At 45.4% G+C, this 568343-nt stretch overlaps 3 protein-coding genes and 1 long non-coding RNA gene across 9 annotated transcripts in view; 3 read left to right on the top strand and 1 right to left on the bottom strand.

Annotated features, from left to right (window-relative positions):
• Positions 1-81567: 81567 nt before the first annotated feature.
• ttbk2a (tau tubulin kinase 2a) lies at positions 81568-344358 on the top strand. 5 transcript variants are annotated; one of them, XM_086003795.1, is made up of 17 exons: positions 81568-81827; positions 108958-109112; positions 166986-167133; positions 172429-172497; positions 199068-199141; positions 203107-203247; positions 205634-205738; positions 235151-235216; positions 244902-244994; positions 251544-251669; positions 255525-255682; positions 265391-265622; positions 284422-284633; positions 293314-293758; positions 308393-308638; positions 337981-339428; positions 340397-344358. In XM_086003795.1, exons 2-17 carry the CDS (start codon positions 108969-108971, stop codon positions 340872-340874), a joined length of 4185 nt encoding a protein of 1394 aa, XP_085859921.1. In that variant the 5' UTR covers positions 81568-81827; positions 108958-108968; the 3' UTR covers positions 340875-344358. The 5 variants fall into 5 exon arrangements, with proteins under 5 accessions (XP_085859921.1, XP_085859920.1, XP_085859923.1 ...); XM_086003794.1 differs by having other exon boundaries at positions 81569-82050; XM_086003798.1 differs by lacking the exon at positions 81568-81827 and adding an exon at positions 115412-115538 and having other exon boundaries at positions 109032-109112.
• On the top strand, positions 308645-316722 carry LOC147109694 (uncharacterized). Its single transcript, XR_015080337.1, has 2 exons — positions 308645-313706; positions 313940-316722. It is a non-coding gene; the product is annotated as an uncharacterized LOC147109694 (long non-coding RNA).
• A 13927-nt stretch (positions 344359-358285) lies between the features above and the next one.
• cdan1 (codanin 1) lies at positions 358286-459400 on the top strand. Its single transcript, XM_086003793.1, has 29 exons — positions 358286-358443; positions 360140-360819; positions 374153-374368; positions 379258-379433; positions 380515-380634; positions 382816-382891; positions 383981-384101; positions 386132-386241; positions 388156-388245; positions 392875-392950; positions 393794-393999; positions 403284-403398; positions 405604-405747; positions 406937-407103; positions 411433-411514; positions 413847-413927; positions 415467-415521; positions 417019-417152; positions 418215-418318; positions 422961-423110; positions 431723-431786; positions 433686-433764; positions 442808-442968; positions 452435-452542; positions 454532-454595; positions 455949-456142; positions 457935-458048; positions 458192-458279; positions 458559-459400. Exons 1-28 carry the CDS (start codon positions 358354-358356, stop codon positions 458258-458260), a joined length of 3846 nt encoding a protein of 1281 aa, XP_085859919.1. The 5' UTR covers positions 358286-358353; the 3' UTR covers positions 458261-458279; positions 458559-459400.
• Positions 459401-459443: 43 nt separating this feature from the next.
• Positions 459444-568343, bottom strand: part of stard9 (StAR-related lipid transfer (START) domain containing 9) — a 284572-nt gene continuing 175672 nt past the window's right edge. Inside the window, exons 17-34 of one of the 2 annotated variants that reach the window (XM_086003792.1) lie at positions 564237-564288; positions 560694-560831; positions 558115-558197; positions 553818-553924; positions 548543-548593; positions 518742-518962; positions 513929-514460; positions 495098-506854; positions 492527-492730; positions 488898-489081; positions 488215-488349; positions 485871-485991; positions 481048-481178; positions 480189-480253; positions 479491-479696; positions 465874-465953; positions 460135-460293; positions 459444-460059 (exon numbers count right to left, since the gene is read on the bottom strand). In XM_086003792.1, coding sequence (XP_085859918.1) covers positions 459958-460059; positions 460135-460293; positions 465874-465953; positions 479491-479696; positions 480189-480253; positions 481048-481178; positions 485871-485991; positions 488215-488349; positions 488898-489081; positions 492527-492730; positions 495098-506854; positions 513929-514460; positions 518742-518962; positions 548543-548593; positions 553818-553924; positions 558115-558197; positions 560694-560831; positions 564237-564288 — 14328 coding nt within the window. In that variant the 3' untranslated portion in view covers positions 459444-459957. Of the gene's footprint in view, positions 460060-460134; positions 460294-465873; positions 465954-479490; positions 479697-480188; positions 480254-481047; positions 481179-485870; positions 485992-488214; positions 488350-488897; positions 489082-492526; positions 492731-495097; positions 506855-513928; positions 514461-518741; positions 518963-548542; positions 548594-553817; positions 553925-558114; positions 558198-560693; positions 560832-564236; positions 564289-568343 lie in introns of those variants that run through there. The other variant, XM_086003791.1, reaches the window with a different exon arrangement.

Genomic DNA, 568343 nt, shown 5'->3' with positions numbered 1-568343 from the left:
GAGAGAGAGTGAGTGACTGGGGGGGGAGAGAGAGAGAGCGAGTGACTGGGCGGGGGAGAGAGAGAGAGCGAGCGACTGGGGGGGAGAGAGAGAGAGCGAGCGACTGGGGGGAGAGAGAGAGAGCGAGCGACTGGGGAGGGAAGAGAGAGAGAGAGCAACTGGGGGGAAGAGAGAGAGAGAGCGACTGGGGGGAAGACAGAGAGCAACTGGGGGGAGGGGGTGGGGAGGGGGGGGGTGGGGAGGGGGTGGGTGGGAGGGGGTGGTGGGAGGGGGAGGTGGTGGGGAAGGGGAGGGGGGTGGGGAGGGGGAGGTGGTGGGGAAGGGGGTGGGGTGGGGGAGGGGGGAAGGGGGTGGGGGTGGGAGGGAGGGGGAGGGGAGGGGGAGGGAGGGGAGTGGGGGAGGGGGAGGGGAGGGGGAAGGGGGAGGGGGGAAGGGGGGAGGGGGAAGGTGGGAGGGAAGGGGGGAGGGGAGGGGGAGAGAATGGGGGGGTGGGGGGGAGGGGAGGGGAGGGGGTGTGGGGGGTGTGGGGGGGTGGGGGGAGAGGGGAGGGGAGGGAGAGGGGGAGGGGGGGAGAGGTGGGAGAGGGGGGAGAGGTGGGAGAGGGGGGAGGGGAGGGGGGAGAGGGGGGAGGGGAGGGGGGAGAGGGGGGAGGGGAGGGGGGAGAGGGGGGAGGGGAGGGGGGGGAAAGAGGGGGGAGGGGAGGGGGGAGAGGGGAGGGGGGAGAAAGGGAGGGGGGGAGTGGGGGGAGAAAGGGAGGGGGAGCTAGCAGACCCGATGGCTCCGCGGAGCTCCGTGCCGCCCCACGCACTGACATGGCTCAGCCCGAGCCCCGCCCTCCCGAGCACCGGCCTCCGGAACTCCGCCCTCCTGAGAACCGGCCTCCGGAGCCCCGCCCTCCCGCTCTCCGGAGCCCCGCCCTCCCGCTCTCCGGAGCCCCGCCCTCCCGCTGCACTCTCCCGAGCCCCGAGCCCCGCGCGCGCGCCCTCCCGAGCTCCGCCTTCCCGAGCCCCACCCCCCGCACGAGCCGGCTTCAAGACCAGAGAGACGCCGCCGCGCAACCTACCGCGTGAGGCCCGGCCGGAATCAAGTCGCGCTCCGGGCGGAAGATGACGCGGATGCTGAAGCCCGCCCCGCCCGCCTTTACAAAGATGGCGGCGGTGGTGACGTTCGGCTCAGGCCCGCCCCCTCCAGCCTTCACAAAGATGGTGGCGATCGCTGGCCTTTTGTCGATCGTGACGGGAGGCGCCTAGCTCGGGCGTGGCTGGTCAACAGACACCCAGGCTTTGAGGCCTGGAAAAACGGTGAAAGGTAGGAAAATTATAGAGGTTAAACAAAAGATTTACAAATTAATTAACTTTTTTTTAACAACAATTTGTCTTTTAAAAGCAACTTTTTTTTGCTGGAAATGTAGATTTGAAAAGAAACACGCAGAAAGCGGGAAAAAGAAATGAAAAGTTTGGAATCAAGATGGCGGCGACTCACCTCGGTTCAGAACGATAAGGCCCGCCCACACATGCACTGATTGGTGGACCGTCAGGTCACCGAAGCGTAGGATTGGTCAATCGTCCCGTCACTCGACTCTAGGAGGGCCCGCCTGCACGCACCAGGAACCCGTTCCCGCCACGCGGCGATTGGTCGACTGTCGGGTCGCTCGACCGTACGATTGGTCGACTTCGACGTCACTCGATATTAATGAGCGGATAATGAGCGGAATGTTGAACGTTTTTTGGATACCGCGGGCGCAATTTTTGTCTGGCCAAAACGTAAATACGCTTATGACGGTTCTGGAATCGTAAGCTTTCTTTCGATGTAACACACGTGTAGGTACGCTCGATAACTTTCGAGTTTATTCAATACAGACAGACAGACAGACAGACAGACGGAATGACAGACAGAAGAACTGCTTTTTATATATATAGATAGATAGATAGATTTCTGCCATCTCTCTATCGTTACCTGTGGTATTATCCTGCCTATCCCTTAATGGCCCTATTCCCATCCCAACCTTCCTTTTTTTATTGATGTGCCTATAAAATATTTTGCTATTTTGTTTTATGTTCCTTGATAATTTAATTTCATAATTCCTCTTTGCCTCCCTAATTGTTTTTTTGACTTCTCTTCTAATCTTTTCGTATTCCCTCTTATCATGCACTCCCCTACTGTCTCTGGACTTAATGTATGCCTCTTTCCTTATCCTCAATTCTTCCCTTATGGCTTTATTCATCCATGGAGTCTGATTATTGTTTACTGTAGTTTGTTCTTTCCTTTTAGCGGAATATATTTTTCCTGCACTCTGTTGAACACTGTTTTAAATGTTTCCCATTGCTGTTCTACATCGTTGTTTGCCAATATTGTTGCCCATTTTTTTCCCCAAGTTCTATTCTCAGCCCCTCAAAATCAGCTTTTCTCCAATCTATTAACCTGGTTTTCGTCATACTTATGTCCTTCTCAATTATCATCTTAAAGTATATTGTAGTATGGTCACTGTTGCCTATATGTACCCTTACCTTTACTTCTCTTAAGTGCTCTGGCTCATTCCCCATTACTAGGTCCAATAGCGAATCCTCCCTTATTGGGCTTTTTACATATTGGGTTAGAAAGGAGTCCAGTACACATTGTAGGAACTCCATTCCCTTATCCCCTTTACCTATCTCTTCTGTCCAATTAATATCGGGGTAGTTGAAATCCCCCATGATTATTATTCTATGTTTTTTACTCATTTCCCTAATTTGTCTGCATATTTCTTCCTCCACCTCCCTTCCACTATTAGGTGGTCTGTAGACTACCCCTATTAGTGTGATTGATCCTTTATTATCTTTTATCTCTATCCATATGGATTCTATTTTTGTCTTGCTGATATCTGCATCACTTTTTTCTACTGCCATTCTGTTATCCCTAATAAGTACAGCTACTCCACCTCCCCCTTTTCTCTCCCTATCTTTTCTAAATATGTTATACCCTGCAATGTTTAATTCCCAGTCCTGATTTTTCTGTAGCCATGTCTCAGTAATCCCTACTATGTCTGTTTCCTTGCAACATATGATTGCCTCCAGCTCCCCTGTTTTATTACGGACACTGTGTGCATTGCTGTACAGACAGTTTGGGGTAGATTTTGCCGAACCTGTCGGGAAGAAGGCGGGACTTCCCCTTTCGGGTTTTTGATCCGCCTACTTCGACGTCCAGCCAATCCACGCGATTTTCCCTTGATTGACCTTGTTAAGCCTGCCCAGCGGGCTCAGCAGGCCAATTAAGGGCCACTCGGCAACAGGTGACGTCACAGACTGAGATTTCATCTGTCAAGAGTTCTTGACAGATGAAATATCAGTGTCTCACAGCTGTTTGAAGCTGTGAAACACTGACACTCTGAGTTCTAAGCTGAGTCATTCTGCACAGACTCAGTTAGAACTCTCACCGGCACTCAAAGCTGAAGGCTATCACTTTTCACAGATCGCAGCCATTCAGCTTTAAGCGCCGGCTGAGTGATGCGCTCCCGACGGCTATAGGAAGAAAGGCTGTTAAGGTAAGTACAGGTAAGTAAAACTTCTTTACACACTTTAGACACACCAAACACACTTACCTTTGCACTCATGCACCCATCACTCACCTGAGCGCCAACATCGCGACCCCTCCAACTCCTTCAACCCGACGGCCCGCCTGCTCTACCTGGCGTGGTTTGGAGCCGTCGGGAAACCCACACGAAACCCCTCAAAATACGGATTAGGCTAAAAACTGCCTGTTAACTACCTGTTAACAGGCAGTTAATTGGCACTAATCCCTTCCCTCCTGGTTTCGGCGGGTCCCAGTGCGGGGCGGGTACCCGCCGCCCCTGAAACTTACGTGGGGCGGGGTTTTTGGTGGGATGGTGTCGGGACCCCTGAATTCGGGATTTCCCCCCCCCCCACACGCCTGAAACCCCGCCTGATGGCTCCCCGAAAATCTAGCCCTTTAACTCATTTGTAATAGGATTTCCTCTCACTTTATGTTTAACCATCTTTTTAGACTTCTGTTCTATAACTCTATTTATTTCCTTGCCATGAATGTCCTCCCTTATTTTATTCTTTCCTATGCTCTCTTTTCCTGTTTTGTTTATATTTAGGCTGGTTATGATTCTTGTAGATCCCTCCCCCCTTCTTACTAGTTTAAAGCCTTTGCCACTTCCCTATTTACACTTTCCGCTAGGACACAGGTCCCATCCCAGTTCAGGTGGAGCCCATCCCATCGGTACAGCTCCTTCCTGTCCCAGAACTGGTGTCAGTGTCCCATGAAAAGGACCCCTCTTTCCCACACCAGCCCTTTAGCCACGTGTTAATTCTCCTGATCTGTCTGCTTCTATGCCAGTTTGCATGTGGCTTGGGCAATAACCCAGAGATTATTACCCTCGAGGTCCTGCTTTTTAATTTAGAGCCTAACTCCTGATACTCTTTCAGCAGGACCTCCTCCCTGTTCCTACCTATGTCGTTTGTTCCAACATGGACCACGACAACTGGATTTACCCCCTCCCTTTCCAAATTCCTCTCCAGCAATTGTGAGATACCCCTTAACCTGGGTAGGCAACACACCCTTTGGGATAACAACAGAAAATGCTGGAAAAACTCAGCAGGCCTGGCAACATCCGTGAAGAGAGAAATAGAGTCAAAGTTTCAGGTCGAAACCCTTTGTCAAGACTGAAGAAGCACAGGAAGTGAAACAGATTAAAAGGCCAGTTTGGGGGCTGGGAGAGAACAAAAGAGAAGTGAAGAGACATTAAGAGGTTGTGGCGGAGCCACCAAAGGACTCAGATCGTTTGTATATAATTCCTTTAACAACATGTTAGCTACAGTCTGAGTCTGTATCTTTATTTATGCTGTTTAACTGTACAGAGTGTGGTTACTTTAACAGCGTGGCTAAAACATGATGACGTCACGCCGTTCATCACGTGATCCCCCACTGGCGGGAAAACGTGATGACGTCATGACGTCAGCCACGGGACTGCAGGGGCAGTCCTCGTGGAGCCTCCAGAGAGAGCAGACCTACATTCGATGTTATCCTGCCGTTTCTTGTTAAAGCCTGTTTGTTTCATTAAAGTTCGTTTTGTTTGATCGTCTGAGTAGAACTCAGTCTTTTAGTTAGGAACCCACGTTCCTACATTGGTGACCCCGACTTTCGTGAACGGTTTTCGCGGAAGATTTTCAGCATGGACACGAACGCCGTGACTCTGAAACTGCCACAGTTCTGGGAGCAACAACCAGCCACGTGGTTTATCGAGGCTGAAGCCCAGTTCGCCATCAGAAACATCGTCGCAGATCAGACCCGTTATTACTACGTGGTCTCCGCCCTCGATAGCGCCACTGCCTCACGGATCGTCAGCCTCCTCGGTAGTCCTCCCACTGACAGCAAGTATGATATGTTAAAAGCGCGGTTGCTACAGGTCTTCGGGCTCTCGAAGTCAGAACGGGCTCGCCGGCTCCTCGCTATGCCCGGCCTCGGGGACTCCAAACCGTCTGAGCTCATGAGCCAAGTGCTCACACTCTTAGGTGCAGAACTGGAAAGCTTCCTCTTCCGGGAGCTATTCCTCTGCCAACTGCCGGAGCAGGTGTAGGCTGCCCTAGCCAGATCCGAGATTACAGACTGCGCCGAGCTTGCTGCCGAAGCAGCTAAGATTTTCACAGTAACCCAGCAGTGCTGCGCGGCCACGAGGCGCCCATCCCCCACAGACGCGGCTCCAGCTCCTCTTGCAGCGGGCTGGTGCTCCTACCACGCCCGTTTTGGCGCGAAAGCATGACGCTGCCTCTCTCCCTGCAGTTTTTCGCCCCAAAAAAACAAAGCTCCTGCAGCGTTCCTGGCGAAGGAGGATCGGGTCTAGCGGGCGCTCCGCGGCTGCGATGGCCATCGGATCTACGGGGAAACTTCTTTACATCACCGATTCCCTATCAGGTCGACGTTTCCTTTGTGACACCGGGGTGCAGTGTAGCATCCTACCTGCGTCGAATCTCGATATGCAAGCTGGGAACCACGGTTTTTCCCTCGTGGCGACTAATGGCACAGCCACTCGAACTTTCCGAAAGCGGCGGGTCCAAGTCTGTTTCGGCAGTCAGCGCTTCCATTGGGAATTCGTCACGGCCACAGTCTCGCAGGCCATCCTAGGGGTGGATTTTCTGTGTGCCAATGGCCTCCTCGTTGATGTCCAGCACCGCCGGTTGATCAATGCGGCCACTTTCCACTCGGTACCACCGTGGCGCGCTCTTTCGCCTGCACTTTCCCTTCTCCGGACGACTTCACTCAGCTCCTCGGAGAGTTCCCGGAGCTGACAAGGCCCACCTTCTCCTCCTCGGCCACGAAGCATGGTGTTGAACATCATATCACCACTACTGGCTCCCCGGTTTATGCACGGGCTAGAAGGCTCGAACCCGGCAAGCTCGCGGCTGGGGATTATTCGCCGGTCGAATAGCCCCTGGTCTTCGCCTCTCCACATTGTTCCGAAACCGGGCGGCGGCTGGCGGTCATGCGGTGACTACCGACGCCTGAACGCCGCCACTACTCCTGATCGGTACCCAATCCCGCATATTCAGGATTTCTCGGCCCATTTGGCGGGAAATTCTATCTTTTCTAAGGTCGACCTCGCCCGGGGGTATCACCAGGTTCCCGTGCAGCCGCAAGATGTCCCGAAAACCGCAGTCATCACCCCTTTTGGCCTTTTTGAGTTCCTGCGGATGCCGTTTGGCTTGAAGAACGCGGCACAGGCTTTCCAGTGCTTAATGGACTCCGTGCTCCGAGACCTAAACTTCATCTTCGTCTACCTTGACGACATTCTCATCGCCAGCGCTAGCAAGGAAGAGCACATCTGCCATCTGCGTACCCTCTTTACTCGCCTCAGCCAGCATGGTTTGATCATCAACCCGGCCAAGTGCCAGTTCGGCCTGCAGCGGATCGGTTTCTTGGGACACCGCATAACATCAGACGGCACCATCCCCTTACTGACGAAGGTGGAAGCTGTTACCTCTTTCCCGCGCCCGCCAACCGTCAAGGCCCTGCAAGAGTTCCTGGGGATGGTCAATTTCTATCACCGATTCATCCCTAAGGCGGTTCAGCTAATGCAGCCTTTGTACGGGGCCCTCAAGGGCAAGTCCGGTAAGGATCTAATCAGCTGGACGGCTGAGATGGACCAGGCGTTCGTCAACACCAAGAGCGCTTTGGCCAATGCAACCATGCTGGCGCACCCACTTCCAGGTACCACCATCGCCCTTACCACAGACGCGTCAGACTACGCCATCGGCGCAGTGCAGGAGCAGTGGGTGAACGGCACGTGGCAACCGCTGGCGTTTTTCAGCCGTCAACTGTGGAAAAATGAAAGAAAATACAGCACCTTCGATCGAGCATTACTGGCCCTTTTCTTAGCCATTCGCCATTTCCGGTTCTTATTAGAAGGACGTCCCTTCACGGCTTTTGTCGACCACAAGCCTCTAATGTTCGCCATGGCCAAGACCGCCGAACCGTGGTCCGCTCATCAACAACGTCACCTGACGTTTATTTCTGAATTTACCACGGACATTCAACATGTGTCTGGTAAAGACAATCTGGTGGCGGATTGCCTCTCCCGCGCGACGGTCCATGCGGTTCACCTGGGGATTGACTACACCCTCATGGCTGCAGATCAGGCCTCGGACCCAGAGGTCCAATCATACAGAACCGTCCCCTCTAATTTCCAAGCGACCGACGTCAGTTTCCAGGCCGCAGGCACTACGTTCCTTTGAGACATCTCCATGGGCGTTCCCCGACCTATCGTGCCAGTCGCATGGCGCAGGAAGGTTTTTGACGCCATACACGGGTTGTTGCACCCTGGTATGAAGGCTTCACAATGGCTAATGTCGGCGAAGTTCGTCTGGAAGGGTATGCACCTCGATGTCCGTGACTGGGCCAACACCTGCGTGGTCTGCCAGAAGGCCATGGTCCAGCGTCATGTAAAAGCTCCAGTGGCTACGTTCGCTGTTCCGGAGCGTCGTTTCGACCACGTGCATGTGGACCTTGTGGGGCCACTTCCGCCTTCTCATGGTTATACGCATCTCCTCACCATGGTGGACCGCACCACTAGGTGGCCAGAGGCAATTCCTTTGGTTTCCACCACTTCGGCAGACGTCGCTAGAGCTTTCATCTCCTGTTGGGTTGCTCGTTTCGGGGTACCGGCGGACATCTCTTCCGATCGTGGGCCACAATTTTCCTCGGAGTTCTGGAACGCTGTAGCTCAGGGGCTCGGCACCAAACTTCATCGCACCACCGCCTACCATGCACAGGCGAACGGCCTTTGCGAGCGACTCCACAGGTCGCTTAAAGCCGCCCTACGGGCCAGTCTTCAAGGTGCAGGATGGGTGGACAGACTCCCATGGGTCCTTTTGGGTCTTCGTACAGCACCCAAAGAAGACCTGCAATCGTCCTCGGCCGAACTCATTTATGGCCAGCCGCTCCAAGTACCAGAAGATTTCCTCCCTTCTCCCACAGAGCCATGGTCCGCCTCCCAGCAACTCGTCAACCACCAGGAAGCGGCCAGATGCTTCGCTCCGGTGCCTACATCAAATCACGGCCTACAGAGCTCCCACGTGCCAGCAGAACTGAAGAACGCCGAGTATGTATTTATCCGCCACGACACTCACCGGGATCCGCTCAAGCCCCCTTACACTGGTCCTTTCCACGTCATCGAACCAGGAGACAAATCCTTTTCGGTCGACATCGGAGGAAAGCCGGATCACATTTCAGTGGACCGGTTGAAGCCAGTCATCGTCGCTCAACCACCGAAACGTGGCCGACCGCCCGCAGCCGCCGTGCCAGATCAACCACAGCCGCCCACCAGCTCGACCACACTCGCCGCGCCAGCTCAACCACAACCGCCTGCCAGCTCGACCACCGTCCATCAGCTTCCTTTGCAGGGTTACCGAAGTCGCTCAGACAGACATGTCAGGCCTCCTCAGCGTCTCACTTTTGCTGTTAAAGACAATTCTGGGGGGGTGCATGTGGCGGAGCCACCAAAAGACTCAGATTGTTTGTATATAATTCCTTTAACAACATGTTAGCTACAGCCTGAGTCTGTATCTTTATTTATGCTATTTAACTGTACAGAGCGTGGTTACTTTAACAGCGCGGCTAAAACGTGATGACGTCACGCCGTTCATTACGTGATCCCCCACTGGCGGGAAAACGTGATGACGTCATGACGTCAGCCATGGGACTGCAGGGGCAGTCCTCGTGGAGCCTCCAGAGAGAGCAGACCTACATTCGATGAGACAGAATACGGCTCTAGATTAGGTGTGAAATGCGCTGGCAGAATGGGAGACAGCTGCCATGTGGGAGAGAAAAAAAAGGGGGGGGAGAGGGCCAAAACAAAGGTGTGGATAAAAAATATAAGTAAGAATGTAATGGGGGCCGAGGTTATGATCTGAAATTGTTGAACTCGATATTGAGTCTGGAAGGCTGTAAAGTGCCTAATCGGAAGATGAGGTGCTGTTCCTCGAGCTTACGCTGAGCTTCCATGGAACAATGCAAGAGCCCGAGTACGGTGAAGTCTGAGTGAGAATGGGGCGGTGAATTAAAATGACAGGCGAACAGAAGCTCGGGGTCACCCTTACAGACTGAACGGAGGTGTTCCGCAAAGCGGTCACCCAATCTGCGTTTGGTCTCCCCAATGTAGAGGAGACCACATCGTGAGCAGTGAATACAGTATACTAGATTGCAAGAAGTACAAGTAAATCACTGTTTCACCTGGAAGGGGTGTTTGGGGCCCTGGACAGTGGGAAGGGGGGAGGTATAAGGGCAGGTGTTGCATCTCCTGCGCTTGCACGGGAAGGTGCCGGGCGAAGGGGAAGGGGTGCTGGGGGTGATAGAGGAGTGGACTAGGGTGTCTCAGAGGGAGCGGTCCCTATGGAATGCTGAAAGGGGAGGGGAGGGGAAGATGCGTTTGGTGGTGGGATCATGTTGGAGATGGCGGAAATGGCGGAGAATGATCCGTTGAATGTGGAGGCTGGTGGGGTGAAAGGTGAGGATGAGGGGAACCCAATCGTGGTTCCGGGAGGGAAGGACAGGGGTGAGGGCAGAAGTGCGGGAGATAGAACGGACACGGTCGAGGGCCGTGTCAACCACGGTAGAGGGGATTCCTCGGTTGAGGAAAAAGGAAGACATGTCGGAAGCACTGGTGTGGAAGGTGGCATCGTCGGAGCAGATGCGGCGGAGATGGAGAAACTGGGAGAATGGAATAGAGTCCTTACAGGAGGCGGGGTGGGAGGAAGTGTAGTCCAGGTAGCTGTGGGAGTCAGTGGGCTTGTAGAGAATGTTGGTCAATAACCTATCCCCAGAGATGGAGACGGAGAAGTCAAGGAAGGGAAGGGAAGAGTCGGAGATAGACCAGGTGAAGGTGAGGGAAGGGTGGAAATTGGAGGCAAAGTGAATGAAATTGTCTAGTTCAGGGCGAGAGCAGGAAGCAGCACCGATACAGTCATCAATGTACCGGAAAAAGAGGTGAGGGAGGGGACCTGAGTAGGACTGGAACAAAGAGTGTTCCACATATCCCACAAAAAGGCAGGCATAGCTAGGACCCATGCGGGTACCCATAGCAACACCTTTAATTTGGAGGAAATGAGTGGAGTCAAAGGAGAAGTTGTTCAATGTGAGAACAAGTTCAGCCAGGCGGAGGAAGGTGGTGGTGGATGGGGACTGGTCGGGCCCCTGTTCAAGGAAGACGCGGAGCACCCTCAGGCCATCCTGGTGGGGGATGGAGGTGTAGAGGGTGTTATAAATCTCATCATTCATCAAGAAACTACTCATGAAATAACGCTGGACAGCCAGCTGGTGGCGCCGTCCAAGGAGTATAAATACTCGGGCGTGGGCCCAGCTTGCCAGGGACATTTTGTAAGACAAGGAACTAGTGAAGTACAATTAGACCTCCATGTTCTGAAACAAGTTGATTAAAGCCTTGCTTTATGCTCAAACCAAGTATGTAGTGAGTTTTATTACGTCAATTTAATCAACTTGATATCGACTCCACGCTCTGAGTGATTTCGGGAACAGCCAGCTATGACTTCAACTACAAAAGGGAACTCCGGGATAGTAATCAATCCATCATGGACAAACTACTCAGACCCGCCCATCTTGACCTGGACCCGAATTCACCTACAACTGCTAAGGTATGGAAACACTGGTATTGTACCTTCAGCAGCTTCCTCAGGGTGTGTGGTGAGAATGTTCCTGATAAATTAGAGATACTTGCCAATTATGTATCTCCTCATGTGTTTGACTATATCGAAGACTGTGTAGACTATGACTCCGCTATCCTAATATTACAGCGACTGTATGTTAAGGCCCCAAACAAAATTTTTGCTCGGCATCTATTGGCCACAACTCGACAACAACCTGGGGAATCACTTGACAAATTGCTTCAAAAGCTTCACAGGCTCAGCAAGGATTGTAACCTTAAAGTTGTCACAGCTGAGCAGTACCAGAAGGAGCTAATTCACGATTCCTTTATTAATGGAATTACGTCTCCCTTCATACGCCAGCGTCTGTTGGAGAATAAAGCCCTCGAGTTACAGGCTGCCTATGACCAGCAAAGAGGAATGCAGATACCTATCTTTTACCTCGTGCACAGGCTGCTGCTATCACTTTTAATGACTCCTTCGACAGGTCTCAGGCGGAAGCCCTCACCGATGATGACTCTAACTTAGCGGATGACAACCCTACCCTAGAAGCCTTCACTGATGACAACCCCGCCCTAGTGGCATCTTGGCAACCTGGAAGGAAGTGTTTCTTCTGTGGAGGTGCGTTCCATTATAGGAAATTCTGTCCTGCTTGTAACGCAACCTGCAATCATTGCAGCAAGAAAGGTCACTTTTCCAAGGTATGCCAGTCAAGAGCTGCTGTTAGTAAGAAAGGTCACTTTTCTAAGGTATGCCAGTCAAGAGCTGCTGTTAGTAAGAAAGGCCACTTTTCTAAGGTGTACCGGTCGAGAGCTCCTGTTAGTTTTGCAGCTACTATCTATAAAACTGCTCCTCCCCCAAGAGCCACTACTAAGGTTACAGCTGCAATCTATAAAACTGCTCCTCCCCCAAGAACCGCTACTAAGGTTACAGCATTCAAGGGTAAAACTGCCCCTCCTACCATCACAGCTGTTTTTCCCCAAAGTCTGTCCCATGCAGCCACGAAGGTTTCGGTAAATGGACACATTTTGAGTGCACTAATCGACTCAAGCAGCTCTGACAGCTTCATTAGTGAGCAGGCTGTCAGAAAGTTAAAACTGCGTATTTACCCCTCGGACAGGGAAATTGCAATGGCTCTGATGACACTGACCACCAATTCTTCCGGCTTTTGTCTTGTCAACCTTATTCTCAATGGCCGCACTTATTTCTCCACCCGGCTTGGGCTGCTCAAGAACCTATGCAGTGATGTGCTCCTGGGACAGGATTTCCAGAAACAACACAAAAGACTCACTTTCGAGTTTGGAGGGTCAAAGCCGGAGCTTACTATTTCCAAAGTACCGTTTTGTGCGCTTTCGGCGGCTTCGCTCGACGAGCCCTCCTTGTTTGCCAATCTTTCCCCCCGATGTAAGCCCATAGTGACTAAATCATGACGTTTCAGCCAAGATGATCGATCCTTTATCGAGGCAGAAATCTCTCGCCTTCTAGCTGACGGTATCATTGAGCCATGTTCATCTTCTTGGCAGGCTCAAGTCGTCGTTGTTAAAAATCCTCTGAAGCAACACAAGAAACATCTTTGCATCAATTACTCGCAAACTATTAACCAGTATACCGACCTGGATGCCTACCCACTACCACGCATCGATGACATGGTCAATAACCTTGCCAACTACAAGGTATTTTCAACTTTTGATTTAAAGAGCACATATCATCAAGTACCGTTAAAGGACTCTGACAAAAAGTATACGGCCTTTGCGGCCAATGGTCGGCTTTACCAGTTTTGTTGCCTTCCATTTGGGGTAACCAATGGGGTGGCCGTCTTTCAACGGGCAATGGATAGCCTAGTCAAACAGGAGGACTTAACGGACACTTTTCCATATCTGGATAATATCACCATTGCTGGTCATGATCAGGAGCATAATGCCAATCTCCAGAAATTTTTTGACGTTCTCCGTCGTCGCAACTTAACCTTAAATGAGTCCAAATCTGTGAAATCAGTACCATCAGTCAACATCCTTGGCTACTGGGTGGGCAACGGTGTCATCAAACTGGATCCGGAGCGACTTCGTCCACTTCAGGAGCTCCCTCCCCCTACGAATCTCGCTCTCTTCATCGGGCCTTCGGCATGTTTGCCTATTATGCAAAATGGATACGCCACTTCTCCGACAAGATCCAGCCCCTGCTTCACGCGAAGTCATTTCCATTGGAGGCAATGGCTATTTCAACTTTCAACCTCCTCAAGCGACAACTGGAAAAAGCCACGCGTCGTTCCATTGATGAAAATCTTCCTTTCGTGGTCGAGTGCAATGCATCGGATGTGGCGATCTCTACTACCTTGAATCAAGGTGGTCGACCCGTTGCATTTCTGTCCAGAACTTTGCAGGGTAGCGAGCTCCATTATCCTCCTGTCGAGAAGGAGGCTACGCCCATCATCGAATGGAGTCATTTTCTCGCTCGTCGCCATTTCACACTTATAACCGATCAGCGCTCCTTGGCCTTTATGCTGGATAACCAGAAACGCACTAAAATCAAGAATAACAAAATACAACTCTGGAGGATGGAATTGGCCGCCTTTGGATACACCATACATTATCGACCCGGCAAAGAGAATGTGGCCCCGGATACCCTCACGCGGGCATTCTGCTTCGACTTCGACTATGTCAACTTCGACTCTGGCGGATCTTCATACTGACTTATACCATTCTGGCATTACCCGTATGTGTAGTGTATGTGCCTTTAAGTCAGAACTACTTTTACAGCTCCTGTATACTGTAGTACCGGCAGTGACCACACCTGTATATAAGCTTTGCGCATGCCTCTGTACCCCCAGCCTTGAGACTGCCCTCCTCCAGTAAAGACCTGTTTATTGTTAATGTACGGCATCCGTGTGATTATTTAATAACAGCATATCCACTGAACCACGGATCCAACAGTGGCGATGAGTGTCGATTCGAATCTACCTGCAACATTAAAAAAAAAATAGTCGAGGCCAGGATCACGGGCGTCGACCACGAGCAACCGCCCAGCAGTCAGGCAGAGATTGAACTTCGCAGGGGAGGCTGTGGAGAGCCGGGCTTGGTTCCCCAGCCACGACGAGCAGCAAGAGACCGACGACAGGTCCAGCGCAGACCCTTCCCGAGCAGCGGCGGCTGGAGCCGACCGACGGCGGAGAGAAAGCCGAGCAGCGTCGACGGGGTAAGACAGAGGGTGAAGAGCGCAGGGTGCAGCCGGGGGTTGAACACCAAGCGGCGTCGAGAAAAAGAAAACAAACCGGAGAGAGAGAGGGTAGAGAAACAGCCAGGTTCTGGACTGAGCGGCGTCAAAAAATATAAAAAGAAGAACGCGCAGAGCACAGCCAGGGCTCACGGGCTGAACAGGGTCCGTGGGGCAAAGAAAGGGGAGCGCGGGATACGCCATTGAGCCGCGGAGAAGAAGAAAGAGCGCGGGAGACGCCATTTTTAGAAGCCGCAGCGGAGAAGAAGGGCGAGCGCGGGAAGGAAGGAAAGCGTGGGAGACGCCATTTTGTGCCAGCGGAGAAGAAGGGGAAGCGTGGGAGGCGCCATTTTTGACAGTTAACTCACACCCAAGGATGCCGAAGAGTGGCAGTATCTCTACGTTCGACAATGAAGTCGAAGATTGGGCGACATAGGTGGAACGTATTGAGGTGTACTGCAGGGCGAATGAAGTGCCAGATGCTAATAAAGCACTGGTTCTGTTAAATTCCATGGGTGCAAAAACTTATGGGTTACTGCAAAATGTAATAACCCCAGAGAAGCCGGTAAACAAGAATTTTGAAAGCATAGTAGAAATCCTACAGGACCACTTAAACCCCACACCGCTGCTGATAGCAGAACGATTTAAGTTCCATAAAAGGAACCAACACAAAGACAAAAGCAATGCTGAGTACCTAACGGAACTGCGCAAGCTATCGAAACACTGCCAGTTTGGAGCGGGACTAGCAGATACGTTAAGGGACAAGTTTGCGTGTGGGCTACAAAGTGAAGGAATCCAGAAACGGCTTCTATCAGAAAAGGACCTTACGCTGGACAAAGCTTTCAGTATGGCAGTATCACACGAAGCAGCCGCAAGGGGCGCTGCAGAGATACAACGGAGACCACAAGAATATGGCACCAATGAAATGTCCTATGGAACAGGGAAGTGCTATCGCTGCGGCAGAATAACACATGACCAGAAAGATTGTTGGTTCAAGGACCAAGTGTACAGACAGTGTGGGAAAGCAGGACACATAGCAAGAGTCTGCAGGTCTGGGAAGAAAACCAACAGTAAGAAATCTCCACAGGAGAAGTACAAAAAGGTACACCAGGTGATGGACAGTGGTTCAGACGAACAGAAAAGTAACACAGACTCCGGAATCAAGGAGCTGGGTTGTCTGAAACTACATAAGGTAACAGAAATGGAGGATCACCAGACTATCTGGGTTACACTCAAGATAGACGGAGTCCAAGTGAAACTGGAATTGGACACAGGGTCAGCTCTAACAGTCATAAATCAAAGAGACTACAAGCGGCTATTTTCACACATACCCTTGAAAGCTACAGAGATTGTCTTGAAGACGTATACGGGGCAAAAGGTCTACCCCAAAGGAAAAATAAGGGTGAAAGTGACATATAAAGGCCAGGAAATACCTAAAATGGATATATATGTATTGCCAGATGGAGGACCACCACTGCTAGGACGTGAATGGATCCGGAAGATACAATTAGATTGGCATTCCATACAGGCACTGAAGGTTGAGAACAAAAAAGATGACGACGTCACACCTGGACGACTGTCAAAAATGCTAACTGATGCAAAAGAAGTGTTCCAGGAGGGACTAGGAACACTAAAAGGAATAACAGCAATGATTGAAATAGAGGAAAATGCAAGCCCAAAATTTCTGAAGGCCAGACCAGTGCCTTATGCGATCAGACCAGCTGTTGAAGCAGAGCTGGAAGGGTTGGAACGTTCAGGAGTACTGTCCAAAGTGGACTGGAGCGAGTGGGCTACACCCATCGTTCCTGTAATGAAGAGGTCGTTGAGTAATACGCCTGGGGAACCAAAGAAGGTCCGCATCTGTGGGGATTTTAAGGTGACAGTGAACCCAGTCCTTCACATGGTACAATATCCGCTTCCACGAATTGAGGATATTTTCGCCTCGCTATCTGGAGGTAAACGCTTCACCAAAATTGATCTAGCCCAGGCGTACTTGCAAATGGAGGTAGAAGAAGCTTCGAAACAATACCTTACGATCAACACTCATAAAGGTCTCTATCAATACAACCGGCTGGTGTTTGGAGTAGCCTCGGCTCCGGCTATCTGGCAAAGGGCGATGGATCAGGTCCTGCAAGGGATTCCAGGGACCCAGTGTTATTTGGACGACATCTTGGTCACGGGCGAAAATGACGGTGATCACCTCGCCAACTTGGAGAAGGTGCTCACCAGATTAAAGGAGTATGGGCTACGAGCTAATCGCCACAAGTGCGAGTTTTTCCAGAAACAGATCTCGTATTGTGGCCACGTCATCGATGCAGAGGGGTTACATAAGTCGCACCGGAAAATGTGTCACAACTGAGGTCGTTCCTCGGGCTGGTAAACTACTACCACAAGTTCTTACCAAATTTGTCTACGGTATTACACCCACTGAACACCCTACTGCAAACAGGGGTACCATGGAAGTGGGATGACGAACGTAGACGAGCTTTCCAGAAGTGTAAAGAATTGATCACATCAAAAGAGGTGTTGGCCCATTTCAACCCAGCACTACCAATTCGTTTGGCATGTGATGCATCACCCTATGGTATTGGAGCGGTGCTGTCGCACAAATTCCCTGATGGGTTGGAGAGGCCAGTAGCCTTTGCGTCTCGGTCACTAACCTCAGCCGAGCGCAACTACGCCCAGATTGACAGGGAGGCCCTCAGCCTAGTATGGGGAGTAAACAAATTCAACCACTATCTGCATGGGCAGAAGTTCACCTTGCTGACTGACCACCAACCACTTGTCTCCATCTTTAATCCTAAGAAGGGCGTTCCAGTGATGACTGCACAGCGGTTACAAAGATGGTCCCTGTTTCTAGGGGCGAATCAATATGAAATAGACTATAAAGGCACGAAACAGCATGGGAACGCTGATGGGCTATCGCGCCTGCCACTGCCTACTGTGGAGGAAGCACCAGCAGTGGACCCTATCGAGATATTTTATTCGTCAATAATTGAACGATTGCCAGTAACGAACGCGGATATAGAGAAGGAGACCCGCAATGATCCGACGCTGTCGAGGGTATATGAATTGATGGTGAGGGGATGGCCAACTCATGGCGACTCACTGTTGCCAGCATTCTCATCCAGAAGAGAACAGCTGTCAGTATGCCAGGGGACAGTGATGTGTGGATCCAGAGTGGTGATTCTGCCCAAGTTAAGGGAGAGAGTGTTAAATGAGCTACATGAAGGTCATCTGGGGGGAGTGAAAATGAAAAGCCTGCTAGGGCTTATGTGTGGTGGCCGGGAATCGATCAACAAATCGAAGACCTAACTAAGAGCTGCTTAGGATGCCAGAAGGTCCAAAATGCACCACCACATGCCCCTCTACACCCAAGGGAGTGGCCCTCCTCTCCATGGCAACGGGTGCATATTGATTTCGCTGGTCCATTCATGGACTCAATGTTCTTAATAGCAGTGGATGCTCATTCAAAGTGGCCTGAGGTGATAAAAATGTCTTCAACCACTACAGAGAAAACGATTGCAGTCCTACGGACCATATTTGCCAGAAACAGTTTGCCAGAGCAGATTTGCTCTGATAATGGACCACAGTTTGTGTCCGACGAGTTCCAAAAATTTATGAGAAGGAATGGGGTAAGGCATTACACATCCGTCCCGTATCATCCAGCCACAAATGGATTGGCTGAGAGGTTCGTACAAACCTTTAAGAAGGCGATAAAGGCCATGTGCGACGATGAAATTCCACTACAGCATAAGATGGACAATTTCTTATTAGCCTACCGAAACGCGACACATGCAGTTACCAACCAGACCCCGGCCATGATGTTCTTTAACCGAAAGTTGAGATCTCGTCTGGACTTGCTCAGACCAAATGTGCGAAGAAATGTTGAGGACAAACAATTCCAGCACATCAATGAGAAGCCGACATGGAGCTTCAATGTAGGGCAACCAGTCTTGGCCCGTGACTATCGAACAGAGAAATGGCAACCTGGAACGATATGTACAAGGCAGGGGCCATTAATGTACACAGTGGATGTCGGGGAGAACATTGTAAGACGCCACGTCGATCAGATCTTAGCGTCACAGGAACGCGTCAACCCCATGTCTCGAGTACCTGGGGATGAACCCGACATACTACACGATGAAATGGGGTCAGAATCGCCTCTGCACCAAGAACAAGAACCTCCGGAAAGGCGCTATCCCGAAAGGGTCAGGAAGCCGCCCCAAAGGATGAATCTATAAATGGACTTTTGTTGTTTAATGTACATGTTGATATGTCAATTGTTATTTGAATATTAGGGGTACTACTAATCTAAAAGGGGAGGAATTGTAGTGTATGTGCCTTTAAGTCAGAACTACTTTTACAGCTCCTGTATACTGTAGTACCGGCAGTGACCACACCTGTATATAAGCTTTGCGCATGCCTCTGTACCCCCAGTCTTGAGACTACCCTCCTCCAGTAAAGACCTGTTTATTGTTAATGTACGGCATCCGTGTGATTATTTAATAACAGCATATCCACTGAACCACGGATCCAACAGTATGTTGCACTTTGTGCGATCTAAAAATCTCCCATTTTCTACGGAAGATGTGAAAAGAACGTGCTCCTCCTATAGAATTTGTGCGGAATTAAAACCGCAATTCTTCTGTCTATTGGATGGCTTGCTCATACACGCTATGCAGCCTATGCAGCGACTCAGCATTGACTTTAAAGGGCCATTGCCTTCCTCAACGTGAAACACCTACTTACTGACTATGGTGGACGAATATTCACGCTTTCCCTTTGCTTTCCCCTGTCCCAATATGCTTACTTCCACAGTGATCAAATGCCTTGATCAAGTCTTTTCCCTTTGCGGTATGGCCAATTTCATCCACTCTGATCGGGGTCCCTCCTTCATGTCAAGCGAACTCAAAAGTTATCTCTCCCAACGGGGAATCGCCACAAGTAAAACAACACCGTACCATCCCATCGGTAACGGACAGGTTGAGAGATACAACGCTATCATTTGGAACGCTGTTCGTCTTGCGCTGAGGTCACGCAGCCTACCAGACCAACAGTGGGAAACTATGCTCCCTGACGTGTTGCATTCTATCAGGTCTCTCCTTTCTACGTCTACCAATGTCACACCTCACGAGCGATTCTTCAGCTTCCAGCGTCGCTCCACCCATGGGACGTCTCTACCATCATGGTTGGCAGCTCCCGGCCCCGTGCTGCTCCGAAGATTCGTCCGATCATCTAAAAACGATCTTCTCGTCGACAAGGTAGAACTCACGGACGTCAACCCCATGTACACGCACATGCGGTACCCTGATGGCCGGGAGTCCACCGTTTCACTCCGGGACCTGGCTCCCTGTCCGGCCGGTTCCACGGACCCAACCGATAGAGAGACACACGGGGATGATGCCGACACTCTGCGCTACCCCAAAGATGACACCCTACCGGGGACATCGAGAGATCTGCCAGCTGCCCCACCGGATCTACTCGGGGAGCCGAGCGCTCCCCATGGGATGGCCACCCGAGGCCAGGACGCCGGTCAATCCCCGGCTATTGTCAGGGTCCCAGCTACACATTCCTCTGCTGGCCGCCAGAGGGCGGTTTGGGAGACCTCAGTACTCTGCTGCCATGTCTCTGTACCTCTCTCCTCACCTGTGTCTCATTAGAGTAATTGTCTCATCAGAGTAATCAGGCCTGTATTTAAGCTGACTGTTTCCGGCCCCAGTCGCTCAGTCTTGAGTCCTCATGCCTGCTAGTCACAGGTTTGTTTCTAGTCCTTGCTCTGTGTTTTGGGCTCTGTGTTTTGTATACTCGCTTTTGTTTCTTTGAATTGTTACTTTGGTCTTTCGCTTGAAGAATTCTCTGCGCGTCCTGTATTTGAAGAGCATTCTACTAAAGCATCTTTTGAGTTTTACTCCATCTCAGGTCTTTGGCTGTCTGTCTGCACTTGGGTCCACTACCTCACCCGTAACAGCAAGACTGAGCCATCAACATGGACCCAGCAGAAACCAGCCAACCAAGGGAGGAGATTTATCAACTGCGCTCTGCCCTGATGAGCCAGGGAGCGACGGTCGGGAGGCATGACCGACTGCTGCGGGAGACTCGAGCCCTTGCTTGGGCCACGGCTATTTGGGAGCGACAAACCCCTGCCTACTCCGACTGTCGGATGTTCACCGAGGAGATGAGGCCAGTCTCCGACCATCCAGTTAGCGGGCGAGAGGCGGCCAATAGACTGCTCCATCTCCATCAGGGGAATCATTGTGTATCGGACTACACCATAGAATTCCGTACTCTCGCCACGGCATTTGGAATCTACTGGGTGTAATGAATCACCTGGGCATTTTGAACCTCCTGGGCATATTGAACCTCCTGGGCATATTGAACCTCCTGGGCTTATTGAACCTCCTGGGCATTTTGAACCTCCTGGGCATTTTGAACCTCCTGGGCATATTGAACCTCCTGGGCATATTGAATCTCCTGGGCATATTGAATCTCCTGGGCATATTGAACCTCCTGGGCATATTGAATCTCCTGGGCATATTGAATCACCTGGGCATAATGAGAAGGGACAGAGTGATCTCCTGGACGAGTTTCGATCGCCTAGAGGGGTTGGAGAGGAATTTCCCAGACTTTTTCTCCCATATTGGCCATTGGGTTTTTATCTGGTTTTTCGCCTCTCCCGGGAGATCACATGGGTTCAGGTGGGATGGAGAGTGGAAGTAGATTTGAGGGATCCATGAGGATCCATCCATCCTTCCATCTCTCCCGTCTCAAACCTGTGCGGACCAGTCCCCTATCTCCAGCCACCAGACCACCTCCTGCCCTGCGACTAGTAGGAGGCCAGCCCGCCTACACTGTCCGCCGTCTCCTTCGCTTCCGCCGGGTCCGCGGGGGACTTCAGTATTTGGTGGTCTGGGAGGATTACGGCCCCGAGGAGCGCTCCTGGGTTCCGGCTCGGGACATCCTGGATCCTGGGCTTATCCGGCAGTTCCACCGGCGCCAGCCAAAGGCTACTGTGAGGACATCAGATGCCGTCCCTGGGGCGGGGGGGGGGCTACTGTCAAGGTCCCAGCTACACATTCCTCTGCTGGCCGCCAGAGGGCAGCTTGGGAGACCGCAGTACTCTGCTGCCATGTCTCTGTACCTCTCTCCTCACCTGTGTCTCATTAGAGTAATTGTCTCCTCAGAGTAATCAGGCCTGTATTTAAGCTGACTGTTTCCGGCCCCAGTCGCTCAGTCTTGAGTCCTCATGCCTGCGAATCACAGGTTTGTTTCTAGTCCTTGCTCTGTGTTTTGGGCTCTGTGTTTTGTATACTTGCTTTTGTTTCTTTGAATCGTTACTTTGGTCTTTTGCTTAAAGAATTCTCTGTGCGTCCTGTATTTGAAGAGCCTTCTACTAAAGCATCTTTTGAGTTTTACTCCATCTCAGGTCTTTGGCTGTCTGTCTGCACTTGGGTCCACTACCTCACCCGTAACAGCTATCTAACAGGATGAAGCCAGCTCTGCGCCTGTGGGGACCCGCACCCGGAGCCACGATCTCCCCAGCCTCCCTCGGGTCGATCAGAGCAACACGGGCCCTGTCGATCCACCGGTACACATCAAGTGGCCCAGGGACCAAGACACGGTACGGCGAGACGTGCCTTCTAGCCATAAACGAAAATCTAAAAGACTGTGGCTAGTCGTGGTCCGCCTAATTCGTTAAGAGGAAGTCGTCGGACTTCCAAATCTTTTAGACAGGAAGAATGTTATAAATCTCATCATTCATCAAGAAACTACTCATGAAATAACGCTGGACGGCCAGCTGGTGGCGCCGTCCAAGGAGTATAAATACTCGGGCGTGGGCCCAGCTTGCCCAGGGACATTTTGTAAGACAAGGAACTAGTGAAGTACAACTAGACCTCCATGTTCTGAAACAAGTTGATTAAAGCCTTGCGTTATGCTCAAACCAAGTGCGTAGTGAGTTTTATTACATCGGAGGGATTGTACGTCCATGGTGAAAAGGAGGTGGTTGGGGCCAGGAAACTGGAAACTGTTAAAGTGGCGGAGGGCGTCCAAAGAGTCGCGGATATAGGTGGGAAGAGACTGGACAAGGGGAGAAATGATAGAGTCGAGATAGGAAGAGATAAGTTCCGTGGGGCAAGAACAGACTGAAACGGTGGGTCTACCAGGGCAGCCCTGTTTGTGGATCTGGGGAAGGAGGTAGAAGCGGGCTGTGCGGGGTTGGGGAACTATGAGGTTGGTGGCCGCGGGGGGGAAGATCTCCAGAGTAGATGAGGTCAGCGACAGTCTTGGAAACGGTGGTTTGATGTTCGGTAGTGGGGTCATGGCCCAGGTGGAGGTAGGAGGAGGTGATTCTCGTTCTTGGCTGCAAAGGATGCTATCTATCCCCCTAATTGTAGAACTCCATATTACTACCACATTTCTATTCTGCTCTTCACCTCTTGGACAGCCTTCTGAGCCATGGTGCCTTGGTCTGCATTGTGGCTGTCCTCCCTACAGTCGCTCTCCTTGTCCTCATTAGTAGCGAGTACATTGTACCTGTTGGACAGGACCAGTGTCTGTGGGACCACCTTCTCAACCTCTCCTAAATCCCCGCTACCCGTCTCCCTAACAGTCACACCCTCCCTTTCCTGAATCTGTGCTTTCTTCTGGGGTGTGCCTGTATTCTGGATAAAACTGTCTAGAAATTCCTCCCTGTAGTGTATGTAACCGTTCCACCTTTAAGAGAACTATTTTAAGGGTTGCACTACTTTATCTTGGCTGCTGTATACTGTAATACCGGTGGTGACCACACCAGTATATAAGTGCTGTGTAATGATTTATTGGGCAGTTCCGCCCTGACCTTCGACTAGTAAAGACCTGTTAAATTTTACTCTTGTGGTCTGTGTAGTAATTCTCAATATAACACACAGACTTAACAGTGGCGACGAGTACGATCTTACCCTGCGGCAGAGATACATCCAAGGCAGTTTAACGGGCGTCGAGAGGAGGCATCCGCCCTCATCATTCTGCTGAGAGAAGACTCGGGTCTGCAGAGCAAAGGAAGAATTCTGACACGAAGCCTTCCATCAGCAACAGGCAGTGATCATCCCTTCTATCACGGTGGTGGGTAAGCCGATCAGCGACGAGCAGCAAGTCGGCCACGTTGGCTGTGAAATAGGGGAGGGAAGATCGGAGGATATAAGGGCGGAGAACTCGACCTCGGCCGGGGAAAAGAGCCGGACAGAAGTCGGGGCCAGAGGCGCTGAGGCTGGGGCAGCGTAAGGCACGGAAGCCGCGGTGAATGCAAACGCAGCCGGTGTGAGAGACTGGGCTGCAAGCGGGCTGGGAGACGCAACAGCGTCGAGAGCAAGCTCGACCGCGACCGGTGAAAAAGGCCGGGCAGCTACCGAGGCCGCGAGGCGCAGCGACCGGGACAGCAAAAGGCGCGGGAGAAAATTTAAAAAAAAAAAAACCGCGGAGAACTCAGCCGCAGCCGGGGGGAAAGGACCGGACTGCAAGAGGGGCTGGGAGGCACGATTCGAGAACCGCTGGGGAGGGCGAACGCAGCAATACGGCAATCGCCATTACAGCCAGCGGGGGAGAAAGGCAAATGCAGGAAGCCGCCATTTTCGTGGGCGGGGAAGAAGACAAGCGCGGGAAACGGCCATTTTGAAAAAAAAAAGTTAAAGAAAAATTTCTTTTAGTTTCTCAAGAAGATCGCGAGGATGCCTAAGCGTGGTAACATCAACGATTTCGATCCCGATGTTGAAGATTGGGCCACATATGTAGAACGCATAGAGATATATTGTAAGGCAAATAAAATATCAAATGAAGATAAAGCACTAACCTTACTAAACTCAATGGGTGCAAAGACATACGGGCTATTGAAGCATCTTCTATCACCAGCTAAACCGGCGGATCAGACTTTCACTAATATTGTTGCTGTCCTGAAGGATCATTTGAACCCCACACCGCTGATGTTAGCGGAATGATTTAAATTTTATGCGAGAACGCAACTGAAAGAGGAAAGCAACGCGGAGTACTTAATTGAACTGCGTAAGCTAGCGAAATACTGTCAGTTTGGGGAAAGTCTGACAGAGGCACTGAGAGACAAATTCGTGTGCGGATTGTCGAAAGAAGGAACACAAAAGCGGCTGCTTGAAGAGAATGATCTTACACTTGATAAGGCTGTCTCTATTGCAGCATCGCACGAAGCCGCAGCGAGAGGCACTGCGGAAATGCAGCTGAAGGCAGCGGTACTCGGCGTAGATCAAATGGCTTTGGGTACAACGAAATGTTATCGTTGTGGGAAGACAAAACACGATCAGAACCAATGCTGGTTTAAAAACCAGGAATGTAGAAAATGTGGCAAGCTTGGTCACATAGCTAAAGTATGCCGGTCAGGAAAGAAGACCAGCAACAAAAAGTCACCGCAGGAAAAGTGCAGAAAGGTACATAAGGTGGCTGAGAAGAGTTCGGATGAACAGAATTCGGATTCAGACTCCAACAGCAAGGAACTGGGTAGTCTGAGAATTCACAATGTGAGTAAGGAAGCAGACCGACAAACTATCTGGGTCACACTGCAGATAGCAGGAGTCCATGTGAAGATGGAATTGGACACCGGATCGGCGTTGACGGTCATGAATAAGCAAGATTACAAAAGGTTATTCACACATATTCCCCTACGGGATACGGAGATAGTATTGCAGACATACACGGGGCAAAAAGTATACCCCATCGGAAAGATAAAAGTCAAGGTGATACACAAGGGCAAAGAACACCAAGGAATGGACATATATGTACTACCTGAGGGAGGTCCACCACTTCTGGGACGGGAGTGGATCAGGAAAATAAATATGGACTGGCACTCCCTAAAAGCAATAACGGTAGAATCCGGAAAGAAAGATGTCAAACCTGAACGATTGTCCAGAATATTGGATGAGGCTAAAGAGGTGTTCCAACAGGGACTGGGAACACTGAGAGGAATTAAGGCAAAAATCAAGATTGCAGAACATGCAAACCCAAAATTTTTCAAAGCCAGACCGGTACCTTATGCGATACGACCTACTGTGGAAGCTGAACTGGTAGGGCTTGAACGTTCAGGAGTACTGTCTAAGGTGGACTGGAGTGAGTGGGCCACGCCCATTGTTCCTGTCATGAAGCGTTCATCGAGTAACAAGCCAGGGGAACCGGGGAAGGTCCGCATCTGTGGAGACTTCAAGATCACAGTTAATCCGGTGCTTCACACGGTGCAATATCCGCTTCCGCGGATTGAGGATATCTTTGCTTCATTGTCTGGCGGGAAACACTTCACCAAGATAGACCTGGCGCAAGCATACTTACAGATGGAAGTTGAGGAAGAGTCGCGCCAGTATCTCACAATCAACACGCACAGAGGCTTGTATCGATATAATAGACTGGTTTTTGGAGTGGCTTCGGCTCCAGCAATTTGGCAGAGGGCCATGGAGCAGGTATTACAGGGAATTCCAAGCACTCAATGTTACTTGGACGATATCCTGATTACAGGAGAGGACGATGAGGAACACCTCGCAAATTTGAAACTGGTGCTCACCAGGTTGAAGGAATATGGCCTTCGAGTTAATCGCCAGAAATGTGAGTTCTTTCGGAAACGGATCTCGTACTGTGGTCATGTCATTGACCAGGAGGGGCTGCACAAGACACCTGACAAGATCGAAGCTGTTGTGAAGGCTCCCGCTCCGGAAAATGTATCCCAGTTGAGGTCGTTCCTAGGGTTGATTAACTATTACCATAAGTTTCTGCCAAATCTATCCACGGTGCTGCACCCGCTGAATGCTCTGTTGCAGAAAGAAATACCATGGAAGTGGAGCGAGGACTGTAAGAAGGCCTTTCGCAAAAGCAAGGCATTGATCACCTCAGAGGAAGTGTTGGCTCACTTCAACCCAACGCTACCTATTCGTCTAGCTTGTGATGCTTCCCCTTATGGTATTGGAGCAGTACTCTCACACAAGTTGCCAAATGGCTCGGAAAGGCCAGTCGCATTTGCATCCAGATCATTGACCTCCGCTGAGCGCAACTATGCTCAGATAGATAGGGAGGCTCTCAGCCTTGTGTGGGGAGTAAAGAAGTTCAATCATTACCTGCAGGGCAAGAAGTTTACACTGCTGACAGACCACCAGCCGTTGGTATCCATATTCAACCCTAAAAAGGGCGTTTCCATTATGACAGCGCAAAGGCTACAGAGGTGGTCCCTTTTCCTAGGGGCACACCAATATGACATAGAATACAAAGGATCAAAACAGCATGGGAATGCTGACGGTTTATCGCGCCTACCGTTGCCAACGGTAGAAGAGGCGCCTACAGTGGACCCAGTGGAGATGTTCCACTCAACCATAGTGGAATGTCTACCAGTAACAAATTCTACCATTGAAAAGGAAACGAGAAATGACCCGACTCTCTCACGAGTCTACGATTTAACGGTGAAGGGATGGCCAGCACATGGCGAGCCACTGTTGCCAGCATTCTCGCAAAGAAGAGAACAGCTGTCAGTGTGCCGAGGAACCTTGATGTGTGGATCCAGAGTGGTGATTCCACCCAAACTTCAGCATAAAGTGCTAAAGGAGCTTCACGAGGGACATCTGGGTGGAGTGAAAATGAAGAACCTAGCCAGAGCGTTTGTGTGGTGGCCAGGTATCGATGGAGACATCGAAGAAATGATCAAGAGCTGTCTAGGATGCCAGAAGGTCCAAAACGCCCCACCACAAGCCCCTCTACATCCATGGGAGTGGCCCTCATCTCCATGGCAAAGGGTACATATCGACTTTGCTGGTCCATTTATGGATTCAATGTTCTTAATCGCGGTGGATGCACACTCCAAGTGGCCGGAGGTAATAAAGATGTCCTCCACCACCACGGAAAAAACCATCACAGTATTAAGGACCATATTTGCCAGGAATGGGCTGCCGGAACAGATCTGTTCTGATAATGGACCGCAATTTGTGTCCGAAGAATTCAGGAAGTTCTTAAAAAACAATGGGGTTAAACACTACACGTCCGCCCCATACCATCCCGCCACCAATGGATTAGCTGAAAGGTTTGTCCAGACCTTCAAGAAGGCCATAAAGGCCATGGGTAATGAAGACATAAATCTACAACATAAGGTAGATAACTTCTTGTTGGCGTACAGGAATGCAACACATGCGGTCACAAACCAAACTCCCGCCATGATGTTTTTCAATAGAAGACTAAGATGCCGGCTGGATTTGATCAAGCCAAACATCAGAAGGGACGTAGAGAACCGGCAATTTCAAGGCATGAATGAAAGGCCAACTAGAACCTTCCAGATAGGTCAACAAGTTTTGGCCCGGGACTACCGTACCGAGAAATGGCAGCCTGGAACTATTTGCACACGACTAGGACCGCTGATGTATACCGTGGACATTGGTGAAAGCATAATAAGGCGCCATGTTGACCAGATCATAGAGTCATCCGAAAAGGGCCAACCTACTCCACAACTCTATACGCCTAATGATGAAGCAGAGATACCCATAGTATTTACCTCCGATCCGGTAATACTGGAATCAGATGAACCCAACACTGGCATTCAAGCCGAATCGACCTTGCCAAAAGAACCTACTACACCACCGAAAACTACTACACCACCGAGGCGTTATCCGGACCGAGTCAGGAAGCCTCCAGAGAGACTGAATCTGTGAACTGTGTTTACATGAAGTTGTGTATATATGTTATGATGTTATGTTTAATGAGGAATATATACTGTTAAGCTAAAAAGGGAGGATTGTAGTGTATGTAACCATTCCACCTTTAAGAGAACTATTTTAAGGGTTGCACTACTTTATCTTGGCTGCTGTATACTGTAATACCGGTGGTGACCACACCAGTATATAAGTGCTGTGTAATGATTTATTGGGCAGTTCCGCCCTGACCTTCGACTAGTAAAGACCTGTTAAATTTTACTCTTGTGGTCTGTGTAGTAATTCTCAATATAACACACAGACTTAACACTCCCCCTCCCTTATGTGTCGGAGTGTCTCCAACTCGCACTCCAGCTCAATGGCTCTGAGCCGGAGAGATTCGCGATGGAGACATCTCCTGCAGACGTGTTCGCTCGGGACAGTCTCGCTGTCCACTAACTCCCACATACTGCAGTCCATATGTTATATCTTAGACTCGCCTTCTTTTATTTATTTAATTAGTTAAAGTCTTTAATCAATGATTATTTATAGTTTTATTAATTAGTTTAACTAGTTAAACTATAAATTTAATACAGAATGTTATAGTTTCCCGCACCTAGTTTAAACCACTGTCCTAGGTTAGAGAAAAAAAACCTTAATACTCACCAACCAATCACTTATCTGCTGTCCTGTGACATCGCCCTTTGTTTTTTTTTGGAAATCGTGGAGGGTTCCGTCACTGATACCGCTTCCGATTAGGTTGGCGCTGTTCCTCCGCTCTCTCCTTCATGTCCCACCGCTGATACCGCCTCCGATTAGGTCCATGCTGTTCCTCCGCTCTCTCCTTCATGTCCCACCGCTGATATCGCCTCCGATTAGGTCGGTGCTGTTCCTCCGCTCTCTCCATTATGTCCCGCCGCTGATATCACCTCCGATTAGGTCCGTGCTGTTCCTCCGCTCTCTCCTTCATGTCCCACCACTGATATCGCTCCGATTAGGTCAGCGCTGTTCCTCCGCTCTCTAGTTTATGACCCACCGCTGATATCGCCTCCGATTAGGTCGGCGCTGTTCCTCCACTCTCTCCTTTATGTCCCGCCGCTGATATCGCCTCCGATTAGTGTAGTGTATGTATCCGTCTACCTTTAAGAAAACCATTGTATGTAACCGTTCACCTTTAAGAGAACTATTTTAGGTGTGGCACTACTTTGTTGGCTTCTGTATACTGTAATACCGACGGTGACCACACCGGTATATAAGTGCTGTGTCAGGATTGTATTTGGCAGATTCGCCCTGACCTTCGAATAGTAAAGTCCTGTTTTAAGTTACTCTGGTAGTCTGTGTATTAATTAACTAAACAACTCACAGACTTTACAATTAGGTCCGCACTGTTCCTCCGCTTTCTCCTTCACGTCACGCCACTGATATCGCCTCCGATTAGGTCCGTGCTGTTCCTCCACTCTCTCCTTCATGTCCCACCACTGATACCGCCTCCGATTAGGTCGGCGCTGTTCCTCCATTCTCTCCTTCATGACCCACCACTGATATCGCCTCCGATTAGGTCGGCGCTGTTCCTCCGCTCGCTCCTTTATGTCCCACCGCTGATATCGCTTCTGATTAGGTCCACGCTGTTCCTCCGCTCTCTCCTTCATGTCCCACCGCTGATATCACCTCCGATTAGGTCCGTGCTGTTCCTCCGCTCTCTCCTTCATGTCACGCCACTGATATCGCCTCCGATTAGGTCGGCGCTGTTCCTCCGCTCTCTCCTTCATGTCCCACCGCTGATATCGCCTCCGATTAGGTCCGCGCTGTTCCTTCGCTCTCTCCTTCATGTCCCGCCACTGATATCGCCTCCGATTAGGTCCGCGCTGTTCCTCCGCTCTCTCCTTCATGCCCCACCGCTATCGCCTCCGATTAGGTCGGCGCTGTTCCTCCGCTCTCTCCTTCATGTCCCACCGCTGATATCGCCTCCGATTAGGTTGGCGCTGTTCCTCCGCTCTCTCCTTTATGTCACACTGCTGATATCACCTCCCATTAGGTCCGCACTGTTCCTCCGCTCTCTCCTTTATGTCCCACTGCTGATACCGCCTCCGATTAGGTCGGCGCTGTTCCTCCACTCTCTCCTTTATGTCCCACCACTGATATCACCTCCGATTAGGTCCGCACTGTTCCTCCGCTCTCTCCTTCATGTCCCACCGCTGATATCGCCTCCGATTAGGTCCGCGCTGTTCCTTCGCTCTCTCCTTCATGTCCCGCCACTGATATCGCCTCCGATTAGGTCCGCGCTGTTCCTCCGCTCTCTCCTTCATGCCCCACCGCTATCGCCTCCGATTAGGTCGGCGCTGTTCCTCCGCTCTCTCCTTCATGTCCCACCGCTGATATCGCCTCCAATTAGGTCGGCGCTGTTCCTCCGCTCTCTCCTTCATGTCCCACCGCTGATATCGCCTCCGATTAGGTTGGCGCTGTTCCTCCGCTCTCTCCTTTATGTCACACTGCTGATATCACCTCCCATTAGGTCCGCACTGTTCCTCCGCTCTCTCCTTTATGTCCCACTGCTGATACCGCCTCCGATTAGGTCGGCGCTGTTCCTCCACTCTCTCCTTTATGTCCCACCACTGATATCACCTCCGATTAGGTCCGCACTGTTCCTCCGCTCTCTCCTTCATGTCCCACTGCTGATACCGCCTCCGATTAGGTCCGCACTGTTCCTCCGCTCTCTCCTTCATGTCCCGCCACTGATATCGCCTCCGATTAGGTCCGCGTTGTTCCTCCGCTCTCTCCTTCATGTCCCGCCACTGATATCGCCTCCGATTAGGTCCGCACTGTTCCTCCGCTCTCTCGTTTATGACCCGCCGCTGATACCACCTCCGATTAGGTCAGCGCTGTTCCTCCACTCTCTCGTTTATGACCCGCCGCTGATACCACCTCCGATTAGGTCCGCACTGTTCCTCCGCTCTCTCCTTCATGTCCCACTGCTGATACCGCCTCCGATTAGGTCCGCACTGTTCCTCCGCTCTCTCCTTCATGTCCCGCCACTGATATCGCCTCCGATTAGGTCCGCGTTGTTCCTCCGCTCTCTCCTTCATGTCCCGCCACTGATATCGCCTCCGATTAGGTCCGCACTGTTCCTCCGCTCTCTCGTTTATGACCCGCCGCTGATACCACCTCCGATTAGGTCAGCGCTGTTCCTCCACTCTCTCGTTTATGACCCGCCGCTGATACCACCTCCGATTAGGTCCGCGCTGTTCCTCCACTCTCTCGCTTATGACCCGCCGCTGATACCACCTCCGATTAGGTCCGCACTGTTCCTCCGCTCTCTCCCTTATGTCCCGCTGCTGAAATCGCCTCCGATTATTATAGCTCTTTCAAAGAGCCGGCACAGGCTCGATGGGCTGAATGGACTCCTTTTGTGCTGTAACATTCTTGGGCCTAGAAATTGGGTATAGCCCCGCTTGAGGCGTTAGAACTGGCGCTGCGCAAAGTTTATAGCCAGACGAAACTTATCGCCGCCTGGCGCGATATTGGGTTGCATCACCCCTAAAGGGGATTGAGGCGCAAATTCAGGTGTTACACGGGACTCCTAAGGCGCTAAACTTTCAGCGCAACCCAATATCGGAGCGGACGGGCGCAGCGCAGGTACTCTCAATTACTGATGACCACGAGACTTCCAGGCGCCGGCCAGCTCTTTAAGGGGTGGGTCAGTCAGCTTCAGCATCCACACTCTTCGCCTTGCAGGCCTCAGAATCGGTGCAGGCCCTTCTCTGGCGCTAAAAACTTGGACCAGATGGAGAAGGTGAGACAGAGAGCAGAGCGCTTCACCAATGAGGCTCTGGAGCAATTGGTGGCCGCAGTGGAGCGCCGGCAAGATGTTCTCTACCCAAACAATGGCACGAGGCCGAATCATAAGGACTACCGACGAGCTTGGAGGGATGTATGCCAGAGGGTCAACTCCAGCAGCATGGTGACCAGGAGCCCTGTCCAACACAGAAAGAAATTCAACGACCTCACTTGGGTCGTGAGGGTGAGTGTTGTTTCTGCAAACTTCTGCATCCCTTCATTTGCACTTGACTTTATGGCTACAGAGTGGGCTGTGCCCCATTGGCCATCTGCCAGCAAGCACCCATGGCCCTTTCTGGGCACACACATGCACATTTGACTCAAGGCGTCATGTAAGGGCTCTTGCACCATGGGGGGCATGAGATGATCACTCAGGGCATCATGTAAGGGCTCTTCCACCATGGGGGGCATGAGATGATCACTCAGGGCATCATGTAACATAACTTCTCCTCCTTTCCCCTGCAGTCCAAGCTGGCGAGGATTGGCAAAGACCAGCTTCGCACCGGTGGAGGACCTCCACAAGTGGTCACTCTCACGGATCTCGAGGAGAGAGTCCACCAGATTCTTGGAGGATGTCTGAGTGGTCCTGTAACCACTGCAGCTGCCGACCCCATTGTCGACAGCGATGGTAAGGTTCTCACCTTTTACAACTGTCTCCTTCCACTTGTTCCCCCTGCCAGCATGCTTTCTCACTGTGGACCCATGTCATAGCCTTGCCGCAATCTGGCATCCCTTGCTGCCAAGCTGTCCGTTTGCTAAAGCCACTCTTCCACCTCCCTGCTTTCAGATGCTGCATCACCAGCTCGGGAGCCGGGCCCTCAAGCTGCCAGTGCCAGTGCCTCCGAAGGCTCAATGAGAAAATTACTGTCCAACAGAAGGTCAGCAACTCTCTCCAGCAACGATCAGAATGGCCAGCCCAAATGGCTGCAGCTTTTATACTAGTGCTGTCCCCTTTAAATAGCGCCCCCTGAGTCCGAGAAGGGCCTGGGAACGCTCCATCCAACTGTCACTAATAGCGCCAGGCGAAAAGGTTGCGGGCGCCACCGAATATCCGGTCCGGGGCGCCAAAAAGGCGTTGCACACTGAAATGACGTTATGATCTGCCTGCGCCAGCGGGCGAGCGAAAAAAGTTAGCGCCGGCGCTAAAAGGATACTCAATATGGGAGGTGGCGCTATATTCACTGCGCCCGCCCGAAAATTGGGTAACGCCCCAATTCTCGGGCTCTTTAGGCGCTAATTGCTGGCCCTACCAACCGAATTTCTAGGCCTATGAGTCTATGATTCTATGAATTCACCTACTCTCGTTCACCCTCCTTCGGCATTGTTCCTGTTTTTTTCTCAATCCTTCAAGCTCATTGGTTAAGGAGATACACTGTTGATCCCACCGTTCACTGAAGTCCCAGACGCCCCATCGCCCGTTATCAGCTCGAACCTCTAGTAAGTCACAGGGCACAAAGATTTCAGCTGAATGTTGCAGGAAAATGTTTAGCTAACGGGCATGCTGGGAGGTGCTCTGCTACTGCAAGATGTTTTATATTTTTTGATAATTATTTAGATTTTTCTGCCATTCCTTCAATTTGCATTACAAACTTATCTTCATCTCTCAACAGCTTACCTTACATAGAAACATAGAAGATAGGAGCAGGAGTAGGCCATTCGGCCCCTCGAGCCTGCTCCGCCATTCAATGAGATCATGGCTGATCATCCAAATTCAGTACCCTGTCCCTGCCTTCTCCCCATAACCCTTGATCCCTTTAGCCTTAAGAAATATATCTAACTCCTTCTTGAATATATTTAATGAATTGGCCTCTACTGCCTTCTGTGGTAGAGAATTCCACAGGTTCACCACTCTCTGGGTGAAGAAATTCCTCCTCATCTCAGTCCTAAATGGCTTACCCCTTATCCTTAGACTGTGACCCCTGGTTCTGGACTCCCCGGCCATCGGGAACATCCTTCCTGCATCTAGTCTGTCTAGTCCTGTTAGAATTTTATAAGTTTCAATGAGATCCCCTCTCATTCTTCTAAACTCCAGCGAGTATAAGCCCAATTGACCCAATCTCTCCTCATACGTCATTCCTGCCATCCCAGGTATCAGCCTGGTGAATCTTCGCTGCACTCCCTCCATGGCAAGAACATCCTTCATCCTTCACTTTGACTATTTTCGTTATTGCTAATGTGCCTGGAGAAAGCTGTTTTATTGCCTTTCGTGTCTTGAACTGTTGAAGACAAAAGCATTTAGACACACAACTAGACAATAATAATTCAACAGATCCAACTACCTGAAATAAAAAATGAATAACTTGCATTTATATAGCGCCTTTCACTACCTCAGGACGTCCTAAAGTGCTTTACAGCCAATGAAGTACTATTTTGAAGTCTAGTCACTGTTGTAATGTAGTGTAGCCAATTTGTGCACAGCAAGGTCCCACAAACAACAAAAAAAGAAAGATTATGGCAAACCTGAATGCTCAACAAGTCATTTCCAGTTCATTTAGCACATTAACTCCCTCTCTTTGATTGGTGTATCTGTTGGATTCTTCCCCCTTTTTTCTCTCTGTTTGTCAAACCTTACCTGTTTATTTCTGTCTTAGTTTCTGATGAACAGTACACACCTGAAATGTCATAACTATTTTTTCTTCACAGATGCCGACTGACCTGCTGTGCACTTCCAGTATTTCCTTTTTTAATTTCAGATTTCCAGTATTTGTGCGTGTTTTCTTTTTTTCATTTTGCATATCGAGGCAGGCTGTTGTGAGATGATGCCCTAATAGACAATGTACTCCTTCATATCGGAAAAAGCAGGCTCTGCGTTTGGAAAACTTAAAAGAACTTCTTGGACAAGCTTGGAAGCAAGATTACACAGTTAAGTGTGCAGGGCTGTTGTCATCACCACCCTTTCATGTGGAAGTGAGGCTTGAATATGTCACATCTTGCAGCTTGAAAGGAAGAAAGCCTTGCATTTCTATAACACCTTTCGCAACCTCAGGACGTCCCAAAGTGCTTTATAGCCAATGAAATACTTTTGAAGTGTAGTCACTGTTGTAATGTAAGAAACGCGGCAGCCAATTCAATGGCATTAGTTGCTCCCGTAAATGGTCTGAGCATCTTATTTGCATTAAGTGCACTGCAAGCTCCCACAAAACAGCAATGTGATAATGACCAGATAATCTGTTTTTAGTGATGTTGGTTGAGGGATCAATATTGGCCAGAACACTGGGGATAACTCAAATAACAACAGAAAATGCTGGAAATACTCAGCAGGCCAGGCAACATCTGTGGAGAGAGAAACAGAGTTAACGTTTCAGGTCTGGGACCCTGAAGGACCACGGATGCTGCCTGGCCTCCTGAGTATTTCCAGCATTTTCTGTTGTTATTTCAGATTTCCAGCATCTGCAGTATTTTGCTATTGTACTGGGGATAACTCCCCTGCTCTTCTTCGAAATAGTGCCACGGGACCTTTTACGTCCACCTGAGAGAGCAGACAGGGTTATCTTGGTTTAACGTCTCTTCCGAAAGACTCATTCCATCTCCAACAACTGAGCTCCATTTGGCCGGGCAAAAATTACCACATGCAACATCCTCAAGTGTACCAAGTCCACTGCCATTGAGCCATGCTGTTGAGAGCAATCTTATTGTCCACATGAAAGATTTCAGAGTGCCAAAAAAGGTGCTATACAGCGAGCTGTGACAGGGTAAGTGGAACCAGCGCGACCGGTGAAAAAGATACAAGAACATATTCACATGGAACCTGGAGCTACGGTATATCAATGGTGACAGCTGCCGAACAGTGATACACAGTGGTGTCAGCGAGAACAAGGACAAATGGCAACAGGGGAAATGTGAACAGTGGCAATTTGTCAACCCCAGACAGATCGCTTGAGTCTGCAAAACATGTGGGAGAGCTTACCTCTCTCCGACTGGCCTTGATTCTGAACTACTTGACTCAATTTGGCTCAAGCACAAAATACTAATTTTGGAAGCAAAGTTGATTAAAATTGGATGATATACATTTTTGGTTCCCCAAATGGTGTGTTGGAGGGAAGTTTCCCCCAGCCACTGCGTGTTAGTGATGGTCAGAAATGTGGCTGTGCCCTAGATGGCTTTTTGGGTTCAATGGCATTAGTTGCTCCTGTAAATGGTCTGAGCATCTTATTTTTCTGGGAGTTGACTCACACCACCCTTTATCACCTTGCACAATGGCGTAATCCAGGGGCGTACCAATGCCACCTATCATGATCTGGACTGGATATATGTATCTTTCCCGCAAATGCTTCTTCAGTCTCGCTGAAGGTAGACTGAGCAAACACTCAGTGAGGTGAGGCCTGATGTGAATTCATAAGCTGCTTTATTTCACAGTAAAGTTAACATATGGAATGGCATCTATGATTGGACTCATTTAATTCAAATAGTACAATTTATCTTTGCATAATAACACGAAACAAAGAACATACCACGCTTCCCCACATCAGTGGGTTGACTTACTTGACTTAAACAAGAAACACCAAGCGGTCAGAAATGTAGGAGGAACAGTTCGAAGACATCTTGTTTAAGTCAAGTAAGACAGCCCGTTGACGTAGGGAAGCGTGTTATATTCTTTATTTTGTGTCATTGCGCAAAGATAAATCGTATTGTTTGACTGCCTCTTAAACTTAATTCAATGAAAGCCCTCGTGGCTTTTTCTTTAGAAACCTGGTTGCGAGCACAGCTTTCTGTTTCAAAAAGCCTCTCTGCCAATCTCGGTCCCTGTCTCTAGCTTGTATCTCGGTACACAGCCCAAAAAAAAAGGAGGCACTTCCAATAGAATGGGTGTGAGGTATGTTTTCATTGCTGGCACAGGCTAACAATTCACTTATTTACAGTCTACGGGGGAAACCTCATCAAAGCTAGCTCATTAACATCGTAACTGCCTATCATCCTAGCCTTTTTTGCTTGCTATTTTTAGTGAAATCATGAATTAATTTTGCAAGAAGCAGGAGCTGGAGTGAATCTTTATCAATGTGGGGTGGGGAGTGAAGGCTACAGAGAGAGAGAAAATCATCCTGGGTTTGTCCTGCCACAATGACAGGTAGTGGAGTAAAATTTCTGGAGGCACGGGACCAGATTACCAGCCTATCCTTTCAGTCTGGGAAGGGGCATAAATGGGGAGAGACACCAATGACTATTTCTCCCCCTTCCCTTAATTCACCATATTTGATATTAACAATATTACAATAATATGATAGAATAATTTTTAAAGTACTCTTACCGACAATCTTTCGTCAAGATAACTCAAATCGTCTGACACTAATGCTGCCCCTCTTAAAGAATCAATTGCCATGAAAAGCCCAAAGGGTTAGAGTATAGATCAGACCTGTCACTCAGATTTTCTCCTGGAGTATTGGCTTTTGCTGCAATTGCTGCAGACACTAAGGCCGCGATTTTGCCGGCGCTCAGAGGGTGGGTTTGGAGGCGGGTCAGGAGTGAAAATCTAAATGATTGACGGCGGGTTGAGAACCCGCCGACGCCCCACCTCCGCGCAACTTTGCAAAGTGTCAGGTCTGCGAGTCCCAATCAGACCCGACACCAAGCGGCGGGAGAGCCACTTAAGGCACTTAACAGCTTGTTAACTGCCTAGACAATCTGATTTTAAGAGGCTCTTCCCATTTTACTACATTTTCAGCGTGTGGCCCGTCGTGCGACAAACACGCCAGCTGATTGTGCCGGGTTCAACAACTCCCTGAATACTTGACAGCTGCACCTGCAGCATAAAAGCTGACCTGTAACATGGCTGACTTTCAGATGGCAGAACTTTGTGTTTTGAGGTTTTGTTACACATTTTGCAGGTCAATTGAGCTTGTAAGTGTTGAAGCTGAGATCCATATGCACTGTGACCTCCTTGGAAAGCCGTCTCCCCACATTGACTGAGCATTTATATCTCAACTGAGATATATACCAGTGGAATGGGAACCATTCATACCCTCTCCTCCTGGTCCTCAGAATCGAAGGATGAGCAGCCGCGGCAGCAGCAGAACCAGGCACAACAGCAGCAGCAATAACAGCAGCGCCAACCTTCTCCTCAGCCACCTGATGCTGCACAGGGCAGAGGGTGTCAGCGCAGGGCTGCACCGCACCGCAGGAGATACCCCCAACACAGGGTTTACAGGCAGAGGATGAGCTTCCTCAACATGAGTGAGCAGCAGTGCCAAGGCTAGGCTGAGACTTCCGCGAGAGGTAGTCGCTGACATCTGCGCAATGCTGCACCAACACCTGGAGCCCAGAGGAGCGTCTGGACACTCCTTACCAGTGGCTGTCAATGTCACTACCGCACTCAACTTCTTTGCTTTGGGCTCCTTCCAGGGATCAGCTGCAGACATCAGCGGCATCTCCCAGTCGGCCGCACACGCCTGCATCACGCAGGTCACCGATGCCCTCTTTGCAAAGGCGCACAATTACACCCACTTCTCCACGGATGAAGCTAGTGTAACCGCACGTGTGGTTGGCTTTGCAAATATGGCAGGCTTTCCAAAGGTGCAGGGCGTCGTAGGCTGCAAACATGTGGCCATTAGGGCACTCCATCACAACCCAGCTGTATTTGTCAACCGTAAGGGCTTTCACTCCCTTAACGTCCAGCTGGTGTGTAACCACAGGAAGAACATCATGCATGTTTGTGCCAAGTTCCCTGGCAGTTGCCATGACTCCTTCATCCTGCGGCAGTCTACTGTGCCTCAGCTCTTCAATCCGCCAACCCAACTTTCTGGATGGCTACTTGGAGACAAGGGCTATCCCCTGAAGACGTGCCTAATAACACCGATGAGGAGGCCATCAAGTGAAGCTGAGGAGCATTACAATGTGAGCCACATTTCCACCAGAGGCATCATAGAGCAAACCATCGGCTTGCTCAAAATGCGATTCAGATGCCTTGACAGATCTGGTGGAGCCCTACAGTAATCACCAGCCAGGGTCTCCAGAATCATCATGGTCTGCTGTGCACCGCTGTGTGAAGAACAAGTGGCTCAGCGCACAACCTCCGAGGAGGAGGCGGAGGAGGATGCAGATGAGGAAGACCTTGCGGAGGCGCATGTGCCCGTTCCACCAGCATATGACCACATTGCTGGCCGTGAGGCAAGGGATGCACTAATCCAAGCCAGATTCATGTAAGTTTATGCAGCAAACACATGTGCTGGCACATGGAAATGAGTGTCTGGCCGACCTTCTTAACATACCATATAGAATCTGTACAATAAACTGTGGGATCCTATCACTCTCAGCGCCATCATTACAGATGAAAGGCACCCTGACCCCTCACTGAGACACTTCCATTTCTGAGCACACATAGGCCAACTCTTTGAATCTTAGCCATCGCATCTCTTTATTACAATTGAAATAACAATGAGAATCTTCACTTTGTATTATATCAAAACACCCAAATGACTACCCTTGTGACTATTTGTGTGTTAACTTTTTCTTACGCGTGCTTCTATGTGGTGCTTCCCCTGTGGCTTCAGCAGATGTTGAGGCACCTTGTTCACTTCCATGCTGCACCTGCTTCAAAGCCTTGGCGGGCGTCCTCTGGGTTTGGGGGCCTGGGAGGGCTCAGCAACAGTCTGCTCCTCCTGCGGCTGTGCAGGGGCTGAGTCGGCCATCTCAGTTGGGTGAGGAATATGGGGCTCTGACCGAGGGCTCCTCAGTGGCATGGGAGTGTGAGCGCTTGGAGAGGAGCCCACACTTCCTTGTTGTTGACCACCAACATCCCTCTCATGGGTCACCCGTACTTCACTGCTAGCAAGTAGCTGGAGAGCACCTTGCTGCACATCAGTGCCATGAGGACCTGTCTCTGTACTAACAGTCCTCATAACGGGGGCGTCCATGTACCTCTGGTTCCTCTCCTCAATAGATGCCCATCTATTCTCCATAGCAGACCATCTATTTAGAAGAGTCGCCATGTTCATTTGCGTCTGGTGATTTATGTCCTCCATGGAGGTTGCCAGCCTTTCCATGGCGGCACCTTTCAATTCAATTCAATTCAATTCAATTTTATTTGTCATATATGCAGCAGACGTGTGTACTGCACAATGAAATGTTGATTTTTACGAGTCCTCCCAACATTGGAATAAATATGGCATAACAATGATAAAATACTAATAGAAATACAGTAATAATAAATAAAACAACAGTAATAAATAATAATAAATTATACGTTCATGAGTCTTATGGCCTGGGGGTAGAAGCTGTTTCTACATTTGCCATTGAGTGCACCACAGCATTGCTCATGTTTGAGATGGACTCCTCCCCTCCTCCAGTATGATTTGGACAGGTTGGGTGATTGGGCAGAAGCATGGCAGACGCAATATAACGTGGATAAATGCGAGGTTATCCACTTTGGTGTCAAAAGCAGGAAGGCAGATTATTATCTGAATGGCAATAGATTGGGAGAAGGGGAAGTGCAACGAGACCTGGGTGTTCTTGTGCACCAGTCGCTGAAGGTAAGCATGCAGGTGCAGCAGGCGGTTAAGAAGGCAAATGGTATGTTGGCCTTCGTAGCGAGAAGATTCGAGTACAGGAACAAGGATGTCTTGCTGCAGTTGTACAGGGCCTTGGTGAGACCACATCTTGAGTATCATGTGCAGTTTTGGTCGCCTTACCTGAGGAAGGATGTACTTGCCATGGAGGGAGTGCAGCGAAGATTCACCAGGCTGATACCTGGGATGGCAGGAATGACGTATGAGGAGAGATTGGGTCGATTGGACTTATACTCACTGGAGTTTAGAAGAATGAGAGGGGATCTCATTGAAACTTATAAAATTCTAAAAGGACTAGACCGACTAGATGCAGGAAGGATGTTCTCGATGGTCGGGGAGTCCAGAACCAGGGGTCACAGTCTAAGGATAAGGGGTAATGTTGAGTCTGAGTGTCCCAGATATGCTTATTCTAAATCACTGGACACAGACAACAAGAATAACTTAAACAGGTCTTTACTAATCGAAGGTCAGGGCTGAACTGCTTAGCAAATTACTACACAGAGTTTATATACCGGTGTGGTCACCACCGGTACTACAATATACAGTAGCCAAGAGAAAGTAGTCCATCTCTTAAGGTAGTTTCTTAAGGTGGTACAGGTTACATACACCACAATTCCTCCCTTATTAGCTTAACAGTGTACATCCCAATTTAAACATAACATGGATAACATATATACAACTTCATGCAAAACTGTTCAAAGATTCAGTCTCTGAGGAGGCCTCCTGATCCGAGTTGGATAATGCCTTTCAGGGGTCTCTGATTCTCGTTGCTGGGGTGACTCATCTAGTTGATCTCTTATGGATTGGACATCATCAGGTACATTGGCGTCTGAGGTAGATGCTTCAGGTTCACTAACTTCTTCCACTGGTGTCTCTGTCGTAGTCATGGGTTCGACCCTTGTTCTCGATTCTACAAGTTGGTCAGCATGACGTCGTATTACGTTTTCACCAATATCCACCGTGTACATCAAGGGTCCTTGTCTGGCACGAATTGTTCCAGATTGCCATTTCTCATTCTTATAGTCCCGGGCTAACACTGGTTGTCCTATTTCAAAACTCCGAGTGGTCTTGTTATTTATATGCTGCAACTGTTTGTTTTCGACTTCCCTCCGCACATTTGGTTTTAACAAGTCCAACCTGGACCGCAACCTCCTGTTATAGAACATCATGGCAGGGCTTTGATTTGTCACTGCATGAGTGGCGTTTCGATATGCCATTAGGAAATTGTCCACCTTGTGTTGTAGTGGAATCTGGTCTTCGCTCATGGCCTTTATCGCCTTTTTGAACGTTTGTACAAATCTCTCGGCCAACCCATTTGTAGCCGGATGATATGGGGCAGAGGTATAATGTTTCACCCCATTCTTCTTCATGAATTTCTGGAATTCTTCTGACACGAACTGCGGTCCGTTGTCTGAACATATTTGTTCTGGCAATCCATTTCTTGCGAATATCGTTCTTAGAACTGCGATCGTCTTTTCCGAGGTAGTGGTCGCCATCTTAATCACTTCTGGCCATTTAGAATGTGCGTCTACCGCAATTAAAAACATGGAATCCATGAATGGACCTGCGAAGTCAATATGTACACGTTGCCATGGGGTTGAAGGCCATTCCCATGGATGCAGCGGTGCAATTGGAGGTGCATTTTGAACTTTTTGGCACCCTGAGCAGCTTTTAGTCAGATCCTCTATTTGTTGGTCGATACCTGGCCACCACACATAAGCCCTAGCAAGGCTTTTCATCTTGACTCCCCCCAGATGACCATCATGCAGTTCCTTTAGAACTCTCTCCCTTAATTTAGGAGGAATAATCACCCTTGTTCCATACATCAATGTTCCTTGACAGACGGACAGCTGTTCTCGTCTGGCTGAGAATGCCGGTAACAGTGGTTCACCATGAGCTGGCCATCCCTTCACTGTCAATTCGTAGACCCGAGACAGTGTCGGGTCGTTCCTGGTTTCTCTTTCAATACTTGCATTGGTGACTGGTAAACATTCGATGATGGTCGAGTGAAATAACTCAACAGGGTCAACTGTCGGTGCCTCTTTTGCTGTAGGTAGTGGCAGGCGCGACAGCCCATCAGCATTATCATGTTGCTTTGTACCTTTGAATTCGATCTGATATTGATGTGCCCCTAGGAAAAGGGACCATCTCTGGAGCCTCTGCGCTGTCATCACCGAAACACCCTTCTTAGGGTTAAAAATGGAAACCAACGGCTGGTGGTCTGTCAGCAGCGTGAACTTTTGCCCTTGCAGGTAATGATTAAATTTTTTTACTCCCCACACAAGGCTGAGAGCCTCCCTATCTATCTGAGCATAGTTGCGCTCAGCGGAGGTCAATGATCTGGATGCGAACGCGACTGGTCTTTCCAAGCCATTTGGTAACTTATGTGAGAGCACTGCCCCAATACCATATGGAAAAGCATCACAAGCTAAACGAATAGGCAGCGTTGGGTTAAAGTGAGCCAACACTTCCTTAGAGGTGATCAATGCCTTGCTTTTGTGAAAGGCCCGCTTACAGTCCTCGCTCCACTTCCATGGCATTCCCTTCTGCAAAAGAGTGTTCAGCGGGTGTAGCACCGTGGATAAATTTGGCAGAAACTTATGGTAATAGTTAATCAACCCTAGGAACGACCTCAACTGGGATACATTTTCCGGAGCGGGAGCCTTCACAACAGCTTCGATCTTGTCAGGTGACTTGTGAAGCCCCTCCTGGTCAATGGCGTGACCACAGTACGAGATTTGCTTCTGAAAGAACTCACATTTCTGGCGATTAACTCGAAGTCCATATTCTTTCAATCTGGTGAGCACCTGTTCCAAATTTGTAAGGTGTTCCTCATCATCATCTCCTGTAATCAGAATGTCGTCCAGGTAGCATTGTGTGCCTGGAATTACCTGTAATACCTGCTCCATGGCCCTTTGCCAAATCGCTGGAGCCGATGCCACTCCAAAAACCAGTCTATTATACCGATATAAGCCCTTATGCGTGTTGATCGTGAGATACTGGCGTGACGCTTCATCAACTTCCATCTGTAAGTACGCCTGCACCAGGTCTATCTTGGTGAAGTGTTTCCCGCCAGACAACGAAGCGAAAATATCCTCAATCCGTGGAAGCGGATATTGCACCGTGTGAAGCACCGGATTAACAGTGATCTTGAAATCGCCACAGATGCGAACCTTCCCCGGTTCCCCCGGCTTGTTACTCGATGAACGCTTCATGACGGGAACAATGGGCGTAGCCCATTCACTCCAGTCCACCTTTGACAGTACTCCGGAACGTTCTAGTCCCTCCAGCTCAGCTTCCACAGCAGGTCGTATCGCATAAGGCACCGGCCTAGCTTTGAAAAATTTCGGGTTTGCATGTTCTTCAACCTTGATGTTTGCCGTAATTCCTTTCAGTGTTCCCAGTCCCTGCTGGAACACCTCTTTAGCATCGTCCAATATTCTGGACAGTCGTTTAGGTTTGACATCGTCCTTTTTACCGGAATCTACAGTTAGTGCTTTTAAGGGATGCCAGTCCATGTTTATTCTCCTGATCCATTCCCGTCCCAGTAGTGGTGGACCTCCCTCAGGTAACACATATAAGTCCATTCCTCGGCTTTCTTTACCCTTGTGGACCACCTTTACCTGTATCTTTCCGATGGGGTATACTCTTTGCCCCGTGTATGTTTTCAATACAATCTCCGTATCCCTTAGGGGAATGTGTGGAAATAACCTTTTGTAATCTTGCTTATTCATGACCGTCAATGCCGATCCAGTGTCCAATTCCATCTTCACTTGGACTCCTGCTATCTGAAGTGTGACCCAGATAGTTTGGTGGTCTGCTGTGTTACCCACATTATGTATTCTTAGACAACCCAGTTCCTTACTGCTGGAGTCTGAATCCGTCTTCTGTTCATCCGAACTGTTCTCTGTCACCTTGTGTACCTTTTTGCACTTTTCCTGCGGTGACTTTTTGTTGCTGGTCTTCTTTCCTGACCGGCATACTTTAGCTATGTGACCTAGCCTGCCACATTTTCTGCATTCCTGATTTTTGAACCAGCACTGGTTCTGATCGTGCGTTGTCCTTCCGCAACGCTAACACTTTACTGCACCCAATGCCATTCGATTGGTGCTGAGTTCCGATGACCTTAGCTGCATTTCCGCGGTGCCTCTTGCTGCGGCCTCGTGCGATGCTGCAATGGTGACAGCTTTATCAAGCGTAAGGTCCTTTTCCTCTAGCAGTCGCTTTTGAGTTCCTTCTTTTAGTAATCCACACATGAATTTATCTCTCAGAGCATCTGCTAGTCCTGTACCAAACTGACAGTACTTTGATAGCTTGCGCAGTTCAATTAAGAATTCAGCGTTGCTTTCCTCTTTCAGCTGCGTTCTTCTGTAAAACTTAAATCGTTCCGCTATCAGCAGTGGCGTGGGGTTTAAATGTTCTTGCAGGATAGTAACAATATTCGCGAAAGTCTGATCCGCCGGTTTATCTGGTGTTACAAGGTGCCTCAATAACCCGTACGTCTTCGCACCCATTGAGTTTAATAAGGTTATTGCTTTCTTATCATCTGGTACCTCATTTGCTGTACAATAAACTCCAATGCGTTCTACATACGTGGCCCAATCTTCAACATCGCTATCAAAAGCAGTGATGTTACCGTGTTTAGGCATCCTTGAGAGTTTCTTTAAATATTTTATTTTCCCAAAATGGCGGCTTCCCGCGCTTGTCTTCTTCCCCCGCCTACTAAAATGGCGGCTTCCTGCGCTTGGCGACTTTTCCCGCGCTTGTCTTCTTCCCCCGCCGACTACAATGGCGGCTTCCCGCGCTGGTCTTCTTCCCCCGCTGGCTACAATGGCGATTACCGCGCTGTTGCCGTTCTCACCTCCCAGCGGTTCTTAATTTCCCCGACGCTGCTTTTGTTCCCCCGCGGTTCTCGTGGGCATTAACGCTTCCCTTGTTGCTGCGCCTCTCAGCCCCGATTGCAGCCCGGCCCTTTACACCGGCTGCGGTCGAGTTCTCCGCGGTTCTCGTGGCATTAACGCTGCCCTTGTCGCTGCGCCTCTCGGCCCCGATTGCAGCCCGGCCCTTTACACCGGCTGCGGTCGAGTTCTCCGCCCTTTTTCCTCCGGTTTCCCTCCCCTTCTCCACTGACAACGCGGCCGACTTTCTGCCCGTGTCGCTAGATCGGCTTACCCACCACCGTGGTAGAAGGATGATCACTGCCTGTCGCTGATGGAGGACTTCGCGGTCAGTAATTTCAACCCGGGTTCTCGATGCCTCCCGTGCGATGCGGTGCTCAGCAGGCTGGTGAGGGCGGATGCCTCTTCTCGACGCCCGTTCTGAGGACGAAGCTGCCTTGGATGCAAAACTGCCGCAGGGTAAGATCGGACTCGTCGCCACTGTTGAGTCTGAGTGGCCCAGATATGCTTATTCTAAATCACTGGACACAGACAACAAGAATAACTTAAACAGGTCTTTACTAATCGAAGGTCAGGGCTGAACTGCTTAGCAAATTACTACACAGAGTTTATATACCGGTGTGGTCACCACCGGTACTACAATATACAGTAGCCAAGAGAAAGTAGTCCATCTCTTAAGGTAGTCTCTTAAGGTGGTACAGGTTACATACACCACAGGTAAGCCATTTAGGACAGAGATGAGGAGGAATTTCTTCACCCAGAGAGTGGTGAACCTGTGGAATTCTCTACCACAGAAGGTAGTAGAGGCCAATTCATTAAATATATTCAAGAAGGAGTTGGATATATTTCTTAAGGCTAAAGGGATCAAGGGATATGGAGAGAAGGCAGGAACAGGGTACTGAGTTTGGATGATCAGCCATGATCTCATTGAATGGCGGAGCAGGCTCGAGGGGCCGAATGGCCTACTCCTGCTCCTATCTTCTATATGTTTATGTTTTATTCTCTGGACACTCGCAGTCACAGTGGTTGCAAACCCTGTCAGAGACTCCTGCACTTGTTCCTGAAGCTCCAGCACCGCTCTCTTTCTGGATGGCCCCAGAGGCACAGCATCCACATGCAGCTGAGCAGAGCTAGGAGCGTCCCATGCCCTCCGACGAGGACTCTCCTCTGCTGTCCCTGTCTTCACCATCTGCTGATGCTTACTTGTGAGCTGTGATACACCAGGTGACAACACTAATCTATCTTGCGAATGACCCATCGAGGTGCGTGTCACTGCGCTAGTGCTGGGTGCGCTCAATTCTGCTGATGCTGCACCCTCAGAGGTTCCAGCTTCCTCTGAGGAGTCTTCCAGCTCTTCCTCCTGGACAGTGGGGAGGGGGGATCTCGATGGTCCTGTGGGGGAGTAAAGGCATGAGTTAGACATGTGATATTAACGTAGCAGACACATCCCATTATGCAGATGATCAGAACTCAACCTGTATGAACATCAGATGCCATATCAATCACTCATGCAATTTAAATGAGAGGGTTGCAAATCTATACTGTCACCAGCTTGCTCTACTGTGCCTGTCTCTCCGTCCCCCACTTCCAACTCCTCAGTACCTCCGATGATGTTGTTAGCAGCCTCCTCAGTGGTGGTCAAGTGCGCCATGGCAGGTGGGCTTCCTCCTGTCCTCACCCTCTCCCTCTTATTGTGGGCTCTCTTTTCCTGCAATGAGGGAGACAAGTGGAGTTTGAGCGAGAATGTTGGAGTGAGTGTAGAAAATCCATAACATAGATGCTTAGAGGGAGACAAAGATGGAGTGAGATGACAATTCCAAGGGCCCTCCCTGTGCATTGTTAGTTGTTGGCATTGCATAACAGTGATAGCGAGTGTGAGGGGTGCATAGTAGAATGGTGGAGTGATTCTGTACATAGAGAGAGATGGATGATTAAGGGTGCAAAGGATGTAAGGGTAAGTTGGGATGTGCAGGAACAGGTTGACAATGCAGAGTGCTGGTGATGAGAGGAGATGGGCAGCAGATTGAAGGTAAGTGTGATTGTAATGAAATCTGTTTGTCTTGATCCTGTATTCGTTTTGCACTCATGTATATTACCTTCCCCCACTGTGTATAGTTTCACTTCCTCTTTCCCGACTAACCTGGGAGGTTCCAGGTCTTCGCTCTTGGCTCCGCCCCTGACTTCTCTTACATAAAGATCCCAGGATCTGTATGACTCATTCCTGTGAACCAGTCGGCGTGTTGAGATGTTAGCTCTGATCTTAGTGATTAAAAGCCAACTTGTTTAAGTCCATAACTTCTAGTTTTGTGGTTATTGAAGGCCCATCAATTTTAATCACTAAAGAATACTAGGATGGATCGACTCCTAAAACCAGAGCGTCTGGACTTGGATCCACATTCTGCTGAAGCATCAAATCAATTTGGACACTGGCTCAAATGCTTCGAACTCTTCGCGGGGGCCTCATCCGCTAGCGAGGTAGATAAACTGAGTCTACTGACTACTCGCGTAAGTCATCGGATTTATTCGTTCATCCGGGACGCCGCCTCTTACACGGAGGCCATCACTATCCTGAAGGCCCAATACCAGAGGCCGGTAAACGAAGTGTACGCCAGACATCTGCTGGCTACACGCAGGCAGCGACCAGAGGAATCAATGGACGATTTCTTACAGGGCCTAAAGGACCTGGTCCGGGACTGTAACTGCAAGGCCGTGACGGCCAACGCGTACTCTGACGAATTGGTCCGCGATTCCTTCATCACGGGCCTCAAATCGAATTATATCCGGCAGAGACTGCTGGAGAAGGAGGTCCTGGACTTAAAAAAGGCAGTGGCCACTGCGCGATCACTGGACGTGGCCCAGAGAAACTCTGACTCTTATTCTTCTGGCCATGCGACTCTACACGGAGCAGAATTGTTATGGCTGCTAAGCCCCACACTTCGGACATTTTGGGCTACTGTGTGGTAACACTGACTGTAAAAGGCACGGACTACAAGGATTTTAAACTCCTCGTGATGCCAGAACTCTGTGTTAATGTAATCTTGGGCCTGGACTTCCAGTGCCACCACGAAAGTGTCACGCTAGCATATGGCGGGTCCCAGCCGCCACTCACAGTCTGTGGCCTATCAACCTTAAAAATCAGCCCGCCCTCTTTATTCGCTAATCTCGCTCCGAACGTGACCAAAAGTAGATGGTACAGTCTGGAAGACAGACACTTTATCAAGGCGGAAGTGGACAGACTCCTGCGGGAAGGCATTATTGAATGCAGTACCAGCCCGTGGCGTGCCCAAGTAGTCATAGTTAAAAATAGCGAAAAGAAACGGATGGTAATTGACTACAGCCAGACTGTTAATATTTAAACCCAGCTGGACGCCTACCCTTTACCCCGCATATCAGAAATGGTCAACCAGATTGCGCAATACCGAGTCTTCTCGACTATCGACCTCAAATCCGCGTATCACCAGCTCCCCATTAGAACGGAGGATCGCCCATACACCGCCTTCGAGGCGAACGGGCGCCTCTACCATTTTCTCAGAGTGCCCTTCGGGGTAACAAATGGGGTCTCGGTCTTCCAACGTGAGATGGACCGCATGGTTGACGAGAATAAACTACAAGCTACCTACCCCTATCTGGACAATGTCACTATCTGCGGGCACAACCAGCAAGACCACGATCTAAATCTTGCGAGATTTTTAAAAACTGCCCTAAAGCTGAATCTAACCTACAACGAAGACAAATGTGTCTTCAACACAACCCGTCTCTGTATCCTCGGCTGTGTGGTGTATGTAACCTGTTCCACCTTAAGAGAACTACCTTAAGAGATGTACTACTTTCTCTTGGCTGCTGTATACTGTAATACCGGTGGTGACCACACCGGTATATAAGTGTTGTGTAGGGATTTGCTGGGCAGTTCAGCCCTGACCTCCGAATAGTAAAGACCTGTTAAAGTTATTCTTGTGGTCTGTGTCCAGTGATTTATAATAAGCATAACTGGGACACACAGACTTAACAGTGGCGACGAGTCCGATCTTACCCTGCGGCAGTTTTACATCCAAGGCAGCTTCGTCCTCAGAACGGGCGTCGAGAAGAGGCATCCGCCCTCATCATCCTGCTGTGCACCATCACACGGGAGGCATCGAGAACCCGGGTTAAAAAGAAAAATTCTGACCACGAAGCCCTCCATCAGCGACAGGCAGTGATCATCCCTTCTACCATGGTGGTGGGTAAGCCGATCAGTGACACGAGCAGAAAGTCGGCCGCATTGACTGTGGAGTGGGGGAGGGAAAACGGAGGAAAAAGGGCGGAGAACTCGACCACGTCCGGTGAAAAGGGCCGGGCTGCAATCGAGGCCGAGAGGCGCAGTGACTGGGGTAGCTTAAGGCACGAGAGCCGCGGAGAACTCAAATGCAGCCGGTGTAAAGGACCGGGCTGCATGCGGGGCTGAGAGGCGCAACAGCAGGGGAAGCGTGAATGCCCACGGGAACCGCGGGGGAGTAAAAGCAGCGTCGGGGAATTGAGAACCGCTGGGGAGGCGAGAATGGCAGCAGCACGGCAATCGCCATTTCAGCCAGCGGGGGAAGAAGACAAGCGCGGGAAGCCGCCATTTTGAGAAAAAGAAAAATTTAAAAACTTGCAAGGATGCCTAAACATGGGAACATTAATACCTTTGATAGCGATATCGAAGATTGGACCACGTATGTAGAACGCATGGAAGTTTATTGTAAAGCAAATAAGGTACCAGATGATGAGAAAGCACTAACCTTATTAAGCTCAATGGGTGCGAAGACATACGGGCTATTGAAGCACCTTCTATCACCAGATAAACCGGCGGATCAGACTTTCGCGAATATTGTTACTGTCCTGAAAAATCATTTAAACCCCACGCCGCTGATGATAGCGGAACGATTTAAATTTTACAGAAGAACGCAGCTGAAAGACGAAAGCAACGCTGAATTTTTAATTGAACTGCGTAAGCTATCAAAGTACTGTCAGTTTGGAACAGGACTAGCAGATGCGCTGAGAGATAAATTTGTGTGTGGATTGTTAAAAGAAGGAACACAAAAGCGACTGCTTGAGGAGAATGATCTTACGCTTGATAAAGCTGTCACTATTGCAGCATCGCACGAAGCCGCAGCGAGAGGCACTGCGGAAATGCAGCTACGGTCACCGGAACTCAGCACCAATCAAATGGTCTTGGGTACAGTAAAATGTTATCGTTGTGGAAAGACAACGCACGATCAGAACCAGTGCTGGTTCAAAAATCAGGAATGCAGAAAATGTGGCAGGCTTGGTCACATAGCTAAAGTATGCCGGTCAGGAAAGAAGACCAGCAACAAAAAGTCACCGCAGGAAAAGTACAGAAAGGTACACAAGGTGACAGAGAACAGTTTGAACGAACAGAAGTCAAATTCAGACTCCAGCAGTAATGAACTGGGTAGTCTAAGAGTACACAATGTTGGTAATGAAGCAGACCTCCAAACAATCTGGGTCACACTTCAGATAGCAGGAGTCCAAGTGAAGATGGAATTGGACACTGGATCGGCATTGTCGGTCATGAATAAGCAAGATTACAAAAGGTTATTCCCACATATTCCCCTACGGGATACGGAGATTGTATTGAAAACATACACGGGGCAAAGAGTATACCCCATCGGAAAGATAGAGGTAAAGGTGGTCCACAAGGGCAAAGAAAGCCGAGGAATGGACTTATATGTGCTACCTGAGGGAGGTCCACCACTACTGGGGTGGGAGTGGATTAGGAAAATAAATATGGACTGGCATTCCTTAAAAGCACTAACGGTAGATTCCGGTAAAAAAGATGTCAAACCTAAACGATTGTCCAGAATATTGGACGATGCTAAAGAGGTGTTCCAACAGGGACTGGGAACACTGAGAGGAATTACGGCAAACATCAAGGTTGAAGAACATGCAAACCCGAAATTTTTCAAAGCCAGACCGGTACCTTATGCGATACGACCTGCTGTGGAAGCTGAGCTGGAAGGGCTAGAACGTTCAGGAGTACTTTCTAAGGTAGACTGGAGTGAGTGGGCCACGCCCATTGTCCCCGTCATGAAGCGTTCATCGAGCAACAAGCCGGGGGAACCGGGGAAGGTTCGCATCTGTGGAGATTTCAAGATCACTGTTAATCCGGTGCTTCACACGGTGCAGTATCCGCTTCCGCGGATTGAGGATATCTTCGCTTCGTTGTCTGGCGGGAAACACTTCACCAAGATAGACCTGGCGCAGGCGTACTTACAGATGGAAGTTGAGGAAGAGTCACGCCAGTATCTCACGATCAACACGCATAGAGGCTTGTACCGGTATAATAGACTGGTTTTTGGAGTGGCATCAGCTCCAGCAATTTGGCAGAGGGCCATGGAGCAGGTATTACAGGGAATTCCAGGCACACAATGTTACCTGGACGATATTCTGATTACAGGAGATGATGACGAGGAACACCTTGCAAATTTGGAACTGGTGCTCACCAGATTGAAAGAATATGGACTTCGAGTTAATCGCCAGAAATGTGAGTTCTTTCAGAAGCGGATCTCGTACTGTGGTCATGTCATTGACCAGGAGGGGCTTCATAAGTCTCCTGACAAGATCGAAGCTGTTGTGAAGGCTCCCGCTCCGGATAATGTATCCCAGTTGAGGTCGTTCCTAGGGTTGATTAACTATTACCATAAGTTTCTGCCAAATTTATCCACGGTGCTGCACCCGCTGAACGCTCTTTTGCAGAAGGGAGTACCATGGAAGTGGTGCGAGGACTGTAAGAGGGCCTTTCGCAAAAGCAAGGCATTGATCACCTCAGAGGAAGTGTTGGCTCACTTCAACCCAACGCTGCCTATTCGTTTGGCTTGTGATGCTTCTCCATATGGTATTGGGGCAGTACTCTCACACAAGTTGCCAAATGGCCTGGAGAGGCCAGTTGCGTTCGCATCCAGATCATTGACCTCCGCTGAGCGCAACTATGCTCAGATAGATAGGGAGGCTCTCAGCCTTGTGTGGGGAGTAAAGAAGTTTAATCATTACCTGCAGGGCCAAAAGTTTACGCTTCTGACAGACCACCAGCCGTTGGTATCCATTTTTAACCCTAAGAAGGGTGTTTCGGTGATGACAGCACAGAGACTCCAGAGATGGTCCCTTTTCCTAGGGGCACATCAATATCAGATCGAATTCAAAGGTACAAAGCAGCATGGTAATGCTGATGGGCTGTCGCGCCTGCCACTACCTACAGAGGAGGAGGCACCGACGGTTGACCCTGTTGAGTTATTTCACTCGACCATCATCGAATGTTTACCAGTCACCAATGCAAGTATTGAAAGAGAAACCAGGAACGACCCGACACTGTCCCGGGTCTACGAAGTGACAGTGAAGGGATGGCCAGCTCATGGTGAACCACTGTTACCGGCATTCTCAGCAAGACGAGAACAGCTGTCCGTCTGTCAACGAACATTGATGTATGGAACAAGGGCGATTATTCCTCCTAAGTTAAGAGAGAGAGTTCTAAAGGAACTGCATGAAGGTCATCTGGGGGGAGTCAAGATGAAAAGCCTTGCTAGGGCTTATGTGTGGTGGCCGGGTATCGACCAACAGATAGAGGATCTGACTAAAAGCTGCTCAGGGTGCCAAAAAGTGCAAGATGCACCTCCGATTGCACCGCTGCATCCATGGGAATGGCCTTCAACCCCATGGCAACGTGTACATATTGACTTTGCTGGTCCATTCATGGACTCCATGTTTTTAATTGCGGTGGACGCACATTCTAAATGGCCAGAAGTGATTAAGATGACTACCACTACCTCGGAAAAGACGATCGCGGTGCTCAGAACGATATTTGCGAGAAATGGATTGCCAGAACAAATATGTTCAGACAACAGACCGCAGTTCGTGTCAGAAGAATTCCAGAAATTCATGAAGAAGAATGGGGTGAAACATTATACCTCTGCCCCATATCATCCGGCTACAAACGGGTTGGCCGAGAGATTTGTACAAACGTTCAAAAAAGCAATAAAGGCCATGAGCGAAGATCAGATTCCACTACAACACAAGGTGGACAAATTCCTACTGGCATATCGAAACGCCACTCTTGCAGTGACAAACCAAAGTCCTGCCATGATGTTCTATAACAGGAGGTTGCGGTCCAGGTTGGACTTGTTAAAACCAAATGTGTGGAGGGAAGTTGAAAACAAACAGTTCCAGCATGTAAATAACAAGACCACTCGGAGTTTTGAAATAGGACAACCAGTGTTAGCCCGGGACTATAAAAACGAGAAATGGCAATCTGGAACAATTCAGGCCAGACAAGGACCCCTGATGTACACGGTAGATATTGGTGAAAATGTAATACGGCGTCATGCTGACCAACTGGTAGAATCGAGAACAAGGGTCGAACCCATGGTTACGGCAGAGACAACCGTGGAAGAAGCTGGTGAACCTGAAGCATCTACCTCAGAAGTGAATGTACCTGATGATGATGTCCAATCCATAAGAGACCAACTAGATGAGTCACCCCAGCAACGAGAATCAGAGACCTCTGAAAGGCGTTATCCAACTCGAATCAGGAGGCCTCCTCAGAGACTGAATCTTTGAACTGTTTTGCATTAAGTTATATATATATATATACATGTTATTATGTTATGTTAAATGGGGATATAACTGTTAAGCTAAAAAGGGAGGATTGTGGTGTATGTAACCTGTTCCACCTTAAGAGAACTACCTTAAGAGATGTACTACTTTCTCTTGGCTGCTGTATACAGTAATACCGGTGGTGACCACACCGGTATATAAGTGTTGTGTAGGGATTTGCTGGGCAGTTCAGCCCTGACCTCCGAATAGTAAAGACCTGTTAAAGTTATTCTTGTGGTCTGTGTCCAGTGATTTATAATAAGCATAACTGGGACACACAGACTTAACAGGCTGTGTGGTGGAAGATGGGGTAATTGGACCGGACCCTGACCGATTACGCCCCCTAAAGGAACTGCCCCTGCCACACAATCCCAAAGCTTTAAAAAGGTGCCTGGGATATTTTTCGTATTATGCCCAATGGGTGCCCAATTACTCTGATAAGGCCCGACCCCTCATTAAATCGACGTCCTTCCCACTATCAGCTGAAGCTCGGGAGGCTTTCACCAGTATTAAACAGGACATTGAAAGGGCTGCAGTGTGTGCAGTGGACGAATGCATTCCCTTTCAAGTCGAAAGCGATGCGTCAGACTTTGCCTTAGCTGCGACCCTCAATCAGGCTGGGAGACCTGTGGCCTTCTTCTCCCGAACCCTTCAGGGACCTGAAATCAGGCACTCTTCTGTCGAGAAGGAGGCACAGGCTATAGTGGAGGCAGTGCGGCACTGGGGACACTACCTAGCCGGCAAACGTTTCACCCTGCTCACCGACCAGCGGTCGGTGGCTTTCATGTTTAATAACAAACAAAGGGGGAAAATCAAGAATGACAAAATACTCAGGTGGAGGATCGAACTATCCACGTTCGACTATGATATTATGTACAGGCCGGGAGCCCTTAATGAACCCCCAGACGCCCTATCGCGGGGAATGTGTGCCAGCATTCATACGGACAAATTACAGGGTCTCCACAATGACCTCTGTCACCCAGGGGTCACCCGACTATACCATTTTATAAAGTCCCGCAATCTGCCCCACTCCATCGAGGAGGTCATGGCAATGACCAGAGCCTGCCGCATCTGTGCGGAATGCAAGCCTCGTTTCTACAGGCCTGACCGTGCACACCTTATCAAAGCCACACGGCCATTCGAGCGCCTAAGTCTGGACTTCAAGGGACCCCTTCCCTCTGCCGACCATAACGTATACTTCCTCAATATCATTGACGAATATTCCCGCTTCCCCTTCGCCATTCCCTGCCCAGACATGACCAGTGCCACGGTCATCAAGTGTCTCTGTAATCTATTCTGCATGTTTGGCATGCCGAACTACATACACAGCGATAGGGGGACGTCATTCATGAGTGACGAGCTGCGCCAGTTCTTGCTCTCGAAGGGGATAGCCACTAGCAGAACCACTAGCTACAACCCCCGGGGTAATGGGCAAGTGGAAAGGGAGAATGCTACTGTTTGGAAGGCTGTCACGTTAGCCTTAAAGTCAAAAGGCCTTCCGACCTCCCGCTGGCAGGAAGTCCTCCCAGACGTGCTCCACTCCATAAGGTCTCTGTTATGTACTGCCACTAACGCTACCCCTCACGAAAAGATGTTCGTTTTCCCCCGGAAATCCACCTCGGGCATATCTCTACCCACGTGGCTGACGTCTCCGGGGACAGTACTATTGCGGAAGCACGTGAGAGGCCATAAAACGGACCCCCTTGTGGAAAAGGTACAGCTCCTCCATGCAAACCCTCAGTATGCCTATATCGAATACTCTGACGGGCGAGAGGACACTGTTTCCATAAAAGACCTCGCTCCCTCGGGGAGCGGAGAGAATGATGGGAGACTACCCGATGAAGACCTACACTACAAAGAGACAGGACGCCCAGAGGTATCAATACCCAACTTTAACCTGGAGGACACTGCAGATAACCTGGAAGACACTGCGGAGGCCCGGACAGCGGAGGAACCAGAATCCACTCCCCTAGAGGCACCCCAACCGGCTTTGCGCCGATCACTGAGAACTGCAAAACCTCCTGACAGACTCACTTATACCAACTTTTAAGAAACATCACCCCGATGGACTAAATCTATAGAAGGGGTGAATGTAATGAAATCTGTTTGTCTTGATCCTGTATTCGTTTTGCACTCATGTATATTACCCTCCCCCACTGTGTATAGTTTCACTTCCTCTTTCCTGACTAACCTGGGAGGTTCCAGGTCTTGGCTCTTGGCTCTGCCCCTGACTTCTCTTACATAAAGATCCCAGGATCTGTATGACTCATTCCTGTGAACCAGTCGGCGTGTTGAGATGTTAGCTCTGATCTTAGTGATTAAAAGCCAACTTGTTTAAGTGTATAACTTCTAGTTTTGTGGTTATTGAAGGCCCATCAGTGATGTTATACTTACTTTTGTTGAACATTGCAGATCATTGAATTTTTTGCGGCACTGAACCCAGGTGCGTGAACACAAAGACCTGCCGCTCACCTCCTCAGCAATTTGCAGCCAGGCTGCCTTTGTTTGCTGAGGAGGCTTCCTCCGTCCATTGGAGGGGAACAGAACCTCCTAGCGCCCTCTCCCTCCCTCCACAAGAGCATGGAGGGAGTCATCATCGAATCATGGAGAGGCCTTTGATCTTGAAGCCGTCATCTCGCTTTCAGTAACACTGAGAAGCAGCAGAATGTGAATGAAATACCAAGGCTGCATGATCCCCTTAAATACAGCTGATCGATGACGTCAGCAGAAGCGAGCAGCTGACCCGAACCCACTGATTGGGCCGGGCAATGCGCACGAGATGGGCTTAATAAACCCAGTTAAGGCAAAATAGTTATTTCAGAGCGACTGAAACCGGCAGTGGGACCGGAACCCGCTGACCAGCCAACCCGACTCCACCCCACCACCTATGGTAAAATTGCGGCCTAAGACAATACCTGTATTTAAACAAATAGAAATTATTACAGGTGCTGCCCTAATTTAAACTTAAACCAGGTTTAAGATTGGGTGCATTATGAATAACATTGGTGCACATATTGACTCAGATACTCTTTACTGATAACCTCTGTCAATTTCTCCAGCTTTAGAACGAAGAGTTTTTTCAACAATACTGATTTCCAACGAGTAAAAGTTTTATTTAATTTTTTTCATTTTGATTTTTGATTCCACTTAGGTTTGTCGGCCCTTTCCCCTCCATTAGGTCTTCCCAAACTCCTTCTTATTATTATTAGGCAGTCCCTCGGAACCGAGGATAGAAGAAACATAGAAGATAGTGTAACGATCAATAACATGTCATTCTATAGTGGACACTAGGTGGAGCCGTAGAGCTGTGTAGAGCTGTATATAAAACTACACTACCCAGCTGTATATATATTAAGATTACATTACCCATGAGGCACTAGGCTACCCACAAGGCAACAGTCAAGAGGGAAGCCTCTACAGGTACAGTACCTAGTCCACATGGGCTCAATAAAAGTGTCTAGCAAAAGCTAGCTGTGTTCATAATAAGAATGTCTATTTATTAATGAACATAAGATGGTACCAGGATGGTGAAGATCTGCTGAAAATTGTGAAAAGCGAAATGGAGAATTTGAAGCCACCAGAGCGTTTGAAACTCACAGAAAAAATCGACTACAATTGGCAGACTTTTAAACAACAATTCGAACTCTACATTGCAGCCATCGGATTCGGTACGAAGCTAGACGCAAGGAAGATAGCGTTGCTGCTCACGGTTGCAGGCCCACAGGCAATAGAGGTATTTAATACATTTGTATTTAATCCAGCGGAGAACAGAGAAAAATTAGAAGATGTGCTAAAAAAATTTGATGCACATTGCTCTCCCAAAAAGAATGAGACGTATGAAAGATATATCTTCCGTTCTCGGACACAGCAACAAAATGAGACTTTTGATAGCTTTATAACTGATCTGAAACTGAAAGCACAGACATGTAATTTCTCTGAGCTGAAATCATCCATGATTCGTGACCAGATTGTGTTTGGTATTCATGATAAAAAAGTCAGGGAACGTCTGTTGAGAGAAACCAAACTAAATTTGGAAAATGCGGTGAAAATATGCCAAGCCAGCGAGCTAGCTCGAAAGCACGTGAAGACTTTCAGTGAAATCAATAATGATGCGATTGTAATGAGTGATAACACTGCTGTCGGTGCTGTGTCCTACAAGGGGAAGAAACGTGGGCAGAACAGAAATGAAAAGCAATCGGAGGATGAAATTTTTAATTGTAGACGCTGTGGTTACAAACACCAGTTAAGACAGTGCCCAGTGTTTGGAAAAATGTGCACAAAGTGTAATGGAAAGAATCACTTTGCCAAACAATGCTTTTCAAAAGTACAAACTAAGAAAGGGCAACGAGTTAATGTAATTGAGGACACTGATTTAAGTGAGACATTTTTTGTAGGAATGGTGTCATGTGACGATATCAAAAAAGATACAGAAAATGTGCAGCCCTCAGAAATGGACAATGCTGAACATAAAGTCAATGCAGTAAAAGAGGACAAATGGATGATCCCACTGCAGGTAAATGGAGCATTAGTTACATTGAAACTGGACACTGGGGCAAAAGCAAACTTAATCAGTATGAGTGACATAAAAAATATGAAAGAAAAGCCCAAAATACAGAAAAAGTCAGTACTACTGAAGAGCTATAATGGACAGAAAATAGATAGCTTAGGTGTATGCAGACTTAAAGTGACAGTCAAAGACAAAGTGCATCATCTCATGTTTTCTGTTGTGGCTGAAGACTTGATTCGATACTAGGTGACAAAGCTTGTGAAGACTTAGAACTGGTCAAGAGAGTCTACCGTATAAACTGTGCCATAAGCAGACCAGATGACTCAGGTGATGAAGCAGAGAGCCCATCAAGGATGAAAAGGCCAAAGGATACCCATGTCTTCAAAAAGCCTAGTTTCTCCAAGAAGAAAGAAAAAGTCTTTAAGGTCAAAGAGAAGCCAAAGGAAGAAAAGCACAAAGAGGAAAAGCACAAGGAGAAAAAGTCCAAAGATATAACCGCAGCAGATGTTATTAAGCAGTGGAAAGAGAAAAAGAAAAGGAAGAAGCCTGCACCAGAGCAGGAAGCAGTTCCGGTGGATACTCCTTCTTCCCTCAGGCCAATCTTGGGTGTTCCATTAGCCGAGGCTGCTGAGAGGACTATGCTGTATGATGGGATCCAGCTGCCAGCAGTTTTTCGAGAGTGCATTGACTACATTGAGAGTTATGGCATGAAGAGTGAAGGAAACACTGAAACCCTCTCCAAGCAAAGATCGCAAGGAGACCTCGATCTATACAAGAGCAGATTGATGACAATGCCGCAACTGCATCTTGTCAATCACCGCCAGAACAATCTCATGAAGACACATCAGACTTACCCGTGTTGAGAAGATCCACACGTGAAGTAAAAAAGCCTGATAGACTTAATCTTTGAGTACAATGTAAAGCTTTGAAAATGTGTGGACTGTTTTGAAAATGTTTATGTTTATAGAGCACTAACAAAAGTGTTACTGATATTATCTTTATTGTTTCTTGAAAGTTGATTGATATTGATTTTGTTAAACCTCAAAGAAAGGGGGATGTAACGATCAATAACATGTCATTCTATAGTGGACACTAGGTGGAGCCGTAGAGCTGTGTAGAGCTGTATATAAGACTACACTACCCAGCTGTATATATATTAAGACTACATTACCCATGAGGCACTAGGCTACCCACAAGGCAACAGTCAAGATGGAAGCCTCTACAGATACAGTGCCTAGTCCACATGTGCTCAACAAAAGTGTCTAGCAAAAGCTAGCTGTGTTCATAATAAGAATGTCTATTTATTAATGAACATAAGAGATAGGAGCAGGAGTAGGCCATTCGGCCCCTCGAGCCTGCTCTGCCATTTAATGAGATCATGGCTGATAATGAGATCAAGGATGACTTGCTTCCACATTAAAAATGAGTTCTCAGGTGACTGATGAGTCGAATGCGGGACCTACAGTCTCTGTCACAGGTGGGGCAGACAGTGGTTGCTATATCGAAACGTCTGAGCTCCTGGGCAACGATAGCAGTACAGTATTCCAGTCTGTCGCTGTTGGGGTTGTCCATGAGGGTCCTGGCGTTCCAGGTCCCAAACTTCTTTTTAAAGGGTGGAAGATGCCTGTGCGTGAGTTCTTTTAATGTGGGGTGGCCGTTGCACACCAGCTACCACACGGGCTTGACAGAGCACGGTCTTCGTCCAATGGCGAGGGGATCCAAGACGATTGGAGACCAGGCTCTGCTACATCGGCCTAGCGCACACACACAAACATACTCCTACTGTCTTCCTCCCTCCTTCCCGCAGGTCCTCCCGACCTCACTGTTGGCCCATGCTGCAGCTTCCCTGGGCCCCGACCCCACTGCTGGTCCACGCTGCGCCACTCCTGGGCCTTGACCTCGCTGCTGGGCTCGTCCTTGCTCCTGGGACATAATAACCCTGCATTTTAAAAACACACCCCAGAAACGACAACCCATTGAGCTGGATAATTGGAGAGCATCACCAAGCACTGAAGGATGTCAACCTGGCCTTATAGGAGGGACCGTAATGCCCACCAAGTCTGTTGGGACTTTTTTGAGGAAGTCAGATTAAGCAGACAAGGGGAGCTTGAGGATCCTGCGCATCTAGATTTTTAGCAAACCTATCACTGCCATATGAGACACCTGGCCACCTTGCAATCTTGTGGATGAAAGGCAGTATCCCATTTTGTCCCTCAGCTCTCAAGTCCCATGAGCTTGAAGTGGAGTATTTGCATATAGTTCTCATCACTCTATACCCCTATATTGAAGCTATACAGGCTGAGACAACAAAAGTGGATACTTTAGATTAATCACATAAACCAAAAGAGGCTCAGAAACTAGGAATATTTCAACTGGGGAAATAAGAGATATTAGCAAATACAATGTGTATTTTAAATGAACCACAGTATGCATACTTTACAAGGGGACACAGTCTTGATCACAAGCTCAGGAGAAGGAGAACAAACAATGGAAAGTTTAGATTCAACAACTAACAGGGGGGTGAACATACTTCCTATAATACAGCAGTCAATAAATTCAAGACAAGTGATTTTTTTATATAAACGAGGCACCACAACTGTCTCTCCTGTACATTTAAGTTTTAAATAGTTTGTTCAGAGCCATGCAGATGCAAAATATTGTCAAAGTCAAATACAAAGAACTTAACTAATTCCATACCAGAGAATGGGCGCTTAAGCACAGTACTAAATGCTGTCTGAGGAACTGTATCCTGGCAAGAAGTCAATTCCCAAACTACATATTCTTACAGAGCAGTGGGGGAGGCAAGTTGTGGCGGAACCACCAGAGGATTACGGACAATTGTATATAATTCCTTTTACAGCAATGTAGTACAGCTGGGGGCTGCACCTTTAATGTATCTGTTAACTGTACTAGGGCTTCTTTCCTGTACTCCACGTGATGACGTCATGCCGTCTGTCAAGTGAACTCTCAACGGCGGGAAGAACGTGATGACGTCATGACATCAGAGCTCGGAACCTTCTAGCAGTAGAACTCGGAACCTTCTAGCAGTTGAGTTCGGAACCTGCTAGCAGTTGAGCTCGGAACCTGCTAGCAGTTGAGCTCGGAACCTTCTAGCAGTTTTCCAGAGAGGCTTTCAAGCAGACCAGACCTATTTGCATTGTATCCTACAGTTTCCTGTACAGCTTCGTTTGTTCATTAAATTTTATTGTTTTTGATTTTCTGAGTTGATCTCAATTCTTCGGCTAGGAACCCCAGTTCCTACATTCGTGACCCCGATTTCTTCGAACAATGTTCGTTGAAGTTACATCATGGACACGAACGCCGTCACCCTCAAACTGCCGCAATTTTGGGAGCAACAACCGGCCACGTGGTTTTCCAGGCGGAAGCCCAATTTCTAATCCGGGGAGTAGCAGCGGATTCGAGCCGTTATTATTACGTGGTCTCCGCCCTCGACAGCGCCACGGCCTCGCGGGTCGTCAGCCTCCTCGAGAGTCCACTGAACGATGGCAAGTACGAAGCTTTAAAAGCACGTTTACTGCAGATTTTCGGTCGGTCCAAGTCGGAGTGCGCTCGCAGACTTATCTCCATGCCCAGTCTCGGGGACTCAAAACCCTCAGAGCTCATGAGCCAAATGCTCACGCTTTTGGGCTCGGAATCGCAATGTTTTCTGTTCCGCGAGCTGTTTCTCTGTCAACTACCAGAGCCAGTACAGACGGCCTTGGCCAATTCCGCGATCACGGATTGTGCTGAACTCGCCGCGGAAGTGGATAAAATATTCACCATCTCACAACAATCTTGTGCAGCCACGAGGCGCCCATCCCCTACAAGAGCGAATCCGACGACTCCTTCTGCAGGCTGGTGTGCATACCACACTCGTTTCAGCGTGAAGGCCAGAAATTGCTGTCCGCCCTGCAGTTTCTCACCAAAAAAAAACCTACCTCAAACCAGCAGTTTCTGAGAAGATCAATAAGGCCTAAGGGACGCGCCGGAGTTGCGAAGGCCGTTGGGTCCGCAGGGAAACTCCTATACATTACAGACTCCCCGTCAGGGCGACGTTTTCTCTGTGATACTGGCTCCCAGTGCAGTATCCTACCAGTGTCGAAGCTAGATCTTCAATCCGGCGGTCAAGGTCCCCCCCTCAAGGCAGCCAATGGTGTGGCCATTCGCACGTTCGGAAAGCGTAGGGTCAAGTTGAGTTTTGGCGGCCAACGTTTTGTTTGGGAGTTCATCACGGCGAAAGTCTCACAGGCCATCCTGGGGGCAGATTTCTTCTGCGCAAACGGGTTTCTCATCGACGTCTGACACTGCCGGCTAATCAGTGCCTCCACTTTTCACTCGGTCCCCTGCCACCGAAGCACCGTGATGTCTTGGTCAGTTGCCTGTGCAGTCCCATCTCCAGATGAGTTCTCTTGTCTTCTCAGTGAGTTCCCTGAGCTCACCAGGCCCACATTTTCTTCTTCAGTCGCAAGGCACGGTGTGGCGCATCACATTACCACGACAGGATCCCCCGTTTATGCGAGAGCTCGAAGGCTGGAACCCGGTAAACTCGCGGCCGCCAAGGCGGAGTTCCATACAATGGAATGCCTGGGTATTATTTGACGTTTGAATAGTCCTTGGTCCTCGCCATTACACATTGTTCCTAAGCCGGGCGGCGGATGGCAACCATGCGGCAACTACAGACGCCTGAATGAGGCTACCACACCGGATCGGTACCCAATTCCTCACATTCAGGATATTTCGGCCCATCTGGCAGGGAATTCCATCTTTTCCAAAGTAGACCTCGTCCGAGGCTATCATCAAGTGCCCGTGCATCCTCAGGACGTCCCCAAAACTGCCGTCATCACACCTTTCGGCCTCTTTGAGTTCCTTCGTATGCCGTTTGGGCTGAAGAATGCAGCACAAGCCTTCCAACGTCTCATGGATTCCATGTTGCACGATCTGCCGTTCATCTTCGTCTACCTAGACGACATCCTTATTGCCAGTAACAGCACGAAAGAACACATTACGCACTTCCGTACCCTTTTTTCTCGTCTCAGCCAACATGGCCTTATTATCAACCCGGCCAAGTGCCAGTTTGGGTTGCACAGCATTGATTTCCTGGGACACAGAATCACCTCAGAAGGCGCCGTCCCGCTGGCCACGAAGGTGGAAGCAGTCACCTCGTTCCCTCTTCCTCAGACCGTCAGGGCCCTCCAGAAATTTCTGGGAATGGTCAATTTTTATCATCGGTTCGTCCCCAAGGTAGCATTGTTGATGCAACCTTTGTACGAGGCCCTCAGAGGTAAATTGGGCAAAGACCCGATCGATTAGACACCCCAGATGGACTAGGCTTTCCTCGACACTAAGAATGCTTTGGCTGCTGCGACCATGTTGGCACATCCCCTTCCAGGCGCAACCATTGCCCTTACCACCAACGCATCTGATTATGCCATCAGGGCAGTACAGGAGCAGTGGGTTGACGGCACATGGCAACCACTGGCTTTCTTCAGCCGCCAATTGCGGAAGAACGAACGCAAGTATAGTACTTTTAATAGGGAGTTGTTGGCATTGTTTCTGGCCATCCGCCATTTTCGCTTCCTACTGGAAGGACGCCCATTCACGGCTTTTGTAGACCACAAGCCACTTACTTTTGCGATGGCCAAGACAGCGGAACCATGGTCGGCACGGCAACAACGTCATCTTACATACATATCTGAATTTACAACCGACATACAACATGTCTCGGGCAAAGACAACCTGGTGGCAGATTGTCTCTCCCGCGCCCAGCTCCACGCGGTACACCTGGGAGTCGACTATGTTGGTTTGGCAAAAGAACAGAAGGCAGACCCTGAAGTGCAGGCACACCGGACCGCACCTTCCAGCTTACAAGTGGCTGATGTCAGTTTCCAGGCCGCAGGGACCACACTCCTGTGTGACATCTCGATGGGCGTCCCACGTCCAATCGTTCCAGTCGAATGGCGCTGGAGATTTTTCGACACTATCCACGGGTTGTCACACCCTGGCATGAGAGCATCACAATGACTCATGGCAAAGAAATTCGTCTGGAAGGGCATGCATCTCAACGTCCGTGACTGGACCAATACCTGCGTGAGTTGCAAAGGGACATAGACAGGCTAAGTAAGTGGGCAGAGATTTGGTAGATGGAATACAATACTGGAAAGTGTGAGGTTATGCACTTTGGCAGGAAAAATCACAGAGCAAGTTATTATCTTAATGGCAAGAAACTGGAAAGTACTGTAGTACAAAGGGATCTGGGGGTCCTGGTGCACGAAACTCAAAAAGTTAGTATGCAGGTGCAGCAAGTGATCAAGAAGGCCAATGGAATGTTGGCTTTTATTGCTAGGGGGATAGAATATAAAAACAGGGAGGTATTGCTGCAGTTGTACAAGGTATTGGTGAGACCGCACCTGGAATACTGCATACAGTTTTGGTGTCCATACTTAAGAAAAGACATACTTGCGCTCGAGTCAGTACAAAGAAGGTTCACTCGGTTAATCCCGGGGATGAGGGGGTGGACATATGATGAGAGGTTGAGTAGATTGGGACTCTACTCATTGGGGTTCAGAAGAATGAGAGGCGATCTTATTGTAACATATAAGATTGTGAAGCGGCTTGATCAGGTGGATGCGGTGAGGATGTTCCCAATGATGGGTGAAACTAGAACTAGGGGGCATAATCTTAGAATAAGGGGCTGCTCCTTCAAAACTGAGATGAGGAGAAACTTCTTCACTCAGAGGGTGGTAGGTTTGTGGAATTTGCTGCCCCAGAAAGCTGTGGAAGCTACATCATTAAATAAATTTAAAACAGAAATAGATAGTTTCCTAGAAGTAAAGGGAATTAAGGGTTACGGGGAGCAGGCAGGAAATTGGACAAGCGTCTAGGTTCGGAATGGTCGTGGCCCTGTGGGTAGTGGAGCGGGCCCAGGGGCCGTGTAGCCTGGTTCTGCTCCTACTTCTTGTGTTCTAATTCTGTTAGATTTCAGGAGATGGTTTTATTTCTGTTCCTGGCTGGGGTGGAGATCGCCTTTACAGAAGGTAAGTACTGTAGGAAATATAGGGACAGAGTGATCTCCTGGACGAGTTTCGATTGCCTAGATGAGTCGGAGAGGAATTTCCCAGATTTTTTCTCCCAAATTGGCCATTGGCTTTTTTTATCTGGTTTTTTGCCTCTCCCGGGTGATCACATGGGTTCGGGTGGGATGGAGAGTGATAGTAGATTTGAGGTTAGGATCAGATCAGCCATGATCTTATTGAATGGTGGAGCAGGCTCGAGGGGCCGATTGGCCTACTCCTGCTCCTATTTCTTATGTTCTTATGTTCTTATGTTAAGTCCAAGATACAACGCCATGTTAAGGCCCCAGTCGCCACTTTTCCGGTTCCGGAGCATTGATTCGACCATGTGCACGTGGACCTGGTTGGTCCTCTCCCTTCCTCTCGCGGGTACACTCACCTCCTCACCATGGTAGACCGCACCACCAGGTGGCCAGAGGCAATTCCTTTGGTTGCCACCACAGTGGCAGACGTCTCCAGAGCCTTCATCTCGTCATAAGTAGCTCGGTTCGGGGTACCGGCTGACATCTCCTCCGACCGGGGGCCTCAATTTACCTCTGAGCTTTGGAACGCCGTAGCTCAAGGTTTGGGCACCAAGCTTCATCGTACCACCGCCTACCATCCACAGGCGAACGGTCTGTGTGAAAGATTCCACAGGTCCCTTAAAGCCACACTGCGTGCTAGTCTGCGTGGGCCTAGTTGGGTGGACAGGCTCCCTTGGGTGCTGCTAGGTCTTCGCACGGCGCCTAAGGATGACCTGCATTCTTCTTCAGCAGAGCTGGTTTACAGCCAACCACTCAGAGTGCATGACGATTTTCTTACTCCTCACACGGAACCCTGGTCCCCAGCTCAGCAGCTCGTCAGCCACCAGGAAGCGGCTAGGAATTTCATCCCAGTGCCTACGTCGCATCATGACCTGCAGCGCTCCCATGTCCCGGTGGACCTTAAGAACGCAGAATACGTGTTCATTCGGCAGGATGCTTGCAAAAACCCGCTCAAACCGCCTTACACAGGTCCGTTCCGCGTCATCTCGTCAGGTGACAAGTCCTTCACAGTCGACATCGGCGGTAAGCCTGACCACATCTCCATCGACCGGTTGAAACCGGCGCATCTGGATCTGAGCAAACCAGTCGTCACCGCTCAGCCGCCTCGTCGTGGTCGTCCACCGTCGACTGCCGGTCCAGTACAGCCACAGTCATCCGCCGAGTTGCCAGTGCCCGCCTCACTGGGTCGACCACAGCCGGCCTCTTCTTCTCCTCCGCCTGCGGCATCATCCCAACCACAGACAATGGCCAGTTCATCTTCTAGCACTCCGTTCCAGCTGCCGGGGTATCGCAGTCGGTCGGACAGACTCGTCAGACCCCCTTCTTGCCTTACCTTCTCTGTTAAAAGCAATTCTGGGGGGACACATGTGGCGGAACTACCAGAGGATTACGGACAATTGTATATAATTCCTTTTACAGCAATGTAGTACAGCTGGGGGCTGCACCTTTAATGTATCTGTTAACTGTACTAGGGCTTCTTTCCTGTACTCTGCGTGATGACGTCATGCCATCCGTCACGATATCTCTTAGCGGCGGGAAGGATGTGATGACGTCATGACGTCAGAGCTCAGAACCTTCTAGCAGTAGAGCTTGGAACCTTCTAGCAGTTGAGCTCGGAACCTGTTAGCAGTTGAGCTCGGAACCTGCTAGCAGTTGAGCTCGGAACCTTCTAGCAGTTTTCCAGAGAGGCTTTCAAGCAGACCAGACCTATTTGCATTGTATCCTACAGTTTCCTGTACAGTTTCGTTTGTTCATTAAATGTTATTGTTTTTGATTTTCTGAGTCGATCTCAATTCTTCAGCTAGGAACCCCAGTTCCTACAAAACTGTCTCTCCTGTACATTTAATTTTAAATAGTTTGTTCAGAGCCATGCAGATGCAAAATATTGTCAAAGTCAAATACAAAGAACTTAACTAATTCCATACCAGAGAATGGGCACTTAATCACAGTACTAAATGCTGTCTGAGGAACTGTATCCTGGCAAGAAGTCAATTCCCAAACTACATATTCTTACAGAGCAGTGGGGGAGGCAAGTGACCTTTACTTTTCCCCTGTTCACTGTGCTAAACTAATCTACAGCAACAACCCTGAGCCAGAGGCCACGCATTATATAATACTAGCTGGGGGTGCCCGGTGGTGCCGAGGCTTTTTCGAGGGCATGTTGTTGGAAGAGAGAGAGAGAGAGACTGGGGGGGTGGGGGGGCGGAAGAGAGAGAGAGAGCGACTGGGGGGGTGGGGGGGCGGAAGAGAGAGAGAGAACGACTGGGGGGGGTGGGGGGGCGGAAGAGAGAGAGAGAGCGACTGGGGGGGTGGGGGGCGGCAGAGAGAGAGAGAGCGACTGGGCGGGGGGGAAAGAGAGAGAGCGCGACGGGGGGGAAGAGAGAGAGCGAGTGGGGGGGAAGAGAGAGCGACTGGGGGGGAAGAGAGAGCGACTGGGGGGAAGAGAGAGCGACTGGGGGGAAGAGAGAGCGACTGGGGGGGAAGAGAGAGAGCGACTGGGGGGGAAGAGAGAGAGCGACTGGGGGGAGAGAGAGCGACTGGGGGGGAGGGAGAGCGACACTGGGGGGGAGGGAGAGCGACTGGGGGGGGAAGAGAACTCCCCCCCCCTCTCCCTCACACTCCCCCGCATTATATAATATATGAGTGAAAGTGAAGTGCAAGGATGTTGAGGGAGGAGCTGGATGGGCTGAATGGCCTCCCTCATTATGCTTGGCTTTGTGATGTAATTTAATGGAAGCATTTGTGAACTCACAGCTTGGGAATGTATGAGTTGATTCATCATCTACCCTCCAGTAGTCTGGTACACCGATTCATATCTCTGTAACCTCCTCCTCCCTATCTCTGTAACCTCCTCCTCCCTAGCTCTGTAATCTCCTCCTCCCTATCTATGTAACCTCCTCCTCCCTATCTCTGTAACCTCCTCCTCCCTATCTCTGTAACCTCCTCCCCCCTATCTCTGTAACCTCCTCCTCCCTATCTCTGTAACCCCCTCCTCCCTATCTCTGTAACCCCCTCCTCCCTATCTCTGTAACCACCTCCTCCCTATCTCTGTAACCTCCTCCTCCCTATCTCTGTAACCTCCTCGTCCCTATCTCTGTAACCTCCTCCTCCCTATCTCTGTAACCTCCTCCTCCCTATCTCTGTAACCTCCTCCTCCCTATCTCTGTAACCTCCTCCTCCGTATCTCTGTAACCTCCTCCTCCCTATCTCTGTAACCTCCTCCTCCCTATCTCTGTAACCACCTCCTGTCTTAAAACCCTCCTGAGAACTCTACCTCCCCCTAACCCTGGCCTCTTGTGCATCCCCCCTTCCTTTGCCCCACTATTGCCGGCCGTGCCTTCAGCCATCTAGGCCCCACGCTCTGGAATTCCCTCCCTAAACCTCCACCGCTCCACCTTGCACTCCTCCTTTAAGATTCTGCTTAAAATCTACCTCTTTGACCAAGTTTTTGGTCACCTGTCATAATGGGTTGGATTTTGTCAATGGGGAGCTTTTGGAGGCGGGACTCCCACTTGTCAGGTTTTAGTCCCGCCTCCATCGACTTGTGGCCAACCCATGCTATATTCCTTTGATTGACCTTGTTAAGCCCCGCCCAGCAGGCTTAGCAGGCCAATTAAGGGAAATCCGGTTACAGGTGACGTCAGCGAGTGACGTTTCATCTGACTCAATTAGAAAGCCTTCCTGACCAGAAAGCAGAAGGCTGCAGCTTTTGACAGTTCAGCGGCCATTCTGCTTTCTGTGCCGGTGAGCTGAGGGACTCCCGAGAACTGAAGGAAGGAAGCCTGCAGGAAGAAGTAAAGGGAAGTAAAACTTATTAAAACACTTTACACTCACCTCACACACTTACCTCTGCACACATGCACCCATCACTCACCTGCACACCGGACATCTCGGCCTCTCCGACCCCCGCAGACCCACGGCCCGCCTCGCTGACCCTGGCGAGGTTCAGAGCCACCGGGAAGCCCACACTTCAGGGTTCAAAATAGGGATTAGTCAAAAAGCTGCCTGTTAACTACCTGTTAACAGGCAGTTAATTGGCACTAACCCCTTTCCCGCCGCGGGGAGGTGGCTCCCAGCGCTGGTCGGCTACCCGCCTCCTGGGAAGTTGGCACGCAGGTGGGTTGGGGGTGGGATGTGTACCCGCCCCTGTATTGATTTGTATGTGGGTTCAATGACGACACATTCATGAAAGAGAATGTCTTTTAATCTAAAGTTTCTTCAAGCATGTTAACAGCATTACAGGAGACACCATGTTAGAGATCCATCTAAAACCGAAACTAAAACTAAACTCCCTCTCTCACATGCCCTCTGTTGGTAAGGCATAAATAATCAAACAGGCAAATATGCTGGTAAGGCATCATAATCAAACAGGCAAATACCATCACTATTTGCTGATATCATTACATCTCCCTTTCTTAAAACAAAAGTATTTTACTTTTATCTAACAACATGTTTTCTTTGTATTACTCTGCATTTTAACTGTAACACTTAATGAACTTACATTATCATTATCATGATCAAGGTTTTTTAACCTTGTTTTGTGTGTTCACATGAAATATGTAAATACCTAGAACTTGAAGAGAGAATAAGATAACATTACTTCCTTCTATAACAAGAGTCCTTAAACTTGCTCAATGAGTCTCTCAGGAGGCTTCGCGCGTCTTGAGGATTTTCTGATTGATTGTCCTTGAATCTGAGTTGTTGCCTCAGATGATGATTTCTCAGCTGTGTGATCAGGTTGTTCAACAGTATCAGTCTTTTGACCTGCTGTGTGATCAAGTTGTTCAACAGTATCAGTCTTTTGACTTGCTGTGGCTGGTCCCATGAGAAGATCCTGACGATTTCTTCTCAGAACAGCACCCTCATCTGTCTGAATGGTGTATGATCTTGGTTGAACTTCACTCAGGACAGTTCCCTTCTGAGTCCATATGTTTGTTTTGTCTTTGAACCTTACTTGGTCACCAGTGTGGAGTTCAGGTAGGTTTTGTGTTCCTCTGTCATAGTAGTACTTTTGCTTTTCTTTCTGTTGTTCTTTGAACTTCCTCACTTTCTCCCCCTCTTTTGTTTCAGGAGGTTCTCCGGGATGGGTAGGTTTGACCTTAGCAGACGTCCCATAAGGAGTTGGGCTGGTGACATACCACACTCGAGCGGCGTTGTGCGGTATACAAGCATGCTCTGGTAGAAGTCAGTTCCACTGTCTTTTGCCTTGTACATCAGTCTTTTCACTGTCTGGACCGATTTTTCCACTAGTCCATTGGACTGTGGAAAGTGAGGACTTGACGTTGTGTGGACAAAGTCCCACTCTTTGGCAAAGTGTCGGAAACTTGCATTGTAAAACTGGGGTCCGTTGTCTGTGAAGACCTCACTTGCCACGCCATGTCTGGAGAATATGGCTTTCATACATTTTATCACAACATCTGCAGTGGTGGTGTACAGTCTACAAACCTCTGGATACAGGGAGTAATAGTCTGTGACTACAAGATAGTCCTTCCCTTGACATACGAATAGGTCAGCGCCTACCTTCTGGTAAGGTCTGTCTGGCGCTGGGTGTGGCTTTAGTGGTTCTACCGGATTGCTTGCTCGATATTTCAGGCATATTGTGCAGTTTGACACCTCATTTGTCACATCTTGGTTGATTCGTGGCCAGTACATCACCTCTCATGCTCTTTTCTTACACTTTTCGATTCCCAGATGTCCTCCATGGATCCTTTTTAGCATCTCTTTTCTCAGACTCATTGGGATAACTATTTTACTTCCTTTGTAGATGATGTCTTCGACCAGTGATAGTTCCGCCCTGCAGTTCCAGTACTCTGCCATGTCAGGTGAGCAGTCTTGCTTCATGTTGGGCCATCCATCCAAGATGCTTTTCCTCAGTCGTCTCATTGTTTCATCTTTGTTTGTCTCAGTCTTTATGAGCTCCATTTTTGCATCTGCTATGGGCAGTGCACTTGTGATCATGTCCACGTAGGCGTTCACTTTTTCATCCATTTTGGTGTTTGCGGGCTCTCTTGGGTCTACAGCTCTGGACAACGTGTCTGCTGTATACATCAGCTTACCCGGTGTGTACGCAACATTCAGTGTATAGCGTTGCAGCCTGATCATCATTCTTTGTATTCTAAGCGGACAGCTATTTAGTGGCTTTTGCAACAATGCAATCAAGGGCTTATGGTCAGTCTCTACACTAATTGCTTGTCCTGCCACAAACTGGTGAAATCTTTCACAGGCGTATGTGATGCTGAGCAGCTCCTTTTCTATTTGAGCATATCGCGTCTCCGCGTCTGTCATTGAGCGCGATGCATATGCAATAGGTTGCCAGTAGTCATATTTTTGCAGAAGAACGGCACTGAGCCCACTCTGTGATGCATCTGATGATATCTTGATGGGTCTCGCTGGGTCATAAAACCTCAGAACTGGTTCCTCTGTGAGCAGTTTCTTTAGATCGCTCCATGACTTCTCGTGCTCATGATTCCATTCCCATTCTATGTTCTTTTCAGTTAGTCGTCTCAGTGGCGCCATCTTTTCTGAGAGGTTAGATATGAATTTACCCATGTAGTTGATCATTCCATTAAACCTCTGCACGTCCTTTTTGCATTGTGGCTTTGGCATATTCTCAATGGCGGACACCTTTCTGGGATCTGGTCTGATGCCCTCACTGCTAAGGATATCTCCCACGAATGTCAGTTCTGTCACCCCGAGCTGGCATTTCTCTCTATTCAGCTTCAGGTTTGTTTTCCTTGTTGCTTCCAGCACTTTTTCCAGTCTCTCGTCATGCTCAGTTCTCGTGGTTCCCCATACTATGATGTCATCCATTGATGTATCAACTCCCTCCAGGTGCTCATAGATCATATGGATAGTTTTGTGATACACTTCAGGAGCTGAGGCAATGCCAAATGGTAACCTTAGGAATCTGTATCTGCCAAATGGACTGTTGAACATGCACAGTCTTGAACTTGCCTCATCCAGTTTCATCTGCCAAAATCCTGATGATGCATCTAACTTGCTGAAATACTTTGCATTTGCAAACTGTGACATGATTTCCTCACGTGTAGGAAGCTTGAAGTGCTCTCTCTTTATTGCTCTGTTTAGATCTCTTGGATCCAGGCAAATTCTGAGCTTTCCATTCTTTTTGTCCACAACGATGAGGGAACTCACCCACTCAGTTGGCTCATCTATCTTCTGAATCACGTTCAGGCTTTCCATCCTGTCCAACTCTGCCTTCAGTTGCTTTTGAAGAGCAAACGGAACTTTTCTGCATGGATGTATGACCGTTGGCATACTTTTATCTACTCTGATCGTGTGTTCTCCTGGAAGGCAGCCTAGACCCTGAAATAGGTCGTTGTACTCTTTCATGAGTTCATCATAGACTGTCTCTCCTTCGCTTTCCACAACGAGGACTCTCTTTACCAGGTTCAGTCTCTCACAGGCTTTTAAACCTAGTATGGCCTGCACATCCTTTGGCACCACGATTAATGCTAGCGTGTGCTCTCTGTCCTTGTGTGTCACTTTGACAATGCATCTTCCTTTCACTGGTATATCAGTACCTGAGTATCCTGTCACTTTCACTTTTATTCCATGTATCTTTGGTCTGGGTCTAATTTTCTTAAAATCAGTCTCTGATATCACATTAACTTGTGCTCCAGTATCCAATTTAAATGGAATGTGTATGTCATTCACTTTTAGTGTCAACATCCAGTCTCTTTTTTCTTTTTTGTTTTCAGACACAACATCTACATAGAACTCCTCTATCTCGCTTTCATCTACTGCATGGACCTTGCTTTGTTGCGTTTGGTTCTTGCAGCAACGGGCATAATGGTTGTTTTTGTTGCAACTATTGCATGTTTTACCATATGCTGGACACTTTCTTGGTGGATGCTGTGTACCGCATCGACTACATGACTTTTGATTGCCCCTTTCATTTTTGTTCGCTGGCCACGCCTCTTTTTTCACATTGGTGCTCTTTTTGTTAAACGGTTTGTGTCTGTTCTTTCTCACTGCATCCACGTTGCAGCTACTGTCACTGAACAGCTCCTTTGCCTGCGACTTCACAGTCTCTGTAGCCCTACACAGTGCTATGGCTTTTCCCAGGTCTAGATTTTGCTCTCTTAGCAGTCTTTCCCTTAGACCATTATCTGGACTACCACACACCAGCCTGTCTTTTATCAGCAAGTCTGTCAGTCCCCCAAATTCACACGTTTTGCTTCTGTTTCTCAGTTCAGTCACATACTGATCAATAGTCTCTCCTGTTTTCTGTACACATGTGAAAAATCTGTGCCTCTCAAACATCACGTTACGTTTAGGTATGCAGTAGGCCTCAAACTGTTCCATCATTTTATCTAGCTTCATTTTGTCTCCATCAGCAGCGAATGTGAAGTTATTATACACCTCCAGCGCTTCATCACCCACGACATGTAAGAACACTGACGCTTTCATTTTATCACTTTTCTCGTCAGCTCCGATTGCTGATAAATACAACTCCAAACGTTGTTTGAACCTTCTCCAATTTTCAGCCACATTACCTGTCAACTGAAGCTTCGCCGGTGGGTGTAATCCTACCATTTTTCACTTCATTAGCTATTCTCTAAAGGTAAGTAACGATGTTCTCTTTTGGCTTGCTAATATGTGGAGAGCTGATTTAACTTCAGATTTTTCCTCTTCATCTCTTTCAATCACTTCTGACACCATGTATTGATTTGTATGTGGGTTCAATGACGACACATTCATGAAAGAGAATGGCCTAGAAATTCAGTGGTGTTAGCGCCCACTTAGCGCCTAAAGAGGTCTTTAGCGCCAGCGCTGTTGATAGCCTGGAATTCAGTGTAGCGCAAATGGTGGTGTTAGCCGGTAGCGCTGCGCCGGCACCGACGACGTCATCGGTGTGCGCAGCGCCCCGGTTCCAACGCGATGCCGGCCCGACGCCCAAATTCAGTTGCCGCCGCCTCTCCTGTAGCGGGCGCAAAGAGCGTTTGTAAAACGGGGCCTTGCAGCTCCGAGAGGCCGGGGCGTAATGGTGGAGGTGCGGCCGGCCGCTTTCCCGGCGGCCGCTTGGCCGCTCCTTCCTCCCCGGACTCCCACACCAACCCCCCACGGCATTGGTCTCTGACCCCCGCGAGCCCGGCACTTCTCTGTGGTGCCGGGCTCATTTGCCGGGGGAATCCAGCGGCGATCTCATGGCTGCAGGCAGCTCCTCCTTAAGAGAAGGAGGAGGCCTGCAGTACCCCAGCCTGCCGCACCGCATCGGGTGGCGCTGCGGCAGCTGGACGCCTGAAATTGACTTTCAGCGCCCCAAGCGGAGGCAGCCAAACCCTGCAATAGCGCCCGCCTCTGTCTTGGGGTGCTGCAACTGAATTTCAGGCGGGCGCTACGGGAATCCGGGCGTGCGCTAACTTTCGGGCGCTAAAGACCTGGCGCGGCGATAGCGAATTTCTAGGCCAATGTCTTTTAATCTAAAGTTTCTTCAAGCATGTTAACAGCATTACAGGAGACACCATGTTAGAGATCCATCTAAAACCGAAACTAAAACTAAACTCCCTCTCTCACATGCCCTCTGCTGGTAAGGCATAAATAATCAAACAGGCAAATATGCTGGTAAGGCATCATAATCAAACAGGCAAATACCATCACTATTTGCTGATATCATTACAGCCCCCAGATTCTGCCATTTTCCTGGCAGTTCCGCCTCCAAACCCGCCTCCCCAGGGCTGGCAAAATCGCCCCCTCCTTATGTGCCTCGGTGTCAAATTTTGCCTGATTATGTACCTGTGAAGCGCCTTGGGATGATTTACTATGATAAAGGCACTATATAAATGCAAGTTGTTGGCATGTTTGACCTGAAGTTGCAGTATATGACACCATGCAACAGATATTTTAATACTGAGAAACTGTTTGATTCCTATCCAATGGCCCCTAGCTAGAAAGTGCAGGTGTGCACGCATCAGGGTTGGGGTCTGCTGGATTACCCTCTGTGGTTGAATAGTCCGGTGACATTCACTATTTTGGTTCAAGAATGGAGAATGGTCTCCTGGGCCAAGGTATCGGATGCCTGAATGCACCTGTGGAACCGTGCTTACTTACTTTAAACACAGGAGCAATGGAGAGAAAAATATGGGGGAAAAGAATTACGGGGAAAAATTCAGTTGGTAGCGCCTTAAGAGGGCGATAAGTGGGGCACAAACCAACTAGCGCCCGGGCGTGACGATATCTGCGCCTCTCGTGAAATTGACCGGACATTTTGCGGCGGCGCTAAACAATACCGCCCGATCCCGTGCGCATGCAGATCTTGACGTCATTCGCGAGTGCAACGCCCTTGGGGCGCCCCGGACCGGAAATTCAGTGGCGCCCCCCTCCTTTCCGCCTAGCGCTACCAACAACAGGTTGACTGGAACGCATCCCAGTCACTGTGGGGTTGGGGGGGTGCTATTTAAACGGGGCCTCTTCCTGGCTTTTGTGTGGTAGCCATTTTTGCACCACTCGTTCTGAGAGAGAGAGAGAGATTTGGAGAGAGACAAAGCGAGAAAGAGAGACTTCTGCATTGAGTCAACGCTGTCTGAGGTAGTTTTGGCTTCTGACCATAACTTTGCAGGTAATTTGCTTTTTGACCTTCATAACTTTGATTGCCCAGATACTATGGGGGCTGCAATGGATGGGAACGTCGTCCTTCTCCATCACATTCGGAGGGCACAGAGACACAGAGAGAGAGTGGCAATCATGGCCAGACGGAGGAGGGCCAACAGGCCTCAGTACAGGAGACTTTACCCTCCCAGGGTTTTTCGCCAACAGTTCTCCTACATTAATATGTCTGAGGGATACTGTTTGTGAAGGCTGCGATTCACCAAGGAGGTGGTCACTGAGCTCTGCCACCTGCTTCAGCCAGATCTGCAGCCTCAACTGTCGGTGGCAGTGAAGGCTACAGTGGCTCTCAACTTTTATGCCACCGGCTCATTTCAATCAACTACTGGGGACATCGCCAATATCTCCCAGTTCGCGGTGTATTGCTGCATCCATCAGGTAACAAATGCCCTCTTTAAAAGGAGACGAGAGTACATCTCTTTCCCCATGACCTCGGACAAGCAGCAAGAACGCGCAACGGGTTTTGCTAGGATAGCGGGCTTCCCCATGGTGCAGGGCGCCATTGACTGCACGCATGTGGCTTTGCGGGCGCCACAAGAGAATGCCGAGGATTTCCGCAACCGAAAGGGCATCCATTCCTTAAACGTCCAGTTGGTCTGTGACCACAGACAGCTGATACTCGCTGTCAATGCCCACTTTCCAGGCAGCAGCCACGATGCCTTCATCCTGTGCCAGACTTCTGTGGCAGACCTTTTCCAGGCACCGCATCACCCAGGAGGTTGGCTTCTCGGGGACAAGGGATAGCCTCTGTGCACCTGGCTGATGACACCGCTCCGTACGCCCAGCACCCCTGCTGAGCTGCGATACAACGAGAGCCATCAAGCTACCAGGAACATCGTTGAGCACACAATCGGCGTGCTCAAGCAACGGTTCCGCTGTCTGGACCATTCTGGAGGAGCCCTGCAGTACTCGCCTGGGCGAGTCTCCCACTTCATTGTTGTGTGCTGCATGCTGCATAACCTTGCAATCCTCAGGACCCAGCCAATGCCACCAGACATTGGAGCACCACCAGAGGAGGAGGAGGAGGAGGAGGAGGGAGATGAGGAGGATGATCATCAGCAGCACCAAGGCGGGAGGGAGGCACAATGTGGAAGGGCCGTCCATCAAAGGCTCATAGCAAGTTGCTTCTAGGCCCCCTCTGAGGGAATGGCTTCTGCCATTCAAACAACCTGAATGAAAGCATCCCACAACCCCTAAGCCGGTCAAGGCAACAATGAGTGCAAAGAACAAACATGTACATTTTGAATACAGACACTTCTTTATTTCACAAACTCTGTGTGTCTCATTTCCGCATGACAAAGTAATAGAATGAAACACAAAAAAAAACAGTCATTCACATAACTGGCTCTCACAACCTGGAGACAATGTCCAAAACAGCAACTAAAATTTGACCACGAACCTCGGCCTTCAATAAAACAATGAAAAACATTTTGCCACACCGCCTATTTTTTGCCCTTCGAGGGTGATCTGCTTCCCTTGCGAAATTGCCCCCTTCCCACCCTGCAGCTCCTCCGTAATGGGACCCCAGTGGCTGGAGCAAGGCTGGGGGAAGGCTGCTGAGTGTCAGAAACTGAGACTGCAGATGCCCTTGAGGGACGGCCTGGACCAGCTCTGGGCCTGGAGGGCCCGGCTGCTGACTGCACCAACTCTGCATGGGCAGCAGCAGTCTGTCCTACAGGTGGTGGCAACTGCAGTGGAGAAGTGCCAGTGGTGGCAGCAGGAATGCTGTCATCTTGAGAGAGGACAGCAACTCCCTGCTCGACCGGCACACTGGCACTCCCACGGGGCAGCACTTCAGCATCTGGAGCAATCTGATGGAGCACAGATTGCTGGCCTGCTGCAGCGCGGTGAGAGCCCCGGGGAAATCTGCCCGATCCAGCGAGGGTGGCAGCAGTTAGTGCTCGCGTGGCCTCAATCTGCGTCTGCATGAGACCAGCCACTGACTGCATTGCAGCACTTAGCATTTGCGTGGCAGCCGCCTGTGCTACAGGGAAGTGCTCCACACTCCTTGCCAGTGATTCAATGGATTCAGGCAACCTTGCCACTACAGCCATGAGCTCAGTGTGCCTTTGCTCCACCTGGGCGCTCATTTCAGCGAGGACCCGCTCCTCGTCTGTGTCCAGTGCAGCAGGACTCGAGGCCATACTCTCCCTCTGGGGAGAAGGCCCCCAAGCTTCCCTACCCCCATCACGTTGCTGCAGCTCTCTGGGTCCTGGAGCTTCACCCCCATCAGACCATTCCCCCCTGCTCCCCTCCAGGGCTGCCTCGGTTGAGGGTGGCACTGATGGTCCGGCTTCCTCTTCCTCCTTGCCTTCAGCTTCACTCTCACTGGCAGCTTGAGGGCCCGTCTCCTCACCTGGTGAATCACCATCTGAAAGCAGGGAGGTACAAGAGTGGCTTTAGCGTGAGGACAGGGTGGCAGCAAGGGAGGCATGAGTGCAGCGATTTAGTGATTTGGATGGAAAGTGTCAAAGGCTGCTGTTGTGAGGAACAAGTGGAAGGAGAAAGGACAAAAAGGTGATGATCTTACCATTGCTGTCCAGAACGGGGTCGGCGTCTCCAGTGGCGACGGGACCAATCACCCAGCTTGCCACAATCCTGTGGATGCGCTCCTCAAGACCGCTGAGGGGTTGAAGTTGAGGCCGCCCTGCTCCGGTCCGTTGCTGCTGTCTCCTATTATGAGACAGCTTGGCCTGCAAGAAAAAGGACGGCGTCTGAGTAAATATGCAGCCATGGTCTTGCCTGATATGCCTTCCATAGTTGAATAGCCCTTACTGTATGCAGCCATGGTCTTGCCTGATGTGCCTCCCATAGTTGAATAGCCCTTACTGTATGCAAAGTGTGGAATGTGTGTGTGTGTTTGATGAAAGGGCCATAGGTGTTGGGTGAATGTTGGGCATTGGGGCTTTCAAGACCCTCTGGCCATAAAGTGAGGTTGAGATGGAGGGATGAAGAGGCTTTGAAAAAAAAGGCACTCACCCTGACGACCCAAGTGAGGTCGTTGAACTTTTTCCTACATTGCACATGGGTCCTAAGTACCATGCTGCTTGAGGAAATGCTTTGAGCCACCTCCCTCCACACTCTTCTGTACTCACATGGCAAAGGCCTCCTGCCACTCTCTGGGTACAGAATGGATCTTCTGCGCTCCACCCCGCGAACCAGAGCCTCCAAAGCCCGCTCGCAGAAGCGCTGTGCTCGCTCCCTGGCCCTTTCCATAGTGTCTGGCTGCTAGATTTAGCTACAGGTCTGCCCAGGCCGAGATTCAAGGCTCCAATGAGTAGGGTGTGGCTGCAGAGCAAGATCGACCCTCCCCTTTAAGAACTGACCGGTGCCAGTGTGTCTGTGTTCAATCGCTAACTGGCAGCACCTGCGCTGCGCCCGCCCTCTGAGGTAGCGCCTCGCTCCTCGGCCGTAGCGCCTTAAGAGAGTTGTGTAGTGCCTGGTTTAGCGCTCCAATCACCTCCAGGGGCGATAAAAGCCAAGTTTGCAGTCGGAGGCGATAATTAGCGCCAGGCACTAATCTTTGTGCCCAGCCAATAATTGCGCCCCAAATGGGGCGATACCGAATTTCTCCCCCTTAAACTTTTATGAAAAATTATGAATTTGTATGGCAAGATTCCAGATGATATGATTAGGTAATTGCTTTTGACTTTGTGTAATAGTGTGAAGTGGGTGATAGTGAGTTGGCAGCTTGATTTACATCTCCCACCATTTTAATTTCCATTGACTTGAAGAGAAATGAAAATCAGGAGAGATGCAAAACGGGCTGCTGATTGGCTATCACGCGATTTACAGTCGCACAAAGTCAAAAGTACCCCCCCCCCCTTGTGATCTTGTTCTGTTTATTTAAATATATATAATTGTCTTGCCAAATGAAAAAATGGCTCTTTGGAACACCAAAAGACATAAGATGAGGAAAAGCTATTTGGCTCATTAAGCCTGTTCCCTCCATCGACCACCGACAGTGTGTTCTACCACAGCTTTCCCCTGCCTATTGAACCTCCTGAGGAAAGACTCTGCAGACTTTCTCCCAGTACCCGCCCCCCCCCCCCAAAATAGGTTGAGTAAAACCTCGAAGTAAAAAGGATTGCTAAAAATCTGAAACAAAAACCCAGAAAATGCTGGAACGAAGTAACAGCATCTGAAAGAGAACGGCCAGATAGGGAAAGAGCCCACATCAGCAGCAGAATACTTATGTCTGAAATACGAATTTCTGCCCATTGTAGTTTTTCCATTCAGAAAGAATCTTTATTCCCCTTCTTATAACATCCGACTGTTTCTTAAGTTGTCAGCCGTGGCTCAGTGCTAGCACTCTCGCCTCTGAGCCAGATTTGTGCGGTTCATAGTCCCATTCCAGAGATTTGAGCACGAGGCTGATACTTCAGTGCAGAGGTAGAAAGACTTGCATTTATGTAGCGCCTTTCGTTACCTCAGGACATCCCAGAGCGCTTCACAGCCAACGAAGTACATTTGAAGTAAAAACAGAAAAAGCTGGAAACACTCAGCAAGTCAGGCTGTTTTCTGTTTTTATTTCAGATTTCCAGCATCCTCAGTATTTTGCTTTTGTTTTAGTGTTTAATTCACTGCCACTTCTCTTCCAGGAATGCCCACTTTGAAGAAATTCTGCTCTTCTAACTTCTTCCAGTTCTGACGAAAGGTCAACGACCTGAAACGTTAACTCTCTCTCTCTCTCTCTCTACAGATGCTGCCTGACCTGCTGAGTATTTCCAGCAGTTTCTGTTTTTATTTCAGATTTCCAGCATCCGCAGTATCTTGAAGCTTAATTGCTGTTGTAATGTAGGAAACACGGCAGCCAATTTGCACACAGCAATGTGATGATGACCAGATAGTCTGTTTTTTTTTAGTGATGTTGGTTGAGGGATAAATATTGGCCCAGACACTGGGGAGAACTCCCCTGCTCTTCTTCGAAATAGTACCATGGGATCTTTTACATCCACCTGAAAGGGCAGACGGGGCCTCGGTTTAACATCTCTTCCGAAAGACGACACCTCTGACAGTGCAGCACTCCTTCGGTACTGCACTGGAGTGTCAGCCTAGATTGTGTGCTTAAGTCTCTGGATTGAGCCCACGAGAGTGCTACCCATTGAGCCATGGGACTGACTGGATTGTTCTTCGAAGGAGCCACGCAGACTCGATGGGCCGAATGGCCTCCTTCTGTGCTGGGCTAGTCTATGATAAACTAATACAATACTGTTGTTATTTATGATAAACTAACCTTGGCATCTTAGAGAACTACAATTCCCAGAATGCTTCGCGGCGGCGCGCGGTGGACTATGGGCGACTGTATTAAGTGTGTGTGTGTGTGTGTGTGTGTGTGGAGGGGGGAGGGGGAGAAATAAAGGATTTTTTTCCCCAATCAGCCCAAGTTGAATGCGGCAGTACTGTGACGACATTTGACGGGCGTCGGCGGGCGCTAATCGCAGAGCGGAGAGGGGCGGGCGCGCGCGGGCCCCGCCCCGCCCACCAGCGCCGCGGCGCCGTCCAATGGTAGAAGCGCAACAGGAACAAAAAGGCGGGCGGTGGGCGGGGACTGCGGCCTCGTCGGCTGGAGTTGACTCGGCCGGTTGCGATGGTACAGTGCGACGTAAGAGGTTGCTGCAGTAATGGACGGCGAAGGAGGAGGAGTTGGTGCTGTCGCCGCTGCTGCCTGGTCCTGACTGAGGACTGAGGAGGCGGAGGCGGAGGAATTTAATTTATTAATTACTTTGAGGTGGGTTTTTTTTGCCCTCACCCCCCTCGGAAAAAAAACCCCAACTGCCTCACAGGGTGATGAAACCAGGACGGAAGAAAAGTCCGCGCCGGTTGTAACGTGAGGGGAAAGCGGGCGGGCGGCCGATTGACCCTGTGAGGTGGGCTGGTGGTGATGATGATGATGGTGGTGCTGGTGTTGGTGCCGCTGATGGTGGTGATGATGATGTCGAGCTATTTCACAGGTAAGCTGCTTTACTGAGGCCTCGCTCCCAGTGCCCATTGCTTTTAGTCACTGACAACACACACGGGGGGGTGTTTAACCAGCCTTTAATCAACCTAACAGAGAGAGGGAGAGGGCGAAAACATCGACCCTCTCCTGTCCTGATTTCCCCCCGCCCCCAGTGTGTGTGTGGTCACTATTAAAATGGAGTGAGGGGGGTTGGAGACAAAGATGCTCCTTGTGTTTTTTCTCCGGTTGATTTTTGCTTTTAATTTCTGTGGGTGGTTTTTATTTACAGTTTCGACTGATTCGTGCTTATTTGGGATTGAATGAGGCTTTCCCTGGAGGGAGCCTTGATGGGAATAAGCCTGACTTGCTCATTTTTTTTGCTGTGTTTCTTAAACCGCAACCTGCTGAATCATTTATAATTTTTTACGTGTGTGTGTGTGTGTATATATATTTTCCAGTACCGTGTTTTTTATTTATATACTAAGCAGATCCAAGAATCACACAATTTATATTAAGCCCTCCTGATTATAATCTCATCACGCCTGTGGCCCCGTGTTCTGTTTGACACACACACTGTAGTCACTCAGCATTGATCTGTGCTTTCTGCTGAATGCACGACCACTTCCAAATCCTCTCGGCCATCGTAATCTCCAAACGTAGACATTATTTGCAGTGCGTGTTATGAAGGCCTCGCAGTTTTTTTTTTGGTAAAACGATTTGCAGGGCCGAGCAATCCGCTCTCCTCTTCCCAGATATTATTTGGAAGGCGGCTTGCTTGCTTCAGTCTGCGATCATGTGAAAGCCATTGACCTTGAAGCAACGCACTTGCATTTGTTTAGAACTAATTGGAAGGGAAACAGCCGCAGCAGTTGATTTTTTTTTGCTGTTGCTGGGGCGGGGGAGACATTTGGCCCTGACAGAGCGAGATGTTCCGAGAATGGATCCGTGAAATAAGGAACGACGATAGAGCTGCCATTGGCAGAAGTGGCGATGCCGCAGAAAATGAAATTCCACTGCAATATTATTGCCTCATGGTGTATTCCGTTCATGCCTTTGCGCCATTAATGTATGCAGAGACATTTATTTGTGTATATTTAATACCTGACGATTTTTCAAATAAAAGGGATTTATTTGGATTGTTGTATTTTCAAAATGACATTTGTCGCACTTTTTATTCTGTGCTAAGTGGTTAGGTGTAGCACTCCCTCATGGCTCTTAAAAACATTGGGTTTATGTATTTAGGAGATCATGTAACATAAGATAGTCATAATGACACAGAAGGAGGCCATTTGGCCCATCGAGTCTGTGCCAGCTCTCTAGAGCAATCCAGTTAGTCCCATTCCCCCACTCTCCCCGTAACCCTGCAAGTTTATTTCCCTCAAGTGCCTATCCAGTCTCCTTGAAAACATTGATTGTCTCCGCTCCACCACTTCCGTCGGCAGCGAGTTCCAGGTCCTCGCCACTTAATACGTAAAAAAGTTTTCCCTCACATTCCCCTGTATCTCTTGCCCAAAACCTTAAATCTGTGTCCCCTAGTCCTTGTACCATCAACTAGTGGGAACAGCCTTTCTCTGTCTAGCCTATCCAAACCTGTCATAATCTTGTACACCTCTACCAAATCACCCTTCAACCTCCTTTGTTCTAATGAAAGCAAATCCAGCTTCTCCAACCTGTCCTTGTAGCTAAGATCCCCCATCCCTGGAACCATTCTGGTAAATCTCCTCTGCACCCTCTCAAGGGCCTTCATATCCTTCCTAAAGTGTGGTGACCAGAACTGGACACACTGCTCCAGTTGTGGCCTAAAAGTTGTGGCTTTATAAAGGTTCAGCATAGCTTCTCTGCTTTTGTACTCGATACCTCTATTTATGAAGTTCAAGATCCCATATGCTTTGCTAACCACTCTCTATGTCCCGCCACCTTCAGGGACCTATGCACATTAATTCCCAGGTCCCTCTGTCCCTGCACACTCTTTAAAACTGTGCCATTAAGTGTATATTGCCTCTCCCTGTCCCTTCTGCCAAAATCCATCACCTCACACTTCTCTGTATTAAATTCCATCAGCCCATTCTGCTAGCCTTTCTATGTCCTCTTGCTGTCGATTAGTATCATCTTCACTGTTTGCCACACCCCCAAGTTTGGTGTCATTGGCAAATTTAGAAATTGTACTTTGTATTCCAATATTCAGGTCATTGTTCTATATTTTCTGTCTCTCTGTCTCCCTGGTTTGTTAACGTTTCAGTTGTCTTCATATACAGGAAACTTTCGTTTAATCGGAGGTTAAATGTCCAGACAGCTCTATCTACCGGCAAAATTCAGGAGCCGTTTCCTATAAGTTGTGTTACTACTTGTTGCTTTTGTTTTCCGGTCAGGCTCTGCAAGGTCTAGCTGAAGCTGTTGCTTAGCTACAGAGATGCTTTTAAGCTGCGGCCGACTGTTTTAAAGCTGGTTTGTTCATGTTTTAACATTAGCGCTGGTTTCTACGGCAGTTTTGATGGTACGGCACCAGCTCGGTCCTGTCAGTGCCGGATACCAGAAAGTTTCCTGTATTTTGAAACTGAGCTAATTCACCCTGGCTTTTGTGGGTTAATGTTTTGTCTGCCATTTTCCAGGCCAGTAAGAATGTAGATGCTGCAGATCCAGAGTGAATTTTTATTTATAAACAAATCCAGTTGTTTTCCTGGACTGTACCATTGTCCTTTGCGAAGGTCTGTCCAGCATAATCAATAGTAGATAATACATTGGATGAAATCTACAAATGGGAGTGGTAGTTGGTGAGATTTATGTAGTGCTTCTGACTAGGTATGTGACAGGCTACTGGCAAGACTTCTTTTGAGGTTCCTGACGAGGATATCGAACAGGGTACTGAGAGATTTCTGTTGGGGTCCTGAATAAGTATATAATTGTCTTTCTCTTTGCTGTAGTAAAAATAGTGCTTGGAGGAGACAGAGATCAAGGGCAGGGAATATGTGATTTGAGCTTGGATGATTAAAATTGGCAAAGCTCTGAATTTTTAAGATTTAAGGCTTCATTATATGCACCTTATTTGGTACTGGGGGGGACACTTGATAATTTTCATGCCTATTCATGGCATTAAGTACTTATGCAAAAAGGAAATATTTGAGTTTTCAGTAACAGGTTTTTGACGTTTGAAAATGTGCAGTGGTTGGATAAGTCAGCAGCTTCAAAAAAGTCATTTGTTCCCAGGAAATAACTGGTGAGTGTTACTGATTTGTATTTTAACAGAAATTAGGTGGTTGTCTCTGAGGATAATAAGGAGAGGTAGCGATAATGTGGGTCAAAATCAAGATTTGAACTCCTGCACCAGATGTTTGGCTGAATTAGTTAGCGATTTTCTAGTTTTGTAGGCATCTTGTAACTGGAAGCTAATTTTTGACGGCATCTATTTTAATGATGGCCATCTATTTTAATGATGGCCAACATGAACTGATTGAGAGCTTGGGATGTGATTTTGGCCACCTGTTTATGAATAGGACCATGCCCAGTGAGTCACAGTTTTATTCTAAACCTGGTGTTCTGTAGTAATTAATCTGTTAAAGCCTGGAAGGTAAAAGATCTTCCAGTCAAGTTAAAGTAGGTGAGCAGTTGTCAGGATGTTTAGGTACCAATGACAGTAGCTCTGCAGAAATGAAACATGGACCATATTTTTACTGACACAGATCAATAACCTTCAGGTTCATAGATAGATACCACTGCAAAGTATAAATCTCTCGCTGTCCTAACTGGAGTAGATTTCAAGCTGATTTGAAGGTAGTAAAGAGCAAGTCTTCTCCAGTGATGTGGAAATCAATCCCAAAAGATAAGATATTAATTTTAAAGGAGATGACACCGTTCCTTTTGTATTTGAAAGGCATGCATCAAAAGAGCTTCTAGTGCCAAACTTTTGGGAAGCCCAGGTTTATCTTTTGGTACTGTATATCAAAGTCAGTGACCACCTCTGCTATCTGACACATTTTGAACGTCATCTCTAGAAAGCGGACCTCTCGACCAGCAGTGCGGCCAGTGGTTGAATATGCTTGTCAAGTATCGCCCTCATTGCTGAGGATGGAACTAACACAGGATTCTAACTAATCACTTGAACAACTGAAATTGTGTGGCTTGGCAAACAAACATGTCACACTGTCTTTGGTGAAATTGGCGACCCTCTGCGTGGTTTTACTTTGCTCCCCCTACAACCCCCCCCCCCCCCCCCCACTGGATGCAATCAAAATATATATTAAAGAAAAAACTTGTGTTTGTATGATTACAGTCTCTGGAAATCTGAAAGCACTTTTACAATCGATGGATTACTTTTGAATTGCAGTCACTGTGGTGTAACAAATGCAGCAGCAGATTTACACCTAGCAAGGTCCCACAAACAGCAAATGAATCATTTGCGGAAAATAATCTTGTTTGGGTGGTGTTGGTTGAGGGAGGTTTGTTAACCAGTACTGGGAGACTGTACTCCCTGCTCTTCCAGTTAGTGCTATGGATTTTTTTAATGTGCACTTGAGAAGGCAGATGGGTCCTAGGTTTAATGTCTCATCTAAAAGAGACAGCACTCCCTCAATTACTGTGCTGGAGTGTCAGCCTGGGTTACATGCTCAAGTCCATATTGGGGCTTGAACTCAGTACCTTCTGATTTGGGTGAAAATGCTACCAAATAAACCAAGCTCATACTAGGATTAAGAGAAAATGGGAGCAGATTTAAAAATGGCCTTTTTCCCTATTGCATCAATGGGCCTCGGGCCAAGAATAGCCCCTAAATAGTTTTGTGGAGTTTTGCAAGTTTTAGGCCTTTTGTTGATGAATTTGGTTAATGTGCCTGTGTTTGGTAAGATGTTCTAATATAATTCTGGGGTAGGAAGTACTGATGATGATTGACTTTAATTACAGCAATTATTGCAATTTAATTTTGTAATTGTACTTCAGCTTTTGGGTTTACCAGAATACCATGAAGATGATGTGCCATTAGTGACGTTATTCTTTATTATTGTAGTTGGTGTGCAGAAGCAACATCGGGATTAAACCGCTTGTACATTATCTGTTTTGTTTCTTCCCAAAAATCCACTGATATCTGTATGTCATAATTTTTCATGAGGTGAAAATCAGTGTACTGGCGATATCTAGTTCACATGATTAGTAACTTTAATGGTAAAGCATTGAATTCTCATTTAGAAGGCCTGGTTTAAATTGAATCGTAGATTCTTGATTGGGTTGCTGGATGACGTAAGGCATTCTGATCACTGGGGAGGATAAGTAGAAATTGAGACATGGTGCAATACATTATGCGTGGCTCCTGTCGGGTGATTGTACAGCAGTATTAACGTCTGTATCTTAGTGCTCCGCCGTAACATTAGAACGGACACCATATGGAAGCAGCAAGATACTGAAATAGGATAAAAGGAAAGATTAAAATAATGAACATTTTAATGTGTTTGTCTTTATAAAAAAAAATGTAAATATCCTTTGTGTATTGTTAAATTGTAAGAAACAACAGACCTGTGAATACATTGTACAGGAAACTTTCGATTTACCGGCACCTAAATAACCGGAAATCTCGGTTAACCGGCAAAATTCAGGAGTAGGTTCAGGTAAGTTTTACTTCATATTACTTGCCTTCCTCGATCTGTTGCTGTGCAATTGGGTGTGGCTGCAGCTGTTGCTAAGCTACAGAGACGCTTGGAACTTGTGGCCATTGTTCTGCACCTGTTGCTAAGCAACAGGGTTTGTTGCTTTATACAGAGCTCTCAGCTCTCCGTATCTTTTACTATAGCTCTCATCCGGAATTTTTGATGAACCGGCACCACGTCGGTCCCGTCGGTGCCGGATTAAAAAAAAGTTTCCTAGCGAGCTGTAAATCGTGCCATTATACTGAACAGTTACAATTTTCACTAGTTTATAATGTAACCACCTGTAGTATGCAGATTGTACCAACTGTAACATGCATTTTTAGGTTAGTAGCCACAAGTCAGCCAAATTATAACTGCCTTGTCTTGGATGCTTTTAACCTCAATTCAATAGTGAATTTTGCTGTTTCTAGAAAACTTATTCAACTGTTCTGAATATTGCTGATACTCATGTACAGTACCTTTTTTATATGAAACGGACAAAAAAAACCTTGTTTGCACCAGTAAGGAATGCAGCTTGGGAATCATTTCCTTGTACTAACACAGTGGCAGTTAAAATTGATTACTGTACACTGAAGAAAAGCAGCAACAATTTCAGTTTTATATTTGGGAGGAATCAATATAACGCACTCAAGTGTTGCTGAATACTGTACAAAAGCTAGCGTTCATCCATGAATGTTAATTGAGATTCTATATCTGAATTCATAGATTTCAAATAGCAGCGTCCCAATGATCTACCACCCAGTTTCATATTGAAAATGAACAGTTCAGTCTTGTGTCTGGATTTTGGTTGTTTTTGGTCTCTGTTGCTGTGTGTGACTTGCTGTATTCTTGCTCTTTCTTACTTTCTTGAGTGTCCACATCTGTATGGTAGTGTTTGCAGTTAGGCATGGATGTCTGTATTGCTGTGTGTGCCTTGACTTGCATTTATATACAGGAAACTCTTTATCCGGCACCAACGGGACCGGCGTGGTGCCGGTTTATCAATAAGTCCGGATTACAGATGTAGTTTAAAAGGTACGAGAGCTCCGTACACAGCAACAAATCCAGGCTTCCCTGTTGCTTAGCAACATGTGCAGGAACTCCGGCCACAGACCAAGCACCCCTGTTGCTTAGCAACAAGTGCACGAACCCCAGTTACACAGCCACAGATCCAGGAACTGCCACTAATATGAAGTTGTGGCAGAACCACCAAAGGACTCAGAGCGGTTGTGCATAATTCCTTTAACAGCAATGTAGTTACTGTCTGTGCCTGTGCCTTTAATTACACTGTTTGACTGTACAATGCCAGTTACCTTTACAGCACGTGATGCGTCATGCCGTTAGTCACGGGATGCCCCAACGGCGGGAAGAACGTCATGACGTCGCTCTCCTGATCAGGGGATCAGTCCTCGTGGAGCCCTCAAGGAGAATAGACCTGTTATTGATGTGTCCTAGCAGTTTCCAGTTTAAACTCGTTTGTTTTCATTAAAGTTCATTAATTTAATTATCTGAGTCAAACTCAGTCTTTTGATAGGAACCTCCGTTCCTACATTGGTGACCCCGACTTCTACGAACGATTTTCGTGGAAGATTCGACATGGACACGAACGCCGTCACGCTGAAACTGCCACAGTTCTGGGAGCAACAACCAGACGCCTGGTTCATCCAGGCTGAAGCCTAGTTCGCCATTCGGAACATCAACGCGGATCAGACCTGTTATTATTACGTGGTCTCTGCCCTCGACAGCGCAACTGCATCCCGGATCATCAGCCTCATCGGTAGTCCTCCTACTGACAGCAAGTATGATGCAATTAAGGGGCGGTTGCTTCAGGTTTTCGGGCTATCAAAGTCGGAGCGTGCTCGCCGGCTCATCACGCTGCCCGGCCTCGGGGACTCCAAACCAATGAGCCAAATGCTCACGCTCTTGGGTGCTGAACCGGAATGTTTCATCTTCCGGGAGCTTTTCCTCTATCAACTGCCTGAACAGGTTCAGGCTGCCCTGGCCAGCTCTGACATTACTGATTGCGCCAAGCTTGCGGCCGAAGCCGATAAGATTTTCATGGTTACCCAGCAGTGTTGTGCGGCCACGAGGCGCCCACCCCCCACAGAACGCGGTCCCGGTTTCTCCTACAGCGAGCTGGTGCTCCTACCACACCTGTTTTGGTGCAAAAGCACGATGCTGCCGTTCCCCCTGCAGTTTTTCGCCAAAAAAAAAGGCGGCGCAGGCGGCGTCCCTGGCGACGGATGACCAAATCTAACGGGCGTTCCGCGGTGGCCATGGCCGTCGGTTCTACGGGGAAACTCCTCTATCACCGATTCCCTCTCGGGCTGCCATTTCCTTTGTGACACCGGGGCGCAGTGTAGCATTCTACCTGCGTCGAAGCTTGACACGCAGACTTGGAACCTCGGTTTTTCCCCTCGTAGCGGCTAATGGCGCAGCTATTCGAATGTTCCGAAAGCGGCGGGTCAAAGTCTGTTTTGGTGGTCAGCACTTCTTTTGGGATTTCGTCACAGCTACAGTCTCACAGCCTATCCTAGGGGCAGATTTTCTGTGTGCCAACAGCCTGCTAGTCGATTTCCGACACTGCCAGCTGATCAACACGGCCACCTTCCACTCGATCCCGTGCTTCCACGGTACCTCCGTGGCCCGTTCCATTGCCTGTGCTTTTCCCCCTCCAGATGATTTCACGCGGCTCCTCGGGGAGTTTCCGGAGCTGACAAGGCCCACCTTCTCCTCTTCAGCGACGAAACATGATGTTGAACATCACAACTACTGGCTCCCCGGTTTATGCGCGGGCGAGAAGGCTTGAACCCGGCAAGCTTGCAGCTGCGAAGGCGGAGTTCGCCACAATGGAGCGGCTCGGCAGCATTAGGCGATCGAACAGTCCCTGGTCTTGGCCTCTCCACATTGTGCCGAAACCAGGCGGCGGTTGGCAGCCATGCGGTGACTACCGACGCCACCACTCCGGGTCGGTACCCGATCCTGCATATCCAGGACTTCTCGGCCCACTTGGCGGGAAATACTATCTTCTCTAAAGTCGACCTCGTCCGTGGATATCACCAGGTTCCAGTGCACCCACAAGACGTCCCGAAAACCACGGTCATCACCCCTTTTGGCCTCTGAGTTCCTGCGGATGCCGTTTGGCTTAAAGAACGCAGCACAGGCGTTCCAGCGTTTAATGGACTCCGTTCTTCGGGACCTGCGTTTCCTTTTCGTCTACCTGGACGACCTACTCATCGCCAGTGCCAGCAAGGAGGAGCACATCTCCCATTTGCGTTCCCTCTTTACGCGCCTCAGCCAACACGGGTTAATCATCAACCCGGCCAAGTGCCAGTTCGGCCTGCAACAAATCGACTTCCTGGGACACCGCATAACATCGGACGGCGCCGTCCCTTTGGCGACGAAGGTTGAGGTGGTTACTTCTTTCCCGCGGCCGTCGACAGTCAAGGCCTTGCAGGAGTTCCTGGGGATGCTCAACTTCTACCACCGTTTCGTCCCCAAGGTGGCTCAACTCATGCAACCCTTGTTCGGGGCCCTCAAGGGCAAGTCCGGTAAAGACCCAATCAGCTGGACAGCTGAAATGATCCAGGCATTCGGCGACACCAAGAACGCTTTGGCCAACGCAACCATGCTGGTGCACCCACTTCCAGGTGCTACTATCTCCCTTACCACCGACGCGTCCGACTACGCCGTCGGTGCGGTGCAAGAGCAATGGGTCAACGGCACGGGGCAACCGCTGGCGTTTTTCAGCCGTCAATTGCGAACAAATGAGAAAGTACAGCACCTTCGATAGGGAACTACTGGCCCTTTCCTCGCCATTCGCCATTTCCGGTTTTTATTGGAGGGGTGCCCCTTCACGGCTTTTGTCGACCACAAACCCCTTGCGTTCGCCATGGCCAAGACCACCGAACCGTGGTCCGCTCGTCAATGTCACTTGACGTTCATTTCCGAATTTACTACGGACATTCAACATGTGTCTGGTAAGGACAACCTGGTGGCAGATTGCCCCTCCCGTGCGATGGTCCACGCGGTGCACCTGGGGATCGACTACGCCCTCATGGCGAAAGATCAGGTTTCGGATTCGGAGGTCCAATCATATTGAACCGTTCCCTCCAGCTTCCAAGCGACCGACGTCGTCTTCCAGGACGCAGGTGCCACGCTCCTTTGCGACGTTTCCATGGGAGTTCCTTGTCCCATAGTGCCAGTCGCATGGCGCCGGAGGGTTTTTGATGCCATACACGGGTTGTCGCAACCAGGGATGAAGGCTTCGCAATGGCTTATATCAGCCAAGTTCGTCTGGAAGGGGATGCACATCGATGTCCGTGACTGGGCTAATACCTGCGTTGTATGCCAGAAGGCCAAAGTCCAGCGTCAAGTCAAAACTCCAGTAGCTGCGTTCACTGTTCTGGAGCGTCGTTTCGACCATGTGCATGTGGACCTCGTGGGGCCGCTTCTGCCTTCTCCGGGTTATACTCCTCTCCTCTCCTTACCATAGTGGACCGCACCACTAGATGGCCAGAGGCAATTCCTTTGGTTTCCACCACGTCGGCAGATGTCGCTAGAGCTTTTATCTGTTGGGTCGCCTGTTTCGGAGTACCGGCGGACATCTCCTCTGACCGCGGGCCACAGTTTTCCTCGGATCTTTGGAATGCTGTGGCTCAGGGGCTCGGTACCAAGCTTCATCGCACCACCGCCTATCATCCTCAGCCAAACGGCCTTTGCGAGCGATTCCACAGGTCGCTTAAAGCCTCTCTGCGGGCCAGTCTTCAAGGCGCAGGATGGGTGGACAGACTCCCGTGGGCCCTGTTGAGTCTCCGTACGGCGCCCAAAGATGATCTACAATCGTCTTCAGCTGAACTCGTCTATGGCCAGCAGCTCCGGGTACCAGGAGATTTCCTCCCTTCGCCCACGGAGCCATGGTCCGCCTCCCGGCAACTCGTTTGCCACCAAGAAGCGGCCAGATGCTTTGCCCCGATCCCTACGTCCAATCACGGTTTGCAGACCTCTTACGTACCACCGGGACGGAAGACTGCGGAGTACGTATTCATCCGACACGACGCTCACCGGGATCCGCTCAAGCCTCCTTACACTGGTCCTTTCCGCATCATCGAACCGGGTGACAAATCCTTTTTGGTCGACGCCGGAGGGAAACCGGATCACATCTCCGTGGACTGCTTGAAGCCGGCTCACCTGCACCTGGATCACCCTGTCGTAGTCGCTCAACTGCCTGTGGCCGCCGCACCTGATCAACCAAAGCCGCCTGACAACCAGTCTGCGCTCGCCGTGCCTGCTCAGCCGCCACCGTCTGCCAACACGTCCACCGGTCGTCAACTTCCTCTACCAGGGTATCGAAGTCGATTGGACAGGCTCACCAGGCCTCCTCCTCATCTCACCTTTTCTGTTAAAGACAATTCTGGGGAGGGGGGGCGCATGTGGCAGAGCCACCAAAGGACTCCGAGCGGTTGTACATAATTCCTTTAACAGCAATGTAGTTACTGTCTGTGCCTGTACCTTTAATTACACTGTTTGACTGTACAATGCCAGTTACCTTTACAGCACGTGATGACGTCATGCCGTTAGTCACGGGATGCCCCAAGGAGAATAGACCTGTTATTGATGTGTCCTAGCAGTTTCCAGTTTAAACTCGTTTGTTTTCATTAAAGTTCATTAATTTAATTACCTGAGTCGAACTCAGTCTTTTTGATAGGAACCTCCGTTCCTACAAAGTAAAACTTACCTGAACCTACTCCTGAATTTTGCCGGTTAACAGAGATTTCCGGTTATTTATGTGCCGGTAAATCGAGTTTCATGTCGTTCCTTTCACAACCTTGGGACAGCCCAAAACAAAATACTTTTAATGTGTAGTCACTTATAATAACGGGCAGCGTGGCAGCCAATTTGCTTAAAGCAAGCTCCCACGCACAACCATGAGATAATGATCAGATGATCTATTTTATGTGTTGGTTGAGGGATAAATGTTTGCCAGGACACCGGAGTACACTCCTGCTCTTCTTCAAACTAGTGCCGTGGAATCTTTTATGCCCACTTGAGAGGGGAGACGGGGTCTTGGTTTAACATCTCATTCAAAAGACGGCACCTCCGACAGTGTAGCACTCCCTCAGCACTGCACTGGAGTGTCAGCCTGGATTATGTGCTCAGGTCTGTGGAGTGGGACTTGAACCCGCGAGCGTGCTGGCGCTATGTATAATTTATTCATGTTGCAAGTTCATTACTCGGGGAAATTATAGCACAGTTTGGTTCACCATGCCTATGTCAATTGTTGTTCTTCAACTGGATTTATCAATGGTGTGGAGATGCCGGAGTTGGACTAGGGTGGACAAATGTAAGAAGTCACACAACACCAGGTTATAGTCCAACAGCTTAAAGCTGTTGGACTATAACCTGGTGTTGTGTGACTTCTTGGATTTATCAACTCTAGTCCCATTGCCTTGCCTTTCCCCCTATCCTTTTCATATTGTTCCATTTTAAATACTTGTCCAATTCCATTTTAAGTTATGGTTTCTGCTTTAATAGCAACTTGTGGTAAAGGATCCTATGTCCTAATAACCTGTGTAGAAAAATACTTCCGATTTTCCCCCTTTGTTGTTGTTATCAATGGCAACAGCTTGCACCTTTAACGTAAATGTTCTGATGCACTTCACAAGTGATAAGAGAACAGAGGCTAAGCAATGTAGGAAGAGATTAGGGTGGATGACTGCAAGCTTGCTTGAACCTGTTGATAACTATTAACCAATTGGTGGTGGTGGTGGGAATACACAATAGGCCAGTGTCAGAGGACTAGAGAAAATATAAGTTTGGAGAAAGTTGTCACGATTGGAGGCCAGACCATTGAGGGATTTGAAGACAAAGATTTTAAATTTAGTGCTATGTAGGACAGGGAACCAGTGCAAGCCTGAGAACGGAATGGCGGGTGAGCAGAACCTAATGCAATGGAATGCTACAATTTGTGAACAAGAAATCATATTGTAACAGAAGTTTAATGGAATGTAATTAGGAAAAATTGCAGATATGAAAACTCACTGAATAAGTTATGAGGTGGCTGCTCATAATGTATCTCCTGTTAATTAATAACTAAAATGGAGCAACAATGTTTGCCCTGGATTTTGGGGTGACACTACCTGTACGATCTGATGTTTGAATATGGGACTTATCTGATGGCTTTAGATCCTCAATTCTAGTATAGAACCAAAGAACTTCAACGCTACAGCTGTGTGCATATAGGCTGGTGGTCGATTCACTTCAGAAGTTTTCAGTGTGCCAGACCCCTCAGGATTAGTAATTATTCGGCAGCCAATTATTTTGTATCTTTTTGATAATACTCTGAGTGGAAATGCGTAGTGGAAATTGAGGAAAAAGTGATGTGCTTTGTCTTCTGCAAGCCATTTTCTTAGCACAGGAAAGCCTAAACATTTTGAGGTCATGGAGGGAGGAGAAACATATATGAACAGCTGAACAATTAGATCCTCTTGTGGGGGAAAAACATGCCCAGCTGAAAGCCTTTGGCAACATTTAATTTGCTGTGACTATGCCAGTAACTGTCTTGTCTATCGACATTGAGTTTTATAGATGGTTTTTTTCTCATGATTTCAGTGGATGACTTCAATTAACGTTTTAATATTTTTTCCTCTTCTTGATGACCCTTGTTTGAGTGGGTAATCTGCTCCCAGGACTCCAACTGTGCTGATTTGCGACTGGGCATTAGGTAGTTGAGATCAGTTCAGGTTGACTGTCTGATTTTGCATTTCTGTCCAGTGGGGAAGTGCCATACATTCGCATGACATCTCCCCAGAATGATCAGGCTGAGCTTGGTAGCTCACTGAGCAATTAAGCTGGAAAGCTGCGTTATACTACTTGCTGGCAATTGCATTGAGTCCAGTTGACTGTCTCTAAACTTCAACAAAATTCTGCCCAACATCCATTTTATCCTGTGAGTCTTGGAGTGGTGCAAATGCATAGTTCCATAGATTCAGTTGCAATTAATTAGATTTGACTAAGGCAATGAAAGTATGGCCCTTAACTTAAAAATAATTTAAAAAGGAATCAACAATAATCATCCCGCGAGCACTGCTGAAAAGAAAATGTGTTTTTGTCTGGTAAGGATAAGATTGTGCTGCGATTTGCCCTCCGTCAGAATAGCCAGTCATCACTCGTTATCTGGTTCTAACAAAGAATGGCCAATTGAGTAAGGTACTGGGCAGCTGCTGGTGCTTATGGAACTGTATCTCATGGTCACTACCTTAAAGAGAAAGGGGGAGAACCTCCCCTCTAACCCCTCCCCACATACATGACTCTATATTCTAGTTTATAAATAGCCAGCGCCATAGACATAGAAGTTACGACACGGAAACAGACCATTCGGTCCAGCATTTACCCTCGATCCAAAGATGTGCAGGTTAGGTTGATTGGCTATGATAAATTGATCCTTAGTGTTAGGGGGCTTAAATACGTGGGGTTACAGGGATAGGGTGGGATATCTGTTGGGGTTATGGGGATCGGGTGGGATATGTGTCGGTGCAGGCTCGATGGGCCGAAATGGCCTCTATCTGCACTGTGGGGTTTCTGTGATTCTGTGAAATAGTCCTAATGACATGTACCCATCCCGTTCCCGTATCCCTTCATCCACCTATAACCACTAGTCCCGGAAGTGAATCCCACAGCCTCACAACTCTGTGTAAAGAAGTTTCTCGTGCTCTCTGTTCTAAATCTCTTGTATTGAATTTAGTGTCTGCAGCCTCTCATTTTTGACCCCATAGCTCCTGGAAACTGCTTCTATCTACCCTGTTCCATCCATTCATAAGTTTAAACAGTTCTATTAAAGTGCCCTATAATCTGTATGTACTAACAAAAAAAGACCCAACTTTTCAAATCTTTCTTAGTATTTGTACTTCCTCATCCCAAACATCCTAGTGAATCTGTGCTGTAACTTCTTTAAAGCTTCAATGTCCTTCCTATAATGTGGAACACAATACCACACACAGTGCTCTAACTGAGGTCCTATTAACATTTTATATCGACTCATCATTGCCATTTTGAATATTACATTTGATTTCACCTGGACCAATTTAAAAAAAAAAAGACTTGCATTTCTATAGCGCCTTTCACGACCACCAGACGTCCCAAAGCGCTTTACAGCCAGTGAAGTATTTGAAGTGTAGTCACTGTTGTAATGTAGGAAATGTGGCAGCCAATTGCGCACAGCAAGCTCCCACAAAGAGCAATGTGATGATGACCAGATCATCTGTTTTAGTGATGTTGATTGAGGGATAAATATTGACTTGGACACTGGGGAGAACTCTCCTGCTTTTCTTCGAAATAGTGCCACGGGATCTTTTACGTCCACCTGAGAGAGCAGACGAGGGCCTCGGTTTAACGTCTCATCCGAACGATGGCACCTCAGACAGTGCAGCACTCCCTCAGCACTGCACTGGAGTGTCAGCCTATAAACTAAGTTAAATTACTGAGACTAGCTGGATGTCCTCTCCACACAAATCACTAATTGAAATGTAATTGTATGTTCCATCTGTTAATCAGTACTGTAACTTGGTTGAAACTGGACAGTGATTTTGACTTGTTTCACCTGCTGTGCACCTCCAGAAAGTTTAAATTGTTGTTGTTTGATCAAGTGGATGAGCCAATAGATGCATCTTAAAAGATTTGAGTTTTGTTTAATTAAAGAATCCTGTTTCCATTAGAATGAAACATGTGCTCATGGGGCTCTTATTGAGGAGCAGATGGGTAGAATGCTTTGCAGATTCCCTATGGGTTTACTGCAGCTCTCATTAAAACTTCCTTGAAGGATTTGCTGACCTTTTCCCAGATTTCTATTGACCCTGACTCATGCAAAACATTGCTGATTAAATGCAGTCTATAACAGGATCTTTGGATGGCTCCAGTGAATTTATTAATTTGAGTAGCTGAGCCACATAGATACAGAAGTGCTGAGTTGGGGCGTTGCTAGGGGCGTCACAATTGCTGTCAATGCCCCTGGTTTAGTGTGGGGGGAAATCAACTAGGTTTATTGGTCCCTTAGCTATCCAGCAATTGCCGCTGGCTGTGTATGTTTGCACATCGGGTGAGGATACAATCAAGCTTGTCTGTGATACCCCTGCAGCTGAATAGCTTGCTATCACTGCCAAAGCTCACAGCTGAATAATGGCCACTCTGGTGAAGCACTGGATGCCTGTGGAACGGCATCCTGGCAAGGAAGCCGTCATCATCTGTGGGTGGAAGAGCATTGTCAAGGTGGAAAAATACTGCATAATCTCTTTGTACAGTACTGTTTTAAGCTCCAGTATTGTAATTTCTCCTTGTGCAAGCAGCTTTTCTTTACACAGTCTCCATTGATGAGGCTGTGTAAATGGGTTACAAATACCTTAACTTCTCATTGTTGTATGATTCACAAAAGACAGATGATGTTTCAGTTAGTTGACTGGTATTGACAGGCTGGTCAGTACAGGGAATTGAGTTACCACAGCAACAGAGTGTTGTTTTAATGTTTAGATATGTTTATGAAGTTACAATTTGATCTGGCATTGCATTGCAGATGGGGACCCAAGACCAAGTGTAGGCTTCGTGTGAAGTGGGGTTAGAAGGCAGGGATTAATTGTACTAAGGTGTGCAGATGTAATGCAGTCACTATTTCCTATAGACATATTTCCTCCTTCATTGATTTCATATTTATATAGCAAAACTTGTGGCAATTTGGGAAGCAAAGTAGAATTGGTTGGAGCATAGGTTTCTCTGCAGTACAGGTTGAGGATCTGGGATACGTAAAACTGAGTTGCTACAGCACCATCGCTGATCTGAGAGTATAATTATTGCATAACAAGTTTATATCTGCACCCGGTGGCACGGTTATAAAGCTGCTGACACACATGCTGACTTTACAAGATAGATTGGAGTTAGATTGTAACCAACACAGCCTGGTTGCACATCGCACAGGAGGACATAAGCAGGGATGTCGTCGGGAGGACCAGGCTGCAATGGCGCAAACCTTTCAATGATCTCAGTAGATCACGAAACGTTACTGCAAAACCACACTCCACCTCACCCTGCTGTGCCACTCATCACATCCCCATTACTCTGTCTCCCCTACCCTATTCCTGCACAGCCTTACACCAAATTACCTTGCACCTCCACCCATCCCTCTCTCTCTACATTATCAGTTCCCCATCTCACGAGCCACCCCTCACCCTCATCCTAGTCCAGTCATACCAAGTAACACACAAGGGTAGGCACTTGGGCGTTTTAGTCAATGTTCATGTGATGTTTCTTTTATTGTGCTGTCAAACATTGAAATCTTTATTTTCAGCACTGCGTTCTTAGACAGATTTGTGTGCACTTTTGGAAGTGACTTAGTGAGTTGCAGTGAATTGTGAGACGTAACGGTACCCCCCGCAATGGCGATCAGTGTGGAAGGAATGGCTTGGGCATTGTCGGAATGCTTTATGGTGTTGTGTGGGGTGGTGCCAACCTGGTGCATCATGTGACAGCCAGGTTGTACAGCGTCAAGTGAAGTAAATCTGGCTATGGTGAGGCCATCCCTAACCTCCTAGCCAACAATGTGGTCGTGTGCTGGTGTCCTGTGCAGCATCAGTTGATTGCGGAGAAGGTTGGTGGTGCTGGGGCTGATCGTGGTGACCTTCTGAGGACCAAGGTGAGATAGTTTCAAGGGCACCAATGCTGATGTAATAAATGGAGTGCAACGAAGGTTTACCAGACTGGTTCCTGGGATGGGGGGTTGTCCTCTGAGGAGAGCTTGAGTAGATTAGGCCTATATTCTCTAGAGTTCAGAAGAATGAGAGGTGATCTCATTGAAACATACAAAATCAATAGCAAGATGGCGGCGCGCACGGACGCAGCGGCTTTGTCTCCCGAGACTGAGCGTTTTCACCCTCCTTCTGAGTCTCTTCTGGACTCTGCTGATTCGGGAATTAAAGGCTGACCTACTGTATAGCCGGCCGACTGCGTGCGGCTTACACTCAGCGACATCGATCTGCCTCCCGACATCGCCCGACCCCCGGGACCAGCGTGGCGTCCTTCCCCAGCCGGAAGTCAGCGCAGACTGCGCAGAGAACGCAAGCAGAAGTGGGGTAAGAGGGCCGGTATCCAAAACAGGCTGAAGAGGGCCCCACACAAACCCTCCCTCCCCAAGTATTTTCCTGGCCAACGTCAGGTCACTGGAGAACAAAATGGATGAGATCAAACTGGATCTCTCCACACAGAAAAGGACAAAGGAATGCTGCGCCATGATCTTCAGAGACCTGGCTGAACAACGGCATCCCTGACACCACCATCCAACTAGAAGGACGCACGGTCTTCCGCGCCGACAGAACTGCAGACTCCGGTAAGAGCAAGGGAGGCGGTTTGTGCATTTACACTAACAATGCCTGGTGCACTAACACTGATATGATTGATAGATCCTGCTCGGCTGATTTGGAATTCCTCATGGTAAGGTGCAGACCCTTCTACCTGCCTCGGGAATTCACGGCTGTTATCATCACTGCGGTCTACATCCCACCACACGCTAATGCCAAACTAGCACTGAAGGACCTCTACAGGGCCATCAGCGAACAACAAACTGCGCACCCAGACGGAGCTTTTATCGTCGCGGGGGACTTCAATCACATAAACCTAAAAACTGTACTACCGAAATTCCACCAGAATGTCTCCTGTCCCACGAGGGGAGAACACACTGGATCAAGTCTACACGAGCATTGTAGACGCTTCCCTGCCCCCACCTTGGGAAGTCTGATCACCTCTCCCTGTTTCTAGCCCCGGCATACAAACCGCTCATCAAAAGAGGGAGAACATCAGTGAGAGCAGTGAAAGTATGGCCAGAGGGGGCAGTATCGGAGCTTCAGGACTGCTTCGAACGCACTGATTGGGGCATGTTTGCCCATAATGACATCGAGGAATACGCATCCACAGTGCTATTCTACATCAACAGCTGCGTCGAGGTCGTCACGACCCATAAAAATATCAGGACATACCCCAACCAGAAACCCTGGATGAACGGAGAGGTCCGCTCACTGTTGAAAGCACGCGACGCAGCATTTAAATCTGGCGACGTGGAGGCTTACAGTGCAGCTGGGACCAACCTAAAAAAGGGTATCGGGACTGCCAAAAGGAAACGGACACTGCGGATAGAGGATCACTTCTGCAGCAACTCGGACCCCCGGCGCATGTGGCAAGGCATCCAGTCCATCACAGACGACAAGGGCAAAAACACCAGCCCCCCCGGTTAGCGATGCCTCCCTTCCGGAGGAGCTTAACAACTTCTACGCTCGCTTCGACAGGGACAACAGGGAGCCGGCTACCAAAGCCTTGCCACCCCCGGAAGACCAGGTGCTCACTGTCGACCTCCGACGTAAGGGGTGTTCTACGCGGAGTGAACACACGAAAGGCTGCTGGACCGGATAGCATCCCTGGACGGGTACTCAAGGAATGTGCTGATCAGCTGGCTGATGTCTTCACCGCCATCTTCAATCTGTCATTGGCCCAGGCAGTAGTCCCTACATGCTTCAAGACCGCTACCATTATTCCTGTGCCAAAACAAACGGCTGTGACGTGCCTGAACGACTATCGACTTGTCGCACTCACACCCATCATAATGAAGTGTTTCGAGAGACTGGTCTTAGCCCACATCAAAGCCAGTGTTTCTGCCTCTCTTGACCAACACCAGTTTGCCTATCGTGCAAACAGATCAACGGAGGATGCAATCACAACTGCTCTACACTCGGCACTGAATCACCTAGATGGTAAGGAGACCTACATCAGAATGCTGTTTATAGACTACAGCTCAGCATTCAACACTTGTCCCCAACAAGCTGGCCTCCAAACTCTTGGCCTGAACACTTCCCTCTGCAACTGGACCCTGGACTTCCTAACAAACAGACCCCAGTCTGTCAAATTAGGTAACCACACCTCCCCCCCCCCCCCCCCCCCCCGACCCTGAACACGGGGGCCCCACAAGGATGTGTGCTGAGCCCCCTCCTCTACTCCCTCTTCACCCACGACTGTGTGGCTGTTAATGGTTCCAACACCATCAAGTTTGCGGATGACACCACGGTAGTAGGCCAGATCACCAACAACGATGAGTCAGCCTACAGGGAGGAGGTCCAGCATCTCGAAGTGGTGCGCCGATAACAACCTGGCCCTTAACATCAAGAAAACCAAAGAAATCATTGTGGACTTCAGGAAGTCCAAAGGCGGAAGTCACACCCCCATCCACATCAATGGGGCTGTGGTGGAAAGGGTGGACAGCTTTAATTTCCTCGGAGTCCACATCACGGAAGACCTCAACACCACCTCTCTGGTGAAGGCCCAGCAGCGCCTATATTTCCTAAGGAGGCTGAAGGGATGTAACCTGTCACCCCTGATCCTCGCTAACTTTTACCGCTGCACTATAGAGAGCATCCTGACGAACTGTATCACAGTATGGTATGGCAGCTGTAGCTACTATGACCGGAAAGCCCTGCAGCGGGTAGTCAAAACTGCCCAACGCATTACCGGCACCCGGCTACCGACCATAGAGCACATATACCAGAAACGCTGTCTACGGCGGTCACGGTCCATCAAAGACCCTACCCGCCACAGTCTGTTCGCCCCCCTGCCATCTGGGAGACTCTACAGATGCATTCGCACCCGTACGACCAGATTTAGGAACAGCTTCTTTCCCAGGGCTGTCATCCTACTGAACTCCACAAATAAACTCTAAAGCCTGCACATCTGCCAATGCACTTTATTATGGTCATATTTATGTTAATATACTACAAGCCAAATGTATGTTGAATGTTTAAATGTCTTAATCCAAATGGACGCACTCTGGAGCCGCAAGCCTACATTTCGTTGTACTGCACTTGTGCACTAACAATGACAATAAAAGTGATTTGATTTTGATTTGATTTGAAAATTCTTGCAGGGCTTGACTGGGTAGATGCAGGGAGGATGTTTCCCATGGCTGGAGAGTCTAGAACCAGGGGTCACAGTCTCGGAATAAGAGATCGGCCATTTAGAACTGAGATGAGGAGAAATTTCTTCACTCAGAGTGGTGAATCTTTGGAATTCTCTACCCCAGAGGGCTGGAGGCTCAGTCGTTGAGTATATTCAAGACTTATCGATAGATTTTTGAATACTAAGGGAATCAAGGGATATGGCGATAGTTGAGGTAGAAGATCAGCCATGATCTTATTGAATGGCGGAGAAGGCTCGGGCCAAATGGCCAACTGCTGCTCCTATTTCTTATGTTATTCTTAACTGTGAGCTAATGTTGCATGATGGGTTTTTTACCATTATAAATACCAATCACAGCCCCACCTACAGGTGTAACTGGTACTGTAGGTAAATGTTGACATTTTTATGATGCATTTTCCTATTGAGATAGTGTAACATTGGACTTTTCAATGTATTTTGGAGTGAAATGTTGTGACTGATTTTAATGAGAGCGCACAAAAAAAGGCTACAATAGATGTATAATCAGAACACTGTCATTCATTTTGGTTTTTCTCTATCATTTTAAAAATAACTTTGAATTTAACTGTAGCTTTTAAAATTTGCTCCCTAGATTTTCTTCAAATAATTTTGAAAAACTTTTGAACAGAAACTGCTAGAAGCTAAAGAAATCATACTCCTTGGTATCATTGACTACACAATCCAAATTCAGCTTGCAGTGCTATAGCTCTTGGCAAAAATATCACCTCCAAGCCTGGGCTTTTGGGAGAGGCTTCAAGTATAAATTTTAATGAAGGCATTAAAAGACAATTCAATGGATGTATTACTGTGGATAAAAAATGCGGCCTGAAAAAAATCCGTGACTAGTTCACATAATTGCTTTCCATTATAATGTGGAGATAGGAGTTGACATCAGAAGTGTGACAAAAACAAAGTCTAGTGGTGCGGACAGGAACATCTGTAGATGTGCAATTTTAATATGGATAGATTAAATGCAGTAATCGGTAAATATCAAGTGCACTAGAATTTAAGAGAAACCGTTAATGCTTAAATATGAACCATTCAATAATTGCTATAACATGTAATGAGTATTAAAAAAAAAAAAATAGCCTGTACAAATAGGTTCAACCAAAATTTAATCTATTTTTGAAGGGAGTAAAACTTGGAGGTTGTTTCCACCTCTTGGCTCGCTTGCTTGATCAGACTGCATGATCATTGAAACTTTCATTTGTTAAGAAACATCCAGTTTGATCCAATTTACGGAACTGATTGGCAGATCCATTATATATTTACATTTTACTTGATCTATGTATCCATTATAAAGGATGTAATAGCAGAACACTTGGAAAAAAGTGACCGGATCGGACAAAGTCAACATGGCTTTACAAAAGGTAAATCATGCTTGACTAATCTACTGGAATTTTTTTGAGGATGTAACTGGTAAAATAGATAAGGGAGAACCAGTGGATGTGGTGTATTTGGATTTTCAAAAGGCTTTCGATAAGGTCCCGCATAAGAGATTAGCGTGTAAAATTAAGGCACATGGGATTGGGGGCAAGGTATTGACTTGGATAGAGAACTGGTTGGCAGACAGAAAGCAGAGAGTTGGAATAAACTGGTCTTTTTCCGAGTGGCAGGCAGTGACTAGTGGGGTACCGCAGGGATCGGTCCTTGGAACCCAGCTATTCACAATATATATTAATGATCTGGACGAGGGAACTAGATGTAATATCTCCAAGTTTGCAGACGAGACAAAGCTGGGTGGGCGTGTGTGCTGTGAGGAGGATGCCGAGAAACTCCAGTATGATTTGGACAGGTTGGGTGATTGGGCAGAAGCATGGCAGATGCAATATAACGTGGATAAATGCGAGGTTATCCACTTTGGTGTCAAAAACAGGAAGGCAGATTATTACCTAAAATGGCAGTAGATTGGGAGAAGGGGAAGTGCAACGAAACATGGGCGTCCTTGTGCACCAGTCGCTGAAAGTAAGCATGCAGGCGCAGCAGGCGGTTAAGAAAGCAAATGGTATGTTGGCCTTAGTAGCAAGAGGGTTCGAGTACAGGAACGAGGATGTGCGGGTTAGGTTGATTGGCTATGATAAATTGACCCTTAGTGTTAGGGGGATTAAATACGTGGGGGTAGGGTGGGATATGTGTTGATGTAGGGGTTACAGGGATCGGGTGGGATATGTGTCGGTGCAGGCTCGATGGGCCGAAATGGCCTCTATCTGCACTGTGGGGTTTCTGTGATTCTGTGAAGGATGTGTTGCTGCAGTTGTACAGGGCCTTGGTGAGACCACACCTTGAGTATTGTGTGCAGTTTTGGTCGCCATATTTGAGGAAGGATGTTCTTGCCATGGAAGGAGTGCAGCGAAGATTCGCAAGACTGATACTTGGGATGGCAGGAATGACGTGTGAGGGGAGATTGGGTCGATTGGGCTTGTACTCACTGGAGTTTAGAAAAATGAGAGGGGATCTCATCGAAACTTATAAAATTCTAACAGGACTAGACAGACTAGATAGACTAGATGCTGGAAGGATGTTCCCGATGGTCGGGGACTCCAGAACCAGGGGTCACAGTCTAAGGATAAGGGGTAAGCCATTTAGGACACAGATGAGGAGGAATTTCTTCACCCAGAGAGTGGTGAACCTGTGGAATTCTCTACCACAGAAGGCAGTAGAGGCCAATTCATTAAATATATTCAAGAAGGAGTTGGATATATTTCTTAAGGCTAAAGGGATCAAGAGGTATGGGGAGGAAGCAGGGAGCGGGTACTGAATTTGGATGATCAGCCATGATCTCATTGAATGGTGGAGCAGGCTCGAGGGGCCGAATGGCCTACTCCTGCTCCTATCTTCTATGTTTCTATGTAAAACAGATAGCCATTGTCGGGGATGCAACAGCTAGTGAGTTTATTGGTCAGTGAATGCATAGTTAGTATTCAACATACTGGTCGAGTCAAATTTTTGTTTAATAATCGCTCCTGTGCAGTGCATTGGGACGTTAAAGGCGCCATATAAATGCAAGTTGTTGTTGATCAATGAAAAAGGGACAGGCTTTTTGGGCCAAGTTGACATTTTCTCATGCCAGAGGGGGAAGTACTTTCGATGTTTTTAAAAAAAAAAAAAAAAAAAGTTTTTTTCTTGTAGCGGAGAACATTTTCTTCAGTGACAACATTAACTGTGATAGAGGCCCCAGAGTAGCAATACAGATCTCTGATGCTTGCCCTACACAAAATATCTGCTCCACTGCTGCTTTGGACCAGCAGACCAATGGCTAAAGCACAGGCACAAAGGAGGACAGGTGCCAATAAGCTGGTGGGTGTTTCTGATTTTAGATTCTGACAATTCAGTAGACTATTCTTGCATTTTTAAATGTTTCTTTCTCATCTCTGTGGCTAACTCTAGATGTAGTCAGCAGCATACAGCACGGGCTCGACGGGCCAAATGACCATTCTGTGATAAGGAAGTGCGAATGATTTTACCTTCATGTGTCTATCAGGCATTGGGTATATTCTTCACTATGGAGGGGGGGGGGGGGTGGAAGAAATCTGGAATCCATGTTCATCCTATAACTCTACAGTCGCTTTGAAATTGTGATTTTAAACTTTGTGCAAAAATAGCAAACTGCTATGTCAGTCAGTTATTGGTTTCCCCATACTGGATGTGATTTTGCTGTGGCAGACATGCATCTAATATTCACACACGGTTTAATATTATTCACAATGCACAGTTGATGGATGAAACTGCTTTTGCATTTTTTTAACCAGGATAAGTTGATTTTTTTTAAAAAGGGGAGTATTCAAGAGTGAGCTTTAGCAAGCGCTTTGTTCGATGTTCCCTTTCCGTTCTTTCTGCCCAAATTGCTGCTCATTGCTCTTGGTGTATTGTTGACAGGTGCACATTATCTTTTTATTTGCCTTTGTTACAAATCTTTCTCCCTTTAATGTAGAAGCTAACTAATGTAAGAGGGACCCAAATGTTAGTTTGTGCAGTTTCTGGATGTGTGCATCCCGCCCCCTCCCCTGGATTACGCTTCCATTTGTCATAGCCAGTTAAAGACCATCTGGGTCTTTGCTTGGGTATAGAATCAAAAATGCCAAGACAAATGTGTTTATTCCTTTTGCTCCCCAGAAACGTGAAGGAATCTTTTTCGGTTTCTTTCGATCCTTTCTTAGGCTGATCACATGAGATTTTGCAACTCTTATATAGGGTGCTTACCTCCGAGCTCTGTTGTGTATTGCTTAAAGACATGACCAGCCATTCCAATTTTACTGGTAGGGAGAATTAAGTTTTAAAGATGAGAATTTTTCTGTGTTTTGTATTTTTCAATTGTCCAAGTTTGCATTCCTCCGAGCATCTTCAGTGACTTCCCCAGTCAAATTATTCATTTTATTTGGCACACCAAGAAATCTTGGATGAGGTTTAAATTTTGCACTTCTCCAAAGGTGTAACACTTCTCAGTTGTGTTACTTTTTTTTTTGCCTATGCCACATCTGTTGCATCGTGGACTGGTTATTCCATTGTTTAAGGCACTACACTGTCTCGTCTTCTGACCTGTGTCTAATGGACATGAAGGAACTGTTGTCACTTCTTCCACTTTTTTCTGATGGAAAACTTTGATATTTTCCTCCTCTTCCTTCCCCTCCTCAAACTGATCAGGAGGGAAAACTTTTGAATTGAATGCCCAAATAGACTACAGGATCCTGGATGAGATATAATTGCCCATTTATATCTGATTGTGCCGTGAATGGGATACTTTCTTTCAGTTATATAGAGGTACCTGACTTACTTTCAAGTCTGAAAATAGCAAAGTTACCTGTTCCTTGATTACACTGACATTTCTTGTGTGCAGTTATACACCAGTGGACTTGTAAGACCTCTTGCGATTCTTCAATTTATAATTGACCCTTTTGCGAGTCAGCTCAAGGTACTATTGTAGCACATTGAGAGACTTCAGAGCCATTCAAGCTCATCATGTTTTGGATTTGATCCTTGGTAGTCATTCTGGGCTATGATTCTGCAAGGGTTAAGACCGTTAAACCTATTCACTTTATTATTTGAGTCCGCTCATTGACTTCCTTTTCCTTGTAACTTCTTCTTGTGTTCCAGTTATCTGCTGCCATCTGGATTTAGAAGCTCTGGAAAATAACCTAGTTGAAACAGATAGTGTATTTTCTTCAGATCAATTCTTCAGATAAGGCTTCGCTGCAGTATTTTGAGTATTGATCTTCAGAAACTTCTCCTCTCGGTGGTAATTGGACACTGTTCATTGGAGCCTAGGGCAATGATGGTGGGATTCAAAAGGCGGCTGTTCTGAACTTCTGAATCCCTCCCCATCACATTTTTATACAGACTGTTTAGTTTGGAACAGTGTTTTGGGCCCCTAGTTAGATCTTGTTAACTTCCCCCAGTACCAAGCTCTTAATATATTGTGCTTTGTGATCTGTTTTTTATCCTTTCTTTCTATCTATTGTGTACCTAAGTTAAGTCATGTCAGTATTGATAAATCCCACTGAATTTACCAGAACAATAACTCATGTAATCAATGCCATTGTGCTGTTATTCTGTTATGCATGTGACACATTTTCAGTATAAAATTGCAAAGTAAATATCAAACAATAGGAGTACGGTGATCTTGTAGGAAGATGTGTAAGAGACTCTGTCAGCAAATTGTTTTGGGATTGAATCATTGCGTGGGTGACTTTCCAGTGTGCCTGCCTCTTGCATGTGATGAATTGCATTAGGCTGCTGGTGATGTTGACTGACCTACGCTGGTGTGAGGGTTGGCTACATATTACAGGGCACCTTCATGAATTGTCACCAGCTGTTTTTGTAAAATAAAAAAAAGACAAGTACTTTTGTTTTAAGCATTTCTCTTTAACTGGCACATAAAATTAGTATTTCAGACAAATGTTGCATGTTAAAGGATGTGGAAGAATATGCCATGTATTCTTGGAGGGAGGTGAGAATGCTAGAAAATCTCTTTGGGAAAGGTTCATTCCTGCTATTTTTAGCTTTTAGATAAAAGGAAAGGTTAAAATGCCCACTTTGTGGTGCCATTACTTTGTTTAAAAACTAGCTTGCATACCTTAAATTCTCATTAATCTTGTGTACAACGGGCATCATTGTTTTAAATTTTGTTTTGAAATGTTTGTATTGTGCAAATTGTTTCCTAGTGGCCAAGCACATACCATTGTTGGTCTGTACCTATCAAACAGTGCAGTCCTATTACATGTTGCAATTTATGATTTGGATGTTTTCTGCTGTAATACCATAGATAAGAATTAAATTATTGTTAGTTTCAAATGCTAATGCATTTTGGTTTATTTCTCTAGCCTCGGGTTAAATGGAACCTGCCTTTGGAACCCTGACGATCCAGGCTGACTTATGCATAGCAGCTATTCCAAAAGGGACCACAGACATGAGCGGGGGAGGTGAGCAGCCTGACATATTGTCAGTCAGTTTCCTAGTAAAGGAACGATGGAAAGTGGTGAGTACAACTGATTTTTGGTATTTTGTGCATTTTAGAAAATGTGGAAACTGAGGGACTACTGCAACTTTGGCTTAGGGATTTATAATTACAGTGTAACCTTTGAGTGTCCCCAGTATATTTTGCCTGTGGTCTCTAATTTCTCATGAATGAAGTCCTTAATTTGATCTATGTTTCTGCTCCTTTTATTGAAAACCTTTCTGTACATCTTTTTGGTTAGAAAACACCACCATGCACAAATAAATGTCAGTTTAGTGAGTTTAAAGCATTTGCTCAAATTTGTAAGTTCAAATTAGTTTGCACTTTTAAGTTAGGATATCCTCTGAACTTCCTCAATGGCTTAACTACATTTATAACTTGTGCTTATAAGAACATAAGAAATAGGAGCAGGAGTAGGCCAATCGGCCCCTCGAGCTTAGGTAGAATTTTGTGAAGAGAAGATTTGAAAAATAAATTTGTATTTATATACTGCCTTATCACAGTGAAACATCTCAAAGCACTTCAGAGTTTGTTTTGTCTATGTTTTAGCTTATGTCTAGCTACATGGGTTGTAAAAGATTTTTATAGCAATGCATTAAAATGTGACTACAGGAAACTTTATTGTATCCGGCACGGACGGGACTGACGTGCCGGTTCATCAACAATTCTGGATAACCGAAAGCTATAGCAAAAGATACGGAGCTCAGAGCTCCGTATAAAGCAACAAACCCTGTTGCTTACTTCAAAACAATCGGCACAAGTTGCAAGCGTCTCTGTAGCTTAGCAACAGCTTCAGCTACACCCTTGCACAGCAACAAATGGAGTAAAAAAAAAAAAAAGTAATAAAAGTAAAAAAAAGTTACCTGAACCGACTCCTGAATTTTGCCGGTGGATAGAGCATTCCGGTTATTTAGGGGCCGGTTAATCGAAAGTTTCCTGTATTGTGTAAAGGGACATGGAGAATGGCTGACTGGCTTAATGCTTTTGGGCACAGATTTCTCATTGTTTTGTAACAGTAAGTGAATCATAGTTGACTGCAGGATTGTATTAAACACAGGCTCACTAGCAAAATGATTGTGATACTTGAGTTCTTCAGCCAATGATAGATGCCTTTTACTTTTAGCTTTGTAGCCTAGTGTGTCTGCACATACATTTTAGTAGGCAGGTGTGCATAGTGAATGTGTTTTTGCTCTGGATGTTCCTAATGCTTTGAAGACTTTTCCACATTCCATGCTTCCAGACTTCCTTCAGTGCCATGATGTAGGGACTGTGTGACACTGGGAACAATGCCGGTCCATCCAGTTTTTGCTTTCTTGAGACTCCAGCCAGTCTCTCATCACTCACACTATTTGGCTTGTTACTTGGTGCTCTTGCCTGATGACTCAACTTAATTTGAGAACAGCCATCCACCACTTGGAGCAAACCCAAGTGCAGATGTCTGCCAGGATTGGGATTTGAACTCTAGTGGCATAATGGACAAAGGATGTGTGCAGAGTTAGCAGGATGCTTAGTATTACTTTTCTACTCTCCACTGAATAGGTAACTTAACATTGGTGGTTTAATTGTGGATTTCTTAATGTGAATTAAGGTTCTATTCAGCACAGTTGTTGAATTGAACTTTCAGTTGCTATAATTGGAAATGGACTTGTTAGAAAATATTTTGTGTATACAAGGTGTGTATACATTTTTGTGTGTGGAGGTGTTGCTTTTTGTATGTACAGTATGAGGAAGTCTTGCACGTTGTACAGATATGTGACTTCCTATCATATGAAGCCCCTCTCGCTGGTTTTGGCATGATTATTCAGTCCCCAGCCCCGTAAGCGTATTGCTGCCCTAGTTCACCATTGAGCATATTTTTCTTTTTTGTGTTTGTGGAATTGGTGGTAACTACTCGTCCATTGTTAAATCGATTATCAGCTAGAGGTTGAAAGCTAAATTAAATGGAAACTTAAGCCAATTTGTAATTGTCAGCCTGGCTTTAGGTAGAATGCTCACCTGAGTCCAAATTCTGGGGTTTAAGCCCCGCTATGGACTGGAGCACCTACTGTGGGAGTACTGCATTGTTGGAGATGCTGTCCTTTTGGATAGCACATTAAACTGAGGCCCTGTTTTCATGTATGTGTAGGAACTGGGGTTCCTAGCCGAAGAATTGAGATCGACTCAGAAAATCAAAAACAATAAAATTTAATGAACAAACGAAGCTGTACAGGAAACTGTAGGATACAATGCAAATAGGTCTGGTCTGCTTGAAAGCCTCTCTGGAAACTGTTAGCAGGTTCCGAGCTCGACTGCTAGCAGGTTCCGAGCTCTGACGTCATGACGTTCTTCCCGCCGTTGAGAGATCACGTGACAGACGGCATGACGTCATCGCGCGGAGTACAGGAAAGAAGCCCTAGTACAGTTAACAGATGCATTAAAGGTGCAGCCCCCAGCTGTACTACATTGCTGTAAAAGGAATTATATAAAATTGTCCGTAATCCTCTGGTGGTTCCGCCACATATGGATAGATTTTAAAAAAAATCCTGTCGCATTCTTTGAAGAACTCCAGGGGAATTGTCCTGACCAACATTCTCACCTGCACCCCCCCCCACCACCAAATAATACCACGAAAACAGATTAACTGGTCATTCATTCATTTTGCTGTTTGTGGAAGCTTGCATAAATTGGCTGCCACAGTTGCCTACCTCCAAAAGAAATCATTTGGTCATTAAAGTGCATTGGGGCGTCTGAGAATGTGATGAGGTGCTATATAAATCCAAGTTCTTTATTTCTAAGGATTGTTAATACTGATGTCGGATAACTGCCAGCTAATTATCAGTTTTAATTAGTTAATTCATTACAACAACTTGCACAACATCCCAGATGAGAAATGGACTGAGCACTGAACTTTGCAGGGGGTTTAAAAGTGACCAAAAGCTTAGTTGAAGAAATGTGGTTTGAAAAGTTTTTTAAAAGCGGAGGTGGGAGGGAAATAGAACAATAATATTTGTGGGTGTTCCATATAGCTGAAGCCTGTGCCATGATGGTGGAGCAAAGGAAATGGATGTACAAGAGATCAGAGTGAGCGTTCTGGAGGACAAGATATGCCATGTGGAGAAGTTTGCAGAGGGAGGTTGGAGTGAGGCCATGGGTGGGCTTTGTAGATGAGGATTTTCAAGTTCATCTGTTGGGGGGAATGGGGAGCCAATGTAGCTCAGCAAAGGGTGGGGTTGCTGCCTAGTAGGGCTGAATGTGATTCCGGATACAAGCGGCATTTTAGAATTTATGGAGGGTGAAGGTTGATGATGAGGTCTTGAGAGAAATTGAGTCTAGTGATGGTAAATGAGTGGATAAGGGTTTTGGTGGTCCTCAGTGAGTTAGGAGCAGAATGACTCAGTGATGTGGTAGTGATCTTTGTAGTTGATGGGATTTGAAGCTCTGCTTGAGCATGTGTGCCATTTGGACTCCATTTTCTTCCTTGGCTGCGCACTTGGGTTGAACCATGACGACAATGTGGGGTCGAAAACACCATTTTCAGACTTGGAGGAAATTCTGGCTCATCCATGACTTGATGTCAGACAATCATTCTTACAGCATGGAAGTAGTTGGGGGATATGGTGGTGAGGGAGAGCTGTGTGGTGACGGTACTCTTTTTATGGTGCCCTATAGTCCTTCATTTCAGTTACTATTCACTTAACATAAATGCATTTGGGATTCTTCTGCTCAGAAATATTGCAGGTTATTTCTTTTCCTCCCTCCCCAGGGCACCACAAAATATGTTTTAGTAGATATAGCCATTGGGAGTTGCAGGGGTGGGGGAAGCAAGTCTACATCCGACTGATTGGATTGACACCAGTTCTGTGGATCAGGTGCGCCTCTGGAATACATGAATAACCTACAGCTCTGACCTAGGTTTATTTCAACAAATTAAAAAAATAATGACCTATCTCAGTTATCTAGCAATAAGCCCTTAAAATCGTACGTACCCCGAAGATTAGTCCCAAGATAGTAATTTTACAACTTTCAGTATTTCTTGAAAGACTCACTTGTACATTTGCTAATTTGTTACTTCAGTAATTTTTCCAAGAAGTTAGTTGTCAAGATAAAGGTAACAGATAAATTTCTGTGATATTAACACATTACCTAGCAGTTTCAAGAGCAAGGAGTAACATTTGGGGGTTTATTAGTATTCTTTATTGGCAAATCTGCCACTACAGAGAGCAATATGCACTTTAATGTATGTAAAGCCTTTTTGAAGTGATGGGATCGATGCTAAATTCCTGGCAGAGAAAATCAATATTTAATTGATTTCCTTTCCATCCCTTCTCTCTCCTCTTTTCCCTCCCCTCCCCACCCCCCGCAGAAAAATGTTTGCACTGAATGTAAACCAATCTTTCTATTAAAACTGGCAGACGTCCTAAGAAAGCTGGAAATCTGAAACTTGTCATTTGTAAGTCAACGGTTTCATTAGCGTTCTCGCGTTGTAAGATGTGAGCTGTGCTGCAGGAGCATTGTTTGCAATTAATCATCTGCACTTAACTGGCAGTCTTGTGTCGCCAGGCATTAATTAGTTTAAGCACAGCTCTTTCAGGACATCTTGATGCTGTGGTGTACGTTACCCTTTGGGAGCACAGCAGGATGCTGTCCTTGTATCCTGTTGGGAAAACTGATATAGTATTGACCTCTTGTTGTTTGCCCCTTGCCCCTGATTCACGCTTCTGCTCTTAGGGATTCCTTGCTTCTACCTCTGATCCATCTCTCAATTACCTCCTAGTTCTTTTAGTACAAGGGTACCTGAAAATAATTCAAGGGAGGAACTTAGTGGATTTAATACAAGTTTAAAAAAAAAATGGTATTGGAGAAAATAATGGTACTTAAAATAGACAAATCTCTAGGACCTGATGGTTTCCACGACAGGTAATTAAAAGAATTGGATGAGAAAATTGCAGATGCATTAGCCTAATTTTTGAAAGCTCTTTAGGTTCTGGAATTGTGCCTTTGGATTGGAAAATTACAAGTGTCACTTCATTATTTGAGAGCGAGAAACCAGGTAATTACAGAAAATGCTGGGAATACTCAGCAGGTCAGGCAGCATCTGTGGAGAGAGAAACGGGGTTATGTTTTTTACTTTTACTTGCAATTTCGTATACTGTGTTTGCTGTTCACGATGCAGTCTCCTCTACATCGGGGAGACCAAACGCAGATTAGGTGACCGCTTTGTGTAAAACCTCTGTTCAGTCCGCAAGCGTGACCCTAAGCTTCCGATCGCTTGTCATTTTAATTCTCTGTCCCCCACACACTCTCTGACCTCTCGGTCCTTGGCCTCCTACACTGTTCTAGCATCTACAGAATTTTACTTTTGTAGTAAGATAACAAACCTGTCAGTTTAACATCAATTGTGGGAAAGTTACTGGAATCTATTATCAGAGACTGAGTGACTGAGCACTTGGACAGGTATTAGTTGATCAGAGAGTCCGCATGGATTTATGGTGGATAGGTCATGTCCAACTAATCTAGTTGAAATTTTTTGAGGAGGTCACTAGTATGGTGGAAAGAATGTCTATGATGTCTATATGGATTTCCAGAAGGCATCTGATAAGGTTCTGCACAAAAGATTAGAAAAAATGAGAGCACACTGAATTGGAGGTTACCTTGTGGCATGGGTTGGTAATTTGTTGGGAGGTAGAAGATAGAGAGTAGGGATAAAGAGTTTGATCTCTGATTGGCGGGATGTGACAAGTGGCATTCCTCAGCGATCTGTATGGCGGCATGAGCTTTTCATCATATATATGACTTGGATAAAGGAATAGAGTTGTATATCCAAGGTTGCAGATGACACTAAGTTGGGAGGCACAGTAAGTTGTGTAGATGGGAGTAGGAAGTTACAAAGGGACATAGACAGATTAAGTGAGTGGGCAAAAGGCTGGCAGATGGAGTTCAATGTGAGGAAGTGTGATGAAACAGAGATATAGTAAATGTCTTGGGAGGCTGTTTGTTACTCGCTAGTTGGAGTTACTGAGTCAGGCTCACATGTAGATCTGTTTATCATATCTCATAGTTGGCCATGGCATATGTCCTTTAAGTCTTTCCCTCTTTCTAAGGTGATGTTGTAAAGGACTTTGTGAGGGATGGTGCAGCAGCTTAGCAAAGTGGTATGTATTATGCTTCAAAATGGTAGGGCTCCAAGCTCTCATGGGTTGAGTTATAAGAACATAAGAATTAGGAGCAGAAGTAAGCCATAAGGCCCCTCGAGCCTGCTCCGCCGTTCAGTGAGATCATGGCTGATCTTTGACCTCAACTACACTTTCCTGCCTGATCTCCATATCCCTTGATTCCCCTAGAGTCCAAAAATCTATCTCTTGGCCTTGAATATACTCAACAATTCTGCATCCATGGCTCTTATAGGCCTCATCAGAGAAGCTTGGAAGGAGAGCTGAATTGTTTAGCTCAACTGGACTCCATACCAATGTAAGGAAAATGTGATTTTTGAAAATAAATTATTTTTGAAGCTGCTATGGCTGCCTATTGTAGGACTATGATGAGCATTGTTTATTTTACAAATATATAGTGTTTTTTTTAAGATTAATCCAGTACAAATTTGAGAGAATTTTATTGGCATTCATTTAATGCCTCCACATGTTGAGAATGTAATATGGGTGATATGTGTTCCTAGTATCCAGTCCATTTGAGTTATTGTAGTATAGTCTGTTGAGGTGCCCGTTTGAAAGGCATGCTTTAAAAAGTCAGTAGTTTGAATCCTAGCCCTGATTTGTGTATGGCGAGCCTACTTTTCAGTTTCAATTTTGAGTCCTGTGGCAGGTAATTAATCTATCGCAATATATTTTGGTTTCAGATTAGAGAAACTTTTATTTCCCAGTGCAATTGCTGGGTGGGGGACTAATGCTGCTATGTGGCTTTACAATTGAAAGAATCACTGCAGCACTTGGATTATTGCACTATTAGAAGACGAAACACCCAGGAGACTTATTAAGCTTTGTGAAAATAGCAATGTCAGCATGCTTTAAGGCTGGCGTCTTATTATTAAGTTAAGTCTACACATTTTATTGAAAATGCAGGCTGCTCCTGCACAGGGCTTTGCAATCATAAATTTAGCAGCTCATGCTTAATCTGTTGTGTCCTAAAGGAAAAGAAGCACTGAAATATTGTGTTAGGCTTCATTGCATACACTTGCATAGAAAAACACAAGACGTGCAAAAGCAACAAAACAATTACTTTAAGCAGCAAGACATTTTCTCACTAGAAATTTCTTCTGATGATGCCATTATACCTTGGCCATGTTATTCGAATGTACTCTTTCCTCCAAATTATGGAGTACAGGAAACTTTCTGGTATCCGGCACTGACGGGACCGAGTTGGTGCCGTCCCATCAAAACTGCCGTATAAACCAGCGCTAATGTTAAAACATACGGAGCTTTTCAGCTCCATGTGAAGCAACAAACCCTCAACAGCTTCAAAACAGTCGGCCGCAGCTTAAAAGCGTCTCTGTAGCTAAGCAACAACTTCAGCTAAACCTTGCAGAGGCTGACTGGGGGGGGGAAAAAAAAGCAACGAGAAGTTAAAAAAAACTTACAGGAAACGGCTCCTGAATTTTGCCGGTAGATAGAGCTTTCCGGACATTTAACCTCTGGTTAAACGAAAGTTTCCTGTACCACCAAACATGCTTGCATATAGCCTAGAAAGGGATGATGTACTTGAGGGTTCAAAGATATAATCTATTTCGTTAGAATTAAGGAACAAAAGAGGAACAATTATGCTGTTGGTTGTATATAGAAACATAGAAGATAGGAGTAGGCCATTCGGCCCCCTCTAGCCTGCTCCGCCATTCAATGCGATCATGGCTGATCATCCAAATTCAGTACCCTGTCCCTGCTTTCTCCCTTTTAGCCTTAAGAAATACATCCAACTCTTTCTTGAATATATTTAATGAATTGGCCTCTACTGCTGTGGTAAACCACTGTTATAACCTGTCTGTGTCTGTATGTGTATTCCACTAGGTACAGGTCTGGACATGCCTCGGCTGACTCCTCCCACTATTCCAGGTATATAAGTGACTACCTCCCAGTCCCTTAGTATTCTGGACGGGTCGACCACTCGAGACAAGACCTTCATTCTTTAGTTAATAAAAGCCTGATTGTTACTCGATCAACCTCAGTCTTTTGAGTAATTGATGGCGCATCAATTTTATTAACTAAATTTTTTATAATGGAGAAGATCCTCACACCAGCATGCCTGGACCTGGACAGTCGGGAAGCGGATGCTTCCACCAAGTTTGCTCACTGGCTCACGTGCTTCGAGACATTCCTGACTGCCTCCACTGCAGTCGAAACGGATGCGGACAAACTGTCTGTCCTGTTCTCCAAGGTGAACCACTGAGTGTACTCAGTCATCCAGGACGCGACCTCGTACACAGCCGCCCTCCAGCTCCTCAAGACCCAGTACACGTGCCCTGTGAACGAAGTATATGTGGTAAACCACTGTTTGTATTCCACTGTGTACATGCCTGGACATGCCTTGGCTGACTCCTCCCACAAGTCCTAGTATAAAGGTGACTGCTCCCCAGCCCTTTGTATTTCTGGACCGGTCGACCACTCGAGGCAGACCTTCATTCTTTTGTTAATACAGGTAGACTATCCTTTATCCGAAAACCTCGGGACCAGCCGAGTTTCGGATAAAGGAGAATTTCGGATTTCGGAAGGTGGGTCGGCGGGGGGGTCGTGCGCACGACTTACGCTGACGCTCAGCGTAAGTCAGTCGGGGTCGGCGGGGGTCGGGGCCGGCGGTTGGTTTCCTTTTAATCTAGCATTCTGACACACTGTGAGTATATGACTTGCCCGTGGTCCTGGAGATCTGGTTTAAATGTAAAATCTTTGTGGAAGGTGGATCCTATTAGTCTTGAGCTTTGGAGTGCACGTCATGCCTGATGTGAGAAATTGACTGTCCGAGAGGCCGTGGTGCATTCAGAACTGTACGCTGATCTTGCAAATTCTTGTCCTCATCACAAACAGTGTTAGAGATGAAAAGTGATTGGAGTAACCCAGGTGACTCTGAGTAAATACATTTCTGCAAAGGATCTGAGATTAGTGGGGTTGCATAATCCGCAAAATTCAAAATCAGAACACCAAGTCCTGCTGGCGGTTGTCGGGGCTGGCGGGGTTGTCGGGGTCCGCGGAGGGGTCGGCGGTTGTCGGCGGTTGTCGGGGTCGGCGGTTGTCGGGGCTGGCGGGGTCCGCGGGGGGGTCAGCGGTTGTCGGGGCCGGCGGGGTCCGCGGGGGGGTCGGCGGTTGTCGGGGCTGGCGGGGTTGGCGGTTGTCGGGGTCGGCGGGGGGTCGTGCGCACGACTTACCCTTTATCCGAACTTCCGAAACCAGAACCCTCTAAAAACCGAAGGTTTTTTCGTTCAGCGTAAGTCGTACGCACGACTTACGCTGAACGAAAAAACCTTCGGTTTTTAGAGGGTTTCGGTTTTCGGAAGTCCGGATAAAGGGTAGTCTACCTGTAAAAGCCTTTAGTTACTCTCTTAACTCAGTCTTTTATGAGTAATTGATAGCGCATCAATTTTATTAACAAAATTTTTATAATGGAGAAGATCCTCACACCAGCATGCCTGGACTTAGATCATCGGGAGGCGGACTCATCCACCAAGTTTACTCACTGGCTTAAGTGTTTCGAAAAATTCCTGACCGCCTCTGCAGCAATCAAATCGGACGAGGACAAACTGGATGTCCTGACCTCCAAAGTGAACCACCGAGTGTACTCGGTCATCCAAGACGCAACCTCGTACGCGGACGCTATCAAGCTCCTCAAGGACGAGGACACGCGCCCAGTGAACGAAGTGTACGCCAGGCACCTTCTGGGGAGTCGTAAACAACAACCTGGGGAATCGACCGTGGAATACCTTCAGGCACTGTCTGTGCTTGGCGGGGCCTGTGGTTGCAAGGATGTAAAGGCCGCCGTGTACACAGAGGAACTTATCCGGGACGCTTTTGTAGCGGGCCACAGATCCAATTACACCCGACAGCGACTGTTGGAGCAGAGTGACCTCGACCTCAACAAGGCCTCTGAACTCGCACTATCATTGGATGCAGCCTACCGGGGCATGGATGCCTACTCCTCTGCACCGTGGACGCCGCGGGGAATGACAGCCTGGGACACGGTAGGACTGCCTCATAGCGCCGTGCCACCCCAGCCACACCCCAGCAACGGCCCAACTACCGCAGCAGTGTCCCAAGGCCAGAAATGCTACTTCTGTGGCCAGGCAAAACACCCCAGAGCGCACTGCCCGGCGAAAAACGCGATCTGCTCGGGCTGCGGGAAGAAGGGACACTACGCTAGCATCTGCAGGGCCAAAGCCACCCCGAACCCCAGCAGCGCCGCGTGTGGGCCGCCATCTTGGGCCTCCCCGGCCATGTGCGAACCACCGGTACAGCAGCCATTTTGGACGCCTCCAGCCACATGGGGATCATGGACGCCGCCATCTTGGACGACAGCCGGAACGCAGCAGGCCCCCAACACTGCCTCATCTGATACCCGCAGCGACACACCGACCCCTACGCTGGCATCCGTTACACTGGACCAAGCGAGACCGCACCAGCTGGCCAGTTCCACAATGGACATTAAGGTAAATGGTCACGATACAATCTGCCTTTTTGACTCTGGGAGCACGGAGAGCTTCATCCACCCCGACACGGTGCGGCGTTGCTCTCTCCCAGTCCTGCCTGCGCACCAGCGGATTTCTATGGCCTCCGAGTCCCAGTCGGCGGACATCAGCGGCTCCTGCGTGGTGACACTCGTAGTAGACGGGACTGTGTACGATCATTTTAAACTTCTGGTCCTGCCCGATCTCTGCGCTGCCGTCCTGCTGGGGTTAGATTTTCAGTGCCACCTTAAAAGTGTTACGATGGCGTACGGTGGACCCCTACCCCCACTCACAGTCCGCAGCCAGCAGCTTCCAAATTGCCCGCCGCGCACCAGGTGCAACCTCTCCACACTCAGTCACCCCCCCCCCCCCCCCCCACTGTTTGCTAACCTCACCCCCGACTGTAAGCCCATCGCCACAAAGAGCAGGCGATAGTGCCGGGGACAGGGTTTTCATTAAAACCGAAGTGGAGCGGCTCCTGAAGGAAGGGATTATTGAGGGTAGCACCAGCCCCTGGCGAGCCCAGGTTGTGGTCGTTAAGACCGGCGAGAAGCAGCGCCTGGTCATCGACTACAGCCAGACAATAAATCGCTACACCCTGCTGGACGCCTACCCACTCCCCCGCATAGCTGACATGGTCAACCAGATCGCGCAGTACCGCGTCTTCTCGACCATTGACCTGAAATCAGTGTACCACCAGCTCCCTATCCGCCCTGAGGACCGCCAGTATACCGCCTTTGAGGCAAACGGCCGCCTCTATCACTTCCTTAGGGTTCCCTTTGGCGTCACCAACGGGGTCTCCGTCTTCCAAAGGGAGATGGACCGGATGGTAGATCAAAATGCGTTGCAGGCCACTTTCCCATATCTGGACAATGTGACCATCTGCGGCCGTGACTTGCAGGACCATGACGCAAACCTCGAAAAATTCCTCCGCACCGCCCAACTCCTGAACCTGACATATAACAAAGAAGTGCATATTCCGCACAAACTGCCTCGCCATCCTTGGCTGTGTTGTGGAACACGGAGTCATCGGCCCCGACCCCGACCGGATGCGTCCCCTTATGGAACTCCCACTGCCTCAAGGCCCTGAAGAGGTGCCTAGGGTTTTTCTCCTATTACGCCCAGTGGGTCCCCTACTATGCGGACAAGGCCCGTCCGCTGATCAAGTCCACCTCTTTTCCCTTGACGGCAGAGGCCAGCTTAGCCTTCCACCGTATCAAGGAGGACATTGCCAAAGCCACCATGCACGCAGTGGACGAATCCATCCCCTTCCAGGTGGAAAGCGACGCGTCCGACTTTGCCCTGGCCGCTACCCTCAATCAGGCGGGGAGACCCGTGGCCTTTTCACGAACCCTCCAAGGCCCGGAGACCAGACACTCCGCTGTTGAGAAGGAGGCCCAGGCGATTGTGGAGGCTGTGCGTCATTGGAGGCACTACCTGGCCGGAAAACGATTTACCCTGCTCACTGACCAGCATTCAGTTGCTTTCATGTTTAACAACAAGCAGAGGGGCAAAATCAAAAATGACAAGATCTTGAGGTGGAGAATCGAACTTTCCACCTACAATTACGAGATCTTGTACCGGCCCGGGAAGCTAAATGAACCCCCGGATGCGCTATCGCGTGGCACCTGCGCCAGCGCGCAGATCGATAGACTGCGGGCCCTCCACAATGACCTCTGCCACCCGGGGGTCACCAGGTTCTTCCACTTCATCAAGGCCCGCAACCTGCCTTACTCTATTGAGGAGGTCAGGACCATGACCAGGAACTGCCAAGTCTGCGCTGAGTGCAAACCGCACTTTTATAGACCAGACAGGGCCCACCTGATAAAAGCCACTCGCCCCTTCGAGCGCCTGAGCGTTGATTTTAAAGGGCCTCTCCCCTCCTCTGACCGCAATGTGTACTTCCTCAATATTATTGACGAGTACTCCCGTTTCCCGTTCGCCATCCCCTGCCCGGACATGACCAGTGCCGCGGTCATTAAATGTCTGAACGACCTTCACCCTGTTCGGTTTCCCCAGCTATATCCATAGCGACCGGGGCTCATCGTTTATGAGCGACGAACTCCGTCAGTACCTGCTAACTAGGGGTATTGCCACAAGCAGGACCACCAGTTACAACCCCCGGGGGAACGGACAGGTGGAAAGAGAAAATGCGACAGTTTGGAAGGCCGCCCTGCTAGCCTTAAAGTCTAGGGGCCTTCCGACCTCCCGCTGGCAGGATGTGCTCCCCGATGCGCTCCACTCTATTCGGTCACTGCTCTGCACCGCCACTAACGCCACCCCTCATGAGAAAATGTTTGTCTTCCCAAGGAAGTCCACATCGAGGACATCGCTACCCGCCATGGCTGACGTCCCCAGGGTCGGTCCTACTGAGAAGACACGCGAGGACCCATAAAACGGACCCCCTGGTCGAGAGGGTCGACCTCCTCCACGCCAACCCCCAGTATGCTTACATTGCATACCCGGAAGGGCGGGAGGACAGAGTCTCCATAAGAGACCTTGCACCCTCGGGGGCCGCAGTAGCTCACTACCACCGCCGCCCCCCCCCCCCCCCCCCCCCACGATCCGATATCCAGCCCCAGCAGGCCTGGGCCCCGCGACCCGCTCGACATCTACGAGGACGACACGCCTGTGCCACAGCCTACGCAGGACTCGACGCCGGAAGCTCCACTACCCCTGCCGTCGCCACGCCGATCACAGCGGCAGACAAGACCTCCGGAGAGACTCCAATACGCTAACTTTTAATACACTTCACCCCGCCGGACTCAATTTTAAACAAGGGGTGAATGTGGTAAACCACTGTTTGTATTCCACTGTGTACATGCCTGGACATGCCTTGGCTGACTCCTCCCACAAGTCCTAGTATAAAGGTGACTGCTCCCCAGCCCTTTGTATTTCTGGACCGGTTGACCACTCGAGGCAGACTTTCATTCTTTTGTTAATAAAAGCCTTTAGTTACTCTCTTAACTCTCAGTCTTTTATGAGTAATTGATAGCGCATCAGTATACGCTAGGCACCTTCTGGGGAGTCGACTGAGGAATACCTCCAAGCACTGTCCGTGCTTGGCCGGGCCTGTGGGTGTAAGGCGGTAACGCCCACTAAGTACACGGAGGAACTGATCCGGGATGCCTTCGTAGCGGGCCACAGGTCCGACTGCACCCGACAGCGACTGCTGGAGCAGAGTGACCTCACCCTCGACAAAGCCTCCGACATCGCACTAACGCTGGACGCAGCCTTCCGGGGCATGGATGCCTACTCCTCTGCACCGTGGACGCCGCGGGGAGCGACGACCTGGGACACGGTAGGACAGCCCCATAGCACCGTGCCACCCCAGCCACAGCCCAACAACGGCCCAACTACCGCAGCAGTGTCCCAAAGCCAGACAGCAGTATCCCAAGGCCAGAAATGCTACTTCTGTGGCCAGGCCAAACACCCCAGAGCGTGCTGCCCGGCGAAGAATGCGACCTGCTCGGGCTGCGGGAGAAAGGGACAGTACACCAGCGTCTGCAAGGCCAAAGCCACCCCGAACGCCAGCAGCGCCGCGTGTGGGCCTTGCGAGCCGCCATCTTGGGCCCCCAACAGCGCCGCGTGCGGGCCGCCATCTTGGGCCACCCCAGCCATGTGTGAACCACCGCAGCAGCAGCCATCTTGGACGACTCCAGCCACACGGGAATCATGGACGCCATCTTGGACACCAGCCGGGACGCAGCAGATCGCCAACCCCCCCCCCCCCCAATCTGATACTCGCAGCGACACACCGACCCCTACGCTGGCCTCTGTGACGCTGGACCAAACGAGACCGCACCAGCTAGCTCGGTCCAAAATGGACGTTAAGGTAAACGGCCATGCAATAAACTGCCTTTTTGACTCCGGGAGCACAGAGAGCTTCATCCACCCCGACACGGTGCGGCGTTGCTCTCTCCCAGTCCTGCCTGCGCACCAGCGGATTTCTATGGCCTCCGAGTCCCAGTCAGCAGACATTGGCGGCTACTGCGTGGTGACACTAGTAGTAGACGGGACTGTGTTCAATAATTTTAAACTCCTGGTCCTGCCCGACCTCTGCGCTGCCGCTCTACTGGGGTTGGATTTCCAGTGCCACCTCAAAAGCGTTACGATGGCGTACGGTGGCCCCCTCCCCCCACTCTCAGTCCGCAGCCAGCAGCCTCCAAATTGCCCACCGCGCACCAGATGCAACCTCTCCACACTCAGAGTCCCACCCCCCCCCCCCCCACTGTTTGCTAAGCACACCCCCGATTGTAAGCCCATCGCCACAAAGAGCAGGCGATACAGTGCCGGGGACAGGGTTTTCATCAAAACCGAAGTGGAACGGCTCCTGAAGGAGGGGATTATTGAGGGCAGCTCCAGCCCCTGGCGAGCCCAGGTTGTAGTCGTTAAGACCGGCGAGAAACAACGCCTGGTCATCGACTACAGCCAAACAATAAACCGCTACACCCTGCTGGACGCCTACCCACTCCCCCGCATCGCTGACATGGTCAACCAGATCGCGCAGTACCGCGTCTTTTCGACCATTGACCTGAAATCAGCGTACCACCAGCTCCCCATCAGCCCTGAAGACCGCCAGTATACTGCTTTTGAGGCAAACGGCCGCCTCTATCACTTCCTTAGGGTTCCCTTCGGCGTTACTAACGGGGTCTCCGTCTTCCAAAGGGAGATGGACCGGATGGTCGATCAAAACGAGCTGCAGGCCACTTTCCCTTACCTAGACAATGTGACCATCTGCGGCCATGACTTGCAGGACCATGACGCAAACCTCGAGAAATTCCTCCGCACCGCCCAACTCCTGAACCTGACATATAACAAAGAAGTGCATATTCCGCACAAACCGCCTCGCCATCCTTGGCTGTGTTGTGGAACACGGAGTCATCGGCCCCGACCCCGACCGGATGCGTCCCCTTATGGAACTCCCACTGCCTCAAGGCCCTGAAGAGGTGCCTAGGGTTTTTCTCCTATTACGCCCAGTGGGTCCCCTACTATGCGGACAAGGCCCGTCCGCTGATCAAGTCCACCTCTTTTCCCTTGACGGCAGAGGCCCGCTTAGCCTTCCACCGTATCAAGGAGGACATTGCCAAAGCCACCATGCACGCAGTGGACGAATCCATCCCCTTCCAGGTGGAAAGCGACGCGTCCGACTTTGCCCTGGCCGCTACCCTCAATCAGGCGGGGAGACCCGTGGCCGCCTTTTCACGAACCCTTCAAGGCCCGGAGACCAGACACTCCGCTGTTGAGAAGGAGGCCCAGGCGATTGTGGAGGCTGTGCGTCATTGGAGGCACTACCTGGCCGGAAAACGATTTACCCTGCTCACTGACCAGCGTTCTGTTGCTTTTATGTTCAACAACAAGCAGAGGGGCAAAATCAAAAATGACAAGATCTTGAGGTGGAGAATCGAACTTTCCACCTACAATTACGAGATCTTGTACCGGCCTGGGAAGCTCAATGAACCCCCAGATGCCCTATCGCGTGGCACCTGCGCAGATCGATAGGCTGAGGGCCCTCCACAATGACCTCTGCCACCCGGGGGTCACCAGGTTCTTCCACTTCATCAAGGCCCGCAACCTGCCTTACTCCATCGAGGAGGTCAGGACCATGACCAAGAACTGCCGGGTCTGCGCTGAGTGCAAACCGCACTTTTATAGACCAGACAGAGCCCACCTGATAAAAGCCACTCGCCCTTTCGAACGCCTGAGCGTCGATTTCAAAGGGCCTCTTCCCCTCCTCCGACCGCAATGTGTACTTCCTCAACATCATTGACGGGTACTCCCGGTTCCCGTTCGCTATCCCCTGCCCGGACATGACCAGTGCCACGGTCATTAAATCTCTGAACAGCCTCTTCACCCTGTTCGGTTTCCCCAGCTATATCCATAGCGACCGGGGCTCATCGTTTATGAGCGACGAACTCCGCCAGTACCTGCTCGCTAGGGGTATAGCCACAAGCAGGACCACCAGTTACAACCCCCGGGGGAACAGACAGGTGGAAAGAGAGAATGCAACAGTTTGGAAGGCCGCCCTACTAGCCTTAAAGTCTAGGGGCCTTCCGACCTCCCGCTGGCAGGAGGTGCTCCCCGACGCGCTCCACTCGATTTGGTCACTGCACTGCCACCAATGCCACCCCTCACGAGAAAATGTTTGTCTTCCCAAGGAAGTCCACATCGGGGCCATGGCTGACGTCCCCAGGGCCGGTACTACTGAAGACACGTGAGGGCCAATAAAACAGACCCCCTGGTCGAGAGGGTCGACCTCCTCCACGCCAACCCCTAGTATGCTTACATTGCGTACCCGGACGGGCGGGAGGACACAGTCTCCATACGAGACCTCGCACCCTCGGGGACCGCTGTAACCCACTACCCATTACCACCCCCCCCCCCCACGACCCGATATCCAACCCCAGCAGCCGGCTCGCCTTGGACCGTCACCCACGAGGACTACACTCCAGGGCCCCAGCCTACACGGGACGCGACGCCGGAAGCTCCACCACCCCTGCCGTCGCCACGTCGGTCACAGCGGCAGACAAGACCTCCGGAGAGACTCCAATACACGAACTTTTAAATACACTTCACCCCGCTGGACTCATTTTTAAACAAGGGGTGAATGTGGTAAACCACTGTTATAACCTGTGTCTGTCTGTATGTGTATTCCACTAGGTACAGGTCTGGACATGCCTTGGCTGACTCCTCCCACTATTCCAGGTATATAAGTGACTACCTCCCAGTCCCTTAGTATTCTGGATGGGTCGACCACTCGAGACAAGACCTTCATTCTTTAGTTAATAAAAGCCTGATTGTTACTCGCTCAACCTCAGTCTTTTGAGTAATTGATGGCGCATCAACTGCCTTCTGTGGTAGAGAATTCCACAGGTTCACCACTCTGGGTGAAGAAATTCCTCCTCTGTCCTAAATAGCTTACCCCTTATCCTTTAGAATGTGACCCCTGGTTCTGGACCCCCCAACCATCGGGGACATCCTTCCTGCATCTAGTCTGTCTAGTCCTGTTAGAATTTTATAAGTTTTGATGAGATCCCCTCTCATTCTTCTAAACTCCAGCGAGTACAAGCCCAATCGACCCAATCTCTCCTCATACGTCATTCCTGCCATCCCAGGTATCAGCCTGGTGAATCTTCGCTGCACTCCTTCCATGGCAAGGACATCCTCCGATAAGGTGACCAAATCTGCACACAATACTCAAGATGTGGTCTCACCAAGGCCTTGTACAACTGCAGCAAGACACCCTTGTTCCTTTACTCAAACCCTCTCGCTACGATGGCCAACATACCATTTGCCGCCTTAACCACCTGCATGCTTACCTTCAGCGACTGGTGCACAAGGACGCCCAGGTCTCGTTGCACTTCCCCTTCTCCCAATCTATTGCCATTCAGATAATAATCTGCCGCCTTGTTTTTGACACCAAAGTGGATAACCTCGCATCTATCCACGTTCTATTGCATCTGCCATGCTTCTGCCCAATCACCCAACCTGTCCAAATCATACTGGAGTTTCTCTGCGTCCTCCTCACAGCACACACGCCCACCCAGCTTTGTGTCGTCTGCAAACTTGGAGATATTACATCTATTTCCCTCGTCCACCTATAGGCCACCAAATAGTGGGAAGGAGATAGAGGAGCAAATTTGCAGGCAAACTGCAGAAAGATGCAAGAACTATATAATGGTGCTAATGGGGGACTTCAATTATCCTAATATAGACTGGGAAAATAAGGGCAAAGAGGGAGAGGAATTCCTTTAAATAGGTACAAGAGAACTTTCTTAGTCACTGTTTGCAGCCCAACGAGGAAGGAAGCAGTGCTGGATCTAGTTCTAGGGAATCAAGTGGAGCATGTTTCACTGAAGGAGCATTTGGGAAACATTGATCACTATCAGTAGATTTAGAGTAGTTATGGAAAAGGACAAGTGAAAATATTCAACTGGAGGAGGGCTAATTTCAGTGAGTTGAAAAGGGATCTGGCCCAGGTGGAATGAAATCAAAGATTGGCAGGAACAATGGGAGGCCTTCAAAGAGGAGATAATTTGGGTACAGATTAGACACATTTCCACGAGGGGGAAAGGAAGGGCATCCAAGGCTAGAGCTCCCTGGATGACTAAAGATATAGAGATTAAAATTAAACAAAGAAAGAGGCTTATGATAAATGTCGGGTTCATAATTCAGTGGAGAACCAAGCTGAATACAAAAAGTACAGAGGGGAACTGAAAAAGGAAATAAAAGGGTCAAAGAGAGAGTATGAGAATAGATTAGCAGGTAACCTAAAAGGAACCCAAAAGTCTTTTTATAAACATATAAATAGTGGAAGGGTGAGGCCGATTAGAGACCAAAAAGATGATCTTGCGGAGCAGAGGGCATAGCTGAGGTACTAAATGAGTACTTTGCATCTGTCTTCACTAAAGAAGAGGATGCTGACAATGTCACAGTAAAGGAGGAGGGAGAAAAAAAATTGGATAGGATAAAAATAGATAGAGGAGCTACTTAAAAGGTTGGCAGCGCTCAAAGTAGAAATATCACCCATTCCGGATGGGATGCATCCTAGGTTGCTAAAGGAAGCAAGGGTGGAAATTGCGGAAGCTCTGGTCACAATCTTCCTTGGATATGGGAGTGGTGCCAGAGGACTGGAGGATTGCACATGTTACACCCCTGCTCAGAAAAGGGGAGAGGGATAAATCCGGCATCTACAGGCCAGTCAGCCTAACGGTGGTGGTGGGGAAACTTTGCGACATTAATCCGGGACAAAATTAATTGGCGCTTGGAAAAATATGGGTTAATAAATGAAAGCCAGCACTGATTTGTCAAAGGCAAATAATGTTTGACTAACTTGATTGAGTTCTTCGATGAAGTAATGGAGAGGGTGGATGAGGATAGTGCGGTTGATGTTGTGCATATGGACTTTCAAAAGGCATTTGATAAATTATCACGTAATAGACTGGTTATGAAAATTGAAGCCCATGGGATTAAACGGGCAGTGGTTATGTGGATACGAAATTGGCTAAGGGACAGAAAGCACTGGTGAACAGTTGTTTTTCAGACTGGCGTGAATTGTGCAATGGTGTCCCCCAGGAGTCGATAGGCAAAATGGAAAAAAAGGAGGGGTAGCCCTGATAAAGGATGGATTAAAGACGGTAGAGAGACAAGATCTTGGCTTGGAAAATCAAGATGTAGAATCAGTTTAGGTGGAACTGAGAAACAAAGGGCAGAAAACACGGAGTAGTCTATAGGTCCCCTAACAGTAGCTGTCGTGTCTGGCAGAGTATAAATCAGGAAATTAGAGGCACATGTAACAAGGGTAACACAGTAATCATGGGGGACTTTAATCTTATAGACTGGGTAAACCAAATTTGCAGTAATAGTGTGGAGAACAAGCTCATGGAATGCATTCAAGATGATTTTCTAGATCAGTGTGTCCAGGAACCAACTAGGGAATGGGCTATTTTAGATCTAGTATTGTGCAATGAGACTGGGTTAATTAATAACCTTGTAGTAAAGGACCCTCTGGGGAAGAGTGATCATAATATGTTAAAATTTTATATTGAGTTTGAGAGTAATTTAGTGATTTTAGCAAAGCAAATTATGTAGGTATGAGGGGTGAGTTGGCTAAGGTAGATTGGGAAACTAGAATAAAAGATATGATGGTAGATGAGCAATGACAAACATTTAAAGAATTAACTCCTAATTCGCAACAAATATACATTCCCTTAAGGTATAAAAACCCCACGGGAAAAGTGGTCCAATCGTGGCTAACGAGAAATTAAAGCTAGTATTAGATTAAAGAGGTGTGGCGGAACCACCAGAGGATTACGGACAATTGTATATAATTCCTTTTACAGCAATGTAGTACAGCTGGGGGCTGCACCTTTAATGTATCTGTTAACTGTACTAGGGCTTCTTTCCTGTACTCCGCGTGATGACATCATGCTGTCTGTCACGTGATCTCTCAACGGTGGGAAGAACGTGATGACGTCAGAGCTCGGAACCTTCACAGAATCACAGAAACCCCACAGTGCAGATAGAGGCCATTTCGGCCCATCGAGCCTGCACCGACACATATCCCACCCGATCCCCGTAACCCCTACACCAACACATATCCCACCCTATCCCCACGTATTTAATCCCCCCAACACTAAGGGTCAATTTATCATAGCCAATCAACCTAACCCGCACATCTTTGGACTGTGGGAGGAAACCGGAGCACCCGGAGGAAACCCACGCAAACACGGGGAGAATGTCTGTGTGGAGTTTGCACAGTCACCCGAGGCTGGATTCGAACCCGGGTCCCTGGCGCTGTGAGGCAACAGTGCTAACCAGTGCTAACTTCTAGCAGTTGAGCTCGGAACCTGCTAGCAGTTGAGCTCGGAACCTTCTAGCAGTTTCCAGAGAGGCTTTCAAGCAGACCAGACCTATTTGCATTGTATCCTACAGTTTCCTGTACAGCTTCGTTTGTTCATTAAATTTTATTGTTTTTGATTTTCTGAGTCGATCTCAATTCTTCGGCTAGGAACCCCAGTTCCTACATTGGTGACCTCGATTTCTTCGCACAATTTTCGTTGAAGTTACACCATGGACACGAACGCCGTCACCCTCAAACTGCCGCAATTTTGGGAGCAACAACCAGCCGCGTGGTTTTTCCAGGCGGATGCCCAATTTGCAATCCGGGGAGTAGCAGCGGATTCGACCCGTTATTATTACGTGGTCTCCGCCCTCGACAGTGCCACGGCCTCGCTGGTCGTCGGCCTCCTCGAGAGTCCACCGAACGATGGCAAGTACGAAGCTTTAAAAGCACGTTTACTGCAAATTTTCGGTCTGTCCAAGTCGGAACGTGCTCGCAGACTTAGCTCCATGCCCGGCCTCGGGGACTTAAAAACCCTCAGAGCTCATGAGCCAAATGCTCACGCTTTTGGGCTTGGGATCGCAATGTTTTCTGTTCCGCGAGCTGTTTCTCTGTCAACTACCAGAGCCAGTACAGACGGCCTTGGCCAATTCCGCGATCACGGATTGTGCTGAACTCGCCGCGGAAGCGGATAAAATATTCACCGTATCACAACAAGCCTAAGGAGGCTGAAGGGATGCAACCTGTCACCCTGGATCCTCTCTAACTTTTACTGTTGCACAATAGAGAGCATCCTGACGAACTGTATCAGTGTGGTATAGCAGCTGTACCTCCTATGACCGGAAAGCCCTGCAGCGGGTAGTCAAAACTGCCCAACGCATTACCGGCATCCGGCTACCGACCATTGAGAACATCTACCAGAAACGCTGTCTACGGAGGTCACTGACCATCATCAAAGACCCTACCCACCCCAGCCACAGTTTGTTCGCCCCCCCCTGCCATCTGGGAGACGCTATAGATGCATTCGCACCCGCACGACCAGATTTAGGAACAGCTTTCCCAGGGCTGTCATCCTACTGAACTCTGCTAATAAACTCTAAAGCCTGCACATCTGTCAATGCTCTTTATTATGTTTATGTTTATGTTATAAGCCAAATGTATGTTAAATGTCTTAATCAAAATGTACACTCTTGGGAGCCGCAAGCTTACATTTCGTTGTACTGCACTTGTGCACGAACAATGACAATGTTGATTATTATTATTGATTATTATTATTGTGCAGCCACGAGACGCCCATCCCCCACGAGCGAATCCGACGACGACTCCTGCAGGCGGGTGTGCATACCACGCTCGTTTCGGCGCGAAGGCCAGAAATTGCCGTCCGCCCTGCAGTTTCTCACCAAAAAAAAACCTAACTCAAACTAGCGGTTTCTGAAGATCAATAAGGCCTAAGGGACGCGCCGGAGTTGCGATGGCCGTTGGGTCCGCAGGGAAACTCCTATACATTGCAGACTCCCTGTCCGGGCGACGTTTTCTCTGATACTGGCTCCCAGTGCAGTATCCTACCAGCATCGAAGCTAGATAGTCAATCCGGCGGTCGGTCCCCCCCTCGAGGTAGCCAATGGTGCGGCCATTCGCACGTTTGGAAAGCGTAGGGTCCAGTTGAGTTTTGGCGGCCAACGTTTTGTTTGGGAGTTCATCACGGCGAAAGTCTCCGGCCATCTTCGGGGCAGATTTCTTCTGCGCAAACGGGTTTCTCGTCGACGTCCGACACTGCCGGCTAATCAGTGCCTCCACTTTTCACTCCAGCTTACAAGTGGCTGATGTCAGTTTCCAGGCCGCAGGGACCACACTCCTGTGTGACATCTCGATGGGCGTCCCACGTCCAGTCGAATGGCGCAGGAGAATTTTCGACACTATCCACGGGTTGTCACACACTGGCATGAGAGCGTCGCAACGACTCATGGCAAAGAAATTCGTCTGGAAGGGCATGCATCTTGATGTCCGTGACTGGACCAATACCTGCGTGAGTTGCCAGAAGTCCAAGATACAACGCCATGTTAAGGCCCCAGTCGCCACTTTTCCGGTTCCGGAGCGTCGATTCGACCATGTGCACGTGGACCTGGTTGGTCCTCTCCCTCTCGCGGGTACACTCACCTCCTCACCGTGGCAGAGCGCACCACCAGGTGGCCAGAGGCAATTCCTTTAGTTGCCACCACAGCGGCAGACGTCTCCAGAGCCTTCATCTCGTCGTGGGTAGCTCAGTTCGGGGTACCGGCTGACATCTCTGACCGGGGGCCTCAATTTACCTCTGAGCTTTGGAACGCCGTAGCTCAAGGTTTGGGCACCAAGCTTCATCGTACCACCGCCTACCATCCACAGGCGAACAGTCTGTGTGAAAGATTCCACAGGTCCCTTAAAGCCGCACTGCGTGCTAGTCTCCGTGGGCCTAGTTGGGTGGACAGGCTCCCTTGGGTGCTGCTAGGTCTACGCACGGTGCCAAAGGACGACCTGCATTCTTCTTCAGCAGAGCTGGTTTACGGCCAACCACTGAGTGCCTGGCGATTTACTTCCTCCTCACACGGAACCCTGGTCTCCAGCTCAGCAGCTCGTCAGCCACCAGGAAGCGGCTAGGAATTTCATCCCAATGCCTACGTTGCATCATGACCTGCAGCGCTCCCATGTCCCGGTGGACCTTAAGAGCGCAGAATACGTGTTCATTTGGCAGGATGCTCGCAAAAACCCGCTCAAACCGCCTTACACAGGTCCGTTCCGCGTCATCTCGTCAGGTGACAAGCCCTTCACAGTCGACGTTGGCGGTAAGCCTGACCACATCTCCATCGACCGGTTGAAACCGGCGCATCTGGATCTGAGCGAACCGGTCATCACCGCTCAGCCGCCTCGTCGTGGTCGTCCGTCTACTGCCGGTCCAGTACAGCCACAGTCATCCGCCGAGTCGCCAGTGCCCGCCTCACCGGGTCGACCACAGCTGGCCTCCTCTTCTCTGCCTGCGGCGTCATCCCAATCACAGCCAACGGCCAGTTCATCATCTAGTGCTCCGTTCCAGCTGCCGGGGTATCGCAGTCGGTCGGACAGACTTGTCAGACCCCCTTCTCGCCTTACCTTCTCTGTTAAAAGCAATTCTGGGGGGGCGCATGTGGCGGAACCACCAGAGGATTACGGACAATTGTATATAATTCCTTTTACAGCAATGTAGTACAGCTGGGGGGCTGCACCTTTTAATGTGTCTGTTAACTGTACTAGGGCTTCTTTCCTGTACTCTGCGTGATGACTTCATGCCGTCCGTCACGTGATCTCTCAACGGCGGGAAGAACGTGATGACAGCTTCGTTTGTTCATTAAATTTTATTGTTTTTGATTTTCTGAGTCGATCTCAATTCTTCGGCTAGGAACCCTAGTTCCTACAGAGGCTTATAATGTTGTCAGAGTAGGAAGCCTGAGGATTTTAGAATTCAACAAAGGAGGACCAAGAAATTAATAAAGGGAGAGAAAAAGAATGAGAGTAAATTAGCAAGAGACATAAAAAACAAATTGTAAAAACTTCTATAGGTATGTAAAAAGGAAAAGATTAGCAAAAGAAAACGTGGGTCCCTTGGAGGCAGAGATGGGATATGCTTGCCTTAGTGGGAGTGCAACGTAGGTTTACTAGACTGATTCTTGGGATGGGAGGATTGTCCTATGAGGAGAGATTGAGTAGACTAGGCCTATACTCACTGGGGTTTAGGAGAATGAGAGGTGATCTCATTGAAACATATAAAATTCTTGAGGGGTTTGACAGGGTAGATGCTGAGAGGCTGTTCCTCTGGCTGGGGAGTCTAGAACTAGGGGTCACAGTCTCAGAATAAGGGGTTGGTCATTTAGAACTGAGATGAGAAATTTCTTCACTCAGGGTTGAGAGTCTTTGGAATTTTCTACCCCAGAGAGCTATCGATTCTCAGTCATTAAGTATATTCAAGACGGAGATCGATAGATTTTTGGGTACTCGGGGAATCGAGGGATATGGGGATAGTGCAGGAAGGTGGAGTTGAGGTCGAAGATCAGCCATGATCTTGCTGAATGGCCGAGCAGGCGCGAAGGGCTGAATGGCCTACTCCTGCTCCTATTTATGTTCTGAGAGTAGGGAATAGGGATGAAATAGATGACTGAGTTTGGACAGGTGCCATGGGCTGAAAGGGCTCCTTCTGTGCCCTAAAATTCTATTATTCATGGATGGTCCTAGCTCGTGAGTATTGATGGGCCATTTGACTGGAGGAGTCATCAGAGCCGAGATGATCCTTTCCTCACCTGAATCCATTATCTGGCATGGGCTAGGGAACGAAGCTACTAATATTTTAAAAAACTTTTGTTCGATGACTGAATACCAACTACTCTAACAAACCTGGATTAGCTGCAAAAACGATTTAATTCTTGGCATTTACAGCACTTGCAGTCTGGAATGAAATGAAAATTAGTATTTATTTGTAAAGCTTTCTAATGGTCTTCTGTCCTAGAGGTATAGGTTTGGTATACTGTACTATTATTCAGATACATCTTTGTTTGAAAGTTTTGAACTAGATGGCAATAGCTACAATAATGAAGGAGAAAAACCCAAGTAAAAATATAAGGAAATAGTTCGACATCATTTAATGGACAATAAATTGGATAGCTGTCAGGCTTAATTTTGTCTCCGGTGTTTGACCCTTGCATATTGTTCTATCAACAGTATAACTGAACCATCTCTGAACCAAAGTGGATGATCTCACACTTCCCCACATTTTATTTTAGGTATTTGGTGATAAAACGCTGGGGGGGGAAAAAAACACCCCTAATTACATTGAGCTTGTGCTGCAAGGTTGAAGCAAGCCCAAGGTGTTTGGGCGATGTTGTAAACCACAGCTGTGTGGCACTCTGAAAATTAAATCACAAGCAAATGGTAACATCCCGGACCAACAGCATCTGTGTCCTTCGAACTGGCAGATAAAAAGACAAATACTTCCAAGATACCAACTAGTTAAGCAAAAGGCCTATGTTTTGTTAATGGGTTGGTCTTAACATAGAAACATAGAAGATAGGAGCAGGAGTAGGGCATTCGGCCCTTTGAGCCTGCTCCACCATTCAATGAGATCATGGCTGATCATCCAAATTCAATACCCTGTCCCTGCCTTCTCCCCATATCCCTTGATCCCTTTAGCCTCAAGAAATATATCCAACTCTTTCTTGAATATATTTAATGAACTGGCCTCCACCGCCCTCTGTGGTAGAGAATTCCACAGGTTCACCACTCTGGGTGAAGAAATTCCTCCTCATTTCAGTCCTAAATGGCTTACCCCTTATCCTTAGACTATGACCCCTGGTTCTGGACTCCCCGGCCATCAGAAACATCCTTTCTGCATCTAGTCTGTCCAGACCTGACAGAACTTTATAGGTTTCGATGAGATCCCCTCTCAATCTTCTAAACTCCAGTGAGTATAAGCCCAATCGACACAATCTCTCCTCGTACGTCATTCCTGCCATCCCAGCTATCAGCCTGGTGAATCTTCGCTGCACTCCCTCCATGGCAAGAATGTCCTTCCTCAGGTAAGGTGACCAAAACTGCACACAATACTCAAGGTGTGGTCTCACCAAGGCCCTGTACAATTGCAGCAAGACATCCTTGTTCTTGCACTCGAACCCTCTTGCTGCGAAGGCCAACATACCATTTGCCTTCTTAACCGCCTGCTGCACCTGCATGCTTACCTTCAACACCCAGGTCTCTTTGCACTTCCCCTTCTCCCAATCTATTGCCATTCAAACAATAATCTGCCTTCCTGTTTTTGCCACCAAAGTGGATAACCTCACATTTATCCACATTATAGTGCATTTGCCATGTTTCTGCCCAATCACCCAACCTGTCCAAATCGTACTGGAGTTTCACGACATCCTCCTCACAGCGTACCCTCCCACCCAGCTTTGTGTCGTCTGCAAATTTGGAGATATTACATCCAATTCCCTCGTCCAGATCATTAATATATATTGTGAACAGCTGGGGTCCTAGGACCGATCCTTGCAGTACCCCACTAGTCACTGCCTGCCACTCGGAAAACGACACGTTTATTCCAACTCTTTGCTTTCTGTCTGCCAACCAGTTCTCTATCCAAGTCAATACCTTGCCCCCAATCCTATGTGCCTTAATTTTGCACGCTAATCTCTTATGCGGGACCTTATCGAAAGCCTTCTGAAAGTCCAAATACACCACATCCACTGGTTCTCCCTTATCTATTTTACCAGTTACATCCTCAAAAAATTCCAGTAGATTAGTCAAGCATGATTTACCTTTTGTAAATCCATGTTGACTTTGTCCGATCCAGTCACTGCTTTCCAAGTGCTCTGCTATTACATCTTTTATAATGGACTCTAGCATTTTCCCCACTACCGATGTCAGGCTTACCGGTCTACAATTCCCTGCTTTCTCTCTACCACCTTTTTTGAATAGTGGGGTAACATTAGCTACTCTCCAATCCATGGGTACTGTTCCAGAGTCTATCGAGTTCTGGAAGATGACCAGCAATGCATCTACCATCTCGAGGGCCACTTCCTTAAGTACTCTGGGATGTAGACCATCAGGCCCTGGGGATTTATCGGCCTTCAGTCCCATCAATTTTCCTAACACCATTTCCCTACAAATACTGATTTCTTTCAGTTCCTCTCTCTCATTAGACCCTATGTTCTCTGGCATCTCTGGGAGGTTATTTGTGTCTTCCTTTGTGAAGACAGAACCAAAGTATGTATTTAGTTGGTCTGCCATTTCCTTGTTTCCCATTATAAATTCCCCTGATTCTGACTAAGGGACCTACGCTTGACTTCACCAATCTTTTTCTCTTCACACATATCTATAAAAGCTTTTACAGTCAGTTTTTATGTTCCCTGCTAGCTTACTCTCATTCTATTTTCCCTTTCTTAATTAATCCCTCTGTCCTCCTTTGTTGAATCCTAAACTGCTCCCAATCCTCAGGATTATTGCTTTTTCTAGCCAATTTATATGTCCTCTCCTTGGATCTTATGCTATCCCTAATTTCCCTTGTTAACCACGGTTGAGTCACCTTTTTTGTTTTATTTTTATGCCAAACTAGGATGAGCAAATTCTGTAGCTCATCCATTCGGTCTTTGAATGTTTGCCATTGCCTATCCACCGTCAACCATTTGAGTGACATTCCCCAATCAATTCTACCCAACTTGCTCCTCAGACCATCGCAGTTTCCTTTATTTAAATTAGGACCCTTGTCTCTGAGTCAATTACTTTATTCTCCATCTTAATGAAGAATTCGATCATATTATGATCGCTCCGACCCAAGGGGCCTCGTACAACAAGATTGCTAATTAATCCTTTCTCGTTACATAATACCCAGTCTAAGATGGCCTGATTTCTGGTTGGTTCCTCGACATTGGTCCAGGAAACCATCCCGTAAACACTCCAGGAATTCCTCCTCCACTGTATTGTTACTAATTTGGTTGGCCCAATCTATATGTAGATTAAAGTCACCCATGATGACTGCTGTGCCCTTATTGCACGCTTCTTTAATTTCCCTTTTAATGCCATCCCCAACCTCCGCCTTACTGTTTGGAGGTCTATATACCACTCCCACTAATGTTTTTTTCCCCTTAGTATTTCTCAATTCTACCCATACAGATTCCACATCATCAGAGCTAATATCCTTCATTACAATTGTATTAATCCCTTCTTTAACCAGTAATGCTACCCCACCTCCCTTTCCTTTTTGCCTATCTTTCCTGAATATCGAATACCCCTGGATGTTGAGGTCCCAGTCTTGGCCATCCTTGAGCCATGTTTCCGTAATCCCAACCAAATCCTATTCGTTTACCTCTCTGCGCAGCCAATTCATCCACCTTATTACAAATGCTCCTCGCATTAAGACACAAAGCCTTCAGGCTTGTTTTTTTAACGCTCTTAGACCTATTAGAATTATTATTTACTGTGGCCACGTTTGATTTAAACCGTTGATTTCTCTGACTGCCACTTTTGTTTTTCTTCTTCCTATCTTTTGCTTTTATCCCTGTTTTCCTTTCCTCTGTCTCCCTGCTCAGGTTCCCAACCCCCTGCCATTTTAGTTTAAACCCCCCCCCCCCCCCCCGAACAGTGCTAGCAAACCTCCCCGCAAGGATATTTGTCCCGCTCTGGTTCAGGTGCAACCTGTCCGACTTGTACAAGTCCCACCTTCCCCAGAAGCAGGCCCAGTGATCCAGGAAACTAAAGCCCTCCCTCCTGCACCAACTCATTAGCCACGCATTCATCTGCTCTATCCTCCTATTCCTATACTCACTAGCAGGTGGCACCGGGAGTAATCCAGAGATTACAACCTTTGAGATTCTACTCTTTAATCTGCTACCTAGCTCGCTAAATTCTTGCTGCTGGACCTCATCCCTCTTCCTACCTATGTCGTTGGTCCCAATGTGAACTACGACCTCTGCCTGTTCACCCTCCCCCTTCAGAATGCCCTGCAGCCGTTCAGTGACATCCTTGACCCTGGCACCAGGGAGGCAACAAACCATCCTGGAGTCACGTCTACGGCCACAGAAACGCCTATCTGTTCCCCTTACGATAGAATCCCCTACCACTATTGCTCTCCCACTGTCTTTTTCCTCCCTTCCTGAGCAGCAGAAGCACCCCTGGTGCCAGGAAGTTGGCTGCTGCCGCCTTCCCCCGGTGAGTCATCCCCCTCAACAGTATCCAAACTGTTTGAAGGGGGGATGGCCACAGGGGTCCCCTGCACTACCTGCCTGCTTCTATTGCTCCGCCTGGTGGTCATTCATTTCCCTTCTGCTTGTGCAGCCGTACCCTGCGGCGTGACCAACTCATCAAATGTGTAATCCACGACCCCCCTCAGCATCGTGAATGCTCCACAACCCATCCATCCGCAGCTCCAGCGCCTCCATACGGCCCGTTAGTAGCTGCAGCTGGATGCATTTCTGGCACACGTGGTCATCCGGGACACTGGCAGCATCCCTGAATTCCCACATAGAGCAAGAGGAGCATAACACGGGGCTGGGCTCTCCTGGCATGACTTACCCTTTAAATTAATTCAATACCACCAGTTAAAGATATACTCTAGGGCGCTTATTTACCAACTGTCCCCACCACACTACAGAGACCGAAGAAAATATAAACCGCAGAATTTAAGCTTGTAATGTAAAGGAGAAAGAAATACTCACCAACCAATCACTTACCTGCTTCCTGGTGACGTCACACTTGGATTACTTTTTACCTCTCTTCCCCTGCTGCTGAATTGGTCGGGCCTCTCCTCGCTGAATCAGCCGCTGGTTTTCAACTCCTCAGCTGCTCACTGCTCCCTCGCAGGTCCGCTCTGGTCGGGCCTCGCCTCGCTGAAATCTGCTTTTTGATGTTCTTAGAGTTCCATCTTGATGGTCTATCCAGAACAGTGTTGCTGACAAGGTCAGAATTTATGATAGGTGTCGAAGATAAATTTATAAGTGAGATGATTCCTGGCAATCTCATTCTTGCTGAAAGTTGACGTACTCGACACGTGACTGCGCCTAATATAGGAGATTTCTCTCTCGGGTTTGAGGCGAAAATGTTGGGAATGGAATGTGGGTACTGTGCTGTCAACATTTCATGACTGGTCTGTCTGTTAAATACATTTGCTGCTCATTTCCAGTCACACGATACTTTTGGAACTCTTGCTATCATTACAGCGCATACATTTGGAAAATGATCCATTCTCTCTCCCCTCCCCCAAACATGACTCGGACAGTGCAGGGTAAGTTGAGTTGAGGGCTCCGATTTAACACCAGCTTGTAGCCTTTCAATTTTCCTAGTCAGCTTTTTAGCACTAGAAGATTTTTGCTGTTCTAGTGTTTCAGCAAAGCAGTATCTGTTAACTGCGGTAACATTAATATAAAGTTAAACGGTCAGGCTACTAAAATAATTGAGTTTCTATCTACCTCCTCTCATATCCTGCCAGAGACCCGTCTCTATCTGTTTTTTAAATAGAATATTCATTTTTGTGATACATTATTTTGTAATTAAAATGTGTCCAATAATTTGAAAAACTGATTCAAACACCAAACACCATTTTGAATTGTGTTTTCTCCTGTCTTTAGTGTTTATGATCTAAAAGTGTTTTCAAAATTCCTGAAAATATTGACACACACCCAGGGACCCATTCTCCTATTTTCCAAAGAACTCTTTTAGCTGTCCAAAGCAAAGGAGTCCTATCATTATAGAACATGTTTTAAATTCATAAACAGCAAAGGAAATAACATGCTAGTTAATGAACAGATACGGGAAAATGCAGCAAACCAATGGTAGATGATGGACATTTGATTGCCTTGTGAACTGTGGGAATCCTTTTGTGGGCGCACTATAGTACAAGGAACCGAGTTTGATCTAACCTCTACGTTAAATGTGTTCTGCACAAGTTGAGCTTTATTAATTAAAATCCAACATTACAACTGTTTCTGAACCTTATTCCCTCTTGAAATCCCCCTCTTCCGCCCCTGCCTCAGCCATCTGCCACTGAAGCACTCATCTGTGCCTTTGTCATCTCCAGACTCGAATACTCCAAAGTACTCCCAGCTGGCCTCCCATCCCCCACCCTTCGTAAACTTCAGCTTATCCAAAACTCTGCTGTCAGTATCCTATCATGCACCAAGTCTCTCTCACCCATCACCCCTATGCTCACTGACCTGCGTTCTCTCCCGGTCCAATTGAAAATTCTCATCCTTGAGTTTAAATTCATTCATGGCCTCGCCGTTCCCTGCCTGTAACCTTCTCCAGCCTTACAGCAACACCCCCCCCCCCCCCCCCCCAAAAGAACTCTGTCCCTCTGACTCTTGCGCATCCCCTGTGCTCTGGAATCCCTCCCTAAATTCCTCAGCCTCTCCACCGCCCCCTGCTCCTTTAAAAGTCACCTCTTCGACTTTGGTCGCCCCTCCTCATATCTACTACTTTTGCTCGGCTCTAATTTTTTCCTCTAGTTTCTCCGAAGTGCATTGGGATTTTTTTTTTAATACTGAAGGTGCTATATAAATAAAGTTGTTAAGTCTTCCTCACTGCTGTAGAAGCTTTGTGAAAGATTTCTGTGATATCTGTTCAGTTCTGCCTCTGACAAGTGGAAATGAAGTGAGTTTAGCTGATCACTTCTTATCCTTTTTAGTTCGACAGTGTTGAAGTAAAACATTTGGGTTCTGTTTTTTTTCCTTTGCGAAATCACAACATGCAAAGCCTAGCTCTGTGTAAGCGTGTGGGTGTATGTGTGTTTCTAGATTCAGCAGTATGACTGTTGATCTGTATTTCAGCAGGCAAAGTCATCATTTCCATATTTCTTTGAATGCATTTTAATTGCACAAGTTTAGTCCCTTCGTAGTGTCAAACCTAACATTTTTCTGGCTTCTTCTCTGATTTATAAATGGGTGTGCTAACCTTCATTTTCCTTTTTATTTTGAGCGGCATTATACCTACTGGGTATTTCCTGTATTTCTGCCTTTGGTGTTTGTTCTCTTTCTGATGTGCATTGTCACATTTGAATGAAGACAATAGTCACTCGGGCAAATTAACGTGTATTGCAGAACAAGTACAGCAATGCAGTTTAGTGAGGGGATGGGAGGGGGCGTGGTTTCCAAGTACCTTTCCTCTTTGTTTCATCATTTAAATAAAGAACTATTTTCTGGTGGGAGGGGAAGAGAGAGAATGAGTTGTGATGCGTCTCTTCATTCCTTCGCAATGCAGTCTGGTTTGTACACATAACTAATGGCAACTCTCTTTTCTGTTACTCTACTACTCATTACCTGGGAAATGGGACTGATGGGTGTGACAGCACAGTTGCAATTTGATCACCTTAACCATCTGTTGAAAATGGTCCTCCAGGACCTCGAGCCTGTTCCAACATTCAGTTTGATCACGGCTGATCTATATCCCAACTCCATTTACCTGCCAGCCTTGGTTTCGTATCCCTTAATACCACTACCTGACAAAAATCCTCATCAGCCTTGAAAGCTCCAACTGTCCCAGCATTCAGAGCCTTTTTAGGGAGTGAATTACCGCTCCTTAAATGTTATTGCTCCAGTTATAGCTTTTCATTTAAACTATTCTACAGGATGATATGTGTTGAGTCTGATAAGAGCAGGGACAACAGCCAAAATGATGGTACATATAAAAAGATTAAAAAAACTTTTGAACATTATGAATTTAATCCTTGCAGAGGAATTTCCATCCGCTACTTGCCAGAGTTTAAATATTTTTCTAGTAATTTTAGGTTTGGGCTTTATTTTGGTAGTAAGATAGATACTTTAACATTTATTGGAAAATATTGTTGCCTTAGAATAGAATTGCAAATAAAATGTAGTGATGTGATGCCCAAGCCCTGTCATTTCCTATTGATTTACTGTGGTAGACTGTGTAATGAATGTTGGCTTAGCTGAATCTTGGAGCTGGGGTAAAACTATAAACTTGTGCTTTTTGGACACTTTGCCACACGGCTCAGTGTCTAGTTAAGTGATTTCAGTCAGTATGGCAATAGGGACACCACAGTTGGCCTCTGAATTTGGAGGGCAAAAATCAGTCTCGAGTTCCTGATTCTGTCCCATGGGCCCTGATGGATAGTGTTCATGTATGGACATCGGATGAGGATATGGCTTGGCTGTGATACCCTTCCTGCTTAAATATTCTACTGACAATTATCTAGGTCAGCCACTTATCGGAAGGCTGCTATTTCTTTGGAGCCACATCCTAGCATTAGTTGCAACCTTTTAAGAGAGGAGAGAAGAAATGAGCGGTGAGGGAATCAAATTTTAATTATTTTGTGGATTGTACATGTATCTGGCTATATTTAAATATGGTCTTGATTCCAGTGGCTTTGCAAATTACAATGAAGCTTCACTACACTCCGATGTTGGGAATTTGGAATCTTCACTTCAGGCAGGGTCCAATGTGTGATATGTCTCATGAGCTTTCATCTCTCTCAATTGATATTGAGGACCACCATGATGGTAGAGTTACCTTCCACCAAACAGACATGATCCAGTAAACTACTGAAACTCCTATAGCAGTGTTGTCCAATGCAAATTGCTGACTAGCCACAAGTATGGCTACGGCAACACTGTTTTAGCCTTGTAGACTAATTTCAGTAGAAAATGGTATACACATAATACAGGTAAACATACTTCACCTGTACATACACTTAGTAAACCTCTACCATTGTTCAGTGTGAAGCTTTGCAGTCTTTCTCTTTTCATCAAAGTTTGAAATTCTGGCATGAATTTATCAGACACGCCACATGTTAGTGCAGCTTCTAAGTTTTTGTCCAATAGTTCCGATCGGTACTTTTGGCTTCAGAGTTGTTGCAAGACTCGCCAGACCTGCCCCTGCTCTCCATCCAGTTTGATGCTACTTGTTATTTGCCATGACGTGCCCTGTTGGAGCAGCTCATTATTGGTTGAGATTGCTTTCTTTCGCTGGCCTGGAGTGGTTATTCTGATTGGTCCAGCTGACCACAATGATGTAAGAATGTTCCGTCTGCCATTCAATTAAGATCATGGCTGATCTGTACCTCAACCCCATTTACCCGCTTTTGCTCTATTTACTACTCCCTTTCCATACAGTGTTACTGGTGTTTCCATGGTGGAAGTCTCGCGGTTTCACCCGTGTTGCACCACATTTTTGCAGTAACCAAGGAGGTAAAGCGCACACAATGATCAAGAAACACTCGCATGCCCTGCTTTTCATCTTACTATTACATAGAATTACACAGAATATATAGCACAAGAACAGGCCATTCGGCTCAACCGGTCCATGCTCCACTCGAACCTCCTCTCATCCTTCCTCATCTAACTCTATCAGCATAACCCTCTATTCTCATCTCCCTCATATGCTTATTCAGCTTCCCCTTAAATGCATCTATACCATTTGCCGCAGCTACTCCCTGTGGTAGCGAATTCCACATTCTCACCACTCTCTGGGTATAGAACTTCCTTTTGAATTCCCTATTTGATTTCTTGGTGACTATCTTATATCGATGGCCTCCAGTTTTGCTCTCCCTCTCCCTCTGAAAACCTTTCATAATTTTAAAGACCTCTATTAGGTTACCTCTTGGTCTTTTTTCAAGAGGAAAGAGACCCAGCCTTTCCTGATAAGTATAACCTCGCATTTCTGGTATCATCCTTGTGAATCTTCTTTGCACCCTCTCTAGTGCCTCTATATCCTTTTTATAATATGGTGATGAGAATTGTACACAGTACTCCCAAATGTGGTCTAACCAAGGTTCAATATAAGTTTAGCATAACTTCTCTACTTTTCAATTCTAACTCTCTAGAAATAAACCATAGTGCTTAGTTTGCATTTTTTATGGCCTTATTAATCTGTGTTGCTACCTTTAGTGATTTGTGTATTTGTACTCCCAGATCCCTTTGCTCCTCTACCCCATTTAGATTCTTATTTTGCAAGTAATAAGTGACCTCCTTATTTTTCTTACTAAAATGTAATACCTCTCACTTATCTATGTTGAAATTCATTTGGCAATTATATGCCCATTCTGCAAGTTTATTAATGTCATCTTGTAATCTGTTGCAGTTCTCCTCGGCACCCCCCCCCCCCCCCCCCAACAAAAAAAAACCCAATTTGGTGTCGTCCTCAAATTTAGAAATTGGTTTTTGATTCCAATGTCTAAATTGTTAATATAAATAGTGCCCAACAGTGGTCCCAGCACTGATCCTTGTGGGACCTCACTTCCTCCCTTCTGCCACCCTGAATAGCTACCCTTTACCCCATCTCTTTGCTTTCTGTCTTGCAGCCAGCTAGCTATCCGTTCTGCTACTTGTCCCTTATTCATTAGTCTATTATATGGTACCCTATCAAAGGCCTTTTGGAAATCTAGATATATTGCATCTGCTGTATGTGGTAAACCACTGTTAACTCTGTACAGGTCTGGGCATGTCTCCGCCCCTGGCTCCACCCCTAAGCCCGGGTATAAAGGTGACTCACCACCCTTCCCCCGGGAGCTCTTAGGATGGATCCACTAGCAGAGGCATGCTCCAGTTCTTAGTCAATAAAAGCCTACTTCGTATAAGTTCAACTCGTAGTCTTTGGTGTTGTTGATAGTGCATCACTGTATTACTCTTGTCTACTTTCCCTGTTAGCTGTTCAAATAATTCAATGAAGTTGGTCAAGTAAAACTTTCCTTTTTGAAATCCATGTTGACTTCATTATTTTTGATTTCTAGATGTTTTCTATTTTCTCCTTCAGTAGGGATTTTACCAACAAACGCGCAAAAAAGATTAAAGTACACATGCACGCGCCGTGTGAATGAGTATTGCGCTCGCGTACCCAACAACGATGATTATTTACTAATCAAAAATGCAATTATCCACATCTGGATTCCGAATTAGCCAATAGTGGCTAACATTACATAGAAGACACAGCACAGAAACAGGCCAGTTGGCCCAACTAGTCTGTGCTGGTGTTTATACTCCACACATGTCTCTTCCCATTCCATCTACTTCATATCAGCCTTTCAGCCTACCTTTCTATTCTCTTTCCTCTCATGTGGTTTGCCTCAATCACTTCCTGTGGTAGTGAGTTCCACTTTCTGAGGAAAGAAATTTCTCCTTATTTCCCTACTTTTTAGTAACTATCTTGTATTTATGGCCCCTAGTTTTGGATTCTCCCACAAGTACAAACATTCTCTCCACATCTACCCTGTCCAACCCATTCGTAATTTGAAGGGTGCCACTGCTGCTGATGGAATGAAGTAGCTGCTCATGTGCAGATGCAGTGTTTTTATTGGTTGTACGCTCACTGAAAAGAAAATATTGCCACCATCACACAGAAAACACTTCCAACAATTGACTGAATACATTAAGCTAGCTTTTATCGACACTAGGGGAGAGGGTGGGGGGAAAGAGATCACTGCTGCCGAACTGAGCCACCTCGGGGAAAATAAAAATTTAAAGTTGAATTTGTGTTTCTATCGGCTTATGAAAGTTAACATTTAAATAAAATGCGAGTTAAATAAAGTGAACAATTCAATTTTTTTTAAAAAGCCACAGCTTTACGGCTATTTCTGCACCTCGCTGCATTCCTGAGGTGAGAGAGACAGAGAGCTGCTCTTCATCTTCATCTTTGGGAATGAGAGTCGGGGGCTCCTGCGCCAGCAAACCTCCATTTTTCTTTTTCTTCTCTTCCTTCACACGGAGCTTATTATTTTTCTTCTCTTTCTTCACACGGAGCTTTTTGATATTATTATACATTAATACTTAAACCAGCCCAGCGATCTGCAGATTTATACGCAAAGCGCTTCTGCGCAGCTTCCGGTTCGTTGGCAGCAGCTACTCTAATTTTAAAGACCTCTATCAGGCCTCTAAGTCTTATCATTTCTAAAGGGGGGTGGGGGGGGAAAGCTCCAACCTGTTCAATCTTTCCTGATAGCTGTAATCTCTCTGTTCTGGTACCAACCTTGTAAATCTTTTTTGCGCTTTGTACTTCTATGTCCTTTTTACAGTATGGAGACCAGAACTGTGCAGTTCTCTCTGCAGCCTGACCAGGGTCCTATGCAAGTTTAGCATAACTTCACTATTTTTGAATGCTTTGTTAGCATTTTTATTTGTTTTGCTGACCTGCGATGCTGCTTTTAATGACATCGTTGCTATTCTACCCCATTCAGTTTCTTCTTTTGTAGGTGATGTTTCCATTTTCCTACCAAAGTTCCTACCTCACATTTGTCTATGTTAAAATTGATTTGCCACTTAACTGTCCAGTCTGCAAGTTTTCCAATGTCGTCTTGTATTATATTGCATTCTTCCTCAGTGTTGACTATGCCCCCCCAGTTCGGTATCCATTGTAAATTTTGATTGAGTTACTTGTACCTAATGCAGATTATGAATAACAGTGGTCCCAGCACTGATCCTTGTGGGACACCGCTTTCTAACTTCATCCAATCTGAATAACCACCTTTACCTCTACTCTTCGCTTTCTATTTTTCAGCCAATTTGCTATCCATTCAGCTGTTTGTCCTCTGATTCCACATGCCCTAACCTTTGCCTTGAGCCTACCGTGTGGTACCTTCTCGAAGGCCTTTTGAAAATCCAAGTATATGGCATCTACTGCATTAGCCTTGTCGACTCTTTCCGTAACCTCTTCAAAGAATTCTATCAGCTTAGTTAAGCACGACTTAGCCTTTCGGAATTCATGCTGACTTTTTATTACATTTTCTGTCTCTAGATGCTCTTCTATCACTTTTAGTATTGATTCCAGTATCTTTCCTATCACTGACCTTAAGCTGACTGGCTTAAAGTTCCCAGGTTTTGTTCTATCTTTTTTTAGGATATAGGAACAACATTAGCTGTCTGCCAGTCATCCGGTTCTGGGATTTTATCCACTTTTAGTTTTGCTAATTTTTCAGTTATTTTCTCCCTTTCTATCTCAACAGTTGTTCTTTTTAAGCTTTGGACTTCAAGAATTTCCATCTCTTGCGAGACCTTTTGGAGCAAATACAGGACTTATTTTTGGAGGTGGTGGCAGTTTGGCCCAGAGTTCAAGTATTCCTTGACGGCCATTAAATGTTGCGTGTAAAGCTATCGCTTAACTCTGAAATGGATATAACCCAAGTCACAAATGACATTTTCTGTAACTGTTAGTGTGGTGCATTATCCCTCTTCATCCTTCTTGACCTCTCTAGCCTTTGACACAATTGACTACAGCACACTCCTTTAACACCTCTTCTCCATTATCCAGCTTGGTGGGACTGACCTCACATTGTTGCACTCAGACCTATCTGATTGTAGCCAGGACATCTCCAGCAGCAGCTTCTCTCCCCACCTCTGAGCCATTTTCCAGGGCCTCCCAAGGTTGGCCCCCACATCTACATACTGTCTCATGGCGACATCATCTGCAGACATGGAGGCAGCTTCCACATGTGCACCGACACTTGACCCTACCCCTCTCCCACCCCCTCGACCCCCCTACTTGTCTCTGTGCCATCAGACTGCTTGTCCAGCGTAGTCTTGAATAAAGTGCAGCTTCCTCCAACTAAACACTAGGAAGAACAAAACCATCATCTTTGACTACCACCATAAGCTCTGTACTCTCACCAGCAACTCGATTTCTCTCCATAGCCACAGTCCTAGTCGCAACCTTGGCATCCTGTTTGTTCTCGAGTTGAGCTTCTGACCCCATATCCTCTCCATCATAATGACTGCCTACTTTCATCTCTGTAATAACTCCCACTTCTGCCCTCCCTCAGCCGATCAGCTGCTGAAACCCTCATCCATACCTTTGTCACCTATTCTAACTATTCCAATGCTGTCCTAGCCAGCTTCTTGCATCAGATCTTGTTTCCCCCATCACCCACCATATTGAACTAAATAAAATCTTTTTCCCACAGTAGTTATGCCAATGGACTGCATGATATGGTTGTATATTTCTGCAGTTAGACTGCTGTGTTTGTAAACTTGTAATATTTTAATCTTGTATGCAAATGTTTTCCACAAAAACAATGTTGATGAGGGAACCAAATGTAATATTTCCAAGTTTGCTGACGACACGAAACTAGGTGGGGTTGTGAGGAGGATGCAAAGAGGCTTCAAGGCGATTTAGACAAGTTGAGTGAGTGGGCAAATACATGGCAGATGCAGTACAATGTGGATAAATGTGAAGTTATCCACTTCAGTAGGAAAAACAGAAAATTAGAGTATTATTTAAATGGTGATAGATTGGGAAATGCTGATGTACAAAGGGACCTAGGTGTCCTTGTACGCCAGCCACTGAAAGCAAACATGCAGGTGCAGCAAGCAGTTAGGAAGGCAAATGGTATGTTGGCCTTCATTGCAAGAGGATTTGAGTACAGGAGCAAGGATGTCTTACTACAGTTGTACTTCTTCTTAAGCAGTCCCTCGGAACCGAGGATGACTTGCTTCCACATTAAAAATTAGTTCTCAGGTGACTGATGAGCCCAATGCGGGGACTGATGCGCTATCAATTACTCATAAAAGACTGAGAGTTAAGAGAGTAACTAAAGGCTTTTATTAACAAAAGAATGAAGGTCTGCCTCGAGTGGTCGACCGGTCCAGAAATACAAAGGGCTGGGGAGCAGTCACCTTTATACTAGGACTTGTGGGAGGAGTCAGCCGAGGCATGTCCAGGCATGTACACAGTGGAATACAAACAGTGGTTTACCACAGGGACCTACAGTCTCTCACAGGTGGGGCAGACGGTGGTTGAAGGGGCAGGTGGGTGGGGTGCTTGAGTTGACGTGAGCTGCTTGCGCTCGGCTTCCGCTTGCGCCCGGCGAAGGGACTCGAGGTGTTCAGCGCCTTCCCGGATGCTTCTCCTCCACTTTGTGCGGTCTTGGGCCAGGGATTCCCAGGTGTCAGTGGGGATGTTGCACTTTTTCAAGGAGACTTGATAGACGGGTCACATCGTCCGCATGCCCGATAAGAGACTCCCAAAACAAGCGTTCTACTCTGAGCTCTGACATGGCAAGAGAGCCCTAGGTGGGCAGAGGAAATGCTTCAAGGACACCCTCAAAGCCTCCTTGAAAAAGTGCAACACTTGTACAGGGCCTTGGTGAGACCACACCTGGAGTACTCTGTGCAGTTTTGGTCTCCTTACCTAAGAAAGGATATACTTGCCATAGAGGGAGTGCAGCGAAGGTTCACCAGACTGATTCCTAGGATGGCAGAACTGTCGTATGAGGAGAGATTGGGTCGACTAGGCCTGTATTCACTATAGTTTAGAAGAATGAGAGGGGATCTCATTGAAACGTATAAAATTCTGACGGGGCTAGACAGACTGGCTGGGGGGGTCTAGAACGAGGGGTCATGGTCTCAGGATGAAGGGATAATTACAGCCCTAGCCCTTTTGGGCTACCCCAGATCAGGCATATTCCCCAAACGTTCACCCTCAACTTAAGTTAGAGATAGCCTAATTCCATAAGACGCTTAAATGGGCCTAAAGGTTCAGGCTATCTCTCCCTAAAGGAAAGGAACGACTAAAGATGTTACTGTCCTTCGGATAGTACTTTTAATAAGTTGAACTAGACTGTAACCTTCCGAATATTATATGGGTCCGGAATACCCCCAGATTTCTGCAACTCCTTACAAAAGAGTGTACAGAATTTGTGGGTTCGCGATTCTATACAGAATTACTCTGAGACAATTCTAAAAATATATAGTTTTATTCAAGAGCCGACATTCAGTTAACAGCTGTTGAATCAGTCGCAGCATTAACAATTCAAAGTACAATTAGCTTACATTTCTTATTTCTCCGAGATCCTTATTCTCACATCTTTACTTCGTTACATTTCTTATTTCTTACTTATTTCTAAATCCAGAATATCGTTACATTTCTCATTTCTTATTTCTAAATCCTTACATTTCTTATTTCTTATTTCTAAATCCAGAACATCCACCAAAAATCAATACTTTAACTTCCCGAGACTCATAGTTAAAAACTTAGAGATGCCTCTGGAAAGTTGAGAAACGCCCTGCCAGTTCAGCGTGTTCTGACTTTTTTGTTTAAAAAGGTCTTATTTTTATACCCTTTTGGCTTTGGTTTCTTCTTTGATGTTCTCTGCTGATGTCAGCTAATTGTCTTTATTGATCCCTCTGTTTGAATGCTTTCTATGTTACTATCAATTCAACTATTGCATGCATTATTATTTCTCTACTTTTAGGTGTTCCAAAAACAATGACAGCTATGGTTTCTGTTTGATGCCATTCTTACCGAAGATTCTTCATTTAATTCTTAATTTTGGCTTAACTGCTTTTTTGCAGACATTGTGTCTTTCCTTATTCTCCATGTTCAATACAAACACAATGCAATTGCTTGGTGCCTCTATTGAAAATATCTTCAAAGTCTTGTTATGGTTTTTACTATATGTAAATCAAAACCACTTTAACTGTGTGTTTACTTGTTTTCTAGCTATCTCAATTGGTTGCATATGGTTATGGTTCCTGTTTTCCAAGTTTAACATAAAACTATTTGACCAGCAGATGTTTCTTTTGATGTCATGTTTCAAAGGCACATGCCTCTCTTAATATTTGTATTTCTGTTTCAACGTGTTAGTTTGTAACACCTTAAACTGGGCCTTCTCATTGTGTTCGTTGCAAACCGTAGACCTTTCGGAAGCACCAATGGTTTGCTTCAATCTTTCATTGTTTTAGAATATTTAACTAATTCCCATTTCAAAGCTTGTTTACAACTTTGTTATCAACTGATCTTTTCTCAGGCTGTAAACAGAAATACAGGCTTCTGTGTGCTGAGATTTGTATCTTTTAAACCCAGTATGTCTTTTATTAATATTAGAAATCTGTTCATAGTATCGTGTATTTCTCTGAATCATGGCTATTCCTTCACAAGGATACGGGGTAGGACATTTAGGACTGAGATGAGGAGAAATTTCTTCTGAGGGTGGTGTACCTGTGGAATTCTCTATCACAGAAGGCTGTGGAGGCCAAGTCACTGAATATATTTAAGAAGGAGATACATAGATTCCTAGACGCAAAAGGCATCAAGGGGTATGGGAAAAGAGCGGGAATATGGTATTGAGATAGAGGATCAGCCATGATCATATTGAATGGCAGAGCAGGCTCGAAGGGCCAACTGGCCTACTCCTGCTCCAATTTTTCTATGTTTAAAGTAGAGAGCATTCTGAAACTAGCTAAAGCAAACTATTTGAGAAATATCACCATCATGCTCTTCCATAATCTGTTATATACAGGGCATTGCAGAAAGAACATCAGGCAATTTAGTGTTAGCAGTGTTGGATCTACACACTGAGATTAGTTTTATGATTTAGGGACTGTTTAAACAGGCAGCTGAAAATTAGTTTGAAACCCAAAGAACATTATGGGGGGGAAATAACAGCTTGGAATATTTTTTTCATGTGTCACAAATGGATAGCAATGAAATATCAAAGAAAACAGAAATATGATCCCTCTTAGATGGTTTTTCTTTGTCAACCTCCTGGCAATCTGTCCAAAGCAGCCATTTTGGAGCTTGATTTGTGCATTGAGTCCTGAATACAGTACAAGCTGTACAGATTGACCTGACATTTCCAGGATAATTATCCTTCTAATGATCAATAAGGACTGAGTTGACCTGTCAGTCTGCCACTGTGCCAGTGCAGTGATGTTTTGAGAGTGATTCCTGTGCATCTGGTCTACTGTTTGGTTTACTGCCTTGTCTTTGTAATTACTCTACCTCATACAGTATTTTGTTCTGTCTCTCTAACCACCTTAGTGGGGAAATGATTATTTCTGTTGGGTTTACTACTTTATATGTAAAACCTTGTAAAGTTGACAGTATCTCAATGTCACAAAAGCAAAGTACTGAAATAAAAACAGAAAATGCTGGAAATACTCCGCAGGTCGGGCAGCATCTGTGGAGAGAGAAACAGAGTTAAAGTTTCAGGTCGATGACCTTTCATCAGAACGCAATAATAGTGTCTCAATGATGCACTGCTTAGCTGGAGTATTGTGCATGGTTCTGGTTGCAATACTGTAGTGAGGTTATCCAGGTATTGGAGGCAGTGTAGAGAAGGTCAAGCAAACGGTTATCTACCTTAAGACCTCTGCTATGAGGAGAGTTTGAAGAGGCTGGGGTTGTTCATTCTGGAGAAAAGAAGGTTTGGGAAATATTCATGTCTCCACATTCTTAAGGAAGTAGATACAATGAACCCCAATCAACTTAATGCCAAGAGAGTAGAACCAAGAAACATGGGCTCAAGCTTAGAAAAGGGAAGCTGCACAGTTCACATTTAACTGGTTTATGCAGAGGTGGTGAATGTGTGGAATGGACTGCCCGTGGAGGCAAATAGTGTGGAAAATTTATAGGGAAAATTGGTTAGATATTTGAGGGAATGGACAATTTCAGAAGTATTAGTTACTGGATTTGGCCAGATGGACTGCACCCTTTTCTGTTCCTGCACTTTCTTCATTCCCATCTTAACAGCATTTAATATTTTTACCTAAATATCATGTCTCCGAAAGTAAGGGTGTTTAGAAGTGAGTTCCAAACTGGAAATGCCCAACCATGCAGAGAGCCAGTTAAATTGGGAATTTCACAAGCATTTGCTAACCTGCCATGTGTAAGGATATAAGGTACTTATGGCTATATTGGTAAATTGATTATGGTGATAGAAACATGGAAAAATAGGAGCAGGAGTAGGCCATTCGGCCCTTCGAGCCTGCTCTGCCATTCAATATGATCATGGCTGATCCTCTATCTCAATACCATATTCCTGCTCTCTCCCCATACCCCTTGATGCCTTTTGTGTCTAGAAATCTATCTATCTCCTTCTGAAATATATTCAGTGACGTGGCCTCCACAGCCTTCTGTGGTAGAGAATTCCACAGGTTCACGACCCTCTCAGTGAAGAAATTTCTCCTTATCTCAGTCCTAAATGTCCTACCCTGTATCCTGAGACTGTGACCCCTTGTTCGAGACCCCCCCAGCCAGGGGAAACATTCTACCTGCATCCAGTCTGTCTAGCTGTATCAGAATTTTATACGTTTCAATGAGATCCCCTCTCATTCTTCTAAACTCTAGTGAATACAGGCCTAGTCGACCCAATCTCTCCTCATATGACAGTCCTGACATCCCAGGAATCAGTCTGGTGAACCTTCGCTGCACTCCCTCTATGGCAAGTATGTCCTTTTTCTTATGTAAGGCGACCAAAACTGCACACATTACTCCAGGTGTGGTCTCACCAAGGCCCTGTAGTAAGACATCCTTGCTGCTGTACTCCAATCCTCTTGCAATGAAGGCCAACATACCATTTGCCTTCCTAACTACTTGCTGCACCTGCATGTTTGCTTTCAGTAACTGGTGTACAAGGACACCCAGGTCCCCCTGTACATCAACATTTCCCAATCTGTCACCATTAAAATAATACTCTGCCTTTCTGTTTTTCCTACCAAAGTGGATAACGTCACATTTATGCACGTTATACTGCATCTGCCATGTATTTGCTTGCCCACTCACTCAACTTGTCTAAATCGCCTTGCAGCCTCTTTGCATCCTCATCACAGCTCACAATCTCACCTAGTTTCGTGTCATCAGCAAACTTGAAAATATTACATTTGGTTCCCTCATCCAAATCATTGATATATATTGTGAATAGCTGGGGCCCAAGCACTGATCCCTGCGGTACACCACTAGTCACCGCTTGCCACACCGAAAAAGACCCATTTATTCCTACTCTGTTAATCAATTTTCAATCCATGCCAGTATATTACCCCCAATCACATGTGCTTTAATTTTGCACACTAACCTCTTACGTGGGACTTTATGAAAGGCCTTCTGACAATCCAAATACACCACATCCACTGGTTTTCCAGTAGGTTTGTCAAACACTATTTCCCTTTCATAAATCCATGTGGACGTTGTCTAATCCGGTTGATATTTTCTAAGTGTCCTGTTATCACATCCTTTATAATAGACTCTAGCATTTTTCCTACTACTGATGTTTGGCTAACTGGTCTGTAGTTCCCTGTTTTCTCTCCCTCTTTTAAATAGTGGGGTTACATTTGCCACCCTCCAATCTGTAGGAACTGTTCCATAATCTATAGAATTTTGGAAGATGACAACCAATGCATTCACTATTTCCATGGCTACTTCTTTTAGCACTCTGGGATGAAGATTATCAGGCCCTGGGGATTTATCAGCTTTCAGTCCCATTAATTTCTCCAGCACTTTTTTTTACTAATACTAATTTCCTTTAATTCTTCCTTCTCGCTAGACCCTTGGTTCCCTAGCATTTCTGGGAAGTTACTTGTGTCCTCTGCCGTGAAGACAGATCAAAGTATTTGTTTAATTGCTCTGCCATTTCCTTGTTCCCCATTATAAATTCTCCTGTTTCTGACTGTAAGGGACCTACATTTGTCTTCATTAATCTTTTTCTTTTTACATACTTGTAGAAGCTTTTACAGTCCGCTTTTATGTTCCTTGCAAGTTTACTCTCATACTCTATTATTCCCCTCTTAATCAATCTCTTGGTCCTTTTTTGCTGAACTGTTAACTGCTCCCAATCCTCAGGCTTGCTACTTTTTCTGGCAACTTTATATGACTCTTTGGAGCTTAATACTATCCTTAATTTCTTTTGTTAGCCATGGTTGGGCCGCTTTTCCTTTTGTGTTTTTGCGCCAGAAAGGAATGTATAACTGTTGTAATTCATGCATTCGTCCTTAAATGTTAGCCATTGCCTATCCACCGTCATGCCTTTTAATGAAGCTCCCCAATCTATCATAGCCAACTCACTCCTCATACCTTCGTAGTTTCCTTTGTTTAGATTTAGGACCCTAGTTTCGGATTGGACTTCTTCACTTTCCGTCTTAATGAAGAATTCTATCATGTTATGGTCACTCTTCCCTAAATGACCCCGCACAACAAGATTATTAATTAACCCCTTCTCATTGCACAATACCCAATCTAGGATAGCCTGTTCCCTAGTTGGCTCCTCAATGTACTGGTCTAAAAAACCATCTCGTGCACACTCCAGGAATTCATCCTCCACAGTATTACTGCTAATTTGGTTTGGCCAGTCTATATGTAGATTAAAGTCACCCATGATTACTGTAGTACCTTTGTTACATGCATCTCTAATTTCCTGTTTGATGCCATCTCCTACATTACCACTACTGTTTGGAGGCCTATAGATAACTCCCACCAATGTTTTCTGCCCCGAGGTGCTTCTTAGCTTCACCCAGACTCATTCCACATCTTTACTTTCTGAGCCAATATCCTTTCTCACTATTGCTCTGATTTCATCCTTTACTAACAAAGCCACCCCACCTCCTTTTCCTTTTAGCCTGTCCTTCCTAAATATCGAACATCCTTGGCTATTCAGCTCCCAGCCTATGTCACCCTGCAGCCATGTCTCCGTAATCGCAATTATATCGTATCCGTTTACATCTATTTGCGCTGTTAATTCGTCTACCTTATTACGAATACTTCGTGCATTCAGATACAGTGCCTTTAGATTTCTTTTTAACATTTTTAGACATCTTAACATTTTTTTGTACTATGGCCCTATTTTGAACCATCTTGAATAATGGAAAGTACAACACCATTGGATTGTTTACAGGCTAATGTACTGTTTTGAGTTTGAGTTTATTTGCAAATAAAATCATACTTGGAAGCAAAAAACCGTAATCAAGTTGCTAAACAGCACAGTACTTGGGTAAACTGGAATTAGTCCACAAGGGATTTATATACCCACTCCAAAAGCTGCTGTTGTAGTCTCTTGGCATGTAACTGTTCCTTTGGACAAAACTGCTGGACTTTTCTTTCCATGCCCATAGGCGTTTCAAATGAGGTATTACAAGTGGAATGTTTGAGTCACAACCACAGAATCATTGAATTGAAAAGGTGCCCACTTTCAGTCACATAATCCTGCAATCAACATCACTGAAGTAGATTATCTGGTCATTATCTCATTGCTGTTTGTGGGACCTTGCTGTGTGCAAATTCGCTTCCACATTTCCTTATGTTACAACAGTGACTCCGCTTCAAAAGTATTTCATTGGTTGTGAAGCACATTGCGATGTCCTGGGATTGTGAAAGCCTCCCTCCCTCTCAGGCTCAATCTTCAGTTTTAGTTAGCTGCATTTTCACAACTCTCCATACCTAAAATGACTGACTAGTGAGAGATTTTTATGAGATGCTGCTTGTGTGACTGTTCAGTGAGGATACTGTTTCCCAGGACTTTGGCTTCCTTGTCAACTACAAGAAGTCTCATCTTGATCCAAAGTAGTTGCATTGTTTTGGACTTTACTGAGAAAGTCCTTGCTCCCAGATCAATTTGGCACCTTTTAACGGCGGGTGTCTCCCTTCGCAAGGGGTCAAAATTCTTAGTGGAATATTATCACTGTACTCTGTCAGATGGCATAGCCATCTTTGTCATGCTCAAATAAAAACAGAAAATGCTGGAAACACTCAACAGGTCAGGCAGCATCTGTGCAGAGAGAAACCGGGTTGACTTTTCATCAGACCTGATGAAGGGTCATCGACCTGAAACGTTCACTCGGTTTCTCTCTCCACAGGTGCAGCCTGACCTGAGTATTTGCAGCATTTTCTGTTTCTATTTCAGATTTCCAGCATCTCAGTATTTTACTTTAGTCATGCTCCATACTTTTGTGTGCCTACTTGTGGATCTGCTAGTGGTCATCTCAATTAGTGTCTTCACAGTTGAGAGATAATTTAGGTGTCAGCTAGAGATCTGAAGTGGTGGCCCCAGGAACACAATCTTCCTCAAGTTGTGCTGTTACAGCTGCTGCTTCCTTAGCCTCCTCTTGTAATAGACATCTTCCTGTATGAGTGGGGAGCATAAATCCACTGTGCTTAGTGGAGGTAGACTATTGGTGGTGATGGTAATGATTATCCTGACACGTTGACGGCTTTGAATTCTCAGTGATGCATCTGGCTATACGACGGCTCCAAACTGGTTCAGGGTAAGTTGGTACATCTCTGGACAGATGGCACGACTGTCATCAATACATGATGAAATAGATTTGAGATTCATTCTCGGTCCCTCCATCAAGGAATGATCTGTCTGAACCACTGGGTAACGCTCAGCACATCATCTAGCTGCATAGACAGTACTGAAACCAATACTTCAAGCCTGGCAATTCATACCATTACACAGAATGTTACAGCACAGAAGCAGGCCATTCGACCCAACAGGTCTATGCCAGTGTTAATGCTGCACACGAGCCTCCTCCTGCCCTACTTCATACAAATGAGTGCAAGATCAAATGTCTCGAACCTTTTATGGACTTGGTGTTACCCAACAGTATACCCTTTCGCATCTCTGGACATTCGCATTCCCTTTTTTTGTGCTCCAGTTCTGTGGGTTACAAGGTGTCGAAGTTTCTGTGTACTTTTCCTCCATTACACTAAGTATTATAAATCTTCGAGCAGAGAATTGAACATAATTCTGGTAGCAACTTTTTGACATTGCAAAGAATGGATCTTGTACATCTCAGCATTGCATCGTGCCTGCCCAAACTCTTCACTCTGCAAGAGGGACATCTCTCAACTGCCAGACCAAGCTCTACATCTCAACCCAGCAACCGTCTGGTTATTAGCTTGGCTGTTGAAAGGGAAACCTGGATTTAACATTGTTAATAATCAACACAATATTGACCTACCATGAATAATGTCTACAGTGGAAACAGTTTGCCCACTGTGTTCAGCCAAGTATATTTCACCCCTCACCTGTGGCATACCATACACTATAGAAACCCAGTTCGATATGTGTGGCTCTTTCTGAAATTTCAGTTTTCTTTGACCCTCTGAAGTTAGGTTTATTATGATAATGTACCTTGATACCTCTATGAATGTTGAGTCCTAAAAGACAATTGCTCACCCAAAATGGGTCCAAGTTTATGCAACCTCCATTCAACCCTCTTGGCATATGGAACAGTTCATTCCATCTCTGGTTTTAGTTTGCATATTTAGATCGGTGTTATTAAATTTTGCATCTTGTTCAGGCAGCTCAAGAATTACCCAGGTTTCCTGCCAAAGAGAGTTCTCATTTTCATTCTTTTTATCCACCCCTCATATCTGTATGAAAGCACTGTGGCTGCTTGTAGAACTCTTGACTTTGTATGAAGCCAATTCACCAGGTATGCTAACTATTTGTTACATATAGTACCAAAGTCCAAATGTCCTGTTTCAATACACAGGCTTGTAAAATGGTTAGTAGCATGTATTCTCTCATGTTGCCTTTTTTTGGCATGAAGCCTAGAGGTTCATTGAAAGATCATTCCACCTATTTTGTTGGCTGCTTCTTGAGCAGCATAGTAACAAACTTCAATTCATGGTACATACAAAACCACCACATGAAATAATCCGCACCCTTTTACACTGAACACTACTGCTTGGATTTTTTTATTAGTCTATGGGATGTGGGCGTCGCTGGCAAGGCCAGCATTTATTGCCCATCCCTCGTTGCCCTTGAGAAGGTGGTGGTGGTGAGCTGCCTTCTTGAACCGCTGCAGTCCATGTGGTGAAGGTACTCCCTCAGTGCTGTTTGGGAGGGAGTTCCAGGATGTTGACCGTGCGACGATGAAGGATCGGCAATATATTTCCAAGTCAGGATAGTGTGTGACTTGGAGGGGAACTTGGAGGTGGTGGTGTTCCCCATGCGCCTGCTGCTCTTGTCCTTCTAGGTGGAAGAGGTCGCAGGATTGGGAGGTGCTGCCGAAGAAACCTTGGTGAGTTGCTGCAGTGCATCTTTTAGATGGTACACACTGTAGCCACGGTGCACCGGTGGTGGCGGGAGTGAATGTTTAAGGTGGTGGATGGGGTGCCAGTCAAGCGGGCTGCTTTGTCCTGGATGGTGTCGAGCTTCTTGTGGTGTTGGAGCTGCACTCAACCAGACAAGTGGAGAGTATTCAATCACACTCCTTACTTGTGCCTTGTAGATGGTGGAAAGGCTTTGGGGAGTCAGGAGGTGAGACACTCACCACAGAATACCTAGCCTCTGACCTGCTCTTGTTGCCACAGTATTTATGTGGCTGGTCCAGTTAATTTTCTGGTCAATGGTGACCTCCCAGGATGTTGATGGTGGGGGATTTGGTGATGGTGATGCTGTTGAATGTCAAGGGGCGATGGTTAGACTTGCTTGTTGGCAATAGTCATTGCCTGGCACTTGTGTGGCGTGAATGTTACCTGCCACTTATCAGCCCAAGCCTGAACATTGTCCAGGTCTTGTTGCATGCAGACAACTTCATTATCTGAGAAGTTGTGAATGGCTCTGAACACTGCATTCATCAGCGAACATCCTCATTTCTGATGTTGGAGAGAAGGTCATTGATGAAGCAGCTGAAGATGGTTGGGCCGAGGACACTGCCCTGAGGAACTCCTGCAGCAATGTCCTGGGGCTGTGATGATTGACCTTCAACCACCACAACCATCTTCCTTTGTGCTAGGTATGACTCAAGCCAGTGGAGAACTTCCCCCCCGATTCCCATTTGACTTCAGATTTACGAGGGCTCCTTGATGCCACACCTGGTCAAATGCTGCCTTGATGTCAAGGGCACTCTCACCTCACCTCTGGAATTTATCTCCTTTGTTCATGTTTGGACCAAGGCTGTAATGACGTCGGGAGCCGAGTGGTCTTGGCGGATCCCAAACTGAGCAGGTTATTGGTGAGTAAGTGTCGCTTGATAGCACTGTTAATGACACCTTCCATCACTTTGCTGATGATTGAGAGTAGACTGATGGGGTGGTAATTGGTCAGAATGGATTTGTCCTGGTTTTTGTGGACAGGACACACCTGGGCAGTTTTCCAGATTGTCGGATAGATGCCAGTATTGTAGCTGTATTGGAACAGCTTGGCTAGAGGCGCGGCTAGTTCTGGAGCACAAGTCTTCAGCATGATAGCCGGGATATTGTCGGGGCCCTTAGCCTTTGCTGTATCCAATGCGCTCAGCCATTTCTTGATCTCAGGTGGAGTGAATCGAATTGGCTGAAGACTGGCTTCTGTGATGGTGGGGACCTCGGGAGTAGGCTGATATGGATCATCCACTTGACACTTCTGGCTGAAGATGCCTTGTTTTTTACACGCATCTGTTGGGCTCCACCATCATTGAGGATGGGGATATTCATGGAGCAGCCTCCTCCCATTAGTTGTTTAATGGTCCACCACCATTCACGTGGCAGGACTGCAGAGCTTTGATCTGATCCATTGATTGTGGGATTGCTTAGCCCTGCCTATAGCATGCTGCTTCCACTTTTGAGCACGCATGTAGTCCTGTGTTGCAGCTTCCCCAGGTTGGCACCTCCTTTTCCGGTATGCCTGGTGCTGCTCCTGGCATGCTCTTCTACACTCCTTATTGAACCAGGGTTGGTCCCCTGGCTTGATGGTAATGATAGAGTGAAGGATATGCTGGGCCATGAGGTTACAGGTTGTGGTGGAATACAATTCTGCTGCTGCTGATGGCCCACAGCGCCTCATGGATGTCCAGTTTTGAGCTGCTAGATCTATTCTGAATCTATCCCATTTAGCATGGTGGTAGTGCCACACAACACGATGGAGGGTGTTCTCAGTGTGAAGACGGGACGTCGTCTCTGCAATGACTGTGTGCGGTGGACATCGATACCAATACTGTCATGGACAGATGCATCTGCGATGGGTGAGGGCGAGGTTAAGTGGGTTTTTCCCTCGTGTTGGTTCTCTGACCACCTGTCGCAGGCCCAGCCTGGCAACTATATCCTTCAGGACTCTGGCAGCTCGGTCAGTAGTGGTGCAACCGAGCCACTCTTGGTGATGGACATTGAAGTCCCCCACCCAGGGTACATTCTGTGCCCTTGCTACTCTCAGTGCTTCGTCCAAGTGATGTTCAGCATGGAGGAGTACTGATTCATGAGCTGAGGGAGGGAGGTGGTAATCAGCAGGAGGTTTCCTTGCCCTGAAGGCAAGAGACTGGTTGCTGTATCCTGTCAGTGGGACAGGACATACCCAGGGATGGTGATGGAGGAGTTTGGGACATTGTCTGAAAGGTATGATTCTGTGAGAGTGACTGTCAGGCTGTTGCTTGACTAGTCTGTGTGACAGCTCTCCCTAGATGTTGGTGAGGAGGACTTTGCAGGGTCGACTGCTGTTGCTGTGTCCGTAGCTGGTGCCGAGGGATCCCTCCGGTTTCATTCTTCTTCTGTTTCGTAGCGGTTTGTTTCAACTGAGTGGCTTGCTAGGCCATTTCAGAGGGAAGTTAAGAGTCAACCACATTGCTGTGGGTCTGGAGTTAAATATAGGCCATACAAGGATGGCAGATTTCCTCTCCTAAAGGACATTAATAAATCAGATGGGTTTTTACAACAATCCAATAGTTTCATGGTCACCATTACTGATGCTAGCTTTTTTTATTTCAGATTATTTAATTAACTGAATTGAAATTCCCCAGCTGCCGTGGTGGGATTTGAACTCTCGTCTCTGGATCATTAGTCCAGGCCTCTGGATTACTAGCCCAGTGACATTACCACTACGCTACCGTTACAACCATGTATGATGATGCCATTGGCAGATCTGTCGTGGTGGTTGGCATCTGTCCCTCACTCCCCTGCTCACCAAAGCCTCCTCTTCTAGAGTCAGGTACTATTGGGTTAGTCTCCAATAGTGTGTGCAGGTTTTTGATGTATATTCTTACTCAGCTGGTTAAAATGAACAACTGCTTCATTCTGCATCAGGACCTTTTATGGGTGAGGGTATGGTGGGGGAACTATGTCGACAGACATTGCCCGGTGCTGGCTCATACTGATGCTGAAAACCTCAAGAAGCACTGGCCCACCAAGCGGTTTCCTCAGGACAACAACAGCAACTTGCATTTATATAGCGCCTTTAACGTAGCAAAACAAGACAGTTTACTATCCAGCTCAATTTCAGCGGTGGGTGGATGTTTACTGTTTGAAAAATGCTGGATTCCCCACAAGTTAGTTCATTTCTCTATTATATAACAACTTGGAATTTACTTGCATATGATATTTTAATAGAACAATGTGATTTGTTTTACAGGGCTACTAATTTGTTATACTTTGGATGATAAGGTAGAAGATCTCATGAATAATCAGGATTACTAGCCAATTTAACAGTCCTGAGAGTACAGATAATTTTATGTTTAATAAAGAAAGGATATTACAATTGAGTGAATTTGGAGCACTAATGGAGGCTATATACTCTTGCTAAGAATGTTCAAAGGATATACATTTTGATTTCTATCAAGTTGATTAATTCATCAACAACGTCAGTATTCCAGATGGGCATACTTTTGCTCAGCCCAATAGACTGTTAGACTGATTATAACATGGCAAAGATAGCCAAGTTTGATGGCATTCATTCAGAGTACAGTATATTTGTTAGAACAGAAGATGTGGAGCTAATTAAAGCACTCCCCTCTTGTCTTGCGCTTTTAATGGTTGTTGTTTTCTAGCATAAAGCTGATTCAGTCTTTCATTACACATGGTTAAAATGAACCACTTTTACATTAGTTTATATGCTTGTGTTCTCTCTTTACCATGAGGAATTTAGTATTTATCGTTTAATGGTACTTTTGATGAAATTTAAAACCTAATTTTGGTACCTAGAAAGTTTTTAGCAATGAAACACTACAGCCACTTCAGGAAAAAAAACAGGGAGATTTCTTTGAATGGTAGAAGTATCTAAAGATGAGGTTAGAAGAGATCTGGGATCAACACACTGCTCAATGTCGAGCAGCAATTGGTGTGAACAGAATCTTAGAGCTATATTGTCAAATTGGTAGAATACAATCCGAGAAGGTTATATTGAAATTTTGTTTCTTCATTCTAATTTGATTTTTTTAATTCAACTCTCAAGCCTGCAATTCATGGATGTCCCAGTCTTTTCCGCCGCAGTATCACTTCTGCAAAACAAGTATTGTTTAGAATTTTAGGTCACCGAAACACATAGAAAACATGAGCCACTCTTGGTGATGGTCCCCCACCCAGAGTACATTCTGTGCCCTTGCTACTCTGTGCTTCTTCCAAGTAGTGTTCAACATGGAGGAGTACTGATTCATCAGCTGAGGTTTTGGGGGGGCGGGGCGGTAGGTGATAATCAGTAGGAGGTTTGTTTGACCTGATACCATGGGACTTCATGGGGTCCGTAGTTAATGTTGAGGACTCCCAGGGCCACTCCCTCCCGACTGTGTACCACTGTGCCGCCACTTCTGGTGGGACAGGACATACCCAAGGATGGAGGAGTCTGGGACATTAGCTGAACAGTATGATTCAGTTAGTATGATTATGTTAGGCTGTTGCTAGACTAGTCTGTGGGGCAGCTCTCCCAATTTTGCCACGAGTCACCAGTTGTTAGTGTGGAGGATTTTGCAGGGTTGACTGGGCTGGGTGTGGCGTTGTTGTGTCCGATGCCGGGTGGTCGCCGTTTTTTTTAAATTCTTGTTATTGTTTCTTCTTGTGGTTTGTTAAACTGAGTGACTTGCTAGGCCATTTCAGAGGGCAGTTAAGAGTCAACCACATTGCTGTGGGTTATATAGGCCACACCAGGTAAGGACGGCAGATTTCCTTCCCTAAAGGACATTAGTGAACCAGATGAGTTTTTATGACAATCCAGTAGTTTCATGATCACCATTGCTGAAACTAGCCTTTTATTCCAGATTTATTTAATAAACTGAATTTAAATTCCACAGCTGCCATGGTGGGATTTGAACTTGCGTCTTCAGATCTTTGTCCAGGCCTCTGGATTATTAGTCCAGTAACATAACCTGTATAAGATACCCTGTATGCAAGCGTTTTGTCTCTAATGTTGTTTAAGAAAATAATTGTTCATAATATGGACAGGTCTTTTGCTATCGTTTCAGTATGCGATGGATCACTATTGGACCATTGAACACCTGGGAAGTTAAAATCCCTATTACACAGACGTGTCCCAAAACATTGACGGAATTTACTCATTCAAGTATAGTTATTGGGTTAGAGCGATTTACTTCACGTCTTCGAGGAATTATTTCTGATCTTATTCAGTGAGAGTATCGATGAAGAATTCCATAAATTTCATAGGTACCTTTTGTAAGTCACTGCGGGTTATGCAGGAAATTAGATCACAGCTTCAGAACCCGTAACCAGCAGTTGCTTGAATTTTCTTTGTTTCAGTGGGTAGCATGCCTCAGTGTTGGTGTACTTAAAATGAAAATGTAAAACATTTTGAGTCTGATTACAGTGACTAATCGATTGCCTATGACACAGTTCAACTTTGTATTGGACCAGCTAGTAGGTGGATCGTTATCTGACCATTCATCTTGGAACACATGGTTTTCCCCCTCTCTTGCTGGAGTCGAGAGCACTTTCTTATTTTGGCTTCAAAAGACACGTATCCACAATAGATCCTAATGGTGTAGCTTTGAATTTGACGCTGCATAGTGCAGTGCACCATTGGCAGCCTTTGGAATATAGAAAGCAAGCACCAGGGACTGCAGGTTTGTGGGGGCGAATCATCTGTTGGAGCAAGGCAAAGTGGGAGGAATGCTGTGGAATTGAGACAGCTCACAGTGTGTCCGTACAACTGGGGTAGCTTCCTGAGAGAAGAAGGGCATCAAGGTTGTATGTTATTCCCCACATAATTGAACAGTGGGACTAACTTGAGCCCAATATTTTCACTTCTCAAGTACATTTTATTCTGCAACAACTGCATGGAATTTCTACAGGCTAAAGGATGGGAATATAGGTCAAATGATCTTGTAGAGTTTGGATTGGAAAATATTAGTTTATTTCAATTGAAAATAATGTTGCTGTTCAGTAATAGTTACCCATTACATCATATTCAAGGACATACCACTCCACCATACTGCTGGAAATGTGAGTTGAAGTAATATTGAGTAGCATCAGTGCAGGAAGTGGGACGCAGGTTTGATTTCTCCCACTCCACTGAAATCCTGATTGTGGCTAAGCATTGCTGAGGGAAAATTGGATGCAATGCACTCTTGCAAGCTGCTGATGGTTGACTGTCAGCAGTGTAATTGGTAACAAGAGGGGGCATAGACTGAGGATCATCACCTGAAGATCAAAAGAGGAAGTTAAAAGGATTCCCCCCCCCCCACAAGGTTATTGGAACATGGAATACTTTACTACACATGGCTATCAAGTCAGGAACTATAATGTAATTTAAAATTGAATTGGATAAGTATTTGAAAGGGAAAAAATACAGAAGCGTGCAAGGAAAGCGGGGACTGAGTTTAGAGCAAATGACTCCAGTTGAAGAGCTAGTACTGACACAAGCACAATGGGCTGAGTTTAGGGTCTCCTTTTGTGCTGCGGTTTCTGTTCTATTACTTGCTGAGTTGGTAAACTAGTATCATAACACGTGGGAGGCAATGTCCACATGCTGTGACATTCCTATCTGTCATGCAGTGAAGAAGAGGCACAGAGCGGAGGACAAGTGTTCACAGTGGCATGGATACTGTTTATATCCTATCCTGTACCAAGTCCTGCTCACCCAGCACCCCTGTCCTCGCTGGCCTACACTGGATCCTTGTCCTCCAGCACCTTAAATTTCAAACATTCATCCGAGTGTTTAAATCCCTTCATGGCCTAGCCCCTCCCTATTGCGTAACCTCCTCTAGCCCTACAATGCCGCCCCCTTCGCCCAACCATTGGTGATCGTCTCTTCAGACAACTAAGCGCTACAGTCTGGAATTCCCTCCGTAAACCCTTCTGCTTCTTCACCCCCCTCTTCCTTTACAATGCTTTTTTAAACCCACCTCTTTGACCAAGCTTTTGGTGATCCCTCTTAATACAGGAAACTCTTTATTATCCAGCACCGACTGGACCGGCGTGGTGCCGGTTTATCAAAAAGTCCGGATTACAGAGGTATAGTTAAAAGGTACGAGAGCTCCGTACACAGCAACAAATCCAGGCTTCCCTGTTGCTTAGCAACATGTGCAGGAACTCCGGCCACAGACCAAGCGTCCCTGTTGTTTAGCAACAAGTGCACGAACCCCAGTTACACAGCCACAGATCCAGGAACTGCCACTAATATGAAGTAAAACTTACCTGAAACTACTAAATTTTGCCAGTTAACAGAGATTTCCGGTTATTTAGGTGCCGGTAAATTGAGAGTTTCCTGTATCTCCTTCTGTAGCTCAGTATCCATTTTGTTCTGATTTTGTTTTTCTGTGAAGCGCTTTGGATTATTTCTTCTGGCTGTTCGTGCAATTCTACACGTTTGACACTAAAAGGTTTATTCATCTTGTATATCTTCTGTTGATTTATGACTGAAGGTGTGCAAATTATAAATATCTTGGCAACTTTGCAACATTAGGTACAATTGATAGCCAGTATAAAAATTATAATTGTGTCTAGCGACAGATGTCAAATGTACTGTTGTGTTTTATAAAGTGGTTTTAGTAATTAAGGATTCATTTTTTTTGTCTTGCAGTTGAAAAAGATTGGAGGTGGTGGCTTTGGAGAAATCTATGAAGCTGTAGACTTTTTGACCCAGGAAAATGTTGCTCTCAAAGTGGAGTCAGCCCAGCAACCAAAGCAGGTTCTCAAAATGGAAGTTGCTGTTTTGAAGAAACTACAAGGTAAGTTCTGAAGTTGTACGTGTTTAGTCTGTCTTTTTTGTATTGGGTCAGTTACAGTGTCTCTGAACCATCCATTACCACAGTTGTACCCAAGGTCTTGCACTATTATGATTAAGAATGACATTCGTGCAATGCAGTTTGCTATGTTTGTAATTGAATTAATAATGTAGCCCATTTCCTGTATGGTTGTTGGGCAACAAGCATTATTGCACTTCAACACATATAGTGGGTGAACCAAGATTGATGTTGGAAGAGGGAGGAAGTTACCCGTTGGCTGTAAATTAACTTGATGTGCATTAGGATTAATCATGCACTGCAACATTAGATTCAACAATAGGATTGACCTGGTTACCAAAGTAACATGGTTCTCTCCAATAATTAATCTCTAACATACAGCAGTGCTGCCTTCAGGCATTTAAAACATTTCAAGACCAATGCACTCCAGCACTCTTCCAATGCAGCTCACTTTCTGATCCATGGAACATTGGAACTGAATGACTTAACTCCTGGACTGAAAGTAATTTTAAATTTATTTCCATATGTTAAAGTAAATAAACTACTTTTGTAAAGCACAGGTAAGAATGACTGAGATTGCATTCTTTCAAGTATGTAACCATGTAGTGAGATGTATGAAAAGTTTGTTGTTGAAGTAACCATTTTGCCATATTTATGGTAAATTGCACAAGAGAAGTTAACAAAATCAGGAACTGCACTTTTTGGCATATTTTTAAAAAAAAAAACTAAACTTGATGAGCATCTTCCATTGCAGCTTGCAGCGCTAAATGGGCCCTTTGGTTCTGCTTTGGAAATATTCATAAAAATATTTTTTTTGCCACTTTATTTGCAACTGCATGTGGAAAATTTTATTTTTGATTGGAAAAATGTACTTTTTTTTAAATGACAGTTTTGTAGTGGCGGCTTAACTAGTGAGACTACCAAGTGCACTAAAACTGTGGGGTGAGACCTTCAGTTATAATTTTTTTTGGTCAGGATATGGGTGATGATGGCAAGGCCGCATTAATGGCCATCCCTAAAACCTGAGTGACTTGCAAGGCTACTTCAGAGGGCATCAAGATTCAACCACCTAGTATGGAATTGGAGTCCTGTGTAGGCCAGACCAGGTAGGGGTGGTAGGTTCCTTTACCTGAAAAGTATTAGTGAACCAGACAACAATTTGGCAGCTTACACGGTCGTTTTTGTTTTACCCTGGTGCCATGGTGCAAATTGAACTCGTTAGTCCAGTATCATTACCACTACTACCGTACCCTAGTGCCACTTTCCTCCAGTATACAGCCACCTTGGCTATATTCAAGTATAACTACAGCCTAAATGACGACTGGGAACTAGTTACACACTGGACATTATCTGAGACTGAAGCTTGAACTATAATTCGCCTTTAGATCCTGTTCAGATCCCCATTGCAAAAGGCCTAAGGATCTTGTATGGAATGCTTAAAGAGGAAACACCATAAAGAGGCTAATCTTTACCAATGTGGACCTATTGTACTGCCATCAGGATGTGAAATACAAAGGTCTCTTTTTGAAAGGACTTGCATGCATCACCAGGCTCTCTCCGCCACTATTATCCTTTGCCTGGTGACAATGCTGTGCAAAATATATGAACACTAATATCTGTAATCTGCTAACATTTCCAAATGGCAATATGAAGGAGGATAAATCAGGCTTGCTCATAATTTCTGGCGGCCACTATACATGGCTGCAAACCGTGATTAATCAAATCTATAATTTATCTGTGCCCAAGCCTTGTTTTGCTATTAGAAGTGACAAAAATATTTCTTGAGAGTAGCTTCAAGCCTATAGTTCAGAGTGAAGGAAAGTGAAAATTTGCTTGCTGCTAGTGTTTGCAGTAAAAAATACTTTAAATATATCTCTCTTCAAAGACAGTAATGGCTTGTTCAGTGCCAAATGATATTACACTGAGGATACACATCAGGGACTGGTTGGGTACAATATCCAGTTGGCCCAACCAGTTGCTACACAGTCGAACAAGTATGTTATGAAGCTGAGGGTGGGTATTGCTTAAACATTGAATCGTGAGGAACCTCTCAATTTTTTTTTGTATCACCGGCATAAACAGAGAGAAGCACATAAATGAAACTTTCAATGGATTGTAAAAGATCAGGATTAAGTAATAAAAATCAGACTTCATGTTATGCCATAGTTTGTAAAGGAAGTATGTAACTGAGCCACACGCATCACAGGTATTGGTAAGCCCACATCAACGTTCCCTATAAGCTGTGCCGGCTGCACGGCTCTTTGCCGGTCCTGTGCATGCGCAAAACTGTGAGTGGGCCGCGCAGCCTCTTAAAGGGTCCACATCCCAGATTTGATTTGTGATCTGTGCTGAGTTAGCTGATCTCAGCCAGGATAACAGGTGACATGACAGGGTGTGAGGGTTAGAGTGCTAACCTGATTGCTTTTGAGTGACCTCTGGAGTAAAGTGTGCATGTATGGATATCTACTAATTGCGTGCTTTCAAACAGTGCCACCAAGGTTCAGCATATAAATGAAGCGAAGGGGTTTGAGGATGGAGCCTTGCGGCATACCACAGGTGGGTCTGCCGTTTCAGGCAGAGGAGCGATGATTGAGGAGGATGGAGTAGTCAGCATTGTTTAAGGCAACGGAGGGATCGAGGAGCATAAGAAGGGTCGCAGTCCCACACACACACGTTATTGGTGATTTTGACCCATGTGGTGGTGTACGATGGGCAGGACAGAAGCCTGATTGGAGGACTTGGAAGAGGGAGTGCCGAGCGGTGGGAAGCATAATTGTGAGGTGACCACATATTCTAGGGCCTCAGAAGGAAAGGAAAAATTGGAGATGGGCCAGTAGTTGGGGAGGGCGGAGGATTTTTTTCAGGGGTAATAAAAGCAGTTTTTAAGAATGTGTGGGTTGAAGATGTCTGCAATTATGGGATGGGCTAGTGGAGGTTGGGTAAAGAAGAGCTGTGGAGCAGATGGTGGGTTTCAAGGACAAGATATGTTTAATAGCAGAAAGGGCAGTTTGGTGTGAAACTGGAATAAGGAATGGTGGATGATCAACTGGAAAGTGGGTAGTTGTGTGTTGGGAGGAGGAGTCAGGGCACACAGGCAGCGGAGGTAATGCCTTTAATTTTGGACACGCAGAAATCCATGAGCTCCTCGCAACTGATATCTAAGGTAATGCCTGAGGGTACTGTGGAAGTTGGGCAGAGGAGATCGTTTGTTGTGAATAAGAGGTATTTAGAATTGTCCCTACTCAAAGGGTGACTTTTTGGTCGTAAGACAACATGGCTGCAGAAAGCGAGCAATGGTGGAACTTAAGGTATTCAAACCTTATTTGTTGATGGGTAGCCAAAGAAGATAATCGTCAAATTTGAGTTCAGGGAGGCAGCTGTTCTATCGGGGGAGTTGTGGGGACGGGAGACTGTCTGGGAACCGAAGGGAGTTGAAGATGGAGGCAACTTGGAATGTGAATTGCATCACAACTGAGGGTGGCTGATTCGAATGCCAGATTGCCATGGAACTCAAATCTTAGTCTTTGGATTGTGAATCACGTGCTTTTATCACAATGTAATCCTGCTCTTCAGTGGTTTCAGCATTTGCTGGATGTGACCTGTTGTTTTCGTATCTTTACACTCTTCCCATGCATTCAGTTATTTCCCATGGGGGAAGTTTTGCCGTGTAGCAATTAGAGCCGATTGCAATAAGCATATGGCGTTTTGTTCTGTGTGCTGTCTGTACACCATCAATTTATAACTTCTGACCAAATTGTAGAGCAGTGTTTTGGAGACATTCACAGAAACCCCACAGTGCAGATAGAGGCCATTTCGGCCTATCGAGCCTGCACCGACACATATCCCACCCGATCCCCGTAACCCCTGCACCAACACATATCCCCGTAACCCCACGTATTTAATCCCCCTAACAATAAGGGTCAATTTATCATAGCCAATCAACTTAACCTGCACATCTTTGGACTGTGGGAGGAAACCGGAGCACCCGGAGGAAACCCACGCAAACACGGGGAGAATGTGCAAACTCCACACAGACAGTCACCCATAGTATGTTCTTTAAGTCATGAATCTGTGTGGGTTGGCTGGCTTTGAAGGAAACAGAAGGAAAATGGGATAATTAAGTCAAAAAGGAACGGGGTGGGGACAATATCTTAATCGTCAAGGTATACACATCTGTGTTAATTCACTGTGATAAATGGACAAATGCAGTGAATATGCTTAGTAAATGCCTGTTGAGTTTGATCAACACAAGGGCTGGGACACAGGAGAATTGGCAACCTTCAGAAGATTGATGAGCAAAGCTTTTAAGGTAGCAATCCTCTGTTTCCCAAAAGACAATATGATCTCTGACGTGCCAGCAAAGCTCAACGCATATTCTTACACGTCAAGAAGTATTTTCTGGGTTTGTATAAGCGTGAATGATTTTCAGATGTGTAAGTGTTGCACTACAAAATTGTAAATGCTGATCAGATTTGAAGTTATTTTATTAATTGAAGTACAAGAAACTCTCGTTTTACCGGCACCTAAATAACCAGAAATCTCTGTTAACTGGCAAAATTCAGGAGTAGGTTCAGGTAAGTTTTACTTCATATTAGTGGCCGTTCCTGGATCTGTGGCCATGTAACCAGGGTTCCTGCACCTGTTGCTAAGCAACAGATACGCCTGGATCTGTGGCCGGGGTTCCTGCACCTGTTGCCATGAAACAGGGACGCCTGGATCTGTGGCCGTGTGCGGGGCTCTCGTACCTTTTACTTATACCTCTCTGTAATCCGGACTTTTTGATAAACCGGCACCATGCCGGTGCCGGATTTTAAAAAGAGTTTCCTGTACTCGGAGAAAACATTTTGCAACACTTGGCACAGTGTGCTGAAACAGTTAGCAGAATTTTGCCTCGACCAATTGAACAAGCCAGCACACCATGTTGTGATTTTGAAGTTGAGATAAATTAGAGACTGTTTTCAAAGTCACAAGTTCTACTGTTCCCTATAAGGTTAAAATGCATTCATTGTTCTCTCAGAAAATTAAGATGCTTGAGGTTAATCCCACCCTCAAGCCAGCCAGTCATGTATGTTTACCTGGGAGATTTCAGCGTTTCATGGGGCTTTCATGATTTCCTTTCAATTAAGTGAAAGAATTGAGGAAATTCAAAACCTGCCACACACTTTTATTTCTTGGAGAACTTTAGTTACATGTGTAGTGGGAGCATAACCAAATAGTTTGCACTCCATTTGCAGATGATTACCTCAACTTTTCTTTCCATGCAAAACTTTTATATTTCAGAACAGATTCTCTTGATCCAAATCTTCCTTCAACATCCTCTAACCCTGTGCATTCTGAAAGAACAGGAAAGTGTGTACATATTTCTCCATGGCCTCTACCAGTGTTAGCTGAGAGATATTGATGTGTGACTAGGTAGAATTGTTGTTTTCCTTCTTGCCCACCCCCCCCCCCCCCCCCCCCCCCCCCCCAAAAACCAATTATCTGTTAGGCATATTACTGCCCCTTAATGCTGCATATGACAGCCCAGATGACATCAACTATTTAGTGAAGAAATGAGTACAAATCCCATCCGAGTGTGGCACTTCAACCCTGATTTCCTAGAAAAAGAGAAAGAAAGAACTTGCATTTATATAGTGCCTTTCACAACCTCAGGACGGTCTGAAGCACTTTACAGCCAATTAAGTACTTTTGAAGTGTAGTCACTGTTGTCATGTAGGAAATGCACAGCCAATTTGCAATTTCCACAAACAGCAGTGAGATAAATGACCAGATAATCTGTTTAGGTGTTGGTTGAAGGATAAATATTGCCCAGGACACTGGGAGAACTCCCCTGTTGCTCGTTACATAATGCCGTGGGATCTTTAATCTCCACCTAAGAGGGCAGACAGGGCCCTGGTGGTTTAACATCTACTCAAAAGACGGCACCTCCGACAGTGCAGCACTCCCTCAATACTGCACTGAAGTGTCAGCCTAGATTATGTGCTCCAGTCTTTGGAGTGGGGCTTGCACCTGTGGTAGTGAAACAACCCATTCATTGCTGTTCAGTCATTGCAACCTACAATTTATTTAAATTCCTCTTTATTTTGCCTGTCTGTTTATAAGCCACTTTATTTTTTGAAGAATAGATTGCTTACATGTCATCTCGGTTGAAAAATGGTTTGTGGCAGAAAGGGATGGTAATGCCATGCCTCATTCCATTACTGAGAACAGTCTTGGATATGCTAATCCTTGGCTAAGCTGTAAGTGCTTACTGAGCGGAGTGAAAGAATGGCTTGGTTGTACCTCTTTATGCTTTAAATTAAAAAAATTGTGACTTTCTCAAGGTGAGTGATATTAGACATGGGGACTGGGAACATTATTCTCATTGCGGTTCCTCTTTGCATTCCTCCTGTTTCAACATCAAAAACGGCTAGATTAAGCATAGCACAGGAAGATGTAGAGTAATGTACCCTCTGCTTTCCTCCAAAATCGTTTTTAACTGCCTTCATGCAGAACAACAGGTACTGAGCAGCATTTTCCACTTATCAACACCCAGTGTTCTCTCTTCCTTCTCCCAAAAGGGAAAACAACAACTTTTATTCTCGGGGGAAACCCTTTGTCTCAGCCTGCACTCTTTCTCTCTCTTTTTCCCCCCCCCCCCCCCCCCCAATCCCAGATACCTAACTGAAAATGGGGGCCCCATCATGTATTTTCAGCACTAACTTGCTGCATTAAGCATTTGGAAATATTTCCCATCGATTATTCACATTTTCGTTTTTTTTTTCCAGTGACCAAATTAATGTCGCATTTTTAACACCAGTCGCATAATTGATGGTACACATTAGAATCTTCTCATAGAAATTGACCTTCAAAAAATGTTTGAAGTTGATTTCAGCTGAGTTGTGGTCTACAGTATAAATCAGACTAGAGAGTATATTGCACAGCACAAAGGTCAGTGGAACTGCATTAAGCTTATAACACAGCCATGGATCATTTAATATAATTACAGTGACGGTAGTAAGCTGACACGGATGAGATGATTGGATGAGCGGTGCTGCAAAGCATGAGGCTGTTTGGATTAACTGTTAAACTTAATTATATTTATTAGTGTTTTTTTAAGGCACATTTTAGCATCTTTCGATAGGTGAAGAGATTCAGTTGTTTGGCTGGAAGTGTTTTTTGATGGGCTATAGAAACTACAAGTCTGGAGGAGTAGAGGGAAATAATGGAGTGAGAATAGGCGACTAAGAGGCGAGTGTCCAGTGGGACCTTTTTATTTTCCGAGGAATGCACAAAGACACGGAAGCACAAGCTGGATGTTTTTACAATGTGCTGTGCAAGGAAAATGTTGAGGATCAGCTCGAAACACCAGGCAACCAACACTGAATTAATCAGAGTGTGTGATCTGTGTGCCGTAATGATGAGGGTTATGGTGACATTGCAGTGCCGAGCGAATGTGTGCCATGTGTCTGACGATCGGTACCCTTGAAATTGATGGAATGGATTTCAGCTGGAAAAGACAGTGTAAGAGAACAAAGCTGAGCTGATAAAATAGTTTACAAATGGATCTGAATGGAAGAGATGCTAGGCAGAAAGCAAGCATGAGAGAGGGGTTAATGGATCAATTTGTGCTGTCATTGGCCAGACTGATTATAATGATGACTGACAGACTTGCTATTATCATTAACAATCCTGAAAATATCTAAAATTTTTCTTTTTCCCCATCAATTTAGTGTGTAACTTAAATCTGATGGACTTGCTGTAGAGTCTCTTTCTAATAAAAAATTTTTCGAAACCTACTCCATAAAATTGCCCTTTTTTATGTGAATTTTTTTACAACCTTGTTTCAAATACTTCTAACTTTGTTGAAACCTTGTATTAAATAATGAAATTGCCAATGTCCGGTTAATTTGGTTATTGGGCTAAATTTGACTGGAGCAAATGATCTAATTATTTTGTAAAATAATTATATTTAATAATTTCATTTTGTTTTAAGTTAGATTTTTTTCATGGGCGTGTCCACCCTCTTGTAAAACACTGCAGGCTAAAGGGAAATGGTATGACGGTTTTAAAATTATAGCTTTTGGAGTTCTGCTTTGAATTGCAGCAGGTTTGTAGTTCCTATATAAATTGGTCTTGTGTAGCTGAAGACTTTTAGAATTTAGCCATTTCAAGCCTATGAAAGCAATGAATTTCTCTCCACATAACAAGTCATTCCAACACCACTAATTCCCATGGTTGGGTGAATCTCTCAGGGATATTTTGTGCTTCACCCTGTGTTGCACATACAGGAAACTCTCTTTTAACTGGCAAAATTCAGGAGTAGGTTCAGGTAAGTTCTACATATTAGTGGCAGTTCCTGGATCTGTGGCTGTGTAACTGGGGTTCGTGCACTTGTTGCTAAGCAACGGGGATGCTTGATCTGTGGCCGGAGTTCCTGCACATGTTGCTAAGTAACCGGGAAGCCTGGATTTGTTGCTGTGTACGGAGCTCTCGTACCTTTTAACTATACTTCTCTGTAATCCGGACTTTTTGATAAACCGGCACCACGCCGGTCCCGTTGGTGCCGGATAATAAAGAGCTTCCTGTATATCCTTGCCGTGACTCTTTTCTCTGACACCCTTTACATTGTGCTGCCATGCACCATCCCTCACTTTTTTTCCCCCTCTGTTGCTTGCCCCAGCTGCATTCATGTGGATCTGGTTACAGATCAAGTTAAAGGATTTTCCAGTTCATCTCTCTCTGCCCAGTGAACATCAGTTCTTTGTATAATGGAGAACTCTTGATCCAAACCCAGGCACAGTCTTCTTACCCATTCAACCACTACTGGTGTTTTCCCCAGATTATGGCGCAACATTACCATTTTTCGTATCAAGTTCTAAGGAACATTCATTGCAAAGTGACTGGAACAGCTCGAGATAATTATCAAGGAGACAATTGACCAGGCTGTGATGGTATCAAAGCTCTCTGCATCATCCTTCCTTGTTCACCTTCCTTTCTCCAGCCTGTTCTGCATAACATCTCTAAGAGCCTACCAGTAGTTTATTGTACCCCAAATCCCAAGGTCTATGGGAATTGGCCAAGAAGGCAACTTACATTTACGTCGCACCTTTAACGTAGGAAAACGTCCCAAGGTGGTAAATGGCCACCAAGCCAAAGGAGGAGATATTGGGATGGATGACTAAAAACTTAGTGAAAGAGGTAGGTTTTAAGGAGCATCTTCAAGGAGGAAAAAGAGGTGGAGAGGTTTAGGGATGGAATTCCAGAGTTTAGGCCTTGTACAGCTGATGGCATGGCTGCCAATAGTGGGACAAAGGGAGTGGGCGATGCACAAGAGGCCAGAATTAGAGGAATGTGAAGTTCTTGAGGGTTTTAGGGCTGGAGGAGGTTATAATTTAATTGCAGCACAATTTTAAATTATCTATTTTCATTAAAGCCAAAGTGACTTTTTTAGAAGATAAGTATGTAATTTAATCTCTGAATGAAGATGTGGTCGTGAGCCACTTGATCTTTGCTCTTGTGCGTTTATGATATCATTTTGACCTCTGACTAGTCCCACCGTCCACAATTTTATTTATAATCTGTGCGGGAAATACTGTTAGAAGTAGAAGTCCTACCTTTCTAACAACAATAACAACTTGTATTTATATAGCACCTTTAATAGTAATACGTCCCAAGGTGCTTGACAGGAGTGTTACAAGACACAAAAAAAATTGACACCGAGCCACAAGGGGAAATTAGGGCAGGTGACCAAAAGCTTGGTCAAAGAGGTAGGTTTTAAGGAGCGTCTTAAAGGAGGAAAGAGAGGTAGAGAGACAGAGGTTTAGGGAGGGAATTCCAAAGCTTGGGGCCTAGGCAGCTGAAGGCATGGCCACCAATGATTGAAAGTGATTGAAATCAAGGATGCTTAGGAGGGCAGAATTAGAGGAGCGCAGATATCTCTGGGTGGGGGGCTGGTTGTGGAGCTGGAGGAGATTGCACAGCTAGGGAGGAGCGAGGCCATGGAGGGATTTGAAAACGAGGATAATTTTAAAATTGAGGCATTGCTTAACTGGAAGCCAATGTCTGTCAGCGAGCGCAGGTGTGATGGGTGAATGGGCCTTGGTGTGAGTTAGGACACTGGCAGCCGGGTTTTGGATGTCCTCCGTTTATGTGGGGTAGAACATGGGAGGCCAGCCAGGAGTACGTTGGAATAGTCAAGTCTAGAGGTAACTGTTGTGTATGTAACCGTTTACCTTTAAGGGAACTATAGAATGTAACCGTTCGCCTTTAAGAGCACTACTTTAGGGTGGCACTATCTATTGGCTCATGTATACTGTAATACCGATAGTGACCACACCAGTATATAAGGGTTGTGATACGTTAACTAGGGCAGAATCGCCCGAGCCTCTGAATAGTAAAGACGTGTTTTATTTTGTTAACAGTGGAGTCTGTGATTATTTATAATACAACCCACAGACTTAACATTGGCGACGAGTCAGGATTCGAACCCTGCGGCAGTTGTTCCACGGCGGCTTCGTCCGAAGACAGGACGTTGAAGAGAGGTTTCAATCCTCACCAGTCTGGAACCGACAGGCTGGAAGCGACAGGCATTAGGACCCTGAAGCCTCCATAACCTCGTGGGTAAGCCGCAGCGTTGGCTGCAAAGACAGGGCGATCGCAATCCCTGATAAGAGCCGCGGTGAAACGCGCGAGCGGGTAAGCCAGAGCCCGGGAGGGAGCGAGCAAGAGCCGCGCGAGCGGGTGAGCCAGAGGCCGGGGGCCGCTTTCAAGTGCGAGGCGCAGCCGGGCCATCGATCGCATCCGCTGATAAGGCCCGCACTCGGCCTGAAAGTCAGCGTCGGGGAACGGGTGATAACCGCCATTGAAGTGGGCGGAGAGCGCCGAGAAGCGCGGGAAAACCGCCATCGAAGTGGGCGGGGAGAGCGAGAAGCGCGGGAAAGCCGCCATTTTTCGCGGGGAAACCGCTGAAGAAGAAGGAAGAAGCGGGAAACCGCCATCTTGGAAATTATTAAGAATTTCAGGAAAGTAATAAGATTTTTCAGAAAGGCTGGTGTGTTCTCAAGAAGAGAGGGAAAATAAGTATAAGTACAGCAATACTTGTGGTGTTCTCAAGAAGAGAGAAGAAAATTAATAATAAGTAAAGTAATACTTGTACTGTACTCGAAAAGAGAAGAAGATGCCTAAGCGAGGAAATATTAATGATTTTAATGCTGAAATAGAAGACAGGGCCACGTATGGGGAACGCATAGGAATATATTGCGTAGCCATATACGACAAGGCAATAACTTTGTTAAATTCGATGGGAGCAAAAACATACGGGCTCTTGAAACATCTAATAGCACCAGTTAAACCAGTGGACCAGACCTTCGAAGAGATCGTAGCAGTGCTGAAGGATCACTTGAACCCCACACCGTTGATACTGGCTGAACGATTTAAATTTTACGCCAGAACCCAGAGGCAAGATGAAAGCAATGCGGAATACTTAGTCGAACTGCGTAAGCTAGCGAAATACTGCCAGCTTGGAGGGAATTTGACAGAGGCGCTGCGGGACAAGTTCGTATGCGGCTTGGCCAAAGAAGGAACGCAGAAGCGACTCCTGGAGGAAAACGACCTCACACTGGACAGGGCTGTCCTCATAGCTTCATCGCACGAAGCCGCAGTGAAAGGAACGGCGGAAATGCAGCTAAAGGCGGCGGCACTCGGGGTGGACCAAATGACTGCAAGCATTTCCAAATGCTACCGTTGTGGAAAGACAACGCACGACCAGAATCAGTGCTGGTTTAAGAATCAAGAGTGCAGGAAATGTGGCAAACTGGGTCACATCGCGAAGGTATGCAGGTCCAGAAAGAAGACCAACAAACAAAGGAAGCCACCACCACAAGAAAAGTACAACAAGGTGCATCAGGTGGCTGAAAAGAGTTCAGACGAACAAAATTCAGACTCAGACCCAAACAGCCAGGAGTTGGATAGTCTGAGAATCCACAATGTGGGTAAAGTAACTGATCTACAGACGATCTGGGTCACACTAAAAATAGCTGGAGTCCAAGTACGAATGCAGCTGGACACGGGATCAGCTGTATCAGTCATCAACCAAAAGGACTACCACCGACTATTCTCTCACATACCCTTAAGAAATACCAAGTTCGTATTACAGACATACACGGGGCATCGCGTATACCCCATGGGGAAAATAAGAGTCAAGGTGAGAGATAGGGGTAAAGTACACCCAAGAATGAATTTGTACGTACTACCTGAGGGAGGACCACCACTTCTAGGACGGGAGTGGATCAAGAAAATAGACATGGAATGGCACTACCGACAAGCAATGACGAGTGAGGACTCGGTGCAGACAAGCAGCTCAGACTCTGAGCCGGAAGACGATAAGTCCAGCTTATGTATGAAAAACAAGGTTAACATTAACTCACAGACTAAGGTTGGAAAATCGATGGCGTGCATAAAGACAGAGAATTCTGAGTCTGTTCAAGCTACAGACATATGCATTACGGAGGAACACCGGGCTCGAACTCAACGCTATTTCAAAGTACGACAACAATTAGAACAATTAAGTTACCGCCTCGTACAAGAGATGAAAACAATGAAAAAGTTCTATGACACCGAATGGGAGAGTCTGGAAAGACAACAGAACCTACTGGCTCAAGCAGAGAGCGACCATAGAGCCATCGTGACCAATTACCGATCACATCTCCCTGATGATGTTCAGGGGTTAGAATATTTGCATGATCTAGAGATACAGCAGAAGGGCAAATCACGCTGCACTGAGGATTTTGTTCTGCAATTAGAGACGGAGCTAGTGCAGGCAAAGTTAAGAGAAGTTGAATCACAGGGTGCTCTTAAGGAGATGCAGAAACAAATCTTGGACATGGAAAAGAGAAACGCTTCTTTACCTGATGAGAATAATGTGGCCATGTTGCAAGAGGAGCTTATAGGGGCGAAACTGAAAGAAGCTAAGCAAAGGATGTTGGAACTTGCAACGCAGAACCAAATCAGCGGTAATCAGCTATGTCAAGCAGAGAAGGAGTGCAAGGGTCTACATGAGAAGGTGCAATATCTCTCAGCCCAAAATAAGGGACTACTCACTCAGTTAAATGAAAGTAAACGGGAAATGGCTGAGATGGACTGCAAGAATAAAGAAGAGTTGATGGCAGTGAGACTTCGAGAGGCAGATAGCATAGCAGCCTTGGCTGAACTCCAACAGGAAATTGCGAAAGAAACAAATGAAGAGGAATCTTCAGGAAGCCAGGATTTTATTCCAGTTCTTCTCTACGACTCCTTACAAGCAGAGTGCGAGAAGTTGAAAAAACAGTATGAACAGGCCCAGACTACAATTCTGGAGGGGGTTAACTCAGCAACCTCCGAAAAGCTAGTTTCGTTGGAAGTATATGAGCAACTAAAGGTTGAACATGAGCAAGAAGTCCAAAGGCTGCAGGAAATTCTTGAGGAGCTCAGGGCCAAGACAGACTCATCGGTAGAAGTTCCATACATAGATGAGGATGTAGAGGTGAAAGACATGGCAGAACTCATAAAAATATGGAAGGAAGCCCAAGACAAATATGAGGCGGCAATTACCGAGGTTGACCGACTTGAAGAACAGTTTCAACTGGGAATGGGCCCTGAACATGAGCTAGAGAGCATCGAGGCGCAACTTCTCCAAGCACTGGAAGCCAAAGTACAAGAGGAAGAGAAGATGAAAGCATTGGAGAAAATGATGGATGAAATGGAGGAGTACGCTGAATTACGTCCAGGGGAACAGGAGAATGGGGAAACAGCTACTTCAGTAGAAGGATTAAATAGCCTGATAACGAAATCCCTGAAGGAAGGGAAAGGATTGAACGCACAAATGAGGCCAGGAGGGAAGGAAGGGCAGACATCCGAGGAAGAGCAGGATGAATATGATTGCTTGAAGAAGGGTTTTGACCTGTTGAGTGACACCGAATGTTATGAGGATGTGGTCTGCCCAAATTGTGATGGGAACTCCCAAAGTGCTGAAATCCTGAGGAAGCACTTAAGGTCTAAGGAACATAGAGAGTTGGTGGCGCTACAGATGGCAGCCGGGAAAAGAGCTCGGAGAGTTTCAAAAAGGCAGAAAAGAAAAAGAAGAAGCAGAAAATAATAACTGTTTAAAATATTATTACTTCTACTACCTCAGTCCGAACACTACGAAAGGTGCTAAATTTGTAAAAAAAAATCCAGGGACATTATCAAGACAGCCAGTGGGTTGTATAAGTCCGCACTGCTGGTTCAACAGGACGAAAGTACAAGCTGTTTATAAAAAAAAAAGGCTATGGAGGATGCTGTCTGGAACGAATTAATACCAGAGACTGAATTTATGAACTGTTCCCACAGAGACTGAACCTGTAAACTGATTCCACTGAGAGTATGTTTGTAAACTGTTATATGACGTTGACTCCATCGAGAGTATATCTGCAAACTGTTTATATAAAGTTGAAGATTGTATATTTAACGGGATTCTGTAAGTAATAAGCTAGGAAGGGAGGAGTGTTGTGTATGTAACCGTTTACCTTTAAGGGAACTATAGAATGTAACCGTTCGCCTTTAAGAGCACTACTTTAGGGTGGCACTATCTATTGGCTCATGTATACTGTAATACCGATAGTGACCACACCAGTATATAAGGGTTGTGATACGTTAACTAGGGCAGAATCGCCCGAGCCTCTGAATAGTAAAGACGTGTTTTATTTTGTTAACAGTGGAGTCTGTGATTATTTATAATACAACCCACAGACTTAACAGTAACAAAAGCATGGATGAGGGTTTCAGCAACAGATGAGTGGAGACGGGCGATGTTATGGAGGTGGAAATAGGCGGTCTTGGTTATGGCGCGGATATGTGGTCAGACGCTCATTTCAGGGTCAAATATGACACTAAGGTTCCACAAGCTTTACATCACACTAGCAACAGTGTGGTCACTAAGATGTTTCGATTGATTTTCTTCAAACTTCATATCTGTTCATCAGAGTCTATTTTTGTTTAAAACCTGTTAAATGTTTTAAATAGAAAAGCTGCCAACCAGTGGGTGCGTTTCATTATATCAACTCCAAAAATAACCCACTAGTGAATTTTCTGATCAACTTGATATATTAAATTGCATACTGCTGACCAGGGCATATCTCGAGCTCATATCACAAATATGGGTACGTACAAGATGTAGAATGTTCACATCCAATACCAATTTCTGGGCAAATTGAAACAATTACCTCTCTGACACAGGTCATTAGATGCCCCCCTCGCCTGATGAAGCGCAGCAGCAAATATCCTGCATCTCTTCACTTTATTTTCTAATGGGTTTGATAAACTGACTTCCATTTCATTGTTTTGATCTAACTTTTCTTCTGTGAGCGCCATGAAGCACTGATCAGGAAGTTTTACGCATAATAAAAATTCTAAGAACATTAAATGTTATGAATGTTGCTTCTTTTCCAGGATTGGATATAGGGAGAGTCATTATGCCAAAATAAAGGCAGTGTATCCACCCATGTAATCACTGCAAAGGATTAAGATTAAATTATATTGAGCAATTTTGGTTTAGTATGAAGATGATTACAGAATGTGAAGTGCCATCACTGTGATGCATCTGTAGTTTTGAATGTGGGGTGAAAACTGGTGTATATGCATTTTTGTTAATGGTGGATATTGCAATAACATTAGCACAACATTAGTGTTGGGTTATATAGGAGTTTTAATTATCTTCATTTGGTTTTATAGGGAATTTATAGTAAGCAAAGTTCCAAATTTAAAGTTTGAATTTCAGGAGTCCCTTGTGTTTTAAGCAGTGAGTTTCTAGTTTACACTAGAAACTTTGTGAACCCACAGCTATGCAAGTCATTGTGTATGGTACATCGGCGAGACCATGCAGACACTGCGACAACGGATGAACGGACACCGCGCAACAATCGCCAGGCAGGAGTGTTCCCTCCCAGTCGGGGAACACTTCAGCAGTCAAGGACATTCAGCCTCCGATCTTCGGGTAAGCATTCGCTAAGGCGGCCTTCGAGACACACGACAACGCAAAATCATCGAGCAGAAACTGATAGCCAAGTTCCGCACCCATGAGGACGGCCTGAACCGGGATCTTGGGTTCATGTCACGCTACATGTAACCGCACCTGACGTAGGGTCATCCAGACTCGGGTCATCGTTGGCTTGTTCTCTCTACACAGATGCGGCCGGACCTGCTATGATTTCCAGCAAAAAAAATGTTTTTTGTCTTTTTTTGTTTTTCATACAGACCCCAGCATCTGCAACATTTGACCCCTTGTGACCCCACCTCATTGCTCTTTGATGTAATGTTTTCCTGACTGACCTGTTTGGACACCATTTACACCTTTGATTGCTGTGATTATCTCTCTGCCGAGGTGTGATAAATGGCAGTTAGAAAGATTACCTGTAAACATCTGACATTATTCTCTGACTATATAAGCTGTGTTTTTATGCATCTCTCCACTTCACCTGACGAAGAAGCAGTGCTCCGAAAGCTTGTGATTTCAAATAAAGCTGTTGGACTATAACCTGGTGTTGTGTGATTTCTTACATAAAGGAAAAAGGGTTAACTTGATTTGAAATATTGAACCACTCCTAACTGTTACGGATCAGCTTAGTGCCTCTTTCCCTTCTGAGAAGGTACTTTTTCCTCTCATTCCTCCTTTTCAGGATCACGCTGTTTCTTTCACATGCAAGAGCGTCTTTCTCTTTCATGTGTGTGAGAAGTGGTCTGAGCCACAAAAGTTGGCCAATCTTTACTCGCCCCCTCTCCATGATGAGCTGACGGAAGGCATTGCTTTAGCTAACCAAGGACCTAGCTGAGAGCTGGCAAACACAGCCAGTGACAGCAGGAGGGTTTGACTCTGTCAAAGCTGGGGCATGAACTTGTGGTACAGGTGTTCTATTTAATACTGTACATGCGTGCAGCCATGGATGAGCAGAAGATTGTTGTGCATTCTTTTTAACAATCTTGTGTGCTGTTTTATTAAGAGCTTTACATTTTAGAAAAATGAAATCTGCATGACGTCTTCAATTTTTCAGCTGTTGACTAAATGAGGAATTTGGGAATGTGCATTAAAGCCGCCCTCTTTCTCCACCCCCCCCCCCCACCTCCCATTTTCAACACTAAGGACAATCCATGTAAAACTCAAACAACTGTCACAATTCTTGTAAGGAAACCAATTAAAATACCTGCCAAAGTCTTAAGTATCTGAAACAGAATAGTTTTCTGACATTCACGCTGCAAGATTAGGGTAAATCAGGTGATCTAGTATTTTAGATCGCAAGATAATTATGGAAGGTGGAGAAGGATTTTGATCTTGGTCTTTATACATGTCCTTGAGATCCCCATGGCCTATATCGTTGACCATGTTCTCTTCAACCTCTTCCTTCACTCCACTCTACCAAGTGCCTACCCTCTCTAATGTTACTTTACATCTTAAAAAAAAAAAAACACCTGCAAACTGTTTCCCTAGTGTTCGCTCAAACTCTGACCTCTCCCAACTCTGCCAATGACTGACATCTTGGTCAATCCTGTTCATAACCTCCTCCAGCTCATTCTTCTCATCCATGAAGTCTAACACCACCTCCTTCGTTACCCCCTCATTCCAGTCCTGACTACTGTACCTATTTTTCACCTCAGCCCCATGCTTGCTGACATCAATTCTCCTCTAACACTATCCTTACCTCCTGCAAAACCTTCCTCAACAAACCCACCCTAACTCCCTCGAATATCTCCAACTATTGCACTATCTCAAACCTTTTTTATCTCTCCACTCTTCGTTTCCTTCAGCCCCTCTATGCCCTTGGCGCCTCTCCCATCAATTTCCTCAGCTGCCAACTTGAGTCGAGGTGTGGAATACTGCCCAACCTTGAATCATAGAAATTTACAGCACGGAAGGAGGCCATTTCAGCCCATTGTGTCAGCGCCGGCCAATAGAGCTACCCAGCCTAATCCCACATTCCAGCTCTTAGTCCGTAGCCCTGTAGGTTACGGCACTTCAAGTGCACATCCAAGCACTTTTTAAATGTGATGAGGGTTTCTGCCTCTACCACCCTTTCAGGCAGTGAGTTCCAGACCCCAACCACCCTCTGGGTGAAGAAATTTCTCCTCAAATCCCCTCTAAACCTCCTACCAATTACTTTAAATCTATGGCCCCTGGTTGTTGACCCCTTTGCTAAGGGAAATAGGTCCTTCCTGTCCACTCTCTATCTAGGCCCTTCATAATTTTATACACCTCAATTATAGGTCTCCCCTCAGCCTCCTCTGTTCCAAAGAAAACAAACCCAGCCTATTCAATCTTTCCTCGTAGCTAAAATTCTCCAGTCCAGGCAATATCCTCGTAAATCTCCTCTGTACCCTCTCTAGTGCAACCACATCTTTCCTGTAATGTGATGACCAGAACTACACGCAGTACTCTAGCTGTGGCCTAACTAGTATTTTATACAGTTCACAGAATCACAGAAACCCCACAGTGCAGATAGAGGCCATTTCGGCCCATCGAGCCTGCACCGACACATATCCCACCCGATCCCCGTAACCCCTGCACCAACACATATCCCACCCTATCCCCGTAACCCCACGTATTTAACCTCCCTGCTATGCCTTAGCTAATAAAGGCAAGTATTCCGTATGCTTTCTTAACCACCTTATCTACCTGTCCTGCTACCTTCAGGGATCTGTGGACCTGCACTCCAAGGTCCCTTTGTTCTTCTACTCTTAAGTGTCCTACCATTGAATGTGTATTCCCTTGCCTTGTTAGCCCTCCCCAAATGCATTACCTCACACTTCTTAATTCACATCTGCTCCATACCAAAACTGCTTTTTCCACTTCCACAACGTCGTCTGCTACCGCTACCATCTTTTCCCTTCCACTGCTGTAATCCTAGTCCATTGCTTCATCGCCTCAAGACTAGAATTCTCTAATACCCAGCTAGCTGGCATCTTGCCTCAACTCTTTAAGATACAACTTCTGAAAAATGAAGTTCTGAGTCCTCTCCCACGTTCTGATTTCCCTAATCCTCACCAGGCTTCACTGGCTCCCTAGTGTATCAATTTCAAAATTCTTCTCCTTGTTTTCAAATCTCTCCATGGCCTAATCCCATCCTACCTTCGTGATACCATCTTATTTCCCCTCCACTCCCCAATACTGGAATGCACTGCCCTTGTTCCTTCCACTCCACCATTGGCAGTAGCTCATTCACCCACTACATTTGTGCCTCTAACTTTGTACCTGGTTCTCTCTGCCTTACTGCCTCTACCCCTACTTTCAAAACCTCAACAAAACCCTCCTCTTTGACTATGCCCCTGGTTCCCCATTCTAACCTTCCTGTTCTTCTCTTTCTCCCGCCAACCCAACCCTTCCTCGGGGGCACTTTATAAATGCAAGTTGTTGTTGCCAAATGTGTATTCACTTGGTGTTGCATGACCCTGTCTTCAATTGGCCGCACTCTTCCATGCAGAACGTGGGGTCATGCCAAGGCTTGTAATAGTCCAGGACATGTGGTCACTGGCACAGATGCTGTGACTTCTATTAAATTCTATTAAGCAGGACTGAAAATGCTTAGCACTCCGTTGAGAGTACCTGTGAAATAAATTAAACAAACTGTCTTTTATTCTTCTCTGTGGAAGAGAAGGTAAGCTAAATTTCTGTAACATATTCTCAGGAACTAGCAGCCCTAATGGCTTTGCAGTGCTTTTTTAAAATAGCTGCACAAAATGCTGGTTAAGCTGATGGGGGTTAGATGAAGAAGTGTGGAAGGAGGCTTGTGTGGAGCATCAACACCGGCATAGACCAGTTGGGCCGAATGGCCTGTTTCAGTGCTGTATGTTCTATGTAAAATACTTGACCACAAGTATATTTTTAAAAAGTTAAATTAGGGTTAATCGGTTATTCCAAATAGGTTTTCATCAGTAGGTGATGTAATGCTGTAGTTTGTCAGAATACACCACTATGTGACATCATTATGATAAGAATATGTAACTCTTCAAGCTCTCTTCCTCTCCAATTAAAGCTTAGCTAAATACTCTAATTGGCAGGTTGAAGATTTTATTACTTGAAAGAAAGGAAGTGCAATGCTCTTTTTTAAAAAGAAACAAAAGCATAATATAACCAGTATTAAATTTCCATTTATAGGCTCAAACTATTTTGCATGCAAGAAATTACTTTCAGATGTAGTGGCTGTTATAATAGACATTTTACACACAGCAATTTCACAGAAATCTCAGATTAATTAATCTGTTTTGTAGAGGTGGTTGAGATAGGAATATAGACCAGGATACCAGAAGAATTCAGGTCATCGACCTGAAACGTTAACTCTGTTTCTCTCTTAGCAGATGCTGCCTGACCTGCTGAGTATCTCCAGCATTTTCTGTTTTTATTTCAGATTTCCAGCATCTGCAGTATTTTCTTCTTGTACCAGAAGAATTTGTTTGAATAATGCTACTGGATCTTTTAACATTCAATGCAGAGCCTTGGTTTAACATCTCATCCAAAGATGGCACAAGCATCATACTTCCGTATTGCATTGGATTGTCAAGCTAGATTATTCACTCAAGTCCTAGAACAGGGTTTGAACTCGTAGCTCTTTGATTCAGAGGCAGAAGTGCTACTGTTTGAGCTGAAGTATTGGAAAAAATCTTTATAAATGGTGGAAGTTTCGTGACTAGATTGACTTTCAATGATACCGTAAATGTTGTATACTGTAGCCTCATTGGAGTTGAAATTACAGCTGCACTGAATATTCAAGAACAAGAAACAAATCTTTCTTTTGTGCACAGATTGCATCCTTTAGAATTTACTTAAATGGATTTGAAAAGTTTTCCTATCTGAAAGATATTCCCTAAAGTTAACGATGGAAGCAGTGCAAGTAAATTTCATTGAAAGAGTTCATTGCTCGACACTGCATCATCCCGAATTATTATGCCTAGTGGTAATTACTTGAGCTTTTCTTTCCTGTTAAAGGTTCATTAACATTCTGCGCTTCAGTTTCCTGTCTGTGATTTTATAATAGATGAGCATTAAAAATTATATCTGTGTACTTCAACAATACTTCTACTGCAAGACAGTTAAAAACAAAGATACAATTTGCAAGTTATTGCACCCCAGAGTCCTGACTGGGTATTCTGTGCTGACTCATCCCCAACATAATATAGGCAGCAAAGATACTTTATTAAAAACTAGCTGGGGAGCCCCGCGTTGCGAGGGCAATTTTGGGGCGCTTGGTCTCCCTGCCCCTGTGTGTCCCACCTCTCCCTGTCATGTCCTCTCCCTGTCCTCTCCCCTCTCCCTCTCCCCTCCCCTCTCCCCCTCCCCTCCCCTGTCTCCCTCCCTCCCTCCCCTCACCCACCCCCACACCTCCACTCCCCTCTCTCCGGCCCCTCCTCCTGCCTAGCGCCTGAGGTCTAGTGCCATTGCGATAGCGGCCGTGCGGGGCCTAGCGCTTAAGGCGCGGTCGGGTTCTGAGGCCGGGAAGGACCGGAGCTGAGGTCCCCCGCGTATCGCGCGGCTGATGGACGGCCGCTGCGGGCGGGCGGCGCATGCGCGGTCAGTGCGGGCGGCGCGAGGAGCAGGCAAGGGCGGCTTGGCGGCCGTTAGCGAGCGGGAAACCTCGGGCGGCCCGCCCGCGCTCCGTCCGCGACACCGTGAAACCTGAGAGGGGGAAGTAGAGAGAGGGGGAAGAGAGAGAGAGAGAGAAATTTTTTGAGCTTCAGGCCCCGAGTCCCCCCTGCGCGAGGGTGAGGAGGAGGGGGGGGGGGGGGTTGCTAAACACAATATAAAACTCAAATAAATTGTTAATTAATTCCCTAACACACAATTCAAATATTTACCTTACTTCCCTAACACACTGAAAGTGTGGGGAAAAAATCATGAAAAATCAAGATGGCGGCCACTCACCTCGGTTCAGAAGGATAAGGCCCGCCCACACACGCACCGATTGGTCGACCGGTCAGGTCACCGAAGCGTAGGATTGGTCAATTGTCGAGTCACTCGACCTTCAACTGTAGGAAGGAACCCGCCGTCCGATTGGTCGACCTCGACGTCACACGGTCGCTAATGAGATGCTAATGAGCGGAAGGCTGAACGTTTTTCGGATACCGCGGGCGGGATTTTTGTGCGGCCGAAACGTAAATACGCCTATGACCGGTCCGGAATCGCAAGCTTTCTTTTGAGGCGACGCGTGCGTCGGTACGCTCTGTAACTTTCAAACGTATAGAGAACGGACAGACAGACAGACAGACAGAAGAGCCGCTTTATATATATATATAGATTTAAAGAACATTTTGAAACCATTTGTTTTTCAAGTTATTGACTTGTTCTTGAAAGCCTGTCATTTGTTACAGTAATATGATTTGCATGTACAATTGCAGATTCATTTTTGGACAATAATACTTTGAATTACTTCTTGTAGGCTGATCCGTGCGGCTTTTTGTAATTTGATGAAAATGGTGCCCATTTTTTAACCTAATTCTATAATGCAAACAGGCAGCAAAGTTGATCTACTTGTGTTAAATATGACAGTAAATTATTAGTACAGCACAACAATTTATTCCAATTCACGATATTCAGTCCATTTAGGACCCGGAGAGTTTCTGGAGAATCACATGTTCATACCATCTGTGCAAATTCAAGATTTATTTGAATTGATCAATTGCATTAGCTTGACATTTTTATGATGGAGGTGTGGGGGGAGATGGAAGCTATTAGCTTTCCTTAATATTATCATGTCCCCCTCAAATAATGAGCTAGTACCTTAAAATTCTTGTTCCTGATGACCTTGATTCTTGTGTTTAAATAAAGCACCCAGGTTTGGTTCGAAACGGTTTGCGGTTTCAGAAATATTTTTCCCAAGAGGCAAGCTCTTCGGGGCAAAATCATTAACCTCAAGGGGTGCTAATATTAAATCTTCATGGTCCATCAGCCTGTATTATCTCTATATTTGAACATCAGCTTTTGATTATAATCTCATGTTATGAGTGCATGTCTCATATGAAAGCAGTATCCTTCAGTGTTAACTGCTAATAAGGATTGGTGCTAGTTTTTCATACCTGTTCCTAATGAAAAATGGTCTTTATTCTCGTGTGCGATTCTCGCTATAGTTCACATGACAGTTTTAAGTTGATTCTGGTTGGCTTTCAAACTAGAAAATAAATCTGCAGCACAATTCTCCATTTTGTATTCTAAAGAAATGAAGTCAACACTAGGATGGCAAGGACACTGTATCCTTATGTCATTAAATGTGGATTTTTTTTTGTGTTCGTGCTCTGGTACCACATCAGGAAAGACTAAAACCCAACTTCTGTATTTCTCCCCAAATCTCTGCGTTATTTCCACAAGAGCGCGAGAGCTAAGTAGACCATATGAAGTAGAAAGGGTAACGGTGAGGTTGCATGCTCAATTTCCTGCTTTTGTGTACCCAGAGTTGCAGAATATTGGAAATTCTAAACTGAAGCTGAAAATGTGCTGTGATGTCTTGTTAGAATTTGTGCCTTGTATTTGTAGCAAAATATCTGGTTATTATTTTAATGTGGCTGATTACATTTTTGTTCAATTCGTTAACTTGTACCTTAATTTACAGATGGTACATGAATTTACCTTAATTACATTTATTTATACACAAGAATTTAAGCCCACCTTCTCAAAAAATATGATGGATATATATTTGATACATAAGTTAACTGGTCTTACTGATGCAAATTTCACTGTCTTCGGTTATGTTTTCTAGATTTATGTTTATTTTTATTCATATACTAGCGGACCCCCTGCTCACAGGCCATCCGGTGTCTGGCGCACAATAGTGAAATTTAGCTGCTAATATTACTGACCCTTTAAGCTGGATCTGAATTGCACCTGCCCTAATTCTGCAGCGCTGAAAGTTGGTGCGATACTGCTCAGCATTAGCTTTGCATTATCCCGCTCGCGATGACTTGCTTGAATAGATATGATAAACTTGTTTTTATAGCACATTTTGCCAGTAGGAATTAGCCTAATATTTACACTTCTATCAAGTGTTTTAAAGAATGCTCATCCCCAGTATAGTTACAGGTGGTGATTGTGTGAAAATAACACATTTAAAAGCAAGGATTTATCAAAACGAATACAGGTAAAAAGAAATGCTTCCTCACTGAAAGAGGCTTTTCCTCTTTAATTTCTGAATACAGGAAGCTCGTCAGAAATCTTACACGGTTACTCTTACTTATTACTTCATCTCCATCAAAAAAACAGCAGTGTTCATCATACTGTATCTGCCAGTATAATTTGCTGAAGTTGATTTGGATTTCTGAAGTCAGTTACAATGAAAGAGTCATAGTCATACAGTTATACAGCACAGAAAGAGGCCCTTCAGCCCATCATGTCCACGCCGGCCATCAAGCCCTGTCTATTCTAATCCCATTTTCCAGCACTTGCTCCGTAGCCTTGTATGCTATGGCGTTTCAAGTGCTCATCTAAATGCTCCTTGAATGTTGTGAGGGTTCCTGCCTCTACCACCCTTTCAGGCAGTGAGTTCCAGATTCCAACCACCCTCTGGGTGAAAAAGTTTTTCCTCAAATCCCCTCTAAACCTCCTGCCCCTTACCTTGAAACTATGCCCTCTGGTTATTGACCCCTCTACTAAGGGGAAAAGTTCCTTTCTATCCACCTTAACTATGGCCTTCATAATTTTGTACACCTCAATCAGGTCCCCCCTCAGCCTTCTCTGCTCCAAGGAAAACAAACCCAGCCTGTCCAGTCTCTCTTCATAGCTGATGCGCTTCAGCCCAGGTAACATCCTGGTGAATCTCCTCTGCACCCTCTCTGTGATGAAATATTTCCATTCATCACTGCCTGTGACTGAGATCGGTTTCAGTGTCATTTCCCTTCCCCCAGACCTCATTGTATTGTGTACTGGAATGTGCTGTGTGTAGGGCTCCGCCCATACCTGGCCCCGTTTGTAAGCTAGCTTCAGTCTAGCCCCAATCTCCAGAAGGACGACATCTCTCTCGCTTACGTGTTTCGTTCTAAGTTAATAAAAGCCTTGTTTTGTTCTGCTACCTTCGAGTCTCGGAATTATTGAGGCACATCACTCCAATGCAATCACATCCATCCTATAGTGTGGTGACCAGAATTGCACACAGTATTCCAGCTGTGGCCTAATTAGCGTTTTGTACAGCTCCATCATAACCTCCCTGCTCTTGCCTTCATTAGCCGAGGCATAGAATATAAGTATCCCATATGCCTTTTTAACCACCTTATCTACCTGTCTTGCTGCCTTCAGGGATCTATGTACATGCACACCAAGGTCCATCTGATCCTCTGTCCTTCCTAGGGTCCTACCAAGGTCCATCTGATCCTCTGTCCTTCCTAGGGTCCTACCATTCATTGTGTATTCCCTTGCCTTGTTAGTCCTTCCAAAGTGCATCACCTCACACTTTTCATGGTTAAATTCCATTTGCCACTGTTCTGACCAACCCGTCTATATCGTCCTGTAGCCTGAGGCTTCCCTCCTCGCTATTTACCACTCCACCAATTTTAGTGTCATCTGCAAACTTACTGATCATACCTCCTACATTCATATCTAAATCATTAATGTACACTACAAACAGCAAAGGACCCAGTACCGATCCCTGCAGTACACCACTGGACACAGGCTTCCAGTCACAAAAACAACCTTCGACCATCACCCTCTGCCTCCTGCCACTAAGCCAATTTTGGATCCAATGCAAGTGGAGACTAATTTTGTCCCTCAGAATTTTTTCCAATAATTTCCCTACCACTGATGTTAGGCTCACTGGCCTGTAATTCCCTGGTTTATCCCTACTACCCTTCATGAATAATGGTACAGGTAGACTACCTTTTATCCGAACTTCCGAAAACCGAAACCCTCTAAAAACCGAAGGTTTTTTCGTTCAGAGTAAGTCGTGTGCACGACATGACCAGAGTGGCGCACGACTTACGCTGAGCAGAGGGTCAGCGTAAGTCGTGCGCACGACCCCGACCCCCGCCGACGGACCCCCGCCGACCCCCCCCCCCCCCCGACGACCCTGACCCCCGCCGACCCACCCCCGACAAATTTCCCAGTCTTATAAAATACCTTCCGAAATTTTCCGAAAACCGAAACACGGCTAGTCCCGAGGTTTTCGGATAAAGGATAGTCTACCTGTACTACGTTAGCTGTTCTCCAGTCCTCTGGCACCTCCCTGTGGCCAGAGAGGTTCTGAAAATTTGTGTCTGAGCCCCTGCAATCTCCTCCCTTGCCTCACACAGCAGCCTGGGATACATCTCGTCCGGGCCTGGGGATTTATCCACTTTTAAGCCCGCTAAAACCGCTGGTACCACCTCCCTCTCAATACTAATTTGTTCAAGTATATCACAATCCCCCTGCCTTATTTCTATGCCTACATCATCCTTCTCCATCGTGAACACAGATGCAAAATATTCATGTAAAACCTCACCTACATCTTCCGGCTCTACACACAGTTTGCCATTTTGGTCCCTAATGGGCCCTACTCTTTCCCTGGTTATCCTCTTGCCCTTAATATACTTATAATAAAACACCGTGGGATTTTCCTTTATTTTGCCCGCCAGTGTCTTTTCATGCCCCCTCTTCGCTCTCCTAATTTCTTTTTTAAGTACCCCCCTGCACTTTCTATACTCCTCTAGGGCTTCCACTGTTTTTAGTCCTTCGTATCTGCCAAAAGCCTCCCTTTTTTTTCCTAATCCATTCTTGTATATCCCTTGACATCCAAGGTTCCCTGGGCTTGTTGGTCCCACCCTTGACCTTTACGGGAATATGTTGGCGTTGTACTCTCTCCTTTCTGAAAGACTCCCACTGCTCTGATGTGGATTTTCCTACAAGTAGCTGATCCCAGTCCACTTTGGCCAGATCCTGCCTTATCATATTAAAATCGGCCTTCCCCCCAATTTAGAACCTTTATTTCCGATCCATCTTTGTCCTTTTCCATGACTACCTTAAATCTCTCCGAATTATGGTCACTGTCACCAAAATGCTCTCCTACTGAAACTTCTACCACTTGCCCGGCTACATTGCCTAGAATTATTTCCAGTACCGCCCCCTCTCTTGTAGGGCTTTCTACATGCTGGCTCAAAAAGCTCTCCTGGATGCACTAAGAATTCCGCACCCTCTAAGCCTTTCACACTCGGACTATCCCAGAGAATGGAATCTTCAAGTGCCTGAACTCAAATAATCAGTATGTGCTAACCTTTTGGTAATTTCACAAAATAAGTCATTTTTAAAATCTGCATGAGGATGAAAATCTGCTCCAATAGATTTGGAATTATGAACATATGAAAAAGATGGGCAGGAAAAGACCAGCTGGTCCAGCAAGCCGGCCCCACACGCGATGCTGGAGCATCATGTCTAGACACTTCCTAACAACCCCTCCTGCTGCCATGTAATTTCCTGGGAGAGGGGAAAAGAGAAAAGCTCTGGGGCAATAAGGGAAAAAGTACTCTGGAAAATTCCTCTCCGACCCCCTCAGAGGTGAGCAAAACCAGTCCAGGAGATCCCATGGTCCATGTGTTTAAAACCACTTACCTTCTATATGATGCGATCTCTGCCCCAGTCACGAACTGGTCCGGTTCCCTCCAAAGGCAGGCAGAGAGTCCGCACCCACCACACCAGCTGGCAACGTATTCCAGCGACTCACTGCTCTCTGGGAAAAGAAGAACCGTCTAACATCCAGTCTATTCCTACTGTTGCATGTACCCCGGTCCTCCCCAAACTGTCAAAGTGGAATAACCTATCAATAGGCACGCTATCCAACCTTTATTTTATAAACCTCTATCAGGTTACCTCTAAGGCTGCTCTAAAGCAAACTGACCCTGCACCTTAATTTGATCTGAGTAACTAAGGTTCTTTAAGCTAGGAATTGATCTCGTAGCTCTCCTTTGTACCTTTTCCAAGGCCACTATCATCCATCATGAGAGGGGACCAACACTGGGTACAATACTCCAGATGCAGTCTAACCAGAGACCTGTATTGTGTTTTTTTTGTGTGTAACTTTATTTTCATACAATACAGATGGAGGTGCAGGAAAACTTTTTTTTATCTGGGACCGGCGTGGTGCCGATTTATCCAAAAGTCCGGATTACAGAGAGGTATAGTAAAAGGTACGAGAGCCCCGTACACGGCCACAGATCCAGGTGTCCCTGCAACAGGTGCGGGAACCCCGGCCACAGACCAAGCGTCCCTGTTGCACAGCAACAGGTGCAGGAACCCCAGTTACACGGCCACAGATCCAGGAACGGCCACTAACATGAAGTAAAACTTACCTGAACCTACTCCTGAATTTTGCCGGTTAACAGAGATTTCCGGTTATTTAGGTGCCGGTAAATCAAGAGTTTCCTGTAGTATAACAGAGTTTCAGCTTTTCTTGGCACTCTTTCACCTGGAGCAGAAAGTTGTAGGTTTGATCCCTACACTAGGGCTAGAACCCATAATCTAGGCTGACCCTCCAGTGTCCTAGCCTATGTTCCTCCTTGCACCAGCACCAACAAAATCAGATTTGCTTTTTATTAATCTCACTGTTTGTGGGGTTTTGCACTGTGCAAAATAGCTGACACATTTGCCTACATAATAACATTGAGTGCAATTCGAAATAATTCATTGTGCATGAAATGCCTTGAGACATGAGACATAATCTTGTACAGAAATGCACTAAGGGAGAAAATTCTGAAATATAGATGACAATATATGCAGAGCTAACACTTCATCCCTTCCCTCAATTTTCTCCCCTTTTCTTCTTTCCTCTTCTGAAGCATGAACTCTTTCTGGGGTATTGTTCCATGAGTCCCAACAGTCTTCTGATAGTTCACCCAAATAACCATGTAGGCTGTGAGCCTAACCAGTCAGCATTGACATGCTGCTTTACTGTAGGGGGGCATCACAGTTGATCCTGATTTTGTCCGTGCCCACGTGCACTTTCAAACAGGAGTGGGAAGCCTGGCTGATTTATCTCATTCCTACCCCAAGCACACTGAGGTGAATCTTGGCGCCCAAATGCTGCCCCATCTAGGAGCAGCTAATTCCCCACAGACGAGGAGAGCCAATACTTTGAAAAAATGGGAAGATGCAGTCGCTTGTCTATCACAGGGCCAAATATATTAAGAGATTTGCAAACAAATTGAATTCATAAGTGGTTAAGTAAATAAGCAGTGAAATGTCATCCATGATGAAGGGACATTGGTTGCAGAAAATGTCTGGCCCGTGTCCAGGCTGAAATCCCATCCAACAGTCAACCAGTTTCGCATGGAGAAGATGAGAAAGATCTGCATCTGGTACCCAGTGCCTCAAAATATATTCGAAGAGGTTGAGGGAGGTTTTAGAAGTAGGCAAGTTAACTTATGATTTGCATCAAGTCTGTTTCACTTAATTCTACTCCAGAAAATGAGGCCGCATTAGGAAGGAAATTATTTTCTAGTGCTTCTGTTCACTGAATCCTCTCTAGTACCCACCTTGTAGACACCGTGTTTGCTCTTCTAAAGTCTCAACTTTAATTATAATACTTAGTCAATATAAATATCCAGCAACCGCAAGATCCCAAGTTGAATGCTGAATACAGGAAACTTTGTGATATCCAGCACTGACGGGACCGGCGTGTTGCCGATCTATCAAAACTGCCGGACATACAAAGTTAATGTTGAAGCATACGGAGGTTTTCATCTCCGTATCTGACAACAAACACTGTTGCTTAGCAACAGCTTCTAAAGAGTCGGCTGCAGCTGCAAGCGTCTAGCTGAAACTGTTGCTATAGCTACAGACCTTGCAGTGGCTGACTGGGGACAAAAAAAGAACGAGATCTTAAAAAAAACTTACAGAAAATGGCTCCTGATTTTTGCCGTTAGATCGAGTATTCCGGACATACAACCTCCGGATAAACCGAAGTTTCCTGTAGTATTTTCTCCAGTACCATGCTTCAGCTTGTATTAAACAGTTACTTATTAAGTTGATGGAATTGTTGGAGGGAGGGAACTGAATGGTATCTCAGTAAGCAGTGTTTGCTGAAGTTTATACTGCTGGAGGTTAATTGTTTTTACATACTCTACAGTGTTGGGCACCTTTTATTGACAATAGAAGAACATGCCAATAGAACAATGTGTGTTTGTGTGAGAGAGATTGACCCATGTTGTGATGAGAAGTGCCAATGCTAGGCAAATAGAAATAATACTATGTATTACCTGCATTTATTACTAACCGGAATGAAGTAATACAACAAGAGTGTTTTTTTAACATTTTCTCCTGTCATCTGTAAAGGTGGTGACTCATGCTGGAGTACAGTTCGGTGGGTACCAGCAGGCCTTCAGGAACTCGCCCAAGTGGCCATTCTTCACCTCCAAGTTGTGTTACAGCTTAATTTTTTGTAGGAAGTATCATTTTGCCGAATCTGTGCTGTACTCCCCCCACCCAAAGTCCAATACATCCTGAGGTGCTGTACCCAAAACTGAGCGCCGTACTCCAGATGGGTTCTGACCCAGGCTCTGTACAACTGAAGTATCACTTCTTCCCCTTTGTATTCCAGCCCCCTCGAGATAAAGGCCAACATTCCATTAGCCTTTTTGTACCTGTGCACCAGCTTTTCTTGATTTGTGTACCTGGACACCCAAATCCCTTTGTTCCTACACCGGTTCTCGTCTCTCGCCATTACTACAATATTCTGATTCGTCGTTCCTGGATCCAAAGTGGATGACCTCTCATTTCCCCACATTGAACTCCATCTGCCACAGTTTTGCTCGCTCACTCACTTAATCTGTCTGTCACTTCATAATTTCCTGCTCCCATCTACAGAACTTACTGCGACTCCTAACTTGGTGTCATCTGCCAACTTGAATATACAACACTCTTCCCTGGGGAACAGCACTTATCACACCCTGCCGATCAGAGTACGTTCCCCTTATATTTACACTCTATCTCCTACCTCCCAACCAATTGTCAATTTTTTTTTCCAACATCCAAATTTTCGTGATTTAGGAATATTTTGATGCAGAATGGATGATGCTGTATTCTGAGTAGGTAATTGGTAGCGGAATGGTTTGCACAGAAAAATGACCATCAGAAGCTGCTTCAAGCAAAACTACGTATTCCTTGTCATTTTTAATAATAAGGCTGGTATAGATTATTTCTATAGTCCTTGACAAACTCCTGTGACTTGAGTATTGAGTTGACTCAGACTAAAAGATTTCATTTTATGCATACATATCCAGATGCTGCTTTTGTACTATCCAGACCATAAAATAAATATAGTTTCAAATGTAATTGATCTGTTTTTAGAGTTTACTAAGAAAATGGGAACTTGCTAGCTTAACAGGTTTGTATGATGTATATTTCTTGTTGGTGTGGATTACTGGTAAAGTAAAGGCGCATTATATTGTAACGTCACCTGTTAAACTGTTTAGACGAATGTCTGGTAAAATGACGCGTGACCTGTGTTGTAAGAACATCAAAATAAGGTGGTTATGTTTAACCTAAGCTTCTAGCCTATGTGTTTGTCATTGATAATTAATAGACTTCGTGGGCATATAAAAGGATAAATTCTTGTAAATATTACTAAATCTTAAGAGCATTTCATCCAACTCTGCAGTTTATGAATCAGCTCAGGGCAAATTCTTCTAGCATCACTGAGACTGGATAATTTCAATTGTTGAATAGGCTTATGCTTCATCTACTATAGTTTTCCATTCTTACCATTGATGTTTAGTAGCCCATGGACTATTGTACGATTCAGAATCAACAGTACTGCCTAATTCTCCCAAGAGTGCACTCTGCGATTGAAGAAGTGAAATTAATGCTATTGGATTATGTCTGGGGCTTGTCAATTATTGCAATTTCCGGTTGTGTAGTATCTGCACCATGTTTCAACTTTTGTCGCATCCTCTCATAAGTGAAATTGCTGATGGAGATTTTTTTCCCCTCTTTACAATAGGGAAGGATCACGTTTGTAGATTTATTGGCTGTGGAAGAAATGACCGATTTAATTACGTTGTTATGCAGCTGCAGGTTAGTTTATTTAAAAAGCACTATCTACATGTTAATGTACCGATAACTAAAAGTTTCTTTTTCACCTTGTTCTTGAAGTACCCAGTTTCTAATGCAGCTCAGAGCAGGGCCATTTAATGCATTTGTCTTTATTCTAAATATAAATAAAATAATTTATTACAACTAATGTTTTCTTAACATATGTCTGTGGAAATGTATTTGATTTGTGTTTAGTTGAATGAAACTACTTTTGTAATGGTCAGAATTTCTTTTTGAAGTGTTGAAGTTTAATTTGCTGTAATGCAAAATACCCTTTTACTGTTTGCCTTTATACTTTGCATTGTTTGCAGAGTCTCTAACCTCTGCAATTTCCTTATTCCACTATTAGTTTGTATTAAATTGTCTAACATATTACCAAAACATAAGGCCAGATAACCTAATTGTGTCTTTTACCTAGAGTCTGGAGCCGATGCCACCCTCCAGTTGAGTGACCTCAATAATATACTTGGAATAGGATAGTACTGTCAGAAAGGCACTCTTCTAGTTGCTTACAAACCATGCATACGAGGTCACTGCTGTGTATAGAGCGCCATTTTGCATACTAGCAAAGATACTGTACTGCGAAAATGCAGTTTTTACTTAACATAATTTTGAGCAGTCCTGATAGATGCCATCTTGAAGAAATTCTACTCCCATCCTCATTTAGTATTGCTCTGTTTTTCTCTCCCTTCCTATACATTATTCCCCACCTGAGAAGTTGGGTAGCTGACCTGCTCCTGCCTTTTTCTAACTAGCAAGTGAGGTCCACTTGTTTCCTTGCTTCCTTTGGTGAAGCACCTGGCCTCAACTCAGTATGTTTCCCTGGCCCAACAATTGAGATTGCAAAAGCAAAATGCTGCAGATGCTGGAAATCTGAAATAAAAACAGAAAATGCTGGAAATACTCAGCAGGTCAGGCAGCATCTGTGGAGAGAGAAACAGAGTTAACGTTTCAGGTCGATGACCCTTCGTCAGAACCAGTCTTCGACCTGAAACGTTATCTCTTTTTTTCTCTCCACAGATGCTGCCTGACCTGAGTATTTCCAGCATTTTCTGTTTTAATTGAGATTGCAAACTTTTATTGCTTGTCTCGTTTGGAGGTGTTTCATCTGTCTTTTGTACCTCTGTAGTTGGGCCTTCCATATAGAGGAAGAAAAAAAGTGATGTCTCACACAAGTGAATCATATGATGTGATGTGATGTTGGTGGCATTTTGTCTTTTTCTTCTCTTCCCCTTCTCCCCCCCCCAGGCCATACCCTTCTGCCACTCCAGTTCTCTGATTATAAACCGCCTGCAGAAGAAACATTTTGGGCTGGTGGCGGCGGGGGGAGAGCAGAAACACCTGGAGGAATTGTAGGGGAGGAGCAGGCAATGAGAAGCTCTGAGCTTTTCATATACTATGCACTGTTTGTACAGCCTTGATGCAGGCAGAATTTGCCAGTTGTCAGCGGATATCGTTACCCATAGCTGAGGCCACTTACTAGACTGACGTTTCGAAACCCCTACCATCACTGCGTTACACATTAAAACTGGAGCCTAAACTTTGGGAGTAGCATTTTGAGGGCCCATTCTTCCACTACTATTCCCAAGGAAGGTTCTCCTCGACCAACCATGCTGGCAGGCCTGGTACTCCCATGCTCTTCACTCCCAGTGGGAGGTGAGGCAGACGCCTGATTTAAGAAGTTCAGACAGGCGATGCATTCCATCAACTGTCAGGCCATCTCTGGGATGATTTACCGAGTTGACGTTTCTAGTGGGGAGTCTCGCACGCTGGGAAGCACTTACGGGAAGTTTGGGTGTGCGCAGACCACTATTTTCTCTATTAAAACGAAGGGATGGGAAATCGTTGGCACCATACACCCATATTCCAACAGGCAAGGCAAGGCTCTCCTCGGAAAATTATTCCCCCGGAATTCTTTTTGCTCAGAATTGGCAGAGATGTTAAAGTATTTTTGCCTCTCCCATGGCTGCTGATGGGTGAGAGCATCGAGGGTCATGATACTTAGTTGCAACATGAATTAATGGGACCGGCTCAATGGACCAGCTGATCTTTGTTGTATGTACAAGGGAAATTGCGCTGATCCTGATCCTGTCCTCATCCGACTTCTGGGCACATGTGCTTCCAGCGCAGATCACTTGACAGTGATCAGGAACGGTAGTTGTTTCCTCCCTAACTGAGGAGCACTGAGGTAGTTGTAATTTCTCTACTGCCACTGTGGCTGAGATTGGTTAACTTTGCATAGACCAGGGATCAAAATGCTAACCTCCATAAACTACATTTTCCAGCTGTTTCACCTTTGCACAGGTGCTAACATGGATACTCTGTTTAAAAAGTAAATTCTAGAATAGTGAACAAGAATTAAGTAATAGTAAACGAGAGTTAAGTATTAGCATTAAATTTATGAATGTACTAAATCCTCGCCCTGCCTCACCCCGGGAATCCAGTCCTTTTCTTAACTGAGGAACCTGGGCGAGAAATCAAGGTTGGGAAGATTGAGCAAGAAGGTTTTTTTTTATATTCGTTTATGGGATGTGGGCGATGCTGGCAAGGCCAGCATTAATTGCCCTTGAGAAGGTGGTGGTGAGCTGCCGACTTGAACCGCTGCAGTCCGTGTGGTGAAGGTACTCCTACAGTGCTGTTGGGGAGGGAGTTCCAGGATTTTGACCCAGCGATTATAAAGGATCGTCGATATACTTCTAAGTCAGGATGGTGTGTGACTTGGAGGGGAACTTGGAGGTGGTGGTGTTCCCATGCATCTGCTGCCCTTGTCCTTCTAGGTGGAAGAGGTCGTGGGTTTGGGAGGTGCTGCCAAAGAAGCCTTAGTGAGTTGCTGCAGTGCATATTGTAGATGGTACACACTGCAGCCGCGGTACGCCGGTGGTGGAGGGAGTGAATGTTAAGGTGGTAGATGGGGTGCCAACCCAGCGGGCTGCTTTGTCCTGGATGGTGTCGAGCTTCTTGAGTGTTGTTGGAGCTGCACTCATCCAGGCAAGTGGAGAGTATTCCATCACACTCCTTACTTGTGCCTTGTAGATGGTGGAAAGGAGGTGAGACACTCGCCACAGAATACCTAGTCTCTGACCTGCTCTTGTTGCCACAGTGTTTATGTGGCTGGTCCAGTTAAGTTTCTGGTCAATGGTGACCCCCCCAGGATGTTGATGGTGGGGGACTCAGCGATGGTAATGCCGTTGAATGTCAAGGGGCGGTGGTTAGACTCTCGCTTGTTGGAGATAGTCATTGCCTGGCACTTGTGTGGCGCGAATGTTACCTGCCACTTATCAGCCCAAACCTGAACATCGTCCAGGTATTGTTGCATGCGGGCATGGACTGCTTCATTATCTGAGGAGTTGTGAATGACACTGAACACTGCAATCATCAGCAAACATCCCCATTTCTACCTTATGTTGGAGGGAAGGTCATTGATGAAGCAGCCTAGGACACTGCCCCAAGGAACTGCTGCAGTGATTTCCTGGGGCAGTGATGATTGACCTTCAGCCACCACAACCATCTTCCTTTGTGCTAGATGTGACTCCAGCCAGTGGCGAGTTTTCCCCCTGATTCCCATTGACTTCAGTTTTACCAGGGCTCCTTGATGCCACACTCAGTCAAATGCTGCCTTGATGTCAAGGGCAGTCACTCTCACCTCACCTCTGCAATTCAGCTCCTTTGTCCATGAGGTCGGGAGCCGAGTGGTGAGGTAAATCAAGAAGTAATGATTATGTAGGCTTTTAAGGCCTGTAGGTTATCGGAAGAAGGGAAGACTGAGATGACAATAGATGATTATGGGAAATATTAACCTACTTGAATGTTACTGGTTTTTATGGCCATGCAAGAAACAACTATTGTGCTGGGAAATTTCTAAAACCTATATACAGTCCACATCATGAGTATATTAATAATGTATCATGTTTTAGGACTAAAATAAAATTCCTCTTCTCTCCACTCAGGGTCGGAACCTTGCTGATCTACGTCGCAGCCAGTCTAGAGGTACCTTTAGCATCAGCACTACTCTGCGACTGGGAAAACAGATTCTTGAAGCAATAGAAAGTATTCACACAGTGGGCTTCCTTCACAGGGACATCAAACCTGTAAGTAATTCACGGGGCAGTTAAAGCTGCTTTTCCTAGTGTGCTTTAGTTTTAAGTTTGTCCAAATGCAGTTTGAGAATCAAACATTAATTGGGATTGCCTATTTTCTTAAACTCTTATCAAACTGGTATAAAATTGTGCAATCTGAGAAGTTCGATGTTTTCAATCTAAAGAAAAACATTCATTTATATAGTGCCTTTCACAACATCAGGAGGTCCCAAAGCTCTTTACAGCCAATGAAGTACTTTTGAAGTGTAGTCACTGTTGTAATGTAGGAAACACGGCAGCCAATTTACACACAGCAAGCTCCCACAAACAACAATGTGATGATGACCAGGTAATTTTTTTTAGTGATGTTGGTTGAGGGATAAATATTGGCCAGGACATGTGGCGAACTCCCCTGCTCTTCAAAATAGTGCCCTGTGATCTCTTATGTCCCCCTGAAAGGGCAGACAGAGCCTCGGTGTAACGTCTCATCCGAAAGACGACACCTCTGACAGTGCAGCACACTCTCTCTACAGCACTGGAGTGTCAGCCTCGATTTATGTGCTTAAGTCTCTGGAGTGGGGCTTGAACACACAACCTTCTGACTTGAAGCTGAGAGGGTTACCCACTGAACCAAAGCAGACCTCTTGGTAACTAGAGGTAATAAAATTGTGAAGTAAGTTACAGAGCTTCACTGTTCAAAAAAAGAAAAGAAAAGAAACGAAAAGAATAAAAAAAGTGTGTGTGTGTGAGAAAACTACTCCAAGGTTTGCCCTTCTGCTTGATCTGGTTCAGTGGAGGCCGATCATTCAGTTACGATGCCCCTGTCCTCTGGAATTCTTTACCCAAATCACTTTACATTGCAGAAAGAAAATTATTGCGTTCAAAGTCTTTTTAAAAACTCCATATCTTTTTGTTGCTTTTGTATTGGGGTTAGTAGAGTGCTTGGGCTGCTAGTTCCCAACTCATGGGTCTCCTGAAGCTGGCGGCAACATGCAAAGTAAACTTGCTGCATTGGCTAAGGCCGGTGACCTGCTTTTCCGCATCAGTGGATCCAGCACCTCTAGCATTTCCGGCTGCCCGAGATCCATGTGTTGGGAGTTGGCGGCCCCAGCACCCACTAATCCCAAAATAAAAACTACTCTAGACTGCCTTTTGCTTCTAAATTTTTTCCTTTCTCCTGTTTTTTGTGACCTGAGATGTTTTTACTTGAGTGCTATATAAAAAGCTATCATGTGTCAATCAGATTCGAGCTGTTTACTTCACTCCCTGCTATCGATCTATGCATACTATGTAATTTACTCCTCAACTGGCATTACTAAAAGACAGTTTACCTGGTGATGTATTGCATTGCTATTTGTGGGATCTTGCTGTGCACGAATTGGCTGCTGCATTCCCTACATTATAACAGTGACTACACTTCAACAGTACTTCATTAACTGTAAAGAGCTTTGGGACGTTTTGAGGGGCATGAAAGGCGCTGTATAAATGCAAGGCAGATGCAGTATAATGTGGATAAATGCGAGGTTATCCACTTTGGTGGCAAAAACAGGAAGGCAGATTATTATCTGAATGGCAATAGATTGGGAGAAGGGGAAATGCAACGAGACCTGGGTGTCCTTGTGCACCAGTCGCTGAAGGTAAGCGTGCAGGTGCAGCAGGTGGTTAAGAAGGCAAATGGTATGTTGGCCTTCATAGCGAGAGGGTTTGAGTACAGGAACAAGGATGTCTTGCTGCAGTTGTACAGGGCCTTGGTGAGACCACATCTTGAGTATTGTGTGCAGTTTTGGTATCCTTATCTGAGGAAAGATGTTCTTGCCATGGAAGGAGTTCAGCGAAGATTCACCAAGCTGATACCTGGGATGGCAGGAATGACGTATGAGGAGAGATTGGGTCGATTGGCTTATACTCGCTGGAGTTTAGAAGAATGAGAGGGGATCTCATTGAAACTTATAACATTCTAACAGGACTAGACAGACTAGATGCAGGAAGGATGTTCCCGATAGCCGGGGAGTCCAGAACCAGGGGTCACAGTCTAAGGATAATGGGTAAGCCATTTAGGACAGAGATGAGGAGGAATTTCTTCACCCAGAGAGTGGTGAACCTGTGGAATTCTCTACCACAGAAGGCAGTGGAGGCCAATTCATTAAATATATTCAAGAAGGAGTTAGATATATTTCTTAAGGCTAAAGGGGTATGGGGAGAAAACAGGGACAGGGTACTGAGTTTGGGTGATCAGCCATGATCTCATTGAATGGTGGAGCAGGCTCGAGGAGCCGAATGGCCTACTCCTGCTCCTATCTTCTATGTAAGTCTTTGTCTCTAATTATGAAGGTGGGTTGATTGAGTGTTTTGTCAATTTGTTCACTAAAACAAGGAAAATTTTATTTTTTATTTTCAGTCAAACTTTGCAATGGGCCGCTTTCCTAGCACCTGTAGAAAGTGTTTCATGCTGGACTTTGGTTTGGCACGACAATTCACAAATTCCTGTGGAGACGTTAGACCTGTAAGTATTCTCTCTTGTTACAGGTTTTTAAGTTGAACTGAACACAATCATGTTGGGAACAATTAGATGATGCAGTAGGTTATAGCCCTGCTCTTTTCACCTTTTTAAGACCTGGATTTAAATTTTCCCTTTTAAAGTTTGTGAAATAGGATGAAACTATTTCAACTTCGATTCTAAAGGAGGCAGGGCCGCTACATGGAACTGGCCACAATTTGATACAACTGTGACTGTCAGTCAAAGAAGTTAACCAGATGGCTAATGTGGGAAATAGAATATTTGCTTTGGTGAAGTAGGGCTGCATTCCGAAGGTTAGGGTTATTGCAAATTGTTGTGGAAAAGTTAGCAGAGTTGCATTGTTCAGGCAGAGTAGAAGGGAGCTTTATGCTTTATTTTGCATAGAGATGGCATGTTTTAGAAGTTGTCACTTGCATTAATTTATGGTGTGACGTTATTTTTTAATGATTTAAAAGCGGACAAAAAGGGTGCGAAAGCACCTCAAACCTGGTCCATCCAGTGCAACCTCGTACACCATTCCCCTACCCCCTGACGATGCTATCGCTTAAGAAAGCCAAACAAACAAAATGGGGGGAAAAAAAAAAATCAATTCAGGAAAAGCTCTGGAAAATTCCTCTTTGGCTCCTTAAGGCAATGAAGCAAACTCCAGAAGACTGTTAGCCCGTAACTCATCAACGTCACAGCTAACTAACAACTTGTTCTTTTTAACTGAAAATGTCCTCTTCACTCAAGAATATGTCTCAGTCCCTGTTAAAAGACTGTAGTGACTCCTAACCCACTGCATGTTGTGGCAGGTTGTTCCAGAGAGCAGTGACTTGCTGCAAAAGGAAATGCTTCCTGGATTCTAAGCTGACTTTTTGTTTACGCATTCTTTAGGCACACCTCTAGTCCTATCATCCCTATCAATCTCAAATAACCTACCTGACCATTCCCTTCTTCGTTTAAAAACATTAATCAGAACCCTTCCAACCTTGCGTTTCTTCAAAGTAAACAACCCTAGCTCCTACGATAGCAAAATACTGCGGATGCTGGAAATCCGAAATAACAACAGAAAACGCTGGAAAAACTCAGCAGGCCAGGCAGCATCTGTGGAGAGAGAAACAGAGTTAATGTTTCAGGTCAAAGACCTTTTGTCAGAACTGGAAAAAAGCAGGAAATGGAAAGCAGGTTTAGGGGCTGGGAAAAGGAGGAGGGGAATGATACAACAAAAGGGAAGGTCAGTGATAGGATAGAAAGCAGGAGAGATTAAGAGATATTCAAGACGAGAGGAGGTGGTAATAGGACAGGTTAAGGAACAAAGGATGGCTCTAGATGGGGTGTGAATTGCGCTGGCAGAATGAAGGACAGCTGCCATGTGGGAGGGAAGAAGAAAAAAATTGTGGATAAAAAAAAAAGAAAATATATGTGTGATCGGGGCCGAGGTTATAATCTGAAATTGTTGAACTCTATGTTGCGTCCAGAGGGCTGTAGAGTGCCTAATCAAAAGATGAGGTGCTGTTGCTCGAGCTTATGCTGAGCTTCCGTGGAACAATACAAGAGGCCGAGGACGGTGAGGTCTGAGTGGGAATGGAGCGGTGAATTGAAATGACAGGCCACCAGGAACTCTGGGGTCTCCCTTACAGACTGAACGAAGGTGTTCTGCAAAGCAGTCACCCGATCTGCATTTGGTCTCCCCAATGTAGAGGAGACCACATCGTGAGCAACGAATACAGTATACTAAATTGCCAGAAGTACAAGTAAATCGCTGTTTCACCTGGAAGGGGTGTTTGGGGCCCTGGACAGTGGGAAGGGGGGAGGTATAAGGGCAGGTGTTGCATCTCCTGCGCTTGCACGGGAAGGTGCCGGGGGAAGGGGTGCTGGGGATGGTCGAGGAGTGGACTAGGGTGTCGCGGAGGGAGCGGTCCCTATGGAATGCTGAAAGGGGAGGAGCTAAACACGATTAAAATCACTAAGGAGATGGTACTCGGTAAAATAATGGGACTTAAGGCGGATAAATCCCCCGGACCTGATGGCCTGCATCCTAGGGTCTTGAGAGAAGTGGCGGTAGGGATTGTGGATGCATTGATGATTATTTTCCAAAACTCCCTGGACTTAGGAAAGGTCCCACAGATTGGAAAACTGCTAATGTAACACCCTTATTTAAGAAGGGAAGTAGACAAAAAGCTGGAAACTATAGACCAGTTAGCCTAACATCTGTGGTTGGCAAAATGTTGGAGTCCATTATTAAGGAAACAGTAACAGAGCATTTGGATAAACATAATTTAATAGGACAGAGTCAGCATGGTTTTATGAAGGGGAAGTCATGTTTGACAAATTTGCTCGAATTCTTTGAGGACGTAACATACAGGGTGGAGAAAGGGGAACCAGTGGATGTAGTGTATTTGGACTTCCAAAAGGCATTTCACAAGGTTCCACACAAAAGATTACTGATCAAGATAAAAAATCACGGGATTGGGGTAATATACTAGCATGGGTGGAAGATTGGCTATCTAACAGAAAACAAAGAGTTGGGATAAATGGCTCGTTCTCGGGCTGGCAATCAGTAACTAGTGGTGTTCCGCAGGGGTCAGTGCTGGGACCCCAACTCTTTACAAACTATATTAACGATTTGGAGGAAGGGACCGAGTGCAACATATCCAAGTTTGCCGACGATACAAAGATGGGAGGGAAAGCAGTGAGTGAGGAGGACATAAAAAACCTGCAAAAGGACATAGACAGGCTAAGTGAGTGGGCAGAGATTTGGCAGATGGAATATAATATTGGAAAGTGTGAGGTTATGCACTTTGGCAGAAAAAATCAAAGAGCAAGTTATTATCTAAATGGAGAGAAACTGCAAAGTGCTACAGTACAAAGGGATCTGGAGGTCCTGGTGCATGAAACACAAAAAGTTAGTATGCAGGTGATCAGGAAGGCCAATGGAATCTTGCTCTCAAGGCGGTTCAGAGAAGGTTCACTCGGTTGATTCCGGAGATGAGGGGGTTGATGTATGAGGAAAGGTTGGGCCTCTACTCATTGGAGTTCAGAAGAATGAGAGGCGATCTTATCGAAACATATAAGATTGTGAGGGGGCTTGATCGGGTGGATGCGGTGAGGATGTTTCCACTGATGGGTGAGACTAGAACTAGGGGGCATAATCTTAGAATAAGGGGCTGCCCTTTCAAAACTGAGATGAGGAGAAACTTCTTCACTCAGAGGGTAGTAAATCTATGGAATTTGCTACCCCAGAGAGCTGTGGAAGCTGCAACATTAAATACATTTAAAACTGAGATAGACAGTTTCCTAGCAGATAAGGGAATTAGGGGTTACGGGGAGAGGGCAGGGAAGTGGACGTGAGTCTAGATTCGGATCAGCCATGATCCTATTGAATGGCGGAGCAGGCCCGAGGGGCCGTATGGCCTACTCCTGCTCCTACTTCTTATGTGAGGGGCAGATGCGTTTGGTGGTGGGAATCACGCTGGAGGTGGCGGAAATGGCAGAGGATGATCCGTTGAATGTGGAGGCTGGTGGGGTAGAAGGTGAGGACAAGGGGAACTCTATCGTGGTTCCGGGAGGAAGGGGCATGGGTGAGGGCAGAAGTGCGGGAGATAGAATGGACACCGTCGAGGGGAATCCTCGGTTGAGGAAAAAGGAAGACATGTCTGAAGCACTGGTATGGAAGGTGGCATTGTCTGAGCAGATGCAGCGGAGACGGAGAAACTGGGAGAATGGAATAGAGTCCTTACAGGAGGTGGGGTGGGAGGAAATGTAGTCCAGGTAGCTGTGGGAGTTAGTGGGCTTGTAGTGAATGTTAGTCAATAACCTATCCCCAGAGATGGAGAGGAAGGGAAGAGTCGGAGATGGACCATGTGAAGGTGAGGGAAGGGTGGAAATTGGAAGCAAAGTGAATGAAATTTACTAGTTCAGGGCGAGAACAGGAGACGGCACCGATAGTCATCAATGTACTGGAAAAAGAGGTGAGGGAGGGGACCCGAGTAGGACTGGAACAAGGAGTGTTCCACATATCCCACGAAAAGGCAGGCATAGCTAGGACCCATGCGGGTACCCATAGCAACACCTTTGATTTGGAGGAAATGAGTGGAGTCAAAGGAGAAGTTGTTCAATGTGAGAACAAGTTCAGCCAGGTGGAGGAGGGTGGTGGTGGATGGAGACTGGTTGGGCCTCTCCAAGGAAGAAGTGGAGCGCCCTCAGGCCATCCTGGTGGGGGATGGAGGTGCAGAGGGATTGTACGTCAATGGTGAAAAGGAGGCGGTTGGGGCCGGGAAACTGGAAACTGTTAAAGTGGCGGAGGGCATCGGAAGAGTTGCGGATGTAGGTGGGAAGAGACTGGACAAGGAGAAAAAAGAGTCGAGATAGGAAGAGATAAGTTCCGTGGGGCAAGAACAGGCTGAAACGATGGATCTACCAGGGCAGTCCTGTTTGTGGATCTTGAGAAGGAGGTAGAAGTGGGCTGTGCGGGGTTGGGGAACTGAGGTTGGCGGCTGTCGGGGGAAGATCTCCAGAGGAGATGAGGTCAGTGACAGTCTTGGAAACGGTGGCTTGATGTTCGGTAGTGGGGTCGAGGTCGGTTCGCGTAGCTCCTAGATGTATAAGGGCTCTAAGGTTAAGTATAACAATGGTCATCCTAAGGTGTACCTTTTCCAGAACATTGACACCTTTCACCATATAGGACCAAAACTAGACACAGCAATCCGTACTCCAAATGCAGACGTACCTGAGCCTTTGGGATTTTTTTTATGTTGAAGGTGTTCTATAAAGACAAGTTTTTGTATTTACTACTCTTGGTTTTGTATGCTATGGTATTAGCTACACAACCTAAAATCCTATCTGCTTTCCCTATAACTAACTCTCAATGCACCGTAACAAGTGATTATCTATTATCCCCGGGTCTCTTTCTGGATCTGTTAACTTTATTAGGTACTCGCGCATGGTATAAATATGTCGAAGAGTTTCCTAACTCCAAGTGTGTGACATTATATTTGTCCACTTTAAAAGCTATATGTCACACACTGGCCCATTTACCTAACTTGTCTAAATCAGCCTGTAACCCATGGATTTGATTTGAATTGTTAATTGCATGGATATTTTTGTGTCATCAGCAAATTAAGGATAGTTCCATTTAAACCCTCCATTAAATTAACCATGAAAATGTTGAATAACAGTGGTGACAGTACAGAGGCATGTGGAACTCCACCTATGGCAAGATCTCAATCCAGTCCACTCCCATTAATAACAACCCTCTGCTTACATGCTTTCAACCAACTGTCTGACCAACATAGTAACTGTCCTATCATCCCATGTGATCAAGTTAGTTCTAACAGTTGTCTATGCATTATTTTGTCAAAAATTTTCTTTTTGGAAAGCGAGCTTTACATCTGAAAACAGGTTTTTGTTTTAATCTGTAATAAATAGAATTTTTTGACAAGCAAATTATACTTGCTGTGATTTTGATGGTATTTTAATAAATGTTTTGTATTTTCATGAAAACATCAGTAGTTGATGAGCCTTGCTTTGAACTTGATAACAAATACTATTACCTGGCAATATTAGATTTTGTGGAAGCCATGCTGGTAGAATGAATGATTGATAGTTAATTATATTACTATGGCCAAGAAATTATGTATCTAAAAATGTGTATTTTGTTATGAAATTATTAGATTTTTATGTCATGAGAAATAATACTGTAGTTTTACAAGCCTATGATGAAACTGAATAAGCCTCTTACATTTTCTACTTTTGGTTAACATTCCCATGAGATGGGGCAGGAATTCTGATTAAATCTTTCAACAGTAGTGGTTAAAGAAAGCCATTTACTCATTATTTTACCTTTTGCAAACATTGGCCAGTTGATCCAAGGTTGTGTTGCTATCGCACGGGTGACTGTTTTCTTTCTCTGGTAATGGAAGTAAAAGGTTTTGTGGTCTTCTGGAAGTTGACATTTGGAGGTATTGGAGGTTTGCCGTTGAAACTGAAACCTGTACTATGATTTCCAGTGGGAAGCTTTGGCTGGTAATCTTCCTTTGGGTGGAAATTTGAACGTGGGGTCAAGCACAAGTCTTTGGAATTCTCATATTTGCTCCTCAATTTCTGGTATCAATGTTGTGCTTTTTTAAAAACAAAAGAAGTCGAAATATTGATTGTGGGGTAATGTTACTGAAGAATGGGTCTTCAGCATTAAATATTAATCCAGATATGCATCTGGTGATATTTAATACTTAAATGCTGATCTTTGACTATTTTCATTATACCCTGAAAGGTTGCTTTTCCATTGGGAAATAAATGCCAGAAACTATAAGGATATAATTTAGTTTGTACCAACTAGGTTTGATCTTACTTTACAGTACTGTGTATCAAAGGTTCTTGTTTGTTTTTTTTTCCAGATTCTAAAAAGGGCAGATTTTGTGATTCAAAACTGTCTCACACTTAAGAAATGGGATTTGTTTCCGTTCCTTTCCTAACTGCACCCCGCCCCCCACCCCCCCCCCCCCCCCCCCCCAAAACCCCATAGATACTTTTCACTAATCATCTGAAGACATAGACTTCTAATGAGATATAGTTTCACTGGAGCCTGCTGCTCTCTCATACTTGGCACAAAAGAACATAAGAAATGGGAGCTTGTGAACCTTCGTTGCACTCCCTCTATGGCAAGTATATCCTTCCTTGGGTAAGGAGACCAAAATTGTACACACTAATCCAGGTGTGGTCTCACCAAGGCCCTATATGATTGGAGTAAGACTTCTTTACTCCTGTACTCAAATCTTCTTGTAATGAAGGCCAGCATACCATTTGCCTTCCTAATGGCTTGCTGCACCTGCACATTCACTTTCAGGGACTCATGTACAAGGACACCCAGGTCCCTTTGAGCATCTGTGTTCCCCAATCTTTCACCATTTAGGAAATACTCTGCCTTTCTGTTTTTTCTACCAAAGTGGATAACTTCATATTTATCCACATTATATTCCATCTGCCATGTTCTCGCCCACTCACTGAGCCTGTCGAGATCCCCTTGAAGCCTCTTCACAACTGACACTGCCACCTAGCTTTGTATCATCAGCAAATTTGGAAATGTTACATTTAGTCCCCTCATCCAAATCATTGATATAGATTGTGAATAGCTGGGGCCCAAGCACCGATCCTTGCGGTACCCCACTAGTCACAGCCTGCCATCCTGAAAAAGACCCGTTTAATCCCTACTTTGTTTTCTGTCTGTTAACCAATTCTCAATCCATGCTAGTATATTACCCCCAATTCCATGTGCCCTAATTTTGTTCACCAACTTCTTGTGTGGGACCTTATCGAAGGCCTTCTGAAAATCCAAATACACCACATCTACCGGTTCCCCTTTGTCTACTCCACTAGTTACATCCTCAAAGAACTCCAATAGGTTTGTGAAACGGGATTTCCCTTTCATAAATCCATGTTGACTCTGCCCAATCTTACAATTAGTTTTTAAGTGCCCAGTTATTGCATCCTTTATAATAGATTCCAGCATTTTCCCAACCACTGATGTGAGGCTAACAGGTCTGTAGTTCCCCGCTTTCTCTCCCTCCTTCCTTAAATAGCGGGATTACATTTGCAACCTCCAATCTGCAGGAACTGTTCCAGAATCTATAGAATTTTGGAAGATGACAACCAAATGCGTCCACTATCCCAGTGGCCACCTCTTTCAAAATCCTAGGATGTAGGTCATCCGATCCTTGGGATTTATCGACTTTTAGCCCCATTAATTTTGCTAGTACTGTTTTTTTACTAATAACTTCTTTAAGTTACTCCTCCTCGCCACTCGTATTTCTGGGAGGTTTTTTGTGTCTTCCTCCGTGAAGACAGAAACAAAGTATTTATTTAATTTCTCTGCCATTTCCTTATCCCCCATTATAAATTCTCCCATCTCTGACTGTAAAGGACCTACATTTACCTTTGCCAGTCTTTTCCTTTTCACATACCTATAGAAGCTTTTACAATCCGTTTTTATATTTTTCGCTAGTTTGTGCTCCTATTCCATTTTCCCTTTCTTTATCAATTTCTTGGTCCCCCTTTGCTGATTTCTAAAAAGATTCCAATCTGGCAACTTTATAAGCTTCCTCCTTTGACTTAATACTAGCTTTAATTTCTTTTGTTAGCCATGTTTGGATCACTCTTCCTTTTGGGTTTTTATGCCCTAGAGGAATATATGTTGCAAATTATGCATTATTTCCTTGAATGTTAGCCATTGTATGTCCACTTTCATACCTTTTAGTGTAGTCTCCCAATCTGCCATGGCTAACTTGTCCCTCATACCCTTGTAGTTTCCTCTGTTTAGATTGAAGACCTTAGTTTCAGATTGGACTACATCACTCTCAAACTTAATGTAAAATTCAATCATAGTATGGTCACTTGTCCCTAAAGGCCCCTTTACCACAAGATTATTGATTAGCCCTTTCTCATTACACAGTACCAGATCTAGAATAGCCTGTTCCCTGGTTGGCTCCTCCACATACTGATCCAGGAAACAATCTGGCATGCATTCCAAGAATACTCAATGTGTGAGCCTATAATTCAGCATTGTTTGACAGTCCATGCTGCTAAGTGATGACCGAAGGATGGTTCATGAGAAATAGAAAGTTCACACTGGTATGCTAAGGTGCATGCCTTCAAGGTTGGAGTTTAGGTACATTATTAGGAGACAATATGCGTATTGTATGAGCTGCAATTTCCTCCACTTAAACATTGGGGAGATTGAAGCCATCGTCTATGGCCCCCGCCACATACTCTCTACCCTGGCCACCAATTTCATCCCCTTCCCCGGCCATTGTCTTGGGCTGACCCAGAGTCCCCAGTCTGAACTTCCAACCCTGTATACGCTCCATCACAAGGACTGCCTACCTCCACCTATGTAACATTGCCCCTGCCTCAGCCTATCTAGCACTGAAACCCTCATCCATGTCTTTGTCAACTCCAGACTCAATTATTCCAATGCTTCCTCTTGGCCGGCCTCCCATTTTCCAGCCTCTGTAAACTTCAGCTCAACCAAAACTCTGTCGCCACTAACTTATCCAGCACCAGATCCTGCTCACGTATCACCACATCCTTGCTGACCTTCATTGTCTCCCAGTCCCCTGACACCTCCAGTGTCAAAAGTCTCATCCTTGTGTTTAAATCCCTTCATGGCATTGCCACTTCCTATCTCTGTAACCTCCTCCAGCCCTACAACCCTCCCAGTACACTCTGTTCCTTTTGATTCTGGCCTCTTGTGCATTGCTCTTCCCTTCACTCCACCAAGGGTGGCCATGCCTTGCTCTGGAATTATCTCCCTACACTCCTCCATTTCACTCTCCTCCTTTTAAGGCCCTCCTTAAAACCCACCTCTCTGGTCAAGCTCCTTCTACGACTCGGTGTATATTTTTTTCTGATCACTTTGTGAAGCATCTTGGGAAGATTTTCTTCGCTAAAGGCACTATATAAATGCAAATTATTGTTTCATTCTACATCCAACTGAATTGATGCTGACACTGGGAATCTAGAATTGTTCCATAAGAAGTAAAAGCAGTCAAGGATAGGTCAAGGCCACTGGATTGACAAATACCCTGACTTTCCCAGCTTAGCATCCAACCATATTTTGAATGAATGTAATGTTTGATGTACTACCTCACCTGGCATGTTATTCCAAACATTTGCCACACTTTGAATAATTACAAAATTGACTTAATATCAATTTTAGATTTCATTTTCACTAATTTAAATTTACGTCCTTTGGTCCTATTGGCTTGGCTTACATCAAAGTAATGTTCTAGGTTTACCTTGCCACTAACATTTAATATTTTATAAACCTTGATGAGCTCTCCCCACCCGCCCCCACCCCCTGACTGCCTTCTGTCCAGACTATAGAATTTGAGCTTCTCTTTGTTCTGTTTCTGCATATGGGATTAGAACAACTGCTGATACGGAGGATAAGCACCAACATGTTTGGGCTGAACAACCTGATTCCATGTTGTACTTTCTATGTAATTCTTTCCTTGCTGCTCATCCCCTTTATACTTGGCTCTTCCCTTCCCTATCTGCAGTGCATGCACATCCTTTGGGTGGCATGGTAACTAGAATTGAGCAAAGCAGTCCATATGTAGTCTGGCCAATGCATTGTCAAACCTTGCCATGCCGTCTGTTTCAGTCCCCAGTGCTGACATCCCTCAATCTAATGAGCATGGAAAATTACCCAACTGTTTGATGGGAAATAAATAATCATAATAGTATCCCTGTGCAGTTATTTATGCAAAGTCACTATCCAACATTTTCACTGTATATGGATGATTGTGATATTTCCCTCTCTTTATTAAAAAATAAGTTTCACACATAGACCGAACTAGACACATTGCTCTAATTATTGGTTATTTCAGTAAGTTGTATTGCACCAGGCATGTGATCTTTCATTGTATAACTGCTGTGCAGCATTTCAGAGAACTCCATACGAGTTATGTAAAAAGAATATATCCTCTGACAAACAGAAGTGTTATTTTGCCACATATAACCAAGCAAGGAGGATTTTTTTTGGGGGGGTGGGGACGCTTGTGATGTGATAGCTAACTGAGCAGATGTGGGGGTTTTTAAAAAAAAAGAAAAACACAGTTTTGAAATTATATGGATGGTGGTGGTGGTGACTTTGGGGAATAGCGGCAGTCCGACAGAACCTTCAACCCTTATTGAATCATGCCAGGTGCAGCACAGAAGGAAGTCATTCGGTGATCGCGCCAGCCCTTCAACTAGAACTCCTCTAATCCCTGGAACACTTTTTTTTCCCTCCCTCTAGGTTTAAATAAAACTAATACAGGAAACTCTATTATCCGGCACCAACGGGACTGGCGTGGTGCTGGTTTATCAAGAAGTCTGGATTACAGAGAGGTATAGTTAAAAGGTACGAGAGCTTCGTACACAGCAACAAATCCAGGCTTCCCTGTTGCTTAGCAACATGTGCAGGAGCTCTGGCCACAGACCAAGCGTCCCTGTTGCTTAGCAACAAGTGCACGAACCCCAGTTACACAGCCACAGATCCAGGAACTGCCACTAATATGAAGTAAAACTTACCTGAACCTACTCCTGAATTTTGCCAGTTAAGAGATTTCCGGTTATTTAGGTGCCGGTAAATCGAGAGTTTCCTGTCGTTGTGGGTGGTGTGGTGGAGAAAATGTTCTGTCGCTACAGATAAATGGAGGTGATGTGACCTTGATTGGAACAAGAGTAATTAGCTTTTCAGTGTACATATGGTTTTCTTTCCACAAAGGGACCTTGCAAAATATATCCTAATCTACGATGTAAGGTATTTATTTAATGTGTGTTTTCCTGTAATGCCAATAACTTAAAAGCAGGATTCTCTGAACACACCAAAGGCTAACCATATTTATATCTAGTAATGCTCTGTAGAAATTGATCTATCCAATTTGGGATTTATCTTCAAATGGATTTGGGGAGCAATTAGGCTTCTGGGCACCAGTCTTTTTTATTTGTACAATCCTCTTACTATTCAGTTTCCATTTGTTTCAGCAGCAGTGTGCGTGTAGTAATCGTTCACACTTTCCAATGTAGATTTGTGACTCGCAAGGCTCTAGAAGGATGCTTGTTGGAAATATTTTTAAGTAAAGTTTTATTTAATGCAGCATTAAAAAAAAAACACACCATCAAATGCTGCAGTAATCATCTGTTATGTACTCCAGTCGGTGTCCTGCAGCAGTCATTTTGTTGTGGTTGTGTGGTTTGATGTCTCCTGGAGATAGCAGTGTCTAATGATGCAAGTGCTGATGGTGTCGGTTGACAGAATTGTCTTCTCCCAGCTGTCCCTCGTGCATTCGTTTCCTAACTTTTTTTATTCGGACCCAAGCAATCTTCACTGTGATGCTGAGGAAGCATTCCAGTAGTGCAAGCTATTCCAACCATTGGCCGTAACCTTGCAGAATATACTTTATCTCGACTGTTGCAAGGTATTTTCACTAAGGGTTCTATTGTACTTCATTTTGATGACCAGCGGTAATTCTATGTACAACTTGCTATCCTTTATTTATCCCCCTTTTATCCTGCCTTGTATAATGGGCATTGAGCTCTGAATGCTTGTCACTGATGCTGTGCATCCCAGGGTACTTGGTAAAAATGCATGTCAAGCAAGCAGAAATGACCTTCAAATTGATCCTGTGTAATTTAGCGTAGATAGCAGTAAACCGAGCCTGCACTCATAATTAATGCAACGTGAGGTTTAACTCTTCTGCTCTGACCAAACCTTTTGCTGCATATTAGCCTCTCGAAATTGCCTAAAGAATTTTTTTAATATAGTTTTAACAACTGTGCATCAACATTTTTGTAGTGGTTTAAATATTTTTCCTGTTTTCAATGGGAGAAATAAATGTAAATGCTTTTGTGGTTAGACACAGATTAAATGCTTTTATTCATTTTCTGGCTGGATTTCACACAGTTAATCAAAAGATATGACAAACAAACACTAAAGTGAAACTTTATCTTGTATAAGAATGATCTGTTTTGAAAGGTTCCTCACCAATATAATCCTTTTTCCTACTTCTCTCAGTACTTGATTTGTGCTGGAGAAACTTGGCTTGACACTTGTACAGTGTATAAACTGCAGTATTTTGCCTTGAGTGAATGGGACGCACTGTTTTCCTCCTTGCATGTTCATGACTTAGTGACTGGGTTTCCCAGTGGGTGAGCAAGTTCCAGCATGGTACTCAAAAATGCCCTATAGTCGCCTGTTAGTTGAAGTAGCATTTTACAACATAGGAACACAACGTGAAGCATGGAACATGAAAGTGACATTATTCCATTTGGTCCCGCAGACCATATGTAACCTTGCAAAATTATGCACCCAGTCCAGCTAATTCAACAACCATAGCCAAAACCTCATGGAGCGCTACAATGTTTTCCCTACTCCAACCCCCAAGACAATCTGGAAAAATTACAGGAATCAATCCAGCACCATTATCTATGCCATGGAACCAAGACGCACTTCCTCCATGAGTACCCAGTGGTATTGTCCTCATTTCTAGATCAACTATAGCACAACCAGATGCAGAGGAGAGCTCCCTCTTCTCGACCTCAACCTTGTGCTTTGACTCCAACTTCAGAAGAGCAATTCGCTGCACCAGTGTGGATTTTCCACTTCCCACATCAACCATCCTTGTGGACTAACTGATTGAGATTACCAACACTTTGGTGCTGTAGGTCTTATACCAGCTAGTTAGGCAGTGACTGACTATGCTCCGTTCATGCAGGGCTCTTGCAAACAACAGAGAGTTAATGCCCTTAATCTGGGGGGTTTCCAAAATCCAGGAGCAAGAGAGGAAACAACTGAAAACCTGACCTATTCTGCTACCCAGTTGTCCCAAAAACCCTGAAAGCAGCAACTGTATTTCTAACATTAGATAATATAATGCTCCCAGATAGGGCACAAGTAGGAGCACTGCAGTTGTTAAGAGGAATACTGCTCAATTCAGCTCAGTGTCCCTCCATCTATTATCCATACCTAGGATCTCCACTACGTCTGCAGCTTTTCTTGCCCAGGAAATGATGTCCTCACCGCACCTGGATCACCAGTCTACCATTAACCAGTGCTTTCTAAGCCTCTATGTATGGGACTTGTGTAACCATGTTTTAATCTATTTTGTATCTTAGATCTTAGTTTATGTAACTCAAAGCTAGAACTGCTGTATTCACTTAGGTGAGATATTGACTATCTCCTCCTGACCCCCTCCGCTCTCCATCAATTCCTATCTCCTTTTGCCTCAGCCACCCAAATCTTCTGAACTCCTTTCCCTCTGTTTTCTGAAACATTACCTGCTTGATTCCTCACCCTGCTACTCACTTGCTTTGGCTTGGTGTCCATTTTTGTCTGTTACGCTCTTTGAAGTACTTTGGGATATTTTGCCATGTTAAAGGTGATATATAAATGTAAGTTGTTTTGCTGTCACTCCAGTCCACAGTCCCTGCTCAATATGCCCACGGCTTCCAACAACAACAACTTGTATTTATATAGCCCCTTTAATGTAGTAAAATGTCCCAAGGCGCCGCACGGGAGTATTTTAAGACAAAACAATTTGACGCTGAGCCACATAAGGATAAATTAGGGCAGGTGCCCAAAAGCTTGGTCAAAGAGGTAGGGTTTTAAGGAGCGTCTTAAAGGAGGTAACGAGGTGGAGAGGTTTAGACAGGGAATTCCAGAGCTTAGGGCCTAGGCAACAGAAGGCACAGCCACCAAAGGTTGAGCAATTTATAATCAGGGATGCTCTAGAGGCCAGGATTAGAGGAGTGCAGATATCTCGGGGTTGTGGGGCTGAAGGAGATTACAGAGATAGGAAGGGGCAAAGCCATGGAGGAATTTGAAAACAAGGATGAGAATTTTGAAATCGAGGAGTTGCTTAACCGGGAGCCAATGTAGGTGAGCGAGCACAGAGGAGATGGCCGAACGGGACTTGGTGCGAGTTAGGACACGGGCAGCCAAGTTTTGGATGACCTCAAGTATACGTAGGGTGGAATGTGGGAGGCCAGCCAGGAGTGTGTTGGAATAGTCAAGTCTAGAGGTAACAAAGGCATGGATGCGGGTTTCAGCAGCAGATGAGGTGAGGCAAGGGCGGAGACGGGCGATGTTACGGAGGTGGAAGTAGGCGGTCTTTGTTATGCTTCCCTCTATTTAACCTGAGGCATTCCCTGCCATCCCCACCAGTCACTGCCTCTTCAAGAAGACCATCCTACCCTATTCACTGGGGATTAATCTCTCTCATCTGCTCCCCAGTGGGTTGTCAACTTCTGGCCTGCTCCATACTGCTCTCCAAGGAGTTCATTCCTTTGGGAGCAAGCTCCTTCCAATCCACAATCACAAAGTACCACTAAATTTCAAGAAAGTGAATAATTTTAACCGTGCATTTATATAGCACCTTTAATGTCGTAAACCGTCCCAAGGTATTTCACAGAAACGTTGTCTGACAAAATTAGACACCCAGCCACATAAAGCAATATTAGGACAGGAAGAGGTAGGTTTTAAGGATTAAAAACATAATGGGAGCTGGTCATTTTGTATTTACAAAATATATTCTTGTCCTGATACAGATATTTTGTTTGAAGGAGTTTTTTTTTTATATTCGTTCCAGGAATGTGGGTGTCGCTGGCAAGGCCAGCATTTATTGCCCATCTCGAATTGCTCTTGAGAAGGTGGTGGTGAGCCACCGCTGCAGTCCGTGTGGTGAAGGTACTCCCACAGTGCTGTTAGAGAGTGAGTGCTAAGATTTTGACCAAGTGACTATGAAGGAATGGTGATCTATTTCCAAGTCAGGATGGTGTGTAACTTGGAGGTGATGGTGTTCCCATGTGCCTGCTGCTTTTGTCCTTCTAGGTGGTAGAGGTCGCGGGTTTGGGAGGTGCTGTCGAAGAGCCTTGGCGAGTTGCTGCAGTGGGGTACACTGCAGCCACGGTACGCCGGTGGTGGAGGGAGTGAATGTTTGAGGTGGTGGATTGGGTGCCAATCAAGCGGGCTGCTTTGTCCTGGATGGTGTCGAGCTTCTTGAGTGTTGGAGCTGCACTCATCCAGGCAAGTGGAGAGTATTCCATCACACTCCTGACATGTGCCTTTATAGATGGTGGAAAGGCTTTGGGGAGTCGGAAGGTGAGACACTCTCCACATAATACCCAGCCTCTGACCTGCTCTTGTAGCCACAATATTTATGTGGCTGGTCCAGTTAAGTCTCTGGTCAGTGGTGACTCCCAGGATGTTAATGTTGGGGGATTCGGCGATGTAATGCCATTGAATGTCATGGGGCGGTGGTTAGACTCTCTCTGGTTGGAGATAGTCATTGCCTGGCACTTCTGTGGCATGAATGTTACTTGCCACTTAATCAGCCCAAGCCTGAATGTTGTCCAGGTCTTGCTGCATGGGGGCATAGACTGCTTCATTACCTGAGTTGGGAATGGAACTGAACACTTTGCAATCATCAGTGCGCATCCCCACTTCTGACCTTATGATGGAAGGAAGGTCATTGATGAAGCATTAATGACTTGGATGAAGAGACCGAGTGTAATGTAGCCAAATTTGCTGATTATACAAAGATAGGTGGGAAAGCAAATTGTGTGGAGGATGCAAAGAATCTCCAAAGAGATATAGATAGGCTAAGTGAGTGGGCAAGAATCTGGCAGATGGAGTATAATGTGGGAAAATGCCAGGTTATCCACTTTGGTAGGAAAAATAAAAAAAGCAAATTATTATTTAAATAGGGAGAGATTACAAAATGCTGAGGTACAGAGGGATCTGGGGGTCCTTGTACATGAATCACAAAAAGTTAGCATGCAGGTACAGCAAGTAATTAGGAAGGCAAATGGAGTGTTGGCCTTTATTGCAAAGGGAATGGAGTATAAAAGTAGGGAAGTCCTGTTACAGCTGTACATGGCATTGGTGAGACCACACCTGGAGTACTGCATACGTTTTGGTCTCCTTGTTTAAGGAAGGATATACTTGCATTGGAGGCAGTTCAGAGAAGGTTTACGAGGTTGATTCTGGAGATGAAAGGGTTGACGTATGAAGAAAGGTTGGGCCTATACTCATTGGAGTTTAGAAGAATGAGAGTGGATCTTATTGAAACATAAGATTCTGAAGGGGATCGACAGGGTAGATGCAGAGAGGATGTTTCCCCTTGTGGGGGAATCTAGAACTAGGGGGCATAATTTCAGAATAAGGGGACACCCATTTAAGATGGAAATGAGGAGGAATTTCTTCTTTCAGGGTGTCGTGAATCTTTGGAATTCTCTTCCCCAGAGAGCTGTGGAGGCTGGGTCATTGAATATATTTAAAGTGGAGATAGACAGATTTTTGAAAGGTAAGGGGAGTCGAGGGTCATGGGGAGCGGGCAGGGAAGTGGAGTTGAGGCCAAGATCAGATCAGCCATGATCTTATTGAATGGCGGAGCAGGCTCGAGGGGTCAAATGACCACCTCCTGCTCCTACATCTTATGTAAGCAGCTGAAGATGGTTGAGCCTAGGACACTGCCCATAGGAACTCTTGCAGCGATGTCCTGGGGCTGAGATGATTGGCCTCCAACACCCACAACCATCTTCCTTTGTGCCAAGTATGTCTCCAGCCAGTGGAGAGTCATTCCCATTGACTTCAATTTTACTAGGGCTCCTTGATGCCACACTTGGTCAAATGCTGCCTTGATGTCTAGGGTAGTCACTCTCGGCTCACCTCTGGAATTCAGCTCTTTTGTCCATATTTGGACCAAGGCTGTAATGCGGTCTGGAGCCGAGTGGTCCTGGCAGAACCCAAACTGAGCATTGGTGAGCAGGTAATTGGTGAGTAAGTGCCGCTTGATAGCACTGTTGATCACACCTTCCATCACTTTGGTGATGATTGAGAGTAGACTGATGGGGCGGTAATTGGCTGGATTGGATTTGGCCTGTTTTTTATGGACAGGACCTACCTGGGCAGTTTTCCATATTGTCAGGTAGATGCCAGTGTTGTAGCTGTACTGGAACAGCTTGGCTAGAGGCACAGCTAGTTCTGGAGCACAAGTCATCAGCACGACAGCCGGGATATTGTCTGGGCCTGTAGCCTCCAGTGCACTCAGCCGTTTCTTGATATCACGTGGAGTGAATCGAATTGGCTGAAGACTGGCTTCTGTCATGGTGGGGACCTCAGGAGGAGGCCGAGATACATCATCCACTCTGCACTTCTGGCTAAAGATAGTTGCAAATGCTGCAGCCTTGTCTTTTGCACTTGTGTGCTGGGCTCCACCATCATTGAGGATGGGGATTTTCGTGGAGCCTCCTCCTCCTGTCAGTTGTTTAATGTTCCACCACCATTCACGACTGGATGTGGCAGGACTGCCGAGCTTTGATCTGATCTGTTGATTGTGAGATCACTTAGCCCTGTCTATAGCATGCTGCTTCCATTGTTGAGCATGCATGTTGTCCTGTGTTGCACCTTCACCAGGTTGGCAACTCAATTTAGGTACGCCTGGTGCTGCTCCTGGCATGCACCTCTTCACTCTTCATTGAACCAGGGCTGGTCGCCTGGCTTGATAATGATAGTGAGATATGCCGGGCCATGAGGTTACAGATTGTGGTGGAATAGAATTCTGCTGCTGCTGATAGCCCACAGCGTCTCATGGATGCCTAGTTTTGAGCTGCTAGATCTGTTCTGAACCTACCCATTTAGCACGGTGGTAGTGCTACACAACATGATGGAGGGTGTCCTCAGTGTGAAGACGGGACTTCGTCTCCATAAGGACTGGGCGGTGGTCACTGCTACCCAAGCTGACATGGACAGATGCATCTGCGATGGGTAGATTGGTGAGGATGAGGTCAAGTAGGTTTTTCCCTTTCGTGTTGGTTCTCTCGCCACCTGCCGCAGGCCCAGTCGCAGCTGTGTCATTCAGGACTCGGCCGAGCTACCAAGCCACTCTTGGTGATGGGCATTGAGGCCCCCCACCCAGAATACATTCTGTACCCTCAATAGTGCTTCCAAGTGGTGTTCAACATGGAGAAATACTGATTCATCAGCTGAGGGAGGGCGGTAGGTGGTAATCAGCAGGAGGTCTCCTTGCCCATGTTTGACCTAATGCCATGAGACTTCATGGGGTCCGGAGTCAATGTTGAGGACTCCCAGGGCCACTCCCTCCCAACTGTGCTGCCACCATTGGTGATGGAGGAGTCTGGGAAATTGGCTGAAAGGTGTGATTCGATTAGTATGACTGTCAGGCTGTTGCTTGACCAGACTGTGTGACAGCTCTCCCAATTTTGGCGCAGGTCCCCAGATGTTGGTGAGCAGGACTTTGCAGGGTTGACTGGGCTGGGTGTGCCGTTGTCGCGTCCAAAGTCGGTGCCGGGTGGTCCGTCCGGTTTTATCCTTGTTACATAGAAACATAGAGATAGGAACAGGAGTAGGCCATTCGGCCCTTCGAGCCTGCTCCGCCATTCAATGAGATCATGGCTGATCTTCGTCTGAGATCATAGCTGATCTTACCAGTTCAGTACCCCGTCCCCGCCTTTTCTCCGTAACCCTTAATCCCCTTAGCCTTCAGAAATATATCCAATTCTCTCTTGAAAATATTTATTGAATTAGCCTTCACAGCCCTCTGTGGCAGGGAATTCCACAGGCTCACCACTCTTTGAGTGAAGAAATTCTTCCTCATCTCTGTTTTAAATGATTTGCCTGCTATTTTTAGACTGTGGCCCCTGGTTCTGTGCTCCCCGGCCATTGGAAACATTCTCTCTGAATTCAGCCTGTCCAGGCCTGCCATAATTTTATATGTTTCGATGAGATCCCCTCTCAATCTTCTAAACTCCAGTGAGTACAAGCCCAAACTATTTAATCTCTCTTCGTAGGTCATTCCCGCCATTCCAGGTATCAGCCTGGTGAATCGCCGTTGCACTCTTTCCATGGCAAGAACATCCTTCCGCAGATGGGGCGACCAAAACTGTACACAATACTCCAGATGCGGTCTCACCAGCACCTTGTACAGCTGTAGTAAGGTATCCCTATTCCTATACTCGAACCCCCTTGATATGAAGGCCAACATACCATTTGCCTTCTTAATCGCCTGTTGCACCTGCATGCTCTCCTTCAGTGACTGGTGCACAAGAACACCCAGGTCCCTCTGCACTTCCCCATCTCCCAATCTATTGCCATTTAGATAATAATCTACCCTCCTGTTTTTACCCCCAAAGTGGATAACCTCGCATTTATCCACATTATAGTGCATCTGCCATGTATCCGCCCATTCCCCCAACCTGTCCAAATCGCACTGTAGCCTCCTGACATCCTCATCAGAGCCCACCCCTCCTCCTAGTTTAGTGTCGTCAGTGAATTTGGAAATATTGCATCCAATTCCCTGATCCAGATCATTTATATATATTGTGAACAGCTGGGGTCCCAGGACAGATCCTTGCGGCACCCCGCTGGTCACTGCCTGCCACTCCGAAAACGAGCCGTTTATTCCAACTCTCTGTTTTCTATCCGCCAGCCAGTTCTCTATCCACGTTAATACTTTGCCCCCACTCCCATGAGCCTTAATTTTGCATGATAATCTTTTGTGTGGAACCTTATCGAAGGCTTTCTGGAAGTCAAGGTACACCACATCCACTGGCTCTCCCCCATCTATTTTACCAGTTACTTCCTCAAAAAATTCCAGCAGATTAGTCAAACACGATTTACCCTTTGTAAATCCATGTTGACTCTGTCCGATCCTTTCCCCATTTGTCAAGTGCTCCGCTATTTTATCCTTAATAATGGACTCTAGCATTTTGCCCACAACCGATGTAAGGCTTACTGGTCTATAATTCCCTGCTTTCTCTCTACCCCCCTTTTTAAATATTGGGGTAACATTAGCTACCCTCCAATCCACGGGTACTGTTCCCGAGTCAATGGAGTTCCGGAAGATGATCCTTAGAGCATCTGCTATCTCCAGGGCCACCTCCTTAAGTACCCTAGGATGTAGTTTATCAGGCCCCGGGGATTTGTCGGCCTTCAGTCCCCTCAACTTACCCAACACCATATCCCTAGAGATACTAATTTCTGTCAGCTCCTCCCTCTCATTAGTCCCTATGTTTGCCGATATTCCTGGGAGGTTATTTGTGTCCTCCTTTGTGAATACAGAACCAAAGTATGAGTTTAATTGGTCTGCCATTTCCTTATTCTCCATTATATATTCTCCCGAATCGGACTGCAAGGGACCGACTTGGGATTTTACCAGTCTTTTCCTCCTGATATACCGATAAAAGCTTTTGCAGTCTGTCTTTATGTTTGCTGCAAGTTTACTTTCGTATTCTATTTTCCCCTTCCTGATTAATCCCTTTGTCCTCTTTTGCTGTATCCTGTACTGCCCCCAATCTTCCGGTCTGGTGCTTTTTTTTGCCAGTTGATATGCCCTTTTTTTTAATTTTATGCTGTCCCTAATTTCCCTCGTTATCCACGGTTGAGTCACCTTTTTAGGTTTATTTTTATGCCAAACCGGTATAAACATGTTCTGGAATTCTTCCATTCTATCTTTGAATGCTTGCCATTGTCTATCCACTGTCAATCCCCCCAGAAACACCACCCAATCAATCTTACCCAATTCCCGTCTCATACCCTCGTAATTCCCTTTATTTAAGTTCTGGACCTTAGTCTCTGATTCAATTTCCTCACTCTCCATCTCGACTGAGAGCTCGATCATATTATGATCGCTCTGACCCAAGGGGCCTCGTACAAGAAGATTGCTGATAAGTCCCTTCTCATTGCACAATACCCAGTCTAAAACGGCCTGATCTCGAGTCGGTTCCTCGACATATTGGTCCAGATAACCGTCCCGAAAACATTCCAGGAATTCCTCCTCCTCAGAATTTTTACTAATTTGGGTAGTCCAATCAATATGTAAATTAAAGTCTCCCATGATGACAGCTGTGCTCTTATCGCACGCTTCTCTAATTTCCCTTTTTATGCCTTCCCTCACCTCCATATTACTATTTGGAGGCCTATATATCACACCCACTAACGTTTTCCTCCCCTTGCTATTTCTCATTTCTACCCATACAGATTCCGTTTCATCCGAGTTAATATCCTTCCTTTCCATTGCATTAATCCCCTCCTTTACCAGCAATGCTACCCCACCTCCCCTACCTTTTTGCCGATCCTTCCTAAATATTGTATATCCCTGGATGTTAAGTTCCCAGCCTTGCCCACCCTGCAGCCACGTTTCTGTAATCCCAATCAAATCATACTTGTTTACCTCTATTTCCACAACTAATTCATCCACCTTGTTCCTAATGCTTCTAGCATTAAGATACAAAGCCTTCAGGCTTGCTTTTTTCACACTCTCATTATGAATTAGTTTGGCCCTTTGTGTTTCTCTCCTTTGCTTATTGCTTCTCACCTTTCTACCATCTATTTCTGACTTCATATGACTTCCCTCTTTTCCACTACCTAGGTTCCCATCCCCCTGCCAAATTAGTTTAAATCCTCCCGAACCGCCCTAGAAAATATTACCCCGAGGACATCGGCTCCCTCACAGTTCAGGTGTAGACCGTCCCCTTGGTACAGGTCACTCCTCCCCAAGAACTGGTTCCAATGCCTCAAGAATTTAAATCCCTCTCCCTTGCACCACTGCTCAAGCCACGTATTTAGCTTATCTATCTTACTCTCTCTAAACTTATTAGCTCGTGGCACTGGTAGCAATCCAGAGATTACTACCTTTGAGGTCCTACTTTTCAATTTAGCTCCTAACTCCCTAAATTCAGCTTGTAGGACCTCCTCCCTCTTTTTACCTACATCGTTGGTACCTACATGTACCACGACAACTGGCTGATCCCCCTCCCCCTTCAGAATGCTCTGCACCCGCTCCGAGACATCCTTGACCCTTGCACCAGGGAGGCAACATACCATCTTGGAGTCGCGGTCTCGGCCACAGAAACTCCTATCTATCCCCCTTACAATTGAATCCCCTATCACTATAGCCCTATCCCTCTTTTTCCCGCCCTTCTGTGCAGCAGAGCCAGTCATGGTGCCCTGAACCTGGCTGCTGGTGCCTTCCCCTGATAAGTCATCTCCCCCAACAGTACCCAAAACGGTAAACCTGTTTTGGAGGGAGATGACCGCAGGTGACTCCTGCACTACCTTCCTGCCTTTACCCTGCCTTTTGGTCACCCATTTACTGTCTGAGCTAGCCTTTACCTGCGGTGTGACCAACTCACTGAATGTGCTATCCACAACATCCTCAGCATCTTGTAGCGGTTTGTTACAACTGAGTGGCTTGCTAGGCCATTTCAGAGTCAACCACATTGCTGTGGGTCTGGAGTGACATACAGGACAAACAAGGTAAGGACAGCATAATGCCCTAAAACACATTGGCCCAGAAATTCGGGTCCCAACGCATGAGTACGCACGGGGTACTCGCGCGTGGACCCAATGGAAGTGCCGGTTTCTTGCATGCGCGGGAAACCGGTACTTCCGTTCCTCTGAACGAAGGGGTTCAGAGGCCGAACGCGTGCGCGCGGGAGTCTGCGCGTGCGCTTTGAACTTACGTTTTTTTTTTACAGGTTTTTCCGTGAGGGTAAGTCTTTCGATTTTAGAAATGTAAAAACCAGGCGTAAGGCCTGCATTTTAAAAGGTAAGTGGTCAATTAATTAAAATTAAAACATTTTTTCCACAGGTTTATTATTTTTAAATACTTTAAAGCAAGGTAAGTTTATTTTTAGCCCTGTTTATTTATAAAATTCTTTTTTTCAAAAATTTAAATTATTGTTTAAAATAGTTATTTAATGTAATTTATAGTTTATTTAAAATTTAAAAAAATTATTTGAAGGTTTACTGTTATTTTGGGGCCTGTATATTCATAAGTTTAGACAGGTCTTCCTGTCAATCTTATGAATGGGCTTTTCCCTCCTCTGATTGGCTGCCCATGGCTCACGTGATCCAAGGGGACGCATCGCCCCTGGGACACGCAAGCACAGCGCGCCGGGAGTTGGAGCAGGCCCCGGAGCGGAATTCCACGGGAGCCCAGAGCTCAACTGCCGACGCGCAAGATAAGTGCAGGTCGGGGGCTTGCACCCGCGGGAAGCTCCCGACCCGAATTTCTGGGCCATTAGCGATCCAGATGGGTTTTTACGACAATGTGTCATGGTCATCATTCTAGATTTATTTAAATTCCACAGCTGCAGTGGTGGGATTTGAACTCGTGTCTCCAGATTATTAGTCCAGGCCTCTGGATTACTAGTTCAGTAACATACCACTATGCTACCGTTCCCTAGTTATAACAGTTATAATTTGAGTACTTTATGCAGTTTCAAGCTACCAAGAGAACAAAATGAAACAACCAATCCACCCAGGGACAATGCTCCAAAACTTTGATGTGATGCAACAAGCCAATGTCCTCTGGCTTAATGATGACCGTCTACTGCCAATCCAAACGTGACTGCAGTGTTTATGACCTGATGCAGTGTGTTAGCCAGGGTTACATAACTGAAGTAGTTATTGTTAAGCCAGTCAGTAACTAGCTGTCAGTCAAACTAGCCTCCATTTTATGATTGAGCTTAGTGTTGCTAGCCTCTTCTTCACCTTTTCCTGTTAATTACAGAGCTAGAGCAAAGGAGAGTGGTATGAAGTCATAAACTGGGCATTGCTGACTTCTGTGAAAATCTTAAAGATATTTATAATAGTTAGAACAAGAAAGGATTTTTTTTTTAACTGGGAACCAATTCCTTGCTTCGTACCACTGCCACAGAAGATCATGTTATGGCACCTGTGGGAGGGCGCAATGTTAGTGCACAGGTTATTTGAAATCGCTACAAAGATGGAGGGGCAGCCCACTTATGCAATGTATTTGTGTATTAAACTTGATTTCACATCTGTCAGCCATTTTGTACACCAAAGGTTACCAAACTTGTAGAAGGTTTTGGTATTAAGTGTAAGCTAAGTGCTAGTCACTGAATTGTGATTAGGAAGAGGACCCTGCTTGTGGTTACTGGTGACCCTGGCCATGCTACAGTGATGCTAGTTGCAATTCTTTTACTACAGTAGAGATTCACAAACTTGACATAGACGAATGATTGGAGATTGGGCTTTCCTGAGCTCCCTGGCTCAGTACCACACCGGGCAATGCATTCACAATGAGTCATTGGTGAAAATTACTTTCCTTTAACATCTGTGTAGTTATGCAAGTGAAGCAAGGCATTTCAGTATTAGAAAATGTTCTAATTTTCTGTTGCACCCATTGAGTTTATAGCTGCAGGTAGAATTGATTGTGGTAGGGAAATAGCCATTAGTGAGAGGTCTGCACAGCTGAACATAAATAAGCAGTCTTTATTTCATATTTTAAAGACTTGACATTTTTTCCCCTCCCACCTCATTTAAATTTTTGAATCTTGTGACAATTTTTTCTTACGCTTAATAATGAAGGAACTGGCTGGACTCGTCTCATAGGCTGTCAGTTACGTGGTTCCTCCCCCTCCATAGTGAGTTGTAATAGGATGACTGCAGTGTAGACCTACCACCGTTTGTTTACTAACACTGCTTCTCACCTGTCTCCATTTTTATCCAAAAAATATATATAAATGCAAGTTCTTGAAGAGAAAATGTGAATTTTTTGCTAGATTACCTTTGTTGGACGGGAGTAGGGAGGTGCATGCCAGACTCTTCCTTGGGAGACTAAATCGACTAGACTATACAGTCTACAGTGGAATTGGTTAGACTTGGTCTATGGAGGAAAAGCCTTGTTTGATTACATTGCATTTTTTTTTTCATCAGTACATTTTAATCTAGTTTTATAACTTTGTTAACAACACAATGAGCTTTATTTTTTTATAATTAGACACTAAGGGAATCGAGGGATATGGGGATAGGACGGGAAAGTGGAGCTGAGGTCGAAGATCAGCCATGATCTTATTGAATGGCGGAGCAGGCTCGAGGGGCCGAATGGCCTACTCCTGCTCCTATCTTCTATATTTCTGCTCCTAATTCTTATGTTCTTGTTGGATCTCTAAAGTTGAGGTAAATTAAAAATTGCACAGTCACTGTGCACTGCTACTCAGAAGAATGATGCCAGCCATTCAGTGTAGCTTGTGCTACAAAATTGTGTTTTCAATTTATTTACAAAATTTAGTTACTGAATTTTTAAATTATTAACTCAAATATTCCTTCATAACAAATGAGTCATCTCATCTGGGCTTGGATCAAGCTTCTGCCGCATGGATGACATAACTTCCCCTGCATGTATGGCATCTTGTGAACCCTTCAAACAAATCAAGCATTACTGTGACAGTACCAGGCTCTTAAAATGCCGGTACTTACTTGGCTTAAAAAAATCTTCAAAAAGCATTTGTTTAGCCAAATCAGTGGCCACTTTTTTCAGTGTGGGTCCAACTTGCAATCTGGTGGTACGTAGGTGGCATAGAAGATATGGTAACAAAAAGTTCTAATTTTTTAACATACAGTATAGATGTTACAGTAGGCTTTATATATTGTGTTGTAGGAGTCTACGTACTCCTAGTAAAAAATACTGAACTCTGAGAGGTTCAACAGAAAAGGTTTAATTGTTGAGACTGCATGTTGAACACAAAATGGCGTCAGAGCCTACACCAAGTCCGACTGCCTTTCATCAGTCCACAGCTTCGACTGCTCCTCCCCCGCTCTGGGCTTAACTATGTTGCAGATCGAGTTTCTTAAAGGTGTGATCCTTCTTAAAGGCATGACGCCTGATTTATAGTCTACGGACCGAAAAGCGGATTGTGTCCTTTCTGTGATCGGTACGCCACAGTGTATATATTTATACTACAGGTAGACTATCCTTTATCCGAAAACCTCGGGACCAGCCGTGTTTCGGTTTTCGGAAAATTTCGGATTTCGGAAGGTATTTTATAAGACTGGGAAATTTGTCGGGGGTGGGTCGGTGTCGGCGGGGGTCGGTGGCGGGGGGTCGGCGGCGGGGGTCGGGGTCGTGCGCCACTCTGGTCATGTCGTGCGCACGACTTGCACTGAACGAAAAAACCTTCGGTTTTTAGAGGGTTTCGGTTTTCGGAAGTTCGGATAAAAGGTAGTCTACCTGTATATATCTAAAATTTATATAAAAACATTGATTTAGTGAATGTCAATGATTGGTGTTCTTTGTAAGTGTTCTGTTTTCTTCTGTTTTTTTTCCTTCTAATTGGTTATTTTCTTTCATTATTCACCAATTGTATTACACAAACTTTTCTCTCCCCAGTAAGAGCCTTCTGCCCAATCACACGGCAACAAAAAGAAACTGTGTTTCAGCTCCACCTTGGCTCCCTCGCGCACCCTTATCCCAACTGCTCCATCGCCGACTCCTTTTACCAGTTACTTTACCTCTATCTTTGCCCCCTTCTCACTTGGGCCTAAGGCTGTGATTCATGCTCCCTGGAGGTCATTGTTGATGCACCTAGCTTAAAAAATGAACCCCCTTCCCCATGGCCCTGCAAGATCCATAACCCCAACTCCTCAGCCTGAGAACATAAATAAAATTATGATGCAGAGGATTGATGAAAAATGGATAAAGTCAAGGAGGTGCAAAGATTCACATTTATAATTTTTAATTCTAATGTTTTAATATGTACTTTGGTGACAGAGGCTGATGTTCAATTACTGCTGTCTCACAGTTTGTTCCAATGACCATGTATGAGCTGAAAACCTACAATGCTAGCTAGGGAGATGGATTTCTTGATATTTTAAAATTTATTTTGGGTCTCGATGCTTTGTTTTCAACTTGCCTTTTATCCCAGCTTGCTTATAATATTTGCTTTCTTTCCACAAACAGACTGGCTGAAATTGGTCAAATTGCCCATTAGTAACAAATTCTGCCCCATTACTGTATGAACAGGAACTGTGTCGAAGTGCTTTGATTAATACCTCTCGACTGGAACCTTTTTTTAATTGACATTGCAAATACAAACCGTCAAGTACGGAAACTAGCTCATTTAGTCTCAACTAGTCACATTTACCAGCCTATTCAAGAGGAAACCAAATTAAAAACAAGTTCACTTTACCTGAGAGAAGGGGGGAAAATATGAAGGATTTGCAATCGCAAGGACAGAAATTAATGTTTTAATGTTAGCTTTCAATATACTCTGCAATTTTTATGATCTCTTTAAATTAAAATATATATTTGTTTCATGCACCAAAATCTAGATCAAAAACGTGCAACAAAACAAATTGCATGTAGTCGAGTCACTGCATTAGAGCCAAATGGGAAAAGCAATGGTATCGACCAGCTCAATTTCCCCATAACACACCAGAGACTTTTGTTCACTAGTGAAGTATTGTAAATGTTTTACTTTTTCACTAAGCTTTGTTTCTCAATACCTCATCAAATCCATGTAATAATTAAGCTGTTGTTAAATTCTGATATAAGAACAAAACATAAATAGGAGTAGGCCATTCGGCCCCTCGAGCCTGCTCCGACATTCAATAAGATCATGGCTGATCTTCGACCTCAACTCCACTTTCCTGCACTATCCCCATATCCCTTGATACCCTTAATATCCAACAATCTATCGATATCTGCCTTGAATATATTCAACGAATGAGCATCCACAGTCCTCGGATAGAGAATTCCAAAGATTCACCGCCCTCTGAAGAATTGTTTTCTCATCTCAGTCCTAAATGGCCGACCCCTTATTCTGAGACTGTGACCCCTGGTTCTAGACTCCCCAGCCAGGGGAAACATCCTCCCTGCATCTATTCTGTCAAGCCCTGTAAGAATTTTGTATGTTTCAATGAGATCACCTCTCATTCTTCTAAACTCTACAGTATATAGAATATGTCCATTTTCACTACACTATTTGTGAATGTGCTGCAAATTGGAATTTCTGCTTAATGTGCTGAAATGTTGCTGTTGGCTGGTGGTGCTGATACAGGTGAGGGATAGGCCAAACTACAAACTATAGGTGACAAATAAATCCTATGTACATGAGCTTTCATTTCTTCTCGATGAACAATTTTGACCTTTTGGTCCTTTTTATATAAGGACCCCTAAAGCAAGCTGTCAAGTTAGACAAACAGTTAAATTTTTAAGTGATATTCTTATTTCATTGCTTATTGATTCAGGCAGATCTGATGAAGGGTTACAGTTTTAGGGGGAGGAGGAAGAACAAATTGCCTTTTCAACATAAACGTTTCAACAAACTTAACAAGAATTCATCCTTATTGGAAAAACTCTGTTGGTCAAATATTGAGTAGAACTTGGTATCTGATTAAATATTTCTTTCTGTAGATTAAAATTGTCAAAGTTTGTCACTTTATTTTCATAAGCTGTTCACTTTAGAACATCATTTAAGTTGTCACTCAACGCTAATGTAAATTGGGAAGTTTACTCTGGCAGAAACTACAATAAGGGATGAGTGCTCACATTCTTTATTTCCAACAGGCCCACAAGTTTTATCTGTTTAAAAATTAAGAACTGTATTGCTTTTGAATGGTATCTTGTCAGTATTACAAAAATAAAATCAATTTTCTGCATATTTAAGGAAATTTGAATTGGATGTTAGATAATATCATTGCAGATAGTCCACCATAGAGAACCTCAGCAAGCTGATTCTAAAAAAAAAAGTAGCTCATGAGGCAGTTAGACTTTGCATTGCACTGGACATCCCTTAAGAGACTTCTGTCTGTATCTGATTTGTAAAACTGTAATTGCAGAAATTGGGCTAGGGTTACTGCTTAAACAACTCACACTGTGGGAAGTAAACCATTTGCTTTTCTTTGCATTCATTCAGAAACACATAATTAATAGTCAAAATATTTGTAGACTGACAATGTAAGCTACTGCTGTAGTTCAATGGTGTATTAGCTCTGCTCCAGAATTTGATGAAACACTGTACTTTTTGTTACTATTGTTTTTCCTCTTGGTAATTTTCATTGAAATTATAAAGAATGATTAATTCTATTTTTCTTTTCATTTTTTTCAGCCTCGAGTGGTAGCAGGGTTCAGAGGCACAGTGCGCTATGCATCAATCAATGCACATAAAAACCGGGTATGTAAGGACGTCTTGCTGAAAGGTTAATGCATGCAGAACATCAACTCGGCAACATCATGATGAAGCACAGATATTTTAGCACTTGCTTCCCCCTCCCCCATGATTATATACGGTAGTAAGACTGCAGCCAGTGGCAGCTTTCTCTATTCAATACCATGTATCCTAATGACTAACCTAAAAGTAGCATTTATCACCTGCTGCAAATGCAAGTAGCAAGGCATGAACATGATTAAAAACATTTACTCTTGCTCCATTTTGAAACCCTTCACCATTATGTGGACCAACAAATCAATGTGAGCTGTCTGTAGATTAGTGCTCAGCTGTAGTCATCCAACCATGGGCAGAATTTCATTTTAACCTATATTAAGAACTGTGTCCAAAAAAAACTAACTGCTCGTCTGGAGAATGATTCAACTGTCTATACAGTGTTTGCTTACTGTATTTTCCCTGAATGTTGCACAGTCTCACTATGTTCTGTTTTGTGGTTCTGTAATATTTGTATCAGGAACTCAGAAATTGAGAATGTTCAATATCTGACCAACTCTCTTCATTTGTTCTTGGGATATGGGCAACACTAGCAAGGCCAGGTTTATTGATCATTCCCAGATGCCCTGAGACAGTGGTGATGGGGTACTTTCTCTTTGAACTGCTGCAGTATGTATGGTGATGGCGCTTCCACAATTGTTAGGTAGGGGATTTGACCCAATGGTGGTGATGAAACCATGGTATCTGTCCAAGTCAGGTTGGCGTGCGACTTGGAGGTGATGGTGATCCCAAGATACTGTTCTTGTCTTTCTTGGCGGCAGAGGTTGCTAGGCTGGGAGGTGCTGTGCAAGTAATCTTGGTAACATCTGCAGTGCATCCTGCAGATAGTACATACTGCAGCTACAATACACCAGAGGTTGAGGGGTTGGGCATTGAGTTCAGTTTCAGAGTGCTATGTTAAAACATTTTTAAGTTAAAGGCACAATTGAATGGAAGTTGCTGTTGCTGATTACATGACTACCTTGCCGTGGATTATGTAGAGATTCTTGAATGTTGTTGGAGCTGCACTCATCCAGGTGAGTGGTGAATATTCCATTGCACTCCTGACTTTATTTGTTCTCGGGATGTGGCCGTCGCTGGCAAAGCCAGCATTTAACATTTGAGTGTCTTGCTAAGCCACTTCAGAGGACAGTTAAGAGTCAACCACGCTGGCATGGGACTGGAGTCATGTTTTGGTCAGGCTGGTTAAGGAAAGCCGCTTTCCTTCCCTAAAGGATATTAGTGAACCAATTTGGTTTGGACACAGTGTTGATCCTTGTAGCTGACAAGGCTTTAAAGGGGTTGAGCCATCAATTGGAGTACTCTGCCTCTGTCCTGCTCTTGTAGCCACGGTCTTGATGTGGCTGGTTCATTTGAACTTCTGGTGAATGGTGACCCCCCCCCAAGATGTAGATGGTGGGGGATGTTTAGCTACAAGATGAGCACGTTTTCCATGAAGTCAGAATTAAATTTTCTCAGAGGGTGCAAGTCATTCCATGCACTTCCTTTATCCAGCAAATAATTGTGTTCAACAAACATTGGCTTCAGATGGGCAGAAAAAGCAACAAAACAGCAATGCTGTAAGAGAATGGGAACTCTTGCACTCAATTGTGTAACCAGTGTCATGTTGGGTGTTACCTAAGCCACAGAGGACAAGATATTTGGAAATCAAATCCCATTGTGCTCAACATACAATTATGTTTGGGTATAGACCATTGAAATCACTTTTTGTACTCTAGTTTTTCATGTGCTTACTGTATTCAAGCATACAGATGTGGGCTATTCTCCTACTCTCTCCTGCACCATTAAAAAAAACCTTATTGCTCTCAAACCAAGATGTTTTAATAATTAATTTCAGTTCTACTCTCAAATTCTATCCAGTTGATTCATGGTAGATAATTTGATATTTTAATATCCAAGAGTTTTGGAAGCAACTGATGAAGGAAGGTTTTCCTGTTTCTGGCTACTTGTGGTGTCAATAATTATTTATTAATGTGTAAAATGTAGTGTGCCAAGAGTCTGGAAGCCAGGAATTTAAATGAGCTCTTTAACAAGTTATTGTCCCATTTGATTGCCAGGAATGCTTGTCCATAATTTTTAACTTTAATTCTGCTAAGGAGATTTTTTAAGATGTGACTCAATCTCACGGAGAGATGGGAATACTGGTTGTGAAGATTTGGGAAGTATTAAAGCTGCGTCATGTTTATTATAATGCAGATTGAAATACAACTGATGCCATAATAAAATTAACAATTAAGATAACTCCGTGGTATGCTGTTTAAGTATAGACTATTGCACTCCTGACTGGGACCTATGCAAGAGCTGTTTATCCTAGTAATTTGAAGGATAAATTCTGTAATCAGCCTTTGAACAGCTTTTGTTTACTTGCTGCTTTCCCCACTACCCAGTGCTAGATATTCTTGATATGCCTTCATGTGCTTTATATTTTTGTCTTAAAATACTCCTGTGCAGCGCCTTGAGACATTTTACCACATTAAAGACGTTATATAAATAAAAGTTGTTGTTGTTGTTGTTGTTGAAGAAGAGCTATGTATTGCCATTCATAATATAGAAAAATAGGAGCAGGAGTAGGCCATTCGGCCCTTCGAGCCTGCTCCACCATTCAATATGATCATGGCTGATCCTCTATCTCAATACCATATTCCCGCTCTCCCCATACCCCTAAATGCCTTTTGTGTCTAGAAATCTATCTATCTATCTACTTAAATATATTCAGTGACTTGGCCTCCATAGCCTTCTGTGGTAGAGAATTCCACAGGCTCACCACCCTCTGAGTGAAGAAATTTCTCCTCATCTCGGTCCTAAATATCCTACCTCATATCCTGAGACTGTGGCCCCTCGTTCTAGACCCCCCAGCCAGGGGAAACGTCCTCCCTGCATCCAGACTGTCTAGCTCCATCAGAATTTTATATGTTTCGATGAGATCCCCTCTCATTCTTCTAAACTCTAGTGAATACAGGCCTAGTCGACCCAATCTCTCCTCATACGACAGTCCTGCCATCCCAGGAATCAGTCTGGTGAACCTTCGCTGCACTTCCTCTATGGCAGATATATCCTTTCTTGGGTAAGGAGACCACACACTACTCCAGGTGTGGTCTCACCAAGGCCCTGTAACTGTAGTAACCTTACTCCTGTATTTTTTATGCATGTTCACAAAACCCCAAATGTAGCTTCATGGTCTTATGAAATCAAATCGATTTTTTTTTTCTGGTTTCTCATAGTCTCAGCATACAAGGCAGTGTTTAAACTGATTATTGCAATAGGTATAAAAAAGGCTTCTATAGGAATTTTGTAACTTCATGAAAAATGTAACATGGTTTAAGTAATAAAGGTTCTTTAAAGAATGCAGTTGACAAACACATTTTGCCCATTATACTGATTGAATTTTACATTAATTGGGATTAGAAATTTACAGGACATTTACATAAATTATTTCACCGTATACAATATTAAATAGTACAGCACAGAAGGAGGCCATTCGGCCCATCGAGCCTGCATTGGCTCTTTTGAAGAGCAATCCAGTTAGTCCCACGCCCCTGCTCTTTTCCCAAATCCGTGCAATTTTTTCTCCTTCAGCTATTTATCCAATTCTCTTTTGAAGGCTACGATTGAATCTGTATCCACCACCCTAATGGGCAGTGCATTCCAAATCCTAACCACTCATTGCGTAAAATAGTTCTAGTTCTTTTGCCAATCACCTTAAATCTGTGACCTCTGGTTATCGTCCTTTCAGCCATTGGAAACAGTTTCTCTTTATTTACTCTATCTAAACCCTTCATGATTTTAAACACTTCTACTAAATCTCCTCATCGCCTTCTCTGCTCTAAGGAGAACAACCCCAACTTCTCCAGTCTATCCACGTAACTGCCATCCCTCATCCCTGGACCATTCTAGTAAATTTCTTCTGTACCCTCTCCAAAGCCTTCACGTCCTTCCTGAAGTGTGGTGCCCAGAACTGGACACAGTACTCCAGCGGGGGCTGAACGAGTGTTTTATAGAGGTTTAGCATAACTTCCTGGCTTTTGTACTCTCTATATGCCTCTATTTATAAATGGTGTGGAGATGCCGGAGTTGGACTGGGGTGGACAAATGTAAGAAATCACACAACACCAGGTTATAGTCCAACAGCTTTATTTGAAATCACAAGCTTTTGGAGCGCTGCTCCTTCTTCAGGTGAAGTGGAGAAATGCATAAAGACACAGCTTATATAGTCAGAGAATCATGTCAGATGTATCAGTTTCTGCTCGACGATTTTGCGTTGTCGTGTGTCTCGAAGGCCACCTTGGAGAATGCTTACCCGAAGATCGGAGGCTGAATGTCCTTGACTGCTGAAGTGTTCCCCGACTGGGAGGGAACACTCCTGCCTGGTGATTGTTGCGCGGTGTCCGTTCATCCGTTGTCGCAGTGTCTGCATGGTCTCGCCGATGTACCATGCTCCGGGGCATCCTTTCCTGCAACGTATGAGGTAGACAACGTTGGCCGAGTCACATGAGTATGTACCATGTACCTGGTGGGTGGTGTCCTCACGTGTGATGATGGTATCTGTGTTGATGATCTGGCATGTCTTGCAGAGGTTGCTGTGGCAGGGTTGTGTGGTGTCGTGGTCGCTGTTCTCCTGGAAGCTGGGTAATTTGCTGCGAACGATGGTCTGTTTGAGGTTAGGCGGCTGTTTGAAAGCGAGTAGTGGAGGCGTGGGGATGGCCTTAGCGAGGTGTTCGTCGTCATCGATGACCTGTTGAAGGCTGCGAAGAACATGGCGTAGTTTCTCCGCTCCGGGGAAGTACTGGACGACGAAGGGTACTCTGTTGGTTGTGTCCCGTGTTTGTCTTCTGAGGAGGTCTATGCGATTTTTCGCTGTGGCCCGTCAGAACTGTCGATCGACGAGTCGAGCATCATATCCCGTTCTTACAAGGGCGTCTTTCAGTGTCTGTAGGTGTCCATCGCGTTCCTCCTCGTCTGAGCAGATCCTGTGTATTCGCAGGGCTTGTCCATAGGGGATGGCTTCTTTAACGTGGTTAGGGTGGAAGCTGGAGAAGTGAAGCATCGTGAGGTTGTCCGTGGGCTTGCGGTAGAGTGAAGTGCTGAGGTGTCCGTCTTTGATGGAGATTCGTGTGTCCAGGAATGAGACTGATTCTGAGGAGTAGTCCATGGTGAGTTTGATGGTGGGATGGAACTTGTTGATGTTATCGTGTAGTCTTTTCAGTGATTCTTCGCTGTGGGTCCATAGGAAGAAAATGTCGTCGATGTATCTGGTGTATAGCGTTGGTTGGAGATCCTGTGCAGCGAAGAAGTCTTGCTCGAACTTGTGCATGAAGATGTTTGCGTATTGGGGTGCGAATTTGGTCCCCATGGCTGCTCCGTGTGTTTGGGTAAAGAACTGGTTGTCGAAGGTGAAGACATTGTGGTCAAGGATGAAGCGGATGAGTTGTAGGATGGCGTCTGGAGATTGGCTGTTGTTGGTGTTGAGTACTGAGGCTGTCGCAGCGATGCCGTCATCGTGGGGGATACCTGTGTAGAGTGCCAAGACGTCCATCGTGGCGAGGAGTGTTCCTGGTTCAACTGGTCCGTGGGTGCTGAGCTTCTGTAAGAAGTCTGTAGTGTCGCGACAGAAGCTGGGGGTTCCCTGTACGATGGGTTTCAGGATGCCCTCGACATATCCAGAGAGGTTCTCACACAGGGTTCCGTTGCCTGATGCGATAGGACGTCCAGGTGTGTTGGCTTTGTGTATCTTTGGGAGGCAGTAGAAGTCACCCACGCGGGGAGTACGTGGGATGAGAGCATGTAGGATGCTTTGAAGGTCTGGATCGAAGGTTTTGATCAGTCTGTTGAGTTGGCGGGTGTGTTCTTTGGTCGGATCTGCGGGTAACTGTCTGTAGTGTTCCTGGTTGTCCAGTTGTCGGTATACTTCTTTGCAATAGTCCGTTCTGTTCTGTATGATGATGGCACCTCCTTTGTCTGCTGGTTTGATGACGATGTTGCGGTTGGTCTTGAGAGCGTGGATGGCGTTGCGTTGTGCTCGGGTGACATTCTGGACTGTCTTGTGAGTGCGGCTGATGAATCTGGCGTTGATGCATCTCCTGACAGCTTGAGCATACATGTCAAGCTTAGGGCAGCGACCCTCCGGAGGGGTCCAATTTGACTCTTTCTTCTTCGGTCGCTGCACTGCGGATCCCTCTGTCTGCTGTTCCGGATCATTGATTGTCTCATTGGGTTCGCTGCTGACATCTTGGGATTTGTGGAAGAATTCCCGGAGCCTCATTCTCCTGATGAATTCCTCTGTGTCTGCCGCGAGACCGATGGGGTCCATTTTGGTGGTGGGGCAGAAATTGAGACCTCGGCTGAGAACTTCAATTTCGTCTGGTTGAAGGGTGTGGTCGGACAGGTTGACGATGGATTTCCCTGTGGTTTCAACCGTGGTACCGGGGGAGGCTTGGTTGCTGCTGCTGGTGATGCCAAGTTTCTCAAGCTTCCTGTTCTTGGTGTGCATGTAGGTAGCGTAGTTCCGTTGCCTTGTTTGTTTGGCGGTGTCTCGTAGCTGGTCTGCTGCGTCCTGAGCACAGGCTGAGAACATGGACTCCATCTCGGTTTCGAGGTTGCGGCGTCTGCCGTAGAGCTGGTGTACGAGATGGTTGAGGAGTGTGCGAGAGGTACGACGGCAGAGTCTCTCAGCGTAGTCTGTGCTGTAGGTCGACTTGAGTGGGTTAGTGATCTGTAGTCCTTTCGGGATCTTGTCTGCTTTCTTGCATCTCTGTAGAAACTTGATGTCTGTGTCGATATGCGCGATCTTCTTGGAGATCCTCTCCACTTTGAGCCGGCAGTTTGTGGTGTCGATAGTAGCCATGGTGTGGAGATGCCGGAGTTGGACTGGGGTGGACAAATGTAAGAAATCACACAACACCAGGTTATAGTCCAACATCATCCAGACTCGAGTCGACATTGGCTTGTTCTCTCTACACAGATGCGGCCGGACCTGCTGTGATTTCCAGCCAAAAAAAATGTTTTTTGTCTTTTTTTTGTTTTTCATACAGACCCCAGCATCTGCAATATTTGACCCCTTGTGACCCCACCTCATTGTTCTTTGATGTAATGTTTCCCTGACTGACCTGTTTGGACACCATTCACACCTTTGACTGCTGTGATTATCTCTCTGCCGAGGTGCGATAAATGGCAGTTGGAAAGGTTACCTGTAAACATCTGACATGATTCTCTGACTATATAAGCTGTGTCTTTATGCATTTCTCCACTTCACCTGAAGAAGGAGCAGCGCTCCGAAAGCTTGTGATTTCAAATAAAGCTGTTGGACTATAACCTGGTGTTGTGTGATTTCTTACATCTATTTATAAAGCCCAGGATCCCATAGGCTTTATTAACTGCTTTGTTAACCTGTCCTGCAACCTTCTAAGATTTGTGCACAAACACCCCCAGGTGCCTCAGTTTTTGCACTCCCTTTAAAATTGTACCATTTAGCATGTGTATATATAAACAAAGTATTTATTAGCTGTAATGGGTTTTTTCCCCAAAATATATTGACCCAGTTTTTTTGTGTGTCTAAAATCAGACTAGGATCAGGCATTTAAAAATAAAACCTATACCCATCATGCAGGTGCCTGTCCTTGTATGTGAAGAATAGGAACAGGCACCACACGTGAGGTGGGCCCACTCTCTCTCGCTCATATATGCAAAGGCTGTTTTCTGATTTTTCTGTTCTTGCACTTCCTCTCTTGAAGGTGGTTTCTCTGGATGTAGACAGGTGCTTGCAGGTCTGCAGAACTGTTCCAATGTACCTGTATAATCATGTAGTCAAGGCAGTGACTGATAACAGGCTATACAATGCTAAGAAAGCATCGCAGCAAATATGTTACAAGTATACTAACCGCAGGAGTTGTTGGATCAAGAGTGGGACTCCTGGGTGATGATTCTTCACCCCCCCACCCCCCGCAGGCCATTGTAGTGCCCTGACCCTGGCTGAGCGCAGGGATCAAACTTCTGACCTTCCTGGTTGGTGCAGCTTGCTACCATGTATTTATGCATTTACTCAGTGAGCCTTTGGTGAGTCCTAAAACCTACTTGGGTATAAAGTTTTGATTTTGCTCAATGATCTGGATTTATGGAGCAAGATTAGTTTTGCACCATTGTTGGCTCTCATGACATCTTCAGCTTTTGTTAAAAAGGAAAATAACACTTCTAAATTTTCAAAATGTTGACCTATCACTTGTGAAGGCACAAAAACTACTATATAGAAACATAGAAAAATAGGAGCAGGAGTAGGCCATTCGGCCCTTCGAGCCTGCTCTGCCATTCAATATGATCATGGCTAATTCTCTATCTCAATACCATATTCCCGCTCTCTCCCCATACCCCTTGATGCCTTTTGTGTCTAGCAATCTATCTATCTCATTCTTAAATATATTCAGTGACTTGGCCTCCACAGCCTTCTGTGGTAGAGAATTCCACAGGTTCGCCACCCTCTGAGTGAAGAAATTTCTCCTCATCTCAGTCCTGAATGTCCTACCCTGTATCCTGAGACACTGACCCCTCGTTCTAGACCCCCCAGCCAGGGGAAACATCCAGTCTGTCTAGCCCTGTCTATGCCAATCAATTTTAATAAACTTTCAGACTACAGCCTCAGTGGCATTAATAACACACTATTTATCTGACCCGAGGGGAAATTCATGTGTGCTTATGGATTGCCTGACTATTATCATCCATCTGGTGTTGCACTTACAATAACTTTGACCACTGAACGAAAAGGCTTGAAGACCATTATTCGAATAAGGTTCTGTTGTACCCCAAGTCAGGTAAGGTGGTTGAAATGGTGAAGTAACCAAAGGAAAAATAGCATGTGATTGCCAGTTATCGATGCTAGGAGCTCTATCCGAGAACTAACTTTATCACTGCACTATCACCGTAACACCTTTTCATAAAGGCAAATAAATAGAATGAGAAATTAAAAATGAAAGGAATAGTGTTTGGAGATTTTAATTAAATTATTTAACTGTCAGTATTGTATATTAATCTATTGCTTTAAAAGTTTTCATTTTTAATCCAATTTAAAGAAATTATTGTAGTGCACCCTTAATGAAGCTCGTCCCACTGGCCCATCTATTCCATTGTGCGGTGCCAGATGCAATTATACATCTATCCCAGTGCAACATGCTTCCATGGAAACTGAGTCAGGGCCTTAGGGGGAGGGTGCTGTGGGGAGACTAAAATGTGCCGCTGCAGCTCTCTAAACTGACGGGCCTGGCCAACATTTCCTTTTTATGTTTAACGTTTGTTAGTGGAAGAATCGGCATATTGTTGATCCTGCCAATAACCAATGTGACAGCAGCACACTACTCCTTCAAAGGACAGAATCACAGGACGAACACCATTTTAAAATTTGTTTTATTAAGCTAAGGCAGTCCTTATGACAGAATGGCCGCTTTAACAGAATGGTTGCTTTAACAACACGGACGCACTACAGGTCTCAGTATGATGATGATATTCAGTGAATTTTTAAGAGTGAATGAAGTAACTTTGTTAGTAGATTTCAGAGTCCGTTACATAACAAAATCCCATGACAGTTTGCTCTATCTATCCAGCTTTCTGATGGTATTTGAATTCCTCGTGCTTACAGATCTTTTTTTTTAAACAGGAAATGGGCCGACACGATGACCTCTGGTCCTTATTTTACATGTTGGTGGAGTTTGTCATTGGGCAGCTACCATGGAGGAAGATAAAGGACAAGGTATTTCTTCAAACAATAAATTGAAGCACAAAGGCAGAACGCAGTGTAGTACTGAAAGATTATAATGACTTCCATTCAGTTAATTACCTACACAACGATTGGAGTGGAAGCAAAAGCACAAAATGCTACGTCAGCAGATGTTGGGGCTTACTGAGAACATTTAAGATGATGACCACATGGGGCCCTTTGCAGTTAGTCTAATATCTTTACTGCGGGGCTTGTATGTCTGCACAATGCCGTTCATCATTAGAAGCCATCTTTATTAATAAGGTGCGATTAAACATTCATGAGACTGAGGTTGAAGTTATGAGTCCAGTAGAAATAGCAAACTTGCACCTGCTGGTATTTATGTGTACAATCAGTTCTTCTGTAATTCTGAGGACTCGGATGAAATATAAACTGTGGCCAGTTATAGCATCCATTGTGCTACCCAGCTGAATCAGCTAACTGAGCACAGACTGGGGGCTAAGCCTTGCCCTTCCTGGTCTGTATAGCTTAGCCATCCACTGTGTAAACTTGTTGAACCACCTGGAAAGGAATGGGTTTTACTTCTCTTAACTTCGCCCAACAGGTTTTGCCTTTGTTCTTAGATCAGTGTAAAATATATTGCCTGTATGAATGAGATTTCACAAGTGCGGATAAGCTTGTATTTAAATAAACATCTTGCAACATCAAGGGCATTATTAAGGGAACCTCCACCGCACCCTTCACCCACAAAAACTTGTATTGTCCTACAGAAACCTGTTTATATGTTGTGGTCACAGCTAGCTACATTGTGTATAGCTTACTGGGGTCCAGTGCCCGTTAAGCTTCCTTCTTTTCTGTGTTTGAATTAAATGTGTTATCTGGTGTTTTAGCTACCCTGCTTTCAAAATCCCATCAAGGGGAAAGGTGTAGACCAATCATTAGGGAGAAGTCATGTGAATACAGCAAGGACAACAAATGAGCTAAAATGCTAGGAGCATAAGAAATAAAATGGGTGAGTTAGAAGTGGTGGTAAATAAGGAGCTGTTAGATATGGGAGTTGAGAAAACCTGACTAAAGGACGACTGAGTGGGAAACAAATGTGTGCCTCAGGAAGGATTGAGAAGAATAGGGTGGGGTGGGGTGGGATAACACTTTTTAAGCAGGGAGGCTTTATATGTTGAGCAGAAGGAACTGGAAATTGGCACAATCTCTTTGGTTGGATCTGAAAGCTGGACAAGGGAAAAAGTTAGTGGTAGGAATATGTTATAGCTACCACAAACTGAAAGGGAGGTGAATGCTTTGGGAAATCGGTATAAAACGTTTTCAAAAAAATAATTCATGAGGAAGCCTCAGTTATAATCAAAGGGCATCTTCAACCTGACATGGACTGGACTGGAACGTAGAGTGGGGACAATCTACGGGCAAAAGAGTTTACTGAAGTACTTCAAGCTTCTTTTCTTAAACTGCAGGTGAAGGAAGCACAAGAGGGAAGGCCGTACATTTCAAAATTGATTAATTTGAATTATCTGTGTAATTTTAAGCACAGAATTTCCATAAAAAGGGACTTTGAATTATCAGGAGTAGATTGCATTGGATTTGGTCATAACTAATAAACCGAGAGTAATAAGCAAAGTTTAAGTACGGTAACATTTGTGGTCTAGTGACCATTAAGCCTTAATTTTAAGGTTAAAATGAAAACGGAACAGATAATAAAAGCTATTAAGAAATTGGATTTCAGGATAGCAGACTTGGAGGGGATGGAATATTGTATGAAAAATAAAATGGGAAGAACTACATAAAGGGAAGAATATGGAAGAAAAATGGGAGTTTTAAGGAGATATGTTTTATGTTGCAGGGGCAATTTATCGAGGACCAATCGTGTAAAATTAACATGGAAAGCATTAGATAAAAGGGGCATATAAAATTCAGAAATGCCTGGGAAAGAACAGGATTGGGAGAACTGTAGGAAGGTCAACAAACTGATGCAAAGCAGAAACATGAGAGGGATATAGAAAATGTAAAGGGCAATAGCCATTCTTTTTAAAGAAGTCAGGAGCAAGAGAAGGCTGCAGAGAGATGTTGGACCATTTACCAGTGGCAGTGGTAAAGTACTGTCAGAGGATAAGGAAGTAACAGATTCACTAGATCATTATTTTGTGATTTGTTTTTATCATTGAAATGAAGGAAAGAGTAGACATAAGAGTATAAGGCAGAAAGCCTACTAGAAATCCTTAGAATCAGAAAGGAAGGCATAACATAAGGTTTAGGAAGTTGAATGTAAACAAGGCTCCTGGCTGAGACAATTTCCATCCAAGGCTGCTGATGGAGTTGGCTGAAGAAATTGCAAACCCTTCACCAATAGCGTTCAAAGCTCATTGGAATTGGTAAGATCCCAATGGATTGGACAATAGCAAATGTGTGATCGCCACCTTTTTTAAGGGGTAAGGATGGAACCTCAAATAACAGATCTTGTAGCCTTACCTTAATTGTGTTTAAGACTTTGAGGGATAACGTAAGGAATCATCTGAAAGGACAGGATCTGACGAGAAATAGGTTAAGAAGCAGCAGACTATATCTGGCCAGTTCACTGGATTTCTTCAAGGAAGTTACAGATTTGGGTATTATCTGCCTGGATTTCAGGAAGGCATTTGACATTGTTCCACACAACAGACTAATTCACAAGGCATATGTGCCAATGAGGTAGATGTCAATACAATAGATTAACTCATGCCTGGTTAAAAGGTATACAGCAAAGAATGATGTTGCGCAGAAAGTTGTTAAGAGTGGCAATCCACTCGTAGTGGAGTCCCGCAAGGGCTGGTCTTTGGGCTGCTGCAGTTTATAATTTTTATAAATGTGTCGGAGGATAGAATCTTGCCCATGGCAGATGGTATCAAATTGAGTGCATTGACCAATGTATAAAGGGTGTGACTCAAGTCTAAGGAGGCGATGTTAAAGTTGTGTCCAGTCATGATGAGGCCAAATCTGGAATACTGTGTTCAGTTTTGGTTCTGATGACTGGAAAGATGTAGAATTATTGAAGGGAGTCAAAACGAGGACTTTGTGAGGCTGATCCCTGCACTTAGAGGGATGAGTTATGAGGAAGGATTGCCTATTCCGGGACTTTATTAACCTGAAGAAGACTACAGTGCAGGAGGTTCTGTAAAGCTTCTATCAATATGGAAAATTTGGACCCATGAAAGTTCTATCAAATGAAATTCAATATAGCGAAGTGAGGTGATTCATTTTGGTAGGTGGAATAAGGAGGCCCTTTACTCCTTGGAAGTTAAACTAAATGGGGTAGAACAGCAAAGCAATCTGGGAATACAGATACATAAATCGCTAAAAGTAGCAACGGAATTTGATGAGGCACAGAATTAAAGAGTGCAGCCAAGTACTGGGATTCATTCCTAGAAGAATAGAATACAAAATCAGGCGATATTGTGATCAATGATAGACAGGAAACGACTCTCTAGTCCATTCAGCCTTTCCCACACAATTGTGATGTCTTGTGCATCAATGAATACACTCCCCACCCCACCCAAAACCATGTGACCTCCTGGGAGAGGCAAAAAACAGATTTTAAAAACCCAGGCCAATCTGGAAAATTACTCTTCAACCCCCTTAAATGATAGAAACTAGTCCAGGAGATCACTCTGGCCATGATCATGCTGAGCAGTACCTACTTTTTGTACAAGGTGCTCTCTGGCCCAGCCAGAAACTGGTCCAGCTCTCGCTTGAAGGAATTCAATGAATCGGCGTCTATCGCACGAGCCGGCAGTCTGCTCAGGAGGTCCACTATTCTGTGGTGAAAGAACCACATACTGACATCATGCTTTATACAACTTAAAATTGTGACCTCTGGTCCTCCCTAACTATTTAATTGGAACAAACCGCCCACTCGAACACAATCTATTCGCTTCATTTTATAAAGCTTGATCAACCCCATAGATCCCCACTAAAGTGTAGGGTCCCAGCTCTTTTAGCCTATATCTTGATAAATAAGATGCTTTAAAGTGGGAATTAGTCTTGTGGCCCTCCTCTATACCCTTTCCAAAGCCTCAGTATCACCCACCATGTGAGACATCCAACACTGGACACCATATTCCAACTGAGGGCTGACCAAGGTATTGTACAAGGACAAAATAGTGTGCTTTGTCTTATAGTCAATTGTCCTATAAATGCACCCCAACACTATTTGGCCTTGCAATCGCTTCATGACATTGTTCATGAACCTTTAAAGATCTATGCACTAGAACACCCAGATCTCGCGCTCTCTCCATTGGCTTTAATGCTTTTTCCTGAAGGGTACATGCACGTTCAGCATTCACCCTGCCCACATGCATAACACTACACTTTTCCCAGTTAAACATCCTTTGCTAGTCACGAGCCCAATCCCCCAACGAATCAAGATCTGCCTGAAGCGATTGAGCATCGCCAATAGTCCTGACACTCACACAAATAGGTGCACAATTGCAGATCGTGCAATGTTAAATTTCTGTAGTACCTTGGTTGGACAGTACTGTGTGCAGATCTGATCTCCATACAACAAACGGAAATTGAAGCACTGGAGAAAGTGTATAAAAGATTTACAAAGGTGTTACCAGAATTGAGAAGATGCAGGAAAAATTGAGCAGGCTTGGGGCTTTTTTCTCTGGGGAAATAGAAGACTAAGAGGAGGCCTGATAGAGGTCTTAAAAATTATGAAACTGTTCAATGGAGTGATGTGGAAAACTGTTTCCACTTTTGGGTGAGTCCAGAACAAGGATGAATACTATTAAGATAGCCACTAACAGATGAAATATAGAATTTAGGAGGAATTTCTTTACACGGAGTGATAAGAATGTGGCACATGGAGTGGTTGAAGCCCATATCATTGACAAACTTAAGATGAAGCTTGAAGGGAATAGTGTGTTCGTATGAGGGCCTTGGATTCCACAGGATGTTGCGGCTTGAATTTATGGGTGAGAAGCTATGAACCCAAGAACCTAAAAGAGATAACTGGTTAAAAATACTCCTATAGACCAAAGGTGCACTTTATGTATTTTCTGTTTTACAGAAGCTCAAAATCTCTCTCAGAAGTTAAAGGAGAATTTTGCCATTAGTTTTGTTGAGTCTGCGTGTCCCAGTTATGTTTAGGATCAATCACTGGACACAGACAACAAGAATAACTTTTAACAGGTCTTTACTATTCGGAGGTCAGGGCTGAACTGCCCAGCAAATCCTTGCACAACACTTATATACCGGTGTGGTCACCACCGGTATTACAGTATTACAGTATACAGCAGCCAAGAGAAAGTAGTACATCTCTTAAGGTAGTTCTCTTAAGGTGGAACAGGTTACATACACCACAAGTTTGCCTTGGATTCCCTCGTGGTACTATGTTAATAAGAAAAGTAAGGAATTTGTTATCCACCGAGCTATAAAGGTGGTGCCACTGGGTCAGGCAAAAAGGGGATATAGTGCCTGCAATTTTGTCATCTCCAAAATATTTACGGGCTGCTTCAATCTTCAATTGGAGGGAATGGAGAAAAGGCCTCCCTGAGGAGGGGAAGCAGCAGAGAGACACAGCACCTCTGGAAAAATGTTGTTCTAACTATTGAGTATTTTTATTGTTTAATGTAATGAAGGGTTTGGTTAATTCCCCACCCCCCAAAGTAGTATTTCAAGGTAATTGCTACCTCCTGAAAGATGGTAAAACTAATCAGAATTTATCCTGATAAAGCATTGGTGGAACCATGTAGCGGCACTGGCTATGGCCACTGTACTTAACGAGGGCAGTAAAGAGATTCCAGTAGACCATTGATCTACAAAGAGGGGAATGAAACCATAGCTAGTCTCAATAGAAAAAGAAAAGCAATTGTGAATTAGAAGCTAAACCTTTTAAACAAGGAAAAGAATTGATAATTTGTATAGAAAACAAGAAAGACTTGCATTTAACTAGCGCCATTCACGGCCTCAGGACATCCCAAAGCGCTTTACGGTCAATTAAGTACTTTTTGAAGTGTTGTAATGTAGGAAACCTGGCACCCAATTTGCACACAGCAAGGGCCCACAAGCAGCAATGTGATTACGATCAGATAATCTTTTTTAAGTGGTGTTAGCCGAGTGGTAAATATTGGCCAGGACATCGGGAAGAAATCCCCTGCTCTTCAAAAAACATAATGGGATCTTTTACGCCCCCCAAGAGAGCAGACGGGGCCTCGGTTAAATGTATCATGCGAAAGACGGCACCTCCGACAGTGCAGCACTACCTCTGTACTGCACTGGAGTGTCGGCCTAGAGACCTCGAGTCTCTGGAGTGGGGCTTGAACCACAAACATTTGAATGAGAGGCATGAGTGCTACCCACTGAGCCACGGTTCACACCTTTTATGAAAAGAAACTGAATAAAAGAGCCAGGAGCAAAGAGCTCAAGCTATATCTAAGGATTTTTTTTTTGTTTGTTGCTTAGTCTTGAGTTATGAAGTAAGCTGTCACCTGTAATTAATTGAAGTAGTGGACAGACTATGACCTCAATGTTGCTAATTGGATGTATATGGATTAAACTTGTGTCCCTGTCTTTTCTGTTCTGTGTTTACAGGAACAAGTGGGCTTAATAAAGGAAAAATGTGATCACCGCCTTATGTTGAAGCACCTCCCCCAAGAGTTTGCTTTATTTCTGGAACATGTTCTCTGTTTAGATTATTTCACAAAACCAGATTACCAGGTAAATTACTATACAATGGCGTGCGTATGAGAATCTTACACAGACCCATAATAGTTCTAGGTGTAGAGTGGGTTTTGCAAAGTCTCTGCCTCTCTTCAGCTAGTTGCTAGAAGATAGTGTAAGAGTGGCACAGCTTCTGTCAGCCTCCAGTATTTATTTTCTTCATGTGGTAAAGGTCCTTGCCACCTCCTGAGCCCAGCTGAAATTAGGAACTCGCCATGAGGGAACTTCTTGTGTGTACCGTGCAATGAAATTGTAAACCCATTCATAAAGAATACCATTAAAATTTTGCTACCCATAAAACAGTGGAAATTTACCCCCCACCATGAATAATTGGAGACATGATGCTCTATATCGGCAATTTTGGGTGAAATGTGTTTGTACACTTGCAGGCTGCACCACTGAACTGTTGCAGCTTTTTGTTTAATCATTATTCTTTGTCATTCAGTCATTCCTCACACACTTGGAACTTACCCAATCTTGGATCTGGGGAATTGCGTGTTTTATCCTGACCTCATCAGGACTGCCCTCTCATGTGACCACCTGTCCTGTATAAACATTCGGGACCTGCACAATAACTTTTACTCATGTGGGACAGACTAGATGGACGAGCTGGTCTTTTCCTGTTCAACGCTTTTGTATATTTGTATCTAGTTTTAAGAGTTTTGTAAGTTTTCAGTGTCCCTTTTATTCAACTTCCAAAGCCAAGCCCTGCTGTTTTTAACAAGTATTAGTAGAGATAAGTACAGTTTATCTGTCTTTTCTTCTGATTCATTGCGTGCAGGCCCTATAGGGGCTGGCTTGTTGCTATAATTCCAAGACTCCGAGGTCACTGGTTCCTTGGCCAGAAATGGGGCAGTAGCAACCTGAAAATCTGGGGGTGGGGGGAGGGGGGGGGGTTGCCAACAAGCTGCCCTGTTCCTGCTCCCAATTTGGCCAGCACCATCTTGAAAGGGGACAACCACTGGGCAGCTGGAGTGCCCGCTTGTTTTGAACGGTTAGGCCCTTTCAGTCTGAAAATTGTGTCTTATGACTTGGACCCTGATTGCCATTTTTAAAGATAACTGGGTGAAGCAATCCGCCCTCTTTTTCCCCCCCCCCCCACCACACCCCCAAAAAGCAGACTTACCTTGCTGCTGGCCGGGTTGGCCTCGGCAGGGGGTGGGGGCTGCATTGGACCAGCACAGAGCCGGCGTGCTACCGTGGGGCACCCATTTGACGTCCGCAGCCTGTCGGAGGCACGGTAACGAGACCCATCCCTCAAGATAGATTAGACCTCCCGCCGGCACCAACTGATGGGCAGGTGGCGCACTCCACTGGTCGGCTGCTCAATGGTTAAAATCTACCCTCTCATCCTAATCAAACTTGCCTGTCTTGAACACAGAATCCATTGTTCTCAGTCTCTGTTGGAGTGCTGTGTCATCAGCAGGACTGGTCTATAAAATGAGAAACTCCTGTAATTCTCAGGATATCCAGTGGGGGGTTTTGTTGCACAAAAAGATATCTCCAGAATATAGCTTCTCTCTTTTAGTTTAAAAAAAAAACAACATTTGGGATATGGACATCGTGGGCATAGCTGGTATTTATTGCCCATCCCTAGTTGCCCTTAGAAGATCGTGGTGGGCCTTCCCCTTGAACCTGTTCCAGTCGTTGTGGTGAGGGTGCTACCATTATGTAGGGTATTCTGATCTATTAACCCAGTGATAAGGAAGGAGCAGCATCAGGATTTTCTGTGACTTGGAGGTGACTATTCCTACAACGTTGCTGCTCTTGTCCTTCTCAGTGGTAGAGGTTGCAGCGAAGAGCTCAGTACTCTGACTCTGAGCAGGCACCCAGTTTCCAGAATTAAGACGCAAGAGTTGGGGTCCTCAGATGCACCGCTTTGATCTCTATTGCGATTGCTGTTTAAAATGTTGATTAAAAAAAAAATAGTATCCTGGGTGAAATCTTTGTTTTATTGTTCAGACCAAAGTCCAGTTAAAAAAGTGTACTATATAAGCTGCTTCTTCACGCTCTTAACAATCTGGTTGCAGGGGATGTACCCCAGTGTTCTTTTGGCCAACAGGTGATCAGACTAAGGAGAATACATTGCACAGAGGCTAATAATATTAGCAATTAAATCATAGTTAAGAAAAAAGAGGCGGATTGGTCGTTCTCTACTCAAATACATTACATGGAGCACTCTTATTAGGACTTTCAGGTAGGGAGATATATGGCTGCCCCTGTTGATTATCAAACAGTGCAAGAAATGTGATGGTCCATTTTCTGTTGGAGATGACATGAGTACTGCTCAAACTGTCTGCCCCAATTCACAATCCACCAAATCTCGCTTAGTCAGACTCTGCACTCTAGAATTAACAAAAAGGTGGACCTCAAAGTTCTAAGAAACCAAAGTCCAGCCACAATGTGTTGGGTCGTTCTGGTAAGTACTAGCCTTCCCCATTTCTCTTGAGTTTAGGTTTTGCAGGCATTAAGCAGAGTAGATCACAAGGGCTTATTGGATTGTCTGATCTCAGGAAGAGAAAGTGGGATTCCCAGTTCAAGGCCTAATGCTCCGCATTATGTTCTCTCTAACTAATCCACCTGTAAATTGCCCCATGCCTTATCTGTTCAGATTAGCAATACATCCACATACACACAAACAGTATTTTCAGCAATGTTTTGCCAACTGGAGATTGGAACCAGCCAGGGCTTCCCCCCTCCTGTACTCTGGTATGGCTCTTGTGTGTCTAAGATGCCTGATTGATGATGAAAATAAGATTGCCTACCTTTTGTAGTATATGCGTCATTCTCTTAATGATAGCATCCCTCACACCGTCAGGCTCTGCCGGAGTCATTATTTTTGTTTGATCATTTAAGAAGTATTTTTGAGTTCATACAAAAGAATTGAGCTATTGCACAGGTGCTGGGTCTCTGTGCAGGCCAGTGAAGTAAGGGACAATCCCAATGACTATGGGACAAAAAAAAGTGTGTTTCCCCAGAGCCGAGCAAGGTTTGGGCAAGCTCCTGCAGTTTGTGTGGGATGCTATTCTTCAATGAATGATAACACCCTACAAGGTAACAGCTTACTTTTTATTTACAATAATTACGATTTCATTGTGAAAATATACCCTTGTTACAAACGATGACATTTAAAAACAAATGTATGCTGCTACATGAAAGCAGCAGGGAAGATGTGCTTCACAAATTAAATTGAATTGTGTTTTATTTCAACTCATCAAATAAAATACAACAATGTGTGAAATGTTGAATGCGATACAGTACTGCAGAAGGATCCAAACATAAGACTCAACAAACAGCTTTTACTGTTTCTTCCCAGTTATCAGTCGTGTTGGACCTCTGTTGTTTTCCTATTTTAGTTAGCGGTTTGGTAAGTTTACAGATCTATCAATTTTTAGTATTTGAAAATATGGCTGAATTCAAAACCATGCAAGTATAGTCTTCACAAGAAATAGAAACTCTATTTCCTGTTGGCTAGTTTTTGACTACTACTTAATTAACATAAGTGATTCGCCAGTAATCCTTCAGAGTGGCCATGATTTTACAATGGCATAGTCTGTTGGTCATTGATTCTATAATGTGTGTCTTGCAAAGTCTATCACACGAGTTCCACATTTATTGTAAAAACAAATCTTGTGATTTCAAGGCAACATTCTCATCTTGAGGACTCCAAAAACCATTCAAAATCACTTGAGCTTTGCTGTAAGGGGTTCTGAATTTCCTGTTGAGATCCTTGCCTTGTAATCACAGCCAGCTACGCATTATGTTCTCTCTAACCATCTCAGAGCAGCATAGCTGACCCGTTATTGTACTGTTTAGTTCATTCTGATCTGCCTTTATTTCTCTCTTCTGCAGTTGTTGATGTCTGTGTTTGACAGCAGCATTAAAGCACATGGGGTCGTTGACAGTGACCCTTTCGACTGGGAGAAAACTGGGACGGATGGATCTCTCACCGTGATAACCACCTCTACCACTCCTCAGTTACATACGCGGCAGACACCTGCTGCTCTTGGGTGAGTAGAGAGCCCTTAGAAGATTGTTAGAAGACTGGTTGAGAATTTGAATCCATAGAAATATTTCACACCAGAAATAATAACACTGTTCACAACTATGCAGTGTTCCATAATTCGGGCAATGCTCGTATCAAGGAGCACAGTCCTACAGAACTGGACAATTCACCATTGTGTGTTAATTCCAGTTATACTCGTGTATGAAAAACCCATGGGATGCAAGTGCAGAATGAGTCTGATATTTGGAGTGGCGGGGGGAGGGAGATTGATGTAATTCTGCCACTGATCTAATTTATCGTCAGTAGATGGTTGTAGGATTTGGGCTGTCTCCCAACACCTTTAATGTATTCGCTGAAGGCAGGCAGTTTCACAAGCAGACCAAGTCTTCTATAAACTGGAACCTGTGCCTTTGTGTACTGTGAATGGGATAGCATGTGACGAGATTAATATCCTTTTTTATTGCGGGATATCACACCAGAGACCATTTGGGATGCTTACCACTTACTCCTGTTTACTGTGAAAGTTGGTAAATAATCTTTCGCAGGCAACCTGTGCAGTTGAAATTAATAGATTTGCACAGAAGTAAAATACAGCGAAATACTGATAGTATAAATATTCAGAAAAGAAGAAAGATAAAATCAGTCCACAGAATTTTGGAATGTCCCCATATTTCTAAGCCCAATAATCAGCAAGACTTTTTGAGGCAATATTCTTTCTTCAACTTCCCAATACGTGGATGAGGTGATATCGATGCTCATTAAATTGAGTGTCAGTTCCAGAAATAAAAACCCTGAACATGAACACCTAACAAAGGCCTTTGAGGAAAGACTGCAGCATATATCCTAGACAAAACTCCCCTGAATAAAGCATTGGTCGAAGACACAACGGTAAATGATTTACACAGAATCACTTGACGAGACATGTTTTAACCGTGTGTAATCTATTTAGCCCTAGGGCAGATTTTCTGCGTCCTAGCTAGTCTGCGGAACAAAGAATCTGACTACATATGTGGACAGTTGATCTCCACCCCACCATCTTATAGTTTAGTTAGGAAAGACAGCATCCATCTTGACTCGTTATTTCAAAAACAAGTTAACCTTGTACTGTATGTCCTAAGCCACGCACATTTTTTTTAAATTCTGTCGTTGAAACAGGACAGAGCCTGGCTTTTGTCACAGGTGGCAACTCTAATTTTAATACCACGTACAATATTTACCTTCTAAGTAAGTTTTAGAAATGTGGTCATTTTTAGTCAGGCCTTAAAGGATTCCCACTTAATATGGTTTCTTAATTTGTCAATGCGTCCCATACTTGTTTAAAGAACTTGCATGTCCTATGTGCACTTCCTTGCTGATTCTTATTGTTCCATCTCCTACTTATTCCTTCCCAGAACTCAAAATTGTTTTTAAGCTGAGCACTGCCTAATCACTTCTTGACTTACAGTTACACTTTTAGGTTTTACTCAGATATTCTTTAATGCTCCGCATCAAGGACTACTCCCATAAAAAAGCTCTTGCTCCTTGGTATTAAGTAGGGATTGAACAGGTAACCATGGTGCTGCATTTAGCTCGCTGGATATGGTGCAAGTCCTCTTGGGATTTCCTAGACTTGGGGAAAGCAGTGGAACAAATACTATCAAACCATGGTTTAGGCTTTAAACTATAGAATAAGATTATTAAAGTAGACAATACAGCAGATTACAGTAGTTTATGAAACTTTACCTACATCACCGCAATACAAAAATAACAAACTGTGTACGACCTTCTGCTCCAGTAATTCTCTTGGTAATATGAGACCTGGATCAGACTCTGTAACATAGCCTGTGTGCCAGCTTTCCTCAGACCCATATAGTCTCCAGTCCCTATCTTGACCGCAAAGCTTTCCGATATATATTTTTCTTCTTTCAAGTTTGACCAGCAACAAAAGAAACAAAATATGCATTCTTTAAACTAAAATACAGCTGTTAATCATACACAGGATTAAAGGCACAAGGAATGTCTACAGACTTGGGGACTATGCCCTGGAGTGTTAGCAGATTTCACCTAACTGTCACCTTGCTGCAAACTCCATTTGACTTAACTTCTTACTTCATTCTGCAGAATAGTTAACTAACAAGAATTAGTGTTCTGCACTATGGGGCATGTTTTGATGGTGTTTTGCACTATAAATCATAGAAATTTACGGCACAGAAGGAGGCCATTCAACCCATCGTGTCTGTGCCGGCCGAAAGAGCTATCCAGCCTAATCCCACTTTCCAGCTCTTGGTCTGTAGCCTTGTAGGTTACAACACTTCAAGTGCATATCCAAGTACAGTTCAAGCATAACCTCCCTGCTCTTATATTCTATGCCTCGGCTAATAAAGGAAAGTATCCCATGTGTCTTCTGAACCACCTTATCTACCTGTCCTGCTGCCTTCAGGGATCTGTGGACATGCACTCCAAGGTCCCTCTCTTCTCTACACTTCTCAGTAGCCTACCATTTATTGTGTATTCCCTGCCTTGTTAGCCTTCCCCAAATACATTACCTTACACTTCTCCAGATTGAATTCCATTTGCCACTTTTCTTACCACCTGACCTGTCCATTGATATCTTCCTGCAGTCTGCAGCTTTCTTCCTCACTATCAACCACACGGCCATTTTTTGTATCATCTGCAAATTTCTTAATCATGCCCCCTACATTGAAGTCTAAATCATTGATGTATACCACAAAAAGCAAAGGACTTAATACTGAGCCCTGCAGAACCCCACTGGAAACAACTTTCCAGTCACAAACACATCTGTTAACCATTACCCTTTGCTTCCTGCCACTGAGCCAATTTTGGATCCAATTTGCCACTTTCCCTTGGATCCCATGGCTTTTACTTTTCTGACCAATCTGCCATGTGGGACCTTGTCAAAAGCCTTGCTAAAATCTGTGTAGACTACATCAAATGCACTACCCTCATCAACTCTCCTTGTTAGCTCCTCAAAAAATTCAATCAAGTTAGTCAGACACAACCTTCTCTTAACAAATCCATGCTGACGGTCCTTGATTGATCTCTGCCTTTCTAAATGACGATTAATACTGTCCCTGAGAATTTTTCCAACAATTTGCCAACACCGAGGTTAGGCTGACTGGCCTGTAATTACTTGGTCTGTCCCTTTCTCCCTTTTTGAACAACAGTACAACATTGGCAGTACAACATTGGCAGTCCTCCGTCACTACACCTGTAGCCAGAGAGGATTGAAAAATGATGGCCAGAGCTTCCGCTATTTCCTCTCTTGCTTCTCAACAGCCTGGGGATACATTTCATCCAGGCCTGGCGATTTATCTACTTTCAAAGATGCTAAACCCTGTAATACTTCCCCTCTCACTGTTTATCTCATCATATTTCACACTACTCCATCTTAACTACAATGTCTGCATCGTCTCTCTCTTTTGTGAAAATAGACGCAAAGTATTCATTAAGAACCATACCCATGTCTTCCTTTTTGGTCTCTAATAGGCCCTACTCTTTCTTTATTTATCCTCTTGCTCTTTATGAATTTTTAAAACATCTTTGGATTTTCCTTAATTTTACTTGCCAATATCTTTTCATGCCGTCTCTTTGCTTTCCTAATTTCCTTTTTAATTTTGCGCCTGCACTTTCTATACTCCTCTAGGCTTTCTGCAGTATTTAGCTCTCAGTATCTGACATAAACTTCCCTTTTTTTTGCCTTATCCTACCCTGTTCTTCAGTTCAACCCATAGGGCCTCATTTGATGATCCTTCTAACAGATCATCCCTCCTCACAACTGTAATTGTTTTTAACCAATATTGCGACCCCCCCTCCTTTTTTATCCCCCCCTCCATCTTGTCTGAAAACCCTGTAACCAGGAATGTTGAGCTGCCATTCCTGCCCTTCTTTCAGCCATGTTTCAATAATAGCTACATCATCATACTCCCACATGTCTATCTGTGCCCTCAGCTCATCCGCCTTATTCACTAGACTCCTTGCATTGAAGTATATACCATTATGCACTGCCAAACTCCTTTGTTATCTATTTTCTAGCCTTCCAAACTCACTCACTAATTTACTGCCTTCCATTTCCAGCTTTGCTTCTCTCCCTTCTGAACCTGCGCTCAGGTTCCCACCCCCCTGCCAAGCTCGTTTAAACCCTCCCCAACAGCATGAGCAAATCTCCCTGCTTATGGAGCTTGGCTCGATGGTGTTTTGCACTATGGGTCTTGGTTCGATGGTGTTCTGCACTATGGGTCTTGGATTGATGGTGTTTTGCACTATGGGTCTTGGTTTGATGGTGTTTTGCACTATGGTTCTTCACCTCTGTTTCTCAGTTTGAAAAGTTAATTGGTCTGAAAACTTAACCACTAAAATCAATACCAACATTTTTTGAATGGTTACTAGTAACTGCTAACATTAAAATGAAACACGTCTTAAATTCATTGTCACTTTCTGTAATAATGGAGGTAAGAGCAGTTTTGTTTTGCTGTCCCAGCAGAAGCAACAATCTGCATTCACATGAATTGCAGTGATGTTGATAAAGGGCGAAGCATGATTGTGGGCCCAGGATATGGAGACAGAGAATTGACAAAGTCAGGGTCCATTCCAGAGCTCTAATTTCTCTCCACAGATGTTGCCTGGCCTACTGAGTTTTTCCAGCATTTTCTGTTGTTATTTCGGATTTCCAGCATCTGCAGTATTTTGCTATCATACTAGTCTATTCCAGAGCTCTCCTGGCCGGCGCCTCAAATTGCACCCTCCTTAAACTTGGGTTTATCCAAAACTCTGCTTCCCGTATCCTAACTCTCACCTAGTCCCATTCACCCATCACCCCTGTGCTCGCTGACCTACATTGGCTCGCGGTTTGCCAACATCTCAATTTAAAGATTCTCATCCTGGTTTTCAAATCCCTCCAAGGCCTCGCCTCTCCCCATCTCTGTAATTTTCTCCAGCCCCACAACCCTCCCAAGATCTCTGCGTTCTTGCACATTTCTGATTTTCTTTGCTCCCAACATTGGTGGCCATACCTTCAGCTGCCCAGGCTTTAAGCTCTGGAATTCCCTCCTTAAACCTCTCTGCCTCTCTATCTCTCTCTCCTATTTAAGACACTCCTCAAAACCTACCTCTTTGACCAAACATTTGGTCATCTGTCCTAATATCCCCTTATGTGGCTTGGTGTCAAATTTTGTTTGATAACGCTCCTGTGAAGCACCTTGGGGCAAAGTTGTTGTAGAGTCTGCAGATGGCAAATAGTAGGAATAAAAGATGACTGCAAATGAAGAAGAGTTAATCAGGAGATAGCATAGATTGGGAATGGAGGGGAAGAAGGATAGAATTAGAATGGGAGATAGAAAGAGCCAGAGACAATAAAGAAATGAGAGGAAAATAAAAAGTTTTTAACATTAAGGAACTTTTTATTTTTCTATTACAGAGAGAAAGCAACAGAGACAGAGAAACTGAGACAGAGTATATGGGATCTGCACAGACAGGCTTCACTGGACTGGGGCCTAGTCGAGCTTGCTTTAATACTCAGAATTAGGAAAGCTGACGTGAAACTTTAAGTAAAAGGATCACATTGGAGCCCTGGTGGGAATACCTGATTTGAAATGGGATGTTGCAGAACAGCTGGTGTAACATTCAAAGTACACAAATAAAATGTTTTACCATTAACAAATTTAATAAGTTTTTTTAATCTTATTTCATTTGTTAAATAGAAAAAAATATATAAAAGGGTACATAGAATAAGAACCAATAATAGCCTGAGCATAGTTGGGGCAAAATATCACTTGCCCACCCATGTATCTAATGTAAGAAATGAATATTTCAAAAGATTTTGTTCCAAAACTTGCACACTGGCTTCCAAATTAATTCGCCATATCCTATGCCATTCCAAACCTCCATTGAAGAAATATAGCAGTTCATTCCATTACTTTTGACTGCCACTACCAGTTGTCTTCCTTGAACACTGTTTCTCTCCTGCCCCCACACACCCCCCCCCGCCCCCCACCTCCAGACTCCCACATACGCTTCCACTGCACTGAAAGCAATAATCATGTCTTCATTACTCAGTTAAGGAAATGCTGAGATGGCAACTGGTTAAAGAGTTGTATTGCCTGTCATAGAGTGGATCATTTGCGCTCTCCTTTGCTGGGAATAATGCAGCACATCAGGAAGCTAAAGGGGAAGGGAACTATGCAGATTACAAATAACATTTTTTTTTCAGCAACGTACTGCAACAATTTGCATTTTTATAATACAGAACATCCAAAGATGCATCACCGAGGTGTGAGGTAAAATGCACACTGAACTAAGAGGGGGAGATTAGGAGGGGTGAGGTGGGTTTTAAGAAGGGTGTTAAAGGAGTTGGAAATGTGGATGGGTTTAGAGAGGGAATTCTAGAGAGTGGAACCTAGGTGGCTGAAAGCACAACCACCAGTGGTGGAGTGATGGGATGCACAAGATGTTGGAATCCGAAAAATGCTTGAGTTGTAGGTTAGAGGACATTCGAGGTGGAATGGGGTGAGGCCATGAATGATTTAAACGCAAGGATGAGAATTTTAAATTTGAGGTAATGGGGACTGGGAGCCAATTTAACTCGGCAAGAACCGGGGTGATGGGATAACTGGACTTGGTGCGATATAGGATAAGAGCAACAGAGCTTTGGATTAGCTGAAGTTTGTGGAGGATGGGAGTCCAACCTGGAGAGCCTTCGAGTAGTTCAGTCTTCATTTTATTCTTTGTAAATTAAGTAAAATGAATATAAATAGCTTAACATTAATCACAAATCCAGATATACTGTCATCATTTTGTGAAGTCACTACAATTTTGTCTCGGTAGTTGAGAGGAAAATACCTGGCCAAATGTGGATCATTTGTATGATTGTGCACGTGCTCGCAACAATAGCTTGTATTTCTAAAGTAGTCTCACTCGCAGGAAGATGTCAGCTTTATATTGAGGACAATTAAAGCTGTCTGCTGAACATATGGGTAAAAGCTTAAATGGAGAGAATTAGGTTGAAAGACCAAAGGTACAGTCAAAGAGAAAGCTTTTGAAACCAGGTGGGATCGTGACAAGATAGAGCAAGCTAGGCAGCATGCTGTTCGAGGATTACATAATTTGACAGCAGTCCCTGGGGTTAAGCTGTGACCTGACATACCGGTACCAACGTAGAGTGGAGTTTTGTACGGTTGTGTTGCTGCCCCTTGACAATTTCTAGGACGGGTCTGTTGTGAGCTTGTGTCCCCATTCCAATATGGCCCATTCTTGCATTGTTGGGGTGATCTGGATTATGTGGGCTTCTAGGAAAAGGCTCCAGGTAGAGATTGCTCACGAACATGTTGTTCAGGTCTGTGTTTTCACAGTTCATTATATTACGATGGTTTTCAGCTAGATCCATCTCATGAAACATTCAATTACTGGACTGTCTTGGGTTGTCTAAAAGCTTATAGTTGAGATTTGGTTTTAACTCTTCACTCAGGAAGAGTGTTAACTCATTAGAGATCATCTCAAATTACTGTTGTTAAATCCATTCTGAGATGCTCAAACGTATCACAAAAAATTCAGGTGTAGTTTGTTAAATAAATATTTTAAACAGTCAAGATATGCAGTCAGTAAGGGAACTAGACATAAGTAGCTCATCTTCGACCAAACCAAGTCATAGTATTTTCTCGTGTGTAGTAGTATCTACATTGAAACAATAGAGAAAAGCACATTAAAGAAATAACTTTTACAGTACAAAGTCTTAAAAACTTGAGGGCACCTATTGTTATCATCTAAAATCCCATCCTTACCAAATAAACAGATAATGGAAAATAGTTTTCTCTACATCTTAAATTTCCTTGAACATATGCTGGATTACTGCACTGTGTGAGGGAATATACTGTAGTTCTGTAATGATAAACCATACACTCCTGCAAACAGAAAAACCCAAGTATTTTATTTTATATATTTTGCATTATAAACAAAATACTTCGCTAACTTTGCTTTCTAAATTTTTCTCTTATTCCCCCACCCCACCCCTTCCTCATTAAATTACTTTGTTCAGCGCACCACTTCTTGGCAACTAAGTGATTTGGTCCCCAGCCACAATCAATGACTTTTGTTGCAGCCACTAAGAAGTGTACAATGTGCCCTCTTCGTTTTTTCACAATCTTTCTATGCATCCTGGCAAGCCTATCCCCCAATAGCAATCCCAAAATGGGGAAATTGCAGGCATAACCCTGTGCCTTGCCAGTATATGACGGAATCTGTTAAACCACCCTGCAACCAAAGTGGCTTAAAACTACATTGTTTTGTCGGTTGCTCAAAAGTCTTACACTAAGATTCTAGCCCTTTGAATAGCCAGTACATTAGATCCCTTAATTTCTTGTTGATAACTTGTTCTAAACACGAAAAGTAATCTTGTATTTCTCCATCAAGTTTATTCGCTTCCAGTTGCTTTCCCTCAGGAGGAAAAATGTGGTACATTGTGGTCAACTAACCATTTCTTGGGCCTGTTGACTTGAACTCCATCTGCTCTGGTGTTATAATTTTTAAGGTACTGCACAATTACCTTTGGCTGAAAAACACATTCCTTGGCCACCAGATACAGTGCTTCAGTATAAGATTCATTGTACAGTAATAATCTGTTATAATTATTTTGTTCCCAGCAAGCGAACTGATCAGTATATCAGAGGGCTGATCCCCAATGTGTTCTACTGATTCCTTGGTCCACAGTGTGTATTGCACTACTCGGTACTCGCTGGCATTTCAAGCAGACGATAAAATAGCTGCTCAGCGTCTCCTCCCCAATGCGTTGCTCAGAATGTCAGTGCTTTAAATGCTCTGGACCCAAGATTGACATGAGTCTGGTGGCACTGCTGGTGAACGTAGAGGAGTCTCTCAGCTGTGCAATCACAGAGCCATCCTCAGAGGATCCTTTACAATTAACCAGTTAAAGACAGTTAGCTGCCCATTAGCAGTGTCATTATCTATTCATATGCAAGATGGTTTACAAATAATGATGCAGCTGAGGCAGTAGACTTCTAACAATGGGGAAATGCCACTAAAATAATTATAACTGATCTACACTGATCACTACAAGTGATTGCAAGAACATAGCATCAGATGGGATGTGTTTTTGGAAAGCAGATTTTGCTCAGCATAAGTAACTGATGTATAATAGGATTCTGCCATACCACATACGTTGCAGTATCTCACTACGTAATAGAAGAACCATACACTCATTGCTATAACGATAGCAAAATACTGCGGATGCTGGAAATCCGAAATAACAAGAAAACGCTGGAAAAACTCAGCAGGCCAGGGCAGCATCCGTGGAGAGAGAAACAGAGTCAACGTTTCAGGTCGATGACCTTTCGTTGCTATAACTTGCTTTTTGTATGAATCACAAGACTGCTTTTTAAGAAAGGATCTAGAATTTTACAACACAAGTGCCTGTGCCGGCCCTTTGAAAGAGCTCTCCAATTAGTCCCACTCCCCTGCTCTTCCCCATAGCCCCGCAAATGTTTCCTTTTCAATTGCCTTTTGAAAGTTTCTACTGAATCTACTTCCACCGCCCACACAGGCAGTGCATTCCAGATCATCATAATACCTAACCCATCTCTTTTTGTCAGATAAGTGTGCAGTCAAGAGAAATATTTTTTTTAATTAACTTTGGAAATTGCTATTTTTCTTTTCCTCCCTTTAAAAGTAGACTGCATGAAGTGTCTTGCTGCTTGTGTTTTGACAGAATTGCTAATGCTTCACTGGTGCCAGGAGATCTGATGAAAGAAAACACTGATGAGGTACTGCAGGATGAACAGCTCAGCGATGGCGAGAATGTTATTCCAGGCATAATTTGCCCCGAAAGGATGGCAGAAATGCACGGATCCCATAACCCTCAAGCTCCTAATGTTGGAGAGAAGGATGTTTGGGAAGAAATGGACATCAACAGGAACAAAATGAAGATGGCTGGCTGTAAGGTAAATTGGGCTTAGTGTGTTAAATAAGGATGGTAGAGTTTATAGGATGTAATGGAGCCCATAATGTTATATTTAAATTGCATTCCTTCTTGCCATTTTTAATGAAAATTATACTGTAAACTGTGTCCTTGCACGGAAATGATCCTATTATAGCCCTTGCATTTTTTCCCCCTTCAATGGTAGAGAGTCATTATAGGATTCTGACCTTTAGGTCACAGGTCTATTCCTTTACACCAATCATCTCATTAGTACAGAGATTTTACCTTTTATGTGTGCTGCTTTTTTTCTTTTTTATTGAACCCTCGCCCGGCCCGCCACAGTGAACCCTCGCCCGGCCCGCCACAGTGAACCCTCGCCTGGCCCGCCGCACAGTGACCCCACCCGGCCCGGCCCGCCGCACAGTGACCCCCCCCCCCCCCGGCCCGCCGCACAGTGACCCGCCCGGCCCGCCGCCGCAGTGACCCCCCCCAAACCCGGCCCGCCGCCGCAGTGCCCCCCCCCCCCCCCCGGCCCGGCCCGCCGCCGCAGTGACCCCGGCCCGCCCCCCCGGCCCGGCCCGCCGCTGCTGCAGTGACCCCCCGGCCCGCCGCCGCAGTGACCCCCGCCCGGCCCGCCGCCGCAGTGACCCCCCCAGCCCGGCCCGCCGCCGCAGTGACCCCTGGCCCGGCCCGGCCCGCCGCCGCAGTGACCCCCCCGGCCCGGCCCGCCGCCGCAGTGAGTATTTAAACTCACTTTCGCGGGCTTTCTTACCAATCTCAGACCGGCAGCGGCGTTCCAGAGCCACGTCACGATTCAATACGTGACTCGGGCAGGAGGGAGCAGCTGATTGGGTGAGTACGACCAGGGAGTATTTATACTATATAGTTTGACAGTTAAGGTTCATAGTTTATAAAGTTTAGACGGTCTTAATTTTTTTTATGGTTATAGTTTCTAGTGCTGGTAACCAAGGGCCCTTGAATATATCATTTAATTGTAGTGTAATTGGTGGTATTGATTTGATTTAAGTTAATTTAAATTAATTGAAGGGTAAGTCATGACAGCCCAGCTTGGCCCCGTGGCATGCTCCTCCTGCACTATGTGGGAAATCAGGGACGCTTCCTGTGTCTCTGACGACCATGTGTGCAGGAAGTGTATCCAGCTGCAGCTACTGGCAGACCGCATTGTGGCGCTGGAGCTGCGAATGGATACATACTGGAGCATTCGCGATGCTGAGGACATTGTGGATATCACGTTTAATCAGTTGGTCACACCGCAGGTAAAGGCTGCACAGGCAGGAAGGGAATGGGTGACCGCCAGGCAGAGTAGTAGGCGCAGGCATCCCCCTCTCAAACAGATATACCGCTTTGGATATTGTTGGCGAGGGGGGGGGCGGGTGGCTTATCGGGGGAAGACCGCAGCAGCCAACTTCCTGGCACCATGGGTGGTTCTGCTGCACAGGACAGGAGGAAAAAGAGTGGGAGAGCTATAGTAATAGGGGATTCTATTGTAAGGGGAATAGATGGGCATTTCTGCAGCCGCAAACGTGACTCCAGGATGGTGTGTTGCTTCCCTGGTGCAAGGGTCAAGGATGTCTCAGAGTGGCTGCAGAACATTTTGGAAGGGGAGGGTGAACAGCCAGTTGTCATGGTGCATATAGGTACCAACGATATAGGTAAAAACCGGGTCGAGGTCCTAAAAGCTGAATATAGGGAGTTAGGAGGTAAATTAAAAAAATAGGACCTCAAAGGTAGTAATCTCAGGATTGCTACCAGTGCCACGTGCTAGTCAGAGTAGAAATAGCAAGATATTTCAGATGAATACATGGTTAGAGGAATGGTGCAAGGGGGAGGGATTCAAATTCCTGGGACGTTGGAACCGGTTCTGGGGGAGGTGGGACCAGAACAAACTTGTCGGTTTGCACCTGGGCAGGACCGGAACCGATGTCCTAGGGGAAGTGTTTGCTAGTGCTGTTGGGGAGGTTTTAAACTTAAATGGCAGGGGGTTGGGAACCTGTGCAGGGAGATAAAGGAAAGGGAAGCAAGGATAGAAGCAAAAGAGAGGAAGGAGAAAAGCAAAAGTGGAAGGCAGAGAAGTCAAGGGTTTAAATCAAACATGGCCACAGTAAATAATAGTTCTAAAAGGTCTGAGTGTTTAAAAAAAAAAAGCCTGAAGGCCTTGTGTCTTAATGTGAGGAGCATTCGTAATAAAGTGGAGCATTCGTAATAAGGTGGATGAATTAGCTGCGCAAATAGATGTAAACGGGTGTGATATGATTGGGATTACGGAAACATGGCTCCAAGGTGACCAAGGCTGGAAACTCAACATCCAGGGGTATTCAATATTCAGGAAAGACAGGCAAAAAGGAAAAGGAGGCGGGGTAGCATTGCTGGTTAAAGAGGAGATTAACACAATAGTAAGGAAGGATATTAGCTCTGAGGATGTGGAATCTGTATGGGTAGAGCTGAGAAATACCAAGGGGCAGAAAACGTTAGTGGGAGTTGTATACAGACCCTCAAACAGTAATGCCGAGGTTGGGGATGGCATTAAACGGGAAATTAGAGACGCGTGCAATAAGGGCACAGCAGTTATCATGGGTGACTTTAATCTACATATAGATTGGGCTAACCAAATTAGTAACAATAGCGTGGAGGAGGAATTCCTGGAGTGTATACGGGATGGCTTCCTGGACCAATATGTCGAGGAACCAACTAGAGATCAGGCCATCTTAGACTGGGTATTATGTAATGAGAGAGGTTTAATTAGCAATCTCGTTTTGCAAGGCCCCTTGGGGCAGAGCGATCATAATATGATAGAATTCTTCATTAAGCTGGAGAGTGAAGTATTTGACTCAGAGACTAGGGTCCTGAATTTAAATATAGGAAACTACGATGGTATGAGGTGCGAGTTGGGTAGGATGGATTGGGGAATGTTACTTAAAGGGTTGACAGTGGATATGCAATGGAAAACATTTAAAGATCGCATGGATGAAGTACAGAATTTGTTCATCCCTGTTTGGCATAAAAATCAAACAAAAAAGGTGACTCAACCGTGACTAACAAGGGAAATTGGGGATAGCATAAGATCCAAGGAGAGGATAAATACATTGGCCAGAAAAGGCAGCAAACCTGAGGATTGGGAGCAATTTAGGATTAAGCAAAGGAGGACAAAGGGGTTAATTAAGAGGGGGGAAATAGATTGAGAGTAAGCTTGCAGGGAACATAAAAACTGACTGTAAAAGCTTCTATAGATATGTGAAGAGAAAAAGATTGGTGAAGTCAAGCGTAGGTCCATTGCAGTCAGAATTTATAATGGGGAACAAAGAAATGGCAGACCAATTAAATACATACTTTGGTTCTGTCTTCACAAAGGAGGACACAAATAACCTCCCAGAGATGTCGGGGAACATAGCGTCTAATGAGAGGGAGGAACTGAATGAAATCAGTATTTGTAGGGAAATGGTGTTAGGGAAATTGACGGGATTGAAGGCCGCTAAATCCCCAGGGCCTGATAATCTACATCCTAGGGTGCTTAAGGAAGTGGCCCTAGAAATAGTAGATGCATTGCTGGTCATCTTCCAAAATTCTATAGATTCTCGAACAGTTCCCATGGATTAGAGGGTAGCTAATTTTACCCCACTGTTCCAAAAAAGGGGGTAGAAAGAAAATGGGGAAGCCTGACATTGGTAGTGGGGAAAATGCTAGAGTCCATTATAAAAGATGTAATAGCAGAGCACTTGGAAAACAGTGACCGGATCGGACAAAGTCAACATGGATTTACAAATGGTAAATCGTGCTTGACTAATCTACTGGAATTTTTTGAGGATGTAACTGGTAGAATAGATAAGGGAGAACCAGTGGATGTGGTGTATTTGGACTATCCGAAGGCTTTCGATAAAGACCCGCATAAGAGATTAGCGTGTAAAGTTAAGGCACATGGGATTGGGGGCAAGGTATTGACTTGGATAGAGAACTGGTTGGCAGACAGGAAGCAAAGAGTTGGAATAAACTGGTCTTTTTCCGAGTGGCAGGCAGTGACTTGTGGGGTACCGCAGGGATCAGTGCTAGGACCCCAGCTATTCACAATATATATTAATGATCTAGACGAGGAAACTAGATGTAATATCTCCAAGTTTGCAGACGAGACAAAGCTGGGTGGGCGTGTGTGCTGTGAGGAGGATGCAGAGAAACTCCAGTATGATTTGGACAGGTTGGGTGATTGGGCAGTTGCAGTATAATGTGGATAAATAATAATCAACTTTATTGTCATTGTTAGTGCACAAGTGCAGTACAACGAAATGTAGGCTTGCGGCTCCCGAGAGTGTACATTTAGATTAAGACATTTAAACATTCAACATTCATTTGGCTTGTAATACATTAACATAAACATAACCATAATAAAGTGCATTGGCAGATGTGCAGGCTTTAGAGTTTATTTGTGGAGTTCAGTAGGATGACAGCCCTGGGAAAGAAGCTGTTCCTAAATCTGGTCGTTCGGGTGCGAATGCATCTGTAGCGTCTCCCAGATGGCAGGAGGGCAAACAGACTGTGGCTGGGGTGGGTAGGGTCTTTGATGATGGACCGTGACCTCCGTAGACAGCGTTTCTGGTATATGTGCTCTATGGTCGGTAGCCGGGTGCCGGTAATGCGTAGGGCAGTTTTGACTACCCACTGCAGGGCTTTCCGGTCATAGTAGCTACAGCTGCCATACCATACTGTGATACAGTTCGTCAGGATGCTCTCTATTGTGCAGCGGTAAAAGTTAGAGAGGATCAGGGGTGACAGGTTACATCCCTTCAGCCTCCTTAGGAAATATAGGCGCTGCTGGGCTTTCTTCACCAGAGAGGAGGTATTGAGGGACCAGGAGAGGTCTTCTGTGATGTGGACCCCGAGGAACTTAAAGCTGTCCACCCTTTCCACCAATGCGAGGTTATCCACTTTGGTTTCAAAAACAGGAAGGCAGATTATTATCTGAATGGCAATAGATTGGGAGAAGGGGAAGTGCAACGATACCTGGGTGTCCTTGTGCACCAGTCGCTGAAGGTAAGCATGCAGGTGCAGCAGGCAGTTAAGAAAGCAAATGATATGTTGGCCTTCGTAGCAAGAGGGTTCGAGTACAGGAACAAGGATGTCCTGCTGCAGTTGTACAGGGCCTTGGTGAGACCACACCTTGAGTATTGTGTGCAGTTTTGGTCGCCTTATCTGAGGAAGGATGTTCTTGCCATGGAAGGAGTGCAGCGAAGATTCACCAGACTGATACCTGGGATGGCAGGAATGACGTATGAGGATTGTGTCGATTGGGCTTATACTCGCTGGAGTTTAGAAGAATGAGAGGGGATCTCGTTGAAACTTATAATATTCTAACGGGACTAGATGCAGGAAGAATGTTCCCGATGGCGGGGGAGTCCAGAACCAGGGGTCACAATCTAAAGATAAGGGGTAAGCCATTTAGGAAAGAGATGAGGAGGAATTTCTTCACCCAGAGAGTGGTGAACCTGTGGAATTCTCTACCACAGAAAGCAGTTGAGGCCAATTCATTAAATATATTCAAGAAGGAGTTGGATATATTTCTTAAGGCTAAAGGGATCAAGGGATATGGGGAGAAAGCAGGGACAGGGTACTGAGTTTGGATGATCAGCCATGATCTCATTGAATGGCGGAGCAGGCTCGAGGGGCCGAATGGCGTACTCCTGCTCCTATCTTCTATGTTTCTATGTCGCCATTTTCATATCTGATGTTTTTCATTTTCCTGCTTGAGCCTGTATTGGACTTGACTTATTAATATAGGAATCTCAAGATCTGGAATCACTAACGATTTTATGAAGCTACTTACCAACACTAACCCAGTTGTCTTCTCTTCTTAGGCAGTCCCTCGGCACCGAGGATGACTTGCTTCCACATTAAAAATGAGTTCTCAGGTGACTGAGTCCAATGTGGGACCTGCAGTCTCTGTCACAGGTGGGGCAGACGGTGGTTGAAGGGGCAGGTGGGTGGGGTGCTTGGATTGACGTGCACTCCTTGCGCTGCCTGCACTTGGCTTCCGGTTGCTCCCGGCGAAGAGACTCGGTGTTCGGCGCCTTCCCGGATGCTTCTCCTCCACTTTGTGCAGTCTTGGGCTAGGGATTCCCAGGTGTTGGTGGGGGATGTTGCACTTTTTCAAGGAGGCTTTGAGGGTGTCCTTGAAGCGTTTCCTCTGCCCACCTGGGGCTCTCTTGCTGTGCCGGGGCTCCGAGTATAGCGCTTGTTTTGGGAGTCTCGTATTGGGCATGTGGACAGTGTGACCCGTCCATCGGAGCTGATCGAGCGTGGTCAAAGCTTCGATGCTGGGGATGTTGGCCTGAGCAAGAACACTGGCGTTGGTGCGCCTATCTTGCCAATGGATTTGCAGGATCTTGCGGAGGCAGCGTTGGTGGTACCTCTCCAGTGCTTTGAGGTGCCTGCTGTACATGGTCCATGTCTCTGAGGCATACAGCAGAGCAGGTTTCACTGCTGCTCTGGAGACCCATGAGCTCAGTGCCAGATTTGAGGTCCTGGTCTTCAAACACACTCTTCCTCAGGCGACCGAAGGCTGCACTGGCACACTGAAGGCGGTGTTGGACTTCGTCGTCGACGTCTGCCCTTGTTGACAGTAGGCTCCTGAGGTATGGAAAGTGGTCCACGTTGTCCAAGGCCTTGTCGTGGATTTTGATCATCGGGGGGCAGTACTGTGTGGCGGGGGCAGGTTGGTAGAGGACCTTTGTTTTACGAATGTTTAGTGTGAGGCCCATGCTTTCGTACGCTTCGGTGAAGGTGTTGACGATAGTTTGGAGTTCGACCTTCGAGTGAGCGCAGACACAAGCGTCGTCTGCGTACTGTAATTCGATGACAGAGGATGGGACGACCTTGGATCTGGACTGGAGGCAACGGAGGTTGAACAGTTTCCTGTTTGTTCTGTAAATTAGCTCCATTCCAGTGGGGAGCTTACTGAGGGTGAGATGGAGCATTGTAGCAAGGAAGATCGAGAAGAGCGTTGGTGCGATGACACAGCCTTGCTTGCCCCCGGTTCGTACGTGAATTGGGTCTAGTGGAACCGTTGGTCAGGATCACGGCTTGCATGTCGTGAAGCAGGCGGAGGATGGTGACAAACTTTTGAGGGCAGCCGAATTTGAGGAGGCTACTCCATAATCCCTCACGGCTGACTGTGTCGAAGGTTTTTGAGCTCAAAGAAGGCCATGTACAGCGGTTGGTGCTGTTCCCTGCATTTCTCTTGTAATTGACGTGTGGTGAAGATCATGTCCATTGTGCCCCTTAGTGGGCGGAATCCGCATTGCGACTCTGAGAGGAGCTCTTCGGCCACTGGGAGAAGGCGATTGAGGAGGATTCTTGCAATGACTTTCCCTGTGGCAGACAGCAGGGAAACTCCTCTGTAATTACTGCAATCGGACTTGTCACCTTTCTTGAAGATGGTCACAATTATGGTGTCTCTGAGATCCCCTGGCATGCTCTCCTCCTTCCAGATAAGAGAAATCAGTTCATGAAATCGTGCCAGTAGTGCTTCTCCGCCATGCTTTAGTGCCTCGGCGGGGATTCCATCTGCTCCTGAGGCCTTGTTGTTCTTCAGTTGTCGGATGGCCTTTTCAACCTCATGCCGGGCTGGGGTTGTGCTGAGATGGTCGCGGGTGGCATGCTGTGGGATGGAGTTGAGGACACTCGTGTCGAAGACAGTCGCCGTTGGGGAGATCTTCGAAGTGCTCCTTCCAGCGGGCACTGACTGCCTCTCTGTCCTTGATGAGTACTCTCAGTTCTTGGCCCGCAATGGGGTAGGGCCTTGGATGCTTGGGCCGTAGATGGTCTTGACTGCGCAGTTGTACCATGTAGAGCTCATTTTCTATTATGTTCAAGAACCATAATTAGATTGTTAGTCATAAGCTCTGAAATTTGCTTGTTGTGTCATAATTGGCCATTTGTTTCCAGGGACTGATCAAATTAGAATTGAACTCTGTTAGTTGTCCTGAAATATAGAATAGCCTCCATTCGTTTCCACGGAAATTGTTCTTGATTTTGTGAAACATTTGAGTAATTACTATGCTATATCTGCTTTCAATATGCTTTTTAAGAAGCAGCTAGAAACATAGTGATGGGCCTTCAATAACCACAAAACTAGAAGTTATAGACTTAAACAAGTTGGCTTTTAATCACTAAGATCAGAGCTAACATCTCAACACGCCGACTGGTTCACAGGAATGAGTCATACAGATCCTGGGATCTTTATGTAAGAGACGTCAGGGGCGGAGCCAAGCGCCAAGACCTGGAACCTCCCAGGTTAGTCGGGAAAGAGGAAGTGAAACTATACACAGTGGGGGAGGGTAATATACATGAGTGCAAAACGAATACAGGATCGAGATAAACAGATTTCATTACATTAACCCCTTCTATAGATTTAGTCCATCGGGGTGATGTTTCTTAAAAGTTGGTATAAGTGAGTCTGTCAGGAGGGTTTGCAGTTCTCCGTGATCGGCGCAAAGCCGGTTGGGGTGCCTCTAGGGGAGTGGATTCTGGTTCCTCTGCTGTCCGGGCCTCCGCAGTGTCTTCCAAGTTATCTGCAGTGTCCTCCAGGTTAAAGTTGGGTATTGATGCCTCTGGGCATCCTGTCTCTTTGTAGTGTAGGTCTTCATCGGGTAGTCTCCCATCGTTCTCTCCGCTCCCCGAGGGAGCGAGGTCTTTTATGGAAACAGTGTCCTCTCGCCCGTCAGAGTATTCGATATAGGCGTACTGAGGGTTTGCATGGAGGAGCTGTACCTTTTCCACAAGGGGGTCCGTTTTATGGCCTCTCACGTGCTTCCGCAATAGTACTGTCCCCGGAGACGTCAGCCACGCGGGTAGAGATATGCCCAAGATGGATTTCCGGGGGAAAACGAACATCTTTTCGTGAGGGGTAGCGTTAGTGGCAGTACATAACAGAGACCTTATGGAGTGGAGCACGTCTGGGAGGACTTCCTGCCAGCGGGAGGTCGGAAGGCCTTTTGACTTTAAGGCTAACGTGACAGCCTTCCAAACAGTAGCATTCTCCCTTTCCACTTGCCCATTACCCCGGGGGTTGTAGCTAGTGGTTCTGCTAGTGGCTATCCCCTTCGAGAGCAAGAACTGGCGCAGCTCGTCACTCATGAATGACGCCCCCCTATCGCTGTGTATGTAGTTCGGCATGCCAAACATGCAGAATAGATTACCGAGACACTTGATGACCGTGGCACTGGTCATGTCTGGGCAGGGAATGGCGAAGGGGAAGCGGGAATATTCATCAATGATATTGAGGAAGTATACGTTACGGTCGGCAGAGGGAAGGGGTCCCTTGAAGTCCAGACTTAGGCGCTCGAATGGCCGTGTGGCTTTGATAAGGTGTGCACGGTCAGGCCTGTAGAAACGAGGCTTGCATTCCGCACAGATGCGGCAGGCTCTGGTCATTGCCATGACCTCCTCGATGGAGTGGGGCAGATTGCGGGACTTTATAAAATGGTATAGTCGGGTGACCCCTGGGTGACAGAGGTCGTTGTGGAGACCCTGTAATTTGTCCGTATGAATGCTGGCACACATTCCCCGCGATAGGGCGTCTGGGGGTTCATTAAGGGCTCCCGGCCTGTACATAATATCATAGTCGAACGTGGATAGTTCGATCCTCCACCTGAGTATTTTGTCATTCTTGATTTTCCCCCTTTGTTTGTTATTAAACATGAAAGCCACCGACCGCTGGTCGGTAAGCAGGGTGAAACGTTTGCCGGCTAGGTAGTGTCCCCAGTGCCGCACTGCCTCCACTATAGCCTGTGCCTCCTTCTCGACAGAAGAGTGCCTGATTTCAGGTCCCTGAAAGGTTCGGGAGAAGAAGGCCACAGGTCTCCCAGCCTGATTGAGGGTCGCAGCTAAGGCAAAGTCTGACGCATCGCTTTCGACTTGAAAGGGAATGCATTCGTCCACTGCACACACTGCAGCCCTTTTAATGTCCTGTTTAATACTGGTGAAAGCCTCCCGAGCTTCAGCTGATAGTGGGAAGGACGTCGATTTAATGAGGGGTCGGGCCTTATCAGAGTAATTGGGCACCCATTGGGCATAATACGAAAAAAATCCCAGGCACCTTTTTAAAGCTTTGGGATTGTGTGGCAGGGGCAGTTCCTTTAGGGGGCGTAATCGGTCAGGGTCCGGTCCAATTACCCCATCTTCCACCACACAGCCGAGGATACAGAGACGGGTTGTGTTGAAGACACATTTGTCTTCGTTGTAGGTTAGATTCAGCTTTAGGGCAGTTTTTAAAAATCTCGCAAGATTTAGATCGTGGTCTTGCTGGTTGTGCCCGCAGATAGTGACATTGTCCAGATAGGGGTAGGTAGCTTGTAGTTTATTCTCGTCAACCATGCGGTCCATCTCACGTTGGAAGACCGAGACCCCATTTGTTACCCCGAAGGGCACTCTGAGAAAATGGTAGAGGTGCCCGTTCGCCTCGAAGGCGGTGTATGGGCGGTCCTCCGTTCTAATGGGGAGCTGGTGATATGTGGATTTGAGGTCGATAGTCGAGAAGACTCGGTATTGCGCAATCTGGTTGACCATTTCTGATATGCGGGGTAAAGGGTAGGCGTCCAGTTGGGTATAAATATTAACAGTCTGGCTGTAGTCAATTACCATCCGTTTCTTTTCGCTATTTTTAACTATGACTACTTGGGCACGCCACGGGCTGGTACTGCATTCAATAATGCCTTCCCGCAGGAGTCTGTCCACTTCCGCCTTGATAAAGTGTCTGTCTTCCAGACTGTACCGTCTACTTTTGGTCGCTATGGGCCGACAGTTCGGAGCGACATTAGCGAATAAAGAGGGCGGGCTGATTTTTAAGGTTGCTAGGCCACAGACTGTGAGTGGCGGCTGGGACCCGCCATATGCTAGCGTGACACTTTCGTGGTGGCACTGGAAGTCCAGGCCCAAGATTACATTAACAGAGTTCTGGCATCACGAGGAGTTTAAAATCCTTGTAGTCCGTGCCTTTTACAGTCAGTGTTACCACACAGTAGCCCAAAATGTCCGAAGTGTGGGGCTTAGCAGCCATAGCAATTCTGCTCCGTGTAGGGGTTACCGTTAATGAGTGCCACCGTACCAGGCTAGGGTGGATAAAACTCTCGGTACTCCCACAGTCAATTAAAGATTTCGTTAAATTCCCGTTTACCTGTATGTCCATCATGGATTTTGTCAACGGGTGTGGCCTAGATTGATCCACCGTGATCGAAGCCACTGTTGGGTCCTGGGCGGCCGTTGAGTCGGGAAAAGATGGCGGATCCCAAGATGGCAGCCCGCACAGCACGCACGAGGCGGTGACGGAGTTGGAAATCGGATTCCCCCTGCAGACTTTGCTAAAATGCCCCTTTTTCTTACATTTGAAGCATGTAGTGTCCTTCGCTGGGCATCGTTGTCTGGGGTGCTTGGCCTGGCCGCAGAAGTAGCATTTCGGGCCTCGAGACATTGCCGCTGTAGTAGGACTCCTGGGTGAACTTCTGTGTGGGGTCTCCGGCGGCGTAGAGCTGGTCTGAGACCTGGATGGGGAAGATGGCTGATTCCAAAATGGCGGCCCCCTCGGCGCGCACGAGGCGGTGAGGGCCACATGGCCGGAAGAATAAGAGTCAGAGTTTCTCTGGGCCACGTCCAGCGATCGCGCAGTGGCCACTGCCTTTTTTAAGTCCAGGACCTCCTTCTCCAGCAGTCTCTGCCGGATATAATTCGATTTGAGGCCCGTGATGAAGGAATCGCGGACCAATTCGTCAGAGTGCGCGTTGGCCGTCACGGCCTTGCAGTTACAGTCCCGGACCAGGTCCTTTAGGCCCTGTAAGAAATCGTCCATTGATTCCTCTGGTCGCTGCCTGCGTGTAGCCAGCAGATGTCTGGCGTACACTTCGTTTACCGGCCTCTGGTATTGGGCCTTCAGGATAGTGATGGCCTCCGTGTAAGAGGTGGCGTCCCGGATGAACGAATAAATCCGATGACTTACGCGAGTCGTCAGTAGACTCAGTTTATCTACCTCGCTAGCAGATGAGGCCCCCGCGAAGAGTTCGAAGCATTTGAGCCAGTGTCCAAATTGATTTGATGCTTCAGCAGAATGTGGATCCAAGTCCAGACGCTCTGGTTTTAGGAGTCGATCCATCCTAGTATTCTTTAGTGATTAAAATTGATGGGCCTTCAATAACCACAAAACTAGAAGTTATAGACTTAAACAAGTTGGCTTTTAATCACTAAGATCAGAGCTAACATCTCAACACGCCGACTGGTTCACAGGAATGAGTCAGACAGATCCTGGGATCTTTATGTAAGAGACGTCAGGGGCGGAGCCAAGCGCCAAGACCTGGAACCTCCCAGGTTAGTCGGGAAAGAGGAAGTGAAACTGTAAACAGTGGGGGAGGGTAATATACATGAGTGCAAAACGAATACAGGATCGAGACAAACAGATTTCATTACACATAGAAACATAGAAGATAGGAGCAGGAGTAGGCCATTCGGCCCCTCGAGCCTGCTCCGCCATTCAATGGGATCATGGCTTATCATCCAAATTCAGTACCCTGTTCCTGCCTTCTCTCCATATCCCTTGATCCCTTTAGCCTTAAGAAATATATCTAACTCCTTCTTGAATATATTTAATGAATTGGCCTCTACTGCCGCCTTTGGTAGAGAATTCCACAGGTTCACCACTCTCTGGGTGAAGAAATTCTTCCTTATCTCTGTCTTAAATGGCTTACCCCTTATCCTTAGACTGTGACCCCTGGTTCTGGATTCCTGGGTCATCGGGAACATCCTTCCTGCATCTAGTCTGTCTAGTCCTGTTAGAATTTTATAAGTTTCAATGAGATCCCCTCTCATTCTTCTAAACTCCAGCGAGTACAAGCCCAATCGACCCAATCTCTCCTCATACGTCATTCCTGCCATCCCAGGTATCAACCTGGTGAATCTTCGCTGCACTCCTTCCATGGCAAGAACATCCTTCCTCAGATAAGGCGACCAAAACTGCACACAATACTCAAGATGTGGTCTCACCAAGGCCCTGTACAACTGCAGCAAGTCATCCTTGTTCCTGTACTCGAACCCTCTCACTACGAAGGCCAACATACCATTTGCCTTCTTATCCGCCTGCTGCACCTGCTTGCTTACCTTCAGCGACTGGTGCACAAGGACGCCCAGGTCTCGTTGCACTTCCCCTTCTCCCAATCTATTGCCATTCAGATAATCTGCCTTCCTGTTTTTGACACCAAAGTGGATAACCTCGCATTTATCCACCCGACTGTTGTCTAGGAGAACTGGATTCAACATTTCCCTACGAAGTATTTAACCTTTACTGACATCCCAGAGATGTCTATTTTTGATCTGTGGGAGGCAACTGAAGCCAACTTCAGTGAGAACCATTTTCCTTTGCCCCATATAAAATAATACTGAGTACACCGTCATACCCCCTTCAAAATGGACAACATGTTTGGGATTAAATCCTTAACTTGCGATCTGTTAAGCTCCGACTTGACAGATCATCCGCTCTGACTGACTGTATTATCTTCATTGCTGGCGCAGAGTTGGGCTAATTGCCCACCAACTGCCCTCCAATGTAATTTGATTCATTGATTACTTGCTCTAAAGGAACATTTTATGTAGAGGGATAAGGTAGAGAGCAAAATAACAGAAAATGCTGGAAACACTCAGTAGGTCGGGCAGCATCGTAGAGAGAGAAACAGAGTTAACAATGACCTTTCGTCGGAAATGGAAAAAGTTAGAGATGTAACAGATTTTTATCTCTTAACTTTTTCCAGTTCAGACAAAGGGTTATCGACCTGAAACGTTAACTCTGTTTCTCTCTCCACGATGCTGCCTGACCTGCTGAGTGTTTCCAGCATTTTCTGTTGTTTCAGATTTCCTGCATCCGCAGTGTTTTGCTAAAGTAGAGAGCAACTTTGTTAGAATGATCGCAATGTAAAAAAAAATGTCATACCCAAGTATAAAAGTTTAGATAGCTAGTGATTTTATTGCGGATCTGCTAGAAAATTTGAGTCTTTTCCCTTACATAAGAACATAAGAAATAGGAGCAGGAGTAGGCCAATCGGCCCCTCGAGCCTGCTCCGCCATTCAATAAGATCATGGCTGATCTGATCCTAACCGCCAATCTACTATCACAGAACCATCTCCTGAATCTAACAGAATTAGACATACGAAATAGGAGCAGGATCAGGCTACACGGCCCCTGGGCCCACTCCGCTACCCACAGGGCCATGACCGATCCGAACCTAGACTCTCATGTCCAAATTCCTGCCCGCTCCCCGTACCCCTTAATTCCCTTTACTTCTAGGAAACTGTCTATTTCTGTTTTAAATTTATGTAATGATGTAGCTTCTACAGCTTTTTGGGGCAGCATATTCCATGGACCTACCACCCTCTGAGTGAAGTAGTTCCTCCTCATCTCAGTTTTGAAAGAGCAGCCCCTTATTCTAAGACTATGCCCCCTAGTTCTAGTTTCACCCATCATCGGGAACATCCTCCCCGCATCCACCCGATCCAACCCCTTCACAATCTTATATGTTTCAATAAGATCGCCTCTCATTCTTCTGAACTCCAATGAGTAGAGTCCCAATCTACCCAACCTCTCCTCATATGTCCATCCCCTCATCCCCGGGATTAACCGAGTGAACCTTCTTTGTACTGACTCGAGAGCAAGTATGTCTTTTCTTAAGTATGGACACCAAAACTGTATGCAGTATTCCAGGTGCAATTGCTTCTTCCTGCAAAAGTTTGCAAATATATCTAAATATGCAATTCAATGTCAATATTACCAGCTCAGGATTAATAAATATGCAAATAAACCGCTAGCCTCTAGGACAACAGTGCAGTAAAACAAGAGACATTTCCTTAAACTCTGAGGGAATCAAGCCCCTTGCCACTCTCAGCATGTTGGATGCATCCGGTACCTCAGCTTTACGCTGCGCTCCTGGGCTCCGTGATGCACTACGCTGCACACAACTCTGCAGCGTCTGACAGCAGGTTTACGTGCGGGGCCTCACACCAGGTAAGTGCGAACGCCGCCGACTGCAATTTCAGGGCCATTATCCAAAACATTGTTCGATTAAAAGTCTGGAAAGAGAGCATTAGAAAGGAAGCATTAGAACAGCAACTCTTGTCGTTTTGGCCGGTACCCTGCCCTAACATAAGCACCCTCGAGGCTAAGAAGATAAATGCTCCTTTACCATCTGAGCTGGAATTTGTTTACTGTAGAACATAAATCTACTATAATGAGCACAAGAAAATCAATAAACCTTGGATGTCTGAGACGCCTCGAATAGGAACAATTTTATTACTAGTGGCTCTTCCGTGACTTTGCTTGTGGCAAGTTGCAGGATACACTGTTTGATGCTGTGTAATGTACAATATATTACCAGGGCCATTGTCTTAGGGTGATTGAATAGGTGAAATTGTGTTTTTATCACGGGTGTCGGCCTTGACTCAGTGGTAGCACTCTGTCCACTGAGTCAGAAGGTCGTGCATTAAAGTCCCACTGCAGAGACTTGAGCACGTAATCTGGGCTGACACTCCAGTGTAGTGCTGAGGGAGTGCACTGTCGGAGGTGCCGTTTTTCAGATAAGACGTTAAACCAAGGCACCGACTGCCCTCTTGGGTAGATGTAAAAAAAAATCCCATTGCACTATTCGAACAAGAGCAGAGGAGTTCTCCCTGGTGTCCTGGCCAATATTTATCCTTCAAACAGCACCACTAAAACAGATTTTCTGGTCACGATTACTGTTTGTGGGACCGTGCTGTGCGCAAATTGGCTGCAGCGTTTCCTACATTACAACAGTGACTACACTTCAAAAGTACTTAATTGGCTGTAAAGCGATTTGGGATGTTCTGATAACAAATAGAAGCAGGAGTAGGCCATTCGACCCATCGAGCCTGCTCCGCCATTCAGTAAAATCATGGCTGATCTACCTCAACTCCACTTTCCTGCACTATCCCCATATCCCTTGATTCCCTTAGTATCCAACAATCTGTCGATCTCTGTCTTGAATATGCTCAACAAGCTGAGCATCCACAGCTCTCTGGGGTAGAGAATTCCAAAGACACTCAACCCTTTGAGTGAAGAAATTTCTCCTCATTTCAGTCCTAAATGGCTGACCCCTTATTCTGAGACTGTCAATCTCTATGAATTTTATGTTTCAATGGGATCACACCTCATTCTTCTAAACTCTAAGGAATATAGGCCTGATGTTGTGAAAGGCGCTATATGAATGCAAGTCTTTTTATTTTAATTAGCTCTGTTGCATAAATTATTTTATATAAATTTATATTTTTGGTAACTTTTTTATGCTCATCAAGATCAAGGATTTCAGTGCTGGATAATGAAACTTTTTAAATTTTGGCATAATGCAAGCAATGAAAGGTCCAAGGACAGGCAAGTTCAGTTGTATAGAGAATAAAGCTACCATAGAATTTCACAGCACTGTACAAGGCCATTCAGTCCATCACAACTGTGCTGGCTCTCTAAATGAGTCATCCATTTTGTCCCTTACCCTGAATATTCCTTCCAGGCTCCAGCCTTCAACTGCCTCCCACGTGCATAATCCAGAATTGCCGCCCTTTATTTCTTCCTCACCTCTACCTCCTCGCTCTCTTCCAGCCTGAATTCCTAACCTCCACTTGCTCTCTCAGTTGTGTCTTCCATCTCCTCACAGATAACATTTCTCTGCCCGATCCTGGTAACTTGTTGCCTGCCATCTTGCTGTGCAAGGCTTTTATAGCCAGTTACAATAAAAAAGGTGAGAAAATTTGATTCCCAGGTAAAGGAAAAATATAGTAATTAAGGCCACTGATTGACGGGCTTCATGGAAAAATGGCCTGAATCTCTCAATTCAATCCCTAGTGTACTCGTAAAAATGTAAGTGCCATGCAACAAAAATGGAATTTGACATATTCAGTCACCATAACCCACCAGGCCATGGAAGCAGGGTTCACTGTTGGTTTGTTAATCAGCCTGTGAACTATAAACCAGTGGCCCTGATAATACATTGCATGATATCCTGTTATAAAATATACTCTGATTTCCCTGTGAACAATTACAAAAGAGAGCTGCAATCAACACAAGGCAAAGTAGGACAACTAATTGTGAATGATTTTAGTTATTACATGCTCCAATTATTAGATTATGAAAATGAACACAATTTTTATTTTAAATGTGAGGCAGGCATTATGCTCTCACTGGTTTAATATGAGGACCCCATGGAGTAATTAAGTACAAGTAATAAAGGCACCAGCTGCTTTTTGTTACTGCCCTACATTAACCTGCCTAAATTTATACATTTTTTGACAGGAAAATTCTTATGGACATAGGCCATGGTATTAAACTTTTAATTTAGCCACAGTGTGTGGGGTTAAATATAAATGTTTATTCTGTAATAAATGTAACACTGCTGCAACCATTTTTTTTTAAATGTGCCATTTCTAACATTGTGAGATGGGTAGATTTTGGCTTCATCTGACACTGATTTATTGCAGATCCTCCCAAAGCCTGTATTTCAGACAACTTGAGCACATTAAAAACTATTGATACTACACAACATTTTAAATGAACATCTAGCCTTCAACTGCCTAGGCCCCAAGCTCTGGCATTCCCTCCCTAAGCCTCTCCACCTCTCTACCTCTCTTTCCTCCTTAAAGACGCTCCGTAAAAACTGCTTCTTTGACCAAGCTTTTGGTCATCTGCCCTAATTTCTTAGGTGGCTCGGTGTCAAATTTTTGTCTTGTAACACTTACGTGAAGCGCCTTGGGACGTTTTACTGCGTTAAAGGCACTATATAAATACACGTTGTTGTTGTTATAGCCAAGTTGTGATGAGACTAAAATAGCAGTTTAAAATGAGAATAATCACTGTATAAACATTGAAAGTGATTTATTTTACAGTAGCAATTAAGTTTTTTGATTAAAACCAGCAGTTTATATAACAACACAAAGCAGAATCTATGCAAAACCCTGGGGCAAGAATAATAATTAGGAGACAACATCAAATAAGCTTCTATTGAAAGATAAATTGATTATCATCTGTATGGTCAGAAAATCTGTAAGAAAGACTTCCAGGATCATTGGTTAATTGGGATGGAGCAACACTGCGATAGCAAGAAATCATTATTTTAAGCTTAAAAATTATGTACCATCATTGCATCTCTGTGTTTCAATGGGGTAGACTAACTTCAGAACAGTTACAGATCTCAGTTTTTGTGCAGTGTGCTTCAAGCTTTATCTACTCTGTTGAAACATGCTTTTTAAAGAAAGAAAGAAAGAACTTGTTTTTAATCTAGCGGTTTGCACAACCTCAGGACGTCCCAGAGCACTTCACAGCCAATGAAGTACTTTTGAAGTATAGTCACTGTTGTAATGTAGGGAAAGGCGGCAGCCAATTTGCGCACAGCAAGCTCCCACAAACAACAATGAAGTAATGACCAGATAATATTTTAATGAGTTTGGTTGAGAGGTGAATACTGACCAGAACACACACTGCTCCACTTTGAATGGGTTCTTTTACATCCACCTGAGAGGGCAAACGGGGCTTCGGTTTACCATCTCATCCGAAGGAATTTTAAAAATGAAATCTACATGTACAAGTAAGGAAGACAAAGCGCTGGCTAAGTAATTGGACAGCTAAATGGGCTGTGAAGAAAAAAAGAGAGAATCAAGTAACAAAAGAGAAAGAAAGGTACATAAGTGGGTGACTGGAAAAGGCTAGTTTATTAGTGGCACTTGGCCATCCTTTGTGGTCCATGTGACAGATGCAGTAAAACATTTTTCTTTTGGAAATGCAGGGCGTTACAGAGGAAGAGAACAGCCACGGTGCTGGAAATGGGCCTCAAAACGGGCCAAGCCTGGGTTCCCCTGTGAAGGTGCGTTCTGAGACCTTACAACCAGATCGGGATGTCCCACTGTTAAGAAAGTTAAGGTCCATACACAGCTTTGAGTTTGAAAAACGTCTCACCTTGGAGCCAAAGCCTAGCACTGATAAATTCTTGGAAGCTTGGTAAGTGTAGGTTTACTTAGTTCTGGCTTAACTTTTTGTTACAAGCATATTCGGCTTTTACTTAAAGGGGAGAACTCGAGAGAATCCCGGTGCTTTTGCTGAACGCTGCTCATTTCTTAATGGAAAAACATGTTTCTCAGGACATCAATTCGACAATGAAAGACATGAATCTCGGTTTGCTTTCCTGACGCAGAAAAATTAACAGTTTTGTAGGTCCCATTCCATCTATAATATCGGATATAGTATTTTTGAAATGGTTACAAATATATGCTTTATGTAGTTTAGAAATCCAAACATTTTGGTTTTGAAACTGGTTTGTTCTATTCTGTTTAGTAAAACTTGGCAGAGCTAAGGGAGCAAAACAGGTGAAGTGGAAAAAAATACACTCACATTTCATTTTCGCACAAAATATTTGCTGCGCATCAGAGACCTGCCGTTTAAGGCCTCGTCCCCTTCAGAACCATTCTGGTGATGTCGTCTGAATCCCACAAGTGGCCCCATTTATTTTAATGAAGTCCCCGACTTTATACCATCCTGTAGCTGGTCCAGAGTTGCGCGACCATAGGATGCAAGCTACCAGCTGAATACTGTTGCATAAGAGAGAGAAGAAGACTTGCATTCCTATAGCGCCAGTCGCAACCTTTGGGCGTCCCAAAGCGCTCCAAAGCCAATGAAGTACTTTTGAAGTGTTGTTACTGTTGTGATATAGGAATAATGTCGTAATGTAATAATTTTAAGTGTTCGGTTAGCATAGAATATGGTGCTTCAATAGAAAGACAAACAAAAAGATGCGCATTCATCAAAATTAAAATGCAATAAACTGCTTTTTAAAACTGTTAATGAAGAAGGTAACTAGAGGCGAGAATTTTCAATATATTGTGCTTATGTTTGTCTTAAAATACTCCTGTGCAGCGCCGTGGGACATTTCACTACGTTAAAGGCACTACATAAAGACAAGTTGTTGTTCCCATTGTGTTTCTGGTGACTGTTTTGTTAATTCTTGAGAAAATGACAAGTCTACTCCATGGGGATGCACTTAGTTGACATTAATGGGGTGTCCCTGCTTTTCTATTCATCAATTAATACGATGTATTCTGGGTACCACAGAAGGACACTTCACTACCATTTTGAGAAATAAAGATATATGGTTTAAAAAAATGTATAGAAACATAGAAGGCAGGAGTAGGCCATTCGGCCCCTCGAGCCTGCTCCGCCATTTAATGAGATCATGGCTGATCATCCAAACTCAGTACCCTGTCCCTGCTTTCTCCCCATATCCCTTGATCCCTTTACCCTTAAGAACTACATCTAACTCCTTGAATATATTTAATGAATTGGCCTCAACTGCCTTGTGTGGCAGAGAATTCCACAGGTTCACCACTCTCTGGGTGAAGAAATTCCATCTCATCTCAGTCCTAAATGGCTTACCCCTTATCCTTAGACTGTGACCCCTGGTTCTGGACTCCCCTGCCATCGGGAACATCCTTCCTGTATCTAGTCTGCCTAGTCCTGTTAGAATTTTATAAGTTTCAATGAGATCCCCTCTCATTCTTCTGAACTCTAGCGAATATAAGCCTAATCGACCCAATCTCTCCTCATACGTCATTCCTGCCATCCCAGGTATCAGTCTAGTGAATCTTCGCTGCACTCTCTCCATGGCAAGAAAATCCTTCCTCAGATGAGGTGACCAAAACTGCACACAATACTCAAGGTGTGGTCTCACCAAGGCCCTGTACAACTGCAGCAAGACATCCTTGCTCCTGTACTCTAATCCTCTCGCTATAAAGGCCAACATACCATTTGCCGCCTTAATCGCCTGCTGCACCTACATGCTTACCTTCAGCGACTGGTGCACAAGGGCACCCAGGTCTCATTGCACTTCCCCTTCTCCCAATCTATTGCCGTTCAGATAATCTGTCTTCCTGTTTTTGCCACCGAAGTGGATAACCTCGCATTTATCCACATTATACTGCATCTGCCACGCATCTGCCCAATCACCCAACCTGTCCAAATCATACTGGAGTTTCTCGGCATCCTCCTCACAGCACACACGCCCACCCAGCTTTGTGTCGTCTGCAAACTTGGACATATTACATCTAGTTCTCTTGTCTAGATCATTTATTTATATATATATATTGTGAATAGCTGGGGTCCTAGCACCGATCCCTGCGGTACCCCACTAGTCACTGCCTGCCACTCGGAAAAAGACCCGTTTATTCCAACTCTTTGCTTCCTGTCTGCCAACCAGTTCTCTACCCAAGACCGTACCTTACCCCCAATCCCATGTGCTTTAACTTTACACACTAATCTCTTATGCGGGACCTTATCGAAAGCCTTCTGAAAGTCCAAATACACCACATCCACTGGTTCTCCCTTATCTATTCTACCAGTTACATCCTCAAAAAATTCCAGTAGATTAGTCAAACATGGTTTACCTTTTGTAAATCCATGTTGACTTTGTCCGATCCTGTCACTGTTTTCCAAGTGTTCTGCTATTATATCTTTTATAATGGACTCTAGCTTTTTCCCCACTACCGATGTCAGACTTAGCGTTCTGTAATTCCCCGTTTTCACTCTACCACTTTTTTTAAATAGTGGGGTTACATTAGCTATCCTCCAATCCATGGGAACTGTTCCAAAATTCTGTGGACTCTGGAAGATGACCAGCACTGCATCTACTATTTCTAGGGCCACTTCCTTAAGTACCCTAGGATGTAGATTATCAGGCCCTGGGGATTTAGCGGCCTTCAATCCCGTCAATTTCCCTAACACCATTTCCCTACAAATACTGATTTCATTCAATTCCTCCCTCTCATTAGACCCTATGTTCCCCGACATCTCTGGGAGGTTATTTGTATCCTCTGAAGACAGAACCAAAGTATGTATTTAATTGGTCAGCCATTTCTTTGTTCCCCATTATAAATTCCCCTGATTCTGACTGCAAGGGACCTACGCGTGACTTCACCAATCTTTTTCTCTTCACATATCTATAGAAGCTTTTAGTCAGTTTTTATGTTCCCTGCAAGCTTACTCTCAATCTATTTTCCCCCTCTTAATTAATCCCTTTGTCCTCCTTTGCTGAATCCTAAACTGCTCCCAATCCTCAGGTTTGCTGCTTTTTCTGGCCAAATTATATGTCCTCTCCTTGAATCTTATGCTATCCCTAATTTCCCTTGTTATCCACGGTTGAGTCACCTTTTTTGTTTTATTTTTATGCCAAACCGGGATGAACAAATTCTGTAGTTCATCCATGCGATCTTTAAGTGTTTGCCATTGCCTATCCACCGTCAACCCTTTAAGTAACGTTCCCTAGTCCATCCTAGCCAACTCGTGCCTCATACCATCGTAGTTTCCTTTATTTAAATTCAGGACCCTAGTCTTTGAGTCAACTACTTCACTCTCCATTTTAATTGAAGAATTCATTCATATTATGATCGCTCCTCCCCAAGGGGCCTCGCACAACAAGATTGCTAATTATTCCTTTCTCATTACATAATACCCAGTCTAAGATGGCCTGATATTTAGTTGGTTCCTCAACATATTGGTCCGGGAAACCATCCCCTATACATTCTAGGAATTCCTCCTCCACAGTATTGTTACTAATTTGGTATGCCCAATCTATATGTAGATTAAAGTCACCCATGATAACCGCTGTGCCCTTATTGCACGCGTCTCTAATTTCCCGTTTAATGCCATCCCCAACCTCAGCAGTACTGCTTGGGGGTCTGTATACAACTCCCACTAACGTTTTCTGTCCCTTGGTATTTCTCAGCTCTGCCCATACAGATTCCACATCCTCAGAGCTAATATCCTAATATTGTGTTAATCTCCTCTTTAACCAGCAATGCTACCCCACCTCCTTTTCCTTTTTTTCTTGTCCTTCCTGAATATTAAATACCCCTGGATGTTGAATTCCCAGTCTTGGTCAAACTGGAGCCATGTCTCCGTGATCCCAATTATATCATATCTGCTTACATCTATTTGCGTATTTGCGCAGCTAATTCATCCACCTTATTACGAATGCTCCTCACATTTCAGAAGGCTTTCGATAAGGTCCCACATAAGAGATTAGCGTGCAAAATTAAGGCACATGGGATTGGGGGCAAGGTATTGACTTGGATAGAGAACTGGTTGGCGGACAGAAAGCAAAGAGTTGGAATAAACGGGTCGTTTTCTGAGTGGCAGGCAGTGACTAGTGGGGTACCACAAGGATCGGTCCTAGGACCCCAGCTGTTCACAATATATATTAATGATCGGGACGAGGGAATTGGATGTAATATCTCCAAATTTGCAGACGACACACAGCTGGGTGGGAGGGTAAGCTGTGAGGAGGATGTCGTGAAACTCCAGTACGATTTGGACAGGTTGGGTGATTGGGCAGAAACATGGCAAATGCAGTATAATGTGGATAAATGTGAGGTTATCCACTTTGGTGGCAAAAACAGGAAGGCAGATTATTATTTGAATGGCAATAGATTGGGAGAAGGGGAAGTGCAAAGAGACCTGGGTGTTCTTGTGCACAAGTCGCTGAAGGTAAGCATGCAGGTGCAGCAGGCGGTTAAGAAGGCAAATGGTATGTTGGCCTTCGTAGCAAGAGGGTTCGAGTACAGGAACAAGGATGTCTTGCTACAGTTGTACAGGGCCTTGGTGAGACCACATCTTGAGTATTGTGTGCAGTTTTGGTCGCCTTACCTGAGGAAGGACGTTCTTGCCATGGAAGGAGTGCAGCGAAGATTCACCAGGCTGATACCTGGGATGGCAGGAATGACGTATGAGGAGAGATTGTGTCGATTGGGCTTATACTCACTGGAGTTTAGAAGATTGAGAGGGGATCTCATCGAAACCTATAAAATTCTGTCAGGCCTGGACAGACTAGATGCAGGAAGGCTGTTTTTGATGGCCGGGGAGTCCGGAACCAGGGGTCATAGTCTAAGGATAAGAGGTAAGCCATTTAGGACTGAAATGAGGAGGAATTTCTTCACCCAGAGAGTGATGAACCTGTGGAATTCTCTGCCACAGAGGGCGGTGGAGGCCAGTTCATTAAATATATTCAAGAAAGAGTTGGATATATTTCTTAAGGCTAAAGGGATCAAGGGATATGGGGAGAAGGCAGGGACAGGGTACTGAATTTGGATGATTAGCCATGATCTCATTGAATGGCGGAGCAGGCTCGAAGGGCCGAATGGCCTACTCCTGCTCCTATCTTCTATGTTTCTATGCATTAAGACACAAAGCCTTCAGGATTGATTTTTTAACACTCTTAGTCCTTTTAGAATTATTATTTACTGTGGCCCTGTTTGATTTACACCCTTGATTTCTCTGCCTTCCACTTTTGCTTTTCTCCTTCCTGTCTTTTGTTTCTATCCTTGCTTGCCTTTCCTCTGTCTCCCTGCACAGGTTCCCAACCCCCATGCCATTTTAGTTTAAACCCTCCCCAACGGCACTAGCAAACACCGCCCCCCCCCCCCCCCCCCCCACCCCCCCCATGACATCGGTTCTGGTCCTGCCCAGGTGCAAACCGTCCAGTATGTACTGGTCCCACCTCCCCCAGAACCAGTTCCAATGTCCCTGGAATTTGAATCCCTCCCCCTTGCACCATTCCTCTAGCCACGTATTCATCTGAAATATCCTTCTATTTCTACTCTGACTAGCACGTGGAACTGGTAGCAATCCTGAGATTACTACCTTTTGAAGTCCTATTTTTTAATTTACCTCCTAACTCCCTATAACCACCATGAGCACCTAAAGGGAGAAGTACCTTTCAGCAACAAGAACAACTTGCATTTATATAGCGCCATTAACGTACCACAGGTACTTCGTAGGAGCATTATCAAACAAAATTTGACAGAGCTACATGAGAGATTAGGACAGGTGAGGTTGTTTTTAAGGAGCAACTTGAAGGAAGAGAGAGAGGCGGCGAGGTTTAAGGAGGGAATTTCAGGGCTTGGGACGTAGGCAACTGAAGGCATGGCCGCCAGTGGTGGAGCGCAGAGGTTTCGGAGGGCTGTAGAGCTGGAGTAGGTCATGGAGATCGACAGGGGCGAGGCCATGGAGGGATTTGAAAACATGGATGAGAATTTTGAAATCGAGGCGTTGCTGGACCAGGAGTCAATGTAGGTCAGCAAGCACAGGGGTGATGGGTGAACGGGACTTGGTGCGGGTACGGTGAGCAGAGTTTTGGATGAGCTCAAGTTTACGGAGGATGGAAGCTGGGAGGCCAGCCAGTAGAGCATTGGAATAGACTAGGCTAAAGGTAACAAAGGGATGGACGTACTTTCACTGAAAGTACCTTTTTTATTTAATGCCGGAATAGCAGAATTAAAAAAAATTAGTCAAGCCTTTGACACAGGAGAGTTTGGAGGATACATGAAATGCGGCAGAGTGCTTAGGGGACATTAGTGGTTGATTTAGTCACGTGTCTGAGTCCACTGGGTAGTTATCTGTCCAACTAGGCTGCATTGGAAGATTGAAGGGTAAAACATATATAATAAAGGTTAGTACAGTTACTAGTGGCTAGTTGTTAATGAGATTTATTAAATAGAGCCATAGAAGTTTACAGCTCATCGTGCCTGTGCCAGCAATCCAAAATATAATCCCACTGCAATGCTCTCTATCTTCCTCTGCTGCAAATATTTATCCACTTTTTCCTTAAAAGGGCAATGGCCTCTGCCTCAGCTACTCCTTGTGACAAAGCATTCCATGCTCTAACAACTCTGCATAAATAAATGTCTCCTAATCCCTCTCCTCGCTCTCCTACTGACTTATTTAAATTGAGCTACTTCTCGTCACTGACCTCCCAGCCAGAGGGAATATCCTTTTCCTTATCACTCTATCAAAGTGCTTCATAATTTTAAAAACCTGTATTAAATTTCCTCAGCCCTCTTGGCGCCAGTGGAGATTGTCCAAGTATCTAGTCCCTCCTCCTAACCAGTTTCCCTGGTGGTATCCTGGTGAATCTAGCTGACTTCTAGAGCATATGGCATAAATACAAGTTCTCTCACTAACCAAAGATGAGAATACAAGAACGCTTGTGTCGATTTAGTGAGCTGGGGGGAGAGGTGATCTTATTGAAACATAAGATACTGAGGGGGCTCGACAAGGTAGATGCAGAGAGGATGTTTCCCCTCGTGGGGAAATCTAGAACGTGGGGGCACAGTTTTAGAATAAGGGTCGCCCTTTTAGAACTGAAATGAGGAATTTCTTCTGAAGGTCGTAAATCTGTGGAATTCTCTGCCCCAGAGAGCTGTGAAGGCTGGATCATTAAATACATTTAAGGTGGAGATAGACAAATTTTTGCAAGATGAGGGAGTGAAGGGCTATGGGGAGCGGGCGGGGAAGTGGCTTTGAGCCCAAGATTAGCCATGATCTTATTGAATGGCGGAGCAGGCTCGAGGGGCCAAATGGCCTATTCCTGCTCCTATTTCTTATGTTACGGCACTTTGGGTGCACATCCGAGTACTTTTTGAATGTGATGAGGGTTTCTGCCTCTACCACCCTTTTGGGCAGTGAGTTCCAGACCCCCACCACCCTCTGGGTGAAAAAAGTTCTCCTCAACTCCCCCCTAATCCTTCTACCAATTACTTTAAATCTATGATGTGGAGATGCCGGTGTTGGACTGGGGTGGACAAATGCGAGAAGTCGCACAACACCAGGTTATAGTCCAACAGTTTTATTTGAAATCACAAGCTTTCGGAGCGCTGCTCCTTCGTCAGGTAAATCTATGCGCCTTGGTTATTGACCTCTCTGCCAGGTCCTTCCTATTCACTCTATCTAGGCCCCTCATAATTTTATACACCTCAATCAAGTCTCCCCTCAGCCGCCTCTGTTCCAAAGAAAACAAACCCAGTCTATCTAATCTTTCCACATAGCTAAAATTCTTTGCTGTGATCTGCTGCAAGTGAATTCTAAATATTAATGCATACTGGCAATATTGAAAGGAAGCTGAAATGCTTCTACCCACTAAATCTGAATGAAGTCATTTTGATCGATTCCCACACACCAGGTTGTAAAGAAAGAAAGACTTGCATTTATGTAGCGCTTTTCACATCCCAAAGCACTTTGCTGTAAAGGAAATACTGTTGAAAATAAATTGCCATTTTTCTCAAACAGCAAACTATCAAGCCACTAACCACCATCCTCTCAACTTAGAATCTTACAAGTATGTAAACCCTTTAAATTGGCTTGTTCAGATTGTCGTTACGTGTTTTAATACATCAGGCATTTACATCAAATAGTAATTGTACTAGTTGATTCCAGAATTTCGATGTAATGTAGAACGTGTTCCTTATCCAAGCCTTATTCCCATTTAAGCTTTCAGATTTTAAACAGACATCTGACAAGATGCCTGAACGCAGTAATTAGTTACTATTGTATTCCACACACTGGTTGGTCGGAAAAAGGAGTGTGGGGAAATGGGAAGATTGATTAATAGTCAGGATTCATTTTAATATCTTTCTTGTCCCTTTGCCTGTGCAGCTATAATGTCCTCGAAGCACAGACATGACGTTCAGGGTTATCGGAGGAAATCTGACAAACAACAATTTAAAAAAAAAAAAAAAAAAATACAACCTAGCCTGCACAGTATGGGTTTATTTATTCCGGATCGTACTAGAAGTTGTCCGAACTATCTTGTATTTTTGTTATAAGTCTGTGTATAACTATATATGTTTTTCGTGTCCAGCTCCACGAAGGCGCAGGAAGACTTGGGCTTGTTTAAGGATGTTGCTGCTTCCCAGCCTCTGAAAGCCGCTGCTGCTGCACGTACCGACAGAGTGTGGCACTTTGACGAGGAGTACATCCCAGACAGTTCAAAGCCCGTCTTTGTGGGATCTCCTGAGCACGGTGATGCTGTCATTAGCAATGGATTTGTAGCAGTCAATTTAAGCTCCTGCAGGCAGGAGGTTGACTCCAAGGAGTGGGTCATTGTGGATAAAGAGCGTGACCTTCAGGATTTCAGGACTGATGGAGGTCAGGGCCAGAAATTGACCAGCCCATCTGGACGAACAGATGATGAGCCAGAAGTCCTAGCAGAAGATTCTCCTCGGGAGGAAGGATTAAAGTTGGAAGCAGCCATTCCGAGTGAAAACACGGGACATCCAAGATCTCCAGAAGCAGGGAGAGAACAGGTACCTGCTAGTGAAAAGAGTAGCTTTAGAAGCACGTGTTTATGTAACTGCTGAACTGCACCATTCAGCGAGACGTGTTGGTCAGCTACCACAGGTTAACGATGGGAGTCTGCTGAAAATGCAGTTTGGGAATCGTGTACAGCTAAAATAAAGACATTTGTTTTAATTCAAGGTTTTTTATTTAGTGCAGTCTGAAAGGATTGATACTAATTTGCCCCATCCCATCTGTCTGTCTCTACCATTGTGTCTAAAAGTGTTGAATAACAGCCCCAGACTCTCATCTGCATTAGTCAAATTCAGTGCCAAAATGTTGGAGGCTTAAAGTTGAGCTTGAATTTTAAATGTTTCTAAAACTCACATTGATCTTAATGAGGAGAAAGCAGATCAGTATTTATTTTTACACTTCTTAATGAAAGCTGTACAGAAAGGCATCTAGGGGTGTGAATGTATAAATCTTTAAAATTGAGAATGCAGGTAGAAAAGGCCACAAAAATGTTAAATGAGAATTGTGGGTTTTATGCCTGGGGTTTTAAACAGCAAAGCAAGGAAGCAATGTTAATTTTGTGACCTAACCACAGTCTTGTGCAGTTGGGTTGTTGTGTGCAGTTCTGAGCACCTCATTACAGGAAGGATAGTAGAGCTATGGAGAGGGTTCACTGGAATGATGCCAGGAATATGAGGTTATAGTTACGAAGGAAGGCCCAAAAAATTGGGCTTTTTTTCACCAGAATACAGAAGGTTAAAGGGGGATCAAATGGAGGTTTTCACAATAATGAAAGCATTTGAGAGGATGAACATTTAAAGATTTTTCCCACTGTTTTGCAAATCAGCAACATGGCACAGACTGTGGATAATCATTAGAATGCTTTTCTATGAGTAGTTATTGAGGCAGAGATTATAAACATCATTTAATTTAAAGTATTTGAAAAGAAGGCATGAACTAACTTGCATTCCTATAGTGCCTTTCACATTGTAAAGTGATTCACAATCAATTAATTACTTTTGAAGTGTAGTCACTGTTATTATATGAGGGAAACATATGTAATATACATATAACAAACACATACAGTTTGTGCACAGAAAGGCCCCACAGTTAGCAACGTGATGATCTGTTTTGGTGGGGATAGATGTTGGCCAGGCCACCAAGGGAACTCCCTAGTCATCTTTCAATAGTATCATGGGACCTTTAGGAGGAACATTTAAAGGATGTGTTAGCAAGAATATGAAAGGATGATGGGAAATGGAACTAGAGTAGATAGCTCCACTTGAAGGGCTAAACCAGCAGAGGATTAATAGACTCAATCCTGTTGTAATTATTATAAGTACAATAATGCAGTATTATAGAAATGTAGTACAGGGTATCAGTGTATTAAAATTTAGTATTTTCCATCTTTGGTAGTTTAATTTAAAATGTTTTTCTTTGGATTTACTTTCATTTAAAATGACAGAGGTTGTCTCCCCTTCAAAGGATGCATCAGGACAAGTAGTGTAACTTTCTGTAGTAGTCAAGAGGAGGCTCTCCACTCCCACCAAAGGTGTGTGTCTGATATGGAGCTCCATGGTGGCAGAGAGAAAAACATTTAGAGAGGGCCGTTATAACTTGGTTTGCATGGCACCAGTGGAATGATTTAATCGCAGTTGGTTAGAGATCTTGAATGTCCGAGTATTAGCTTAGTCAGCGTTGTTTTCACTGTAGTCCAGCATGTTCTAGTCAGCACTGGCGTTGTGTACCATTATTTCTTAAAACCAAAAAAATGCCCCAATTGATTGTAATTATCAACCAGACTGCAAACATTTCATTGGTGTGTAGCACATCTGTCAGTATATCTGTAGTGCATTGGCCAAGTGTTTGCCCCACTGTTTGGTATCAGTCAGATGTGACTGTTTTTCTCATCAGTTCTTAAGCCAAGCAACTGTTCAGGACAGTTTGCAAAAGATAAATCCTCACTTTAAGGGAATGCTGGGTCCACTGGGTCTTGTAATGACAGCATCTCTGGTGAGTGCAGCTTAAGCATTAGTATTAGAATTCCCCAAAGTATCTACGTTTCTAGTGACTGGTAGACGTGTCACTGCAATGAAGAAGGATGGGGAAGAGGAAAGGCAGGGGAGGAAAACTGTGTACTTAATCAGTTTATGTCACATGGTCTGTAGTTTACTTCCATTTTCTGGCATGGTACTTGGAATTGTTTTCTGTGATGTGACCCAGGGTTTGTTCTCCCGTACCAAAAAACTTCTGCTATTTTAATGACTCCGAAATACCAGGATTCACAGTCTAAAAATTCCACTATTTCAAAAGGCAGCACAGACAACATCACAGAGAAACTATGATTAAACTGACTGGCACAAACATGACTGGCAAGGACAGGGTTTACCATAAATCCTTGATTTTTGCAATGCATCTATGATGGGAATCAAGTGTTGAGAATTCAGGTTTGATCCTGTTTTTGTTGTAATAAAGAAGCTTCCCTTTGTGAGTCCACTGAGTAGGTTCAGGTCCCCTCCTATAATGAATGAGAAGCTAGCAGAATACAGATTGGTATATATCTGGGACACTGATGTGTAATAGCTGTGAAGACTTGAGATCACTACCTACAGCAGTATTTGCTCACGTAGTGCTTGTTCACTATTTGGTCCCCTTGGATTAGTCAGACTCCTATCTCTTTCTCTGATAAATCACAGTCAGAATTTCTTCCTGGGTCCCGGGGTTTCCAGGGTTTATAATAGGCATTCGGGATTGCAAATTTCCACTGCCACCTGAGGCCATAAGTCTCACTACCACTTCAAATAGTTTGTTTTTAGTACTTTTCGACCTCATAATGAATAACCTAAATTTCATTTAACCATGTGTTGCCAACAAATAAGAGTATCCCCAATCGCTGTTGAACCATGGTGATGCAAACGAGCAGTAAAACTGCACATTGCATAAGAAGGACATATATCCATTGTTTTCAGTGAGAAGAAAATAATGGGTTCTTGCAGCTTTGTGTTTAATTTTTTTCTCCTTTTTTGATTCTTCATGACCCTTTTACCTCATTTCCCTGGTTGGGTGCAGGAGTATGTCAATGTCACAGTTGAATCTGCCATTAAGAGCAGTGTAAGAGCAATCCATGGACCCTCCCCTCCCACCCCTACCCCCCAAGCTCGCCACGTGTCAGAACACAGGGTGTCAACATTTTACACTGCCACACTTTCTCCCCCCAGCTCCCCCACCCTTGGGTTTGTGCAGCTTTGCTTTCTGTGTTGAGAATTTTGAAATTCTCCTCCTCATGTTCAAAATCCCTCCATGGCCTCGACCCCCTCTAACATCCTCCAGCCCTTACCACTCTGAGAACTCTGCTTTCTGCCAATTCTGGCCTCTTGTGTAGCCCCTACTCTCTCAGCTCCACCAATGGCAGTGTGCCTTCAGCCGTCTAGGCCCTAAGCTCTGGAATTTCCTTTCCACCTCTCTACCTCTCTCTCTCTTTTTTAAGACGCTGCTTAAAACCTATCCCTTTGGCCAAACATTTGGTCACCTGCTCTAATATCTCCTCCTCCTTTGGCTTAGTGTCAGTTTTTATCTGATTACACTCCTGTGAAGGTCCTTGGGATGTTTTACTACATTAAAGGGACTATATAAATACATGTTGTTTAGTTCTCCTTGTGATGATGCAATTTGCTAAAATAAAGGGTTGTTTCTGATTGGTTAATTTCTGGTAATAATTATACAAATTATTACAATCATCCTTGGAGTGTTCACATCGACTTATAGTAGTTTTAACTTTTGAAAAATTACACAGAATTGAACAAAAAGATGAATAAGCCTTGGGGACCATTATATTGAGCACATGAACATGATATGGGACATCCCTTGACTGATAGCAAGATTATCTGCTGTGAAGGCTATATCTAGTCACATGGTGCATTGATTAGCTGATAAAATTACTGCTGAATGGGTATAGAGATTCATAACTGTTTTATTGGGTTAACTATAATAGGCTCCCTCAATCAGCATTGTGCTATTCCTCCAAGCTGCTGGTGACTTGACCTTCATCATCCTTAATGGAGGTTGATGAAGGTTGAGCGCTGAGAAAATGGATGGAAAATCAATGTCTGACTAAATTTGAGAACTGTGCATGAGTCACAGTAAAGTTATCCGTACCACAGTGTTTTAAAGAATATCAAGGACATTTAAAAAAAAAGTGACCTGCTCAGACAGTAAAGTAAGTGATTTCTTACCCAAATAAATGTGTTCTACTTGCATACCATAGTTACATTCCTAAATAAATAAATCTGTATGCCCCATGGGGGAAGCGGGGGGGGCGGAGTCCTCAGGTTAACTAATATGTACGCTGTCCCATCTTTTTAGGGTGCAGGTTTTTATAGTGAAATACAAAATTTAAGAAAACATTACATTTTTCCTTCTGTACCAAATTTATCTGCAAGATTACTTGATCAGACTTAAAGCTTCTGCTTAAATAAACGTGCTTTGTCTCTGATTTGTCACGCTGCTTGTCAGGCATCCAGTAATGGATAAGTAGAAATTTCTTCCAATTAAATATTGGGAAGACCAGCACCACCACAAACTCTGTTCCCTAGCCACCGACTTCATCCCTCTCCCTAGCCACTGTCTGAGGCTGAACCAGATCGTTTGCAACTTTGGGATCCTATTTGACCCTGAGATGAGCTTCTGACCACATACACTCCATCACCAAAACTGCCTACTTCCACTTCTATAACATTGCCCGTCGCCCCATCTGCTGCTGAAACCCTCATCCGTGCCTCTGTTACCTCTAGACTTGCCTATTCCAATTCTCTCCTGGCCGGCCTCCCATCTTCGCCTCCAAAACCCTACTGCCCGTGTCCTAACTTGCACCAAGTCACATTCACCCATCACCCCGTGCTTGCTGACCTACATTGGTTCCCATTCTGGTAACACCTTGATTTAAAAATTCTCATCCTTGTTTTCAAATCCCCCTCCATGGCCTAGCCCCTCTTTATCTCTCTAACTTCCTCCAGCCCTACAACCCTCCCAAGATCTCTGTGCTCCTCCAATTCTGACCTCTTGCACATCCCTGATTTTAATCGCTCCACCATTAGCAGCTGTACCTTCAGCTGCCTTGGCCTTAAGCTCGGGAATTCTCTCCCTAAACCGCTTGGCTTCCCTACCTTTAAGACACTTATTAAAACCTACCTCTTTGACCAAGCTTTTAGTCATCTGCCCTAATATGTCCTTGTGTGGCTTGGTGTCAAATTTTGTCTGATTATGCCTCTGATGAGCGCCTTGGGACATTTGTCTACATTAAAGGCGCTATATAAATACAAGTTCTTGTTGCTTATATCCAGGACTTCAGTTTAGAACCTCCCTGCTAACCTGAACTCGGGTGCAGTCCTTCCAGAATTTGCCAATGTTAATTAATTTTCTTTATTGCTTTCAAACACACACAAATGTGGAAACTATAATTACTTCTTTATTAAAAAGGCAAGATTTCAAAGTGCAAAATTTCATTTGTCACATCTATAATCACATTTCCAAATGGCCTACTCCTGCTCCTATTTCTTATGTTATGCTCTTCTGTTCTTAAATGTAAATGACTCTGAATATAGTAACTTAAAATTGTTTGTTTCAGTAAAGTTACTGCAGACAAAAATTGGAGTTACCTATTTTAATGTTTTTTTTCACTGTTCCTAAAATGGTTTCCATAGATTTTATTTTCAGTCATTTTTCCATCGGGTGGGGTTTACAGTAAATTCTATTGTGCTCTTTCAACTGTTGGGTATTTTGCCCATCATAAAAAGAATTCTGAGATTTGTAGGCATGGATGCATATTGGAAGTTGTAGCCTGGTACTTCGTTGAGTGACAGTAATAGCTCATCACAGGTTTCTCAGAGACCTCCAATAGAGGAACATTGTTCAAGACATTTCAAACACACAAAGGGCTATTGTTTAAGCAAGTTTAATCATTTACTTGTGAAATTTTGTATTTTTGTATGGGTTAGCATGTTTCAATGCATATTTACAATCATACATTCTCAGCTTAGTGAAGAAAGCAAGATGATGGATGAAAGGATTTTCATAAAACATTTGGAGCAGTTTCATTACTTCCCTTTTTATTGTAAGAAGTCACACAACACCAGGTTATAGTCCAACAGCTTTATTTGAAATCACAAGCTTTCGGAGCGCTGCTCCTTCGTCAGGTGAAGTGGAGAAATGCATAAAGACACAGCTTATATAGTCAGAGAATCATGTCAGATGTTTACAGGTAATCTTGCCAACTGCCATTTATCACACCTCAGCAGAGAGCTAATCACAGCAATCAAAGGTGTGAATGGTGTCCAAACAGGTCAGTCAGGAAAACATTACATCAAAGAACAATGAGGTGGGGTCACAAGGGGTCAAATATTGCAGATGCTGGGGTCTGTATGAAAAACAAAAAAACAGACAAAAAACATTTTTTTTGCTGGAAATCACAGCAGGTCCGGCCGCATCTGTGAAGAGAGAACAAGCCAATGTCGACTCGAGTTTGGATGACCCTGCGTCAGGTGGGGTTACATGTAGCGTGACATGAACCCAAGATCTCGGTTGAGGCCGTCCTCATGGGTGCGAAACTTGGCTATCAGTTTCTGCTCGACGATTGTTGCGCAGAACAATCACCAGGCAGGAGTGTTCCCTCCCAGTCGGGGAACACTTCAGCAGTCAAGGACATTCAGCCTCCGATCTTCGGGTAAGCATTCTCCAAGGCGACCTTCGAGACACACGACAACGCAAAATCGTCGAGCAGAAACTGATAGCCAAGTTCCGCACCCATGAGGACGGCCTCAACCGAGATCTTGGGTTCATGTCACGCTACATGTAACCCCACCTGACGCAGGGTCATCCAAACTCGAGTCGACATTGGCTTGTTCTCTCTTCACAGATGCGGCCGGACCTGCTGTGATTTCCAGCAAAAAAAATGTTTTTTGTCTGTTTTTTTGTTTTTCATACAGACCCCAGCATCTGCAATATTTGACCCCTTGTGACCCCACCTCATTGTTCTTTGATGTAATGTTTTCCTGACTGACCTGTTTGGACACCATTCACACCTTTGATTGCTGTGATTAGCTCTCTGCTGAGGTGTGATAAATGGCAGTTGGCAAGATTACCTGTAAACATCTGACATGATTCTCTGACTATATAAGCTGTGTCTTTATGCATTTCTCCACTTCACCTGACGAAGGAGCAGCGCTCCAAAAGCTTGTGATTTCAAATAAAGCTGTTGGACTTATAACCTGGTGTTGTGTGACTTCTTACATTTGTCCACCCCAGTCCAACTCCGGCATCTCCACACCATTCCTTTTTATTATCATTTGTTGCTGGCTTCTCATTGGTTTTATTGCATCTTAGCAGTTGTGATTGGGAGTTTATGCATTTGCTTTGCCAGATTTGGATTGGTTTGCTTATAACTGTGAAATTGAGCCAATAAAGTTGTGACCCTTGCCTTGCCAGTCAAGTTATAAGGCCTGACGTGTGACATCTAAATTGTGATGAACATATTCACAGGATTGCAGAATCTGCGCAAGATTGAGAAAAACAAATGTGTTCTTCTTTAGTTCTTTGCAGAAGCCTAACAGTTGTGTAAAATTGAGATTCCATATGTTCTGGGAAGCTTATATATGGGCTATACGTGGATGGGGGAATCTTAGCTACAAGGACAAGTTGGAGAAGCTGGATTTATTTTCATTTAGAGCAAAGGAGGCTGAGGGGTGATTTGATAGAGGTGTACAAGATTATGACCGGTTTGGATCGGCTAGACGGGGAAAGGCTATTCCCACTAGTTAATGGTACAAGGACTAGGGGACACAGATTTAAGGTTTTGGGCAAGAGATATAGGGGGGATGTGAGGGAAAAACTTTTTTACGCAGCGAGTGGTGAGGACCTGGAACTCGCTGCCGACGGAAGTGGTGGAAGCGGAGACAATCAATGTTTTCAAGGGGAGACTGGATAGGCACTTGAGAGAAATAATCTTGCAGGGCTAAGGGGATAGAGCGGGGGAATGGGACTGACTGGATTGCTCTACAGAGAGCTGGCATGGACTCGATGGGCCGAATGGCCTCCTTCTGTGCCGTTATGACTCTGACTCTAAAGTAGCCTATTGTTTTTAAGTGAGCTTCAATTTGAGAGACTTTTTTTTAAAAGGGAGAGAGGTGGTATGTCCGCACAGTCAGGCAGGCACGTCTGATTGATTAGTACTAATAAAAAGAAAAATGTAGTTTACGTAAATCCTGGGAACAGGACCTGGCCACCCACTGCTGGGAGCAACAGTAGAGGGAGACACTTCAGCCTGACATATACAACCTCTACTGAGTGAAAATGGGGCAGTTCAGTATATAAGGAAATTTTGTATATTATTCTACCTGATTCTATTGGATGAGTGCTGGTGGAACTTTGATGAGGGCACTGTCATGTTTTGGAGTGCAGACTATGGAAGAACCTTGGTGTTAAAAATGCTGCTGTTTAGCTAAATACAACTCTTATGGTTAAATTCACTGGAAAGCAGGGCTGGTAGCTGTACCTTTGATTTCAGATGGAGCGTCTGAACCAGCGTCTTGAGGATGCTGAAAGATTACTTGACGTCCCAGCAACTGTTCACACGCATTGCTGCTGCAATGATCCTATTTTTTTGAACTCAGCAGGGATCATTGCAAAGTTAGGCTGGTGCTGCACTTCTGGGGTGGGTGGGTGGAGAAGTGGAGGGAAGGTTGTCACTTGTGACTACATACAGATGTTGGAGTCTATTTTTTTTGTAAGAATGAGCTGTAGAAGCGGAAGGCAATCTTGCAGTGAAGTGCTGAGAGAAGCTTGAAAAGACTGGAGAGGAGGCTGTACCCTGGGCTATAGGACAGAATGCAGAGGAGACAACCCATTATAATGGGGCAAAATAGCTTCTTTGTTATTTTTATATCATAACGGAAAGATAAATTTTACCGATTGAACTAAGTGAATCTGATAACTATTGGTCTGTGCGTTCACCGAACTGCGGAATAAAGCAGCTTAAAGATTCAAGTCAAGTCTCTCCTTAACCAAGTGTTAACTTGGTCTGCCTTTGGCTATACTTATCAGCTTGTTGGTGCCAATGTTTTTTTCTCATTCCAGGTTTTTTGGTGCTCTTGTTCTTTAGATTAGGAAAAAAAACCTGTAGATATGTAACTCTGACTTATAAAGCGCTGTGGAGACTAAACTTTTGAACCTTCACAAAAGTGAAACTCCCATTCAGGAGCCATTTGCTGACTCAAATTCAGTTTTGTAAATTTAAATTTTGTTTTTGCAAGCTCAAAATTGATGACCGCCCAGCTCTTTTAAAGAGCAGATATCAGCCATCTATTAGCAGAGTCCCAACTCTTGAAAGCAAATAAGATTAGTGTTTCCATGCTAATGGCAGATTTCCACCAATGCCTTCTGTTGCCTTTCAGTGGGCCTGTCAGTGACATATGGTGAAAATTTCAGCTGCGGTTATTTTGATCGATAGCAAAATAAATTGACAGCGCAAAACTAGAATTGAGATGTTAAAACTGGTTAGCACTGAGGAGGTTTGCCCACATAATCATCTTCCCGTGGAGAACACGCCATTGCCAGGTCTGGAATTATACTTTATTGCTAAAAGATTGATCTTGTCTTGCATATGTTTGAACGATACTTTACCAAAGTAGTTTTCCTTGTAATTTTATATTCTGCCACATTGCTCAAAAAAGCCATTAAAGAGGCTCTTTAAATGAGCAAAGATGCAAGTGCTGCATCAAGTAAGAACAGGAAATTTAGCAACGATGGTGGCATAACAAAGCTGTTCGTTCTGTGGTTTCTTTTAACATTTTTTTGACCCATTTCGAGAAAGTAGCCTTCAAAGAAAAGGTTTTGTATGAAGTTCATAGATTTATTGCAAAATGAACAAGACGTAAGTATTTTCCTCTCATCTATGCTTTATGGACCACTTTCAGATTACCATACAAGGAGACATTATTGCTCGCTATTGCATCATGCTGCCTCCCTTATCAGATGACACAGAACTTGTGGTGTCAGAAAAGCCCCATGGTCGAAGACCCTTGGATGATCTAATTGATCTAACTGTGCAAATCGCCAAAAATTGTGGTGCCCTTATGTACCGATTAGAATCCCTTCTGAAATGTTCCAGTGGTACCTCAAATCGGGAATATTTTGTGGGGCACAGATGGCACCCTACCCTTTCTGCCCCAGACAAGTCCGTGCTCTACTATAACTGAAATAATCACCAATATCTTGTGTACAGTATTGAGGGACCACAGGCTTAGACATGGCCTGGGAAGTCCCTCCCTAACTTTGAGCAGCAACAGTCTAAAATCACAGTGACCCTTTCTCCCCCTCCCCATTGAAATGATTGCACCATTTCTCACTTGAGGAATAATCTTGGTTCCTTACTGTGTCCTATATTGACAAAGAAAAGATTTACAACAAATAGGTTTTATGTTGATGTATTTTGAAGTAGAACCCATATTGAGGGGAAAAAATCTTTCAGGCTGTGTTATCTGCCGCTGTAACCTTGACCTCCTTGTCACAGTAGGTTTCTTTTAGATTCTCAATTTTGGAAGATGACCAGCAATGCATCTACTATTTCTAGGGCCACTTCCTTAAGTACCTCATTACTAAATCTAATCTGGCTTGCCCCCCCTTGTTGCCTTTAGGACATATTGTTGTAGAAAACTATCCCGGACACACTAAAGAAATTCACTACCTTCCTGACAGTCTGCTTATCCCAATCTATATGAAAGTTAAAATCCCCCATTAAACCCACTCTGCCTTTACTACACGCTTGTCTAATCTTTGTACTTTTACAATCTACCACTTCAAGCTGCTACCAGGGGCCCTATACACAACTCCCACTACAGTCTTAAATCCTTTCCTATTTCTTAATTCTACCCATAAAGCCTCCACTGCCTGCTTACCTCTCATTATATCCTCTTACCATTGAAGTGATATCATCCTTGATCACTAAGGCTACTCCTCCCTCTCTGCCATTTTCCCTATCTATCCTGTAGACCTTATAACCTGGTATATTTAGTTCCCAGTCTTGACCGTCTTGCAGCCATGTCTCAGTAATGGCTACCATGTCATACCCTTCAATTTGAATTTGCGCCTGCAGTTCATTCAATTTATTCCTTGGTGGAGTTCGTCCCAACGGTACAGTTCCTTCCTGTCCCAGTACTGGTGCTAGTGCCCCATGAAATGGAACCCCTCTTTCCCACACTACTCTCTTAGCCATGTGTTCACTTCGCTAATCAGCTTATCCCTACGCCAATTTACACATGGCCCAGGTAATAATCTAGAGATTATAACCCTTGAGGTTCTGTTTAATTTAGCTTCTAGTTCCTGGTACTTTCCAAACAGGACCTCTTGCCCACTCATCCCTATGTGGTTGGCCCCAAAGTGGACCTCAACGACTGGATCCTTCCCACCCCCCCCACCTCTCCAATATCCTTTTTAAGCCAGTTCGAGATGTCCCTCACCCTGGCCCAGGTAGGCAACATATCATGTGGGACTCTCGTTCTTGCTTACAAAGGATGCTATCTGTCCCCCTAATTATAGAATCCCCTACAACTACCACATTACACTTCCTTTCCTCCTCCTCCCCCCTTAGGATAGCCTCCTGCTCCAAAGTGCAATCAGAAAGTGAGCTCCATATCTATGACCATTTCATTAATTCTGTTCTGAATTCCTAGGTTGTGGTGAAGTATTTCACATTTGGGTAAAAGAAAGACTTGCATTTCTATAACGCCTTTCACGATCTCAGGACGTCCCAAAGCGCTTTACAGCCAATGAAGTACTTTTGAAGTGTAGTCACTGTTGTAATGTAGGAAACGAGACAGCCAATTTGTGCACAGCAAGGTCCCACAAACAGCAATGTGATAATGGCCAGATAATCTGTTTTAGTAGTATTGGTTGAGGGTTAAATATGGCCAGGACACCAGAGAGAATTCCCCATCTCTTCTTTGAAATACTGCCATGGGATCTTTTACGTCCACCTGAGAGTCTAATCTGAAAGACGGCTCCTCCGACAGTGCAGCACTCCCTCAGTACTGCACTGGGAGTGTCCGCCTAGATTGTGTGCTTAAGTCTCTGGAGTGGGACTTGAACCCATGACCCTCTGACTTGGGAGAGTGCTACCCACTGAGCCACGGCTGACACTGTTTGGAAGATCTGACCTGGGCTGTGTTGTACTTCAGCAACACATGTCCTTTTGTTTTTACTTTCTCTCCTGAAGGTGCTGATTGCTCCATATGGTTCCATGGGCACTAATCACCTTTCAGAACCTGACCCAATAGCCGTGCTTCATGCGTGAGCGCATCATAGGCAAGATTGTTCTCCTATCGCATCTACACGTGCACTGTCCAGCAGAGGGGCCACTGGATCAGGAGTGGAAATACTGGCTGATATTTTTTTCTTCCCTCAGGAGGGACAGAAAGCAGAACTTAGTGGTGAACGGTTGTTTTTCAGATTGGAGGGAAGTATACAGTGGTGGTCCCCAGGGGCTGATGTAGGGAACACTGTTCTCTTTGATACATATCAATGACCTGGACTTGGGTATACAGGGCATAATTTCAAAGTTTGCAGATGACATGAAACTTGGAAATGTAGTAAACAGTGAGGAGGATAGAAGCAGACTTCAGGAGGACATAGACAGACTGTTGAAGACACATGGCAGATGAAATGTAATGCAGAGAAGTGTAAAATAATACATTTTGGTAATAAGAATGAGGAGAGGCAATATAAACTAATGGAACCTGGGGGTGTAATTGTATAGCTCTAGCAAAGAGCCAACACAGGCACGATGGGCTGAATAGCCTCCTTCTGGGCAGTATCATTCGATGATTCTTTTCCTTACCCCAAGTTCAACTCACCTATGTGACCTCCGCTGAGATCAGTCAACTCCGCACTGACTGGGTATCAAACTTGGCGCCCTCCTGGTTTGTATGTCACAGTTTTACACTTTTCAAACTGGGCAATGCCATAAACCAACCGAAAAAACAAAAAGCAGTAATGTGGTGCTTACTGGGGCTATTATGAAACATAATGGTCTTTTCAGGTGATAAGAAATTAAAAGTTTAATGTGGGTGAAAGGAATTGGGATTCAGTTTAAATACAAAGCAATTTTTATTACAGATCAATTGGTGTTTGGCTTCTGCAGGATTACTATACTCTTCACTGGCAGAATTTATTAAACCTCCCCAAACACGGGGGGAGGGGCTTCTCTATATAGATTGTTCGAAAAGGAAATTGTATAATCTATCTTTAATCAAATGCATCTCATAACGCCAGCACGTTTAACATGCAGTGCAGGAACTTTGACAGTAGAGACAAACATAAAACTAATTTTCAACAGTTGTTTACAACCATGTGGGGCTGTTTGTGATTTCCATTCAAACGTGTAACCAAAATGCAGATTGTTTGTTATTTATATCATATCCTTTGGCCATCCAGAAATTCTTCATGACCAAGCTGGCCTTCGAAAACACGCATTGGCTTTTTGTGTTCCTGGAATTTTGTTCTTCCCAACATAGCATCATGGGTGTCTCAACATTTCCACAACTTCCATTGCAGAAATTTTGTGCAATGACTGAATAATTTTGAGACCAGTTATAAATTTACTTGTGGCTGCCAACGATAACAAACACATTTAACCAAATATGTTTTTTAAAACATTTTGCGTCCTCAACAAGCCATTCAAAATTCCATACATTGGCCTGTTCTGTACAGTGCTATAATTGTCTCTAAAATGTGTAGAGGGAGTGTCATACTGGCATTGGGGTCCAAAATGATACTGTAATACCGACAGTATATCAGGATAAATGAAGACATGTTTCACAATGCAGTAGTTGCAGCTCCCCCACTGGTCTCATTGGTGAAGGCTCCATACAGTGCAGCACCAAACCATCCAGGCCAAAACGTCTGTGCTGTAGTAGCCAATCTCAGCTAGGGCAGACTTTAAGGTGCTGGCAATTGGCCTCAGCATGCCTAAGCTAAGGAGGGGCAAAAATAAACCGGGGTTCTAGCTCATGATCCCTCTCCAGTGACGGCTGCCAAACAAGCCCAGGTGTGTGGACATGCAGCGGGAAGACAGAGTTGGACTCGGGTGTTATGCCCCGCGTGGTCAAATTACTTTCCGACACTCTTAAGTCTAGGCTTGCACATGAAGAATGGCCACTTGGGGGAGCTACTGAGCTGCCGTCACCTGTGAAACTGTATCCCAGCAAGAGTGAATGAGAAGAGTAGAGTGGCTTAAAAGGCAGGAGAGAAAAATCAAGAATTAAATATGGTTTTGGTGTCACTTGCCTTGAGCCTCTTCTGGTTCTTGGTGGAGCCTTTTTTCATCCATTCACCAGCCTGTTAAAGGGGCTGTATTGTCTGTTTTTTGAGTTGCAACTCAAAGCCTCGTTGGTTATATGTTTGAATGAAAATATGTCTTTATTAATATGTTTTCCATTGTGAACACTGACATCACTCCAGACTGAATTGTACCTGGATTGGGGGGGGTGAAGCTATTTTAGAAATGTATGAGTGTTCCTCTAGTGTGCTTGCATTTTTTTTTCATGTGAGCAGAAAGCAATCATGATCTTGAATTCACCAATATTCCCATCCATATGTTCTCACAGCTGAACACAACTCATTTGCCACATCCCAACACTCCAAGGATGCAGAGTCCCCTCCGATCCCCGAGCCCTGTAGTATTCTTTTCCTCTGATTCGGATCCACTTCACAGGAAGCAGTCAGATTTGCACAGGAGCCAGTCAGCTGAGAGCAGTTATTCACGCTCGCCTGGTCGCAGGCAGCTACCCTTCATTCCAGGCAATACCAAGCTGCCTTCTATCATTCGCATCTCCAAAGCTCAGCTCCAACAGGTGAACCAATAGATTATTTTGTTTGCAGTATTTTCTACTGTAGTAGAGGATTTTTAATTTAAAATTTTCCTGCCTTGTATCAGGAATAAATGTTTAACTCATGTTTTTTTTTCAATGCATCTGTCAGAATTTTGCACTAACCCTAAATTTAGTGACTTACAAATGTATTAATCATTTTATTTCATTGACATTCTGGGAATGTGTTGTGAAATGTTTGAGTTGAGGAACGGTCTTGGTTTGGGAGGAGCTTTGCAGCTTTTTAATGAGTAGACCATTTAAATGAGTAGTCAATTGGCAAACGTGTCATTGACTTCTGTTAGAATAAAAAAACATCGAGTGCGTTCCCATTATTGAGTTAATAATGTTTCTCACTACATCGGTAGAATAACAGCTGTCTGGCTGTGTAGTGGTTGAAAAAAAACTGGTCATTATAATGAGCCAATAGTACGATGGTATGCTCCATATCTGGGCAGTTATCCCCTCGTTTGTATTAAAATTCATACATTACATGTATTTTTGTAAACACGGAGCACAGTCAAACAAGTAGATTTAAATGCATGTACTGACAAGAATGTGCACTTTATAGAGACCTAATTTCCATAAATTATAAGAGGGGGAGGACATCCTATTATACTATAGGATAATGAATGGGCCCTTTTGAGAAAATAATCTGGAGACCCAATAACACCACAAACTAGAAGTTAAACAATGCACTGTCACTCGAACAACAAATTTAATATTCTAACTGCATAGTACTATAATGCATTGAATGAAGTCTGCCCTTTTGTGCTGCTGTCTGTAGATGGCGAGATAAGGTTTGTGTGGCGGTTTATTGGGGCTACATGGTGGGTGAAGTTTTGTTAAAATTCCATGCAAGCTTGGTACAATAACACTTTCCTTATCATGGAAATGTCTCGGTGCTTCACACAATTAATTGTCTTGGTGTGTAGTGACTGTTGTTATTCAGGCAAAATAATAAGGAATTAAGTGAAACAATATTCAAAATGTATCCGCAATCAATTGACCAATTCATTTGAATGTCAATAATTCTCAGCAGATATATTTAAATTAAATACAACAGGAGTTTACTCTCAAGCTGTGATATGTCAGTACTGCAACTCACCTTAATGCTGCTTAGACAGATATATCGATATTTAAGTTGGAGTTAACACAAGGTGATCCAGCGGCACAGGCAAGCTGAAGCTCGACAGGACAGTTGGATGAGGTTTGCCATTTGCCACAGATCAAGCTGTCTTTCTCCACCATACTGTAGTGCAGAAAGAAAGAACCTGCATTTATACAGCAACTTTCACGTCCAAGAGACACCCCAAAGTGCTTCTCAGCCAATTAAATACTTTTAAAATGCTGTAATGTAGGGAAACGCGGCAGCCAATTTGCACACAGCAGGGTCCCATGAACAGCAATGAGATCAATGACCAGATAATCTTTTTTATAGTGGTATAATGGCAAAATACTGCGGATGCTGGAAATCTGAAATAACAACAGAAAACGGGTCCCATACCTGAAACGTTAACTCTGTTTCTCTCTCCACGGATGCTGCCTGGCCTGCGGAGTATTTCCAGCATTTTCTGTTGTTATTTAGTGGTGTTGGTTGAGGGATATGAATAGGAAGAAAGACTTGAAAAATTTGGGGATGTTTTCATTGAAACCGATGAGATTGCAGGATGATTTGATGGAGGTGTTTAAAAGTAGACGGGGATGGGATGGATTAAGTAGATAGACTGTTTCCAGTGATTGAACGATCTAGAACGCGGGGGACATAGATATAAGATTGAATGTAAGAAATTGAGGGCAAGAGGAACTTTTTTTTACATAAATGGTTGAGAGCAGAGATCAGGCAATTCCTTACACAGAATGAAGGAGAAAAGATTTGAGGACTGGTCACTAAATTGGCATCACATGCATTTCCCAGTGCCTGGCTGTGGAGCATTTTGGCAGACACCTTGGAGCAGGCTCTTTGCCCGTTCTTTCAGCTGGGGAGGATGCATAGCATAAAACTGTTCCATGAAGGGACAAGAGTAAAGTAAAAAAAAAAAGAAAGACTTGCATTTATATAACATCATTCAACAACCTCCGGCTGTCCCAAAGCATTTTACAGGCAATGAAGTACTTGAAATGTAGTCACTGTTGCAATGTAAAGTAAGTCTGCAAAAAAAAAATTAACAGTTAAATAATGCACAAAAAAACAGAATAATGTGGAAACACAACAGGTCAGTCAGCATCTGTGAAGAGAACAGACAGAATTATGCTTCGGACACAGCCCTTCTTTAAGACCTCCTCTTAAGAACATAAGAATTAGGAGCAGGCGTAGGCCATATGGCGCCTTGAGCCTGCTCTGCCATTCAATAAGATCTTTGACTTAAACTCCACTTTCCTGCCCTATCCCTTGATTCCTTTAGTGCCCAAGAATCTATCGATCTCAGTCTTGAATATACTCAACAACTGAGCATCCACAGCCCTCTGCCCACTCCAGAGACTTGAGTACATAACCCAGGTTGACACTCCCAGTGCCATTACTGAGGGAGTGCTGTACTGTCCGAGGTGCCGTCTTTTGGATGCGACGTTAAACCGAGGCCCCGTCCTCCCCCTAGGGTGGCTATAAAAGATCCCATGGCACTATTAGAAGAAGAACAGGCTCTCCCTGATAAAAGTATTGGTAAGCTATTCACTGCTTATCCAGCCAGGAATACTCTATCTGTTGGGACATTGATTTACAGGGTTGTCAAGTACTTAATCCAGGCCTTATGAGGGGCATTAGCAAAGAGCCGTGCCTGCCCTCCAGGCTATTCAGTCGGTGTAAGCTGTAACTTCACTCCCTCCAGCCACTTTCCCTTTTTGCCACAAATCCACCTCTCAACTTGGTCCCTGGATCTGGGCCAGATGAAGCCCGTCCATTGTACACCCAGGAGTTCTGAACCGAGAATTGTTCAGCCACGTGTCTTGTATATGCCATAATTTTAACGTGTATTGTGATATCGCTGCTGTTGAAGAAAGATGAGAAAGAACAAATCCTGCTTTGCTTCTTCATGCAATTCCAGAGGCCTGTGTCCACTTGGACCCAAGGTACCAATATGGATCCACAAATCGGACATGATCCAGTTGTATTTTTCAATCAATACTTCAAGGTTCCCGCTTGATCCATGCACAATATTGCATTCCGGGCACATCCCACAGTTCAAGATGATGAGTAGAATATATTGTGGAGAGTTCTGCCAGCAGCATGATATTGTCTGCAAAAAGAAAAGTTGCAATATTTGAACAGACACTCCGTCTCGTAAAATGCAAAGTATTGTTGAAAAGATTAAATAGGATGGAGGACAATGGCCAACTTTGCCGTACTCTTCTTTTGAGAGAGAGTTTGAGTCTCCCAGCTACTCACATGGCTCTTGGATAAAATCCATTGTATGCTCCTAACTTTCAGCTTCATGAGGCACTAGATTGATTTTCAATGAAGACAGTGTGTGTGGGATTTCCTTGAGCCTCAAATTTTCATACTAAGTTTTTAAAGTGCGAAATACTCCCACAGTGCAGCTGTAGAGCTCAAAGGGTGAAGTACAATAAATTACAGGTGGTGGCTTAAGTGTGTTTTATTTTCTTCCTCTACCCTATTGGTACCAGTATGCTAAATAAGGTTAGTGATGCATGTCTATTTTCCATTCTGTCAGTGTTGATGCAAGGATGTGTAAAAGCTATTCTAAATATGTACCAAGTCTAAACCAGGGGCCAGGGTCCCTTATATGAATAGACATAAATTTGTTGGTAGGATTTTACTGTCTTTGTTCACGAACAGCCATATGCTGGATATGCAGCCAGCGATTGTCCCCTGGAGCCATCTCTTGAAGGAAGACCAACATTTCAAAAATTAATGTAAAAGTTTATTTAATACAATGGCTGTTAAGTTCCTTGTCCCTGATTTAATTCATGATTTGTGAATGCAAAGCCCAGTTGTACATGGTCTTGTGTCGATACGGTAATCCTTTGACTCTCTCGCATAGCTGATGGTTCAGTTATATAGTGCAGGTGAGTCTTGAAGAAAAGCAGATTACTATCTGAAGAGCAGTTTGTTGTAAAATTGTAACAGAATCGTGGCACTTGGATGACATTCTGACTGTAGAGTGCAGGTCAAGTCATTTGTAGTCGCCTAAACCAGAAGTTATCAGAAAAGTCCGAGGTATTGTGGTGCCTGCCAATTGATGCTCTCGTTTATCAGGTGTAACGACCTCAATTGGTCCTAAACCAATTATACCTGGGTCCTTCCATTCCTTATCTCATCTTCTTGATATCCAAAAGAGAGACTGCATCACAAGAGCTAATTTTTATTGAAGCACAAAGTACCATAGAAATATCAGGTTGTCCAGGCTGTGGCTGATCATGCAATATGACTGGATTCTTTTGTCATTCTGTGTCATGACAACACTTATTTTTCCACCAGTGGACTTTTTAGATATCCGTTCAAAATAACTACCTTTACTGCCCAAAGTGAGCCACTTTACCTGAACAAATGACTTGTTTTCTCCCTTCCTGCACATGTCCCCGCAGTCGACAAGGTTTTCCGGTCTGTTTCGCGTGTACAACTGTAAGAACTCAACGTACTAGTCGCACAAGTTTACTTAGACACAAAGTAACAAAGATCTACAAGTAACACTCCTCGGTACAGTTGGTGCATTGTAGTCCCCAAAAAAGTCATCAAAATTGCCCAAGTTGGGAGAAGACCTGAAAACTGCAAGAAGTGCAACAAGCGTTTGGACAAAAGAAAAGTTCAGCAAAGATTCACTAGGCAAGATCCAATTTTTTTAATCGTTCCTGGGATGTGGGTGTCGCTGGCCAGCATTAATTGCCCATCCCTAATTGCCCTTGAGAAGGTGGTGGTGAACCGCTGCAGTCCGTGTGGTGATTGTACTCCCACAGTGCCGTCGGAGGGAGTTCAAGGATTTTGACCCAGCAACTATGAAGAAACACCGAAGGAAAACAATTGTGTACAAAGCTAAGGGTGGCTCGAATCTTTTGGAACAAAGACTGGATCTAGCATCTGGCTACTCAATTTCTGGTAAGATTTTCCATTATTTTATTATTTAACAATCTCAGCCTTATTACATGATGCACAAAATGTATTGTAATAATGCAACTTCTTTAAAGCATATTAAATGTTGTAATCCATAATCTGGTCCTTTGTCATAAATACAAAACAGTCTTTGATTATTTGTAAAGTTTCATAGTCATATGGTCCTTCAGTTTATTTGTAGTTAAATTAATCAAAGGTCTGTCCTTGTATCTCCACAGATGATTTGTCTGCATATTTATCCTTTTGTTCTGGTGCAATAATAATTTATGTTGGAGGAGGAGAAAGTCTGTACCCAGCACAAGGAATCTGATATCACCAAAGGATGCATAGAAAGAAAAGACAGATGGAGAGCAGATCCTTGAGTATACAGTTAGGCAATGGAACACAGTTTCTGTTGTGCAGTGATATTGTCTACAAGGCCATGACAGGTTGTGGTAAACCACTGTTATTGTTGTTCACTGTTGTTGTTGTTGCACACTGTTGTACCTATGCATGCCTCAGCATGTCTCTGCTGGCTCCGCCCCTGGCTCCACCCACAGGCCCAGGTACAAAGGTGATTGCCCTGCAGCCCCCTGCCTTCTTGGAACCCAGTCAACCACGAGAGGCATGCTCTGTTCTTTGCTAATAAAAGCCTTTAGTTACTCTCCTAACTCTCCGTCTTTTATGAGTAATTGATAGCGCATCACAGGTAAGAGAGAGAAGTCAGCCAGAGTGTGCAGGTGTTGTCCCTTCACCCACTTTATAGCCCCAGGGAAAACTTTATGGGGGAGAAATTCAGTTGGCTGCGCCACCCGTTAGCGCCTTAAGAGGGCTCTAAGTGGGTCGCAAGCCACTGGCCACGCCTCCCGCTAAATTCCGTGGGACGCTAGTGGTGGCGCTAGCCGTTAGCGCTGCGCCGCTACCGATAACGTCATCGGTGTGTGCAGCGCCCCGCTGACGCCCTGGCCGCGATATTTGGAAGCGCCCCCCTGTTTTACCGCCGGACGCTATGTGCGACCGGTTCAGGGGGGCCTACCTGCGGCGGTGGAGGCGCAAATTAAAGGAGAGGTGCGGGGTGGCCATTTTTGTTGGCCGCCTGCCAGCACACCTCTGCGCTCCCGTCCCCGGCCTGCTGAACCCTCCCCCGCAGAGTGCCGGCTGCATTCCAAGAGCCTGGCACTTCTCCTCGGTGCCGGGCTCTTTTGCCGGCACTCGCGATCCTCAGGGGCCCAGCTGGGCCCCAGATTGCGCAGAACAAGGCCCCTCCCCCTTAAAAAGGGGAGGAAGGCCTGCAGTACCGCAGCGCGACGTGCCGCAGCGTGTGGCGCTGCGGCACATTGCGCAACGATATTCAGTCGCAGCGCCCCAAGAGGGATGCGGGGCGCCTCCAGTAACGCCGCGCTTCCCTTTGGGGCGCTACCACTGAATTTGCGGCGGGCGGCCACGAATGCTTCCGGGCCACTACTTTTAGCGCCCTGGCGAGGCTGGCGCCCCAAACGGGGCTATAGTCAATTTCTCCCCCTATATGTCTGAGGCTGGATACAGTTGTGAACTTTGCAGTTTGGTTTCAACCACACCACCAGTACACAAGTAGAAAGCATTGTGTAATATGAGGATCATTAGTTGTAGACTGCTTACTATTGAGCACACGCATACTGGTGATGCATATCCAGTCCTCCTCCTCACTGCTCCAGGATGTTGCCATACAAAACCCTGCACTAACATTTGAAGGCTATCGTAAATGGAATATTGCGTTTTCGTCCAGTGACGCTGGGGCTGATGTATCCCTCTATCCTGAGGATGACTGTATGGAGATTATCTCATAAAATCATAAAATGGTTACAGCACGAAAGAAGGCCATTTGACCCGTCAAGCCCGTGCCGACTCTCGGCTAGTCCCACTCCCCCGCCCTTTCCTCGTAGCCCTGCAAATCTTTTTCCTTCAAGTACTTATCCAACTTCCTTTTGAAAGTTGAGATTGAGTCTGCCTCCACCACCCTTTCAGGCAGTGCATTCCGTATCTTAACCACTCGCTGTGCAAAAAAGTTTCTTCTTGCGTCGCCTTTGGTTCTTTTGCCAATCACCTTAAATCTGTCTCCTCTGGTTCTTGACCCTTCTGTCAATGGGAACAGTTTCTCTCTATGTTCTCTGTCCAGACCCCTCATGATTTTGAACACCTCTATCAAATCTCTTAATCTTCTCTGCTCCAAGAAGAACAACCCCAGCTTCTTCAGTCTATCAACGTAACTGAAGTTCCTCATTCCTGGAATCATTCTCATAAATCTTTTCTGCACCCTCTCTAAGGCCTTCACATCCTTCCTAAAGTGTGGTGCCCAGAATTGGACACAGTACTCCAGTTGGGGCCGAACCAGTGTTTTATACAGGTTCTTCATCATTTCCACACTTTTGTACTCGATACCTCTATTCATGAAGCCCAGGATTCCATAAGCCTTTTTAACTGCTTTCTCAACCTGCCCTGCCACCTTCAATTGATTTGTGCACACATGCCCCCAGGTCTCTCTGTTCGTGCACCCCCTTCAGGATTGTACCCTTTAGTTTATATGTCCTCTCCTCATTCTTTCTACCAAAATGTATCACTTCACTCTTTTCTGCATTAAATTTCATCTGCCATATGTCTGCCCATTTCACCAGCCTGTCTGTCTTCCTGAAGTCTATCACTCTCCTCCTCACTGTTCACTATACTTCCAAGTTTTGTATATATTTTATATCTATATCTCTCTCTTACCACAGCTCCTCGGATAGTCATTTGCGAACTTTATAACTCAGACAAATGTACACAATCTGACTTCCATACTTATTGTCGTCTTAGTACTTGCTACGAAGTAAATTTTAAGATAACTACTTTCAACTTTGACATTGTATTTAATGATATAAATGTGCTATAAAAATAATTAAATTGAGGTATTTCTTGTCACTTATGTTGTAAATACAGCTTTGTTTAACTTGCAAGATGTTGGATTTCCAAAATATTTTTACTATTTGCAATAAAAGTTTTGTATCAATCATCTCTGTCTTGTATTTATTGGTCATGATTTTCCTACCATTTAAGGGGCACATGAGCACTAATTTGGCAGTGCAAGGTGTAGTTATTGAAGAGTTTCCTCCTGTGACCTTTATTCCTGAGTGGGTCCTGCCTTTACTTACATACTAGTAATAAAGTAAAATGTGCTTCTGATTGTCTGTCTGTTTGCAAATACATATACATTATTTGTCCTCTCCATTAATGTTCAAAACTCTGTTGTGCATAGCTAGCCTTTTTGCAAATTCAGCGGTGTAGCATTACTGCCATTGTCTACACCTAGCAATCTATGCAAGGGTCTTTGGTAAATGTTTGTAATGAGCAAAAAACATTGTTCAGTGCGTTACATTAAGACCGCCTCGGGTATGCCTGAAAAAAAGAAAGACTTTTACCTCGGGATGTCCCAGAGTGCTTTACAACCAATGAAGTACTTTTGAAGTGTAGTAATGTGGAAGCCAAGGTCCCATAAACAGCAATGAGATAAATGATCAGCGAATCTGTTTTGGTAATGCAGGTTGAGGGATAAATATTAAAACTCTGCTCTTCAAATAGTCCCGTGGAATCTTTTACATCCGCCTGAGAGGGCAGACGGGGCTTCTGTTGAACGTCTCATCCTTAGTGCGGCACTCCCTCGGTACTGCACTGAAGTGTAGACATGGATTATGTACTTAAACCACAGGAGTGGGGCTAGAAACCACAACCTTTCTGACTCATGCAATGTTTTATGGTATACTCGGCCCCTCTCACTCAAAAGTCGACCAGTGTACCCACATCCGATTGCTTTCCAGTGTGCATGTGTGGACATACCGAGTGAGCACAGGTTTTGGCTTGGCTGTGTCAACACTTCATGTTGATACTCTACATTCACACAAGAATGGCCACTTGAGAAAAGGCAGCAGAAAGCTACAGTGCTCATAGGGTCATAACCCAGTTAGAGTCAGCAACTTCAGCAGAGAAGGGGAGAGATGTGGCAAAAATGAAACTGACCAATTGGTCAAACAAAATTATAACCACAGAGAGTGATAGTTTGCTTAGTTGATCGTACTGTTATGGGATGAAGTTTTAGTGTAGAATCTGCCATCCACTTGTGTGACTAATGTGGGAAAACTCTGGAGCAGAGTCTTTCATCTCAATGCTTTTAGTGCAATTGAAAGTTTCCAATATAATGCAGTGGGCTTTTCAGAAGTAGCAAGCAACACTGGGAGGGTGTCAACAAGAGTGTGAACGGTCACTTTTTTGGTGAGGATGGAAAGCAAATGCTGCTGGCCATCTTCAAAATGGTAAAGTGAGGACTTGGGTCAGAACGGAGGTTTTAATTGGGTTTTATTTTTGGTCATCTATAGTATAATATTTACGATGGGTCCCTATCTCAAACTGGGATGTCTATTAATATGTGAAACCTGGTCCTACCATTCCATGTCGCAATGAATTGGAGCACTAGTTTTAACGCTGATTTAACCACAGTACCCTTTGATGTTTAATCTTTTAAAGCGCTTCTGATCGGATATGTAATAGTAGATGCAGTGGGCACTGTGAATTACAAAATAAAATTAGTATTTCATTGGATTTCCTGAGGCTTTGATGGGGCAATTTCTTTCTTTCCATTACTTACTGATGCTTATGTGTTTATAAGAACATAAGAATCAGGAATGAGCAAAGACCATTTAGTCTAATATAGCTCACTCTTCTAGTGCCCTAATTCTAATGATATCAAAAAAATATATAATTTGTATTCCACTGTTCTCTCTCTACATTGTACCTTTTCTTGTGTCTCTATTTTAATATACTTTTGTTTCTCCATTTTATTGATAATACTTCGATCATTTTTTCATTGGACTTCCCCCTTTCCATTTTCCCCCCTTAAGTTCCATATACTCTTCTACAGGGTGCTACTCTTGCCTGCATCCTCACTAATGAAATCTTCACTCTTTACACATTCTTCTACTTTTAATTCCTTCTCTCCCAAGACCTCAAAACTCCTCACTTCTGTCTTCTTCCTGCAATCTTCAGACTTTTAAAACCTAACTGAGGAACATGAGTTCATGGGAAGAAAAATTTGGATATATGTCAAAAATTTAGATGTATTAAAATATTTGCTGCCGTTTGTAAATATTTAAATTACAAATGTTTCTGTATCAGAAGTCCATAGATACTCGAGAGAGAGACATATAAGAGATTAAATGATATAGAAAAGGTAAACCTGGAACACTGCTTCAAGTTAAGCCATGACAGTAGAACAAGAGAGCGTAGGATAAAACTACCTGAAAGGTTAAGCTAGGATGCAACGAGTGATCAACACTTGGGAATGATCTACTGGGCTGAGACAGAAACCTTAGCTGTAGCACATTCTCCTCTGAGTTAGAAGGTCGTGGATTCAACTCCTACTCCAGTGACCGGAACACAAAATCTAGACTGACACTCAGTACTGAGGGAGTTCTGCATTTAGAGCTGCTGTCTTATAAGATATTAAACTGAGGCCCTGACAGCCCCCTCGGGTGGATGTAAGCGATTCCATGGCATTATTTCGAAGAAGAGTGTCCTGGTAAATATTTATTCCTCCACCAACATCACTAAAACAGATTATCTGGTCATTATCCCATTGCCATTTGTGGTACCTTGCTGTGCGCAAACTGGCTGACGCGTTTCCTAAATTACAACAGTGCTTACTCTTCAAAAATACTTAATTGGCTGTAAAGCAATTTGGGATCAATTCAATTCAATTCAATTTTATTTGTCATATATGCAGCAGGCTTGGACTGCACAATGAAATGTTGATTTTTATGAGTCCTCCCAACATTGGAATAAATATGGCATAGCAATGATAAAAATACTAATAGAAATACAGTAATAATAAATAAAACAACAGTAATAAATAATAATAAATTATTTGTTCATGAGTCTTATGGCCTGGGGGTAGAAACTGTTTCGAAACCTGCTGGTATGAGACCGTATACTTCGGTATCTTTTACCGGACGGGAGCAGGGCGAAGAGGTTGTGGCTGGGGTGACTCGCATCTTTGATGATTCTCAGGGCCTTCCCCTTTTAAGCTGTGCGGCCGCACAGCTCTCTGGATCTTCCGCACAGCCGGCTCGCCAGCTTTTCAATGCAAAAAGCCACGCATGCGCGGCATTTTGAATGGGCTGCGCACCCAAAGAATAGAAATGGGAACATTGTTTGGGATGTTCTGAGGTTGTGAAAGGCACTACAGGAAACTCTTTGGTATCCGGCACCGACGGGACCGGGATGGTGCCGGTTGATTAAAAATTCCGGATGACGGAGAGGGTTATCTACCGAGGCTATTTTTAACAAACAAAAATAAAAAAAACAAGAAATGTGCAGTATACAGTAATTGGGTACTCACCTACAGAATGTTGTGTTAAATGGATGGTTATTGAGGTGTTTGGACTTCTGACAGCGCCAAGAAGCCGAGTAGTGGCAGTTTGGAGAACTACCCCCACTGACTAACTCGGCCACCACGGGAGACTCTGACTCGGCAACATTTCCGGTTATTGAGGTGTTGTTTTCAGAGTATGAATTTTGCCGGTTAATAAGAGAATTCCGGATATTTAGGTGCCGTTTAAACAAGCGTTTCCTGTATATAAAAGCAAGTCTATTTTTTAGATCTCTTAATAATCTGGACTGTTTTCTTCTTGAGTGGTCTTTCTCATCTGTCGGTATCTTATGAGAAACTCTTTCTCTTTTTCGCATTTCTGGTGTTGCCTGTTTTGTCTAGGGCTATTTCAGGCTTTATAAAAACTAATTCTTAAGCCTCGAAGACCCACAGAAGCAGATGGAACATTAGCCATTGTGTTAGTGGGGTACAAGTAGTGAGAGACTAAAACAAAAGTGGAGGCAGATATTACTGCAGTCTGATCTGATTAGTATCCTGTGTGTTTCATTTCCTTTTCCTGGCTGTGGTGCATCTCCTCGCCTAAATGCTTATTATTCATAAGCCATGACCCCGAGTGTCATTAGGTTATTCAATTACAATGAGTATCACAGGAACATAAGTGCATGCACACTTGCAGCAAGGGTTACTAGATAGCAATCAGGCATGGGAACCCCATCCCAATCTCAAGGGAGCTGACTCTGATCTTTACACCACTATTGCCACCTTGAGTGAGATCAGCAAACTTAGTACAGCTCGGTGATCAAACCTGGGGGCCCTCATGGTCTGTCTGGTTTAGTTTCTTTTCTATTTCTGTTATTGTTTTAGAATTACTGGAACACTGCTTTATTACTCTGTGACCATATAGATGATATGTCAGAAATCAATAATCCTTACCAGCTGAACATGTTGAAAGCTCCTGAGTAAAATCCAAATGTGCTCTTGGGTCTTCAGAATTAAATTATGATGGAGCGGTGCAAAAAAAACCAGCCTGGAGACAAGTGTAGTTGCACTCTGGATTATTATATTAAGACAGAGACTGAGAGACATTACTGAGAAACTGATTGCCATCTTATGGTAAAGAAAAGTGAAACAGTTCTGAAGGTGACTGAATGCAAATTAATGTCAGAGTTTGTGTGTTGCCTTTTCTTGCTGTAAATAGCCTTTGTTCTAATTTCCTTTTTAAAAACTCGTTTATAATTTTGTTTTCCTTACTCTTTTCCCGCAGGAGTCTTTCACTGCCATTCAACCTCCTTGACACAAAGGAAGGGGTGCTTTTGGCCACAGCTACTATCTGTGTACTCGGTACACGAGTGGTGTGCCTGTTGTGTGGAAATGGAAGTGTTCATTTTCCATTGGCCTGAGGTGGATCACCTCACAACTGCAAAGTACTCCTTCTAGTCTTGCTAAGGCCTGGCAAAACTCAACGGCAACTGTGGCAAGTGGGTTTGAGTGAAGGCAACTTGACATCTGGGATAGGACATAAACCCATCCCTGGGTATGTACTGTCCCGCCGGCAGGACAGACCCACCAGAGGTGGTGGCACACAGTCGGGAGGGAGTGGCCTTGGGAGTCCTCAACATTGACTCCAGACCCCATGATGCCTCATGGCTCCAGGTCAAGCATGGGCAAGGAACCCTCCTGCCAATTACCACCTACCGCCCTCCCTCAGCTGATGAATCGGTACTCCTCCATGTTGAACATGACTTGGAAGAAGCATTGAGGGTAGCAAGGGCACAGAATGTACTCTCTGTGGGGGACTTCAATGTCCATCAGCAAGAGTGGCTCGGTAGCACCACTACTGGCAGAGTCCTGAAGGACATAGCTGCCAGACTGGGCCTGCGGCAGGTGGTGAGAGAACCAAACACGAGGGAAAGACCTACTTGACTTCATCCTCGTCAATCTACCTGTCGCAGATGCATCTGTCCATGACAGTATTGGTAGCGGTGACCACCGCACAGTCATTGTGGAGAGGAAGTCTGGTCTTCACACTGAGGACACCCTCCATCGTGTTGTGTGCCACTACCACCGTGCTAAATGGGATAGATTCAGGACAGACCTAGCAGCTCAAAACTGGGAATCCGTGAGGTGCTGTGGGCCATCAGGTGACCCAACCGTGGCTAACAAGGGAAATTAGGGATAGCATAAGGTCCAAGGAGAGGGCATATAAATTGGCCAGAAAAAGCAATAATCCTGAGGATTGGGAGCAGTTTAGGATTCAACAAAGGAGAACAAAGGGATTAATTAAGAAAGGGAAAAAATGAGAGTAAGCTTGCAGAGAACATAAAAACTGACTGTAAAAGCTTTTATAGATATGTGAAGAGAAAAAGATTGGTGAAGTCAAGCGTAGGTCCCTTGCAGTCAGAATCGGGGGAATTTATAATGGGGAACAAAGAAATGGCAGACCAACTAAATATATATTTTGGTTCTGTCTTCACAAAGGAGGACACAAATAACCTCCCAGAGATGCCGGGGAACATAGGGTCTGAAGAAAGGGTGGAACTGAAAGAAATCAGTATTTGTAGGGAAATGGTGTTAGGAAAATTGATGGGACTGAAGGCCGATAAATCCCCAGGGCCTGATAATCTACATCCCAGGGTACTTAAGGAAGTGGCCCTAGAAATAGTAGATGCATTGCTGGTCATCTTCCAGAACTCGATAGACTCTGGAACGGTACCCATGGATTGGCGGGTAGCTAATGTTACCCCACTATTCAAAAAAGGTGGTAGAGAAAAGGCGGGGAATTATAGACCGGTAAGCTTGACATCGGTAGTGGGGAAAATGCTAGAGTCCATTATAAAAGATGTAATAGCAGAGCACTTGGAAAGCAGTGACTGGATCGGACAAAGTCAACATGGATTTACAAAAGGTAAATCATGCTTGACTAATCTACTGGAATTTTTTGAGGATGTAACTGGTAAAATAGATAAGGGAGAACCAGTGGATGTGGTGTATTTGGACTTTCAGAAGGCTTTCGATAAGGTCCCGCATAAGAGATTAGCGTGCAAAATTAAGGCACATGGGATTGGGGGCAAGGTATTGACTTGGATAGAGAACTGGTTGGCGGACAGAAAGCAAAGAGTTGGAATAAACGGATCGTTTTCCGAGTGGCAGGCAGTGACTAGTGGGGTACCGCAAGGATCGGTCCTAGGACCCCAGCTGTTCACAATATATATTAATGATCTGGACGAGGGAATTGGATGTAATATCTCCAAATTTGCAGACGACACAAAGCTGGGGGGGAGGGTATGCTGTGAGGAGGATGTCGTGAAACTCCAGCACGATTTGGACAGGTTGGGTGATTGGGCAGAAACATGGCAAATGCACTATAATGTGGATAAATGTGAGGTTATCCACTTTGGTGGCAAAAACAGGAAGGCAGATTATTATTTGAATGGTAATAGATTGGGAGAAGGGGAAGTGCAAAGAGACCTGGGTGTTCTTGTACACCAGTCGCTGAAGGTAAGCATGCAGGTGCAGCAGGCGGTTAAGAAGGCAAATGGTATGTTGGTCTTCGTAGCAAGAGGGTTCGAGTACAAGAACAAGGATGTCTTGCTGCAGTTGTACAGGGCCTTGGTGAGACCACACCTTGAGTATTGTGTGCAGTTTTGGTCACCTTACCTGAGGAAGGACGTTCTTGTCATGGAAGGAGTGCAGCGAAGATTCACCAGGGCACGGTGGCATAGTGGTTAGCACTGTTGCCTCACAGCACCAGGGACCCGAGTTCGAATCCGGCCTCGGGCGACCGTCTGTGTGGAGTTTGCACATTCTCCCCGTGTTTGCGTGGGTTTCCTCTGGGTGCTCCGATTTCCTCCCACAGTCCAAAGATGTGCGGGTTCGGTTGATTGGCTATGATAAAAATTGACCCTTAGTGTTAGGGGGATTAAATACGTGGGGTTACGGGGATAGGGTGGGATATGTGTTGGTGTAGGGGTTACAGGGATCGGGTGGGATATGTGTCGGTGCAGGCTCGATGGGCCGAAATGGCCTCTATCTGCATTGTGGGGTTTCTGTGGTTTCTGTGGATACCTGGGATGGCAGGAATGACGTATGAGGAGAGATTGTGTCGATTGGGCTTATACTCGAGTTTAGAAGATTGAGAGGGGATCTCCTCGAAACCTATAAAATTCTGTCAGGCCTGGACAGACTAGATGCAGGAAGGATGTTTTTGATGGCCGGGGAGTCCAGAACCAGGGGTCATAGTCTAAGGATAAGGGGTAAGCCATTTAGGACTGAAATGAGGAGGAATTTCTTCACCCAGAGAGTGGTGAACCTGTGGAATTCTCTGCCACAGAGGGCGGTGGAGGCCAGTTCATTAAGTATATTCAAGAAAGAGTTGGATATATTTCTTAAGGCTAAAGGGATCAAGGGATATGGGGAGAAGGCAGGGACCGGGTACTGAATTTGGATGATCAGCCATGATCTCATTGAATGGCGGAGCAGGCTCGAAGGGCCGAATGGCCTACTCCTGCTCCTATCTTCTATGTATCTAGCAGCAGCAGAATTGTATTCCACCACAATCTGTAACCTCATGGCCTGGCATATCCCTCACTCTACCATTAAACCAGGGGACTGTGGTAAACCACTGTTTGTATTCCACTGTGGACATGCCTGGACATGCCTCGGCTGACTCCTCCCACAAGTCCTAGTATAAAGGTGACTGCTCCCCAGCCCTTTGTATTTCTGGACCGGTCGACCACTCGAGGCAGACCTTCATTCTTTTGTTAATAAAAGCCTTTAGTTACCCACTTAACTCTCAGTCTTTTATGAGTAATTGATAGCGCATCAATTTTATTAACAAAATTTTTATAATGGAGAAGATCCTCACACCAGCATGCCTGGACTTAGATCATCGAGAGGCGGACTCATCCACCAAGTTTACTCACTGGCTTAAGTGTTTTGAAAAATTCCTGACCGCCTCCGCAGCAATCAAATCGGACGAGGACAAACTGGGGCCCTGACCTCCAAAGTGAACCACCGAGTGTACTCGGTCATCCAAGACGCGACCTCGTACGCGGACGCTATCAAGCTCCTCAAGGACCAGTACACGCGCCCAGTGAACGAAGTGTACGCCAGGCACCTTCTGGGGAGTCGTAAACAACAACCTGGGGAATCGACCGTGGAATACCTCCAGGCACTGTCTGTGCTTGGCCGGGCCTGTGGTTGCAAGGATGTAAAGGCCGCCGTGTACACAGAGGAACTTATCCGGGACGCTTTTGTAGCGGGCCACAGATCCAATTACACCGGACAGCAACTGTTGGAGCAGAGTGACCTCGACCTCAACAAGGCCTCTGAACTCGCACTATCATTGGATGCAGCCTACCGGGGCATGGATGCCTACTCCTCTGCACCGTGGACGCCGCGGGGAATGACAGCCTGGGACACGGTAGGACCGCCTCATAGCGCCGTGCCACCCCAGCCACACCCCAGCAACGGCCCAACTACCGCAGCAGTGTCCCAAGGCCAGACAGCAGTGCCCCAAGGCCAGAAATGCTACTTCTGTGGCCAGGCAAAACACCCCAGAGCGCGCTGCCCGGCGAAAAACGCGATCTGCTCGGGCTGCGGGAAGAAGGGACACTACGCTAGCGTCTGCAGGGCCAAAGCCACCCCGAACCCCAGCAGCGCCGCGTGTGGGCCATGCGGGCCGCCGGTACAGCAGCCATTTTGGACGCCTCCAGCCACATGGGGATCATGGACGCCGCCATCTTGGACGACAGCCGGAACGCAGCAGGCCCCCAACACCGCCTCATCTGATACCCGCAGCGACACACCGACCCCTACGCTGGCATCCGTTACACTGGACCAAGTGAGACCGCACCAGCTGGCCAGTTCCACAATGGACATTAAGGTAAATGGTCACGATACAATCTGCCTTTTTGACTCTGGGAGCACGGAGAGCTTCATCCACCCCGACACGGTGCGGCGTTGCTCTCTCCCAGTCCTGCCTGCGCACCAGCGGATTTCTATGGCCTCCGAGTCCCAGTCGGCGGACATCGGCGGCTACTGCGTGGTGACACTCGTAGTAGACGGGACTGTGTACGATCATTTTAAACTTCTGGTCCTGCCCGACCTCTGCGCTGCCGTCCTGCTGGGGTTAGATTTTCAGTGCCACCTTAAAAGTGTTACGATGGCGTACGGTGGACCCCTACCCCCACTCACAGTCCGCAGCCAGCAGCTTCCAAATTGCCCGCCGCGCACCAGGTGCAACCTCTCCACACTCAGAGTCACCCCCCCACCACTGTTTGCTAACCTCACCCCCGACTGTAAGCCCATCGCCACAAAGAGCAGGCGATACAGTGCCGGGGACAGGGTTTTCATTAAAACCGAAGTGGAGCGGCTCCTGAAGGAAGGGATTATTGAGGGCAGCACCAGCCCCTGGCGAGCCCAGGTTGTGGTCGTTAAGACCGGCGAGAAGCAGCGCCTGGTCATCGACTACAGCCAGACAATAAATCGCTACACCCTGCTGGACGCCTACCCACTCCCCCGCATAGCTGATATGGTCAACCAGATCGCGCAGTACCGCGTCTTCTCGACCATTGACCTGAAATCAGCGTACCACCAGCTCCCTATCCGCCCTGAGGACCGCCAGTATACCGTCTTTGAGGCAAACGGCCGCCTCTATCACTTCCTTAGGGTTCCCTTTGGCGTCACCAACGGGGTCTCCGTCTTCCAAAGGGAGATGGACCGGATGGTAGATCAAAATGCGTTGCAGGCCACTTTCCCATATCTGGACAATGTGACCATCTGCGGCCGTGACTTGCAGGACCATGACGCAAACCTCGAAAAATTCCTCCGCACCGCCCAACTCCTGAACCTGACATATAACAAAGAAGTGCATATTCCGCACAAACCGCCTCGCCATCCTTGGCTGTGTTGTGGAACACGGAGTCATCGGCCCCGAGCCCGACCGGATGCGTCCCCTTATGGAACTCCCACTGCCCCACTGCCTCAAGGCCCTGAAGAGGTGCCTAGGGTTTTTCTCCTATTACGCCCAGTGGGTCCCCTACTATGCGGACAAGGCCCGTCCGCTGATCAAGTCCACCTCTTTTCCCTTGACGGCAGAGGCCCGCTTAGCCTTCCACCGTATCAAGAAGGACATTGCCAAAGCCACCATGCACGCAGTGGACGAATCCATCCCCTTCCAGGTGGAAAGCGACGCGTCCGACTTTGCCCTGGCCGCTACCCTCAATCAGGCGGGGAGACCCGTGGCCTTCTTTTCACGAACCCTCCAAGGCCCGGAGACCAGACACTCCGCTGTTGAGAAGGAGGCCCAGGCGATTGTGGAGGCTGTGCGTCATTGGAGGCACTACCTGGCCGGAAAACGATTTACCCTGCTCACTGACCAGCGTTCAGTTGCTTTCATGTTTAACAACAAGCAGAGGGGCAAAATCAAAAATGACAAGATCTTGAGGTGGAGAATCGAACTTTCCACCTACAATTACGAGATCTTGTACCGGCCCGGGAAGCTCAATGAACCCCCGGATGCGCTATCGCGTGGCACCTGCGCCAGCGCGCAGATCGATAGACTGCGGGCCCTCCACAATGACCTCTGCCACCCGGGGGTCACCAGGTTCTTCCACTTCATCAAGGCCCGCAACCTGCCTTACTCTATTGAGGAGGTCAGGACCATGACCAGGAACTGCCAAGTCTGCGCTGAGTGCAAACCGCATTTTTATAGACCAGACAGGGCCCACCTGATAAAAGCCACTCGCCCCTTCGAGCGCCTGAGCGTTGATTTTAAAGGACCTCTCCCCTCCTCCAACCGCAATGTGTACTTCCTCAATATTATTGACGAGTACTCCCGTTTCCCGTTCGCCATCCCCTGCCCGGACATGACCAGTGCCACGGTCATTAAATGTCTGAACAACCTCTTCACCCTGTTCGGTTTCCCCAGCTATATCCATAGCGACCGGGGCTCATCGTTTATGAGCGACGAACTCCGTCAGTACCTGCTAACTAGGGGTATTGCCACAAGCAGGACCACCAGTTACAACCCCCGGGGGAACGGACAGGTGGAAAGAGAAAATGCGACAGTTTGGAAGGCCGCCCTGCTAGCCTTAAAGTCTAGGGGCCTTCCAACCTCCCGCTGGCAGGATGTGCTCCACTCTATTCGGTCACTGCTCTGCACCGCCACTAACGCCACCCCTCATGAGAAAATGTTTGTCTTCCCATGGAAGTCCACATCGGGGACATCGCTACCGCCATGGCTGACGTCCCCAGGGCCGGTCCTACTGAGAAGGCATGTGAGGACCCATAAAACGGACCCCCTGGTCGAGAGGGTCGACCTCCTCCACGCCAACCCCCAGTATGCTTACATTGCATACCCGGACGGGCGGGAGGACACAGTCTCCATAAGAGACCTTGCACCCTCGGGGGCCGCAGTAACCCACTACTCACTACCACCCCCCCCCCCCCCCCCCACGATCCGATATCCAGCCCCAGCAGACGGCAGGCCTGGGCCCCGCGACCCGCTCGACATCTACGAGGACGACACGCCTGTGCCACAGCCTACGCGGGACTCGACGCCGGAAGCTCCACTACCCCTGCCGTAGCCACGCCGATCACAGCGGCAGACAAGACCTCCGGAGAGACTCCAATACGCTAACTTTTAATACACTTCACCCCGCCGGACTCAATTTTAAACAAGGGGTGAATGTGGTAAACCGCTGTTTGTATTCCACTGTGTACATGCCTGGACATGCCTCGGCTGACTCCTCCCACAAGTCCTAGTATAAAGGTGACTGCTCCCCAGCCCTTTGTATTTCTGGACCGGTCGACCACTCGAGGCAGACCTTCATTCTTTTGTTAATAAAAGCCTTTAGTTACCCACTTAACTCTCAGTCTTTTATGAGTAATTGATAGCGCATCAGGGACCAACCCTGGTTCAATAAGGAATGTAGAAGAGCAGCACCAGGTGTACCTAAAAATGAGGTGCCAACCTGGGGAAGCTGCAACACAGGACTACATGCATGCTAAACAGCAGAAGCAGCATGCTATAGACAGAGCTAATCAATTCCACAATCAACGGATCAGATTAAAGCTCTGCAGTCCTGCCACATCCAGTCGTGAATGGTGGTGGACAATTAAACAACTAACTGGAGGAGGAGGCTCCATAAATATCCCCATCCTCGATGATGACGGAGCCCAGCACGTGAGTGCAAAAGACAAGGCTGAAGCGTTTGCAACCATCTTCAGCCAGAAGTGCCGAGTGGATGATCCATCTTGGCCTCCTCCTGAGGTCCCCACCATCACAGAAGCCAGTCTTCAACCAATTCGATTCATGCCACGTGATATCAAGAAACGGCTGAGCACACTGGATACAGCAAAAGCTATGGGCCCTGACAACATCCCAGCTGTCTTGCAGAAAACTTGCGCTCCAGAACTAGCCACACCTCTAGCCAAGCTGTTCAGTACAGCTGCAACACTGGCATCTACCCGACAATGTGGAATACTGCCCAGGTATGTCCTGTCCACAAAAAGCAGGACAAATCCAGTTCAGCCAATGTGGTAAACCACTGTTATACCTGTCTGTATGTGTATTCCACTAGGTGCAGGTCTGGACATGCCTCTGCTGACTCCTCCCACTATTCCAGGTATATAAGTGACTACCTCCCAGTCCCTTAGTATTCTGGACGGGTCGACCACTCGAGACTAGATCTTCATTCTTTAGTTAATAAAAGCCTGGTTGTTACTCGCTTAACCTCAGTCTTTTGAGTAATTGACAGCGCATCAATTTTATTAACTAAATTTTTTATAATGGAGAAGATCCTCACACCAGCATGCCTGGACCTGGACAGTCGGGAAGCGGACGCTTCCACCAAGTTTGCTCACTGGCTCATGTGCTTCGAGGCATTCCTGACTGCCTCCACTGTGGTCGTAACGGATGCGAACAAACTGTCTGTCCTGATCTCCAAGGTGAACCACCGAGTGTACTCAGTCATCCGGGACGCGACCTCGTACACAGCCGCCCTCCAGCTCCTCAAGACCCAGTACACGCGCCCTGTGAACGAAGTTTACGCCAGGCACCTCCTGGGGAGTCGCAAGCAACAACCTGGGGAATCGACTGAGGAATACCTCCAAGCACTGTCCGTGCTTGGCCGGGCCTGTGGGTGTAAGGCGGTAACGCCCACTAAGTACACGGAGGAACTGATCCGGGATGCCTTCGTAGCGGGCCACAGGTCCAACTACACCCGACAGCGACTGCTGGAGCAGAGTGACCTCACCCTCGACAAAGCCTCCGAAATCGCACTAACGCTGGACGCAGCCTACTGGGGCATGGATGCCTACTCCTCTGCACCGTGGACGCCGCGGGGAACGACAACCTGGGACACGGTAGGACAGCCCCATAGCACCGTGCCACCCCAGCCACAGCCCAACAACGGCCCAACCACCGCAGCAGTGTCCCAAAGCCAGACAGCAGTATCCCAAGGCCAGAAATGCTACTTCTGTGGCCAGGCCAAACACCCCAGAGCGCGCTGCCCGGCGAAGAATGTGACCTGCTCGGGCTGCGGGAAAAAGGGACACTACGCTAGCGTCTGCAAGGCCAAAGCCACCCCGAACGCCAGCAGCGCCGCGTGTGGGCCTTGCGAGCCGCCATCTTGGGCCCCCAACAGCGCCGCGTGCGGGCCGCCATCTTGGGCCTCCCCAGCCATGTGCGAACCACCGCAGCAGCAGCCATCTTGGACGACTCCAGCCACATGGGAATCATGGACGCCGCCATCTTGGACACCAGCCGGGACGCAGCAGGCCGCCAACCCCCCCCCATCTGATACCCGCAGCGACACACCGACCCCTACGCTGGCCTCTGTTACGCTGGACCAAACGAGACCGCACCAACTAGCTCGGTCCAAAATGGACGTTAAGGTAAACGGCCATGCAATAAACTGCCTTTTTGACTCCGGGAGCACAGAGAGCTTCATCCACCCCGACACGGTGCGGCGTTGCTCTCTCCCAGTCCTGCCTGCGCACCAGCGGATTTCTATGGCCGCCGAGTCCCAGTCAGCGGACATTGGCGGCTACTGCGTGGTGACACTAGTAGTAGACGGGACTGTGTTCAATAATTTTAAACTCCTGGTCCTGCCGCAACTTTGCGCTGCCGTTCTACTGGGGTTGGATTTCCAGTGCCGCCTCAAAAGCGTTACGATGGCGTACGGTGGCCCCCTCCCCCCACTCTCAGTCCGCAGCCAGCAGCTTCCAAATTGCCCGCCGCGCACCAGATGCAACCTCTCCACACTCAGAGTCCCACCCCCCCCCCCCACTGTTTGCTAACCTCACCCCCGACTGTAAGCCCATCGCCACAAAGAGCAGGCGATACAGTGCCGGGGACAGGGTTTTCATCAAATCCGAACTGGAGCGGCTCCTGAAGGAGGGGATTATTGAGGGCAGCTCCAGCCCCTGGCGAGCCCAGGTTGTGGTCGTTAAGACCGGCGAGAAACAACGCCTGGTCATCGACTACAGCCAAACAATAAACCGCTACACCCTGCTGGACGCCTACCCACTCCCCCGCATAGCTGACATGGTCAACCAGATCGCGCAGTACCGCGTCTTTTCGACCATTGACCTGAAATCAGCGTACCACCAGCTCCCCATCCGCCCCGAAGACCGCCAGTATACTGCTTTTGAGACAAACGGCCGCCTCTATCACTTCCTTAGGGTTCCCTTTGACGTTACCAACGGGGTCTCCGTCTTCCAAAGGGAGATGGACCGGATGGTCGATCAAAACGCGCTGCAGGCCACTTTCCCTTACCTAGACAATGTGACCATCTGCGGCCATGACTTGCAGGACCATGACGCAAACCTCGAGAAATTCCTCCGCACCGCCCAACTCCTGAACCTGACATATAACAAGGAGAAGTGCATATTCCGCACAGACCGCCTCGCCATCCTTGGCTGTGTTGTGGAACACGGGGTCATCGGTCCCGACCCGGACCGGATGCGTCCCCTTATGGAACTCCCACTGCCCCACTGCCTAAAAGCTCTGAAGAGGTGCCTAGGGTTTTTTTCCTACTACGCTCAGTGGGCCCCCTACTATGCAGACAAAGCCCGTCCGCTGATCAAATCCACCTCTTTTCCCCTGATGGCAGAGGCCCGCTCGGCCTTCCACCGTATCAAGGAGGACATTGCCAAAGCCACCATGCATGAATCCATCCCCTTCCAGGTGGAAAGCGATGCGTCCGACTTCGCTCTGGCCGCCACCCTTAATCAGGCGGGGAGACCTGTGGCATTCTTCTCACGAACCCTCCAGGGCCCGGAGACCAGACACTCCGCGGTCGAGAAGGAGGCCCAGGCTATCGTGGAGGCTATGCGTCATTGGAGGCACTACCTGGCCGGAAAACGATTTACCCTGCTCACTGACCAGCGTTCAGTTGCTTTTATGTTCAACAGCAAGCAGAGGGGCAAAATCAAAAATGACAAGATCTTGAGGTGGAGAATCGAACTTTCCACCTACAATTACGAGATCTTGTACCGGCCTGGGAAGCTCAATGAACCCCCAGATGCCCTATCGCGTGGTACCTGCGCCAGCGCGCAGATCGATAGGCTGAGGGCCCTCCACAATGACCTCTGCCACCCGGGGGTCACCAGGTTCTTCCACTTCATCAAGGCCCGCAGCCCGCCTTACTCCATTGAGGAGGTCAGGACCATGACCAAGAACTGCCAAGTCTGCGCTGAGTGCAAACCGCACTTTTATAGACCAGACAGAGCCCACCTGATAAAAGCCACTCGCCCTTTCGAACGCCTGAGCGTCGATTTTAAAGGGCCTCTCCCCTCCTCCGACCGCAATGTGTACTTCCTCAACATCATTGACGAGTACTCCCGTTTCCCGTTCGCTATCCCCTGCCCGGACATGACCAGTGCCACGGTCATTAAATGTCTGAACAGCCTCTTCACCCTGTTCGGTTTCCCCAGCTATATCCATAGCAACCGGGGCTCATCGTTTATGAGCGACGAACTCCGCCAGTACCTGCCCGCTAGGTGTATAGCCACAAGCAGGACCACCAGTTACAACCCCTGGGGGAACGGACAGGTGGAAAGAGAGAATGCAACAGTTTGGAAGGCCGCCCTACTAGCCTTAAAGTCTAGGGGCCTTCCGACCTCCCGCTGACAGGAGGTGCTCCCCGATGCGCTCCACTCGATTCGGTCACTGCTCTGCACTGCCACCAATGCCACCCCTCATGAGAAAATGTTTGTCTTCCCAAGGAAGTCCACATCGGGGACAGCGTTACCGCCATGGCTGACGTCCCCAGGGCCGGTACTACTGAGAAGACACGTGAGGACCAATAAAATGGAACCCCTGGTCGAGAGGGTCGACCTCCTCCACGCCAACCCCCAGTACGCTTACATTGCGTACCCGGACGGGCGGGAGGACACCGTCTCCATACAAGACCTCGCACCCTCGGGGACCGCTGTAACCCACTACCCATTACCACCCCCCCCCCCCCACGACACCCTCGGGGACCGCTGTAACCCACTACCCATTACCACCCCCCCCCACGACCCGATATCCAACCTCAGCAGCCGGCTCGCCTTGGACTGTCACCCACGAGGACTACACTCCAGTGCCCCAGCCTACACGGGACGCGACGCCGGAAGCTCCACCACCCCTGCCGTCGCCACGTCGATCACAGCGGCAGACAAGACCTCCGGAGAGACTCCAATACACGAACTTTTAAATACACTTCACCCCGCCGGACTCATTTTTAAACAAGGGGTGAATGTGGTAAACCACTGTTATACCTGTCTGTATGTGTATGTGTATTCCACTAGGTACAGGTCTGGACATGCCTCGGCTGACTCCTCCCACTATTCCAGGTATATAAGTGACTACCTCCCAGTCCCTTAGTATTCTGGACGGGTCGACCACTCGAGACTAGACCTTCATTCTTTAGTTAGTAAAAGCCTGGTTGTTACTCGCTTAACCTCAGTCTTTTGAGTAATTGATGGCGCATCAGCCAATTACTGCCCCATCAGTCTACTCTTAATCATCAGCAAAGTGATGGAAGGTGTCGTCAACAGTGCTATCAAGCGGTACTTACTCACCAATAGCCTGCTCATCTATGTTCAGTTTGGGTTTAGCCAGGACCACATGGCTCCAGACCTCATTACAGTCTTGCTTTAAACATGGACAAAAGAGCTGAATATCAGAGGTGAGGTGAGAGTGACTGCCCTTGACGTCAAGGCAGCATTTGACCGAGTGTGGCATCAAGGAGCCCTAGTAAAATTGAAGTCAATGGAAATCAGGGGAAAACTCTCCAGTGGCTGGAGTCAAATCTAGCACAAAGGAAGATGGTTGTAGTTGTTGGGAGGTCAATCATCTCAGCCTCAGGACATCGCTGCAGGAGTTCCTCAGGGCTGTGTCCTAGGCCCAATCATCTTCAGCTGCTTCATCAATTACCTTCTCTCTATCATAAGGTCAGAAGTGGGGATGTTCGCTGTGTTCATTTCCATTCGCAACTCCTCATAATGAAGCAGTTCATGCCCGAATGCAGCAAGACCTGGATGACGTTCAGGCTTGGGCTGATAAGTGGCAAGTAACATTCGTGCCACACAAGTGCAAGGCAATGACCATCTCCAACAAGCGAGAGTCTAACCACCACCCCTTGACATTCAATGGCATTACCATCACCGAATCCCCCATCAACATCCTGGGGAATCACCATTGATCAGAAACCGAACTGGACCAGCCACATAAATACTGTGGCAACAAGAGCAGGTCAGAGGCTGGGTATTCTGCGGCGAGTGTCTCACCTAAGTCCCCAAAGCCTATCCACCACCTACAAGGCACAAGTCGGGAGTGTGATGGAATACTCTCCACTTGCCTGGATGAGTGCAGCTCCAACAGCATTCAAGAAGCTCAAGACCATCCAGGACAAAGCAGCCCACTTGATTGGCACCCCATCCACCACTTTAAACATTCACTCCCTCCACCACCGGTGCACAGTGGCTGCAGTGTGTACCATCTACAAGATGCACTGCAGCAACTCGCCAAGGCTTCTTCAGCACCTCCCAAACCCGCGACCTCTACCACCTAGAAGGACAAGGGCAGCAGGCGCATGGGAACACCATCACCTCTAAGTTCCCCTCCTGACTTGGAAATATGTCACCATTCCTTCATCGTCGCTGGGTCAAATCCTGGAACTCCCTAACAGCACTGGGAGCACCTTCACCACACGGACTGCAGCGGTTTAAGGCGGCGGCTCACCACCACCTTCTCAAGGGCAATTAGGGATGAGCAATAAATGCTGGCCTTGTCAGCGACACCCACATCCCAGGAACGAATAAAAAAAGTGTCGTGGCCATATAGCTTCTGCATCAGGAATGAACTCCCCATATGCACCTTGATAGCTTTCCTTGGTAAAATCTAGTTGGAGAAACACATCCAGATGGTTTACATCAACAGCTTACATTCATATAGCGCCTTTTAATGTAGTAAAACGTCCCAAGGCACTTCACGTGGAGCGTAATCAGACAAATAATTGATTGAGCCACATGAGATATTGGCACAGGTGACCAAACGCTTGGTGAAAGAGGTAGGTTTTAAGCAGTGTCTTAAAGGGGTAGAGAGGCAAAGTGGTTTGGGGAGGGAATTCCAGAGCTTGGGGCCTGGACAGCTGAAAGTATGGTTATTCTAAACTTTGTTGCCCAGATTATTATTTCTGCGTTTGCAGGTACAGGATTTAATTCGAGCGCACAATGATTCCCTGATGTACAACAGCTGCAAATGAACAAGTGTGATGTTTATGGCTTTGATACAAGTGCTTTTATATCGCAACAACAAAAAATGACTTCCTTTATAAGCAAGATCACACTCTCGTTTTTTTACAACATTGTGTATAAAAAAAAACTTGCGGCAAGATGATAAGGCGGTGGATACAGATTCAATAGTAGCCTTCAGAAGGGAATTGGACAAATACTTGAAGGAGAAAAAATTGCAGAGATATGGGGAAAGGGCGGGGCAGTGGGACTAACTGGATTGCACTTCGAAAGAGCTGGTGCAGATGGGCTGAATAGCTTCCTTCTGTGCTGTACTATTCTATGATTCTATGAGAACTACTGGTTCCAAGTAACTTGCACAAGATATGTAGAGCATTCCTCCAGCATCTGCTTCCAGCACTGATTCATTTCTGTAATTTCCTCTCCAGGAACGCTAAAGTTTCAAAGTTGATGCTGTTCATTTATAGAAAGCAACGCGTTATGCTTTGGAAAGATGGTAATCGGCAGCTGAGTGGTGCAGATATAATATACACGCACACAGGAATAAAGTGGATATTTATCACTTGCTTGAGGGCAGCATTGATTGCTATGGAGAGATTGTCCACGTTACTTTGTGGCTGGGTTATGGATATCATGCAGCAATCTGCAGTTGAAATTACTTGCACTGTCCTGCAATCTGACAAAAGAAAAGTGATTTAATTTGAAAGCCTCGATCACTCCCAGCTTTCTACATAGTTTCAGCCGTAAAATGTGGTGACGCAACATAATCTGCCAACAAAAGGTTATGAGCAGTCTCCACATCAATCAAAGGCATGGAAAATATTCACTTTGAAGCTCGTTTTCGCTGAGCAGATTAAATTACAAAATTGAATCCGCTAGCACTGGTAACTAGATGTACAAAGAAGTGTATTGTGTGCTAAATAAGTTATTTCCAGTTCAGTCTTCCTTGAAATGGAACTTGGCTTTATCTATTACACAGGTAGCCTGCAATCTTTGTTTTTAGGTTCATAGTTGTTGCAGATGAATATTTCCGTTAAAAAGTTTGGCAAAGATTTCCGAGATATCCAATAGGTATAGGTAATGAGGGCAGAATATTGTGTACCCAACTAACCTTGAAACGTTGGTGAGCTCTGCAAGAATCTTTGCTTTCTCAGCCTTGTCGGGAATTATTTTTTAGTCTATGCTTTTTTTTTAAATTGATAATATGGGGGATTGTGGACCAGTTTAGCATTGCTGGGTTAACACTTTTGTCTTTGGTGTTTGGCAATTGGAAATATATAGCATCTTCCAACATCCCTGACTTCTCAAAGCACTTAAAGAAAGAACTTGTATTTATAACGTGCCTTTCACAACCTCAGGACGTCCTAAAGTGCTTTACAGCCAATGAAGAACTTTAGAATTGTAGTCACTATTGTAATGTAGGAAACGGCCATTCTGCACACTGCAAGGTCCCACAAACAGTAACGTGATCGTTACCAAATAATCTGTTTTAGTGATGCTAATTGAGGGATAAATATTGCCCTGGACACTGGGGAGAACTCCCCTGCTCTTCTTTGAATAGTGCCATGGGATCTTTTACGTCCACCCGAGAGGGCAGACAGGGCCTCAGTTTAACGTCTCGCTGGAAAGACTGCACCTCCGACAGTGCAGTACTCCCTCAGTACTACATTGAAGCGTCAGCCTTAAGTGGTGGGGGCTGTAACTGTTTTATGACTAGTACTTTAATTGATGTTGCAATTTCAAATGAATGTTACGAATAGGGCAAGTGATTTATCTGTTCAAACTCACTGTTGCAGAGTGAAACCATTGACCAGAACAGAACATTATCTGAGCCTTATCATGCCTTTCAGGCAGTAAATTTGAGAACCATATGGTGAATGTAGAAATTCATAGCATGGTTGCAGGATGTTGCACCATGGCATATCACTTGCCCTAGTTGAATATGGGTTACACTCTCAATCTTTATGGTTGGGTATAACATGTTTGAGTGAATTGTTCTTGATAAGTCTTTGAGTATAGAATACTTTGTAGCGTATGAAGTATTTTAAATTAATTCTTCTGAATAGAGTTCATATGAAACTCTCAGCAGCATGTAAGTAATTTACTTCATATTTTCAAAGTCTTATTCATTTTATTTTTAAGATAACTGCACCCAGGCCTGCAGTAACACCAACTCATGCTGCCTCTGTGGTTATGCAGCATGACAAGCAGAGAGAGCCTGACCAGCACACAGTCAAAAATGCCACTGATCAAAAACAAAGACCCTCATCTCCACAAGAGAAATCAACCCCAGCTGTGGCACTGCACGACACATTGTGTAATGGTACCTCCAGAGCTGACCTTAAACTGGAATTGGACAAAGGCACAACACAAAGAGGAGAGTCCATCGTGACTGGTACAGTGCAAAGCAGTAACCAAGGTGAGGTAATTGCAAAAACCAGCGTCAAGTCTGACCACGACAAAGATGACTCTCTCAGTCCAGCTCGAGAAGTTGAACATAAAGGAGGACAGGTGATTTCTGGGGATGTAGGAAGTCAGCCTGATGAAGGGCAGTGCCCGTCAGGTGAACGTGAACCCATGGGTGAGCAACTACACATGGGTAATCAACAGACTCCACTAGCACAACAAGGGACCTTGTCTTCTGTGCCAAAAGAGAAAGAAAGTAAATCTCCTGGTCCTTACTTGACTGATATTATAACCAGCCCAGTGGCAACTGGTGAAGTGCTTTCATATAAAGAGGAAGATGCTTTATCTAAGCCTATGGAGTATACAAAGCTTGTAATGGATGGACTGAAAGATAAACTGTATGATGGAGAAGAAAATGGTTTTTGTAAGTATATTGAAGACGAGGCGGGTGAGTTACAGTCTGCTTCAAACATTTCGTACGAATGCGTAAAGGAGTTGCTTCACACTGTTGTATCTGAGCAAGAAGACCATGCAAATAGTGTTGGAAACGATGGGTCTGAAATGGGCTACATTTCTGAGATTATGCAGAGAAAGATTCAGGAGCAACAGAGCAACCTTTCAGAGCTAAGTGGGTTCAGAAATGGAGATCTGTTTCACATCTTGACGGTCACTGACAATTCACTGCTCCCCAAGAAGGTTGAAGCCAAACCATCTCTTCTCCGGCAAAGTCGTATCCCAGTCCTTGCATCAGACATAGAAACTGTTTGCGAGTCATCAGTTCCTGTCTCAGCTAAAGAGAAACTGCTCCAAAAGAAGGCCATTCAAACAGACCTGACGAGGCAATTAGCTGAAAAGAGACAGCATACCCTCAGAACCACCCTTCTGGGTGATCTATCGTCTGTTTCCGAGAAGTCCCTGGAGGAGAAGATGTCTGTCCCATCGGTGACTTTGTCAGATGATGGAACCCATTCTGGGCCTCCTCCAGTGAAAGCTGGAATGGAACAGCAATCAGGCAAGCAGACTGATGAGGACTCTCTATTAACCAGTCTTCAATCCCGGAGGAGCAAAATCCCGAGACCGGTTTCATTGACCAGTACTGAACAAGTCCCCACTACAACCTCATCCCAGTTTGTCCCAAGACCACCTCCAGGAAAGCCACCAACCAGACCCAGTGTGGAGGTCCGGTAAGTGCCAGCTTGGCCAATTTCAGCTTTTACGTTAAGGAATGAAATCAATCTGTCTTGATGGTAACTTTGAACCAAGCCTCTCTGGAGTGCGATGTGACAGAAGTTTGGAATGAATTACTTAAGTTTGTTTTAAAGTAACTGCAAAACACCGCGTAGCTCACTGTATGCACGGGAGAGCAGCAGTTGCATGCACATTCACTCGAACTTAGCTATTCGTGCATTTAGATGATTGTTGAATCAGAATCTAGACTACCAGACAAACTGTGTGACTTACCAAATGCCTGAGATTCAAAAGTTTGCATTTAAATTCTTGATTAGTCCCACTACCCTGCTCTTTCCTCATAGCCCTGCAAAAAAAAATTAATAATTTGGCATTTGCCCCTTATATTAAAAAAAAAGACGGACTTGCATTTATATAGCGTCTTTCATGATCCTGGGGCTTTTTTTTTTACAGCCCATGAAGTGCTTTTGAAGTGTAGCCACTGTTGTAATGTAGGAAACGCAGCAGACAATTTGCATACAGCAAGCTCCCACAAGCAGCAGAGAGATAATGACCAGATAATCTGTTTTTAGTGATGTTGGTTGAAGGATAAATATTGGCCGGGACACCGGGGATAACTCCCCTGCTCTTTTTTGAAATCATGCCAGGGGATCTTTTACGTTCACCTGAGGGAAGACGGCCTCGGTTTAATGTATCATCTTAAAGCCGGCACCTCCGACAGTGCAGCACTCCTTCGGTACTGGCACTGGGAGTGTCTGCCTGGATTGTGGGCGAGAGTCCCATCAACTGAGCCACAGCTAACACTTACACAACCGTTAGTGAGGCAGCACCCGTACCAAAGAGCTCAAGAGTGACCATGAGTCCACAATCAACTCTGCATTGAATTTGTAGGTGTATATGGAGCACTTTCAGTGCTAAATGTGTTACGTTCTAATATGTATCTTCCATTTCTTTTTCTTTCCAGGTTACGACGATACAGGGTAGTTGGAAGTGGTAGCTCTGACTCTGACCTGCTAACCCATCTTGCTCAAATCCTTCAAAATGGATCCCAAAAGACCAGGAGCTCCCCGCAGTCCAAAAGTCCACAGTCCCCTCGCAGCCCCAAAACTCCACCCAAAAGCCCGGTAATCCCCCGGCGAAGCCCGAGCGCTTCACCACGGAGCGCCTCGTTGCCGCGCACTGCCAGTTCCTCCCCTTCGCGCGGACGCCCGTACACGGATCAGAGAAGCTCATCGCCGCACTTTGCCAGAAGCCGCTCCCCTCCCAGTTACTCCGGGTCCTCGCCCTCCCGAAGAAGTTTCCTGCAGGAGCATGGCTGTGGTAAACAGGGCAAAAATAGCTTGAAGGGACCTGGCAGTCCTCACCACTTGTGTCAAAGCAAATCCACAAAGGGAAAATGCTCAGGCAGAGATGGCAAAATGTCCAGTAAACTCAGCAGATAGTAACAATTTGTGCAAGCGTCTCTCTCTCTCTCTCTCCCCCCCCCCCTTCTCTCTCTCTCTCTCTCTCTCTGTTGCATGTTGTCTAGTCTTTACTTAAAAAAAAAAAAAAAAAAAATCTGCTGTTGTCTCTCCCTTACTGGACAGTAGCTTATATGCCATTTTGAATCCAAGTGTTGGACAGGTGCTGCTTTGTATAAACTAGGATAGCTATCAGAGAAATTAAAATTGATCTATAGCACAGTACACTTTTGGTCATACGCTGTGCAAGAGTGCTGCTAGGTTTTATTTGGGCTTCTGCTGCCTTGAGCTACTTGAGTAGGAAATACTAGTCCAGTACTTCCATCTTTTTCACTGCGTACAGTGTTCTCCTCCAAAACCTTATGACTTGACCTGTCCTTGTGCCATTTTAGATCTCGAGGGAAACCTCAGAGGTTCATAAATAGAAGAAAGGCTGCTGTAGCATTTTCAATCGCCAATAGTAATGTTTTTGCCATCTTTTTACGCAAATGTCAACTGTGAGGTTTTTTTAAAATGTACAGTGTGTTTAGTTATAAATAAAATTTAATTTAAGTAACTGAATTGATTCAGAATTCATAGGAAGTAGTTGAACTCGAACTAGTTGAAGGACCAGAGCTTATATGTTTGTTGCATAGTACTGACGTCTGACGCAAGTAGGGTAGTTTTCCTAGATTTGTAATTGTCCTATGGAATTAGAAGGCAAAATCCTGAATTACCTCTGTAAAAAGGATGTAAGATACTAGTATTTTGAAAACGGGCATGAAGGGATGGGGGTCAGTAAGCCTCCCAATTTTTTCCCATTCTTCCTAAAGGTTAATTTAAATAAAATGGTGACTTGGTCCAGTCCCAGTAGCATACTCTACACTCAAAAGTGACCATAGATGTAGACACCCTCCAGTAGAAATGAGAAAACTTCTGCTTTAAACGTTTACTAACCCATTATCCTTGCTACCACTGTGATATCAGACATCACCCAAATAAATAATCACCAAAAAGAGAGACAAATCAATGCGAGATTGATTTTTAGTGATAGTACCTACAGCAACAAAAAATTAAGATTTCAAGTACTTTATGCACAATTCATTGTGCGTAAACTATTACCAATCAGCATTTGATTGCCATGTGCCTGTCTAAAAATATTAATGTATTTTAACTTTATATTAGTTTGCTGCCAAGGCAAGAATCTCTGGTTGAAGTAAGCGCTTCCTACAAGACACTTAAGTCACATGAAGCCTGATTGTTGTTAAATGGAAATCATATCAGCTATCACTTTTTGCAAGCTTTCATTGGGTGGGTAAATTATTTAATATGTGTAATATTTTCCATCTGTAATGTAACATGCTGGGTAATTTAAATTTCTAAGCCTTTCAACAACCATTTTGAATGCTTAAAAAGAAATTGAAACCCTGTTTTATGGTTTGTATATTATTGTATTATAGATGCTAACAATAACTGCATGTCGTACAGTAATATGTATGTATTTATTGATTTCATATGGATTAAACGTTATTGGCTACAGGCTGTAAGATTGTTTTTGCTTGCCTGAATGCTATTTGCTTTACATTTTCTTCCTGGCATGCAAAACCTTACAGTGTCACGATTGGGGAAACATGCACTGCAAAATTAAACTTTAAAAACAAAATGATTCTGAACTACTGCAAGGTGCGAAACAGCAGAGGTGTACAGTCTGTTAATCCTGCAGGGGCTGTGAATGTGAAAGATGTCGAGATTGGAAGTAGAACAAATAGGATTTTTTTCTTTCTTTCTGTAACTGTACTGTAAAGGCAAAAAAGAAACACTCTCAAAAAAAAAAAAAATAATGTTATCCAAGCTACTGTTTTTCTTGATTGCCCGGTAGTTGTGCAACTGGTAACGCTCCAGCATGGACTTTTTTAAAGCTGCAGTATCTTTTTTTTTTGGTTTCGCTCCAACAGCTGTGTTTGAAATATCGAATCTACGTGGGATTCCTGTGCGTGCCCATACCGCGTAGCTTTCTTCCAAAAAAAAAATATGATCAAAAAGTCCGCAGTGTTCCGTAAAAGTATAGCTGTGTTCAAAGCAGGGAATTTAAGCAAAAAAAAATCTTAGTTGCAACAAAGAGAAATAAAAGAGGCTTCGGCAAAACGGGAGTTTTCTAGTGTGGCAACAAAAAGAACTGTGGCAGCTTTAACTAAGTTTGGAGATGTTTGTACAGAGGGCATGAAATGGTGTCACCTCCGCTGAATTCAAATGGATCGTGCAACATCGTGCACTTTCTCTGAAAGTGGAATTACTGCACTTTTTAAACCTGTAAATTGAAGTGACTCTAGATTAATAATGTTGCCACTCATATTACCTGAATATTAATCTAATCTCTGCCAATGGTATAATATGTGAATTAATATCAATGTAATAAGTTCAAAAATGAGTCAGTAAAGCTTTATGCATGCATTAATTAAAGTTAATCTGAAGTCATTTCAAGCTTTGTATTTTATGTTAACAGTTAAGAAAGGGACGAAGCGATTACCAAGCTGCTGGCCTTTTTCAGTCTAAGTCCGTTAGTTGGCCGCCTTGTGAGCCTCACTTGCAAATTGTATGCACTGAAAGACTTGATTGGCCATGACACTAGTAAATGGTTGCATTGAAGGTGCTAAAAGATTTTTACAAAAACTGCTTGCAGCACCAAGTTCCTTTTTAAAATGTGTTTCCTTCAATCTTATTGGGCTCATTGTTTAACTGCTCTTGGGAATATATAACATAATAATGCACACAAGTTTTTTTTTAAATGTGAGTGAGAAGTGGGCTCCATACAGCTCCATCAAACCTCTTTCCCAGCAGAAGATTGTATTTACATAGATTGCATTGCTCAGGATATGGGCATTGTGGCTACGTAATATGAAGAGACGCACATAGAAAAGGCTTAGCTACGATCAAGTAACTACAAGTTTCTAAACTTAAAAAATAGTTTGCTAGGCGTTTCCATGTGGTGGGATTATTCATTGTCTTTGAAGTTGAATAAAAAGATAACATTTCCAATCCTAAATTGCATCTAGTAGGTTATTTTGAATTGTCTTCATAGCGCAACTTGAATAGGACGGGAAATAAAGGTTTTGACGCCTTTTATGTTACTTTTGATTATCTTGGGCAAGAGGTTGTGATCTGATTTTATGGAGCCCTGTTTAGAGTCAACATAACAGTTTACAAAAGCAGCAATGAGTATGAAATGGTCTGGCACGTTTCAACTGCAGAGTATATACAGATAAACAAAATGGCATACATCATTTGAAGGTAGGGTGTACATAAAGCTGTAATTATTTCAGTTCTTTGATTTGTATCATATCAAAGCCTTGTACAGTGTTTTATGTTGTGTTCTAAAATTATTTTGTATTTTATTTTTATAAACCAGTAAAATAAAATATTCATTAAGCATGCCAACATATAAATATTTGTTGTCTTGTGTATTCCAATAAAAAAGGCCTATGAATAATGGTTTGTTTTTTTATTTGACCTCTCATTACATAATCTTTGTCCTCTGTTCTCACTTCAGTTGCAGCGTGAAGAGCAGTTTAGAAATCTAATTACAGAGCCAGTAATTTAGTGAGTGACCCTTCGACATTTCATCTTGCTAGTAAAAATGAAGTGATCATTTCAGGTGCACAAATGTCACTTTTCACTTAATATCAGTGACTCCATCTCTACTGCAAATTGTAAACAGCTGTCCAATCCACTCTGGATATTTATTCACAATGCATACTAGATGTAAGGTAATTGATAGCTGACCTGAATTCTGAAACTGATTGTACATTCAGCCTGATCCAAAAAGCAAAATTCTGGAAAACTGAAATAAAAACAGAAAATGCTGGAAATACTCAGCTGGTCAGGCAGCATCTGTAGAGAGAGAAACAGAGTTAACGTTTCAGGTCGATGACTTTTCACCAGTTCTGAGAAAAGGTCATCGACCTGCTGCTGCTGCTGCTGCTTTCCACAGATGCTGCCTGACCTGAGTCCAGCATTTTCTGTGTTTATTATCGTATATTCAGCCTCCCAGGTTCAATTTTCAGGAGTCAAATGATAAAAGGTTCAATGGGATAGATATAAACACATTATTTCCTCTGGTCAGGGAATCCAGAGCAAGAGGATATAATAAAATTAGAGCTAGGTCATTTAGGAGCCAAATCAGGAAGCTCTTTTCCCACACCCAAGCGGCTGTGGATGCTGGAGGTCAATTGAAATTTTCAAGACCTGAGAGATTTTTTATTAGCTAAGGATATCAAGGGATATAGATCAAAGGCAGGTAAATGGAGGTGCAGGCCTGAGGGGCTGAATGGCCTACTCCTGTTCTCAACTGGGTATGGACCACATCATCAAACCGGCCCGAATTTAATATGAATAATCCCACTCTGGAATGACGTGTGAAAAATGGACCATTTTACACATGGTGCAGTAGGGATGCTTTACTGAGGCTGGGGCCAAAATGTTATTGGATAAGAGTAGGAAGCTTTAGTTTGCACTCAATTCATGCTGCAACTAACTGGGGAGTGTTCGATATTGGATATCTAAGAGGGAAATTGTTCAATTTCTTGACACTCCCGGCTGAATGAACACAAAGATTCATAAACTAATTTTATTGTAATTACATTTTTTTAATTAAAAAGAAAGACTTGCATTTATATAGCTCCTTTCACAACCCCATGACGTCCCAAAGTGCTTTGGAGCCAATGAAGTACTTTTGAAGTGTATTCACTGTTGCAATGTAGGAAACTCAGCAGCCAATTTGTGCACAGCAAGGTCCCACAAACAGCATTGTGATCAAAACTAGATAATCTGTTTTAGTGATGTTGGTTGAGGGATAAATATTGGCCAGGTCAGGACACTGGGGAGAAAGCCCCTGTTTTTCGAAATAGTGCCATGGGATCTTTTGCATCCATCTAAGGGCAGACTGGGCTTCGGTTTAACGTCTCATCTGACGGACAGCTCCTTAGACAATGCAGCGCTCCCTCAGTACTGCACTGGAATGTCAGCCTAGATTTTATGCTCCAGTTTCTGGCATGGGATTTGAACTGATGACCACCGGACTCAAGTGAGAGTGCTACCACTGAGCCAAGGCTGGCACCTTGTACACAATCACATATGTTATCACACAGACTTTGCAGGGAAATTACAATGTAAACCTAAATACAAAACACAATCATAGAATGGTTACAGCAAAAAAGGAGGCTATTCGGCCTGTCGAGCCCATGCCGGCTCTCTGCAAGAGCACTTCAGCTAGTCCCACTCTGCTCTTTCACCATAGCCCTGCAAATGTTTTTCCTTCAGGTACTTATCCAATTCCCTTTTGAAAGCCATGATTGAATCTGCCTCCACCCCCTTTAGTTTATATTGCCTCTCCTCGTTCTTTCTACCAAAATGTATCACACTGCACTTTTCTGCGTTGAACTTCATCTGCCACGTGTCCGCCCATTCCACCAGTACAATCCTTAATAAAAACAAAATGCTGGAAATACCCAGCAGGCCAGGCAGCATCTGTGGAGAGAGAAACAGAGTTAACGTTTCAGGTCAATGACCTGTCGTCAGAACTGGAAAAGGTTAGCGATGTAACAGGTTTAAAGCAAGTACAGAGGCAGAGAAAGAGGGGAGGGGAGGAAAGATCAAAAGGGATGGTCTGTGATGGGATAGAAGGCAGGAGAGATTAAAAGACAAAAGGCATGATGGTGCAAGGTGAAAGGAGATGGTAATGGGACAAGTAAAGAAACAGATGGTGGGCCCAGAAGAGGGGTAAATGTGAGTATCCGAATCATCAACAGCTGTCGTCCGAAAAAATGGGGGCAGAGGTTATGATCTGAAATTATTGAATTCAATGTTGAGTCTGGAAGGCTGTTAAGTGCCTTATCGAAAGATGAGGTGCTGTTCATTGAGCTTCATTGGAACAGTGTAGGAGGCTGAGGTCAGTGGGAGTGGTCCGGAGAATTAAAATGACAAGCTTGGGGTCACGCATGTGGACTGAACAGATGTGTTCCGCAAAGCGATCACCCAATCTGTGTTTGGTCTCCCCAATGTAGAGGATACTGCAGCGTGAGCAGCGAATACAATCTACTAAATTGAAAGAAGTACAAGTAAATTGCTGTTTCACCTGGAAAGAGTGTTGGGGCCCTAGACGGTGGGAACGGAGGAGGTAAAAAGGCAGTTGTTGCATCTCACGCGCTTGCATGGGAAGGTGGCGTGAGAATGGGATTGGGTGTTGAGGGTGGACCTGCGTGTCACGGAGGGAATGGTCCCTTCGGACTGAAGGGGACGGGAAGATGTGTTTGGTGATGGGAATCATGCTGGAGGTGGCAGAGGATGATCCATTGAATGTGAATGCTGGTGGGGTGAAAGGTGAGGACAAGCGGAACCCGATTGAGTTTCGGGAGGGAGGGGAAGGTGTGAGAGCAGAATTGCAGAAATAGAACGGACCCGTCGAGGGCCATGTCAACCACAGTGGAGGGGACTCTTCGGTTGAGGAAAAAGGAAGACCTATCGGAAGCACTGGCATGGAAAGTGTTGGAACAGATGTGACAGAGACGGAGAAACTGAATGGAATAGAGTCCTTACAGGAAACGGGGTGAGAGGAAGTGTAGTCAAGAGAGCTGTGGTCGGTAGCCTATCCCCAGAAATGGAGACAGAAGTCGAGGAAGGGAAGAGTTGGAGATGGACCATGTGAAGATGAGGGAAGGGTGGAAATTGGAAGCAAAGCTGATGAAATTCTTACTACATTTTACTATTTTTTTCCAACAGGAAAGTAGAACCTGTTAGGATAATTCTTTCCTTATCCTTTTAACAGACTTGTAAAGGTAGAGACAATAATGTCTGTCACTTAACTTCACTGATTATAGTTTCAAAACATTCATCTTAAAACTTCAGACAGAGAAGTACACAGTAGCCCTGCATCTAAAACCTACGTGTACAGGATTTTTAGTGGGAAATTGTGAACATAGCTTATCCACGCCTGTTCATGCTACCTGGTCTTGAAGGTAGTCAAGTTCCTATCTCTTGTATCTCTTTTTATACCATTTTCTTTAATTGAAGGCTTCCTGCTGGATTCAAACTATTGGGTGTTTTATGTCCCTTAGATACTGCAGTAATTTCCTTCTCTTGCATGCCCCCATGCTGTGATCAAAAGCCTGTGTTTTGAAACCCTATATGTGTTTCAACCTAACAACCCTTTTAGCTCCATATTATCCAACTGGCTCATTCATTTAATAATATATCTGTTGTTACAGTGTGTCATTGAGGGGAATAGATAGGATTTGCATGCACATAGTTTAAACCAATTCAGTATACATTAGCTGTTCTGTCTGTTCTGTGTTTGAATAATATAAAAACATATCTATATTCTTACAGAACCTAGTTCATCATTTTCCAGCCTCTTGGTAGCACAACATCTGGGAGACCATCCTAAGAAGATCTGGATACATGCGACATCTCCAACATTTCCGTAAAAATGTAAGAAATACACAGAATCAACAATTTCAACATCCGGATTATCTGGTCATTAACTCATAGCTGTTTGTGGGAGCTTGCTGTGCACAATTTGGCTGCTGCGTTTCCTGCATTACGACAGTGACTACACTTCAAAAGTGCTTCTTCATTGGCTGTAGAACGTTTGGGTATGTACTGAGGTCATGAAAGACGCTGTATAAATGCGAGTCTTTACTGAGGGAATGATGCATTATCAGAGGAGCTACCTTTAGGATAGGATGTTATATTGAGGTCCTGCCTGCCTGATCTGATGCTTCAAGTGGCATTAAAGAAGTTCATGGAATATTTAAAGAAGAGCAGGGAGTTCTCCCAATGTCCTGGCCAACATTCCTCCCTCAACCAACACCACCAAAAGAACACCACAAATGAGCTTGTCATTCAACTAATTTACTGTGTGCACCTTAGCTGATGTGCTTGCCTACATAACAACAGTGACTACACTTCAAAAGTAATTGGTTTGGGACATTCAGAAAGAAAGAAAGACTTGCATTTATATAGCACCTTTCACAAACACTGGACGTCTCAAAGCGCTTTACAGTCAATGAAGTACTTTTGAAGTGGAGTCACCATTGTAATGAGGGCATTATTAGGTGCTATGTACAAGTTCTTTATTAAATGACGGAAATGCCACAAACCAAATATATTAAATTTGGATGCAGATTATTTTTCTGTCTTAAGTTACAAAAACAGAGAGTTAGGTTAGATGCCGGCGAGTATTCCTTGTCGTAGAGGTGGTTGGCCTGTGGAATAAATTGTCAGTGCATCCAAGTCACACACCATCCTGACTTGGAAATATATCGCCGTTCCTTCATCGTCGCGGGGGTCAAAATCCTGGAACTCCCTCCCTAACAGCACTGTGGGAGTACCTTCACCACACGGACTGCAGCAGTTCAAGAAGGTGGCTCACCACCACCTTCTCAAGGGCAATTAGGGATGGGCAATAAATGCTGGCCTTGGCAGCGACGCCCACATCCCATGAAGGAATTTTTTTTTAATTCACTGAGTGTGGATTCGTTGCAAGAGTTTGAGATGGACAAGTTCCTGCAAGTAGAAGACATCTTTTGAGTTATAGATGGTAAGGTGGTTACTGAGGAATAATGATACCAGTCACCATGTTTTCCTGCAGCTTGCTTGATCACCTTCTGGAGTTAGAAAGGAATTTCCCAATAGTTGTTTTTCCTAAATTGACCTAAGTTTTAATCTATTTTTTTGTCTCTCCCAGGAGATTGTGTAACTGTGGGGCAGTTGAGGTGCGAGGGGATGGGGTTGCTGGTGTGTCGGTAGTACCATGTCTAGAAAGGAAAGCTTTGATGAACCTGCTGGACTTTTCCTGTTTTCTTTGAATGTTCCTGTTTGTGGGACCTTGCTGTGTGCAAATTGTCTACGTAACCGTGACTACACTTCAAACGTGGATTCATTGGCTGTAAAGCACTTTGGGATGTCCTGAGGTAGTGAGAAACGCTATATAAATTCAAGTTCTTCTTTCTTTTTCCTTCCTTCAAATATTGGGGGTTTTGGATGTATTCCTCAGGTGGAAAAGTGAATCAGTCCGTGAACATCTCTGTGGACACCATCAATACTGCTTCTAGATCAGTCTAATAGGAGGACATGTGAGCAAAGATTCCCAGAGTTTTCCTTTTCTCCTGCAGGTGACATGGCAGAGAGTAATGAAATCCACCAAGGAGAAAGCTAATATTGAGCATCAGTTAAGATAATGCTAGTTTACCTTGATATGAGGCGACATGAGGAAAAACGTTTTTTACACAACAGGTGGTTAGGATTTGGAATGCGCTGCCCATTAGGGTGGTGGATACAGATTCAATAGTAGCCTTCAAAAGGGAATTGGATAAATACTTGAAGGAGAAGAAATTGCAGAGATATGGGCCAAGAGCGGGGGGAGTGGGATTAACTGGATTGCTCTTCGAAAGAGCTGGCGTAGACTCGTTGGGCCGAATGGTCTCCTGTGCTGTACTATTCGATGATTCTATATGAATACAGCATTGGTCAATCAGTTGACGCCGCTAACTGACCACATCAGAAAACCTGAGTTTTCTACCTCACGTACAGAGCAGCATTCCCATTTTTTGTGCCTGCAGTTACGCCTCCCACAGGACTGCCTGATTTTCCTGCTTTCAAAAAAAAAATGCTGTAATTATAACACTGGGGCATGATGATTTTTAAGGACTGAATGACAAAATTGTGTGATCATGGTAACTCTTGTTTAAAGGGTTTGCAATGTAGTAAAAGTGAAAGTGATCATTTTGTCATTGTAGTTGGCTTCTCCAATAGATCATTTCATAGACCATTCTATTCACTTGGTAATAGAGAAGAAAAATAAACTTGAATTGCCCTGACTATAATTTGTACTCTTCTTACTCCCCATAGCAAACCTAATTATTATTGATCTCAGAATGATATAAAAGGATGCCATCACTTTTGGCAAATCAAAGATTATTGCTTTTACTGATTAGATTCTTTTCGATGGAATCGATTCAAAACCAAACAGTTACAAGACTTAATATGACATATTTAACCCATTACTCCCACTGGACCAACAGTCCTGCCAAGTCATGAATAACAAACATTAATTTTGGTTTAAAAATGTGGCCTACATTAAAATGTATCACTCTTAAAAATAGACACCTCTTCGTATTTAAATAGACTTGGAATCAATGTTCCCTCTTATTTTTTTTTGGGTGTGCGGCCCATTCAAACTACCGTGCATGCGCAGCTTTTCGCATTGGAAAGCCAGCAAGCCAGCTGCGCGGGAGGTCCTGAGAGCTGTGCAGCTTAAAGGGAACATTGCTTAGAATATGTGCAGTGCTGAGGGAGTGCTGCACTGTTGCAGGTGCCGTCGTTCGGATGAGACGTTAAACCGAGGCCCCGTCTGCCCTCTCAGGTGGACGTAAAAGATCCCATGGCACGATTTCGAAGAAGAGGAGTTCTCCCCAGTGTCCTAGCCAATATTTATCCCTCAACCTACAACACTAAAACAGATTATCTGCATAATGGGGAAGTGGGACTAGAAACTTAATTGGACCAGCCACATAAATACTACAGCTACAAGAGCAGGTCAGAGGCTGGGTATTATGTGGCGAGTGCCACACCTTCTGACTCCCCAAAGCCTTTCCACCATCTAAGCAGATCTCCATTGGCTTGCTATCTGCCAGCACAATGAATTAAAAATACTCATTCTCACATATAAATCCTTTCACAGCCTTGTCCCTTTTTATCTCAGTCCCACAAACCAGGAGTGTGATGGAATACTCTCCAGTTGCCTGGATGAGTGCAGCTCCAACAACACTCAAGAAGCTCGACACCATCCGGGACAAAGCAGCCCATTTGATTGGCACCCCATCCACCACCTTAAACATTCACTCCCTCCACCACCGGCGCACCATGGCTGCAGTGTGTACCATCTACAAGATGCACTGCAGCAACTCGCCAAGGTTTCTTCGACAGCACCTCCCAAACCCGCGACCTCTTCCACTGAGAAGGACAAGGGCAGCAGGCCCATGGGAACATCATCACCTCCAAGTTGCACACCATCCTGACTTGGCAATATATCGTCCTTCCTTCATCGTCGCTGGGTCAAAATCCTGGAAGTCCCTCCCTAACAGCACTGTGGGAGTACCTTCACCACACAGACTGCAGCGGTTCAAGAAGGCGGCTCACCACCACCTTCTCAAGGGCGATTAGGGATGGGCAATAAATGCTGTCCTTGCCAGCGACGCTTACATTCCTGGAACAAATAAAAAAATGTAGGTGACACTTGGTGAATATTTGAAAATAAATGCAGTCCTATCTATAAGCACCCTTATGAAAATCATGTCTTTTAATGTCTTGAAGAAAACATTTCTGAGGCAATGAAATGACTGGTCAATATTATCAAATTCCAGTGATATATCAGAAACAAAGTTGCAAATTGAAATAACTTTTTAAAAAACAAAGAAGTTTCACCAATGTTACCAGTATTGGAGTATTAGTAATACTGTCAGTCAAGAGCATAACCAGACGTACATATCGTGCATACCTTTCAATTACTTGTGGCACTGAAAATTGTTTTTTCTCCATTCCTCAGCGCTGTTCCCTGCTGGGATCTCCTGCACCTTTGCTGATGAAACACTTCTTGGCAAGATTGGAAATCCTGATCCCAAAATACTTTCGCAAAAATTCCCACCCATTGCAGTGTTTCATCCCAGGAACAGCAGAAGGATAGGAGCTGGAATGACATTGAGAGTGGAGGGGAAGGATAGTGGCAGCTGGACCTGGGGGAAGGGGACAGGTGTTCGCATGAAATGAAAGTGAAGAGCATTTCTATAAAGTGAGGGGGAGAGTGACTGTTGCCTTTGGGGAAGTGATATTCTGGTTGATCCCTTGGATGTGGATATACTCAAATGTCACTTTTTTCTACAATTTTCTTCAGTTTATAATAGCACCTTTTATGTTGTAGGAGTCTACGTACTCCTCGCAAAAAATACTGAACTCGGAGAGGTTCAACAGAAAAGGTTTAATTCTTGAGACTGCATGTTGAACACAAAATGGCGTCAGAGCCTACACCGAGTCTGACTGCTTTCATCAGTCCACAGCTTCGACTGCCCCTCCCCCCGCTCTGGGCTTAACTATGTTGCAGATCGAGTTTCTTAAAGGTGTGATCCTTCTTAAAGGCATCACGCCTGATTTATAGTCTACGGACCGAAAAGCGGATTGTGTCCTTTCTGTGGTCGGTACGCCACACAGCTCCCCCCAGAATCCGCTAGTAGGGAGTGTACGAACCGGCGTGGTGGCTTGATGGCACGGCCGGAACGGCTCTTGGCGGTTGGTGTCGGGAGCGGGGCGGTCGGATGCGTCGGGCTCTTAGGCGGTCTGCCCCGCGGTGGGGGTTGGCCCACTTGAACGGGTTCGTCGGGCTCTAGGTGCGCCAGCTTGAGCCGGTCGACTGACACCTTGTCAGTTCTGCCGCCCACTTTGAGGAGGAAGAAATTGTTCCCCGTCTGGAGTACCTTGTAGGGTCCGTCGTATGGGGGCCGTAGAGGTCCTCGGTGGGCGTCATGGCGCACGAAAACAAATTTGGCCACGTGCAGGCTAGGTGGTACGCGGGTTGCTGGTTCGCCATGCCAGCCGGTGGGCACCGGAACGAACTGTTGTGCTCGGTTGACGAAAGCGCGGCGTTGCTGGTCAGCCGACCAGGGGGTCGTGACGGTGGGCAGGAACTCTCCGGGTACGGGCAGCGGCTGGCCGTACACGAGTTCTGCCGCCGAGGCTTGCAGGTCTTCTTTGACCGCGGAGCGTAGGCCAAGTAGCACCCACGGGAGGCGGTCGATCCAAGCCTCGTCCTCGAGGCTGGCACAGAGGGACGCCTTCATGGACCTGTGGAATTGCTCGCACAGTCCGTTGGCTTGGGGGTGGTAAGCCGTGGTGCGGTGAACGGCCACCCCGAGGTTTCGGGCGATGGCGGCCCACAGATCAGAGGTGAACTGCGGGCCTCTATCTGACGTCATGTCGGAGGGGACGCCGAACCGAGCGACCCAGGTACCGATGAACGCCCTCGCGATGTCGGCGGTGGTGGTGGACGTCAGTGGAATGGCCTCGGGCCAGCGGGTGGTATGGTCCACGATTGTCAGCAGGTGCGTGTGACCTTGTGATGGCGGCAGGGGGCCGCGAGGTCGATGTGGACGTGGTCAAACCTTCTTTCTGGCACGGTGAACTCCTCGAGTGGGGCTTTGACGTGCTGGTGGATTTTGGCACGCTGGCAAGCTATGCAGGATCTGGACCAGACGCGCACATCTTTGCGTAGGCCGCGCCAGACAAATCGGTTGGCCACCAGTCTAATGGACGCGCGGGTGCCGGGGTGTGAGAGGCCGTGGACGATGTCGAACACCCGTTTTCGCCAGGATGCCGCGACGGGGTTGCGCCAAGGAGGTGTCGCATTTGACTGTGACGGCGGACGGGCCGCAGGCGACGTCGGTCAGTCGCAGCCCTGGGAGTGTTGTGGGCGCGGAGAGCAGATCGGGGTCGGTGCGTTGCTCCGCTGCCAGTTGAGCATAGTCCACTGCCAGGTGGGCGCCGTGGACGGCGGGGCGGGATAGGCAGTCGGCCACCATGTTGTCTCGACCGGAGACGTGCCGGATGTCCGTGGTGAATTCGGACACCGCGGCGAGCTGGCGTTGTTGCCTGGCTGACCACGGGTCCGTAGATTTCGCCATTGCGAATGTCAGGGGTTTGTGGTCGACAAACGCGGTGAAGGGGCGGCCCTCCAGAAGAAATCTAAAATGGCGGACTGCCAGGTACAGTGCGAGGAGCTCGTGGTCAAAGGCGCTGTATTTGGCCTCCGGGGGGCGCAGTTGGCGGCTGAAAAAGGCCAGCGGTTGCCAGGCCCCGTCGATCCACTGTTCGTACATGGCGCCGACTGCGTGGTTGGAGGCGTCCGTGGTGAGGGCCACCCTGGCGTTGGGCTGTGGGTGAGCGAGCATGGTGGCGTCGGCGAGCGCCTTTTTGGTCGAGTCGAAAGCGGTCAACATGTCCGCCGACCACTCGATCGCCATTCTGTCTTTCTTACCCCGGAGGGCTTCGTATAGGGGCCGCATGAGGGAGGCCGCTCTGGGAATGAAGCGGTTGTAAAAGTTGATCATCCCCAAGAACTCCTGGAGGCCTTTGATGGTGGTAGGCCGGGGGAACTGCTGGACGGCTTGCACCTTGGCGGGCAGGGGAATGGCTCCGTCCTGCGTGATGTGGTGGCCGAGGAATTCGGTCCTGCTGAGGCCGAATTGGCACTTGGCTGGGCTGATGATGAGCCCGTGCTCACTGAGCCGCTGGAACAGGGTGCGGAGGTGCTCGATGTGTTCCTGCTTGGAGGAACTAGCTACCAGGATGTCATCCAGGTAGACAAAGAGGAACTTCAGGTCCCGGAGGACCGAGTCCATGAGCTGCTGGAAGGCCTGGGCCGCGTTTTTGAGGCCGAAGGGCATTCGGAGGAACTCGAATAGCCCAAAAGGGGTGATTATGGCCGTCTTGGGAACATCCGTGGGGTGGACTGGCACCTGATGGTAACCGCGCACCAGGTCGACTTTGGAGAAGACTGAGCGGCCGGCCAGTCTAGCCGAGAAGTCTTGAATGTGCGGTATGGGGTACCGATCCGGCGTGGTGGCGTCGTTTAGGCGCCGGTAATCCCCGCAGGGGCACCATCCCCCGTCGGGTTTGGTGACGATGTGGAGTGGGGAGGCCCAGGGGCTGTTGGAGCGGCGGATGGTGCCGAGCTGTTCCATTGTGGCGAACTCGGCCCGCGCGATCTCCAGCTTGGCCGGGTCCAGCCTGCGGGCGTAGGCATACACCGGTGGGCCTGTGGTGGGGATGAAGTGTTCTACCCCGTGCTTAGCAACTTTCGCGGAGAAGGTCGGGTTGGTGAGGGCTGGGAACTCAGCCAGGAGTGCTGAGTAGTCGTCCGTTGAGCGGGCGCGGCACTGCCACGCCATTTCGGCGGGTTGGGGGGGGGCCATGGCGCCCAGGATAGGTGACATGGTGTTCATGTCCACGAGGCGGCGCCGAGGCATGTCGACCAACAGGCCGTGGGCGCACAGGAAATCCGCACCGAGGAGCGGGGAGAGCACCTTGGCGGTGATAAACTCCCAGTGGTAGCGACGGCCTGCGAGGTCGATGGTGACGGTGCGGGTGCCGTATGTCCGGATGTCGGTGCCGTTGGCGGCAGCCAGCGCAGGGCCGCGGCCGCCTCGCTGGATCTCGAGGGTGGACGCGGGGATGATGCTGCGCTGCGCGCCCGTGTCGCATAGGAAACGGCATCCGGAGGCGCTGTCCGTAACGTACAGCAGCGCGCCTGCTTGCCCCACAGCCATCGTGTAGGCCGGTGTGGGGGCGGTTGGAAACGTGCAGGGATGGCTGCAGCGGCGTGCCCGTGCGCCGAACCGGGTATGGAAGTAGCAGTAGCCCTGGGTCGGAGGGCTTGGGGGACGTGGGGGCCTGGGGGGCCTCGTGGCCGAGCTGTGTGACCGCGCGATAGAGGGTGGAGCGCGCGCCGACGCTGCGGAGGCCAGGTCGGGGGTGACGACGTGGTTGGAGCCGGCGGACAGAAGCTTATCGGCTTCGTCGGCCAGGACCTCGAGGTCCGTGAGGCTGGACGCCACGATCGCCGGGCGGATGCTGGGAGGTAGTTGGCGGATAAAGAGCGTGCGGAAGAGGGAGCCGGGCGGTTTCTCGTCGGTCAGAGCAAGCATGTGTGAGAGCAAGTCTGACGGCGTGGAGTCACCGAGGCCCGGGAGGTCGAGGAGGTGGCAGTTGCGCAAAAATTGGGAGGCTGTGAATTTTTTAAGGAGCGCGGCCTTGAGATGTGCGTACTTGCCTTCCTCCGAAGGGTTTTGTAGTGTTGTCCAGACTTTCGTGATTGTGGAGCTGCCCAGGGAGGCGAGGAGGTAGTCGTACATTGTTGCGTCGGCGGCGATGCCGCGGAGTCGGAATTGCGATTCGGCTTGAAGGAACCAGGCGGTGGCTAGGTTCTCCCAGAACTCCGGCAGCTTCACAGAAACTGCGTTTGTGTCAGCCATGGTTACGCTTAGGAGTCGTCCTGAGCGTCAGGGTCACCAATGTAGGAGTCTACATACTCCTAGCAAAAAATACTGAACTCGGAGAGGTTCAACAGAAAAGGTTTAATTCTTGAGACTGCATGTTGAACACAAAATGGCGTCAGAGCCTACACCAAGTCTGACTGCTTTCATCAGTCCACAGCTTCGACTGCCCCTCCCCCCGCTCTGGGCTTAACTGTATTGCAGATCGAGTTTCTTAAAGGTGTGATCATTCTTAAAGGCATGATGCCTGATTTATAGTCTACGGACTGAAAAGCGGATTGTGTCCTTTCTGTGGTCAGTACGCCACAATGTAAAGAAAAGCCCCAAGGCTCTTTGAAAATGGAAATAGACACGGAAACACACACCAAACCTTGGACAGAGAAATGAGGAGGAGTAAACAAAAGCTTGGTTGAAAAAATAAGTTTTGAGAAGGGAGATAGACAGATAGAGATAGACAGATGGATGGGATGGGATCACCCGAAGAACAGTCCAACCTACCTGGACAACAGAGGAGAGACGGTAGAGGAGGATGATGTGGTCCACTGTATCAAATGCAACATAGAAACATAGAAGATAGGAGCAGGAGTAGGCCATTCGGCCCCTTGAGCCTGCTCCACCATTCAATGCGATCATAGCTGATCATCCAAATTCAGTACCCTGTCCCTGCCTTCTCCCCATATCCCTTGATCCCTTTAGCCCTAAGAAATATATCTAACTCCTTCTTGAATATATTTAATGAATTGGCCTCCACTGCCTTTTGTGGTAGAGAATTCCACAGGTTCACCACTCTGGGTGAAGAAATTCCTCCTCATCTCTGTCCTAAATGGCTTACCCCTTAATTGAAAGCTCAAAGAGGACAAGGAGAGATAATGCATCAGTCACAGATGATGCTGTTTGTGACTTTGGCCAGGACCATCTTAGTCATCTGAGAAAGACTGAAGCGATTTGAACATGGAGTTTCTCCGTGAGATTGAAAAATTAATTTGAGAACATTTGAGAGAAAAGGGAGGTAAGAGATGGGGTGGTGGAGAGGATAAATGGAGGGGATTTAAAAGCGGGAGGAGATGACAAAGGCAGTCTGTAGAAGGAAGCTATTAACAATGTCAGCTAGCTTGCGTTTGGGATGTTGTGCTTTTGATGCCATGCATTAACCCACAACTTTACAGTTCACTGTTGACTAGAGGAAATGTTTTGATACGACTGGTTTTTATTGTGCTTAAAATGTCAGTCCAAAGGAGCGGGCAGACTTTAACTGGTTAGAAGCGAGGCACAATGGGCCCAGGGAGAGCGGCCCGGGCGGGGAGAGCGGCCTCCCGCGGCCGGAGGTTTGAATCTGCCGCGGCGGGGTCAGGGGGAGGTCAGCGCGCCTGCGCGGGCAGTGAGCGGTAATGGCGGCGGTGCTGGAGCTGTTGCTGAGGGAGGAGGTGAGGGCCGAGGAGGCGCTGGCCTGGCTTCACACAGCCCGCCGGCCTGTGCAGGTAAGAGGGGGGGGACAGCGGGGCAAGAGAGGCTGATCAATGCAGCCGGGCCTCTCCCGCCAGCCCGCGGCCGCAGACTGTCACCCGGAGTCGGCGTGAGGGCCCGAGGCGGCGGGAGACCCCCGGCACCGCTCGGGAAACACCCCCCCAAACAACACCAACAACCCCCCCCCCCCGAAAACTGCCCCCCCGCGCGAAAAACTCCCCTCCCCCCCCCGCGAAAAACTCCCCCCCCCCCCCCCCCCCCCGCGAAAAACTCTTTCCCCCCCCCCTGCGAAAAACTCCCCCCCCCCCCCCCCCCTGCGAAAAACTCCCCCCCCCCCCCCTGCGAAAAACTCCCCCCCCCCCCGCGAAAAACTCCCCCCCCCCCCCTGCGAAAAACTCCCCCCCCCCCCCCCCTGCGAAAAACTCTCCCCCCCCCCCCCCCCCCGCGAAAAACTCCCCCCCCCCCCTGCGAAAAACTCCCCCCCCCCCCCCCCGCGAAAAACTCCCCCCCCTGCGAAAAACTCCCCCCCCCCCCCCCCTGCGAAAAACTTCCCCCCCCCCCCCCCTGCGAAAAACTTCCCCCCCCCCCCCCCCCCCCCCTGCGAAAAACTTCCCCCCCCCCCCCCCCCCTGCGAAAAACTCAGCAGGTCAGGCAACATCCGTGGAGAGAAATTTGAGTTGATGTTTCGGGTCGAACCCTTCTTCAAAACGTCGACTCAAATTTCTCTCCACGGATGTTGCCTGACCTGCTGAGTTTTTCCAGCATTTTCTGTTGTTATTTCGGATTTCCAGCATCCGCAGTATTTTGCTATCGTACCAACAACAGCCCCCTGGGAAACCCCCCACCCCGGGGGAAATACACCCTCCCTCCCCCCAAACACTCCCTCGGCACCCGCTCCCCCTCCAAAAAAAAAAAACCCTCACCCATCAACAACCCTGCCCCTGAAAACACTCTCCCCTCCTTCTCCACCGAAACCCACTCACCCTCCCCTACCCCACCACCCAACCTGTCACCCGGGATCGGTGCGAGGGACCTGAGGTAGTGAGGGCCTCCATTCTCCACTCCCCCTCTCTTTCTCCCCCCCCCCCCCCCCCCCCAAAAGACTCCACGTCAACCCCCCCGCCCCTTCACCACCCAAATCCCAGCCCATCTAAAAACCCTGCCCCCCAAATAAAACCACCCTCTTCACCCAAACCCCACCTGACCTTCACCCCCTCACCAACCCTGCCCTGCCCCCAAAACCCATACATCAAACCCCTGTCACCACCAACCCCACCACCCAAAACCCCCTACATCAACCCACCAAACCTTCGCCCCTTCACCGCCCGACAAACCCCAACCTCCCATCATCAACCACCCGTCCCCCACACATCAACCCACCCAACCTTCGCCCCTTCACCGCCCGACAAACCCCAACCTCCCATCATCAACCACCCGTCCCCCACACACCAACCAGCCACCTTCACCCCCATCAGTCTCCCATCACCAACCTTCACTCCACCCCGCACCACTGCTCTTCATCTCTGGAACAAAACCTTTTGCTGCTTTACCATGGAAGTTTGGGTGGGGGCAGGGGAAGAGAAGATAATGGTGCTGCAAAATATTCTAGTTATACCCTTCAGTAATAAGGTCGAGGAAGCCCAAAGATGTTTTTATATGTGACACAACATTTTCAGAAATAGTTATTTTTTGTCTGACTTCTGTTTCCAGAACAGTGAGTTGAGCGACAAGCTTCTGGCACACGATTCGCTACAGAGAGACTTTGTACCCTTCCTTTTAAATTTTTTAAGAGAGCAGACAAACCAACTAATTCCAAATGGTCCATCTACTCCTGCAAAGACATCCTCTGTCAAAGGGCTGAAACCTGCCCGGTGCCATCGGGACTGGAGTGAGAGCAGCAGCCAGGCTGAAAAAAGGACCAGTAACACAGGGGTGCCAAAAGGGACTAGAGCACAGTTATTCTCGGACACTCCAAGCAGTTCCTTTAACTCGGCCGGTTTCTTCCACTCCCCTTCGTCCAGTGGCTCTTCATTCTTTTCAAAGTCAAACAGCGACTTGCACAGTGCAGTTTCACCAGCTAGCCCCGACTTCAGCTGCAGCACGGTGCCGCGCTATGGCGAGCGGCGGTCAACTCAGAGGGCCAGTCTTGGCCAGTTCATCGTCCAAGGCCCCGAAAGCCAATCCCAGCGACGCGCCAAGAAGAAGAACGCGTCGCTCAGTAGTCGCCAGGTAGCCAAGGACTCGGCAAAGTGCCCAGCTGAAGAGGATGGTGCGACTTGGAGTGGCAATAGGAGGCGGATGGAGTTTGTTAGCACCTCTCAGCCTGCTACTCAGTTAAATATAAATAACCTAGAAGAGTTTCCACCAGTGGGTACAACTGCTTGGGGAAGGTAATATTGCTCCTGTATTAATAGATTCATTCACCGTTCCGGAAATGTTCACAATTGGAACTCCAGTGTGTTAGCTAAAGTCCCAGCTGTGGCTCAGTGGGTAACACTCTTGCCTCTGAATCAGAAAGTTGTGGGTTCATATCCTACTCCAGAGACTTCACCACATAATCCAGACTGACACCCCAGTGCAGTACTGAGTGAGTGCTGCACTGTCAGAGGTACCGTCTTTCAGATGAGATGTTAAACCGAGGCCCCGTCTGCCCCCTCAGGTGGATGTATAAGATCCCATGGCACTATTTCGAAGAAGTGCAGGGGAGTTCTCCCCGGTGTCCTGGCCAACATTTATCTCTCAACCAACATCACTTTTTAAATTTTTTTTTAAAAACCCAGATCATCTGGTCATTCCTTTTAAAGATGTTCGTGGGAATTTGGCAGTAAAGCGCTTTGGGACGTCCTAATGTTGCGAAAGGTGCTTTATAAATGGAAGTCTTTTTAGAAGTGTGCACTTTTACGTTGTGTATATAAGAGGCACATTGTGTAAATTGTAACCTTACTTTTCGCAGTTGCCTTTCTGTTAAGTGTGAGAGTTGCACTCCTTTAGTAGGTCTCCTTTATTTGACATTATAACAAACGCCTCTGACTTCAGTCTAAAAGTGTAAGGTGCCTGTAACTGAAGCTCCCAGCTGTACAACTACATTGTAGATCTTACCCTTCCAATCTTGACTTGTCTAGAGAGAGTGTTTTGATTTATTTACTGTTGGTTATAAGTATGTCGCGAGTGGTGGGAGCAAATTGAAGTGACGAATTAGAAGTAAATTCTAACATTAAAATTTTGACTCGTGCAATTTCCTACATATTAACATCAAATTAACTGGGAAATGGGGCCCCCTGTAGATTCTGTACAAACAGACTGCTTGCTTTATTCTGAAGTTAGCCAAGTAAAGTGGCGGTGCTTGAAATTTAGCCTGAATGGAGCTGAGCCTAGCATATATTTTGAAGCCGTCGGGCTAACTCAGCTGGGTGTCATTGTATCTTTTATTTGGCAAAGTCCCGTGAAACTTGAACTTCACGTCACTGGGTAGGGGTTGATTGACAGTTCCTAGCCCAGGCTTGGGATTTGGCTGGGTTCTGCCAGTTCCTCAGTTCTCCTGAGTTCATAGCAACAGAGAAATTACCTAGATATTTTGGTGGTTAGACGTGTTTGAGTCTGTATTACGGATACTAGTCCAGGTTACATAGTGTTAGGAGAGTTGGAGAAATGTGACTATTAGTTTTTGTACCCGAGACTGGTTAAAGGTTCTGTAATGAAACACAATCTGCTGTATTGATTCTCTGCTCCTGTCTACTTGTAGTGTCAGCTGTGGCTCAGTGGGCAGCACTCTCGCCTCCGAGTCAGAAGGTTGTGGGTGCAAGTCCCACTCCAGAGACTTGAGCACAGAAATTTAGGCTGACACTCCAGTGCAGCACTAGTGGAGGTGCCGTCTTTTGGATGACACATTAAACCGAGGCCCCGTCTGCGCTCTCGGTTGGACATAAAAGATCCCATTACACTATTTTGCAGGGGAGTTATCCCCAGTGTCCTGGCCAATATTTATCCCTCCACCGACATGACATTAAAAAAATGATTATCTGGTTGTTGAGTCTGTGCTTTCAAATGTAGTTATGCTGAATAACTGGACACAGACAACAGAAATACTTAAACAGGTCTTTAGTAACTGAGGGTCAGGGCTGAACTGGAATACACTTTGCTCCACAGGGTTTATATACCGGTGTGGTCACCACCGGTACTACAATGTACAGGAGCCATCAAAAAGTAGTCCATCACCTTAAGGTATCCTCTTAAGGTGGTACAGGTTACATACACTACAATTCCTCCCCTTTTAGCTTAACAGTGTACACCCCAATTTAAACAATACATGGATAACATATATACAACTTTTACACAAAACTGTTCAAAGATTCAGTCTCTGAGGAGGCCTCCTGATCCGGGCCGGATAACGCCTTTCAGGGGTCTCTGGTTCTCGTTGCTGGGGTGACTCATCCATTTGATCTCCTATGGATTGAACATCATCATGTACGTTCGAGTCTGAGGTAGATGCTACAGGCTCAATAACTTCTTCAACTGGTGTCTCTGCCGTAGACATGGGGTCGACCCTTGTTCTCAATTCCACAAGTTGGTCAGCATGACGTCGTATTACGTTCTCTCCAACGTCTACCGTGTACATCAAGGGTCCTTGTCGGGCACGAATTGTTCCGGATTGCCATTTATCATTCCTATAGTCCCTGGCCAACACTGGTTGTCCTATTTCGAAACTCCGAGTGGTCTTGTTATTTACGTGCTGGAATTGCTTGTTTTCGACTTCCCTACGCACATTGGGTTTTAACAAATCCAACCGGGACCGCAACCTCCTGTTATAGAACATTATGGCAGGGCTTTGATTTGTCACTGCATGCGTGGCGTTTCGATATGCCATTAGGAAATTGTCCACCTTGTGTTGTAGTGGATATGGTCTTCGCTCATGGCCTTTATCGCCTTTTTGAACGTTTGTACAAATCTCTCGGCCAACCCATTGGTAGCCGGATGATATGGGGCAGATGTATAGTGTTTCACCCCATTCTTTTTCATGAATTTCTGGAATTCTTCTGACACGAACTGTGGTCCGTTGTCTGAACATATTTGTTCCGGCAACCCATTCCTTGCAAATATGGTTCTTAGAACTGCGATCGTCTTTTCAGAGGTAGTGGTCGACATCTTAATCACTTCTGGCCATTTAGAATGTGCGTCTACCGCTATCAAAAACATGGAATCCATGAATGGATCTGCAAAGTCGATATGCACACGTTACCATGGGGTTGAAGGCCATTCCCACGGATGCAGCGGTGCAATTGGAGGTGCGTTTTGAACTTTTTGGCACCCTGAGCAGCTTTTAGTCAGATCCTCTATTTGTTTGTCGATACCTGGCCACCACACATAAGCCCTAGCAAGGCTTTTCATCTTGACTCCCCCCAGATGACCTTCATGCAGTTCCTTCAGAACTCTCTCCCTTAATTTAGGAGGAATAATCACCCTTGTTCCATACATCAATGTTCCTTGACAGACGGACAGCTGTTCTCGTCTGGCTGAGAATGCTGGTAACAGTGGGTCGCCATGTGCTGGCCATCCCTTCACTGTCAAATCGTAGACCCGAGACAGTGTCGGGTCGTTTCGGGTCTCTCTCAATACTCGTATTGGTGACTGGTAAGCATTCGATGATGGTTGAGTGAAATATCTCGACAGGGTCAACTGCCGGTGCCTCTTCCGCTGTAGGTAGTGGCAGGCGCGACAGCCCATCAGCATTACCATGTTGCTTTGTACCTTTGAATTCGATATCATATTGATGTGCTCCTAGGAAAAGGGACCATCTCTGAAGCCTCTGCGCCGTCATAACCGGAACACCCTTCTTAGGGTTCAAAATGGAAACCAACGGCTGGTGATCTGTCAGCAGCGTAAACTTTTGGCCTTGCAGGTAATGGTTAAATTTCTTAACTCCCCACACGAGGCTGAGAGCCTCCCTATCTATCTGAGCATCGTTGCGCTCTGCGGAGGTCAATGATCTGGATGCGAACGCGACTGGCCTTTCCAAGCCATTTGGCAACTTATGTGAGAGCACTGCCCCGATACCATATGGAGAAGCATCACACGCTAAGCGAATAGGCAGCGTTGGGTTAAAGTGAGCCAACACTTCCTTAGAGGTGATCAGTGCCTTGCTTTTTTGAAAAGCCCGCTTACAATCCTCGCTCCACTTCCATGGTACTCCCATTTGCAAAAGAGTGTTCAGCGGGTGTAACACCGTGGATAAATTTGGAAGAAACTTGTGGTAATAGTTAACCAACCCAAGGAACGACCTCAACTGGGATACATTTTCTGGAGCGGGAGCTTTCACAACAGCTTCGATCTTGTCAGGTGACTTATGGAGCCCCTCCTGGTCAATGACGTGGCCGCAGTACGAGATTCGCTTTTGAAAGAACTCACATTTCTGGCGATTAACTCTGAGTCCATATTCTTTCAATCTGTTGAGCAACTGCTCTAAATTCGCGAGGTGCTCCTTATCATCATCTCCTGTAATCAGAATGTCGTCCAGGTAGCATTGTGTGCCTGGAATTCCCTGCAATACCTGCTCCATGGCCCTTTGCCAAATCGCTGGAGCCGATGCCACTCCAAAAACCAGTCTATTATACCGATATAAGCCCTTATGTGTGTTGATCGTGAGATACTGGCGTGACGCTTCATCAACTTCCATCTGTAGGTACGCCTGCGCCAGGTCTATCTTGGTGAAGTGTTTCCCGCCAGACAGCGAAGCGAAGATATCTTCAATCCGCGGAAGCGGATATTGCACCGTGTGAAGAACCGGATTAACAGTGATCTTGAAATCGCCACAGATGCGAACCTTCCCAGGTTCCCCCAGCTTGTTGCTCAACGAACGCTTCATGACGGGAACAATGGGTGTGGCCCATTCGCTCCAGTCCACCTTTGACAGTACTCCTGAACGTTCTAGCCCTTCCAGCTCTGCTTCCACAGCAGGTCGTATCGCATAAGGTACCGGTCTGGCTTTGAAAAGTTTTGGGTTTGCATGTTCTTCAACCTTGATGTTTGCCGTAATTCCTTTGTGTTCCCAGTCCCTGTTGGAACACCTCCTTAGCATCGTCCAATATTTTGGACAGTCGTTTAGGTTTGACGTCGCCCTCTTTACAGGAATCTACAGTTAGTGCTTGTATGGAATGCCAGTCCACATTTATTCTCCGGATCCATTCCCGTCCCAGTAGTGGCGGACCTCCATCAGGTAACACATACAAGTCCATTTCCTGACTTTCTTTACCATTGTAGACCACATTCACCTTTATCTTTCCGATGGGGTATACTCTTTGCCCCGTGTATGTTTTCAATACAATCTCCGTATCCCTCAGGGGAATGTGTGAGAATAACCTTTTGTAATCTTGCTTATTCATGACCGTCAATGCCGATCCAGTGTCCAATTCCATCTTCACTTGGACTCCTGCTATCCGAAGCATGACCCAGATAGTTTGGTGGTCTGCTGTGTTACCCACATTATGTATTTTTAGACAACCCAGTTCCTTACTGCTGGAGTCTGAATCCGTCTTCTGTTCATCCGAACTGTTCTCTGTCACCTTGTGTACTTTTTTGTACTTCTCCTGCGGCGACTTTTTGCTGCTGGTCTTCTTTCCTGACCGGCATACTCTCGCTATGTGACCAAGTTTGCCACATTGCCTGCATTCTTTATCTTTGAACCAGCACTGGTTCTGGTCATGCGTTGTCCTTCCGCAACGATAGCACTTTACTGCGCCCAATGCCATTTCATTGGTGCTGAATTCCAATGGCCTTTGCTGCATTTCTGCAGTGCCTCGTGCTGCTGCCTCGTGCGATGCTGCAATGCCGAAAGCTTTGTCCAGCGTAAGATCCTTTTCCACTAGCAGTCGCTTCTGGGTTCCTTCCCTTAGGAGCCCACACACAAACTTATCTCTCAGTGCGTCTGCTAGTCCTGTACCGAACTGACAGTACTTTGATAACTTGCGCAGTTCAATTAAGAATTCAGCGTTGCTTTCCTCTTTAAGTTGAATTCTTTTGTAGAATTTAAATCGTTCCGCTATCAGCCGCGGTGTGGGGTTTAAATGCTCTTGCAGGATAGTAACAATATCCGCGAAACTCTTTCCTACCGGTTTATCTGGTGTTACAAGGTTCCTTAATAACCCGTACGTCTTCGCACCCATCGAGTTTAATAGGGTTAGTGCTTTCTTATCCACCGGTACCTCATTCACTGTACAGTAAACTTCAACGCGTTCCACATAAGTGGCCCAATCTTCCACATCGCTATCAAAAGCAGTGATGTTACCCGTTTTTGGCATCCTTGTTGAGTTTCCTTTTCTTCGGATTATGATTATTTTATTTTTCAAAATGGCGGCTTCCCGTGCTTGGCGGCTTTTCCCGCGCTTGTCTTCTTCCCCCGCCGACTAAAAATGGCGATTACTGCGCTGTTGCCGTTCTCGCCTCCCAGCGGTCCTTTATTTTCCCCGACGCTGCTGCTCTTGTTCCCCGCCGCTCCCGCGGTCCTCGTGGACATAAACGCTTTTCTGGCTCTGCGCGTCTCTGCCCCGATTGCAGTCCGGCCCCTGACACCGGCTGCGGTCGTGTTCTCCGCCCTTTTCGTCGTTTCCCTCCCCTTCTCTTACTGACAACTCGGCCGACTTCCCCCCGTGCCGCTTGATCGGGCTTACCCGCCGCTGTCATCGAAGGGATGTTCAGTGATGTTAGACTTCATGGCCAGAACCCAACCCGGGTTCCCGATTGCCTCCCGTGCTATGCAGTGCCCAGCAGGATGTTGAGGGTGGATGTCCTTGTTCGACGCCCGTTTCAGAGGCGAAGCTTCCTTTGATGAAACTGCCGCTAGGTAAGATCAGACTCGTCGCCACTGTTGAGTCTGTGCTTTCAAATGTAGTTATGCTGAATAACTGGACACAGACAACAGAAATACTTAAACAGGTCTTTAGTAACTGAGGGTCAGGGCTGAACTGGAATACACTTTGCTCCACAGGGTTTATATACTGGTGTGGTCACCACCGGTACTACAATGTACAGGAGCCATCAAAAAGTAGTCCATCACCTTAAGGTATCCTCTTAAGGTGGTACAGGTTACATACACTACACTGGTCATTATCACATTACTGTTTGTGGGACCTTGCTGTGCGCAAATTGGCTGCCGCGTTACCCACATTACAACAGTGACTAATTTCAAAAGTACGTCATTGGCTGTAAAGCACATTGAGACGTCCGGTGGCCGTGAAAGACGCTATATAAATGCAAGTCTTTTTTTCTTGTTATAAATATGATTTTGTAGTTTAAACCCTAAGTCAAATGGTGTCATGTTTAGTTTATTCCATTAGCCATGGTTCAATGGGAGTACTCTTCCCTTTGAATCAGAAGGTTGTGGGTTCAAGCCCCACTCCAGAGACTGGAGCACATAATCCCGGCTGACATGCCAGTGCACTAGTGAGGGAGCTCTGCACTGTCAGAGGTGCCATCTTTCAGATGAGACGTTAAACAGTCTGCCTTCTCAGGTGGATGTAGAAGATCCCACCGCATTATTCTGAAGAAAAGCCAGGGGAGTTCTCCCTGCTCTTCTAGCCAAATACTTATCCCTCAACCAATATCACAAAAAAAGCAGATTATCAATGGGAACGGGACCAATATCCTCGCGGGAGGGTTTGCTCGTGCTGTTGGGGAGGGTTTGAACTAGCTTGGCAGGGGATGGGAACCTAAGTATAGAGTCAATAGGGGGGGGAAGAAAAACTGGAATTGGAAAACAAAAACATAGAAAGTAAATTGGAAGGACAGGAATCAAGGGCTAGATAGTAGTCAACAAGGAGGTTTGCCTGTACTAAATGGTGTATACTTCAATGCAAGGAGCATGGCGAACAAGACAGATGAGCTGAGGACACAGGTAGATACTTGGGACTATGATATTATAGCTACAGGAAACTTTCTGCTATCCGGCACCGACGGGACCGAGCTGGTGCCGTTAGATCAAAACTGCCGTAGAAACCAGCGCTAATGTTTAAAACATACGGAGCTCAGAGCTCCGTGTGAAGCAACAAACCCTGTTGCTTAGCAACAGCTTCAAAACAGTCGGCGCAGCTTGCAAGCGTCTAGCTGAAGCTGTTGCTTAGCTACAGAGACGCTTGCAGAGCCAGGACTGGAGAAAAGAGGCAACGAAAAGAAAAAAAATTATCTGAGCCAACTCCTGAATTTTGCCGGTAGATAGAGCTTTCCGGACGTTTAACCTCCGGATAAACGAAAGTTTCCTGTATTACAAAGACGTGCTGAAAGAGGGGCAGGTATGGCAGCTCAACATTCCTGGTTACAGTATTTTCAGACGGGATAGAGAGGGAGGTAAAAAGGAGGGGGGGTCGCAGTATTGATTAAAGAAACTATTACAGCTGTGAGGAGGGATGATATGTTGGAGGGATCATCAAACGAGGCCATATGGATTGAATTGAAAAACAAAAGGGGCGATCACACTGCTGGGAGTGTACTACAGACCCTCAAACAGTCAGAGGGAGATAGAAGAGCAAATATGTAGACAAATTTCTGAGAAGTGCAAAAACTATAGGGCAGTAATAGGGGATTTCAACTACCCCAATATAAACTGGGGTAACATTAGTGTGAAGGGTATAGAGGGTGCGTAATTCCTAAAACAAGGGAGGGGGCGGTTCTGGACTTAGTTTTAGGGAATGAAGCTGGGCAGGTAGAAGGTATATCAGTGGGGGAGCATTTTGGTGCTAGTGACCATAATTCTGTTAGATTTAAGGTAGTTATGGAAAAGGACAAGGATAGACCAGGAATAAAAATTCTAAATTGAGGAAAAGCTAATTTTGTTAAGCTCAGATGGGATTTAGCCATAGTGGACTGGAAACAGCTACTTGAAGATAAATCAGTGTCCGAGCAGTGGGAGGCATTCAAGGAGGCGATCTGCAGGGTTCAGACCAAATATGTGCCCTAAGTTCCACCTTTTTTCTTTAACAAATCTAGAGCCCCCTGGGTGTCTAGAGACATACAGGGTAGGATAAAGGTCACAGTGTTGCCATTTATCTATTAAAGTTATTGATCTTTAAACCGGTGTCAGGATTGCCCTGCTGGGACAAGTTAGGTGTCAGCCTTGGCTCAGTGGTAGTGCTCTCATCTCTGAGTGAGGAAGTTGTGGGTTCAAGTCCTGTTGGATAAGTCCTTATCCTTTTAAAAGATTTGTAAAGCTAGAGACAGCAAGATGTCTGACAACTAACTTTCTTATTGTTTCAAAAAATTCATCTTAAAACTTCATACAGAACAGCCCATGTCCTAACTCGCACCAAGTCCTGTTCACCCAGCACCCCTGTGCTCGCTGACCAACATTGGCTCCCGGTTAAGCAACGCCTCGATTTATTAAAAAAAAAAAAAATTCTCATCTTTGTTTTCAAATCCCTCCATTGCCTTGCCCCTCCCTATCTCTAATCTCCTCCAGCCCCGCAACCCTCCGAGATCTCTGTGCTCCTCCAATTCTGGTCTCTTGCGCATCCCCGATTTCAATCGCTCCACCATTGGCGGCCGTGTCTTCAGCTGTCTAGGCTCTAAGCTTTGGAATTCCCTCCCTAAACCTCTCCGCCTCTCTACCTCTCTCTCCTTTAAGACGCTTCTTAAAACCTACCCCTTTGACCAATATCTCAAATATGCTCCATTATCACTATCGATCACCTCAAACTCCCCACCTTGAAAGAACTTGTTCCACAAGAACTTTCAGAGCCGTGAGCTTGCTGGTATTTTGAGCTGATACTTAAAAAACCTAATACAGCATGTCTTGCATTCGGCAATGCAATTTGGCAAATAGAAGTAAGGGGTTAATTACTTCTTCACTGAGGAATGTTTGGTGGTGGGGGAGGTGTCAGCCAGCACAACAGCAGTTTCAGGCCTGCTGTTATTTCAATTTTTTTTAAAAAGTGCTTTGAAAAGTTCAAACTAACTTGTAATTCTCCAAAGCTGTTTTTTCACCTTTTTAAAAAAAAGAACTTTGTGCATTTTAATTGGTAGAATATCTTTTTCAGTCATATTAAATCCATACTTTTAAAATGTATAAAGCCAAATACTTGTTATGAAATCACACAGGTTTTACTTAAATCTCCAACTTTCTGGGGGCACAATATTAAATTGAAATGAACATACTCTTAACAACTGTTTTGACGCTCTCATAACAACTCCAGGCACCTTAATCTCTCAATCATTCAAGCCTTATTTACTCTCATCCACCTGAAAACATTGATGCCTTGTTATGGGTTGATTAACTCAAAAGTGCCAAATTTGATGTGATAATCCCAAGTTGCGAGCTAGAGATTGTTTACATAATTTACATAACCAGTTTTCTAATGTGGCCACCAATAGAAAAGCAGTATTTATAATTTGATAATTTGGGCAGACACTGTCTGTAAACTCATGTTTCAGACCCAAAAATAGAAGGACTCACTTGTATACATATATATATATAGAGAAAACTATTAACAAACGTAGAACAGCACATACTCATAGAAAAGACAATGATTAAAATGCTTATTACTCCTAATAACAGGGACTAGAGGGTGAAACTGCTTTTAGTTCTGACAGCTGCAGCATGAAACAGCAGAAAGCAGGACACACTTTTAAAGGGACAGTATATGAAAAACAGAAGAAAGTCGGTTAGCCTTTTACTTCAGTCCTTTTCTCTCTCAACAATTTCAATTTCATGTGATAATTGCTATGGGCTTTTAATTTCTTTCTCTTCCTAAATCTTTTCTTACTCTTTGCTTATCTAACGAAGGGATTTTTACATAACTCCTTTACAGCGCCTCTTTCCATTTCATGGGGCACTGGCACCAGTACTGGGACAGGAAGGAACTGTACCGTTGGGAAGGGCTCCACCTGAACTGGTCTGGGACCAGGGTCTTAGCGGAAAGGATAAATAGGGCGGTCACGAGAACTTTAAACTAGTAAATGGGGGGGGGGGGGGGGAGGGCTCAGGTGGAAAAGGTTGTATAAATAATAGTTCAAGTGCCGATCCAGTCTCCCCTTGAAAACATTGTGTTTCCACTTCCACCACTTCCGTCGGTAGCGAGTTCCAGGTCCTCACCACTCGCTGCGTAAAAAGGTTTTTCCTCACCCCTTGTATTTCTTGCCCAAAACTTTAAATCTGTGTCCCCTAGTCCTTGTACCATCAACTAGTGGGAACAGCCTTTTCCCGTCTAGCCTATCCAAACCAGATCCCATCCCCGGAACCATTCTGGTAAATCTCCTCTGCACCCTCTTAAGGACCTTCATATCCTTCCAAAAGTGTGGTGACCAGAACTGGACGCAATACTCCAGTTGTGACGCTTTATAAAGGTTCAGCATAACTTCTCTACTTTTGTACTCAATACCTCTATTTATGAAACCCAAGGTCCCATATGCTTTGCTAACCAGCCTCTCAATATGTCCTGCCACCTTCAGGGACCTATTCTCATTAACTCCCAGGTCCCTCTGTCCCTGCACACTCTTTAAAACTGTGCCATTAAGTGTATATTGCCTCTCCCTGTTCCTTCTGCCAAAATCCATCACCTCACACTTCTCTGCATTAAATTCCATCTGCCACTTGTCTGCCCATTCTTCTAGCCTTTCTATGTCATATTGCAGTCGATTGATATCATCATCACTGTTTGCAACGCCCCCAAGTTTGGTGTCATTGGCAAATTTAGAAATTGTACTCTATTCAAATATCCAGGTCATCAAAATTAGAGCCAGACCTTTCAGGAGTGAAGTTGGGAAAGACTTCAACACACAAAGGGCAATAGAAGTTTGGAACTCTCTTCCGCAAATGGCAGTTGATGCTGGGTCAATTGTTAATTTTAAATCTGAGAATGATAGATTTTTGTTAATCAAAGGTACTAAGGGATATGGAACAAAGGCGGGTATATGAAGTTAGGTCACAGATCAGCCATGATCTCATTGAATGGCGGAGCAGGCTCGAGGGGTTAAATGGCCTGCTCCTGTTCCGATGTTCCCATGTTTGCTGTGAAAGGGCGAATACGAACTGCTAGACCTGCTGCACTATTTCTTGCCTACTCTGTTGGTCAAAGGAATGGGGTGTAATGGCATAGAGGGGGGCACTTGGGAAATTGACGAAAGTTCTCGCAAATTTCTCAGTTGCTGAATCACTACAACCGCTGGTCTCAATCCTGCAACTGCCAGACAGTGTTTACACCTGACATTTCCCCTTTTCACTCCGTTTTCAGCTGGTCCCTTGCTACAGAAACTTTAATTGCTTCTGAACAAGCTATTGCTTGTTGGGCAACAATCATATTTTTAAATTGCTGGAATTCCTTTTCCTCTGCTTCTATTTCTAAGTTTCTGCATCGTTTTTTTCTTTTCTTTTTCCTTTAACTCTTTCATTACGCAATTAATTCTGTCGGACAGGGATTTGGCCACAGCAAACACTTTGTGCATCTCACTATCCCATCCTTCTTAAGGAGCTCTACTAACTCGTTTAGAATATCAGTTTTTTGTAAAAGCCTATGAGGGGAAAAATTGGCTCGTGCCCCCTTTGGGGCACTAACTTTGCCAGGGCACTACTTTTAGTGTTCCGAAAAAGTTAGCGCCCCCGCGCCGGAAATTGAATGGTAGCGCCCCAAGCAGGAGGCGGGGCGCTCTCATTCAATATCGCCGCGCTATGCGCAGCAACACCATGCACGTTGGCACGTAGCGCCGCAGTACTACAGGCCTCCCTCCTCTGATTTAAATGGGAGGGGCCTAGAGCAGAGCGCACCGGGGCCCTGCTGGACCACCGGGAGCAGGGTGCTGGCAAAAGAGCCCGGCACTCGAGCAGAGGGCCAGGCTGACCGATCGCGGCCGACACCCTACAGGAGGAGGCGAGAAGGGGCAGGTGCTGGCAGGCGGCCCAAAAAAAATGGCCACCTGGCACCTGCCCTTTAATTTGCGCTGTCCTGGCCGCAAACACGGCACCCTGACCCTGTCGGACATAGCGTCCGGCGGTAGGTCAGGGGGTGCGAGCGGGGCATTGCTGGCTACCGCCGCCGCTACCCTCCTGCGGAATTTCGTGGGAGGCGTTAGCGGCGCCGCACCCGGGCGCTAGGTGCTTTGCACCCCGTTGGTGCCCCATTGGTCATCGACCTGAAACGTTAACTCTGTTTCTCTCTCCACAGATGCTGCCTGACCTGCTAAGTATTTCCAGCATTTTCTGCTTTTATTTCAGATTTCCAGCATCCACAGTATTTTGCTTTTGTATTCGCTTATTTTTTAATCTATATATGTGCCTATCCTTGCTTTACATCCTTCTCCAATGTCATCTGTGTCATTGAGGAAAAGATGGGCTTTGCGAGCACACACAAGTTAAACCAATTCGGTCTACATTATCTGATCTGTGTTAGAATATAGATATATTTTTACATTATTCTAACAAACCCCTTCAGAGACTTGAGCATATAATTAATGCTGACACTTCAGTGCAGTGCTGAGGGAGTGCTGCACTGTCGGAGGGTGCCGTCTTTCAGATGAGATGTTAAACCGAGGCCCCATCTGCCCCCGCAGGTTGACATAAAAGATCCCATGGCACTATTTGAAGAGGAGTTGGGGAGTTATCTCCGATGTCCTGGCCAATATTTATCTCTCAATCAACATCACTAAAACAGATTATTTGGTCATTATCTCATTGCTGTTTGTGGGAGCTTGCTGTACAATAATTATATTTATGGGTCAAAATAATCATTTTAATTATTGTTTTTATTTCAGTAAAACAAAACCATCGAGAAGAATTAACCCTACTCCAGTCAGTGAAGAGCGGCCGCTGTCCAAACCCAAGATATGTTTCACTTCCACGCCTTTGAGTCAACCACCGTCCTCCACAGGAACGATTTCAGAAGCATTTGGGGCTGGACTGGAGGGACTTTCTGCGGGTTTGTCTCCGAGCAGCTTGCAGGAAGAGCGAGAGATGCTGAAAATTGAAAGGTTAAAAAAAAACTTCTGTTATGTATTTCTAATTTCTTGTTTCTACCGCATGTGTGTTGCACTTTCTTAGAGATGCAGAAGAGAAACCCAGGTGTTTCATTCTGGGTTTTAACCTGGAGTTTGAAGTTTACAAGCTATTTCCTAATTAACCTCAGCATATTTTCAAGCAGTACTGTGATGTTCTCTGCAAACTTCCTTTGGACATCTTGCATGTACCAGAGTCTGAATTTCAACACTGCAAGGGGGTAGTGCACCTTTATAGGGTACAAGAAATTCTTTAGTTCTTCATTTTTGTGAGAATGACACATCACCATGTCTTGCCCTTCCAGCAAACAAGCAGGGAACACTCCCAGTGCCCTTGGCACAGCCAAATTAGTAGCTAAACATCCCAACCGCGCTGCAGACCCCAGACTACGTGTGCGCAATTTAGAAGGTTAAACCATGAGGACAGGCTTCACAAACTTGGTTTGTATTCCCTTGAGTATAGTCAATTGAGGGGTGATCCGATCGAGGTGTTTTAAAATATAAAAGGATTCGATAGGGTTGATACAGAGAAACTATTTCCTCTGGTGGGAGAATCCAGAACGAGGGAGCACAGTCTTAAAATTCAAGCCAGGCCATTCAGGAGTGAAATTGGGAAGCACTTCTTCACATAAAGGGTGGTGGAAATCTGGAACACTCTTCCCCCAAAAAGCTGTGGATGTTGGGTCACTTGGAGCTTTCAACACTGAGGCCGATAGATTTTTGTTGGGTAAGAGTATCCAGGGATATGGAACAAAGGCGGGCAAATGGAGCTGAGGTGCAGATCAGCCAGGATCTAATTGAATGGTGGAACAGGCTCGAGGGGCTGAATGGCCTCCTCTTGTTCCTAACGAGCTGGGATTTATTACAGTGCAACGGCAAGAGGGCAGACTGCAAACTTGCCTATTTCTGTGTAACATTATTGAGCTTTTAAGAACATAAGAATTAGGAGCAGGAGTTGGCCGTACAGCCCCTCGAGCCTGCTCCGCTATTCAATAACGCCATGGCTGATCTTCGACTTCAACTCCACTTTCCCGCCTGACCCCCATATCCCTTGATTCCCCTAGAGTCCAAAAATCTATCTATCTCAGCCTTGAATATACTCAAAAGACTCAGCATCCACAGCCCTTTGGGGTAGAGAATTACAAAGATTCACAACCCTCCGAGTGAAGAAATTCCTCCTCATCTCAGTCTTAAACAGCCGACCTCCTATCCTGAGATTATGCCCCCTAGTTCTAGACACTCCAGCCAGGGAAAACAACCTTTTAGCATCTACCCTGTCAATCCCCCTCAGAATCTTCTATGTTTCAATGAGATCACCTCTCATTCTTCTAAACTCCAGAGAGTATAGGCCATTCTACACAATCTCTCATCATAGGACAACCCTCTCATTAATCTAGTGAACCTTCATTGCACCACCTCTAAGGCAAATATATCCTTCCTTAGATAAGGAGACCAAAACTGTGCACAGTGCTCCAGGTGTGGTTTCACCAAAGCCCTGTACAATTGTAGCAAGACTTCCTTACTCTTGTACTCCAACCCCCTTGCAATAATATTTGATAATGATTCTGCTGTTCCATTTAAAGCTCCTCTAGACCCATCTTTTGTTTCTTTACTTGTCCCATTACCATCCCCTTTGCCTTGCAGCAGCATCCCTTTTGTCATTTAATCATCCCTGCCTTCCGCCCTATCACAGACCTCCCCCTTTCCCTGCCTCTGTACTTGCTTAAAACCTGTTACATCTCTAACTTTTTCCAGTTCTGACAAAAGGTCATCGATCTGAAAGGTTAACTCTGTTTCTCTCTCCACAGATACTGCCTGACCTGCTGAGTAATTCCAGCATTTTCTGTTTATTTGAGTTACTTCACTGTCTGACTTACTCTACAACCGCCTGGTCGACTTGTCGGCTGAACAATCATACTCTTGCCGCACAAAAAGATTTTGGCTTTTTGAGTACCCTGAACTTTAAAACGTCCACGTTACATTATTGCACAAGAAATTTTCAACAAAAAAAGTCTGCCACATGTTTTTTTTCCCCTCTAATGTCTTTTGGTAGGGGAGCATAAAAGTAAGGAAAATAGTGCCAGGCTATATATTACTTCAATATTTCAATATGCAGTAGCATTCTATGCATTTATTTCTTGAATGGGCCCTTTGTGAAGTGCCTTGGGATGTTTTTATATATATATAAGTGCAACTTGTTGATGATAGAATCTCACAGCACAGAAGGAGGCCATTTGGCCCATCGAACCTGTGCCTGCTCTGTGAAAGAGCTAGCCAATTAGTCTCGCTCCCCTGCTCTTTCCTCATAGCCCTGTGAATTTTTCCTTTTCAAGTATTTATCCAATTCCCTTTTGCAAGTTACTATTGAACCTGCTTCCACCTCCCTTTCAGGCAGAGCGTTCCAGATCACAACAACTCACTGTTTTTATAAAAAAAAAAAAAAAAAAAATTCTCCTGATCTCTCCACCTGGTTCTTTTGCCCATTATCTTAAATCTGTACAAAAGCAAAATACTGCGGATACTGGAAATCTGAACTAAAAACAGAAAATGCTGGAAATACTCAGCAGGTCAGGCAGCATCTGTGGAGAGATGAAAGGTCATCGACCTGAAAGGTTAACTCTGTTTCTCTCTCCACAGATGCTGCCTGACCTGCTGAGTATTTCCAGCATTTTCTGTTTTTATCTTGAATCTGTACCCACTCGGTTACAAAATTTTCCTTAATTATTTTTGAAACAATCCTTTTGAGTAGTGATTGTGGTAATGGTAGGGACAGCTTGGTGTCCATTCTGTGTATTCTAGTTAGTAAAAGAGCAAGATAATCAAATCCTTCAGCAGAGCATGTGAATTTGTAGGAAAAAGAAACGTGCAGTAAGCTTTATAAACCCATCTGTTTTTGATAAATCAACCCTTCCTAAAGTGTTTTTCAATTCTCCACCATCATTACAGTGGTGTTCCCCAGGGGTCGGTACTAGGACCACTGCTTTTCTTGATATATATTAATGACTTGGACGTGGGTGTACAGGGCACAATTTCAAAATTTGCTGATGACACAGAACTTGGAAGTATAGCGAACAGTGAGAAGGATAGTGATAGACTTCAAGAGGACATAGACAGGCTGGTTGAATGGGCGGACCCGTGGGAAATTAAATTTAATGCAGAAAGTGCGAAGGGATACATTTTGGTAGAAAGAATAAGGAAAGGAAATATAAACTAAAGGGGGTGCATGAACAGAGACCTAGGGGTACATGTGCACAAATTGTTGAAGGTGACAAGGCAGGGTGAGAAAGCAGTTACAAAAGTTTACGGGATCCTGGGCTTCATGAATAGAGGTATAGAGTACAAAAATGTGGAAATTATGATGAACCTGTATAAAACACTGGTTCGGTCTCAACTGGAGCATACGTGTTCGACCTGTGAACCCCTTCCTTTAAGGGAACGGAAGTTCCGGTTTCCCGCGCATGCGCAGTGCATGCATGAAACCAGCACTTTCGTTGGGCCTACGCGTGAGTACCCAGCGCGTACGCACCCATATGGACCCGAAGTTCTGGCCCAATATAGAGAGAAACTGTTCCCATTGGCAGAAGGGTCGAGAACCAGTGGATACAGATTTAAGGTGATTGGCAGACATGAGGAAAAACATTTTTACTCAGCGAGTGGTTAGGATCTGGAATGCACTGCCTGAAAGGGTGGTGGAGGCGGACTCAATCGTGGCTTTCAAAAGGGAGTTGGCTAAGTACCTGAAGGAAAAAAAATTGCAGGGCTACGGGGAAATGGCGGAGGAGTGGGACTAGCTGAAGTGCTCTTGCAGAGAGCTGGCACGGGCTCGACGGGACGAATGACTTTCTTCCGTGCTGTAACCATTCTATGATTCTGTATTTGCCCCTCAAATCCATTTATAATATCTGCTCCAATGGCCTTTTTTGGCAACTTTTTCCACAAGTCTGAGTGGAATCATTTCCATCAGACTTCTCTCATTTTTCCTGACTTTCTAAATTCTGTTTGGGTGTACTGTTTCTCAGAGTGTGAATTCTGGAATCCAGAGTCAGTGACTACAAAGAGGCAGAAATAATTCACCTGTAGTGATTAGAATTTCCGACTGCCACTTTACTGAATGCAGTTTTCTTATGGAGTGCCAACAGTAATAAACTAACTCCTTTCTGCATAGTCATGATGGTAATTTAACACATTGGAGTACCAGTGGTAGGGTACAAATTCACACTTGCAATTTCTACTTGTTTTTTTCCTTACGCCTCTGAGAACCACCTTGGTCTATTTTTCTAAGTTAAAGACATTATTTAAATGAAAGTTGTAGGCTACTGATCTCTAACAACAAGTGAAGTGACAAAGTAAGTTGATTTACAAGAAGTAAGTTGATTTGTATTTTAACCTCTCTCCTGTTTAATGAATTTCTGAGTTGGAGCCATGGTGGATCTATGTGACTCCTAGTGTTGGTACATAGAATCATTGGCACAGATCTAGGAGTTGGTCATCTGTCCAACCTTTGAGCTTGCAAATGGTGCATGATAAAGACAGAGAATGTAGCTAGCCATTGCTCCTCTACCCTTTACGGTATTTTATTAGCAAGAAATAAAAAGATGATGGGTCAATGGCAAAAGTTTTACCTCTTTAGAGATACTGATGGAACGGCTATGTAACTCCAGCATTTTCTGTTTTTCTTATTTAATTACCACTTTTTGTCCTACAGTTTTACTAGTTTTTATGGATTAACAATACTCTCCTGAATTAGTGCATGGAAAATTGATGAAAATCAAAAGTGCTTATACAGCAATTGTATTTTTGACCTCTCTCTTGGAGACTTTTGTATTAATGGTAATTTCAGTATATTTTGTTTTCCAATTATTTAGATCCAAGTTGCTTCAGCAGTCGTCAGTCTTGGACCCAACCACACTCACTAAATGCCAGTATGGAAGATCCTTTAGCGTTCCCTCAGACAGTATCGCTGTATGTGCTGATGTAAGCAAAGTTTCCCATAGAAACCAGTTGGATGTGTTGGCTCAGCTGTACTCTGCTTGTATCTCTGGTAAGTGAATAAGTTTAAGGTAATTGGCAAAAGAACCAGAGGGGAGATGAGAATTTTTTTTTTTTTTTTTTTTTTTTTTTTTTTTTTTTATACACAATGAGTTATGATCTGGACTGCTCTGCCTGAATGGGTGGTGGAAGGTAGTGACTTGCAAAAGGGAACTGGATAAATACTTGCAGGGCTGTCTGGACCAATTGGATAGCTCTTTCAAAGTGCCACCATGTGCTGAATGGCCTCTTTCTGTGCTGTACAATTCTATGATTCTTAGTGTATTGCTATGTGTACAACACAACTGATGTAATAGTTAAACAGAACTGTGCTGATTCATGCATTTTTGAAAGTCAATTTTAATTTAATATATGATGGTGAAATGTTGTGTACTGGTATGTTTATCTTATCTGGTAGAAGAATATTCTGATTCCCATCAAATAAAAATTCTGGTTGCAGGACTAGTTTCAGTGTATTTGAAATGCCTGGTGACTCCCTTTGTGGAAGACTATTTACTTTGGATTCTGTAGGAAGTGTGTACACTCTTCATTCACATTTTGCCCTAGTGCTATAGTTGAGGTTGGGACTCACCAGTCGGGGGAATTTGTGGGAGACTATTTTATGATATCCGGATGAAGCAAACCAAAAACGAAACTGTTGCCCCCCCCACCCCCCAAAAGCTGGTCACTTGGGTGCGCGCTCCTTCCTTTTGTCCTCTTTCAAAGGACTTGGCCTTCCGAGACTTTTCTTTATGTCCAGTGTTAAGATTGTAACTAATTTGCACACTGGCCGTTCTGGCAACTTTTGAACTTTAGTCCTCTGGACTCGAGTCCAAAGGTTTACTGATGCCAGGACTCCAGAATCTTAAGTTAGTGGGTCGTTTTCCCGGGTGGTTCACAATCCTGTGCGTGGATTACATTAGGTAGGGAAAAATATTCATGCAGGGATTCAGCGTTTTGCTGGCAATAAAGTGACCTTTAACCAAGTGTGGAGAGGTCCATGGTGCAGACTGCCTGGGGGCTGCATGGAGATGGGAAGACAGCTGAGAGGCAACCAAATGTAAACAACTAATGTTATATTCTTCTAATTCTAGAGAATTTAGTGCCAAACATTTTTTTGGAGCTGTTCTTTATACTGCAGTTGTTGACGTCCCGGGGAGGAGCATCAACAGATGATTTGGAAGATGAGGTGGAATATGCCACTGAGGTAAAAGGTAAGAGTTACCCAATGGGGAGCTGTAACAACATCTATAGTCCAATTTTGAGGTTCAAACCAAATACAAGGTGTGTGATACAAGCAGTGCAATGGAATAGAAGGAAGGAAAGAAAGAAAGAACAAACTTGCATTTATTTAGCACAACAGCAAAATACTGCGGATGCTGGAAATCCGAAATAACAACAGAAAATTCTGGAATCACTCAGCAGGTCAGGCAGCATCCGTGGAGAGAGAAAAAACAGAGTTAACGTTTCAGGTTGATGACCCTTCGTCAGAACAGAACAGTGTTTCTCTCTCCATGGATGCTGCCTGACCTGCTGAGTGATTCCAGAATTTTCTGTTCTTGCATTTATATAGTGTAATTCACGACCTCGGGACTTCCCACGCGCTTTACAACCAATGAAGTACTTTTTGAAGTGTCACTGTTGTAATGTAGGAAATGCGGCAGCCAAGTTGCCCACAGTAACTCCCACAAACTGCAATGTGTTAATGACCAGATAATCATTGGGATGCAAATAATACAATGGAATACAGTTGAACAGAGGAGGATTGAAAGCCTTGTGTAAGTGAGCAAAATGCCAGAATTACAATTTTAGAACCACGTGTACCAACAAAAATACCTCAGTAAGATCCTGTGTGAAAATCAGTAGAGACCCACATGCATACATACAAAATTCATACATCTGAAGACATCAAGGAGGAGCTGAGTCAACTTGCCATCAGAGTGCTATCTCTGAATTCACAGGAGGGCATGCATTGAAAGGAAGTTGTCGCAAACAGTTGCTGGTTTTGTAGCTGCCAATTACCACCATGTCCGCCCACCCCACTCCAATAAAGGAAGTAATTCAAATCTGAGACTGTCGCCCATGATTAGAGTGCGTGTAGGGCAGGCCAAGGAGTCACTTGTCAACTACAAGTAATGAATACACAGGCCATTAAACACTTAGCCGTCCAACTCTCAGACAGTTTGCCTGTCACCCTGTCAGTGTGGCTAAATTGGGCAGGAGGTCTTTTTGGGAACAGCATCTGATCCTATGAAGGGAGGCGTAATTTGTTTAAATAGAAAAGATACTGGAGTCAGAGCACAAACATAATTTTCTCCGATTAAATTCTAAGTCAACCAAGGTTCCAGATACAGATGTAATCCTCGCAGTAACATTCCAGTACAGCCAGATCATAGGGCAGTTACTGAAGATTGGAGAAAGCTGCTGACTGCCGTAGGCTTTTTGATGTGCCAACTCTGGGAACGGCAGGAAGATTGTCGGAGTTAACCCAGAGGCAAAATAATAACACTTAGAATTTATTCAAAAATTATTTAGGTGCTGCTGTGGAAAAATGTTTATCTAATTCTGCTTTTTAAGACTTGCTTTTTCACATATTGCCTCATCATTTGAGCCCTTTAAGGAAATCTTAATACTGTACTTGACCAAAATGACTGCTTTCCCCAAAACAACAAAATATATTTGACAACCTTGTATTTACTCTTTCCCGTCCCCAATAGTGCTGGGAATATTTTGGTGTGTGTTCCCTTTTTTTGTTTTCTTCTCCAATTCCCTTGTGCTCTGCACCATTCCTTAGATGACAAGCAGCCAGTCCTCCACCTATACTGGTCTGGAGGCAGGAGCTGGGAAGTAGATGAGAGCAGTCTGACTTCCTTTCCTGAAGGATGCGCCTTTGCCTGTACAACGTATCTAGCAATTACAACCTCATTTCTGCACAAGCTATATACTGAAGTCTTTTGACAAGACTTCATTCTGTCTGCTTAATCTAGTGCATCTAGGAACAGGAGTAGGCTATTCAGCCCTTGGAGCATGTCAGCCATTCAATTAGATCATGGCTGATTTGTACCTGATTAACAGCGTCAGCTGTGGCTCAGTGGGTAGCACACTCGTCTCTCTAAGTTGGAAGGTTGTGGGTTCAAGCCCCACTCTAGAGACTTGAGCACATAATCCAGGTTGACACTTCAGTGCAGTACTGAGGGAGTGCTGCACTGTCTGAGGTGACGTCTTTTCGATGAGATGTTAAACCGAGGCCCTGTCTGCCCCCTCTGGTGGAAATCAAAGATCCTATGGCACTACTTGTGGAAGAGCAGGGGAGTTCTCCCCAGTGTCCTTTTTTCTTCACCTCAACTGGCTTTTATAGTTTCTATGCCTAAATGTAAAATTAATTTATTTTTCAGATGTGGAAAGGCAGTACTTTAGAAGTGTGCACAATTGCATCTATTTTGCAGTCAGAGTTCTGGAAACGCAGTTCACGTGAGTTTTGTTCCCCCGTTATTGAACTTGCACGGTTTTATTATTGAAGCTACAAGTACAAATGGATAAGATTTACCTTGGCAGCATCTGTCGCGGTAACTTTTGTAGTCAGCTTGTTCCTAACCGTGGACTCGCCAGGGAGAAGGGAAAGGAAAAAAGTGTTCATTATCAAGGACAGGTGTTTGTTGAGAGGTAATCTGCGAATCCAGCCTTTCTCCAAAGACTGAAGCTCCTTGTTGAATGTATGTGCACATTGATGTTCCGAGAACAATTAATTATTGGGCTTGAATGGTGCAGTGGGTAGCTCACTGTCCTTTTAACTTTGTACGTCTGTGTCTGTATTGTTCTTGATGCTAAAACCGCCTGTAATTCTGCAACGAACTAGCAGCCTTGCTCAAAGAGGCCTAAGGGATGGTTTGTATGGAGAAATTAAAGGGAAGCTCACAGTGGTGTATTGCGAGTGAAAAGCTTTTCCGAGGTGGGGGTTAAGACAAGTTGTTTGTGGCAAGTGCAGAGAGTGCTTTGGCCCTTGCTGTGTCGGATGTTGGTGCTTAGGTCTAAAGTGGATAAGTATTCCAGTTCCAGGGCTTAAAGTTTCCACAGATCTTCCCCACAGATCGTCAAATGCCCAGTGTGAAACAGAACTGTACAAACCAGGGAGGTCTAAAATTGTACAGCTCCCTGATGGCTCCATTGTCAGTAGGCCAGTATGGACTGGACTGCACAAGGAGGGAAACAGAGATCCGGTCCTTGCTGAGTTAGCTGATGTCAGCTGAGGGAGTGATGGGGCTAGAGAAGACAAAGAAGAAAAAAGCCAGAGTACCTACCCCCAGTTGTTAACCAATGAAAGCCATGCGTGTTGATGTTGAGGGCTCTGGGCTTGAACTTAGGATGATGCCCCCCACAGTTGAATTGCCCACTGATACAGCAATCAAGTGGCTATTCAAGTGCGTATCAGAGAAGAGCTGGCGCCTGTATGGCATAAGTTGTGAGAGGAAGTTTTTAAGAAAAACCTGATCTATCAGCTGGAATAATGTGGATCGCATTCCCTCAATTAAATTAAATTATTTTTTGTTTTACTTTTTGTAGGATAATTTCTTATTTAGATAAGGGGACTATAAGGCTTCTTAGTGAGAATGACCGACTTGGTATGTTCTCTGCTTCATTACGTGATCAGTTGACCCGTGCCAACGAGGTCAGTACTGCCCAGGTGAGATAACGTACACTTACCTTTACTGCTGTAGGTTGTGGTAACCTCAATTCCATTTTTTTAATCAGCTGTTTACTTAAGTTTTTCCATTAAGTGGATTTCTTAGTGACTGACATTCTTCCTTTATTAATTACCATGAGATTATAGCTGCAGTTTACTGCCTCCCAGTTTTAGAATCTAGCCTTAGTATTGCCCCTCCAGCTGTAGCTCTACCTTGGTTTTGCGGATGAATTTTTGGTAAAGGATCCATCCCGGAAGAGCTTGCAGTCCTATGGCCTGCATGGTGCCATAATCTGAGTGTGTTTGGAAGTGGAGAACCAATTTGTTCATCGTTGCCATTTTGATTAAGTTTTCCCGCTATCTTCCCAAACCCATCGCTTATGGGAGTATTACGTACCATCTGCAAGATGCACTGTAGCAACTCGCCAAGGATTCTTCAGCAGCACCTCCCAAATCCACGACCTCTTCCACCTAGAAGGACAAGGGCAGCAGGCGCATAGGAACACCACCACCTCCAAGTTCCCCTCCAAGTCACACACCATCCTGTCTTGGAAATATATCGTCGTTCCTTCATAGTCGCTGGGTCAAAATCCTGGAACTCCCTCCCTAACAGCACTGTGGGAGTATCTTCACCACACGGACTGCAGCGGTTCAAGAAGGCGGCTCACCGCCACCTTCTCGAGGGCAATTAGGGATGGGCAATAAATGCTGGCCTTGTCAGCGACACCCACATCCCAGGAACGAATTTAAAAAAAAAAGAGGAGGCCATTCAGCCCCTCAAACCTGTTCTGCCATTCAGTTAGATCGTGGCTGATCTGTATCTTAACTCCATCTACCCACCTTGGTTCTGTAACCCTTAATATCCTTACCCAACAAAAATCTATCAACCTCACTTTTGAAATTTTCAATTGACCCCCCAGCCTTAACAGCTTTTTTGGGAGAGGGTTCTAGATTTCCACCACCCTTTGTGTGAAGAATTGCTTCCTGACATCACCCCTCAACAGCCTCGCTCTAATTTCAAAGTTCTGGACACCCTCACTAGAGTGCTTCTCTCTACCTACCCTATCAAATCCATTATACATAAACACCTCCATTAGATCACTCCTTAATCTTCTATATTCAAGGGAATATGCAACCTGTCCTCATAACTTAACCCTTTTAGCCCCGGTATCATTCTGGTGAGTCTGCGCTGCACTCCTCCAAGGCCTATATATCCTTCCTGAGGTGTGGTGTCCAGAGCTGGGAATATTTTGATGGGGTCTAACCAGAGCTCTGTACAGCTGTAATAATTAACTTTACACCCCTTTGTATTCCATCCCTCTCGAGGTAAAGACCAACATTCCATTAGCCTTTTTAATGAATCACCTGTTCCTGCTTCTAAATCCCATCCTCACATCTTTGTATGATCTTCCCTTTTAGCATCCCTTTCCCTCACAGATGTAACTTCTCTCTGGTTGGTAGCTGCCAGGTTATGGTCTTGAAGTATAAATGAACACTTAAAAACTTGGTCATCTAATAGGCTTGTGTTTGGTTATCCAAATATCGGACCAAAAACCTGATTAACCTCATGGGATTTCACTGTCACCGTGTTGCTATGGAGTATCCAATCGCTCAGCTTTACAGCCGAGCGCTGTGTTAGTCACACATGTGACCTTTCAGGGTTTTATATTCCTTCTGTCCCCTCTGGAAGTTGTAATTATGGGTTTTAAGGTGCACCTACAGCTGAGTACAGTGGAGGACCGTGCAAATGCTGACCAGTTGGGGAAAGTGAGTTGGTTTTGTTGAACATTGAATTCTCATTGCTGGAGTGCACTGCCAGTGTGTGTGATTGTTGAGTTCTTGGCTGAAATAGTATGTGAAGTGTGCATCTTGCTGCAAACATCTGTGATGATCCTCTTTCTCCCCAACCTCCCAACGAAATATTAAATGATGAAAGTCCACATTTTAGATTGTGACGCCCTGCCCACAATGTGGTTTACCTTCACTAAAGAACAGCCATGATATTTCAGTGTTAACTGCTTCTTTTCCAGGTATCACTCACTCTCCCTTCAGTCATACAGTCTGTTCCATTCGAGCCTGAAACTGACAATCGATCAAATTTTACCAGTGACAGAGCCTTTCAGAATTTCAAGAAGCAAAGGTACAGAGCCTGTTCTGACAAAAGGTCATCGACCTGAAATGTTAACGCTGTTTCTCTCTTCGCAGATGCTGCCTGACCTGCTGAGTATCGCCAGCATTTTCTGTTTTATTTCAGATTTCTAGCATTTGCAGTATTTTCTTTTTGTATTAAGGTACAGAGCCTGTTTTGTTATTATAAATATAATGCAAACATAGTAGCAGGAGTTAGGCCATGCAGCCCCTTGAGCCTGTTCCACATTCAATTAGATCATGGCTGATCTATTCAGACAGATGGGTAATGCCTATTAACTAGCTTTAATGCTTAGAAAGAAAGACACCTTTCACAACCTCAGGACGTTGTAATGTAGGAAACGCGACAGTCAATTTGCACAAAGCAAGGTCCCACTAACAGCAATGTGATCATGACCAGATAATCTGTTTTAGTGATATTGATTGAATAAATATATGGACACGGGAGAACTCCCATCTCTTCTAAATAGTGCCATGTGATCTTTTGCGTCCACCTGAGAGGGCAGACGGGGCCTCAGTTTAACATTTCATCCGAAAGACAGCATCTCCAACAGTGCAGTACTCCCTCAGCACTGCACTGAAGTGTCAGCCTGGATTTTTGTGCTCAAGTTTCTGGAGTGTGACTTGAACCCACAACCTTCTGACTCAGAGGTGCAAGTGCTACCAACCGAGTGTGGGAACCCACTGTATTGAGTCATTATGCGGGTGCTACCTGATTCCATTTCACAAGTTCCCCATGGAGCAGTCACCTCCACTGTCATATCCAGTTGTTGTAGCTGGGTTAGATGAGCACTTGGGAGTATATACCCATTATCCCTACACTCTGTCTCTTACCTCCTAACCAATTCCCTACCCATGTCAATTTCACGTGCTTTTGCTAACAGTCTTGTGTGGAACCTCAGTTAATGCCTTCTGGAAGTCCACATAAATAACATCCATAGACACTGCCTTAAAAAATGCCAAAAACCCCTCCAAACGGCTCTAGGTGCAATAGAGCCTCATTTAATAAAGCATGAAGCTCCATTCAGTGTGAATTTGGAAGGCCATAATTAAATATTAATGGCTGCCTGGTAGCTATTTTCAAATACTGAGTTGAAGGTGACTCCCCATCGGATAAATAGCTAATCTAATGTACCGCAAACCAGTGCCTATTTAGAAAAGAAGTTAAAATGAATCCAACCATTGTTGCAAAGTGATTAATCTTCTCACTGATTGCTTTGTGCAAGTGAAAGGTTCTAAAAACATGGCTTATGAAAATGCAACTCTTTATCCTGCAGTAGTATTACAAAGAATTGCATGGAATCTGCAGCAAAGAAACAAGCCCTTTGTCCCAAATGGTCTATGCCGGCGTTTATGCTCCACACGAGCCTCCTCCCACCTCTCTTCATTTATCGCTAACAGCATACCCTTCTATTCCTTTTTCCCTCATCTAGCTTCTTAATTTAGCTTCCCCTTAAATGCATCTATGCTATTCGCCTCAACTACTTGTGGTAGCAAGTTCCACATTCTAACCACTCTTTAGGTAAAGAAGTTTCTTCTGAATTCCCTATTGGATTTATTAGTGACTATCTTGTATTTATGATGCTTGGTTCTGGTCTCCCAGACAAGTGGAAACATCTTCTCTGTGTGTACTTTATCAAACCCCTTCATAATTTTAAAGACCTCTATTAGGTCACCCCTCTGCCTTCTATTTCAACATTAAAATTAAATCTTTGCAGTTTTATGTTCGCAATGTACTACACAATTTGAAGTTTTTGTTTCTATACATTTATGTACTCGTAAATTATAAGTCAAATTTAGACTACTTTTTGTCAAGGTTTAATGAAAGAAAAGTGATGTTTTAAGGTGCAATCGTCCTACAATGCAAGCACTGATTGAAGAGCAGTATCCATTCACTATTTTCCAGAGATGTCTTTTACGAATTGCTGCGTGAGTGGGAGGACAAGCATACAAATCCTGGTTGGGAGTTTGAGAGAGCACTGGGTCTTCGAATCAGGTATGGCCGCCTTCTCTTCTGTTACCATTCTTGGGTTGGAAAGGAGATCAGGAACAGAAAACTGTTCGCTGCATATTCTGGTACACCCATGGGGGGGAAACAAAAAGAATTGTCAAGTGAGCTTTTTTGTAATCCAGTTTTGGACATGTAGCTACTGCAAAACAAATTGGTATTAAATGTTTCATTGTTCAGTTACTGGGTGGATAAATGTTTAGGCTCACCAGGAGCAGAGAATTGCAGGAGAGGAGTGGCACACCAGAGGGCAATGTTCTGTCTGAGCTGCTTCTGCTTCCTAAAGAAGTCTCAGTCATGCTGTTCCGTTCCATAAATCCTGTGTTTATTGGAGTCGTATATATATATCTTGGAAATTTGTTAAGTACGACAGGGACACTACTGTACCAGCTCCTATTCAGACTTTCATTCAATGAGTCAGTTGCTTTGAACATCTCCTGTACTGTCAAAAGCTAAGCTGTGCCTCAAATGTCCTGTTAGAGGCTGCATTGAGGTATGAGGAGAGGAGCACATGAAACTGGCTGGATTTTCAGAAGTGTTTGAAGGACTCTGCTTCCAACTATTGTCCCTTTCAGTGGTGTTCCCCAGGGGTCGCTATTGTGACCACAGCTCTTTCTGATATATATTAATGACCTGGACTTGGGTATATTAGGGGGCATAATTTCAGTTTGCAGTTGAGTCGGGGGACATGGCTGAGGTACTAAATGAGTACTTTGCATCTGTCTTCACTAGAGAAGAGGATGCTGCCAATATAACAGTAAAGGAGGAGGCAGTAGCGATATTGGATAGGATAAAAATAGATAGAGGATGGAGTTAAAATATCGGCAGTCCTCAAAGTAGAAAAGTCACCCAGTCCGGATGGGATGTATCCAAGGTTGCTGAGGGAAGCAAGGGTGGAAATTGCGGAGGCTCTGGCCACAATCTTCCAATCCTCCTTGGATATGGGGGTGGTGCCAGAGGACTGGAGGATTGCAAATGTAACAGCCCTGTTTAAAAATAATGGGGAGAGGGATAAACTCGACAACTACAGACCAGTCAGCATAATGTTGGTGGTGGGGAAACCTTTAGAGACAATAATCGGGGACAAAATTAAATGGCATTTGGAAAAGTATGGGTTAGTTAGTGAAAGCACGGATTTGTTAAAGGCAAATTGTGTTTGACTAACTTGATTAAGTTCTTTGATGTAACAGAGAGGGTTGATGTATATATGGACTTCAAGGTTATTACACAAGATTAGGGCTCATGGGGTTGGGGGTAATATAGTAGCATGGATAGAGGATTGGTTAATGGACAGAAAACAGAGAGTAGGGATAAACTGATCTTTTTCAGGTTGGCAGGCTGTAACTAGTGGGGTGTCGCAAAGATCAGTGTTGGGACCTCAGCTATTTACAATCTATATTAATGACCTAGATGAAGGGGCCGAGTGTAATGTATCCAGGTTTGCTGCTGATGTACAGCTAGGTGGGACAGTAAGCTGTGAGGAGAACACAGAGTCTGCAAAGGGATATAGATAGACTAAGTGAGTGGGCAGTAAGGTGGCAGATGGAGTATAATGTGGGGAAATGTGAGGTTATTCACTTTGGTAGGAAGAATAGAAAAACAGGATATTTTTAAATGGTGAGAAACTTTCAAATGTTGGTGTTCAGAGAGATTTAGGTGCCCTCATGCAAGAAACACAGAAAGCTAGCATGCAGGTACAGCAAGCAGTAAGGAAGGCAAATGGCATGTTGGCCTTTATTGTAAGGGGGTTGGAATATAAGAGTAAGGAAGTCTTGCTACAGTTGTACAGGGCCTTGGTGAAACCACACCTGGAGTATTGTGCACAGTTTTGGTCTCTTTATCTAAGGAAGGATATACTTGCCTTGGAGGTGGTGCAACGAAGGTTCACTCGATTGATTCCTGGGATGAGAGGGCTCTATGATGAGAGATTGTGTAGAATGGGCCTATACTCTCTGGAGTTTAGAAGAATGAGAGGTGATCTCATTGAAACATACAAGACTCTGAAGGGGATTGACAGGGTAGATGCTGAGAGGTTGTTTCCCCTGGCTGGAGAGTCTAGAACTAGGGGGCATAGTCTCAGGATAAGGGGTCGGCCATTTAAGACTGAGATGAGGAGGAATTTCTTCACTCAGAGGTTTGTGAATCTTTGGAATTCTCTGCCCCAGAGGGCTGTGGATGCTGAGTCCTCGAGTATATTCAAGGCTGGGATAGATAGATTTTTGGACTCTAGGGGAATCAAGGGATATGGAGATTGGGCGGGAAAGTGGAGTTGAGGTCGAAGATCAGCCATGATCTTATTGAATGGCGGAGCAGGCTCGAGGGGCCGTATGGCCTACTCCTGCTCCTATTTCTTATGTTCCAAAAGGCGTTTGACAAAGTGCCACATAATAGACTTGTTAGCAAAATTGAAGCCCATAGGATTAATGGGGCAGTGGCAGCATGGATACAAAATTGACTAAGGGACAGAAAGCCGAGAGTAATGGTGAATGATTGTTTTTCAGACTGGAGGGAGGAATACAGTTCCCCAGGAGTCAGTATTAGGACCACTGGTCTTTTTGATGTATGTCAGTGCAAGTTGTTGTGATCTGGAATGCACTACCTGAAAGGGTGATGGAAGCAGATTCAGTAGTAACATTCAGAAGGGAATTGGATAAATACTTGGAAAGAGAAACATTTAGAGGGCTATGGGGAAAGAGCAGGGGAGTGGGACTAGTTGGATAGCTCTTTCAAAGAGCCAGCACAGGCATGATGGGCCGAATGACCTCCTTCTGTGCAGTATCATTCGATGATGTGCGTGGGGTGGTGGTGTGTGTGGGCATTGGTATGGGGTGATTAAGGTGTCGGTGGGGTGTGACGTGTATATGCGCGAGTCCAAGTGAGACTGACAGGGCATTTAAATTAGTCATTTGTAGCTCGGAAAGTTCTAATTATGTGTTAGATTTCAGGAGATGGTTCTATTCCTGTTCCTGGCTGGGGTGGAGATCACCTTTTACAGAAGGTAAGTACTGTAGAAAATATAGGGACAGTGATCTCCTGGACGAGTTTCGATCGCCTAGATGGGTCAGAGAGGAATTTCCCAGATTTTTTTTCTCCCAAATTGGCCATTGGGTTTTTTATCTGGTTTTTCGCCTCTCCCAGGAGATCACATGGGTTCGGGAGGGATGTAGAGCGATAGTAGATTTGAGGTTAGGATCAGATCAGCCATGATCTTATTGAATGGTGGAGCAGGCTCGAGGGGCTGATTGGCCTACTCCTGCTCCTATTTCTTATGTTCTTAAAACCCTGGGAAGGTTTGAACTCAAACTGTATACTCAATGGACCTTGAACCCAAATTAGGTTCGCTTGATTTGCTAAGTATTTTGCCTTATTTGGAGGATTAAACTATGAATGAACTCCCCTTAAGTTAGCTGGCTAACAATGACAGCTTTGTGTGGACTGGTTGCAGATGAATGCAGTCTGTAGCAGGAGTGCAACTACACTTGTCCGTAGGTTGGTTTTATTTATTTTTAACAGTTGGTTTTTAAAAAAAAAAAATCACGTCAGTCCCCTGCCAGTTTTATGTTGCATTTTGTTAAGCAAACAGCAGAGTGGATGAATTGGAGTGACTGGGTGCTTACTTCCTTTCCCCATCACAGAAGTATTTGGTTAACAGGCAGCAAAACTCTATGCTAGTGACTGAAAGCTTTACGCAGCCTATGTTTTGTCTAGAATAGTGGACACGGAGACAAATAATGATTAGATCTGCTTCGTTCTCTCGGCTTATCTTCCAGCCAAACGAGAATGCCATGTGTGTTGATAGGAATTGCTAGATGAAAAAAGACCACGGTCCATTTAGCTTGCCTTCTACCATCCTGGTAATCACAGCTATCAATGAGTCTACAACAGACCCAGACATGAGGTGAGGAAACCCCCAGTGTTGGAGAGCTTTGGGAACCATAGGTCCAAAGTCACCCCCCCCTGCCAAACATACTACGCTTACCACATCATGTCTCAAATTACTGGATCCCTAAATGTTATTTTCTGATCTAATTGGCATTTGAATTAACCACTATCTTAACTGCTTCCACTGTCTCCCTAGGGCGCCTGTTCCATGGATTGACCACTCGCTCACTGAAATCCTGTTTCCGTAGATTAGTTTTGAATTTGCCCCCTTCAAGCTCAGGCCGTGTCCTCTGGTTCTGCTGTTCTGGACAACAGCTTGACATGGTCGACATTATCTAGTCCCTTTTTTAGAATCCCCAAAACAGCAATTGTATCACCTCTCAACCTTCTCTATTCCAGTTAGAACATGCACAATTTACACACTCGCTCCTCATAAATTTCTCTGTCTCCTTCAGTGTTTTTCCCAGTAAATCTTTGCCAAATTGGTGACCAACTTCTATGCATCTTACCTCATGATGCCCCTGCAAAACATTCTCATGAAGTAAACCAACTCTTAAAAGCCAAACAGTACGTGTAGTGGATTGTATGGCATGAAATGAGGAATCCAGGCAGAAAATGTGACTAAGCAAGGTGATGTTGAACCCCTCAACTGGATCATAGCTGGTACCTTGCTAGCTTCTTCATATCCTGATCCATGGATGTAATGCAACTAAGCATTTTGATTCTTTATTCCAGGCACATGATGGTCAATCTAAGCACAGCTTGTAACCATAGCCACTTTGCAAGACTGTTTCAGAAACAAGTGATAAGGGTGAGTATATTTGTGTTTACAGCATCCTTTGTTCCCAAGTCTATCCTGACACTGATGCAGAAGCTTAGGTAGATTTCCAAATTAAATATTTTGATTTCTTAGTCATAAGATGATTGAGGAAAACAGAGTGGCCATCCCCTTAAAGCAGCACATTATATCTGATGGGATTTTGTAGATGAAAGGTAAGATGAGATCCAGCACAGAGCGTAATTACTGCACTCCCACATTTGGTTTAAATCTCTTACTTTTGAACGACAAATTATAAAGCAACAATTCAGGGGCTGTAGTCATGTGAAATGACTTTTAGAGCTGTTTAGTTCTCACGTTGAAGATCATGTGTGGTGCATAGAATAACACCGAATTTACAGCACAGAAACCGGCTCTTCGGCCCAACTGGTCCATGCCGGTGTTTATGCGGCACATGAAAGTCCTTCATTTAACCCCATCAGTATATCCTTCTATTCCTTTCTCCCTCATGTGTTTATCTAGCTTCCCCTTAAATGTTTCTGTGCTATTCACCTCCACCACTCCCTGTGGTAGCAAGTTCCACATTCTAATCACTCTCTGGGTAAGGAAGTTTCTCCTGAATTCCTTATTGGATTTGTTAGTGACTATCTTCTACTGGTGACCCTTTCTGAGCTATAGAGGTCAGGAAAGCCCAGGTTTTGTACGCACGCTGTGCTAAATTAGGTAATTGGCCTCCGTGCACTTGAGGTAGAATGGGAGCAAATATTCGAAGTACAGCTGGTTGCCACCCTATGGCTTCTGAAAAACGATCTAATCTTTGGGACTGTTAAATTTTATTTTAATTCAGATATTCGCACCTCCATTTTTCTCCCATAGATGTGTAAGGGTGCAGATGGAGCACTCGCAGGCGGTGAACATCCTGACCAGAATGTGCTGGACATGTTTGGAACAGACAATCTAACCAAACTGAAACGGCTGCAGGAGCGCTTTGTTGTGCCCCAGAATATTGGGGGGCCGTGCCCCCCTCCAGCTTTCTCCGGTTGCCAAGTGTTCTTCAGGGATTTCCTGCTGTGTGCTGGAAGGTTGGTTCTGTTTTAATTTGCTTTATTATCAGCTTCTACTCAGGGAATAGCAATTCATTGTGTTTAATTCCCTCTAGAATGTTATGATTAACTCCGCTTCAATAACCACTTGTGATAAAACATCCCATAATCTAACAACCTTTTTATTTTAAAAAAAGCTTTCCCCTAAGCTCTCCTTCTCTGCTTCTCATCCTGAGTTCATGCAGCCTTGTTACCTGTTCTCGGATTAGTGATTAACCTCCCTATTTACCCTCTCAAATCCTTGGATTTCCCCAATCTTCTCGGCTCCAGTTGGTGGAGTCCTGATTCTTGCCAATCTGAGAAACATGTTTTACTCCTACTTCTTACTCTTTGTTTTTCCATTGTCCACCTCCTTCGTGCTGCCAATTTACCATTAATACTTGGGGCTTAAAATTTGTAACAAGTGTCAGGTGCTTTTTGAAAGTCCAAGTATATCCTAATCTTCTTTGTATGCTTTGTAATTTTCAAGAAGAACTTGGTTAAATTAGTTGAGCCTGAACTATCCCTTACAAGTTAGTGTTGACTGTCCTAGTCTGTAACCATCCTAAATTGACTCTACTTGCTGGGGTATTAAAATTCCAGACACATTTTGCCCATATATCCATTGTTACCATTTTACAGTTTTGTACTTGCCATAGAGGGAGTGCAACGAAGGTTCACCAGACTGGTTCCTGGGATGGGGGGTTGTCCTATGAGGAGAGATTGAGTAGACTAGGCCTGTATTCTCTAGGGTTTAGAAGAATGAGAGGTGATCTCATTGAAGCATACAAAATTCTTACAGGGCTTGATGGGGTAGATGCAAGGAGGAGGTTTCCCCTGGCTGGGGAGTCTAGAACCAGGGGCCACAGTCTCCGAATAAGGGGTCGGCCATTTATGACTGAGATGAGGAGAAATTTCTTCACTGAGCGTTATGAATCTTTGGAATTCTCTACCCCAGAGGGCTGTGGAGGCTCAGTCGTTGAGTATATTCAAGACAGAGATCGATAGATTTTTGAATATTAAGGGATATGGGGATAGTGCAGGAAAGTGGAAATAAAGTAGAAGGTCAGCCATGATCTTATTGAATGGCAGAGCAGGCTCGAAGGGACAAATGGCCTACTCCTGCTCCTATTTCTTATGTTTAAGGCAATAATCTGTTTGGACTGCAGATTTCACCTTGTTAACTTTCCAAATTACAGCCTATGCAAAAGTTATGTTACCTCAAAAATAACAATAACTTACATTTATAAAGCGCCTTTAGTAAAATGTCCCAAGGCGCTTCACTGGAGTGTTATCAAACAGAATTAGACACTGAGCCACATGAGATATTCGGACAGCTGACCAAAAACTTGGTCAAAGAATAGGTTTTAAGGAGCGTCTTAAAGGAGGAGAGAGAGGTGGCGAGGTTTAGGGAGCGAATTTCAGAGCTTAGGACCTGAAGGCACAGCCGCCAATGGTGGAACGATGGAAATAGGGGATGCCCAAGAGACCAGAACTGGAGGAGCGCAGAAATCTCTGGAGGGAGGGAGGGGGTGGTTGTTGGGCTGGAGGAGATTAGTGATTGGGAGGGGCAAGGCTATGGAGGGATTTGAAAACAAGGATGAGAATTTTAAAATTGAGGCGTTGCCAGACTGGGAGCCAATGTAGGTCAGCGAGCACGGGTGATTGGTGAGCAGAACTTGGTGCAAGTTAGGATTTGGGAGCAGAGTTTTGGATATGCTCAAGTTTGTGTTGGGTGGAAGATGGGAGGCCGGCCAGGAGAGCATTGGAAGAGTCAAGTCTAGAGGTAACAAAGTCAGGGATGAAGGTTTCAGTTGCAGATGAGCTGAGGCAGGTGCTCAAACCCTCTGCCAATTGAGATACCAAATATGGTGTTGGAGTGTCAGACTGATGGAACATGGCTTTGCCCCCTGGTCTTGCGCCCTACTGCTGAGTTATCTGTTTCAGCTAGGTTGTTAGTAGGAAGTGCCATGCTAGAGACTGAATGCTTTCCAAAAGTGAGGGAGAACTGGATGGCACATCTCTGGATTGCCATGGCATGTTTTATTGATGGACTATGTTTGGGCACAGTTAGTACACAGCCCAGAAAGACCATGCATTAATTTATGGTCATTGGTATAAGTACCAGAGGGGAGATGAGAATTTTTTTTAATGCAATGAGTTATGACCTGGAATGCATTGCCTGAAAGGCTGGTGGAAGTAATAGTAATTTTTAAAAGGGAATTGGATATATACTTCAAGGGTGAAAAATGCAGCTCTATGGGGAAAGGGCAAGGGAGTGGGACTAATTGGATAGCTCTTTTAAAGACCCGGCACAGGAACGATGGGCCTAATGGCCTCCTTCTGTGCTGTGATTCTATGAAACATAGAAGATAGGAGCAGGAGTAGGCCATTCGGCCCCTCGAGCCTGCTCCGCCATTCAATGCGATCATGGCTGATCATCCAAATTCAGTACCCTGTCCCTGCTTTCTCCCCACATCCCTTGATCCCTTTAGCCTTAAGAAGTATATCCAACTCCTTCTTGAATATATTTAATGAATTGGCCTCTACTGCCTTCTGTGGTAGAGAATTCCACAGGTTCACCACTCTCTGGGCGAAGAAATTCCTCCTCATCTCTGTCCTAAATGACTTACCCCTTATCCTTAGACTGTGACCCCTGGTTCTGGACTCCCTGACCATCGGGAACATCCTTCCTGCATCTAGTCTGTCCAGTCCTGTCAGAATTTTATAAGTTTCAATGAGATCCCCTCTCATTCTTCTAACCTCCAGCGAGTATAAGCCCAATCGACCCAATCTTTCCTCATACGTCATTCCTGCCATCCCAGGTATCAGCCTGTTGAATCTTCGCTGAACTCCCTCCATGGCAAGAACATCCTTCCTCAGATAAGGCGACCAAAACTGCACACAATACTCAAGATGTGAGCTCACCAAGGCCCTCTACAACTGCAGCAAGACATCCTTGTTCCTGTATTCAAACCCTCTCGCTACGAAGGCCAACATACCATTTGCCTTCTTAACCGCCTGCTGCACCTGCATGCTTACCTTCAGCGACTGGTGCACAAGGACACCCAGGTCTCGTTGCACTTCCCCTTCTCCCAATCTATTGCCATTCAGATAATCTGCCTTCCTGTTTTTGACACCAAAGTGGATAACCTCGCATTTATCCACGTAATATTGTATCTGCCATGCTTCTGCCCAATCACCCAACCTGTCCGAATCCTCCTGGAGTTTCTCAGCATCGTCCTCGCAGCACACACGTCCACCCAGCTTTGTGTCGTCTGCAAACTTGGAGATATTACACCTAGTTCCCTTGTCTAGATCATTAATATATATTGTGAATAGCTGGGGTCCAAGGACTGATCCCTGCGGTACCCCACTAGTCACTGCCTGCCACTTGGAAAAAGAGCCCTTTATTCCAACTCTTTGCTTTCTATCTGCCAACCAGTTCTCTATCCAAGTCAATACCTTGCCCCCAGTCCCATGTGCCTTAACTTTACACGCTAATCTCTTATGCAGGACCTTATCGAAAGCCTTTTGAAATTCCAAATATACCACATCCACAAGCTTACTCTCATACTCAATTTTCCCCCTCTTAATTAATCCCTTTGTCCTCCTTTGCTGAATCCTAAACTGCTCCCAATCCTCAGGTTTGCTGCTTTTTCTGGCCAATTTATATGTCCTCTCCTTGGATCTTATGCTACCCCTAATTTCCCTCGTTAGCCAATGTTGAGTCACCTTTTTTGTTTTATTTTTATGCCAAACAGGGATGAACAAATTCTGTAGTTCATCCATGCAATCTTTAAATGTTTGCCATTGCCTATTCACCGTTAACCCTTTAAGTAACATTCCCCAATCCATCCTAGCTAACTCATGCCTCGTACCATCGTAGTTTCCTTTATTTAAATTCAGTACCCAAGTCTCTGAATCAACTACTTCACTCTCCATCTTAATGAAGAATTCTATCATATTATGATCGCTCCTCGCACAACAAGATTGCTAATGAATCCTTTCTCATTACATAATACCCAGTCTAAGATGGCCTGATCTCTAGTTGGTTCCTCGACATATTGGTCCTGGAAACCATCCCGTATACACTCTAGGAATTCCTCTTCCACAGTATTGTTGCTAATTTGGTTAGATCAATCTATATATAGATTAAAGTCACCCATGATAACTGCTGTGCCCTTATTGCACGCATCTCTAATTTCCCGTTTAATGCCATCCCCAACCTCGGCATTACTGTTTGGGGGCCTGTATACAACTCCCACTAACGTTTTCTGCCCCTTGGTATTTCTCAGTTCTACCCATACAGATTCCACATCCTCAGAGCTAATATCCTTCCTTACTATTGTGTTAATCTCCTCTTTAACCAGCGATGCTACCCCACTGCCCTTTCCTTTTTGCCTGTCCTTCCTGAATATTGAATACCCCTGGATGTTGAATTCCCAGCCTTGGTCACCCTGGAGCCATGTCTCCGTAATCCCAATTATATCACACCTGTTTACATCTATTTGCGCAGCTAATTCATCCACCTTATTACGAATGCTCCTCACATTAAGACACAAAGCCTTCAGGCTTGTTTTTTTAACACTCTTAGACCTTTTAGAATTATTGTTTACTGCGGCCATGTTTGATTTACACCCTTGATTTCTCTGACTTCCACTTTTGCTTTTCTCCTTCCTGTCTTTTGCTTCTATCCTTGCTTCCCTTTCCTCTGTCTCCCTGCACAGGTTCCCAACCCCCTGCCATTTCAGTTTAAACCCTCCCCAACAGCTCTAGCAAACACTCCCCTTAGGACATCGGTCCCAGTCCTGCCCAGGTGCAAACCGTCCAGTTTGCTAGTGCTGTTGGGGAGGGTTTAAACTAAAGTGGCAGGGGGTTGGGAACCTGAGCAGGGAGACCGAGGAAAGGGAAACAAGGAAAAAAGCAAAAGACAGGAAGGAGAAAAACAAAATTAGAAGGCAAAGAACTCAACGGTTTAAATCAAACATGCTCACAGTAAATAATAATTCATATAGGTCTGAGAGCGTTAAAAAACAAGCCTGAAGGCTTTGGCCTAGAAATTGGGTTTTGGCGCAGCGACGGCTTTAGCGCCGGAAGTTAGTGCCGGAGCTAAGTCGCGCTGGGCGGGCCAAAAATTCACTACTTCTGCGCCCAAACGGCTGCCGGCGCTGCTGAAAGCTGTTAGCGCCTGAAAACTGGCGCTATGCGCTGAATTTCGGCGCTATTCCGGCGCTGCGGCGCCCGCTGCGGTGCGGCAGGTTCGGGAAGTGCAGGCCTCCTCCTTCCCTTAAGGAGGAGCTGCCTGCACCCGGCCGCGGCCCGCGATAATCTTTTTAAAAATGAGCCCGGCACCTCGGACAAGTGCCGGGCTTGCTTCTGTTCGGGGGGGGGGGGGAAGTCCGGGGAGGGAGCTGCGGCCAGGCGGGCGGCGGGAAAGCGGCCGGCCGCCGCGGGGCCTTTAATGCGCCGGCGCAACGTTCTGTAAGGCACCTCTGCCAGAACGTTGCTTGCGGCTGCCACGGGCGAGGCGGCCGCAACTCAATTTCCGAGTTCGGGCGGGTTACCATGGCAACCGGGACGCTGCGCACACCGATGACGTCATCGGTGCCGGCGCAGCGCTATCGGCCTAACGCCGATTTTGGGCCCCTGTCAATTTCAAAACTGGCCATAACTTCGCCGCTAGGCCCTCTAGCGCCTCAAAAGCGGCGCTAAGGCCAGTGAATTTCTAGGCCATTGTGTCTTAATGCAAGGAGCATTCGGAACAAGGTGGATGTATTAGCTGCGCAAATAGAGGTAAACGAATATGATTTGATTGGGATTACAGAAACATGGCTCCAGGGTGGCCAAGGCTGGGAACTCAACATCCAGGGGTATTCAATATTTAGGAAGGATAGGCAAAAAAGAAAGGGAGGTGGGGTAGCATTGCTGGTTAAAGAGGGGATTAACACAATTGAAAGGAAGAATATTAACTCTGATGATGCGGAATCTGTATGGGTAGAACTGAGAAATATCAAGGGGCAGAAAACGTTTGTGGGAGTGGTATATAGACTTCCAAACAGTAATGCTGAGGTTGGGGATGGCATTAAAAGGGAAATTAGAGAGGCATGCAGTAAGGGCACAGCAGTCATCATGGGTGACTTTAATTTACGTATAGATTGAGCTAACCAAATTAGTAAAAATACTGTGGAGGAGGAATTCCTAGAATGTTTACGGGATGCTTTTCTGGAACAATATGTCGAGGAACCAACCAGAGATCAGGCCATCTTAGACTGGGCATTATGTAATGAGAGAGGATTCATTAGCAATCTTGTTGTACGAGGCCCCTTGGGTCAGAGCGATCATAATATGATAGAATTCTTCATTAGGATGGAGAGTGAAGTGGTTGACTCGGAGACTAGGGTCCTGAATTTAAATAAAGGAAACTACGATGGTATGAGGCGTGAATTGGGTAGGATTGATTGGGGAATGTCACTCAAAGGGTTGACGGTGGATAGGCAATGGCAAACATTCAAAGACAGCATGGATGAACTACAAAAGTTGTTCATCCCAGTTTGGGATAAGAATAAAACAAAAAGGGTGACTCAACAATGGCTAACAAGGGAAATTAGGGATAGCATAAGATCCAAGGAGAGGACATATAAATTGGCCAGAAAAAGCGGTAACCCTGAGGATTGGGAGCAGTTTAGGATTCAACAAAGGAGGACAAAGGGATTAATTAAGAAGGGGAAAATAGAATGAGAGTAAGCTTGCAGGGAACATAAAAAGTGACTGTAAAAGCTTTTATAGATATGTGAAGAGAAAAAGATCAGTGAAATCAAGTGTAGGTCCCTTGCGGTCAGAAGCAGGGGAAATTATAATGGGGAACAAAGAAATGGCAGACCAATTAAATGCATATTTTGGTTCTGGCTTCACAAAGGAGGACACAAATAACCTCCCAGAGATGTTGGAGAACATAGGGTCTGATGAGAGGGAGGAACTGAAAGAAAGTAGTATTTGTAGGGAAATGGTGTTAGGGAAATTGACGGGTTTGAAGGCCGATAAATCCCCAGGGCCTGATAATCTACATCCTAGGGTACTTAAGGAGGTGGCCCTAGAAATAGTAGATGCATTGCTGATCATCTTCCAAAATTCGCTGGAATCTGGAACAGTACCCATGGATTGGAGGGTAGCTAATGTTACCCCACTATTCAAAAAGTGTGGTAGAGAGAAAGCGGGGAATTGCAGACCGGTAAGCCTGACATCGGTAGTGGGGAAAATGCTAGAGTCCATTATAAAGGATGTAATAGCTGAGCACTTGGAAAACAGTGACAGGATCGGACAAAGTCAACATGGATTTACAAAAGGTAAATCGTGCTTGACTAACCTACTGGAATTTTTTGAGGATGTAACTGGGAAAATAGATAAGGGAGAACCAGTAGATGTGTATTTGGACTTTCAGAAGGCTTTCGATAAGGTCCCGCATAAGAGATTAGCGTGTAAAGTTAAGGCACATGGGATTGGGGGCAAGGTATTGACTTGGATAGAGAACTGGTTGGCGGACAGAAAGCAGAGAGTAGGAATTAACGGGTCTTTTTCCGAGTGGCAGGCAGTGACTAGTGGGGTACCGCAGGGATCGGTCCTTGGACCCCAGCTATTCACAATATACATTAATGATCTAGATAAGGGAACTAGATGTAATATCTCCAAGTTTGCAGACGACACAAAGCTGAGTGGGCGTGTGTGCTGCGAGGAGGATACCGAGAAACTCCAGGACGATTTGGACAGGTTGGGTGATTGGGCAGAAGCGTGGCAGATGCAATATAACGTGGATGAATGCGAGGTTATCCACTTTGGTGTCAAAAACAGAAAGGCAGACTATTATCTGAATGGCAATAGATTGGGAGAAGGGGAAGTGCAACGAGACCTGGGTGTCCTTGTGCACCAGTCGCTGAAGGTAAGCATGCAGGTGCAGCAGGCGGTGAAGAAGGCAAATGGTATGTTGGCCTTCATAGCGAAAGGGTTTGAGTACAGGAGCAAGGATGTCCTGCTGCAGTTGTATAGGGCCTTGGTGAGACCACACCTTGAGTACTGTGTGCAGTTTTGGTCACCTTATCTGAGGAAGGATGTTCTTGCCATGGAAGGAGTTCAGCGAAGATTCACAAGGCTGATCCCTGGGATGGCAGGAATGACGTATGAGGAGAGATTGGGTCGATTGGGCTTATACTCGCTGGAGTTTAGAAGAATGAGAGGGGATCTCATCGAAACTTATAAAATTCTGACAGGTCTGGACAAACTAGATGCAGGTAGAATGTTCCCGATGGTCGGAGAGTCCAGAACCAGGGGTCATAGTCTAAGGATAAGGGGTAAGCCATTTAGGACAGAGATGAGGAGGAATTTCTTCACCCAGAGAGTGGTGAACCTGTGGAATTCTCTACCACAGAAGGCGGTTGAGGCCAAGTCTTTAAATATATTCAAGAAGGAGTAAGATATATTTCTTAGAGCTAAAGGTGTTAACCCCTCGCTTCTGTGAGGAGGATCTACCCCTCCCGTGGGGGATCTAGGTTCGCTACTTTAGGAGACTCAACACGCCGGTCAGTCTATTGTCACTTTCTCAGTAATACACAGAGTCAGAAACTGTAAAATAAGTAAAGTTTTATTCCGTACCCGGTACTGGACTTCACTCCGAGAAGCTCCTTGTGTTTACACACAAGGAAGTCTCCTCTAGAGTGCGCCCCTAGGCTCACGGGGCTACAATATTTATACAAAAAACATAAATTGCAAGTCATCATGAGAATACAGGAAACTAGGCGATCACACGCTACACAAGTCATTTGTTTCTTTCTACAGAGTTCTGTTTAAAATTCACTTTAGCTTTCAACAAAATTCGGCCCTGAGACTGTCTCTACTCTGTTCTATAAACATTCTGTTTCGTCCTCTGTTATCTATGTGTATTACATTCCCACAGTCCTGTATCCGCTTTTTACATTTAAACCATTCACTGTATGTCAAGTAGTCCATCATGCTTTGCGAATCATTGGTAAGGCAGTATGGGATTAATCCAGCTTAACAAAGGTATCAAGGGATATGGGGAGAAGGCAGGTACGGGGTACTGAGTTTGGATGATCAGCCATGATCTTATCGAATGGCGGAGCAGGCTCGAGGGGCCGAATGGCCTACTCCTGCTCCTATCTTCTATGTTTCTATGTTTTTACATATATATATATATTTACTTACACAACATATGTCATTACTGCCACTTCGTTCTTCTAAAGGACTAATTTCGCATTGCTTTTCTGACGTAGCCATCAGTTAAATCAGCACTTGTCAGACACCCTGTGCCAGCAGATTTTGGAACTGGACAGCATTGCGATCCTGAGCCATGAGTCCTCGGAAGGTGAAGTGGACATGGATGAACAGGTAAAGCATTGACGTGAGTTTTTGTCAATTTTGTATTGAGTGTCAGTGATCCACAAGCATTTTCTCATGACAGAGGATTGTTCTCCCTTGTGCAGTGAAATCCTGGATTCTTAATTTATAGTTCAGTTTACAATGTTAGGTACCTTATCTCTATTCTTGAACTGGGCGTAATGAGTACTTCAGTAAAACAGCTATTCTGCTAAGCTGCTGAATACTGGTCTTTGTTACGATGAGCAACTTAAACATGCAGCATTATGCTTGAATAGTGTATGGATGAGAAAGCATCAGGCTGGAGTGTTGGGGTGAAATTTATGATTATTGCAATAGATTACTGTTGTGGAACATCTAGTAATAAAGGCAAAATCTACCTTGGCGTGGTATAAATTGAGCCTGATTAAAGGTGCCTTGTTTTATTTCTGGTGGATCACGGACATTGCAAACTCAATATGGTGGTGTTTATTCTTTCACCTGCTGTGCATTGTTCAAAATCCAGGTGTTGGAATTACCAAAAGACTGGAAAACCCTTGCTGCAGAATCCTAGGATACACGCTTTCTTCTTCACCCTCTCCATTAAACTATAAAACTTTCATCACCTGGTGTGAATTGAAAATGAGCAGAAATAAGATTTGGGCAGTTGAATCTGTTTTGGATCCAAAAGAAAGGCCACAAATGCTGGAAATGTGAACTCAGAACATTGTGCGGTGGCATTGGGAATGTAATGAACTGTAGCAGCTTTTCTGAGAGATTTTTCTCTGTGAATGAGGAAGCTGAATGCTGGAGATTTGTCCAGCCAGAAAATTGGGATGTGTCTTTAAAGCTGCAGATTTTTTTTGTCTGTTTGATAGTTGATAATTGGTCCCAAAAAAATCCAGGGGAGATGAGAATATTTTTTACACAGCAAGTTGTTGTGATCTGGATTGCACTGCCTGAAAGGGTAGTGGAAGCAGATTCAATAATAACTTTCAAAAGGGAATTGGATAAATACTTTGACATGAATCAGTCATTCAGGAAAGAAAGACTTATGAAATAATACTGAGCGCCCTGCGTGGCGCTGTCCAGGGAGAGTATAAATACTCGGGCACGGGCCCAGCTTGCGCAGGACATTCTTAACCGGAACTAGTGAAGGACACAACTGGACCTCCATTTTGTAAAACAGTTGATTAAAGCTTTGTTTAACGCTTAGACCAAGTGCCTAGTAGTTTTCTTGCGTCATACTTCAAAAGGAAAAATTTGCAGGGCTATGGGGAAAGAGCAGGAGAGAATGGGACTAATTGGATAGCTCTTTCAAAGAGCTGGTACAGGCACGATGGGCTGAATGGCCTCCTTCTGTGCTGTATGATTCTATGCTAGAAAAAATTGCTCATTCAGAGCATGCGGCAACTTCCTGTTCATAAGCCCTGCCATTCCGATTAGACTGAAGGGAAAGTGGCAAGTTTCAGTTCCATTCTGGGAGTTGTAGTCTATCTGAGTATTTGTTGGAAGAATTGCAAATGTTGAATAATTAATTTAATCAAGTTTAGTGGATTCATTTTAGAATTGTGTAATATTCATGTAATATGTTTAAAAATATATATTATTTCTAATTGACCTGAGTGAAGAAAATGGTGAGAAGAAATTTGAGCAATTCAGTTAATTGTTTCACTTGTTCGTGATTGGTAGTTTTGGGGGGAAAAATTGAGGGATTTGTTTGTATTGAAACAAAAATGACACCAAAACCATTAATAATAACCCAATTGAAAACAAGCCGAAAGATAAAATACTTGCATAAGAATGTTGTAAAGTGGGTAGAAGTTTTCTAAAGCAACGAAGGATGTGAATTTTAAAAAGTTGAATATTATAAAAGAGGAACAAAATGGAGAGAAAAACAAGTCTTCAATGATATTTTCTGAAATAACTTCTGATGTTTAGCATGTACCATTCCTGAACTGGCAGGGAAAGGCTGTTCTAAACAGGCATGAGGAGGTGCTTAAGAATGCCCGAAGTTGAGACTCCGGTAACTTTGTTCTTCCCTTCTCCTTCCCAAGCATTGACACTTGGTTATTCTGACTGGAGCAGAAGAACGGCAAAGGTTCCATGACATGAAGCTGTGACCTGTAGATATTTGGTTTCCTGAGACTGAGTGCCTTGCTTTGGTATCATGCTCCCAACAGTATGCCAGTGATTTTCATTGAAGCATTTTCTTCCTTTTATTTCTGTTGATCTTAGGATGAGAAGGAGCACTTTGCCTCAGTCTTGACGACAGCAAGATTGCTGGCTAAGTTTCTTGGTTTCCTTACCTTCCTCCCTTATCGTACAGGAGATCGACCAACGAGGGACATGCAAGAGGCAGCTATTTCCCTGAGGAACAAGGTACACATGTGGAGTAATTTTCACATTTCCTATAGATAATCCTGTTTTAGGCATATGGTCATGTTGATATTTAACCTGCCTGCTCAATTGAGTTAATTTTATAAAACTTAACCATTCTCCTCTATTTCTTGAAACACACTTTCCCCTTTCCATCTCCTCGCAATATGCCAGTACATTTTTCCTTTATTTATTTTTTAAAAACATTTAACACTGACTTGGCTTGCAATGGGTAACGGTTAACAAGAGAAAAAATTGTAAATGGGGGATTCTGGCAATAAACGGTAGGTCTATCAGTGTAGAAAGAAAAATTATAGGTTAATGTTTTGAGTGTAGATCCTTCATTTGGGCACGGTCCTGCATCTTGTGTGCATAAGAGGGCTTTGCTATGATAAATGAGATCATCTTAAACATAATTTAAGATGCTATTTTATCTATATGTTTGTTCTCTGATGGACAACAACAGTTGGGGAAACATTTTCTGTCTCGTTAACAGAAGTATGGCGGAAATGGTTTTTCTTTTTTCCATTTTGTTTTTGTTCTCTGGAACTCTGCTGACTATCCTATCCTATGCCGAGTCTTGCTCGCACATTACTCTGTCCTTGCTGACCTACGCTGGCTCCCGGTCCCCCAATTCTCATCCTTATGTTAAACTCTTCCTGGCCATGCCTCTGCCTATCCCCTATAACCTCCTCCAGTTGTGCGGCTCCCACCGCTCTCCCAAACTCTCCATTGTTTTGACTCTGGCCTCTTGTGCATCTCCCCTCCCTTTACCCCATCATTGGTGGATGTGCCTTCAGCCGTCTAGGCCCCACGCTCTGTAATTATCTCCCTAAACCTCTCCATCATCTACCTGTTCTCCTTCTCCTTAAAACCCACCTCTTCCCCTCCTTTGTCTCAGCATCCAGTATTCTCTGATTATGCCTCCATCAGCTGCCTTGGGATGTTTTTCTATGCTGTATAAATGCAGGTTGTTGTTCGGTTGGCTATCGAACCAGGAAGCACTTGGAAAAGCTGTGAAGAGATGTTCCCCCTCCTATCCCTTCGATCCCTCTGATGCCTTGTCTGTGATAGCTTCTTCGAGGAGAAGCCCAAATAACATTCTGCCTTATTAAATGTCATCTAAACGTATTAAACTATAAGTCACAATATTTGCTATACTAAGCTTTTTTTCTTGTCCTTACTTGCCTAGGGTGTGCCTGTTCTGAATGTGTACAAGTTACTGAGAAGGTCAATTGAAAATCAGCGCACCATTCTCACAGTACCCTGGGTGGTTGAGTTTCTTAGTATGGTGGACCATGTGGCACCATTCCTGGATTATTATCACAGAGTCTTTACCCTCTTCTTGCATTTATACAGGTGAGTGTCAGGAGATGGTAGCTAAACACATTTGCTTTCCCCCCCCCCCCCCCCCCATTCCTTTTTTTGTATGTCAGATAGATGACATAACAGTATGCTGCTGGATCCAACTAATATGTGGCCGCACTCTTGTCTTTGAGTCAGAAGGTCGTGGGTTCAAGTCCCATTCCAGAGACTTGAGCACATAATCTAGACTGACACTCCAGTGCAGTACTAAGGGAGCGGTGGACTGTCGGGAGTGCCGTCTTTCGGATGAGACGTTAAACCGAGACCCATCTGCGCTCTCGGTAAAAGATCCCATTGCACTATTTCAAACAAATGCAGGGCTCCCTGGTGTCCTGGCTAATATTTATCCCTTAATTAGCTTCACTAAAACAGATTATCTGGTCATTATCACGTTTGTGGGACCTTGCTGTGTGCAAATTGGCTGACTTGTTTCCTACATTACAGCAGTAATTCAAAAGTAATTAATTGGCTGTGGGCCATCCTGAGGTTGTGAAAGGCGATGTATAAATGCAAGTCTTTTTCTTTATTATGGGGACAGATGTCTGATGCATTGGACTCTGATATCTCCTGGGAGCATAGAAAGAATCATGGAATCGTACATAAGAAATAGGAACAGGAGTAGGCCATACATTGGAAGAGTGTCAAATAAGTGAAATATACAGAATAGATTGTAAGTTCTACAGAACTGCTTTATGGACTGCAAAGACTTGATAAATATAACGATCTGTTACAGAGTTGTCTTGGGCTCAGGACCAATGTTCCCTTTAATTTTTTTTGGGTACGCGGCCCGTTCAAAATACTGCGCATGCGCAGTTTTTCCCACTTGAGCTGGCTGCGCGGAAGCTGCAGAGCGCAGCTTAAAGGGAACACAGCTCAGGGCCACAGTGTTTGAAGACTGGCCTTTTGGTTGCTAGTTTCATTGTCGTGAGATTGGCGTTTCTTGACTACCCTACTAGAATTTGCAAATTGCACTTCATTTTTTGTCAGTTGGCAGGCAGGAGGATGAAGAATGCTTGATTGTATTGCTTGTTCAGTTGTGTACAAGTCAGAAGATGTCATGCTAAAGCAGCACAGTGCCCTAGTCAGACAGCAGCTTGACTATTGTGTTCAAGTGAAGCATTCAAGCCATGGAGGCAGTTCGGCTAAAGAAAGAAATCCAAGTTAATTCTATCACTCCTTTCATAACAAAGCGTTTACAGCCAATGAAGTACTTTTGAAATGTAGTCACTTTTGTAATGTAGGGAAACCACAAAGCTGATCCTGGTGTCGCGGGATTGAGTTATGTAGAAAGATGGGACAAATTGGAGCTCTTCAGCTTTGAAAGGAGGTGTGCAAATTATTAAATGCCATAATCAGAGCATCATTTCAAGGTATGCCAGGATACAAAAAAAAAGTGTGTTGGCTGACGGAAAGTTTAAGGCCAGATGGTGGAAAGATCGTCAGAGTGGTAACCACTTGGAGGTCTTCTGGGAAGAGCAGAGAAGGTGGAAACCTTAGACATATTCAAGAATGCGTTCGATGAAATGACATTGTTCTTTTATTCTGGATGGGGGACTGAAGTTTGGTTGAATGGCCTCCCTCTTGTGATCGGGGGTAGGGACATGGCACTAATTCTGGATGTCATGGTATGAAGCTTCTCCAGCAAGGATCACCACGGGCAGATGCTCCTAAGGATTGCTTGTAATCTTCATATTTGAATGAATTGGTGTTTTACAGAACTTGTTTTACAGATTACTTTCTACTTGAATACAGCACTAAGAATTAAGAAAGAACTTGTAGTTATGTAGCACCTTTCACGCCCTCAGGATTGCCTCAGCACTTTACAGCCAATGAATTGCTTTGTTACAGTGTAGTCACTATTACTTAGGCAGATGTGGCAACCAATTAGTGCAGAGCAAAGTCCTACAAGCAGCAATGAGATAATGAGCAGTTAGTCTGATTTGGTGGTGTTTGTTGAGGGGTAATTGTTGGCCAGAACACCTAGCCCACCTACCCCTAGTGGAATTATTCTTCCAATCTGGTACAGGCGGGATAGAGGATACTGCATCTTAATTGGTTAATCTAATGCCAGTTTTGGGGATACTTTTCCCCCTTTTTGTTTGTACCTCCCTAGTGTTTCAGCCCTACAGTTTTTATACTTTGTGTTGCTTAAACTTTCAAAGTCCTGCCAGCAACACACCCTGATTCTGGATGGTATAACATTACTATACTATCCACGTATGCCAACAGATGCATTATATAAATGAATGATCCTGAAAATGACCTGCAAGCAAAATGTATAACTGTACCAATGTAAAATTCTGAATAGTAAATTAAAAAAAAAAAAATCATATTCTCAATCCAGAAACACACTCCAGTGGTAAACATTGAAGAATCAAATGATTATCTGGTGTGTGCACATGAAAATATATTGCAATACTGTATTTATGAGGAGGGAGGAGAAGCAAAGTGGAGAACCGGCACATTTGTTTACATATAAATTAAAATGACCATACTGTGGTTCATAGAAACATACATAGGAGCAGGAGTAGGCCATTCGGCCCCTCGAGCCTACTCCGCCATTCAATGAGATCGCTGATCATCCAAACTCAGTACGCTGTCCCTGCCTACTCCCCATATCCCTTGATCCCTTTAGCCTCAAGAAATATATCTAACTCCTTCTTGAATATATTTAATGAATTGGCCTCCACTGCCTTCTGTGGTAGAGAATTTCACAGGTTCACCACTCTCTGGGTGAAGAAATTCCTCCTCATCTCTGTCCTAAATGGCATACCCCTTATCCTTAGACTGTGACCCCTGTTTCTGGACTCCCCTGCCATCGGGAACATCCTTCCTGCATCTAGTCTGTCTAGTCCTGTTAGAATTTTATAAGTCTCAATGAGATCCCCTCTCATTCTTCTAAACTCCAGTGAGTATAAGCCCAATCGACCCAATCTCTCCTCGTATGTCATTCCTACCATCCCAGTTATCAGTCTGGTGAATCTTCGCTGCACTCTCTCCATGGCAAGAACATCCTTCCTCAAATAAGGCGACCAAAACTGCACACACTACTCAAGGTGCGGTCTCACCAAGGTTCTGTACAAATGCAGCAAGACGTCCTTGTTCCTGTACTCGAATCCTCTCGCTCCGAAGGCCAACATACCATTTGCCTTCTTAACCGCCTGCTGCACCTGCATGCTTACCTTCAGCGACTGGTGCACAAGGACACCCAGGTCTCGTTGCACTTCCCCTTCTCCCAATCTATTGCTGTTCAGATAATCAGCCTTCCTGTTTTTGCCACCAAAGTGGATAACCTCGCATTTATCCACATTGGGCAGATGCAGTATAATCACCCAACCTGTCCAAATCATACTGGAGTTTCTTGGCATCCTCCTCACAGCACACACGCCCACCCAGCTTTGTGTCGTCTGCAAACTTGGAGATATTACATCTAGTTCCCTCGTCTAGATCATTTATATATATATTGTGAATAGCTGGGGTCCTAGCACCGATCCCTGCGGTACCCCACTAGTCACTGCCTGCCACTCGGAAAAAGACCCGTTTATTCCAACTCTTTGCTTCCTGTCTGCCAACCAGTTCTCTATCCAAGTCAGTACCTTGCCCCCAATCCCATGTGCCTTAACTTTACACGCTAATCTCTTATGCGGGACCTTATCGAAAGCCTTCTGAAAGTCCAAATACACCACATCCACTGGTTCTCCTTTATCGATTCTACCAGTTACATCCTCAAAAAATTCCAGTAGATTAGTCAAGCACGGTTTACCTTTTGTAAATCCATGTTGACTTTGTCCGATCCTGTCACTGTTTTCCAAGTGCTCTGCTATTGCATCTTTTATAATGGACTCTAGCATTTTCCCCACTACCGATGTCAGGCTTACCGGTCTTTAACTCCCTGTTTTCTCTCTACCACACTTTTTTGAATAGTGGGGTAACATTAGCTACCCTCTAATCCATGGGAACTGTTCCAGAGTCTATAGAATTTTGAAAGATGATCAGCAATGCATCTACTATTTCTAGGGCCACTTAAGTACCCTAGGATGTAGATTATCAGGCCCTGGGAATTTATCGGCCTTCAACCCCGTCAATTTCCCTAACACCATTTCCCTACAAATACTGATTTCATTCAGTTCCTCCCTCTCATTAGACCCTATGTTCCCCGACATCTCTGGGAGGTTATTTGTGTCCTCCTTTGTGAAGACAGAACCAAAGTATGTATTTAATTGGTCTGCCATTTCTTTGTTCCCCATTATAAATTCCCCTGATTCTGACTGCAAGGGACCTACGCTTGACTTCACCAATCTTTTTCTCTTCACATATCTATAGATGCTTGGATCTAACAAGTGAGCAAAATGGAAATTTCCTGAACAAGTTACTGATCCTTGCTGTACTGGGGTGGCTTTTCCAGGTGAGTATTTATCAAATAGATTGATTCCTGGGATGAGAGGGCTGTCCTATGATGAGAGATTGAGTAGATTGGGCCTATACTCTACTCTCTGGAGTTTAGTAGAATGAGAGGTGATCTCATTGAAACATAGAAGATTCTGAAGGGGATTGACAGGGGTAGATGCTGAGAGCTTGTTTCCCCTGGCTGGAGTGTCTAGAACTAGGGAGCATAGTCTCAGGATAAGGGGTCGGCCATTTAAGACTGAGATGAGAAATTTCTTCACTCAGAGGGTGATGAAACTTTGGAATTCTCTACCCCAGAGGCCTGTGGAGGCTCAGTCGTTGAGTATATTCAAGGCAGGGATCGATAGATTTTTGGACTCTAGGGGAATCAAGGGATATGGGGATAGTGCAGGAAAGTGGAGTTGAGGTCGAAGATCACCCATGATATTGAATGGCGGAGCAGGCTCGAAGGGCCGTATGTCCTACTCCTGAATCCTAATTCTGAAATGTTAAATGAAATGATTTGAACATAAGGAATAGGAGGAGGAGTAGGCCCTTTGAGCCTGGTTTGGTGTTTGGCAACTATAGAATGCATATTGGAGGTAATGGGCTTTTCAAATGTTTGACTGGTTTGTAGTATATAAGTTGGGTAGTTCACTGGTAGAAATCGCTGGGAATGCTCGTCTTTGCTTTAAGTTTATTTTTATTTTTTTACTGTGCATGTTGTGACAGTCCTTCCCTACCCCGCCCTTGTGGGAGCACCTTCACCACACGGACTGCAGCGGTTCAAGAAGGCAGCCAACCACCGCCACCTTCTCGAGGGTAACTAGGGATGGGCAATAAATGCTGGCTTTGCCAACGACGCCCACATCTCGAGAATGAATGCTAAGTGAGGAAAGAAAGACTTGCATTTATATAGCGCCTTTCACCACCTCGGGATGTCCCAATGCGTTTTACAACCAATGAAGTACTTCTGAAGTGCAGTCACTGTGTAATGTAGGAAACACAGCAGCCAATTTGCAAACAGCAAGGTCCCACAAAAAGCAATCTGTTTTTAATGATGTTGAGGGATAAATATTGGCCAGGGCATCCGGGAGAACTACCTATCTCCTCTTCAAATAGTGCCATGGGATCTTTTATATCCACCTGAGAGGGCAGATGGGGCCTCGGTTTAACGTCTCATCCAAAAAACGGCACCTCCGACAGTGCAGCACTTCCTCAGTATTGCAATGATAAGGTAGAAGAAGTTTCCACTTGTGGGGGAGTCCAAAACTAGGGGCCATAAACATAAGGTAGTCACTAATAAATTCAATAAGGAATTCAGGAAAAACTTCTTTACCCAGAGAGTGGTGAGAATGTGGAACTCGCTACCACAGGGAGTAGTTGAGGCAAATAGTATAGATGCATTTAAGGGAAAGCAAGATAAGTACATGAGGGAGAAAGGAATAGAAGGTATGCTGAGGGGGTGAGATGAAGTAGGGTGGGAGGGTGCTTGTGTGGAGCATAAACACCAGCAGAGACCAGTTGGGCCGAATGGCCTGTTTCTGTGCTGTACATTCTATGTTATTATAGGAAGGATGTTCTTGCCATGGAGGGAATGCAGCGAAGATTCACCAGGCTGATACCTGGGATGGCAGGAATGACGTATGAGGAGAGATTGTGTCGATTGGGCTTATACTCACTGGAGTTTAGAAGATTGAGAGGGGATCTCATCGAAACCTATAAAATTCTGTCAGGCCTGGACAGACTAGATGCAGGAAGGATGTTTCTGATGGCCGGGGTGTCCAGAACCAGGGGTCATAGTCTAAGGATAAGGGGTAAGCCATTTAGGACTGAAATGAGGAGGAATTTCTTCACCCAGAGTGGTGAACCTGTGGAATTCTCTGCCACAGAGGGTGGTGGAGGCCAATACATAAATATATTCCAGAAAGAGTTGGATATATTTCTTAAGGCTAAAGGGATCAAGGGATATGGGGAAAAGGCAGGGACAGGGTACTGAATTTGGATGATCAGCCATGATCTCATTGAATGGCGGAGCAGGCTCGAAGGGCCGAATGGCCTGCTCCTGCTCCTATCTTCTATGTTTATGTTTCTATGTTTCTATTAGTTGCCCTTTGGTTTTCAGCTGTTGTAAATTCTACCCATTTTTCAGATGGAACATCCATTTTCTGCAACACAAAGTTTTGGGTAATCGATTAAAAATGGTTACGTTGCAAACTCTGTACACTGCCGGCTTGAGAGACTTGGGCCTTGTGGGAAATGGGCTTTGAAATGGACAATGCAAATAGTAAGACCTGAAATGTGTATGTGTGAAATATAATCCAAATATTTAATTGTCAAAATCTTCTTAGATTCCTGCAGTTCCTGAAGAAATGTTCTTCAATGAAGAGAAGATTGATGTAGTTGCAACAAACATATCGGACCAAGGCTTAGTAAGTAATCTGTCAAGCAGGCATTACACCTACAGCTTTTTATTACCTCAGCCAGAGCAGAAATGGGAGCAGCAGTAGACCACACGGTCCCTTAAGTCTGATCCGCTATTCAATAAGACCATGGCTGAACTTCTACATCAACTCCACTTTCCCGCCCTATCCCCATATCCCTTGACTCCCTTAGTGCCCAAAAATCTATCGATCTCTGTCTTTAATATACTCATCGATTGAGCACCCACAGCCCTCTTGGGTAGCGAATTCCAAAGATTCACTACCCTCTTGAGTGAAGAATTTCTCCTCATCTCAGTCCTAAATGGCCGACCCCTTATCTAAACTTTCCAGCCAAGGGAAACAACCTCTCAGCATCTACCCTGTTAAGCCCTGTAAGAATTTTGTATGTTTCAATGAGATCACCGCTCATTCTTCTAAACTCTAGAGAGTATAGGCTTCGTCTACTCAATCTCTCCTCATAGGACAGCCCTCTCATCCCAGAAATCAATCTAGTCAACCTTTGTTGCACCCCTTCTACGGCAAATATATCTTTCCTTAGGGAAGGAGACCAGAACTGTGCACTGTACTCCAGGTGTGGCCTCATCAAGGCCCTGTATAATTGCAGCAAGACTTCCTTACTCTTATACTCCAACCCCCTTGCAATAAAGGCTAACATATCATTTGCCTTCCTAATTGTTTGCTGTACCTGCATGTTAAGGACACTCAAATCCCTCTGAATACCAACATTTACTAATCTCTCACCTTTTAAAAAATATTCTGCTTTTTCCTTCTTCCTACCAAAGTGGATAACCTCACACCTCCCCACATTATACTCCATCTGCCACCTGCTTGCCCAATTACTTAACCGGTCTATATCCCTTTGCAGCCTCTTTGCTTCCTCTTCACAGCTTACTTTGCCACCTAGCTTTGTATTGTCAGCAAGCTTGGATATATTATATATTCAGTCCCCTCTCTAAGTCATTGATATAGATTGTAAATAGCTGAGGCCCAAGCACTGATCTTTCTGGCAATCCCATGAGCCCTAATCTTGTGTTACAACCTCTTGTGTAGCACCTTATCGAATGCCTTTTGAAAATCCAAATATACTACATCCACTGGTTCCCCCTTATCTATCCTGCTAGTTATACTCTCAAAAAAATCTAATAGATTTGTCAAACGCTATTACCCTTTCATAAAACCGTTTTGACTCTGCCTAATCATATTACGATTTTCTAAGTGCCCTGTTACTGCATCCCTAATAATAGATTCTAGCATTTTCCCTACTAATGATGTCAGGCTAACTGGCCTATAGTTCCCTTTTTTTCTCTCCTTGAATAGCGGAGTTACGTTTGCTACCTTGCACATTTCTGGTTGAAGTAGGGAAATTCTGGATATAAAGTCACATTTAGTTGCTCCGTTCCATTGAAGCTGCAAAAAGGCCAAGTGACTTGAAATGCCTCATCAGTTATAATCGAGGGTCCATCTCCGGGAAATGTATCCTCTCCATACCGAATGTGTTGTGTGTTTGTTTTTTTTTTCTATTTTCAGGATTCTGTTCCTTTGATTGACCAGCAACTGCTGTACCTCTGTTGTCCATATCTGAGTGAGTATATTCTGGACGTTGGAGGATGGGTTGGCGGAGGGGGGGGGGACAGAGAGAGATAAATAAATGCATACATACATAGAGGGTTAATGCTTCAAATAAAGATCACACATATACTTTTGACTGCTTATTTGTACGCCACTAGACATTTAAATGTTTACTGGATTCAGGAGACATTCCTGAGAAGTGAATAGTGGAAAATGTATTGTTAGTTAAAAAGGGTGGAGAGAGATACCTGGGAACTGTAAAATTGTTCTTGATTTAACTGATGCTAAATTAACCAGCCTAAAGGATCTAGTAGGGGAATATCTAGAAAAGCACCGCTTGATAAAGCGTCAGTCTATCAGGAAAGGAGGGCCACACTTAACTACAAAAGCAAAATACTGCGGATGCTGGAAATTTGAAATAAGAACAGAAAATGCTGGAAATACTCAGCAGGTCAGGCAGCATCTGTGGAGAGGGAAACAGAGTTAATGTTTCAGGTCGATGACCTTTCATCAGAACTGTTCTGACGAAAGGTCATCGACCTGAAACGTTAACTGTTTTTCTGCTGAGTATTTCCAGCATTTTCTGTTTTTATGTCATGCTTAACTAACCTGTTGGCGTTTTTCAAAGATATTACTAGCATGAAAGACGAGGAAATGGCGTGGATGTTATGGCCATAGATTATTTAAGAGGTGATATTTTATAAGGCACCAGTCAGTTTGTACTGGAGCGTCACTGGTCACCATACCATAGGAAGGCTGATGGACCTCTTGAGAGGGTGCTGTGTACAGCAACCAAATTGACGCACATTCTCCGCAATTGAAGTTATGAGGAAGTTGGGTTTGTTCTCATTGGGAAAGGGAGCTCCCGTTTTTTGTAAAGATATTTTTGTTTTGCAATGTTGACTCTTTAATATTCTATATTTTTGGTTTATATCTCCTTTTATTTGCCCTGTGAATGTCGTCTTTTCCCTTTAGCAACAGGAGGAGGCCATTCGGCCCCCTCGAACTTGTTGCACCATTCAAGCAGATCATGGCTGATCTGTACCTCAACTCCATCTCCCTGCCTTGGCTCCGTATCCCTTCATACCCTTACCTAATAAAAAATCTAGCGATCTTGGTCTTTGTTGCCTATTATCCTTGGTTGGCAGACGGGCTCCCAGGTTTCCAGTACGGCAGCTCCACAGCCTATTGCTCGGAGGTATGCGATAGCGACCTGTGGAGATTTTCTTCCTTTATCCCTCCCCTCCCAGAGCGCTCAGCTTCTGTTGAGTGCCTCTCCATGGCAGTACAGTTGAGATTGAAAACATTGCGAAATACAGCCCTCGCACACCTGTCTTTACTGCTCTGTTGTTTCACTCAATTAGTTCATCTCATCTTATTTATCTACACAACCTGTCGGCCAGATGGAAATGATTAACTTGCGCAGAAACTGAGAGAGATTTATTCACTAAGGATGCATGCCAAATAATCTAAGCCATGGCCAGGTATTTCACCAGGTCTTGTGTTGCAGGTGAGTTACGCAAGCTGTTGGCTTCCTACGTAGCTGGCAGTGGGGTTAGAAATGGAGGATATATGAGAAAGATCACACCAACTGCAGCGGAACCTTTAGTACCGACTTTAGCACAATCGCAGCAGAGACTCCAGGTAACCCCTTCATTCTTGCACTCTCAAATCCTCTGTAAAGAGCATGCTATCTTGATAGTACAGGAAACTCTCGATTTACCGGCACCGAAATAACCGGAAATCTCTGTTAACCGGCAAAATTCAGGAGTAGGTTCAGGTAAGTTTTACTTCATATTAGTGGCCGTTCCTGGATCTGTGGCTGTGTAACCGGGGTTCCTGCACCTGTTGCTAAGCAACAGGGATGCCTGGATCTTGTGGCCGGGGTGCCTGCACCTGTTGCTAAGCAACGGGGAAGCCTGGATCTATTGCTGTGTACAGGGCTCTCGTACCTTTTACTATACCTCTCTGTAATCCGGACTTGTTGATAAACCGGCACCACGCCGGTCCCGTCGGTGCCGGATAAAAAAGAGTTTCCTGTATCTACATTTTTGTCTTTATAGACTACCTGCATATAACCAAGTGACAGCTTCCTGAATTAAATGTCTGTTATACGTTGGTGTTCATTCATTGTACGCATGACTGACTTCCTTTTTTAGTGGCTCAGCTTGACTGTCAACCATTTTGTCCCAGTAAAGACAAATATCTGTCCTCCTTTCCAGCTTCCAAATACTATCTACACTCTCTCCAATGATTTCTCTTAACCCCTGATAAACATACATACTGTTTGGATAAATGTGTTATTGGAAGAGTGGAGGCTGGTGCTTGCTGTCTCCTTGCTCATGCTTGGGTCTGCCAGCTGTCCAGCACCTGGGTGACTGATCCTCACAATATAGAATTTCCAGCATGTCTTTGAATTAAAACACATGTCGGTGACAGCCTCCTGCTAGTGATCACTGAGACCAATTGTAGCACTCCTTCACTGCCCCAGTTGAGATTAACTGAGAACACAGAACTAACCTGGTCTGTACGGGCTCAGTATTACGTGGAGCAGTGAGTGCATTAACTAGTGAGCCATAGGAACAGGCAAACTCACTCATTTAAATGGCATCATCTTGGGTAATGTACAGTAAGTGTGAAGTTTCAACTAAATAGGGAAGAATTTTACACCAAGTGTTTAATGTTAAGTTTTTGTTTCCTGGTTAGGCAGAGTTGGAGGAGGCTTTTTTTCACAATCAACCCCCATCACTTCGCAAAACAGTTGAGTTTGTGGCTGAAAGAGTTGGATCTAACTGTGTGAAACACATCAAGTGAGTGAAATAAAAGTCCATCATTGTTAAATTAGGAGCAGGTTATTTTAGTGTTGCCGAAAACTTGTTTTTAAAACCATAATCTTATTTCAAGGTACCTTTTGCAAGGAATATCCCACTCTCTTTACAAAGCAACATTATCGATATATACTTGATATGTCGTCAGTACAGAAACACCAACACCTGGAATCGTGTGTTCAGGACAAAACAATGGGGTTGATTCTTGCCTTGTAGGACTTTCTACTACTGTACTACAGTTCGAACCTCGAGAATTACAAATAAGCGTAGCAGTGACAGATAAGTTTATCAATAAAAATGATCTTTATTCACACTACAGTTTTTCATGCGTACATGAAAGTACCCCCGGCAATGTATATGCTCACAGTTTACTCCAGCAATTTATATGCTCTACAGTTTCGTACATAAAAACACTCCCAGCAATGTATATGCCCTACAGTTTATTAAATAAGTCAAACGTACATAAAAAATACCCCCAGCAATGTACGTATGTGCTCTACAGTTTCGTCCATAAAAGTACCCCCAGCTCCATGTCCCACTTTCATACATACACCTCGGTTGATCAGTCCGAATTAGTGGTAGGCTTCAAAAGTCGACTGGCCATTCAAAACAGCTTCCTATGTTCTATTTCAGTTTTCACCTTCTGTCTTTATAATGCACTCCTGCATGTGTTCCTCGTATTTTTTAGCTGCCTCCCTCTGGTAGGTCAGTTTCACTCCCAACCTTTCCTGGTTGGTGTTCCTTCTGCATGACACGCTCATGTCCCTGTGATGTGTGTGGGGAGCAGGACTTCCTCTTCATCCTATGTTCCCCTTCCTGTCCATGTGGTCTTACAAACAAAGTACCACACGTTGACTTCCTCCATTTTGAATCCTTACAAACAAAGGATCACACATTGACCTCCATTTTGAATCCGTCCGTTATCATCTCTCAAGAACTCTCAACAAAAATATATTCCAGTGAGAAGGAAAGACTTTGAGAAGGGAGAACCATCCATGGCTAACTAAGGAAGTAAAGGATGGTATCAGATTGAAAACAAAGGCATACAATGTTGCCAAGATTAGTGGAAGGCCAGAGGATTGGAAATTTTTTAAAAACCAGCAAAGGACGACTAAAAAAAATAAGAGAGAGAAGATGGATTATGAGAGTAAACTAGCAAGAAATATAAAAACAGATAGTAAGAGCTTCTACAAGTATATAAAAAGGAAGAGAGTAGCTAAAGTAAACGTTGGTCCCTCAGAAGATGAGACTGGGGAATTAATAATGGGGAACAGGGAAATGGACGAGACTTTGAACAAATACTTTGTATCAGTCTTCATGGTAGAAGACACTAAAACCATCCCAATAATACATAATCAAGGGTCTGTAGGGAGGGGGGAACTTAAACAATCACTATCACTAAAGAAAAAGTACTCGGTAAAATAGTGGGACTAAAGGTGGACAAGTTCCCTGGACCTGATGGCCTGTATCTTAGGATCTTAAAAGAAGTGGCTGCAGAGATAGTGGATGCATTGGTTGCAATCTACCAAAAATCCCTGGACTCTGGAGAGGTCCCAGCCGATTGGAAAACCACAAATGTAACGCCCCTATTTAAGAAAGGAAGGAGACAGAAAGCGGGAAACTATAGACCAGTTAGCTTAACATCTGTCATTGGGAAAATGCTGGAGTCCATTATTAAGGAAGCAGTAGCAGGACATTTAGAAAATCATAATGCAGTCAAGCAGAGTCAGCATGGTTTTATGAAAGGAAAATCATGTTTGGCAAATTTGCTGGAGTTCTTTGAGGATGTAACGAGCAATGTGGATAAAGGGGCATCAGTGGATGTGGTATATTTGGATTTCCAGAAGGCATTCGATAAAGTACCACATAATAGGTTACTGCACAAGATAAGAGCTCACAGGGTTGGGGGTAATATATTAGCATGGATAGAGGATTGGCTAACTAACAGAAAACAGAGAGTCAGGATAAATGGGTCATTTTCCAGTTGGCAAATGGTAACTAGTGGGGTGCCACATGGATCAGTGCTGGGGCCTCAACTATTGACAATCTATATTAATGACTTGGATGAAGGGACCGAGTGTAATGTAGCCAAATTTGCTGATGAAAGCAAGCTGTGAAGAGGACACAGAATTTGCAAAGGGATATAGACAGGCTAAGTGAGTGGGCAAACATTTGGCAGATGGAGTATAATGTGGGAAAGTGTGGGGTTATCCACTTTGGTAAGAAAACTAAAAAAGCAAATTAATATTTAAATGGAGAGAGATTACAAAATGCTGCGGTACAGAGGGATCTGGGGGTCCTTGTGCATGAAACACAAAAAGTTAGCATGCAGGTACAGCAAGTAATCAGGAAGGCAAATGGAGTGTTGGCCTTTATTTCAAGGGGGCTGGAGTATAAAAGCAGGGAAGTCCTGCTACAACTGTACAGGGTATTGGTGAGACCACGCCTGGAGTACTGCGTACAGTTTTGGTCTCCTTATTCAAGGAGGGATATACTTGCATTGGAGGCAGTTTAGAGGAGATTCACTCAGTTGATTCCTGAGATGAGGGGGTTGACTTATGAGGAAAGGTTGAGCAGGTTGGGCCTATACTCATTGGAGTTTAGAAGAATGAGAGGTGATCTTATTGAAACATATAAGATTCTGAAGGGGCTTGACAGGGTAGATGCTGAGAGGATGTTTCCACTCATGGGGAAATCTAGAACTAGGGGGGCATAGTTTCAGAATAAGGGGTCGCCCATTTAAAACTGAGATGAGGAGGAATTTCTTCTGGGGGTCGTGAATCTGTGGAATTCTCTGCCCCAGAGAGCTGTGGAGACTGGGTCATTGAATATACTTAAGATGGAGATAGACAGATTTTTGAACAATAAGGGAGTGATGGGTTATGGGAAGCGGGCAGGGAAGTGGAGTTGAGGCCAAGATCAGATCAGCCGTGATCTCATTAAATGGCGGAGCAGGCTCGAGGGGCCAAATGGCCTGCTCCTGCTCCTATTTCTTATGTTCTAATTCATTCGCAATTTCGATCTCCACATAGTAGCAGTGGTTTTATTAAGTGTATAGCAGCTTACAGCCTTCACTGCCTGGGCCTTGAGCATAAACTGGAGGGGAGAATCTTGTGCCCATATCAGGAACCCACCTGGTCGTCTTCCTATTGAAGTTAGTGGGAAGAAAATCCAGTGGGTTCTGTATAAAGCTTGCGATTTCCCCCCACAGTGGTAAAGATTGGAATTCACCCCCCGCCCCCCCTTGACAGCAAAGACTGAAAGATGGTGACCTTGAGGCTCCTGGTTGGGGAGCTGATGTCCGTAATTATCATGTTATCACAGACGCTAGTGGATAATTCAATTTCAGTCTTTGCCACTTGTGTCTTTTTAAAGTTGGATGTAGAGTTTCCCCCCCCCCCCCCCCAGCTAATTTAATCTCCCCTCCCCCCGTTCCGTTCCTGAAGGCGTTGACCGCTTGCTCAATGCCCTCCAGTAGCTCGCCCAATTGGCCATACTTCATGCACAAGCGTGGGCAGCAAGAGTCCCTGGGGTAGTCAACTGCAGGGGGAATCACAGCTAAACCCAATCCTGGCCTTGCCCGGCACCTCATGTACCTGCGGTAGGGGGTTGCTGGTTGATTACAAAGTATTTGCAGCACAGGTTATTAATGGGATCTCTGAAAATGCGCAAGATAAAAGGGAATTGGTTCCATTTAAGACTAACTTTACCTCTAATTTGATAAATACAACTGCTAAAGCTCCAACGTTTGCTCATTCAGCTTTCCCAGTGAGTATTGTCATATATTTCCCCTTCTCCTGTTCTTCTACCTAAAACCCTTTGGGATGTTTGCAGCTGAACTCCTGGGCAAAGGACATCACCTGGATATGCAATAGTTAACTCCCACAAGACTGATCATTAGCTGTATTGCCCTGCTTGTTTCTAACCCACTACATGTTACACGAGTTAGCCTACAGGTCATTCACCCAGACTTATCAATCGGTGCAAATTTACAGGTTGGAATTTGCAGTAGGGAACAACAACCTGCATTTATATAGTGCCTTTCGGGTAGGGAAACATTCTGTAATCAGGCAAAAATTGACACCGAGCCATAGAAGGCGATAGAAAGACAGAACTTGCATTTCTACAGCACCTTTCAAAACCTCAGGATATCCCAAAGCGCTTTACAGCCAATGAAGTATTTTTGAAGTGTAGTCACTGTTGTAATGTTTGGAAATACAGCAGCCAATTTGCACACAGCATGGTCACACAAACAGCAATGTGATAATGACCAGATAATCTGTTTTTAGGTATTGGTTGAGGGATAAATGTTGGCCAGGACACCGGGGAGAACTCCCCTGCTCCTCTTCAAAATAGTGTCATGGGTTTTTTTTCACGTGGACGGGGCCACGGTTTACGTCTCATTTGAAAGACGGCACCTCCGACAGTGCATCACTGCAGGGTCGGCCTCGATTATGGGCTCAAGTCTTTGGAGTGGGACAGATGACTTTAAAAATATATATATATAAATAAATAAATAAATAATAGGTTTAGGTTTTGTATTCCAGGTGACTTTTTTAAAATCCCTTTTAAACATGCAGCAATGAGAGTAAAACTCGATTATTGCCTATATTCCCTTTCCTAGGGCGACTCTAGTGTCTGAGCTAGTCAACCGTGGGACAGCAATGCTACGCGATGGAATGAAGGACGAGAAGACCAGCCTGCCCAAGCTCCTTGAAAGTGTAACCAGTGAGCTGTGCGAAGAAGGCAGACAGGCAGTGGTCAAAGGCAGAGAGTAAGCATCTCCGAGATTAGAGTGGTGACGGTTCGTATGAGAAGCGTACATGCTCGGTGACCTGCTGATTGTTTCCTGTTTTGAGCACAGAACTGCGACTTTGGTTGAAGGAGGATGTTGGCGTGAGGAAGTACAAAATATCAACAGCAACTTGCATTTACATAGCGCCTTTAATATAGTAAAACGCCCCAAGGCGCTTCACCGAATCAAACTATTATCAAACAAAGTGAGCCACATAAGGAGATATTAGGATAGGTGACCAAAAGCTTGGTCATGGGGCAGGTTTTAAGGAGTGTTTTAAAGGAGGAGAGGGGCGGAGAGGTTTAGGGAGGGTATTCCAGAGCTTGGGGCCAAGGCAGCTGAAGGCACGGCCGCCAATGGTGGAGTGATTAAAATCGGGGATTGTAGGGCTGGAGGAGATTCCAGAGATTTGGGGGGGGGGGGGGGGGGCAAGGCCATGGAGGGATTTGAACACAAGGAAAGAATTTTAAAACGAGACATAACACCTATTACCAGAAAAAACTGGAATATCGCCCATCTTGAAATCAGTCCCCACCTTTTCATTACTTGCCAACATGAGGAGATGAGTCATTTCCAATCTCCACACAGGGAATGGACTTTGATGATTTAGGTTATGGCTGTGACTGAGAAACGCTCCATAGAAAAACTCTCAACATTGACATTTGGTTGTTGATGGGGAGGTGCATGAATGAAGAAATATCAATACCATCTGAGTCCTTCTATCTGGCCCTCCTTCACCCTATTGTGTTCTGATCTGGAATGCATTGCCTGAAAAGGTGGTGGAAGCAGATTTAATAGAAACTTTGAAAAAGGAATTGGATGTATACTTGTAAAGGAAACATTTGCAGGGCTGTGGGCAATGTTCCCTGTCTTTTTTTGGGCTGCGCAACCCCTTCAAAATGCAGCACGTGCCATTTTTCTGTTGAAAAGTTGGCAAGCCAGCTGTGCGAGACCCCTGGAGCGGCCGCACAGCTTATAGGGAGCACTGGCTGTGGAGAATGGACAGGAGAGTGGAAATAATTGGAAAGCTCTTTCAACGAGCGTGCAGGCTGATTGTCCTCCTCCTGTGCTGTATGACTCTATAAACCTGTCCAGAGGTTACATCGTGAAGCACCCACCTACCGGGGGGAGGGGGGGGAGGGGGGAGGGAGGGGGGGGGGGCGGGAGGGGGGGGGGCCAGACAGAGTGAATACACACGCTGAAGATGGGCTGCTGAATTTTTAGTGTTTTTAGTGTTTAAAGTGGGGGAAAAAAAGGTTCATTTCAAGTTTAAAAAGGTTTTAAAGTTAAATTTAGTTCTAGTTAAGTTATTTTAGTTTGTTTAGTTAAGTTTAAGTTTAGTTTAGTCTAGATTAAGTAAGGAAGGAAAAGACCACCAAAGAGACCACCAAAGGAAAAAAAAACCAGAGGAAATTAGAAAAAAAAAGCCAAAGAAAAAAAAAGAAATAAGGGAAAAAAAAATATACAAACCAAAGAACAGCGGCCGCACGGGGCCACAGCAGCAGCAGAAGCGAGGTGACTCGGCCGCATCGGGAACCGAGGCGCGAAGGCCGCACGGAGACGCAGCGGCAGCCGGAGCGAGGAGACTCTGGGAGGCCGCTTCGGGAAACGAGGCGAATCGGGGAGGCCGCACGGAGACGCAGCGGCAGCCGGAACGAGGTGACTCGGGGAGCCCGAGCGGCGAACGAGACACGGCCCGATCGGCGGCCGCAGTCCAGCACCCGAGCGACGACCGCAGTCCAGCACCCGAGCGACGACCGCAGTCCAGCACCCGAACGGCGAACGAGGCACAGCCCGAGCGGCGGCTGGGCTAGAAAGCCCGGGAAAGGCCCGAGGAGCCAGGCCCAGAGACCTCTGAGGAGAAGGGGAGCAACCAGAAGGCTTCCAGAAGCAAACCAAGACTGTGAGTACAGGGCCCAGGGAGGGAGACTGAAGCCAGGGAAAGGCCCGAGGAGCCAGGCCGAGACAGAGGCACAGAGACCTCTGAGGGGGAGGGGAACAGCCCGAAGGCACCGGGAAACAGCGGCTCACAGACCCAGACCTGAGAAGGGTGAACCCAGAAGCCGAGGCCCAGGGACCACGGGGTCGGAGAGGGGGACCGGGAAAGTTCGCGAACATGGAGAGGGAAACACCAAACCCGGGGCCCCAGAAAAGCTTATTCTAAGATCAACAATACTTTACCAAAAATGAGCGAATCAGAAGATCCACAACAGCCCCGCTTCCAGATTCCCCCCCAACACCGCAAAAAAAGCTATAAAAGCGATCAAGCATGAGCAGATGAGAGAAAAACCAGAAACACTTTTTGCTGACTGTTACAACAATGGGACAAAAAGTAACCTCATTTTCTACTCCGATCAGCCAGTGGCTTGGACCACAGCAATAAAATCACACTATACCAATGTTAAGCTAGAAAATACCGCAAATGGGTCCATAATGAAAATTAACACACCAGGAGACAGTTCAACTACGACGGTCAACGCGTACAATACCGGAACAATATTAGTGCAAGGCAACCTCGACAAATTTGCAACGGCCTTCAGGACACTGAAAAAATTAACTAAGGGGGGAAGGAACAGCCCCAGAGTGGCCCGCACTCCCCCCAACATTGACAACTTACCAGGAGAAAATCTGCCTGGTCAGGAGGTGAACGAGCCACACAGTTCAAACCAGACACTAACCCCGGGGAACCACAGCCACACGATACAACTGACAAACCCCAGCATAACTACCAGGGAGGAAGCCACACATAGTCCCCCTACCATTCCCAGCTCACCAAGAGAAGAGCAGCATAGCCAGGAAGTGAGTGAGCCCTCCAGGGCCGACCAGCCTAGCCAGGAAGTGAGTGAGCCTTCCAGGGCCGACCAGACACATACCCCGGGATCACACAGCCAGATACAACCAAAAGATAAATTTAATCAATTAGAGATAGAGATGGTTAAACTTAGAGAGGACTTCCTCAAAATGAATGACGATCAAAATCAGGAGAGGGAGAGACACAAGAGAGAGCTGAAGCTACTTGAGAACCAGGTGAATCTACTTAGGAATCAGGTGAAAGAGCTGCAGGAAAAAGAAGAGAGCCATAGAGGAGAGATAACACCATTAGACCAGCAACCAGAGGCTAGAGATAAGACAAGACAGCCGGACGGAACGGCTGCACTCCCACACGGAACAAAAGCAACAGACACACAATACAAGGGGTGCCACACAGACCAACCAGCATACTGATTCGCAATCTTCCCCCACCACCGTGGAACCACAAGCGGGCCGCTCACAAGAGGTACGCACACACCAGACACCCCAGCCCAGCACACACACTATGAATCCAAGCGAAAGCCACCAGACAGTAAACACAAACAAGGCTGACGTCGTAATACTCATAGACTCAAATGGGAAATTTCTATGGGAGAAAAAGCTATTCCCTAGAAGTAAAGTAGAAAAGATCTGGTGCCCAACAACAAACAGAGCCATGGGATGGCTGACCAAAGCCAGATTAGGCTCCCCCCAACACATAATAATACACACGGGCACAAATGACCTAAAGACCCAACAGAAAGAAGTAGCAACATCGCTCAGAGCAATGATTAGGAAAGCAAGCAGTACATTTCCAAACACTAGAATCACTGTTTCCACAATATTGCCGAGAACAGACTTCAACAACAACACAATTCATGAGATAAATGCCAGCATAGCAAGAGACTGCGAATCAAACCACAACGTACACCTGGCCCAACACCCCACCCTCGATGAGGAATGTCTTTACGACCACGTCCACATCCAAAGGCAAAGAATATCGATCTTTGCTAAAGCCCTGAAGGACGTCGCTTTTAACCGGGTCCATACCCAGACTCCAAGAGGACCCCCCCCCCCCCCGACCACCAGAGATCAGCGGGGTACATATCAGGAACACTACAAGGACCACCAACACACCAACCGAGACCAGAGAGGATCCCCATGCAAAACAACAATATCAGACCTGCACCACTCCTGTCCCACAGGGGAATAGGACTGCTCCCAGCCAGACAGAGGGAGAGATGCACAGGACGTACGCAATACCTCAGACAGAAACAATCCATTAAGAGACAATAAGCAGCTGTGCAGCAGCATCTACTTCCGCCTTATGGATCAAGGACTAATTAATAGAAAGAACTGTAACCAAATTGTATTAACTTTTGTAGACAACTGATGTGATCTTTTTTTTCCCACACTTAGACACGACAAACACGTACCACTCTTTAACCTATCATAGTAAAAGATCAAACTTAACATGAAATCCTTATATATTTCGACCTGGAATATCCAAGGTCTACGCTCTTCACTGCGAGAAGTGAAAAGTAGGACCCCAGAGTTCATAGATGAAACTAAAGACCTAGGTATTATCATTTTACAGGAAACTTGGTATAAAGGAAAAGGACACACTGGCTGTCCCCAAGGGTACACTGAGCTGGTGGTCCCCTCCAATAAATTACCAAATGTAACCCAAGGCAGAGACTCCGGAGGCATACTGATCTGGTTTAAAACAGAACTTAAGAATTACATCAAATTTATAAAAAAGGGCGAAAACCATATGTGGCTCAAACTTGAGAGGGAGATTATCTCAAACACCCAAGATGTTTACATTTGCGCACTTTATATCCCCCCAATCGATTCCCCGTACTTTAAAGAGGACACCTTCTCCAACATGGAGGGGGAAATTATCCAATACCAGGCCCAGGGGAACGTGTTGATCTGTGGGGACCTCAATTCAAGAACGGGCGAAGAACCAGACTTCACCAATAATCAGGGAAACAATTACGTTTTCGGGAATAACCACTTTGACATCCCTTCCCTTCCATACAGGCATAACTGCGACAAGCAGTCAAATACCAACGGAAAACAGCTACTACAGCTCTGTCGAAACCTGGGTCTGTACATTGTCAATGGTAGGTTCATAGGAGACCTCCTAGGAAGATCGACCTATTGCTCACCTCTTGGCTGCAGCACAGTAGACTATATGATTACAGACTTAGACCCATCCTCTTTCAGAGCATTCACAGTCAAACCACAAACAACACTGTCAGATCACAGTCAAATTACTATGTTCCTCAAAAAGACAGAAACAAACAACATAGAAACACAACCCAGTAAACTGTACAACACCAAAAAATCGTACAGATGGGCCAAAAACGACACGGAAAAATACCAGAAAACAATTAGCAATGCATCAACTCAAGCTCTCTTAGACACCTTTCTGGATAACATATACACTCACAATAAAGAAGGCGTAAACCGGGCAGTTAGTAAACTAAACAATATTTTTGATAATTTGGCAACAAATGCAAACTTGAAAGCTCGCAAGAACAAACCCAAAACAAAAAACTATGAAAAATGGTTTGACCGAGATTGCCATAACATGAGGAAAAAACTTAGAAAAATATCAAACCAAAAACACAGACATCCAGAAAACGAGGAACTACGCCTTACTTATTGTCAGACACTAACACAATACAGAAACACACTCAGAACCAAAAAAGAGCAATATATTAAGAATACACTCAGCTCCATGGAGGAATCCATAGATTCCAATTGTTTCTGGGAAAACTTGAAAACACTACACAAAAAACAACACGACGATTTGGCCATTCAAAATGGGGACACATGGGTAAACCACTTTGAAAAATTATACCAGAAAAACACACTAGGACCAGAGCAACACCAAATATGCAAAAAACTGGAAAAGCTAGAAATGGCCATAAAAGATAACCAAAACCCGCTGGACGCCATAATAACAGAAAAAGAACTTCTTGAAAAACTCAAGGACCTGCGACCAGGAAAAGCCTGCGGGACAGACGGCATACTAAACGAGATGATTAAACACACAGACAACAAAATGAAACTGGCTATCCTAAAACTCTTCAACTTGGTTCTGAGTGTCGGTTATTTCCCTGATATCTGGAACAAAGGACTCATAACGCCCATATACAAAAGTGGGGACAAAATCGACCCAAACAACTATCGAGGCATCTGTGTAAACAGTAACCTGGGGAAGGTATTCTGTAGCATCATAAACAAAAGACTTATAAACTTCCTTGAGGAGCACAATGTCTTGAGTAAAAGCCAAATTGGATTCCTGCCAAACTATAGAACATCCGATCATATCTTCACCCTACAGACCCTAATTGACAAACACGTTCACCATAACAAAAGCAAAATCTACGCATGCTTTGTAGATTTCCAGAAGGCTTTCGACTCCATCTGGCATGACGGTTTATTCCTGAAACTTATCGAAAGTGGGGTAGGAGGGAAAACATATGATGTAATTAAATCAATGTATACAAACAACAAATGTGCAGTTAAAATTGGAGACAAACAAACAAAATACTTCCCACAGGGGCGGGGGGTGACGCAGGGCTCGCCAATCTCACCGACACTCTTTAATATTTACATAAATGGATTGGCAAAACTACTTGAACAATCTACAGCACCTGGCCTCACCCTATATGAATCCAAGGTTAAATTCCTCCTCTATGCAGACGACCTGGTTCTGCTGTCACCTACTAAAGAGGGGCTACAGCAAAACCTGGACCTGCTGGAGTTGTACTGCCAGACTTGGGCCCTGACAATAAATCCCCAAAAAACCAAAGTCCTTGTGTTCCAGCAAAGATCCAAACATCAGGGACCCAAAATAAATTTCACAGTAGGAACAACCAAAATTGAACAAACCACTCACTACACATACTTGGGCTTAAAAATCAGTTCTACGGGAAACTTCAAACTGGCTGTGAATGAACTGAAAGAGAAATCAAGAAGGGCTTTCTATGCCATCAAAAAATCAATCCAAATAGAAATCCCAATTAGCATTTGGCTCAAAATTTTCAAATCAGTAATTGAACCAATTGCACTCTATGGCAGTGAGGTATGGGGACCGCTAACTCAACAAGAATTTGCAAAATGGGACAAACACCCAATTGAGATCCTACATGCAGAATTCTGTAAAAGTATCCTCCGGACTCAAAGGAAAACAGTAAACAATGCATGCAGGGCGGAACTAGGCCAATATCCATTGATAATCACTATCCAAAAAAGAGCCACCAAATTTTGGAATCACCTACAAATGAGCAATCCCCAATGCTATCACTACGACGCCCTGAAATGCCAAGAGCTGACCATAAAGAAGAATACCCTCAGTCAACTAGTCCTGGGACTCAGTGAAGTAACTACTAACAATACTAACAATAACCAGCCCCAGGACAGTGACAGGGTAACACAAAGAATTCGACCCAACACAATCGTCGCTAAGCAAAAGGAAAAATATCTGACATATTGGGCAGAAACAACAAAAACCCAAAGCAAACTCAATTGCTACTTGGCCCTAAACAGACAATACAACATAGCTGATTACCTGACCATGGTAAAGGATAACAAACTGAGAAGAACCTTGACAAGGTACAGACTTAGCGAACATAGCCTAGCGATCGAAAAAGGCAGACACAGGCAGACCAGGCTGCCAAGAGAGGACAGGATATGCTCTCACTGCAGTCAGGGAGTGGTGGAGACAGAGATGCACTTCCTCACAGCTTGTGGAAAATATCAGGGCATCAGTGAGAATTTCTACCAAAAATTCTCACAAATATGCCCTGATTTCAGAAATCTGAATGACAACCAAAAACTCCCATTCCTACTGGGAGAGGAGAGAAGCTGTATAACATTGGCGGCACACTATGTTACAGCTTGCCATGAACAGAGGGACAACCAGTAAACTAAGAAAAGAATATATATAAACAATGCGAATGTATATTTATACACTCAGGGATATACCTGTTTATACACTGTATGAATAGAACTGCGTTTATGTGCTAAACCATAAATGTATTTTGATGCTTTGGCAACATAAGATGTAACTTATCATGCCAATAAAGCGATTTGAATTGTGAATTGTGAGAGAGGGGGGGAGGGGGGAGGAGGGAGGGGAGGGGGGGGGGAGGAGGGGAGGGGGGGGAGGAGAGGGGGGAAGGGGGGGAGAGGAGGAGAGGAGAGGGGGGGGAGATGAGGGGGGGGGGGAGAGGGAGAAGAGAGAGGGGGGGGGGGAGTAGTAGCTCGGATGCTGTTAATATGGTGAATGGCAACCCGCAGGCACCAGACTATTTGATGACGGGTACTGTCTCTCTTGTAGTACAGTAAATATATCCTTGGATTTTGATTGAGGAAAGGTGGTGACTACCCCCCTGGAACTTCCACCCCCAGCCCTTCCGGCCCCGGGGTCCGGCCCTTCTACCCCCGGCCCGCCCTTCCTTCTACCCCCGGCCCGCCCTTCTACCCCCGGCCCGCCCTTCTACCCCCAGCTCCAGGGTCCGGCCCTATGTTCCCCCCGGCCCTTCATTGCCCCCCCCCCCCCACCCCGCGCACCAGGGCCCGGCCCTTCGTCGTTCCCCTCCCCCCCCCCCCCCCCGGCCCTTGGGTCCGGCCCTTCGTTCCCCCTCCCCGCCGCTGGGTCCGCTGCTTCGGACAGCATGGTATTGGGGGATGGCCGAGCGAGAACTTATCTAATGCAAGGATTCAAATCTGACATTTTGAAAGTTTTTAGAGTAAATTGTATTTTTCACCTTCCTTTTCAGATTCTGTAGCAGAAAGGGACCAGAAGCAATTCAAGTTCTGCTACCAGGAGAGACATCTGCCTCGGTTTGTTAAACTTTCAGAAACTACTCTGGAAACAAAGCCCCCCCCTGCCATATCGGTGGGTGGGGAACCCTTCCTGTCTTCGGTCCGCAAATGTATCATTCTTTGCAGGAACTGTGCTCCTCAGTCACTTCCCTCTTTCCCCCTCCCCTGCCACTTGCTCAGGCCGAACCCTCCCCTTCACCTCCTCCCTCCCTCCGCACCGTCCCCTTCACCTCCTCCCTCCCTCCGCACCGTCCCCTTCACCTCCTCCCTCCCTCCGCACCGTCCCCTTCACCACCTCCCTCCCTCCGCACCGTCCCCTTCACCTCCTCCCTCCCTCCGCACCGTCCCCTTCACCTCCTCCCTCCCTCCGCACCGTCCCCTTCACCTCCTCCCTCCCTCCGCACCGTCCCCTTCACCTCCTCCCTCCCTCCGCACCGTCGCCTCCATTGCATCATAGAATGATACAGCACAGAAGGAGGCCATTCGGCCCATTGTGCCTGTGCCAGCTGTTTGAAAGAGCTGTCCAATTAGTGCCACTCCCCTGCTCTTTCCCCATAGCCTTGCAAATTTTCCTCTTCAAATATTTATCCAATTCACTTTTGAAAGTTGCTATTGAATCTGCTTCCACCATCCTTTCAGGTAGTGCATTCCAGATCATAACTACTTGTAGCGTATAAAAAATTCTCACGTCTTTTGCCAGTTCTCTTCAGTCTGTGTCCTCTGGTTACTGACCCTCCTGCCAGTGGAAACAGTTTCTCCCTAACTACTCTATCACAATCCCTCATAATTTTGAGCACAACTATCAAGTCTCCCCATAACCTTCTCTGCTCTAAAGAGAACATCCCAGCTTCTCTCCACATAACTGAAGACCCTCACCCCTTGAACCATTCTGGTAAATCTCTTCTGCATCATCTCCAAGGCTTTGACATTCTTCCTAAAGTGTGGTGCCCAGAATTGGCCACAATACTCCAGCTGGGGTCTAACCAGTGGTTTATAAAGTTTTAGCATAGCTTCCTCCATTTGTACACTATGGAGATTCCCACATTCCACGCTATACTAACTACAACTCCTCATGACCATGTAGGAATGTATGAGAGGTTGGGAAGAAGCGCAGCCCACTTGCTGTGATGGGGTTACATTGCCATGGTTGGTGGTGCTTTGCCATTTTAGGTAACTATTAGAAACTTTCTGATCCCCTCCCCCTCGTGTCTTAATCGCCTTTACTCACTTTGTTTCCTCCTCTGTGTTGCCCCGTCCTCCTCTGAGTTTCATAAGGACATAAGAAATAGGAGCAGGAGTAGGCCATATGGCCCCTTGAGTCTGCTCCGCCATTCAATAAGATCATAGCTGATCATCTATCTCAACTCCACTTTCCTGTCCAATCTCCATATCCCTGGACTCCCCTAGAGTCCAAAAATCTATCAATCTCAGCCTTGAATATACTCAAAGACTCAGCGTCCACAGCCCTCTGGGGCAAAGAATTCCAAAGATTCACAACCCTCTGAGTGAAGAAATTCCTCCTCATCTCGGTCTTAAATGGCCGACCCCTTATCCTGAGACTATGCTCCCAAGTTCTAGACTCTCCAGCCAGGGGAAACAAACTCTCAGCATCTACCCTGTCAATCCCCTTCAGAGTCTTGTATGTTTCAATGAGATCACCTCTCATTCTTCTAAACTCCAGAGAGTATCGGCCCATTCTACACAATCTCTCATCATAGGACAGCCCTCTCATCCCAGGAATCAATCGAGTGAACCTTCGTTGCACCGCCTCCAAGGCAAGTATATCCTTCCTTAGATAAGGAGACCAAAACTTTTCCTCCTCCTCCTCTGTCTTTCCCCCTCCTCTGTTGTTTAGCACTTATTTCTGTTCTGATGATTTGGTATTCTTTGAAAGTAATCAAGCCATTTCTTTTATAGGTGCTGAGCACAGCAGAAGATATTACAAGCCGCCTTGCTACTGAGAAAGCTTGTACATGGCTTTCCGCCAACATTACAGGTACAGAGAAACATAACCTTAAAAAAACCCAGCTTTTTGCACAGGATCACTGGAAACTCCTCACAGCCATGCCATGCAATATTGGAGGGTTTGTCTGTGATGGTAGGTCCCCACAGGGAGGGTCTGGTCTCAGCCATGTTGAGTGCAAGCAACTACTGCAAGAAATGGCTTATTCAGCAATTGAAAAATCATGTTTAAGAATCCTTGCAGGGGAGGGAGGGAAATAAGGTGCGTGGTGATTGTGGATTAGGTGCATATCATTTCTTTTGGCAACCCAACCTCTCATTGATGAGGCTCATGGCACAAGAAAAGAAACCAATTTATTGTAACAGGAGCAGTGAGAATTCATGTTCTCAGTGCATATGTCTTTTAAGGGAAGAGAGTAAAGTAATAGTCAGAAATTGTGCTTCAGGCACGACAGGTAAAGGGAAAACTAAAAGATGTAAAGAAATTAAACCAGGAGAGAGAAATAAGAAATGTGTGAGTAAAACATTAGTGCAGAAGGACAGTTTAGTGGGTGTGGCCCAAAAAAGCGTTCTTTATACAAATTCATGCCGTATAAGGAACAAATTGAATGAATCGCAGGCGCAATCTCAACTTGGAGGCTATGACATGGTAGCCATTACGGAGACATGGCTGCAAGACGGTCAGGACTGGGAACTAAATATACCAGGTTATGAGTTCTACAGGAAAGATAGGGAAAATGGTAGAGAGGGAGGAGTAGTCTTAGTGATTAAGGATGAAATTGTTTCAATGATAAGAGGATATAATGAGAGGTAAGCAGGGAGTGGAGATTCTATGGGTAGAATTAAGAAATAGGAAAGGATTTAAGACTGTAATGGGAGTTATATATAGGCCCCTGGTAGCAGCTGTGAAGTGGCAGGATGCATGAATGCAGAGATTGGACAGGGGTGTAGCAAAGGCAGAATGGTTTTTAATGGGGGATTTTAACTTTCATATAGATTGGGATAAGCAGACTAGCTCGTATCAGAAAGATAGCAAATTTCTTGAATGTGTTCAGGATAGTTTTCTGCAACAATATGCCCTGGAACCAACAAGGATGCAAGCCATATTAGGTTTAATAATGAGCATTGAGCCAGCTTTAGTTAACAGCCTAACAGTGCACAAACATTTATCTAATAGCGATGATAATATGATCGAGTTTAATGTAGTGTCTGAAAGGGAGAAACGAGAAACAGCTTCTAAGATTCTAGATTTGGGTGCGGCTGACTTCAATGCGATGAGACAGAGACTGTCCACAGTAAACTGGGCATATCTGTTAATAGGTAAAATAACAGAAGATCAGTGGGAGATGTTCAAAAACTAATTTAAGGTGATACAAAACCAGTTTATACCCCTGGGGGCAAGAGCTCTACTTGCCAAAAAAAAGCCATGGATGACTAAAGAGGTGAGGGACAGCATAAAACTAAAGAAAAAGCATACAAAAAATAGCGCAGAACCTGACAAATGGGAAAGATACAAAGAACAGCAAAGGGGTCACAAAACAGAGTAAGAGCTACAAAAAGGGAGTATGAAAAGAAACTTGCAATGGATATCAAAATCAACACAAAGAACTTTTACAATTATATTAGGAAAAAGGTGGTCAGGAGCAATGTGGGCCCCTTAAAAACTGATAATGGTGCTATTGTAAATTAAAATAAGGAAATGGCGGACATGTTGAATAATTACTTTGCGTCAGTATTTACAGTAGAATCTCTGCATGCTGGACTGTCCAAGAAAACTAATACTGAATCAGAGACAGGGACTCGCCAAAATTAACGTAAGCAAAATGACAGTAGTAAAGAAAATAATGGCACTAAAGAGTGACAAATCCCCAGGACCAGATGGCTTCCACCCCAGGGTTTTAAAGGAAGTAGGTGAGAACATTGCAGATGCTCTAACTATAATCTTCCAAAGTTCTCTAGATTCAAGAACCTTCCCTTTAGATTGTAATATTGTGCATGTCACTGCACTATTTAAGAAAGATTAGAGAGGGAAACCAGGGAATTATAGACTGATTAGCCTAACATCTGTTGTCAGGAAATTACTAGAGCCTATAATTAAGGATAGGGTGACTGAACACCTTAAATTTTCAGCTGATCAGAGAGAGCCAGCATGGATTTGTGAAAGGCAGGCCATGCCTGACAAACCTGATTGAAATTTTTGAAGAGGTGATTAAAGTAGTGGACAGGGGAATGTCTGGGTGTTGTTTATATGGACTTCCAGAAGGAATTTGATAAAGTCCCTCATAAGAGACTGTTGGCTAAAGTTGAAGTTCTTGCAATTGAAGGCAAACTATTGACCTGGTTAGTAGATTGGATGAGCGGCAGGAGACAGAGAGTAGGGATAATAGGCAGGTACTGTAATTGGCAGGGTGTGATTAGTGGTGTCCCACAGGGATCGGTGTTGGGGCCTCAACTATTCACCGTATTTATTAACGACTTAGATGATGGGATAGAGAACCACATATCCAAGTTTGGCAATGACACAAAGATAGGTGGCATTGTAAGCAGTGTAGATGGAAGCATAAAATTACAAAGAGATATTAATAGATTAAGTGAATGGGCAAAACTGTGGCAAATGGATTTCAATGTAGGCAAATATGAGGTCATCCACTTTGGACCTAAAAAGGATGGAGCAGGGTACTTTCTAAATGGTGAAAAGCTAAAAAACAGTGGAGGTCCAAAGAGACTCGGGGGTCCAGGTACATAGATTATTAAAATGTCATGGACAGGTACAGAAAATAATCAAAAAGGTTAATAGGATGCTGGGCTTTATATCTAGAGGACTAGAATACAAGGTGTGGTGTATGTGCCTTTTAAGAGCCCCTCTGTACTGTAATGCTGGTAATGGCCACTCGGGCTATATAAGCCTGTATAGTGTCTTGTATCTGTTAGTTCACCTCCAGACTTTGTTCAGTAAACACCTGTAAACCAACTCCTGCATTCCGTGTCTTCATTAACACACGGCTACAACAGTGGCGACGAATTGGAAACAGACTTACCTGCAATTCGGCAGCACCTCAAGGAGATCGATTCCTCAGACGAAAGTCGAAGAAAAACAAGAAAGAAAGGGAAAAGCTGTGGTTTCACCAGCTAGCCGAGCTGGTGGCAGGTACTGCAATAATCCTTCCTGGGCGGCGGGTTGGGGCTCGATCGGCTGGCTCTGCAGCGGGGCCGAGCATCGAAGGCGGAGGCAAACGGAGACGGAGGGTGGAGGACTCGGGAGACGGCCGGCGCTGCAAAGCAGGTCGGCATTCGGACCAAGCAGAGGGAGGGAAAAGTCCCAGAGAGTCCGGCGGGAACGAGTCTCCACCTATTAAAAATACCTGTGTTTAAAAAAAAAACGCGGAGAACAGCGTTGTCAGCAGCGGCAGCGGCGGGAAAGCGCGGGAGGCGCCATTTTTTTTCTGCAGGGAAGAAAGGAAAGCGCGGGAGGCGCCATTTTTTTTTCAGGATGCCTAAGACTGGCAATATTACTGCTTTCGATAGTAATGTAGAGAATTGGACCACATGTGGAAAGAGTGGAGAAATATTGCACAGCGAATGAAATAAAAGATGATAAGGCATCGGTACTTCTAAATCTAATGGGCGCAAGGACATCCGGTCTGTTACGAAACTTAATCACTCCAGCCAAACCGATGGACAAGAATTTTAAGGAGATTGTTGATACCCTACACTGCCAATTCGGGACAGGACTGGCAGATTCTCTACGAGACAAATTCGTCTGCGGTCTCCTAAGTGAAGGAACACAAAAAAAGCTACTTTCTGAGAAAGATTTGACACGGGACAAGGCTTTCAGTGTGACTGTATCATACGAAGCAGCAGCAAGAGGAGCTGCAGAGATACAGCAAAAGCCACAGGACTTCGGCACCCATGAAATGACACGGGGTTTCGAGAGATGTTATCGCTGCGGCAGATCCACCCATGACCAGAGGGACTGCTGGTTCAAGGACAAAGCATGCAGGCAATGCGGAAAGATGGAACACATTACACGTGTATGCCGATCTGGAAACAAAAAATCCACTGACAGAAAAAAAATCAATAAGGAAAAGTACAGAAAGGTACAAATGATGACGGACAGTAGCTCCAAAGACCAGAAGAGCAATAGCGACTCCGGAAACAAGAGACTAAGCTCTCTCAAATTACATAATGTAATTGCCAAAGAAGATTACCAGACCATTTGGGTTACCCTCACGATAGTGGGGTCCCCAGTTAAAATGGAGCTAGATACAGGATCAGCCCTAACCGTCATAAGTCGACGGGATTACGAGCGGCTATTTCCGCATATACCTTTGAAAGACACATCCATTATCTTGAAAACATATACGGGGCAGAAAGTATACCCAAAAGGGAAAATAAAGGTGCCTGTTGTATACAACGGCAAGGAAATACAGAAGTTGTATTTATACATTCTGCAAGATGGTGGTCCACCGCTGTTGGGACGTGAATGGATCAGGAAGATACGTTTAGACTGGCACTCCATTCAGGCACTGACGGTGACCAGTAAGAAAAAAAATGATGTCATACCTGAACGATTAAAAAAACATCTTGGCCAACGCCAAGGAAGTGTTTCAACAGGAACTAGGAACCTTGAAAGGCATCACCGCCTCAATAAAAGTGGAAGATGCGGCAATTCCCAAGTTTTTTAAGGCAAGGCCGGTGCCATACGCAATTCGTCCAGCAGTCGAGGCAGAGCTGGAGAATTTGGAAAAGGCAGGCGTATTATCCAAGATAGATTGGAGCGAGTGGGCAACACCCATCGTCCCGGTCATGAAGAAAACATTGAATAATGATAAATCTGAAGAACAGAGAAAAATTCGCATCTGTGGGGACTTCAAGGTGACTGTAAACCCGGTCCTTCACACGGTACAGTATCCTCTTCCGAGGATAGAAGATATTTTCTCCTCACTATCCGGAGGGAAACGTTTCACCAAAATTGACTTGGCACAGGCATATCTACAGATGGAAGTTGAAGAGGCCTCTAAAAAGTATCTCACGATAAACACACACAAAGGCCTGTACCAGTACAATCGACTGGTTTTCGGAGTAGCATCAGCTCCAGCTATCTGGCAAAGAGCTATGGAGCAAGTCCTGCAAGGGATTCCGGGGACTCAATACTACCTAGACGACATCCTTGTAACAGGAGAAAACGACAACGAGCACCTTGCCAATTTGGAGCAGGTGCTCACTAGGCTGAGAGAACGGGGCCTACGAGCAAATCGCCCCAAGTGCGAATTTTTCCAGAAACAAATATATTGTGGCCACATAATTAACGAGGAAGGGTTGCATAAGTCACCTGAAAAAATTGAAGCGGTCATAAAAGCCCCAGCACCTGAAAATGTCTCACAATTAAGGTCGTTCCTGGGATTGATAAATTACTATCATAAATTTTTACCGAACTTGTCAACTGTTCTGCACCCTCTTAACGAACTGCTACAAACGGGAGTAATTTGGAAATGGAGCGAAGACTGTAAACGTGCCTTCCATAAATGCAAAAGCTTGATCACGTCCAAGGAACTTTTGGCTCATTACAACCCATCACTGCCAATCAGACTGGCGTGCGATGCATCCCCTTACGGCGTAGGAGCGGTATTATCGCATAGATTCCCTGATGGCTCGGAGCGGCCGTTAGCTTTTGCGTCACGCTCATTGAACTCAGCTGAGCCTAACTATGCCCAGATCGACAGGGAAGCACTCAGCCTGGTATGGGGAGTGAAGAAATTCAACCATTACCTACACGGACAAAAATTTACCTTGTTGACTGACCATCAACCCCTCGTCTCCATATTCAACCCTAAAAAGGGTGTTCCCATTATGACAGCGCAAAGGCTACAGAGGTGGTCCCTTTTCCTAGGGGCACACCAATATGACATAGAATACAAATGATCAAAACAGCATGGGAATGCTGACGGGTTATCGCATCTACCGTTGCCAACGGTAGAAGAGGCGCCCCCAGTGGAGATGTTCCACTCAACCATAGTGGAATGTCTACCAGTAACAAATTCTGCCATTGAAAAGGAAACGAGAAATGACCCAACTCTCTCTCTCTCTCTCTCGAGTCTACGATTTAACGGTGAAGGGATGGCCAGCACATTGCGAGAATGCTGGCAACAGTGGTTCGCCAAGAAGAGAACAGCTGTCAGTGTGCCGAGGACCCTTGATGTGTGGATCCAGAGTGGTGATTCCACCCAAACTCCAGGATAAACTGCTAAAGGAGCTTCACGAGGGGCATCTGGGTGGAGTGAAAATGAAGAACCTAGCCAGAGCGTTTGTGTGGTGGCCAGGTATCGATGGAGACATCGAAGAAATGACCAAGAGCTGCCTAGGATGCCAGAAGGTCCAAAACGCCCCACCACAAAGCCCTCTACATCCATGGGAGTGGCCCTCATCTCCATGGCAAAGGGTACACATCGACTTTGCTGGTCCATTTATGGATTCAATGTTCTTAATCGCGGTTGATGCACACTCCAAGTGGCCGGAGGTAATAAAGATGTCCTCCACCACCACGGAAAAAACCATCACAGTATTAAGGACCATATTTGCCAGGAATGGGCTGCCTGAACAGATCTGTTCTGATAATGGACCGCAATTTGTGTCAGAAGAATTCAGGAAGTTCTTAAAAAAACAATGGGGTTAAGCACTACACGTCCGCCCCATACCATCCCGCCACCAATGGATTGGCTGAAAGGTTTGTCCAGACCTTCAAGAAGGCCATAAAGGCCATGGGTAATGAAGACCTAAATCTACAGCATAAGGTAGATAACAACTTGTTTGCATACAGGAATGCAACATGTGGTTACAAACCAAACTCCCGCCATGATGTTCTTCAATAGATGCCTAAGATGTCGGCTGGATTTGATCAAGCCAAACATCAGAAGGGACGTGGAGAACCGGCAATTTCAAGGCATGAATGAAAGGCCAACTAGAACCTTCCAGATAGGTCAACAAGTTTTGGCCCGGGACTACCGTACCGAGAAATGGCAGCCTGGAACTATTTGCACACGACTAGGACCGCTGATGTACACCGTGGACATTGGAGAAAGCATAATAAGGTGCCATGCTGACCAGATCATAGAGTCATCCGAAAAGGGACACCCTACACCACAACTCTATACGCCTAATGATGAAGCAGAGATACCCATAGTATCTACCTCCGATCCGGTGATACTGGAACCAGATGAACCCGACACTGGCATTCAAGCCGAATCGACCTTGCCAAAAGAACCTACTACACCACCAAAAACTACTACACCACCGAGGCGTTATCCAGACCGAGTCAGGAAGCCTCCAGAGAGACTGACTTATACGTGATTAACTGCTGCGAATGTGTAGATTCTTGTTCTTGTAACATGTTAATTAATGATAACATTTTAAGTAATGTATTGGTTGTCTAAAAGGGGAGGAATTGTGGTGTATGTGCCTTTAAGAGCCCCTGTGCACTGTAATGCTGGTAATGGCCACTCGGGCTATATAAGCCTGTATAGTGTCTTGTATCTGTTAGTTCACCTCCAGACTTTGTTCAGTAAACACCTGTAAACCAACTCCTGCATTCCGTGTCTTCATTAACACACGGATACAACACAAGGGGGTAGAAGTTATGCTGCAGCTGTACAAAACCCTGGTTAGACCACACCTGGAGTATGGTCAGCAGTTCTGGACACCACACCTTAGGAAGGACAGCTTAAGAAAACGAATATTGAATCAGGGACTGACACTCACCAAAATAACCTTAATGAAGAATTCCCTGGTTTCCCCCTCATCTTTCTCAAATAGCAGCGTGATATGTGCAATTTTTTAATCTAAAGGAGCAGCTCTTGAATGGAGAGAACCTTGCAAGATTATAGTTAGGGCACCTGTAATGTTCTTGCCTACTTCCTTCTAACCCTGGGATGGAAACCATCTTGGAGGGAGTGCAGCGTAGGTTTACCAGAATGATACCTGGACTCCAAGGGTTAAATTGCGAGGAGACATTGCACAAACTAGGGTTGTATTCCCTGGAATTTAGATGGATAAGGGGTAATTTGATTGAAGTTTTGAAGATGTTAAGGGGAACTGATAAGGTAGATAGAGAGAAACTATTTCCACTGGTTGGGGAGTCTAGGACTAGGGGACATAACCTAATAGTGCCAGACCTTTCAGAAGTGAAGTTGGGAATCACTTCTACACAAAGGGTGGTAGAAGTTTGGAACACTCTTCTGCAAACGGAAATTGGTGCTAGGTCAATTGTTAATTTTAAATCGGAGATTGATAGCTTTTTGTTAACCAAAGGTATTGAGGGATATGGGGCAAAGGTGGGTATATGGAGTTAGGTCGCAGATCAGCCATGATCTCATTGAATGGCGGAACAGGCTCTATGGCCTACTCCTGTTCCTATGTTCCTGTTTTAGATTCCTCTCCCCCAGCTGTTCCAGTATAGGCTGTGGGATGGTGCTGGTACTGATCGAGTGCCTCTTTCCTTGTTGGATGAAGACTCCTGTTTGGGAGCTGGATTATCCTAGAATATTTATAATGCAATCTCCCGGTAGCATTTGCTTGCTTGCTTCTCACTGTAGAAAGGGGACAGCACTGACGTCATCCCATGGCCGGGCCTGCTATGAATGGATGCAGGGAGACCGTGGGGCAACAGGTTTGCTAAGGCTCCAAGTAAGGGAAGTGTCTGCTAATTGCCAGCAGACAATTGCTTTTGAAACCAGGTGATGTACTTCTGGATGATGAACTGGATCTTATTCAATGATATTTTAATGTCACTTCCCCGCTTCCTATTTTCGACATTGTTTGCCCAGCTGAGAGGGGAATGCAGATGCCCCTCTCCCAGTGGTCCCAAGTGCTTTTGAGCCAGTCACTGGGAGAACTTGCCTACTGCTTTCCCTTACTTGTTTCTGCACTAATTACACCGTAGGGTGCTGGTGAATAATAAATGCACATCCCATTGCTGCACTGTCTGGTAAAAGTGGAGCGTGTTGTGTAAAATGTATTTTGAGGTCACACACCTGTGGTAGTTCACACTCTAGATCAGGTTTTTCTTTTTGTTTTGCGGTCAGCTTTAATTAAAAAAGAAATGAAGCTCGGCTTTGACAGACTGAAGAAATCTCAAACCGTGGAATCGGCAAATGTGAGTGAGGTTCCTGGAGCAAAAGGAAGTTGCTCACCAGAGTGTAAACACAATGCCCCACCTCCCTCCCAGATAGCCAGTGAGTTTAAGGTATGTTTCATTCCCAAGGTCTAAATGTGATTAAAAATGGAAAATTGGTTCAATATACAACATGGTTTCATAAAATAACGTTACTAAAAAGCAACTTAACCCCTGATTTTTTTCTCCATGTCCATTTCTACAGAAGCGGAATAAATTTGATGTGTAATGTGGGAACTTTTAGTTATGTAGTTTCTGTATTACATACACAAACTGTTACAAGGGACTATGATTTATGTTTAGTTTCCTGCAAATTGATTTTCGTGGCATGTAATTTAACAATTTATTGATATCGGTTGACTGGGGTGGGAATTGTCTGGAAGGAGTTAGTTGGCCTGATGGTGTTTTGAATTGATGTTTCTGCAATGGTTTGGAGTCTTTCTGCATTGATACTGAGTTCCTTACTGAACAAACAGTGGGGGTGGGGATATGTAGAAAAAAACTTTCCTGCGCAGGCTATTTGCAAGACCAGTTGCAATAGTGGGACTGTTCTACCTCCTGCATCACAACCTTGGTCTTGTTCTGAATGGTTACCATGATGCAGATAAACTTGTGTACCTGCGCTCTGTCTCTGCCTAACATTTCATTCTGCATGATAGTGAGGACTTATGGACGTTGTAGCAGAAGACAGAAGTGAGTCCTGCCTTATTTAGGCCCTCCACTGTGTGTCCACATTCAATTTGATCTTGGAAAAACAGCAGCACTTGGCCCCACTGGAGCTTGAGCTGTTTTACATTGCAGGGCCCATGTGCTTCCTGAGAATGGGCATCATCTTGTTAGAGGCCTCAGTGGGTGAATGCACGATATCCCGAGCCACATATTAAAGGTTATTAGTTGGGGTGGTGGTGGCAATGGAAAGATCTACCAGGGTTCCTTCCAATGAGTCCTATTGAATTGGAAATCATGCATGTACATTGGGTTAGGGAAGCAGTGCTTTCCATGCTCAACATAGGAGCAGGAGTAGGCCATTCGACCCCTCGAGCCTGCTCCGCCATTCAATGCGATCATGGCTGATCATCCAAGTTCATTCCCCACCAGGACGGCCTTCGGGCGCTCTGTTTCTTCCTTGAACAGAGGCCCAACCAGTCCCCATCCACCACCACCCTCCTCCGCCTGGCTGAACTTGTTCTCACATAGAACAACTTCTCCTTTGACTCCACTCACTTCCTCCAAATTAAAGGTGTTGCTATGGGAACCCGCATGGGCCCTAGCTATGCCTGCCTGTTCATGGGACATGTGGAACATTCTTTGTTCCAGTCCTACTCGGGTCCTCTCCCACACCTCTTTTTCCGGTACATCGATGACTGTATTGGTGCCGTTTCCTGCTCTCGCCCTGAACTGGATAAGTTCATTCACTTTACTTCCAATTTCCACCCTGCCCTCACCTTCACATGGTCCATCTCCGACTCTTCCCTTCCCTTCCTTGACTTCTCCGTCTCCATTTCTGGCGATCGGCTTTCAACAAACATCCACTACAAGCCCACCGACTCCCACAGCTACCTGGACTACGCTTCCTGTAAAGACTCTATTCCTTTCTCCCAGTTTCTCCGTCTCCGCCGCGTCTGTTCTGACGATGCCACCTTCCATACTAGTGCTTCTGACATGTCTTCCTTTTTCCTCAACCGAGGATTCCCCTCTACCGTGGTTGACACGGCCCTTGACCGTGTCCGCTCTATTTCCCGCACTTCTGCTCTCACCCCTGCCCCTCCCTCCCAGAACCACGATAGGGTTCCCCTTGTCCTCACCTTTCACCCCACCAGCCTCCACATTCAACGGATCATCCTCCGCCATTTCTGCCACCTCCAACGTAACCTCGAGGAACAGCACCTCATCTTTCGATTGGGCACTTTGCAGCCTGCCGGACTCAACATTGAGTTCAACAATTTCAGATAATTATCCCTGCCCCCATTTTTCATGCAGTATGATTTTTGCCATTCCCATTTGCAACATTTTATCTTTCCTGCCTCTTACAATAGTACAGGATGTTCTTTCTATTTCTCCCTCCCCTCCTAACCCCCCCCCCCCCCGTCTCTGCACCTGCTTAATATCTGTTACATCTCCAGCTTTTTCCAGTTCTGATGAAGGGTCCCAGACCTGAAACGTTAACTCTGTTTCTCTCTCCACGGATGCTGCCTGGCCTGCTGAGTATTTCCAGCATCCGCAGTATTTTGCAATTATATTATCCAAGTTCAGTACCCTGTCCCTGCTTTCTCCCCATACCCCTTGATCCCTTTAGCCTTAAGAAATATATCTAACTCTTTCTTGAATATATTTAATGAATTGGCCTCAACTGCCTTCTGTGGTAGAGAATTCCACAGGTTCACCACTCTCTGGGTGAAGAAATTCCTCCTCATTTCTGTCGTAAATGGCTTACCCCTTATACTTAGACTGTGACTCCTGGTTCTGGACTCCCCCGCCATCGGGAACATCCTTCCTGCATCTAGTCTGTAGTCCTGTTAGAATTTTATACGTTTCAATGAGATCCCCTCTCATTCTCCTAAACTCTAGCGAATATAAGCCTAATCGACTCAATCTCTCTTCATACGTCATTCCTGCTATCCCAGGTATCAGTCTGGTGAATCTTCACTGCACTCCCTCCATGGCAAGAACATCCTTCCTCAGATAAGGTGACCAAAACTGCACACAATACTCAAGGTGTGGTCTCACCAAGGCCCTGTACAACTGCAGCAAGACATCTTTGCTCCTGTACTCTAATCCTCTCGCTATGAAGGCCAGCATACCATTTGCCGCCTTAACCGCCTGCATGCTTACCTTCAGCGACTGGTGCACAAGGACACCCAGGTCTCGTTGCACTTCCCCTTCTCCCAATCTATTGCCGTTCAGATAATCTGTCGTCTTGTTTTTGCCACCAAAGTGGATAACCTCGCATTTATCCACATTATACTGCATCTGCCCAATCACCCAACCTGTCCAAATCATACTGGAGTTTCTCTGCATCCTCCTCACAGCACACACGCCCACCTAGCTTTATGTCATCTGCAAACTTGGAGATATGACATCTAGTTCCCTCGTCTAGATCATTAATATATATTGTGAATAGCTGGGGTCCTAGCACCGATCCCTGCGGTACCCCACTAGTCACTGCCTGCCACTCTGAAAAAGACCTGTTTATTCCAACTCTTTGCTTCCTGTCTGCCAACCAGTTCTCTATCCAAGTCAGTACCTTACCCCCAATCTCTTTTATGCGGGACCTTATTGAAAGCCTTCTGAAAGTCCAAATACACTGGTTCTCCCTTATCTATTCTACCAGTTACATCCTCAAAAAATTCCAGATTAGTCAAGCATGATTTACCTTTTGTAAATCCATGTTGACTTTATCCGATCCTGTCACTGTTTTCCAAGTGCTCTGCTATTACATCTTTTATAATGGACTCCAGCATTTTCCCCACTACCGATGTCAGGCTTACTGGTCTATAATTCCCCATTTTCTCTCTACCACCTTTTTTAAATAGTGGGGTTACATTAGCTAACCTCCAATCCATGGGAACTATTCCAGAGTTTATAGAATTTTGGAAGATGACCAGCAATGCATCTACTATTTCTAGGGCCACTTCCTTAAGTACCCTAGGATGTAAATTATCAGGCCCTGGGGATTTATTGGCCTTCAATCCTGTCAATTTACCGAACACCATTTCCCTACAAATACTGATTTCATTCAATTCCTCCCCCTCATTGGACCCTATGTTCCTCGAAATCTCTGGAAGGTTATTTGTGTCCTCCTTTGTGAAGACAGAACCAAAGTATGTATTTAATTGGTCTGCCATTTCTTTGTTCCCCATTATAAATTCCCTGATTCTGACTGCAAGGGACCTACGCTTGACTTCACCAATCTTTTTCTCCACATATCTATAGAAGCTTTTACAGTCAGTTTTTATGTTCCCTGCAAGCTTTCTCTCATTCTATTTTCCCCCTCTTAATTAATCCCTTTGTCCTCCTTTGCTGAATCCTAAACTGCTCCCAATCCTCAGTTTTGCTGCTTGTTCTGGCCAATTTATATGTCCTCTCCTTGGATCTTATGCTATCCCTAATTTCCCTTGTTAGCCACGGTTGAGTCACCTTTTTTGTTTTATTTTTATGCCAAACAGGGATGAACAAATTCTATAGTTCATCCATGCGATCTTTAAATGTTTGCCATTGCCTGTCCACCGTCAACCGCTTAAGTAACTTTCCCCAATCCATCCTAGCCAACTCGCGCCTCATACCATCGTAGTTTCCTTTATTTAAATTCAGGACCCTAGTCTCTGAGTCAACCAACTACTTCATTCTCCATCTTCATGAAGAATTCTATCATATTATGATCGCTCCTCCCCAAGGGGCCTCGCACAACAAGATTGCTAATCAATCCTTTCTCATTACATAATACCCAGTCTAAGATGGCCTGATCTCTAGTTGGTTCCTCGACATATTGGTCCAGGAATTCCTCCTCCACAGTATTGTTACTAATTTGGTTAGCCCAAAGTCACCCATGATAACTGCTGTGCCCTTACTGCACATGATATACCTATCAATTCATCCAATGAAAAGCGACGAGTTAAGATAGTAACTATAGGTTTTTATTGGCTAAATAACAGAGCCCACCCTCGTGGGTGATCGGGTCCAACAAGGAGGAATACCAGCCAGTCGACCACCTTTATACCTGGGCAAGCAGGCGGAGCCATGGGCGGAGTCAGCTGTGGTCAGCCCAGGTATAACAGCGTGACAAGAGGTGACCTTGTGTAGTGATACAACAGTGTAAACAGTGATAACCATAGTGTAACGATAGTGAACGATAAGTGGTTTACCACATTCACCCCTTGTTTAAATTTTAGTCCGACGGGGTGAAGTGTACTACCAGTTCGGGTATGTCAGTCTGTCCGGAGGCCTCGTAAGTCTTTCTGATCGGCGCAGCAGCGGCGGCGGTGGTGCAGTGTCCGATGTTAATGCTGGTGTCTGCGTGGTCGACGAAGGCTCGTGGGGTTCCGGCATGCCGTCTACCTGGGCTGGATTTGGGGGGGTGGGTAACGGTGGTGTCTCAGGGGTGCCCAAGGGTGCAAGGTCTCTTGAGACTGTGTCCTCCCGCCCGTCTGGGTATGCCACATAGGCGTACTGGGGGTTGGCGTGCAGGAGGTCCACCCTCTCGACCAGGGGGTCCGTTTTATGGGCCCTCACGTGCTTTCGCAGCAAGACGGGCCCCGGAGAAGTCAGCCATGTTGGTAGCGAGGTTCCCGTAGTCGATTTCCTGGGGAAAACAAACATTCGTTCGTGGGGGGTGGCGTTAATGGCCGTGCAAAGCAGTGACCGGATGGAATGCAGCGCTGCCGGGAGGACTTCCTGCCAGCGAGAGGCTGGGAGGCCCTTCGACTTTAAGGCTAAGAGAACGGCCTTCCAGACAGTCGCGTTCTCTCTTTCCACCTGGCCGTTCCCTCGGGGGTTGTAGCTGGTGGTCCTGCTTACAGCAATACCTCTCGCTAGTAGGAACTGGCGAAGTTCCTCGCTCATGAAGGATGAGCCCCGGTCGCTATGTATATAGTTCGGGAACCCGAACAAGGCGAAGAGGTCGTTCAGGCATTTGATGACCGTGGTACTGGTCATGTCTGGGCAGGGGAAGGCAAAGGGGAAACGGGAGTACTCGTCAATGATGTTGAGGAAGTACACATTACGATCAGAGGACGGGAGGGGCCCCTTAAAATCGATGCTCGAAGGGGCGGGTGGCCTTGATCAGGCTTGCTCTGTCCGGCCTAAAGAAATGCGGTTTGCATTCGGCACAGGTTTGGCAGTTCCTGGTCATGGTCCTGACCTCCTCGATGGAGTAGGGCAGGTTGCGGGCCTTAATGAAGTGGTAAAGTCTGGTGACCCCGGGGTGGCAGAGGTCGTTGTGGAGGGTCTGCAGTCTATCAATTTGCGCGTTGGCGCATGTACTTCGTGATAGAGCATCTGGGGGTTCGTTCAGTTTACCAGGCCGGTACAAGATATCATAATCATAGGTGGAGAGCTCGATTCTCCACCTCAAGATCTTGTCGTTCTTGATTTTGCCCCTCAGCTTGTTATTAAACATAAGCGACCGAACGCTGGTCGGTGAGGAGGGTAAATCGTTTGCCTGCCAGGTAATGCCTCCAGCGTCGTACTGCCTCCACGATCGCCTGGGCCTCCTTCTCGACCGAAGAGTGTCGGATCTCAGGGCCCTGGAGGGTCCTTGAGAAGAAGGCCACAGGTCTCCCCGCCTGGTTAAGGGTTGCAGCTAGGGCGAAATCGGATGCATCGCTCTCCACTTGGAAAGGGATAGACTTATCCACCGCGTGCATTGTGGCCTTAGCAATGTCTCCCTTTATGAGGGAGAAGGCTGCGCACGCTTCTGCCGTCGGGGGGAAGGAGGTGGACTTCATGAGGGGTCTGGCTTTGTCCGCATAATTCGGCACCCATTGGGCATAGTAGGCGAAGAGCCCCAGGGTTCTCTTCAGCGCCTTTGGACAGTGGGGGAGGGGGCGCATTCTTTCGGGGTCGGGGCCGATGACTCCGTTCTCTGCTACGCAGTCGAGGATGGCAAGACGCGGGGTGTTAAACACACATTTCTCCTTATTGTAAGTGAGGTTCAGCCGTTGGGCCGTACGGAGGAATTTCTCCAGATTAACATCGTGGTCCTGCTGGTCGCGGCCGCAGATGGTGACGTTATCTAGATAAGGGAACGTGGCCTGCAGCCCGTTCTGGTCAACCATCCGGTCCATCTCCCTTTGGAAGACCGAAACCCCGTTGGTGACGCCGAAGGGAACCCTAAGGAAGTGGTAGAGGCGGCCATTCGCCTCGAAGGCGGTATACTGGCGGTCCTCAGGGCGGATAGGGAGTTGGTGATAGGCCGACTTAAGGCCGATAGCAGAGAATACCCGGTACTGTGCAATCTGATTGACCATATCAGATATGCGGGGAAGGGGGTATGCGTCCAGCTGGGTGTACCGGTTTATGGTTTGGCTGTAGTCGATGACCAGGCGGTTTTTATTGCCGGTCTTAACAACTACGACCTGGGCACGCCAGGGGCTGTTGCTCCTCTCGATGATGCCCTCCTTCAGGAGACGCTGCACCTCAGAGCTAATAAAAGCTCTGTCCCCGGCGCTGTACCGCCTGCTCTTGGTGGCGACGTGTTTACAGTCGCGGGTGAGGTTAGCGAACAGGGAGGGGGGCGGGACCTTGAGGGTGGATAGGCTGCAGGTGGTACGCGGTGGGCGGTTTAAAGGCTGCTGGTTGTCGACTGAGTGGGGGGAGGGGTCCACCGTATGCCAAAGTGACACTTTGAAGGTGGGATTGGAAGTCCAGCCCTAGTAGGACGGCAGCGCAGAGCTGGGGCAGGGCGAGGAGTTTAAAATTTTTATACTCCGTGCCCCTAACCGACAGGGTCACAACACAGTAGCCGCTGATGTCTGTAGAATGGGACCTCGACGCCATCGAGATCCGGTTGCGCGTTGGCCGGACAGTGAGGGAGTAGTGGCTCACCGTGTCTGGATGGATGAAACTCTCCGTGCTTCCGCTGTCGAACAGGCAGGTCGTGGCATGGCCGTTTACTTTGATGTCCATCATGGACTTGGACAGGTGATGCGGGCGAGCTTGGTCCAGTGTGACGGAGGCTAGTGTATGGCTGAGCGAGCTGCTGTAGTCTGCGGGTGAGGCGGTGGTCGGGTCTGGAGACAAGGTGGCGGTCGAGTGTGGTGGACAAAATGGCGGCGCCCACGACGTTGGATAAAATGGCGGAGAAGATGGCCGCCCCCACAACTCACATGAGGCACTGCTGGCGTCGGTGGCCTTGATCAAAGATGGCCGCCCCACGACTCACACGAGGGGATACTGGCATCTGTGGCCTTGATGAAAGATGGCCGCCCCCACAACTCTCATGAGGCACTGCTGGCGTCTGTGGCTCTCCCCCTGCAGGCCTTCGCGAAGTGGCCTTTCTTGTGGCAGTCGGAGCAAGTCGCGTTTCTTGCAGGGCAGCGCGTCCTCGGGTGTTTCGCCTGGCCACAGAAGAAGCAGCCAGCGGCCCGATCGCGGGGCTCCGATGTCGCAGCCGGTACCGGGGGTGGCGGTCCCGATCGGTTCTGGGACGCCGACGCTGAGGTAGGTCCCAGAGGCGGCGGTGCGAGGGGTATTGCGGCCGGGGTCGGGCCCGAGTCCCAGGGTCGCGCAGCACAGTACCTGGAGTACGCCTCGAGGTCCCGATGGGCCACTTCCAGAGAGCGAGCGAGGGCTGCAGTTGTGTTCAGGTCGAGGTCCTTTGATTCGAGCAGTCTTTGCCGTGAGTAGTCGGACCGAAGGCCTCGCGGATATTCCCTTCAGTATTTTCTGCAGCCGTTACAGCTTTAAAGTCACAGTCCCTGCCGAGTGTTTGTAGTGCCCGTAAAAATTCATCTACAGACTCTCCTGGCTGTTGCGAGCGGGATCTTAGGAGATGTCTGGCATACATAGAGTTTACCGGGCTCCGGTACTGCTCTTTCAGCAGGTTGAGGGCGTCCTCGTATGTAGCAAGGTCCCGGATGAATGCAAATACTTTAGGGTTCACCTGGGCGGTCAGAACTCTTAGTTTGGATCCCGAAGGCACGCCAGATTCTTCCCGGTAGGATTCGAAACAGCTCAGCCAGTGTTCGAAGTCGAGGGCTGAGTTCGCTGCCTGTGGGTTTAGATCCAGGTACGGCGGTCGGAGGGCTCGCAGCCAGGCCGGCTGCTGTGGCTGGCCGTTTGGCTGCTCCGATCCACTCATTTCAAAATTTAGCCAATAAAATTGATATACCTATCAATTCATCCAATGAAAAGCGACGAGTTAAGATAGTAACTATAGGTTTTTATTGGCTAAATAACAGAGCCCACCCTCGTGGGTGATCGGGTCCAACAAGGAGGAATACCAGCCAGTCGACCACCTTTATACCTGGGCAAGCAGGCGGAGCCATGGGCGGAGTCAGCTGTGGTCAGCCCAGGTATAACAGCGTGACAAGAAGTGACCTTGTGTAGTGATACAACAGTGTAACGATATAAACAGTGATAACCATAGTGTAACGATAGTGAACGATAAAAGTGGTTTACCACAGCACACGTCTCTGATTTCCCGTTTAATGCATCCCCAACCTCAGCATTACTGTTTGGGGGTTTGTATACAACTCCCACTAACAAATTGCGTGCTGGTTTCACCCTCAATGAACGGTTGGCCAAGAGACTGGAAGGCTTTTGGTGTCCATGGAACTGTATCCCAGTGGGAGAGGGAAGAAAATTGGAGTGGGCAGCAATAATGAAGTACAGGAGGGACACAGGTTCAACTTTATAAATCCTGAGTTCCTTATCTCAACAAATGGAGGCCTAAGCATTGGTCACTAACTAAACCAGTCAGTCTGACACTTGGGGAAAGGAATGTATGCCTTCTAATGCAGTAAGTTTTTACTGAAATATTTGGTAGATGTGGTTTGGAAGCCCATAGCCTAATTTGCTGTGTATTCTCTCCTTTTCATAGGAGCTGTTGAGTATTACACTGGGTCCCAGGCACAGCGATGAAACCGTGGACCACAAACAACTTGATGACTTATTAAGAAGGTTAAGCCAAACGCTAAGATGTAGGCAGGTGAGAATTTTTATTCAAAGATATCCATTTAATAAGATGCATTCCCAGGGCACTGTTGCCTCACAGCGCCAGGGACCCGGGTTCGAATCCGGCCTCGGGTGACTGTCTGTGTGGAGTTTGCACATTCTCCCCGTGTTTGCGTGGGTTTCCTCCGGGTGCTCTGGTTTCCTCCCACAGTCCAAAGATGTGCGGGATAGTTTGATTGGCTATGATAAATTGTCCCTTAGTGTTAGGGGATTAAATACGTGGGGTTACGTGTTGGTGTCGGGGTTACGGGGATCGGGTGGGATATGTGTCGGTGCAGGCTCGATGGGCCGAAATGGCCTCTATCTGCACTGTGGGGTTTCTGTGATTCTGTGACTCTGATTTATGCCTGTGATTCCCGATGAGTGATAAATCCCAATTTTAGCCACACTGTTGTAGGAAATGCAGAATCTTGATGCTTCCCCTGAAAGTGGTGGTTGGGAGAGGCTCCAGGCCTGCCTTGCTCTTCTTGGTGGCCAGTTATAGAATGGTAGACAGTAGCATAGAGCAAGTCACTTCATGGTTTCTTGAACCAGGATTATAACTGGCATGAACAATTCTCAGGAGGGAATAGGTCAGTTTTATAAACAAAAGTCAAGCTGGTCTGTGTTCATTATTCTCAAGAAATTGATGAGTAATTTAACTTGGCAACTCAAGCTAGGAATTCTACCAACCAGCATCTCATTTCTAGAATAGAATTTAGAATCTTGATTGGACTGCTCTTTGAGTACTGTGCAGAGTTTTGGGGCTGGATTTTACCTGCTGAGACAAGTTGGGGGCGGGATTGCTGCCTGCCGGGTTCTAGTCCCGCCCTCGGCGACGTCCGACGCTATTTTCCCGATTGGCCTTGTTAAGCCCGCCCATTAAGGGAAAGCCAGTGTCATGATCTGTCAGTGTTTGACAGCATTGAGGTGCTGTCAAACACTGTACAAAGGTGAGCCCTTGTACCCAGGCTCTCCAATGACTCCTTAGGATAAAACAGATGGCAGGTGAGGTTACAGAAGCGATCTGTCACTTCTCCCAATGAGGTGAGGCCACACAAACACTTCAAAGCTTGTCACCTACAGAAAAATCTAAACACATTAAAAATGACTTTCCCAACATCTCACCTCTGATACTCACCAGTGTCCCATTGGATCCTTCATACCACTTCTGCAGCTGTCATCTATACACAAACATTACAATAGACCCACAGCACACCTCACTTACCCTGGCGGGGTTCCCGACGTCAGGAAGCTTGCAGCAGAAGTCTCAAAATGGGGAAATTGAATCTGTTAACGGGCAGTTAAGTGGCTATAATCCTCTTCCCGCCGCTTGGAGTCAGGTCCCTGCGCAAATCGGGGACCCGACTCCAAGGAAGATTGTTTGGAGGCGGGTTGGGAGCTTGTTCGAGAGCCACTCCAATTCTTTTTGATTTTGCCAGCAGTCCTGCCTCCAAAAGGCTGGTAAAATCCAGCCCCTGGTCTCCATATTATGAAAGGAATATAGAGGCACTGGAGAAGGTGCAAAAAAAGATTTACAAGGATGATAACCAGAACTGAGAGGTTATAATCAGGAAAGATAGAACAGGCTGAGGGGTGACTTGATAGAGGTGTTTGGTAAGATTGTGAAAAGGTTTGATGGGGTAGACCAGTCACGAATAAATCCAATAGGGAATTCAGGAGAAACTTCTTTACCCAGAGAGTGGTTAGAATGTGGCATTTGCTACAACATGGAGTAGTTGAGGTGAATAGCATAGATGCATTTAAGGGAAGCTAGATAAGTACATGAGGGAGAAAGGATGTGTTGACAGGGTGAGATGAAGTACGGTGGGAGGAGGCTTGTGTGGAGCATAAACACCAGCAGAGACCAGTTTGGCTGAATGGCCTGTTTGTATGCTGCTTCTATGTAGTAATTCCCTCATCACTTTATTATGAAACTGAAGGGGTGGCACTTGTGGTGAGCTGTGACTTTATTTTTTTGCAGTACATCTGTCCAGTAATTGAACAGGCCCTTGCCAAATATACTGTGGAGCTCGCTTCTCTGTTGGGTAATTAAAAAAACTTTTATTTTTTCCACTTTCTTGTATTTCTTCCATCTTCAGCTGTAAGCTTTTTCACGTACAGATAATACTCATACATTAAAACATTCAGTAACCTGCAGTTGGTGCTGTTATGACTGAGATGAGTTTGTTTATAAACTTGCAGAGTAACATCTGGAGGGAAGCTGTTCATTTGATTTTACGAGTGGAGTAAGTTGTAACAATCTGTAAACTAAAAGGAAGATTTACATTTATATGGCGCCTTTCACAGCCCATGAAGTATTTCTGACATTTTGTAGGCAACTGCGACAGCCAACCTGAGCTCCGTGAAGCCCCACAAACTGCAATGAAAGAAATGAACAGTTCGTCTGTTTGATTTTTTTTGGAGGGATAAATATTGGCTAGTTCGCTGGGAGAACTCCCCTGCTTGTCTTTTGAATTGCGCTGTGGGGTGGTTTACATCTATCCGAGAGCCGACGTGGCCTCTGGTCAATGTCTCAATTGAAAGACGGCACCTCTGACAGTGCAGAACTGGAGTGGCGATTAAGAAATAGGAGCAGGAGTAGGTCATTTGGCCCTGCTCTGCCATTCAATTAGATCATGGCTGATCTTCTACATCAACTCCACTTTCCTGCACTGTCCCTTGATTCCCATAGTATCCAAAAATCTATCGATCTCTGTCTTGAATATACTCAACGACTGAGCATCCACAGCCCTCTCCAAAAATTCACAACCCTTTGAGTGAAGAAATTTCTCCTCATTTCAGTCCTAAATGGCTAACCCCTTATTCTGAGACTGTGATATCTAGTTCTAGACTCTCCAGCCAGGGGAAACAGCCTCTCCGCATCTACCCTGTCAAGCCCTTAATATTTTATGTTTCAATGAGATCACCTCTCATTCTTCTAGACTCTAGGAGTATAGGCCTAGTCTACTTAATCTCTCCTCATAGGATTGAACCCATGATCTGACTCGGAGGCGAGAGTTTTACCTGAGCCATGGCTGACGACTCTAGTAGTCTTCACCAGTGGAACTTCTTTTTGTACATTTACTCTAGTTTGTACTTTACATTGAACCAAAAGCCCATTACATATAGCTTTCCTCTCTGTTTTGAGACTTCAATTTGTGAGGCTGACTCACTCGACTTCAGAGTTAACCAATCTTGGAGGTTTCCTCTGTACACTGTATAATAAAAATCATAATAGAATTTTATTACATGTGGTGCACAGAGGAAATGGTCCCTTTTGTTTTGAAGAATGTACAGCAACGTTGTTGTCTTGTAACAGTAGTGGACTAGTTTGCTCTTGTTCCAAAATAGCTTCAGCTCTACCCAACCGAAGTCTCACCTCTGGTTCTTTTCCACAGCTGCAGGAGAAATTCCACTATCTAACCCTAATATGAAGGATTCCAGAGATCAGGCTTCTCATTGCAAGTCCATCCAGCATTCGCTCAGACTCCTCTTTGCTTTGTGGAAGGATGATTTCCGTGTGCCTGTACCTCTTCAGATAATATTTAGTGAGAAGAACATTTCGTATACAATCGGGGCAAGCAATCGAAAGGTAACTCTGGTCGAGTGCTTTTTAAATACGGCTCGTCCCATTGTGAATGAGTTCACACATACTGTACATGACTCTGGTAGACTTCTGTTTTTCAATTATCTGTCATTTGAACAACAGTTGTGTTAATTATAGTTCAGGGGAGTGGGGAGCTGATCTTGCTGCATTTGGTGACGTGGGCACCGTTAAATGCGATAGGTTTCCTGTGCATTTGGTGAGTAAGGAATATTAAGTGCAGCAGCGCTTAAAGGGTCTCCAGCAATGTTCCCTCTAATTTTATTTTGGGCCGTGTGGCCCATTCAAAATTGCACGCCTGTGTGGTTTTTCCCTTTAAAAGCCCGTGCGCTGGGTGCATGGGGTCTCCAGAGCGCTCCGTGCAGCTTAAAGGGAACATTGGTCTCCAGGATTGTTCACACTGATCATTCGTGGATCGATGAGTAACCTGAAAAACAGATAATGGCCTAGAAATTCAGTTTGTGCCCAAAGAGGGCTTTTGCGCCATTGTGCAAACCTACCGCGATATTTAGCGGGGCGCTAATGGCGGCGTTAGCCAGTAGCGCTGTGCCGCCACCGATGACGTCATCGGTGTGCGCAGCGCCCCGCTGGCCATATTTGGTCGCGACCGGTACACGGGGCCTACCTCTGCCGGTAGTGGGGTGAGTTAAGGTGGAGGTGCGGCCGGCCGCTTTTTCGGCCGCCTGCCCGCAACCCCCCCCCCCCCCCCCCCAGCGGCATTGCCGGCTGTATCCAGAGAGCCCGGCACTCGCGAGCGGGGATCGCGCTGTTGCAGGCACCTCCCCCTTAAGAGGAAGGCCTGCAGTACTGCTGCGGCACTTTGCACGCCGATAACCCCTTGTTTAGCGGCCGGCTTCCACTTGGGGCGCTGAAAATCCCGCTGGCGCAAGTGGCTCCGCACGCAGCGGTAATTCCGGCGCCCAGGCGAGCTGGGCACCCCTAACTGAATTTCTAGGCCAATGTCTCTTATTTTGATTTAGAAATAGTGGCAAAATCCTTGGTAAAGTATTTCAGTTTCATAATAGCAACAGAAGGAATTGTAACAGCACTTTATCTTCAGGACTCAGGCTGAGGAAGCTTCAATCAGAAGTTGTTTTAAGACCCATTGTTTTAGACTGTGCCAAATTAACTCAAAAAATGTCTTGGGGCACATTGCACTGTTGTTATGAAGACTAAGGTAGACAAATTCTTCCAGGTCCTCCTTCCCAAATACAAAAGATATTTTAAATGCTGTGTGGCAATTCTTACAAGTCTGCCAATATGTAACAGAAACTATGAGGGATGGTATGCTATGAATAGATTTCCTATTTTTTAAGATTTGAACAAAGCAGGATACAAAATAACATAGAAGGAATCATGCAGAAACAGCAGTATAGCAACAAAAGCCATCAAGTCCTGTTCTAGAATCCAAGAGAACATGGGAAATTTGTTGTAGAGGGCTCATTTAAATCAGAGTGCAGCCTTTACATAAAAGCCCTAAATCTTTCCTCCTCATGAAATCCAGGACCCTGCCAGAGACTGTCCTGTAACACATCAGTGGATCGGCCCTTTAATATCATACTTCATAAACACATTTTTGAGGCTGTTAAGTTCCCTTCTACTTTCTGAACACTGCACTTTTTATAGGGAAATGCTGGCCAAGTTGAAAAAAAAATGGGTAGAAGTGAATTGTCCAGTCAGATATGAATGTTGGTAACAAGGTGAATATACTGCATTATAATTTAGTTGTCTGAGAGAACTCATTTTTCAAAGCTTTATTAACAATTTCTTCTCCCATTAGTTATGGTGGAATGAGCTCTCGTTTCTAATTAATGGCCTTACTAAGCAGGGGCTGATGAAGACTGTGGAAATAGAGAGTTGCTGGAGGGACCTTTCACAGCAGCCTTGGCCCCAGGTAACGGAGTTTGATTTGTTCTGTTTAGTAAGTGAACCTGTTACGGTGGAGGCCGAATGACAGGGTGGCGAGTTGCGCCTCCATTAATAGAACACCAGAGCTCTTGATTTTTAAAAACACATTTCTCTTGCTTCTTATTCCAGGATTTCAATAATTTGATAGAATCCGTGTTCAGAACTGGCACAGAAAATGGAAGACCAGATGCCGAATGAAGATGTACCGAGTAAAATGGTGTGCTTAGATTAACTTCTACAAAAAAAAACTAGCCTTATTCTTGCAGTATTTTGCCATTCATAAGTGCAATTCATTGGGGGGGGGGGGGGAGATTAAATTTTACTAATGCTGCTAAATTTATTCACTTGTGAATATTTTATGTAGTTCACATTGGACTATTTTTAATAATTGGACCATTTTATATTTTGGTGTAACTAATTCCTGGGATATTGGCCCAGATTTTGCAGTCAACTGCAAACAAACTCTGCTCACTGTTTCATTATATGCTGCCTACAGACTTTTTGTGGACTTCTACACAGTACCATTTCAGTGTGGCAGCCTCTACAGGCAATTTGGGACCTATCCAGCAACAGCGTCTCCTCAACCAGATTGAAGAACCCTTACTGAGACACAGAATCTAAACCAGGAAGTGAAATTCGAATATTAATTCAATATACAGGAAACTTTTTTATCCAGCACTGATGGGACCGGCGTGGTGCCGGTTGATCAAAAAGTCCAGATTACAGAGAGGTATACTTACCAAGGTACAAGAGCCCGAAACACGGCCACTAATATATAGTAAAACTTACCTGAACCTACTCCTGAATTTTGCCGGTTGAAGGAGATTATTTTAACTTCTCTCATCTCTCTAACAATTAAATTCTGAAGGAACGAGACTCCACACTTAAATGGACCAGCCCTAACTTTTTCTGGCTGTTTAGTGAGTACTTCACACCCTTCATGTGTTATGAAGCCAAATCTCATGGTGAGGTACTGGAGGAGCAGGGCAATTTCCACGTTTAACTGTGCATGTGTGGACGCTGCAGTGCAATTTACTGCTAGCCTCAAGTTATTACTACTGCAAAATCTGGGCCAATTATTTACAATCAAGTTCCTACCTTCAAAGTGTGGATAGTGGGAAAGAGGAACCCAAGGTGAGTTGGAAGTTATTGGGAGAGAGAAGAGGTGTGTTCACTTGAGTGATGTAACGTTCCTGTACAAGTGCATATTGTTGCAGATTGAGAATCCAATAGCTTCTGATCAACAGTTGGAGGGGACCTGCTGATCTTTCTACTTAATGAAACTTGTTAATATGGCACCACATCCCAACCGTAATAAAGACATTTTACTTTCACAAACTGTATATTTGAACTCAAAGCATCAAGTATAAATACCATCATATAGAATAATGACCACAAAATATTTATTTATAAAAAAAACAATTCCAATATTAAAAACCTTAATTGTCAAATTTCATGGAATGCTTCAACCAGTTTATATATAAATAAAAGTTCAATTGTGACCTCTGATTTTGCATACAAAAATAAATATCTTAACTGTACATTTTTTAATAAAAACCTAGAACAGCTCAAGCCATTGAGGATCTGTAACTCAACTTGTCCACTAGGAAGGATTGTCTTTTACTTTATCAGGGACTGAGTCAGCAACTGCAACACAGATTCTGTTTAATTTTACAATACAAAAATAGCTGTACAAATTATACACAACCTACTCAGTTACTGACAATGCACAGGTATCCTAAGTTTGAACATGCATAATTGTGGTAAAATGTTTATAAAAACAAAGTGTGTGGCCTGAGCTAGGCAGGGAACAAGTTCTTAAACACAAAGTCTTGTCAGATTACAAATGCAGAGGGGAGGCGGCTGCTCAGTACCTGCCTTGAAAACCGAAAAAGTCAGCAGGAGAGCAAGTTGGCAAGGTTGGCAATGCACAAAGGCTGTCGTTTGGCAACTGACCCCAACAGTCTGCTAGGGAGAGCAGGAGCACCAAGATCCACCTTAAAAACAGAAAAGAATCACCATTTTGGTACCAATTCATTTATAAAATTTCTAATTCTATTTAAACTCTTTACCTGAGTCAAGTAGATAAGTCTTGTTATTTCTTTTCCATTGTGTGTGTCAGGCTGCAGGATCCAGCCACTGGGCAGCATTTCCCCCCGTACAATCTCCTTCACGGGCCGAGGCATCGATTCCTCGTAGATGGACTGCATTGCTAGAATGTACTGTTGGTCCTGGTGAAATAAAGATGGATTTAAACTGTAGGCACACTGCACCTGCTCCCAGCTGGAGTGTAAAGGATAACAGCAAACTCCTCTTCTTGCTGATCAACCACATCTTTTGCATTCCCATCCCTAGCAGCAATGGGAGGAGCTCACTGATTTTTCATCAGAGGCACAGGGTCAATCCCTGGTCTATGCTATGTTGGCAGGGCCCTCTGCCACTGGTATCAGCCAGGGTTTCCACTCCTGATTACTATCTAATGAGCACAGGATCAGTTCAATTTGGCAAAATAGGCAGCCAGCACTCACATGAAGAGCAAGCACTTGGGTGGGCCAGAGAGCAGAGGCCCACTGACTCCATTCCCCAGCAAGAGTTAGGAGAAAAACAGTTTTATGAAATCACAAGGTAGGCTTGGATAAAAAAGGCCCTAGGCAATTTGATCTCATCCTTCATATCAACCCTAATATCCTCCTATTACAGCATTTATCTGTTTCTTAAATGATTTCAGTGTCCTAGTCTGATGGGCACAACTTAACATAAATAGGAGTAGGCCATTAGGCCCTTCAAGCCTGCTCTGCCATTCATTAAGATCATGGCTGATCATTTCCCTCATCTCCACTTTCCTGCACTATCCCTTGTTTCCCTTATTATTCAAAAATCTATCGATCTCTCTCTTGAATATACTCAATGACTCAGCCTCCACAGCCCTCTGGGGTAGAGAATTCCAAAGATTCACAACCCTCAGTGAAGAAATTTCTCCTCATCTCAGTCCTAAATGGCTGACCCTTGGTTCTAGACTCCCCAGCCAGGGGAAACAGCCTTTCAGCATCTACCCTGTCAATCCCTGTAAGAATTTTGTATGTTTCAATGAGATCATCTCTCATTCTTCTAAACTCCAGAGAGTATAGACCCATTCTACTCAATCTCTCCTCATAGGACAACCCTCTCATCCCAGGGATCAATCTAGTGAACCTTTGTTGCACCACCCCTAAGGCATGTATGTCCGTGCTCAAATATGGAGACCAAAACTGTGCACAATACTCCAGGTGTGGTCTCACCAAAGCCCTGTACAATTGTTGTAAGATTTCCTTACTCTTATACTCCAATCCTCTAGCAATAAAGGCCAACATGTCATTTGCCTTCCTAATTGTTTCCTGTACAAGGACGCCTAAATCCATCTGAACATTTAATTTTCTCACCATTTAAAAAATATTCTGTTTTTCTATTCTTCCTGCCAAAGTGAATAACCTCACATTTCCCCGCATTATACTCCATCTGCCACCTTATTGCCCACTCACTTAACCTGTCTATATCCTTTTGCAGGCTCTTTGTGTCATCCTCACAGCTTACTTTCCCATCTAGCTTTATCGTCAGCAAACTTGGATACATTGCACTTGGCCATTTCATCTAAGTCGTTAATATAGATTGTAAATAGCTGAGGCCCAAGCACTGATCCTTGCAGCACCCCACTAGTTACAGCCTGCCGATCTGAAAATGACCCATTTATCCCTACTCTCGGTTTTCTGTCCGTTAACCAATTCTCTATCCACGCTAATAATACCCACAAGCCCTTATCTTGCATAACAAGCTTTTATGTGGCGCCTTTTGGAAATCCAAATATACTGCATCTTAACATCCTCAAAAAAAACTTAACAGATTTGTCAAATATGATTTTCCCTTTCATAAAACCATGCTGACTGCCTAATCATATTATGATTTTCTAATAGTTATCACTTCCTTAATAATGGATTCCTGCATTTTCCCAACAACTGATGTCAGACTAACTGACCTGTAGTTGCCCCGTTTTCTCATTCCCTCCTTTCTTGGATAGTGGGGTTACATTTGCTACCTTCCAATCCGCTGGGATTATTCTAGAATCTAGGGATCACAACCAATGCAGCCACCTCTTTTAGAACCCTAGGATGCAGGCCATCAGGTCCAGGGGATTTGTTGGCTTTTAGTCCCATTAGTTTCTCGAGTGCTTTTTCTCTACTTATAATTACTTAAAGTTCCTCACTCTTAGTAGCCCCTTGGTTCCCCACTATTTTTGGTATGCTTTTTGTGTCTTCTACTGTCAAGACAGATTCAAAATATTTGTTTAATGTCTCTGCCATTTCCTTATTCCCTATTATAATTTCACCTGTCTCAGCCTCTAAGGGACCAATGCTTACTTTTGCTACTCTCTTCCCTACTTGTAGAAGCTCTTACAATCTGTTTTTATATTTCTTGCTAATTTACTCTCATTCTATTTTCTCCCTTTTTATCAATTTTTTGATCATCCTTTGCTGGTTTCTAAAGCTCTCTCGATCCTCAGGCTTACTACTATTCTTCGCAACATTATAAGCCACTTCTTTAGTTAGCCATGGATGGATCACTTTTCTCGTGGAGTTTTATTTCTCAATAGAATATATTCGTTAAGAATTTTGCAATATTTCTTTAAATGTTTGCCACTGCTTATCTACCATCATACCTTTTAATCTAATTACCCTTCCTACCTACGTAATTGGCTTTAAGTTTAAGACTCTCGCTTCCGACTGAAGTATTTTACTCTCAAACTGCATGTGAAAGTTTATATTATGATTACTCTTCCCCAGAGGATCCTTTACTATGAGATTACTAATTAACCCTGTCTCATTACACAATACAAGATCTAAAATAACCTGTTCCCTGGTTGGATCCATGACGTACTGTTCTAGATAACTGTCTCGATTGGATTCCATGAACTCATCCTCCAGACTACCTTTGCCAATTTGATTTGCTCTCTCTACATGAAGGTTAAAGTCCCCCCTGATTATTGTATTACCTTTGTTACAAGCTCCTATTTTTGTTGATTAATACTCTGTCCAACGGTACAGCTACTGTTTGGGGACTATAAACTGCACCCACCAGTGTTTTCTGCCTTGTTATTTCTTCTCTCCACCCATACTGATTCTACTTCCTGATCTCCCAAGCCAAGATCCTCTCACTACTGTCCTCATGTCCTTTATCAGGGCTACCCTGCCTCCTTTTCCATTTTGCCTGTCTTTTCGAAATGTCAAGTACCCTGGAATATTTAGTTCCCAACCTTGGTCACCATGCAACTACGTCTCTGCAATGGCTATTAGGTCAATAGCCTATAATTTGAACTTTTTAACCATTATTCCCTGCTTTCACCTTATTCACTAAAGGCACCTTTACCGTTAAACTCTCTTTCCTTCCTGTCACACTCTGCTTATCTTTACCCAAATCGCTACACTGCTCCATTGCCTTGACTTATTAGATTTCTCAATTTCCCCTCACCTGACCTCTCCCCACTCTCTTTAGTCTAAAGCCCTGGTTATTCAATTTTCCAGGACACCGGTCCTAGTCAGGTTTAAGTGGAGACTTTCCAACGGAACAGCTCCCTCTTTCCCCAGTACTGGTGCTAGTGCCCCATGAATTGAAACCCCTTACTCCCACACCACTTTTTGAGCCACGCATTTAAAACTCTGATCTGTTTGTCCCTATGCCAATTTGTGTGTGGCTCAAGTAACAATCCAGATGTGCTTTTTAATTTGGACCCTAGCTCCTCAAACACTCTCAGCAGATCCTCATTCCTAGTTCTACCTATGTCGTTGGTTCCTACGTGAACCATGACAACGGGATCCTCCTCCTTCCCACTCCAAATTCTTCTCCAGCCTTGAGGAAATATCCTTAACCCTGGCACTGCGGTGGCAGACAATACAGCCTTCGAAACTCCCAATCGCAGCTGCAGAGAACAGCATCTATCCCCCTGACTATACTGTCCCCTACCACTACAACATTCCTTTTCACTCCCCCACCCCACCCCCACTTGAATGGCCTCCGGTGCCGTGATCAGTTTGCCCATCCACACAGGCAGCAAGAACCTCATACCTGTTGGATAAGGGCAAAGACAGGCTCCTCCAGCACTGCACCTGGGGTCCCCTTACCTGCCTGAGTTGCAGTCACACCCTCCTGTCCCTGGCCACTAACCAGACCTGTACCACTACCTAACCTAAGGGGTGTGACTACCTCCTGCATAAAATGCCCAGGTAACTCTGCCCCTCCCTGATGCCCCACAATGTCTGCACCTCGGACTCCAGCTCAACAACTCTGAGCTGAAGTTCTTCGAGATGCAAGCACTTACTGCAAACGTGGTTGTCCGAGATCACAGTGCTCTCCACAAACTCCCACATGCTGCAGTTGCAGCACACCACCTACACTGCCATCCCTGGTTTTATGTATTTAATTTAGCTTATAGTTTCATTTTTAACTAATTACTTAATCTTGTTTACCTGTAACACAAAGCTCGAGAAGTATTGGATGCAAAACGCAGCAGTTCCTTCCCCCTCTGCTCAGAATTACCACTCTCCAAATTCCCAACGTTAACACTGTTCAGAAGCACTCAATTTAAGAGCACGCTGTGCGGGCCACTCTATGTCAGCAGATAGTGTTTACTTTTATATCCTTGGAGCTACACCCAAGTTACAAGTGCTGTCTCAGCTCCCATTCAAGACAAACACTTACAACCGACGGACAGTTCACAGCCACTGACAGGCAGTTTCTGTTAACTACAGTTTTTAAAGTTCTAAGCTAAATTCAAATTGTTAAACTAAATTTCACTTTTTACAGCTAATACTCACCCACTACTTACCAGAGACTTCGACTCTCTCCAAATTCCCAACTTTAACACTCTGTTTAGAAGCACTCAGTTTAAGATCACTCTGTGCAGACCACTGTGCGTTTAGCAGATAGTGTTTACTTTTCTAAAGTGAAGGACATTGGTGTGGTATCATGGGCCATAAACAAAGCTGACAGGTGAGTGAGAGGGATCTGGATAGGGCAGGAAAGTGAAGAGATGAGTGGCAAATGACATTTAATGTGGGCAGAGGCATGGTAATGAGTCCATGGAAGAGAAATAAACTAAATGGCTCTAGGCTATAGGACACAACACAGGTGAGGGAGTTGTGGTGCTGGCGGTAACCAGGAAAAGCTGTAGAGGCACATATAGCCAAAGTGTGACTGCCGATGCATGGTACAGCCACACTGAATACTGTGGACAGTGCTGTTCGCCATACTACAGTGAGGATATCCAGACACTGGAGGCAGTGCGGAGAACAGCAACTAAACTGTTGTGTTGCTCAAGGTGTCTGAGCCATGAAGGGAGGTTGAATAGCCTGGGTTTGTTTACTCTGAAGTAGGCTCGGGGCGAGGGTATTCGAGAGTTGATAGATCGAATCCTGCTAATATGTTCGACCAACACGAACCAGGGAACACTGGTCTAGCTGTGACAAGAGAAGCTGTACACAGATGAGATTGAAATGCTTTATGCAGGAGGTGGTGAACCTGTGGAATGTACCTGTCCAGTGAGGCAGCTGTGTGGGGGAAAAAAAGGGAAAATCGGACCATTATTTGAGCGTTATTACTTTTGGGACGAATGATATGTCTTTTCTAGTTCTGCACTTTCTTGTGACCCTTGTGTGTATAAATCCAAGTGTCATGGAGGGGAGAATGTTACTTGTCATTCAAATAGTCCAACGGTTAATGTATCCAGTGCTCTAACAGGAGAAGAAATCAACTTCAAAAGGAAGGTCTGCTGTTGTTAGCCTTACCTCTTTTGCCTCCACACTGATGCAGCAGAAGTCCCTGGGCTGGTTGAGGTAGCACACAGAGGTGTCATTCACAAGATAAACTTGAAGAAAGAGGGAAAATGTCATAAAAGGGGAGCATGAATTTGTAAAGTGGAACATTCAGCACTTTCCAAATTTGATACAAATTAAGAGATTAAATTGCCCAAAAAAATTAATTTACTGATTGATAGGGTACTTAAGGAAGTGGCCCTCGAGATGGTAGATGTATTGCTGGTCATCTTCCAACATTCGATAGACTCTGGAACAGTACCCATGGATTGGAGGGTAGCTAATGTAACCCCACTATTCAAAAAAGGTGGTAGAGAGAAAACGGGGAATTACAGACCGGTAAGCCTGACATCGGTAGTGGGGAAAATGCTAGAGTCCATTATAAAAGATGTAATAGCAGAGCACTTGGAAAACAGTGACAGGATCGGATAAAGTCAACATGGATTTACTAAAGGTAAATCGTGCTTGACAAATCTACTGGAATTTTTTGAGCATGTAACTGGTAGAATAGATAAGGAAGAACCAGTGGATGTGGTGTATTTGGACTTTCAGAAGGCTTTCGATAAGGTCCCGCATAAGAGATTAGCGTGTAAAGTTAAAGCACATGGGATTGGGGGTAAGGTACTGACTTGTACAGAGAACTGGTTGGCAGACATGAAGCAAAGAGTTGGAATAAACGGGTCTTTATCCGAGTGGCAGGCAGTGACTAGTGGGGTACCGCAGGGATCGGTGCTAGGACCCCAGCTATTCACAATATATATAAATGACCTAGACGAGGGAACTAGATGTAATATCTCCAAGTTTGCAGCTGAGACAAAGCTGGGTGGGCGTGTGTGCTGTGAGGAGGATGCCGAGAAATTCCAATATGATTTGGACAGGTTGGGTGATTGGGCAGATGCAGTATAATGTGGATAAATGCGAGGTTATCCACTTTGATGGCAAAAACAGGAAGACGGATTATTATCTGAACGGCAATAGATTGGGAGAAGGGGAAGTGCAACGAGACCTGAGTCCTTGTGCACCAGTCACTGAAGGTAAGCATGCAGGTGCAGCAGGCGGTTAAGGCGGCAAATGTTGGCCTGCATAGCAAGAGGATTCGAGTACAGGAGCAAGAATGTCTTGCTTCAGTTGTACAGGGCCTTGGTGAGGCCACACCTTGAGTATTGTGTGCAGTTTTGGTCACCTTATCTGAGGAAGGATGTTCTTGCCATGGAGGGAGTGCAGCGAAAATTCACCAGACTGATACCTGGGATGGCAGGAATGACGTATGAGGAGAGATTGGGTTGATTGGGCTTATATTCGCTGGAGTTTAGAAGAATGGGATTGGGGGTAAGGTACTGACTTGTAAAATGAAACTTACAAAATTCTAACAGGACTGGACAGACTAGATGCAGGAAGGATGTTCCCGATGGCGGGGGAGTCCAGAACCAGGGGTCACAATCTAAAGATAAGGGGTAAGCCATTTAGGACAGAAATTAGGAATTTCTTCACCCAGAGTGGTGAACCTGTGGAATTCTCTACCACTAAAGGCAGTTGAGACCAATTCATTAAATATATTCAAGAAGGAGTTAGATATATTTCTTAAGGCTAAAGGGATATGGGGAGAAAGCAGGGACAGGGTACTGAATTTGGATGATCAGCCATCTCATTAAATGGCGGAGCAGGCTCGAATGGCCTACTCCTATCTTCTATGTTTCTATGATATCAGTTGCAAATTAATCATGTATATGTATAAATATTAAGCCACTGAATCACTTGGCCACCTACTTAAGAAATGTACCAAGTCTCCTGTCTGATTCTTCAACTTCCTACTTCTATCCCATCATACAGCACATAGAATGGTTACAGCACAGAAGGCAGCCTTTCGAGCCCGTGCTGGCTCTCTGCAAGAGCACTTCAGCTAGTCCTACACCCCCACCCTTTCCCCATAGCCGTGCAAATTTTTTTCCTTCAGGTACTTATCCGACTCCCTTTTGAAAGCTGTGATTGAGTCTGCCGTCACCACCCTTTCAGGCAGTGCATTCCAGATCCTAACCACTCGCTGCGTATAAAAGTTTTTTCTTGTGTTGCCTTTGGTTCTTTTGACAATCACCTTAAATCTGTGTCCTCTGGTTCTCGACCCTTCTACCAATGGGAACAGTTTATCTACTCTGTCCAGACCCCTCATGATTTTGAACACCTCTATCAAATCTCCTCTCAACCTTCTCTGCTCTAAATAGAACAATCCCAGCTTCTCCAGTCAATCCACGTAACTGAAGTCCCTCATACCTGGATTCATTCACATAAATCTTTTCTGCACCCTCTTCACATCCGTCCTAAAGTGCGGTGCCCAGAATTGGACACAATACTCCAGTTGAGGCCGAACCAGTGTTTTATGCAGGTTCATCATAATTTCCATGCTTTTGTACTCTATACTGTACCTCTATTCATGAAGCCCAGGATCCTGTAAGCTTTTTTAACTGCTTTCTCAACCTGCCCTGCCATCTTCAACGATTTGAGCACATATACCCCCAGGTCTCTCTGTTCATGCACCCACTTTAGAATTATACCCTTTAGTTTATATTGCTTCTCATTCTTTCTACCAAAATGTGTTACTTCGCACTTGTCTGCGTTAAATTTCATCTGCCACGTGTCCGCCCATTCCACCAGCCTGTCTATGTCCTCTTGAAGTCTATCACGCTCCTCCTCATTGTTCACGATACTTCCAAGTTTTGTGTCATCAGCAAATTTTGAAATTGTGCCCTGTACACCCCAGTCTAAGTCATTAATATATATATATCAGTGGTCCTAGAACCGACCCCTGGGGAACCCCACTGTGTACCTTCCTCCAGTCTGAAAAACAACAGTTCACCGCTACTCTGTTTCCTGTCACTTAGCCAATTTCGTATCCATGCTGCCACTGTCCCTTTTATTCCATGGGCTTCAACTTTGCTGGCAAGCCTATTATGTGGCACTTTGTCGAACGCCTTTTGGAAATCCACATCAACCCTCTGTTACCTCATCAAAAAACTCGATCAAGTTGGTTAAATATATAATTTTGCCCATTCTTCAAGTTTATTAATGTCTCCTTGTAATTTGTTGCAGTCCTCCTCAGTATTGACTATCTCTCCCCCCCAATTTGGTGTCATCTGCAAATTTAGAAATTGTGTTTTTGATTCCAAAGTCTAAATCGTTAATATAAACAACAGTGGTCCCTGCACTGATCCTTGTGGAACACTACTTCCCATCTTCTGCCACTCTGAATAGCTACCCTTTACCCCTACTCTCTGCTTTCCGTCTTGAAGCCAGCTAGCTATCCATTCTGCTACTTGTCCCCTGACTCCGCATTCTCCGACCTTATTCATTAGTCTATTATGTGGTATCTTATCAAAGGCCTTTTGAAAATCTAGATAAATTACATCTACTGCAATACCCTGTCTACTCTCTGTTACCTCTTCAAAAAAGTCAATGAGGTTGGTCAAACAACACTTTCTCTTTTGAAATCTATGCTGACTATTCATTATTATATTATAGATGTTCTTCTATTTTCTCCTTGAGAAGGGATTTCATTATTTTTCCAACCACCGATGTTAAGCTGACTGGTATATAGTTCCCTGGACATGTTCTATCTCCCTTCTTAAATATAGACATTATATTAGCTATCCACCAGTCCTCTGGCACTACACCTTGTTCTAATGAATTAGCTATCCACCAGTCCTCTGGCACTACACCTTGTTCTAATGAATTAAGTGTGTAGTAATACCTCTGCTATCTCTTCCCTGGATTCTTAAAATGCATGGATGTAATCCATCCAGACCAGGGGTTTCATCCTCTTTGCGTTTGATTAGTTTATTTAATGTTTCTCCTCTTTTTATTTTAAATGCAGTTATCCAATTTGTAATCTCACCATCCGATGTCATGTCCACCTGTTCTGTCTCCCTAGTAAATATTGAAGCGAAGTAATTATTTAATATTTCTGCCATCTCTTGGTTGCTACCTGTGATATTATCATGTTCATCCCTTAGTGGCCCTATTCCCATCCTGACTTTCCTTTTTTTAATGATGTGCCTGTAAGATATTTAACTATTTTGTTTTATGTTCCTTGATAATTTAATTTCATATTAAACTATTTGCCTTTCTAATAGTTTTTTTGATTTCTCTCCTAATCTCGTCATGCTCCCCTGCTGTCCATGTACTTACTGTATGCCTCTTTCCTTATCCTCAATTTTACCCTTAGGTCTTTATTTATTTATTCATTAGTGTTTGGCTTGGTTTTGTTTTTTGCGTAATATATTTTTCACGGACTCTGTTGAACACCGTCTTAAATATTTCCCACTGCTGTTCTACATCATTGTTTGCCAATATTGTTGTCCATTTTATTTTCCCAAGAACTATTTTCAGCCCTGCAAAATCGTTTTTTCTCCAATCTATTACCCTGGTCTTCGTCATACTTATGTCCTTCTCAATTATTATCTTAAAGTGCATTATACTCAAGTCCAAGGGACGCAGACTTGAACGGATATGGCGGAGAACTGGTTTAGCCAATCACCACCAGATCTGGTTGGCCCACATAATCGGGCCCTGCTCTCGTCTGCCAAAATTGCTCACTATGCCCGAATCATTCTGGAACGCAAAGATAAACCCCGGCTCCTATTCTCTACTGCTAACCGTCTTCTTAAACCCCTCTCCCCTGTCTCCTCCACCCTCACCTCCGATAAAAAGTGTGAGGAGCTCATGGACTTCTTTGTCTCTAAGATTGAGACCATCCATTCAGCTGCTTCTGCCACTTCCCTTCCTTCCCCTAGCCCACTGGGCCAAATCTCCTGTAAGGTTCCCCCCAGCCCTAGCCCCGAACTCGCATCTTTCTCCAGTTTCTCTCCGATCTCCCCTCATGATCTCTCTGCGCTCATCTTGTCTATGATACCCACCTCCCCCCAAATTACTGACCACCCAACTTCCATTTCTGGCTCCCATGTTTGCTGATATTGTTAACTGTTCTCTCTCCTCAGGTACTGTCTCCCTCTCCCTCAAATCTGCTGTCATCACCCCTCTCAAAAAATAAACCTTGATCCCTCCGTCCTTGCAAACTACCGCCCCATCTCCAACCTCCCTTTCCTCTCCAAAGTCCTTGAACGTGTTGTCGCCTCCCAAATCCATGCCCATCTTTCCTGCAATTCCATGTTTGAATCCCTCCAATCAGGTTTCCGCCCTTGCCACAGTACCGAAACGGCTCTCATCAAAGTTACAAATGTCATCCTTTGTGACTGTGACAAAGGTAAACTATCCCTCCTTGTCCTTCTTGATTTATCTGCAGCCTTTGACACGGTTGACCACTCCATCCTTCTCCAACACCTCTCCACCGTCGTCCAGCTGGGTGGGACTGCACTCGCCTGGTTCCATTCTTATCTATCTAACCGTAACCAGAGAATCATCTGCAACGGCTTCTCTTCCCGCTCCCGCATCGTTACCTCTAGTGTCCCCCAAGGATCTATCCTTGGCCCCCTCCTATTTCTCATCTGCATGTTGCCCCTTGGTGACATCATCCAAAAACACTGTCAGTTTCCACATGAATGCTGACGACACCCAGCTCCACCTCTCCACGGTGTCTAAATTGTCAGACTGCTTGTCCAACATACAATTCTGGATGAGCAAAAATTTTCTCCAATTAAATATTGGGAAGACCGAAGCCACAAACTCCGTTCCCTAGCCACTGACTCCATTCCTCTCCCTAACATCTGTCTGAACCACAACCACACTGTTCGCAACCTTGGTGTCATATTTGACCCCGAAATGAGCTTCCGACCACATATCCGCAGCATAACAAAGACCGCCTACTTCCACCTCTGTAACATCGCCCATCTCCGCCTTTGCCTCAGCTCATCCGCTGCTGAAACCCTCATCCCTGCCTTTGTTACCTCCAGACTTGACTATTCCAATGCATTCCTGGCTGGCCTCCCACAATCCACCATACGTAAACTTGAGGTCATCCAAAACTCGGCTGCCCGTGTCCTAACTCCTACCAAGTCCCATTCGGCCATCACCCCTATGCTCGCTGACCTACATTGGCTCCCAGTTATGCAGCACCTCGATTTCAAAATTCTCATCTTTTTTTCAAATCCATCCATGGCCTCGCCCCTTCCTATCTCTGAAATCTCCTTCACCCCACCCCCCCACACCCGAGATATCTGCGCTCCTCTAATTCTGCCCTCTTGAGCATCCCTAATTATAATCACTCAATCTTTGGTGGCTGTGCCTTCTGTTGCCTAGGCACGAAGCTCTAGAATTCCCTGCCTAAACCTGTCCGCCTCACTACCTCTCTTTCCTCCTTTAAGATGCTCCTTAAAACCTACCTCTTTGACCAAGCTTTTGGTCAGCTGCCCTAATTTATCCTCATGTAGATCGGTGTCAAATTTTTTGTCTTAAAATACTCCTTTGCGGCGCCTCGGGACGTTTTACTACGTTAAAGGTGCTATATAAATACAAGTTGTTGTTGTTATACGATGGTCACTATTGCCTAGATGTTCCCCTACTTTTACTTTTATCTGGTCTGGTTCATTCCACATTACTAGATCCAATCGCAAATCCTCCCTTGTTGGGCTGCTTACATATTGGGTTAGAAAGGAGTCCTGTACACATTGTAGGAACTGCATTCCCTTATCCCCCTTACCTACCTCTTCTGGCCAATTAATATCAGGGTAGTTCAAATCCCCCATGATTATTATTCTATATTTTTTACTCATTTTCCTAATTTGTTTGCATATTTCTTCCTCCACCTCCCTTCCACTATTAGGTGGTCTGTAGACTACCGTTATTAGCGTGATTGATCCTTTATTATCTTTTATCTCTATCCACATGGATTCTATTTTTGTCTTGCTGATAGCGGAGCCACTTTTTTCTACTGCCATTATGTTATCCCTAATAAGTACAGCTGCTCCACCTCCCCTTTTCCCCCTCTATCTTTTCTGAATATGTTATACCCTGCAATGTTTAATTCCCAGTCCAGATTTTGGTGTAGCCATCTCTCAGTAATCCCTACTATGTCTGGTTCCTCGCAACGTATTACATAGAAACAGAAGATAGGAGCAGGAGTAGGCAATTCGGCCCCTTGAGTCTGTTCCACCATTTAATGAGATCATGGCTGATCATCCAAATTCAGTACCCTGTCCCTGTTTTCTCCCCATATCCCTTGATCCCTTTAGCCTTAAGAAATATATCTAACTCCTTCTTGAATATATTTAATGAATTGGCCTCAACTGCCTTGTGTGGTAGAGAATTCCACAGGTTCACCACTCTCTGGGTGAAGAAATTCCTCCTCATCTCAGTCCTAAATGGCTTACCCCTTATCCTTAGACTGTGACCCCTGGTTCTGGACTCCCCCGCCATCGGGAACATCCTTCCTGCATCTAGTCTGTCTAGTCCTGTTAGAATTTTATAAGTTTCAATGAGATCCCCTCTCATTCTTCTAAACTCTAGCGAATATAAGCCCAATCGACCCAATCTCTCCTCATACGTCATTTCTGCCATCTCAGGTATCAGTCTGGTGAATCTTCGCTGCACTCCCTCCATGGCAAGAACATCCTTCCTCAGATAAGGTGACCAAAACTGCACACAATACTCAAGGTGTGGTCTCACCAAGGCCCTGTACAACTGCAGCAAGACATCCTTGCTCCTGTACTCGAATCCTCTTGCTATGAAGGCCAACATACCATTTGCCTTCTTAACCGCCTGCTGCACCTGCATGCTTACCTTCAGTAACTGGTGTACAAGGACACCCAGGTCTCGTTGCACTTCCCCTTTTCCCAATCTATTGCCATTCAGATAATAATCTGTCTTCCTGTTTTTGCCACCGAAGTGGATAACCTCGCATTTATCCACATTATACTGCATTTGCTATGCATCTGCCCAATCACCCAACCTGTCCAAATCATACTGGAGTTTCTCGGCATCCTCCTCACAGCACACACGCCCACCCAGCTTTGTGTCGTCTGCAAACTTGGAGCTATTACATCTAGATCATTTATATATATCGTGAATAGCTGGGGTCCTAGCACCGATCCCTGTGGTACCCCACTAATCATTGCCTACCTCTCGGAAAAAGACCCGTATATTCCAAATCTTTGCTTTCTGTCTGCCAACCAGTTCTCTATCCAAGATAGTACCTTACCCCCAATCCCGCGTGCTTTAACTTTGCACGCTAATCTCTTATGCGGGACCTTGTCGAAAACCTTCTGAAAGTCCAAATACACATCCACTGGTTCTCCCTTACCTATTCTACCAGTTACATGCTCAAAAAATTACAGTAGATTAGTCAAGCATGATTTACCTTTTGTAAATCCATGTTGACTTTGTCTGATCCTGTCACTGTTTTCCAAGTGCTCTGCTATTACAGCTTTTAAAATGGACTCTAGCATTTTCCCCACTACCGATGTCAGACTTACCGGTCTATAATTCCCTGTTTTCTCTCTACCACCTTTTTTAAATAGTGAGGTTACATTAGCTATCCTCCAATCCATGGGAACTGTTCCAGAGTCTATAGAATTTTGGATGATGACCAGCAATGCATCTACTATTTCTAGGGCCACTTCCTTAAGTACCCTAGGATGTAGATTATCAGGCCCTGGGGATTTATCGGCCTTCAATCCCGTCAATTTCCCTAACACCATTTCCCTACAAATACTGATTTAATTCAATTCCTCCCTCTCATTAGACCCTATGTTCCCCGACATCTCTGGGAGGTTATTTGTGTCCTCCTTTGTGAAGACAGAACCAAAGTATGTATTTAATTGGTCTGCCATTTCTTTGTTCCCCATTATAAATTCCCCTGATTGTGACTGCAAGGGACCTACGCTTGACTTCACCAATCTTTTTCTCTTCACATATCTATAGAAGCTTCTACAGTCAGTTTTTATGTTCCCTGCAAGCTTACTCATATAATCTATTTTCCCTCTCTTAATTAATCCCTTTGTCCTCCTTTGCTGAATCCTAAACTCATCCCAATCCTGAGGTGTGCTGCTTTTTCTGGCCAAATTATATGTCCTCTCCTTGGATCTTATGCTATCCCTAATTTCCCTTGTTAGCCACGGTTGAGTCACCTTTTTTGTTTTATTTTTATGCCAAACATACCATCGTAGTTTCCTTTATTTAAATTACTGCCTCCAGTTTCCATTTTATTACGGACACTGTGCATTGCCGTACAGGCAGATTAACTCATTTTTAATAGCAGTTCCTTTCCCTTTATTGTTAACCATCTTTTTACTCTCCTGTTCTATAACTCTATTTATTCCCTGGCCATCAATGTCCTCCCTTACTTTATTCTTTCCTATGCTCTCCTTTCCTGTTTTGTCGATATACAACATTAACCACACTACCCTCATCAACCCTCTCTGTTACTTCAAAGAACTCAATCAAGTTGGTCAAACACGATTTCCCTCCAACAAATCTGTGCTGACTTTTACCACAATAACTCACTTCGTAAAAGAAAATTCTCATTTCACCTCTGATTCTTTTGCCAACTATTTTAAATCTGTGTCCTCTAGTTACCGACCCTCCTGCCAGTGGAAACATTTTCTCCCTATCTACTCTATCACAATCCCTCATAATTTGGAACACCTGCATTAAATCTCCCCTTAACCTTCTCTGCTCTATCAGCATCTTTTCTTACCCAATCCAAAAATGAGCATAAGAGAATGTCACTCAGATTTCCCCTTTGAGGACTGTGGAATTGCTACTTATTTACACGCCTTGTAGCAGATTCTCCAGTAGTTTGCTACAATCAAACCAAGCACAGAAAAATTACCTTCGCTGTCCAAACATATGGGGCATGAGGATTTTATTCTCGTTTGTTTACGTATCCTTAAGACTGACATTGCACAAAGCCCTTGAATGAATAAGTTTAGACGAGCAGACTTTTACTGTTGTCAGGGACAGTGCAGCAATCTGCTATGGAGATCCTCACTGGATGCCAGGGCAGTAGCCCAAGCCGACGTGTCCACAGATATGTAAGGCTTGAGCCTGTAGTAAATACCCTGGAGTTGCTTCACCTTGAGAAAAGACTTTGTGGTGAACACTTAGAGCTCCTTTGGAATATTTCAAAAAGTAACAAGAGAATCTAAAAGTTACCCTGATGTACCTATGAAAACACCAGCCAACTAAGTTTAGTGGGCATTATTGTTACCATCAGGAGCAGGTAGGTACCTATTCAGGCCGAGAAGATTTGACTTCAGGGAGAGCAGGGTAAAGAAGCCTTTCATCTCCTCTCAGCAATGACTTGGTCACGGCTACTGCTCCCACTGGCAAATCTCCAGTTCAACATATTCAGAATGAGACCAACCGCAAACAGGACTATACCAAGACAAACGGGAGTTGGGACCACACCGGGCTGAACCTGCAGACAAATGTAGGAGCACACCAGAATGTTCACCGTGAAAGCAAGTCTCCTGGGGGGAGTGTTTGCTTGTGCTGTGGGGGAGGGTTTAAACTAAAATGGTAGGGGGTTGGGAACCTGTGCAGGGAGACAGGAAAGGGAAACAAGGATAGAAGCAAAAGACAGGAAGGAGAAAAGCAAAAGTGGCAGTCAGAGTAATCAAGGGTTTAAATCGAACATGGCCACAATAAATAATAATTCTAAAAGGTCTAAGAGTGTTAAAAAAACAAGCCTGAAGGCTTTGTGTCTTAATGCGAGGAGCATTCGTAATAAGGTGGATGAATTAGCTGCGCAAATAGATGTAAACGGATATGATATGATTGGGATTACGGAAACATGGCTCCAGGGTGACCATGGCTGGGAACTCAACATCCAGGGGTATTCAATATTCAGGAAAGATAGGCAAAAAGGAAAGGGAGGTGGGGTAGCATTGCTGGTTAAAGAGATTAACAGAATTGTAAGGAAGGATATTAGATCTGATGATGTAGAATCTGTATGGGTAGAGCTGAGAAATACCAAGGGACAGAAAACGTTAGCGGGAGTTATATACAGACCCCCAAACAGTAATGCCGAGGTTGGGGATGGCGTTAAACGGGAAATGAGAGACGCATGCAATAAGGCCACAGCAGTTATCATGGGTGACTTTAATCTACAAATAGATTGGGCTAACCAAATTAGTAACAATACTGTGGAGGAGGAATTCCTGGAGTGTATACGGGATGGTTTCCTGGACCAATATGTCGAGGAACCAACTGGAGATTAGGCCATCTTAGACTGGGTATTATGTAATGAGAAAGGATTAATTAGCAATCTTGTTGTGTGAGGCCCCTTGGGGCGGAGCGATCATAATATGATCGAATTCTTCATTAAGATGAAGAGTGAAGTATTTGACTCAGAGACTATGGTCCTGAATTTAAATAAAGGAAACTACGATGGTATGAGGCACGAGTTGGATAGGATTGATTGGGGAACGTTACTCAAAGGGTTGACGGTGGATAGGCAATGGCAAACATTTAAAGATCACATAGATGAACTACAGAATTTGTTCATCCCTGTTTGGCATAAAAATAAAACACAAAAGGTGAATCAACTGTGGCTATCAAGGGAAATTAGGGATTGCATAAGATCCAAGGAGAGGACATATAAATTGGCCAGAAAAAGCAGTAAACCTGAGGATTGGGAGCAGTTTAGGATTCAGCAAAGGAGGACAAAGGGATTAATTAAGAGGGGGAAAATAGAATATGAGAGTAAGCTTGCAGGGAACATAAAAACTGACTGTAAGAGCTTCTATAGATATGTGAAGAGAAAAAGATTGGTGAAGTCAAGCGTAGGTCCCTTGCAGTCACAATCAGGGGAATTTATAATGGGAAACAAAGAAATGGCAAACCAACTAAATACATATTTTGGTTCTGTCTTCACAAAGGAGGACACAAATAACCTCCCAGAGAAGTTGGGGAACATAGGGTCTAATAAGAGGGAGGAACTGAAAGAAATCAGTATTTGTAGGGAAATGGTGTTAAGGAAATTGACGAAATTGAAGGCCGATAAATCCCCAGGGCCTGATAATCTACATCCTAGGGTACTTAAGGAAGTGGCCCTCGAAATAGTAGATGCATTGCTGGTCATCTTCCAGAACTCGATAGACTCTGGAACAATACCCATGGATTGGAGGGTAGCTAATGTTACCCCACTATTCAAAAAAGGTGGTAGAGAGAAAACAGGGAATTATAGACCAGTAACCGTGACATCAGTAGTGGGGAAAATGCTAGAGTCCATTATAAAAGATGTAATGGCAGAGCACTTGGAAAACAGTGACAGGATCGGACAAAGTCAACATGGATTTACAAAAGGAAAATCATGCTTGACTAATGTGGAATATAAATGATCTAGATGAGGGAATTAGAGGTAATATCTCCAAGTTTGTAGACGACACAAAGCTGGGTGGGCGTGTGTGCTGTGAGGAGGATGCCAAGAAACTCCAGTATGATTTGGACAGGTTGGGTGATTGGGCAGATGCAGTATAATGTGGATAAATGCGAGGTTATCCACTTTGGGGCAAAAACAGGAAGGCAAATTATTATCTGAACGGCAACAGATTGGGAGAAGGGGAAGTGCAACGAGACCTGGGTGTCCTTGTGCACCAGCCGCTGAAGGTAAGCATGCAGGTGCAGCAGGCGGTTAAGAAGGCAAATGGTATGTTGGCCTTCGTAGCGAGAGGGTTCGAGTACAGGAACAAAGATGTCTTGCTGCAGTTGTACAGGGCCTTGGTGAGACCACATCTTGAGTATTGTGTGCAGTTTTGGTTGCCTTATCTGAGGAAGGATGTTCTTGCCATGGAGGGAGTGCAGCAAAGATTCACCAGACTGATACCTGGGATGGCAGGAATGACGTATGAGAAGAGATTGGGTCAATTGGGCTTATACTCGCTGGGGTTTAGAAGAATGAGAGGGGATCTCATTGAAACTTATAAAATTCTAACAGGACTAGACAGACGAAATGCAGGAAGGATGTTCTCGATGACCAGGGAGTCCAGAACCAGGGGTCACAGTCTAAGGATAAGGGGTAAGCCATTTAGGACAGAGATGAGGAGGAATTTCTTCACCCAGAGAGTGGTGAACCTGTGGAATTCTCTACCACAGAAGGCAGTTGAGGCCAATTCATTAAATATATTCAAGGAGTCAGATATATTTCTTAAGGCTAAAGGGATCAAGGGATATGGGGAGAAGGCAGGGACAGGTACTGAATTTGGATGATCAGCCATGATCTCATTGAATGGCGGAGCAGGCTCAAGGGGCCGAATGGCCTACTCCTGCTCCTATCTTCTATGTTTCTATGTAATTGGTCAGTGAAGGGACTTAAGTTACTCCAGCCAGTTTCAAGAGAAACCCCTCATACGTTGGCCCACAGAATGGCCCATGCATAGGAATAATGAGCCATTTCCTGGTGGTGCTGCTTAGAAAGGATGGCCAGAAAGACTGTCAAAAGAAATTTCATTGGGTATCCCAAGTACTGGGGCAGATTATGATCAATGAACCGCACCTTAGCTCCCACAACATCATAACCCTGAAAGACCAGAAGCCATGGAGGTGACTGCATGAAATCTCTCCAATATCTTTTTCTTAAATCTTCATTTTTCAAATGAAATTCTTTTGCCGTTTCACTGCGCCCTGGGGGTAGGAGCATCTTACCAAGCTCAATGCCATTTCCCAGCTGCCGGTGTATTTCCACAGTTTTTATTGTCTTGTCGTAGAGCTGCCTCTTGCTATGATCTTTCACCATGCACCACACACAGTGCAAAGGTTTCTCAATTACACCAACCCCCATAAAGCCATGTTTTGTTGAGGAGGTGTACTGCTTATAGAACATTAGGATCCCTTTTTCTGTGCAGTGGTATCTAATGAACACAAAAATATTGACATTACTTCACACAATGTTCATTTGGGGGATCAAAATAAAACAGTTCTTTTGCTTTTATGTACAGTTAAGCACAAATCTGGCAGCACTGAGGGAGTGCTGCACTGTCAGAGATGCCGTCTTTTGGATGAGATATTAAACAAAGGCCCCATTTACCCTCTCAGGTGGATGTAAAAGATCCCACAGCACTATTTCAAAGAAGAGCAGGGGAGTTTCCCCAGTGTCCTGGCCAATATTTATCCCTCAACCAACACTTAAACCAGATTATCTGGTCATTATCACATTGCTGTGTGTGGGAGCTTGCTGTGCGCAAATTGGCTGCCGTGTTTCCTACATTACAACAGTGACTACGCTTTGGGGCGTCCTGAGGTCGCAGGTGCTATAGAAATGCAAGTTCTTTCTTTCTGTAATTTAAGGACTGAAAGGTTAAACTTTGTATATTTGTTTTACTTGTAAGAATAATTGCACCTACCTCCATCCAGCTGCTGCTTTACCATTAAGAAGGTTGCCAAGGTTGTTAACAGATGCTACCATGATCTGAAAAGACAGGGTTTTTCATCATGTATTTTGTGGACAATGTAAGTAATAGATTTTAAAATGTGAAGTATTGGCTCTCGATGGCGGAGGGGTTCCAAACCTGTGACCTCCGCCACCTAGAACGACACGACCAGCAGGCGGATGGGAACACCATCACCTCCAAGTTCTCCTCCAAGTCACACACTATCCTGATTTGGAAACATATTGCCGATCCTTCATCGTCGCTGGGTCAAAACCTGGAACTCCCTCCCGAACAGCACCGTGGGAGTACCTTTACCACACGGACTGCAGCGGTTCAAGCCGGCGGCTCACCACCATCTTCTCGAGGGCAACTAGGGATGGGCAATAAATGCTGGCCTTGGCAGTGATGCCCACATCCCGAGAATAAATAATTTAAAAAAATACAGCATGTGATGTAGTACTGGTAGCGTTTGATCTCTGGTCTGAGCAGAATTAGTTCATCCCAGTTGGGAGGAGTGCCGCTACAATTGGCTTCGGAGGGATGGGGAGGGGGGGAAAATCACCCCGAATTTTAGAACCATATCCAGTCACCCCTGCTGGAACTGTACTTATAGGGACATTATGTGAAGACAAAAATCAGGCTTAGCTGTGATCCTCCCGCTCAAGGTCAGATAGCCTGCTAAAACTCACAGGCAAAGCTCACGTGAAGAATGTGCCATGAGAGGGATTGAAGGGTTGTCAGCATTCTCTTTATCTTAAGCGGCATATACAGCCTTCAATCTGGTCAATCGAACACTTTCATCAATAATATCAAGAATCTCGCAAAAACTTACCTCTGCTTTAACAGAAGCTACGGTGTGAGTTGCCAAATCCTGGTATTTTTTAAGACAGGTGGAACTTGCTGTGTGACTGCTGTCTTTTGTTGTGCTCCCTGAAATTGATTCAACAGGTGGACAGGAAGTTGCTGCAAGAAAATTAAATATAAAATACTGTTTATCTACAGAAACATCATGGGCTCTCCCTATTCCCAACCACAATTTCATTTTGTCTTCTTACCCCACTGTCCCAAAACTTAATCCACATCAACCCTTCCCTCTGCAAAATCTTAGAACTTTACAAAACCACAAGATCTCCAAGAGGTATCGGAGCAGGAGAGAGATCTTGGGGTTTTAGTGGGCAGTACAATGTTACCAGGCTGTTAAAAAGGCAAACATAATGTTGGGATGCATAGTTGTATAATACTGTGTAATACTTAAATCCACAGAGGTCACTTAAAAACTGTGCAGGTTTGAAGTCTCTATTTCAGAAAGGATATTCAGTTATTGGAGCGGGTACAGAGAAGGATATTCGGTTATTGGAGGGGTACAGACAAGGATATTCAGTTATTGGAAGGGATACAGAGAAGGATATTCGGTTATTGGAGGGGTACAGAGAAGGCTATTCAGTTATTGGGGTACAGAGAAGGATATTCGGTTATTGGGGTACAGAGAAGGATATTCGGTTATTGGAAGGGATACAGAGTAGGATATTCGGTTATTGGAGGGGGTACAGAGAAGGATATTCAGTTATTGGGGTACAGAGAAGGATATTCAGTTATTGGAGGGTACAGAGAAGGATATTCAGTTATTGGGGTACAGAGAAGGCTATTCAGTTATTGGAGGGGTACAGAGAAGGTTATTCAGTTTCTGGAGGGGGTACAGAGCAGGCTATTTGGTTATTGGGGTACAGAGAAGGATATTCGGTTATTGGAGGGTACAGAGAAAGATATTCAGTTATTGGGGGGGTACAGAGAAGGATATTCAGTTTCTGGAGGGGGTACAGAGAAGGATATTCGGTTATTGGAGGGTACAGAGAAGGATATTCGGTTATTGGAGGGTACAGAGAAGGATATTCAGTTATTGGGGGGTACAGAGAAGGATATTCAGTTATTGGAGGGGTACAGAGAAGGCTATTCAGTTATTGGGGTACAGAGAAGGATATTCGGTTATTGGAGGGGTACAGAGAAGGCTATTCGGTTATTGGGGTACAGAGAAGGATATTCAGTTATTGGAAGGGATACAGAGTAGGATATTCAGTTATTGGAGGGGTACAGAGAAGGATATTCAGTTATTGGGGTACAGAGAAGGATATTCAGTTATTGGGGTACAGAGAAGGCTATTCAGTTATTGGAGGGGTACAGAGAAGGTTATTCAGTTTCTGGAGGGGGTACAGAGAAGGCTATTCAGTTATTGGAGGGTACAGAGAAGGATATTCAGTTGTTGGGGGGTACAGAGAAGGATATTCAGTTATTGGAGGGTACAGAGAAGGTTATTCAGTTTCTGGAGGGGGTACAGAGAAGGGTATTCGGTTATTGGAGGGTACAGAGAAGGATATTCAGTTATTGGGGGGGTGCAGAGAAGGATATTCAGTTTCTGGAGGGGGTACAGAGAAGGATATTCAGTTATTGGAGGGGGTACAGAGAAGGTTATTCAGTTTCTGGAGGGGGTACAGAGAAAGATATTCAGTTATTGGGGGGTACAGAGAAGGATATTCAGTTATTGGAGGGGTACAGAGAAGGCTATTCAGTTATTGGGGTACAGAGAAGGATATTCGGTTATTGGAGGGGTACAGAGAAGGCTATTCAGTTATTGGGGTACAGAGAAGGCTATTCAGTTATTGGGGTACAGAGAAGGATATTCGGTTATTGGGGTACAGAGAAGGATATTCAGTTATTGGAAGGGATACAGAGTAGGATATTCGGTTATTGGAGGGGTACAGAGAAGGATATTCAGTTTCTGGAGGGGGTACAGAGAAGGCTATTCAGTTATTGGAGGGTACAGAGAAGGATATTCAGTTGTTGGGGGGTACAGAGAAGGATATTCAGTTATTGGAGGGTACAGAGAAGGTTATTCAGTTTCTGGAGGGGGTACAGAGAAGGGTATTCGGTTATTGGAGGGTACAGAGAAGGATATTCAGTTATTGGGGGGGTGCAGAGAAGGATATTCAGTTTCTGGAGGGGGTACAGAGAAGGATATTCAGTTATTGGAGGGGGTACAGAGAAGGTTATTCAGTTTCTGGAGGGGGTACAGAGAAGGATATTCAGTTATTGGGGGGTACAGAGAAGGATATTCAGTTATTGGAGGGGGTACAGAGAAGGATATTCAGTTATTGGGGGTACAGAGAAGGATATTCAGTTATTGAAGGGGGTACAGAGAAGGATATTCAGTTATTGGGGGGTACAGAGAAGGATATTCAGTTATTGGGGTGTACAGAGAAGGATATTCAGTTATTGGAGGGGTACAGAGAAGGATATTCAGTTATTGGGGGTACAGAGAAGGATATTCAGTTTCTGGAGGGGGTACAGAGAAGGATATTCAATTATTGGGGGTTACAGAGAAGGATATTCAGTTATTGGGGGGTACAGAGAAGGATATTCAGTTATTGGGGTACAGAGAAGGATATTCAGTTATTGGGGGCTACAGAGAAGGATATTCAGTTATTGGGGGGGGTACAGAGAAGGATATTCAGTTATTGGGGTACAGAGAAGGATATTCAGTTATTGGGGTACAGAGAAGGATATTCAGTTTCTGGAGGGGGTACAGAGAAGGATATTCAGTTATTGGAGGGTACAGAGAAGGATATTCAGTTATTGGGGGGTACAGAGAAGGATATTCAGTTTCTGGAGGGGGTACAGAGAAGGATATTCAGTTATTGGGGGGTACAGAGAAGGATATTCAGTTATTGGGGGGTACAGAGAAGGATATTCAGTTATTGGGGGGTACAGAGAAGATTATTCAGTTATTGGGGGGTACAGCGAAGGATATTCAGTTATTGGGGGGTACAGAGAAGGATATTCAGTTTCTGGAGGGGGTACAGAGAAGGATATTCAGTTATTGGGGGGTACAGAGAAGGATATTCAGTTATTGGGGGGTACAGAGAAGGATATTCAGTTTCTGGAGGGGGTACAGAGAAGGATATTCAGTTATTGTGGTACAGAGAAGGATATTTAGTTATTGGGGGGTACAGAGAAGGATATTCAGTTTCTGGAGGGGGTACAGAGAAGGATATTCAGTTATTGGGGGGTACAGAGAAGGATATTCAGTTATTGGGGTACAGAGAAGGATATTCAGTTATTGGGGTACAGAGAAGGATATTCAGTTATTGGAGGGATACTGAGGAGAATATTCAGTTACTGAGATGTTCAAGTTATTAACTTGTATTTTTATACTGCTACAATCAGGATGTATATTTTGAAGACCACACCAAGTATTCTTTTCAACGAACAGCCTTCAGTTTGTGCTGCTCAGTTTGTCTGCTAGGTTTGCCTAAAAGTCTAACTTTGTTTTGGCGCACGGGGTGATGGTCTGAAGTGTTAATTGGTTAATCAACTGGGATGTGGCATTATTTGCCATTCTAATCATCTTATATTGTCAAAGATGGCCCACATTCTTGCTCAGATGTATGCTGGGACCCTTGCTGCTTATGGAGTCATTCTATTCAATTTGCCCAGCATGGTGCCCAACCAGACTATGAGAAGCCCTCAGTCACAGTTTAGAGAATAGGACGCAGCCTGGGGTAGTGACTTTGATTGACAGCTGTTTCTGAGACCCTTGAGAAGAGGATTGAGACAGTGACTGGCTCGACCCGTTGCAAGTGGCAGTTTGGTGGGCAGAGACCTCATCTTACCAAATTTTATTGGTAGCAGTCTTGAATGAGAGCAATTAGTACATGTCAACCTTGCAGCCAAATGGCCGTCTGTGTTGTAAAAGTATGAGATGTTTAGCCAAGGAGCTTACAACATGTAGTCTTCTGTTTAGAGAGAAAGCCAGTTGAATCAATCTTGTCTTGAATCAAGGTATCAGGAAATATATATCTCATTGTGTTAAACATTGTACTATTTGATCATCTGTCTTACATAAATAAAACCACTTATAGGTTCATAGCCTGTGTCTCGAGGTGAAACGCATGTTTAATTGAGTCTGCTGTTTGGAAAGAGGAGGGAGAATTGAAGTGGCAACAAATGATGTATTTCAGTAGCAGGTGTACAGAATAGGAGTTCTCTGTTACAATCCCTGGGTATTGCTAGCTTCTATCTAAATATCTATACCAAATAAAATGAGCACTCCAGATAATAGGGGACGTTTGGTCCACTTACGGAAGTGAAGCCGAGCCCCAATAGCCCAAAAACGGGACAATGATCAGAAAATAAAAATATTAAATGCATAACTGAAAAATGTCTCAAAACAAGTTTCAATGCCCAATGACTTGTTACTATAATACAACAACTTGTACTTATATAGCACCTTTATCAAACAAAATTGGATACCGAGCCACATATAAGGAGATATTAGGACAGGTGACCAAAGGTTTGGTCAAAGAGGTAGGTTTTAAGGAGCGTCTTAAAAGGAGGAAAGAGAGGTGGAGAGGTTTAGGGAAGGAATTCCAGAGCTTAGGACCTTGACAGCTGAAGGCACGGCCGCCGTTGGTGGAGCGATTAAAATCAGGGATGCTCAAGAGGCCAGAATTGGAGGAGCGCAGAGATCTCGGAAGTCACCCAGATAGCGAGGGGCGAGACCATGGAGCGATTTGAAAACAAGTATGAGAATTTTAGCGAGTTAGGATCCGGGCAGCAGAGTTTTGGATGACAAGTTTACGGAGCTTGGTCATTGTTACTCACCATGGAAACTTTGGATGATTTCAGTTGCTGGATGTTCTGTTACATTTAGCTCTGAACTTCGAGAAGCTGTGCACCCTCTGCTGGCCATCACGGGATCAGTGCTACTTTTGTTCTGGCAAAACTAAAAAGACAGTGAAATAATGAAGACCTGAAATAACTTGTTTTATAAATCACAGCTTATACAGTATAATAAAAAGCAGTGGAAATCTGAATCAAAAATGTCTGCACAGAATGGCAGCAATATAGCTTCATAAATCACTATTCTGCTGTGGAACTTCTATGGGCTAGATTTTTTTTGACAATTTACAGGCAGTGGGCAAAACATCTAGCCCATTATTCACTTTACACAGAATTAACCAATCACTAAGGCAAGGACTGACTCTCCACCATCTACAAGGTACAAGTCAGGAGTGTGATGGAATACTCTCCACTTGCCTGGATGAGTGCAGCTCCAACAACACTCAAGAAGCTCAACACCATCCAGGATAAAGCAGCCCGCTTGATCGGCACTCCATCCACCACCTTAAACATTCACTTCCTCCACCACCGGCGCACTGTGGCTGCAGTGTTTACCATCTACAAGATGCACTGCAGCAACTCGCCATGGCTTCTTCGGCAGCACCTCCCAATCCTGCGACCACCACCACCTAGAAGGACAAGGGCAGCAGGCGCATGGGAACACCACCACCTCCAAGTTCCCCTCCAAGTCACACACCACCCTGACTTGGAAGTATATCGCCGATCCTTCATCGTTGCTGGGTCAAAATCCTGGAACTCTCTCCTTAACAGTATAGTGGGAGTACCTTCACCACACGGACTGCAACGGTTCAAGAAGGCAGCTCACCACCACCTTCTCAAGGGCAATTAGGAATGGGCAATAAATGCCGGCCTTGTCAGTGATACCCACATCCCAAGAATGAATTAAAACGGAGAGATTTGATGTGGGACAACATCCTGCAACAACCCCATTACCATTTCTAAACTTACAGCGTGTAGTCTGGTTCCCTGCCTAAGCACTCTAATTTTGCATAGAGTCCAGCAGGCCGTGAAGATGGTGATTCGAGGGAGATCAAAGCAATAAAAAAAACTGCTTCAGTTATCACTTGCTGAACCAGGGCAGTATGCTTTAGGTTACTGAATATCTGTTGCTACCTCATTACAATTCCTTTCTGTTGTGCCAGCAATCATAAGGATCTATTTGGTAAGTTTACAGTGGTCTCTCGTTGCATCTTTAAATGCCATTTGATATACAAAAAAAAGTTGCTTTATGCAGTAACACAAAATTGATGATTCCTGGAGATCACATGTAAAAATGATTGAGATACAAGTGTATAGCTTTTTACTTTTTTGAGTCATAAAAAATATAAATCTGACATTTCCAACATCAGATGTATTTTACTACAATAACAACTTGTATTTATATAGCACCTTTAACGTAGTAAAATGTCCCAAGACGCTGCACAGGAGTATTTCAGGACAAAAAATTTGACACCGATCCGCATAAGGATAAATTAGGGCAGGTGACCAAAAGCTTGGTCAAAGAGGTAGGTTTTAAGGAGCGTCTTAAAGGAGGAAAGAGAGGTAGCGAGGCAGACAGGTTTGGGCAGGGAATTTCAGAGCTCAGGGCCTAGGCAACAGAAGGAACGGCCACCAAAGATTGAGCGATTATAATCAGGGATCCTCGAGGGCAGAATTAGAGGAGCGCAGATATCTCGGGGGGCTGTGGGGCTGAAGGAGATTACAGAGATAGGAAGGGGCGAGCCAATGGAGGGATTACACAGTGAATATTCGGATGCAGTGCTGAGGGAGTGCTGCACTGTCGGAGGTGCCGTCTTTTGGATGAGACGTTAAACCGAGGCCCCATCTGCCCTCTCGGGTGGATGTAAAAAAAATCCCGTGAAACTTTTTTGGAAGAGCAGGGAGCTCTCTCCGATGTCCTGGCCAATATCTATCCCTTGACCAACATCACTAAAACAGATTATCTAGTCATTTATCTCATTGCTGTTTTGTGGAAGCTTGCTGTGCGCAAATTGGCTACAACGTTTCCTCCATTACAACAGTGACTACACTCCAAAAGTACTTAATTGGCTGTAAAGCGCTTTGGGATGTCCTGAGGTTGTGAAAGACGCTGTAGAAATACAAGTTCTTTCTTTTACCTGCCGCTTAGCAAATAGCAGAACTTTGATTGAGATAATTTGATTCCTAGATAACTATGGCATTAACCAAACTGAGATACTGGGACCAAGAATAACTGATGTTTTATCCACTGCACCCACATAAGAATGAAAAAACTCGAGTTCTCATCAGCCAGTCAATGCTCGTTCACCAGCGAGTGAAGTCTGACCTTGGTTTCAGGGTTGCTGTCGGGTGAGGCGGTGTTGCTGCTGCTGTAGCCTGATGTGGGATTGGAGGACAGACTAAGATTTGACCCGGTGCACAAACTGTTTCTGCTAGCTACGTTCTTCACCCTCCCTTCCTCCTGTTGAAGGGAAAAATAGAGCAGACATACAAAAATTAATATTCCAAGTAATAATAAGCACCAACCAAATCCTCACAAAACGTATTTATGCTCAAAGGAGGTTGAAGATTAATATAAATAATATTCCTGAAAGATACAAAGAAATTGCCCAGAAAGCGCACACACACACTATTCTTTTCACTTTTACATTAATGGTTAGGTAAATAATTGTGCTATGTGCATTATATTCCATTTGGTCATTTTCAGAGAGGTAGCGTGTTTGCAATTATATTCTTTACTTCAATTCTGACTGTGCTGCTGATCTTTTATTTCCTATAACAAATGGTGAACAATGTTACAAGTTAATTTCAACTTTAAAATGCACATCATGTACTTATATAATTTGTTTGCACTGTCAGACTTGTTTAAATGTTTTCATTAATGGGATAGTTGTAAAAATGAGTACAAGTTTATACCAAGCCCTTATTCATATACACAATGCACTTAGTGTCAAATGACTCACGGCCATTCAGTATTTACACAAATGCCCCATTAGATCCGATAGCTACCTTTAATAACTGCGAGATCATTTGTTGCTGTAAACGGCATTTCTCCATCTCAGCCCTTGCACGTAGCTTGTCTCTTGCCTTTGCTATTTCCGCTTTTGCTTCCTCTCGAGCCTTCTGATAATCTCTAAGTAGATACTCGATCTCTGAAGGGGTCTCCTCTCTCCCCTTGACAACAGCTTGAGATCTACAGGATTACAACAATTCATTAAGTGCGTTCCCAACAGACATGGTGCCTTTTATTTTCTTGGGTTTAACTAATGCTTTGGGTAAAGAGCTTCGAAGGCAGCAAGAACAAATTTAGATAGGTATAGAACATCATTGAGGTACATCAATTGATGATGTTGAAATGATCCTTTCGCATGACTGAAAAGCTCAAAAACAATGTTCTAAGTTCTTGAATTTTCATGCAGTTCAACTACAATCCATTCTCTTTGAAGATTGCCGTACATTTTACTATGTCTGTTACTGACTAAAGGTGCAAAGAAAAAGTTATAAAAATAAGAAATAATTCTGTTGACTAATCACTATGTAAATTTCTGTGATTGCTGCAAATTTATCCTCCATGTCACAGCTCCTGACCTTTGCTGCTCATCAGTACTGGCTAATTCCTGGGACTACATTTCAAAAGTACTTCATTGGCTGTGAAGCGCTTAGTGGGACTGCGAGATTATGAAGCACACGGTAAGAGATCAATGAGCAGCAGCCTTCAGAGGATGGTCGGGGTGAAGAGGAGCTCGAGGACATTCTCAGTACGTAACCAGTATGAGGGCAGTCAGAGATGAGACGAGAACAATAAAGATGGGCTTGAAACAGAGGACATACAACAGATGGTAACCATTTTGACTGACTATTTCCTCCAAGTATACACAAGGGAAGACATGAACAAGGATGGGTGGCATTTGTCCCAGAGTGCTAATGAAGTCTAGGGGAGAGATTTGTGATGCATTGACAATCATGATGAGGGAGTCTCTAGACACTGAGATACCAGTAGATCGATAACAGGCCAATGTAGTGCCGAATTTAAATAGACAACAAATCGAACACAGGCAACGAGGGAACTGTTAGTCATACTTCAGTCCCATGTAAGATATTGGAACTGATCATCAGGTGGAAGATTATCTGTACAGTAATAGCTTAGTAAACAGTCAACATAGGTTCAGAAAGGGAAGATTATTCCTGACTAACTTGAGGAAGTGAACTGCGATAAGCCCTACTTAGACTACCAGAGGCATTGCACAAAGTTCCACACAATAGGCAATTAGTTAAAGCAATGCGGATTGCAGGTAAAACTTGGGTATGGATAAAAAAAATTGGCTGAAGGTGAGAAATCATTCTGGGTATTTATTCCAGATTTACAGAAGGGTTGGGGAGGGAAGTACTGAGTGGGGAGCCCCAGGGCTCAGTACTGGAACCATTACTGTTTCTAATTTACATCAATGACTTGGACCCAGAAATCCAATGTAAACTGGTCAAATTTGTGGAAGGAAGAAAGGAGCAGTTATATAGAATCATAGAATAGTATAGCACAGAAGGAGGCCATTCAGCCTTTCGAGTATGCAGTGGCACTTTCAAAGAGTTAGTTCAACTCCATGGCTCTTTCCCCATATCTCTGCAATTTTTTCTCTTTTCAAGTATTTATCCACTTCTCTTTTGAAAGCTCCTATTGAATCTGTAACCACCACCCTTATCAGGCAGTTCTAAATCTTAACCACTCGCTGTGTAAAAGATTTTCCTTGTGTCACCTCTGGTTCTTTTGCTAATCCTTAAATCTGTGCCCTCTGGTTATCAGAGGAACAGGAGGAGGCCATTCAACCCCTCGAGCCTGTTCCGCCATTCAATGAGATCATGGCTAATCTGTGACCTAACTCAATCTCAGATTTAAAATTAACAATTGATCTAGCATCAATTACCGTCGGCAGGAGAGTTCCAAACTTCTACCACCCTTTGTGCGTAAAAGTGCTTCCTAATTTCACTCCTGAAAGATCTGGTTCTAATTTTTAGACTATGCCCCCTAGTTGTAGAATCCCCAACCAGTGGGAATATAAGTTGTGAGGAGAATGCAAGGAGGCTTCAAGGGGATATAGACAGGCTAAGCGAGTGGGCAAGAACATGGCAAATGGAATCGAATGTGGAGAAATGTGACGTTATCCACTTTGATAGGAAAAATAGAAAAGCAGAATATTTTTTAAATGGTGAGAAATTGGGAAATGTTGGTGTTCCGAGGGACCTGACTGTCCTTGTACATGAATCACTGAAAGTCAACATGCAGGTACAGCAAGCAATTAGGAAAGCAAATGGTATGTTGGCCTTTATTACAAGAGGATTTGAATATAAGAGTAAAGGCGTCTTACTGCAATTATATAGGGCCCTGGTGAGACCACAGCTGGAGTATTGTGTACAGTTTTGGTCTCCTTACCTAAGGAAGGATATATTTGCCATAGAGGGAGTGCAACGAAGGTTCACCAGACTGGTTCCTCGGATGGGGGGATTGTCCTGTGAGGAGAAATTGAGTAGACTAGATCTATATTCTCTAGAGTTTAGAAGAATGAGAGGTGATCTCTTTGAAACATACAAAATTCTTACAGGGCTTGACAGAGTAGATGCAGGGAGGAAGTTTCCCTTGGCTGGGGAGTCTAGAACCAGGGTTCTGGACTCTCAGAATAAGGGGTCGGCCATTTAGGACTAAGATGAGGAGACATTTCTTCACTCAGAGGCTGGTGAATCTTTGGAATTCTCTACCCGAGGGCTGTGGAGGCTCAGTCATTGAATATATTCAAGACAGAGATCAATAGATTTTTGAATATTAAGTGAATCAAGGGATATGGGGATAGTGCAAGAAAGTGGAGACGAGGTAGAAGATCTGTCATGATCTTACTGAATGGCAGAGCAGGTTCGAAGGGCCAAATGGCTACTCCTGCTCCTATTTCTTACGTTCTTATGTTTCTCTCTATCTACCCTATCTGTTCCCCTTAATATCTTGAAAACTTCAATCAGATCACCCATTAACCTTCTAAATTCTAGGGAATACAACTCTAATTTGTGAAATCACTCCTTGTAACTTAACCCTTGAAAACCCTTCAGCCATTGGAAATAGTTTCTCTTTATTTACTCTTTCTAAACCCTTCATGATTTTAAACACCTCTATCAAATCCCCTCTTAGGCTTCTCTGGTCTAAGGAGAACAACCCCAGCTTTTCAAGTCTATCCACAGAATTGTAATTCAACATTCCTGGAACCATTCTAATAATTCTCTTCTGTATCCTCTCCAAAGCCTTCACTTCCTAAAATGTGGTGCCCAGAATTGGACACAATACTCCAGTTGGGGCCGAACGAGTGCTATATATGGGTTTAGCATAACTTCCTGGCTTTTGTACTTTATGCCTCTATTTATAAATCCTAGGATTCCATGTGTTTTATTATCTGCTTCGTTAACCTGTCCTTTCGTTACCTCAGGACGTCCCAAAGTGTCCCAAATTAAAGAAGTGTATTCTGATTCAAATAAGCAGGTAAGTGAAAGATTGAGTGTTCTGGAAACATTCAATGTAAATAGTCTTCTCTGCAGTCGTGCTGATGCTGCACTTGTTGAACAATTCCTTGATGAAGTTTCCCTTGCTATAACCAAGCACTTACCGTGTGTTTTCCACAACATCTTGGCGTAACTGCTGGAGGTAGTTCCTGCGTTTGCTCGGCAAGTCTTGCTCACGATGGGATGTGGTCGGATGCTTTTGCTGTCGTAAGGTTAAATGTTTCTGTGGACTTAGGCTGCGGGTCCTTCTGAACTTCGTTAGTTTCTCCTCTCTCTCCTTTCTCAAGGCCTCTATGGTTTTCATGTGTCTTTTGTAATGTTTATAAAAATGCAGAAAATCATCATGTTGATTTTTTTTGTAACACTTTAATGGGTAAATATAAACTTCAGTGACCATCAAGTGACTAGTACACAGCTGCAGATTGTATCGCAGTCGGTCCTTCAGCAGGGTTAACTTGAGTGTACGATTGAAGCGTTTAAATATAAGTTTCCGCAACATTTGCTAAAATGGAAGTCTTTGGCCATGAAGAATATCCCTTCTGGTCAACAGGCAACTTCAGTTTAACCAGAATCTTTGGTCTCCATGGTGACACCCAATCTCTGTTACTATAACAACTTGCGGTTTTTATAGCTTAGCCGGATTGCCATGGTTACTAAAAAAAAATACATGAATTTCTTTTTAAATGCCCACTTGGACATTGAGAAATGAGGATCTTATCACCGAGACTTTGAGAAATGAGTGGGCTTCCAATCAGTGGATATTCCAATCAGTGCCTGTTGGTTGTTTCCTGGGGTGAGAATGCTGATAATCTGGAGTATAGAAGATTACGGGGTGATCTGATTGAGGTGTTTAAGATGATTAAAGGATTTGATGGGGTAGATGGAGAGAAACTATTTCCTCTGGTGGGAGAGTCCAGAACAAGGGGACATAACCTTAAAATTAGAGCGAGGCCGTTCAGGGTTGTTGTCAGGAAGCTCTTCTTCACACAAAGGTTAGTGGAAATCTGGAACTCTCGCCCCCAAAAAGCTGTTGTGGCTGGAGATCAATTGAAAATTTCAAAATTTTTGTTAGTTGTGGGTATTAAGGGTTAGGGAACCAAGGCGGGTGGATGGAGTTAAGATACATATCGACCATGAGCTAATTAAATGGTGGAACAGGCTAGAGGGGCCGAATGGCCTCCTCCTGTTCCTATTTTCTTTTTTATATACAGTTACAAGCTAAAGCAGCGAATACTAACAGATAATATTCATTACCACAGCATAAAGTACTGTATTTAGAAAGAATAAGTTTACAAGACGGGAGGCAACATTAGGAACTTGTTATGTACAGCTCCTTAAAATGCAGCGAGCTATGCTGTTTGAGCCAACAACATGTCTTCAGTTTTCTTACTATAAATTACACCTGTGGTCAAAGGTCCAGGCCATATTTCTGATCATTTATGCCAGACAGAAAAGTAACAAAAGATGTGATTTGCTCTGGTGCACAACCCACAACAATTTGCTGGTTACACACCCTACCTATACATACAGTCCGAAGCATGAATGAAATAGCTGGATCTCCCATGTGTTGCTCACAGGTAGTGTGGGATTTACAGCATGACTGGGGTGTTTAGCTGTTAAAGAGACAGGCCAGGTTAAGGCCACTGCTCAGGTACTCCCTGAAGAGAAAAAGTCTAAAGTAGGGCTCGAGGTCAATTCGAGCTTTCTCTCGACTGGCAGTTTTCTGGCTCTTCTCTTGTCAACTCAGCAACTTCTCCAAGTAACTCAAGGTCAGAAAGCAGCAGGAAATAACTGGGTTCTCCATTGAGAATTGTTGGTGTTTGTACTTATGTACAGTGTGATGTCTGGAGTGTTATACTCTCAACTTTCATACAAATACATAGATGTGTAGCACATTGGATTATCAGTCAAAATAGCTTTTTATACACAGTTTTCACCCTGGCATAAACAACCACAGCATTTTTAACGCAGTGAGTTGTTGTGATCTGGAATGCACCACCTGAAAGGGTGGCGGAAGCAGATTCAATAGGGAATTGGATATATACTTAAAAAGGAGAATTTGCAGGGCTATATGAGGAAAGTGCAGTGGAGTGGGACTAACTGGATAGCTCTTTCAGGAGAGCCGAATGGCCTCCTTCTGTGCTGTATGATTCTATGATCTTCTGACTGGAAGTTTCAGATTTTAACAAGGTATGTCGAGTACCAGAGTGGGTTGAGCAAAACAAAAGTAGTTTTCCTGTGACTTCCCATGTGGCCATTCCCCAATATTGGCCACACAGTGAAACACAAGTAGAGAAAAAGCTTCCCCCATAGGGAGGGGAAATATACAGATTGCAACTTGAGCCACTTCCTGCAGCTCCCTGACAGGAGCCGGAGAGCAAGTCATCTGATCTTTGGGTGAAGGGAATAAACAGGAGGGGTGAAAATAAATTGTGATGGGGAAGATCAACAGAAGCGCGAGGTGATTTATAAACAGTAAAGATATGAAATCATTAGTCTTTATGGAAAAACGAATGTAAATTCTAGGCAGTAAACTATCGTGGGTGATCACTCTGGATTAATTAGTTCAGGGCGACACTGGAGAATTGGATTTCCACATCATGTCATCTGTTTTTCGGCTATTGAGCCTGCGACTGGGCAGTAAATGTAAATACATTACAATTTCTTACATTTACCTGTCATAAAGCTGCTGCCTTATAGGAATGTTCAAATCATCTGCTGCTCCACTCTGAAGTATTCTTAACAAAGCATCCGTTTCCCCCAGGCCATAGTTGAGCTTTGCTTCAGTGAGTTCCACCGTCAGTTGGTGCTGGTTTAAGTCCAGGTGTATTCCCGACATGATCTGAGCACGTTCTTGGCGCAAGCTTTCAATTTCCTTCTGCCTTTCTTCGTGAACCTCTGATTTGACGTCTACCGTTTCTGTAACTCCGTCTCTGGTTTGCATTTGCTCTGCCTGTGTGTGTGAACTGGTGGCCGTGCTAATAGAACTTGTTGTCGGAGGTCTCGAGTGGACCCCAGACCAGTTGCAGAACTTATTGTGCAAAGGTAAGTCTCCTGGGCCTCTGCAGCTCGCTGCCCCAGAATTGGACACTTGTGGCCTGTTGCAGCCAGTTATGGAGGGATTCTCATTCAGAAGCACTTCTGTGTTGCATTCACTTGAAACTAAGGATTGGGCATCTTCAGTGGCAAATTCAATCGTCACTTCGCTCATTATGGATGACCCGGACACAGAATTACAATGATTCACGGATTCACCTTTGTGTCTAGTTTGATCCTGTAATGTTCTGCCCTTTTGTTCATGAAAGTCTACCTCATCTTCAAAAAGAGGACAGTGCTGTATGGAAGACATACTGGGAGGTCTATAAAAGATCCTTCTAGATAGCTTCCTGGTCCCATCATTGATTTTACTTAGAGAGGGAGGAAAGGAAACCAATGCAGTATTCCGAGAAGTTGGTTGAAAAGCAGAAGTATTCACCTCCTTTCTTCTGCCAGTGTTTGAGGTACAGGGCATCTGAACTTTTTGAAGAACCAGTTGTGGCTCAGTTTCCTTGGACTGTGTAGAGTTACAAAGTGACACCTGCTTAACAGCATGACCTACACTCATCACATTTTTTTCACACTGCCAATTGTGATGTTCATTGCAAGTCTTTGCTGCTTCTGACCTCACAGATGAGACTTGGGATTGGACACTGCCCTGGAGATCGGCTTCGCTCTCCAGTTTAACTGACCTTGACAAATCATGTGGTGTAAATTTACTTTGTTCATTTGACTGAACCAAAGACACACCACCATTTATTTCCATCTTCTGTTCAACTTCTGATTCCATTTGTGTGAAATGTATCTTTCTTTGCTGTTTTTCATTAAAACCATACCAAGAAGCTGGCCTTTGCTTTCGTTGCCGTCCACGAGACTCTCCACCTTGAAAGCACAGGAAGGACTTGCTACGGGACCGCTGGTTCCCTGACCCAGCTTCAAGTGTTTCAATGGGGGATGATGCTCGGTCCACTAGAACAGTTGCCTCTGTATTAGCAGAAGCAGGTTCATGTTCAGCTTGGAGACCTTGTGCAAAGCTCTTAAGTTCTCTATCTTCAGAGAGTCTGGCATAATTAGTTTCTATCTTTGAAAATTCCGATGTGCTTTCCAAAGAGCTGATACTTGCACCTTGTGTACGGTCACTCTGTATTGATGTCTGTGAAGATGCTGAAACACCTGGATTGAATGAAGAAACTTGTGAAGGGTTTGCTATCAATTTCTGAGCATCTAGCAAGACAGGGGTTGAGATCCTGACAGATGAATTTCCACCTTCAGAGGAAAGAGGAGAACAAAGTGATTGGTTCAAAATGACATGATGAGTATTAAGGTCTGGCACACTACTGTTCTGCTTTCGTTCCTGTAGTGTTAATGTCACATTTGTGTGTTCTTGAGACACATTAACATCTGAACCAATCACTTTTACAATAACATTAACCTCTGGAGATCTCTGCACTTCCTTTCTTTGATTTTCCTGGCTATCTTTGTCTATATTATGAGATAATATTTCTGTCTGAATGGCTACGTCCACTGCTGTCTGGGTACAACTGTCAGCCGTTCTGGTTGCTCCTGACGTACCACGGTTTTGGTTAGACGGTGAAGTAGTTTTATTTGAACGGTCTGTGTTTGGGTGGATATTACCCAACAGCTCCGTGGTGTTATGGAGAAGCTGTGAAAGATGGACAGAAAGATTCTGAAGACTTGACCAGGGACCTTGCCTTGCGGGGGTCTGTGTTGGGGTTTGGGTGTAGCTTCTCTGGTGTCTAGACAGCTTCTGGTGTCTCATTCCACCCGATGTTTGTGTTTCTTGGTTGCAGGTCAGTTTCCAAGATCCACCGGAGGCTGACTTTACAGAAGACTCAAAGTCCATTGGGTAAAGGAGTACAATTTCATCAACTTGCGATCTTACGTTTTCTAATTCAGAATTAGAACTTGGAAATTGAGATGATCGGATGAATGAAGCAGCCATAGGTGGGTCACATGACATTTGATAGGTATCCCTCTCAAGGTCATTACTGTCAGGGTATGTAGCTTCAAAATTCTCCCCTCGGACATCACTTACATCGCTTAGCGTGCCGGAGATTGCTCTTGCATTGGCATAAGAACTTAAATGTGAATTAAAGGGAGAATTTTGAATATTCAATCCATTGTCGACACTGGAACATCTCATAACATTACCAGGACTACTTACGTTTGACTGGACACTGCACACATTGCTTGTACTTCCAAAAGCACACTGCTTCCAATTGGTTCTGCTCAATTCATCGCATTGCCGCTGATGAATGTATGGGTTAATATCACTGGAAGCAAAATGCATTGGATCTTTCGTTTCATGGAAGCTCAGTTCTACTTCAGAAAGCTGCCGATCTTTGAGTTCTCCTTCAGTAAAGTTTCTTTGATGAAATTCATCATTTGTCACTGGGGTGCGACCATCGTCACTTTGTTGTTTGATTGACTGATTTCTTTGGCCTTGATTGCAAGGTGAAGTGACCCTGGAATGGACTACTGCATCACAAGCAGGCATGTGTGAATCTGTATTCACTGAAACCCTCTTTCTTACAAGCTCAGTCTGAAGACTTAGTTTGGATTTGCCATGTTTTCTGTCAATATCTCTTTCTGCATGTGCTTCCGTTTGGTACACAACCTCGCCTCCACATGGTGATGGTGGAACAACACTTGGATTTAATGCATCTAAAGGCTTAGCGATCAGTACTGCAGCAAGACTGCGTTCACTGGAACCTTGCATCACGAGATCAACATTGGATGAAGACGCTTGGACAACTGGTGGTGAAAGTCTCTGCTTCAAAAGTGGCGCCCTCGCCTCTTCACGACTTTCTAGTTTAGCACTAGCGGTTCTCATTGACTCTCTGCATTTACAGACATATGACTGCGACCTGTTGATACCCCTCCCACACTGCCTGGTTCGAAGCTCTTTAAGTGAAAGGAATTCGATGTCAATATCTTCACCTGAACTTGATGAGTCCTTAGTTTCGTCGGCAGTTGGCTTTGGTTTCATTCTTTTAAGCCTCTGTGATTTCTTCTTTAGAACACTGGCTGTTTTTATGACACGTCTCGGATCTGAACCATCCAAAAATTCCGAATTGGAAGAACCAAGTCCTTCAGTATCAATCTCATCTACTTGGGTTACTGAAGAGCACACAGAACAGCCACTGTTACAAGAATCTGAAAGTACTGAGAAATCTGTGGTATGGCAAGTTCCATCCATTTCTGTACATTTGCTGCTTTCATGTGACTGAGAACCGAACTCTCCAATCTGTTTGTACTGTAGGACTGAATCCTCACCCTGTTCATACATGTCAGAACTCAGATCACTGCCATCTATTTGGATGACTGGCAGATCATCAATTTCTTGAGAAGAAAATTCATTGTACGTTTCAGTGATTTCTAGAGTAGCACAAGTATCATGCAGATACTCTATTTGCAATTTTGATTCATTTCTAAGTTTACGTCCAGGGGCCAGTTGATTTTGAGTCTGTTGTAACTGTGCAACTGGCTGTTCTTGTACATGGGCCTCATGGACAGGGGTGCACAACTCTACACAGCTGTCACTGTGGTACATTTCTGATTTACATTCTGATGCAGCAGTCTCAACCTCTTTCTGCACACGGCTTTGAACACTGGACTTATTACTGCCTTCCAGTATGTATTGAAGTTTGAAGTCAACGTCGGCGGGGCACTTTGACTTACTTTCCTCCTTTATATTAACCAAGACTTGATGATTTTTATTGTGGGAATCCAATAACGTACTTCCACTGCAAAACGATTCTTGCTTACTCAGTCCTTTTTTCAGCAGTGACTGTGCTTCTTCACACCTTTCACTATCAATTCCTTCCTTCCTGGTTAACCCATTATTCGTTGAGTCATTGGGGTTTTCAGCAGATCCAACGGTTTCATAAGAAGCCATATCAGCTATAACAGATTCTTCTCTAGACTTAACTAAAGGAACTGCCATTGGCCATTCTGATGTTGTGACATACAAGTTTAAAGAATTCTCACTTAGCTCTGAAACACCCATGCCAACAAGGTCTCCATCAATCAAACTCACTGAAGAATCCTCCTCTTCACTTCTGCAATGCAAGTTATTTTGTTTCTGGCAGCCGCACGATTCAATGAAGCTTTGCGGTTTGAATGTATTTACACAGTCAGCGTTTGAGAACTGGACATCATGGCATTGACTTTCTGCCTTTAACAGATAAGATGCTGGCAATCCAGTGGTGTTTGAAGATTGCTGAAGCCCTTGTTGGACGTGGGCCAGGCCATTTCTTGCTACAGGGTGCTTCTTTAACAGCTCAGAACCCAACGTGCTTTCCAAGGAGCTTAACCCAGCTGATCTAGGCACGATGGCATTCTTTGCATCACCGTCTACTGTCCGAGTTTCAATTGGTTTTTCTTCAGGAACATACAACCTCTGTTCACTTTGGACCTCCTTTTCTTCTTGACTCCGTGAGACTGCTTCGGATGATGTACACCTGCTCGCATCCAATTCTTCATGCTGATGGGCAAATGAACTTGCTGGGGATACTTCAGAATCCCCATGTACAACCTGACTTTTATCCAACTGGGAAATATCTTGCAGAGAACGTTTTCTAACAACTTCAGTTTGGCTTTGAAACATTTTGCATTGTTGCAGTAAGCTGCTCGTGACAGATATATTCTGATTGACACCAGTGCTGAGAATTTGCAGGGTGCCTTGGAAAGTTCGAGGGGAAGAATCAACATTTAAGCCAGAGGCTAAAGATCCTGTATTGCGTGCATTCTGATCCTGTAAAAACAAGGATGATTGATGGCCTTTAGAAATATTGTGCTTTTGAGATAAAGTCAAGGCATTTACAGTGCCCGAACTCGCCACAATTGCATCTGAACAAATGATATTTTTAGCAGAAGTTTTCTGCTTCTGATTGGCGAGTGCCTCATAACCAGCCTTCAGGTCCGAATGAGCCAATGCTTTTGCTGCCTGCAGATCAGACTGAAAATCACTCACATCAAACTGGCACCACATTACATGTCTACCTATCACCTCCTTCAACACTATATCCTGATTTGGCACTGCATAAACAGATCTCCCTGGGGCCAAATACTCTTCCTTCCTGCAGATGGTGCTGTTAATTTGGCAATCGCCTGCACTGGCCTTTTCTTCACTGATTTCTTGAAGATTGTGTTTAAAGGCGAAACAGGACTGAGGTGACCCCACATCACTACTTGTAGCTTGCCTTTCAATTGTATTCCTACTTGATTGTGAGGTAGCTGTGTCTTGGATGTTTCCTGTTGGCTGTGAAATCGACACTCTATCTTTATATGAGGTACTATGTTCATTGTTCTGCAGTAAAACAGTGTCCTTGGAACAAGTGCCACTGTCAGTAATAGGTCTGCTTTCAGCTAACTGTTGCTGTGGAATATTTTCCCTAAACAATTTATGGTTCAGTCGCCTCCTCGACTGAAAATCTTCATCAGCTGGAGAACCATCCTGACTGGAGATCAAATTATGCTCGACAGAATCAATGCCAGAATCAGCCGTTAAGTTATTATTCGGAGGACCTGGGAATGTTTTCGAATCCATGGTTGCACGGTACTCTAATCTTCCTACTTGTGCACATTCCTGACCACTTGCCCACAGTTGCTGACTGTATATTGAATGCTCAGCAATATCACACGGTGAAGCTGCCAAACTGCTTTCATGCCCATCAGTTTTCCCTTGACATGGAACCGTTTCATACATCTCTGTCCCGTGGAGGGTCTCAGAGTCTGACTTTTCTATTACGGACAGTATTTCCTCTTGTGATACCTTTTGTTCTTCATTGTTAGAGATATTTATACAACTCACTGCTAATTTTACAGATTTGGGAATCGTTGGAGAGGACTGCTCATCTATTTCTTGCTCAACTCTATCTTCTATGGCCCTGGCAGCAACATCTTCCTGCAGCAGGTCTTGGGAATATCTGTCTGCAAGTATTTGTCTAACTTCACTTTCATGAGCCATACCTGAAGAAATGTGAAAGCCGAGTGTTTCCTGACTGTTTAACGTGCGGGTTCTAATAACGGTACTAGGATTTTGGATGGAGTCTCCGTGTTCAGTTTCAGTCCCACTTAACATTTTTTCTTCGCACATAGCGTGCTGCTCCTTTCTTATTTTTGAATTTGTGTCCATTATTTTATCAGTATTTTTAGTATCTTCAACAGATCTTGCAGACGACAATTGATGAGAATGATTTTGCTGGGGTCTGTTGTCACTGCCCATGTGTGGTATCAATCCTTCCACTAGTTGAGCGGTAGCCATTTTGGTTTCTTGACTGTCACTGAAAATTAACAAAGCTCTTCCATTTTGTTCGGCACTGCTTCTGGTTTCCAGTAAGTTTTTACTTCGAGCTAAGCCTTTGACATTTTCATAATTTTGAGTCATTGTCTCTATAACTTTAGTGATCATATTGGTAGCACCTTTATATACACTTGCAGGTTCAGTGATCTCCTTCCGATCTGCGGTGCAGTCAACCACCATGAGGGGCCATTGTTTATCTACAGTTTGTGTTATGTCATTTATAACAGGGGTATTGCCATCATTAGTCCTGCCCTCAAATTCACCAATTAGGTTATTCTTTTGAATGGCATCTTCTTCCTGGTTAGATTCAGGACATAATCTACACACATCCTGATCGATATCCGTCAGCATTTTATTCCTCTCAGTTGGATGTGTTAGGAAAGCAGTTCCCATTTGAAGTTCACGACCACACTCTGAGTGTGTTTGATTTGAGACTGTTTCAGTGCTGTGCACCATTTCCAGATTAAGCGTTTGATGGTTCTTGCTTTCCATTAGAACATCCGGAGCTACTCCAGCATCCTCTTGCTTGGCTTGACCTGCCTCATTTCTTGTATGACTGGCATCATAAGAAACATTGATCTCGCTCTGAAATGCTACCCTTGATGCATCGGCTGTGCTATAAGCTTCTGTGCAAGTCCAATCACACAACTGAGATCTCTGCTTAACTGCCCCACCAACTGGGTCATCATTTTCCGTAATACATTTTGAACTGCAAGTTTGCTCTACGCAATATTTAGAAGAACTGAAGTCCCCAGATGTCCCGTCTCCTCTCAGTTCTGTTCCCTTTTGAAATGCTCTTGCTTTACCATTGCTGTCCTCGCTCAATTTTTTAAACCCCTCTTTATGAAAGGCTGTTACTTCATTGGGTTCATTTGAACTTTTAGCTGTACATGTGGTTCTGATTTCCTGTAAAGTAGAAAGGGTATAGATTTTGGAGTTATCTGCTAAGTTGACACTGGTTGTTCTGGTATTGCCATCGGTTTCTGCCACACTGGATCTTGTGGTTACCACAGATGTGGTTTGAAAGTAATTGTCAGTTGTTCCAGAATTGTTGCCAATGTTTTCTACTCCACCACTCTCAGCACTGTTCTCCTTTGACTTGCTCTGTTCTAAATAGTCACATGCTACTCTGTCCCTCTGAATTAATTTTGCACAAATAATTCTCTTATCACGTTCGGTGTCTCTATCGAGCACTTCTTCTCCTGCACGACCGGTTCTCTGAACAACATCTTCAAAAGTTCCTGCAGAACCAATTTGCTCTTCAACAGCGACGTCACATTCTTCAGTCTCCCCTAATCTAGTGCCTGTCAGAATTACTGAATCTTCAGTCAAATCTGCTGGAAGGCTGAGATCAAAGTAAGATACGCTTCCTTGAACAACATTATTCACCATTGTGTTACTTTTGTTAAGTTTTGCTGCAATAGCATTACCAACACAAACTTCTTCAAAACCACCCTGTAAGGAATTAGTAGTAGATACACTGTCACTTGTGAATCTTTCTGCTCTTGTACTGTTTTCCTCAGTAAATTGGACTGTTAATAAGTCAATGGCAACATCATTCTGGTTGACATGGTCTTTATGGTCATGGGTAGATGGGTCAACTTTAGTTTTGACTCTATTCCTGTTTATCTGTGGATTGGTTGTTTCCAGGCGGCATGGCACGCTCTCTATCAAAGGAATTCTTTCCATGTTGGAACAATGTGATATTTCTGATCCATCTTCAACTAGCCTGTTAATGTTTTCAGTCTTTTTTATAAAAGGCTGTGGCAGGTGACCCCTTGAAATAGATTCAGCAGAAATGTTGAGTTTGTTTGGAAGTATACTGTCGGTTCTATTAAATTTTGCCACATTATTGTAATCCAGGTTAATTCCATCCCAAATCCTGCTTTCAGCAGCAGTTTCTGTAGGATCTTCACTGGTAGAGTCAGGAGCGTTTTGCCCAGAAGTAGGTAAATCTTCCGCAAGTACATTGTTAATATGTTCCTGATCTTGTGCATCACCATTAAGTGGGGTGCTTTCATAGTTCAAGCAGTCTTCGTCAGGGCTGTATAAAATTTTGCAGATCTCTTTCTCATTAGTTTTGCCTTTTGATACATGTTCTTCCTTTTCATTAGGCAAAGTGTCAGTCACTATACTTTGCTGCTGTGAGGGGGAACCATTAGTTCTCACCCAGAAGTCTTCAGAACAAATAGTACTATTCTCCATGTGTAAATGTCCATCATTGAGAGTCTTGAGCTCACTGACCTTGGTTTCAGAATCCACTGGGTTGTTCGTAGCCTCTAACAGAGTTTCTGTGGAAGTATATCCGCTATTACTCTTCGAGAGATTCACTTGGTTCTTTGCTTCCGGAAGAGCAACTGACTGTTCCTTCATTATTAAATTGGGCATTAGATCCCCATTGTCTTTTTCTTGAGTTAGGGCACATCTTGTATCCGGACTTCCCTGCATTATAATGGGTTTTATAATCTGTCTGTCTCCTTCGTGTACTAAAGCTGATTTTTCTGTTTGACTATTTCCATCCTTCATTAAAGTTGAGTGAACAATATCATGATCCATAACTAGCACTGCACTGCGCTCCAAAATAGCTTTGGTTTTGTTCCGTATTAAAGAGGGTGCCGGAATCATACTCTCAATAAGCAAGCTATTGTTCACTATGTCATTCTTTTCTTCAGCCAAGTAGAGCAATCTGCCAGTTAAAGATGTGCTTTGGTTGTTTAGGTCTTTCTTTTCCGCATATGCATCACATTCCTCCACCACCTTGGGTTCTAGTACCTGTAACGATGGCCTAACAACTAGTCTATAAAGGCTACTGGAATTACAAACGGCTGGAGTGCAAGAAGAATTGGAGAAGATTTGGGATTCTGTCTCATCATGAGATTGCCTATGGCACGATATCGCTTCTGCTTGTTGAATAAACTGTTCAGTGCCAGAAATGGTTATCTTCTCAAAGTTGGATGAGGAACTGAGCTTGGTTGCGTTCACTCTTGAAGCACTGTCGTGTACATCATATTTTCTGTGACAGTCCTCGTCACCCAACAGACTGCACTGGGACCGTGTGCAGGCTCTCTCAGTTTCTGTGTTCTCTTGTTGTCTTATTTCTGAATCAACATCGTGCATGGCAACAACAGCATTTGTATTAGATGTTTTAAGTTTCAAACAAGTGTTGGGCATAGAAGACTCTTCAAATTCTTTAGATTCCATTAGTGAACAGGATCGCTGTGCAGGAAGTACTCTATCTGGTACAAAGGATATTCCCGTTGATGTCTTTGTTGCGGAGACATGTATAATTTCTATTTCTGAACTGCCAAGCACTTCAGTATCACAAGCCATGTTAAGATCAGGACGACTTGCATCTTGCACAGTTACTCCATCAGTTCTAGCTGTACTGATGAAAAGTTCCTTTGTTTGGGCTGAATCCTTTTCTCTATCTAATTTGCCCTCTTTGTTCTCAGCATGCGGTGTGTTATCCTCTTTGAGAGCAATTGTCTCATGTAAATTATGGGTTGCATCATGTTGTAGTGGATGAAAATTAAACACAGGGCGGATCCAAATAGCTTCTGGTTCTTTAGTTAGTTCAGCCCCCACATTTCTATACATATCAGTTTGCCCTAATGAGACTGCCAGAACAGGAGTGTCATTAGATGAATCTACCTCCATATTACTCAACTTGCAGGATGACCAAGTGTCTGTCATGGTCAGGGAGTCCTTATCATTTTTATCAGGCTCCAAATTTTCTAATTGTATATTTTTATCCACGTCTGTAGCCTTCAACTCTGTGTTACTGTCCAAATAAAAATGCTGCCGTTTTAATTTCAGACCTCCAACATCCTCCTTTTTATCAAATAATACTTCAGGAGCCTGGTAGTTTTTGTTCCCATCACCTTCAGTCCAAGGTAGATTCCAGTACACTTCAGCAGGCATTTCATCTGAAGCTGTTAAGCCAGCTGAATCCATTCTGAAAATGTCAGTGGTTTCTTGCACATCAGCTAAGCTGTCAAGAGAAATACTTTTCCCTCTGTTTGCAACTTTGTGCCTTGCTAGTTTATTGTCGGAAAAGCAAACACTAGCATCGTGCTCACTGCCATTCAACGCGCCAGCTAGGCTAGTGTCCTCGTCCACCAGTGAATCCTGGGATATCTGACCGTCGTCACTTTCACTACAATCCTCACGCTGGCTGCATCGCTGTCCCTCCGATTCTTCCTCCTGTAACTGCTCTGTTAAAGCGTTTGCATATGCAGATGAGAGAGAGTCCAGAGAGTACAAGCTTTCAGCGTCTGACATTTCCTCCTCTCCCAACCAGACCCCTAGCGAATCGCTAGCGACTGTGGCAGTGCCAGCATTCAGTATTTCGGCACTGTGCCACTTCCTCGTCTTGCCAGGCCGAGGCACTGGTTCCCAAAGTCTGTTGAGATCCACCATTGAGGAAGCCCCCTTGATGGGAAGCTGGCTCTGGCTCGGGGATGAAGCTAGAGGGGCACTCCCCTTGCAGAACCTTTTGGCTCTGCTCAATCGTCCAGATGGTGGCTTTTTACAAACCCTCGATGGTGATGTATTGCCAATATTCATGAACAAACATTTCCACGTTAAATCCTGCCTCATATCCTCATTAGTTATTTTAAGTAGCTTATCTGTGTTAGTTTGGCCACCTAATGAGCTTGCCATCAAATCTGATTCAAGTATCTTAGTCTCGGAGATCAACCAGCTCGATGAATTTTTATTTTCAGGTACATTACTGATGACTTGTTGGACTTCTGGCTGTGGGCTGCTTGTTTCATCCAAATTTGGTTGCTCTTTGCTAATGAAATTAGTGCTTTCATTAATTAAAAAATCAGTTGATTGTTTTAAGGCTTGGGACTCTGTGACTTTCTCATGCTCTACAGCCTTTTGTTTCTTATGCAATTGGCCCCATGCAGGTGAAATGGTCTCGCTCCCTCGTTTAAAAGCTTGCTTCCTTGTAATGGGCACTTCCATTTTCGGCAGAGATCCCACTGAGAGAGACGTCTGTGTTGAACTGTGGTTCTTCTTCCTTTGAGGTGAGGTAGCTGAGTTCTTTCTCTTTAGGAAATCACTGCAAAAAGCATTGGAAACATTAAATGTAGTTATATCATTAGAAAGTCACACTTCAAAAGATACATTTGATTTCCACATCATTTCTAATTACTTCTGTGATTCAGTCTGTTAATAGCTGCATTATCAGTTTATTAATACAGATTCTGAGATTCTCGTGTCTTGGAGCTGCCTCCCGGCATTTACATTGGTGCCAGCCGTGGTTCAGTGGTCGCACTCTTGCCTCTGCGTCAGAAGGTTGTGGGTTCAAGTCTCACTCCAGAGACTTGAGCACAAAATCTAGGCTGACGATACTCCAGGGCAGTGCTGAGGAAGTGCTGCTCTGTCGGAGGTGCCTTCTTTTGGATGAGACGTTAAACCGAGGCTCAGTCTGTCCTCTCAGGTAGACGTAAAAGATCCCATGAAGTGCAGGGGAGTTTTCCCCGGTGCCCTGGCCAATATTTATCCCTCAACCAACACCTAAATCAGATGATCTGGTCATTATCTCATTGCTGTTTGTGGGACCCTGCTGTGAGCAAATTGGCTACTGCACTTCCTACAACAGTGACTACACTTCAAAAGTACTTCATTAGCTGTAAAACGCTTCAGGACGTCCGGTGGTCATGAAAGGTGCTGTAAAAAATGCAAGTCTGTCTTACATTAAATCAGTTTCTCGTAGCCTGATGACAGACTTGTAGACCCAGTTATACCTGGCTTTACAAATCATCGGACGACCGAAAATGCATTCAACAACATATACACCAGTAACCAAATCACAGGTGCCAAGCTCCCGGAATCAAAAATAAAATATAAAAGCAGCAAGATTGGAAGACTTGAAGACCATGTTTAACCCTTTAGCCTCCTCTAAAAAAATCATTAAACAATAATCGGGATATGAAAAATTCTTGGGTAGAGGAAAGGGCATTCAGCCTGAAACAATTGTTTTATTGATCTCAATTTACCTGTCTTATCGCCACATCCCTCAATTAGCAACAAGTATGTAGTACATCATGACAAAATACACCAAGTAAAGTGTCATGTTTTGAAGTAGACTTTTAAAAAAATATACACAAACACCATTAAATATACTACTTCATAGGAATACACAGGACCAGAAGAGACCATACCAGGGCTTTTGACCGGGGCCAGAGTTCAAAAATAAGATACACAGGTTGCGACCAATATCCCTCAATTGATTTTCTCCTTAAACGCCTGTCTGTTTTTGTCTTAAAATGATTACGGTCATCATTGCCTCTCGGGGCAGTCCATTCCAAACAATCACCACCCTTTGTGTAAAACAGTTATATTGGATCGGTTTGTTCACATTCCTGCTTCCCAGCATCATCCTGTCCCAACAACTTCTTGTGCTCAGGGCCATAGAAAACACTCTCTCAGGGTTCAAGGCATCACTACCCTGAAGGATCCTGAATACCTCAGTCTTCTCTCCTTTCGTGCAAACATTAGCTTCTGTCATTTCTCTCCATCTCTCAGCTGTCTGAAGCCAGGAACCAAGTGCAAAGACACACCATACAATTAACACACAAAACATGCTCCCTTTAAAGCTCAGTGATTTTATTCACTCCGTAGCTGAACCATTAACCCACCATCCACCAGCAGGAGCCAGCCAACCAAGCTAGCCACCACTAGACGCTAGCCAACCAGCAGTCACCAGACATCACCCAGCCACAAGGAACCAGACAGCCGAATCACAGCCAGCTGACTATCACCAGCAACCCGGACCCACTCATCCATACGCAGCAACCAGCCACCAGAAGCTACCCTTCCACCAGGGAGAGCTGCCAGAATCGGGAGCAGCAGAGACAGCAGTAAGTTTTTTGTGTTAATACAGAAGTGTCACTGAGAAAGAGAAACAGCATGACACATTTGGGAGAATTCCCTGCTCTTCTTCAAAATAGTGCCACGGGCTTGTTCCCATCCAACCGAGGGGGCAGACTCGGTTTAACGTTTCATCTGGCACTTAAAACCGGCGGATTCAGCAGAGGCGAGGTCAGAGAGCTTGGACCTGTGGGAGAGCAGCAGCGCGACCGGCGGCACTTAAAACCGGCGGATTCAGCAGAGGCGAGGTCAGAGAGCTTGGACCTGTGGGATAGCAGCAGCGCGACCGGCGGCACTTAAAACCGGCGGATTCAGCAGAGGCGAGGTCAGAGAGCTTGGACCTGTGGGAGAGCAGCAGCGCGACCGGCGGCACTTAAAACCGGCGGATTCAGCAGAGGCGTACCAAATCAACAGCAGAGGAGAGAGGTAAAAAGTAATCAGAGTGTGACGTCACCAGGGAGCAGGTAAGTGATTGGTTGGTGAGTATTTCTCTTTTTTAAACTTTAACTCTGTAGTTTATAGTTACTAGGGTCTTTTCTGGTGTAGCAGGGACTGTTGGTAGACTATACAAGCGCCTTAGAGATATTTTTAATTGGTGATAGTAAATTAATTTAAATTAATTAAAGGGAAGGTCATGCCAGGTGAGCCCAGCCCCGTGATATGCTCCTCTTGCTCTATGTGGGAATTCAGGGACCCCGGTGCCCCTGATGACCACGTGTGCCAGAGATGCATCCATCTGCAGCTACTAGCAGACCGCATTGAGGCGCTGGAGCTGCGGGTGGATGGGTTGTTGAGCATTCACGATGCTGAGAGGGTCGTGGATAGCACGTTTAGTGAGCTGGTCACACCGCAGGGAAGGGCTGCACAGGAAGACAGGAAATGGGTGACCACCAGGCGGAGCAATAGAAGCAGGCAGGTAGTGCAGGAGACCCCTGTGACCATTCCCCTCTCAAACAAGTATACCGCTTTGGATACTGTTGAGGGGGATGACTCACCAGGGGAAGGCAGCAGCAGCCAACTTCCTGGCACTGGGGGTGCTCCTGCTGCCCAGGAAGGGGGGAAAAAAGAGTGGGAGAGCAATAGTGGTAGGGGATTCTATAGTAAGGGGAACAGATAGGCGTTTCTGTGGCCGTAGACGTGAATCCAGGATGGTTTGTTGCCTCCCTGGTGCCAGGGTCAAGGATATCACTGAGCGGCTGCAGGGCATTCTGGAGGGGGAGGGTGAACAGCCAGAGGTCGTGGTCCACATTGGTACCAACGACATAGGTAAAAAGAGGGATGAGGTCCTGCAGCAAGAATTTAGGGAGCTAGGTGAAGGATTAAAGAGCAGGACCTCAAAGGTTGTAATCTCTGGATTACTCCCGGTGCCACGTGCTAGTGGGTATAGGAATAGGAAGATAGAACAGATGAATGCGTGGCTAAAGGGATGGTGCAGGGGGGAGGGCTTTAGTTTCCTGGATCACTGGGTCTGCTTCTGGGAAAGGTGGGACTTGTACAAGTCGGACGGTTTACACCTGAACCAGAGGGGAACCAATATCCTTGCGGGGAGGTTTGCTAGCACTGCTGGGGGGGGTTTAAACTAACTTGGCAGGGGGATGGGGTACAGAGTGGGCTATAGTAGGGGGTGATTTACAGCCAAATACAGAGGAAAAAACAAGTCAGCTGGGAAGGCAGAGCAAATATGTGAAGGCAAAAGGGAATATGGCAGGGCTGGAAGGCATTTATTTTAATGCAAGGAGTCTTGCAAATAAGGTGGATGAACTGAAGTTGTTGTTGAACACATGGGAGTACGATATTGTTGCTATCACGGAGACATGGTTGAGGGAGGGTCAGGACTGGCAGCTCAATATTCTGGGGTATAGAATCTTCAGGCGAGACAGAGGGGGGTGTAAAAGGGGAGGGGGTGTTGCAATATTAATTAAGGAGTCAATTACTGCTGTAAGGAGGGATGATATATTAGCGGGTTCCTCTAATGAGGCCATATGGGTAGAACTTAAAAACAAAAAGGGGGCAAGCACTTTGCTGGGAGTGTACTATAGGCCCCCAAACAGTCAGGGGGAGATAGAGGAACAGATATGTAGGCAAATCTCAGAAAAGTGCGAAAATAATAGGGTAATAATAGTGGGGGATTTCAACTTCCCCAATATTAATTGGGATAGTCAGAGTGTGAAAGGCTTAGAGGGTGCAGAATTCTTAAAGTGCATCCAGGTGAGCTTTTTGAGCCAACATGTAGAAAGTCCTACAAGCGAGGGGGCGGTACTGGACCTAATTCTGGGGAATGTAGCCGGGCAAGTGGTGGAAGTATCAGTAGGAGAGCATTTTGGCGACAGTGACCATAATTCGGTGAGATTTAAGGTGGTCATGGAAAAAGACAAAGACGGCCCGGAAATAAGGGTTCTAAATTGGGGGAAGGCCAATTTTAATATGATAAGGCAGGATCTGGCCAAAGTGAACTGGGAGCAGCTACTTATAGGAAAATCCACATCAAAACAGTGGGAGACTTTCAGAAGGGAAATAGAGAGAGTACAACGCCAACATGTTCCTGTAAAGGTCAAGGGTGGGACCAACAAGCAAAGGGAACCTTGGATGACAAGGGATATACAAAAATGCATTAGAAATAAAAGGGGGGCTTTTGGCAGTTACAAAAGACTAAAGACGGAAGAAGCCCTAGAGGAGTATAAAAAGTGCAGGGGCATACTTAAAAAAGAAATTAGGAGGGCGAGGAGGGGCCATGAAATAACACTGGCGAGCAAAATAAAGGAAAATCCTAAGATGTTTTATAAGTATATTAAGGGCAAGAGGATAACCAGGGAAAGGGTAGGGCCCATTAGGGACCAAAGTGGCAATCTGTGTGTAGAGCCAGATGATGTAGGCGGGGTTTTAAATGAATTTTTTGCATCTGTGTTCACTATGGAGAAAGACGATGCAGACATAGAAATCGGGCAAGGGGACTGTGACATACTTGAACATATTAGCATCGAGAGGGAGGAGGTGCTCGCGGTTTTAGCAGGCCAAAAAGTGGATAAATCCCCAGGCCCGGACGAGGTGTATCCCAGGCTGCTGTGGGAGGCAAAGGAGGAGATTGCAGGGGCTCTGACACAAATTTTCAGAACCTCTCTGGCCACAGGGGATGTACCAGAGGACTGGAGAACAGCTAATGTAGTACCATTATACAAGAAGGGTAGCAGGGATAAACCAGCGAATTACAGGCCAGTGAGCCTAACATCTGTGGTAGGGAAATTATTGGAAAAAATTCTGAGGGACAAAATTAGTCTCCACTTGGAGAGGCAAGGATTAATCGGGGATAGTCAGCATGGCTTTGTCAAGGGTAAATCATGTCTGACAAATCTGATTGAATTTTTCGAGGGGGTGACTAGGGGGGTGGATGAGGGAAATGCTGTGGATGTGGTTTACATAGACTTCAGTAAAGCTTTTGACAAAGTCCCGCATAGGAGACTGGTCAAGAAGGTAAGAGCCCATGGGATCCAGGGTGCCTTGGCGCGTTGGATCCTAAACTGGCTGAGTGGCAGGAGGCAGAGGGTGATGGTCGAAGGTTGCTTTTGTGACTGGAAGCCTGTGTCCAGTGGGGTACCTCAGGGATCGGTGCTGGGTCCCTTGTTGTTTGTGATCTACACAGATGATTTGGATGAGAATGTAAAAGGTATGATCAGTAAGTTCGCAGATGACACGAAAATTGGTGGGGTGGTAAATTGCGAGGAGGAAAGCCTCAGGCTACAGGACGATATAAACGGGTTGGTCAGATGGGCGGAAAAGTGGCAAATGGAATTTAACCCTGAAAAGTGCGAGGTGATGCATTTTGGACGGACAAATAAGGCAAGGGAATACACAATGAGTGGTAGGACCCTAGGAAGTACAGAGGGTCAGAGGGACCTTGGTGTACATGTACATAGATCCCTGAAGGCAGCGGAACAGGTAGATAAGGTGGCTAAAAAGGCATATGGGATACTTGCCTTCATTAGCCGAGGCATAGAATATAAGAGCAGGGAGGTTATGATGGAGCTGTACAAAACGCTGGTGAGGCCACAGCTGGAGTACTGTGTGCAGTTCTGGTCACCTCACTATAGGAAGGATGTGATTGCTTTGGAGAGGGTGCAGAGAAGATTCACCAGGATGTTACCTGGGATGGAGCGCCTCAGCTATGAAGAAAGACTAAACAGGCTGGGGTTGTTTTCCTTGGAGCAAAGAAGGCTGAGGGGGGACCTGATTGAGGTGTACAAAATGATGAGGGGCATAGATAGGGTAGACAAAGAGGAACTTTTCCCCTTAGTAGGGGGGTCAATAACAAGGGGGCATAGATTCAGGGTAAGGGGCAGGAGATTTAGAGGGGATTTGAGGAGGAACTTTTTCACCCAGAGGGTGGTTGGAATGTGGAACTCAATGCCTAAAAGGGTGGTAGAGGCAGGAACCCTCACAACATTCAAGAAGCATTTGGATGAGCACTTGAAATGCCATTGCATACAAGGCTATGGACCAAATGCTGGAAAATGGGATTAGACTGGACAGGGATGGATGGGCGGCGCAGACACGATGGGCCGAAGGGCCTCTTTCTGTGCTGTAAAACTCTATGACTGAAAGACAGCACCTCTGACAGTGCAGCACTCCACTGGGAATATCAGCCTAGATTATTTGCTCAAATCTCTGGAGTGGGATTTGAACCCACAAGCTTCTGAGGCAAGAGTACTGAGCCACGGCTGACACTTCATTAACAGTCACAGTCTAAGGATAAGGGGTAAGCCATTTAGGACAGAGATGAGGAAGAATTTCTTCACCCAGAGAGTGGTGAACCTGTGGAATTCTCTACCACAGAAGGCAGTAGAGGCCAATTCATTAAATATATTCAAGAAAGAGTTGGATATATTTCTTAAGGCTAAAGGGATCAAGAGGTATGGGGAGAAAGCAGGGAGAGGGTACTGAAATTGGATGATCAGCCATGATCGCATTGAATGGTGGAGCAGGCTCGAGGGGCCGAATGGCCTACTCCTGCTCCTATCTTCTATGTTTCTAACCTATCTTTCCCTTTCAGATGCTGATCTATTCTGTATTTACAGTGTCTTTGATTTTTTAAATCTGCTTTAACGAATGAAAGGATGTGTGCTTTGTTCCACAGCATAAAAGGGCTGTCCAATTGTTTTCCCCAATTAAGTATTTAGCAACTTACAAGAGTTGCAAACAAACTAATTTCTGTATAACAAAAGCATACCTGTAAACTAAAATGAAAACAGAAAATGCTGGAACATACCTGTAAACTGGTACATACTGCGGGTGCAGGCGCGATACCAGGTCATTTGAATCCGAATGCCGCCTAGCTAGTAAAGGAACAGATAATGAATGTCTTCTTGCTGGTAATGAGTTCGGAGGAAATGATTTGTTCCACTTGGTCAGTTTTGGATTTGAACCAGTCTGTAAAGTGCTCCGTTTGTCCATGATGGGCTGCTTGAGTTGATCCTCGCTGAGTAAACTTGCAGCCTCCAGGTGTTGCAGGTTTGTTTTTGCTTCTAAAAGCTTGTGCTTCTCGGCGATTCTCTCGAGCTGGTACTTGACTCTCTTCTTGCTAATATTTTGCTCGGCTTTCCACAGCGAGTGTTTCTGCAGCAGTTCCAGCTGCATCAGCCGCTTCCTGTCCTGCTCGATCGAAGGAATCTCTTCCGTTTGCGGCGTGATCTGTACCCCGCACTCAGTGAACGATGCAGAGTCGGTCTGTATCCCCAGCTCTCGCCGCTGTTGCTCCAGGCAAACTAAGCGTTTCTCTTCATTCGCTAGACATCGCTGGTCTGGGGGAAAAAAAAAGACAGCTGTTAATATGGCAAAAGCAAGATATTGTAGATGCTGGAAATCAGAAATAAAAATAGAGAACGCTAGAAACGTCAGGCAGCGTCTGGGGAGAGAGAAAGTTAATGGCCTCGATATTAACCCCCACACAATGGGCGGGGTGATTTTTAAACGGGGAACTCGCCTCCAACCTGCCACCTTGCGGCAGAGGGTAGTGTGCCATGCAAGTGTCACGCCCTCAAGGGGCAGATCACTTCATTATCATTTAAATCAGGCTCCCACAGTGCAACTGGGAGCCTAATATAAATTTAACAGTTGCTGGCCGGGTTTCCCAGGGCTCGGGAAACCTGGCAGTAAAAGGAAGGCAGGAGCTGCCAGCTCTAGAATGTAAGTGCCTTTTACAGCAGGAGTGCTCCCCCGGCCCCTCAAGGAAGCCTTCGACCTCCCCTCATGCCGATCGCGGCCTCTCTTGCCTCCCTCCTGCGATCTTCTCTCCCCCACCCTTCCCTCCCATCTCTAGCTCCCTCCCTCCTGATTGCCGCTGTCTTATCCCCTCCCACCAAGCCCTGATCTCTGGCTCCCTCCCTCCCGATTGCTGAGGCCCCAGGGTCCCCGGCTGCAGGTTCCTGCCGCTGGTTCTCCCGTGGGCAGCTCGCCAACACGTTAATTTGGCCAGCTGTCAGGCGAGAATCTGAACTAATAAATTATGAGGTCTTGCCGCTAAATACGGCAGAACCTCCGCAACCCCTCGCTACTGCGGTCCCCACACCTCCCCCGTAAGGTTGATGACCTTTCATGAGAACTGGAAAAAGCCAGGGGAATGTGGGGCAGGGAAAGAACAAAAGGGAAGGTCTGGGATAGGGTAGAGGGAGGGGAGGAGTGATTAAATGTAATGGTGCTAGGCAAAAGGAGGTGATAATGGGATAAGTATGGAAATACAAGGTGTGTCCAGAAGAGGTGTAAATAGTTACAGAATGTGGAAACAAGCTATTAATATGATCCATCTCTCTCTCTCTCGCTCTCTCTAAATGATTTTCATTTAACAGCATGTATCCTTTCTCTGCTACATGTGCAGAAAAAGTTCCCTCACTTTCACCTAATGATCATTGGTGTAGATAGAGATTTAACCCACACATCTCAATGCTGCTGCAAAAGCAAAATACTGCGGATGCTGGAAATTTGAAATAAAAACAGAAAATGATGGAAATACTCAGGTCAGGCAGCATCTGTATAGAGAGAAACAGAGTTGACGTTTCAGATCGATGACCCTTCATCAGAACTCTGATTAAAGGTCATTGACTTGAAACATTAACTCTGTTTCTCTCTCCATGATGCTGCATGACCTGCTGAGTATTTCCAACATTTTCTGTTTTTATCTCAATGCTGCATTTACCTTAGAGCAGTGAAGCATACATGGTAGAATCATAGAATGGTTACAGCACGGAAGGCCATTCAGCCCGTCGAGCCCGTGCCGGTTCTCTGCAAGAGCACTTCAGCAAGTCCCACTCCCCCGCCCTTTCCCCGTAGCCCTGCAAATTTCTTTCCTTCAGGTATTTATCCAAATCTCTTTTGAAAGCCATGATTGAATCTGCCTCCACCACCCTTTCAGGCAGTGCATTCCAGATCTTAACCACTCGCTGCGTAAAAAAGTTTTTTCATACGTCGCCTTTGGTTCTTTTGCCAATCACCTTAAATCTGTGTCCTCTGGTTCTCGACCCTTCTACCAATGGGAACAGTTTCTCTTTATCTACTCTGTCCAGACCCCTCATGATTTTGAACACCTCTATCAAATCTCCTCTCAATCTTCTCTGCTCCAAGCAGAACAACCCCAGCTTCTCCAATCTATCAACTCTTGAGCATCCCTGATTATAATCGCTCAACCATTGGTGGCCGTGCCTTCTGTTGCCTAGGCCCGAAGCTCTGGAAATCCCTGCCTAAACCTCGCCGCCTCGCTACCTCTTTCCTCCTTTAAGACGCTCCTTAAAATCTACCTCTTTGACCAAGCTTTTAGTCAGCTGCCCTAATTTATCCTCATGTGGCCCGGTGTCAAATTTTTTGTCTTTTAATACTCCTGTGAAGCGCCTTGGGATGTTTTACTACATTAAAGGCACTATATAAATACAAGTTGTAGTTGGAACTGAAGTCCCTCATTCCTGGAATCATTCGCGTAAATCTTTTCTGCACCCTCTCTAAGGCCTTCACATCCTTCCTAAAGTGTGCTGCCCAGAATTGGACACAGTACTCCAGTTGGGGCCGAAGCAGTGTTTTATACAGGTTCATCATCATTTTCACACTTTTGTACTCTATACCTCTATTTATGAAGCCCAGGATCCCGTAAGCCTTTTTAACTGCTTTCTCAACCTGCCCTGCCACCTTCAATGATTTGTGCACATAAACCCCTCGGTCTCTCTGTTCATGCACCCCTTTTAGGATTGTACCCTTTAGTTTATATGTCCTCTCCTCATTCTTTCTGCCAAAATGTATCGCACTTTAACATAGAAGATAGGAGCAGGAGTAGGCCATTCGGCCCCTCGAGCCTGCTCCGCCATTCAATGCGATCATGGCTGATCATCCAAATTCAGTACCCGGTCCCTGCTTTCTCCCCATACCCCTTGATCTCTTTAGCCTTAAGAAATATATCCAACTCCTTCTTGAATATATTTAATGTATTGGCCTCCACTGCCTTCTGTGGTAGAGAATTCCACAGGTTCACCACTCTCTGGGTGAAGAAATTCCTCCTCATTTCTGTCCTAAATGGCCTACCCCTTATCCTTAGACTGTGACCCCTGGTTCTGGACTCCCCGACCATCAGGAACATCCTTCCTGCATCTAGTCTGTCCAGTCCTGTCAGAATTTTATAAGTTTCAATGAGATCCCCTCTCATTCTTCTAAACTCCAGCGAGCACAAGCCCAATTGACCCAATCTCTCCTCATACGTCATTCCTGCCATCCCAGGTATCAGCCTGGTGAATCTTCGCTGAACTCCTTCCATGGCAAGAACATCCTTCCTCAGATAAGGCGACCAAAACTGCACACAATACTCAAGCTGTGGTCTCACCAAGGCCCTGTACAACTGCAGCAAGACATCCTTGTTCCTGTACTCAAACCCTCTCGCTACGAAGGCCAACATGCCATTTGCCTTCTTAGCCGCCTGCTGCACCTGCACGCTTACCTTCAGCGACTGGTGCACAAGGACACCCAGGTCTTGTTGCACTTCCCCTTCTCCCAATCTATTGCCATTCAGATAATAATCTGCCTTCCTGCTTTTGCCACCAAAGTGGATAACCTCACATTTATCCACGTTATATTGCATCTGCCATGCTTCTGCCCAATCACCTAACTTGTACAAATCATACTGGAGTTTCTCGGCATCCTCCTCACAGCACACACGCCCACCCAGCTTTGTGTCGTCTACAAATTTGGAGATATTACATCTAGTTCCCTTGTCTAGATCATTAATATATATTGTGAATAGCTGGGGTCCAAGGACCGATCCCTGCGGTACCCCACTAGTCACTGCCTGCCACTCGGAAAAAGACTGCGTTAAATTTCATCTGCCACATGTCTGCCCATTTCAGCTTGTCTATGTCTTCTTGAAGTCTATCACTCTCCTCCTCCTCACTGTTCACCATACTTCCACGTTTTATCCAAGGTAAACCAGGCAGAGCTGCAGCTTTCTACCAGTGCGGGGTGAAGCCCCGCAGTCCATGTGGTGTCGGGGTGAAGCCTTCTACCATTCACCTATAAAGAGGTACGTTTTTCTAACCCTTCCAGAGGCAACTTTCCTCTGGTGCCAATATAAATGCTGCTGCCAAAGGAAAGAGCAGTATTTGTTCTTGTTTGCACATTATATTTTGTTTCCCTCCTGGCCTGTACACACCTTCCCATCTCAATCAGAATCTCCTTTCCATACATAGAGATAGGAACAGGAGTAGGCCATTCGGCCCTTCGAGCCTGCTCCGCCATTCAATGAGATCATGGCTGATCTTCGTCTGAGATCATAGCTGATCTTACCAGTTCAGTACCCCGTCCCCGCCTTTTCTCCGTAACCCTTAATCCCCTTAGCCTTCAGAAATATATCCAATTCTCTCTTGAAAATATTTATTGAATTAGCCTTCACAGCCCTCTGTGGCAGGGAATTCCACAGGCTCACCACTCTGAGTGAAGAAATTCTTCCTCATCTCTGTTTTAAATGATTTGCCCGCTATTTTTAGACTGTGGCCCCTGGTTCTGTGCTCCCCGGTGAGTGAATTGTGTTTAAAGAAAAGGCTGTGACTACATACTTTCCTCAGTTTGTTGTTTGAGTTGTTCCTGATCGTGTTCAAGCTCTTGTTCTGCCTGTGACTGGGCTGCTTGGATATGCTGGCGTAGTTCCTCCACGTAGCATTGCTGCTGCTGCATCTGCTCGTGGTAAAATGCTTCCAATCCCTTCAGCTTTTGCTTGTACTCCTCGTGCTCCTGCTGTTTGTTCAGGTATCGCTCACGAAGTTCCAGCAGCTGCCTCCTGAGGATAAACAACAGCAGGTGAAATCATTCGTGTGTGCATGGGTTCAAAGCTCACTGAACTTACCTTCTGGAGCTTGAAGCACCAAACACCACTATTCACACTGCAGAAGTGGTGAAATTTCAGAACACGAGATTCTTTGACAGCACCTCCCAAACCCGCGACCTTCACTACCCAAGGGCAGCAGGGAACACATGGGAACACCACCACCTCCAAATCACACACCACCCTGATTTGCAAATATATCGCAGCCAACGTTCCCTCTAAGCCGCACAGCTGTGCAGCCCGGGACCAGCTTTTCCAATGTTAAATTTCGTGCATGCGCAAAACTGTGAATAGGCAATGCAGCCCCTTAAAGGGGCAGTGAACTCAAAAAAAAAAAAAATTAGGGGGAACCGTGATCGCCATTCCTTCATTGTCACTGGGTTAAAATCCTGGCACTTCCTACCTAACAGCATTGTGGGAGTACCTTCACCACACGGACTGCAGCGGTGGCTCACCACCACCTTCTCAAGGGCAATTAGGGATGGGCGCTGCGCGGGGGCTTTGCCCCGACGCCGCGCGGACTTCGCCCCTACGACTGCGGGGGCTTCGCCCCTACGACTGCGGGGGCTTCGCCCCGATCATGCCATAACAGTTGGTTTAATGCAGGTATAGTCAGCCGAGGAAGTGAGACAGAGTGTATGTGGATCGCCAACACTCGAACAGTTCACAGTACAGCAAAAGGAAATCCTCTGAGTATTAGACTTCCAGCTGCTTAAAGTCACCAACTCATTTATAAAACCTGCAACTTAACTCATTTGACTGTTTACACAAGTACAGTAGTTAGCAGCAGATACAGGAAAATCTTCTGCATACGTAAGTGAAAATATAACTAACATTGCAACACATTAGCAGTGGACAGTTTGTTATGGCCAAGCAAATACTTCAGCTGATCGGAGCTGCCCGAGCATCTTCTAACCACGCCACCAAACTTGGGTTTTAGACCACAAAGTCCTTTCCTTTCACTACCACATCACTCCATTCTTTCATTACCATTTGCTCCACACACATTGCACTTCTGGTGCGATTCCTCACAAGGCCAGCCGTTACGTTACCTAGCAACAATGCAGCTTGGGTTACACAAAGAAAGCTTGCTTGGCTGCACAGGGAGGGGCGTGGCACGAACTACAGAGTGATTTTGCACGATGTTTTAAATAAACCACTGCATTCAAACTAATAACATTCAATTATATTACACTTTGCAACGGATTTAGAACTTGGAATCAAACTCAAAGCCGTAAGCACACTAATTTGGCAAATTTACTTGCAGCTTGTCTAACTACCATCTAATAGCTGCAGTATTTTGACTCCCAACTTAATCGTGCCGTTTATGCTTCATGAATGACGGGTATAGATCGCAAGCTGTCTGATATCAATAGTATACTGGGTGTTGGTGCAGCTCAGCTCATGCAAGATAAACAAGGTAAGATAAAGAACTTGGGCACTAACACAAATAAAAATAATTTTAAAAGTTGAATGAGACATGAAAAACCAAGTCTGAGATTAAAGCCCATAGGGCACAAACCTCGAGACACTGAGGTCTAACAGCTTCACATACAGCTTGTTTACTGAATGTTAAAAGTGTATCTAATGACGGTTACATAACGTCTTTGACGATTTTTACAGCTTTAACATAATATCTTTACAAAATATGTTAAATATGAAATTAAAAAACAGTACACACACTCCAATTAGTATTTGCAGTTGCTAGTCTTACAGTAATTACCCAGGTGAACAAGTCGTCCTCAGAGGATGAATGAGCCAGCCCCAAAGATGCCTTGTTGCCGGTGTCCCAATAACACAAACTGCCGTTCTGAACACTCCCAAAGATTAAGTCCTAACGGAGGCTACAGCAGCACTATTTGGAACATAAGTTTGCCTGCACTGTAAGCTGGTGTTCCACGTACTGTGCCAAGAGGCTACTGCAACTATGGCAACAACAGAACAAGTGTCTTCCCACTTATGGCTCCATCTAAAGAAAGTTTAGAAACAAGAATCTCATGCAAAAATACACGTTTATCATTGTGCTGGTCATTGATATTATATATCTAAATATTAAATCAAAACTAGCTGCTTTGCTTTTATTAGGGAAGGCTTGTTTATTTTTATGTCTTCCACATGCGTCTAAGCAGACAGGCATTTCTGCGGCCTCAGATGTGACTCCAGGATGGTATGTTGCCTTCCTGGTGCCAGGGTCAAGGATGTCACTGAGCGGCTGTAGAACATTCTGAGGGGGGAGGGTGAACAGCCAGAGGTCGTGGTCCATATCGGTACCAACGACATAGGTAGAAAGAGGGATGTGGACCTACAGGCACATTTTAGAGAGCTAGAAAAGAGATTAAAAAGCAGGGCCTCACAGGTAGGAATCCCCGATGACTCCCGGTGCCACGCGCGAGTGAGTATGGAAATAGGAGGATAGAGCAGATGAATGCGTGGCTGAAGAGATGGTGCAAGAGAGGGCTTCAGATTAAAAAATTTTTTTTTTTTAATTCATTGATGGGATGTGGGCGTCGCTGGCTGGCTAGGCCTGCATTTAGTGCCCATCCCTAATTGCCCTTTGAGAAGATGGTGGTGAGCCGCCTTCTTGAACTGCTGCAGTCCATATGGTGTAGGTACACCCACAATGCTGTTAAGAAGGGAGTTCCAGGATTTTGGCCCAGCGACAGTGAAGGATCGGCGATACAGGTCCAAGTCAGGATGGTGTGTGGCTTGGAGGGGAACTTGTAGGTGGTGATGTTCCCATGCGTCTGCTACCCTTGTCCTTCTAAGTGGTAGAGGTCGCGGGTTTGGAAGGTGCTGTTGAAGGAGCTTTGGCGAGTTGCTGCAGTGCATCTTGTAGATGGTACACACTGCAGCCACAGTGCGCCGGTGGTGGAGGGAGTGAATGTTGAAGGTGGTGGATGGAGTGCCAATCAAGCGGGCTGCTTTATCCTGAATGGTGTCAAGCTTCTTGAGTGTTGTTGGAGCTGCACTCATCCAGGCAAGTGGAGAGTATTCCATCACACTCCTTACTTGTGCCTTGTAGATGGTGGAAAGGCTTTGGGGAGTCAGGAGGTGAGACACTCGCCGCAGAATTCCCAGCCTCTGGCCTGCTCTTGTAGCCACAGTATTTATATGGCTGGTCCAGTTCAGTTTCTGATCAACGGTAACTCCCAGGATGTTGATAGTGGGGGATTCAGCGATGGTAATGCCATTGAATGTCAAGGGGAGATGGTTAGAGTCTCGCTTGTTGGAGATGGTCATTGCCTGGCACTTGTGTGGTGCGAATGTTACTTGCCACTTGTCAGCCCAAGTCTGAATGTTGTCCAGGTCTTGCTGCATATGGACACGGACTGCGTCAGTATCTGACGAGTCTCGAATGGTGCTGAACAGTGTGCAATCATCAGCGAACATCCCCACTTCTGACCTTATGATGGAGGGAAGGTCATTGATGAAACAGCTGAAGATGGTTGGGCCTAGGACACTGCCCTGAGGAACTCCTGCAGTGATGTCATGTGATTGAGATGAATGACCTCCAACAACCACAGCCAACTTCCTTTGTGCTAGGTATGATTCCAACCAATGGAGAGTTTTCCCCTTGATTCCCATTGACTTCAGTTTTGCTAGGGCTCCTTGATGCCACACTCGATCAAATGCTGCCTTGATGTCAAGGGCAGTCACTCTCACCTCACCTCTTGAGTTCAGCTCTTTTGTCCATGTTTGGACCAAGGCTGTAATGAGGTCAGGGGCTGAGTGGCCCTGGCGGAACCCAAACTGGGCGTCAGTTAGCAGGTTATTGCTGAGTAAGTGCCGCTTGATAGCACTGTCGACGACACCTACCATCACTTTGCTGATGATTGACAGTAGATGGGACGGTAATTGGCCGGGTCGGATTTGTCCTGCTTTTTGTAGACAGGACATACTTGGGCAATTTTCCACATTGCCGGGTAGATGCCAGTGTTGTAGCTGTACTGGAACAGCTTGGCTAGGGGCGCAGCTAGTTCTGGAGCACAAGTCTTCAGTACTACTGCCGGAATGTTGTCAGGGCCCATAGCCTTTGCAGTATCCGATGTCTTCAGCCGTTTCTTGACATCACGTGGAGTGAATTGAATGGGCTGAAGACTGGCATCTGTAATGCTGGGGACCTCAGGAGGAGGCCGAGATGGATCATCCACTCGGCACTTCTGGCTGAAGATAGTTGCAAATGCTTCAGCCTTGTCTTTTGCACTCACGTGCTGGGCTCCACCATCATTGAGGATGGGGATATTTTTGGAGCCACCTCCTCCTGTTAACTGTTTAATTGTCCACCACCACTCATGACTGGATGTGGCAGGACGGCAGAGCTTTGATTTGATCCGATGGTTGTGAGATCACTTAGCTTTGTCTGTCGCGTGTTGCTTCCGTTGTTTGGCATGCAAGTAGTCCTGTGTTGTAGCCTCACCAGGTTGACACCTCATTTTTCGGTATGCCTGGTGCTGTTCCCGGCCTGCTCTCCTGCACTCTTCGTTAAACCAGGGTTGATCTCCCGGCTTGATGGTAATGGTAGAGTGAGGGAGATGCCGGGCCATGAGGTTACAGATTGTGGTTGAATACAATTCTGCTGCTGCTGATGGCCCACAGCACCTCATGGATGCCCAGTTTTGAGTAGCCAGGTCTGTTCGAAATCGGTCCCATTTAGCATGGTAGTAGTGCCACACAACACGGTGGAGGGTATCCTCAACATGAAGACGGGACTTCGTCTCCACAAGGACTGTGCGGTGGTCACTTCCACCAATGCTGTCATGGACAGATGCATCTGCAACAGGTAGATTGGTGAGGACGAGATCAAGTAGGTTTTTCTTGGTTCCCTCACCACCTGTCGCAGACCCAGTCTGGCAGCTATGTCCTTTAGGACTCGGCCAGCTCAATCAGTTGAGGTGCTACCGGAGCACTCTTGGTGATGGACATTGAAGTCCCCCACCCAGAGGACATTTTGTGCCCTTGCTACTCTCAGTGCTTCTTCCAATTGGTGTTCAACATGAAGGAGTACTGATTCATCAGCTGAGGGAGGGCGGTAGGTGGTAATTAGCAGGAGGTTTCCTTGCCCATGTTTGACTTGATGCCATGAGACCTCATGGGGGCCTGAGTCAATGTTGAGGACTCCCAGGGCTACTCCCTCCCGACTGTATACCACGGTGCCACCACCTCTAGTGGGTCTGTCCTGCCCGTGGGACAGGACATACCCAGGGATGGTGATGTCTGGGACATTGGTTGTAAGGTATGATTCGGTAATTATGACTATGTCAGGCTGTTGCTTGACTAGTCTGTGGGACAGCTTTCCCAATTTTGGCACAAGCCCCCAGATGTTGGTAAGGAGGACTTTGCAGGGTCGACAGGGCTGGGTTTGCCGTTGTCGTTTCCGGTGCCGAGGTCGATGCCGGGTGGTTCATCCGGTTATATTCTTATTGTTTTTCGTAGCGGTTGTTTACAACTGAGTGGCTTGCTAGGCCATTTCAGAGGGCATTAAGAGTCAACCACATTGCTGTGGGTCTGGAGTCACATGTTGGCCAGACCACGTAAGGACAGCAGATTTCCTTCCCTAAAGGACATTAGTGAACCAGATGGGTTTTTGCAACAATTGACAATGGTATCAAGGTTGCCATTACTAAGACTAGCATTTAATTCCAGAATTAAATTGAATTTAAATTCCACCAGCTGCCGTGGTGGGATTTGAACCCATATCCTCAGAGCATTTGACTGAGCCTCTGGCTTACTAGTCTAGTGGCATAACCACTACGCCACCGCCTGGGGCATTGGGGCTGGTTCGGGGGAGGTGGGATCTGTACAGGCCGGACGGGTTCCAGCTGAGGTACTAAATGAGTACTTTACATCTATCTTCACCAAGGAAGAGGTTGCTGCCATAGATATAGTGAAGGAGGAGGTAGAGGAGATACTGGATGGGATAAGAATTGATAAAGAGGAGGTACTAGAACTGAACCGACCAGGGGACAAGCAACCTTAGATTTGGTCCTGTGTAACGAGACAGGATTAATTAAAAATGTCCTAGTAAAGGATCCCCTTGGAATGAGCGACCATAACATGGTTGAATTCCATATTCAATTAGAGGGTGAGAAGGTTGGATCTCAAACAAGCGTGCTAAGCTTGAATAAAGGAGACTATGAAGGTATGAGAGCGGAATTGAGTAGAGTGGATTGGGAAAATAGATTAAAGGGTAAGACGATACATGATCAGTGGTGTACATTTAAGGAGTTATTTTACAACTTCCAAGAAAAATATATTCCACTGAGAAGAAAAGGGTGTAAAAGAAAAAAGACAGCCATCCGTGGCTAAGTAAAGAAATTAAGGATCGTATTCGACTAAAAACAAGGGCATATAAGGTAGCCAAATCTAGTGGGAGGATAGAGGATTGGGAAAACTTTAAAAGACAGCAAAAAATAACAAAAAGATTGATTAAGAAAGGGAAGTTAGATTATGAAAGTAAATTAGCAAAAAATATAAAAACAGATAGTAAGAGTTTTTATAGTTATATAAAAAGAAAAAGGGTGGCTAAAGTAAATGTTGGTCCCTTAGAGGATGAGACCAGGAAATTAATGGTGGGAAATATGGAGATGGCAAAAACACTGAATGAATATTTTGTATCAGTCTTTACAGTAGAGGACATTAAGAATATCCCAACACTGGACAAACAGGGGGCTATGGGGGGGGGAGGAGCTAAACACGATCAAAATCACTAAGGAAGTGGTACTCGGTAAAATAATGGGACTCAAGGCGGATAAATCACCTGGACCTGATGGCTTACATCCTAGGGTCTTGAGGGAAGTGGCGGTAGGGATTGTGGATGCATTAGTAATAATTTTCCAAAACTCCCTGGACTCAGCAAAGGTCCCGGCAGACTGGAAAACTGCTAATGTAACACCCTTATTTAAAAAGGGCAGTAGACAGAAAGCTAGAAACTATAGACCGGTTAGCCTAACATCTGTAGTAGGTAAAATTTTGGAGTCCATTATTAAGGAGACAGTAACAGGACATTTGGATAATCATAATTTAATAGGACAAAGTCAGCATGGTTTTATGAAGGGGAAGTCATGTTTGACAAATTTGCTGGAGTTCTTTGAGGAAGTAACATATAGGGTGGATAAAGGGGAACCAGTGGACGTAGTGTATTTAGACTTCCAAAGGCATTTGACAAGGTGCCACACAAAAGATTATTGCTTAAGATAAAAAAAATCACAGGATTGGGGGTAATATTCTGGCATGGATAGAGGATTGGCTATCTAACAGAAGGCAGAGAGTTGGGATAAATGGTTCATTCTCAGACTGGCAATCAGTAACTAGTGGTGTTCCGCAGGGGTCAGTGCTGGGTCCCCAACTCTTTACAATCTATATTAACGATTTGGAGGAGGGGACCGAGTGTAACATATCAAAGTTTGCAGATGATACTAAGATGGGAGGGAAAGTAGTGAGTGAGGAGGACATAAAAAACCTGCAAGGGGACATCGACAGGCTAAGTAAGTGGGCAGAGATTTGGCAGATGGAATACAATACTGGAAAGTGTGAGGTTATGCACTTTGGCAGGAAAAATCGTAGAGCAGGTTATTATCTTAATGGCAAGAAACTGGAAAGTACTGAAGTACAAAGGGATCTGGGGGTCCTGGTGTACGAAACTCAAAAGGTTAGTATGCAGGTGCAGCAAGTGATTAAGAAGGCCAATGGAATGTTGGCTTTCATTGCTAGGGGGATAGAATATAAAAATAGGGAGGTATTGCTTCAGTTATACAAGGTATTGCTGAGACCGCACCTGGAATACTGCATACAGTTTTGGTGTCCATACTTAAGAAAAGACATACTTGCTCTCGAGTCAGTACAAAGGTTCACTCGGTTAATCCCGGGGATGAACATATGAGGAGAGGTTGAGTAGATTGGGACTCTACTCATTGGAGTTCAGAAGAATGAGAGGCGATCTTATTGAAACATATAAGATTGTGAAGGGGTTGGATCGGGTGGATGCGGGGAGGATGTTCCCGATGATGGGTGAAACTAGAACTAGGGGGCATAGTCTTAGAATAAGGGGCTGCTCTTTCAAAACTGAGATGAGGAGGAACTACTTCACTCAGGAGGGTGGTAGGTCCATGGAATATGCTGCCCCAAAAAGCTGTAGAAGCTACATCATTACATAAATTTAAAACAGAAATAGACAGTTTCCTAGAAGTGAAGGGAATTAAGGGTTACGGGGAGCGGGCAGGAATTTGGACATGAGTCTAGGTGCGGATTGGACATGGCCCTGTGGGTAGCGGAGCGGGCCCAGGGGCTGTGTAGCCTGATCCTGCTCCTGTTTCGTGTGTCTAATTCTGTTAGATTCAGGAGATGGTTCTGTGATAGTAGATTGGCGGTTAGGATCAGATCAGCCATGATCTTATTGAATGGCGGAGCAGGCTCGAGGGGCCGATTGGCCTACTCCTGCTCCTATTTCTTATGTTATGTTAAAGGCAGACTGTATTTAAAGTAGATAAGTCACCAGGACCGGATGGGATGCATCCTAGGATGCGGAGGGAAGTGAAGGAAGAAATCACAGAGGTACTGGGCATAATCTTCCAATCCTCCTTAGAAACAGAGGTGGTGCCAGTGGACTGGAGAATTGCAAATGTTACACCCTTGTCCAAAAAAGGGTGTAAAGATAAACCCAGTAACTGTAGGCCGGTCAGTTTAACCTCGGTAGTGGGGAAGCTTTTAGAAACAATAATCAGGGACAAATTAAGTCAGTCAGTCAGTCAGTCACTTGGACAAGTGTGGACTAATTAAGGAAAGCCAGCACGGATTTGTTAAAGGCAAATCGTGTTTAACCAACTTGATGGAGTTTTTTGATGAGGTAACAGAGAGGGTTGATGAGGGCATTGCAGTTGACATGGTGTACATGGATTTCCAAAAGGCATTCGGCAAAGTGCCTCATAATAGGCTTGCCAACAAAGTTGAAGCCCATGGAATAAAAGGGACCGTGGCAGCATGGATACGAAATTGGCTAAGTGACAGGAAACAAAGAGTAGTGGTCAACGGTTGTTTTTCGGACTGGAGGCAGGTGGACAGTGGTGTCCCCCAGGGGTCGGTTCTAGGACCACTGCTTTTCTTCATATATATTAATGACTTGGATGTGGATGTACAGGGCGCAATTTCAAAATTTGCATATGACACAAAACTTGGAAGTATAGTGAACAGTGAGGAGGATAGTGATGGACTTCAAGAGGACATAGGCTGGTGGAATGGGCGGACACGTGGCAGATAAAATTTAACACAGAAAAGTGCGGTGTGATACATTTTGGTAGAAAGAATGAGGAGAGGAAATATAAACTAAAGGGTACAAAATCCTAAAGCATGAACAGAGAGACCGAGGGGTTTATGTACACAAATCGTTGAAGGTGGCAGGGCCGGTTGAGAAAGCAGTTAAAAAAGCTTACAGGATCCTGGGCCTCATGAATAGAGGTACAGAGTACAAAAGCGTGGAAATTATGATGAACCTGTATAAAACACTGGTTTGGCCTCAACTGGAGTATTGTGTCCAATTCTGGACACTGCACTTTCGGAAGGATGTAAAGGCCTTAGAGAAGGTGCAGAAAAGATTTACGAGAATGATTCCAGGAATGAGGGACTCCAGGTACGTTGATAAGACTGGAGAAGCTGGGGTTGTTCTCCTTGGAGCAGAGAAGATTGAGGGGAGATTTGATTGCGGTGTTCAAAATCATGAGGGGTCTCGGTAGAGTAGAGAGAAACTGTTCCCATTGGTGGAAGGGTTGAGAGCCAGAGGACACAGATTTCAGGTGTTTGGCAGAAGAACCAAAGACGACATGTGGAAAATCTTTTTTATGCAGCGAGTGGTTAGGATCTGGAATGCATTTGGAATGAAAGGGTGGTGGAGGCAGGCTCAATAACTGCTTTCAAAAGGGAGTTGGATAAGTACCTGAAAGAAAAAATTTTGCAGGGCTACAGGGAAAGGGCGGGGGAGGGGGACTCACCGAGGTGCTCTTGCAAGGAGCCGGCACGGGCTCGACGGGCCGAATGGCCTCCTTCCATGCAGTAACCATTCTATGATCTACATATGTAATGGAATATTCATCCCCTAAAATGCATGGTAACTTGTGATAACTTAAGAGGCAGAATAGTTTGTACAACAACTATTAAACCAAATCTCTCTTTTATTCATTACATTTACTGAATGTCAAACAAAAACCCAAAGTATTTTATTGCTGTTAAATAAAAATGCAAAGGTACTGAAATATTCAGCAAGTCAGGCAGCAACTATAGAGAAACAGAAGTCAGTTGATGTTTCAAGTCTTAAGATGGTTCCTCAGGGTTTTAAGGCCTAAAACATCGATTGACTGACTTCTGTTACTCCACAAATCTTTGCGTATTTCCAGCTTTTTCTGCTTTTGTTCTCAGATCCCAGTATCTGCAGTATTTTCTCTATTTGTATTGATACAGGGTCTTTTATGTTGAAAGATCACAAAGCTCTTTACACAACAAAACCTTTTCATGTGCAGCAAATGTAGCCATCGGCAGCATTCTAGACACAGCATGAGAAGAGTGATGATAGCAAAATACTGCAGATGTTGGAAATCCGAAAAACAACAGAAAATGCTGGAAAAACTCAGCAGGTCAGGCAACATCCGTGGAGAGAAATTTGAGTTGACGTTTCTGTAAAGTCAGCGCCTCAATAATACACGGACTTCGGGAGAACAGTTTAACAGGTACTTTACAGCACGGTGGCATAGTGGTTAGCACTGTTGCCTCACAGCGCCAGGGACCCGGGTTCGAATCCGGCCTCGGGTGACTGTGTGGAGTTTGCACATTCTCCCCGTGTTTGCGTGGGTTTCCTCCGGGTGCTCCGGTTTCCTCCCACAGTCCAAAGATGTGCGGGTTAGGTTGATTGGCTATGATAAAAATTGACCCTTAGTGCTAGGGGGATTAAATACGTGGGGTTACAGGGATAGGGTGGGATATGTGTTGGTGCAGGGATTACAGGGATTGGGTGGGATATGTGTTGGTGCAGGCTCGATGGGCCGAAATGGCCTCTATCTGCACTGTGGGGTTTCTGTGAATTCTGTGAATTTACTGAACAAGAGGCAGCTTGAAATTGAAACTACAGAAGCCTGCTAGGGCCTTTTATACAGGGGTGGTCACTGCCGGTACTGCAGTCTAAGACCAGTTATTCCCTTAAAGGTACATACACAACAATTCCTCCCCTTTTAGATAAACAGTACATAACATTCATTTAACAACTAAATAATAACTAATTACAATTACAATTTTCTCAGTAATATATACATCAACTGAAATAGTCATTTATAAGTTCAGTCTTTGAGGAGGCTTCCTGATCCGGACTGGATAGCACCTTCCTCGAGTATCCTGTTCTGGCGGTGGAGTCAATTCTGGCTCATTGTCATTGGTTGGTTCGTCAGCTTCCAATACCCCTGCTTCTGAGGTAGACGCAATCTGTACTTCGGGCTCATTACCAGGTGCACATGCTTGTGGTACAGGTTTGGCTTGTTCCTGTGACTCTAGAATCTGGTCAGCATGGCGTCTCACGATGCTCTCTCCAACGTCCACTGTGTACATTAGTGGTCCCTGCTGTGTGCATATCGTGCCTGGCTGCCATTTTTCTGTTCGGTAGTCGCGGGCCAAGACTGGTTGCCCTATCTTGAAGCTCCTGGTTGGCTTCTCATTGATGTGCTGGAACTGCTTATCCTCAACATCTCGTCTTATGTTTGGTTTGAGCAAATCCAAGCGACATCTTAGTTTCCGGTTGAAAAACAGTACGGCTGGAGTTTGGTTGGTTACTGCATGTGTCGCATTCTGGTAAGCAAACAGGAAGTTATCCACCTTGTGTTGCAGTGGTATGTCGTCATTATACATTGCCTTTATGGCCTTTTTAAAGGTCTGAACAAACCTCTCAGCCAATCCATTTGTGGCTGGATGATATGGGGCAGATGTGTAATGTTTCACCCCATTATTCTTCAGGAACCTCCGGAAATCCTCAGACACAAACTGTGGCCCATTATTGGAACAGATCTGTTCTGGCAACCCATTCCTGGCGAAGATGGTCCTTAGGACTGCAATAGTTTTCTCCGTGGTGGTGGAGGACATTTTAATGACCTCTGGCCATTTCGAATGGGCATCCACAGCGATTAGAAACATTGAGTCCATAAATGGACCAGCGAAATCAATGTGTACCCGTTGCCATGGAGATGAGGGCCACTCCCATGGATGTAGCGGGGCCTGCGGTGGAGCGTTTTGGACCTTCTGGCATCCTGTGCATCTCTTGGTCATATCCTCGATTTCTTTATCGATTCCCGGCCACCACACAAACGCCCTGGCTAGGCTCTTCATTTTTACCCCTCCCAGATGACCCTCGTGAAGCTCATTGAGCACTCTATCTCTCAACTTGGGTGGAATTACCACTCGGGATCCACACATCAAGGTTCCCCGGCACACTGACAGCTGTTCCCTCCTTAGCGAGAATGCTGGCAACAGTGAGTCGCCATATGCTGGCCATCCCTTCACCGTCAAATCATAGACCCGAGAGTGTGTCGGGTCATTTCGGGTTTCTTTCTCAATACTCGCATTTGTAACAGGCAAACATTCGACTATGGTCGCATGGAATATCTCCACAGGGTCCACTGCAGGTGCTTCTTCCGCCGTAGGCAACGGTAGGCGCGACAGCCCATCAGCGTTTCCATGTTGTTTCGTACCTTTGTACTCTATGTCGTACTGATGTGCCCCTAGAAAAAGTGACCATCTTTGCAGCCGTTGCGCCGTCATCACCGGAACACTCTTCTTTGGGTTAAAAATTGAGACCAGGGGTTGATGATCAGTCTGTAGGGTGAATTTCTGCCCGTGCAGATAGTGATTGAACTTCTTCACCCCCCACACCAGGCTGAGGGCCTCCCCGTCAATCTGGGCGTAGTTACGCTCGGCTGAGGTTAGCGAGCGCGATGCAAAGGCTATTGGCCTCTCTGAACCGTCACGGAATTTGTGTGACAGCACCGCTCCAATGCCGTAAGGTGACGCATCACATGCCAACCGAATCGGTAGTGTTGGGTTGTAGTGGGCCAATACTTCTTTTGAAGTGATTTGGCATTTACATTCCTGAAAGGCACGCTTACACTCATCACTCCATTTCCATGTTACACCAGTTTGAAGGAGGGCGTTCAGTGGCTGCAGAATTGTAGATAAATTCGGCAAGAACTTATGGTAGTAGTTCACTAACCCGAGGAACGACCTCAGTTGCGACACATTTTCTGGTGCTGGAGCCTTGACTGCAGCCTCAATCTTGTCCGGCGACTTATGCAACCCTTCCTCATCAATCATGTGGCCACAATACGAGATTTGTCTCCTGAAGAACTCGCATTTGGGGCGGTTGGCTCGTAGCCCATATTCCTGCAATCTCGTGAGCACCTGTTCCAGGTTGGCAAGGTGTTCATTGTCATTTTCGCCCGTAACCAGGATGTCGTCCAAACAACACTGGGTCCCCGGGATCCCTTGCAGGACTTGTTCCATTGCCCTCTGCCACATAGCCGGGGCCGATGCTACCCCAAATACCAGTCGATTGTACTGGTAAAGGCCTTTGTGAGTGTTTATCGTGAGGTATTTCCTAGATGCTTCTTCCACCTCCATTTGTAGATACGCTTGAGCCAGGTCAATCTTTGTAAAATGTTTCCCTCCAGATAGTGAGGCGAAAATATCTTCTACTGTACTGTGTGCAGGACTGGGTTCACAGTCACCTTGAAGTCCCCACAGATGCGAACCTTCCTTGGCTCCCCAGGCGTGCTGCTCAATGCTTTCTTCATTACAGGAACGATGGGTGTGGCCCACTCGCTCCAGTCCACCTTAGACAGCACCCCCGAACGCTCCAGACTCTCCAGTTCAGCTTCCACAGCTGGGCGTATCACTCATGGCACCGGTCTGGCCTTGAAAAATTTTGGGGTTGCGTTATCCTCAATCTTTATGGTTGCCTTTACTCCTTTTAGAGTCCCAAGTCCTTGTTGGAACACCTCTTCCGCGTCAGATAGAATTTGTGACAGACGTCCAGGTGCGACGTCATCATCTTTTTTGTCAGTCACAGTTAGTGCCAGAATGGAATGCCAATCCAATTGTAGTCTTTGGATCCATTCACGTCCCAATAATGGTGGTCCTCCATCTCGTAGTATATACATGTATAGTTTCTGTGTTTCCTTTCCGTTATATTCAACTGGCACCCTTATTTTTCCTCTGGGGTAGACCTTTTGCCCAGTGTATGTCTTCAATACAATGGACATGTCCTTTAAGGGTATGTGTGAGAATAGCCGCTCATAGTCTCGTCGATTCATGACAGTTAGGGCTGATCCTGTGTCCAATTCCATCTTCACTGGGGACCCTGCTATCATGAGGGTGACCCAAATGGTTCGGTGATCTTCTTTTGCGATCACGTTGTGTAGCTTTAAACAACTTAGTCTCCTGCTCCCGGAGTCCTTATCACTCTCCTGATCTTCTGAACTACTATCTGTCAGTTTCTTTACTTTCCTGTACTGTTCCTTAGTAGTTCTTGTCATGTTGGTCTTCTTTCCCGACCTGCAGACTCTTGCTATATGTCCCATCTTCCCGCATTGCCTGCATATTTTGTCTTTAAACCAGCAGTCCTTCTGCTCATGGGTTGTTCTGCCGCAGCGATAGCACTTTTCGGCTCCACACGCCATTTCGTTAGCGCTGTATTCTTGTGGTTTCTGTTGTATTTCCGCAGCTCCCCGTGCTGCTGCTTCGTAGGATACTGCCATGCTGAAAGCCTGTTCTAGCGTCAGGTCCTTTTTTGAAAGTAGTCGTTTCTGGGTTCCTTCACTCTGGAGCCTGCAGACAAACTTATCCTGTAAGGTGTCTGCCAGTCCTGCTCCGAACTGGCAGTGCTTCGATAACTTGCGTAGTTCCGTAAGATAGTCAGCATTGCTCTCATCTTTGTGCTGGTTTCTTTTATGGAACTTGAATCTTTCTGCTATCAGCAGTGGTGTAGGGCTTAGGTGTTCCTGTAAGATATGAACAATCTCGTCGGCGGGAATCCTGAGCGGCAGAGCGGGGCTATAAAAGTCCCAGAGACCAGGTAAGGCCTCACAGCGTCGGCGGGAAACTCGAGCGGCAGAGCGGGGCTATACAAGTCCCAGAGACCAGGTAAGGCCTCACAGAGTCGGCGGGAAACTCGAGCGGCAGAGTGGGGCTATAAAAGTCCCAGAGGCCAGGTAAGGCCTCACAGCGTCGGCGGGAAACTCGAGCGGCAGAGCGGGGCTATAAAAGTCCCAGAGACCAGGTAGGTTTACCAGTCTCCAGTCTGGGAACTCGGAGGGAAGGAGAGAGGTAAAAAGTAATCCAAGTGTGACGTCACCAGAAAGCGGGTAAGTGATTGGTTGGTAAGTATTTCTCCCTTTTTAAGCTTAAATCTCTTTGGTTTATAGTTTCTAAGGTGTGATATTCACCATCTAGAATCGGGGCAGAGGATATTTAAGAATAATATTAATAAATTTAATTAATTACATAGAATGGGAGATCAGGTGATGTGTTGCTGCTGCAATATGTGGGAGCTGGTGGACACCATTGATGCTCACGGTGATCACATTTGAAGTAAGTGTTGGCTGCTCGAGGAACTCCGGCTCCGTGTTGAAGAGCTGGAGTCCGAGCTTCAAACACTGAGACACATCAGGGAGGGGGAGAGTTACCTGGACTCTGTGTATCACGAGGGAGTCACACCAATTAGATTAATTAATTCAGATGTAGTCCGTGGCCAGGGTCAGGATGGTGTGACTAGAAGTGAGGCAGGTACGGGGATCCAGGAGGTAGTGTTGGAGGAGCCGCAGCCCTTGCACTTGTCCAACAGGTTCGAGGCTCTTACTCCCTGTGAGGATGGGAACAGGGACTGCGGGGAGGATGAGCAACCTGACCACAGCACCGTGGAGCAGGGGGCCATTCAAGTGGGGGGAGTTAAAAGAAATGTTGTAGTGGTAGGGGATAGTATCGTTAGGGGGCTAGATAGAGTTCTTTGCAGTTGAGAGCGAGAGTCCCGAAGGCTGTGTTGCCTGCCCGGTGCCAGGGTTAAGGACATCTCCTCCGGACTGGAGAGAAACTTGGAGTGGGAGGATCCAGTTGTCGTGGTCCATGTTGGTACCAACGACATAGATAGGACAAGGAAGGAGGTTCTGCTGAGGGAGTTTGAGCAGCTAGGGGCCAAATTAAAAAGCAGAACCACAAGGGTAATAATCCCTCTGGATTATTACCTGAGCCACGAGCGAATTTGGCTAGGACAAATAAAATTAGAGAGTTAAATGCGTGGCTCAAAGACTGGTGTGGGAGAAATGGGTTTTGCTTCCTGGGACACTGGCACCAGTACTGGGGCAGGAGGGAGCTGTTCCGTTGGGATGGGCTTCACTTGGCCAGTGCTGGGACTAGAGTCCTGGCGGATCATATAACTAGGGCTGTAGAGAGGGCTTTAAACTAACTAGTTGGGGGGAGGTTCCTAGAGAGCAAATAATAAAAATGACAACAGAGAAGGTCATAGACTTAGGTAGCAGTGGGGAAATTAAAAACCAGAGCGTGTCAGGAAGGGGCAGAAGGTATGGAGTAAAAGGTAAAGTAATAAAAAGGGCAAAAGCAGGAACTAAGTGTCACAAAACATATTTGAAAGTTCTCTATCTGAATGCACGTACCATTCGTAACAAAATAGACGAGTTAATGGCACAAATAACTACATATGGGTATGATCTTGTGGCCATTACAGAAACATGGCTGCAGGGTGACAATGCCTGGGAATTAAACATACCAGGTTATTTAACGATCAGGAAGGACAGGCAGGAAGGAAGGGGAGGTGGGGTGGCTATGTTAATAAAGGAAGGAATCACTGTAATACAGAGAAATGATATTGGGTCAAAAGATCAGGATAATGAAACAGTTTGGGTGGAGGTAAGGAATAATAAGGGGAAAAAAACACTAGTGGGCGTAGTCTATAGGCCTCCGAACAGTGGCAACTCTGTTGGACGGAGTATCAATCAGGAAATAGTTGAGGCTTGTAATAAGGGAGCATCTATAATTATGGGGGATTTTAACTATCATATTAATTGGACAAATCAAATTGGGCAGGGCTGCCTTGAGGATGAGTTCATTGAGTGTATTAGGGATGGGTTTCTGGAGCAGTATGTAACTGAACCGACCAGGAACCTTAGATCTGGTCCTGTGTAACGAGACAGGATTAATTAAAAATGTCCTAGTAAAGGATCCACTTGGAATGAGTGACCATAACATGGTTGAATTCCATATTCAATTAGAGGGTGAGAAGGTTGGATCTCAAACAAGCGTGCTAAGCTTGAATAAAGGAGACTATGAAGGTATGAGAGCGGAATTGAGTAGAGTGGATTGGGAAAATAGATTAAAGGGTAAGACGATACATGATCAGTGGTGTACATTTAAGGAGTTATTTTACAACTTCCAAAAAATATATATTCCACTGAGAAGAAAAGGGTGTAAAAGAAAAGACAGCCATCCGTGGCTAAGTAAAGAAATTAAGGATAGTATTCGACTAAAAACAAGGGCATATAAGGTAGCCAAATCTAGTGGGAGGATAGAGGATTGGGAAAACTTTAAAAGACAGCAAAAAATAACAAAAAGATTGATTAAGAAAGGGAAGTTAGATTATGAAAGTAAATTAGCAAAAAATACAAAAACAGATAGTAAGAGTTTTTATAGTTATATAAAAAGAAAAAGGGTGGCTAAAGTAAATGTTGGTCCCTTAGAGGATGAGACCGGGAAATTAATGGTGGGAAATATGGAGATGGCAAAAACACTGAATGAATATTTTACATCAGTCTTTACAGTAGAAGACACTAAGAATATCCCAACACTGGACAAACAGGGGGCTAAAGGGGGGGGAGGAGCTAAACACGATCAAAATCACTAAGGAAGTGGTACTCGGTAAAATAATGGGACTCAAGGTGGATAAATCACCTGGACCTGATGGCTTACATCCTAGGGTCTTGAGGGAAGTGGCGGTAGGGATTGTGGATGCATTGGTAATAATTTTTCAAAACTCCCTGGACTCGGCAAAGGTCCAGGCAGACTGGAAAACTGCTAATGTAACACCCTTATTTAAAAAGGGCAGTAGACAGAAGGCTGGAAACTATAGACCGGTTAGCCTAACATCTGTGGTAGGTAAAATTTTGGAGTCCATTATTAAGGAGACAGTAACAGGACATTTGGATAATCATAATTTAATAGGACAAAGTCAGCATGGTTTTATGAAGCGGAAGTCATGTTTGACAAATTTGCTGGAGTTCTTTGAGGAAGTAACGTATAGGGTGGATAAAGGGGAACCAGTGGACGTAGTGTATTTAGACTTCCAAAAGGCATTTGACAAGGTGCCCCACAAAAGATTATTGCTTAAGATAAAAAAATCACGGGATTGGGGGCAATATTCTGGCATGGATAGAGGATTGGCTATCTAACAGAAGGCAGAGAGTTGGGATAAATGGTTCATTCTCAGACTGGCAATCAGTAACTAGTGGTGTTCCGTAGGGGTCAGTGCTGGGTCCCCAACTCTTTACAATCTATATTAACGATTTGGAGGAGGGGACCGAGTGTAACATATCAAAGTTTGCAGATGATACTAAGATGGGGGGGAAAGTAGTGAGTGAGGAGGACATAAAAAACCTGCAAGGGGACATCGACAGGCTAAGTAAGTGGGCAGAGATTTGGCAGATGGAATACAATACTGGAAAGTGTGAGGTTATGCACTTTGGCAGGAAAAATCGTAGAGCAAGTTATTATCTTAATGGCAAGAAACTGGAAAGTACTGAAGTACAAAGGGATCTGGGGGTCCTGGTGCACGAAACTCAAAAGGTTAGTATGCAGGTGCAGCAAGTGATTAAGAAGGCCAATGGAATGTTGGCTTTCATTGCTAGGGGGATAGAATATAAAAATAGGGAGGTATTGCTTCAGTTGTACAAGGTATTGGGGAGACCGCACCTGGAATACTGCGTACAGTTTTGGTGTCCATACTTAAGAAAGGACATACTTGCTCTCGAGTCAGTACAAAGAAGGTTCACTCGGTTAATCCCGGGGATGAGGGGATGGACATATGAGGAGAGGTTGAGTAGATTGGGACTCTACTCATTGGAGTTCAGAAGAATGAGAGGCGAGGGGGGCACGGTGGCATAGTGGTTAGCACTGTTGCCTCACAGCGCCAGGGACCCGGGTTCAAATCTGGCCTCGGGCGACTGTCTGTGTGGAGTTTGCACATTCTCCCTGTGTCTGCGTGGGTTTCCTCCGGGTGCTCCGGTTTCCTCCCACAGTCCAAAGATGTGCGGGTTAGGTTGATTTGACTATGATAAATTGACCCTTAGTGTTAGGGGATTAAATACGTGGGGTTACGGGGATAGGGTGGGATATGTGTCGGTGCAGGCTCGATGGGCCGAAATGGCCTCTATCTGCACTGTGGGGATTGTGTGTGTCTGTGTGTGATCTTATTGAAACATATAAGATTGTGAAGGGGTTGGATCGGGTGGATGCGGGGAGGATGTTCCCGATGATGGGTGAAACTAGAACTAGGGGGCATAGTCTTAGAATAAGGGGCTGCTCTTTCAAAACTGAGATGAGGAGGAACTACTTCACTCAGAGGGTGGTAGGTCCATGGAATATGCTGCCCCAAAAAGCTGTAGAAGCTACATCATTACATAAATTTAAAACAGAAATAGACAGTTTCCTAGAAGTAAAGGGAATTAAGGGGTACGGGGAGCAGGCAGGAATTTGGACATGAGTCTAGGTTCGGATCGGTCATGGCCCTGTGGGTAGCGGAGCGGGCCCAGGGGCCGTGTAGCCTGATCCTGCTCCTATTTCGTGTGTCTAATTCTGTTAGATTCAGGAGATGGTTCTGTGATAGTGGATTGGCGGTTAGGATCAGATCAGCCATGATCTTATTGAATGGCGGAGCAGGCTCGAGGGGCCGATTGGCCTACTCCTGCTCCTATTTCTTATGTTCTTATGTAAAACTTTTCTCCATTGGTTTAGCTGGGGTAATTAAATTCCGCAGTAGGCCGTACGTATTCGCACCCATCAGATTTAATAATACCGACGCCCTCTTTCCATCGGCCATGTCATTTGCCTTGCAGTACACTTCGATTCTTTCTACATACGTGGTCCAGTCTTCTACCTCGTTGTCGAAAGCAGTGATACTGCCACTTTTCGGCATCTTGGGCGATTTAAAATGGCGCCTCCCGCGCTTTTGCTTCTTCCCCAATGGAATAAAATGGCGCCTCCCGCACTTTTGCTTCTTCCCCAATGGGATAAAATGGCGTCTCCCGCGCTTTTGCTTCTTCCCCTTACTGCCACGCTGCTCCTAGCGTTCTACGGGGTAATGGCGGCGACCCGCAGCTTCGGCGCGTCTCGCTTTCCTTCCCCCCGTTTAGTTTCTCTCCGCTGTTCTGTTCTCGAGCACCGACCGCGCCCTATGCGCTCCACCCTCTCTTGTTTTCTTTTCCCGGCGACGCTGCGCGGCCTGATTTGTAGAGCCGCTCGATCGAGCTTGAGCCCGCCGCAGTCCGGAAGGGTCAGTGCGCTACCTGCTACCAGCACGATTCGCTGGAACCGCAGTCTCTCCCGCAATTCTCCAAACACCGATGGATTCTTTGGGCGGTTGCCCTCGGTCGACGCCCGTTGCTCAGACTACGACCTTCCAGGACCTTCCTTTCAGGCGAGATCCCCGTGAGATGATGCCACACCGCAGGTGAATTCGAACTTACTCGTCACCATTGTAAAGTCCGCGCCTCAATAATACACGGACTTCGGGAGAACAGTTTAACAGGTACTTTACTGAACAAGAGGCAGCTTGAAACTGAAACTACAGAAGCCTGCTAGGGCCTTTTATACAGGGGTGGTCACTGCCGGTACTGCAGTCTAAGACCAGTTATTCCCTTAAAGGTACATACACAACAGTTTCGGGTCGAACCCTTCTTCAAAACGGGAAAGAAAAGAAAATAGATCGCAGGCAGGGCTGCGATCGGACAAAAGAAGTGAAAGAAACATAAGAAGTAAAAGAGACAATAAAAGGTATACGAAGCTAGATGAGATGGTAATAGGCTGAGATTAGGTGTGAAGTGTACTGGCAGGGCAAGAGATAGCTGCCAGGTATGAGAGAGAAACAAAAGGAAAGGGGGGGGGGGGGGGGGGGGGGAAGGAGTGGAAAAATACCAGAAAAAATGTAATAGGGGCCGAGGTTATGATCTGAAATTGTTGAACTCAATATTGAGTCCGGAAGGCTGCAGAGTGTCTAATCGGAAGATGAGGTGCTGGTCCTCGAGTTTACGTTGAGCTTCCGTGGAACAATACAAGAGGCCAAGGACGGTGAGGTCCGAGTGGGAATGGAGCGGTGAATTAAAATGACAAGCGACCGGAAGCTCGGGGTCATCCTTACGGACTGAACGGAGGTGTTCCGCAAAGCGGTCACCCAATCTGCGTTTGGTCTCCCCAATGTAGAGGAGACCACATCGGAAGAGATAAGTTCCGTGGGGCAAGAACAGGCTGAAACGATGGGTCTACCAGGGCAGTCCTGTTTGTGGATCTTGGGAAGGAGGTAGAAGCGGGCTGTGCGGGGTTGGGGAACTATGAGGTTGGTGGCAGCGGGGGGGAAGATCTCCAGAGGAGATGAGGATTGTACTTCTCGCAATCTAGTATAATGTATTCGCTGCTCACGATGCGGTCTCCTCTACATTGGGGAGACCAAACGCAGATTGGGTGACCGCTTTGCGGAACACCTCCGTTCAGTTCTTAAGGGTGACCCCGAGCTTCCGGTCGCCTGTCATTTTAATTCACTGCTCCATTCCCACTTGGACCTCACCGTCCTTGGCCTCTTGTATTGTTCCACGGAAGCTCAACGTAAACTCGAGGAACAGCACCTCATCTTCCGATTAGGCACTCTGCAGCCTTCCGGACTCAATATCTTCAATTTCAGATCATAACCTCGGCCCCTATTACATTTTTTCTGGTATTTTTCCACTCCTTCCCCCCTCCCTTTCCTTTTGTTTCTCTCTCACACCTGGCAGCTATCTCTTGCCCTGCCAGTACACTTCTCACCTAATCTCAGCCTATTACCATCTCGTCTAGCTTCGTATACCTTTTATTGTCTCTTTTACTTCTTTTGACCGATCGCAGCCCTGCCTTCGATCTATTTTCTTTTCTTTCCAGTTTTGAAGAAGGGTTCGACCAGAAACGTCAACTCAAATTTCTCTCCACAGATGTTGCTTGACCTGCTGAGTTTTTCCAGCATTTTCTGTTGTTATTATGAGAAGAGTGATGACTGTTTTTAGCTAGTACTGGTTGAGGGTGGGACGTGGCCAGGACTCCCCGCTGCTCGTATATTACTGGATGTTCAACATCCACCTGAACCACTGTAGTAGGCAGGTGGGTCCTCAACTTACTGTTCCATCCAAAGTCTAGATTATGGCTCAAAGCTGCAACCCTCTGATAGAGGCCAGACTGCTGCCAACTCAGTCAAACAGACACAGTGTGGCTAGTGGCATTCATTGCTTATATTCCATAAACTACCAATCCCTCATGTGTAGCGCTGCATAATCACTTTGGCACTACACGTCGGCGACAGTGTTCCCTGTAATCTGTGCTTTGTTCTGTGCGACCTGTTTCTTTAAATCTGCGGTCCCTTTCAATTTCTGCGCACGTGCAGTAAAATGTAAAAACGGGTGAGCGGCCTGCGCGGGACCTTTCCCATTACTGCGCGGCCTAGAGGGAACATTGTTTGGCGATAGGCACTACACGTCGGGGACTGGAAACAGCCAGCTAACTTACGAGTCCCTTAAGAGAGACAAAGTTACACCGGCTGCAGCACAAGTGCTTTATGTTCTGCTAAAAGGTTGCACCCAAAATGTTGCATCTTTCTCTTCCAGATGCTTACTGTCCTGTTGTGCATTTTCTGTTTTTATACAAGTAAAAAGTGAGAGATTTGCAACCCTAATATAATGGCAGTAATCGCAGTCGTAATGGAGCAGATGCCGGTCATCCACAATTGTTTTAATGACATTCTCCCATTGACTTCGTAAGTACTATTGAAATTCAGTATCATATTTTCTGTTACAATGCACACCTTTTTTTCCCGCAGGCTTGTAACTACACTATTTGGAAAGGCTCATCACCAACACAACTTCCAACATACCACACAATGTTCTTATAATATCCCAGTTGTTTTCCTGACTAATAAGATAATTTATTAATCCTAGAACTATTTTTGTTTCCAGTTAGGGAAGTCACAGTGGCTCCCAGCCTCTCAGGGGATTAGTGTACAACACAGTGAGATACTGAGCAATACAGACCAAGGTATCTCAGGTTTGACCCCAAGACTTTGCTGTGTTAGCCAATAGCCGGGGCAATGGAAGGGGCGCTGGATTGGCCTCAGCAACCCTTGGCTTGGGAGAGGGATAAGACACTCATCATTCATTCTCCTGACTGCTAAAGAAAGACTTTTATATAGTGCCTTTCACAACCGCAGGATGTCCCAAGTGCTTTACAGCCAATTAAGTAATTTTTTGAAGTGTAGTTATCGTTGTAATGTATGAAACGCAGCAGCTAACTTGCACACAGTGCAATGATGAGATAATGACCAGATAATCTGTTTTTTTTTATGCTTGATAAGGTATAAATATTGGCCAGGACACCAGGAAGAACTCCCCTGTTCTTTGAAATAGTGCCATGGGATCTTTTACGTCCCACCAAGATGACAGATGAGGCCTCGGTTTAACGTCTCATCCGAAAGACGCCACCTCCAACAGTGCAGCACTCACTCAGTACTGCACTGGAGTGTCGGCCTAGATTTTGTGCTCATGTCTCTGGAGTGGGGCTTGAACCTACAACCTTTTGACTCAGAGGAGATAGGACCACCCACTTAACCACGGCTGACACCTCCAAACAGGGATCACTGACGCTATCTAGTGATCCTTGTTGGAGTGCATGTTTCTATCTGTGGCTGTTGAATGAGATAAAGATCAGATTCAGCTGTAAACCCCTCCCACTACGGTCACTCAGTTGAGGTATCTGTACCCCGATATGGGTCATTAACTTCATGAGGAGGGGAGGAAATGGGGCACAGAGGAGAAGAAATTGATACAGCAAGGAAGATGCAATGGTTAGATTTCAAACTTTCTTTCCAGAAAATATCAGAAATTGTAAGGCTAAACAGTTAATGGGGAAGGAAAGTCTGGGGAAGGGGGCGAAGAGAATATTTTGTTCAGATCATTTCTCATTTTGTTAACCTCAGGAGAATTTTCTGTGGAACAATTTTAAAACAAAATTTTCTTGCCAGCATGAAATCCCTCGAGTATGATTAGCTCCCTGCTAGATTGCTCTGGTGGTATCCCTGGAGTAGTATAACCCAGGAAACCATGCTACTGGGCAGGGGAATCTGCATTCTCAGGCAGCGGCATGGTTTCATGGGTCGGACAGCCCTGCAGTTGTGGACCCTGCTATTTCCTATTGATCCGCTCCGGGACACAAGGGGATGCTTCCCGTCAGTAAGATCATCGGATCAGCTCAGTAGGGGGAAAATTCCTACTCAAAGGTCTTCCTGCCAGCAATAAAATTGAAATTTATTAAAAATAATTGTAGAAAATTCTCCTGAGGCTAACATTTCCTTTCAGAAGGAGTACTTACAGCAAATATACTTTCCTTCACTCTCCCCTCCCCTCCCCCCCCCACCTTTAACTATGGGTGATATGGTGTTATGATACACTGAACTTTCACCACACAATTTTAAGATCTTGGAAAATGTCATGACTCTCCACCAGGTGAAATTTAAATGTCCACCAGGAGCAGTTAACAAGTAGGGGCAGAGAGGAGACAAAAAGAACGAACGAACGAAGTATTTCTACAGCACCTTTCACGACCTCAGGACATTCCAGAGCACTTTAGAGCCAATGAAGTACTTTTGAAGGGTAGTCACTGTTGTAATGTAGGAAACGCAGCAGCCAATTTGCACACAGCAAGGTCCCACAAACAGCAATTAGATAATCTGTTTGTGATGTTGGTTCAAGGATAAATATTGGCCAGGGCACCGGGGGGGGGTGGGGGTGGGGGAACTTCCCTGCTCTTCGCCAAAATAATGCCGTGGGATCATTTACGTCCATCTCAGAGGGCAGACGAGTCTCACTAGTCACCCATATATCAATCTCCCACACCAAATCATAAGCAAAATTCTGCAGATGCTGGAAATCTTAAATAGAAACAGAAAATGCTGGGAATACTCAGCAGGTCAGGCAGCCTCTGTGGCGAGAGAAACAGAGTTAACATTTCAAGTCAATGATCTTTCGTCAGAACAGATGAAAGGTCATCGACCTGAAACGTTAACTCTGTTTCTCGCTCCAGAGATGCTGCCTGACCTGCTGAGTATTTCCAGCATTTTCTGTTTTTATTTCAATCTCCCACACCTCCTGGTAACTGTGGAGGACAAGGAGAAAGTCCCAAATGGGGAAGGTTCACAGCAGAGAGGGAGATGAAAAAGGTGTGGGTGTAATATATGACCAAAGATGTGCAGCAACAGTGGTGCCCGCTCCAGTATATGTTAACCCTATTCCTACAAATACAAACACAGTTTCACAAGGAAAGGTAATGTGTTAACTTTCACTACACTGGCCAGAGTTTTCCACATTAATTGTTCTCACTCAGGCCAACATCCCCAGCATTGAAGCTCTGATGGACGGGCCACATCGTCCGCATGCCCGATACGAGACTCCCAAAACAAGCGCTCTACTCGCAGGTGGGCAGAGGAAACACTTCAAGGACACCCTCAAAGCCTCCTTGAAAAAGTGCAACATCCCCACCAACACCTGGGAATCCCTGGCCCAAGACCGCACAAAGTGAAGGAGAAGCATTTGGGAAGGCGCCGAACACCTCAAGTCTCTTCGCCGGGAGCAAGCGGAAGCCAAGCACAAACAGCGGAAGGAGCGCACATCAACCCAAACACCCCACCCGCCCGCCCCTTCAACCACCGTCTGCCCCACCTGTCACAGAGACTGTAGGTCCTACATTGGACTCGTCAGTCACCTGCGAACTTGTTTTTAGTGTGGAAGCAAGTCATCCTCTTTTCCGAGGGACTGCCCAAGAAGAGAAAGAAGAAGAAGAATTCTGTTTGAAGTATATCATGCTTGGAATTAATTCAATCACAAAAATGCAACATAACAATGGGGTTTTGGGGGAGGGAGTGCGAAAGAGAGTCTGTGCATCCACAAACAAAATAAATGTCAGGTTCTGATCGAGGACTGCAAACAAGTAGAACATAATTAATAACTTGCCCACAACTAAAACTGATTTAGGCTAAAGGCATAATTAAATCTGAACTCCCTTAATCTTAAAAGCTTTACAAAGCAACAACTAAAGAATGTTCTGCAGTAAACAAGGCTAGTTTACATTATAAGTGGATGCCAGCTCTAACTGCACAATACAAAAGATTTCCCTCACCAGCGCAGACAATCCATTATCGCCTTGACATCGGCACTGGCCCCTTTTAAGCTACTTAAGTCTCAACAATCTTTCTGGCTGATCTGTATTCTTTTACACCAGTCGGGATATTAAACTAGTTCAGACTTGTGCTGTTCTGAGCCTGTGCCAGGTACCATTCTCATCCTCCTTGATTTATACTGATGCCAGCTAAAGGAGGAAAAGCAAACATAGCACCTCTCCACGCCCAAACTCACAATATCAGGTTCCAGCAATACAAGGTGAAAACAAGTCTACACGCTCAAAAAAATGAAGATGCAACGCTTTATTATATTTCATGTACAGGAAACTCCTTTTTATCCGGCACCAACGGAACCAGCGTGGTGCCGGTTTATCAAAAAGTCCGGATTACAGAGAGGTATAGTAAAAGGTACGAGAGCTCCGTACACAGCCACAAATCCAGGCTTCCCTGTTGCTTAGCAACAGGTGCAGGAACCCCGGCCACAGACCAAGCGTCCCTGTTGCTTAGCAACAAGTGCAGGAACCCCGGTTACACAGCCACAGATCCAGGAACAGCCACTAATATGAAGTAAAACTTACCTGAACCTACTCCTGAATTTTGCCGGTTAACAGAGATTTCCGGTTATTTAGGTGCCGGTAAATCGAGAGTTTCTTGTACAATGAATTATTCTGAAGTACAGTGGCTGCACACGGTGTAGGCAAATGCAGCAGCAAGATCCCACAAACAGCAGTGGGAAGAACATAGGTACCAAACTCAAAGAGCGGAGCAACAGCTCCAAAAAAGTTGACATTTCAAAAAAGTGTACAACTGGAAACAGCCATGAGCAAGACCACAGCTTCAAGATAACCCAAGTGCTTAAAAATGGTTTTTATTGCATTGGATTTCTGAGCAGGCTGATAGTTTCTAACGTGCATAGAACAGTCGAAATCTCAGTCTCTACATCGTTATGTACTATAAGTAGGTCCTGATTTCAAGAGCTGATCATCTATAAAAATTATATTTCAATATTAGGAGCCTCGTGGTTACCAGCTGAAACACTAGGCCGAGCAGAATGTCAATATCTTGGCTTCATGCTGTCCAAGCAGTTATATCGATCATCGAATCTTACTGCACAGGAGGCCATTCGGCCCATCGTGCCTGCTCTTTGAAAGAGCTACCCATTTAGTCCCACTCCCCTGCTCTTTCCCCATAGCCCTGCATTTTTTTCCTTTTGAAGTATTTATCCAATTCCCTTTTGAAAGTTATTATTGAATCTGCTTCCACCACCCTTTCAGGCAGAGCATTCCAGATCATAACAACTCGCTGCGTAAAAAATTCGACTCATCTCTCTTCTGGCTCTTTTTCCCCAATTACTGTATCTTAAATAACCTGCGAGACATTGGATGTGATAAAGAAAACAAACCCTGGGATAAGATGCCTTAATGCTCCCCTTTTTAAAATCACAGGTGTAACTTCAGTAGCAGCTTCAGACAAGTACAGCACTGCCTTTTTAAATGGATCTTTAGCATGATTTTCTGCTTCGTCCTGGCACCAGCGTTGCCTCAGATTCCTGTTAAATGGACAAATCTGTGGCAGATGGAGTTCAACATGGACAAGTGTGAGGTCATTCACTTTGGACCCAAGAAAGAGAGATCAGAGTATTTTCTAAATGGCGAGAAGCTAGGAACTGTGGAGGAGCAGAGAGATATAGGGTAGAAATCAAGTACAGAAATCACACAAAAAAAGGCTAATGGAATGTTGGCCTTTATCTCAGAGGAGCTGGAATACGAAGGGGTGTAAAGTGATGTTACAGCTGCACAGAGCTCTGGTTAGACCCCATTTGGAGCACTGCATTCAGTTCTGGGCACCGCACCTCAGGAAGGATATATGGGCCTTGGAGAGGGTGCAGCGCATTTTCACCCGAATGATACCTGGGCTAAGAGTGTGGACAGGTTGCAAAAACTTGGATTGTACTCTCTTGAGTGCAGAAAATTAAGAGATGATCTAACTGAGGTGTTTGAATGATTAAAGGATTTGATAGGGTAGATCAGAAACTATTTCCTCTGGAGTCCAGAACAAAGGGGCATAACCTTAAAATTAGAGCTAGGATGTGTAGGGGTGATGTCAGGAAGCAATTTTTAACACAGGAAATCTGGAACTCTCTTCCCCCAAAAAGCTGTTGAAACTAGGGGTCAATTGAAAATTTCAAAAGTGAGATTGATAGATTTTTGTTAGGCAAGGGTATTAAGGGTTACTGAACTAAGGCTGGTAGATGGAGTTAAGATACAGATCAACCATGATCTCACTGAATGGCGGAACAGGCTCGAGGGGCTGAATGGCCTCCTCCTGTTCTTATGTTCCTAAAATAGTGCCATGGGATCTTTTACATCCACCTGAGAAAAAGGAAAACACTTAGAATAGAACCCGTTATCTGGTACCTTGTGCCTGGAAGCCTGTTCGTATATCTCTCACTGAAATTGTGAAGAGCAGGTTTAGAGAGATAGCTAGAGTCCAACCCTAAGAAACAGGCCACTGCAGCCAGCACTGCTGAAAAACATGCTCTGTTTCACATTAAAGGGCAATGGTGCAGCAAGGTGCCCTGATCGCCAAGGTTCAGACTGTTTGTACCGTGTCTGATGCAATCCTAAGTCACTGAAGTGACAGGTTAGTGCTTACATGGGCACGGGTTCGATGGGCAGAATGGCCTTCTGTGCTGTAACCATTATATAATTCTACATACAAGTCTAGAAATGAATGTGAATGAGGTTACAGAAGAAAATATCAAATACCTCTCTCTATTTTAACACATAAATTAACCCATTTCTTTACTGTTAAAATAGTGGAGAGACGAAGTTGATATGAGCAAATTAAACCTTTGTACGGTAACACAATATTTGCAGATGATAGTGTTATATCATAAAATCCACCCCTAAAATGCAATGAAGCCCATGAAATGACAGATATTCTCTACATTCTATGAATAAGCTGAAAATAGTAAACTTATTAATTTAAACGTTTCCCTAGCCCCCAAAAAGACAAAGAACAGTATCCAATTGTTCAGGCCAGATTCTCACCTGGTTTCATTTAGCTCCATTTCTTCATCCTTCTCTTTGTCGTGTTCCAAGCTGTAAAAGTGCAACAGATTAGCGTGGTTACATCACCTTCACTTGTCCTTGTGACAATATTTTCTTTGCAAACATACAAATCTACCAGTTCCCAACCAGAACAGCCAGCCAGGCAGGTTGTAGAAGTATTACACTGTGGCCCAGTCCTAGTTTTGAAGAGCAACGTTCTCCTCCTTTTACATTTAAAGCCTATTCCCCGCAGCCCTAGTGAAGGTGCGTCCAATGGTAGATCAAGAGACCCATGAGTCTCCCCACTGCTGCCTGAACAAAGTAAGTTGGGCAATTCACTCCGGGGAGGGCCATTAACAATGCAAGACACGTGCGCTGGGAGTCGACAGCACCACAGTAATATCGACTCAGGTTCTGTAGTGGTTATGTTACCGGACTCGTAATCCAAAGGCCTGGACTAATAGTCCAGAGAACACGAGTTCAAATCCCACCATGGCAGTTTAACCATGGAGCTGTTGGATTGTCGTAAAAACCCAACTGGTTCATTAATGTCCTTTAGGGAAGGAAACTTGCCATTTTTTACCCAGTCTGGCCTTATATGTGATTCCAGTCCCACACCCAACGTGGCTGTCTCCTAACTGCCCTGAGGTGGCCTAGAAAGCCACTAAATTGTATCAAACTCAGGGCAACTAAGGATGTGAAAAATTCCAGCCTTGCCAGCGATGCCAACACCCTGAGAATGAATTTAAAAAAAGAGAAAGACACAACTCATGATTACTTATGTTAATCACCACCTCTCGTCACCACTGGCAGAACAGAGCTGAGGCACAGAGCTAAACCACAGAGTGCAACATACTGTAAACAGAGTGGGAAGTTGAGAATTTGGAGAGAAAGAGAGTGGGAATTTGGTGCAGAGGGGGAAGGAGGTGCTCCTTTTTGTCTTTAATACTTGTAATGGTTTGTATAAGTTTGGGGCAGTAAGTAGTTAACATTTTGTTCAGTGTTTTAGCACTTACTGTATTAAAAAACTTAAAACAGGCTAAAAAATAATTACATATAAATAAATATGGACTAAGATGAAGTCCCAAAGATAAAGAACTAGGAACGAGGATAATTAAACCGGGTTGAAAAAAGAGAGATTTTCCAGTAGCATCCACTGGGCTGGGGTAAAGAACCCCCGGACCCCGAGACCTCACAGGACAGCAGGTTGGTGATTGGTTGATGAGGAATACATTCTTTTGCTCTCTAAGCGAGGGGAGTGGTGTAAACGAGAAACTAGGAACCTGTAGCTAATACTTTATTAAATTATTCATTTAAACTAGTTAAATTAATTAGTTTAAAAAAACCTAAATATAAACCAAGTGAATTAATTACATAAAACGTTAATTCATTAAATATATAAAACAAGTTTAGATAGAGATGGCAGTGCAGGAAGTGCAACCACATCAGTACTAAGTGTCTGCAACTCGAGGGACTTCAGCTCAGAGGTGTTGAGCTGGAATCCGAGGGGCAGACATTGCGATGCATCAGGGAGGGAGAGAGTTACCTGGACATTTTGATCCAGGAGGCAGTCACATTTCTTAGGTTAGGTAGTGGTTTAGATTTGGTTACTGGTCAAGATTTGGTTATTGGTCAGGGACAGGAGGATGTGACTGTGACTCAGGTAGGTAAGGGGACCACAGCTGTAGTGGTGGAGATGTTCTTAACCCTAGCACCGGGTGGTGGAGGAGCCTCACCCTTGGTCATTGTCCAACAGGTATGGGGTACTTACTACCGGTGTGGATGAGAATAAAGACTGACGGGAGAATAGGCAAATTGACCACAGCTCGTGGTGCAGGAGGCCATTCAAATGGGGGGAGTGAAAAGGAATGTGGTTGTGGTAGGCGACAGTATAGTTAAGTGGATAGATACTGTTCTCCGCAGCTGCAACCGGGAGTTCCGAAGGCTGTGTTGCCTTGCCCAGTGCCAGGGTTAAGGACATCTCCTCGCGGCTGGCGAAGAACTTGGAGCAGGAGTGGGAGGATGCCGTTATCGTGATCCACATAGGAACCAACGACATAGGTAGAACTAGGAATGAGGTTCTGCTGAGGGAGTTTGAGGAGCTAGGGTACAAATTGAAAAGCAGAACCTCAAAAGATGATACTTTTCATTCAGATAAGTTCTTGTTCACCTTCACTGTTACTTATTGGTGGGTTTCTTTTCATTCTTAGATAGGTGAATTGACCAGAGTACAGGGTGAAAACTTTACCCATTCATCTGGCTGGTCTGCATGATCCCCATAAATAACTGTTTGGACACAATGAACAATTTGAACCAGTGAGCCGAAAAGCAGCATTGTAGAATTCTATAATTATTGATAGCAGTTTACACGTGAGAGTAACCTAAAGATTGAATAGGAATTACAGTCGAATATTAGTAATGAAGAAGTATGAACCTTTATGCGTTAAATTACTGGTGTAAAAGTTGAGATGAAAAGCTAACAAATGTGTTTTACCAGCAAAACATCACTTCTAATTCTGTGGTAAATTCTGTTGCTTTCAAATCCCTCCGTGGCCTCGCCCCTCCCTATCTCAGTAACCTCCTCCAGCCCTACAACCCTCTAAGATCTCTGCACTCCTCCATTTCTGGCCATTTGTACATCCCCAATTTCCTCTGGAATTCGCTCCCTAAACCTCTCTACCTCTCTCCTCCTTTAAGACGCTTCTTAAAATCTACCTCTTTGACTAAGCTTTTGGTCATCTGTCCTAATATCTCATGTGGCTCAGTGTCAAATTTTGTTTCATAATGCTCCGGTGAAGCTCCTTGTGACGTTTTGCTATGTTAAAGCATTAAATAAATACAAGTTATGGTAAGGTCGATTAAGAGGCTTACGGTTAAGTCATAACAGAGTGTGGCATATCCAGTATTAACACGATTCATATGCTGGCAACTATTGTTATATGAATATTGGTCAGCTCTGAAATTATACTGTGAAGATTAGTGTACGAATGCATAACACATGCAGTTAAATTCACTTGGCCTCAACCTTAAACACCTCTTAAAATTTAAATCAATTTGTTAAGCACATGTACACTAGTCTTTGCAAATACAATTTCACGGTCTTAATTTCTGATTATTGTACTTTAAAAACACACAAGTATTACAGATCAGAAGGAATAATTTGGAAAATCTCTTGATAAAACAATACATGATTTATAAATATTAATCGATCTCCCAGGATGTGGGACAAAAAGAGACAAAACCAAGTGTCTTCATGTAAAGAGAGGTTAGAGTGCAGGGGATAATTGGACCAGGGCGTGCAGATGTAATTCAGTCCCATTATTAAAGTCATACATTCTATTCTTATTTTTGTTTTCCATTATAAATTCCTACCCCCACATTTATAATGGAAAGTGTTTACACAAGAGACTGTTAACAGAAGTGGAAATGCATGGAATTGGTGGCAACCTACTGGCTTGGATAGGGAATTGGTTAGGAGACAGAGAGATGGGATAATGGGTGTGTCCTCCAGTTGGCAGGATGTGACAAGTGGTGTGTCCCAGGGATCTGTACTGGGGCTGCAGCTTTTCACTATATTTATAAATGACTTGGATGAAGGAACAGAGAGTTGTATATCCAAGTTTACTGACAACACTAAGTTAGGTGGCACAGTAAATAGTGTAGATGGGAGCAGAAAGTTGCAAAGGGACATTGTTAGATTCAGTGAGTGGGCAAAACTGTGGCAGAAGTAGCTCAATATGGGAAACTGTGAGGTCACCCACATTGGACGCAAGAAAGATAAATCAGAGTATTTTCTAAATGGTGAGAAGCTCAGAACTGGGAATGAAGAGAGAGCTTTAGGAGTCCAAGTACAGAAATCACTAAAAGCTAGTGACAGGGACCAAAAATAATTTAAAAACCCTTTATCTCAAGAGAGCTGGAATACAAAGGGGTGTAAAGTTATGTTGCAGATGTACAGAGCTCTGGTTAGACCCCACCTGGAGTACTGCATTCAGTTCTGGGCACCGCACCTCAGGAAGGATATACTGGCCTTGGAGAGGGTGCAGCGCAGATTCACCAGAATGATACCTGGGCTAAGGGGCTGGACAGGTTGCATAAACTTGGGTTTTATTCGCTTGAGAATAGAAGATTAAGGGGTGATATTATTGAGCTGTTTAAGATGATTGATAGGGTAGATAGAAATGACTTCCTCTGGTGGGCGAGTCCACAAGGAGGCATAATCTTAAAATTACAGCTCGGCTGTTCAGGGGTGATGTCAGGAAGCACTTCTTCACACAGAGGATAGTGGAAATTTGGAACACTTTCCCTCAAAAAACTGCTGAGGATGGGGGTCAATTGAAAATTTCAAAACTTAGATTGATAGATTTTTGTTAGGTAAGGGTATTAAAGGTAATGGAAGCAAGGCAGGTAGGTGGAGTCAAGATACAGATCAGCCATGATCTAACTGAATGGCGGAACAGGCTCGAGGGGCTGAATGGCCTCCTCCTGTTCCTATGATGTAAAAGAATCATGCTGTAATTACATCTGCCTGCCAGTGGTGGCGCTACAGCAGCTTCACCGGGGAAGAGGGCAATTACAGCGTGACACGTTTACATGAGCAGTTTTCATTTTAAATGTGGACACAGGAATTTATAGGGGAATTTGACAGGAAGTGCACAAACACGCATGAATTTTAGTAGATATATAATACATATATATTCATATAAAAACATTGGGGAACAATCTGACCAATAATGATCGATGCAAAGATTTAGAATTATTTTCATGGTTAAACATGTATTGACAAAGTTAATGCTTCTGCAGTATAAATATTAATTTAGGATATAGTCAGTCACATTTTGAAGCCAAGTTAAAGAATCAAGTCCACAGGAAAACTTACTTAACTTGGTTAACAATGAGGTTAAGCCGCAGCTGAAAGCAAATCAGTTTCTGGCACTGCATTAATAATTGAAAAATGATGAGATTCTGAATGTACGCTGCATTAGTTCAGTCAGGCCTCAAAACAAATCACTTTATATGTGCCCAAAGACGTTTAAAACAATGTGCCAGCTTATTCTTGCCTGTGTCATTTTCGAAGGTGATAAGTGGGTGGGAGTGGGGGAAATCGGAGAAAGGATTGAGCTTGTTGATTGAAATAGCTTTTTTTGTTCTCGTTTTCCTGCTCCAATGCTGCAAATTGTACACTGATGCTATTTTTGAAACAGTAATTCTCTAACAGTTGACTATTTTCATATGCCTGCATCCAGCTGGTGGTTCTCGTGACTGAATATCCTACCTTGCTTGCATGAGAGGAGATAAAACATAAGGAGGGGAAAAGTTGAATTCTCCATCCAAATCCAGCCACTCACAGGAGCCACTGCTTGCCAGAGACACACTGCTACTCTATACAAGTGGGAGAAAAACACTAATGTTAGATAAACTGAAAACAACAGAAATTCATTTATTTAAAAATTTAGCAACCTCCCACTCACTGTGTGTCAGCTGTGGCTCAGTGGGTAGCATTCTTGCCTCTGAGTCAGAAGGTTGTGGGTTCAAGTCCCACTCCAGGGACTTGAGCACAGAAATCTAGGCCAACACTCCAGTGCAGTACTGAGGGAGTGCTGCACTGTCGGAGGTGCCATCTTTCGGATGAGATGTTACACCGAGGCCCCGTCTGCTCTCTCAGGTGAACATAAAAGATTGTATGGCACTATTTCGAAGAAGAGCAGGGGAGTTATCCCCGGTGTCCTGGCCAATATTTATCCCTCAATCAACATAACAAAAACAGATTATCTGGTCATGATCACATTGCTGTTTGTGGGAGCTTGCTGTGTGCAAATTGGCTGCCGCATTTCCCATATTACAAGTGACTACACTTCAAAAGTACTTAATTGGCTGTAAAGTGCTTTGAGACGTCCGGTGGTCATGAAAGGCGCTATATAAGTGCAAGTCTTTCTTTCTTTCACTTCCTCTCACACACACAAACTCAGATCAGCAACATAAGTTGGGAGAAAGGAGCACTGCAGCCATGGCTACTCCAAGATTCAAGCAGGCAAGGCAAATAAAATGTTAATATCTTTGTCCTTTCAAGGTGGGAGACTCAGCAACGGGCTGTGTAAATTAATTAGGCTTTAGAGATGGAGCTCCAGTATTAATTGTATTAGCTCTAGGCGTTGGCCCACTATCATAATGTGTGAGCGTACGAGCGTGCAAGCACATGGAAAGGTTCTGATCTCATTCAGAAAGGGGTTGCAGTATTAACTTACACCCAAATCCATTTATCGCAGGTTTCACACATGCCCAAATGGCCATTTACAGAGTGACATTGGCAGATGCCTGTGAGGAGATTACCTACACATCTCTCAGCCAACCAACGATCCATGTCATGGAGCTGAATTTGAAAATGAAAGGATGGGAGGGAATACAATAACTTTATTAGGGCTTAATTAGCCTGCCCTGCCAATAATATGGTGTTTTGCTACACTGAAGACACTATATACATTTTATTTGTTCTCGGGATGTGGGCGCCACTAGCAAGGCTGGTATTTATTGCCCATCTCTAGTTACCCCGAGAAGGTGGTGGTGGTGTACCAACAGAATGGCTCGCTAGCCACTTCTGAGGGCAGTTAAGAGTCAACCACACTGTTGACTCTTGTAAGTTGTTTAATTGCAACCTAAAAATGGATAGTGAGTACATGAAGACGACTCATTCAAACTCTGCCCACATGTAATTATAATCAATAAATTAAAAATAAAATTTATACATTGCAGTAAACTCGTCAGACTATTTTAAGGCAAAATGCCCAAAGCGCAAAGATGGCCTCTGAGAAAACCCTACAAAGCAAAACAGAGCTTTCCAGCACAGAATTCCTGGGGATTTGGAGCCCTGCATCACTCAGTGAATTTAAAGAGTTTCTCTCATTGATGTGCTGTTCTTATATTAAATGCCTATTCATGAGGCCAGTTATACATCAGCCTTGCATTTAACAGTTTTAAAAATAGGATTCCAGGCAACACACTGAAAAATTAAGGACTTGCAAATAAACCACCTCAATTTCAACTCAAGAAGTGAACATTCTGAAGCTCCTTGTACACAGAACCAGTTTGATTAAATAGCAGAAGCTTTAAGCCAAACCTCGGAGTGCTTTACAAGAGGTGAGCTAACGGGTCACGGGTCTGGCACTGCTCCTTTTGCATTGCTAAGAACTCTCAATCAACACTGACTGGTTTACACATCTACCTTGTGATTACAAATGAGGGAACGGGAAAATTATAAGTACAATAAATTTGATTATACGAATTCTACTATATACCTTAGCCTGGCTCTATATTGGTATCGAGATATCTAAAAGGCTAAACTTCCCCTCGACCCAGAACCCTAGGAATTAAATTACATTGATTTACTTGTCATTCTGAAGACAGTCCTTAGGCACAAACATTTCTTATTCATCCTCCAGGTCCATAACCTAATCAATACACTTCAGTCTGGTTCCCTCCCTACACCAACAACTTGTTTCCTAGCTACACTCCAACTTTAAAATACTGTAGCAATCCTCCTCTCCCCAACCACAAGAACTGTGCGTTTGTTGGGCAAAGGGATCTGTATTTCTTTCCACCTAGTAACAAGTAACACTGCCAACAATGGACCTTATCCAGAAACCTCAGGACAGAGTACCCTTTACTACAGAGGAAAGTTTTCATTTCCCACTTCCCTATGGCCTCTCAAAGTGACAATGCTGAATTGCCAGCACATTACAGCAGATTTCTGTCCACTGGGAAGCTGGGCGAAAGTGCCTGAACTAGCCTTGCTTCTGATCCATAGAAGTTGGATTCTGATCAAACTCAGAGATGCCAGTGTTCTAACTCACTAGCTCACCAGGTCCTTCACCGCAGCACAAATTGCCGTCAGCTCCAAACCTGGATTCCCTGGTCGAGTCCTTTAATGCTACCTCTACCAAGTCGAAGTTACATAAAAATGGCTGTGCTGTGGATTTTCCTTTGAATTTTCAAAAAGTGCGACCCTGGCCTGTTTCACTATTCAAAAAAGGTGGTAGAGAGAAAACGGGGAATTATAGACCGGTAAGCCGGACATCGGTAGTGGGGAAAATGCTAGAGTCCATTATAAAAGATGTAATAGCAGAGCACTTGGAAAACAGTGACAGGATCGGACAAAGTCAACATGGATTTACAAAAGGTAAATCATGCTTGACTAATCTACTGGAATTTTTTGATGATGTAACTGATAGAATAGATAAGGGCGAACAAGTGGATGTGGTGTATTTGGACTTTCAGAAGACTTTTGATAAGGTCCCGCATAAGAGATTAGTGTGTAAAGTTAAAGCACATGGGATTGGGGGTAAGGTACTGACTTGGATAGAGAACTGGTTGGCAGACAGGAAGCAAAGAGTTGGAATAAACTGGTCTTTTTCCGAGTGGCAGGCAGTGACTAGTGGGGTACCGCAGGGATCGGTGCTAGGACCCCAGCTATTCACAATATATATAAATGATCTAGACGAAGGAACTAGATGTAATATCGCCAAGTTTGCAGACGACACAAAGCTGGGTGGGCATGTGTGCTGTGAGGAGGATACCAAGAAACTCCAGTATGATTTGGACAGGTTGGGTGATTGGGCAGATGCAGTATAATGTGGATAAATGCAAGGTTATCCACTTTGGTGACAAAAACAGGTAGATTATTACCTGAACGGCAATAGATTGGGAGAAGGGGAAGTGCAACGAGACCTGGGTGTCCTTGTGCACCAGTCGCTGAAGGTAAGCATGCAGGTGCAGCAGGCGGTTAGGAAGGCAAATGGTATGTTGGCCTTCATAGCGAGAGGATTCGAGTACAGGAGCAAGGATGTCTTGCTGCAGTTGGTGAGACCACACCTTGAGTATTGTGTGCAGTTTTGGTTGCCTTATCTGAGGAAGGATGTTCTTGCCATGGAGTGCAGCGAAGATTCACCAGACTGATACCTGGGATGGCAGGAATGACGTATGAGGAGAGATTGGGTCGATTGGGCTTATATTCGCTAGAGTTTAGAAGAATGAGAGGGGATCTCATTGAAACTTATAAAATTCTAACAGGACTAGACAGACTAGATGCAGGATGTTCCCGATGGCAGGGGAGTCCAGAACCAGGGGTCACAGTCTAAAGATAAGGGGTAAGCCATTTAGGACAGAGATGAGGAGGAATTTCTTCACCCAGAGTGGTGAACCTGTGGAATTCTCTACCACAAAAGGCAGTTGAGGCCAATTCATTAAATATATTCAAGAAGGAGTTAGATATTTCTTAAGGCTAAAGGGATCAGGGGATATGGGGAGAAAGCAGGGACAGGGTACTGAATTTGGATGATCAGCCATGATCTCATTGAATGGCGGAGCAGGCTCGAGGGGCCGAATGGCCTACTCCTGCTCTTATCTTCTATGTTTCTGTGCAGTATATGCTACGTAACAATATTTTGCAGGATGGACAACACAAATCTCAATAATTTATTAATCACACCAAAACTTATGGAATTATTATTGCTGCTACACTGCAAACTACAAAAGACATTTATTAATTAAGTATATATGGTCAGAGTATAGAAACTCACAGCTCTCCTTTTTCTCAACTTTGCAGCTTCTGTTGGATGGTTAAACCTGAACTTGTGCACCCTGCCCAGTACGATAACAGCACCTGCAAAACAAATTGAATCATGCTAAATAAAGCACAGAAGTAAAGGAAGAACAGACCCTGTTATTATAGATCTATGAACAACATATGGACACTGTCAGCTTGCCACAAAGAAAATTTTTTGAAAAAAACAGCATTTTTCTAGACAAGAACTTTTAAAATAATTTAAAAAATCTTTTGGGAAATGTTATTTTGTGTGGCATTGTTTGTGGGCAGTGAGAGTTCTGGAACACTGTTGTGATGTTTCGCTGCTAACTTGGTCTCAGGTTATTTTGTTTGGAAGTGATACAAGTAGATCATTGTCACTGCTCTTGCCGTTAAGAGAGCAATTGTAATGGCTTGTAAATTTCTGGCTCCAGGTTAGAAGAACGCATCATGAAATGATCAGCTTTTTTCTCCTCTTTATAAAATTGTGTTGCATCGGTAACGAGGTATGACACTTTGAATTGAGATGGGAATACGCTAAACGCAAGGTTTTTTTTTACATACATAGCACCCCCATGATCTTGCTCATGGTGAGTTGGTGGACAAACTACTTTATCCCACGTAACATGAAATACATCATCACAGACATGTACTTAGTGACTGAATAAATCGTGGGTTTTTTTTACTACAGAGTATTGTGGGAGCGTTAGTGGTATTTCCAGGCTTGAATTCAATGTTGATGTTTGTATGCGTGTGGAAACTATAAATCAATAGTTTTGATTACTATAGGTTTGCTTAACTATGTAGTTAATGTTGTATTTTAGCTTTTTGAAGCCCCAGAAATGGAAGATAATGATAGGGATGTCCCAGGCTACAGGTAGGCATGTTGTACACAGGGTGTGTCACAGGGCACAGGAGTTTTTAGGGATTTGTCCTGGAGTGTAGAAGTACTAAGGAGTGAGTCATCAGGTGGGTCACGGGATGCGGGAGCCTAGGGTCAAGTAGAAGTTGGGGGGGGGGGGTCAGGGTGTGACAGCATTAGTGTTACAGTCAGGAATGCAGTGATGGAAAGTTTTTGTGGGGAATGGCCCTCATGGGCGTGGCAAGAAGAAAGGGTAAGCACGACTGTTCAAGGCAGATGGAACTGGGAGTGATAAAAGGAAGCGTCAAGAGAGGATAGGCTTGGGCATTTGGGGTAGGATGAGGTGAGACTAGGTGGGGGAAGGGGAAAGAGAAAGAAAATACGAACAGGAGTAGGCCATTCAGCCCCTCAAGCCTATTCAGCCATTCAATTGGATCATGGCTGATTTGTACCTCAACACCATTTACCTGCCTTTGCTCCATATCTGTCGATACACTTACCCAACAAAGATCACAGTCTTGAAAGCGCGAATTGTCCCAGAACCACAGCCTTTTGGAGATCAGAGTTCCAGATTTCCACTACCCTTTGTGTGAAAAAGTGCTTCTTGATTTCACCTCTAAATGGCCTAGTTCTAATTTTAAGATTATATCCTTTTGCTCCGAATTCGCCTACCAGAGGAAATAGTTTCTCCATAGCTACGCTATCCCTTTATCATCATGGGACAGTGAACCAGAATGGTGGCTGGAAGGCGCCATTAATTCCACTTCGCTCCCTGAAATTTCAGGAAAGGGCTTCCTCATAAACCTCTGTTAATTAAAGCACAAACCGCACTTATATTTTAACAGCTGACTTCAGTGTACTTAAAGTTGTTTGGGCTTTAAGTAACAGCGCCTTTCCCAGCTCAGTATTGGGAAAGCCTTTTAGAAACCCCCAAGTAGAAAACTTGCGTTTCTGGCTTTGACCAGGAAAGGACTTCTAGGTTGTTTTATGACAGTGAAAGCACTTAATGAGAATGCAGCCTTTTTCATTTCAGCGCTTAAAGGGTCAGGGTGAGGGGTGGGTGGCAGTGAATGGGGGGAAAAGATCATCTTGGGGATCAGAAAGGGCTAAAGAGGGGAAGAGGATAGCGCAGGACAGTGAGAGAGAGGTGGGAAGAGATTTTAATAGGCTTGAGGTAGGTGGTGCTGTGGACATTATTACAGCGCCACCTAATGGTCAGATAACTTACTGGGAGGCAAGTAGAATGTACAGCTAGCTGAGTATAGTTGCGGCAGGCAGGTATTACAGATAGGAAATGGAAATAGCGCAATATAAAAGTTTGACAGGAAGTGTGCACTTTGTAAAAGACCTAATATATTAAAAATTATAAATAATATCAAAAATTTTCCACAAAGTTATGAACACAGAATAAAATCACTATAAAATTACGTAGAAATCTCCCTGGATCCAAGATTAATAAAAACAATTTGGCTTTTTACTTCTCAGTTCGTAGGTGCATAACACTATCTTGGCATCAGTGCCAATCACCCTAACTGAATACCTGGCCAAGGGCAGCCTGTGGGCAGAATCACTTGAGAAGAAAAAGGGTGATGGGGGCCAAAGTGAAAATATTTCAGATTTGTTACAAATTAATCATTAGGCAATGTTTATAGCAATTCCACACAGATGCTACTAACTGGATGGATTAGTGATAACAGTAATACATCCATTACCTTGAGACAAACGACATGAATGGGTGACATCCAGTTCATTGACAGTGCACTGTGATCCTCCAATTGGTTCAAGTGTCACTATGCCATTGTCATTGTGAATGAGACAGTGCTCTCTCTCCACCCAAGGACCCTGCAGAACTAAAATAAAGACAATGATTATTGGTTTTTGCCCAGTAGAATATTGTTGAAACTTGGTCACCATTTTGCAAGGGTTCTTAAACTTCACTGTGCTGCCTTTAATCCAACTCACTGCACACAAATTGTCATTTACAGGGGACTTTTATGCATTGGCTCAGCTCAGTAATCCAGTCCATTCTATTTTTCCCCTTGCCCTCAGTCCTTACTGGAACATTAGGAAGTACTAGTCTCAATTAGAGTGCTAACATTCTCAATTAGATTTCGTTTATTGTAAAGAGACTCTAGATTAGGCCAGTAAAGTCTTACAGAAACCTACTTTTATGATCATTTTGTTTTCCGTTTTACATAGAACACCATAGAAGGTACAGCACAGAAACAGGCCGTTCGGCCCAACTGGTCTCTGCCGGTTTATGCTTCACACGAGCCTCCTCTCACCCCTCTCCATCTAACCCTATCAGCATAACCTTCTACTCCTTTCTTCCTGATGTATTTATCTAGCATCCCCTTAAATGCATCTATGCTATTTGCTTCAACCACTCCATATGGTAGCAAGTTCCACATTCTAACCACTCTCTGGGTAAAGAAGTTTCTCCTTAATTTCCTATTGGATTTATTAGTAACAATCTTATATTTATGACCCCTAGTTTTGGTCTCCCCACAAGTGGAAACATCTTCTCTACATCTACCCAATCAAACCCTTTCATAAAGACCTCTATCAGGTCACCCCTCAGCCTTCTTTTTTCTAGAGAAAAGCACCCCAACCTGTTCAATTTTTTATGATTGTTATAACCTCTCAGTTCTGGTATCATCCTTGTAAATCTTTTTTGCACCTTCGCCAGTGCCTCTCTATCCTTTTTGGTCCAGGACAGGTATAGAAAAAGAAATCGAAGAGCTAATGCTGCTCAGACTACACATTTATATCTACAGCTGTTAAATTTAGTATTAAAGGTAGCATTTGATTTGGTTTTCTCACTTCATTTTATAATATTGAACACTGTAATTTTGTGTATTTTCTTTCATGGTTTTCAAAATAAGCAATGGAAATCATCTATTAATGAATGAATGAAAATAATAGATAGCCTTCTTTCACTATGGGTCTTACTCAATCTTGGATTGAAGTTAACTCTCCACATAGAGTAGGATATCAAATCAACTTGGGGCGATTTCCCCTTAAGAAGCTCCCTCTTTTAGAAATCAGATGCCTTTTCCTCCTTCACTGTATAAATACTTCCATTTTCAGTTCTTGAGGGAATCAGCACTGGATCCAAAATATAGTGAGATCACAGAAATCTTGAAGCATCAATAAGCAGCTCAAGTCACAAGTAAAAGGGTAGTTTGGGTAGCAGCTCTAGATATGGAGGCTGATGAGTGAGGAAGACCACCCATACCAAAGGCAGATAATCCTACTGTCAGTCTTCATTTGTTCAACCTCCACTTACATGGGGAGTAGTGTAGAATTTTGGGAGTGAGTTAACAAGGCCCTATAACCTCAGGCCAGCTTGGAGATCACTTTGGGAGAAACAACATGGAGAGGTAGTATAATCTAAATGGTACTATTTTGAGGGGGTTGCAAGAACAGAGGGACCTGTGTGTGCATATTCACAAATCTTTGAAGATGACAGGGCAAGTTAATAAAGCAGTTAAGAAAGCTTGGCTTTGTAAATATGGCATTGAATACAAAAACAAGGAAGTCATGCTGAACTTTTACAAATCTCTGGTTAGGCCTCAGCTGGAGTATTGTGTACAATTCTCGGCACCACACTTTAGAAAGGATGTCAAGGCCTTGGAGAGGATACAGAGGCGGCTTACCAGGCTGATATGAATGAGTGACTTCAGTTATGTGGAGAGATTGGAGAAACTGGGATTATTCTCCTTAGAGCAGAGCAGGTAAAGGGGAGACCTAATAGGGGTATTCAAAATTATGAGGGGGTTTTGATAGAGCAAGTAGGGAGAAACTATTTCCTCTGACAAGTGGGTCGGCAACCAGAGGTCACAGATTTAAAATAATTGGCAAAAGAACTAGAGGGGAAATGAGGAGAAATTTCTTCATGCAGATGGTTGTGAAGATCGGGAACACACTGCCTGAAACGGTGGTGGAATCAGATTCCATTGGAACTTTTAAAAGGCAATTGGACATGTATTTGAAGAGAACTGATTTGCAGTGTTATGGGGGAAAAGCTGGGGCGTGGGCCTAAATTGGACAGCGCTTTCAAAGAGCTGGCACATGCAGATGGGCCGAATGGCCTCCTTCTGTGCTGTAAGACTTGATGATTCTATCTTGCTGAAGCATTCATCACCTTGGTCTACCAAAACAAAACAGTACAAGTATTTATATGCTGTAGAACTCTCAGCGAGAAGCGATGACTGCATAAGTAGAATGAGTTGAAGCTTTTCTCATTAGGTCATCTCCTGCCAGAGAGTAATGCAGGACACACTGCACAACCCAGTTTGCTAACCTCTGCCAGGTAAAACAGAGACTTTGTTCCCATTGGATGCAAAAAATTGCCTGGATTGCAAAACTTCTTGTCCTGTCCTGCAAGATGTCAACGTCTAGTATTAATTCCTTTCTGTTGATTAAGTATGAGGTGCTTAAAAAGTGTTGCTACCATAATCGCTTGCCTGCGTTAATTGAAATTCAGCAACAATCTTCGAAGGAATGAATGGTTAAGGCTAAGGCCCTACCTACATGCCATTGTTAAATACTGCTTAAATTCTCTTTTTTTTTTTGCAAGAAGCCCCCAGCTCAAAAAAAATCAAGTTGCATGAAAGAGAAAAACTTGACATCACAAAACAGGTGGAACCTATATAAGTAAGTGATTCTGCCACAATGTGTGCTACAAGGGAAGACACTCCCAGCAACTGGGATCAAACTGGAGGGTTTGGTGCCAAGGGGGTTGGGGGGTGGCGGGGAGAGCAAGAAACCCAAACTTGAAGCATAGAAGTAGCAAAGTGAAAATATGAAAGGATACATGGTTAAATATTTTGCTATATAACCAGTTGTTAGAAAAACACAGTAATAATGTTCTCAGTGGAGGAAACACCAGACAGCGGCTGTTGTCAGAGAAGAAGAATGGAGGATGTGTTTCAGTGAGGAGGGGAGACTACATAACCTCTAAAGCTGAGAACATGTTGAAGGGAAGTAACCTCTAGCCGACTGAATGATGGATAATATAAACCTGCAAAGCGATTATAAAGGAACGAATGTTACAGTTCAGTTTGCTTTCACTTGATAGTTGTCCATCATCTTAGCTATGCTCTGAACCCAAACATGCACATTGGTAAAAGATCAAAGAATTCTCCCTTGAAGAAAGTTGGATCTATATTGTAGTGAATGCAATTCCATACAGTGCAAGTGAAAAAACTTACAATAACTTTCGCAACTTAATCCATTTTTTGTGCACTTACCAATGTCTTGTTCTGTTTCAGCATCAATTCCCCCAATCTTTGTCATTCCTTCCTAAAACCATGAAGACATTTAAATCAACAGCTTATCCTCATCAAACACAAAATAACTCAGAATTACACCAGGAAAAGAAGAACCAAAGATATTTATTAAGATCAGTCAGTAAGAGAGGTATTTTGCCTTGGCGTATGTGTATATACCAAGTTACAGAAAAAGCACACTATTGGATCATAAACCTTAATGTTTAACACTTGGATCATCCCTTTGAGTCAGATGCTATTTACATTAAAAACAATATTTTAAAGTCCCAATATGTATAATTTGAAAAGAATTTAAAACTGCCTTCAGATCACAAACTAGAAATTCATCCACAGTATTTTAAAAGTCAACAAGGTTTAGAAGTTGAACTCAAAGAATACTCCACAGCAGTTGGCACATTAAGGGTTCCTTCACTACTAAGCCACAACACAACAGGTGGGTAAAAACAACATGACCCGCCAACCATGGGAAACGGCTCCATTTGCTACAAGGATATCTTTCTAAACGCATTCTGGAAAGAGTGATGAGGCAGTTTGTCAAATGGCAATGAACCGTAGCTGGATGTTATTTGTGGATGTAACTGGTAGAATAGATGAGGGCGAACCAGTGGATGTGGTGTATTTGGACTTTCAGAAGACTTTCGATAAGGTCCCACATAAGAGATTAGCGTGTAAAGTTAAGGCACATGGGATTGGGGGCAAGGTATTGACTTGGATAGAGAACTGGTTGGCAGTTAGAAAGCAAAGAGTTGGAATAAACGGCTCTTTTTCCGAGTGGCAGGCAGTGACTAGTGAGGTACCGCAGGGATCGGTCCTTGGACCCCAGTTATTCACAATATATATTAATGATCTAGACAAGGGAACTAGATGTAATATCTCCAAATTTGCAGATGACACAAAGCTGGGTGGGCGTGTGTGCTGTGAGGAGGATGCCGAGAAACTACAGGATGATTTGGACAGGTTGGGTGATTGGGCAGAAGCATGGCAGATGCAATATAACGTGGATAAACGTGAGGTTATCCATTTTGGTGTCAAAAACAGGAAGGCAGATTATCTGAATGGCAATAGATTGGGAGAAGGGGAAGTGCAACGAGACCTGGGTGTCCTTGTGCACCAGTCGCTGAAGGTAAGCATGCAGGTGCAGCAGGCGGGTACGAAGGCAAATGGTATGTTGGCCTTCATAGCGAGAGGGTTTGAGTACAGGAACAAGGATGTCTTGCTGCAGTTGTACAGGGCCTTGGTGAGACCATATCTTGAGTATTGTGAGCAGTTTTGGTCGCCTTATCTGAGGAAGGATATTCTTGTCATGGAAGGAGTTCAGCAAAGATTCACCAGGCTGATACTTGGGATGGCAGGAATGACGTATGGGGAGAGATTGGGTCGATTGGGTTTGTACTCGCTGGAGTTTAGAAGAATGAGAGGGGATCTCATTGAAACTTATAAAATTCTGGCAGGACTGGACAGACTAGATGCAGGGAGGATGTTCCCGATGGTCGGGGAATCCAGAACCAGGGGTCACAGTTTAAGGATAAGGCGTAGGCCTTTTAGGACAGAAATGAGGAGGAATTTCTTCACCCAGAGAGTGGTAAACCTGTGGAATTCTCTACCACAGAAGGCAGTAGAGGCCAATTCATTAAATATATTCAAGAAGGAGTTGGATATATTTCTTAAGGCTAAAGGGATCAAGGGGTTTGGGGAGAAAGCAGGGACCAGGTACTGAACTTGGATGATCAGCCATGATCGCATTGAATGGCGGAGCAGGCTCGAGGGGCCGAATGGCCTACTCCTGCTCCTATCTTCTATGTTGTGTTTTCACTATTCAGTCACATTCGGGACACTGAAAGTTACAATCTTGAATGCACTGCCTGAAAGGGTGATGGAAGCAGGCTTAATAGTAACTTTCAAAAAGGAAATTGGATAAATACTTGGAAAAGGAAAAATTTGCAGAGCTATGCGGAAAGAGCAGGGGAATGGGACTAATTGGCCATCTCCTTCAAGAGCCAGCACAGGCACGAGGGGCCGAATGGCCTCCTTCTGTGATGTATAATTCCATTATTCTTCTCATTCTTAGGCAGTCCCTCGGAACCGAGGATGACTTGATTATGATTCCATTAAGTGTCATGAAGACCAAAGTAGTAAAATGAAAAACAAGCCAAACACTGATGATCTGAAATAACAACAGAAAATGCTGGAAAAACTCAGGAGGCCAGGCAACATCCGTGGAGAGAAATTAGAGTCAGCGTTTCAGGTCAAAACCCTTTGTCTCCACGGATGTTGCCTGGCCTGGCCTGCTGAGTTTTTCCAGCATTTTTTGTTATTTCGGATTTCCAGCATCTGCAGTATTTTGCTATCGTACTGATGTATGGCATAAACAGCAAAACATCAGTAGTCTCCTGTGTATATTGAGACGAGTGGAATAATCTCAGCTATAAAGACTGTGTATGCACAGTCAATTCAGGTTCATACTGTTGGACACCATTTGAATGCTTAGACAGTCCCTTTGCGTGTCACTGACTTTTACAGCAGTATTTATCTCAGTAGGTTTTTTTTTTGACCCAGTCCTATTCGCTTCCACATTCCACTCGCTGCTTTTAACCATTAAATAAAATAAAGGAAGTTATAACTTCTGTTCCTGGGGATTAAAACCTGAGTTGGGGGGTGGGGAAATCCGTGAGTTAGTCCGGGGTTGCATAGGCCGAGGTAGCGCAAGCCTTCCTTTCAAACCTTTTCTTTCACCTCGTGCAGAGTCACCCTCTGCGCGTTTGAAAAAGAGTGCACACGTGCCACGTGGCCTTGGAGAGGGGGGTGGGGAAGGAAAGAAAAAGACTTGCCAGTCTCTAGACCTGCAGAAAGGCCAATTCAATCAGGATCCAGTGTGATTATCTCCTTCAATGTCTTCAGTTAGTATAATAGCTGAAGGCGTTATCACGATTTTCCTCGTACCTCAGACTCGGAGCTTTATATTCATGGCAATGTGCTTCTCTGGCGGACGGATGGACCTAGGCCGGCTATTTGTGAAAGGGTTGGGGAGAGGGGGGCTGCCTTTTCATGAAAGGATTTATGGCGATGAGGTCGGCTGGGTAAAGTCGCTCAGGGCCCTGTTTATTTCTCCATTTCTCTCATGTGCCATCCACCTCCACCATTGCTGGTGCTGTTAATTCAAGTCGCTGGGGTGGGAAGAGGGAAGTTCTGTTTCCGAAATGGAGGACGTGGACCTGGAATTTTAGTTCAGTCCGACCGGGTGTGCACAAAACGAGCCTGTAGTGAGCACTGTGCTTGTTGCTCCTGGTTCATTTCCTCTTAAACAAATGTTTGATGGGATGGAGCAACCTCGGGCACATAATGTAAATTTAGGATAAAAACAGAAAATTCTGGACATAGTCAGCAGGGCAGGCAGCATCTGTGGAGACAGAAACAGAGTTAACGTTTCAGATCGATGACCTTTCGTCAGAACTGAAACGTTAACTCTGTTTCTCTCCACAGATGCTGCCTGACCTGCTGAGTACTTCAAGAATTTTCTGTTTTTATTTCAGATTTCCAGGATCTGCAGTATTTTGCTTATTTAAATTTAGGATTAAATAAATTCTTCTTCACCTTCTTAAGGTGTAATAGAGTTATTAATAACTAATTTTTATACTTGTGTTGTGTTACAGGGGGTCTGCGGAATTTTTATAACACGGGAGGAGGGCCTCTGAAGCAAAAAGGTTGAGAACCCCTGCTCTACAGATAACCTGTGCTGTCTCCAGATGTTGCACATCTCAACTACACTGCTGCAAACAGGCCAACAGAGCAGGGAGGGCAGTTGGGAGAGTGGTTCTAATATAGGGAGCCAGCAGACTAAGGTAAGGGTCCTTTGGGATCCTGCAAATGGAGAGTAGTATACTAACAGCATGTAGATTTGTAAAACACATGTTCAAATGTTAACATAGCTGTGGTCTATTATTTAATTTTTTGTTACTTTTACAGACAATAAAAGCTTCTAAAGTCAGAGAACAAACAGTGAAGACTTATCACAGCAAACCATTTAAGTTTAGCAGGCACAAGACATAATAGTAATAGTTTCCTTACTTA

This window comes from Somniosus microcephalus, chromosome 12 (assembly GCF_052327205.1).
Source record: "Somniosus microcephalus isolate GS21.2 chromosome 12, FLI_Smic_1.0, whole genome shotgun sequence".
Classification (NCBI taxonomy): Eukaryota; Metazoa; Chordata; class Chondrichthyes; order Squaliformes; family Somniosidae; genus Somniosus; species Somniosus microcephalus.
Note: the sequence above shows the minus strand (reverse complement) of the source record. Positions and strands in the feature narration are given on the sequence as shown.

What these genes read in the sequence shown, in the direction of transcription:
- ttbk2a (XM_086003795.1), top strand. Translation starts at nt 108,969, where the DNA reads ATGGAACCTGCCTTTGGAACCCTGACGATCCAGGCTGACTTATGCATA. An exon ending in CAGACACCTGCTGCTCTTGG is followed by an intron (nt 255,683 to 265,390) that starts GTGAGTAGAGAG and finishes GTGTTTTGACAG; the next exon opens with AATTGCTAATGCTTCACTGG. An exon ending in TGAAGATGGCTGGCTGTAAG is followed by an intron (nt 265,623 to 284,421) that starts GTAAATTGGGCT and finishes TTGGAAATGCAG; the next exon opens with GGCGTTACAGAGGAAGAGAA.
- cdan1 (XM_086003793.1), top strand. Translation starts at nt 358,354, where the DNA reads ATGGCGGCGGTGCTGGAGCTGTTGCTGAGGGAGGAGGTGAGGGCCGAG. An exon ending in GTACTCTGCTTGTATCTCTG is followed by an intron (nt 379,434 to 380,514) that starts GTAAGTGAATAA and finishes TTCTAATTCTAG; the next exon opens with AGAATTTAGTGCCAAACATT. An exon ending in ATATGCCACTGAGGTAAAAG is followed by an intron (nt 380,635 to 382,815) that starts GTAAGAGTTACC and finishes TTTATTTTTCAG; the next exon opens with ATGTGGAAAGGCAGTACTTT.